This window comes from Caloenas nicobarica, chromosome 2 (assembly GCF_036013445.1).
Source record: "Caloenas nicobarica isolate bCalNic1 chromosome 2, bCalNic1.hap1, whole genome shotgun sequence".
In the NCBI taxonomy this organism is placed as follows: Eukaryota; Metazoa; Chordata; class Aves; order Columbiformes; family Columbidae; genus Caloenas; species Caloenas nicobarica.
In genome coordinates, this window is record NC_088246.1 from 36,624,461 (window position 1) to 37,062,392 (window position 437,932).

A 437,932-nucleotide genomic window follows, 5' to 3' on the forward strand; every position below is an offset into this window, starting at 1 on the left:
AAGTAACTTTTTTTCCCAAAATTCCAAGTATGAGCTATTTGTCTAATTCCCACACTTCAGCACTGTTGAGGCTCAGCAAACATGCCAGACTGCTAGTCACCAATTGCCTGTTAACATCTCTGCAGAGGAAAGGCACTATTTCCAAACCAGGATCCTGCCCCTCCTCACAAAGCAATTTTCTGCTGAGATTTCTGACTAAAAGGAACCCAGTAGCTTACCTGCAAGTAAATAGCTCGTTAAGGCTGGAAGTAGGGTTTGTGTGCAAAGACTGTCCTATGCAAATCAGAGCTGATGAGCACTTAACTAATCTGTTTACAGACCAGAGCTGCTGGGCAGGCCTCAGCGATTTTCTATCAAAGCAAAGAACCATTCTTTATGGGCATCTGGTTGTCCCTGAATTGGTAGTTTAAGCATATACCCTTGCTTCAAAGAAAGATCAAAGGATTTATTACTTCTAAATGAGTGCATTATTTCCACTTACTACTTTCTTGTTTGCAATGTGTTATTAACAGCACCATGGCAGGGTTTCCTTAAGACTTGAGTTTCTCATGGATTCCTGAACGTGATTTTCAATGTTATATGTAGCCTGTAATTTACAGGCTGCTACAGTGATGGAGAAGGAAGTAAAACACTAGCAAATATATTAGAACATCCATTTGTGGAAGATGGATTAAAAAAGAAATAACAAAGAAAACCAGCTATATTTTAATGTATGAAAATGGGTATTTTTCATTTTTACTGTAAACAATGAGTCTGTTTCAAAATGACAGACACAGGCCAGTGGACAGAGCCAGTTTCGGCTCCTCTTCATATGAAAAGAAACACACATCGCTCCCACTCTCAGAAAAAGCTGAGATACCACAGTCACGAAGTAGCACAACAACCAGTTCAATGAACAAATTCCTATTACCCCATAAATGCCTGCCATCGCCATCCTTTTGGCTCACTGTTTATAGCTCCGTTTACTTATTAAGTCTGGAAGAAACAAGGGAGACACATTCATTATGTGCTTTCTGGCACTACTGGGAGCACATGGAAAGCAAGTCAGACCTAACATCTTATTTGCAGGCACACTGAAGCCTACAGTCAGCTCGGGCACAGCGCTGGAAAAGGAATTTTCGGGAGGAAGCACAGCAGTAGATTCCAGGCAGCCAGGGCCAAGGCAGACAAAGCTGCCAAAACTAGAGCCACAAGCAGCCCCAGGGAGAGTTTTGAGAGGCTGGTGTGATTTCATTGCTCAGACAGCAGAGTTGGGTGGTGCAATGCGGGACAGGAACCGCATTCTGCTGGCTGTGACTTCAGTGGTGGTATCTAAAGATGTCTGCGGACTTGGTGTCTCCGTCTTTATCATGGTGCCGGAGGGAGCAGATTGCGGTTCTCTTATCTGTTTTACAAGGAACCACCTTCCTCTGATAGGCACAAGATGCTGCCTACTTCTCTTTTATTAAACGCAGACCTCATTTGCATCTGCATCACATAAGCTAAGAGATTTATCTACCCAGGGACAAGCAGAGCAGAAAAGTCACAGCAATGGGAGGTGGGGACAGGATCCAGTGGCTTCCCAGTGAGAGTATCGTGTTGGCATTGGGTCCTGTGACCTACTTATCTCCATTTTCTCACCAGTGTTTTCCTCTCCTTCTCATGGCGGGAATGAGAAATTGGCTATTTTTGAGCAGGAACAGCAAATGTAGCTCTAACATAGTCAAAGGCAGGAAAAAAAACCCCAACTGACATACTGTGAGCTCTTGGTGCTGTGCAATAGATGGGTTCAAACAAGGTAGAGCTTGTATTAAAACCTTGTACGTAAAAATGCAGAGGAATCCAAGCATGTCTTTAATCCATGCGTCTGAAGCTCCAGCTTCAATTAGTTGTGAGTGACTGAAGTCGTTTTTTTGTGGACTGCAGACTGACAGCTGCTGGACACAATTACACAACACCACGGGGACTTGTCCCAGGCATCGTACAAACAGAGGAAGAAAAAGCAGGGCACAGACTGCCAAGATGAAGCTGTAAAACAGGTAACAGCAACAACATTCAATGCATTAGCCTACTAAATCTTGGTCATTGAAAGCTTCTAGGATCTATAGTTACGGAATAACACGCATGATGACTGGAGAGCAAAAATGACCTACTATTGCTAGCCACAAACTGGCCAGTTTCGGCACTGTCTGCACAGCACTGCTGCCCCAGGACTGGCCCAGCTTCCCAGGAAAGCCTCCGGGACTACAGAGCTGCACAGACGCAAACAAGCGAGCTCACTGCTGGCTCAGGTATGTCTGCAACCAGTGATTACAGCCCAATTAACACCGTTAAATCATTTGGAAGAAAGCACTCAGACAAAACTAGGCTGCTCAGAGATTTTAGGGAGTATTCTTTAAGATTCTTTCCAAATCACTTGCTTCCTTACAGCTGTTGGTGCTACAAGTTGCCTGCAGAAATCCAAGGTAGTTTTGTCATGTGTCTCAAACTGGAAGACAAAAATTTCTATGAACACAGCAGTAACACTTGATTCAGGCAAAATAAAGCTTATGCGTGACCATATTTGAAGGCTATTACTTTTGGTTTACTTGTCTAGTTTCTCCTTTTAATTCCAAACAACAAAATACAATTAATTTCTTTTCTAAAAATATGGTAGGGACTGAAATTTATTGCAACAATATTTGCATTTATTTCCAGGGTAGGTGCGTTTCAGGTGTGTGCAAACTTACCTTTGTATCTGTTGTATTTCAGTTGTTTTTGTCCAGAGCTACAAGTGTTTTTGAAATCAGTGAATTTCACAAAACGTGTGTTAGCACACTTATCATTTCCAGATAGGGCATTTACTTTACAAACAAAACATTGTCATCACTAGTTGAGGCTCAGTAAAACTAAATGAAGAATCAGACTGAGTTATCTGTGACCTCAAATGAAAATCCAGACCTCATCTCAGGCTCAAGGTCAAAAGGAAGTGTTGGGTGTAAATACAGAAAGAGCTAGATGGCTTTTAATTATACAGTAGTTATTATGAGACACATAGTACTTTAGAAAGGTTTATTCACCTGTTTCAATTTACCCCATATGCTCACAATCCATGATGAATGCCAACAACAACAAAAAATCACTGCCATATAGATGCCTAGTTCCATGTCATACATCGATTGAACACATCAACCAAAAAAATACTCATTCTCTGTTCACCTAAGAAAACTTTGTAACTGTTGCTATCATTCTTATTGGAAAAAAATAACTCTGCCAGTAGGCAGAATGAGTTGTGATAAATTATATGTAGAAAGCAACAAATCTTAAAAATACCAGCAGCTTTTAAAGACCACACATCCATTATGCTGTTGCACAGAATGGCAAAGACATTCTTGCTATTGAAAGCTTCAGCTTTTCAAAAGCACCGTTTATTCTAATTTGTAGATGTTGAACTAAACTTCTCCTACTACTGAAATAAAACTTTTCAATTTTGCAAGGCTTGCAGTAATAGTTCTAAGAACTTGATACTGAGGTAAACAAAAAGGCTTCCCCTCTGCAAGTGCCCTAACTTTAAGACGGTCTTAGGAAACCACGAGTCTAAAATACTGCAGAGGACCCTTGCTCTACACGTTGTGTCAGTGCACCAAGAAAACACAACAGAGGTTTCTAAACTGCATCAGAATGTTAATAACTTCCTAGGCAGCCTTGTAAAGACAGACAATATTCTCAACTTTTCTTGGGAAAAGGCGAATTACATCTATTTTTATACGAAGGAGGAGAAGACACTGATGCTGGTATAAAGATCAATCAAAAAAACTACAAGTATCACTACCAATCAAATTAGTACCCTCAGAGTTGTGCCTGGATAACTTTGGTCTTGCAAATCAAGCTGGTTGACTAAAAGCATAGAAAGACATCTGTTGCTTAAATATAGCAGCCTTGTGCGATGGCAGCCCTCCTCCGCCCGCTCCAGAGGAAGCCCCAGTCTTTCTGTTCCGTAAACTATGTCATAAATCTTCTAGTGGCAGAGGGCCGTAAGATTTGAACAGCTGAAAAGACGGGTAGCTCTGCTCTCAGGCAGGCAGGGACAGCAGCTACTCTGTCCCCCTCGGCATCTCTTTCATCCACTGGGGGACAAGGCTGGGATAGAGACCAGCAATCTTAATTTCAGTAGCTCCTGCTGGATCCTTCCTCTCACAGCCACCTCCCCAACTCCTCGTGCTCCTGACGCCAGTAACGTGGCACAATCCCCACCTGAGGGATGCACTTGAGCTCCTCCAGAGCTGCATCCTGGCCACATCTGCTCTGCAATCACGTGGGCATTCAGCACACACTGTGAAGTCTTGGCAGCGTTGTACCTAATGGCAAAATTCCCACTGATTAAAGCAGAGCCAGAATATCACGTATAATACTTTTACTTGGGTCAGAATACCTCCTCTTCCTCCCGAGGCTTGTAATAGCCATAAATAAAGTTAAAGCAATATAGTACTCAGCAGTTTTAATAGAAGGCCTCCTCTGTTAAACGACCACCAAAAATAGTTGCCTAAGATGGGTTATATCGAATCATAAACAAGAGAAGGCTGCTTAGGATTTTTCTTTAAAACCATCACTACTTTTATGGGTTGTCAATGTTTTCCTGTTAGTCAATAAATGCATTTGATATAGGTGACTTTCCAAAGTAAGCATGATGGGAGGGCTAGTTTAACATTCAAGCTAATTTAAAAAGAAGTTACCTCAAGTTTCCCTTTGGGACATTCACAAAATATGCAGTTAATTTGGTGCACCTAATTTGTGTGTATGTACTGGGAGGTAATTAGTGTAGAAATTCAACCGATTTTACAATCTTTCTATTGAACTCAACAAATTACTGTTTTCAACACCTGTTTCTGGCAGTGACAATAGTCTTAGTACTTGCTTGATTTCCACAGACCAGAAGTATACCCCATGCAGAGCAAAAGATACATTATATATATATGCACATGCAGAATAGCCAAAGCTAGCATGAATATCACCACCATTATATGTACCCAGCCAGGAAATATTCCCCTGCAAAATTAGGAAAAAAATGTGTATTCTAATATAAATTGTATTACTAGCTTCAGGTATTGGACATCATTAAAGGTTTCAAGGCACTTTCCATAATAAGACTTATTTAAAAAGTTGTTTCTAACTTTGCCAAACTAACTGCTTGTTCTAAAATTTTACATGCTGGCTGCCTGCCCTGAAGCTGTGGTGGGTTTTTTTTGTTTTGTTTATAATTTCAGCCAACAACCTCCTCCAAGAAGGAGACCACAGAACATTCTGTTGGTTTGCCAAAATAGCATTCTGGCAGCCTTTACTCCAACTTAATCACCCTGTGCTTTGGAGCAGGAATTTAAAATTTGATCAGAAGTTGTGGGGGAGGAGAAACGAACCCCGGGAAGCCTAAGCTACAAGCCTTTGGGAGAAACATAAAAATAACGACAAAGTTTCCACATGCTTAACAGAGACTTTACGATTTCAGAAGCTAAAAGCTTCAAAGAGCGTGCCTCACTGAGCGTATTCGCTTTCCTCACGGCTCCCAACATGTACATGTGTATATAATGTCCTCAGAAAACAACTGATTGTGCTTCCTGCAAGCCCAGGGTTCCAGGAAAGCCCAGGGTTACCAGAAAACACATTAACAGCAAACGCTGCTACACGCTGGGGCAGGCGGTAGAAGGAAACATCCCTCAGCAGTCCTGCTGGTGCCAGTCAGATCTCCGAGTCAAATACAGAGGAGACAAACTTAACCAGGACTCTCCTACAATTCCTTACCTCATCCATTATAAAACCTCAAAATGAACACGGATCCTCCTGGGAAAAAATGTCCTTCACTATATGACCTCAAATTAATTATGAGACTAGGTCCATCCTTTCTATTATACAAGGCAGGAGACCCATAGGAAAAAATGTTGAAGTACGTGATATTGTTCTCAAATGTCAAACCACACATCTGCCACTATGGCTCCATGTTTCTGCATTTTCCAGCATTTGAGTGGTTGACTTTACAATTTTAATAGTTTTTAGTGCAGGTAGTTTTGTCTCTAATTTCAAGGAATAAATGCAATCCCATAAAAACAGTGTTTTTATCAAAAGAGAGACAAACAATTTCCTAAAAGTAAGATTTCTCCCAGTAGTCCTCTCAGGTAACATTAATGAGCTCCAAATCCCTGAATAACCTAGAATGTCAAACAGTTTTCAAAGAAAACTGAAAGGAGAATAGATCAACCAGTACTGTTTAATGACTGTATGAAGTTACTACTGTGTCAAAATACAATGTCCAGGTTCTCAGAAGATCATTCACAGACGTGAGCTAATTCAAGCACGCAATTTTGTTACGGAAATGTGCATATATAAGAGGATCCCTCACACAATCAAAATAAGAATGCAAACACATACTGACCATTAAGCCTGCAAGTAAATCTGAGTAGTTCTAGCGAAATCAACTCGAGTATTTATATTCACAAAGCCAAGTATGTACCTGCACTTTGCTAGACTAAGGAGATGGTGAATGGTTAAGGTAATACCCATGCAAACATATTACCATCGGCATTTCACAACAAGAGCTCTTGAAAAGCTTGGGTTTGCAAGACAATCTGTAGAAAACCAAGCAAATTAAAAAAGAAGACCACTTGGTACAAGTTTTTGGTTAATTGCGTGTCTACAAGAGTGCATCAAAACAAAAAGCGAGTATTTAACAGTATAGATTTTTATTTATTTTCAAAATAATGGGGTTTGTTTAAATTTAAAATACTTCAGTAATTACCTAAAACAAATGTACACTTTGTTAGAACTTCTGCTAAGCGCTGTTCTTGAGTTCTGAAAATGTGTGGCAGAATACAAGAAAATATAAAATTGGGTTAGCAAAATACAGTAACGGAGCTTTACAAGAAGAACAGACATTCTATGTTATTTTAACTAAGTTTATCAGGTAAACATGCTGTAACAACTCTCCACTTAGAAATGCGTGCCTAAACAATTAATCTGCAGCCTGAATCCCAGGAAAAATTCACTACTGATCAACTCGAGGCTAATAGGTCCAAGGAAGAAAAAAGTCCCTCTCAAGCTGTGTTTCTGCATTGAACAAATCTTCCCTTTTTCTATAAAGTATTTATTTTGAATTTTAATAGATCACCCTATATCATAAAATCACTATATTCTCTTACTATTCAAGATTCACCTAAGTTTGTAGCCACAATGTAAGTTATTTTATATGCAAACAGTTAAGTGTTTCATAAAAAAAAAATTTATTTATTGCATCTAGTGAAAAAAATTGATGGTTCTTAAAAAAAAAGAAAAGAAATCACTGTCTGGCTAATTGCCAAACCGTCCCTTCCTCTGGCTTGCTTTTTCAAGAACTATGAAAAAACCCTGGAGTTTGTTGTGATCTAGACAACCAAAGATGATGAGTCTGTATGGGATTAGTATGGACAGTGTTTGATTAAACCCACATACTTCTCAAACGAGCTATAAGGATAAAAAAAAAGGTTGTTCGTGATTGTGTCCATTTCTACAGGACAGCTCACAAAGTTTCCTCCTCACGTAAAAACTGGAAAACAGCTGAGAAGTCTTTCAGGGCGTAGCCTTTTGCACACATCATCCTGTAGATCTGATGTGCCTGGGATCCCAAAGGAACTGGTGTCTTTGTGTTGGTGGCAGAAATCTGGGCCAAGCCAAGATCCTGTGGGGAAGGAGAGGAGGGAGGAAGAACAGGGCAGAGAGGAAGAACAGAAGAAAAGAAAAAGCAAAGAAGTCAGGGGAGAAACAGCAAGAATATAAAACACCATGTACATATTATAGGTTATTTGGCTTCCATTGTGAGAACTCTGCTGCCAACAAACACAATACTCCAGCCTTAAAATTTCCCTCCCCAGAAGGGAGCCTTGTTTAGTTTTTCATTTTTAAAACAACAATTGTTATTCAACAGAAAAACCCTAAACTTTTCAAGGCATGCAACGTCCTTCTGGACAGGAGGAATTTTAACATTCCAAATCTCTATACAACCTAGTAGCAAGACTCAAGACTCTTCTTCCTCACTTTGTTGTGTCACCTCCAAAAATAAAATTCCCCTGGTTGTTCACTTAAGCATTTCACATAGGTTCTAATGGCATCATTTTTTTGTTTGAGCAAGATGATATCTTCCTTTCCAAAAACAGGTTAAAAATCAAGCAGGAGAGATTTGAATAACAACAAAATTGAAGCCACTTAGTCTACATACATTTACTGTAATGTGGCCAGTTAATAGCAAAATGAGAGGCATAGGCTACTCTGTGAATATGAATGGTTTGCAGCCTAACTGGAAGGATGTATTAAAGAATTCCTTAGGGGACTGTCCTGGGTCTGCTACAACTCAAAGTTCTCTTTAATGACTGAAGGTAAAGGGATACAGAGAATAATTCTACTGCATTTTTAAACACTAAATTTGGGGGGGTAGGGAAAAGGAGGGGAGGTTGCAAGAGGATGAATTTGAAACCTGTCCTCCAAGAGTCTTTCGCCAACTGCAGCTACAGCTGAAATGAATAGGACAGAACTCAAAGGCAAGTACCAGTTACTGTGACTAACCATAGTTAGCTAGAAGTAGTGAGCTGCATGCATGTTGGACAGAAATGACAAGCGAGGCTGGAGGATGTCTTGAATTCTAAGCTGAGCCAGACATGAAACCAATCAAAGGAAAAGCTGATAAGGGCCTGGATATATAAAGACATCTCTTGTTTAAGTATGAAAGTGATGCTTGTGCTCAAGGTTGCCTTTGTAAGGTCTTGCTAGGGAAATTAATTTTGCAGCCCACATTTCAAGAAAGTTGCAAAAGACCCTCTCAAATGTTACTAGGAAGTGTCTGGATTTTCTGCCCATCTAGGACTACGACGGTTCATAGAATTTGCTGGGGTTTTTTTGTTTTGTTCTGTGTGTGGGTTGTTGTTGTGTTTTTTGGTAACAAATCTTTGATACAGAAGAACTGAGAGACTATAGTACTCCTGAGAGCACCTTTGGCTTCTCAGGGATGACTTACAAGACAGGTCTTTACTTCCTGTGTGTCTGGCTTTGAATTAGCACAAGGAAATTCAAGATCTTACTCTACTCTCTAAATGTCACTTCCATCTGTAAATCGGCTCTATAAAGGTCACTCTGATACAAATCAGAATTATAGTTACTCTTCCTATTACCCTTGAATGACTTCAAGATCTACAAAAATGGGAAAAACATACATATCAGATGTCACAGGATTCAAAATATTCTTCATGTACATCACGGCAGATCATTCCTCTTTATCTTAGCAATTCTGTTGAAAGCCCGATGACCTGATAAATCTAGGAACAGCTACTTTAACCCGACTTACAGTAAGATATTCCATGGCATACTCCTAGCCTCTTCTAAATCCTCTTTGTGAAACCTATTGACATATTATCCAGTTTATTCAACAAAGCTTAAATCATGTCATGGAATAGTAGAATGGCAAAATCATTTAACTCCAAACTACTGAAGGTGCTTGGTTTTGGTAGCGGTGATTGTGATCTGTTTCTCTCTGAAGGGGCACTCATAGAAAATTCTGAACACACTGCTGGCACAAATACAATTTCATAAAGCAGGTCTGTTCATTTTAATAATGAAACTCTGGCTCCAAGATGGCTGAAACATCAGACAACATCTCAATAACTCAATGGACAAGGACCCCTGACTCCAAAGTGTGGGAAGGAAGGTGTTTGGTTTGGTTTTGTGTTTTTTTTGTTTGGGGTTTTGTTTGTTTGTTTGTTTGTTTTAAAATTTCGTTCTATAAACTAGAGCTTTGAAGGAAAAAACCCCACCAAAATGTAAGTAAAGCTGTGAAAAAATCAGTCTGCAGGGGTGTGGGTTGAAACCTTTCTACTTTCTGTGTTCCAAAGGGCCTCGGGCAGAAAGACAAGCACATAAGCAGTTTGCTTAGCAAGGAAGCAGATGCTAGAGGGCATGTCCAGTAGCACAGTTTAAGGTATCTGGAAGAGACTGGGTCCAAAATCTTAGATGCTTATGCCACTATTCACATCTAATTAGGTCACCTGTATTTCCCCGAATTGCCCTCTTGAGCTTACGCTCCTAAGTTCTAGAGCAGTCATGCAAGAGGCACCTAAATGGCTTGCTGAACGCTTGCCATACACACAAGGACTCCTGGATTAAGGCAGAATTGAAGAAGACAGTGCATATAATCTCATTGAGTGGCTCAGCAGCGGTAGTAGCTAGAAAGAGGCTGAAGGCTGCGGAAAAGTCCCCTACACAACTCATTAATTCAGAGCAATGGTAAGGGGTTGGGTTCCTCTCTGTTCATGCACACATATTTCCCTGTAATCATATTTTCACTGGGAAGAATGTTTGCTGGAAGCCCAGAGAGAAGCAACTGTACATACTTTACATGGAGTATGATGTACCTTAGCCATCAGTGTTGTTCCAAAGCCACCTTGATAATTATTAGCAGATGGTACTCCTTCCATCACTCCAGGAACAGGGTTGTACGTGTCGCTAGACCAACAACGACCTGAGCTCATATTTAGGATTTTGGTCAGCAGCTTTGGGTCAAGGCCTAATCTGTCAAAGGTCAAGGAAGAGAAGTGTTAATGTCAAAATGCACAAGACATGGGTGACTTGTTTTATATCTTAGGACCCTACCGTCATTTCTCTCCCTTTATTATAAGTCATGAAAAATGACAGAGTATTGATATTGGGGGTAGGGATGCTGTATCTTAAATTAAAGAGCATCAATCCAGCATTTAAGCACTAGATTTTCAGAGCTTTTTTCCTTTTGCACTAAACAAATCCCCTTCACGTAGCGATTTTGGAAGTGCAAGCAAAATAAAGGTCCTCTGAGAAGAGCAGTTCCCTCATATTTCAATTACTAAAACGCATTGTCTGTTCTGCTGCCTTCTAGGTCACATACTTGTTCTTCATATAAAAATTATATTCTTTAAAGCTGAACATGGCAAAAAATTCTCAAGTGTGACAGTGTGAAAGTACTTGTTCAATGTGTTCATACATGCACACTAGCGCATTTTTGATGTAAGCAAGATAATGCAAATGATCCTGCTCTAATAAGTGAACAAATCCACTACAATTCTCAAAAAATATTACTCTGGTACATAACTGCACATTCTTTTCTATTATTAAATCTTCATTATACACTCTTGCTTATGAGGCAAGCCTGCCTCTCACTGTGACATATGTTATCTATTCTCAAACATACATTATGGTTCTGGGTCAACTGTTGATAAGGTTACTGATCCTGATAAAACAAAGCTTGTCCAAGTAGAAACGTCATTTGTTCTATCACAGAGCTGATGGCATAAACTGCTGCTCAATGTGGACCTTGAAAGCACTTCAATACTAGATCCACATGTATGCTGCTATCAAGTTGCAAGCATAATTTTGCACGAATTAGCTTTACGCCCACAATGAGCAGCAGCAGTTTATCTGGCTCTGTACAAATATTCAGTTGCGGTCATGAAAAAGAAGAAAGCAAGAGAATTATCTCCAGTAATAATCCAAAATCAGAAACGGACACTTTAAAAGGGATATATCACAACATACTTTGCCACGGACAAGCAAACAGGTTAAAAATAAAACAGCTTTTCCACACAGTTCCAGCTGAGTTTTAACCTTTATAGAAGTCAAACACTAGCTCTTATACCACAGACTTCTTACAGATCTCCATAGCCATGGGGATCCTAACACTGATTCCAGGCCCCATAGTGCTCAAGGTTTTAATTTGTAGATAAGTAAAGCTCATTACCAATGGAATAGTTGCTAAAATTTATGTCTAGTTATTCCAGTGGGCATTTTGGATTTTAAAAACTACATTAAAGACAGTGGGCCCTACAGCATGATTCCTGTTCCCACAACAGCATGTGTCTCCTGCAGTTCTGCCCTCCTAATGCAAAGCAAGATCACTTGCTGTACCGCAGAGGTAGCTTTTTAGCATTGCTGCTGTGCGGTCTTATTTATAACTTGCTGCAGCAGCCCCTGGAATTCAATGGAAAGTCCCCAGCTGGCCTGGATGGGATCAAGTTTTAATTCTCCTCCCCATTTTTTTCCAACCGTCTGACTCAATTGAATGCTTTCAATTGCCATTTATTAAAAAAAAAAAAAAGTATTTTCCAGCACCAATATGTTTTCACAGTATTTTAATTGTACTTTTATCTTGCATAGTGCATCAAAGCCTTAATGAAGAATCACTCCGAATAAATGCTTTTATTGTTGTCATGGAAAAAAATGCATTAGGAGCAGACAATGCCTGAGCTTTCAAATACACAGAGGCTGCTTTTTTGGCCAAAGCAAAACTCTTGGCTCATTTGTTTCCTTGTCATTGTTACATCCAGATCAGTATATCTAGCAGAGTAGTGCCTGCTTGTGCTGTGTGTAGCTGCACGCAGAGGCCCGTAATTACAGCGGCGAGTAAACTGCAAGACAGAGAGCTTATTATTTCAAAATGCATATAACCCTCCCAAAGAATGCTCTTCTCGGTGTTCCAGTGACCCTTCTGCTAAAGTATTATTTAAAAGATATATTATACAGATATATAAAATATTGTCTGCACTAGATCTGGCATATTTTTGCTCTACAAAAAGAAAAAGGACGATAGTGTCAGTTTAAATCCCCACTTCTTCAAACTTCGTTGCTCTTAAACACCATGCAGATTCTCTTCAGGAGACCCGAATCTATTTTTTTTTCTCCTTTGCAGCAAGTGTATCACTAATAAGAGCAAGTTAGAAGTGCTTTGCATTTCATCTTTCTGAGGATCCATCCACTGGTGCATATATAACTGACAGTTAAAATTAGACATATATTAAAATCAGTTACTGAGGAAGTCCTCTGTCTTCCACTGTGCCCAAAGCTTGTAATGGTCTGAAACTGGCTACAATATACAGTAATTGTCATTCAGTGAGAGTCTATCCTAGAAAGTCATGCTTCAGTGGAGAAGACTGAGTTTCCATTTGAAATCAACAAATTAATCCAAGACAGGTATCTGAAAGGGCAAGTTTAATAGGAAGCAGCTACTGGGCTCTCAACCATGATAAAATGTTATTGCTGTTTCCCTGTAAATTGGCTGGGAACATATGATACTCTCTGCATAAGAGCTCCATCGCTGTTCAAGAGATATACTGCTCAAGCTATCAAAATGATGACAGTCTGCCAGTCCCCATAACAACTTGCCATTGGATGTGGCGAGAGCTTGTGCATGTGCATGTGAATTTACAATTACCAAAATGTTCTTCTCCCTTATAAGCAGAAAAGAAGTTGATGTATTAACTGTACTTATAATAGAGCAAAAACAATTGCTTCCCTCAAATCAATGCTTCTTCAATAACATTCCTAATGAACTGAACAGCAATGGACACACGAACCAAAAAAACGGTTAAAACATGATCCCTTCCAGCCACTGCTCAAAAATCAAGTTTTGCTGAGCTTTGATAAAACAACATAATGAAATTTTTGTACACTCCTCCAAGAGTTCAGTCTGGAACAGAGAAAAATTGATATGGCATCTCACAAAAAAGATACATCCTGGTCTCATTTTAAGGTACAACAACTGACGTAGCTAACTCTTGAGAATTTCCCATCTCAAGGTGCTTTGGATAAATACCATAGGAAGTTGCTAATGTTTAATCAGAACCTTAGGACCCTTCTAACAGAGCTAAAAATGACTTCGTCATTGGCGTTTTAAACTAGATAGGTGTTTTCAAGCGTCATTACTAACTTTCAGAAGACTTAGCTATAGCCCCATGCTGAAGACAGCAGAGCCACGGTGCTCTTGGAGGAATCATTTTTCAAGGCAATCTTTCTAAAATTTGCAGTGGGAATGTACCCAGGGCTAATCATCCCTCAGGCTGCAGCACACGCTCCTCTCTCTACTGTTGACTCCCCTTTCTGTTCGTGTCTTCCATGCACAGCCCAGGCGTGTTCACCAAAACCACAGACTGTAACTACGCTTAGACTTAGCATCAGAGAGCAAAGTTCTCTTACCGTCTTTTCACTTTATAAATCTAAAAAAGCAAACAGGCACAAACCCCTATACAGAAAAATTGCCTGGGAAAGAACTGTATTCGCAGCTTTTGGCATAAATCTGGGTGCTGCCACAGTCCCTCCTTGCAGAGACGACTTTCTCTGCTGTTGAAAGTACAAAATTGATTTTGCAGTGAGGTTATTGTCATTGAGCTCTTATTGCTCTCCTGGTCCCTTATATCCCGACCATATTAAGCAACCTTGTCCTATCTTGTGTCACCACATAAGCCCTTCCCTGAGTCTGTGCCGGCAGTTTCTGAAGGGACCGCAAACTGCCTGACAGGCAGCAACTTCCACCTGACCTAAACACAAACCAGGCACCAGCAATATTGCATTTCTGAGCTTTATTTTGCTAGTATAAGACATCGTTCCACTGGACCTCAGGGCTCAGTAAAAGAAAGTTACTGACATTGAAATGATCAGTAAAAAGAGAAAGAGAAATAGCTTATGGCTATGGACAGTATCACTTAATGTTTATATTTCTTATTTGTGAAGTTTACATATACTTTGTGTATTGGTTTGACATAGTAAGTCACTACAGTGTTTTGCAATATGCACATTATCCATAAAACTGTATAGCAAAATCTACTCAAGATTTTCCTACTGATAAGTTGCACAATCATGCTAAGAAAAAAAAAAAAGAAAATTCAAATGAAAATGTGAATTTATTTCCAGAAAGTTTGCCACACCTTCTAACTTTTAGTAGCAACATTCATAAAGCATCAGGAAATTAATGGAAAAAACCAAACCAAAACAAGCATTTCAGTGGTCAGAACTCAGGATGATTTTTTTTAATGAGTTACACAGTCTAAACCAAATCATTTCCAGTGAAAATGGACATCTTCATTAGTAAATGAAGATGATTAGTAAATGAAGATGTTAAAGTAAAGTAGAAAAGCAAGTGGAATACAAATGCAGAAGTTACATAGCAATATTGCCAATTTTTCTTGGTGTTTATTGTGGAATTTTTGCTCATTAATGTCAGTTTTTCTTCCTCCTCACCCCATTCTATTTGCTACTTATGTTGAAGTTTGGAAAAATTCTATAATTTCAAATATAAAATAAATAAAACAATAGCAGATGTACTTGAAAAATCTGAAATGAATAAAACCAGTAACTCACTGCTTCAGAAAATGAAAATTTAGGCTGTATGCTTTACGAAAACATTAGAGAAGAAGCAGATTATTTCTAGAATTAATATCATACTGTTTTGAAGACTAAGCTCAGAGTATATATTGGTTTCCGGAAGGTGCTGTAATACAGCTTTCTAGTTACATCTAGTTCAGTCAGTGATATTTTGAATAATTAATTATCCAAAGTCCTTAAAATTCAAGATTTAAATGATGTAGCAGATACACACAGTGTATGACATGAAGATATTTTATATTCTATCTAAAAATTAAGAACATGTCTAAGCTCCACAATTCCCATTATGAATTTTTTAGATTTCCAGTGTCCTTTACCATTATTAGGTCAGAGTCAAACTTTCTTTACTAGATATGCATTAAACTAATAAATCAAGTTCAGCTTCCTACACTCTCCAGACTAGGCAGCCACACCATCCTTTGAGTCTTAGACTTGAAAAAAACGCTAATAATTAATATAGCAAAACATCTAATAATTAGAATTACAAAGGTTAACTTGTACATTAGAAATTTGTATACACCAAAAGTGGAAAGCTCTTTTTCTAGTTATAAGCAGAAGTAATCTTCTCCAGGATTTAAATCACAGCACATTAAAATCAATGCAAGGGGTCTAAATTACTTCATAAGGCTTTAAATTACAGCCTCTGTCTTAAACCTCATGCAGTTTGGGACTAAATGAGATTCTGCTCTCTGTATAATTCAGGTTACAATCAGCAGGTTTCTTCTAAAGTAAGTACAGTTCCTTCTTGACTACCATGATGGTAGGGGAGGAAGGTTTGTATACTGCTGCCTTTACACTGGATTTTTGTCTACAAATGCTTAATACAAATTCAGCTAAAATGAAAATTGGAAAATGATAAAATGAAAAAAGAAAATGCTAAACACTTTCAAGCCACAGTGGCTGCAGACATCAACTCATTCTGCACAGAATATCTGTCTTCCAAACCTCTTGATTTTATTTTATGTTCAATTCAACCTCTTCTTACAAATGTAGATAAAAACATAATGAAAAATCAGTTGCATACACTTTAATAAGTGGACCATGACTTCAACCAGAACCTGATGAAAGCTTTACACTACATTGGATAACAATAGTTGTATACAATACTACTGTTTTTATTATGGCTTGATGCAGACATGCTTCAGTATCTAACAGACTCTCAATTTTAAAATGTAAATGGTACAGGATATTGATAAACCAATTAGCACTGATGCAAAGCAAATTCCTCTTTTATCTCAATTACAACATGACAACTTAATAGGTCAAGATAGTCTAACATCTGAGACAAGGGCAATTCAATAAAACAACTGCATCTTGATATGGTAATTAAGAGGAAATGTGAATCCATTACATTGCCTCGAGTGTGCACATGTAGGCGTTCTTTTTTATTTATTTATTTGATGCCCTCTTGCTGTTTTTATAGTGTATCAAATCCACATAAGCACATGGACTAAAGCCCAGCTGATACGTGAGTATCTACAATATCTGTAGTTTTAGCAGGTGAATTTTAAACATGCAACTGTGCAGATAAATAATTCATGAAGAGCCCTTAAAAGATACACAACTGCAAGATAATCTCTTCAAACACAGGACTTCTCTGTGCATAGACCTGCAAACAATTTAGATCTTACTAAGAGAATTTATGAAGGTTCAAATACTGTGTTACTGAACTGGTACTCGCATGCGCTTTATTGGAAAACAAAACAAAATCTCAAAGACCACAGCAAAATAAATAGGTTAGAATTGGAAAGAAAAAATAATTTTGTTTGAATATGCTGCCACTTACAAGTCAGATGCATCACCTGCTAGAAAAGAAATAGTATTCTTAGTATTGACAAGAGTGTAGAGGAGCATACTCCAGCTTTTTTGACAAAACAGGAGTTTGGCAATTAGGACAAACAGCAGTGGTAAAGTCAGTCAGGAAGGCAGATGTTTTCTTATGGTTTGATCTTAATTTGATATATACACTATACTGGAAGTTTTACTTTAAAATATATTTTGGAACAACTTAACAAAGTAAGCAAAGCCAACAAGAGCTATATGGGAGTATAACACTCTGAATACACTGTACATTAGCTTAGAATACAAATAAAAGGTTACCTCTACATTACCTCTGCATGTTTACAATGCGAGACAAACATTACTGTACATTACACTACAGCAGAACAAATAAACGCTAAACTTCAGATGCAGAATGCAACCATCTACACAGCCAATACAAGGGAACAATCCTGTCCTGAAGAGCCTTACGTTAGTTAAATAATCCCTGTAGAATCTCAATGGCTTTATAAGAGAATTGCTGGCACGAGTTTATCTATGCCACCTAAACACCATTGTCCCAGCGAAAGTCAACCGTAAAACATGAAAACTGTTAACGCAGAAAAAATGCTTAAATCCAATGCAAAAATCAAACAAACCTTATTCCAAGATTCATAGTCTCAGCAGTTCCAAGCATACTGATGCCCAAGAGCATGTTGTTGCAGATCTTTGCAGCCTGAAAGTAAGTTAAACCGTCAATTAGTTTCTGCATATGGAGGAATCTTCTTTAACTAGGTCCGGGACAATGTTCCGACAGCTCTCTTGTAAAGGTAGGTTCCTTCGGAGATTAGGAAATATTTGTTATCTTAGTATAGTATCTCAGTTAGTATACATGGCATGTAAGGGCTCTTTGTCCTTCAGAACATTTAGTAAATCTAAATTTAGAAGAAACAAAATTAAAATCTGTGTTCTCTAAGAAGTATAATCTCAACAAGCCAATGTAGACAAGCACTAGGTCAGATGTTTTGACACTAAACTATACAACATGCTAGAGAAGAGTGCCATGAGGTTATTGTATAAACACATGGTTAAAGACAAGTAAACAAGCAAACAAGTATGAGGATATATTATAATGCATTCAGTTCTGGAATAAAAGAGTAGGTACCATTAAAGAAAAACAAAGCAACAAAACCAAAAGACTGAGATAACTAGTAACCCCTCAGGAAGCATTACCTGGCCGGTTCCGACCTCTCCACAGTAGACTATGCTAGAACCCATGCATGTCAGCAACTCTTTGGCAGCATCAAATTCTTGTTCCACTCCACCAACCATGAAAGTAAGGTTTCTAGCTCGAGCAGCTCCAACACCTGAATCAAGACAATGCTGGATTTAAAAATCACTATTTTTAGAAAATCTTCAGAACTTTATCTTATCAGTAAGGGTCTGATGATGTAAAATTCTTGTGTTTAATACTTCACTTATGGTGAACCTCTCTAAGTCTATGTAAAAGTAAATCTATAGTCCCAGTACTTACCGGATCAGAGATCTTAATTCTCAGACATTTGATGAAGATAAAATCACTTTATCTTTCAGGTGTACTGGCAGATAAACAATTCACAAGACTTAAAGAAAACTGACAATATCACTCTTTATAGTTTCATATAGTTTCAACAATCAACCTTTCCTGCATCTTTGCGCCCCACAAAATTCACTGTATCTGAATTACTAAATAAAGTTTCTGTTTTGTCAAACTACTTTTCACATATGACTATTAACGAAGTATTGCTCAAAGTTAACTCTGCTTTTATCAGCCTTTCCAAATCTCACCTAATTTTTATGAATGCTTCCTGATTTTCATGTAATTGAACATCTAGAAGACATAAGCATATAAAGGCTAGCCTTCTGAATCACAAGTTTATTACATTTCTAATCTGAAGCAAAATTCTAGTTAATTTGAGAAACTTTTTGTTAGTTTCCTACACATAAATACATATAAAATGACATAAAGAACTATGTAAACCCCAATGTCAAACGATACATACACACACACACAAACATGCTATTCCCAGTTTTATTCCTTTAAGAACCTACTTTCAAATTACATGTGCTCAACTTGGTACAGTGCTCTTAAAAACAGAAAGTCCAAGTGAAACAGTTTGTTCTTCCTCCACGTGGTGCACCATTCTGTTTCTACAGTGTCAGGCTGCTCTCCAGCCATGCTTCACAGTTCTTTGTCGTCAATTAGCTACCATAATAAACATTAATAAATGTTTTTATTGAAATAGTTTCCAGAGAGTAACTGGAACTGTCTTCACTGCGCTAGATGTTGTATAGCCACAAATGAAAATGCATTCTTAAAAAGCTTTTCAGTTGAAGATACAGTGCTTTTAAAAACAAAACAAAATGACCAATGTACCCTCAAATAACAAAAAAGTTATTCAGTTTGAAGTATATCACACTCAAATGGGTCATTTCTTCTTTCCTTGTTCCCCACTAGTAAAGGAAATGAGGCAATAAAAAACAATAGAAAGAGAAAAAAATAAGGCCATAGCTAGGCAATCCTGGCAACCAAGTTTGTGCACAGGAAGTTCTGATAAAGCGGGCAACCATAGGAAGCTAATCAGAGCTTCTCTCAACTTAAATCCTTAAGCCCATGTAAGTGCTGTGTCACAGATCAGTACCGAACTTCCTTTCCAACATCAAGGACAGCTACACTGCAGCTCCCCACACTGAAGAATTTGAAGAATTTTTGTTTGCTTTTTCATAAATATTTCAGTTGATGCACTGTCACTGTGTGACTACGACTACAACTGCCCCTTTCTGTATCTGTCAAGTATTTATTTCCCCCATCTTGGCACCCAAGATGCACCATCTTTAGAAGTCACTGAAGTATTTCAGACTTGATAGATCAAGGTCTCAAAAATAGTTAATACCTACCAATTATGTGAATATAGGCAACAGAGGAGAGAGGCTCCCACTGATTAAGTGGCTGATAAACCTATACTACAGCTTGAATCACAGGATTGGTGGGGTTAGAAGGGACCTCTCAAGGTCATGTAGCTTGACCCCCCTGCTCAAGAAGGGTCAGCTGGAGCAGGTTGCCGAGGATGGTGTCCAGTTGGCTTTTGAATATCTTCAAGAATGGAGACTCCACAGCCTCTCTAGGTAACCTCTTCCAGTGCTTGGCTACCCTCACAGTAGAAAAGTGTTTTCTTGTATTTCAAATGGAATTTCATGCATCTTAATCTGTGCCCATTGAGTCCTGTCCTGTTACTGGCACTACTGAGAAGAGTCTGGCTCGCTCTTCTTCATCCTCTCCCATCAGGTTTTCATACACATTGATAAGATCCCTCCTGAGCCTTCTCTTCGTGCTAAACAGTCCCAGCTCTCTCAGTATCCTCATATGAAAGATGCTCCAGTCCCCTCATCATCATTGTAGCCCTTAGCTGGACTCACTTCAGTAAACCCGTATCCTTCTTGTGCTGGTGAGCCCAGAACTGGAGCATCGAGGAGAACTCAGATCCACAGCTTCAAAAAAAATCAGTCTATATACAACGCTGCTGCTCCTAGAGCAACACTGTTGAGGAACCAAAGTATCTACAGTGGTAAAGATCTTCTTGTTCAGGTTTTGAGAGACACCCTGTTTGCAGCCCTTAATCCCACTTGAACAGCTCCTCTCTGGGCAACTCACAAGAACTGGGCTAAGAGTAAAGCCTAGATTTAAAGCTAACACAAACCAGTCATTGTCATCTTGTTGGCTACGGGTTTACTATGTACATGACCACAAAGATTGCTACATTAATAAACACAATGATTTTCATTCCATTCCTCTAGCTATTTTTATTCAAACCACATAATGGCCTTTACCACTAATCCTGTGATCTGACCTGCAGCAAATTAAGTAGACAATTTAAGTCAAAGCTTACAAACAAAATCCAGTACTATCCATCATAGGTCAATAGCCTTGTATCTAGATTACAGACTGCTAAATAGCTTCAGAGAGTCATTTATTAGAGCAAAATTAATGCTGACAATAGTTTTCAGCTGGTTAATTTTCTGACAGCTGCACTCTCTCACTTGTTCAAACACTTACATTTCAAGTAGAAAAAATAAATTAGTTAAGTAGAAAAAAAAGAGCAATTTATTGTATAATGCAGAAAGCTTGGAAAATTCTCTTTTTAAAAACAAAAATCCTGTTTACTTCACAGCAAATTTTATCATCTAGGGTCTTTGCCAACTATCAGCTATTTTATCAGAATTAAACAAGCAATGCAGCAAGTCTATAACACTGGCAATTTAAAAAAAAATGGCATGGAGCCTAGGAGCACAAGAACTGTAACTTCAGCTAAAAATAGAAATAAAAAATCATTAGACAAGAATGTACAGCTTTATTTCACAATCACAGAAACCATATCAACAACACAGGCCAGTAAAGTATTATCAGCTTCTAACAACACTAAAGAGAGCAAGGGAGAAAGCAGAGCAGCTAGTGTAATTTTAAAAAGCTAATGGTTGTTTTTTCTCTTTTGCTTTTTAAAGACCTCTTAACACCTAAAATAGTGGCTTATGTACCACCGCTGATTAGTGTCAGAAGTCCTTCAGAATCTCTTACTTCTTTCTAAAATACAAAAAGCGTCTTCTCATCCTGAGGGAATGGTCTTCTGAGAAACTGCATTTTTGATTAGCATGTGTATGATTTCCTCCTCTGCAAAGCAAGCCTGCTGGAGCCCGTGGCTGCAGTCCTACGCTCGGCTTCTCTAGGATGATCCATCCCCCAACAGCTGTGTGCATAATCCTTAAAGGAGGTCACACCAGCAACCCCACAGAGTAGCTCAGCACCAACTCAGTAGGTCATTATGCCATCAGAGTTTTTCCCAGAGATATAAACTGACGGGACCAGGTTAGCAAATAAATACGCAAAGAGATCCAGCTAGTGAGGGGGCATGCAAAAAATTAATCCAGGAAAAGCATGGTGAGAACTTATCAAGTAGCACTGCAGTATGGCATACCCACTTGGAGATGGGTTTCCCACTTGGGTACTAGAAGGTTTTAGACTAGGATCTGAAAAACTAATTTCTTTTATCAGAAGAGGTACATAAAGAACTGCTCTTCAAAGCATCATGTCATATCTGGCTGAGTTACCTGTGGGGCAAAGATTTGTTAAATCCACATGATTCTTACTTTGATTTTCAGTGAAACTGTTGCAGAGCATCAAAATTTCAAAATTTTAGATGGAAATGTGAATAGAGGCTTAGGAGCCCTCATATGACAAGAGCAAGTGGTTGCAGCCATCCTGGGACTGTTTGGAGAAAACCTCAAGTTTCAGCCACCAGGCCTGGCAGCCTAGTTCAGTAGCCACCCTGTCCTTCCATATTCACTTTTCATGGCTGATCACAACAGCATTTAACGTCTTGGAAAAAGTCTTGTAATTTGCCACTGACATTTCCAGTTAAAAAAAAATCTTACCTCTATAGCTACATTAATAAAAGCAGTGTGGTTTCAACCAGTTTGCTTATTAAGAAGACAATTTGCTAGATAAAATATGTTAATGTAAAGATGTTACATGAAAGTATCTACTTTTGATTTCAATTTTATTACATGGCCATAAGAAGCACAGAGTGCAGATGAGTTAAAAAGAAGTGATATTATAAGGTTACGCGTTAGAGCACCACAACAGTGGTGATGCTGAAAAGAGTTACGCTGCTGAAAACGCAGAGCACCCCAAGCATATCCCTGTGCCAAAATATTTGAACCACTGTTGTGTTGCACCTGCAGGTAAAAAAAAATTGTTGCTGACAAAGTTGAGAAGAAAAACTGAAACAACGTGAATATGGCTGCTTCAGAGACTCCAAAGGGCAAGCTGGAGATGAGGGCTAAAACATCAAGACGCTTAGGCAAAAAACCCCATCTATTTCGTCATTTTTCTATTCAACATGTAGTCTACTGTGCAATTTTAACAACTAATCTAAACTGGATAAAAAATAAACAAGAGAAACAGTGCCAGAGTTTTAATCCTCTCCCGTTTTACAATATTGCACCCTCAAGCGTAAGCGTCGAGGCTCTGCCTGCAACACTTTGCGAAGTGCAAGGGAACACTGGCCCTCTATTCTGATATTTTTGCACAAATGCAGTTTAAGTGACTGTAGTTGCCTCCAACAAGCAGTTTCTTGTCATGTTTGCTCTCTTTCAGATAGGCTGAACTTGAGAGCCTGAATCTGTATATCTTGTGTGTGTGTGTCTGCATTTTCAAGGACTAAGCCGTTCTCTGTAAGTACCTGCCAGCTCACACAAAATACTTTTGCAACTCACAAAAAGTTAAACCAAGATACACAAGGAAAGATTAACTGAAAAGGTTATTGTTGGTTTGCTACATATATACATCCAAAGCAAATAAAAAGGCACGTATAGGCAAAATCAGCTACAAATCCCTAATGGAAATAAAAGCAGAATATTTACAATCATACTATAAATTTAAAATAACCACGAGGAGACTAGATATTTTAAGAAATATAAATAGGGTATCCTTTTTTTTCTACTTGCTTCATAGACAATGTCTGCCATCCTCAATCTATTTCCAGGAAACAAGTAAATGGAACAGTCTCAGAAAAAACCCCTCACAACACACCACCACTCAAAGGGCTTGTGTTTCTCCCTGTTACAAAAATCAGCATCAAAGCTAGACCTATGAAGCTATTCTGCTGCTGTATAACTAAAACACAGTAAATCACTTAATTTGCTCAAAAGAACTTAAATGTTTTAACCAGTCTGCCATCAGACGAGATAAAGAAGAGGGCCGATGGGACCGGGCTGCAATGTGAGCCGTCTTTAAAATGCAATTGTTCTAATCATTTTCTACAGATGCAGCCTCACAAGGGGCTGCTGTCACAGGGACCATTTACGACTTGTTATGGTGTCTCTATTGTTTACCAGCGACACTCGCTAAAAAGGCGACAGCTGGGATGGAAAGCTGCTCCTCAACGAACAATATAATCCCGTGAAAGTAATCAACAAATTTAAGGGTGTTAATTAACTTTACACTTTATCATGTTCAATTAGTTGTCCTTTCTCGAAAAGATTGCCGTGCACAATCGGTTTAGAGCGTGCCATGTTTGATTTGTAAGTGATCACTGCTTCTGTTGCAAAGTCCATGTCAGATGTTCTCTTGGGTTTTGGTGACACAGATGAATGGCTCCGCACATGTTAGGGGGTGATCTGGTTTAACATAAACCAGCATAACATAACCCCTTGTTAACGTATCGCTGGCCCTTCCAGAGCAAGAACAGAAACGCCCGTGGACGCACACATACATGCAGAAAACCCCTGCGGCAGCGCCACAGACGAGTCAAAGTTTCTTTTTTGCTGAAACGCAAAGACACACAAAAAAGGGCAATTTTTCATCATTATATCTCAAAGCAAGACTTGTCTTTTAGGGGCACGCTTGGGATCATTTCTTCCCAGCAAGATCCCTAGTTCTGCCACATTATGCACTATGCAGAAGCGCCTTCGTACATTTACATCATGCGAGCCGCCTTCCTAATGGCAGCTGAGGAAGCGCGGGGTAGATGCACTAAGTTCTTGTGTATATCGAATTCTGTGGTGACTTCTAAATGCCTATACTGTGTTTATAATGGCGGGGATTCTAGAAGAAATTTGAATTAATCTATTACTAAAATTTGCTGGTTTCTGTTTAACGCACCCCTTCCTGCTTGTTAAAGGGACAAGGCAAAGCTCGTGATGAAGCGACAACATACTTGGAAGTGCACCTTAATGAAAGTCATTGCTGTTTCTCTCTTCTGATAAATAGAGCTTTGCATCGCCATACCTCATAAACTAGTGATGTTTGAACAAAAATGGAAACAAGAGGTTCAGGTCAGTGCTTTGAAGATTTATACAACAAGCACTAAATATTGCCCCAGACAAAAGCATGCTTAAGGAAGTAGAAGCATCTCTTTTACAGAATAATCCAATTATGCAATTTGTTAAATTATGGCTGTGCAAAGAAAAAAGCCTAGTGGATTTTTATTCTGCAGCAAGAGGCAAATTAAATACACATTATCATCATTATTTAAGCGGTTACACTGTACATAAAAGCAAACTGCAAAAAAACCCGCCCACAAAACAAAACAAAATAAAAATGTAAAGAAAGCCCAATGGAAAAGTTGTTAACTCTGAAAGCTAATAATGGACTAGGTTAAATATTTAAGAGGAAATTATAGACTATATCAGAAATAGCTGAAACCACAAAACAAAGCAGTAGAAAACATTAGTTTTCTGCTAGGAAGAAGATCTGCAGGGAGAAGGCGAGCGGTCGATAGATCCTTAAATTGGACGCAATAGCTGTTCTTCTATCCCAAGTTGGCAGCTGCTACATTTGCAGACCTGGTTCATTATTTACCCATAATGACCATCAAGCTCCAGTCAAAGTCAGATCACAACAACTGTCAGCAGCTCTTTTAATTAGCCTTGTTTGAATTCAGATAAATATCACAATGGCTCAGCTTCTGCTGAAAAAGCAACAGAAGACTGCAAGGAATAAGCTGCTCTGACTTCCTAATAAACAGTATTGTGAAAAAGTCTGGAGAACAAAACTTTTTTTTTTTTTTAAATTGAGGAACGATGGTGATGTGCACATTATTATTTTTCCCTCACGTGACATTCATATCACAAACTACAATTCCTGTTTATGGGCAAATTTGTGCATCTCAAATGCCAACCCAAAGTGTTACTCCACAATCTAAAAGATAAACTTTAAGAGATGGTTTACAGGTACTAATTAAATCTCTAACCTCTGTGAAATCGTACGTTTTGAAAAACTGAATCAGAATTAAGGAATGCACATATTAACAGGATTATCCTCTCTCCTAATTTATCTCCTTCTGTTTGTTTATCCTCAGGGAACATAATCTTCTGTTGCATCAAGACACTCTCATTCTCCCTGTGTCAGCAGCAGAATAATAATTCCCTCCTCCTCCTCCTCCACCCCCGCCTCCCCCAAGCACAGGCAAGAATGAAGACGAGTTGTTCAGACTGTGTGCATCAGCATTAATGCTCCACACGGCTATTTTCCTAGCAGTAGCAGAGACTGAAAGAAAGATGCAAGAGGGCTGCACAATATGCTACCTGTTCTGGATAGCCCAGCATGAGAGGGAGTAATTAAACAGATTTTTTTTCCTCCTAGAATAACATGAAAGCAGAAAATGCAGCTAGAGAATGCTTTAATAGCCTTTATTTAGCATTTCCCTTGCTGTCACAGTTGGGTCCCTATTTTGGTAGGTGCTGTCCGAAGACAAAAGACAGCACCGAACTCTCCAGTCCTGTATGGCAATCTGAGAAGTGTTGCTGAACATGCAAGGATCCTCAGGGGCCTCAAGAAGAACATGCTTAGGGATTCACATCAATCATGAGGAGATGTATATAAACAATAGGTACATGCATGTGTTATAGCAGCAGAGGATATCCCTTCTGGGCACAGAAAAAATTGTGTAAACATCATCAGATACTGAAGGTAGAAGGTACTGTAGAGGGAAGGATAAAGAACCAATTAGACAAACTAGGCAAAATGGTAATGAGAAGCTTTATGCTTTTAACGGAAGCACTGAGTGGAATTCTATAGGGATTAGTACTTGAACTTGGCCATGGATGCCAGAATAAAAAAATCTTCAATCTGATTTAGATGTATTATAGAAGTATGCCAAAAACCATAAAAGAATATGCCCTCTCAATAAATCATGCAATAACTGAGTAGAAGCTGTTGTTAAAGCCGTTTAATATGAAGGGAATGCACGAGGAAAATTTTACAAGATGGTATTAAGAAGCATCTGATGCCTCCAAAAAGATTAGCCAAAGAAAATAAGTTGCAAAAGGCAAATACACACAGAAGACACTCGAACTGTTTCAACAGAAGTAGAATCTGAAAGGTCTGATGAGATCGTTCTGTCTGCAGCAGTTTTTTTTAAAGCATTACATTTAGTTCTAGTCATTGTAATGTCAAAGAGAAATATGAAAGCACCTGAAAAGTTACCAAGCAAAAAGGTTAACAGCATTGCAATAAGAAAGGAAATAAAATACTATCGATTAAATTATTTCCTTATTTTAATACCCAAAATATTGTATCAAAACCATTTTAAAACAGTAGTTCACACCAGTCATCTCACCCCTCACTACAAGAAAGACACTGAGGTGCTGGAGAGAGTTCAGAGAAGGGCGACAAAGCTGGTGAAGGGTCTGGAGCACAAGTCTGATGAGGAGCAGCTGAGGGAACTGGGGCTGTTTAGCCTGGAGAAAAGGAGGCTGAGGGGAGACCTTATCACTGTCTACAACTACCTGAAAGGAGGTTGTAGCATGGAGGGTGTTGGTCTCTTCTCCCAAGTAGCAAGTGATAGGATGAGAGGAAATGGCCTCAAGTTGTGCCAGGGGAGGTTTAGATTGGATATTAGGAAAAATTTTTTCACGGAAAGAGTTGTCAGTCAGTGGAACAGGCTGCCCAGGGAAGTGGTTGAACCACCATCCCTGGAGGTGTTTGAAAGATGTGTAGATGTGGTGCCTAGGGACATGGTTCAGTTGTGGATTGGTTGGACTTGATGATCTTAAATGTCCTGACCCATTCCATTCCATTCCATTCCATTCCATTCCATTCCCTCCCTTTAATCCACACTCCACCCTAAACAACAGAAAAACACCTTAGGTTTTCTTGCTGGAGTACCAGATTTAGCTATTCCTTTATCCATCTCTAATATTTAGATACATGGTCTAAATCTCATTTGGGGCTGCAGACCTATACAGAAGTATTAAAACTTAACAACAAAGATTGCAATATTTACAGCCTTGGACAGCAAAACTAACTGCACAGAGCTTAGCACAGTTCAGAAAAAGTATTTCATTTTTTATCTGAACATTAGTATGAAGGCTGGACAACCAGTGAAGAATGGGAGCAGTATATCCCATCTATCCAAGATGGCAAGTTTTCAAAGCAGACTTCAGGTCCATCCAAATGTAAAGCACATGGCACTAAGCTATATGGGTAATCATACCTAGGTTCTGAGTAAGCACTACATCCAATACAAGAGAAATGTCAAACACAAGAGAAACAAAGAAAATAACCCATCACCTTCTTGTCCAGCACTACCATTTGAATTTCTAGTCTTTTAGGAGAAGTCCAAAAATGAAACATGAACATGAACACAGCTTTTCAACTACATGGACCAGTGTTAACCCTCACACAACTAAAATGCAGCAGACAGGCTCTTGCACAATTCCCATCTTGCCCAAAGAAAGCTTCAAGTCCTAGAAATAAAACTTCATCTCAATCACATAGTGCAAAAACAAGAATAGTTTTTGTCTAGCGTTAGAAAGGTGACAGAGTTGCATATTTAACACCCACTGAGGCCACCACCCTCCCACTTTCTTCAGAAGCTTCCACTCTGTGCAGAAGATCAGCAACCAGAAAATAGACTGTTATGGGACTACAGGAGAAAAAGCTCAAAGGGGTGAACATTCATAATGTCCCCTTTAAAAAGAAAAGGTAAAATCCCAGAAGAGCTATTGTGTCCACTCTAACTAGAATCTACACAGTATCAAAATGAAAAACAACATCAAAACCCCCAAAAGCCTAACATTTGTGCAGGATAGCAAAAGCCACAAATAGAACCCACGGTCCATCTTGGCATCACAGCTTTTCATCTCATCTGTTTTCACTGAGCAACATACACGCAAATTCATAATCAACAAAACCGGACGTGTGGCCAAACTTGCTGAGCCCTGTAAATGACAATAGCCATACGCTACCATGTTTGCAGATTTTGCTAGTTGGACTCAAATATCTCTATCTGGAAAGCACGAAATACTTGCGCATTCTACATTGCCTCCACAGCAAAATGTAAGTAAATTTACATGGCACTGTGGAATGGATACACAATAACTGAAACCGTGTAGTATAACAGAAAAACAAGGACCTTCGAAGGAAAAATAAACTAGGAATTTTTAATATTATCGTTTACATATTTCTCCAGTATTAGTACACATGTAACAAGATATTAATCCCCTTTTACAAAAACAAAATACTTGAAACACTTTAGTGCTTTAGGATTTTCTTTACCATGCTACCCTCTTATAGGCCCCCAAAAGTAACAAAACCCTGCAGCCATGTTTTTTAGGGTTTTTTTTTGGTTGTGTGGTTTTTTTTTTTAATTCTGAATAAAGAAGGCATTAAGCACATTGCTGAAAATATATATAAATAATCACACTGAGGTATGCATTTAAACTGTGTTGCTCAACAGGTATGAGTTCAAGTGCTCTGCTTAATAAAAGGTTTGCTTCTTAGACAGCCAGCTGCAGAAGCCTGAAGTCATGAAGGTAAATATCTTTCAACACATTCTTTAGTCCTTTCCTGTTATATAAGAAAATAAACACATTGTAAACACAGAAAAAATAAAACAAAAAGCATTAAAATGGGGTGGAACAACACAGCATACCTATTCCTAAGCATTTCTGGTTTATCTAGGAGCTGAAGACGTAGCAATGCCAAACCCCTATCCCAAGCAGAAGAGGCATATTTACATTAACATTATTTTAGAAGTATCTCTTCTTTAATAGCAGCAATCTTACAAAATTTTAGAATAAAATAGCAATGTATAGCCAGAAAGAAGTGTCAGGCAGGTAATTTTAAAAGAAATGCATCTCCAGTATTTTCTGCTTGATAGTTGCCCAGCTGCAAGTTTTAATTTTATCTATTTCAGGTACAGTGTGTGACAGGACAACTGATACAGCTTTACCAACTGATATCGGAAACAAATTCTTAAAATTAGGACTGAAGTCTTTGTTGAACATTTTTGAATGAACTTTTGAACCTTGTCCCTTAAGGTGTCATCAGTGGTATGAGGACCAAGAATTTTTTTTATAATCTGAACCACCATCACAATGGACTGCTTCAGATGTATCTGTCCTTTTCAGAGCTGCTACAGCATCAAATCTTGCCTGCAGACACAGTCTATCTTTCAGCTTCTCCTTCAAAAGATATGCTTATTTTCAGTCACGCCTTACTCTACATCTGTAAAATAACAAAGCATTTTCAGCTGCCCAGTTTCAGCGTATTCATAGTTAATTCTCGAAGCTTTTCTTTGGCACTGAAAAGGCAAAGCAGTATAATAATGCAACATGACAACAACTGCTAGAAAAGCAGCCGAAATTGGAAAGATATAGAGCTTCCACTTAAGGAATCTCTTCATTATAAGGCCTTTCCCAGTTCTATTTTCCTGTTTAGAGATCCTCTTCACGTAATTCTATTATTACGCCTCTGCAAAACAGATAGCACATCTCCTTCAGAGAACTAGATTTAGCATTGCCCTCCAGCCTAAAATGCAATGCACTTTTCAGTGTTCTCAAATGTACTTGATGCCACTTATCCAATGAGTTCGAACCCTCGTAATTTTATTAAAAGTCATACTTCTTTATGTATGAACTAATTCTAAGTTTAGTACGGAAATATTTTTAAGATACTATTTTTATTATTACTTTTATTATTTCAGGATGAGAAAATACGCAATCATATGGTTTAAATTTACAAATCTTTACATGCTCCAAATGCTGTACTTTCATGAAACAAAACACATTTTCACATTTAACTGTACTGAATGACAACTTCAGGAGACCCAATATAAAATAATTCGTTTACCTCTTTTTCCCCCAATAACTGTAACTATTCCAACACTACAATTTTTTTTGCACAAAACCAAATTAATAGTTTTGCACAAACCCAAATTAATAGTTTTGCACAAACCCAAATTAGCCTTTTTTCTTTAATGTAAAGGTATCTAAAGTCAATACTTGCCCTGGTCTTTCATTTAAAAAAAAAAAAAAGAAAAAAGAAAAAATGCATTTTGCCTATGAACAGAATCAAGAGGGTAAGAAAGTTAATTATTTCTCATAATCAGTAATTATGATTAGATAAGAGAGTCTTGGTAATGAACTGCTCTAGTGATAGAGGACCTCCACCCTAAGAAATATAATAGTACATTAACATAACTGTGTATGCAAAGTACATAGAATCACTGCCACAGTTAACTTGTCATTGAATGATTAAATACGAATTCATAATTAGAAAAATCCACAGTGTAATTTATTGGCCTTCCTGACAGTTCTGGTTCATTAGAAGTTGATTACCAAACAGTGACCTCTAGTGGCCCACAGTTTCTTCATGTTACCTTGTTTCTCTTGGCAGTTTTCAGTTGCTATTTAAACTAACAACAACAAAAAAAAGGCAAATTGAAGAATTTAAAATGTTTCCCATCATAATTTTTTTTAACTTCTCATAGATTATCTAGTGTGCTAATTGCTTCAGAAAAAACGTTTCTCTTTCTGTAGCCATTTATATAAAAGTATAAAAATCTCCATATATGTGAAAAACCCCCAACTTCCCACATTTAAAGTTAATATTGAGATTAACACAGTTCTCATGCTAATTAATATTATGATTAAACATAATGTCTTACAGAAAAAAATATATAATATACTTTAAAAAAAATCACTTCTCCAGTGTCACTTACAAAGACCTCGAGAAGCTCATACTTCAAGTAAGCCCACGTCATATCTTAAAGTGCCTCAAGCGTTGCTTTTGAACAATAGTCACTTTTGCACTAAAACAAATTATAGTGGCTCAGATGGAGGGGACGGAAGACAGAGAGGGAGAAAACTCCACAATTCTCTGCTCCAGGTAAGATGAAAAAGCCCAACATTATTAATTGCTAAACATATGCCTTGCAATACTCTTAACTTGAATTTCATTTTTAAAGAATGCAACTTAAATTTAAGTAAGATTTGCATTTAACTTGCAAAATCTTTTAAGCATTAGAGAGTGGAATTTCCCCTCATTCAACATCATTAATCCACTTTTAAGCTATTTAGACAGTTTTCTATTTTAAAATTTTCCATTATGATAGATATGCCTTCTCTTGCACTTGGGCAGTAGCAACTTTTTTTTAGAAGTATAAATGTTTTTAACAGGAAGTAGCACATCTGAAACTAATATAGAAGCCTCTGAAACACAGTATTAAAAATCCATTCTTGGTGAACGCAAGCAATTTAGATTTCAGTTGTTCCCATTTTGCATCTTGTTCTTTTTCCAACACCAACATTTTAGAAATGATGTGCGTGTATTTTTCTTCGCCTTTGTCTAACACGGAATTGGCAAGAAAAATTAGGCCTCCGTATCAGAGAGAAGCTAGAAAATAAACTGCGCAGTCCTGTTTCATGAATAAATAGATTTTTCAGACAGCACTATTCCAGTCTCCCAAACGGGGAGGAGCCCACCATCCTTGTACGCTGGAAACAGCTTTAACAATTGCTACAAACAGAGAAATGCATAGCAAATGGATAGAGATCCCCATTCCTGATTTTCCTGTGTGTGTGTGTGCAGATGCGTGCATGCACACACCGAGGATTCGAGCTGTTTGTGGCAATGATTTAATACAGTGACTGGATAATGAGCTGTGCTCCCCGCAGCAAGTGAATCACCATTTAATGCTACTATCAACAGTTCACGACCCACTGGCATGAAATGTCAACCTGATTAATCTGAACACTACTGACCTCAGAGAGGAAAAGCTACCTTATTGTGAGAATTTAATATATAGTAAAACCATACACAGAATATAAATACTTGATCAAGCAAAGCCATTAACGGAAAATCTACTTTATTTTGCTCTACTGTTTCTTTTAAACTTGCTAAGGCACATTTTAAAAAAAATAAATACTTTTGTCTAGTCAAGTAGGAAGCAATCCATTAGGACCTATTATTTTGATTTACAGTGAAACATTTCAAAATGGCTGTCCACATACAAACCCCAGGTTGATACAAAGAAGAAAAAAATTAGGACATGCTAGTGCAAGACTTGCTAGTGTCAATTCATACCAGGAAAGGATCAGAAATTGTTCTTGCTTTTCTAAGGTTAATGAGGCAATAAAAACACTGATCTGCAAATAGGAAAGTTTGAGTGATGCTGCATAGCTCACGGAAGAAAGCTACCATAGCTTAATAAGACCAATATACTTCAAGAAGATTAGAAACTTGTGCCCGTTATATTCATGAAGATAAGGGGAAAAATTCCACGTTATTACATTTACAGTGAAGGTTTTTCCTTATGTAATTCCGTACCATGATGCAGCCCCACTCAACACAATTTTTATGTATTTATCTATTTTCTGTGGAGAATAAACCACAAAAACAAGGAAAAACCCCACCTTTTACCAGTCACAATGAGGTTGGTACAATTTTGCTATATCTTCTCCACATCTCCCTTTAATTTAACCTGGCCAGAAGACTTAAAAAAAAACGTAGCCAGGTTTTCAGGATTCTGTACATCGTCGTATATAAATAATCCAGACTGAAGCTGGTAGGACTACATGGCATTTATCTGTCAAATTATATTAACTGACACAAGCATAGCAAAGAATATGGTTTACGCAGTACTGAAAAATGGGTGAAAACTGCTGCAGTTATTTTTAAAATGAAAACTGCAATGGTTTCACCCCTCACTTTGTATTATGATCACCTAGTACTGAAAGGGTTAAGGGATTCTCAGGACAAGAGACTGGAAAAGAACTGAGTGAAATCCCCAGAACTGCCCACATATGAATGGAATGACTGTGAGTGAGAGAATGATAACTCCAAGTGCTGACTTTATAACGACTGGCAGTCAAGGAAGGAAGAACATGTCAAACTGACTTGGACAAAACACGAACCCTGATGCCCAAACTCCCAGGCAAGAGCTCTGCTGGAAATGTAAAGAAGGAATAAAGGAATTCTGGACACTTATGCAGGAAAGTAATTCACGCTGCCAGCACAGCCATATGTTTAAGCTTTGCTTTTCCATTCAGAAACCAAACAGTTCCCCTATGCCAGCTGACTAGTAAACGTTAGCTTACTTTGCAAAGGCTGTCCCGTGTAGCTGCAAATACAGCCAGCTGCAGTGTGCCCAAATGGGTAACAGCATCTGACAGCAGTTTAAAACCTCTTCTGCACCCCTCTTCTGAGCCTCCAGAGGGAAAGAAGGGTTTGCCATACAGTAGCACAGCAACGGAACACCCACTCCTGAAAACATCAGGCCTTGCAAGAAGAAGCATTAACACAGAGAGGCTGTATTTAGGTCTCCATCAAGAACAAACTTTTGTCTCTTTTGACAGGTGTTTTGGACGCCTGTCTGCTAGGATGTTCAAAAGCCTTTCTGCTATCTGTAGCTGATGACCACCTTCATGACCATGGTGCCCCTCTTACTCTACTGCAGATTAGCTCACCTACAGGCCTTGCAGTGAGATTGCATCTTCTGCTCTTACAAAGCTACATAGTCCTCTCTGCTATCCAAAACTGCAATGACTCTGTGGTTCCGCACTGTCTGCTCATTCTATAAACTGCTTTATGCTTTTAAAAAAGCTGTTTTCCATCTTGTGTCAAGGGTTAGCAAGAACTCAACATAGGAAACATTAAAATGATAATGTACGAATTTTCAAATGTGGCCAAGTCTCCCTTCTTGAGTTAGCTGTTCAATGTTTTGGTTCTAGATTTGCACTATTGTGCCAGGAGAGACTGGTCGATCAATGGTATTTCCCAATAATGTGATATTTAAATTAATGTAAAAAAATTTAAATGAAAGGTAATGTCCTAAAAGGGGCATTTCCAGAATTAGATAAAAGTGCATTCAAAAGGTTTCTGCTTATTTAGCATAAGGACTTACAAGGATTATATAAACATCAGACTCAAAATATTTCCCCACTCCAAAACAATATGTGTAACAAAAACTCAAGGAGGCAAGGGAAGACGGTTTTGTCAAGTATGTTCCCTACATGCTTATTATTTTAATTTGATGGACACAAACCAGTGATTTGCTCAGTCATCATTGCTATTTGTACAAAAATGCTTTGAGGTTCCCATTCTACACGCCAAATCTTTTGAGTTTTATGTTGCAGCATCAGAGGACTGAACAAAATTATAACCTGTTATTTCAGCCTTCTTTGATGAATAGATATAAAAATTAATTAAAAGGTTTAATGGCATTCTTCCACTTCTTTCACAGTGGAACTTTTTGTAAATCACCCGCTGCCTGATAAAGCATTTACTAATGTAAAAATTTCTAAAGCCTATAAAACAAAGTGGTCTTCAATTTGACAATTGGTCTTATTCATTCTCCTTCCAGATGGAGTTCTTTTAAAAGAGAGAACCTTTTCTAGACAGTTTCTGAGGTGGTAACAAAATGTTCTTGATAAAAAGAAATCCACTCATCTCTTCAAATTGTGAAGTTTTTGGTCTTATTTTAACAGTCTAATCTATCTCTTCTTGAGACAAAAGGGAACTCATACATCCTGCAGCAGAACAAGATGGATTAAACAGATAAATTACAATAAGACATTATACAGTTGATTCCAGACAGTGCCGGAGGGGCACCAGCCTGTTAAATCCAGTGTGCAGTAGCTCAGGCAGGGAATTCAAGCCAGCCTACGGAGAAATGGAATAGGGACCCAGCATTAAATTAGTTTGCTAGAGCAGACTCAAAAACTGGATGAATGGGATGCTTTGTGAGGCTGTTTCATACTGCTCTTGCCAACGCAGAGTCCCCTGTGCCCAAGAAGGCCTTTGCTGCTACCAAGTACCCTGAAAATTGGGTACAACATCCTCCGACATCAAAAAAAGACTCCAGCCTGACTAAAGCCAGGGTGCAGAAGTGCAGGCAGGGAATCCCAGCCCACCTGCAGAGATATGAACCATTAAATTGGATGAGTCTTACAGGGGTTCCCCTGCTACCTTCAAATTCCAAAGTGGGTAGAGAAGAGCCTACAGCCAGCCTGCCCTGAGTTGGGAGTGGTAACAGAGCACGGCTACAGCAGAATTACACGTGACTGTTAAAGGTACCTGAGCTTTCAGAGGTGGAAGGCAGGGACTAGATAAAGGTCGTGACAAGATAAGTCATGATCATAAGTGACAGGACTAATCAAGTGAGGAAGGCAGAAAACCTGGTGGCAGAATTGACTGGTCGGGTTTACAAAGGCTGAACACTACTTGTCAGAAAGAGAATACAATAAGAAGGAAGGAACTAATGTTCAACTTTGACATATGATTTTTCAGAAAAAAAGGTAAATGTTCGGGCTACTGATTTGACAGAAGTCTATGGATGACTATACCCCATCGGAACAATCCAGACACTGATGCTTGAAGAACAGCAGAAAACAGGTCTCTCCTCCAGCCTCCCCAAAATAAGTAAATTAATAAACTCAGTGAAGCAGGGAGATCCTTAAGAAATTTGGATGTCTAGGGATACTACATCCAATAAAAAACTATCCTTAATTCCCTCAGTTTGTGGGGATTTGCATACATCAAAAGAGAGACTGCCCAAATCAGTAGCCTGTATGTTAGACAGCAGGCACCTACTTGTTTTGACCACATCACCTTGTAAACAGGGGAAAGTAACATCAATGAGGACAAAAATAATAAGTGGATGAGAGTATATGACTCCCGTTAGTGGTTTTATTACTGTTTTGGGAGTGGAATTACATGGATTCTAAAATCCTGGTGAACAGGAACTCTCCCAAGTTTGGGAGGGGGCAGAGAGTTCAAATCCAACAGCTTAATGGTTAGTGTCTGGGGCTCAGAGATGTTAAGATCAAGCAGCTTTGAACAAGAGAGGGATAGTCCTGATTTTTTACATCATTTCTTGGATGATGACAGAAGAAATTTCTAGTATTATGCATATTCTTGTCCTACCTGTACAGAATGTTTGTGCACACTACTCAAGTAAAACGGCTGTTGCCTCAATTGTTACTAACGCTTTCCTTTACAGTGTTTTCCCACAAAATGCTCCCTTTAACTGAACCTGTGAAATCTAAAATACAGCAATATTAGTATCCATGGAAGGAATACAGGAGGGAAACACTCCAGTATTTTGTCTTACAAATGTATTAAGCACATAAAAATGCATTTCTGTTACTGATTGGGCATGCTTGGTTAGACCAAAAATATTAGTATTGAAACTAAACATGTAGAAACTAAACATGTAGAAACTAACACCAAGTGATAGATTTCCAAACACAATGCTGGAGAACAGGTTTGTCCTGCCCTTGTTGAAGGATGGGAAAAGCTTTCAGAAGGTTCACTCTCAGCGGTAAAGCAGCAGCTCTTTAACAGAAGCAGGTTTCTGAAGCATCTTAACAACTCTCACTGGTGACTGGTTACATCTTACCAGTGGTCCCTGCAGGTCCTGTACCCTGACAGGCAGAATGAAAAGATTCTCTAACGGGGCTGCTGGCTGTCAGAAGCCACCAGCTGGCCTGCCAGGGCTTTGCAATCGCAGGGGCCAGCTGACAGTCTGGGTGTTGCTGACCATGCTGAGAAACGTGCCACCCAGCTGCTGTGTGGTCACGTCCATCTGGAGATCTCCAGCCAGACAAATCTCTGGGACTGTCAGATCTCTTCAGCGAGCCTTGTTATGCAAATTCAATTACTCAAGTGTGCCCTATTACCGCTGGCTAACTGCTCCTAGCACCGGTCTCACACTGACAGTCAGCTCACATTTTTACCCACCAAAAGTACCTCATTTATTTTTGCTCGACTATTCCCTTGTATCATTAAGGCAGAACAGACAGAGTCCACAGTACTGTAACCTCTCTGCAGTGGGTTACTATTCCTTGCAAAGAGCTTAGAGAGGAATTAATTTAAAAACATAGAGCATCTAATCAAACATGAGTTAAAGCCACACTATCTACATAATTTACCACTAGAAACAGGAATTATAAAACTTTGACAGAATTCTGGCTCATATGACAAGTATTTTAAAAGGCAAACAAATAAACATGAAACAGAATGTTCAGGAACATGTGAATTGTGCTTGAGGTAATCGCTTTAACACAGGTGTACAGGTAATGAAAAGTAAGATTTCTCATTTTATCCAGCACGCTGGTGTTTAGATCAGTTCAACTAGCAGGACTGCTACAGCAATAACCTCCCACTTCTTTCACATATTTATTTACTGAATCCATTTAAGTGTAGTCTGAGCTATTAGTAGTTTTCCCTGACAGAGAGATATGAAAGATTTTACTTAGAGAATTCATCATGTAACTACAAAAATGTATAATAGAAAAGTTTGATGAAGATTTAGAAAGGAAGAATTAAGCATCATACTGTTGATTTGCTCAGTATATAAAGAAAAGTTTTTGCTCAAAATATTGTTGTGAATTTGCATGCCTTCATTATGAAAAGTTATTCAAAAGCTGCCATGAGAAACGTTAGCAGATAAAGCAGCTATTCTAGAACGAACTAGTGTAAGTATCTATATCTAGCATATAAGAAAAAATTGAAATATTTGTGCTTTTCAAACTACTACTAAGCAAAAGAAATACTGTTCGTGAACAAGAATACTGGAGAGGTTTTCTAAAGCAAAGAATTCAGCTATACTGAGCACAAGGCTACAGCACGGTTACTCAGCTAGATCAATACACAGCGTGTTTTACAACCAGTTCAGGTCTCAGGGCAGATGATAACAAATCAAGCCAAGTCTCTCTAACCTGGTACTCTTTTCCTTCCCAGGAATGAAGTTGCCTTTCTAAGTGAGTTTTGGTAAAGAGAAAAGGAGTGTGGGGAGATTTACTTCAAAAATTTATCATTTACCCCCAAAACGTTTTGTCTCCGAAAATGACTGCTAAACAAATTGAAAAGAACCCACAGCATTGGAAGACTGGGGGGAAAAATATTAAGATGCAATCATAAGGCTGCAAGTTTATTAATGCCTAGGAACTTGAGCTGTTGTGAGGAAGATATGAGTCAAGCTTAGGGAGAAACTGGAAAAATTGCACAGCACACAGAATGCTTGGCATGAGCAAGGGAGATGGGAAGAAAGATATATTTGAGAGGCACTGTTGTGTTAAGTCTTGAAAGGGGAAGATATGTGATGCAGACAGAGATCAGAAACGAGGAAAAGGATTCCAGGAATACATTTACAGCAGACTGCAAGAAATGAAGACTTTAGGTGAAAGATAAAAGAAGGAGACAAAGGATCCTGAGAGGCCAAGAAGTTAAAATATGCAATTTTCCAAGGCCTGAGGTAACTGGGTCATGGACCATCGTCTTACCAATAGTATGGGAAAATTCTCAAACAAATCTAAGTTAATTGTCTGCAATATTTAGAGCACACCCAATTTATTGGAAAAAGAAAAACGAAAGTCAAATATTTTTATTCTTCATTTTTAATAGAGGTACCCAAATTCAATTAAGCAAGCTAACTTAAACAAAAACTTAACAGACCCTAATAAATGGTGTAAATAACCTCTCAAAAATCAGAACGATTACCATTCCCAAATAAAATTATTTTTGCTGAATTAGGCAGGGGTAGATGGGAAAAAGAGCAAAAGAGAAGTATAATGGAAATGCACACTATTGGCACATCTGGTTTTGATTTAGGAACATTGCTTTTGAAGGAGCTTTAAGAACCTCAATCTTAACAAAGCCAAATACATTTTTGTGAAAATCAACCAAGGGATGTGCATGGAACTCAGATGCCTCTCTCCCCATCCTCTCCTTCTTAAAGAGGTGGCATGAAGAAGTGTGTGGATTTTTCTTTTTTTTTTTTTTTTTTTTTTAATGGGAGAGTAGAATAATCTAAGAGAACACCAAATCTAAAATGAGTTTCATTCTACTTTTTATCCACAAAAAGCACAGTATCTCTATTCAGGGGTAACTTAGCACTCTGGAAAAGTTCTACTTCATTGAAGTCATCCTGAATGACACCTTCCACATGAAACAATATAGACAGCTCTGATGACACCACCCTCAGGCTACTGGTATCTGACAAAACCAAGTCAACTTTGTTACAAAATTTTTGTAACAATAATGCAAATATTATTGTCAGACTCAGGCTATTAATCTCTACTTATGTGACATTAATGTTTCTTTATTACAAATCAAGATACAACTATACAAATGGAAGTTAAAGCAGCAATACTGACCCACATTCCATTGGCAAGAAAGACATGGACAGATAATCCGAAGACAGGTATTTCAACAAAATGGAGAAAACCTAATGTCAGCTAACTCAGTCACCTGAGAAATACCCTCAAGATGATATGATTCCATCACTTGGTATTATCCAGTACTGATCCACTCTAACTACATCAATGAGTAATTTCACTTTCTGTATTCCTTAGCCACAGAACTGGCAGCCAAGCTCTTAATAGTTCAGTTTCTTGCTAAGAAAAAGGGCATAACTATTTCCCACCAAGAGAATGAATGCAAGCAGACATTGGAGAAATAGCTCCTTTTGTTGACTCTTCTATCCCAATAGCTTGTTTCCTACCAGACGTAAGAAAAGGTGCATCACACAGGTATTTCTAGACCAAGCTATAAAAGCATTGTGGTTTTCCTCCAAAAATGCCAAAGAAATCAGAAAGTGTGTTCGTGCAGTTCTCACGGCAACTGTTATTCCTGCATTATGCAGGATTCTGCACTGACGTTTTATATAAAACATCAGCTTTAAAGCTCACATGGTTCAAGGTTCTCATTAAAACTGGTTGAACAGCTTAGCCTCCCCCACACATACATTCAAAAATTCTGGAGTTAAGAAGAGCCAGCGGTTTTGGTGTTTTTTTTTTTTTTTTTAATCTGAAGGGCTGAAATCCTACATGAGAATAAAATGATAATTATTTATTCTTAACCTACACCATTTCCTTGCTGCCTGATACAGTGAAGTCTGAAAATGTATATGCCTCCTAGATTTTTGTTTAATTGTGTCTAATGAAGCTGTGGGGGTTGGTAGACGTATATACTGATTTAATTCTTTAATTTAATCCTAACGAGCTTCTGCACTAAATGATAACTTGTGTCAGTGCATTAATTTCATAGATCAATACTGAACTGCATTAGAAAAAATTTGAGTAATAGTTTTTAGTTTGTTGCCTTAGAATTTGGTTGAATGTCCCTTTATCGTCACACCTTGAGAAAAGCCAAACACGGACAGGCTCTTTATTCGATCTACACTGTGCCAGTATATACCTCCATCACTACCTACTATCAGATATTTAATTTTAAAAGGAAACTATTATTATTTTCATCCTTTCCCTTTGTTTCAAATTCCATTTCAACAGTCTGCAAGTCTCTCCATTTTAGCTGCATCCTTGTGAAACCAATACAACCAGAACATATTAGCCATAAAGCTGTGTGGCTCATCACTCATCTCTATACTGGATTTACATTTTAGTATTATTTTTTCAGACCTACTTCTCATATAGTCTAACATTTATTTGTTTTGTATGTTGATCCATATTAAAAAGAAACTTTCACTAATTAGCATGCAAGGATATACAGTGTCTGTCTTAAAAAAAGAAAATGTCTTAAGTGCATTCAGCTAATTCAAAATCAAGCAGCAATGAGGAATTAATCAAGTGTTTTTTCCTTAGTGAATCCACTTTATATTAACATTTATCAACATTGAACTGCATTTGACTCCATGCTTCTTGATCAAGTATCTTAATTTCTTGCCTTACAATTTAGTTGAATGTACTTTTGTCCCCCAAAAAGCCACTGTATCTTGTTTTTTGCTGCTCTCAAGTGACCGAAATAATTTTGAAGGACTTATAAAAGTTTTTTTTTCTTTTTTTCCAGATAACCAGTTCATAATGTAGAGATGTAACAGTGGGGGTGGGAGGGAACTCTACGACCCATAATATTTCTCGGTTCACAGAGCAGCAGCAGGTAGTGTATAGTGCAGAACAGAAAAGAAGAATAAGAAGGCTGTGGTTTTCCCATTCTGAAGGTAGAGACAGATCTCAGAGAGATTAGAGAAGTAAATCTCTCCTCAGATCAGAATCAGTTCACTTCGGGCCACTGCCACTGATTAAAGGGCATTTTAAAGGGTTAAAAAAAAGCAACTTTTGTTGAAGCAAGAGCTTCTATTCATCTGGGCTGTCGGAAAACATTTGGTTATCTCCTTTTCTAATGATTCACTTTGGCTACCCAGCCCATTGCATCCAGTCACCAGCTGACACAGCCAGGGCTTTTCCTGGGCTCGCTGGAATATTGTTGAGAGAAAAGAGATCTTTTGCACTGAAGGTGGCTTCTGCATGGTGTTGGGATCCTTTCCACGCCAGCTGTTGGGTATCTGCTGTACCTCTTCCACATTCCCAGCAGCTACCATGCTGCTTCTCAGAGCCCGTTCTCATAGAGGAATTAAGAGTAGACCAAATGTACGCAAAAATATTAAGAGCAGACATCAAATGAGCCCAGAAGAAGAGAAGATGAGTGTGGACCTGAATGCAATTCTTTCAGTATTTCATTTGGTGCAAAAATCTAGCTCATCTGCCTTTACAAAATTTTAGCCTTTTGTATCAAGATACAAGCCAAGGGAAGACGATAACAAAGTAGGAACACGCATGTTCCTTGCCTCAGCTCATTATGAGCAGAGTGCTGAATGATTTCTGTGAAAACCCTTCCTTCATGTACGTGAGATTAATAATGGAGTCTGTAAGGTCATTTCTTCAGCAATTTTTAAGTTCTCTGAAAACTGAAGTGGTCAAGTCAGAACTATAATCAAGGCAGAAACAGAAGGATGTCTGTGACAAGTGTTCACCTTGTAAAGACACTGTGACAAGTAATTTATTCCAAAACAGATGGGAGCCGTTATTTCCATATAGCAAGCTTCCATCCAACTCGCACAAAAACCCACAAATATATCTGCAAGATTTTAACACATATGATCCAAGCAAAAGAATAAATAATAAACACTTCCCAGCATTTCACAGAACTTGCCTAAAGATGAATTGTAGACTTGAGACTTTGGAAAGAAAAAAAAAATGCAAACATAGGCACACAGGCAAAGAAAAGGCCCAACAGAGGTACCTGTAAAGATGTGGCACTGGACAAAAATTATTTCGACAGTGCAATTAAGAAAACAAACCCAAATTTTATAATAGCTCCCTCCAAAAAATATACAAATCTTAAATATGAAAAAGAATCAGGAGTTGCTCCCTCCTTTATCATTAGCTGAACATCCAGGGACAGGTTTTTTTCAATATTTTTCTCCATAAAATTTGATATTTACATTTACCTTCCATTTCACCTGCATAAAAAGAACATTTAAAAATACTAAAACAGAGAAGTATAAGAATATTTACTACAGGTATATATCTGCAAATTGTTCTAAGGATACAAACTGTACATTTAATAAAAATGCACTCTACTGGTGCAGATCTGCTTGATGAAATTCTGAACTTATTTTTGTCCCAAACTTTTATTTGTATAATTTTTACATGACAATAGTGCATCACTACTGGTGTTTTATTACTTTGTGAAAGGAAGTCTGGGCAAGAAATACAGAAGTTCACTCTGTACACCATCTTTTCATTTCTTTCAACTCTGCCTTTTGATTTTGCATTTAAATATTATCAAGACTGGCTAATAAAAACTCCATAATCATACTTAATTCCTTTCCAGTTTCTAACTTTGTGTCACTGTCTCTAGATTTCTGCTTTGAGCATGTCTACAGCACAACCTACACTTCATGTCAGACAAACAAGCCAACTACAAAGCAAGTTAATACACATATTTAAAATGTACAACCAGAGCAACATAAAGCTCCTACTCCTTTTTACAGCTAAATCAGGTATTTATGTAGTCCAACACAGCCTGACATATAAGTATGAATACACACACTAGCAATAAAGCAATCAACCCAAAATGCAGTTAAGTTTCCTTCTGAAAAGAATTGTCCAGAGAAAACCGTAATTCTGATCAAGACATAAACCACAGAAGAACAGACATACATGGACATGGGAGCATTCTTGGGACCAACAAGTATGATTATTACGTTGATGAAAAAAGGACAAATGGTACATCACCCAGTTGTGAGGCTGATGCCAACCATACATAAATCTTTTCAGTTTCAGTCATTGTCTCTGGAACAGCAATTCCTTCAAACAGAGTCTCTGAGATCTCATATGAAAAAATATTTATGCTAACTAAATCAAGAAATTTGGGGTTAGCATTTATTTTTGTTGTTTGAGTAAAAACTACAAGTCACACTTTCCTCTGCAAGGTTGCTCTGGCCAAACAGGCTGTTATCTGAGATTTGTATTTCAACCACTTAATGGGTAGCACTAAGTAGGAAGATTTAAGTAAAGCCACTATGGATATACTTCCCAGGCCTGACAAACCATATCTTCTTTATGGCAAAGGAAACTCTTAGTTTCTCCACTGCTCCCAGCATCTGCTACTGAACTTCGATGAACCGCAGGAAAGAAGTTACAAGTCGCGAAGCCCAAGAGTGAGGAGATAAACATGGAAAAAGCCCCGCAATATCAGGAGCAGAACATGATGGCAAACTACAGAGATGGCTTGAGGCAGATTTGCAAATAGGAGACTGGGAGGAGGAAAATGCAGAGTGACAATGAGACCTAGGAGACCCAAGTCATAAATAGGAGACCCAAGGAGACCAAGGAGAGAGATTTATACTATAGCACATTTTTTCTTGCCTGGGAGAAGCAAACACTTCACTGGAGGAAGTTAAGATGACACCATATGGCCACCTGAACAAGCCAAGGAAGAGTGGGCCAGCAGCGGCCTATTATTAAAGAGGGCAAGAGATGTGTACAATTAAACCACCAAAGCAATAGCTATACCATAGATAAGATAACCCAGTAGGAAAAAAAGAAAAAAGGATAGTGAATGAGAGAATTTAGTCTTGTGGAATGACAGGCAGGAACTTTTTAGTCACACTTTTCAATCATTTGAGATAAAGAAAGCTTCCTTCTGCCCCCTTGAAATGGTTTCTTTGCAATTTGCTTTGTCACGTTACAAGCAGTTTCTCTACCCTGGCTGTGGGTACAGGCTGCTGCCTCAGTTTCCAAGCAAAATTAAATCCTACAGCAGGTTCATCTTCGTTTCAAAGCAGGAAGCATCGTATTAAATTTCTTGCTGTGTAATACACTCCCTTTTAAGGTTCTGCTGAACACACACACTGTGGGTCATAGGTCTGGGGCAGCAGTAGCATGCAATGAACCATGGGCCAGCCTCCTGCAATTCTCCCCAAACATCTCCTGCAAGAGGTCCCCCATGATGGTGGTCTGGTACTACTCCTTTCAGTAGAGCAGCCATATCCCCCTTGTTGTCCTGTCACTCTGTCATCCTGTTTATGTTGATCAAGCCTCTGCTCTAGCTGTATCAGCTGAGGGATCTATTCAAAAGAACAGCTGACCTGGCCAGTCCCCCCAAAGCCACACTGGATACTCTAATGATTGCAGCAAGTGCAAGAGGATAGTGGTCATTTGAATAAATACTCTCGTAACTCCTAGCAAGGGCAGAGATGGAAATGGACATTTTATTAATTACTTATTTCCCTTCATTCTCAAGAGCAACTTTCCAAATTTACCCTCATATGGAATCCATTTCTCTCATGTTCAATGACTTAAAATTGATAGAGCTGGTCTTGGTGGTGAGGTAGAGCCACTGCCAAAAATGGGACCCGCAGAAGCATTTCTATGAACATCTCCCTGGCCACCAAAGAAGGGAGCAGATGAACTTTGGCAAAGTCATCTTAGCTCCCACAGTAAAATTGTACAAGTTACATAAAGAAGAGTACTTGTGCTCCAGGTTCCCTGGAAATGCTGCTAAACCTCAGGTGCCAGAACTGGAGGCTATGTCAGGAGGAATGAATTTAAATATTCCTTAACATTCATCAACCCAGTGAGTCACAACATTCACCCAGGCAGTACTTCTCCATCGAGAGTTTCGAACCCCTAAAGCAAAGTTTTCTTCACTGGAAACTCCTACAGTAATCTCCATATCTATGCATAGCACTGACTATATTAAGCTGAAGGGCACGTAGGCTCCTTCCTACAGATCTGCTGGAGAGATTATTTCCCACGAGAACAAGATGTATTGATGTCATCAAACCAGACAGACATCAACTCTTTTCATCACAAGGTATGAAAAACCACCTCTATGATCTGTACTTTAACTATGGAGTTAGGCTTATGAGTTTAATCCTTATCTTCTGCTACTCCTTGCCCTTTTCAGTGAATAATAAGGCACTAACCATTTACATAAGACTTAAAAGTCATTCTCTAAAGCTCTCACTCAAACTGTATTTATGATCTGTAGGAAAGCGAATGAAACAGCATAGGCTGAACCATCAGGAATATGTGAAGGGAAGCTCAGAACTACATTTTCTTTATACTTATTCTTGACAATCACCCACCTTTCTCAAAGCTAAAAAGAGGCAAATCAGATTCAGAGCTCAAATGAAAAACAGCTGACTGAAAATAAATGCCACTAGCAACAAGTATTTATAGTCATCAAAATATGGAAATATGAAGAACCTGCACTCTGTGGCGTGAGTGCAGTAGAGGAGACAAGGGGAGTATCAGAGCTACCAAATCCTTCCAAACCTCTGCAGAACACATACACACAACTTGTGGCTAGCCAGAAGTCTGCTGGTCTACCTGGCTTTGGACACACTATAATAACAAACTGCACATAAAAATCAGGCCAGAATTTCCATGTCACAGAAGTGAAATGGTGGCAAAGAAAGAACAAGGTGCAGCAGAGCCACAGATAAAATCCCCACCCCACAGTATAATGCAGAAACTCCAACCAACAGCCACATACACTTAAAAAAATATGTAGCAGCAAACATGCCCATTCGTCTCCCAATAGTACCTTACAGCATTAGTCCCTCACAGACCTAAGCTGATTTCACAATTTTTACCATTTTTTTCTAGAGATGTTCCTAATTGTGGATTTAGCTATCCAAGAGACATGCCCTTCCATTGATAAATACAGCCTCCAACAAATTCCATCTACCATATTAATCTATCAACAGCAGTTGTATGCATGCAAGGTCTGGAAACTGTACAGCAGTTACTCTGAGATTATGGATTTCAATCCCATGAAAAGAAAATGAAATAAAAAAATATGAAGTCAACCCTAACTACAATGCATTCCGAGCTAAAATAGATTAGGTGGTTTTCCCCCCTTATCAAAAAAAATAAACCCTTATAAACTAAGCGAGCTTCAAATGAAGACATTTATTGTATTTTCTGCTTTAAAAATAAAGCAGAAGAAGCTCAATTATTATGGCAATGGACAGAGGAGGACAGTCTGTAACACTAAAATTTAGGTGTCAGGATTTATGCCTCGTGTATTGTTCACAGTCAGAAAAGGGCTTGGCTGTCTCTGACCTGTACCAAATACATTGGCACTGCTGGTAAGACTGATAACGCATCCATGTGTGCTACAGACAGTGCTTCTGCCAGGCATTTTTTCTAAATAGGTTCCTATGACATTTGAACTCTAGTTCAAATGAACTCTAGTTAAGAGAAATTAATTTCTGAGACCCTATTAGAAGTGCTTCCAGATAGCATTTTTTAAAATATTATTTTTGTCCAACTTTCATTGATAACTCATGCACCAGTTCATGAGAAGAAGCAACTTCTTTGTTCCTCCCCTCCTAGAGTATCATAAGGTCAAAGATTCAATATCAAAAGCTTACCTGCGTTCTGGCAGGACTCCAGGACAGTGTCTTTGCTTTATCTGGCCACTTAATGTCTTCTAGCAGTCAAAAGTGCCTTCAACAGAAGTTATTTTGTATTTCCACATTATACTGGCAGCATGGTAAGGCCCGTTCTTTTAAATATCATGTACAATTAGGTGAAAAGCATTACAGAATAAGAGAATTTGATCTCATTACACTTGCTGCCAGACAGCAAAAACCAAAAATCAAGCAAACTAAATTTCTAGGGAGAGATAACAGAGCATATTTCTTATTATCCTCATGTTAAGAGGGCTACTGAAGTATCCCTCAACATTTGTAAAAATGTGGTCACAGTGCCATAAATTCAGTACGTGGGAAGTGTTGGTACTAATTACTGGCATAGAACCTTGACATTAGACATTGCGAAAACCAAGCATCATCTACACTAGCTCTTTGACAGCAAAGAGATAATTATTAGGCTTCTACTCTTAAGGATTTCCCAGGACTTACTAATGCTAGCTTACTAATGCTAAACTGATCAAAGAAGAATAGAAGCTTTTTTTCGCTGTGATAAAATGACCTGCCTCTAAGAAAAAGATTACATATGATCAGATGATACAAGACCAACTTAACAAGCACTTTGTCATGGGTTTGCTATAGACATCCTAATCATATCATGATTTTTTGTTTTCACAGAAACATCCTAGGAGGTGATTGACTAAATATGTCAAGTTTCCTGAAAGCTGGAGACTTAGAAAAAGAACTACATATTGCCTATTTACTTTCCTTTGGCTTTGTCACCATCAATCCAGGCAAAGACCAGCCACCAAATCTGTGACTGAATCCATGCAGTGAAAACCACATAGTCAAAGAAATTATAGATTCGTGTATCAATTTGTCTGAATTCTGGCTCCCAAACGCAACTTGACATGCAAAACCTATTTTCAAAACTACTTCAGTAATGTGAACCGGAAGTACAGTTACATGTGTCTTTGGATCACTTGCACACTTTTATATGTTAAGACCAATTTTTAGACTCTCAGAGCTGTTGTGTTTAAAATTCCAAAAACATGTCTAAGGCATAGCATTCATCAAACAAGACCCAGAAGTTTCAAATATGTCACACCTCAAAAATATCGGGACTAACAAGAAAAGTATACCTGCAAAGAATTTTCATTCTTCTATGTACTTCTTTTCCCTAGCATTTTGGGGTATGACTCTGGCATCTATATCTGAGCTCTGCACACTGGCTACAAAACCTCTTAGCTGGGATGTGAGGGTGGCACAGGACCTGGTTAAGGAGACAGGGTTGGTGGCATCTCCATCCTTGAAGGATTTGAAGACTTAGCAGAAGAAAGCCACAGACCACCTCAGCCAGCCTTGTCAACAGTCTTGCTTTGAGCGGAAAGCTGGACTAGATGGCCTGCAGAACTCCCTGTTAATCAGGAGTTCTCTGAAAATGATACACTGGGACAGCACACTGTTATCTCCTTCCCAATGAGTGATGGAAAACATCCCCTTTAAATAGACCAGATTTCAGAACAGCTCTGGAGTGCAAGAAGTAGTCTGGGATTGTGCTAACCTATATTGCCCTCTAGTTTTTCTAGTTTTGCAATGCTTCCTCAGGTTGTTTATGCCCATGACAAAGCCCTAAGGAAACTATATTCTTCATCCAATAGGTCTATAGCTTTTCTGTTAGCCGAAGCAAGCTTAACGTTAACAAAGCTATTTCTTTATGGTATAATATTCTCACTCAGACAAACTCCTCCCACAAAAACAAGGCATAAAAGTTCCTCATTCTATATTTGGAGAGAGAGATAAACCCTTTGCACTTTGAGTTCATCTGTACACAATTCTCCAAGCCAGCACCCCTATGCGTAGAGTCCTCCCTCTTCCCTGTGCTCCCTTCCTGGTTCCACTTAGTGACTCTGGATCTGTCTCACCTACGTGGATGACACTTCAGCTTTTTCTTGGGCAGTTCACAGTCCAGCAGTGTCACACTCTACTCCCAATAGTGACTACATTTTCTACTTAGATATTTTTCTGCGAAGTTCACCTGTTTAGGAAAGCTGCATGCTTCAGAGACTACGTGAGAAAAACTACAGGTGAAGCAAAGCAGCGTCTTCAGCACACTGCTCTCACTTTTAAAAATAATTCCCCCCAAAAAGTAAAGCACCCCATGCTCCCCAAGAAATTTTAGGAGAAAAATTTAGGCTAAGCTAAGACTTCTAGGATAGTCTTATTTCTCCTCACCTTTTGACTTCCTTCCTTTAGAGAATGTTCTTCCTCCAAACCAGTCTCCAACACCTTACTTGTCTGTCCATTTTTACTGGGAAGCACACAACTTTCCATCCCGACTTTCCTTCACCATACACATCCATGCTCTCAGTCATTCAAATGAGCTTGTCAGTAGAAGAAAATCACATTGTTCAGTATTCATTATCATTCAGTACCTACACCTCTCAGTTGCTACCTTCTAGTTGCTTCCCATGCATACCCTGAATAAAGTATTGATTACTCCTACTGTTCAACACTTACTGTTGATTACTCTTGGTGTTACTCTATTGGTCTTCAAAGGATACAGGTTCTTTTCATAATATAGGACACAAGTGTGCCACTCAAAAGAAAAACGAAGTTAACAGATGAGCTTAGACACATTCTACGGGCAGGCCAATCAGCCTTGAAAAATATTGTTAAGTATTAAATAATGACAAAGTGTAGCTTCATCTAATCAACAGATACAGCTTGTACTATGCTGGTGATTTTTTCTTCAAAATCATCAAAATGGTAACAAGTTTCTTCTATCAATAGGGATAAAAAACTTTTGATATTTTTAACTAAAAATGAATTGATTTTTATCTAAAATGTTATAAAACCCGACATTATTAAGGAAGGCAAAATGTTGATACTATGTTTAGAACACAACCACTCTAATTCAAACACTGTGTAGAACTGACAAAGAATGTCAGTTTTGCAAAAAACGGTAACAAATATATTTTCCACTGTGCCTAAGCACAGTGGCTAAGTCGATAGGCTAAGCCTATCGACTAGCACCTAGAAAGTATATAGTCCATAGGTGAGAACTTTAAACAGTTTATGTACACTATTACTTGCTTGAAACATTATTTCTGAAGTCATTAAAAAAGTCGAATTAGGAACAAGCAATGATGTACTTAAAACTTCAAGATCAAATTTTCCCGGTTTACTGGTTGTCACCTTGTTTAATAGGTGTTTTATTTTTAAGAAAACAAAAAAAATCCAAAAGTATTTTTATCAGTTATGTTGTTCACAAACCAGCAAAGGACAGAAATGCATTATTTTCCGCAATGCTTATTATACCTCACAGAGAGGAAACCCCTCGCCTGTTGCTCTAATGAGTATTTTTTTAATTTTTTTTCAAGAAAGTAATAATCCGAAACAGACAAACACACATATAAAAGATGTTCTCTGACACCTTCTCTTCCCTCTTTGTCAAATGAAGTGGGCCACAAGAAGACCACGAAAGAACTAGCATTTTATATTCCAGTTGCTCTTGAATAGTTTTTACTCCAATACCCACGTTCCCCACACTGTTCAACACGGTAACCTCATGGTTCACAAACACTCCGGCTGACACCCCACTCCCTCACAAAACAGATTCTCTCATTAGAGTTACTTGGTGTCCTGGGAAGTTCTGCAATCTCACCGCACTCTGTCCCCTCAGGCACAGCCCTGAGCAAAGAAAGGTGCAGGGAAGTACAGCTATGGGAGAAAGACTTGAGATGAGAACCAGAGTTGACCTTTGAAAAGTTACTACACCTCTTGAAGACGCTCTTCCTCACTGTTCTCAGTCCTGTGCCACGACCCAACATATGCCAGCTGAGAATTCTGCTTCTAACGCAGACTCTGCAGATTTCAGTGCTGAGACTCGCTGGGGCTTCTAAGGTTGTCCCTTATGATCTCTTTACTTATCAATTTCACACTCAGTTTACAAAATGATAATTCTCTTATCCCAGAAAATAGTGAAGCCCATGGTCCTGAGCATCTACTTTAAAAGCTTGAGGGTGTTTTCTACAGAAGCAGCTTTAATTTCTTCCTCTGCATTTACTTCCAAGGACATACGAGCTGGAGTGTAAACCAGAGGTCAGGAATTTCATATGTTTCCATTAGTGTGGTATCTTTACTTTGCCACTAACTAGTGCTTCATTAAAGAACAGCCACATCCTTTGTATACATCTAGATGTATCTTCAAAAAAACCCCAACTTTTGACAATAAAGTAGCCAAACACTTTTCAAATTTTCTAAAGACCACATGCTACATATTTAAGCATTTCCATTTTTACTGATCCAAGCCAAAAACATTTACAAACAGAAGGAAGAAAAAAAAACCAGAAGTGTCTATGTCGGAAATAACTCTTGTAAAGTTTAAAGCAGTAAGTATACAAATACTATAAATCCAGCCACTCTTAAATGACTGTAGCTGTAACTGATTATAGTAATTAAACATTCCCATTATACACTTTTATAGCATTTTCTATTTTAAAAAAAGATGTTTCTCAAATTACTTAAAAAATGCGCAAAGCAATACACAGCACTGCCATGGCTTTGACACGATATGTATACACACACATACTACGTCAAATGAAAAGTCAAAGAGAATTCTGTTTTCTGAAGTCATTAAATGATGTTTTACTACTTTGTTCTTCTCTCTTCCCTCACTCCGCAATTTTTATCTAGCTAGCTCAAGCAATGCACCAGATCTTAAATGGATATTATTATTCTTTTTTTTTTTTTTTTTTACTTTTTCCAGACATTCTTGTTTTTCACCTCTGTGCTGTGAATCCCATAGCAGTGCTCAGCAGCAGTGGTGTCGCACCGAATGGAATCAGTAGACAGGGAATCAAAACTGTAATGGTTAAACAGGTCTATAAGCAAACCCCTCCAACATACAGAGATTATTTTCTCAGCAATCATTATTTTTAATGAGGCCAGTTTACTTTTGGAATCTTGGCAAAAAAGAGTCATTTAGTCTAGTCCTAGAGCAATGACTGCAAACTGGGCAAACATAAAGATTACATGCAATGTAAAATCTGCATGTGCATATCATTACACAAAAAACTCCGCGATGTGCTGGGAAAGAGGCCTGTCAAGCTATCGTGTTTGTTAATGAAAAGAACAGTTTTATTCCAAACCAGTCTACTGTACCAGATTTGATAGAACAAGTGTTAACTAAATGCTGTGCTTAAAAGCTTTGATGAGAAAATCTAACACGTTAAACTAAGAAACAGTTGAAGGACAGCAGGAGGCAATTCCAGAACACAGGCGCAATCTATAAAGGCAAACTACCACAGCTTTTTGATGTTAAGTAAGCAGCAATATCACTATACAACAAAGCTTAGAGGCAGACTTGTATCAAGTTTAAAAGTTTAATATCCAGGGTCAAAAGCCTCAATTACCTATTCTACTACTACTTTCCTTAGTGAAGAAATCAAGGTTGAAGTATGATTTGCTGGAAGCATTATCTAAATTATCAAATGGGGCTTTTCTTACTCCCTTAGTATTGGAATTTTCAGTATTTTGGTTATGCTGCATCTCAGATACTCAGACTACAGCGAAACCTGTATGTTTGGACTTCAGCAAGGTGGGAGGTCAGAGACACTTACTTTGAAAACATATACATTTCTTAAAACGGGTTATGCCCATTAAATGGCCTAAGAAAAAGGGCAATGGCACAAGCGGAGTGGCACTTAGTAAAACTGCAGATAAATCATGGCAATAGCACTTTAAATTCGTCAGTTTCAGGAGAAAGCATGAAAGTACTCATTTAAAAAATACAAAACTCGGGAAAAAAATTCTTCCTTACTCAAAGTAGAAATTTACTCTGTTTTTGACTACGTTATTGTATTAAATTTATCACACAGGTCACATGGCACATATTACTAGCTATTTCATAATTAATTAATAGGTGAATTATGATTTTCCAGTTATTTTTCGTGGACCATTTACAAAATAGTTTGGAGAGTATGATTAAATGGTAACTGGAAAAGGAGAAGAGATATCTTCTTAAGGCAGAAGAGGAAGAAAAAACCAACTTCATAATTGTACTTCTTTATCTTTATTTTGAATATAGCAAGATACCTTTGCACTCGATACAGGAAACCACATGAATTCCTCTACGTATTCTTCTGTTCCTGTCCACTCAGCTTTTAAGAAATTATTGTGATATTCACAGTGGGTGAATCTAAGCTCATTCATTAAGTTAAGTAGGAACATGATTCTGTTGTTATCACCTTACTACAGCAAAAAAAGCTTTGCCAATACCCTGACATAGCAATTTTAACACTTCTTACATTTTGTAAACAAAATCTAGAATAAAATCACTTTGGTTTTTAGGAATATTAATCCTCATTATCAAATATTCTAAATCAAGCCCTACAAGTTAGAGAATACGAATGGGATGGAAGGGAGAAATGTCCTTTGTACAAATCTTTTTATGAATTACCAATTGCCGATTTTGAGCAGGCTGGGCTGCAATGCCACCTGGTGGCTTAGAAAAAATAACAGAATTCTGTTTGAACAGTGCTTAACAGCTTGGAAAGCATGCAATATTCTATAAAAATACCAAACATGGCAACAATGTTTAAGTTAGTAATTTGCATTTCTTAGCTAACAAGTCTTTTTTTCATTCTGTTGCTCCCAGCGTGCAGCATTTTAAGTTTTTAAGTTCACATGTCAAGACCTAACCTCAGCTGGAATTTTACAATTGTTTTCAATTGCGAGTTGAACTTGCCGATGAGTATATTATACTGTAAACAGTTGTGCACATATACACAGAGTCTAATTTGCACAATTAATGTCAAAAGTTGAATTTTTCCCCATTTGAGGAAAAATCAAATACAGCAGAAGTCTAAAAGGAAGGTTACTGAAATGCTTTGTAAAATTACACTGTATAATTAATTCCATAGTAAGAACATTTTTATGGTGTGTGTTGGTGACCTTTTATTACCATCAAGTTCACAATGCTGGTGGGCTGCCTTTTAATCCCTCCGCAGACAAAGGCCCTAAATAAACACAGATCCCTTCCTGGGAAAAAGTCCTCTCTGGTTAAATGGTAAGGAAATGAGTAAATCATTAGTAATCTTTAAAGCCAAAGCTATAAACTCAAGTTACCTTAAGTTAAAATGAAAGTGTCCTGCAAGAGTTTCAAAGTTCTGTCACAGATAGAAATCTCCAGCTCTTGACTCCAGACTAGGCGCCAGCTGATAAACAAACAATTTAAGTCAAGAGCTGGAGAATTCCCAGCTTTTTCATTTAATGGCTTTGGCCAAGAGTATTTATTGCCTCCAGTTTTATTCTCACTTAGCTCTAAGAGGAAATTTAAACTCATCATTATCTTAAAGCCCCATATGGGCCACAGTCAGCTCACCTGATAGAGCTCCTTTTACTCTGCATAAGTTCTACTCCCCACTAGAAGTGATGTAATAGTGTAAACTAATTAAATGTAGTTTTAGGCTGACTTTTTAATAGGCTAAATAAATTCTGTTCAATATGGTTTATATTCCCACTTGGGGCACTAACAACTCCAAAAAGTTTAACTTTACAGTTTCCAGTCTAAACTACTAGTAGTTTACTCCATAAAGGACAATTGAAATAAACAAACAAACAAACAAACAGTCTTCCAAACAAAAGCATCCAACTGTTAAAAGCAACTGTGTTGAAAATTCTTTGCCATAAATTGATTCATTGGCATCAAAGGGTACACAGAATTGTGAAAAAGCAGACTGCATTACAATTCCAATACTCAAAACATTTCAGGAATGCCAGGACATATATGTAATTAAAATTTGGTGTTCAGTACTCATTCTGGTTTTATAATAGAATGAAAACAAGCCAATTTATGGAGCTGGGAATTAAATATTAACTAAGCATCTGTGATTAAGCCAAGTTGTGGAATGTGGTCAGCAAGTCCAACACCAAAATATTTTATCCTAACTCAAAAGGAAGACAGCATCATCCTGTGCCTCAGATTCTACCTTCCTCCTTTTTCTGTTCTAAAACTATATACTACGAGGAGGTTAGAATTCTTTAATACAGATTCTAATGCTTATTTCACCTCAGAGATTTTCAAACCCATCATGTTTTAGATTCAGCACTTGACACCTCATCCCAAGCATCTCCTCCTAATAAAACATATTTGTCATGTCTATTAATAGTTCAGACTCTTTTAACTTAAGAAATAAATTTCATAAATGTCAGAGATGGAGAATTGTGCTTAGCAAAAAGTCTGACTACCATTCCTAAAGGGTTAATAGAACTCACACTTGAAACCAGGAGGTTGTATTCCCCTCCCACCCAGCCCCCTCCCCACAAAATACTTTCCTAACCTGACTTGGCTGAAAAAGCCAATTAATTGTTCCAGTGTCTGCCAAGACTTCTTATTCCTTTAAAAATGCGAATAGCGTTTGAGACAGCTGGCTATTCCAAACCCAGGTAACACCCCTAAATGTGGAAAGAATGAGGGAACACGAATTATGATCAGTATTTTAAATGGATTTGAAATGAAACAGATAGACAGATATCTTAAACCTACTGTATTTCCAGCATATATTATTTAAAAAGGAAAACACAGTGTCTAGATGTCTCTGCTGCTCCACCGAGTATATGGAAGCAGTTTAATGCAAATTGCATTAAAATATGTGGAACTAGTTTTCCTGTCTTTGTAAAGAACTGATAGTGCAGACACTATGATGTCATATAAACCAGACACACACATGTGAAGCAACCACCAAGTCACAGACAAGAATGCTTCTAAGCCTGAGACGTTGCAAGCCCTACAGAAACTGCTCATTTTAGGTCAAGTTAAGGTCATCGCAAGGCAGAGGAAAGAAACCCTATGACAGTTGTATGCCAAGTATCTGGCTTAGCATTGAGTGGAGAACCGCAATTAAATCCTTATTTACTTTTCTACATGAATAAGAGGTTTAAAATATGCTACAGTACTAGGGAAAGCAAGAAAAAAAAGTCCATAAAGCTCATTTTGCAACATCTCTGCTCATTAAGAAGTTCATACTACAAAATTGCTGCTGAGCTGTACATGGAGTCAAAGTCAAGAGGAAGGAGAACATGAAACATGAAATATTAACTGTTAATAACTAGAACACTAATTCATATACAGTGATATTATTTTACTGTCTCGTAATAACATAAGTTACTCTTTTATAATATCCTATATTTTAGAAGGAGCAGCAGTTATTTATATTTGTCGATAGCATTTCCACTACCATCAATTAAATACACCAGATTTATTGTATGTCTATCCTCTCACTTCAGATTTAAGCCACAGGTTTTCTTTTTGGAAATAATCTCCCATTTGAGTTAAGAGGAACACCTGCATGTAATGTACTTCGTGCACTTTTGAAAATCCTTCTGTAGTACACTAAACCACGGGTAAGGGTGAGCCAATATTGACAATTTCTAAATACTGGGAAAAATTACAGAAGTTTCCACGAGTATATGAAAATTAACACAAGAAAAGAAAATCAGAGACTGCTTTTTTGGCGAGCATGTTTATGTCTTTCTGGCCATTTTAGTTTGTTTGCTTTTGTTTGGTTTTCAAGGAAAAGAAAAATGTTGAGAGCCTATGTGCAACACTTACAAAGAGGGTCTTCATGCCTAAACTGTGACTTCTCCAGCTTAATTCTCCCCTTCCCTAAGCTTAATTTCAATGCAGCTAATTAAAATATATAAAAACTATGGAGTTCTATCTCGTCATAGTGAGTACTTATTCACAGTGACAATTAAATTTGTTGACTCTCATAGGAACTATCTGATTAGGGAGGCAGAGTAATGATGGGCTGCACAAATTAGCTCCAGAGTTCTAAGGTATTCAAGTTGTATTGCCCTCATCCTGAGCTTGGGAAGTTCAGATCCAGCTGAAGCAGCACATGCAGGTGACCAAGAGCAGGTAGATACCTTCCTAGGGAGAGTTCTCAGTACAGGTACATATTCTAATGACACTTGGCAAAGTTGCAGGCAAAGTACAGTGGTTTCAGCAACCTACACAAGCATTAGGAACAGTAAAAACTCCACAGTAAGGCCAGGCATCAATAAAAGAAACGCTCCTGGTAACTTCTATTGCAACTGCAGTCTATGCCAGGTACTTCCAGACGAGTACCTTTCAGTTAATAAACCTTCTCCTGTTCTCTTTCCCCTCCAAAGTCCTGTGTATTTTGTCACTGGAAACCCGGGGCAGCAATTGGAATTTAGGAAAAGTGTTTTATTTCATCAGCCAGTATAGAGGATACTCAAGTTGTTATAGAATAAAGTGACAGAGATTCGAGAATGCTCATTCCCAGCTGCGACCTCATGAGAAAGAGCAGTATACCTACTAGAGTGGATGAAGGGAGGGGGAAAATGGACATTATTTCTTCTTAATTAGAGAGTTAGGAAGCATTTAAAGTGAGTCAGCCACTGTTATGCTGAAGAAACATAAATAGTGTGGCAATGAAACATAACAACTTGCAAAGCCTAAATACATAGTTTTGCTTCAAGGTCATGTTTGCAGGAGATGCTGCTTTGAAAATAACTATAAAATATTCTAACCTAATACTATCCCATTTCCAAGAAAGGCTGAAAGGAGTGTAAGTCATTGTGCTGAGTTACATTTCAGCAAGGTTTAAATTATATATCAGTAAGGTTAGATGCTGAAAATAGCAAACAATAAATCCTTGAACTTAGGTGACAGCAAATAATAAATCCTCTATGTTTAGGCTGGGATGAAGGACATTTCCAAATAATTAAAACAACTAGCTTATAGCTGCATGAAAAGTCCAGCCAAATCACACCCAGGATGTCAGCTCTACATCGTGCTTTGAAACTCTTGAGTTTCAAAGATAGCAACTCAGTAGTATAGGACAGATAGATTACCCCACAGACACTTAACAGACACTGAGGACACACCTCTTCAACCTGCACTAAATTCCTGTTGAAATGGACAGACTTAAATAGATGCTTAAGTGTTATATGCTGAATTGGAGCTTTATAGATGTGCTCTATTAAGGTACTTCTAATGATTTTCTTTAATGATTTTCTTTCCCTTTCTTTCCCATTTTGGCTGCATATAGTTTACATTTTTTGATCCTCAGCAATAAAGTGATACCAGTGAAATAGTGATACCAGTGAAAATACCAGTAAATTAAAGTTTTGATACTGATGAACTAATCATGTGTCTTGTGACATTTGCTATTTCTGTAAGCTTCTGCTTCCAGAGTCCAAAGCTGAAAATAGCAGGTGTTAATATATACTAAAGTTTCAGACTTCAGTGCTTTTAAATGTTTATGTCAACAAACTAAAAATAAACTAATAAAATTTTAAATTAGTTGTCTCTAAAACATTCAAAATTTGGAATGTTTGATCTATTAATTCATTAATATCTGGAATTAAGGAAAAAAAGGCAAGATTGAGAAGACTTTCAAATGTTTCAAGGGTTCAATAAGCTGTTGGTATCTACTGCCATAATTAATTATACTCACAGAATCACAGAATGTTACGGATTGGAAGGGACCTCAAAAGATCATCTAGTCCAATCCCTCTGCCAGAGCAGGAACACCCAGATGAGGTTGCACAGGAAGGCGTCCAGGCGGGTTTTGAATGTCTCCAGAGAAGGAGACTCCACAACCTCCCTGGGCAGCCTGTTCCAGGCTCTGCCATCCTCACCGTGAAGAAGTTTCTTCTCAAATTTAAGTGGAACCTCTTGTGTTCCAGTTTGCATCCATTGCCCCTTGTCCTATCATTGGTTGTCACCGAGAAGAGCCTGGCTCCATCCTTGTGACACTCACCCTTTATATATTTATAAACATTAATGACGTCTCCCCTCAGTCTCCTCCAAACTAAAGAGACCCAGCTCCCTCAGCCTTTCCTGATAAGGGAGATGCTCCACTCCCTTAATCATCTTTGTTGCTCCTACTTCCCTTCTCCCTCCTGTTAATAAGCAGAAGAAAAAATACAAAATAAACAGAAAACAAAATACAAAAAATGCAATTTTATTACTTGTTTGTTCAATCAGTAATCTGAATTAACTACCTGAAAAAAGAAGACGCCAAAATGATGAGTACACAAGAAGCTGCCAAACCACATATCCTCTCCCCACTTTGTTTTCCATTGAGTATCTTTTTCTTGTGAGTAATTCAATAGCAAGGGAGGGGGAAAAAGCTATTGTACTTTACTGCTTCTTGCACAATGTGATGAAAGAACTGACTCAGAAACTTGTTTTCTATTTTCAGCTGTATTATTTGGTCTAATAAAAACTTCTGCCTCTCTGTACACAATTTCCCTTCTTTGTATTCTTAAACCACGATATAAAAGAACACGTACTGTGCTACTATGACTAGTACTGAAGCATTATAGATATCTATTATTTGTGTGGCAAGAATTTAATTAGTGTAATAATCCAGTACTGTGGCAAGAATTTATGACTAAGAGCGAGCTGAAATTCCTCTGTGGTTCAGCATTCAGGAGCAAAGGAAAACTGCAACTCACACCACTTTTAGACTCCGAGGATTACTGCACCCAAACAGTAATTTACACACATCCCACAAGAAATGGCAGAGCCATAGGAAATGCCACTCTTAACCACCCAGAGGTACATTTGACTGACAACTGCATTCGGCCTGTCTTTTTCCAATTAAGCTCCATCTGTTCCTCGGTTGGACTGGTTGGCTTGAGGCCTCTCAACAGAACATCCACTGTGTGTTATTTCATCCCCTTTCCAAAAACCTTTCGCTGCCAGGAGCCAGGGGATGCTTCCTCAAAGCATGTCACTGGGCAAGGGCAGGCAAGACGGGTGGGTGAGTGGGAGTGGATGCGTGGCACATGAGCACTGGGAGCACCCTGAAAAAGCACGGTTTTAGTAACTTGGACACATCCAAGGAAGGGTTAAGTACCTACAAAATAAAATAAAAAGCACCATTTTTCTTTCATTATATAGTCTGACCAAAAAGATTCTGAAACCAAAGTTAAATACTGTGTTCCCTTCCACTCCCCAACATACACACTCTAAAATAAATAATGGCCAAGCTGATTTAAATGAAATTCTGTAGAAGAATTTGTGCTTGGATGAAAATAGCACATTTGAGCCTGAAGCAAAAGTACAACTGCCAAGTTATAAACCTCTCAAAGGGAAAGTTTATAATGGAAATGCCAACAGACCCTTAACTATAGTGGAGTTGTTAGGTGCCAACATATAAATAATTTTAGGTTTTGTGGTCACTTATGATAAATTAGATACAGTGCAAGTGGAAACAGTAGGGTTCTGATTCAGTAAACAGTAACGGCCAAGAGTGCATGTTTGGATTTTTAGACAAGTATAGCATAGATTTGATGCTGGCTCTGAAATGGAGTCTACAAGGGACGTTTGGACTTTTTAAAGTAGTAAGCAAGCCATATTCTGAATTCTTGGGGGCTTGTAAAATAAAAACTCCTTAACAAGCTTTGCTGCCTACTGTTTCAATCTTCCAAGAATCCTTTAACCGAGCCACCAAAAAATGGCCCATTCAAGATTGGTATAATTGTCTACTAAGGAAAACAACCTAGTAAGTGCACGTAGTCACATTTAGTGTTAAGAATTGTTAAGCATACTAATACAGTGGGAAAAAGTGCCAGTGACCAAACAGTGACAGATTAATCACCTCCTTCTTTATTATGTGTGCCAGCCACCACACCACTAATAGAAATGCCTTCCTATATTCCAGCTCATTCTAGCACAGGAATTATGCATTTCAGTGGTCAGGTATGTTCATTTTGGCCCAGGGAGGCATCTATTACAATGTGTCACAGCAGTCAAGCCCCTCGCCTCAGCATGATGCACTGAGGCAGTGAGGGATGCCATTAGTGCTCTCTGCGGGATCTTCCATCTTGGACAGGGTGGGAGCCCTCGGAGGCGACCAGGATCCAGGCCAAGGCTGCTGAGAGGATGCTCCATCTCAGGAAACTCTCCTGCTTGCCAGATTCACATCAGCTTCTCATGTAGTGCTTCCGCTACAAAACCTTCCCACTGCCCCAGCATCACCCCTAGCTCCCCACTAATACAAATCGTAAGATGAGTATCTGCAGAAATAGGAGAGCTATACACACTCCTCGTTTACTCTAACTAGAGCTCTATTACTACAATGTTTCACATGCTGATAACACTACTGAAAATTCCTTTCTGCAACTGTCCTCCAACTTTTAAAGGAGAGAGGGAATCACTATGCTCCCAGCATCCTCAAAAAAAAATACAAAAAGCATTTAGCTGTTCCTAAATACTTCTTTCAGACTACTAGCAATTGTAGCAATAGTGGGAAATAGTTTAATCAGAAAAATGCTGGACATCAGAAATCAAACAAGTTTGAAGAGCTACGTATGGTCATACACCTGCACAGATTACCTACAAGTTACTTTTATACTGATTTCTCAAAAGTCATGATTTTAAGCAAAACCAAGAAATCTAACACAAACGAAACACGGGTAGTATGCTTCTCGGCCAGAGGTAAAAGCCAACGTGACTTTCTCTGTACTCCCACTGGCAAATACACTAAGAGCCACCAGCCACACATTCCCACTATACATTCTCAGAAAGCAAAGGAAACACAGATTGAAAACAAAATGACAGCAAAAATGTGTTATTTCTGACTGCATATGCCTAAACTATATAGTTACTGAGTAACTAGGATCTTACACAGTTTGCAGCAACCCATATCAAATGAAGCAAATGGATAATAACTGCATGTAAGATTAGTATTGTTGCCAATGACCTAAACTACACATAAAAAAAATCAGTTTACCAACACTTAAACAACACAAAGGGATACTATGAAATCATTACGTAGACTTATTTAAAATACATAAAGGTTTTCATAAAGCATTACACAGTGTTTTGCGCTCCCCTCCCCATTTTACTGCAGAGAAATTTAACATTCTTCCACAGTACAGAATAATTAAAATACAACTGCTTACAGAACCAGGAACAGAAACTGAAGGCTCAGCATTAGGGTCACATTTCCATGCATTACGCTGTTCCTGTCACGCCACTCTTTAACTCTTCTTATGAACAGATACAGGTTAAAGCTGTCTAAGGTCTAGAAAATTCCATGAGCTCTGTCCCAGCAAAAATACAGGAATGAAAACGATAACTAAGTTTTAAGGGTTAAAGTTGTAGGTCAAATACAGTGCAATAAGTAATTTTGTTTTCACTTCAGGTCCTATGTTGTGCTTGGCATGAAGAGAACTGTAGTTAAAAACTCTTTCTACAGCTCTGGAACTGCATGATTCTCTTCCGTCCTCTACATTTCACTGGATCGAAGCGGTGAGCCAAGAGGACTAAATACTGTTGCACAAACTGAAAGGCGAACATTTAAATAGTTTCTATGCTCACAGCTGAATCCTAAATGCTTATCAACAGTAAAAGGCAATACTGTTTCCCTTATGCTTTTATTTAATCATATAAATCATGTTTTTTTAAAAATGTGGTTGCAGGAGGAAAAATTAGGAAATCTTTATATTTCTATGAGCTCTCTGTGGATTAACCAGGAGCAGTCTTGCTAAAGACAAAAGCTCAATCTATCTAATTGCCTCACAATGGACAATACTGCAGTAAGCACTATGAACATGGAGTAATTTTCAGATATTAGTTTAAAGTGCAGAGGGAGTACTGCTCAAACATCATCCTCTTTTTTATTAGCACAACTTAAGAGACTTGTCAAGACATAAAGATGCCTTCCACTACAACAGAACTTTCTGCAATGAACCAGCGACTTAGAGTGGTTCCAGATCATCATATGATATCATCACACATATATCCCATCCTTGCCAAACTCATCACCCTGACTTTAAAAAGGAAACAGAAGTAACCCAGAATACTAGCCTCATCTAGATGGGGGTCAATAACAGATCAACTTTGATTCCTACTGATCCTGGATTCAGCCATTTAGGGGATCAACAAACAATTTACTTTCAAAGGCCTGCACTACAAGACAACGGCAGTTGTTCCTGCCTGCAAAGTTTCCCCCATTCGTTGTTTTGGATTGGTTTGGGTTTTTTGACTCCTTTAAAATTGTTGAAGTGTTTAATGGGCCTACAAAGGAGTCTCCTTCAACACATAGTAGTTTGCACAAATGTGTCCTAAGACTTCGGTTCAGGTACTTAGGAGGTTAATGTTTCTTCTTGTGTCTAGAGTAAGATCTGCAGATCTCCCTTGCTGAATAAGAGATTAAATAAAATGTGCAATTCTAAGTCTTCAGTGGCCAAATCCACTTAAGTAAGTCAGGTTTCTCTGGACTTTTTTTTTTTAACAATAGGACTTGCATCTACAGTCTGGAAAAGTCTGTTTAAGGCAAGACTGAATTGCAAGTAAACCTGCTTTGCATTAAGATTCAGAATAAGTTGCATTTTCTCCTGTGGCACCTCCAATGCTTGTAGCTGGTGGGGACCGTCCCCACACTGAAGGCTGCCGTGCAGGCACAGTGCAGTCCCGGGTCTACTCTGTGCTGCACCTTCCAGTTTGTACTTGCTGCTCAGGTGTGCTGTGGTGCCAGGCTTGGTGCCAACACATGTGCCATCCACACTTAGCATAGTACAGGATTAGGACCCAGGAGTCAGGAGGTTCTTAAGGTCTGGTGCTCATCATCTTCAGTGTCCCAAGCACAGGAGTCATGCTAGATATTTTGGCTAAATGAAAAAAACACACTTTGAACAAGATGCTCCATTTAAAGAGCAGAAAGAGAGAAAAAGCAGCCTGTGAACCTTTAAAACCAAAACAAACTTTGTAGAAAGCTTCAAAGTCATCACTGCATTCCAGAAACATTCCTAACCACCACCTGCAACTCTTTAACATTAAAAGTTCTCTCGATGAAGTAACCAAAATTTTAAAAATGAAATTAATTTTTTTTCCCCGAGGACTTACAGCAGGCTGAAATTTGAAGGTATTTCCTACTCTGTGTATCAGAACATTTGACAAGGATGAGCCAGCTATTAGCATGAAAGTAACCACAAACAAACAGAGCTGCTATTAGGAATGCGGGAACAGCTCACATACAGCCGTGGATATTAGAACCAGTTTTACTAAGAAAAGGAATGTTGGCTCTAATTCTGCAGTTATCCCTTATTCTTTTTCAAAGAGTGCCACAGGGATTTTTAACTTCCATCTGGACAGTTTTCTGTTAACTGTTTTTGAACACCATGTGTGAAAACACAACAGAATTGTAGACATTAGAGATGGAAAAGACCTATTAGATCATCCTCCCACCAGTTAAAGATTTTTCCCTACAGAATAGTTCCAAGCACTTTGACCATTACAGTTTAAAGCATGTCGAGATATTTGGCTTCAACCATCTCCTTTGGAAAATTATTCCACAGTGTATGAAGAATGTTGTTAGGAAGTTTTTCCTGGTAGACGCAGCATGCATTTTTCTTTCCTTAATAATTTCCAGCCTATTATTCCTGGTTAGATCTCATTGGGCCAGCCTCAATAACTCATCTTTACACCTTCGAATAAATGGAGACAGATATGTTTCCCCACACATTGGTCACTAGTTGGCCAGACTACACACAGTTTTATAGCCAAAATATACACAACAGTTCAATAAAATCAGTCATTCCACCCTTTTAGTCATTGTAGGAACAATTGTCTCCACATCACTGAACACTTTTAGATGATACTCTCAACAAATCTGTTTATTCTTCCTTGCCTTCTGCTACCTTTTGCAGTCTTCATAAAATAAAATAAAAAGCATAATATACTCACAGAAGAAAAATACACTTGCGAAGTCAGCAAATCAGTAAATGTACTATCTAACTCATTGCTGCTGCCAACATCGTGGTTTCTGCACAGGCTTTAATATAAAGCCCTCTCTCCCTGGTGTCAAAATACACATTTTGCCAATGTGTAACATTTTCAAGATCTCCATTCCTTACCATCTTCTTTCCAACAAAAGAGGTCTATTAAACTAGCTTTTTTTTGGACAAACATTATTATTATTAAATAGTTTTAAACATAAGTTATTAAGAATCAGAAGCTCTTTATGCATCTCAGATTTTGAAGTATTTCTTCGTCCTCATTTCAGTCCACCCAATCCTTCCATTTTTTGTTATCAGTTACTTCCTTTTACCTCATTTAAATTTCGGAATAACTCAATAACATGTTTCATGTACCTTTATCATTAAGTTTGTGCATCGTAATTTCTACTACCATCCTTGGATCACAAACTTCACCAAAAAAATAATATGATCAGATGCATTCAGCAAAAATGTAAACAGAGAAATTAAGAAACATGTCAAGAAAGAAAAGATTGGGCAAGACACGGAGCAACTGAGGAAGAGCAGCAGCAAGGTGAAAATGCTATGCTTGCTACTAGGAGCTTGGTACTAGGAGCACAGAGAACTCTACACACACTCAGGCTTTAAAAGTAAAGCATAGAAGCATGAACTCGGAAATAACAATGGAGCAAATATTGCTACGCCTTTAGATCTTTTCCTCACCAACAAGAACACCTGCCCTTGAAGGGGATAAATCAGAATTATTAGCACTAAATTAATGAACCTGGTTTGTCTTGACAGTGTTTCAAGGATCCTGACAGATACTCCATCACTGCATTAGCAAACCAAAAAGCCAAAAGCAAAAAAACCCTCTATATCACTGAATACAGGAAAATCCTTATTTCATGTCTTCTGTTCATTAAAAAAAGTACTTAATCTCTCAAATTAGAGATGTTCAATCAACCAACCAACTCTTCCACGCCTTTAAAGTCATAAGATTGCATTTCTCTAGAAAATACACAAAGCTAAAGAAACAAAGCAGATACAGCCTAGGAAAGCCAGCTAAAAAGTAGCTCTATGAAGGCTCTCCAGTAGAAGAGAGGTCTATTAACCAGATTTATTCTGGCAAACGTATTGATCATGCTTTGTTATTACAATAGAACTTACAAGCTAAGAGATGCAACATTTGAACAACTCATTTTTTATTGTTTAGTCTAGTCTTCCAAATCATCTTTGAAAGCATTAGTGTGCACAGACATAGTCTTAACTTCTCTGCAAGGCCCTCTCCTCTTCTTCCCTTGGAAAACACACTGCACCAAACCTTCAATGTTCAAGTAACAGAAACATGTTCACCAGTTATTCTGTTTGGCCTGTGTAATCTCTGCTCTCAGTCTGGTCATGCCATTGAAATACATTCACTTCTCCAGTTTTGAGAGAATGTCCTTTTTTTTTTTTTTTTTTAGAGCTGGAACCATGACATATATTGCTCTTTGAAAGGAAATCAAAGAAAAGATCTTCACAGTATTTCTAAGCATTCTTAGTTCCATGTTAAGTACAGATTTGGCCATACATGGAATAAGTCTGCAATTCACGCTTCAAGGGCTCACATTTTACTCCATTACCAGAGAGCTGAAGTCTCAATTTGTTGTGTTACTACTGATATTCTTTCCATCACTTAACAGTTAGCTTGAGCTTATAGAAGTAGTACTATAAGATGAAACGGTTTGAAATGACAGCTGGAATAGAAGCTCCAACCTTTTCTAACCAGCTCCAGCCCATGGTTCCTACAAAAAAAAGTTATATTCCACTGTTTATTACCATTTTAGCATGACTACAGTTCTATACATGGCAGCTCTTATTAACAATTAACAGTCTGACTTTTTTATTGATGACTATCTTGGCTAAAGTAGACAGTGAGGGAAAAGATCTACCTAAGTTTCATTATCTGACCTAAAGAACAATACTTACAAGAGAACTGAAAACAGTTTATGCGTAACTCCAAAGCCAGAAAAACAAATCAAGATGTCACATCTTTTTGTGAAGTTCCAGCAGAATGCAGTACAACATATTTAGAGCAAAAGAGGAGTTGAAATAATTTCAAGAGTTAGTGGAAGGGAAAAAGTTGAAAAGGTAATATCTGAACACTTATTATCTGAACACTAACAATACTTACAATGAAGAAAGCACCACATCAGAAATAAGGAAAATACTTCACCTACTGTACTTCAGAAAATGCGTATTTTGTATACTGAATTAAAAAGAGAGAAATGTTACAGCAGCATCAGTGACATTACTGCTAAAGTTTGCTCTGGACTGCAAGCTGAGAATCTGCATAATACTTTCAGTGAAATCAGTGGGAGGACAAACTTGACACAATTCTTAAAGGCTAAATTTAGATTTCTTACTCAGCCAGTAGTGTCTTCAGTGCCAACAAAAGTCAGTTTTAAATATGCTTCTGTAATAATGTGTGCTTTAAAAGCCTTCTATACATACAAAGATGCAGCATCCAATCTTCGCGAGAAGATAAATTTACTCTTCCAGAACTAAAAAAAATATATATTAAATAAACACAGATTTTGAAGATGTTTCCTCATTTGTCACACACAAAGCTCACAAAGCAGGGCAGTACTGGGAACGGTGACATAGCTTTCTCATGCAGACCTGCAAGAGATCCTAATCCCAGAGTAAAGTGATTGCTATCTCTAGATAGCATTAGCAGCATAATCTGCATGCAACTACTGGGATGAGAAGTATTTTCCGAAGACAGTTAATACAAAATAACACTATAGTAACTTGGTGCATCAGCTTCTACTTAATGGGTCCTGACTGTAAGCTGCAAGTAAACACTGTAGGCCGATCATATGAAGAAGATGAGACTACTACATTGGCACACAGGCCCATCTAAAAAAGACCAAGGGAGAGAATCTTTTGGGGGTAAGGCTGCAAACAAGCCACTAAAATCTGGCACTAACGCTAGGCCTTAAGATACTTAATTTGCAATGTCGAGATGGGATTAAAATCATCACTATTTCTCCATAAGGTTTACAGACAAAGCAATTTTAAAAATATTATTTAGTTTGTGAAATAACTTGTGCACGGTGTAGAGAAACTTTACTGTCCATCAGGCGACACCCGAATACCTAAAAACACAAGCGGAATTGCCTGCCAAAACCAGCTGGTAAACAGACAGGTCTAAAGAGCGCGGTTGGGCCTGCTGCTTTCTCCTCCTCCTCACTGCCTCCCACAGACACCCTCCCTCCCTCCTGCTCCTGCCAAGCCCATTGCCTTGCACAGCAACACAATAATGCCTGCCAATTTCTACAGAGCTGAGCATATTTCTCCATTTAGTGTTTTGTCTAAAGGCCAACAATGCAGTCAGGACTTAGAAAAATACCCCAAAGACCTGATGTGTTAGGTCTTGAAATATTAGAAGAACAAAGCATAACATTAAAGCTTTTTTTGGACATACTTCTCCACATTTCTAGCAACTGCCCACTTTAAACATGGTTTGTACAGAGTGCTCCTTGGCATTCACAAACATACTAGGTACTAGAAAGCTAAGTATCAATTCTTTCCCCCTCCTTCAGAATATCACTCAATCGGTAACGGACACTAAACACCAAATAATTTGTATTTAGATAAACCACTAACACCAAAACCAACATTTGTATTCAGCCCAGTCAACTGTGTGGTATCATATTAACCCAGTATTGGCATTACTATTACGGAATATATCAAGGAACAAAACCCCCAAAACAGCTAGGGTTGTTTTGGAATTAAACTTTTGCTTCTTTTTTTTTTTTTTTTTTTCCTTTTCTTTGTAGCTTTAGCGTAGTCAGCCTCAAAGCAAAAACTTACAGGTAAAAACAAATTACAGATGTTTCCAAAAGGTAAATAATTCCCTCAGGTAAACATATTTGGGTCAATTGAAGACAACCACTTTAGACAGGGGTGTCAAACTCATTTTCACCGGGGGCCACATCAGCCTTGCGGTTGCCTCCAAAGGGCCAAATGTAACTTTAGGCCTGTATAAATTTAGAAGCAGTTACATTGATACAGTCCTAAAATTACATTCGGCCCTTTGGAGGCAACCGCGAGGCTGACGTGGCCCCCGGTGAAAATGAGTTGGACACCCCTGACATAAGAGATGTCAGAATTGCCCATGCTATGTTTAGAAAAGGATCAGGTAGATATATAATCCACCCACAATAGACTTTTTTCCCGTGATTTTTATTTCCAGGCTGACAAGTTCTCTAACTTTATAAAACAAAGACTATTATTCAGGCTGGGAAGCAATAATTTTGTCTTCCCCATTATATTCTTCAATATCGCCTACCTGGGTCTTCCTACTTTCTGTTCACATTAGAATTTGGATAAAAATTTTGCACCTGGTGTGTAGCCAAATACTGCCTTAGTTTTCAGTTGAAAATTAAAAAGATGGTCAGTTTTTGCTCCTCACTTACATACATTTTCATTATCTGAAATTCAGGCTATGATCTTTCTAGCATGTGCATCATACCTTTGACAAACTCTGTAAGGCCAAATTCTCTTCTACCCTTTGCATTTTTATTATCTTTCAGGTATAACTCTCTGAATTGCCTCATTAAAGACAGGAAAATAAAGAATTCTCATTATGCCACTTACATTAATTTTTAGAGTGGATTGTAAAAAATTAGGTTTTCTCACCTTCCAGTCCTAGGGGTTTTAGAGGAGAATTCAACAATAATAACAATCAGCTATGGTTTTGTTTCAAAACCTCAATTTTATGCTTCTGCTTTCCTCTGTCCATAAAATGAAAGACTTCTCTGCTCTATACTATTTTTTACAAGAGATGAAATACAAGATCAATAGTTAGCAACTTCAAGAATACACAAATATCACCTACATTCTTCCAAATGCTATAAAACCAGAGGAAAGCTCTGTTTTTTCTTGACAACAAAATTCTTTCTTCCCCATTCCTTCTGTCCTTTTTAATTAATGAAAAAGTAGCAGAACTGCTTAAACAGTCTTTCCTTAACAAAAAAACCCAAACGACTTAACAAAACAGATGTAGAAAGAAGAGATACGATTACCTGTATAAAAATACAATTTTCTTTCAGAAGTTAAATTAAAAGGACCACTGTACCATATCACATGAAAGCTTGGTTTCTCCAGGTCTAACACAAAAGAATAATCCTATACTCTAAAAATATACCTAAAATAACATACATTTCTTTAATGTAATGGAAAAAAACGAACAAACAAAAATAATACTGTACATACAGCAAAGAAAAGCAGCACGTACCAACAAGGGTACAAACTGGTGGCTGAGATTGCAAACAGAGAGACATGTCCAGTATGAGGTAAACTGTTAATGAAGACTTACCTCCAGAAACTGGGGCATCCATAAAAACAGCTCCCATTTTTTCAACTGCTTTGGCTAATTCTTTTGCAACTGCAGGGTCTATAGTACTGGAATCAATTAGCAATGAGCCTTTCTTCACTTTCCTAAAATAAAGATTAATTATTAAGTATTTGTTGCACAAAACATCTGCAACTATTACCATGGCACTGGCTTTCCTCAGCATGATAAATGTACAGGCACTTTTTGGTACACTAATAAACACAAAGTTTTAAACTATTGAGCAAGATCTGCTCAGTATGTGTACTTCTGAATATGCATACTGCACAATTTTGAGTAAGTCGAAACACAATAAAATCTGAACAAAAAAAAGGATGGTCTTCCTACACAGTATTATTTTAAAATAACACAAAAATAACAAAAAAAATAACACAAAAAGGGTGCACTAGGAAAACCTTCCACCATGCAAGCTTGAGCAGTATATCATATGCAGATCATCTAAGATCCATTCTAAGCAACTGAATTAAATGTTGATACATCCTAAAGTTTCATATCTAACAATACAATTTTCTTTCTATATATATATGGGATATTTCAAGTTCTTATCAGAATAGCCTGACTGAATTTTTAATCATTGCTACAATTTATTCTACATAAAGATCATAACTAACACCACAAAAGCCCACTGCAGACTTAAAGCAAAGCATGGAGCAAAGTGATAAATCTTCCCACTGTGAGCTAGTAAATTTAGGCAGAAAAACTGTATCCCAAACTGTAGAACACAAAAAGTTGTATATGTGTTTAAAAAAAATGTAATTACATTTTTTAATGCCCTCAACAATAAAAAATATTTATTATATTATTATATTTTTACCCCTCTTTCCATTCAAATGCACCATGATTTATTGTCCACTGGATGAGCAAACACCAAAAAATTAAACAACTTAATTTTTCAGTCATAGAAAGATGAATAATTTAAAGCTGTACCTGACATATGAAGAGCCTCTGTACACCTTGCATGCTATTGGCAGTACAGTGAATTTCACTGAATCAAATTATCTAGATAGCTGGAAGTAGTCTCTTGATATATACATGCAGCTCTGGACCCCACTGTAGCTCCAGACTCAAACAGCATCACGTAACCCAGAATTGGTCCTTTTTCACAGAAGGGATGAGCTGCTGCAGGTAGGTGACAGACAGCACTACATCATCTCTCTTTGTGCTCAGGACAAGGAGCAGTGGCACAGGCTCCTTGGTAACACACCGAGATGACTACGCTAACCCTTATATACTCCAGAGCATCAATGTTTTCTTCAGTAAAGCTTAAAAAGCTTCTCAAAATGACCAAAGTCAAAGCAGTGACCAAGGACCAGGTGATTCAGAGTGACAATTACCCACTACTATGAAATTACTCTTCCTTCTTTTGAACAAGGAGGCTGCAAACTGCAGCAGTACAGGACTGCTTGTCACATCCTCTGCTCCCCCACAGGATTTTCCACATCTAGGTACTCAAAAGATTAACTAGTTGTATTATATCAGTTAAGCACTGCCGATCGGTCTCCAAAGCACTGCCATCCTTGATCCAGTTCTCCCACAGCTGTTTGCCCAGCTTTGTGGGACTGATCCAATTACCCTTCTTCCCTGGAGGGTCTAAGCTGCGGATGCTTAGATCTGCTCAATCCTGCTTTGTGGGGAATTAAACCACAGAGAGGAAGGGAAGGAAGCAACTATTACTCTCTATATTGGAAGGAGAACGGAAAATCCCACTCTTGTATTTGATTTTCTAAATACTGAACCTTTATATTGCCTATAATCAATAACTAAAAAAGCTATCATCAGTTTTAGACAATCTATTTTACTTTTGTCTGCTGAATGTTTCTTCCTTCACATTATTAACCTGGATAGCAGTAAGATCCGACGTGATACTCAAAAGTATTCAGTACTCTTAGTCAGCCTGCTAGGAGCAGTGCACATGTGGCCAGAAGAGCCTTTTAAATACTATTTGTTTTTTAATTTGGCAAGTCCAAAAACTCTGAGAAAGAGAATTCTGCAAACTATGGATTTTAGGCTCAGTGGAAATCCCTCCACAAAAGCTGAAAAACACCGTTTTGGATTAAACAGACTCTTAAGATATTTTCTTGTGTAATAAACAGATAATAAGAGCAGAAATTAATAAAGCCTTGTCAGGTATTCTACGTTAATGCACATTAATATTATAAGACACAGTGGCATCTCTTCAAAACATTTCAGCTACAGGATTTCAAGTTTAAAAAGTATTTGAGCATATAATTTTTCCCAGCAAATATTCTAGTTATACTCATCTGTAGCGCATTCCATCACCATAAAAGAAACATGCAACCGAGAAGATAGATAATAGTCAATTAAGCTGTCTCAAATTCACATAAACTATTATTCTACTGAAAATATAATTAATACTTTAGCCAAAAGCCATCCAAAAGCAAGCACAGCTTAAGAGAACTCAGGTAATTAGAAATACCAATAGTGACAAAACAGAGGAGAACATCAATTTAAGGGCCCTGAAGGCACAGCAAGAGTTACAGCAACAGCCATCATTTGACAAACTGCGTTAACATAGCTTTGAGTAGGAGTGGGAATTCTCCAGACTACAGCAAATTCTTACTTTAGAATTCCATTTGCTCCTGTGTAAACTTCTATCACATTGGGACTAGAAGGCAGCATGGTAATAATTCTGTCCGCTTTTTCTGCTACATCTGCTGGGGAATCTGTTACCTTTTAAAGAAAAAAAAAAATAATAATTATATAAGCTTACATTTTCTGAAAAATATGTCAAACATGTTTGCTGGGTTTGTTTTTCATATTTGCAGGCCACTAGCCACAACCAAGCTAGGTCAAAAATTAGAACACAAGACAAACTCTGGCCTCCTAATGGAATGTCAATTAATTGGCTACAGCAACAGAAAAATTTAAAAAAATGAAAAGGATGTCATGTCACAGAAGTTCCTCCAGAACATCCGTCAGTGGGGATGCACATCAACCCATTCATGAATCTTCAATTCACTATAAACAATGCATCTGTACAAAATACCACCCTACAATGTTTCTAAGGGGAGACAACACTAAGGATGGCAAAAATCTCACTCTTTTCCTTGGCTTATATACAGCACTGGAAGAGAGGAAGACTGAGGAAAAAAAGAAAAAAGGTTTAATGTACCTCTGAGCCTTCCCTTAAAAAAATCAAACAAACTGGTAATTCTCACATTATTATGGCTGACATTTTCAAAAAAAGAAAATTATCGGCTCAAGCATACTTCATAAAAAATGTCTGAATAAGTTTCAAGATATATTGTTAACTATTTGTTGTTAAATAAACACACCTAACTTACCTTTCCCAGCTCATTCTCAGAGGCAGCAGTATGGTATTTAAGGTACGTACACAGCAAGTGAAATACCAACAGCTAAAGTATTGTGTTTTGCCAGTGAACTCAAAGAACACAGAGTTTTACCCAGAAGGCATCTACCACTGATACTTTTGCCCAATACTAGTTTTAAATAATTCATTTCTTTAAAAATGCATTGTTAGCACATTCATAGCTCAGGGAAAACAGCAACAAAACCCTACAGCTTATTCTTTTATCTTCAGCCCACAAAAATCAAATCTGATATCACTCAGCCAGGTAGTTTTACTGAAAGGAATAAGGTTCTTGTGATAAAATACAAGGAATTTGTTCATTAAAGTCCCTTTGTTGAAATGTTTTGTTATTTGTTGTACTTGATGAGCAGTTTCGAAAGTTGTTTTAAAAACTAAGGGTGGTGGGTTGTTCGGCTGGAGAGGCATGTCAAGGTTATTGCAAAGTCACAACGACGACCACCTAGCAACAGAAGACACATGCGCAGGAGGGACGACCGGAGGATATAAAAACTGAAAGAACCCGCCACGTGTTGCGCGCCACTGCCACTATTAAGGGGGGCCGCCCAGCGCTGTCTTTGCTTATTGCAGCCTGCTTCTATTTGGCAATAAAACCTTAATTGTTTAAGTTAATTGGAGTCGAAATTTATTACAATTTGGTGCCGTGACTTGGATAAAGGAATTTCTAGTGGCAACTCCTATGAGGGGGGCGCCCCGCTTCTCCTTCTAAGCGGCCCTTGCAGGAGCCTTCCACTGAATCCTTTACTGACGAACACTTCAAATTTGCAATAAGCAAGGTAAAGACCGGTAATTTCATTAATGAGCGGCAGTCTCATTAATGAAGGACGTCCCGTAAACTTTGTGCACGAAGACCCGAGTGAAGACGCAGGAAGCGTGAGTATAGGCCGGTTATCCACTCGGTTGGGGCTGGGATTCCTGAGATACAGAGACTGAGACGTCCAATTGCGGACGAAGCGAGTGCGGACCCTCCAGTAGTGCAGTTCTCGTAGCCCGCGAGGGAGCGAGTCACGAACGAGGGGAGCGTTTGTGTGTGTGTGTGAGGGTATCTCAGAAGATGGGACAGAAGAAGAGCAGGCCTTCTGTTTCCATGGAGGGGGGAGCCACAGGGAAAGCTGCCCTCAATTCCCCCAGATAGTCCGTTAGGATTAATGATCAAGCATTGGGAAGATTACCCTTCTAGGCAGGGTAAGAACAAAACAAAAGTGATATATTATTGTATGGAAGTTTGGGGTGGTAAGGAGATTCGCAGAGATCATCTTTATTGGCCAGTTTTTGGGTCATTTGAAGACTGGGTTGGTCAGGCCCTGAACATTTATGTTAATTCAAAAGAACCATTCAGTCAGGAAGAAAGCGAATATGCACTACTATGGATAAGATCAGAAACTAGGACTAACTTATATCCGTTAAAGGAAAGGGGGGTGAAGTGTATGACCGCCAAAAAGAGAAAAAGAAAGAAAGGCGGCAAGTGGAGATTCCAATAACACCTCCACCTTATGTGCCACCATCACCACCCCCCGTACCAGTTCCCGACGTACCCCCTTCAGCACCGATCCTAGAAAGTTTAGGAGATAATCAACCCCTTGGACCAATCACCCGTAGTAAAGTAAAACAATCACAAAGCCAGCTTTACCCGCTGCGAGAAATTGCGATGGGAGGACCACAGGCTGGAATGGGATACGTGGCAGTTCCCCTTAATTCCGGAGATGTCAAGGACTTTAAAAAAGAAATGGGAAGCTTGTTAGAAGACCCATTAGGGGTAGCAGAGCGAGTTGACCAATTCTTGGGGCCCAATATCTATACGTGGGATGAACAGCGGTCAATAATAGGAATACTATTTACTGTAGAAGAGAGGGGGATGATTCGAAGGGCCGGTATGCAAATTTGGGACGCACAGCACCAGCAAGGTCCTGCAGCTGATATCAAATGGCCGCTGCAAAGACCTGATTGGAACAATCAAGATCCAATACATAGGGGTCATATGGAGGATTTGCGAACTATAGTGATCCAAGGTATTAGAGAGTCTGTTCCAAGAGGCCAAAATATTGGTAAAGTGTTTAGCGAATACCAAAAGAAAGAAGAAACACCCACGGAGTGGTTAGAGAGGCTCAGGAAAAGCTTACAATTGTATTCAGGAGTAGATCCTAGTACCCCCGTGGGGGAAGCGTTACTAAAAACACAATTTGTAGCTAAGTCTTGGACAGATACTAGAAAAAAGCTGGAAAAATTGGAAGATTGGCAAAATCGGGGTTTAGATGAGCTACTGAGAGAAGCTCAGAAAGCGTATGTTAGAAGGGAAGATGAGAGAGAGCGAAGAACCGCACGAATGATGGTTGCGGCAGTTAGAGAGGGTACAGCTCAGCAGGGGTGGAAACCTGCAAGATGGGGAGCACCCCCGAGGAAAGAGTTTAATCCAAAACCAGGAGATCCTAGTGATGGGGTTATAGTAAAACGAGGTGAACCAGTAGAATGTTTCTATTGTGGGAAGAAGGGACATACAAAGCGAGATTGCAGGAAAAAGAAAGTGGATGAGAGAATGTTCAAAGCAGAATAGGGGTGTCAGAGGCTCTTCTTGCTGGGGACCCAAAAAGGAACAGAGACCTTGATAAAATTAAAAGTGGGACCCCAGCAACAAGAAATTGAATTGTAATTGGGGCAAAAGGGGAGCCATTTCAGGTCCCTGTTATAAAAGACGTAATCATTGAAATAGACATTAAGATGGGAGTGGGAGATTTGCTTTTAGTTCCTGAGGCCGAAAATAATCTTTTGGGGAGATTTAATAATTGAATTAGGCATTAATTTAGAAGTAATAGGAGGAAAAATTCGAATAAAACTATGCCCTCTCAGAGTAGAGGATGAGGATAAAATCAATCTTGAAGTATGGCACCCTTTAAGGTAGAAATCTCTGGTCCAGATGTACCTATTCGTGTAAAGCAATATCCAACATCTGAGGAAGGCCGAAGGGGACTAAAACCAGAAATAGAAAGATTATTTAAAAAAAAAAAAAAAAAAGGGTTACTTGAATCATGTATGTCTTCCTTTAATACCCCCATTTTACCTGTAAGGAAAAGATGGGAAATGGAGGTTAGTACACGATCTAAGAGAGACAAATAAGAAGACAGTTAGCCGATTCTCTGTGGTGGCAAACCCACATATTCTTCTAAATCGATTAGGTCCGAATGATCAGTGGTATAGTGGTTAGCATAGCTGCCTTAGAAGAACTAAAAACAAAAGATGTCCTAGCCACGGATATGCAAGCCTGCACGTATGCAATAACACAGAAAAGGAAAAATTAATAAAATTGGGAGCAAAGCAATGGGGTGAGCAATGGAAACTAAAAGATGGAAGAGAAATAATGCCAAAAGTAACTGCAGCCAATATAATGAACAAACTGCACAGTATTACACATAGGGGAACACAGGCACTAGCTGATCAATTTGCATACAAAATATGCTTGTATAGGGACATATAATATAGCTAAAACTATTGTTGAAGGGTGTCTAATATGTCAGAAAGTGAATAAACAGCAGTTAAGAACACGGATTCCTGGCGGTAGAGAGCTAGCACACCATCCCTTTTCAAAAATACAAATTGATTTTACAAAGCTACCACAAATCAGATGATATCGTCATTTGTTAGTATTAATAGAGACAGATTTTGGGCCATTTGATTTAGAAATGCCTCACGATCACCCAAAAATAAGTGATCCTAAGATGCAAAAATTATTTAGTACAGTTATTAAAACAGAGAAAATATCTCTGGGAGAAAGGACTAGTAACACAACGCCCGCCCTTAGATATGAAAATACATAATCTAGAGCCAGGAGATAAAGTTCTTATAAAAACATGGAAGGAAACATCACTAACCCCTCGATGGGAGGGACCTTATGTTTTCTTACTTCCTACAGAACCGCCGAAAGGGGATGGACACACGCCAGCCAAGTTAAAGGCCCGGTCAAGACTGGTGCATGGACCGCGGAACCTACAGAAGATCCCTTAAAAATTAAATTACGAAAGCAGTAGATGGAGTTATCAAATTGTATCGTGCAAGTATAAAATAACAATAATCAGCCTGTTATCTCTGCATATCCCCCTTTTGCGAAGACTTTAGGGTCAAATGCGTAAATACGAATTGTAATTGTTATCCTTTGTATGTTTTAAATGTATATTGTGCCATAAAGATTGACGGTTGCATTGTGCAGGAGGTATTTCCCTTAGAGGAAAATGTAATTGATGTTATGATAAGGAACAAAAGATTACAGACCAAATACTAAAACTTGAAGTACGCATGCTGCAGAACCACTATAAGGAGAGTACCGTATCACTCTCCGATAATCAAAAACCATAACTGGGAAGCATATAAACAGAGGTGTAAAAAAAGTAAAAACACTCAGGGTCTCTTGAAGACTATTCTTGCTGTCGAGAAGATGGTTTACCCCGTGGCTCGAAGCAACCGAGTCGACGGGCGAGGCAGAAGAATAAAAAGCAGTAGAGACAAAAACCTGAGTGGGATTACACCAAAGTGCTGGCCGAGCTACCACAATGTTAAGCAGCAAGCCCAAAAATTGACAGAAATAAAAAAAAGGAATAAGGGAAAGCCGAAAACAATGCAACCCAATCTGGTACATTTCTTTAACGTTATTATTGTTGTTAGGTTATGGAGAAACTGCACATAGACCATATAGATGGAGCTTAATAAGGTTTGAAGATCAGCAAATTATAGCCCAAGAAACTGTAGTGGGGAACCCCAGCTTTAAGGCAACGCTGTGCCAACTGGTACCCATAAACCCATGTTTAGACTACATAGATTTTTACTTTTGCCCTAGTTCAAACCCAGGAAAAGGGTACTGTAACCATCCTAGCTCGTATTACTGTGCTTATTGGGGATGCGAAACGATAGCGTCAGGGTGGTCCCCAGGGGGAGGAAAAGATAAGTTTCTATCTGTAGAAAGGGGACCCTATAAATGTGTTCCTCCTAAAAAGGATTGGAGCGGCGGATATAGTCCTGCGATGCTTGGAAATTGCCAATATATATATATTAAGGTATCTAATCCTACAGATCCCGCCTGGTTATTAGGAAAAATGTGGGGAATAAGATACTGGGAACCTGCGAAAGATAGGGGAGGTCTTATCTTTATAAAGAAAGAAATAGCAGAACAAACTTCTCAAGCAATAGGTCCCAATGCAGTGATTACAGGGGATTTGAAAGCAAGAGAAACATCTGAGACCCCCAATATAACCGAAAGTCAAATAATTGCCAATAACTCTAATATAGATGCATTTACTCAGGTAGATGAAGTCAATTCCAACTCTTTATGGACTTTATCAGATATGAGTTACCGGGTAATTAATAAAACATCCCCGGATCTAACAACAGAATGTTGGTTATGCTTTAATGCCAAACCACCATATTTTGAAGCTATCAGAATTGTTAACAGACCACAATTTGCCAATGGGTTAAACCCTGAAGCCTGTAAATGGGAAAACAACATTCAAGGGATATCGCTGCAACAAGCACGAGGGCAGGGAAGATGTATAGGTCGAATACCCCCTGAAAAACGGTATTTGTGCGTAAATAATGAGACTCTTAGATCTAAGAAACTTAGAGGATGGGTGATACCAGTTGGCAATGCTAAATGGATATGTTCAAAAACAGGACTTACCTCCTGTGTGTCTATGAATTATCTAGAGACTGTAAAAGAATTTTGTATACAAGTAGTAATAATTCCCAAAATCACGTACCATCCAAAGGAATATGGATATCAATTAGAGACTATCCTTTCACATCGACTAATAAAAAGAGAACCCATAACTGCCTTGACTTTAGGAGCCATAATAGCTCTCAGCACAGCAGGTGCAGGAGTCGGAATTGCTTCTTTGGTAAGACAAAATCAGGAATTTACTGTATTAAGATTAGCTGTGGATGAAGACCTTTTAAAGATAGAACAATCCATTACCGCCTTAGAGAAATCAGTCAGATCATTGTCAGAAGTGGTATTGCAAAATCGACGGGGATTAGACTTATTATTCCTTAACGAAGGGGGCCTTTGTGCAGCTTTAAAAGAAGAGTGTTGTGTATATGCAGATCATACGGGTTTAGTAAGAGACACCATGAGTAAGTTGCGGGAAAATATAGAAAAACGAAAGAAAGAATATGAATCTCATCAGAGTTGGTATGAAGCTTGGTTCAAACAACCACCTTGGCTCACAACTCTTCTTTCTACCATAGCAGGACCATTAATTCTTTTAACATTAGTTTTAACGTTTGGGCCGTGTATTTTTAATAAAGTTATAGCTGTTGTTAAGAGTAGGTTAGAGGGGGCACATTTATTACTGATTAAAGCCAAATGTGAACAATTGACGGGTCGAGATGATACTGAGTTACTGGTTCTGAGTAGCCAAGGATTACAACGCTTTAATGAACAAATTAAGTAGAAAAAGGGGGGAGTTGTGATAAAATACAAGGAATTTGTTCATTAAAGTCCCTTTGTTGAAATGTTTTGTTATTTGTTGTACTTGATGAGCAGTTTCGGAAGTTGTTTTAAAAACTAAGGGTGGTGGGTTGTTCGGCTGGAGAGGCGTGTCAAGGTTATTGCAAAGTCACAACCACGACCACCTAGCAACAGAAGACACATGCGCAGGAGGGACGACCGGAGGATATAAAAACTGAAAGAACCCGCCACGTGTTGCGCGCCACTGCCACTATTAAGGGGGGCCGCCCAGCGCTGTCTTTGCTTATTGCAGCCTGCTTCTATTTGGCAATAAAACCTTAATTGTTTAAGTTAATTGGAGTTGAAATTTATTACAGTTCTGAGCAGGAATTAAGATGAGCAGAAAGTAGATTTTGTTTGTGGATAGGCTTATAGTATTTATTTGCCAGCTATTATTGCTGAATGATGAAGAAGAACCTTAATATTACAATGATCTATTCTTCCAGATATATTATATGCCTTGACTTTTTAAACTTTAAGAAATGTCTTAAGCAAAACATAAAATGCAGTTATTAGTGACAATAAATTGGAATTTCCATATCACATGACTGTAGGGTTGAAGAAATTGCAGTTTAACAGCTGTCTCAAAAATTGGTTCCTTTCCATAATATAGACGAATAAACAAATTTATGACGTCATTTCACCATTCCTTACCTATTTTTAACTACAGGTATTTGTTACAATTTTTGTTAATTTTGATACCAAGGGCATTTATGTAAATATATTATCTTTTTATATACATTTATTTTATAAGGTCTCAGCATCAAAGAAAGCAAGGTGTATACATATTTGTAAGAAATGCTGCATAATATCTTGAAGGATTTCTGGGATACAGCATGATAAACTTCCTGTTTTACTTATTGCAAAATAATTAAAAGAAGGCAAGACCGTATATACCTACTAAGCAGAGAGCTCTCTCTCTCAAAAAAACCCCAAACAAACCTCAAGAAACTGGCATAGATGTAACTTAGAAACATGCAGTTTCTGTTTTGAAGGCGTAAGTTAATGCTACACAAAATATCAGGTATAACACACAGTTACCAAAGGAAACATACTGTAGTCCAAAGAACAAAGTTTAGGAGGAATAAATGGGGCAATTATGAGTAGAAAAGCTTCTATCCCTGATTAGTTAATTTTATGACTTGCTCTCCTGGAGACCATAGAGCCTAGCTCTTTATATAATAGAGTATGACACCTTTGTCTTTAGTTCCAAGTATCTCTAGTTTGGTTTGGTCCCAACATGTATTAGAAGAGGAGAGAGGAAGTAAGAAGCAAAAAAGTGGGAATTAAAGTGGGAATTGTCATTCTTGGCTTTTGGGTACTGCAACAAATATGATTAATAATCCCAGACGAAACCTGCCTACCTGGTTCAACAGGCAGCATAGAAAACTTGCTTTTTATTTGGGACTTCCTGTCTCAGAAACGAAGTTGAATTATTTGAAAGCTACTAAAAAACATTAAACATTTGCAATCATTAAGAGTACGTGTGTAACTTTAAAAAAACACACCAAATACTAATTGCTGATTACTAGCATAGACCATACTGGCTGAGAGCAGCAGGCCAGCAAGTTCTGTACATATTCTGATACTTGCTTGTTCAAGCAGTTTTGCAGTATGCAACTGGATAGGAGAGAGTTTTCCTCATACTGGTCATTGCTTTATGCGCTTCAGTACGCGCATCTGCTTAGATTTGTTCCAAAATGCTTCACTATTTTTTTCTTTATATTTATGATACGTCAATTAATAATTCTGCTTGCCTGAGATGCCATTCTCACTGAATACACTGAAGAAAAATCCATTTTTACACTGCTTTATGCATCAGATTACTTCAGTAACACTCTCAAACTGGCAAATTTGAGATATGATTCAAAGATATGTGAAGCAAAGTAACTGTGTGACATATATGCACTCCACTGTGTGAGAAAGAAAGGGATAACTATCAGGAAGGAGAAGAGTACGGAGGCAGCCTACTTGCTCACAGCACTGTTCAGTATTCTCCCTTGTTTGTAGACCTGCAACTTTCTCCAAGTTTCACCCCAAGTATTCCATATGCTCCTGCTCAGCCAGCTTTTCCTTTACTGTTCACCACCAGCAGGCAGATGGCTGCCTCCTGACATACACTATTAATACCTCCCAGCTCTTTACTTCAGAGGCTAAAGAAAGTGGAGTCACAGAATACACAGACTTATGATCAAACATCCCTTGTCCTCCATATACCTTAGTATTAGCACTGACTTTAAACAATGGACATTTGACAACATTTACTGTCTTTCGAAGGGCATTTTTTCACCTCTGTAACACTCTTGATGGTTTTACCCTACCAGCCAGATGAAAGAGAAAGCAGCCCTTTGAGCCCAATGTTCTTTCCACAGTAGTTTCTATAAGCCCCCCTGGACCCTCAAGTTTCCAAGTCCCGAAAAAAATGTTGGGGTAGGATTTACACCTATAGATCAAGAAGAGGAAGTTATGTTCACATATTTTCTTTAAGTGTGTTTTATTTGTATTTAAGCCTACCCATGTATTCTCTTAGTGATTTACAATCTTAAAACATAGTTTGGGCTTTATTTTTAAAAGCATTACAGTTCACCTTTAATATCACATTAAGTCTTGCAGTGGATGCCAAGGATTCTATTACTATGGTAATAAGCTATCCAAATGGGCAGCCATAGCAAAGAGATCCCACGGCAGAACATGAATTAAAAATACAACCAGTTGTTCAAAATGAACTTCTTTTCCATTTGCCCAGCCTCTTACCCAAGGTAGGTCTGGTTCATGCCTGAGGGTCTCAGCTGCTTTAACAAAATAAAAACAGTACCTAGGAAAACAAGCTGAAAAGCTTACTTTCCCACTTAAGGCCAAGATTCGGTACTTATTCTGGGGGGAACCGCAATTAATTATCAACAGGTGCACTTTATCATTGTATCTTTTGGGAATTTTGACGTTACCTTGTTATTTAAAACACCTGCAATTAGCTCCAACAGTTTAGACTTTCAAGTCATACAATTCCTCTACATACAATTTCCTTGCCACTGCTGCAAAATCTCCTCCTTTCCTCTACACTGTCACATCAGATTATTATTTTCACATTGGTTTCTCCTTATTTGAATATATTATTTTGTTTCAGTGTTTTATGCACCTATCCATCCAACACAACTACCTAAACTACTGTAGCTTTGAAGTATGTCAACAACATTCAAATACATTTCAGACACTTAGAAAAGGTAGTCCTAACCCTCTGAGAGACTGAATGGGTGTCTGGGTGTATTAACAGACTGACAAAAGCAACAGCAGTGACTGGAATGGGGCCAAGATTTCACAGAGTATATGGCAGGAAGGTAAACCTCCTTAATGTGACCAATTTCCTTCCCTCCTTTTTCCTTTTCATTCCTTCCTCTTCTCTCACCACAACCTTCCTCACCTCCAAGAGAGTAAGCACTTAAATAATTAGATTTTTCCCCTGCCCCTGAGGACTGCACCTTGAAGCAGCGGGAAAGCTCATATGTCCCTATAACCCTTATAGCTATGCCAGCAGGAATTTTTAACTAGGGTCATCTAACCTGAAAAGGTCAGAGTAGGAACCAGATGAAAAGCAGCCCACTGGCCATCTAGACCTGGGGGAGGAGGAAGCAGGAGAAAGGAGGGGATGAAAGAGCAGCCCATCAACCTACTCCCATAAAAAGAGAGAAGGAAAAAAAAAAAACCCAACCACTGCACACACACAAAAAACCACCCAAACAAACAAAAAAAACCACAACAAAACCCACGAACACAAACAAACCAACCCCCACAACAGCCAGCGAAGTCCAACAAGCTAGCAATTTGGGCTAATGGCATGAAAATGACTTAGAGCAGAATCATAGAATGTCCTGAGTTGGAAGGGACCCACAAGGATCATTGAGTCCAACTCTTGTCCCTGCATATGACAACCCCACAGTTCACACCATGCATCTGAGGGCGTTGTCCAGTCTCTTCTTGAATACTAGAATCATGACTTTGCTCTAAGTGAAACCTCCCAGATTCAGATTGTGTTTATTAGACTGATTTGGTTCCAACTGTGATCTTAACCAAGAAAAAAATCAGATTATTTAAAAAATATCACATGCAAAAAACATTCAATACATACAGTTATTGTAGGAATAAAGAAAGTTTTTTACTATACCTGAGCACCCAAGTCTTGAAATTCTTTGCAAGCTTCTGGGAACACATCATATGCAATAACTGGATATCCATGTTTTACCAGGTTTTTTGCCATTGGATTTCCCATGTTACCCAGCCCAATGAATCCAACTGGGGTTTTGGAAGCCATTGCCCTAGAACACACTGATTTTAAAACAATAAAATTCAATATATTTATATTTTAGAGTAATGCATAACAATGATGTAACAAAAGCTAGCATGTAATCAGTTTGCACCGATTTAGACAACTCTTATTAAAAAGGGCAGAAAAGTGACTTCTATTCCACCTAATTTAAACCGTAGATTATATCTCACATTGGGCCACAAATACTACCCCTGAACGGTTTTTTACATAGCAAAGAAAATTGTTTTAAATACAAAAATGTGTTTCCAAAAGCATAGTAATAATCAAACTTGAGTAACATCCCTGAAAGTTAAGTTCTGAATTTTAGTCCGAGAAGAGCTCAAACACAGACTTAAAATATGCAGCCTTGTCTCTGTTTCGTTATGTACCTAAATATTAAACTGGAAATGCAGTATCAAATTTTATATATATTTTACAGACTCCTTATTTGCAACTTTGGTTGCAGCCCTGGGATCTAGTACCTGTTCTCTAGAAATGGACTGAGGCTGCTCCTCACAGATAACTACTGGACTCTTCTTATCCTGCACCCAGATATAAGCCACGAGCCTAAACATAAAAGTCTCAATAATAAATAACTGCCAATTCTTTGAGCCATGTAATCACTTGCACTGTAGTTTAAAAGCAAATACTGAAAACTAGAACAAACTAGAGCATAAATACAAAACAATGAAGTCTTTAAAGGAATAACCACTGTATTCTATTTGCTGTACTACCAAGACAGAACTATAAAGCATAATCTACAATCTACAGAAAATACTACCGTTTCAGTCAGTTAATTTTTACAAGTAGTTAGTGAGTATCAAATGCTCGATTGTAAGCAGCATTGCAGGCATATCAAATGCTGGACAGTAAGCAGCATTGCAGGCATGCACCTACTGCAATCACTGTCTCATCACTCTAAACACTCCTAGTTCAAGGGCAGCACAATTTGGCACTGTCGAGATTTCTTTGCCGATTACATAAAATAATTTCTCCTTTACAGCAAAGGAAAAAGTTATGCAGAATAAACACTAAGGCATGTGACACCTAAGCAGCCAGAACCAAGGCTAACTAACTATGGAACTACTCTAACTCTGAAGTGCATGTACAGAAAATGTGCCTAAGCTGGCTCTAGACTCTGAGGTCTCAATGCTTAGCAAAGAATCCTCTCCAAGGCAATAACACTTGATTAATCACTTTAAAGTCCTTCTGACTTTAAGCTCCTTCTCAGCCAGCAACGGTCACGCTCTTTCATCTGCAGCACGATTTTGGATGTGCCACATCTAATAAATCAGGTTCATTGAGAGAACTTTGGTCTGAGACAGTTTCCACAGATGCCTGCCGCAATTACATAGCTAGTGAAGTAGCACAATTTAAAATAAAACTGCACTGGGAAAACACTTAGTGCAAACGGACGTAAGTCAGGAAAAGAGCACACCACTTTTTAAAGATGTGCTAGACGTCAAATCTAGGAAGGAAATTAACAAAGAGCGTAAAACACCATCATCAGCCATAGCAATCATCTTGAGGTTTTTTTCTTCTCGGAGTTTCTATGAGTCAGTCCTCCCCAGTACATCACTTACCCTAAGCTAAAATTGCTCCTTTTGCTAGCCTAAAGCTTCCAGCTTCCTGTGGAGGTTCAAGTCCCGGTTTGCAGCATCTCTCTATCCCTTACTACCAGTGGATCTTATTTACCTTGAGTTCAGTAAAACTTTCAAAACAGCCTCCTCTAGTATCCTGGTAGCCAAACAGGGAAAGTACGCACTGGACTGGACTGCAAGACTACCTGATGGAAGAAATATTGTCTGGACTGTTGGGCTTAGACAACAGTGATCAGTGGTTCAAAGACGAGCAACAGTCACTTTTGTGGGATGCTCCCCACGGGTCAATACTGGGGCTCCTGCTGCTTAAAAATTTCATCAATGACTATAATAATGGGACATGAGCACCTTCAGCAAGATCACGTGTGACACCAAACTGTGGGGAATGGCTGAAAAACTGCAGGGCAGGGCTACCATTCAGAAAGACTGGAAAAATGGGCCTCCAGAAGTTCAACGAAGACAAACACAATGTCCTGTACTTGGAGCACAACATGTCATTGCAGGCCGAGGACTGGCTAGACAGGTTGCAGCCCTGCAGAAAAGGGCCAGTGGATTCCTGCAGACAAGTCGAGCATGAGTCAGTAGCGCATCCTTGCAGCAACGGATTTTTTAGATACTGTCCTATATTACCCAGAGCACGCCCAACATATCAAAGAAATCAGTGATTCCACTCTATGCAGCACAATATACAACAGATGCAGTCAAACTTTCTTGATACATTTTTTCTATATCAGTGCTGACACCAACAGTGATGCCTGTCACTCATACCTACAGCCTAGAAGACCCATCCATGAACTGCTTAAACCTCACTGATTCCTCCTTTATCGTATCTGAGATCTCAGCTACTTCAGAGCCTGGCCACCTGCCTCAATAGACATAATCTTGCCTTCATCTTCATGGAAATATTGGGAACTGAGGAGGACATTTTGCCCATGGTAGTTCTGTCAATCCCTCTCAGCATCCTGCCTTACTTTTCTCTACCGTGTCACATATGACTGCTTCGCTTTGATGACTTTTCATGGCTATCATCACATCTTACTATTTAGACATCGGTTGGTAATTGGACTCCAATGACAGGCCTATTGCCAACAAGCATTTCTATTACTTCTCCAAGGCTGCTCTTCACAATGTAGACATCCATGAAACCAACTCATTCTTCTATTATAAGGCCTTCCTTAAAAGTTTTCATTTTGCAATGGCCCCAGAAGGCATAGCAACAGTTAGGCTGGAATACAAGGCAACATGCTGATCGGTATTACTAGTTTTGTGTCATGTATTCTATTATTTCTCCTTTTGTCTGTCTCTGATGATTTTCTCTTGTCTTAGTTCATGAATCAGGGACCATTTTCTGTTCTGTGCTAACTAGAACTTATTCAAATCCACAGCAACTGGGACCTGTTATAGTCCAATTCCAAACTCAGTTTCTGACTTCTTAGTTTGGTTTAACTTCTCACAGCCCGGTGTTAAATTAGCCACTTTAAAATTATATCATTTGATTAACAGCTCTGAAAAATGTCCAGATCCCCAGGTACTCAAATATAGGAAACCAACTCTAAAGGACTGATGAAACCAGCTCACAGACATACCTAATAGAGCTGATTTCAATTAAATTTGAATTGATTATTTTAGAATTATGGCATATTTTTAATGACTGCTTAAGAATGGGGGTTTGCCAAATGGAGGATGTTTAAGAAGACACAATTTTTGCACGTCTTCATATTACGTGAAATTCCACCAGTGCTATCATGGAAAGAGACGTCCAGCTTGAATATCTAGGTACTATTTACTTTTTAATAAATGGCACAGGCTCGTTTGTATAATTCAGACATTTAAGGGTAGATATTCTGCAAACCCATATACACGTGCGCTTAACTAATCCCATGAATGCTATAAGCATCTACCAGAAACTCTCCCTGTGGTACTGAGTCCATTTTACTTCAGCCATACAACCTACAGTAACCTGCTGCGATCATATGGCTGGAAAAATGCCCAGTCCACATTCAATTTCTGACAGAGGGCAGAACATCAGAAGTAGGAGCAATAGAAGCTACTTTTAAAATAATCACTGATACTATCTGAAACTAATTCTCCTTCACTGAGAACAGAACCAGCAACATGGGTTAATCTATAGATCAAGCAAAACCAGCTACAGCTACGCTGACTCCAAAGGATTTGTTTTTTTCCCAGGAGATTCTTCATTATTCTTTTGAGGGAACGTGTGCTCGCAGAGCCCTGTGCCTATGAAGACTCCATTGATGAGAAGGATCAATTTATGACCCTCTTGCTACATTGGGGACTTATAGACAATACAGATTTAAACATTTTGCTTTGAAAAGTCAGCTTACAATAGAAGCACTTGACCTAATCTACAATTTCATGAGAATATTACCGTAAAAATAATTTAATTAAAAAATCAGCAAGAGTTTATGAATATATGAATGCCTTTTCTTGAACAAAATACATCCATTAAGAGAGTAAATTCAGAAATGCACAGATCGCAAACCTGTCCTTAGAATACCTGACCTGTCAATGGCCTAAAACTTGTCTTTTCAAGCTTCTATGTAAGGATACTGAACGCAATTTTCTTTTTAACCTGAATTATGACAGTTAAAAGTTTAGCTCATTTCATATGTTTACATTTCATCTTAAACTATCTCCCGAAGCAATGACTCTTACGGTTTCAAGAAAGCATTTCAGGTCCACTGGTGCCTTGAATTCACTGCAAATACTGTAAAGACTGCACAGACACTACAATACACAGTGCAGAGGGCATCTCTTTGTATTCAAACAAAAAGGAGCTAATGGCTGGGCACAGACAGCAGAGCTGGAGAAGGTCCAATATGCTTGTACTCTGAAGAAAAGCACAGTCTAACCGGCCAAAAACAGGACTGAGAAACCAGTAACTCTCAAATTGTAATCTCAACTGTATTACTTACTTTTTGTTTTTATAAAATCTATTTTGAAGCATGTCCACCAAAATGTCTAGCTCCTGAGATGGAATTCCTAGCTCCACAGTCAAATGAAACCGATAAATCTGGCACAGGGGATAACAGCTCACATATTCCTGTCCCATATGAATTTTCTAACCAGAGTGGCTGCAAGTCATATTAATATTCTTGATCTCTCTGGATCATTGAATCTCGAGCTCTTTTCCAACCCAGTAGGTGAGATTTAACAGGAGCAGGGGAAGATGCCCAGAGGAAGCTCAGCTACTGAAGTTGCTGGTTTGGCTCAGGGCTTTATGAGAAAGTACAGTTGCATATGAAGTAACTTGACAAGGAGAGGGAAACATGATGACAAATCAATTTGAGCCACTAAATGAAGGATTCTGCCATTGATTTAGCATCTTAAGTTCTGGTACAATGGAAGACACGATCTCTTTTCTCCTTCCTGCTTTCAAGGAAAGGATCAGAGAGAGCTTCTGTGTTTTGTGCAGACTTCTCCACGGAAACTCATAAAACCTCTACTGAACTAGATCCTGGAGGGAACTAGATGGAGAAATACAGATGTTAGACAGGCCAGCTGTACACAGGCAGAATCAGGTCTTTCTGCTCCTGGAAGCTTTTGCCAGTGGAATTTAAATTGCCTCAGGGTCACGGGCTTTTAAAGGTTACGCAATGATTTTGAGAACTGCACTCTGCCAAAATCATAATTTAAGAAGATTACAAGACTCTAAATTTGTCCAGCTTTACATTGAAAACAACCCACTTGCTTTTCCTTGCCTCTGTAAAGGTCTGCTGATGAAAAACAGACATGCTATCTTGTAACAGTCGTTTTTCTTATCTGTAGCTATACCTCTTTAACCGTTTGCTACCACATTAAAGACAAAAACATGTAGTATGTACTTGTCATCTAAAAAAAAATATCAACTGTACACTTGATCCCTTAATCAACTAATATGCTGGCCTTCAGAACAGCAGGTCTTTCTGTCATAATCCTTGCTTAGTAATTAATGCTTCTCTGCACCAGAGCATGGAATCATTCAACAGCTCCTGCATCAACAAAAGTACTATTTAATCATTAACTGAATGGGTCTCTACTGCTCAACCAAAACTATTTGCAAGGACATTTTCGTTATCTAGCAGGGTAGTGTCTTCTTTGATGAACAGCTCCCTCAGCTGATGAATCTTCATTCACCAGAAAAATCTTCCTTTCTCAGCCACGATACCTCATTAACCCTCACTTCATCCTCCCTAGCAATCCCCAGGAAGGATTTCTCCACATTCATCAAATAAGTATTATTAAGTAAGGTCATATATACTCTCTCCATGAAGCACTTTTGCCAGTGACTGCCAGTAGCGGATCACAAGACTACATAGTCTCCATCCAACTTGCTTATACACAAACATACATATCCAAGCTGCTCCTCCAAAATCTGTCCTCAGCTATTTTCCTCCCAGATGATTTAACAGCCTCTGGTATAAACATACAGAAGAAATAATCCATCATGGTCTGTGCCAGCTGTAAAGAGCAACTGACCAAGTAACAAAAGAGCATTCAATAAATGACTAAGACAGCCCCTTGCTAACCAAGCGGTGGTGATGGACAGCCCTCAAGCTGGCTGAGTTCCTACACTGGGATGGCGTTTTACTCAAATTGACAGTTGATGAAACCACTACTCAAATGACAACTTTAAGACTACTCAAAACTAAAGAAAAAGATGGCAAACTTGAATAAACACATTTGAGATGAGGAAACCTCGACATATAGCTAAGCAGTAGAGCTTAGCGGTTAAGAAGGCTTAATGCTTAGACCTTCATCCCATAAACACTCCTCAGAGTCAACAGGACTTTCAGCACAGTCACTACTGACCGAGAAATTAAATGCTGTGTGTGAGATTCTGTGCTATGGAAGCTTCTTGGGGGAGTCACTATTTCTCCTTAGATTTAGTCACAGTTTCTCACTCAGGTCTTCAGGCAAAAACTATATTTTTCAACTTTAAGGGCTAGTGTAGTGTTTTGGGTTGCTTTTCACACCAAGAAACGAGATTCCTTCCATCTTCTCTACATTAAACATGACCATTGGAACACTGACAAAGACAGCAGATTTGAAAGCTGTTGCAGAAATATCTGACAGCTACCAAGCACCAAAAGTTCAAAATACATTGAAATCTACTGCTTTCCATTATGGTGTCACAAAAGGTACCAAATACTCAAATGGGTCTCCAGTATTTAACTTTACTACCATGTGACCAATACACTTGCTGCACCTGAGCTATTACGTAGCACACCACCAGAGCTGCAACTATGAAAAACAAATTATGCATTAGCAGAAGACAGAAAGTCAAGCAAAACCAGCACTGAAAGCTAATTTCAAAATTGTGTCAAACACTTGATCCGTTTCAATGAGGTTAAAAGGGGAATTACGATTTTTAAGGAGTTACTTACTTAAAAGTAATTAAATAATTCCTGAAATTCTCTGTTAAGTGTCAAGATTGTAGAAGCTTATACCATTTAAAATAATGTATTTCTTCCACTTCACTACTTGGAAAGTCTACACCTATTTATTTGTAGCCTAACTATAAAGTAACCTACATGAGCAATAGACAGCTACTGAAATGAGACTGAAAAAACTACTGAAAATATATTTTCGATTATCTACTTCAGCAGCCAAAACGCTTGGAAACAGGCGAGTGATTTCCACGTTAGAAAAGGGAAAAGGTTTGGGCTCCAGTTCTGCAGGTACATTCTCCATCCATCTGCACCCACAGGACATTGAAAGGCGTTTGCTCCTTCCACTGCCCGTGGATCAACCGTATGTGCGAGCCAGTGCCTGTGGAGCTGGAACAGCAGCAAGCACGGCTGGATTTAAGGAAAACAATTGGATCCAATGATGGAGAGGGCCGAACTCCCCAAACCTAGGTGACAGGTACTGCTAACACGTCACTGGTGCCACAGGAAACACTCGTGGGCGCTGACAATTTCCAGGCACGCTGTTTGAAGCAAACGAGTGAAAACATGTATTGAGCTCAGCCACTCCGAAGCTCCCGCACGGCCTCGAACACCGCCGCGGCGGGAGCGCGCCGTGCCGGCGATCACCCCCCCAGCGCTCCCGCGGGGGGCCCTCACCGGGGGCGCCGCACGGCGGGGCGGCTCCGGGGCCTGCCAGGCGCGGAGGGCCCGCGGCCGCCAAGGGCAGCGCGGCAGCAGCGCTCCCCGGGCGAGCCCCTGGAAAGGCCCGGCCCTTCCCCACGCGGCGACGACCGCCCGGCGCTCAGCGCGGAGCCGCTGGAGCCGAGGGGAGGGGCAGCTCCTTACCCATCGCCGCGCGGGCGGCGCGCACCCGCCTGTGCCAGCGCCACCAGCCCGCAGGTCCCCCGTGCACCACAGCCGCGGCCATGCTGCGCCCCCGCGCCGAGTGACCTCCGGCCGGCCGCCACCCGCCCCGGCACCTCGCCACCGCCGCCCGCGCGCGGGGAGCGGCAGCTGCGCCAGCCAACCACAGAGGCCTCTTGGCGGGGCCCAGCCAATGGGAGCGCACAGTCGCCTCTTCCGCGGCCGGCCGGCCCCGCCTGCCGCCCCGTAACGGATGGGGCCGGCCCCCTCCCCTCTCCCGGAGCGCAGGGCGGGGCGGGGGCCGGGCAGGCGATGGGGCACCTTATTGGGGCAGCGGAGCTGGCGACGGGGCGGTGGGTAGCTGTATCCCGCTGCCTGCGGCTTTTCCCGGGGGAGGCGTTTCCTTCCAGCCCTCCTTCTCGCGTGTGCCTGCCCGGTGCGGCCTCCCTTTCCTGCTCGCCGCCGGGGGGGCCGCTTGGCTGCGGGGAGGGACGGAAGGCAGGGCTCGGTTTTTGGCGGAGGCGGTTTGTGGTGCGAGACGCTGGGGGACGCGAGGTACCCGCAGCGCTGCGCACACGGCGGCCTCGGGCGGCGGGAGGAGGCCGCGCCGTGCTGGTTGTGCCGTCAGATGGCAAATGGGCGCCGGAGCTCCTGGCCGGCTTCATCCTGCCCGGAGCGTTGTTCCCGAAGGCCTGTCGGGGCTTATCGACATCGATTAGATTTGTGTTTGAACGAGCTATTAAGAGCTGTGCTGCTCAGCCACAGGACTCAGGCCTCGCTGGCAGTCGGGGAGTTTGAGGCCCTGCAGGAGTGTGAGGGAGCAGGCCGGACTCTCAGGGAGGGCAGGCTGGAGGCAGGTGAATCACAGAATGGATGGGGTTGGAAGGGACCTCTGGAGATCATCTAGTCCAACCCACCTGCTAAAGCAGGTTCACCTAGAGGACACTGCACAGTAATGTGTCCAGGTGGGTTTTGAATGCCTCCAGAGGAGACTCCACAGCGTCTCTGGGCAGCCTGTTCCAGTGCTCTGGCACCTTCAAAGTAAAGAAGTTTTTTCCTTGTATTCAGATGGAACCTCCTATGCTTCAGTCTGTGCCCCTCATCCTATTCTTGGGCACCACTGAAACGAGTCTGGTCCCATCCTTTTGACTTCCACCCTTGAGATATTTATAAACATTGATGAGATCCCCTCTCTGCCTTCTCTTCTCCAGGCTGAACAGACCCAGCTCTCTCAGTCTCTCTTCATAAGAAAGATGCTTCAGACTCCCAGTCATCTTTGTAGCCCGCCGTAGCATCTTCTGGGAAAATGTAATCTGTAATAGGTCTCTCTAAGTCAACTATTCACTCAGTTATATGTTAGCACAGAAAGAATAGACTCGGTATGAGCTTGGCTCTTCTTCAGTACCATGCTGTGTTTATATTTGCCCCTATAAAGCAATGGGTGTTACACAGATAAATTAACCCACCTCAACATAAAGGAATTTTGTGGGCAGTGAAGAAGGCTGTGGTTATATAGTAGCTTTACTCTGGCATGAGTGAGTACTACCACTCAACAGGCTGATATTGAGCTGTCACCCAGTTGCTTCTTTCTCTTGTTGCCTCTCAGCTGAGCACTAAGATGGTACGACTTGAGAAGGAAAAAAGATCTCTGCAGCTAAGGCAATGGAAAGAGACACACAAAACCAGAAACCCTTTAATTTGTCAATACTTTGCAAACCATTTGAAGCCCCAGCAACTCATATATACCGATATTTTTCATAAGCTCACTAGTCTCTTACACCATGCCATTTGAAGTGTGCCACGTGAATTAAGCTACTGAGCTATGTTTACTTTTTTCCTCAATGGGGATGAGGCTGACAACCATCTTGAGCACAAACTTTGTTGGGATGAGGAGGAGTGTCATTCCTCATCGATACAGCGATGCTGGCTGAAATCTGTAATAAGGTGTAGTCTAAATAAAGTCTTTGGAAGGCATTAAAACCTGAATTTTACATGTTGTCACACAGAACTTTGATAACGGGTTTTTGTAGTTGGTTTGTGGGGTTTTTGGTTTTGTTGTTTTGGGGGTTCTTTTTGCCTTCCAGCCTGGTTCTTCAATGCCTTACATTTTCAGAGTCATTGACCCTTTTCTAATTGGCTGTAGATTGCTATCAAGTATGAACTGAGTTACAATAGTAATTAACATTTTGATGGCTTAAGAATAGAGAGGTGGATCAGGTGAAGAGTCTAATGCTACACTAAGCGTGGTCCTTGCATTCAGATTTTTAACTCTCATTACAAGACGCAGCTTTACCTGCATAGCTGCATCTTTCTATAGACATGTATCATGACTAAGAGTGTTTTATTTGTGTAGGTATAAATAAAGCATTCTTTGTTTAAAATGTGTATGAGGAGAATTTCACTTTGTACCAGCATAATAAAAATACAAACACTTGCAAACAAAGGATGAAAAACTGGAAAAAGGAAAGTCCTATTGATAGAAGTATAGTAGACTCAGCCTTATATCACTTTGCCAAAACACCTATGAATAACTATTGTTACAGATGTGTCCGCTGTTAACTTACTATAGTTTTTACATTTCTTTTGTACAGAACATGCTTTTGCAGACAGGTGAAATATCTGAGATTAGACTGAATGGAATCTCTGTTCACATAATGAACACTGATACAACAGATGTTAGTGGTTTAGTACCTCTAAGGTAGCCAGCACGGGAAGGAAGCATTTGCGGGACCAAATGGTGCAGGGTCACCGTACTGCAGAGCATTTTCAGGAGAAGACAGAAAATTAAATTCATAGTGTTGTTGTGTTTTTTATTTTCTCCAAAATGCACTCTAGAGATATTTGAACTTTTAGTGGGCTTATAGTAAAATTAGCTCATTTTGATAAAAATAATTTTGCCTTTTGTAAAAGTTTATCTCACTATAAATTAAGCCTTCCTGGTTAATTTTGTTTTGTGTATTTCTTATTCTTTGCCAACCTAATAACATTCTTCTCACATAAAATGAAGAAAAAAGGTTTTGTTAACTTCAAAATACTTTTGTTTTAAGTAAATAGCCATGAAAGCTTTTACTGATACTAAAACCCAGGATAAAAATGTTCTGTTTTTTGTTGTTGTTGGTGGTGGTGGGTTTTTTTTTCCCCAACAAAACAGCAGTATCTTCTTACTCACACCTAGTAAGATAGTGTTTCATAAAGATGTGTATGTCATGATTCTGAAATCGTTAACTAGTGAAAATGCAAATAAATTATTACTTGTATAGCTTGGTTCTACAAATTATTATTTTTTCTTTGTGTTAAAAATGGGGATACATACCTCATTTGCGTGCATACAACCCCTACTTTTTCAAGTAAAATGCTTTAAAGTAATGTGAGTAAAACTTAAAGTTGTCTATAAAAAATTAACTCATTAGATACTTTAAAATATCTTGAAGTGCCAAAAAAGGTTTCCAGAAATCAGTGATTGTACCGCAAATATGCCACAAAGGGGAACTGTTAACAAGTGTGCCTTTGCCAATGGTAGGAAGATTGCCAACATTTAATTGGCTTTAAAGTTTTGTTCTGTCAATGGTGTATTGTATCTTACAAGCAGTAATGCCAGCCTCATGATTTAGGCCTGAAATGGGACCTCAAACTATCTGACTGATTATGGCAGGAAAGAACTCTTTTTCTTAAGGAAAACTTGCCAGCCTACTTGTTCTCTAGTGTAGGTAAAGAGTTCAGTTTGTACAACATATCAAAAAGAACAGCATAAAAATTGTATATGAGAATGACAAGTCATAAACATGTAACTGGCCTGTATTTGTTTTCGTCAGTAAATCTTATAGTGCCATATAAAAAAAGAGTATAAATGTCATTATAAGAACTGATCTTTTAGCTGCCAAAGCCATTTCAGTTGCTCCCCAAACCTAGGTATACCTGGAGGCCCCGCAGTCAGTTCAGTTGTTTTTTGACAGCTTTCTATACTGGACCTGTGAAATGAGCATGATTTTTAAAAAATCCTCACTGCTTTTGCCCTACCTGCTCATCCCCATCTCTGCATTACAGTTTACGGCCCTCTCAGGTGTGCCGCTGTGAATGTTGTTAACCCACATCCTTTCACTCTTTTCACATCATCAAAAAGTGCTTGCACTGGCACACGCTGATCCCCACTGAATGGGCCAAGCTGGAAAGCTCTTAAATCAGCTCCTAAACTACTGGTGTTGGTAACATAAAACCACATACTTGGTCATGGGGAGACTAATGAGGTTCCCAGTCTCACGCAACACATCAGTGACAGAAAAGGGAAAGGAAATGCAACTTTCTTCACTCTCATCTTATAACCATGTCATGCCCGTTACCATTATTAGTATGTTCATTAAGCCACATTGCCTTGCTATTATTAATGCATAGTTACCATATCATCTTGCTTTGTAGAGTGCTACTGGCACATTTCTGCAGCATCTGAGAAATGTGGAGAAAAAGGTACAGCACTTTTATACCGCATGTCCTGTATCCCTGTATCCCAGCTCGTTAGGTCATCAAAAACTTGTGTATGTTTACCCAATGCATGCTTAGTGACATTGTACATGTAAACTTTGGTATTTAAGTGACTGACATTTATTTTCTTACACTGTAAGAAATATGTGTAGACTTAGGTGTGCTCCTTAACATTTGTGACATTAAAACGTGGGTGTTAAAACATGAGAACTTGTCAGAGCACTCGTAATACAGAAAGCAGCTGCTGTTGATGTGCTACAGTACATCATTAGGTAGGTAGTTCTCTACCTGTTGGCACACTGTGCCCACTAAGTTCCAGGATAAGTAGAGAAACATAAACAAACATGTAAATAAACAGAAAATAAGAAAGCCACTATTTTTATTCTTAGTGCTGGAAAAGTGGCCATCTTTCTTTGCTTTAAAGGTTTCATACGGGAAGACAAAACGAATTAAAAATCCTCCTACAAATACAGGATATTTATAGCATATTTAGGTCATTTTGAATTTTCTTAGATTTAGGGATTTTTTCCCTTAATAAGGAACCTCTGAAAGCAAAGGGAAATACATGCACTATGTCATGTTACACTAAGGGTATTTATATTCACTTTTAGAGTATGCTCCTGACTATAAATTTATTGATGTGGGATAATCACATTTGATCAGGTGGGGGTTTTTTAATTCTTTCATTAATTTATTAAGATTTCATTTTCAGGACATGGAGTTTTATAGTCTGGGTTGATAACCAAGCACAATTTTCACTGAATTTAGCAAGAGTTACAGGCATACAAGACCTATAAAATGGGACCCTCGTTGCAGAGTGATATTTAAATTCGACATTGACACTACTTAGTGTAGCCAAAAGAAAACACAGTGGATGCAACAGCACATTTAAGACTTGATTCAAAATAAATTGGCAGCCGAGTCTACAGTGTTTTATTCCTCCTTCTAAGTTTTCATCTTGCATATGTTGCCTTTACTTGTCTGCATAGGAGAGCTTTCATAATGTTTGTAAAATGCAATAAAAGTGCAGTGAAGCTGCTCAGGAATTCCTGAGCTGCAAATAGTTGGAGCTGGAAGTGCATTCCAGAGAAATATCTCTGCATATTTCCTCTCTGACTGGTCACTTCTAGAGACAGACTACTGGGCTAGAGGGACCTTGTGTCCAACATAATAAGACATTCTTCACACTCGTAAATATTTGAGTTGGGATTCTTGGAGCAGCATTCATTTCCTAGCTGTGTGCACTTCACTAGATAACTAACTGGAATGTATAAACAACAATGCAAGTGGTTATTTTTGCCTACTGAAAACAAACCAAACCAACAAACACACACACAAAACACTAAAACCCAAACCGAACAAACAAAAATCAAAACCCAACCAACCAAACACAAAACAAAAACTTGTGTAATCTGCACTGCTTTATTTCTTGCTGAATTGTATGATATATTCTGCAGCAGTATGTTATTTGGTAACCAACCATGAACTGAATATGTGTGATATTCTGAATACTGCAGATACTTAACGGGAACAAATTCCAGGCTTCTGTGTGAATGTAGTGCCCTAGGGGAACATAGAAACTTTGTTGTGGTATGAACATTCACTCTCTGTTTTGTCAGAAGCATTTGCACTGTAGTTTGGAAAGTGGTTGCATCTCACTGGGACATCAGGCGAATGTTAGAAAGGGCAGGTTACTGCACAGTACCAATGCATATGTATTTGTACTAAATGGTACCAATTTCAGTTAAGCACTAGAGTTTTTCCCCCTCTTTTTAGCCCTGATAAATCCCATTAATATATTTAGGCTAGACTGTGCTGACTGGGTTTCTTGGAAGAGCTGAAAAGATTCGAGTACCCATTTCCCAGAAGAATTCAATCGTCTCGTTCAAGTTCACTTCAAAATCCCACCCAAGTAAAATGCAATAGAAATACCTTAGCTAGATGAATTTCATTGGAAAATGCTGTGGAGAACAAGTCCTTTTAATCACAGCATTTTGCTGTATGAAATGTGTCACAGTCCTGGTTATGAGCAAATTCAGTCACCACTATCTTTTACAAATGAGTAGGATGTTGTATGTTGGTGACTGTGTATAGATTGTACCATGGACAACATAGAGCTGTTCCATTTGGAAAATTGTCACCAAAAAAATCTAAGTATAAAGACCTGTATAGCATCCCATAGCAATTCGTGGTCGTTTTTTGTGTTTTAACTGAAAAATATGCTTCAGATTATTTTAATTGATTTAGAAACTGTTGGTGTTTGTGTACAATACCTTCTTTTTACATGCTTATTTCGCATGACATAGAAATGCAAAGAGGAGGATGACTTTGGTTCAGATTTAGATGAACAGATTTTGCAAAAGCAGCTGTGGAAGGAAACAAATTCCAGAAGAAATATTGGTACATATGATGAAAGTTTGATATCAGCCATCATAATTTTATTTAGACTTCTACCGGTAATGCACTACATATAGAACATACTGATGGTGTGGGAATTGCACAAAACAGTCACTCAATGCCCTTCTGCCATTGATGGAGTACTGACATAGGAAAAGAAAATGAATGTGGTAGGGCAATGCGGAATAGCAATGTGGAAAAGCTACATGGTAAGCTGGTCACAAACTTAAGGAGCCTGAGTAAGGATGAGGTAATTGTTGCCCAGGAAAAGATGCATGCATATAAAACACAGAAAAAATAGTTACATTTTTTCCACCCAGATTTCGTATATCAATTTGAAAGCATCGACCTCACATTACTCTGGTAAAATTCTGAACTAACCTCCTTACAATACAGAAAGAGGAATCCTGGCAATAACTCAGTCCTTGGGTTTTCCTACACGGAAGTGTAAAGCACATTGCTTCAGAAACATTTTGTTCGTGTGGCGTGCTCCTGAGCGAAGTCGTGGCTTTGCCAAAATGGGAGGTGATCTTGCTTCTATTGAGATTCTTAGGATTTTTTTTCCTGATTTTAGAGGAATCACCATAAGGTCCCCAGAGAACTAAGGTGTATTAGGGGATATTCCTCATCACTTGCTTGCTGGAAGAATTAATACCCAGGAACATAAGCTCCTGCAGATCAAGAGAGCAATTAATTAACTTTCAACAAAGAAACACTGTTACTTAAGTAATATAATTCAACACAAAAGAACCAGCTTTTATTTTCTATATTGGGTTGCAAAATTTGGACTCAATTGTATATGTTTTGTGCATGCAGCTAATAATAAATTTAATTCCTTTGGAACTTTAGCTATAAAGACGATAGAGGAAACATCAACTTTTGTGCAAAAGGACAGAGAAGACTTTTACAAGAACTGCACACAAATCAATGTGGATCAACATATCTCCTCTGTTCCACACAAAGACAAAACTACTGCCATTATTGTGGTCCTCTATTGTCTATATTGCCTGCACTGCCTAGACTGACTGAAAGATTTTTGAAAGGAATTTGTAAGATGAAGATTTGGAATGTAAACTGATATGAGGCGATTAGCTGCAGAATATTTATTTTAACAATTCTCCATTCTGCCCTATTGAAAAATTAAGATGACTACACTTTATGTAACATTTAAGATTTCTAAATACAAACCACACATTTAGTTTAAGTCTAGCACTATAATTTCACCATGTGGCACGCATACCTATGGAATAGCTTGTTTATTATTAATTTTGTTTTAAATCTCTGTTATGTATTAATGCACTTCCCTAATGCAGACTATTTTTGTACGTTATTTTAAAGTAACAACGTAAGAAAAGTAATAGTCAGCTGCAGTGAAAAAATGCAGAAGAAACTATCAGAAAAAATAATACTTTTTAGAAGGAATATGCTGCTTGTTCATAAAAAAATTATCCATGCTTCATCTGTGCTGTGATATGAATTCCAGTAGAGCAGAGTCACTAGGGTGTTGGTCACCAAAACAATAGGATAATTTGGTAATGGTCAGCAATATAGTGTCAGAGCTCTACAAAACAAAAACAAAACCCAAACCAAAAACAAAACAAAAAAGGAGAGATGTAATAATTTGTTTTCCTAAACTAAGAAAAGGCAAACCACTTGTTACTGTACAACTTACTGAAATTTAAGTGTTTTGGTTTTTTTTTTTTGTCTCAGCTTGGAGATAAAGAGCATACATTACACAGAGAGATGTTGATTACACTAAAAGTAACCAGTTAAATCTAGTTGAGAAATACATTTAAGAGTCTCCCCTTAAAACACACAGTACTAAACTAAAACTTGGCTATGATTTAAAGCCTACTGCTACTAATACTACAACTACTAATAAATAAATAAATAGAATACCACTAAAAGCAAATTACTGTACTGTGGACACCTTGAATATAATTAAGTATAACTGGAATGCAAATCTGGTCTGTCGTGCCTGCCTTTTGATGTCTGACAATTTTAGGAAAAGATACGCAAGAAAAACTATTACAGTCTTCCAAAATCCAGAGATGCTGATTTAGGAAAACCAGAGTTTTCTGAGTCAGACTTCCTCATTATTATTATTTGTGTAAAACTGACATAGCATGCCTGGTCATGTACACAAACTGAAGCTTTGATTTACAAATAAAATGGACTAAAAAATATTTTCCACGACTGATTTGTTTGGAAAAAAAAAAATCTCTTTGAATGGTTTATTTACCTCCTTCCCCCAGTAACACATTATCTTCACTGAACAAGAAATCAAACTTTGGTTTGTTACTATCAAAAATGAACATAAATTTATCATTATCACTAAAGTAATATAATCCTATTATCATTTTATTAGATAAGCAGTGACAATGTTGTGTTTGTAATAGCCTCCAGAGATACAATAAGTCTAGCAGGGGAATGTCAGTCTGGTCCAAGACAGATTAAATGTAGAGAATTGGAATATAGTTCCCAGTAAACAAACACTTTGAGGTCAGGAGGTCATAATTGCTCAGCTGTTCTGCATAAGCCCTATTGGAAATAACTTTCATACCATCACTGAGTATATTTCATGCTACCTAATAATACTGAGGGCCAAATGTTGTTGTGATATAAATGATTTCTAAGTGAAATATTGGGTGTAAAATGATCAAAAAGCAATATGCAAATGGCAAATCAGGATGATGTTCGACGTCCAGTTGGTGCCATTCGTAAGATCTGCTCTTTTGTGCGGAAAGAATTCATACCACTTGGAAGCTTGTTCAAATTCCCATTGACAAATGAGCTGATTTGGCCCTGGCAACTCTGTGATTAATATAACAAAAACTAAGTCTATTTGAATTTAGAAGAGGACTAGGAAGAATATTCAACCAATGAACTCTCCCTTGGTGGTTGACTAATTGCAGCAGAATGGGGACCGCAAGTCAACAAAGGTCTGGGAAGGAGAGAGCGAGCTACAGATTGAATTTGCTTTTGGCATCTCTTCTAACAGGGAGAAAAAATGCCTGGATTCTGGGAATGTGAACATAAATAAATAAATAAATCTCAATGTGTGGTTTATTATGGGTAAAGTTCTCAAAAACTGTTAAGATAACTTGGTGTTTTTCAGACTCATATGCCTCTATCACCTAATTTAAAGGGAAAGCTGCACTACTTACAGGCAGTATTAGTAACAGATACTGTTGGCAAGCTTGATGAGGTCTTGGTAGCATTTCAACAGGCAGTTTCATAAAGCCTTAAAAAGTCTTCTTCAACACAAATATGGTATATGCAAAATATGCAGATATACAGATCAAATGCTGCCCACTGACATATCCCAGTAGAGACAGCTGAAATACACACTGTAAAACAGATTCTAACCATGGTGTTTGTGTACAAAGCACTTATTACAGGCCCTCTAGATCCTTTGTCATGTAGTGAAATAAAGCCGTATGTCATGGCTATGACACTACAGTGTTTTTAAAAGAGTTGTTACCTACATTAATAATGTAAATCATATTTTGATTGAAAGATTCCAGTGCCAAATCGCAACAACATGCAACCACATTTCTGACAATATTGCTAACTTTGTTACATTATAATGTAAACTATTTATTAACAAAAGGAAGAGCCATTTCTTAAATGTTTCTTTTTGTAGAAAATTGTAGAAATGTAAGCACTGCAGTATTCTACCTTTTAAAATATTCCTTATACAAGGAAATTAATTTGTGAAATAAGAAAAGGTATGAAAGTTTTTTAAAAAAATATAGGATATGTGTGGTAAAATTATAGTTATCATTTCTAAGTGGGGCTGATCACATAAAGTCGGAAAGACTGCATTACTTTCTGTATGTATATTTGCACAACAAATCCAACATTCTGCTCTGTACAATGTTAACAGATACAATCGAATAAAAAATAATCAGGGGGGATGGATGAAAGACAGATTTTAATTTTAGCACTGTGCTTCCTAGTAATTGATTTGTATGTAATGTATGTAACCATATGGTTATTATATTTACATAGCATTTAAGGACTCACAATATAGGAATTTCTGAACTCCAGCAGCAGGAGAAGGTGAGAACCTCTACTCAGGATCTGTTGACCAAGAAGTTTTCTGTACAAATAGCTACACAAGAGGTTTAGACCTCTCTCCAAGCTGAACGTACAGCTATGGGGAAAAGCAGCGAGCGTGAGTCACTGCCTGTCTCAAGCCCCAGGCCAGACGCAACCACTCACAAAGGCGCCGTGTGACCTGACAGACCTGGTGCCAAATCGAGCCTGAGCATGATATTCTGCGTCGGTTGGGTGGTACTGGGCTCGGCAGGGAGCTGTGGAGCGGCACCAAGCTCCCCAGGTTGAGCACATAATGTGACGGATGCAGCTGCTCAGGGAGCCAAGGAGTGAGAAAAACTAGTAAAGCGCTGGAGTCACAAGAACTGCAAGAGCCAGGATAGGGGAGCAGGAGACAGCATTAGGATGAGGACTCAGACATCTTTAGTTCCTTTGAGAAAAATATGTACCACTAGGAGAAAATCGGAAAGCTGCCAAGCTTCTCGCAGATACAGACACTTCTGTGCTCTGTCAGCCGTGGCAGCCGGTGCTGGAGGGGGACCCAGAAGGGGATACAAGAAGCACGCTTGTAGGTGGCTGTGGAAAGTGTCTTTTTCTTTCACTCCCTCAGAGTTAAGCACTGTGCCCTGAGGTACAAGAGCTTTGCAATCTCATTGCTTGTTTGTTTCCTGCCACATGCAGTTCTCCTGCCTCTGAAAACAAAATGTTGGTCATTTGGGAGCTTCCTATTACTTTCAGATAGCAAAGATAAAAGGCTGGGAGAAACAGTAAATCTACCAAAGCACACAAAACAAAGGTATTTACCTGTTCTATATCTGCTAAGATTTAAGTGACACCTACTCAGTGATCATTTACATGCAGTTCTGTGCATGCCAGTATGAGGTATGCTGGAAGGAAAAAAAAAACCTTGCAAACATCATAAATAAGAAATGAAACACTCCCCCAGACCTGGGTCTCCAGTGCACATGTATTAATTACACACCAGAGAGTAAAGCCTCAGTATGTGCAAGCATTTAATTCATTATTTGCATTTATTAAAAACATTCCTTTTCACTTTAACAATACAGTAACCCAGCAGTGAAGTAACAGCAATTCAAATGCGGTCATTTACAGACATGCGGTTTCTTGTGCCCATTGTACGGTGTAGCTCTGCCAAGTCTCACACCTTAAGAGTAAGCTCTTGCTCTCTCCTCTCTCTGTCACACACATACATGCACACACACACACAATTTACATGTCTACTCTCACCTATACTCTTTTGGGAAAACCCACAAATTTCATCAATCTCACTCATACAGATTTAAAAATCCTGGCAGCTTTTGAATAGCTTTTCTTCATCAGCTGCAATTAAGTGTTGGAAAAGAAATCCAAAATATACGAAGAGAGACTTTCTCCTTAATAGGAAATGTCAGCAATAGTATGTGATTTCTAGTATGTTCCAAAGTTTTGCCACGCCATCTTACTGGAAGGCAAAGTCTGCATGCCCTGTGATTAGATTTCCTTAAACGCTGGGCAATTCAGTGTTGTCAGCCATAATATAAAACATTATTTATAACTATTTAACTGTTTTAAGAGTATAGTTAATAGCTTTCTGTAACATGATCTTAAAGAAGTTGATTAAGTGTGCTTTACAACGTGACCAGAGCGAGCTTCCGATTAGTGACATCGATGTATATATTTTACATCTCACATGGCCCATACTTTTAAAAGTTGGGAGTGTTGAAATAGGAGTCAAACCAAAACGAAATCAAATCATTAGAACTGAAATGTTTCCTTACCACACTTCATCAATATCGCCATGTCATGCCAATAGATTGAATATCTACAACATAAAGTACCTTTCTTTGGTAATAAAGACTAGAAATATATAATTTCTCTGTCACTCATACAAAGCAAAGATGGGCCTCAGGGGAAGAATTCAGGGCTGGATCCAAAACTCATCATGGCTTTGGTTCAGGCTGTAATGCAGAAAGTAAACAGAAAAAATGCTAGACTCTGGATCTGAATAGAAGTTCAAATATACCCAAGGTTAAACAGATGTGATGGGGACTCATTTCTAATTTCAAGGCTATAAATAGTTAAAGGAGCTCAAAGGTTTAAAAAGGTAGTGTGCTTATGAAAATAGTAGAGGTTTTCCAAACATGCTCAACTCTGTTCCCCAAGAGTCTGTAATTGCCCCACACTTCCTTTGGCAATTCTGGTTAGCTGCTTACAGTTTTTATTCCTCATTCATCTTGTGCCTGAAGAGGGACTAGTCTTATCCTGGCAAAGAAAGTCTCAGTATAATTACAAAGCGGAGGGATTTTCACATCCCAGACTGAATTTCAAACTTCTTTTGTGTCTAGTAATGTTCAAATCCAGTTACAGCATTCATATACATGTTTACCTTATTCAATTTTTCTATCAAAATCAAAATTTTAATTTGCAATTGTATATTTGTCTTCATATTTATGCACTTAAGAAACTGAGACACTAAGAAAAGGGTTTTGCCAGCTTTTTGTTTCCAAATAAATACCCTGATGAAATGTTTTTCGCCAGGAAATTGAGACGTATGTTCTTTGGGAATTGTACATACAGACACAAAATGAGAGAGAACTGATTTTTTTCAGCCTTGAGAAGGCCACAGAGAGACCCTATTGCTATCTACAACCAGCTAAGCAGAGAGTATAGAAAGATGGAACCAACCTCTCCAGAGGTGCACAGTGAAAAAGCAAGAGGCAAGAGACAAAATGGGAACATGGGAAATTCCAATTTGATATAGAGAAACTTGTTTTACAATGAATGTTTTCAACCACTGGAAGAGGTCCTCTAAGTGACTGTGGAATCTCCATCCTTGGAGACATTCAAACCGTGGCCAGGCAAGGCCCTGAGCAATACGCTCCATCAACGTGCTCTGGAAGTCCCTTCCAACCTCCGTGGTTCTGATTCTATGGCATATATAGGGAGAATTGCGTCAAGAAGATACTTGACATTCACCATTTTTTTCCTTAAAAAAACCACCCAAATATTGGCTAAACACTGGTTCTATGTGCTTAGAGTAGAGTTCTGATATGCATGAGAAGTATACTGTTTGTCGTGAAATACTGTCTTGAATGAAAACAATTTCCTATTACTGAAATCAGTGGGGTTGGAAAGGTGAAAATCAAGGCAGAAGGAGATGAGATTACTGCCGTCATACCTGTAATAAGCTTTTATAACTGAATTAGTGTCTTAGAGTTACAGAGTCTCACAAGACTAGGGATTTACTAGAAATGCTGTTCAAACTTCTTTATTTTACAGTTTTAAATATTTTGCAAGGAATTTGTTTGTTTGTTTTTCTGAAGAGCGGGTTTTTCCAAAAGATTTATATCACATGGATGAGTTTCAGGAGATTGTATCTCATGATCTCTGCCCAGAAAATTCAGACTGATTCAGGCACTCAATCATTAATTCTCAGAGCAAGTGCAAATTTCACCAGTTCAAATCACATTTTTCTTGATCCAAATCTTTGTTTGTACTGGTACAAGCATATTGATTGTTGATCCTGGGATCACAGTGCACAACTTGTCTATTTAAGGGGCAATAACAAAATGAGAAAAGGCTGTCTTTCTGTAGAACAGCTATAAATTCTGAAGGGATAAGTCTGGCATCTAAACTTGAGATACAAATACATACATGAGAACACTTCTTAAATCAAACATTTATTTCAGTAAGAAATGTTATTAATTTGAACAACTGAAGAACTGTTTTTATATTACATGTATTATAACCACTATATATATTGTTAAGATATAGAATTTTAAAATACATTTTTTCCCAGGAAATTGTGGATATAAGTACAAGAAAAGGTTATTCTTGATTTATTTGTCCTAATATTTACACTGTACATGTGACAACTGGCATATGTAGTTTATCTCTTACATTGCATTTAGCAATAGAAATAATGACTTAATACTGAATTATGACTAAACCACAACTAACTCTTTTGGCTGAATGAACAGTTATGAACCAAGCATGGAAATACCTTGAGTTTCTTAAAAAACTCAGAATCGGGGATATTTTATTTTCATTAGGAAACACATTTTTTTCCAAGCATTCACTGTAAAAACTACATTAGCTGCCAAAGAACATTTTTATTTGAAACTTCCCATTATATTTCCATAAAGCAGCATTATAATGGTGTTAAATGAAAGCAAAACTACTTGTTAGTCTCACCAACATTGATATTCCCCAGCTAGTGACTGTAAACCCCAAGTTCTTCACAAGTCCCAGCCCACATGAGAACAGCGTCTTGTGACTCTTAGACAGCCCTTTATCAGGTCATACAGAGCAAAGAGCTCCAAAGAGAAGAAATGGAGAGCAGAGATAAGATGAAATAGCTCTCCCCACCTCCTTAGAATAGTTATTGCTTTTCTCATTAGCATACCAGTTTCATTTTCTGCTACAAAAATTGATATGGTCTTAAAGGAGAGGGTGCTGCACATATACTTCTTGTGTCTTCTAAAATGAGCTGTTAGTACAATGCAGGGAATTTATTGCTTTCCAGGGAAAATGGAACTTATGGATAAGAGATTATTAATTGTGTATACAAATAAAAGGATTACTTAGTAACCTCTGATACACCTGAAGACATAAGATTGTTTTCAGAAATAAGAAGTGCAAAACAGAAGCAAGTACAATGAATAATCTTCATTACTTAAGAGGACAGTTTCTGTGCTCCAGCTTAGTTTCATTTCTGTTAGGACTGACCATGAAAAAGCTGCTTAACTTGTCTAAAACCTAAGTCAATACTTCCAATAATTAATTCTATAATATTCTATAATATAATTTAAATTCTAATAATAATATTATGTCTCTCCACATAACCTGTTTGTTGAGAATACACATGAAAACAAGAAGCAGCGGTAGCAAAGAGCTAAAGGTGGTCTTGAAGATAATTTGTGGTAGCAACCAGCGCTGGGCAAAGTGGGAGAAGTCCCACATACCCATGATGGTCACTCATCACCATTTTTTGTTACTCAGCCCTGTTACTCTGGTAAATGATCTATGACTCGACTTTGGATGAAAATCAAGTAGACTCAGTGTGTTTATGAAGTAACGTACTTTCATGGACATCCGTCGATGTACGCAACGGGGACAACTGCGTGTAAGCATTTACGGTCACTCTTGTCTCATGCCTCCATTGACTTGGGAGGACCTGTAAAGGCTGGGAGATCCATGGTGGCAACTTACAAGGTGCAAGTACGCTTGTGTTTTGGAAGACAGAGGAGGAGATGATTACACTGGGGTATATGAGTACACCCATGTATACCCACATATATATACCCATATATACCCATATATATATGGGTATATGAGTATTAAGACAGAGGAGGAGATGATTACACGGGGGTGTATGAGTATTACAGAGATAACATTGTAATAACGAACATGAAGAGAGCTTATATAAGGGGAAGATGCAGTTTATGGAACTAACAGCTGCACAACGCTGCGCACGCTGGGAACACAGCCCTGGTCAGGCCTTCTCGACCCCCCCGCCCCGAAGGCCTGAGACGGCTCAAGCGGGGTGGGGAGGGCCTGGCGGGAACCCCCGGCCGGCTCCGAACCCAGCTCCGGGTTCCCCGCCGGCGGCCCGGCCCCGCGTGGGCAGGGCCGGGGCTGGAAGTGACGCGGGCGGGCGGGGCTGTGAGGCGCTGATGGCGGAGGCCCCATGTTGATGTCCCCGGTGCCCTCCGCGCCTGTCCAGGTAAGGGGCCTTCCCGGGCCCGGCCGGGGGGAGCGGGCAGGTCTGACACCCTCTTTCCTGCCGGCCTCCGGCAGCCACTGGGGCGGGCGGGGCCGTTAGGCCACGGGCTTCGGTTCTGCGCCACTGGAGGCCGGCCCTCCCCGCCCCCCTGAGCTGTCTTGGGCCGGTCGTTGTCGGGAGGGGAGAACGGGGCAGCCCGCGGCCGCTGTGGGGCCGTTGCGCGGGGCCCGGGCGGCCGTGCTGCGGGAGGCGGCGGGGCTGCCCTCTCCTCCCCGCCGTGGTGAAGGCCCGGAGCAAAGGTGATCGGCGGCGGGCAGGTGAGGCCGCGCCGGCCGCTGGCGGAGCAGGGGGATAGGGAGGGGGCGCAGGCCGGCCCCGCGGGGCGAGGGCAGGTAGGGGCCTGGGGGGTGTCAGGTTCGCCCGTCCCTCCGGGGCCGCAGCTGCCGGGCTCCGGGAGGAGCTGGCTGGGGCGGTGCGGCTCGTCCTGATTCTGTTTTTCCTGCCTGACGAGCTTTTCCTGCTGCCGTCCTTTTCGGTGCGTAAAAGCAAACGCGTCGTTCAGCCTCCCGGAGGGACTTGCTTGTCATGTCGGTAATGAAGCGTAAACGTAGCTCTTCCTCCTCCTCCCGTCTTTCCCAACCGGTAGCTGTGAGCTAGGGAAGCAAGCACCCAGCATCCCCTAAACTGTCCTTGAACTGTAAGTAGATCCGGGCTTCACCTAAGCTCTGGGGATTTTCCTGCTGGCGAACAGTAATCCCAGGCGGTGCTGCTGGTTCGCACAAATTCAGATTTGTTAACAGTTCTGCTTTGGGTTTCGAAACCAGCGTCCCTTTAGTGGTTTCACTAAGGCCAGTACTCAGCTGTGGTAGCTGGCAACCAGTGTGCAGAAATGAATGTTTGGTGGTCTTTTTAATATGTGCTTAGAATTAGCGATCCAGTATTTAAAATAGACCTGTTTTTTTTTAAAAAAAAGTTAAATTCAATTGGTTTTGTTATTAAAGCTTTGTCTTTTTCTACTTATTCTGGGTAATAACAACTGAAATGGTCTGGTTTGTATTAATTGGTTTCAGGTACTAGTGAATTACTGAAAATGAATTAATTTGTTGCACTCAAAAAAAAATTAAGGGTATCCTGTTTCTTTTAGAATTGTAGAAACTGCTACTTCATACCATGTATAGTTTAGAGTGGATTTGAGAAATGTCTTAAATGTAATCGTCTGTTTTGAGAGGTGTAGGAGTTTTCATGCTGTAAAATTTCCTACGCTCTTCTGGACTCTGAAACTAGATAACGGGATTTATGTGTACCCTGTCGTCTCTCAAAAGCTGCCTTTTGATCTTTATTCAGTTTCTTGCTTGTGTAAGTTTTTGTCCTTTATATCTGTTAATCTTCACAAGCTTGGCATTTTTTCTTATTACTTGTGTTGTTGAGGGTACAAAACTGCTTTTTATTTAACATCTGATACATCAAAACAATGTAATGGCTGCCTGTATGTACTGCATGTGTTACACTAACTTGGGAAGTAATAAGCTTAAAGACATTGAGGGCTTAAACCTAAAAAATCCTTGTTTACCTTCTCCTTGCTTTGAATAATGAATATCTGTTTACTTCTCATAGTGCAGTTTATTTCAGAAGACTTGAGCTCTTTGCTACTTATTTTTTAACTGGTGAAAAGAAATTTTAAAAGTCTATAGGAAATACACAGACAGCCTTTAATCTTTGAACTTCTTGAGACTTGCAGTGGCTCATCCCTTTTGGGATTGGTTTCCACATGTATCTTCAATGAAAGTAATACGTCACACGCTTGGCAGTTACCTCATTCGAGATGTGAATTTGCTTGGTTAGTATAAATTACTTTTAATAGTGATTGCAAGAACAGCATGGCTCATTTTTCGGGAAGTGTTAGATATCTAAGGCCCAAATCCTGCTAATATCAAATGTTTTGACAAACTTGTGATTGTGCACTGAAATCAGACACTTGAAACTTCTCAGTTGCCCATCTTGTATTTCTGTCAGGTATGACGGACTCCGGGGAAGGGACATTCTTGTGAAGTGTCTTGCAATGCTATAATTCTTAGCACTGTGTATCCTGAATGAGATGGTGAATGAAAAGCATGATTAAAAGCTTTTGCAGTTCAACTGATTAGTGTAAATGTGTGAAACTGCCTGCATATCTAAATGCTCCCGCTATCAATGAAGTCCATTATTTATGGTAATGAAGCTAAACATGCAGGGCTGGGAGCATATGTGTTACAGTGAGAATGGTAAAAGATGCCCACAAACTGCTAAACAGAGGCAAGAAAACTCTTTTGAAGAAGAAGAAAAACAAACAAAATCCCCCCAACCCCCAAACAATAACAACAAAACCAACAAAAAACCAGCAACCCCAAAAATACAACCCCCAAACAAACCCCTTTTGTTTATTTAAACTTTCATGTTTTTAAAGAATGTCTTAAAATGAAACTTTGTTACTTCTATTGAGAGGAGAAGCAAAAATTAATGTATAAAAATGCTGTGAAAAGCACTGAGCAGTATAGATTCTGAGAAAGGTTTAGGAAAGCTACAGAGCTTTGTTTCTCCCTCCCTGCCACATCCAGAACTGTTAAGAGTATTTCGTTAAGTTAGAACCCTGGTTTGTTTTCACACCACTGCTTTTATTTCCGACTTTCTGCCACTGTATCTGAGCTATAATACTGGGGGCATTCAGCTAAGCGGTGCTTTCTCTCCATCTTTATGTCATCACTGAAATGACTGCTCTCTTATTCTGAGAGGTGATTGTTTTAGAGTGATGCTGAGGCAGTGGACTTGGTCTATAGCTATCTGTTTGCAGAACAGAGGAACTAATTGTTAGGTTTCTCTGTCTTGTATATTTCAAATAAATTAATTTTTTAACCTTAACTCATTTTTCCACTATATTGAAGTAGCAACTTGTACAATTTTGTTACAGATCAGTCATGTCATCCTTTCAAGAAATTCCATCTTCAACTAACACTTTGCAGACTTCCAATTTTGCCCACGTGATTTTTCAAAATGTGGCAAAAAGTTATCTTCCGAACACACACCTTGAATGTCACTACACTCTGACCCAGTTTATCCATCCTCATCAGAAGGACTGGGTTGGTATTTTCAAGGTAAGTAAAGCTTATTCAGTTGCTATTTCTCAAATGTTTACTGTCTTCTATCTTATGAGTTAAAACCAAACCAAACCAAAACCCAAAAACAAACAAACAAAAAACCCAAAAAAACAACAACAGTAAAAGCTGTCTTTTAAACTTAAGTGGAACATCACTTAGGTGGTGTATTGGTTCCTGCTATTGGAGTGTGAGTTTTGTAACAGATCAAACTGGAGATCAAAACTAGAGGAATGAGTACACTTTAAGTCTGCTGGACTAAAGGGAAGGTGTGATGTGGTGATGTCATGTAGAATGAAATGAAGGTGATTTGAGAAGAGATGCGTAGGCACAGAGTGACATTGTGAACAGGACTATACGAAGACAGTGAGCCAAAGTAAGTGTGAAATGTGTGTGGAAAGAAAAACTAAGCTGGATATATGAGGGACGCATGTCCCTGACTCATTTTTTGTTGCTAGAACAGGCTGAACAGTATGGAACACTACAATTATTCAAAACAGACCCTTGAAAAAAGGAGCAGGGATGAGGCCACATCTAAGTTGTCCTGTGTTAGTGATTTGATTTATTTTTAAAAGTTACAAAGTTTCATTTTTGGGATTAGAAAATGGAAATCCTTACATCTGCTTTCGTTTAAGACCTTGATCTGTTTTTTTTTTTTGTGTAGCTCCTGGTAGATGATGCTTGAATTCCTTACTTGAATGGTTAACATAACTTTTGATTCGGACTTTAAAGAAGTGATGCTTTGGCATTGGGGAAGGGGGAAAGGTAACAGGCTCTCTTGGTACTGGAGGACCTTTCCCTTAGAACTGTCCAGTATTTAAGGAGGTAAATGCTTGACTTCACTGTAACCTGCAGATCACCAATGGATTGTTTGTCTTTGTTCAAGATAAGTTACTCTTCTGCAAAGTAGAAGTACCGTGCTCTGTAACGATGCAGGAGCGTTTTTAATGCTAAATGCAATGACTCTACAGTCACTAAATTGTGCGAGGGAGGCATTAACTTAAAAACAGGCACATTTCCCTAGTGGGAAGTTTTTAAAGGTATGTGTATATCTATCTTGATTATCTGCAAAGTTTTGACAAATAGTGTAACTGAGCACACTTGAAGGTTTAATTAATAGCATTAAGGAAACTAAAGAAAATCTTCATCAGAAATTTAAAGAGGGTGCTGTTCATATTACACATAAGCATTTTTAAGTTTTCAAATTATGTAAATGTAACTTGAGAAGTGAATGTTGTGGCTTTGTCTGTTGATCTTTGTGAGGGAGGCAATCGGACAGGACCCTAAAAATACTAATTAGGAAAACTAGGGAAAAAAAAAAGTGTGAAACAGTTTTTTTTGGTGACTACACGAAATGCTGTGTACATTGTACAGGTGTCTTTGATTTCATCTTGACTCTGATAGATTTCATAAACTATTGAGGTATGAGTTTTTATTCTACCTTAGCAGTGGCAGGTAATACCGTTTTGGCAGTAATTTGAGGAACATGTTGAGCTGGCACAAAGGAGTAGTACTACTGAAAGAAACGTCTTTTATGCAGGGTGGCTTATTTCTTGTGCTTCTTCTCCTTTATGTGAAACAAGTTCTTGTGTGATGAATCAAATCAGGGAATTGATTGAGGTTATGACCAGCATTTTGGGACTGGATTTTTTTAATGGAATTACCCAACTGAATTTCCAGTTCCCCTAATTCTCATCAACGCAAGGGAAGGAAGAAATGAGAGATGAGGAAAAGGATGCAAATTTTCCTTCTGTGACTATGTCAGCTTATTCAGTATGAGTGTGATGAATATGCTGTCTGTGCATAGTTATAGTACAGTGAGTTAAATGGAGCCAGCTGTCCCAACTGTGTCTGTATCTTCAAATGTGTATGAGTAATGTTTACCGTAAAATAAATTGTGAAAATGTAGTTATTTTGGAATAGATAATAGACAGAAGTTGTACTATACTGTGATCTGAGTGTAAAAATGAGTGACTTCTAGAGAACTGATTGTTCCTGGACAATCAACAAGCCACCTGGAGGTGGTTTGAAAACTGATGAAACAGGCAGGGGTTTTATCATTTACCTTTCTAAAATGCATAAGAAGGATATGAAGAATGTGATGCATGTTGAGTAAAGTGATTTTCAGTATTTAAGGGAAAAAAAAGCAAACCTTGGCTAATTATGAGAACAATAAATAATGACCTTCTATATTGGCCTAGTATGCAAGGAAACCGAGGCTTCTGTGAGAGAACTCAAAGCATCAATTCAGTGACTGCTCACGTAGAAGGAATAGAAGTCCACTGTGTCTTTCTGAGGTGAATAAATTCCTTAGAAAACAAACCTGTTTAAGCTGGTGTCATTTAACCTTTGCCTGGAATTGCACAGAAAGTTACTAGTGTTGTAATAGTGAATACTGGAGAGAGGGAAGAGTCACCTAGTTTAAAACAAAAAAAACCTCCAGCCAAAAAAACCTAGCGGTAATTTCAGATTAGTATAGAAAATAAGTATGATTTTTTTTTTCCTTTTCCTTCCATGTGAACATTGTGTTGTTTTTGATTCTACTGTTGACTTTTGTAACATTTTAGGGGGCAGTGGCTTCAGCTGTTTTCTGTCCTGTGTTTGCTCAGCTGCTTAGCTAAGAATTTTATTGAACTGAACAACTGTAGGTGGCTTTTTAAGTGAATGGTTTTCGTTTGGGTCGCAAGTCCAAAAACATTTCTTCAGCAGCTGTGATGTCTTGAGTCGATATGGGTTATTTGTATCCTGTTCTGCTAGCCTGGCAGTTTGTGCAGCTGCACAGCGAAATGGATCAGGGAGGTGATCTGCCAGGAAAATACAGTGCCTCCTGCCCCAGATTTTACCAGCTTGTTTCACAACTGGGTGGTTCGTCAGCTTGATCACTGTGTGATGCAATGGGCAACTCTACTGGCATCACTGTGATGGAAACAAGTAGACTAAGGAGGAGTGTGGGAGAACGGCTTTATTGGCCTGGCTGCTTAATGTGGAATGACAGTTGAAGCTTCTTTTTCAAATCCTTTTAGAGTTCTGTTCTGAAGAACAGCTTTTAAGGGTTTGGTTTGTCAGTTTGTTTCATTTTTAAATTGAAATGGAGCTGATAGTTTTAGAACCAAAACCTGATTTCATATACTCACTCTTAATTTCTAGCTTGTCAGTTTTAAAATATTTAAATTTAAAATATTTCCATAGTATGCACTACATGTCTAATAGACTCTTTTTATTCCATGTACATTTGCATTTGCGGTTGTTGTAGTTGCCTCTAGTGTTGTGGAGCTTATGTGAAACAATGTTAGAAATGGAATCCTTGGTAGGAGCCATAAGTTGCTTCCAAGAGATTCTTTCCACGTGTCTTATTGTGGTTATTTGTTAATTTATGTATTTATTACAGAACTTAATTTTACCCTTCATTATATCAGTCTTTTCCACCTCGTATTAATTCTTTTTCACTTGCTAGACTTAATGCTTGAGCATTTTTCCCCTCTTACTAGGAATGTTTCCAGTTTTCTGCATCTACTGAGTATTTCACTTTCATCACTGGAGTATTGGCTTCGATTTTGTACTATGGAAAGATAATGGCTTCGATAAAATGTAGCACAGCAGGTTCCTTCATGTTGATGGTTGTTTATTTACAGATATCTTCTCTCAAGGATATTTTACAAAGCAACTTAAAATAAGGAACCAAGGCAAGATAAAGTACTACTGCCCTGCTCTCCGTCAGAGGCATCAAAAAGGTCTTGTTGGGAGGTAGAAAAGGTTTAGAACTTCCAACCTGAGCTAGGGATTTGTGGTATACAGCATTATGACAAAGAACTAAACAAATCAGCAAACAAATATCAGTTCTTCTAAAACTTAACAGATTCTACCAACATCTCTGCATATGCTGTAGGTGAAGTGTTTTTTGTTGTTCCCAGCATGATTAAAGTTGCTTAATGCTGAACTTTGATAATGCTGAGGGCAAGGTACTTCATGTTGGTGGTAGTAGATTTAAACCTGTTCCCAAGAAAATAATTTTCCATTGCTTGTAAAAATATAAAATTAATAAATTGAGAAGGTAAACTTTCATAAACTGAAGGAGTAATATTGCACGTAGGAGAATGATTTCAGATATACCAGTTTTCTTACAAACTAGGTGTATCTAAAGGCATACACTACTTTTGGAATTGGACCTTGGGCAAAAACGTGGAGGGGTGGGAAGTACAATAATGAAGATGATGTTACCCCTCAGAGCAGAAGTTCTGAAAATGCAGCATTTTTACTACCTTTGTATATATTCAACTGTCTTCCCTGTCCACTACAGGAGGCTTAAAAACAGGTTTTTACTCAGTCTTGAAGACTGTTATCTTTCATTGCTGCTATTTCTTTGTGCTTTTGTGGCATCCTGGAGGGTCATCTGTAGTCAAGTGCCAAAAGATCTTGATCAGTTATGTCCTTGCCTGTTACCAAGAGGAAAAAAAACAAGGCAGTTTTACAGATAAATGTTGTTCTAGTAGTTGGTATGGACATCCTCAGCCTGAGTTCCTCTTCATGCAGTTTCTTCTGTGCAGAAGAACCTGATGGTTCCTATTGTGGAGTCAAAGGGGAGAAGGCTTACTGTTCTTGATAGATTTCATAGGAAATCTGTACTCCCAGAATGTTCCAAGACCAGTGTTCCCTTTTTTATTCTTTTCTACTTCTCTCCAATTAATTGAAATCTGAAGAGGCACGGTAATCCAAATCTAAACCTTTGAAATAAGGAAATATAATTAATATTTGCACTACATCTGGTTACAGAAATGGTCTGTCTGGTAGGTGGCCCTAATCTCCGGATGGGGAAGTCTACATCTTCTGACTTTATTTCACAATAAAGTGAAATAATCATATGGCCACATGATCTTTTTTGCATTATTAATGTGCCATGTCCAGACTTGTGGAAGTGTTTGAAAAACCTGCTTGGTTTTAAGAACTGCTTGCCTCTCTGTCTATGGCATATGTGTGCAAGTAGGACTGACAGATGTTCAGTATACAAGGGAGGCAGGTTTAATATACATCTCAAAGGCACAAGGAAAGAATGTTATGGGCATAATAAAGATATTACTTCAAGAGAGTGGCCTTAAAGGTGTGAGTGTTTGGGGAGTGTATCATAATACTGCTTGGGTTTCTGAAAACTTAATTTTGCTGAGGCCAGCATGCTGGAAAGATCTACAATATCAGCAGATAATCTTATATATGTTAAGCTAATGGCTTTGGTCTTGCTGTGTCATTAATTAGCTATTCCATCAAAAGTTTCCTGTTTTCTTTCTTAATGTCCACATTTTTAATATACACAACTTAAAAATGGTGATCTGACATCCTGGTAGCTTAACATATAGGAGAAGCTGCATAACCAGCATTGGGAAGATCTCAGTAACTTATTTGAACACAAGAAGTGCCTGCTTGCTGTGAAAGGGTGCTCAATATTTGGGATGTCACACCTGAGCTACTATCAGTGCTTCAATCCAACTTCATTTCTGTCTTTTCAATGTACTGATTTATAGCAAAGCTTGGAATTAACTTGTCTGCAGTCAAAAACCTCTGGAACAGAATTTAACAGTGGATTTAATGGACACCTAAGAAAGCTTGATGGTTGTGTTGTATCAGGACAATATAGATATGGTTTTGTTTAGTACTGTGGATAATTTAGTCTCCTTTGGACTGCAGATAACACTACAACTTGTCTGAATCATTTCAGTGTTCTGATTTTGTGATGGTTTCTCTTTTTTTTTGATACTAATTACTTCCATATATACGGATCATGTTAGGAAGCACAACAGTTGGATGTGTTATTGACCACATGCATATTGAAATACAGTTTTTCTGGCATGGAATCATCCCTGTGCAGCAGGACATGGTAGATACAGGAATGTGTAGTGGACAGTATTTCCTGTTGCTAAAATAATCAGGAATAGAATTACTGGAATTCAGAATGTTTTGAGAATTGCAATACTCACAAATTAGTGATTCTGTTCGTTTCTGATTTACCCTTTTTGGAAAGACAGGTCTTGAATACCTTGAGGTGTTCTGTGTGTGGGTTTTTTTTGGTGGGTTTTTTTTGTGGGTTTTTTTTGGGGGGGGGGAGTAGTTGTTTTGTGTGTGTGGTGTTTGGGTTTTTTTGGTTTTTTTTAAAGAAAAGTCTGTGAAAATGTTGTTCACAGTTTCTGTACTAAATGGAGAGAATTTGGGTTTACCCGATGTTACCTTTGACAAGAAACTTTGAGGTTTAATTCCAAGTGTTGTTAATTTTTCTAAAAATATTTACTATGGTAGGTTTGTGTGGTCAGAGGCAGAACTGGCATAACAAAATGGTCAGTAGCTGGTAGCAATTTTGAAGTAAAAGATTGTGCTAATTCGTAGTTTTCATGAAATGTGATAGTAAATGAATATTTCACTTAAACCCCATTCGCCCTTTTAAAATACATTTTCATGCTTATGTCTTAAAGTAAACAGTATCTTTGTTACTGTTTGATCTGTCAGAACGTTTCTTCGACAATCATTTACATATGTAGCAGGTTTTTTTTTTAGAGAGTTCATATGTTCATATTGTTTCTATATTTATTTTGATTTATGCCTAATAAGAGAGAAAGTTGATCCTATGGTCTAGGCACTCTTTCAATGTCATTTTGACATATTCCTCTGAACTATGGGCTAGAAATAAAACCCATGAGAGATGATAATAGATTAGGATCCTGATAGTACCTTGTTACTGCAGCAAGTCCCATATGTTCTCAATAGCCCAAGTTAAAAGATTGCTTGTACGTGTTTGTAACATTCAGCAGAGATAGATTTCTTCAGGTCTGGGCATGAGAGAGCATAACAAGATTACAACCTTTCATAAAGAGTCTAGAGTACCTTGCAGCCGTTGCCTATCCCAAAGAGTTTCAGCTTTAGGGCTCCTGCTGTGTAACAAATTTTATCTTGGTGTGAGCAGTGAGGTCATGTCTAAAGTGAAGTCTTAAATGGCTTAGACTTAGGTAAGTCAAAGTTGCATGTGGTGTAAGGTGATCACAGACATATTAAAATTTGAAGTGTCTATGCCCCGATGTTACTAAAGTGGACTTAATACTTTAATAAATATTTTTCCTCATGTCTGTGTTCTGAAGTTTTTTGTACAGTTTGATTCTTTCAGAATTGGCATCTAGATATCATTATTTGATGACAAACACGTTTAGAAGTATATCACATCAGTGATATGTCAGTGTTAACAGTAAACTATCAGTAGTCTTGACCTATATCAACGTCTCTGCCCCGAATGTTTTAATTTTTCCATCTGTTAATTGGCTTAGAAGAATTTATTACCTGTAGCTGCGTTTTGTAGACTTACAGGCTACAGTAGTGCTAGCAGTGCTGTGACTTTCTAGTAAAGTTAACTCAGGGTTGTGGAACTGACCAAGCCTGCTGTGGAAAAGTCACCTCCTAGGAAATTGGGCCCAAGTGCATCTTCCATAACACTTGTGTTTTCTGTGGTTTGGGTCAAAATAACTGTTTCTTACTTTGTTAAATACATCAAGGCTGCCAACTTACTGTTGTCAGTAATAATTATACTGTATAACGTATGTTCAAAACCCTATCTACTGCCTGTAATTTTGCTTTGTTCAGAGGTGGTTTACTGTTTTCTTGCAGTACTTGGGGTACTTGGCCAAATTACTTTCTGAACTATGTAGTTTACCTTCTGAATTAAAAAAAAAAAGAGACTATAAATTTAACTCTTGAAGCGTTTTGTGGGTTTGTTTGGTGTGTTATTGTGGCTGGGTATGTGGGATTTCATTTTTTTTTTTATTGGGTCATATTAGATACTTAAGATAAAGGCGCATTAGTTAGGCTGGAGTTGTTTCAGCTCAACAAGTTTTTCCTGGGTTTGCTTTTTTGGTCTGCTGATGTTAGTACATATGTTGTATAGATAGGTAAGGCACTCTCTGCAGCAGAATCATAGAATCATTTTTGTTGAAAGAGACCCTCAAGATCATAGAGTCCAACCATTAACCTAACTCAGGCACTAAACCATGTCCCTAGGAACCTCATCTACAGGTCTTTTAAACACCTCCAGGGATGGTGACTCAACCACTTCCCTGGGCAGCCTGTTCCAATGCGTGACAACCCTTTTGGTGAAGAAATTTTTCCTAATATGCAATCTAAACCTCCCCTGGCATAACTTGAGGCCATTTCCTCTCATCCTATCACTTGCTACTTGGGAGAAGAGACCAATACCCTCCATGCTACAACCTCCTTTCAGGTAGTTGTAGACAGTAATAAGGTCTCCCCTCAGCCTCCTTTTCTCCGGGCCAAACAGCCCCAGTTCCCTCAGCTGCTCCTCTTCAGCCTTGTGCTCCAGGCCCCTCACCAGCTTTGTTGCCCAAAACTGAACACAGGATTCAAGGCGAGGCCAGTGCCAAGTACAGTGGCACAATCATTTCCCTAGTCTTGCTGGCCACGCTGTTCTTGATGCACACCAGCATGCTTTTGGCCTTTTTGGCCACATGGGCACACTGCTGGCTCACATCCAGGTGGCTGTTGACCAACACCCCCAAATCCCTCTCTGCCAGGCAGCTTTCCAGCCACTCTTCCTTGAGCCTGTAGCGCTGCCTGGGGTTGTTGTGACCCAAGTGCAGGACTAGGCACTTGGCCTTATCGAACCTCATACAATTGGCCTCAGCCCATCAATCCAGCTGGTCCAGATCCCTCTGAATAGCCTTCCTACCTTCAAGCAGGTCAACATTCCCACTGAACCTGGTGTCATCTGCAAACTTATTGAGGGTGCACTCAATCCCCTTGTCCAGATCATCGATAAAGAGATTAAACAGAACTGGCCCAAATACTAAGCCCTGGGGAACACCACTACTGACCAGCTGCCAACTGGTTTTAACTCCATTCATCACAACTGTTTGGGCCCAGCCATCCAGCGAGTTCTTTATCTGGTAAAGAGTACACCCATCCAGGCCATGAGCTGCCAGCTTCTCCAGGAGAATGCTTCGGGAAAGAGTGTCAAAGGCTTTAGTGAAGTCTAAGTACATTTGCCAACTTCCAGTCAACTGGGACCTCCTTGGTTAGCCAGGACTGCTGATAAATGATAGAAAGTGGCATGGTGAACACCTCTACCAGCTCCCTCAGTACCCTTGGATGGATCCCAAATGGCCCCACAGATTTGTGCATGTTTAAGTGGTGTAGCAGGTCACTAACCATTTCCCTTTGGGGCTTTGTTTTGCTCCCTGTCTTCCAGCTGTTTCCAGGCTGTGTACCTGGAGCACAACTGGTCTTACTATTAAAGACTGAGGCAAAGAAGGCATTTATTACCTCAGCCTTTCCCTCATCTGTCACTGTGGCTCCCCCCGCATCCACCAGAGGATGTAGATACGTACCAGCTTTCTGAGGCCAGGGGAAAAAATGTCAAGTGACCTTCCATTACAGTGGTGTTTCTTTAAAACACTGTCTCTCAAGATTGAGCTGACTGACTTTACCAAGGTTTTTATAAAAAGAAAGAAATTGAACAAAGTAGAAAAACAGAAAAGTGTTTATTTTCCACATTCATCTGAAACTCAAGAAATGAAAAATGAAATTTGAAATAATTTTTACGCTGCAAACACTGTGCAGTTGTAAGGCAGAGCTTTCATCTTAGAAAAGCCTGTATTCCTTGCAAGATGAATTCCATGAAAGTTAAAGGAGATACCAAATATATTACTGAGGAAAAATAATAACCGTTTTGTTTTGCTGTAAGTCATTGGCTGGCATGCAGACAGGCACACAAATTGTGCTCTCCCATTTGCCCTCCCCATTTATTTTTCTATGCAGCTAATTCTAACTATTTTGTGGAAATGTACCATTGGCGAAATGTAAATGTGGGGAAGCTGCACATGTAAATACGGGGAAGCTAATCGTGCTCTGGTATTTCACTAAGAAAGGGGGTTATATGTGTGAGGCGGCATAGAAGAAGAAGAAAAAACTTTCATGATGACTACATACCTACTTATTAGTAGAAGGAGAATCTGTCTGGTATGAGTGTTGCAAACAGTTGACTTGTCTGTTCTTGCCCAGCCAAATGGTGAAATGCTTGGTGTAAAACATCTTCACCTTTACCAGACTTAAGCGTTTCCACTGCAACTTCAGAGTTCATTTATATAACTGAAAAGTATTTTATGATGTCCTAAGTTGAAATAAGCCTTTTTGCTCAAAAGCGGGAAATAAGAATATAGTGAATGGATTACTCTGTAATGGCCTATTAAAGCTTTCCATTTTATGGAGAGTGAATTAAATAAAGTATGGATTGTTTGAGCAACACACTGTTTTGTACATAATAACGTGATCTGGGTATGACATGTTTGTAGGAGATGTGATCAGTCACGTGTTTTTGGTTTAAAAATAGGTTGAGAAGGTGAAAGTAGGATTTGGTTACTGAATTATTAATCTCTTAACCTGTGGAAGCAAGAGTGTTGGAATTTATGCACAGCTTTCTAATTTCAAAATTGATTTCTGACTGGAGTTTGTGAGTATTAAATGTAGAGAAATGGAGAAGATAGAAAAATGTTAAATAGGAGGTTAGCAGAGACATTATTTTTATTAATTCTGGTTATAACATGGATTATTTTTTTTTCGTACTGGTTTAGAGCAGTTGCATTATTTAAGTCTAATTTGTTCTTTTGTCTAAGAAATAAATACATTCATATTTTTTTAGCTTTTAACTATAAGCAAAATGTTTTCAGAGTTTTCAGTGAATTCCTTAAAAAGTAATGATGTCAGCACAACCAGTCAATGCATCTGATGATGAACTCGCGTTCAGAGTTCACAATAAGTCTTCTGTGTAATTCGACAGGTCATTCTCCTTTTTCCTTCTCTGAACTTCAGAAGGTTTTGTGCTGGAGTTCTTGTGTAATTTGTAATGTTTGTGTGCTTGAATATGGATATTGTAATGTCTGCCATTACCAATGCCAAGTTTTTAAATTAGTCTAGTAAACTGTCCCTCTTGTACTTCTCCTGGTGCACAGAAAGTTTCACAGTGTGTCCCACTGACATTTCTCATTTATTTAAGATTTCTGATGTTAAGAAAGTAGTAGTGCACATTTTTTTCAGCTGTAGCACTTTGATTGGAACTTGGTTTTATGTTAGTAGTTGACAAGTTTTTTTTTTTCTTGTTGTTTTGTTTTGCGTTTTTTTTTTTTCAAATTGGTATGTGAAATTATTTTAATTAAAGGAATTCCAACTGAGTTTTTGTACATCAACAAAGCCTGTAGTCGTTTTGACCCAGATACTGTTTCATTTGAGTTACTTTTACTTTCAAAGTCTTATTCTAATTTTTTTTAGTATTCCTATTTTTTTAAATAAAATGCTCTTCCAGTTAACAGTATAAATAAAAAAGGAAAAAGCATATTATGAAAGTATTTGTATCTGGGTTGTTTATATGCCACATTTTAGTTAGCGCTCTAATGACAGTGGGTTGTTTTTTTTTTAAATCTTTGTTTCGCATTTTAGTGCATCAGAATATATATTTCATTGCAACACAGGACTCTTACTTCACATGATGCCTAAACAGAAGTTAAGCCTGGATTTCCACATCTTTCCTTTTATTTCTAGTTTTTTAATAGCTTTTAAGCTCTAATTATTAATGTAAATAAATATGCTTGCAGCTCGAGTAGTTAGATCATAATTTTTTAGAACTTGATCAGTAAATGAAGGAAACAAAAAATGAAACTATGTAATTGAAGACTTGACTTGAAATATATTTTATAATGGATATAATTTCCTCTCAATGACTATTCTTTTTCATTGTTACTGAAGTTCAAAGACAGAAATGAAATTTCTGTGTGTTTCCTGTAATGTTTTCAGGAACACAGATGGTCGCTGTTGGTCATATCAGCTGTTTGGGCAGTTGGAATGGTCAAACACTTGTTCTTGCAGACCTGAAGATTTTTCTCTGATAAGAGTAAAAGACTTTGCACTTTGCCCTTGTTTTCTCATGTGTTGTGCCAGTGCTGTTGTTTTTCTTTCCTTTTTTTTTTTTCATAGAAATAATACTGCAAGATACTAGTAAATGAAATACTTAACCACTTATTTTCTGCTTTGGTGTAAAATTGTTAGGGTTTTGTTTGTTTGTTTTAAACTTTAAGGCAACTAGAATTTGAATAATGTGCAAAAGAGAACACTAATAGACACACATTTGTGATAAAAGTTCTATGGAGCGTTTAAATAGCATCTGCTTTTACTTTTTAACATGCATTCATGTTCCAGTAGAGTGCTAGAGAGAGTCTAGACACAAACTAAAGAAGCAGCCCTGCTTCTTTCTCTTTTCACGTTAAGGGCTTCTCAAATATTGGAGAACTTCTTCTCTTCTGCTTGTTAGAGTAATTTCCAATTCCATTCTTCATTTGATTTTATTTCTTCTGCTCTGTTACTGTTCTGGGATTTACCTGGAGTCTCTTGCATAGATAAATTTGGAGATATGAATAATCAAAATAGATTTAGGATTGAATTTTTTTACAGGGTAGATTCTGTGTTCCTGTGTCAGTGCAAGTACAGTGAACTCAAACGCACCCCGTCACCCCAAGAACCTGAGTGTCAGCTATAGAAGGCTTTGTGAGGTGGCAGGATAACCTTTATTTGCTTCTTGAACATGGTTCTGTGGAGAACATATTTCTGAAGATGAAAGAGTAGGATTAATTTATCTACTTTTAACTAAACAAAACTTAACCTTGGAGTTTTCTGTGTATTAAATTAAGAAATATGCTGGCCAGGGAAGACTTTTTAGTCTGTGCTCAAGTATCACTACCTTCAAATTCTCTAGCTTTCACAGAAAGTGGCATTTAAGTAACTGCAATATGCATTTTCTTAAAACTACATATTCAATAAGTAAATACACTTATTTTTTAAAGTATCCTCTCTGTTTTTCTCCGGTGTACACTACTGATTGATACTATTTGTAGAATAATAGAATAATTTGGGGTTGGGACAGACCTTCATAGGTCATCTAGTCCAGTCCCCCTGCAATGAGCAGGGACATCTTCAACTAGATCAGGTTGCTCAGAGCCCCGTCCAGCCTGGCCTGGAATGTCTCCAGGGATGGGGCATCTACCACCTCTCTGGACAATTTGTGCCGATGTTTCACCACCCTCATTGTAAAAAATGTCTTCCTCATCTCTAGCTTGAATCTCCCCTCTTTTAGTTGGAAACCCCCATGCTAACTGTATTTAACAACACCTACCTGTTGAATCATCTGATTTCTTGAATTCTGCACTATTACTGGGCAGATGCACAAAGCACAAATTCTTATGTTTATGAGAAAAGCTTCAACTTGCCCTTTTTCAGTATGTCCCAAGCAGAATTTTATGAGCCAGTTGCTGTAATAGTCTTTTTAATGAAAAACAAACAAAAAACCAAACCAAAACCCCTCCAGAACCAAACAAACGAATAAACCCAATGAAACAAAGAAGCCCCAACAACAAAGAAACAACAAAAAACCCCAACAAAACTGCCTTACGTGGACATCTGCCTTAAATAGCCATTTTTCTCCTGTCAATGCAGTGTAGTCTGGGTAAGGTCTTCACAAAAAATGGGTTCTTGTGGAGGATCTGGACTCTTCTCTCCCTCCAGAGATTAGTGTGGAAGATAGTCTATATTAGTTGTAGTAAGATTTGTTGCTTTGATCAACAGTCAGAGAAACAGTTTAGCTTTTCTGATTCTTTTCATTAAAAAGAAAATATTCTTTCCAAGCTAATATGTCTGGTGATGATGAGGATGCTGTTTGTTTTGCTTCCAGAGTTACAGTGTTTTGTTTTGGTTTTCATATAAAATCACTGTGGGCTATTGACAAGTATTCCTGTCTTCCTTGTCATCATTTTCACTTTTTGTTGATTTCCCCCGTAGCTTTTGCCACTAGTTTTTGTTTGTCTCAATTTTTATTTCCTTTCACTTACACAATCTTAAAACTTCTTTATGTAGTTTTAACACTCTTTTTAGGCAATTATTGAGTTTCCTTCTGAGCTGAAAGAAATATCTTTGTCAAAAGTTACATTTAGATCATTGCTGAGCCATCCAATGTGTGTTTATAGTCTATAGTTTGTGAAAGTGTAATCTGTTGCCATCGAGAAGGTGAGGACTGTGTCGGAGTATTTTGTATTTCTGAACCACAGTGTACTTTGTACTAGGCTTATTAAAGAGAATATTGTTGAAAGACATAAAGTACTAAAATAATGGTTTCATTAAAATCTGTTGATAGTTTGGTTTTAGGTTTTTTTCGTGTTTTGTTTGCTTGGTTTGGTTTTGTGGGTTTTTTTGTTTGTTTGTTTTTATTTTCTTCTCAACTTACCATTACTTTGTTTTTGCACTTTGTTTCTGTCATCTAAGAAATAATCCTATAGAAGTTAATGATAATCATTAAGAAGGAAAGACGTTGAATAATGCTGCTAAGTTAATTTGCTTTGCTACAGAATACACAAACTTCCCCTTTTTAAATGTACGCAACTGCGAGGAAGATGAGATTTGTGCTTATTTCCTTCCCTGCATTGTCACGTTTTGACGTGTCCAACCTGTAGCAGGGAAAACCCTCATCTTGTGAAATCCTGTGCAGTGAAAAGAGCCGTTGGGTGGCCCACGCCTGCTGATAGCTTACATGTGCCCTGTTAAGAAATAAATGGATTCTCAGGATCATAAGAATGTAAGAAGGGGAGCTTTGGGAGGAGATGCAGATTGATGGAGGACAGTGAAGAGGGGGAATTGTTGGACAAAATATGTGCAGGGTAAACCTCCCAGAGTATTGTCCTCTAGCTTTTGATGTGTCACAGTTTTCTCTTTAACACAGATTTAGAGTCACACTTGAAAATATGGCACCTGCTGAGAAACAAGCCAGGAGAGTTATTTGTTCTCTACATAACTACTATTTTTGTTTGTATCAGTATGACTCAAGTTTTAAATGACCTTAAAAAAAAATCTTTATGTGGGTTACTGTTACAGGTGAAGTATCCATAAAAATGACTTTTGATTTCAGAATAGATTATTGAATTTACAGATCAACAGGTGATATCTAAAAAAAATTAAAAATGCTACAATCCCAGCCGAAAATTGAATCAGAAGTTGAGTTGATCTCCTAGAGGGACCATTTTTGTTGTTATATTCACTGGTTTTTACTCCCTCTCTCTGCATTTTCCAAAGTGTTAATTATCAAAAGGAGGAAAGATGTGATTTTATTCAGGAAAATAGCATCAGAATCAGAATGGTGGGGTTTTTGTGTGTGTTTTTTTTTTTTTTTAATGAAAACTAGAGTAGGATGAAAATATTATATCAGTTCTATACCATATTTGTTCTGGACTTAATAATTCAGTTTCCCTTCTGAAATTAATAAGAACAAGGTGGGAACTTTTCACTGATTGAGAACTACATTTAAAAAGCTATCTGCTTTCTGTGTATTAGGGTAGCAAGTAATGGTGTATTCTTCCCTTTTCTGAGGTAAAAGCAGGTTCAGCAAAAAACGGATGTTAATATCTGAGTTGCATTTGAAGACATGGCTATTACGAAAATTTTGCAAAATGCTTTTCCTGTGAACTTTTATCAAGGGAAAAAATTGCTTTCAGCCCCCTTCAAATTAACTGGAGGAGCTTTCCTTGTTATTTCTGAGATATTTAACAATGTGGGAATAACAACCCCAGGAAATTTCATTTTATTCACATCTTTAAAAGCTCCTTGGTAGGAGATATCACAGAAATCTTCAAAATTTTGGCTAAGAATAGGCTTAAGATGTAGTGAATGATTCCATTCTGCTGAATACTTCAAGAGTCTGCACTGCTTCTCTCTAATGAATATTGCCTTAAAGAAGTGACTAACAAAATGAAAATTTCACCTGGTTTTGCTGTTTATCCTTATTTTTTTAAGAATATAAAAAAGGCCTGGTCACCTCAGCAGTTGTGTTGGTTGTGTGGTTGTTTTTTTCCCCAAATATCAGCTTTCCCCACACTTTTAGTACTAGGTGAAGAAGTATAAGAATAATCTCTTTGGAATTTTTTTTAGTAATGCTTATTATTAATTTTCATATGTGAAATGTAGAGCTGTATACATATATAATTGCTATTGAATTACTTTCAGTTCTGCTGTTCTCATTGCCTGTCTAAAACGTGTTTTCACTTTTTTTTTTTTAAAGCCGACAGCTCCTTAAAAACCCCCTGTTCTTGATGCTTTTAAAATACTGTTGCAATGTATCCTTCATAAAGGAGGATTTGGTATGAAGTTAATTTTAGAAGTCTTGTGTAGTGAAGTAATAGAAAGCATGATTGGTAACTTCATCTTTTTTTGGTTGTTGGGTTATTTGTGGTGTGTATGTGTGTGGTGGTGTTTTTTTTTTTCTTCTCCATCTTGAAATGCAGTCTTACCTGATAGAAATTCATAGACAGTTGGTCCCTTTTCCTCTTCTTAACTCTTCCAAGACAGTGTAGTCAGTTACTGATAAATCCTACTACACCTAGCTTTTAACAAGGTTTTTGGTATATTGTTTTAAAGTCAGTGGAATAAACCAGACATATTTGTTCTTCTCCTTTACAGTTATGCTATTATTAATACCATTGCTTTACAGTAGTTGCTTCGGGTTTTGGGTTTAGATGCAAGTATTTCAAGCTTCTGGAATATGTTTCTTCAGAGGCTGGCATTTCTTACTGTACGGAACTGCACGCTTATGAAAAATCTGAAAGCAGATGTTTATTATTATCTTAGTTGGAAGACTCTACCAACTTTGTTGAGATAGCTTCTCATGGATTTTTTTTTTTTTTTCCTTGGAGAAAGGAAGAGTTAGCGTTCCAGTGAAATGCTGGTCTTCACTGTTGCAGAAGTTGTCCAAAAAGTGCTCGTTTAGGCCTGTCATATTTGGGCTTTTCAGTAGAAGAGAGGGCTGTTTTTTCTTTCCTCCTTTGTTTTTTGCCGAACCTGTTGGATTGTGAACACAAAATAGTCAACATTGTCAGATCTTATACTAAGAAGATCTCACTATAAACTTCAGAATTAATATTTTTGCATTTTTAATATACTAATATGTATCTGTATAGAAAAAAATTACCAAATACTGTAATGTACAGTGAAAACTGTCTGGTGTTTTAATTTACATAGACCCTTTTATTGCATTAGACCCATTTATTGCCTTAGGTAACAAGCTTAATAAAATACATGCTAAATCTTTGACATGCTTGTTAAAATATTCCTGATGTGTAAACATTGTTAAGTATACTTTTACTGCATGTTGAAGCAGAAATATGCGTATTATAGTATGTTGTAAAGGCCAGACCATGATATCTTAACTGTGTATAACAAATTCTTCTGCTTAATGTTTTCTCTTTATTTTTTTGTTGTGGTTTATTTTATTTTAGGTTGGTTGGAGTACTGCAAGAGATTATTACACATTTCTTTGGTCACCTATGCCAGAAAATTATGTGGAAGGATCAACTGTTAACTGTGTGCTGACTTTTCAAGGTGAATATAAAGCAGTATCTACCTGTATTTTCCAGCCTAAACAGCTTTTAAAATACTTATCTGTTCATTACAATGCTGAGAGTTGTGTAACAGTTCTAGACTTTTACAAATATAAATTGGAGGAGAATTTTCCACACTTCACTGTGTGAAGTTCAGTCTTATAGATGTCAAGGAAATTGTAAGGGGCAGTATGTGACTTAGTAAGTTTTTACACAGTAATGGCCGATATTCATGACTGATAGAGAAGCTTTGCTGGAAACTATTCAAATACAGAAAATTACTTTGTTTAATTATCAGCAAGGTTTTTTATCTTGGCATCTCTTCATGCATTGTGGCTTTACGTTGTCTTTAATCTCTGGACTTTAAACATAATTCTCAATGTAAAGTAATTCTTGTTAAAGAATAAATAATTTAGATGGTGGTTTGGTGATGGTTCAGCATTGTCAGAGTAGCGGAAGACCTTTTGACAGTGAGGAATTGATGAAAATGACTACAGTTTTTAAAGAAAATAATAAAGAACAAAACAGAAACTGTTACACCACTGTACAAATCTATAGTATAACTGCATTTTCAACACCATGTGGAGATAATATTCTCTCCTTCCCCTTCCCAATCTCAAAAAAGATCTAATAGCACAAATGAACAAAGTGCAACTAGGAAGATCAGAATTAAAAAATAGCTTCTGTGTAAAGCTGTGGAGTTAAAAAGATGACAGAGCCACACTCTCCTCATTGAATATAAAAAGAGACAATGACCATGGATTGTGGCCTGGGAGGTTTACAACTGACATTTGGAAGAACATTTTTGCCAAGAGGGAGTAGTGCAGCACTTGAACAGGTATCTGTGATTTGGAAGGCTGGGAATTCCACACGCTTGATTAGACACAGCCACGGTAGTCTCAAACTGGTGCTGCCAACAATCTCTTGAGTGGGAAGCTGGACTAGATGACCTTCAGAACCTCTTTCTGCCAGGTTTTTCAGCCTGGGAAAAGGAAATAATGGGAAGCGACAGATTTCTCTAAAACCGGCTACCCGTGACATGGCTGGATTATTCACTGCTCATATTCAACCAAGTAGGAGCCATCGATGTAAGCTATGAAATGACAGGTTCAAAATGGAGACAGAGATGATACTTGTGTAACACAATGTGCAGAACTTCTTGCCACAGGACATTACAAATGTCAAAAATGTGCATGCGTTCAAAGTCGCATGTAGAAAGGGCACCTCCATTAAAATTATTTAATGCTTTTCTAATTACTAACAGAATTTTACGTACCATCTTATGTTCTTTTTTACTTACTAGAGCTGGCTTCTAGTCTTTGTGCGTGTTTGTTGCTTAAAATATATAGAAAAATAATTGAAGTCATGAAATGACTACCATGTTATCTTGTTGTTTTGTTAAAGCTGCAAATAGTCATAACTTGGATGAGTTCACTGTTGTTTCTCCTACTCAAAGTCATTTTTTCTGGTACTTTTGATGATCGTATCTGTGTGATTTGACCATTCTGTAACCTTGAAATCTGTGAAAAGTAAGTGTGCTCTGTAAGAACTGGAAGGAAGACATTAGTTTATTTTAGAATTACCAAAATTCCCTATATGAGTGAAATCGGGTTGAACTGAAACTAAAAGTGACCTAGAAACCCAGGACTCTGCGTGCCATTAACAGTCCTTTGTACTGAAAAGTTTTACCACACATGAAGAGACCAGGTAACTGTCCCATCTGTTACATTCCATGCTGACAGTCCACCACATTTATAGAGCTCGCAGATTTAATCTCCATTCAGACAGTCCCCCACTTGTGTTTGACAAGATATTTTAGTGCTGCTGAGACGAGATCAGTAAAGCTTACAGGAGCTTAATTAACAGATAAATAGTAAATGTTGTGCAACATGCTTTTTTAAGTGGTCAAGTAGTTGTGCTGGAAGAAAATAATCAGGAATCTCTCTTCTCTCCAGTACATGTTAGATACAAGAAAAAAAGACTTTAAGTAGTTTTAAAATCAGTTTCTCTGAACCAATATTAAAACTTGCTGGAGCTGGAAAGTAGATTGTTCTGAATTTGCTTCTGCATAGTGTCACCTTATTTAAGCATTGAACCAGGTAAACTGAACAGCATATAGGGAAAGTGTAGTCAGGTCCAAAAGCACAGAATCCTGAAATTAAGATACTATTCCCTGAGCTACACTTAGTAAAATATAAGACTAATGGAAACATGAAGTGCTTGATACAAATGCCGTCCGTATAACACATGATGTTTTACCATTTGTAGGAAAAGTAGATAAGAGTGCTGGGAAAAATCTTCTAGGAATCTAGAATAAAAGCTGGTGAATAGAAATTAATGATAAAGTTAGAAAGGGAGCAGATTGAATTGTGGTGAAATATGAAAAGAAATTGGTGACATCACCTGCTGGATTGAACATTGGGTGAGGATTTATTATGCTAGTATCATCCTCAAGCTGGTTAGAGTATCTGATAATTTAGTGTTCTGAATAAAACCAGTTTGTTTTCTTACCGTTAAACTGTGTAAGGCATGTTTTCTTGCATTTACTGATAAAGGTAAAAATCTTGTTAATTGTGGAAATGATTTTTTAACCTCCACAGATATTACCATGCAAATTGAGTTGATGTAAGAGGCTTGATGTTGAAGCTTTAAAGGGCAACAGTTCATTTGAATAGTCACATAGAACTACTTCTGAAATAATTTGCTAGCAGCATGCAGCATTACATAGCTACAAGAAAGATGATTTATTCTTACCTTGCAAAGTCCAGAACAATTATTTTTCAATTTTGAAAAATAAGCTCTTTTTTCACACTCTCCCTTCCGCCACCCCCCCAGCTCTTTCCTCTCCATACTTGCAGCTTGTTGACTTTGTGTCATCCATTCAGAACATTCCTGTGCTTTGGCATTTAACAATAGCAAGAGCAGATTGTGGTTATTCCACCAAAAATGTGCAAGAAAAATGAACCTGGTAAAGTTACAGATGTCCTGTCATTGCATGTTATTCTCTTTTTGTTTGTTGGCTTTGATTGTATAGGTCTTCCAAAGCTAAAATATCGCTTATTCGTTGTTCTGTGGTTGTACAACAGTTACATAAGAATGTGGTTCTGATCCAGCTTCAGGGCATCTCATTGCTGATAATTCTGTTTCCTAAATATATAAACAGCAGCTCTTATCTAGTGTATGTAAGGTGAGGTGTATGTACAGCACCTATTCCCTGACACTGTTGTAGCATTTGTCTTAAAAGCTAGGAGAAAGTTTTGGGGAATCAAAGTTACTAGGTAAGATGACTTTTCCTTTCTGCTGTTTTGGTGATTTATCTGTGCCTTACTGAGGTAACAAGCATGACGTTTGTAAGTCAAGCATGATCTGATAATCTCTTTCCAGATGGAGACTTGTATGATTGTGTAGAATGTTTCTTCAAATATGCATTTATTTTGATAGGATATTATCTACCAAATGATGACGGAGAATTTTACCAGTTCTGTTACGTGACTCATAAAGGAGAAATCCGTGGAGCAAGCACACCTTTCCAGTTTCGTACCTCTTCCCCTGTTGAAGAATTGCTCACTATGGAAGATGAAGGCAACTCGGATATGTTAGTGGTGACCACAAAAGCTGGACTTCTTGAGGTTTGATTCAACAATTTTAAAAATATTATCTACTCATTTATTTTTTTTGTGTGTACATATATGCATACACTCACAGGATATAGTATTGAAGAACAAACCAGAAGGAAAAAGCTATATAGATATGTGTAATGTATTTATTTCTGGCTTGTTCTCCAGTATTTGATTGGAGTTCAGAACCTTTGCAGGTTAAATGAATAAAGACTTTAAACTGATTACAGGTGTGGTGTAGCACTAAGCATAAACTGGGAAGCCATAAGAGAGTAGATAGTTGCCCATTTCTCACATCTGTACTCTCCAGCGAACTGGAGGGGAGAACATCTCCTTTATGTGAAGTGGTGCTTGTTGTAAGGAAAAGAAATTATGGAACCAGTATACTTTTATTTGTGCACAAGTGAAATGCCCTGGAAACTAAGCTGAATAATTGCAGGTGCCTAAGTATGTTAGAATAGCTCTTCCTTTATTTGAAGCAATGTTCTGTGCCTCATATTCTTTGCTAGATGAATGTGGTTAAAAAAACCCAAAACCAACCAACCAAACCCCCCAAAAAACCAAAACCCCAAACAAAACAAAAACCCCACAACAACAACAACAACAAAATAGCCCGAACAATGAAAAAATCCCAAAATGCAAACGAAAAAAAACAACAAAACACCAAACCTCAAAACCAGACCAACTTGATTGTAAGTATTGCTTATTGGAAAGTTGCTCAGTACAGTTTCCTTCCCTTGCCACCAGACATTTTATCCTTTTGTCAGTTGCATCTAGGCACATAGATGCACGATTTGCAATTTTCAAAATTTAAGGGTAAGAGACTTGGTACAGAGATACATCTGGGATATTTTGCTTTTCAGATATGTACTCATAGTACATATTTTTCAAACCTTTTTGATTGTCTTGGTTCATAGAACAGTTTGGGTTGGAAGGGACCTTCAAGGGTCATCTAGTTCAACCCCCCTGCAATGAGCAGGGACATCTTCAACTAGATCAGGTTGCTCAGAGCCCTATCCGGCCTGGCCTTAAATGTCTCCAGAGATGGGGCATCTAGCACCTTTCTGGGCAACCTGTGCCAGTATTCTATAACTCTCATTGTAAAACATGTCTTCCTCATGTCCAGCCTGAATCTCCCCTCCTTCAGTTTAAAACCACTACCCCTTGTCCTGTCGCTACTGTCCTTACTAAAAAGTCTGTCCCCATCTTTCTTACAAGTCCCCTTTAAGTATTGAAAGACTATGATCCGTGTGTCAGTCCTTACTTTTGGTGGGGGGTGTGTGTGGGTGTTCATTAATTTTTTTAGAGTGTGTGTTTGTCTCTGCACTTGGCAGCCATTTTTTCACCAAGCTGTCATCATCATAATTAGCTCCTCCATGGTTGCTGTCACTTCAGAACAGTAAAGGCACTTCACTTAAGCAGCGAAAACTTGAGTAAAAATAAAGACACTGCGAAGTGTGCTAATGGTCATGTAGTACTATTCAGTAAAGCAATGAAACTTCAGAAATTTGAGAATAAGGGGAAACCTGTAAAATAACCTAGCCAGAGGACACACGTTTTGTGCTTCTGCTCAAACATGCAGTAATTCGTTATCCACTTATTTGATAGGAATGAAGGGGAGAAAAATTACCAAAAAAGAATGTTTTTGTTTTTACAGTTTAAAATTGAAAAAATAATAAAAGAAAAAGAAGAGCTATTAAAGGTAACTTCTGTTCTGGAAAAGGAAACGGCACAACTCAGAGATCAAGTTGAAAGACTGGAAAAAGAACTTAACCGTGAAAAGCAGAGATATGACCAACTGCAAACAGAGCAAAAGGTTAGTTGTTTAACTGATTAAAGCTGACTCATAATGTCTGCAATTCTCCTTTTCCAAGAACCAGTTAAACTGGGTGAAAATCAGCTATCAAAACCCCTCAGCAGTTAGGTAGACATTTACACTAGCATAGGTCAATTCCTATTAACCTTCTGCCACTATTCCTTTTATGTCGTAAAATGGTTAAAATATTTAAGGCTTTTGGTACCAGGCTTGGTAAGATAATAGATGACAACTGTTGCCAGATGTTGGACATTTAACTGTGGTATTCATCACAGAAAGTAGTTGATAATTTAAAGTTTGCTTATATTAACTTTAAATGGAGGAAGGCTTTTAAAAAAACTCCCATAAGGAGTAACTGCATAGAACACGGAGTAATGAAGATAGTAAAAAATTTTGTTATTAAAAACAAAGATCAAGACTCAACCGAGAATACTATTGCCAGGGCACAGAAAGAATGAAAAGTAACTGGTCACTTCTCTAAAAGGCTTTGCAAAGGCCTGAAGATTTTAGAAGGGAAAATAAGCACAAACCCAAAATAAGCACAAACCCCAAAATTAATTTACAGTGTTAATTGATAGTGAAGATATAAATTGAGCCCAAAACAAAGCAAGCTTAATTTGAAATTCTACATATGGTAAGGAGGAAATCTAATATAAAAAAGGCACAAAAAAGTTGGACCTAATCTATTTTTAAGCTGCTTCTTTTTAAAAACAACTTTTAGGAGAAGATTAAAAACATGTGGGAGGGAGGTGGTGACATGGACAAATTTGAAGTAATGAAGCCTATATAATTTAGCTGTGGACAGCAGTTAATAGGCTATTTCTAGGTAGTAGTATGTATATGTCAACAGTTCTGCATGATACACCTTTAATAGAAAGGAATTTGTTGAGGGATATTTGAAACTGTTGAAACTTTGTAGTTTAGTTTTGAACAGTCATAGTGAAATGGACTAGCATATTGGGTGAGGAAGCAAAGAAAGGCTAAGATCTTGTTTAGAAAAAGATTTTTCCTATGAAAGAATGATTTTAATTTCAAGTACATAGGAGAACTAGTTTAAATCAATGAGACAGGATTTAAATACTTCAAGGTATGCATTTAGTGGATTAGCAGAATCACAAACTTGGATAAAACTGAACGAGCTGCATAGTTACCTTTCATTGTCATTTGAGGTTCTCATTTAAAAAAATGTATGAAAGTAAATTGGCAGTTCTAATCCACGTTAGTTTTACAATGCCATTTTAGAATGATTTGTCAAATGGGGTTTTGAGGGCTGTCCAGCAAAGACACAGACTGTATAGGGACAAAAATGTCTTGCTACTTTCTCACACTTTCCTATGAGTTTCTATAATCAGAAATACTTTTGCCTTTAAGATACCAGAAGTGAGTAATTAGAATTTAATTTCAGGAATGTTTTATTTTTTTATTTGTTTCTGCCTTGTATTTTGTTGAAGTGGTGATGCAAGTGAAGAACTTCTTTTACATTTAGCTGAGCTATAAATAGATGTTTAAACTGGGGCTGATGCAACTCTTCACCTATATAGAATCCTATAAAAGTTTTCTAACTCATGCAATTATTTTTTTCTCTCTTAAGTCTTTGTCACTGTCTTATTTTACATCTTTTATGTTCTATTCTGTTTTTCCCTTGTTTAAAAAAAATAGAAAAAAATTGCTGAGTTGAAACATCTTTTATTTGTTTATCTACATAAGCAGAATATAAATCCAGTGTTACTCTTGAAAATTAAACACCATCTACTAAGTCGGGTGCAATAAGTTAACTCTTCATCATTTGAAAGTTTAATAAACAATACATGTAGCTTTCTCTCTAAACTTCATAATCTTAGTGACTTCCCTTGTTTCTCTCTTTTCCTCCATACCCCAATACATGAAATAAAACAGTGGGTCAAGGTCTTATACGACTTATCTTTGCTGAGAACACTGTACAGTGTGTTAATGGATTGATTTAAAGATTCCTGAGCAGCATTGATTTAGCACTCGGTAGGATTACAGTACCTAGGTACCAAAAAAATCCAAATGAACCCCACAAAATATTCCCCTAGCCAAACAAACCCTCCAAAACCACTCCCCCAAAAAACCCCCAGCTAATTTACTGAGCTTCATGTGATCTGAATCTTGTTATTTGAGATAAACCTAAACCATGTGTTAACTTGGCTATTTTTATATAAGACTACATGTGATAACCTTGAAATGCTAAGTAATCAAAATATATGTATGTTTTATGTATCAGCAGAATCTTCACCACTGTTGACTATGAGCTAGGTTGTTTTGGTTTGGCCTTTTTTTCCCCTTTAAGTTACAGAATGGTTCTTTTAACTAAGTAATTCTGTGGTTTTTTTCTTCCTATTGCTATTTTGTCACATACAGGTGGACTTTTAGTTATGCTCTGAGCTTTGGACACATAAGTAGATAAAAGCAGAGTTGATGAATTCAAAATTTATATTTTTAAAATGTTCAAGTTAGGTGCAAGTTTAACTATTTTGCGTTCTATTAGAAAATTTTCTCAATATACTTCAGATCATATTAGGCTAAAGAAAAACAATTAATAAAACAAAACAGCCCATATAAGAAAATATAGCTACTGTAAACACTACCGTTGTAGTTTGAGTAGTCTATAAGTATAGAAGCCTTTATTTCTGTTAAAAATGAAGCTAAGCTACATTTAGCCCATGTACAATCTATTAACAACATGCTATTTTTTTCACTTTTGATAGTGCTTCCATCAAGAAGTGCACAGATAATATTTCTGCTTGTCCAAAGAGCCCTCTGAAAAACCACAATGGTACAAAGTACTGTATTTAAACCCTGGCAATTGCATGAGCAAAGGAAGTAGATACGCCTGTACAAATACGTGCACTTGATTCTAATTGAGTGCAGAGCTCTTTATGCTGCTAACATTGGCAACTGTTATTGGTTTATTACTATTTGTATTGTGAAAAGGGAGCCCTGGAGTTATGAGTCGTTTTATACAGAATACTCATAAATCTGCCACTTTTCTAAAAATCTTACTCGGTTTCTTCAGAACAAATAATATGGGAATTTGAGCTCATGTCTTTGTCTTTTGATCAAATACATTATTAAGCTACCTTTTAACCTTTTATAACTGAATTGAACAGAATGTGGATGGTGTGGTTAGGGGTCATAGTCTGTAAGTCATCTCACTGTGATGCAGTGTAATGAATAGAAAGATTAGTGGTGGAAAAGCTCTGAGTTCATAATATGAAAATGTTTTATTAAAACACATTTCTCTTAAAATCCCATTTTTATTCATATGCCTTTAGGCTACTTTCTTCTTTTGGTATTGATTTTTATCAGTCCTTTGTTTTCATGAACAGCTCAGGGGTAGTTTGGATCATTGAGAAATGCCTGAGAAACATTGGTTCTTAATACAGAATAGTTGTTGACAGACGATGTCACAGCTATATCCCAATTAGTGTTTCCCTCCTGTTCTTAATTATTTAATCTCTCTTCTCCACCTAGTCAGTCTCATAGAATTCTGGGCAGTGGAACTATTGTCTTCTCTTTCTGCTTTTTGCCTCGTTAGGGTGCTTTAAGTGCTCCCTTAGAGGCTTTTCAGGGAAAATATTAGGAATAAACAACCTAAAAGTACATCAGTCTTTTAAGAAGATAGCATACTAAACAATCTATTCAGGTGTAATACTATCAGTGTTCCACAAAATTTAAATATTGAGTTCTATGCATTTTTTTAAGTGGTGAAAAGATTCCCATTTCTTGAGTTTTAAAAACAGCTGAGTTCCTGCGTTTGTGGTACTTCACAACTAACTACATATTTTGTTTTGCTAACAGTGCCCTTACTGTTCAGGAGATACACAGTCATTTGTTGCCTTCTTACAAGATGGCCATCTCATTACCTACCAAAGATAGGAGGAACAAATGCATTCAAGGCATAAAGAGATAATGTGCTATTAGAGTTGTTGAAACATAGCTTCTAATGCATGTTACGGCATTCTAAGTCATTACTTGTCTCTAAAGGCTTCTGTTCTTTTTAGGTCTGGGTTTGTGTGTGCGTGGGTGTGGGAGTTTTTGTGTGTGTATTGTCATGTTGGAGTAAAAAAAGGAAATCTGTATTTTTATTTGTATGCAGCACATTAGTGGTTCTGTAGACATTGTTTTCTCAGGTTGTCATCGCCACCATCATAGAAAAAGAATATTTGCGGAAGACCCTGTGCATAAGCTTTCTGGCAAAGTGCACTTGCCTTCTGTTTTAAGAGTTAGTGTTACTGTGCTGAACAAAAGAAACATGCAGTAGTCATTGTGTCAGTCTTTCATCCCTCGCTCTTCTGATGCTTGGCAACCGTTCAGTTTTGTGCACACAGGTTTTGTACACTTCTGTAGGGAGCAGAGCTTGCAGATGGTGCTTTTGAAATCATTTGTCTCCCTCTAGTGGGAAGAGAGTACTTCTGAAGGATTTCTTTTATGTTACAGTCGTAAGAAGTCTCACTCCCTTGGCAGTACTTTCCGTAAATGTTTAACTTGAGTTAGAAGCAACGTATTTGCAGATCACCTGCTTTGATTCTGTCAACATTTGAATAGTGTTTCTGTTATGACATTGGCATAAACTGAGGCAGAAGTGAACTTACCGACTTGATAAACTTGTTCTTTCATGCTTTTTGAAAGTTTACTTCACCATTTAACTTTTAAAAGTGGGCTAAGGCATCAGTCTGATGGGGGGTTTTAATACGACTTCTATCTCAATCCACATTCTACTGAGAGGTTCTACCTGCACAGTAGCTTTATTCATTGGAGAGTTTTATTCAAATATCAGGGATTCATTTAAGTTGGCTTTTGATGCCATTTTATAATGATAGTGACAAAATACTGTTGTGCAGTGTGGTATGTCAGCAGTGCAAGTGCCCAGTTCAGACTGCATGAATAAAAGTCAGTGCATCAAGTGTTTTTACAGTGCCTCTTTAAATCAAGCTATGTTGATACTGTTTATGCATGCTGCATGTGTGAAAATCTGGTCAGGGACGTGCAAAACAAAACCAAAACAAACAAAAACCCAACCCCAAAATAATAATTAAAAAAAGCAAACAAAAAAACAACAACAAAAAAATCAAGAAACCCCCTAAAATCCCCCAAACTGAACAAACTCCACAAAAATGAACCAACCAAAAAAAATCCCAAAGAAACCACCGATCACCCAAAAAGCAAAAACACAAACAACCACCAAAAAACCACCCCCTAACTCAGAAAGAAAAACCACAAAAAGCCCACACAAACCCCACCAAACTCCATGTAAATAATGTTTTAAAGATACAAATTAAACACTCAGAATTGCTCAGGTTGTAACCAGCAGTTATAGCACCCAAGGGCGCTATAAACATCCTGTGAAAATGCTGTTTTATTGTTTTAGTGACTGTTCTGCATATGAATATTTTTTTAAACTGATAAATTTATTTTACTGGATAATAGAATAGATTCAGCTGAGAGGTTCTTAAATGTTTTAGATAGGTATCCTGCCTGCACTTCAATTCAAATTATGTATTCATGAGAATGAGTCTTTGCAAAAGAGAGATCTTATAATGAAATGATAAGATGTTTTCATAAATTAGCATTCTGAAATATAAACACGTGCTGCAAAATCCTAGTGTGTCTAAACACTTCAGCTGCCTCCTGCAACAACTTGTGTATCTCTAGTCTTCATGACAGTATTTGAGAGACTGGCATTACTTTGAACTTTTACAGAGTTAGGCTTTAGTTTTGTAGAGTTTTGATCTGTTTAACAATGTTAGTTGAAGAAATTAACACAAATTACAGCCACTGTGATATCTTAAGTTTTTGGAATAGAGGGACTTCAGTGTTTTTAAAGCAGTATTTCTATTGCCCATTGTAGTCACAAAGATAAAAGCTTAATATCAACTTGGAATTGGCTTACTGTTTGCTGAATGCTTAAATTTTATTTTAGAAAGAAAAATTACAACTTGAGGTTTCCTTTCAGAGCACACAGGTGCTGTATTATGAGCACACTCAGATTTTGCAGTGGCTGCAGTCGTGCTGTGTTGTGTTCATCATTTGTCCTCAGAGGTCCTTTAAGCAGAGTATGATGCCAGCCAAGCGTTTTACACGATTCTGTTGGAGCTGCTATGATGTCAATGGGATAAATAAAAGGCTCCTGCAGATAATTCATCTAGATCCCCTAAATTCTGTACAGGGTATGAAGCATAATGGTTCCCCTGACATTAAATTATGTCCAGATAAATTAATCCAACTGAAGCTTGAAAGGTGCTGCTGCCTTTTTTTTTTTTTTTTTTTTCCCGAGAAGTTGCCTTGTATTTAGTGAATTGACTTTGATTTCAGAGTTGCATAGCTGATTGTAACGAAGAATAAAGAGTTAAAAATGCATACATTCTGTGAAAAGTAAAATAATGATTGCAGATATTAATCAAAAGTGAATGTTTTGGGTGTGTAATGGCTTTTAGAAAGTGGATAGGGAGTTTTACATGTGATGAAAAGAAAAGAGGAAGCATAAAAAACCCCATGCTGCCCATTGCCATCCTGCAAGATGTCACAGCTCGAATAGTTTTGGGTTGTGTTTTTCAGGTACTTTGTTCTGTCTGTTGGATCTCTCTCTGCCTTAAGTATGTTTGAAAAATACATTGTGTATGTTGATTCACGGGAAGGGATGTCTGTACCACTTTGATTCTATTAACTGGACTGTACTCTGAAATGTTTTACTGGTGTTGCAGAAATCCATTAGGAGTAAGAAATAAGTAGGAGAAGCGTGTTGTTCTTGATTGTTGAACATGCAGATTTTTGCCATAGTTACAAAAATGAAAATCTAGAAGCTTTAGGGCTATTCCATTCTCAAATGGAAGATTACTAGTCCTTTTGTAGCAGAAGTTTAATAAATGGATTTTAAACACGTTTCAAGGAGGAGCACAGGCATGATCGTTAGATAGAGCTTATAATAGCTTTATGAGATTTCAATCAGTGTATTTACGATTAGGTTACACAAACCTAAAGCAACTGATCTGTAATTTAGAACTTTTTGGTGTAAAAACACTGTTCTTTTGGCAGCTGTTTGGAATGCACTGTAAACACTGTAAAAAAATGACGTTATGTGAAATTGCATTTCTTTATGGGGGAGGACAGTGTTTCATGTGATAATGATAAAATTATTTTTATAATCAGTCTTTAAATATTTTACAATTTTCTTATTTTTCCCTCTTTGAAGGTACATCAAAATTTTCAAAGTGGAATTTTGATTCTGGGGAGGATAAATTCATTTGACAACTACATTAAATTTCCTTTGTTTCATTTCACTAGTGAGACTTATGCTAGTTCCAGGAATTTTTAGTTTGGTAGCTGTTTATTTTGCAGCAGCGAAGCTGACTTAGGTAATTTCTGGCTGCTTATTTTCACCTTTGTGGTGCAGTTTACTTCTCCCCTCCACCCATAAGGTTTTTGCAGCTCCGGCGTGGGGGGCGTCATAGGGGAAGATGCATTTGTAACTAGTTCAAAGGTAAAATCCAGACTAAAAATATCCTTAAAATTGTTGGGTGTTTTTAAACCAGTTCATTAAAATGATTCATGCTCTTACTGTGCTTTTCTTTCTGTTAAGAAAGTGGAAGAAAAGGTATAATATGTGTAGATGTACCAGATGAATTAAAGAGAAATTAAGTAAATTATAATTACAGAAAGTAATTATCTTTTTTTTTGTAATAGAGGTTGTACATGTAGTTGATGTGTTTATTATATTCTTCCCCTTTAGACTCCTCCTAAAATGCAGTTGACTTTTACCTGTAAAATAGTCTAAGAACACTCATTTTAAATTTTACAGGCTCTGAAACTGCTGTAACCGGAGTGTATGGGACTAGGATTGCAGTATCTAAATTGAATTGCTAAGAATTCTGTAAAATAACAAGTCGTCTCTAAAAAGCAATCCTTTTTTTTCTTTCAAAACTGTAGGCTTTAGTTGTATCTAAACAAGTTTATTAGGTGAGAATCTGTTAAGTATGGAACTTTCACATTTTAATACCATGTCCCTTCAGAATAACTAGCAAAGCAACATCAATTGTAATGCTGTTTGTGGAGTGAATTTTTTTCAGGCCATTAATTCCTTTTAATATATGTTACCTTTGGCAGCCTGTTTGAACTGTTTGTACAGTTTGTATATATAATGTATCAGATTAAATTCTTTTGAAGGCACTTGGGTTACAACAGTTACAGTTACACCAAAGTGGTGTTTAGAGAAAACACAGATATGCATTGAAATAGACTTTTTACTATACTAGACTTTCAAAACAGGAGCAAGTAATTAGTCTCCACTGCACTAGGGAAGGACAAGCAGTTATAATGTGTGGTGTTGTTGCTGCTGGTTATAAAGCAAGTTTTACTTGGAATACTGACTTTAATTAAAATCCTGCCTTCATTACACCAAGTACATATATTTTTGGTTGCAGGAAACTGATAGCTCTTCAGAAATAAAGACCTTACGAAAATTGTGGGTCATGTTCTCCAATGTTTTTTTCAAAAAAAGACGGTACATTCATGTTGCCTTGAAATTCTTTATTATATTAAGGCATATAAGAAAGCCATTTAGAGTTTAAATAGTTGTAATGTATTAGTCCTCTTCTTTTTTTTATGGCATATGTAACAGAAAAAAAATTACTTCATGTGCCAGTATAGTGTTGAGGAAGTGACTGAGTCATCAGTTACATTTGCCACCCCTCACAATTCAAATCTCCCTCCCCACCCCAAATCATAATGCCCAAACTTCTGTTTAATTGCTTGCAAAAGCAGGGCTTAATTACACTTGTGAACAGTGTATTTTGACAATTAATGAGTAAAACCAGTCCTCATTATATTTTATTGTACTTAAAACATAGTTAGGTTGGAATCTGGCCAGTAGGGGTTCTCCGTAAATGCTGGCTGATGTGTTTCTATTGATGTAACAGTACAGTCTTGTTGTTTCAAGACATTAAGCTTTGTTTAAAAATGAATAGATGAACTAGTGCTTTAATCTTCCAAATGTAGAGCAGAAAGACGACTTGTACCGTAGTATCTGCACAAACACTGTAAGTCATGCTGTAGTCAGGCATGTTGGTCAGTCTGTCTTGACCTTGTTTACACTTTGATTCATACCACCGTCGTGGCTGATACTAAGCTGAGCTTTATTGAATTTTGATATCAGAAATAGCAGCATATTATCACGGTATGTGGGTTTTACTTTAATGTTACTAATTTCTTTTATCAAGAAAATAGTATTATATTGAAGATAATGTTTTTTCTGGGTTATTTGGGATGACCTGACTTTAAATGGCTATTTAGCTGTTGTGGAGGTGATGTTTCACTGTCCATTGCCTTAGAATGGTATGGACATTACTGTAATTAGATACTGAATGGTATCTAGGTACTTGAAAGTGCCTTCCTGTTTTGCATCTGTCAGTTTTCTGACAAAGGAGTCTGTTTTGGATGTTGTCATTATCTTCTCTCTGAGCTTCTAGTATCCAAGACATAAATCTGGCAATTGTTTCATGAGATTCCTTGAGGTTCGTGAGACCTTCCACATGTTCTGTCTAGGACAATGTAGTGTAGTAACTAGCTCTTCATCAGGAGTTCTTCTATTTTTTTCTCCTTTTGCCTGCAATTAACTTGACCGTGGCTTGCTTGAATAGTATAACTGTCTGGTCAAATGCAAGATCTCCTTGTTTTCAAGTAAAAGAAAATACAAAGCAAAACAGAAGTTCTTTATGATTTTCTAAGCTAGGCAGTCAATGGTTAGTTTGTAGAAAGGAGGTGGACAAAAGATATGAAATATAGCTTTGTTTGTCCTGTGCTCTGAAGTCTTTGGTAGTTTCTGTGTAACTGAATGCTAACGCCAAAACAAACTACTTATTGACTCCTTATTAATATGTTAACTGTTCATAGCAATTTCAACATATTTTATATATATAGATATATTTATATATACTTGAAATGGGCTTATCATGGATTTTAAGGAAGAGAAGAAATCTAATGACCGTATTTTAGCATTAATTCAAATAGCATGTTGTAGTTCTGAAGATATGTATTCTTATATCTACTTGCATTTTTTTAAAGAATAATATTCAGGCATCAGAAGCTCTTAAAACTGAAGTTGATGATCTGAAGAAGAGGCATGATGAGGCTGCTTCAAAGGTTCTCCAGCTTGAAGAAGATATCATGACTGTTACTCAAAAAGCCATTGCGAAAGAAACGGAGTTAGACAGGTATTTAGTAATTTTTTTCCTTACCTTCCTTATTTTGCTGTTTCTTTCCATACGTGTTTTTTTTAAACTAACCATTTTTAATGTATGCATTTGTTTTCTGTATTAATGGTTCTGTACTATTAACTTGTCAATGTCTTAGTCTGAAGGACAAACTGAAGAAAGTGATGCTTGAGAAGGAGCAACTTGAATGTGTGTTAAAGACAGAAAAGGATGAAAAAGAACTTTATAAGGTAACTTTGTTCTTTGTGCCTCTGTACACTGAAATGAAGTGGTTTGAAATAAAGGTATTAATGTTTTATGGAGACAAACTGAATTTGTTGAGGAAAAAAAGGAAATGAGTAACATCTGTGAACAGATTTTTTAAGACCGTTATAGACGTTCTCATATACAAATGAATGAGGAAAATAGCATCTGAATTCATCCCATGATAAAAAAGGTCTCTTTGAAGGAGAATGAATCACCAAGTTGTTATAATGCAGGCATAGTAACCAAAAAAAAAAAAAGCTAGTGAGGAAGTTCTTTAGTTATAGAGTGTATCACTCAGTAACTGGTTTTCTTAACACACTTTTTATCCTTATAAGTTCTCCCTCCAGGCTGTGCTTTCTAGATCACTATTCTTGAGTCTTGTACATAACTCTGAGATCTCTATTGCATTGACTTTTACTAGGATAGCTGATTTCTTTTACTGGTATTGGGAGACACCCATATTTAACATAAAATACATTTATTGCTTCCTCCCCCTGCCCCCCCCCCAAAAAAGCAGGCAAAAAAGTCTTATATGCTAAAATAATGAAACCCTTAGATTCTATGAAACAAATCAAGTATATTTACAATATTATTTCTGTTGATAGGAATATGTCTTTATGTGGCAGACAGTATTAGATACGCACCAGAAATCATAAAATCTCAAACCATCTTTCACAAGCATGGAATCTCTTTGTAAATAAGCAACACAAATCTTCTAGTCTTTGAGTGGACACACATGAGGGCAACAGTTATCCTTTATTAGGCATAATAGGATAGACTTGATGACATCTTAAAAACCACTCTGGAGTTGTTGAAGTAGTTTGATGTCTTTGGAAATCAACCTTGCTGATGTAGTCCTGTTCAGTTAGATGACTGCAAGTAGATACTACTAGAAGTTTAATTTATCTAGTCTTCTTTAAGTCTTTTATTTTTTTGCTTGCCCTTAGTTGTCTAGCATTTGTGTAGAGTGGAGTGAATTCTGAATAGCATTTGATGTGGACAGAAGTCAGGGACTTCTAGCTGTAGAGTGAGTGAGGCTGTTGTTAGATGATCAAGATGAAACAATTCTAGTCAGAAAATTTGTGCTGGAGAGCAGTGATATAATAAAATGTTTAATTTTTCCCTTTACCTGTTCTGATTTGTCTCAGAGATGAGTTAGAATGTAGTGAACACTTAAATGAACAGGTGAACAGTAGTTTTCATAACGTGGAAGAAGAGTTTGACATTTTTTAGCATCATTACAGATACACTTGAAGAATACAGAAATAGAAAACACCAAACTAGTAAAAGAAATCCAGACGTTTAAGAATTTGGATGCAAACAAAGAAAACATGATATCCTATTATAAAGAGGAGGTTGGCAGATTACAGCTATTGATAGCTGAAAAAGAAAATATGAAGAAAGCTTTTTTGGTCTCCTCATCAAACAAGGTAAGCATTACTAATATAACCGGCCTGGTTTAAAATAAACATATGTAAGGTTGTATGTGTTTGACAAGAGAAAGGAAGAAGCCGAAGATAGAGGGGTATAGGCTGAGAGGCCAAGAGGATTATGATGTTCTCAGTAGGTGCAGAAAATGAGCAAAAGAGTGAATTCGGTTTTAGTTTTGCACATTCTGAGCTTGTTGAGGTGTCTCACATGATGAACTGCGAGATGAACTATGTGTGGAAAAGTAATTTTTGAGTTCAGTAGAAGTGCACCAGTAGAAGTGGTGCACTGTTCTGAGTTGCTTTTAAGTTCGTGAAAAAGGAAGGAGACTGAGGAAAATAAAAGTTAAGAATGTAGGTATGTTGAGACTGCAGAGAGTGATGGAGGAGAAAAGAGGAGACTTTGAAAGATGTGCTGAAGGACTTCTTAGGTGATTGTACTGTCAAGGTACCATGATGTAAAACCTGAGAAAGGATACGATACCACAGAAATGGACTAAATTGACTGAGAACTCAGCAATAAGAGTACCAGGGGGACTTCAAAGGAAGAGTGGATTTTTGTTACACGGTGTAGTAGCATTGTGTTTAGCAGCATAGTGTGGTATAGTAAGAGACAAAGTCCTGCAGAAGTGGTATCTATGCTGTCCGTGGTCCAGGTGGGGTTACTCCAGACTAGTTTTAGTGTGGTGCAATGAAGAATACCCATTAGGTGTTTGTTCCTGATACACATCTGCCTGTGTTTTTTCATCCAAAAGGAATGTACTTTCTGTGCCCTGAGACTGTTCTGTCCTGTGATCTCCGGTGCGATAGCTAATAGTGGAATTGACTGAGAGTTTTGCTTCACAAATGTGCTCTTGATCCAAACTAAGGAGTTTATTTAGACACAGGCTTTGAGGCCAGCATGGAAAAGTCGGATTATGGAGGTGACTTTATCTTGTGTGTCTTGCCGGTCTTCTCACAGAAAAACCAGTCTAGATATCAGAAGAATATAAATTGTGTTAAAGCAATGTGAATTACGGATGTAAGCAGAAAAGTAGTGCTGTTGAGAATGGAAATAGCAGAGGACAGAAAACATGCTATCTTGCTTTAAGTTACAGCTTATCTTGTTTTAGTCTCTTGACTGCTCTGTAGTTTTGTTTCTGAATGTGTTAAACTACTACTGTATTTTATTTTGAAGTAAAAACGTGTGTGTGGGAGTGTGTGTGCACCAGTACTGAAGCAACCAAACACTTATGTCATTTATTCATCTTGGAAGGGTGTGTGCTGTTTCCGGTGGGATCATCAACATTTTTTGTCTTACATATTTCAGTAAATATCTACAGTGTCACAGTGTAATTTATGCGTCATGCACTGTAAAAATAGCTAAGGGACAGGACTTTAGGGCATTCCCTAGTTCATCTATCTTCATGAATGTTTACAAAAGATATTAGTATTCCTCTGGACTTGCTATGATAAGTGATTATTCAAAAATTAACAAGTAATGGCCTAGAGATGCCTGAAGTTATGTCTAGACTCAAGAATATGAGATGATTATGCCTTCAGGAAGCCTAGAGGCTGTGGGTAGCTTATAGTAGCTTTGCATTCTTTAATTCTGTGCTTCTCTGATGAATGAGAGGCCAGTAGTGCAGCCTGGTCAGTTGGCCCTTGGGCTCCCCTGTGGAACTGCAGCGGTGCTGAGAGTCTTAGTGCTGTGTGCTGCAGCTTGCTCTTCAGTACTTTTTGTTCTCAGTTCCTTCTGAAAAACTTCTTGTGCAAGATGTTGGGAAATGAAGCTGTGAGAAAAACATCCCAAAGCTGCTTTACAGTGTCTTATGTCAACTATTTGTAGTCATTGTAAGACCTCTAATTCTTTTGTTACCTGCAGTGTGTTACTGTGGGCTGAACTTTGGTTTTGAAGCTGGATGGCCATTTGTGCCCATTAAGAGTTCTATGGTGATAAGAACAAAGATGTTCTGGAAAACAGACTGTTTTGAGCATATGCTTAAAACCAAAGCCAGAAATAAAATAAAAATCCAGTATAGATAGAATAATAATATTTAAATTTGATGTTATGTTGTAGTGAAATATGTTTGCACTCCATTGTTAGCAAAGAAGGCAAATGAGGAAAATGGTTCTTGTGTAATAACTTATTGATTTAGTGGTTTTGCTAAAGCCACCATTATTCTTTCAAATGTTTCTAATCCCTATACCAACCTTTATTTAAGCTTTGAATTTTAAAAATGATGGATTTTCTTCCCTCTGTTCTCTTCCCCAGGAGGATGCAAGTATTTTAAAAGAAAGGCTTCGGAAAGCTGAAGATCAGATTCAGGCTAGCAAACAAGAAGCTGTCCTAATGTCAAAAGAGCTGAGTGATGCAGTAAATGTGCGAGATAAGACGATGGCAGATCTTCACAGTGCACGTCTGGAAAATGAAAAATTGAAAAAGCAGCTTGCTGATGCTTTAGCTGAACTTAAAAAAATCACAGCTTTGAAAAATGAACAGGTAAATTGGCAGTATTTAGTAATGAAGTTTATCTGTATTTAAAATCTGTCAGAGCTAGCTTTGATAAAATTGGGTAATAAAATAGGTTTCTAGATGACTAGTACAAATTAATATCAAATCCTCTTTCAACATATGGTACTACCTTAAGTCAAGTGCATGTTAGCTGTTTTGGAAGGCTGGTAAGAAAGAAGTTTTCTGCTACTGATTACAGCAACTCCCTTCCACCCCCAGACAATTTTCACAGAATAGTACAGTATTTATCTATATTTTGAATCCTCTGCCTTTCTGAATTCTTTTATGTGAGACACAGTACCATTAAAAATTCATTCAGATGAGAAAACTGATTGATAGAAATTTTTTTTAGAATGTTTTTTCCTCTTTGATGGATTCTCTTTTGATTCTCATAAGTACTTCCAATACTTGTGGTCAAAGTTAATTTGCTTTAGTAATTATAAAAATATTGATGTAATGGAAACTGTCTTGACTTTCTTCATCTTGGATAAAAATCTATTGAGCTAATGTAAGTTTCATCATTCTGACTTAAGTGAGCTTTGTACCGTATCTTCCATGACTGCAACTATATTGGATTCATTTGCTACTAGGCTTGCTGTAGTGATGTAGCAGTTCGAAAAAAAGTATATTGATCTGAACACTAATGAAAATAGTGCAGTAAATACAAAGTGAATAGTACAACCCTCAAAAGAGCTATCATATTTAAAATATCTAAGAATTACATGTTTTTCTAAGAATTTCAGTTGTATACAATATCTTCGAAATGAATCCTGAAAGAAGTGGCAGATAATCTAAATGACTTAAGTTACCAGAAAGTATGTGAATATGGCATTTATCCAGTTGGTAAATGGAGTTTGCTTTGCTTTCTTATCAATGTTGCAGCTCAACCGAACCACTTCCAACAGAAACACAGTGAGGGTGATAGAACACAGTTGTGGTGTGTCCATTTTTGCCATGTGGGGCTATACTTGTCTATAAGATAGCTAGAACACCTTCTGGAAGGTGTTCAGACTTTAGGTATACATTCAGAATTTTGGTATACATTAATCAGCCCATAGAATAAGAATCCTCTTTACCTGCCTCTGGTATTGTAGCGGTTCCTATTTACTCCCTCAGTGTGTCCTGCTTGGAATGAAGTTCAGCACAGATGCTCTGTGCTCTACTACTCTTATCTTTCTCCTTCCCACAAAAAAACCCAGGAACTTCTGTACTTACTTAGAGCATTATGCTTCTTTAATTGAAAAAAAAGGCTTTTTGGGAAATAGTGGTATTCGAACAAAAGGGAGAACAGTTTCTATTTTTTGTTAAGGAAACTTCAAACACAGTGGAGCAGGAACTGCGCAGAGAAGTTGAAGATCTGAAGCTTCGTCTGCAAATGGCTGCTGACCATTATAAGGAAAAATTCAAAGAATGTCAAAAACTTCAAAAACAAGTAAACAAGTTTACAGAACAGGCAGTAAGTAGAATGGGAGAAACTGCACTTGCTTTTTGTAACTTTTCAGCAACTATTTAATTTCCTTCTGCAAAAACCAGCGCTTTTAAAAAGGATTAAAACATGCAGTAGGCAATGGCTCTTTAATTTACCATTTTCTTCCGTAAAGCCAGATTACTTCTATGATTCTTTTTAGATAGTTGTCAAAACCAAGCGTAGGATTTATAGTCACTGGTGAATATAGAAAGCTGTTGGAGTTTGGGTGAACCTATAAGCATAACGCTGTTCAAGGAGGAATTTTAAAACCGAAGCAGGGAAAAATTGGTAATTACTACCTCTATTCAGTGCTCCCACCACCACAACAAAAAAAGTGGGTGAGATGAACATGGAGGAGGATTTCAAAGTGAAGTGGGGAGAAAGCTTCCACAACACAGTATATAGTTGTATTCTGTACGTATTTTGTATTCTTATCACTATTCAAAGCTTTGTTCCATAAATAAATGAGGCTGTTGCAATGCTGATGTGAGTCTTATGCCACCTGGTAACTTGTTAGTGAATTTCAAACAGGTTCGAGAGCAAAGTTCTTCAGAATTTTGTGAAATTAGTGACTTGAGTCAGAGAGGAGCTCAAACGGGAAAAGGTGTATGAGCAATGGCAAGATGTACAAATGCGTATTCTTAAGCAAAACAGACTTAAGTATTTCTGCTGTCTACATAACAAGTGGAATAGTTACCCGGCTTTGATCCACAGGTTACTTTAAAAAGTCGTCTTCTCATCCAGAAGGTCAATGGTGAATGAGGCGTCATAGCAAAATGCTTGTGGCTTTTCCTTAAAAATCTTCTGCACCTTTGGCTGTGGTGTACATCTCATAACAAACACCAAATTTCACTACTTTGGCATCGGAAGTCCAGCACTTGCTGGTACTACAGACAGCATTTTCTAATGGAATATTAGATTTAAATGTAACTGATTCTCTGGAAAATAAGATTTTTCTAATAATCTGTGTAGAAGTTACTGTATCTAGGGAAAAATAACTTTATAACATAAAGTTATAAAAATAATAGTCTGAGGTAATTTTAGTGTTAGTAGAATTAAATGTGTTTGTGTACTTATTACCTCCTGTTTTAATAAGCAATTCTATCTAGTCCAGTTTTGGAGATGATAGTGCAAGATATATGTTACTTTGTGCTTTGGCTTTCGTGTAATTAAATACCAAACCAAAATTTCTTTTCACAAAGAAAATTGCAGGGCATCAACAGAAACTGACAGATGCATCTAACAGTGAGACAGCTACTGCCGTTGTTACAGACAAAAAGTTGTCTGCATCTCCAGGTATCAACAACTTAAATTTTGTCTATTTGTATCAGCCTGAAAGTGTTGCCTATGTGGAGTACTCTCTAATAGTATTTATAGCATAAAGTAGGTGGACTTGTTCTGTTTTAGTTAAAGCGATGATTAGAAATGTGAAAATTAATCCAAAAATCTTGTTTTTTTTCAAGTTGTAACATTCATAAATAACTTCATGTATCTCTTCAAAACAGTTCAGTTGCTATTTGTTAATGTCAGTATGACTGAACTCCTGAGTTTCTGCTTGATAGTTAACACAGAGATGATTTTGCCAAGCTGATAAACAATGCATTAATAAAATATCCTCCGCAAATTTGCGAATTATATACAATAGCATGGTTAATTTTGCAGTCCTGTTATAATTACTGTCCAATGTAGCATTCTACTGTAAATTCAAATCCACTAAAAAGTTCTGATTATGTGATGGCAAGGTCAAGTCTATAGATTATTCTCATGATTTATAGGCAATAGTGGTGTGTTAGAAAATATTTAACTAGGTTATAATTTTATAAACTATTAAGTTATGAAGTTACAAAACTAATCTTCTAAAACATAAACATGTAATAGCTTAAAACTAAGCCTGGTTTATTATTCAATTTAAATTGATAAAGCCAGTAAACACTAATTTTGTTTGTGTTACTCTATAATTCACACATTCTTTTTGTCTGTAGAGACTATAGGTTGTAATTTCTGTCAGTTTCCTCCTGTCTTAAGTAAATACAAGTGTTTCCTAAAACAAATAAAAGCCCAGCAAGCTCGCTCAGTTCTAGTATGTGATGGGATGAAATAGATTGCTGAGGCACTTCATGTTTTACAGAAGAATAAAATAATAAAATATCTAGTATGATATCATAATGTATGTATTCTGGTGTTCACTTTCTTGGGAGCCAAGGGGAGAGATGTCTGTTGTTTGTAGTCTTTTTTTTTTTTTGTTTGGTTCGGCTTGTTTTTATTGGGTGGGTTGTTTGTTTATTTGTTCCATTGGTTTTTTTGGTCTGTTTGTTTTTTCTACATTGCCTTTTCTAGTACTTATGTGTATATTTATGTTAATCTTCAGTATGTGAGAGAACTGAACACAGACCTGCCAGTATGAGTGCTGATCACTACGTATCACTAGCCATATGATACTAATTGTCTCCGATTTAACTATTTGCTTGGATAACATGGAGCACTCTGGTCTTGATGTACTGTCGAATTTGGTCTGTCATTTGCCTTATACAAACTTTATTTATGGAACAAAAAATCAATATTCTTGTTTTTATTTCAATGTTCACAGTTAGCCCTGTTTCATCTGAGATAGTTTCGGAATTCATGGTAAAGGAGCAAGTACGTGAAATGAATAAAGAAATTGCTGAGAAAACAGAGAAGTATAAGAAATGCAAGCAAATGTTGGCAGTAAGTAAATGGCTGCTTTGGAAAGCTGAACAGAAAGTAGCTATAGGTGCTAAGCCTTAAAATCACAAAGCTTACCCAGCTGAGTTCCCTTGCTTGTTTGTGTGATACACCTCAATTATTGTAGAAATCTTAACATTACAAAACACATTTCTGTTAAGTCAGCTCTTGATTACCTGTGGTGTTAGAGACTCCAGACGAGGACCCCTCAGGGTAACCCATATGCAGTAAAACAAATGAACAAAACTACTACTACTTCTATGCTTAAGGTTTTTAATACTTTTTTTTTCCATTATATTTTCAGTATAATTGCTTTATAAATCAAATACGGCATGTTGCTATAAGCCAGCTGATGTCCAGAACAAATATAGCAATGTTTATCTGATATGCCATTTAAGCGTAATAACTCTTCCAAATCTGGCTGTCCTGGGTTTTTACAGTGTTTTGATGTCAGAGTGGATTCTGCCAACTAGCTTCGTCTCAGTCACACATAAAGGCATTTATATGGTCGTCTGGACCGAAGCTGGCACCCGTAGTGCCACATTAGTCATGCTCTTCAGATATTAATACCTGTCAGTCATAACTTGATTTTCATTTAGCCAGTTTGGATGTACATATGACAATGAACTATTTCATCAGTGGTGATGGTGGACAGTTGACTGTTGTAGACTTGTTAAAGAAATGATTTCTGGGTATCGCCTTGTCTCTGCTCATTTGTTTGCTTGTTGTTTGGTGATTAGAAAAGTAACATTAATCAACATTATGAAGTCAGAACAATTAGAATGAAGATTAGAATATAGACTTGGAATTTTTCTCTACTTCTGTATGTTTTGTTCTCAAATAGTCATAATACACACTGCCATGAACTGAGTTCATAATCTTGTTTCTCTCATTTATCACAAGGACATAATTGTATTTTAATGTCCAGGATGTAACAACTGTCATGTAATTCTGCTTATTACCCAGTCTATGGAGAGCCTGTGTTAGGTTCTGTTGGCTATTTTTTCTATAGTGATGCTTGAGGAAAGGTTTGCCTTTGACCTTCTGGATGAAAGATATTTAGGTCATAAAAGGTGCATGGGGAAAGGTACGGTATTGAAGTGAGAGATTTCAAACGATAATTATGATTACAGTGTAGTATTAGGATACAAAGAAACTTGAAACTGTGAAGCTAAAGAGCTTGTTGAAAACTCAGGCAAGAAAAAAATGTATTGAACATGATTTATGCAGTGTTCAGTGGTCCTGTCCTCTTCAAAGTCTAGAGTCAGGCTTGATTTTTTTGGGGAAGCCATTTTCAAATAGTCTCATTCTAAAAGCATGGAGTTTACACAGAGTCACTGTTGGAGGTGGGAGGGGAAATCTCTTAAAACGGTAAATGTTCATGCTGTGGTATAAACTACTTTAGGAGGAGAAGATGAAATGCAGCGTTTATGCTGATGAACTTGCTAAACTGGAGCTGAAGTGGAAAGAACAAGTGAAAATCAATGAGAGTATAAAATTACAGCTAGCAGCAATGGAGGACCAGTATAAAGTAAGTTACAGATTTTGTTTATGACAATGAATGGTATCCTGTTCTTAACATAGTTGCTCGTTTCTAATAGTTCAAATAATGAAGATTTTAATGGGGAAAAGGCACTAAATGTGTTTTTGCCGTAAACAGAAATTCTATTCTGCACTTGTAGAAACAACAGAGTCTTGTAATGCTTCTTTTAAAGACAGATCTGCTAAGTATATTACCAAATGGCTATCAGTCTTTTAATATTGTGGATTTAGACAAACCTCTAAATGATGTTAATGTTGTATTACAGGAAGAAAAAGGGTTAGAGAGTTGTAATGTCCTGTTGCTTACTGTAATATTAACAGGAGTATTGTTTGGCGTGTTTGTCTAAAATCTTCGTATTGCATGCTGCTTTACCAATGTATTGATGTTTAATGCATTTTATTTGAATTAACTAGAGAGATACAAGATGAGTGACTTACTGTTTTTAAAATCATCAAGAGAGAATTACTTATTTTGGAGTATCGCAACTATAGTCTTGGTGAAGTGATGTAACAGATACACCAAAAAAGTCAAGCATAACGGGCAGCTTTAGCTTACACGGGGCCTTAGTCTTTGAGGTTATGTGATAGTAGTACATATGTTGAAGTGGTGTTTTAGGTCAACAAAGACAAGATAAGAGCAACAGATTTCCATAAGACCAGCTTTTATGCTTGTTTTCAGTCTAATGGTGATAGGGCAGTTGACAGGATAGATTATTCTTTGTTTCCCATTTTTGTCTATTGTGATGAACAGGGATTAAATTTAACTGTGACTATACCAGTTGTAGTAGGACCTGCCCTTCCATGAGAAGTTACAGCCCTTTTTCTTTATAAAATACTGAATTACTGTACAGCTCATTTCAGCAATCTGTAGGCTGCGTTGTCCTTTTTGGATACTTTTTAAAGCTTTAATTTCAATTTATAAAATGCATTACTCTTTCCGATTTATTTAATGTTATTAATTATCGGTGATCAGTTACCATGCATAATTTAATGTAAAATTGGTTTATTTTTAACTTCTCAATGCTAGGAGTAATAAATAATTGGTTCCAAAATGGGAAGCATTTTGACTGCAGTTCTAAACTTGTCATTGTTCAGGAGGGTTTGGGTCGGGAAGAAAAGGTGAACTTTTCTTCCCAGGCAGTAGGTTTCTCTCAGACCTGAATTAGGAGTGGGAATTTAAGAATTGGAGAACATTGATACGTAACTCTGCGGAGAATTGAGTTTATATGCTAGAAAAACAAATGGAGGGGCAGTCTCCAAGGTAACCAGTATCCAAATAAAATAGCCCTTTGTAGAGAAAGATTATTTAAATAATCCTTTTGAAGCAAGAAGGAAGTCTGGAAGAATTGTGAAATGTGTCAGTTGCATCTCCTCCTGGAGAACACAAGGTAGATGTTCATGAAGCAAATTTAGTGTCTTTGAGGTAGGAGGAGATTTTGGTTCTCTTAGTTCTGTTCAGGGATGTGAGAGCTGGAGAGAAGGGAATGAAAGAAATCACCGACCCGCTCACCAGCGGATTCCTTGAGAAATAATGAGATAAGGCTTGCAAACGTGCAGCTGTTTCTGGGCAGCGGTGTCTCCCTTGCTGTTCGTATCACTGATGATACTCCTGGGTTTTAACCCAGGAGTTTATCATTCCACAACTGTTTTCTGAAAAATGGCAAGAAAAGGCTGCTGATATCCTGCTGTTACCCAGTAGATAAACTTAAGGAGAATTGTTGGTATTAATTAATTTGTAATGGTACTAGATGTTGCGTGTAGTTATAGTAGACAGAATAATTTCCATCTGAAAGATGATCTTGATCACCGAACTTTCTTTTCACAATTTAACATCCAGGGAAGTAGTTTCTGTTCACTAATACAGGAACCTTAAACTTCTTTACATACAGGTTCAGCTGGCGGAAAAAGAGAGACGAATAAAGGAACTGGCATCACAGTTGGAACTATTTACTAGTGAGAAGGTATTGACAGGATTCCTGTTAAATTTTGTAAATTAACATTTGTGAGGTTCTTTGGTTGGAGGAATCGCAATTTATTTTTAAGTGAGAATTGGTTTGCTCTTTAAACATAGTTTTCCATATTCGCATGTTTTGCCAAAATGAATTAGCATTTTAAACTACAAGTTGTGTTTATAAATAATAATATATATATTATTATTTAAAAAGTCTACCATAGTATACTAAGTCATCAGAACTGACTCGGCCTTTGAAAATACTGTCATTTATTGTTCTGTAATAGTGTTCTAGAATATTTTCTATATATATTCTAAAAAAGGGTTACAGAGGCAAAAATTATATCTTTGTTCCTGTCTGGTGTGATATTCCATCCAGGATCTAAAATCATTATTTCCGTTTGCACATAGGGATTACTTTGTGTAAATCAATTATCTGAAATTGCAACTAGCTGTACAGTTCACAGAACATAGGAATTCCTACCAGTTTTTATCCCATATTCCTTTCTCATCTCAGCAGCATCACTGTTTTTCTACTAGATTTTCAGTGGACTTCCAGCCTCTTTCCTGCTTTATTGCTGTCTCTTAGTCAAAGAGGTTCAGCCCTGTTGTGTCTGGAGGCTGATACCACCACTTTTAGTGCATGTGCTGCTGTCAAATAGAGATGATTGTTACTGAGTTCATGCTGCAGCCTTTCTGTCCTCTAAGGGAGCATCAGCTAGCAAAACTTGCAGGAACTTCATTTATTTGAGGCAGACTCTCCCTGATACTTTCAGGAGTTACTGACTGACAGGCAGCACAATTAGTAAACCTAATTCCCTTTGGAATCCTGGCATAAGACATGAATGATACACACTGAGCTTGACAGTTTCTTTTTTCCATTGCTGGTTAGGATTATTTTTGCTTTTATCCAGTGTTGTCCTGTAATCAGAGATGTAGACATTTCAACAGTATAATATCCAGGTTTTCATGATGTGTGCGTGCAACCAAATCCTTTTGACATCTGCATTTATCGACTGCTTATAATAGTAAGAGCAGCTTGACATGTGACAAGCAGCAGCTTGACATAGTGACTTTAGTAAACTACAACTGGAAAAATAATCTTTATTGGAAAAGGTACACAAACAGTACTCGGATTTTTAAATATATGATAGAAAATGGGCTGCTGCTTTCAAGAGTTCACTGTCAAATCAAGTTCATTACCATTACTGTTAAACCAGACATTCTGAAATACTAGGTAATGTTGTAATGTTGGAAATACCTTTGAGGTGTTATATGGCAATTAATCAAGGCTAGATTTTACTGAAAAGTGAAATAATAAAATGTCTTTGTTACATTCAGACAGTATTGCATGATACTGCAGAAAAGTTAGGATTGTTCAGATTACTTTAAAAATCCAGTGTGAAGAGATACTTAGTAAGAATAGGAATTTGCATTACTGATAAATTGAAATTAAACTAATTTCAGGTTAAGCTAGTGAAGCGTTTTGTAAAATTCTAGATTCTCAAGTAGTTGGTATTTAAATTATCTTTTTTTACCAAAGATGTAGTTTTAATAGATTTCTCTAATATTTTTCTAATTCGAAAGACAGCAAAATAAAAGTTGAGTTTTTATGAATCTAGTTTAGCTGGAGGGAGTAATTTTAAACAACGCACATAAGAAAGAGAACAACTGTAATAATAATGTATGGAGCTTATAAAAGCTTAGAACTTTGTCTACCCAATTTATGGATATTTACATTCAAAGAAGAATCAAAGTGCCTTGCTAGACTGGAACCATGATTTAAAAGGTTAAGCACAGTATAGTAAACAGCTTTTCAATTTATATTCCATTACCAGTGTTTGTTTATAAATGTCACCAAACATAGCATGCTGAAAATGTTCATTTGCTGTCTCTTCAAACCTATAAAATTACTTGGTTTCTATTTTATTTACATACTTATATAGCCTTTTTTTTTTTTTTCCCCCATCAGTCTATACCCTAGCTGTCCAACTTCTGGCCAAGGCTATTTTATAGCACCTTTTTACAGTCACTTTGATCTACATTCTGTTTTAACCTTTTATGATGCTAAAATTAAAGTATTAATGCCACTGGCTCTCATTCTAAACTGCTTCCATATTGGAGAAGAAATTGATTATAAAAAGGAAAATCTTAATTTCGCTGATAATTAATTGTTCCTGCTTTGTAGTGACTAAACATTATTTAGATTTTACACGCTCACTAAAACTTTAAGACGTAATCCAGGCTATTTAACCTTAACCATTTCAATCATATATGCAATTTAGTCTATAACTCTAAAGTAATGCTAGCATAGTTTTATATCATATCTACGTGAGGACAATTTACTTGGAGAGTGCTAGGCAGAAATTGTCTTATGCTGTATTAGAAGATGTTTCGAAAAGAAAAAAAAAATTACTGTTTCTATGGCCAGTGCTCCCAAAAAGTAACTTTCTGCAAGCTGCCTTACAGTTGTGGACACTACTTTTTTCCTATTTGAAAATGACTTTAAGAGGTTCTTAGGGACACGGTTTAGTGCAAGAGTCAGGTTATGGCTGGACTTGGTGGTCTCTTCCAACCAAAACGATCCTATGATGTTGCTGTTGGGGTCTAAGTCCTTCATGTCTGAAACCTCATTGTATGTATATAACAATAAATGTATACTCTGTCTTTTTTCATTTGAGTGGTGTTTTGTTTTCAGAGTGGTTATTGCTACTCGATTTTGCATTTTTGAATTCTAGTGTTTCAGCTGAAGTTTACCTGTTTTTAAAAGGAACAACTCAATTTTTTTTTTTTTTTTTGATGGCTGAGACATTTTACTTCTCATGTAGGTAAATCACTAATTGAAATCTTGTTTGAAGTCTTTTGGGGAAAACGTACACTTCCATATTTGAAGTTTTTATTAACATTACATTAGCAAATATTAAATATGCACCTAGAGAATCCATAAGAAAATACTAACCATAAAGCACAAAAGGATTGGAAAGCATATCTGTCTTAACAGTCTCTGTTTTTTAATTATTATTTTCATTTTTACATGTCTGGGTTCTAAACTGTAAATGTCACATTCCTTTGGATATTCTTGGCATACATGCTCTCTTTCCCTTAACTCATTTTATTACAAGGAAGGGTGAGAAAGACTTTTCTCTGGATGAATTACAGCTAATGCACTAACTACACTTAAGTCACTTTAATTACTGTCTTACATATATTTGCTTACAGTTTTAATGGTTTATAAGTGATAAAACCCCTTTAGTATTCATAAGAATTGTTACCTCTACGGATTATATGCAAGATTCTAGGATTTAAAGTATATTATTTTTTTGAAAAATTCTGTTTGAGCTTTTCAGGAAGATTTAATTGTGTTTCTCATAGAAATATTGAAATAACAGAATTAAATAAAGCAGGCCACTTAAGCACCTCAATAAATTCAACAATTTTATATTTTGGATGAAAGCGCTGAATTTTAGAAGTAAGATACATACATATGCTTGCTAAACTGTGAGTATATGTGTATACAAAGTAGGTGAGGATATAAAGAAGGATGAATTAGAACTTTGCTCATTAGGTTCATAGAGAGCAAACTATTTTCGACAGGCAATGTAATAACTTTGGAATCTGTATATGAAAACACAATTTCTCGTGGATTTGGAATCCACTTGTTTGTAATTGGACAGTGGTACAGATGCAGTATTGTTCCATGTGATGCTTGTAGTATAAATATTATTTGAAATAACCTAGTGAACAATAGCACTGATTTATGTTTGTTAGCATAAATAGAAAATATCAACCTTGAGTAATAATTTTCCTTCCTAGAATCAATTGTCTTCAATCTGACCCATTTTTAAATTTTGGTTATCCCAGTGTTTATTTAAATCCTGTCCATGTAAAGTATCTGTAACATGGTCTCCTCCAGCCATCCATCAAGTTAAAAACCTTACCCAGAATTTCAATAGAATTGTGACACTTGCTGTAGCCCATTATGGCCTTGACAGGAGAAACCTTTTCTCCCTTGTTTTCATTCAGAAAGCGGTGCAGGGTGCACGGCACTTTCCTGGCCCTTTGCTTTGCCTGTTGGCCTCCACCGCATGGAGTTACTTGTTACGCTTTCAAGACCCTTTCCAGGTCTTTCCTGACCTCCCATTCTCTGTCTTCTTTCCTTCCCTATTCAAATATCATGAATATCTTATTTGTATTTTGTTGTCTTCATGGGTTATTTTTGTTACGTATGGTATATTTGGCACTAGAACAAGATGAAAAGATAGTGGGAAGGCTCGCAGATGTATTTTTAAAAATGAATATAAATTTTTCATTAAAATCTTGAACTTTGGATGGACTCCATAGGTTAATTACATTTTGAACTTTGCATTATTTAGGAACTTGGCAGGACACCAGGAAGTCAAGCTGGAAGGATAATGGAAGGACAGATTTCACAACAGACATTACATTTTCGCAACCCGTATTCGGAGGAAAACGGACCAGTTCCTGCAGTGCCAGGCAGACTACCAGTATTACAATATGGAAACCCTTATGCAGTTCAGGAAAGAAGAGGTAAGGAAATTCCATCCCCTCACCCCCCCAATATAATTTCTCTCTCGCTGTTTCAAAAGCAAAGACTCATTTAATGCAGGTTAAGTACCAACAATCTTTATACTGGTGCACAGAGCCTTTATTGATTGCGAAGTTATTAAATAAAGTGCCTTTACTAATGAGAATCAATAAGGTAAACAAAAATGTGCGTAAGTCTTGATTTTTAAATGTAAGTTAGCACATCTGTAATCTCAAAATGCAAACTCTACTGAACAAAGATGCTCTAATTTTCCTTCAGATGGAGCAGATGGTGCTTTTAATCCTGATGAGATCCAAAGGCCACCTGTTAGAACGTCCTTTTGGGAGCTGGAAGATGACGTGGTGTGTAGTCAGCCTTCACGCAACCTTAGTCGGCCTGATGGTTTGGAAGATCCCGAGGACAGCAATGCAAGTTACCTTTTTAATTATTTTTTTCCCTTGATATATTGACTAATGAGTAATCAAGAGGTGTTCGGTATCTGATAAGCCTGATTTATTGTAATGTAAATCCAGAATTGCTTTTTCTTTCCCCTGAGCAATGTGTTGGGTGAATTTTGCTTGCTTTGAAGGAGGAAACTCTGCACATCAGTTGATGATAATGCTTGTTTCCCCAGTCTCTTGAGTTACTGACAGATTATTTTGGTGTTAGGACAGTAGCTTCTTAATATTTTTAAATACTAAAGTAGAAAAATCCAAGGAGTCTCAACTCATTCTGATTTCTCTCTGCTCTGTGGTAGAATGAAGGCTCAAAATATTAGCTATGTCTTACTCATTTTATAATTTGTATGTAGGAACTAAATTATAGCAGAACAAACAAAAATTTGAAGTATTTTGATACCAGTACTTTCAGTTAAATACTGAAGGAAAATGGGTATCTTTATTAGATACTTCATTCTAATGTATTAATCTTTTATTGTCTTTTGCAAATCTGCATTTATTAATTTCCATTTTGGATGTTTTTTGCTGTTAGACATGTATTTGGAAGAGCTAGTTGATGTATCTAAAGCTGATTAAGCTGGAACTGACAGATTCTCACTGATAGTCTTTTTTAGGGCTTTGTATGTTTTAAGTGGAAACTGGTTAACGTTTTAATACAGTGAACTTGCATGTTCTGTTATTAAAAAATGGTTTTAGTAAATTGGCTTCCGTAATATACCAGACTCTGTCTTCATTTGAACAGGAGCAGGCTTTTTATTCTTTCTTATTCTGAGTACTCTTGCACCTTCAAAAATATTAAACAAGAAATACCTTTCTGCAAAGTATTGTGCTCTTTGCAAGTACAGTGGTATCATGACCCGTTTCTCATTTAGTCTAGTTTGCCACATTTAATTGCTATTAACCTTTGCAGAAACTGATCAGTGTTCAGGCAGGCATGATTTTAGCCCTGGTGCTCAGCACCTATAATGGAGAAAAATGTATTTCTCCCTCCTACCTTTTGCCCCCAGTGTCCATTACTGTGAATAATTAGAGGAACTGTCAGAACTTCTGCAGCCTGTTCGAGATCTAGAATGTGAGCTTAATGCTGTTGCCCACCTTTACTTCACATTTTGCATATTTAATCTGATCAGTTTTGACGTAGATATTACATATGACAAGCTCTTCTGTAGTCATCTGCTTCAGTTTAATTAGCAGGGTGTTCTTTTTGATCTATATGCTTTGCCCTCTTGCAAACCCAAGAGAAACAGTGCTGGAGTCTTGTGCTCATTTGCTGACACAGCTTGGATTTTTGTAACGAGGTAAAATATAGCAGGCTTAAATAAAGTTCAACTTGAGAAAAGATGCCTTTAAATCAAATAATTTATATATTTTTTTTTTTACTTTCAAATGAGAATCAGTTGCTTGCTCCTCCAAAAATAGATTCTATGTGTAGCATACAAATTTACATGGAAATGGGTAGTTGCAAGAATCCTTCTAGAGAGACTTAGTAATATGCGAAAGATAAAACAGTTCTAATGCAGTATTTAAAAAAAAATATCCAGGAAAAACTTCCATATATGTAGGTAATTCATGTTAAAGGAGAACCTGTCATTTGTGCAGAAGAAACGGCAAATGTAAAATGATAAATATCTTCATTGGGAAGGGAAATGGAGAAGAACCTTCCTGTTGATGTAGAAAACTATAGTTGATCCATAATAGTAATGAATTTACAGTTCTAGTGACACAAAATAGACACATGATCTTTTTCATATATTGCAGACAAGGTACTATGAGTTAGATCTTTTTTAGTATAATATAAAAAGCATGTAAATTGATCATTATCCAGGGACACAGGATTCCTTTAGACAAAAGTAAGCTCAGCCCCTCAAACAAATCTGTTACAAGACCGACGGAGGCCGTCAGCCTCTTGAGCTGATGTGGCTGCTGTCATGCGTACTCCTTAGCAATACACCTCTTAAATCTCAGTGAGACAGCCTTGGTTGATCTTTCTGCCCATCCTAAGGAGGAAACCTGAGTCTTTCAGTTAATTATTTTAATAGATTAGAGGTGTGGCACGAGATAGTAACTATCACTTTGGTTGGCGATGTGGGAGAGGGATGCCAGCTCGGTCTCTGTTTACTCGCTGCTGCTTTTGCATTCTGCTGTCGGAAGTTCTGTGCACTCCTTAAGAGCACACTTGGCCTAGGGAGCCAGGATTTGTGCACAGCCTTGCAGTACTGGATGGGTGCCGGGGGTGAACTGTCCCCATTCAGAGAAGGAAAGACTTCACAGGCACCCTAAGCTCGCTTTAAGAGGATTGTTTTCATGCTAAAGTTGCACGTGAATTATTTTCCTGGGGACGCTTCTGTACCTGCAACTAATGATTTGATCTTCTGTGGAGTGCAGCTGCTGTCTTTCCATCTCTCTGCAAAGTCGTTTTGTCTTTCCTTCTCGTAAGTTAAAAAATTCTCAAGCTCATGGTCGAGATGATCCTTTTGCTGAGGCATTTGCTCCTAATGTGACCTGAACTCAGTTTCCACATTCCAAAGGAGAATGCTATTTGCTTTTACCCCAAGTGTAGTAGGCTTCCTTTTCTGCTTCTCAGTGAAAACTTCTTTGTTCCCAGACATGATCTTAATTATAAGATCAGGTATTGGTGACAGTCCTGCTATGCTGAATTTTAGGCTGCCTTTACCGTCTTCAATTACATGGAGTTGTTGACCAAGTAAGGATACATCTGTAAGTGCATCAGAATTTTTGTTTAACGTTGCTATTGTGTTCTGATTTTTTTTTTTTTTCCTCCCAAACTTTGTTCCTTGGGAATGGGCACTTCCATGCATTTGGTCGACATGAAAAAACACTAGTGACTCAAAGACATTCTGGAATTCTTCCTAGTTCTGGCTTTTGGAACTCTTAGGCCAACTGAACCGTGATTTCTGAGAGGGATAAGCTGGTCTGTGTTAATTGTGCCAGATGAGCACGCACACTGTGGTGATTTTGTGTAGAGTAGTTGACTTGCCAGAAGTTACTGGCATCGTCTACCCAGGACTAACTTTCTATTTGCTCATGTGCCCATAATTGACCAAAATGTGATCATTTGGAGCAAATGATTTCTAGAAGCAAGTATGTAAGGGAGAGATCCATAAACAAAACATATATATGTTTTTAATACTAAAGTGTGAGGTTTAGAAATGTAGTGCTGATTACAGTTGGCAGTGAGCCCAGAATAACTATCCCGAGACTCTTAAACAATGTTATTAGTCACAGTAAATTTGGGGGGGAGTTGGGGCTGTAACTTTTGGCAACTGGCAACTACGTCAGGATATTTTTTGAGACCAATCCAAAATGGCCTTTCTTCTGGCAAAAATACCCCACTACACTTGATTAGCGTGATCTTACCCTGGCAGCCAGTTACTGTCTTTTGTTTAAAATCAACGTAACAGGAGAAGTTGGTGTCCAGGTTCCTCTTGTGAGACCAGACTGCTCGTAGAGAGGTAGAGAGTCCTAAAGAGTTTGATTTTGTTCACACCGCAGAGCTGAGTCACAGAAAGAAAATCTGTGTATGCTGCTTTCTAGTTTACCTGCACTATACGTTGGTGGTGTGGCTGGTCATTTATTTTTTAAAGCTTAAGATGCATATTGCCTGGCTTACTGTTGCATGTTAAAATTATCTGTAGAAATCAGAGACAGAGATTGTTCAATTCTTTTGTACAGTGTCACACAGCTTTGTTTCTGATTTCTGTTTGGCAGTCTTCAAACTCATTACATGAACTTTTAATTGCAATTGTGAAAGTAGTAGTTTTTACTTGAGACAAAATTGGTTACTTTTGGTAAAACTAGGTGAATTGTACTTGTTTCTGGCTTTCCCTTCTTCTTTCTCTTTTAGTGGCAAACTCCTTTTTACCATGCTTTATTGTAATACTATATTTATCTTCATGATTCACATCATCTGCGGAACTCAATGTGGCAATTTTAAAGAGTCAGGGTTACAGTCCAGTGCTAATAGCTAAGTCATGTTGTTAAAGGCATCCTTCATAATTTGTTCATCTAGACACCCACATTTCAGCATTCAGAAGGCCTGGCGTTTGTTATGCTGCATAACCACGGTGCCAGCCTGTGGGTACGTGATGTCAGACTTTTTGTAAGGACCTGCGCTACCTCACTGCAGGGCACTGTCGAGATCTCGGAACCAAGTATGTGGAGCCACGTCCCTGGTGATCGGTCTGGAGCGCAGGAAAGCTGGCTCTGGGTCTGCGTGAAGGGCAGATTAAACTGTCCCTTTAGCAAAACATGGACTATGGGCTTCTATCCAAATAACTGGGATGACTTGACCACGGGGTCTTGAGATTAAGCTGATGCCTGTGCTTAAAATACAGCTTAGGCTGGGCCACTGAGGCCTGACCTCCCGACAGCTCCTGTTACTCTCGTTCTGTAAAGCAGCTTCAATGGGCCTTCTCCTTTCAGCTTTTGAGTCTTCAGGGCATGGTTTGTTTTACCATGTGACACTGAGCAGTTTTTACCTGTCACGTTGAAAAGCATATGTAACATAATTTATAAAAGCATATGTAAAATCATTTATAAGAACAAAGAATGTATCGTTGGTTATACTAGCTGGAAGAAATTGAGCACTAAGTGATTGCGAACGAAAGTGAGTCAGATCTGTCCTCCCTTTGTAGAGTTCTCCATTTTCCAGAGTGCACTTTGGCAGTTTCGTCCATCTCTAGCGACAGAAATGAACAGCTGTCAGAGTCCAACACTATGGGACATTTTCTCTGTTTTCCAGAAGTTCCAAGTTACCCCAGGGCAGTGCAGGAGAATTTTTAGTTATTGGTGATTGTGTACTATTTATTGTAACTTGTAATTAGAATAGCTGTCAGATACTCTCAGGCTAAGATAAAGTTCTCATTGTTACTGTTGGACCATTCTTTAATTACACAGCAATCTCTGTAACATGCACTTTGAGGTATGCTCAGTAGAGACTTGCGTTCTTTTGGTTATGCTTAACCCAAACAAGAGGTTAAGAACTGATCTTCCCTTACATACTTGGCCAAGAGCAAAAGCACACTGAGGAGACAGACTTGCCATATCTTAGCAGAGTCTCTCTCTTTTTCAAATCATCTTTTTTTTCAAAAAGGAATGAGGAGAAATGTTATATATGTACATGGTAGGGTATCACACTTACCAGAAACTGAAAGGAATGACAAAAGATGTAAATAATTTAATCTTACCTAGCAGTAACCCAATTAAAAAAAAAACCCCAAACCAAACAAACAACAAAAAAAAGGGTGAGGGGAGTACTGAACAAGTAACCAAAATAACTGGAGTAAAAAATGTGGAGAACCCACCTAAAACAAACTAAAAAACCCCTACGCAACCTATTACCCTGTGAAAAGTTTATATAAGGTGGACAGGGAGTGCTAATTTTCTTAAAATAAGTTTTTTAAATGGCAAACCTTCGTATAAATCACTTTGCATTTTGTTGATTCCAATTAAAATCTTTGGTGCTCCCATGGACTGTGGTAGTAGAGCAGAAATATGCATATGGGGAAGCTGATGCTGAAGGAATCTCCTTCTCCTGACACAACTAATAGAAATGGATGGAGGGCATTGGTAACGTCACTTCTACTTGTGTGGTTTGTTCTATGAACACATTTCTTTTTCCACTCAGTACCTTTTAATATTTGTGGAATCTGTGCTTAAAGCCTGAGAGTTTTCTGATGGGGAAACCAAAATTTCTGTGGTATCCTAACATTTGTATGGAAGATGGATTAGTGCAGGAATGATCAGTTCTGGGCTCTGTTACAGTGTTCAGGTCAGCCGTTTCTTTCAGGTCTGTGTAAAGACCCTTTCTAAAAGTGGGGTTTTGCTGAATGCATTAATTATTTCTAATGAGAAAAGACCCATCTGTATCATGTTAGACACGTGATTTAGGTTAATGCCCGTATATACCAAGTGTGTATTTCGCACTGGTAAATCCTGACTCTGTACTCAACTGAAATTAATAACCCTTGATATAATGAATAACCTGTACATTTGTTGTCAGGTCTGCTACTCTGTCCTAAACAAAGCTTACATCAGATATTTGAGGCTGAAGAGCCCTTTCACCAGAGGAGCACTTCACCCACCTCATCATTTGTAACCAAGTATTAAGAAGTGCTGTGACAAAAATGCCCCGTGTTCAACAAATGTCTGAGTGACAAACAGTGAAGAATTACAAAAAAGCTTTTTCTCAGGATTTAAATGTTAATTAAGCTGGTGCTTGTAGTGGAACCGTTTTTTTTTTTTTTTTTTGAGGAAGATGCACATTCATTTTCTCAGCTAAATCCTGGTCTGCTTTCAGTCAGCTATTCAGCGAATTTATCATGGTTTTGGCTCCGTGTAAGCCGTAGCATTGTAGCACAAGAGTACGTTAAATAGTTTTCCTTCTTTAACACATACATCCTCTCTCTTTTGTGACAAAAGGAACAAATAATATTGTAAAACCTGTGTGCCATTTTTACTGCAGGTGCAAAGCAAGTCAGACAGGAGAATGTCTGTTGGTGGCATCTGTCACAGCAAAGCCCCACTAGCTGCTTAATGGAAATGTTAAATTGTTGAAACGAAACAGCTGTTGTCAGGAGAAGACAAATATTGAGGGAAGCTTCCCATCTTGCTGTTTCCTTTAACTCTTCATAAGTATGTCAGCCTAAAAATGAGATAAGTTTGAATATATGTAAAAGCTATCTGTAGAAATGATATAGCATTTATACTGCTATATATAGTCCCTTGCACAACCATTTCTGAAGATCTGCTAGATAACTTGTAATTCTTGCATACAAAGCGTCTTAGAGATGAAAATGATCTCTGAGTTGGAGTTTCAAAAATCTTGCTGAATTTACCTGTATTCCCACCTTGATATGAATAGGTTTTGTGCTGCTTTATCTAGTAGCAGAATAGAACCAAGATGCTGTATAATAAAAAAATTCATACTGCACAAAAAAATGGGTTTACAAACACAGTTCTGATTTTCTTCCTACTTTCTTATTTTCCTCTCGTGCCATTTTCTTTCCACAGTTGTGTTTGCTTGCGCCACCGTGCTTATTTAAATCTTAATTTGTAATAAGGTCATCATAGGGAAAAAAAGCAACAGACCACCAAAACCCTGCAAACCCAACTGCTCTGAGCCTTTGCGCGTCAGAACCCAGTCACTGTAGGCATTCTTCATTTTTCCTGCTGGAGAATTTCCCACCGCGGGCAGACTTTTCTTCCTTTGTGAGCAGTGAGGAGCGGCCTGTTCCCGAGGGGCCGACCTGCCGTCCTCGCCTGGGAGCAAACCCGCCGTCCCTCAGCAGCGATCCCCGGTGCCCGCCGCGGCTCCCCGTGCTGCTGCTGTCCCTGCGGGGAGGGCACGACCGACAGGGCTGAGCACAAGAGCGGCCAAACGGGGCGATTTAGGAATTTTGCTGCTGGTCCTGACACGTGTGACGCGCTTTGCTGGCACGTCGCTCCAAACCGAGCGCTGGAGGCGAAACGTGTGGGTCAAAATCCACGTCTCTTTTCCTGAAGCGTAAATGGACAGATTTTTAAAGTCTGCCTTGACATTTTATTGTCTAGAATGTATTTTTGAGCTTTAGCTGCGGATAAAACGCTGTTAGGGTTTGTCGCGTGATGCCCTGCGCTCGGCGGAGCGCGGGTTTTTCTGTTCCGAGCCGGCCCCCGGGCAGTCACAGCGAGGTGACCTGTGTGTCCCTGGTCGCCGTGCGAGCAGAGCGCTCCCGCGGCCTGGCGCAGGTTTCTGCTCGGGGTACGTGGTCAGAAGGGTGTTCAGCTCCTCACCTTCCTTAACCACGCCACCCTTTTGCACACTAAAACTTACACTGCAGAGATGAAAAAATGAAAGGTAAATTTCATCCATGTTTATGCTTGATAACAAAAATGCATATATGGTGGAGAAAAAAAAAAGCTTCTTCCAGTGGGTATCATTTAATTTTTTTATTTTTATTTTTTTTTAATAGGATGATGACAACACTGTACCTACTGCTCCTGCTCCTCCAAGTCTTCTCTTGCATGAACGTGGAACAGGTTTCTGCTTTGATTCCAGGTAAATGTTCTATTTTATTGGTCTTTATAGGGATGGACAGGTTTCTGTGTAACTAAATTCTTTTACTCAGGGGTGGGGATGTGGAGATGAAAAACTATTAAGTATTTTCAATGAATGTTTGGTTTACAATTAACTGTCAGAGAATATGCTGTTAGACTGGGTAGGCTACTTGTGTTATACCTTATTTTGATGGAATGTGGATAATTTCTTCGGTAAATGAATGAATTAACTTTTGTTCCACCTCCCTCCCCTTCCCAACCTAATTGTGAACCTAAGTTTAGAGCTTTTATAAAGTGTTATGTTTGCTAAGAGCGAGCATTTATGAGCAGAGAGAGTGGTTTCCCATGAAACTGCTTGGCCATTAAGATATTCAATAGATTTGTATTCAGTGGTAGCTGGAATTATGTCAAAATTATGTCGCTTTTAACATACCAGGTTATTTTGGAATTCCTGTGTAAAACTGCTTTAACTGTATTGAGCACTTTCAGGAAAGCCGTTTGAATTAACTGTGTGATACTTGCTTAGATACAAAATCTGCTCAAATTTAAGTTTGTAGTAAAGCTCTTAACATTGGTGGCAACAGGATCCTACTCTAGTATTTTCTTTTGTGATAACAGATGAAACAACTGTTTCCTTTTTTCTTTCCCTCCACCTCCTCGCGCAGCTTTGACGTGCACAAGAAGTGCCCTCTCTGCGATGTGATGTTTCCGCCCAACTACGACCAGAGCAAGTTTGAGGAGCACGTGGAGAGTCACTGGAAGGTGTGTCCCATGTGCAGCGAGCAGTTCCCGCCCGACTACGACCAGCAAGGCTTCGAGAGGCACGTGCAGACGCACTTCGATCAGAACGTATTAAATTTTGATTAAATACTTTGTTTTGCGGTGTAGCTTAAGGAAACCACTGCTTTGAGTAGTCAGTCTACCTACAGAGCGAGAACAGCGCGGCTGTAAGTGCAAATTTGTGATTAAAAGCTGATGTACTCTGATGGGAGCCGTGCTGAGTCGTGGCTGTCAGCTGCTACTGGGTTATCTTCTCTAACATGATACTAAAACAACCCACTAAGCCCTCACCTTGTTGTGTATGTAGCTATTTATTCCCCCACTTAGTGGAATTTGTAAGGACACAGGGATGACTTTGCCTCAGGCAACATGAGACCAGCTTCACGATGCTCTTCAGCTACATAAAGTCACCAAAAGACCTGTGGTTTCTCTTGACCGCGACAACTGAGGCACGATTAAAAGTGTAATAAACAGATGCTTATTCTGTCAAATGGGTGTAGTTTTCCTTTGAGTAACAGTTAACTCAGAAAGTTGCATTACTTACCCTACGAAAATATAGTTTTCTAGTACATTTCTGAAATGTAGATGCATGTACTGTGAGATTACATGCTTGCACCAAAATTAATGGCAAATACTTCAGTTTTACATACAGAATGTTTGCCTTAAGGGATAACGTTAAATTAAGTACACTATACTTAAGGCAGTATTTTTGAGTTGAAAGAAACTGCTGTGCTTAAATGCCTAAAAGGAATTGTTTAAAAACATCATTGCTATTATGTTGCAGTTGCATTCAGTAGGAAATATTGTTCTATTTTCACAACAGTGACTTGTGTTCCTTTTGGCTTAGGGCTTTTAAAACCTGCATTTTAACTTTACGTATTTCTTTTCCATAAGTAAAAACATGTGTGTATATCTAAACATTTTATATTTACTTTAACTGTGTTAAGTACGTTCGCTTTCCACTTGTTGTACAGTAGTCTTGTTACATTAAAAGCAAAATTATTCATGGAGTCAGTGGTCCTTTTTTCCTGCTACTCATTTTGAAATAAGCCAGAGTTTAGGCTTATTTAGCCTAAACACACTTAGTGCAAATGATGTTTCATCTCTGTATGACAAACAAACTGTTGCCCGCATCTTTGTTTGAGAGATAAACGGGGTTAAGGTTTTTGAGGAGCTTCTGTTGTCTGCAGTTCTCTCATGAACAAGTGCAATATCCTGTTTGATGCAGGATTTATTAAAAGCTGCGTGACACAGATAAATCTCAGTGTCTTGGGTAGCAGCTGCTCCATCAGTCCTCCGTGGTCTAGTTTAAGTCTTAGATTTGTTTCTTTTAACTGTGAACTTCATGTCAGGAGATGGTCTAAGGTGTAAGTCATGGAAGTCCTGAAAGGGTATTTTGTGATTGATTTTTTTTTTTTCTTACCATAACTCAATAGTATGTGAAAACCATTAGAAAAGGCTCTAAAACCAAAATATGATTAGTTAACATTATGAAAGACTTATGAAATCTCAGAGGTTGATATCTCGCACAGGCAGGACAACCTCAAAACCTGGTTGTGCCAAAGCTGGGGCTTAGATCTGTGTATGGCCAGGGAATTGTTGATGTGGTTTCCCTGTTAAAGAGCTGCCCTGACACGGCTGCTTAAAATAACATCCCCAGGGAGTGGGCAGGTCCATGGCAGGAGCCAAGGATGTCTACCTCCACCTCACTGGATTAAAATTGTAATGTTTTCTCCTTTCCTAGTGACAGACAATTCATTGCTGAAAACCCTCTGAAGAAAGGTAACCCATGTCCTACCACTGCAAGGGGCCTTTTGTCACATCAGGACAAATTTTATCCAGCAACTTGAGCCCTGTTGTGATGTTGGCAGAAAGCAGCCCAGGAAACCTGAAGTCCTTCTGACAGATTACATCAAAATAACCTTTTTTCTTTCTGTGTAACTTTGTGCATTCATGGTGTAGTGCTTCAATTGCTCCAGGTGTTTATTGAACACGGAGTTTGATACCAAAGTAAAATGTACAAATAAAAGACTATATATAGCCCAAGAACTTAAAGGTCAGATGTTTTAGGTCAGAGGCAGTTTATTTTAAATGTGATTTGATTTACATTTATAAGCAGCTTTCTTGACAGGAATTCTTTAAGTTGCCTTCAGTTCTAAAACAAACCTCTGTCACTTTCAAACTTAAAGTACTTTGTCCCCAACAAAACATATGAAAATATAATTTAAAGCACACTTTTCACAGACACAGTACAATACATTCACTATACACAGTATAACAAAATAGTCCCATCTTTACCTGTTTAATAATACTGTCACAATGAATAGGTAAATAGAAACTGGAATTTCTTTTTTCATAGTTGAAAGGAATTTACATGCAACAATGACATTTTATGACTGTTTAGCTGTTGAAGGAACTTACCCAGCTTGTGGTTTCTTGCACCAGGAGCACAGCCAGAAGGGCTTTGTTGGCCAGATGTGCTGGCCAAAACTGCAGGAGGTGGCAAGGGGCCACCTGAGGCCTTGTGTGCACCAGCAGCTCCTGTCTGGATCATCCTCCGGCTCACAGCGCTGGGCGGTACAAGCGCCGTCACCTCACTGGGATTGGAAAAACTCATGTTTTAGGTCAAGGAGGGATGGTCAAAAGGCTTATTCATTAGGATGATTCCAAAGTGTTTAAATGAGACTTAGGCTTTGCTGGAGAATAGGTACTTGTCATCCTCACAAAGTTTTCCTTTAAAGCTTTAGAAAAAAACCAAAAATGAAGGGAAAGCTCATTCTGCCTTTATTTGAGCTTTCCTTTGCACTTAAAGCAACAGGAGCTGAGTAAAGGCGATTACTGTGTTTAACACTGTGAGTTCCTCCCTGACGCTCACTGTGTGAGACGTGGTTCCAGGCTGGGGCAGGGCAGGGGGTGCCCCCTGTGATCCCCCCCAAACTCCAGGAATAGCACTTGGGAGAGAAAAACGCACAAGGCAGGAGCAAACGTTCAGGTTTGGTCCAGACACGAACCACCCTCGGGCTGGCTTTTGTTCTTAGTCAGTCTCTGACCACCTGCTGCAAGAAGCACTTTAAATCTTCAGTAAGGCTCATATGTCATATTTCAGCAAAATTAATCATAAAGCTAAACAGACACTTCCAAATGGGATGCAGTGACCTACAATGAGAAGCAAAAAAAAAAAAAAAAACGCACAAAGAAAAAAAAATCTCAAAATACAATGAACGTGAGGGAGAGGCATTAGCAACTCCCTTCACACAAATAATGGACCTCTTTAAACCACGCGTAGAATTTTAAATTTTTATTTGCAACCACAGGCACATGCTCGTACAGTAGTTGCAAGACTTGGCAACACATAAAACATTAAATCTGTTGGCAATATAGAACTACAAAGTGCTTTAAAACTTCATCTGAGATGAAGATAATTGTTTCTCACACACACATAAATTTGCACTTAAGTATTTCCAAGTGTCTTTCTAACAGATAGCTCAGGGGTGAATATTTAGTTGGACTGGGATGTTGGTCCTCAAAAGTTTGATGGGCATGAACATAATATGACATCTTGTACAAAAAAAAAAAAAAGTAGCAATTTCTACTAATACTAAAGTGATTGTTTACTAGTTCGAATGGCAAGATTTTCAGCATTTCAAGAGGGGGAAAAAAAAAAGATTTGCAAGATAATATAAAATACAGCAAGCACACCTTTTTATGTATGTTATTTAAGTATGAAAATATTTTTAGCATATTATGTTAAACATTCTTTCTTATTTATATTTCCATTACCTAAAAGACTCGCTACTCCACTGATAACTCCGTTACGTAAGGCATGTTAACTCTAGTTTGACGAGGGTGGTTCTTGTTTTGGTTTTGCACACACATTGACGGACGCGTTGAAAAAGTCTTCATCACGTTACAATCGTGACAGGGTGTCAGTGCCAAGTTCTCCTCTCGCTCCCCTTCAACACTTGGGTACAACTAAATATGCAACACCCCTCCCCCCCCCATTTATTTTTTGTTTTGGAGAAAAATGTTCTGAAGAACCTATAGCTTTTTATAGCACCTTATCTCAAAGTAATGAAAATGAGTATGATGATTACATGTGCAAATGTACAAAATCATTAACTCTACAAAGATACATCATTCCAAAATTACAGAAAATTTTAAAGCATGCATTTAATTTTTTTTTAAAGGGTTGCTGAATGCTTCCCCTGAAAAAGGTGGCTGTTCTGAAAATCAGCAACTGCTGGTGAGGATTTCTTGGCACATTTGTGACCAGCATGTTATTGCTGCATCTTCCTGATAATCTCAGCAGACACGGGGGGGTGGAAATTGATTGTGTGGTGCCGCAGGCCCTGAGCTGTCTTGTAACTCTTTCCACAGCGACATTTGAATGGTTTGCGTACGCGGATTTGCGTTCTGTGGCCGTTCTTGGCGTGGTACTTTATACCGTTCACATTCTGTGAGCGAGAAAGCAAAACGTTAGTGGTCAAGTTGTCTGACATTGGCCTGGCTTCCTGTTAAAAAAACAAAAATTGATTAATGTTACGGGCAAAATCACACAAATTGCCAGGAACTCCTGCTTAGGTGTTACACAGGTGTTGGGCTTTCAAGATACACGGCAGGACAAGAAGGAGAATAATCTGTGCGGTTCTAATGCATTGAAATGTGTCTACCTGGGCAATCCTGATTTTTATCTCCCAACGTATGGCACCTTCCAAAACCACATCATTTACTGGGCTCACACGGGGACATTCTTTGCTTCCCGACTTTTTTTTTTCATAGAGCATTGACAAATTTTATTGAGAGGTTTCATTTAGAAGCAAACAAAGAATTGGCATGAAGACTCCAGTCACACTCCTTCAAAAAGCTGAAGCTCCCCCCGTGGTGTGTTTGTTCCGTTCTGTGTCATTGTTTCGAGATATGTCTTTAGGCACCAGCAAATTCTGATACTTTACACATTGTCTCCAAAGAATTAGCTGCAGGAAATACTTAACTTAAAAGAGTTACAAAGGGCACTTGGAAAATAATCCAGAGAAGCCGTCTTCAAAATAGCTATTGTTTGGGAATACTCCACAGCTAAAACTGGAGAACCGATCTCCACTGTTGTTTGGAGAGTAAGAACGAGAACCAGCGCCACGACACAGCCTTACGCTGGCAAGGTCAGGAAATGGGCAACACTTCTGCGAGATGAATCAGGAACCTTCCTCAACATCAAGCAAAACGGTGCCACTCTCCTCCTTTTCGTGTCTTTCTGACAAAAGTGGAAGACGCTGCTGTGGTCTCACTGGTACGTGAAACTGCTTAACGCAGGATTCGTCTGGCCAGAGTCTCTCTCACCTGCCGCCTCTAAAAGAGCTGGGATTTTTGGATAAACAAGGAAAGGCAAACTTTCATTAGAGCTTCTCCTAGGAAGAGAAAAGGGTGCCAAGAAAATTTGTGACAAGACACAGCTCTGAGGCTCTACTGTGTCCTCTAAAATTTCCAGATACATATCTCAGGGGTTTTTTTAAAGCTATTTTCAAAAAGCCAAAACCAATTAACAGCATGGGTAATAATTAAGCCACTAAAAGTTTCAGGGACTTGGTCTTTGCTGAACCATTGCCTGTTGTTACACATAACAAAAGTCCCCTTGGTTCTTTTTAAGCAGCAAGTTCAGTTTTATCATAGAATCATAGAATCATTTCATTTGGAAGAGACCCCCAGGATCACCGAGTCCAACCATAACCTAACCTAACTCTGGCACTAACCCGTGTCCCTAAGAACCTCGTCTAAACACCTTTTAAACACCTCCAGGGATGGTGACTCCACCACTTCCCTGGGCAGCCTGTTCCACTGCCTGACAACCCCTTCCATGGAGATACGTTTCCCAATATCCAATCTAAACCTCCCCTGATGCAACTTGAGGCCATTTCCTCTCATCCTGTCACTTGCTACTTGGGAGAAGAGACCAACCCCCTCCATGCTACAACCTCCTTTCAGGTAGATGTAGGCAGTGATAAGGTCTCCCCTCAGCCTCCTTTTCTCCAAGCCAAACGGCCCCAGTTCCCTCAGCCGTGCAGCTTTACAGTTAAGTGGAAGCTCCAGCTTGGAACTCACGGCAATTCAAGTCAGACGATTTGTTTAAAAAAAAAAAAAAAAAAGAAAAAAAGGAAAAAGAAAAAGCCTTCATTAAACAGAACAGAGCTACAACTCCCAAAACTTCCGAAGACTCTATATCCATCAGAGAGCAAACCCCAGGAAGGTACAAGGCGAATGTCTGCGCTGCCAACACTTCCCTTCCTCTTCCCCAACCTCCTCACCCAGCTTCTGCAGAGGCAGAACCTCAGGTGTCATGTCCCGCTCCCGAGAGACACGTTCCCCTGGCCCTGCTCCAACCACCGCTCACAGTGGCAAGCGAGAGAAGCTCACGGAACATGTGGGTCCCGTCAGGGAATTCGGGAGGAGCATAATTGCAAGGGAAACCCCCCAGTCTCCCAGGCAGCTACGGTGTTCTCACCTCACAGCACGAAATGCTGGTCCGTATTTACTGCACGCTGACTGTGCCATTGCAGTAATGTATTTTTAATCAGTTCTCCGGTTCCCATCACAGAGCTGAGCGCGGTGCTGTTCTTGTCAGAACCTGTAACGCCCGGGGGAGCATGTGCCGCCGAAGTGGCATTTTAGAGCAGGCTGGGTGTCAGGAGAGGCTGATTTGTGGAAATCCTTTAGAAAGAATAATTTCGCCTAAAATACCTGGGAAAAGGGTACGGTGCAAGACTGAAGCGCCTGCTCTGCCTGCAAATTCACGCCTCTCTCCTCTAGAGCATCCAGACGCTGCATCCTGACTTGGAGGTTGCAAGTCCAGCCCTCAAATTGTCCTTTGCATCCTTAAAAATACCAGACAACTCCAGCGCGGCTGCCGTCTGAGATGCGGGAGACGAGACTCCTCAGTGTCCACCACGAACCAGAGACATGAACACGAGCCTTCAGTGCAGGTTACTTCTGGGCGAAGAGTATTCATAGGAGGCAGAACGTTGTCCCACCGAGACAGACAAGGGCACGTCGGAGCGACAAATAAACCTCAAGAGCAGCCAAGTGAATTCCCTGCAAGTCATCTAAGATCCCGAGGCAGCTTTTAGGTGGTTGTGCCCAGAGGTCCGACCTTCAGCACCTGCAGGACCATCAGGGTGATGGGGCTGGGAACGTCACCAGGTGCCACGAGGACCGTCATCCAGCATCTGCCAACACCTCAGTGCTGCTAAGAAAATCTGGGGATGACCTGCTAAACTTCTGCTACTGCAGTGAAATTTTTAAAACAAAGCTATAACCCCAAACCCTCCATATATTTTGGAAACTATGGAAACCTGTTTAGAGTTTTAATTTTTGCGAGAAATCACTTCAAGATACTTTTAAACTAGTACCAATTGCTACAGATGCCATAAATCCGCAATCACAAATATGCTCACTACCCCATGCCAATGGTAGCCTTCTCCTGATCCAGATTTTTTAAGCATCCACTCAGCCTCAAGTACATAACGTGCTTTGATGAAGGGGGAAAAGTACTTTCAGGCACAAAAAGTTAAGGAAATGCTAAACCAGAAACCTACGTGGAATGAATTGGGCCATGGAAGGTTTGAGCAATAGTAAACCACGCAGAGTATGAGGAGGTAGTATAACGTGAAATTTGACCCGTACTCCTGTCTAAAAAGAAAACTGTTGTTAGAATTACAGTCAACTCTTCAGCACTTTTTCCACTGCTGTAATGTAAACACTTTGTTGTATGTCTGGGCCGAGTTTGTTGAGGTACGGCAAACCCCACTGCCAAACTCATACATCACTTTTATTGCTCTGGTTACTTAGGTTGCTCATTATTTACTCTCACAAACGATTGAGGAAGAAGATGGCAGTGCAGAAGGGCACTCTCAAATCTTAAACAGGAGGAAAACAATTATTAACCTGGGACCAGATCAGGAGGAGATAGAGAAGTTCAGGCTGGCACCACCTGGTTTGCGTGGACACGAGGACACTTGCCCTGGCACGGCAGCACTCACGGAGCCCACACGCTGCAGAGAGCTTGTCACCCCCTTCGAGTAGGAGAAGAGACGGCAGGGATAGTGTGGGAGGACTTCTTGTTTCAGACTTGGACATTCAGATATGTTTTCGTATCTCCTGGCTGGTCCTCCTCAAGGACTTTGTGGGTCCAGTTCCTCTGCTCAACTTGCAAGCTCTGCCTGGCTCCTTTCTTTCTAGCAAATTCCCTTCTTTCCCTCTCGCACTTCAATATTCTCCCTCCCGAAGCTCTGCCGAGTCTCGCTGCTCTCAGATCAGCCTCCTGGGGGGTCTGTCCCACCCGATGGCCAAGGACCCTCGTGTCCCATCTCCTGCCAGAGGGACAAGCCCAACACCTCAGCATTCTTGGAAGGTAACACTTCTCCTCTTGCCCAAGGCCAAAAAAGCACTCATGCACATAAGCTACATTTTGTATGCACAGAAATCTATTATCCTTTTATTACTGTACTTGCGAAAACTAGAAAAAATATGACAAATACTCTAGGGTTTTCTCTATAATAGTATACATGTTGGGGTTTTTTTTTGTTTTTTTGTTTTTTTTTAATATTTCAATTATATATCAAACTTCATTTGCTCTTTGGAAGTTGCTGAATAACTTTACCTACATCACATATACATTCTGAATGTCCTTCTCCGGAGCTAAAGACCAAATAACTGGCACATATAGGTGGTATTGACTAACAGGAAAACTTATTGCCGCCTTCATAAACCTGCACTTTAGCTCCTACACGTGGCATTTTGTGAAGGGCGTTAACTACTCAATACCCACACGCTTCTGGACAGGGCACCTATAAATGTGGATGCAAATCTGAAATCTGGTGAGGGTGAACTCCACAGAAACGAGGCTGAGATTTCTGGGCTCTCTTGAATCATGTGGATGATTTTCTAAAAATCAAATTTAAGGCGTTAAATACAAATCATATGAAGAAAAACTAAATCCATAAAGGGCAAACTCTAAAATACTTATCATTTGTTCTCTAGGTCAGTAACCATAATTAGAGAAGCTTCAGAAATTAGTTCAGAACCTTGTGCTTTAAGCATCGACAAGTCAGAGTACTCCAGATCTATTTAGCCGTTTCTGACTCTCCCACAAACAAATTTACATATCATTTTAAAGAAAAAAAGGTGTTTTTTTTTTTTTCCCTAAAAACTTTGGCTCCTCAAGAACATCTGTGCCATACTACATAGAGTACCAACACATATTATAAGCAAGCAATTTTATTTCTTACAAAAGGAAAGTTCCTGAAGCACAACTAAATGTTTATGACTCGCTTCTCCCGCACTGCCTGTGAGAAGCCACCGAGAGAGCAGCTGGGCAGGAGGCCAGTGGGGTCTTTGATACTCATCTGGGCTTGGGTATAAACATGTTCTCATTACAGTTTCCATCGTCCGCCCCAGCCCCTTCCTTGTGAGTATTTGTTGTACTCATTCTTGTCTTATTTACCTTTCCATAATGACTTTTCAGTGCAGAGGCCATCTTTTATCCTTGTACATTGTTTGCAAAAAGGAGCCACATCCCTACGGGGTCCTTTAAGCAGTACTGTAATACAAATAACACTACTAAAAATAACATTTCTGCTTCTCCAACGTACGTCACCTAAGGGCAGACAAAAGAAAACTGTGTATATCCTTCTTTCCTCCTCACTCCCTAAAGGAATGCATCCTTTCTCAGCCGTAAAGTGAGCCTGGCAATTACTGTATGTGCGTGGCCGTGTTCCTGTTTGGAGCTCTGTAATTGTTTTACAGCCCTGACTGTGATTATGCAGTACCCACCAGAAAATCCCAGTGCTTTGATCACAGGACTCCCTACCCAGACTCCGCAAATAATTCATCAGAGGAGGGGGTTAAGCAGAAGGAAGACGAAGAGGAAATAAGAAACACAGATGACACAAAGCCAAAAGGAAGGAAACAAAGATAAACATGTAAAAAGAAAGAAAATCAGGCTGAAAAGAAAAAGGGAGGAAACAGAGCCCACAGCAAAGAGAAATGAGGTGAGGCAGAGTTTAAGGAAACATGTTTTCCTATCAGGACTGAACAGAGGTGAGTTTCTTGGGAAAACGCGGTACATTTTATTTGCTGCTGCTCCCTGCCCGTCACCGTCTCTGGGGGTCCTTAATTTGTTCCCTGTCCGACTGGTCTGACGTTAATGGTGTCCGAGATCTCCCTCAGACGGTCCTGACGCAGCTGAGATGAAGGCAGCGAGATAGCAGAAGCAGGCAGAAACAGCTTGCTTATTTGGGCAATAAAAAGACAGAGGGGCTGGCAGTCAAACAGAGAACAGACAGGATATAGCAAATTACAGGGTTCTCCTTCCAGCCTTTGCCATTAAGCGAACGCTTTCTGCAACGCGTAGATGCCCCGTGGGCACAGGGACTTGTAACAATCACCACGGCTTGTTTGCTTCCTGAGCCAGGGATTTAGCTTTCAGACTATACCCTGCATCTGGCACAGCTTCTACCACACACAAGAAAAGTATTAATCTTGAATGATGTGACTATATCTGCAACTTGCAAATAGGCTGGAAACATCTTTCCCTCTGCCCTGCCCCTGGAGAAGGTGTTCAGTTTTTCCTGTAGCTGGAGAAGAGAGTAACCATCACATAGCTCAGGCTAGCTAATCTCTGCAAAAAAGACTTGTACGTCACTAAGAAATAAGCACACTGATTTCTTGCTCATGTTTTGAGTACTGGGCAGTATTAACTGACCTGAATACGAATCTGAGTCTTGCGATTCGCTGCTATGGGAGCTGCCGCAGCCCAGAACAGCTGCGGCGTCACCAAAACACGTTCTCATCCACCACACGGTTTATTCATTCTTGTCACAACTGTTTTATCTCACATGTTATTTGTCTTCCTATATTTCTTTTTCACATTTCTGTGCTCTTTTAAGTCCCTACTTCTCAGTCATTTAAAGGAGAAGCCATAAAATAAAACTAGCATAAACCCAACCCAACCACCGCTGCTTTTCTTAGGGTATAGGTCAGCAGTTGAATTTTCCAGTACTTCATGCAAAAACTTCAGAAAATGCTTTAGAGGAACCGTGCCAACATGCTATTTCTGTTCCCAAATGTCAATGTCCATAGAATACCATACTGAAGCCCAAGGTGTTCCGTACAATTTCATCGGCCTTCGCACCGGTTCGTGGGAGGCAACACTCCTGCCCTCGCGACGTCGTGGCACGGTCTATACCAGCCAGCTCTAGGTTCAGAGTTAAAGATGCCTCGCTCCCATAAACAAAGAAAAATTTCTCCTAACGGAGAGTAATTAACAAGTTGGGTGGGGAGGTGCCAGAATTGTTTCCCTGCACTGGGGGCCAGACGGACTGACCGCTGTGCAGATGGGTCACAGGGACTCAGGACAGAACGATGCTGGAATTTCTCCGAAGCTCTGCCTTCCCCTGACTTCCAAAATGTCAACCATCACCTTACACACATCGTCTTTACCAGGAAAAGTAGCCTGGGCACAGTCTCACTACAGGAGAGGCAGAAATAATTCATTCTGGCACTGATGGGCCGAAGCTTTTTATTTAGTATCTCTGAAAGGTACCCAAGAGATTATTATTTTACTGGTAGTACCTTCTGCGTTCTGCAGTTATTTTGTCTAAATAATAGAAATTTAGTTAAAATGTGTAAAGCGAAAGAGTCACTATATATAATCTCTCTTGACAGGCAGGGGTGCAAGGGGCTGCATCCTCTGTAAAACTCATAACTTGCCTGCGCTTGAGAGGAAACCAGTGAATAAAATATGTACTCTGCTAAAATACCACCAAAAAAAAAGTGAAAATTAATTACACGAAATTAAACGAGAAAGGTACACATTGACTTTAGAAGCTTCTCCCCACTACACCATCAGGAAAAGAAAGCAGGTTTGTGCTACTGCTTACCTTGTATCTTTTTTTACATCCAGGAACAGGACAGGCAAAAGGTTTCTCATCCCCTCCATTCATGCACATTGAACTAAGGATAGCTTCTGAGCTGATAGCACTTTCTGTAGTCCAGGACTCATCACTGTCCGATTCTTCATAGTCTACTTCCTCCTCGTCATATTCACTACCTAGAAGAGCGGGGTAGTGAGATAAAACAAGAATTAATAAAAGCACGGCAAGATAACACATTCTGCATTTATTACACCAGTTACAATGACTTGTAATTTCCCCACTTTTGTGTTTGCTGGAAGACAGTTATTTTTAATTTTATAAACTTATCTTTCTTATAGTTGTTTATTCCTTCATAAAGACACTAGTGGTTCTTTTTCTAATAACAGGGAGAGGCATTAATATATCTTCATAAACTGTTAACTGTGTGGCACAGAAAGTTCAAAGGACTGATTTGAAAATGCGGTTTCTTTACTCCTCAAACACCAGGATCCTTCTGTCTTTCCCGGTGCCCAAACACAAAATGTGGATTTTCCCCCCCTCTGCAATTAAAGCCTGTTTTAAGGCTTTTCTTTATGCAATACAATACTGAAGAGCGTAATTCTACAGATCATAAACAGTGTAAAATAATATGTTGACAAGTCCTAATGCATTTACTAGCCCTTTGGAATTAATAGGAATTATAGCACAACATTAATAAGAATTATATTGTAGCAATTATAGTTGTGAAATTCATTCCCTCAGGTGTGGGGATAAATTGCATTGTGTGGCTGCCCTGAACAGACCACATTATGTTCCAGATATGCTACGACGGCCATTTGAGCAGCTGGTGCTGAGTTTATTTATTAATTGCAATAACTATTAATGAAATCCTCTGAAGAAGTTAAATGTGAAACGAGAGAAATTAGGAAAGCAGAATTTCAACTATAAAAATACAGTTAAAAAAACCCCCAAAAAGCAGGGGAGGGAAGAGCCCCAGCTGATTAAAAAGAAAATACACGCACAGAGGGAACGAGAGGGAAAGCTGAGGGAAACTTCTGTGGTGTCAGCAGGAGGTAGCGCTGTGTTTCCCCTCCCCTTTCTTCTTTCCCTTTCCCAGCTCTCCTAAATTTTATCCTTTCTGCTGAAAGACAATTTGGCTCGGAGTGCTGGAATAGCTCCCGTTATTAAAGACAGTTCTGCGACACTTGCAGGGCTCTATTTGCTTCCCTCACATGCCCTTTAGGCGCACGCCTCCAAGCAGCTCTACGGACCCAGAAGAAAATGCAGACAGATGCCTCACGGTGCTTTAAAAAAAAGAAACATCCCGACTTCCATGTTGCAGTGTACAACGTGTTTTTTGGTTGTGGGTGTTTTTTTTTTTTTTCTTCTGGTGAAACTAAATACACACCTACAGTCCCAAATTTTCCCCTTCGGATTCCCCCTCCTCCAGTGCTCTCGCCCAGCCCCGACACCTCGCCGTCACGGAGTTAAAAAACGCGTGCCGGCTGGTAGCTGCGAGTCCTGGGGCCTCCGGAGCTTTAATCAGATCCTGGAGGTTGGCAGACAGATGTCGGGGCTGTCCGCGTTCCTTTCCTGTGGTTTTCATCCAGATGGGGAAAGCTGGACGGTGTCCCAGCGCCGACAACTGTCGACACGGGCGCACGCACGCGGGCTCCGCGGCACATCTGGAAACCTCTGCCCCGCCAACTGCGGCTCCGCGTCCCACACCGAACGAGCGGCAGCCAAAGAAAGCATTATTGACCTCTTAAAATATTTCTGAACTCTAGGAACAGTTAACCTAAAATGAAGTTAAGAGTTGTTATAGTTTAATTAACTAGTAAAAAAAAAAAAATGGAGGCAAAACCACAACTCTGCTTCTACGATTTCCTGCCCTTGATTGTATCTTGATGGAAAAAATTCCTCAAGTTGTTCCTTTGAAACTTTCTAGCTTAGAGGGTTTTTGTTTTAAGCAAATGCAACAGAAAACCCTATTGTAAATATACATGTGCACTCATAGGATGAGAAAATACACAACAATTCCAAAGACTGGTACCAACAATTTCTGCCATTACAATCACCCGCCTTGTAAGACCCCTTAAGAGGGGGTGATGTCCTCCCAAATAGGATTTTATCTTCCCAAAGAAAACACCATTCGAGACTGTATGACATCTAACTAAGGATATCACTACTTTTAGTGATAACGAGGATAACGATCAGTGCTCTATAAAACTTAATATGCAATGTGGTTCATAAAGGGAAAGATACACAGAAGAGTGGGGAGAAGAAACAATTGCGGCAATTTGCATTTCCACAGGTTTTCCTGCACTTTCACAGGGCATCCTTTGAATTTTTCTAATAACTTTGTACAGTAAAACCCAATTCTGTAACAACTTTTGCCCATGCTTCACTTACAGGTGGACACATTGAAGCAGAGAGACAGAAGAAACCAAAAGGCGTGCGTAAGCATCTGTGAGGTCAGACATTCCTTACGGTTCTCTTTAAATTAGCTTACCTAAACAAAAATGCAAGATTTTGTCTAGCATAGTCAGAAGAGTTGTTTAAACAGTATAAACAAATGCTTCGTTGTCTTAGGTTTTTAAAACCAGACTTGTCACTATGGATTTTAGAAATATGATGAGCTCTTTAGAGTATGAATAACCATATAAATACATATTTCTTCTTGCACAAAACAGCAATACTGAAGGTGCCAAGTACCTGAAGGGCATGTTACTTTGATGAAAGCTGGAACTGCAGTCCCTCATTGCTTTTATCTATGTGTCCTACTGAACTCAATTGCTTGTACTCTCTTAAAAAAAAAAAAAAAAATTAAAGCCCAAAATGTATTTAAGAGGATCCTGGTATTAAAAAAAAATGCAAGAAACTTACTGTCTTTGAAAAATTTCATTAGCAATAAAAATTTATCCTTTAAATAATTATGTTGTTTCAGTTGCCATAGAAAAACAACACTGATTTAGTCAGGCTTTTAACTGATTCTGCCTCAGAATTTAATTTCCTCGGTTGTCAGTGTCTAAGCGCGGCAACCCATGCGGTGCCTCACTGATTGCGTGCAACACATCAGAGACGGGGCGGAAAAAAAAGAAAAAAAAAATAAAAAGGGAGGAAAAACAAAAAGCATGACCCACGGGTTGGCGCTGCCATAATAAACAGCCCCTAGATGAGGTCTTTTAATTAAGTACTGCAAGGCCGAGGACGGGGGCTTGGCGAGGCCATTCCCACGCCGAGTGGGGGTCCCTGGCGCCCAGCGACACGTCAGGTGTACGAACCGCAGCCGCCGGCGCCGCGGGGCAGCCGGCCAGGGTGCCAGCAGCAGCAGCCCACTTTGATCAAGATACAGCTTGCTTTCTTTTTTTTAAAAAAAAAAATTTTTAAACTTGGTTGGCGTTTCACGATAATAATTGTAAATATTTAAAATTAAGCACCTTTGCATCTAACCTATGGCCCGTTCCTCGGAGGGGTATTTGGAATAACTCTTAGGAGAGGTCCGAGAGAGCCGGCTGGCCGATAGTCGCACGTGGGGAACAGGAGGCTCTGCCAGGGACCCAGCTGAGCTGCTCCCGTAGCGTTGGGTGCTAATGGCCCTGCTGCTTCTCGTCATGCAGGACTCGAAGGAAAAAATACCCGGCTTCTGCTTCAGAAGTCTGAATAGCAAAAAAACCACCCCAAAAGTCAACAAGACACATTTCTCTAAGGTGAAGCGTCTAAATATCTGGAGGGGAAAGGGTGACAGGGAAGCACGTGCTTTCAGCAGGGTGATGCACACATACACAATATTGGTACCATAACTAAATACTGGTTCTACAACAGCATGAAAACTGCCTTCCCCACCTCTCTCCTCCGGCAATACTCTGTCTGAGGCTCCTTGCTAGCCCGCTCGCTGCTTTTTACCATATCCAGTTTCATCATCTGGCTTTCATTCAGAGACCTACATAGTTTTACCTCAGTCTAGCCTAAAACCGATGTTCTACCATCCAAATGACTCAGTAACATCTTCTTAACGCTGTCCCTGCCCTCGTATGCAATATTCCCTCAGTCCTGGCCTGTTTCCCCCCTCCCTATTCCAGTGTCCCTGCCAAAAGGCTCATTTCATCTGTGCTGCCCCCCACAGACTAAAAAAGAGAAACAAAACAAAACAAAGGCAAGGAAGGAATGCTAGTTTTGGGGTTTTTTTTCCCTGAAATTTTCTGTGCCACTGCTCCTCAATGAGGAGGTGGACTCCGCTGCTGGAGATGGGACTTGAGGTGGGCACCACTAGGCAGAGCTGGTGTAGTTATGAAAATACAGCAAATATACCAGGTCACAAAGTATTCCAGCAAATTATTTCTCTTTTCATTTTCATGCTGCGTTTAAACACAACCCATCACAAGTAAGGTGGCTGTCTGCATCACAGCAGTTTATTTGCCAAAAGTAAACACGTGCACGAAAAGGGATTGCGTTACTGCCTGCGCAGTAAGAAATCTTCGTAGTGCGGTGAAGAGCAAAGTTGCACCATGAAGATTCACTCCACCTCTTCTTCCAGTCAGTTTTGCCATCAAAACCAGCAAGAATGTCACTTAATCCTACAGCAAAGATCTCACCTCTTGAATGCCCATCCACTTCTTTTTCTTTTTCCAGTGGATGAAGTCAGTAATTTAAATAGCTCTGGAACATTTTGCAGAGAGTTAATCACCTGCCATTCTGGAACAGACAACATCCTAGCTACACTGCTGAAAATCTGAAGCCCTATCTTTTATGTTTCTGGGGTTTATTTGGTAGCCAAGATAAATTCTGCCTTTTGTGTGAGTGAATTCATTCCACCATGAGATTTACAGAGGATCTTTTTACCTCAACTTTGAATGAATCTTGGTTCTAGCAGGTGCACATCATTTGTAGTTATGTCACTTTTTAAATCTAAAGACTTCTATACTGTGCCTTGAAATATTAAAAAGACAAAGCTGATAAAAAACAGCACAAGCTGCATGTGCCATTACAATGAATACGATCTATCTTGACCTCTGATCAAGAACATTACGAGTTTTTCCTTTCTCCTCCCATGAAGAAAAACAAACCCAAAGCATCCTTGCCAATTATTTTCGTGACCAGAAAGCATATGTTTAAGTATACAATGAATAACTATGAGCAAATAGCTTACCGCAGTGGGAACCAACATTGCTAGTGTCACTGAAAGTTCATGGTAATTCCAATGATCTCTCATAAAAATTCAGCTTCACACTTTGTCCCGTGCGGGACTTGTAGTTTGTATTTCACAGAAACAGTTTTATGAGAGCACTTCTTACATTAAGAAGTTTGCATTCCCATATACTGTGACAGCTTCCTTGATACAAAAAAAAGGTGAATTATTAATATTATGTGAATTTTGGTCTAAGTACTGAAGCACATTTTTTGGCTTTGCCAAACCTCTTCCCTTGGTGCCCATGGATGCACAGAGTCTCCTCCACGCTCGCCAGCAGGGAGAACGTTCCCACAGCTGATACTCATTGCTGGTCTAAAGACATATCAAGTCATTCAAAACGAAATATTCTTTACTTTATATAAAGCACAGGAAATAATTGCTAGGGGCAATGGAATACAAAACAGTTATATATCACGCGTCACAGCTGCTATGCGGGCCTTCGGTCTAGAAGCTGTAGCAGGACTCTCTCGGCTGTGAGCTGGTACGGGTCGCACAATACGTTGGTTCTGCCAATTCAGGCAGCACATTTCAGACACTGGATCACCCGAACAGACTAAAGCAGGGTTTCTCCTTTGCTTGCTTGTTTTGGGGGTGGGGGAAGAAGGGGACTCAGAGGACAGAAAGCGCTTTTCAGTCTTTGTGAAAGGTGCATTCAGATTGATTTCCTGTATTTTCAAAAATACTTATATCATTCACATCCACAAAGACGATGTAAATACATACGTAATACAACTGAAGAAAACCCAGGGCAGCTTCAGCAGAGCACTGTGTAGCGCTACAGCCACTGGTGTTTCAGATTGCAAGTGCAATTCCCATGTCTGGATGAAGCACCTACATAAGCCAGCTCTGGGCTCACCATGGTGAAGGCTGGAGCCTTTCTTCAGCCAATGGGCACGAGCACAGGCCGGTAAAAGTTTTCTCTCTTATCCCACTAAATAACCCTGAACCTCATTCCTGGGAGCGGCAAATCTGTTCCCAAAGCCAACTGCACGCTCAGCAGATCCGCCGTCGCTCGAGGGAGCTGCTGGAGATGGTTATGGCTTGTCAAACGGGCACTTGCCAAGGCTGGCAGAGACCTCCGTCCCTCTGCACAGTCACAAAAGAGCCAGCAAAATAACAATTACAAGTTGTTAGTGACTCGGCCTGGCGCGGAGCGGGTCCCGCGGGCTGTGTGGTCTGCGGCGGGGGCTGCTCCCACACACGCTTGCGCCGGGAGCGCGTCCCTCCCCGCCACGGCGGCCGGCGTCCCGCTCCTCCCCACGGCGCTAGTCAGAGCAGGATCCGGCCAGAAAAATGTCTTCTGGAGAAACCACCCTTCCTTCCAGTCCTCTCCAAGCCCAGATCAAGTACCAAGCGCTAAATAATGAGCTCTTTAGCAACTGTTACTACTCAGAAGAACTAATTTTCTATTGTCTGTGGCTGAAGCAAGGCTCGGTTAGCGAACAAGCACCAAGAGAATTTTAAAAATGTACCTCATGTAATGATGTGAATATGGATTCAAACACAAAGAGCAGTAGGGTTTTTATTTTAATGCACAAGGTACTTAAAAGCACTGAAGAAAATCAATCAGAAAAAAACCCGCAACACACTTTTTCTTGCTTGTTTGCATCGTTTGAAGAGCGGCTTTCAGCCAGTTGGGTCTGCTATACTGAAAGAGGGAACATTTAAGCAAGCAAGGATGTAGGCAGATGTTTCTGGACACCCTCTCCCAGCAGTCGCCACAGAAATGGCAACCGCAACTTGCACAGTCGCAGAGACAGCCTGAAAAGATCCTTTCCACAGCTATTTTGGAGGCTGGTACCTCCAACACGATGAACCCCAAAGCACTTAGGCACCCAACCCGCAGATAACCTTGGTGTTCTAAATGAAGTGGTAGACAGATTGATTCCAGCATTTCAAATCACCTTTAGTTTTCATTTAAATGCTCAGTGTAATGTCATGCTGAATTTTAAGTGACTGAAGATATATTTAATCACAAGGTTTGAATCCACTCTGGAAAGCATGCACACACTTAAGATCCTACAGGTAAAACACAGAACTGCATATACTGTGTTTTGGTTTAGAATGATTTCAGCTGAGTTAGTCTATGTCAGAAATCACCCTAAAATCCTGGGGGTAAAGCTAAAATGATAAAAGTACAAAAGAAACATAAAGGTTTTTATTTAACGTACCATTAGTATGACATTAGTTTATATATTCTTATTCACTACCGGTAAAATTGGGAGCTATTTACACATGAGATCTGCTCACCATTGCTGGCTACAAGAGAAACGCAACTAATAACACTAAGGTTAAAAAAAAAAAAAAATAGTCCTCCAGAGCCAATATAGGGGTTGGTGGAGCAGCTGGACTCTACCTGGCCTTAGAAGCAATCATGTGGCATTTTCTATCTTGGTAACTGTATCTTGATATCGGTATATCAAAGAACAATCTTTCAAACTAAACCACAGAAAATCCCAATCCAGAGATTATAAATCCACTAAAAGGAGTCTGCACACCTATATAAGCAGATACAGTACAACTTATTGAATGTATAAATATATGCGAATAAAACATACAGGTAATAAACTAAATAAGAAAAAAAAAAGTCTCTCCTTCCAATTACTTGAGAAACAGCAACTAATCACAAAAACATGCATGCAAAGAACTGATTCTGGAAAAAAACAGTCAACTGATACCACGGCATGTGTTTTGTAGAACAGGACTTTCTGAGAACGCTGCAGAGGTGCTAAAGCAAATTGTTATAATGTCACTGCACAATGTGCTGTTGAGGTTTTATGGCCACACTGCGCCAATAGTCTCAGGAAGTTATTTTGCATTCTTATATAAACTTTTTTCCCCAATCCTGTTTTCCACAAAAAAGGGCTTTCAATAATGTACAATCTTCTGTTTATACGCAGTACAGGGAAAACACGATAAACCCGACAAGACAATCTCTACTTTAAACATATTTTAAAACTAGATTTCTACAACTTCATGTAAACAAGAATAAGCTGTTAAAGTCTCACCAAAAAAAGAGCATAACCTTCCTGTAATTAAATGGCCATGTTTAACACAGCACTTTTTTAAAATAATGAAAATAAAAAAAGTAAATAAATAAATCAATCCAGCAGACCCCTCCCAACTCAAGGCTTAACCTGCAAATTAATGTAACAGTAATAAAACCTATGCCAGCTGGAATCCTTTCATTCTCTGGCTTCAGCATGAGCAGCAAGAGCAGGTATATGTTTGAAGAAAAACAAAGTAGGACATTTTCCACCTTTAGTCACAGGATGTTAATTGAACTCTGGCAAATGTTTAAAGATATTCCCAAAATGTTCAAGAAAGAATTAAAACCAGTTGGGGCTGAGAAAAAGAAACAATTCATCCTTCCTCCCCCCTCCACCCTCTCCAAACATCTGTTCCAAACTTATACTCCAAAAACCACAGCGAAGAACAGTCATAATTAATGTTATTTGGGCTTTTTAGTTGCTCGGCCTGCATTCTGAGGTTAGAAATACAAAAACACAAGTTCAGGCCACTGTCACTGTACTTAAAGACTATCCTGATGCTTATAACAAAAAGGCAGTTTTTATCTTCACCTTTTTTCATTAAAACGAATGAAAAAATAGAAATGGTATCAGGAAACAGGTTCATGTTTAAGATGAAGGATTACAATAAAAACTACCTACACAAATGAACTACAGTTTATGAAGCTATGAGAATACATTTGAGAAGTGTTTTACCACATTGGGTTAGGCATGCTTTATGGCTGTACAAAAGCTATTCGGCCACTGACAGGACAGCCCATAAAACTGCGAGCGCTCCCGCAGTCCTCGCCCACCCGGCCGCGGGCGCTTCGCCTTTGCAAACCCGCCAGGACGCGCCGAGCCGCCACCAGGCTCCGGCCCGAGGAATGGCGCAGGTGGAACTCACGCTGCTTTCAGCAGGATTCAGCTACCTGGGGACTTCCAAGATGCTCCTGGGGTGGACCTCAGGGCCGCAGGTGTGAAGGGGCTGAGTGGCGGCGCAGGGACTGACCACGGAGGAGCAGGGTGAGGTGGAGCTGCAGGGACCCGGGGCAGCTCAGAGCTCTTTCAGCAGCTCTGGGGTGGGGGAATTTAACGCTTCTGAGCCCCAGGAGGGTTACAAACCCCTGACCAGCAAAGAGGGAGGCGATGGCAGATTCTCCACTTGAACGTGCTGAAGGAGGGGAGGATTTATTTGGCATGGAAATAGACTCAACACTTCTCTCTATCTGCTTTTAAATGCTCGGAGCATCTAGATTTAAGAAACCCCATCAGTATAATCTGAAAGATAGCCCTAACGACAAGACTCAGAATTACCAGGAAGGACTAACATGCCTTGATTGTCAAGCTGGGATCGAGGCTTTTGTCATTCTGCCTATGCACAAAATCTACAGGAAAGAGCTGGGTTTTTTTTAACTAATCCTACCTCGTGTTTCTGAGAAAGAAACACATTTTTAACACCCAAACATAAGAACACATTCAGTGAAGGTCATGTCTCTTCTCTGTTTTTAAAAACACAAAGATTTTGATTAAAACAGAATCCGCACTGTGCCTGGCACACTACCACAAACCTTTCTTTGAGGCTATCACTGTTTCAATCAGGTGTACAAAACATATGCTAGCAGGTGTGAGTTGTTTCAGATGATATATCACTGGGCTGAAGTTGAAATGAAAGTACTTTCCAAGCTGCTATTTTCCATTGCTCCTTGGCTTCTTGTACCCTTTGGCATCAGAGGCAGAAGTGCTGAGAAACTGCTGTGAATGATGCTGTGTGACTATGTATGGAAAAACCTGACAAGAGGAGCCTATGCGGCCATGGCCAAAGCACCAGCCTTCATCTTCAGCAAGAATTAGAGTGGTGTCTTTCATCTGCCAGGCTACAAGTGCTAAAAAGACATGAGAAAAAATAATTTTGGGGGTCAGCAAATGTTTCATAGCCTTTAGCCATCGTGTATTACCAAGTGAGCTACAAAATACCCTGTATTTCCTAGAATTTTACATCATTTTGATGACCGTGTACTGGCTAACATCGACTCATAATACACATTTCCCCCGTGAAATAAACCTCTCTGTGTTGTAACTCATCAAGTGTGAAACGGTACCTCAGTTCTTTGCTTTTTTCTACTTCTGATTTGCTTTGGCTACAGTGCAAGGAAAACGCAAACATTTGCTTAAGTTTCACCATCTTCAGCACACTGAAGTGCTGGCCTAAATAAGTGCTTGTTTTTTTCTGCTAGGCACTGTAAAAACTCTTCGAAAACCATAACTGCTTTCAGTATAGCTAGAGTGATTTTTTCAGTTCTTGAGGAACTACAATGGTACAAATAAATCCTGTCCAATCTTGCAGTGTAATATTTTAGATATATGTATATATATGTGCATATACATATACACAATTTAAATAAGCACTTAAAGTTCCATGTGCCCAACTAGTTTCCAGCTTTCTGAAAAAACATTTGTGCTTTCTGTTAGTAATTTTCAAGGTAATTAGCAGATTACTTAAAAAGCTAAATAAAAAAAAAAGAAGTCCTTCCATCAACTGGCCCTTGCAGTATAAACACACAAACATGAATGCTGTCATTGTTACCCAGAACCACTGAAGTTCCTTTTTGAGTATCAAGCTATTCCTACATTAAACCACTTATGCCACAAGCTGTGAAAGGCAGGCACAACGTGCTTTCTACAAAATGTGTATTTTTTACACATTTGGAGGAAGAAAGGTACAGCAAGTGTGTTTGTACACCAAAAAAACCCCTATCACAAATTAACACAGAGATAATCTTTAATCTTATTGTACATTTTCTGTTCTCGACCCTGTTAAAAACAGTTTGCCAGGTTAGACTACTACGATGGGGATTATAAAACAGTTCCTGTGCTTGGAAGTACTTTAAATCTACAAGCCGTGTTTCTATTGCTGCTTTGTAGCTCAAAACCCAAAACTAGTGATGATTTTATGAGTTGCTATAGTCTAGACAACTCAGTTGCTTTTCAGTGAAATTGTTCCCTGGGGAGGGTACTGTGAAAATTCCCATACAATTAATTACAGGTATGTGCAACTAAAATACAATTCTACAGCACAGTAGCTTTACAAATGCTGGTGCAATTTATGTTTGCATGAAAAAAAACCCCACAACACTGCTCTGAAGGGGCTGAGAAGACAAAGTACAACAAACAGGAGGTTACATGTAAAGCTACCTGTAGAGAGCAAGATGAGATAAATAAGATGTAACGTTAAATTTTTCATGTGCCGTCTCCTCTGGCAAGTTTCAGAGTGCTACTGGAAAGCACAAAATCTGACAACTGAGTCAATCTTCCCAGAACATATTTTTATAGCAAACTGGGCTCAACACATTTTTACTGCCAAGTTAAACAGCAAATGAGAAATTTAGCAGAATTATAAGGGAAATGCACCCATAAAGCAGGAAGAGGAAGGAAAACAGAAAATGCAGAAGAAAGCTATGTGAAGAATTGGGATTAAAAAAAAAGCTTTCATGTATTTTCCCCTCACAACACAGCCCTATTTTCCCCCATCGGCTATTTTACTTCATTTTTACTTTCCTCTACATACACTTGCAAATGGCCTTTTAACTTTCAAAGTATTTTCGGTTGTTATAAGCACCACTTCAAAATAATTTCATTTTGTGAACATAGTATAGGCCTTTTTGTAAGTTAGTTTAGGATGGAGTTTAAAAAAAGGTCTAAGCAGTGGAGCTGATCATGATATGTGTCCTTGTGAAAAACAGAGAAAAGTTTAGTTACGGGACAATCCCCATCATTTTGTTCCATCATTATGAGGTTACAGCCTCAGACCAGTGAGAATCCCAAACCTTTGAACGAGAAAGATGCTCATGGGTTGTGTTGGCTTATCTAGCACAGCCTGGCAGAAATACTCCAGGATCCGTACCCCAGAGCTACAGGACTTTAAAAGAACCGAAGTCGTGCGCTTGGGGCCCTGTGCTCCTTGCAAATACTTAACTGGCATTCCTCTCTCGTGTGGTCCACCCTCACTAAAAGAGGTGGCCTTTGGGAAGTCTCAAACCCACCGTAAAACAAACAGGGTAACTCCTGTTAGGCAAACAGGGACTGGGGTTTGCAGAGTCTTTCAAGGCTCCAGTTTTGCCTAGAAGATAAAAAAAAGGACACCATGGCCTCCCTTGTAGGAGAAATAGCCATGAAGCCTGGGCCCAATCTCATCCTTTTAGAGTCCAGCCAAGCTGCAGAGCAGGTACCCAGGTAACCACACAGCTGGAGTTCAATGAATGGCATGTGACAAAACGGTACAAAGGAGAAAATTCAAGATACTCTTGGGCAGATCAAAGATAAAAATGAAATCACTTAAACAGAAAAGTTCTGTCTGTAAACACTTGGCCTTGTTTCGATTTCTTAGGCAAAACGTTAATTCTTTTGGTTTGGTTTTGTCAGTGAGTAATCAATAGATGCTCTTGCCTCTCTCAGGCACCCAGCCAGCCACCTGACAGCAGATGACGACCAGAAATAAGAAGAGATCCATTTCTGAAGCACTTAGCCAGGCACAGTGACGAGCACTTGAGCATTTTTCACCCTGGATTACTGGAAGAGCTCAACATCTGTGAGGTTAATGCCTGGCTCCCTACAAGGGGAATGTGGCATCTAGCTCTGAAAAAATGACATCTTTTAGCTGTTGCTGGGAACAAATCCCACCTGTGCTACGAAAACCCCTATAGGAAATAATTGCACTTTTACTTATTATTTTTCATTGTTATTGGAAACCTCCTACTATAGCTTTATTCCTTAAGGCAGAAAGTAGAAACTAGAAACTACCAGATTTTACTTATTATTCATGCTCAGTCACGACCTCAGCCAAAAGCTCATGTTAAAATCTCATACCATGTCTAAGCACACATACATTATAGTTAACTCATATGTTGATCAACTGTTTTGCACAATGCCATTCATTATTTTTTAAATTATTATTTATGTACTTATTTTTACAAGAACACCCATAATGCTCTGTTAGAATAGGTGCCTCAGACTGCTAAATGCTGGGCAAACATGTGTTTTTATTAATTAGTGTGCAGGATTAATATAGGCCCACAAAACCTGCAATTAGATGGAACCATTTTGGCTCCGATAATTATAAAGTAAGTTCTCTTTCGTCATCTGCACAGAAATGTGAAATCCTGGCACCAGTGAAGTCCCTCAGAGGGAAGTTTTGCCACAGACCACAATACAGTTGCCCCAAGATATTTTATCATAGATTTTATCGTACCTTGCAGGCCTGAAATATCGAATGCTTTCAGACAAACTTTCATTATGTTGGAGAGCAGAATTTGGTCTTCATTTTGTGAAGTACGGCTTAGTTATTTGCCCGGAGTGTTTACACAAGAGTGGGTCTATATATCTAATTTTTAATAAAAACATAGCATACAAGTTCTTCAGTCTCTGAACAGGCAATTAAGCAAGTAGAAACTTCTGTCAATATGAACAACTAATGAGATGGTTCCTCAGACATCTGAAAGTGTGTTTTTTCAAGCTGCAGTAGAACTCGCTTGATTCGTGCTTTACTGTGCTAGGCACCCCATAAGTCAAACACACAAAAATGTAGCACTCTCGGCCCACTTCTCAGCAATGATTTAATAAAAGAGCCCTGGGATTTGATCTCATATTTCTACTTTTCATTATTCCTTCAATTACGTCTGCATGATATTACGCTACATTAACATAAGGTGTAATAATTAAACCTGAGCACTTACAATATGCTAACGCAGGTGAAGAGTTTTTGAAGTGAATGGCTAAAATTTGGCTTTTGTGCATACATAAATTCTTGAGCTTGCAGCTCTGCAAGTGCAGAATACTTCATTACGGTCTGACAAAACGCTTGTTATGTGCCTGAAGTCAGGCACTCACCTCTTCAGTATTAGGTGCTTAACATTAACCATATGCTTAAGTGCACATGACCTGAATTTGTAGCATGGTTTTCAAAAAGCCATCAACGTGTGCTTGTTTCTACTGACTTGTCCTGACTCGCAAGTCTTAATTTCAAGGACATTCAAAACCTTAATCGAAGAATATTTTGCAGTTCACTATATTTAAAAGCAGTAGCCCACCACAAGAGACCAATCTCTCTCTAGCCATCGCAGTAGTGAGCCCATCTGCGGTCCACCCTGCTTCAACCTAACATGGAGTTCAGAAATGCCACCTGCTGACAGAAGCCAGAGGTTCTTATATAAATAGCAGTTCTGCTACAAATTCAGATTAATTTGGCTACGTATTAATAGCACAACCATGAACAAAAAAAGTCTGAGCACCTAAACTCTTCCTCCTCTCAGTCCTCAATTCATTTGTGGGGGGACACTCTGTTATTTTAGATTTCTACTGTCCCCTTTAAGCTTAGAAGCAGCTTAGCTAAACAGGTCTCTTTTTCTTGCTGGATTCTGTTTAACGTGCTGCTATAGCACTCTGCATAGCAGCTGTCTGCGCCATATGATTACTTCATTGCTGAAAGCGTAACATATGGAAACTGTACTGAAATGTTAGCTGCTTTGATATCTATGAAGAGGAATGAGCTTTTGCATTACAACAACACATTTTTTAAACAACTTAAAGTAACAGAAATTAAACACACACTTAGAATCGAAACCGTATTAGTTTCCGGCATGCCTGTTATTCCATTTCAATGCCCAGTTCCAACGGCTGGTTGCTATTGTGTTTTTGATTGCTATTACCACCAAACAATGGGTGGTTTTCTCTCAACTTTTGCCTTCTTGGAAAAGAAAAGGCAACAGATTCACGAGAAGGCTCTTGGGATTCCTTCATGAGTTGTCCATGCAGGCAAATGCTACACAGCAGAATTATAGGAACAATATGTAATTGAGGTAAACATTACTGGAAACATCAAGGTTTATTGGGAAAACTCAAAACTGCCACACAGTCCTTTGCTTCCCAGAACGGACAAATCCTTAATGGACCAGAAGCAAGGTGGATCCTCGCAGATCCATTTCTGAGTCCCAATTGTCTTTGGCAGGAGGACAAAGGAGATCCTTAGTTGTAATATGGAGAGTTTCCTCCCCTGTAAATTAGTCACCCATAGAGGGAACAATGAAGCTCTAAATTATTTCATCAGTAGCAAGAGCTCTTGTTAACACAAGAAGGAAGCTGTAATTTTGGTCACTCTTTTGTCAGTAGTTGCATCTGAATCCTGAACAAAATGCAGCTGAATAAAAGATTAATAGTCTAAGTTGTAAGAATCTATTAGTTTTATAGAATAAAAGTTTACATATATACTATTTTCATCTTCTAAGATATTCCCTAATGATGTAAATGGGATGTGACTCTTTATTAACTAAGCCTACCACAAACACAAATATATGTAAAATCATTATAGATATTTCAGAAGGCAGTCACACTAGGTATCGAAAGTATTTCTAATTACAGCAGGCTCTGAAAATACACAGTACCTGAAGACATTTTTTTTGTGCCTGAAAATATATTGAATTTCACTTCCTGTCTTTGCATCACATATTACATAAAGTCATGGTTCACCACTTGTATGATTTATTAGAAATAAATTGGCCCATTTCACATGATATGTTCAAGTGTCTGAAACAGTCCAGCTTTAGGATTACTGACACAGCTACAAAATGGTCTTGATTTCAGTTTAAGAATATGCTCTATATATCTAAAAAACTACTTGGTTACTATATATCTACTAAATCATCATTCTAATGTAATCCTCAGATGGTAAATGTAATGGTTTTTTATCAATAGTAGTAACTTGAAAAGCCTCAGCCGCAGTTTTCTTTTAAAGTCTTAAAATATTGCTGTACTGAATTTTTAGGTGTATTTGATTACAGTATCACTGTTTAGATCTTAGATTCCTTAAATGTTAAGGGAAATCCTACAAAGTATTTTTTACTCCAAATTCAAATTAATTATTACTTTCATGTTTTACTAGAAAGAAAAAGGTGATTGAAAAGTTAGGTATTTTCTGTGGGTAGAAAATAGGGTCATTTTTGTACATACTGAGTTTGAGCAAGTGGAAGTTTCAAGGAAGCTGGACATATTAAGGAAAGGCAAAATCCTTCGAATGCAGTCAATCAAATACGACTCCCCAGAAAGGCATTTATCCTAATTAATAAGACAAACCAACAGTTAGTCACCTACTTAAATGACAGCTGCAAATCAAAACGGGACTTGCCAGTTCTCTCCGGGGGTCAGCTATGACCACCCATGAAAACTTGACTCTTTCACCTCCTTTATAAGTGGAAGGACCGACAGACGCTTTTCCAGCCAAGCGCAGCATCCTCAGCGCTCCCTGCCAGGCCTGGCTGCCATCGCTGCCCAGCACCACCAGCCACTAAGTACGTCTATAAACCTATTAAAACAGCATAAATGTTATAACTTGCAATCTATTAAAACAAAAATCAACAGGAAAGGAGGTCTGAGAGCCAGTTTCTTCAGAGCAAAATGTAATGCTAACTATGAGGTTTTCATGTATTTCAGCTTTTTTGGGGGGAGTGGGCACGACTTAGGGTTGAGCCATTAAGAAGCCAGTTGGTGGTATTACACTCTTGCTTTGGGATTTATAAGAAAACCAAAAATTCACTCCAGGCTGAAATTTACTATCCCGTGCCTGGAATCATAAAAAAAAAAAAAAAGAAAAAAAAGAAAAAGTTGTCATAAATATGGAAGAAAAAACAAACACACACAAACCAGTGGTTTCAGATAATTTTTGGCACTTCTTCAATGCAAATTTGGCTTTATTATTTTTTTTTGTTTTTATAAGTCTGAGACTCGTTACTATGAATTACTTTTGTGACTAAAATTAGGACCAGGTTATTTTAATAATGAATTACCAATAAGTTACTAGAACTGAGTCTATTTTTTAAAGTTTTTCAGTATGAAGAGATATGATAGTTTTCAAAGGAACGTCAATCCTCTGACTCACACTCAAAAGCCAGGAAGTCAGGGGTGGAAATTTCATCTGTGAGCCACATAGATGTATGAAAACATTTAAAAAATTAACAGCGTATGTTAAAGATGCAATGTCAGCCCCATTTTTATCTGTAACTAGACTTAATTAGTTTTGTGGGTTTAAAATTGACATTTAAAAATAAAGGCAACATAAGTTATTGTGACTTAATTGAGTGCTCCTTAAATAAAGAGATATTTCAATGTTTGCAGACTGTTAACGTCTTTCCAAAATAACCTACTTGCTGGTGCTACTTAGCTATATTTCCCTATCACCCTAAGGAGTCTGTATTGCTGATGGAAGCCATTTCTTTCACTAAATCCTGCCTGCGAACTCTAGCAAGAGCATGTAAGCCTGCTAAACAACGTCTCCAGGGAGACACTATTGTTAAAACGAAAACTGGAACAAATTTTTAAAGTGAACTTTCTACAATCATTAGAGGACGCAGGTCTTACGAAGAAGAGAAAACTTGTTATAGTAGAGGGAACAAAAAGCCAAATATAAGTGGAGAGCACATGCCAGTCACCCCTGAGGGAACAGACGGGAGGTATAGAAAATTAACTGCTGCATTTCTGCTTCCCACCAAAACCACAAACGGGCCATTTCAGGGGACTAACACATACAGAGTCTGCAGATAAATATGTGTCTACCCCATTACCTGAGAAGAGCCTTAGAAGAGCACACTTTGCTGAATATTTCTGCTTCTACATGAGTAATCTCATTTACACAGAAGAAGGTGCTACACATATGCGTGCAATGTTTGTGGCATGTATGTGTGTCAGCTTGGAAGCTGCTCAGTTCTGTCTGCGAATTTGGCCCGTAGTGTTTTGGCACAGGTTTTTACTGCAGAACTCATACATTCTCTGCAGCCAAACCACCTTGAACTGTTTCTTATCAAATTTCACAAGCTAAGTGGGTTTGAGTCTGGCCAATACATGGGTGAGAGATCATTATATGAAATTATGCTTTGCTGAAAAAATGACAACAGTAGCTTAACAGCATGAGGAAATGGCAGGACTTAGCTGTAAGGACATGGCCAAAGGTGACTGGGATTCAGGCAGCTGGTGGCTTTACCCAAGACAAGACAACCGCACCTAGCGAAGCCAAGACGAGCAGCATACGTAAAGCGAGGACAGCACATTGAAAATGGGACCCTAAAGATCAGTAAGGTTCCTGCTTTCTACCTTGAATGAGAATGGCAAACAGCCACTCTCTGCTAAGGGACGTGTGTACTTGTCTGCCGTCTCACCAGCCTGTAAGGTGTGCTTGCTCTCTGGCATCTAAAGTGGCATCGTCTTGCAGTTACACCTCGTGCAGCGACAGTAATGCCAGGCACACCGCTGACATTTCATGCCCTAACAAAGCGTCGAACAACTGAGATGGAAGATAATAAAAGAAAAACTGCCATTCTGAATGCTTCATTAACAAATTGGGTCAAAGCAATCCCATTTTATTTTTGACAAAGTATAGGTCTAAAGAAGGATCATGACAACCATTATATTTGGATTATGACAAATAACACCAACCCAGATGATGCCCTTTCAAGCAACCTAAGGAAAAACAGCCTCTTTATTTTCTTAAGTTACCACAACATACATGTTTACCTGTATTCAAAGACGAGTTAACAAGAGTTTGCTCGGAGCACAAATCAAACAGGATCGCACAGAAGGAATACAGCAATATTCTTCATTCGCACTGGATGCAGTGGAGGGTATGCCTGCAGGGCTTGAAAGCTGTGTAGGCGCTGCAAGGCTGAAATGCAGGATGATTTACATACTCTAAATTGTTTCCCTGAAACAGATCTTGCCAACTATCCTTGGTTTTATCACCTTACTAGTTGACTGCTGTATATACTTGCACTTGAGGGAAAAAGACTCGCATCAGCCAGTAACAGACATGTGAGCTGCCCGTCTAAAATTAGCCTGCTGCCCTTCCTGGGCTCCCTCAGCAGGCACTGCCCTGACAGAAAGCAAAACTCAGCTGTGGCAGGACTTGAAGCACCTCATCTATATAAGTCATAACCATCATGGAGAACAAAGTCCTGTGCCAAGCAAACACTGCGAAAAATTCTGCAGTTATCAGGAAAAAAATCTCAACACTTATGTTAGGTCCAGAGAAACTTTTTAAGATGACAAAAATGGAAATTCTGGGGTGAGGCTGCTGAAATGCAGCTCAGTTGATAGTTGTTAAAAAGAAAAAAAAAAAATCTTCCAGAAAGAATATACAGTTTTTGCTACCAGGCTATTACAAACCCTAACCTTAGAACAGGGCTCCAACGGAGAACTTGGAACAACGGGTGCAGAAAGTGGAAGGTGGTATTATTTATAACCTGGCAGGCAGGACTCCCAAAAATGCAGCTAGCCAAAACAAGCTGATTCTCCTAGCTACAGGTAAAACAGCACTCTGAGTAACTGAAAAAGTTTGAAAAATATATAAATAATAAAACCAGAAGTATTTCAGTAGACAGATACTGGCTTTTTTTTTCTTCAGTATTTGATTGAACATGTTTCGAAGAGTACACTGCTAACCAATGTTCCTGACAGATGTGCAAAGTTATACTACCTGACCACATCATGAATTAGCCTTCCAGGATGAGCTGTACAAAAAGTAAAACAAAATAAAGCAGAAATTCCTTGACATCTGTAGGATGTCAAGGAAATGAATCAGTTTCAAACAGGAGATAATTAAGAAAATCTTACTTGTAAAATTTTCCGTATTACATTAGGACTTCATCATTTAGCTGTTCTCAACATGGTTCCCTTTTTCTTATCCAGGGACACACTGAACAACCAATTCCATTTCAGAACTTCCAGAGTGTCACAAGGACCGTTACAACTTTTCCATTTAATTATTAAGACTAAAACATTAAATAGCTTACATAAAACACATGGCACAACAGTTTATCAAAGCATAGATTCTCGTGATTTACTATTAATGAAATGTTGAACCTGTTTACTACAGAACAGAATAGACATCTTTTCAGAAGGAAATATTGGTATTTAATCTGAAGTGTATCAGAATTATCACACAAGATGTCTACCTAATGTAAACCAGACTGACTCAGGACAAGAGGTCTGGTTCAGCTCAGCAAGCAATTATCAGTTTCTCTAATCAGTGCAAAAAAATTCCCAGGAATTTTATACCTGGGAAAAATCACTGGAATACTTGCTTTTGAAGAAAACACAGATCACTTTATTCATACTTTTTTTGAACGTAGTTTCCTAATGACAGTCATGTCTACATGATGAGAGCAGTTGACATTCCTCCCTGTCCACTTGTTTATCTATGAATTCAACTCCCCCTCAAAAAAAATTAAAAAAAAAAAAAAGGAAGAAAGGACCAGGGGAAGATCCCAAGCACTTTTACTTGCATCTTAAACTGGCACTGCACCATGTGCAGAGCTCTCCTACTGATACATGAGAGGTCTTTTTTGCACATTTGGTATTCCTGGTAAGGTTAGTTTCTTCATGTAATAATTTCAGCTGTGATTTTTAAAGTTAGTGTCCTTCTCTGCTTTAGAAAATAGTTTGGAAACAAATGCTCAAACACATTTTAGAGATTGCAAAGCAAACACAAATAAAAGAGCTCAAAACTTTTCTGTTTTATTTTTAGGGGATCCTCTTCCCAATGCCTCAGTATGTCTATTGTTCTTCAAATGCCACGTAGCAAAATCACTAGTTTATTTGGGATAAATCAAATGGTAGGTGCCTACCTGTAGGAGTACTACTGCGAAATGAAGAGGAGGGAGTGATTGGAGGGGTGACTGGAGGAGTAAGGCTTCCGCTGCTGTGGCGAGGTGGTGTAGATACATTCCCACGGGACACTGTGCTTGACAAAGTCAAAGAGAGTTTCGGCTGAATCTTTTTCTTCAAAGACTCCTGCTCACGTCGAGCTGCATCAGTCATAAATCTAGAACAAGGACAATCATGAGAGTGAGAGGCTTGAAATACCTACAGCTTGCTTGTGAACAGTAAAGTCATAATTTTTCACCCTCAGTGACCAAACAAAGCTTCAAACGCAACCATGACAAGTTTCTCTGCAATACACAGATTTCAAGAATACAAGCTTCTCCATCAACAGCTTTATTTCAGTGTTTAAGATCTGTGCCATTTGCTTCCGATTTTTATAGAACTTATATTAGACATTCGCATCATGTGCAAACACACAATTTTTTTTTTAAACTCCAACCAGATATCAGCATTGCACACAATATTAAAATAACTATACTCAATCCTTTACAATAAGTACATTCAATCCTTCTGTGAAAAAGTAGCTGAGTAGATATAATGGATAAAAATGCTTGGGGCAAATGTATTGAATCTGAAGGTCAAAGGGATAGTAAGAATTGCATGGTATAGATACATTATTTCCAATTAAGATAATCAGTTCCTTTTTCTAAAGGTTTTAGATGAAGTTGCCTGACATAAAAGATGTCCAATTAAATTGCAATTCCTCAAATCAGAGTTCCAAACCCTTGAAAACCAAACGCGGTCTCCCAGCAGAGCTTTGGTACTTGCTGCTGAAGGCTTAATGCTCCACGTTCGTGTCTGTTGGATGCTGAGCGGCCGTTCCACCAGCATGACACAAGTCATGCACAAGTAGTGCAGTAGTTCCAGCAGCGCAACTGTTTGCATGGGCTCTCTCACTTGGAATAAAAATAGCTTTTTTTTGCACTTTTCTTCTGATTCTTTCCAAAAAAAGAACAATTCAAGTGAAAAAAACCACTTTTATTCCAAGTGCCTACACAAAGTTACACCAGAACACCTGATAGTGCATTATGGTGGCATTCAAAGCATCGCTGCTGGTATCTGCATTAACCCTCACTTGTGGTTCTCCCACAATGGGTTCTCTGCAACTCAGACCTCATTCACCTAGCATTCAAGCAGTATTTTAATCCTTGCTCTTTCCCCTTCTCTGCATAAGGAGTCATCTTGAAGGATTCCTAAGAAGACAGGCTGAAGTAAATCCCCTTGGTCGTTATAATCCTCTGTCCTTCATGCTAAAGTACAAACTACACTCGTCAGTGAATAAAACAACAGGCACTAGCCTGTGACACAGAATAAGAAGTTAAGTTACAACCAGACATTGGTCTGACCAGGTTACAAAGAGTAAACCAGGTTTTAGCCAAGACACAAGCTTTACATGATGAGCTCTTGCAACCTTGGCAAACCACGAATGAAAGAAGGGGTTTTTAGGCATCTGTGGCAAATATAAAATAAAAAAATTGCCTAGATATCTAAACTTAGCTTTTTTTTTTTTTCAAAAGACATCTGTGTGCTTTAATACAGCCTCAAAACAGCACGGCATAACATTTTAAGTACCGTTAGAGCAATAAAGATGTATCCTGTCCATCCGTACCATGAAGGCATTAATAAGTGGATCTTTGCCATGATACGTAACATCAGCACACAGTCCACAGACATTAATAAACAGCTATATGACATAGCTTATCTTCTTCGAACAGAGACAATACATCATGTCAAACCCAGATATGGCATTCTTTAAGAAGATAATATTTAAAAAGCAGATATCCATAGCAACAGTTCAGTTTAAAATTTCTCTTCTCTAAAAAAGAGAGCAGACATTATTGACAACACAGCTCCCAAACAGGAGTCTAAATTTCATTCAAGAAAAAAAGAAGTAAAAGGATCTTAATAAAATGGGCATTCAGTACATATTTGCTTTCCTCTAACTAGGAAACATCTAATTCACTATTTTTGGAATGTGTACTATGATGTATGCTTGCTTCTGGATGGGAAGCCTTATTCCTTAAGAAAATGTTATGGCAACTTTATAAATCCTTGAAAACTTGGAAGATAACCTCAAGTGTGAGATATTAACAGCAGCAGCATGAAAGCTGCTATGTAATAAACTCAGCCACAAATAACAATGTTAAAATAATATTGAGGCATAACCAGTCTGGTTGAAGTCCATAAAAATCAGGAAAATCTGAAGTTATAGCTGAAACTTCTCCCTGTCCTGTTAACTCGCTCCCATTTGGGCTAAACAAATTGGGTATACTCCAAAACATCATTTGTTGTCTACACTGTGAACCTGAGAGAAATGGAAGGCAGAGTCTGTTAAGAAGTTTAGTTTCTGGTATCTCAAGTATTCAATTAACCTTTTCGGATCCAAACAGTCCCATACATGTTTGCTGAAGCACCGGCAGTGCTATAGTTTTGAAAAGGAAATTTTTCTAAATGTATTAAAATAAAACATTTCTCAGCAATTGAATTGAAATGCAGTACTAGACTCATGCCTAACTATGGTGGTGGTCTTCAAAGCTTATAATGATGGGTGTACAATGCCATTTCCAACTAAGGCTCTAATTTTCACGTTGAAAGTACATTATGGTTGCAATATCAAGTGCTCAGAAATGAAACATGCTGGAATTAAGGTTGAATACTGGTCTCTAAATTACATGATTGCATACAATTTTCCCTGCCTCATTTAAATGCATAAGATGTGTGGGAAACTGAAAATGAACTGTAACTAACAAAGGCTGCTGTAAGACCACTTTGGTTAAATCCCATCTCGTTGCTTAATTGCCTCTCTCACCATCTTCAGAACCATCTCCTTGCTGAACAAATCTACCTCTGCTATTTTCAACTCTTATTCAACTCCATAACCCTGCCTCCCTAGTTCTACCACTACGCAGATTTTAGCCATCCTCCCTGTTGCACGGGATTGTATTTACACCTCATAAGCCTCTGTCTCCAAATCTAATATACCACGCAGGCGCAGTGGAACAAGGAGAATCATTCAGTTCCCAGCCATTCACTGACCCCATTTTGACAAGTATGGGTTTGTGTGCCTTCTTGCAGATGGTTCAAAATGTGAGGGAGGAGCCCATTCCTTAGAAAAAAAATCTCTTCTACCCCCATTTTAAATTTCCTCGCCCTTTCACCTTCTTAATAATTCAACCTCCTGCTCCAAAACACGTAGGTGCAATGATTTCTGCATCAAGTGCTTGCAGCAAGTTTAATAAACATGAGCAAAATATAGTATTTCCCCCCTCCTCTCATTCCCTGGAATGGTTCAAGTATTTTTATTGAAACTTTCCCAAGAAATTCAGCCTGAGGGAGACACCCAGCATGGAAAATTTCAGCCCAAACAGCTCAATATTGGCAACATAATAAGCAACTGAAAGAGTCTTATAATGGAAATTGTTGCACAACCTCCATATAGGTGGCAATATAAGACAACCAGCATTAGCAGTTGTTACCAACATAAAAAGTTTTTTTTTTAAAAAAAAGCAGAGGCTATGTCCAAATTTTAAAAAAAGCCTTTTTCAAATCAAACCTTTGCCATGTTTAGAAGTCCTGTTGCCCCCAAAAGCTTTGGAATCAAGAAAGAACAGAAGCAGAACACACTCACCCAGAAACTTCCTTGAGCTACTAGCGTGTACCCACTGTTTCAGGATCATGCCCCAGTATGACTCACATGACGGTGTCAGTTAGTTTGTCATAAAATTCTTACTACACACAATTCTAAGACAGTTTAAGAGCTCTGGACTCTTACACCCAGATGGAGGGTAAAGGTAGTTATAAAAGTGAGCTGCAAATAAACTGGAAGTTGTTACGTGAGATCTCACTGGAAAGGGAAAAAAACCATACAGATTGCCCTTCAGAACATAACTTCTTTTAATAATGGTCATCAGGGAATGAGGCACCCTTTCCTCCTCTTCCTTGCCGTTAGCTCTGCTCAGACCAGATGTATTCCTATGCCCGCAGACATTTACACAGACAGTGAAAAAGATGCATCACAGCTACCTTGTGGGATGTGAATATTAATTTGCTACATTTGGCTTCTTCACGATCTGGTCTCCAAAACATACATAGAGGAGATGATGCAATCACAAGTCTATCATCTCCAGTTACTGCACGCACACTAGAGAGGGCAGGGGGATTATTCTGAGCTTGCAAAACAAAGATTATGCTGTGGAGATGCCCAATCCCAGGACTGCTCCACAGCACTGCCCAGTTGCACACCAGCTTAAAAAAAATGACAGCACGACCTGACAGTAACATACACACCTTGTCCTGTGCCTCGCCGCACCAAACCACGACGGGAAAAGGTAGAACAGAATTTGTTCTGACCTTTTCTTGTTATCACAGCGGTAATTACAGGAAAACACTGACAGTAACATTCAGCTCATATTATTGTTTGCCTAATTTGGCTAACCTGTACTGAGAAAAGCCCATCACCTTTCCCAGAACATAAGAAATCATAAGAAGCTGCTGAGCTTCCACCACTTGCATTTCAGCAGACTGTTCCTTAACCAACACTTTGTCAACTTCAAGATTTATAGGAAAGAGGAGGAAAAAAATCCATGGTGCTTTACAGCAGATTTGTGCTACCTTCTGGTTGTATTATATTTAGATCAAAAGTGGTCAAACTTACTTGACAGACAGGGCACACACTAGCTTAACGACATACTACATACTTAACTACATACATACATGAAGGCCAAACATAAGTTCTCCTGCTACTCTTTACACCTATCAGAGCAAGGTGCTAGATATATCTGCATTTCCCCTCAATCTTTTCCCACTTATATTTAAAAATATTTATGCAATTCTTTGTCAGTGCCGTACCAAGAGAAATGAGGTGGGGATGGTAATTTTAACTCCCAGTCTTCCTTCCATTAGCAGTGTTTAGGGGAAAAAACAAAAGGCTAGGATGGAAAGCACTTCTGGTTGTACAGTATTTCGAAACTTTAGGAGACCTCTACTTTGCAGAGGGATTAGGAGGACCTACTTCTCAAGGCAGGACCCCATTTCAGTAAGGTGGGACTCTGTGGACCCTGCAACGCACTAGTGACGGGAACTGTCCTCTGCACCTTGTGCCACCTCTACAAGCAAAGACAAAGCAACGTGGTTTGGTTTAGCTAATGCTGGGAAGAGGAGACAACTGTTAAGTTGAACGTCTATTGGGTTAGAGGAGAAGTCTGGTGGAATCTAAATGGTGGGAGTTCAGCGCTAGGCTGTCTTGTCTCCTGGGAAGGGTGAAAGGCTTTTCTCAGTTGAACTGCAGAAAATTGGGCCAAAGCAAAGACAATCAACACCCCCAGTAATGCCTTGCCACACCATGCGTGTGATAATGAGGAAAGAAATAGATGAGCAAGTTTCATACCATCCATTAACTCATGTTATTTGACGAACACCCTTGAGCGCTTTCACATACCATTGTTTGTAGTGTGGGGGAAACAGAAGTATTCTGCAGCTCTGTACAAACCTCTCTTGCTTCACAGAAGCTACCAACCATTTTTTTTTTCGTTAGAGATCTTCCATTACAGTTTTAGCCAAGCCCTAAAAAGAAATGTCAGTGTGAAAAAGCCCCATAAAGATGCGTGCATAATGACACACATGCCTCCACGCTATTTAGATTACAGAGTATTTGCATAGTGCTAAAGCATATGGTTTATACAAAACTCCCTCTTGCTTGTCTTGTTTTTGCTGATTTCACAAAAAACATTAAAAATGGGGAAGAAAGAGCACAAAATAATAATCCCTGTATCACATTTCACAACAGGCTCTAACCAGATCAAACAAATCATTAAAGGGCATTTCTGAGTTTCTGAAAAGAACTTTTCCAGCCCAGTTCCCGCAGGAACACCGTGCAACTAAGTTGGACTTCAACATGCACATTCATCTGAGATCAGGTCTTACAAAGGAATTCAGTGTTCATTCTCAGTGCCAGCTGTACTCAGACCCATCTACTGAAAGCTTTCCCTATGTTCTAAATAAGGAATATTTATGACAAACTGATGCGTATCTTAGAGAGACAGGACATAATCAGATTTCTTTTTATTATTAGTGTTAGGGATAATTTATTGCTGGTACAATTCTTTCATTTCCATTATTATTTCCATTATTCAACCTGTTTTCTCAAGATGTAAAAATATTATCCCCATAAAATCAGCCACATTATAATACGCATTCTTCTGAATATGTGCATCTTCAACAGATGTCATAGAGATTATTTGGATGCACATGTACATTAAAAAAAAAGTTAAGAGCAGACTTTGCATTGCATTTCTGCCTTGTCACTGAAAAAAAACTCGAACACAACATGTAGCCGTCCTCGTATTGCTGTCAGCAGACTCAGGGCTGCAACCTTAGGAAATCTGTTCAATATGAACAAGAGTTCAGTGTGTTTAATCGCCTGCTCTTCACACGTTCTTAAAGGATACAATAAGACACTATAAAATATCCACCAAGTAGATATTTTGTGCTTCTAGCATGGAAAATAGATTCAGAAGATTGAGCAATTTCATATGTAAAGTGCAGCTAATGGATGGTGATATGCCAAATAATCTATTAGCACTCAAATGGAATAAAAATAAAGCAGCAATTACCTAACCATCCCAAACCATATACTTGCCTACAGTAAAACATATGTGTTTATTCACTGTTGATCAATACAAGCAGTGGAAGGGAATTTAGTATCTCTTGATTTCAGGAATACACAGACAAAAACATCAGTGTGAATGACACTGCACATTTAGTTTAACAGAAATCCCAAACACTGGACATAAGCCCTACCTTCCCATTTCATATTTATTTAATGTATTACGCATTTATTATATATTTATTTTAATATTTTTCTGTTTGGGAAAAATGCTTTTTCTTCTGTGTTTCTTTTTTTTGACCCCCTTTAATCTGTTAGCACCATGCTTACAGTTATAGCACTATATCTACTTTCCATGGAGCACCAGAGTAATTTTTAATTTAAAATTTTAAAAAATTAAATCAGTGTTGTATGTTCCCCCCACCATAAAAATAGCTGTTTACTTAGAAATGAATATTCTGTTCTGAGTCTTCCAAAGCAGGACTTTTTTTTAAAAAAACCCCAACATGTTATTTTGGCCTTTTTTTTTTTTCCCTTGAATCTGTATAGGTCATGCAGCAAATGCAAAATCCAGGACTGCATTTTATTTTGTACTTTTAAAAAACTGTCAGAAAAAAGGCACATAGATAAGATTAGAATAGTAATGTAATCAGGACAGATGCAGTCTTATTTTAGATTTTTCATTCATAATGAAAATTCATTACTAGACTGGTGATGGGGACTTGAGGAGAAGTCCACATAATTTTTCTGCTGTTGTTAAAATAAACAAATGACATCTCTGTGTTTAAAAGGAACAAAATTAGAACTCAATAAAATCAACTTAAGAGAGCAACAGTAATTTCCAAAACATTAGAGATGTATCGCTAGTTCTCTTCCTTTCCCCTCCCACTCCTTCCCCAGTTTTTTCCACCCTATTTTGAAGTAAATGAGTGACTTTCAGAAAGGAGCTGTAACTTACTGCAACTTCAAAATTCTGTAGCTTCCATGGAGAGGCAATAGTTAAGCAAAATAAAGTTGTGCCAACCCTTCTCAAGCACACCCGATCAAAGTGCTCCCTACGCTGTGCTCTGCCTTGACATCAACTTATTTCCTATCAAACTAATTCCAGAGTTTTGCCATTGGCAAAAAAATAGAACTTCAGACTTTCTCGCGGTTGGGACAGATTTGCAAAAGGCTGCAGCAAACTCCTGCCTTTAGTGTAACGCAGCGGTCGTCATTTCAGAAATCATCCTCCCTGCATTTACGAACAGGCTTATTAGGACATCCATCAGCCTTGGCTTTGCTTACGGCCATTAACAAACACACCAGTCATCGCCTGCTGCTAACAACAAATACTTCATGGATTACTGCTTAATTAATTGTTGAATATAACTTCATGAATCCTTACATTTCAGTTCATATCCTCGTTAATGTACAGAATAATGTAATGTCACATGGCCGTAAAATGTTACAGAGAATCTTAGCAGACATCAATAATGTGAAACACAAAGGCATATTTGCATATTTGGAGTATTTTTTATAAACACAGAATTTTAAAAAAAGCACTCTGACAGTTTTAAAATTTGCATCACATATACAAAATACCCAAATTAATTTTCTTACTATGAAGTTACTATAATGCCTAAAGATGGCCTCACATGAAAGATTACTGACAGCATCTTTTCAGTGATACTCTAACTTAACCTATCAGTTACTCAGTTTAAGTATTTTAAATATTATTATTTGGCATTTTATGACTTATTAGACTACTCTGTGCTTTCACATGAAGTAAGTGCAAAATTCTTCAAGGCAGAGTAAAAAATTAACTTTTATTTTAGTGGACGGAAAGTGAGGGGGAGTTAAATTGAATCTGCCTTTTTATTTGTAGAAATTGGAAACTACATTATAAAGTTCCAATCTCCTTGGAGAAGATGGAATTAAGCTGCTCACAGAATAAAAATAAGGAGTCTGTATCTCCTAAGTTTGACTTTTCTCTTAAAATAGTTCTTACGTGGGACTAAGTAGTGTACCAGCCCTGCTCTGGCTCTCTGCACAGGCTCCAGTATTGTCAAATTGCCTAATTCCAGTAGGACATTTTACTTTCAGATGTGCTTAACCTAAAATATCATATTTTTTTCCATTACTGGTCCACCCTCTTTCCTTCTTGAAGAGCTTATTATAACTATTTATGTAAAACCAATTTATTTCAGTCAGTTCTACATAGAAATAGATCTGTGTACGCATGATACGTACTTTTACTGTCGGGGTTGGTTTGATTTTATTGATGCCTCAAGGACTTTTAGCTTTAAGAAGCAGGGAGCTGAAATGTCAGATATTTTATTCCTGTAATGTTCCATTTATGTTTGGGTATTCTTGTGTCATTTCATACCGAGTACTGAGAATTCAAGTCAACACCCAAAGACAGATTCATCAAGCAAGAATTTAAAAATAGATATTATCACAAAGTGTTGCTTATTAGCTATAAGGGTGCCTAATATCAATCTGTGGAAATAAGCCAATCTTCGGTATTTTACACAGTAGCAGTCAAACACATTAACCAACACATTTTTCAGTCTTTCAGAAATGCGTCACATACTGTTTGCAGCAGCTCCTCCAGCAGCATTGATACAGTACGCAATCCAGAACACACACTCAGCAAAAATTTGGTAAAAAGAAACTGTGCTAATAAGCTGCATAGTAAATTAATTCTTAAAACCTATAGATGCTGAGTTTCTTTTAAATACAAGGACACCAAAGTCACTTAAAATGCCTTTGCTGTTTGGTTTTATTTTTAAAGAAACACTAAATCTGTTTGGAAGAACACCGATACACCATTGGGAACAAGCGTTCGACTCAAATGCTGCTCTCCCAAGCTTAAAATGTACGTGAAGATTTAGATGGAAAAGCATTTTTAAAAACTGTATTATAAATCTCTATTCAGAGGACTGGGTGGGGTAAAGCTTATAATGGAAAATTGCAGCAATCTTAACATTAGGAATGTGAAATGTCTGGTCTTAATAAACAAAATTTTCAGGCATCATGAGTTGTTTGGAAGGACGATAGCAACTTACAAATAACTCAGCCCCACTAAAATGGCAAATTGAACACTTCAAATCCTTCAGACTCTGCTGCAACGATTCATGCATCCGTAAAACAGCCAATATGAAAGATTCCCCCTAAAAGGGAAGAAAGTTTGGGTGAAGACAGACAAGGGAAAGTGGAGAAGGAAGAAGGTAACCATCATATGTGTTTTTGCTGTTTCATACCGAAGGAAGAACAAACTTTTTTTGGTGCGATTATGTGCTATTTTAAAAATGTACCTTTCTGCACTTCAAGCTGATTTGCCTGGAGGAAAAAATGACTGACAAAGTTAACCGTGCATTATGTAATCACTGTATTAGTAGTTTTGGGGGAAGCACCTAAGAACCAAGAATAATTCCCGAGGTGCCGTTATTCAGCGGCGAGGTACAAAAGCAGAACGCTGATTTGCATTTTAAAATTTTGTCCCCGTTACTCTGGGGGTGTGCTGTCGTACCAGACCCAGGCAGGGATGTGAGAGCAGTAAATCCCCCCCCAGTTTTCCCCGGGTCTAACAGAAACCATTCCCTCATGTCCCTCGCCAGCCTCCCACCTCCAGCGCGGGGTGATCTGATGAAGCCAGTGAAACCCTGCGAGGGTGCGGAAGAACAGGACGGACATCTGAATCACTAACAATGCGCTGCCTCTCAGGCAGACAGCAGGGAAGTTCCTTCAGCCTTGTTTGATCTGCTTCGCCGGCCTTATTGCAGAAAGCCAGTTTTTCATTAGGTAAGGAAAAAGAAAAAAAAAAACAAACAACAAAACAACAAAAGTTGCCTGCTAAGCGAGATTACAAATGCACTGTAACAAAATGATTGAAGAGAAAGTACATGGTGTAATACAGAAAGGCCTAAGACCTGCAAGTGGAAAAAAGTATAAATGACTATTTTAATTAATTTCCTAATGTAAAACACAGCTGTAGTAATGCCGGCAAATATCACCTGCCTGTTTTAAAGTTTGTGAAATGAAATCATGCTTTTTAATTGGGTCTTAATGTACAAAAGTATGTTTTATTTACTTTTTATTACAATATCAGTATTTTAACTTTCAGTTTGCTTGTGCGAAAAGCTTTAGAAATTACTTGAATCACTTAAATCTGAATACTATAATCTGCAGTTACAATGTACCAGTTTGAGTTTCAACAATTAAATGCCTTTTTTGTGGACTCCCGCTGCTATGTGAACTAGCTGTAGGCTATTAAAATAATGAGTCCGGACTGAGTCATCTGATCTCAGCCTTGGTGCAAAGCTTGAGGAAAAGGATTTAGCCCACAATTCCTAGTCTGTTTACCAGACTAAGACCAGACTGTTGGAAGCATTATCCCCACGCTCCCTCCCCCCCCATCCACGCCGCCGACTGCGTTTTGCCGGGGGAAAGGCGGTGTCACAGAGCCCTCTGCCGACGCCGAGCCGCCGGTTCGGCCCGCCCCGCCACCGGGCGGCCACGTCTACCCGTCCCGCCCCACCGCCACCGGGCGGCCCCGTCTACCCGTCCCGCCCCACCGGGCGGCCCCGTCTACCCGTCCCGCCTCACAGCTGCCGGCCCGCCACGGGCCCGCCTCGCCTTCCCACCCCGCCTCACCACCAACGCCCTGTTTCACCTCGCAGCCACCCGCCCGCCACTGCTCCAAAACAAGCCGCCAACTTGCGCTTCGTTAACAGTCGCCGTTTCTAGAAGGGTCCAGAAAGAGCCTTAAGGGCGGGTGAGGCAGGAAAGTACTCATCACGGGGAGGCGGCAAAGTCCCGTGTCAACTTCATCTGTGAATTTGCGATGCCCCGAGGATCTCGTTTTTTCGAAGCGTGGATTTATGAAGTTCGGCAATGCGAGGGAAGGGGACTTGGTGGCCTAAGTCATCCCTGATGGGCCCCTCATGCCATGGCTCCTAACCACGGTATCAGCTTGCACGCCACAAAAATGCCACAGTAATTTGGACACACCAAGGAAGCTTTAGATAATTTGGCGTCGGCTCACACACCACAAAAATACCACGGTAGATTCAGACACACCAAGGATGCTTTGGATAATTTGGCGTCATGCAACTCCGTACATCTGACAGTCTGTGTCAGTAACAGTAATGAGGAACAAAGCCTAAAAGCTTCACCCACTTCAGAAATGTCACCAGCAGCACCCATCACAAAGGGCACAGCAAAAACATCCGACCTCTCACATCCTCTAGAGCAATCCAAAAGCGCCAGCATTCACTTTTCAACAACACAAAATACTCCTTCTACAATGTCAATGTATAAAATACATAAATACACATGGCATGTGCACATGGTGCTGCCTAAAGCAATATCCATCTCGGCTCAAATCCAGCTGGTATCCAGGGACTGATATATTCTATATTATTTTTAAGTTGGTTCATGTGCCAAGACATATAATTTATCTACTTCCATGATCTTTCCACAGTTTTTGATGCTGTATGAATACATAAAGGGAAGATAATTAAACAGATTTCTCAGTCAATCTCCACAGTTCTTTTGGTAGATTTACCATCATTTCCGCTTACCACTTCTGGAAAAGAGCAGAGCTCTACCTTCTACAGTTCTTTCTTTACACTCCAATTATGTATACATAATCAAGCCATACTTCCATTTCTGCCTTGCTCTCTGACAACGTTGCTCCACCCACGTGATGTGCATACTCTATGCATTATCAATATCCTTCCACCACTCCTTTTGACTTAGGGTCCTTTTGACGTCACCCCTCACCATTTCAAACCTCTGCTCCGCTTTAAGTCTCTGCCCTGATGAAGAATCCATGTACTGAATTTAAGGAGCACTGTATTGTTTGTTGCTTGTACATATGTTCACTTATACATACACGCGCACACACACACGTACATGTATACACATATACACTCATATGCATACATATGAATTAAGTACATGTATGTATATTGAACATACATGTATATTCTTTCTTCATTTTAATAGCCAAGTGAAATCACTGCTTTGAGGGCAAAAATAATTAAATAATGAAGTTCAAACAATTTGTGGCCAATACGGCCAAGCCATTTTATTGGCTTTTAGAGAGCTCTTACTCATGCAGTACATACCTACTAGGATTCAGCACACACAACAGAATGACCAATTTGTGTGATTCCTGATGGTTCTCTAAGGTAAACCGTGATGAAAGAGTCTGTTTTGAGAAAAGGATCACAGCTTTTATGTAAAGAAGGGAAGTGTTTTAACCCCTGTAGTCTTAAAGTTTTTTAATGTGGTTTAAACTCTAGAGAAGTTTGACAACATACTTTGAGAACATTTTTAAAGTTCACAAACAGCAAGAAAAGAGAAACTCAAATTTCAAAATACTGTAATAAATTGTGTTCAGGTCTGACATGATTTTTTAATTTCCTAGGTTGTCAATAATGAGACATAATACCACACATGCAAAACATTCCCCTGCATCCCTTTTGGCTTCTGGAAAGGCTGGCAAATAGAGGGAACATGGCAGAGAAAATTCAGAAACAGCCTCAAAACACCACTACCATGATCTCCGTTCTTCAGTCAGCACCTAAGCTGTTATGCCACGGTATCTTCCAATGCATATTCAAATTCCTATTTTATTTTGACTACCTGCAAAAAGCTAGCTTAATAAAATGCTTTAAATGCACATTTCTGCTCATCCTATGTAGATCCTAAACCACACCATCAATCTTTGTGCAGATGTTAGCCATATTTAATAGCTGACCTGACCAACTACAGGGACTGGAAACCTCTGGTGCTCTCAGCTGGCAGAGTGGTTCCTACAGGCATATGCTTAGTGGTTCCTTGATGGTCTACAAAATTATATTAAACAGCAGTTCATTAGAAGCCAGAGGGTAGAATTTGGTGCATTATGGTCTCAGAAAAATATTGGGTGTTGACTCTGGTCTGCTGAAGTGCTCCGCTGAGAACCACTGTCCGGGTTGAAAGGCCCAGGGCCAGGGTTTGTTCTGGCTTCTGCCTTGAGCATCATACTTGAATCGCAGAATCACAGAATCACAGAATGTTAGGGATTGGAAGGGACCTCGAAAGATCATCTTGTCCAATCCCCCTGCCGGAGCAGGAACACCCAGATGAGGTTACACAGGAAGGCGTCCAGGTGGGCTTTGAATGTCTCCAGAGAAGGAGACTCCACAACCTCCCTGGGCAGCCTGCTCCAGTGTTTCGTCACCCTCACTGAGAAGTTTCTTCTCAAATTTAAGTGGGACCTCCTGTGTTCCAGTTTGTGCCCATTGCCCCTTGTCCTATCATTGGTTGTCACTGAGAAGAGCCTGGCTCCATCCTTGTGACACCCTTTACATATTTATAAACATTAATGAAGTCACCCCTCAGTCTCCTCTTCTAAAGACACCCAGCACCTTCAGCTTTTCCTCATACAGGAGACGAACCTCCGCAAGGGCATTTCTCAGCTGCGCCTCACACCCAAAACCCTGACCTGGGCCAAGTGGCCCCTCAGCAGGGGACAGTTCTCTCACGTCAGCAACATCACGTAGAAAGGGATTTAAAAGGCAGACAACAAAATAGCTTCTTGTTGCTTGTTTGTCACAAGTATTTCACAAACTTTGATTTACATACTAACATAGTAATCTCTTTGAAGATGGGGATTTTCTGATTTAATTTTGTTCACTGGGGCTAAAAATCTATTATACCTCCCCACTGCCCTCCCCCATCTGTCCACCTTCCAAGTCTGCTTTGGCATATTCCTACCACATAAACTACCCACCAAATACTGGGAGACTGGAGAGATACGTGTCCTTTTTTTCCCCCAAAATGTACATCAAACACCAGAGGAGTCATTTTACAACCTGCAGACCTGCAAAACAACCTATGGACTGCTTTCAATATAAGTCAATAATAGTTACCCCTAACGCTTTTCATTCATCAATCAAGATCTATGGCAAAAAGCTTCACACTTTTTGTATAGTGCACCAACACTAAACACTTTGCCTCTTGCAAGTCTTCTAGTAAGATTTTGGCAAGAGCTTTTAATCTTCAAATACAATCCCTTGATTTAATTCAGCTCCTCAGAAATGTTTTAGTTGTTTCTAAGGCCAGCTCCTTAAAATGGATTTTTTTCCCCATTTCTGTATTTATCAATCAAAAAAATTCTAAAGTTGTTCTACTAATAGGATCAAGGTAGAGCTCAGATCATGGTTCAGAATGGATTTTTTAAACCTATTTTCTACAGAAATTATGAAATGCAATGATAATAAATATTTCACAATTTTTCTTCTGACTTCCCAGAAACTCTGAAAGACAGTTCTAATCAGTCTTTGACAAGTAGCAGGGGACAACGAAACATTTCAAAGAAGGAAGAAGGATTTTTTTTAATGCCTGCAAATGCAAAAGTTGTATGATGAACTGTCTTCCCTTAATGATTATATTTTTCATTCAATGTTAGTATACTTTTTTTCTGTCCAAACTAATTTTATAAAAGAGTTTTTCATTCATGGAATCTGATTTTTACTTGAACTGCCACTTCTTTATAATAAATTGTCAGCATGACAACAATATAGGAACAGTGCTTTTTTTACTCAATAACTTTTAAGGCTACTGGGATTTTCTGGATCACTTGGGTAGGCTTGCCCCTTGACACAGACCTCGTTCTGTAAGAGGAAGAATTCTGAAATTGCCTTTATAGTATTTTACTACATGAGTTGTACGTGAACGCTCACATATAATCAATTAGAATACTTAGACTCCTCTATACCCCCATAATAAATCATGTCTCTTGTGCTGCAGAGTTCAGAAAAAAGAATAATGAAATCCTATATGCAGGGTCCATACTTTTTTTTAAAAGGAATTCTCAGAAAGGTCTGAATTTTTTTAAGGCAAAATATGAATTTAATAAAATTTATGAATTTTAATGACAATTATGAAAACATTAGTAAAATATATTAATTTTAATGGAAAAAAACCCTTACATTGATTTTTTTATTGTTCAAAATTCCTATTTGTCCCTTAAAACCAAACAGATTCAGGGAATTTTTCAATAGCTGTGGAGTAATTACTGAAAAGCTATCAAACACTTGACCCTATTTTAATAATTCTAAGTGCGATTTTCAGATTAAATGTATCGGAATGAAGCTGGATATTGCTAAACATACTCCTAAACTGGAGTATTCTTTACCCTAACAGCACTAAAAGACTAAATAGATGTAATATTTTTGCCTTTGCTGCAGATTATTGTAAAGCACTGTAGTCTATCAAAATTAAAAGTAAAAAAAAGAAAAAAAAAAAAGGAGACACGTGTATTTGTTGTAAAAACTGTTACACTTAGCATGAAAAGTTAACACTCCCCCAAAAGCTAACTCCCTCTTAAGTAATAAACTTCACAGTGATACAGGCTGATCTGTTTTCGGTGCCGACATAGCAGCAACTTGCTAGAGCTGCTCAGCACCATTTTTATCATCTCCTACCAACAGCGGAGTAATTGAAAACACTTGCAAGAGATGCTCAGCAACTTGCAAAAATCAAATGCAAACACCAGCAAGCTCCAGCGCTGCTCAAATCCTGCACGCAGCAGAACGAAACCTTCGGGGTCATGGCAGCATCTCAGTGGGAGCCAAGGTGAGTAGATTAAGACGGGAGTGCGACGGTAGGGGGACTCGATATTGGGGGTGTTCACATACTTGTCAGGAGCAACTCAAAACAGCACACAGCAACCTGATGGGACAAGATACTGCAAAGGGGCATTAAAATGTGCAGAACGGAGAAGTCAGGCGCAGTTAAGGTGCGTGTTTCTCTTACAATAGTCCCACGATAGCAGAAAAGGAGAGTTGGTTAAAACTCAACTACCACAATGGAAGCTCGGTGTTAAAAAATAAACAGATAAAATGACATTCTCATTCCAAACAGCTAGCCTCATGTAACTGTCCCTAAATCATCAAGATGAGTAAGACATTGCCCAATTCTCCAGTTAAAAAAATGACAGTGTGTCCACGTACACCAGTGAACTCACTGAGAAAACTCTTTCTCGATCATGATCATTCCACTCTCCCAGTAACTTCCCAGCTGGAGTGGGGCATCACCCTTGCTTGGTCTGATCTGGCATTGCAGAGCTGGAGAAACGCTTCAGCACACCGCGTGCCTCCACGTACCAGACTGCCGAGCGAACAGGAGCTGCATAAAAGCCAACACAGTTCATGGGGTTAAAGTCCCAGCAACATCTACAGACTGCTCCCTCCATCCTCCCAGCGGCATTGCTGCTGACTCTTACAGGCCAGAGCGTAATTTCCACAACACCAAGGCTTTCCTCATTCTGAATATGGGAAAGGACAGGTGATGAGGATTAAGAGAAAATAAAATTTGAGTATCTTCAACATAGCGGAGGAAAACCACACCGCAGTGGCATGATTTAATGGCAGAAACATGAAAAGCATAAAATTTAAAGCAAACTCAGACAGAAAATATCCAAACTCCCTGAACACTAATCCTCCTGTTCCCTGATACACACGACTGATGTAGAAGTGGAGGGGAGAAGCCACTGAGAGTGATACGAGAAGCCACTGAGAGTGATACTGGCAGTGATGAGCAGACAAGAGCTAATGGAAGAAACAGAACAGTTCAATCAGCCATGACATCAGGCTATCAAAAACAATCTGGCCATTATCACATTAAAATCCATTCAAGTAAATAAACAAAAACAGAGATGAGAACAGAAAGCTCAAGACTCACTTTACCAATGGATTAACAACTATCATTAGCTGGTAACACTCTAAAAAACAATTATGCAAGCTAAACATCATTAACCATATTATTCAGTTTACTACTGAGAATGCTGCCTCACTGCCAACGTCTGGTGCTAAACCGGATAGACATGTTCTGCTCATTTCTTTTCCAAGAGCTGATTCAGTGGTTGACTTGTCTTCTTAAGCCTTTGGCTATCACAGCAAGTTAGAAATTAAAAAATAACTCTTCATAATTTTTATCCATCAAAAAAGGAGTCTTCTCCAGAGCACACAAACTCCACAACAGCCACAGAACGAAGTCTGAAAATTTATTTTAGATGGGCATCTTAAAAAGCCCTTAACTTTTCAAAGAATAACTTAATGATCCATTCACTGTGGACTATAAACCTGCATAATGGCTCTTGCATTTAAATAAACAGAAGGATAACATTATCTAATGGATGGGAGTTGGAAACATTCTGACTTCAAATTAAAAAAAACAACACCACCACCTAGTTAACAGTAAGGAAAATTTACCAAGTGAAATGAAGCTTGTTATTTGGCTTCAAACCAATATTGGCTATTTTTCTAAAATGTATGCTCAGCTTCAAATCACAAGTTACAGAATTTGGGCTATACTCACTTATGCAGCAAACGAGTACAACTCCTTTGCAGAAGTGTTGAGGGAACTTCCTTGCCTGTGTTATGCCCGAAGTAAGGCTGGGTAACCATAAGGATCCATCCTGTACTATCAAAAACTCTGTAAGCCTTGGTACAGATTATTGATCAGGGGCCTGTTCACAACTTTTAATTGTGAATATCTCTCTAGACCCATTTGAGAGAACTACTCCTTCATGAGATGAGCTGGAATCCACTGCTGTGTGATTAGGAAGAGCCTCCTCCCATTAGCTACTGAGATCAAGTTCATCTTTCCAAGTCCCCACCAACTCATCTCCATGCAATACACATAGATCTCTTAATCTACCTCTCCAGTCCACTGTACCTCACTCACCTCATCTTGCTGATTTACGCCACTGATATTGCTCTTGATGCAGAGAGAAGGGCTTAATTTGGCTAGTCTGAACTACCTCTTTGAGAAGTATCTCCCTCCTGTGATGATTTACACCTTCCCTGGGGAGTCTCATACCTGGTTTCTATGAACACCTTCTCAATGTCAACTACCAGATACTGATCAAAAGATACAACTGATCAGATGAGCCATCTCTCATCTCACAGTTCGTTTAACCCTCAAAATCAGCAGGGTTTTTTTTCTCCTGGTTTTTATTAAAAAACTATGAGTCACTTTGCCAGGGAAATTACACAGAAGAGGTAACATAGGAAAGAGAAACCTGAACCTCCCATTTATTTTTTCAGGTATAGTACATGTAAGACAAGCAGTGAGTGTCACCACTCTTAAGAGTCTACACAGTTGGCCTCTGAATTGTACGTTGCTTGAATACAGCTTATCCCATGAGGCCACAAGTAAAAACTACCTTCCTGCTATCAGACACTTAGGGAAAAGTACTTCTGTAACTATAAAAGATGAGGCCACATGTTTGCACTTCAGCCAAATTTCAGAGAGCTTCCTCTAGCACAGAAGACATACAGTAAGAGTTTTCATTCCAAAATGCTAAATTACAGACCATAAAAGATATACAATATCAATACTACAGTTTTCTTTACATGGTGGTTCTCTTGTTGTCATCACGAAAACTTAATTTAACAGGTAAACGAAAGAGATGGTTTGAGCTACAAACCCTAGCCTTTTAAGAAACACAAAGAATAGTTGCTTCTGTGGTGGTTTTGTTTCACGGTTTTTTAAAAATCAAAAACTTGGGGATAACCAAGACAATCAGCACAAAGAACCATAAAGATTTAGCTCTCCACATGTCTTATTTCCACTTAGGAATAATGTGCTTTCAAATATTCTGGCTATTTCACCACTGTTGTTCTTGGTTTTGTAATTCTTAGTCAAGGAAACGAACATCACTAAGAAACTAGTAACTACATGTGGGAATAAACAGCTGAATCAGAACGTACTTTTTCCATTCCTCTATCATCATCGTCCAGGAACTGACGAAAGGGCCCACAACTGGTTTCTCTGTTGGGATAATCATCACCTCTGGGTTCATAAGATACTATCTGTCTTCTTTAAAAATAAAGAAAAACATTAAATAATTAAAAACAGGACATGCAGGACTCTGATGAAAGAAGGTGGGGGGAGGGGGGGTTTAAAAAGGACTAGTTTGAAATGTTGGTGTTAAGCCAAATCTGGCAAATTCTGAGTTTCTCCTCACATACATCAGTGAAACAGGGGCAACACCTCTTACAGTGTGAGAGATGCCAGTTCAGAGCAAGAAGCAACTAACTTCATGTTTGCTGGAGGAAACCTCTGTTGATATTTCAAACAAAACTAGTCTCTATTGTATTTACTTTCAGGTGAAACTGCAATACAAGAAAGAATCTAAATCTCTCTTTCCACCTGTTGAACTCAACTGGGGAACGTTCTCCAACTGTGCTGTAGAAACATGGCAGCAGAAGGCAGCACCACTTTAAAACAAGCAATCTCAACCAACCTCTGGGATAACTTGTCCACTATTTCATTCATTTTTCTCAGTAATAACCCATTCAGTGAGTTTTGGGGTTTGGCTGCTCACCTAACATACACACCTGCGTACTTTTGTATTGCCTTCATAAAACCAGATGCCTTTTCCTCATTTATTTATACGGTTCTAGGTTTCCTCTGGCTCCTCAGTAGAGAACTTCTTATCTAGAAAACCACTGGTAGTCACTTCTAAAAGCCAAGAAGACAAAGTCTACATCAGGCAACTCACCACCTTCAATGACAACAAAATTACTGCCCAAATAACAAGCTCTTTCAGGAAACTCCTTGGCCTTCAAGTCACGATTTGCATTGTACAAAGAGTTTCTGTAGTGCTTAAAATTATGCATTTTATTGCAAGGTCATAACAGAATCTGAAAAGAATAATTTGATTTCTCTTCCTAATGGTAATGGGCTAATTTATATATTGAACATTGAAATATATTTTCTTCAGGTCTTTCCTAAGTTTAAGGCTATCTATTTTCAATTAAGGTTCAGTCTTCTGCCAATATTTTTTGGTACATTTGCAACTGCTGAACAAGGAAGTGAAAATATAATTGCAAACGTGGCTTAAGTCTAGAATAAACACGATTAACAATATTTTATTTAGGTTTAGCCATATTTTTCTTAACCTTTATAGAAAATCTTGGATCATGGCATATTAATGAATTTTATTAGATTTCACAAGTTGTAGAAGATGTCTTTTATCAAACTAATTCCAAATTTATTGCTGACAATCCTTTGCAAGTTACACACTAATGAGAAATAAACATGATTCTAACAGGGGCTGCTCTTAGTACATTTTAGCCTAATCCACTACAACAGATTTTATTTGGCTCTTAAGTACCAGGCTTCCCATCTAGAACCCCTCAGCTATTTACGCGCAAAAGACCACGCTAACAACAGATTTCTGTAAAGAATGCAAGGAGACCTCTTGTTCTACTCTTACCCTTTCAGGGCTTGATTGTTCTCATATGTTATAAATTGCATCTGGAACTAGGCAATGGTATATCCATTTTCAGGTCCCACGCTCCTTCTCCACTTGTTGACGTGGTCCTCCACTTACCCAAAAACATGACAGGGCTCTGCCCAGTGCCCAGGCAATCGTGCTGGCTAAATCAAAACTGACTTAAAGATAAATATGTCTGAGGTTTTTTTAAAGATTCCCAGGGTACTTCTATGGAAAGTAAGGAGAAACAGCTTTGCAGGATAAATTACATATTCCTCATGTAAACTCCCTCAGCTAGTGCACATGGGAGAGGTAAGAGCACAGCCTCAGCCTCCCTCTGTCCTCCCCATTTTCACTTCTCAGGAGCATCTTATAACAACCCCTCAGGTCTCCGATAGTTCTAAACAGCCTTTCTGCAACTTCATGGCTAAATCTGGAAAACAACAGATCAAAACAAGCTACTTTTATGCACTATGTTAGTTTTATGTTCTTTTCCTTCTTCAGCATCTTTATTATCGACCAAGGCCTTGCGATAACTGGCGTTCTGCTTTGCAAATGAGAGGAGATGAGCACTTGCAGAAAGTCACTCAAGAAGAGCTGAAAACAAGGTATAGGGTTCGGCACCCAGTCTTAAATTTTTCCACATTGCCTTTCAGTAAGAAAACTGCAAACTTACATGCCCTTGTCAGCTATTCTTCCACTGTAACTCTGTCTTTCCATAAGGTTAAATTGTGGAAACTTTGGATTTTACAAATGCCTCCCAGCTGACGGACCTGCTTTTTTTTTTTCATACTGAAGCAGCCAAAACGAATGAAATTTTTAAGAACATCAGGTCTCAAACTCAGTCCCTGCAGATGCAGTGTCACTGTAACATGGGGCTGTTCCCTGAGAAAGCATCAGGCCACAAAAAATCTCCCCCAGGTGAGGAATACATCCCGTATCTGATGGTTGTCCCACCAGTAACTTGTGTGTTACCAGGAGTGGAAGACAGACATCTGTACCATGACCAGAATCTTGTTATGGGTCTGGAAATACAGAATGAGTAACACTAACTAAAGTGTTCTGCTAGTATCTTGTTTTACCACAATTCAGTCTTTGTATTTTGGTTAGTGACATTAAAAACTGTAGAGCACTTCTCTGCAATATGTTTAGGACTGCAAATACGATGAAGTTAAGTTTGCTTGCCTGCATTTCAAAGCTAATCCTGAATTTAATGTTTATTTTTTCTGAAAAGTCAGCCTCGTTGTCAAGTATGCCTTGGATCCAGGTAAGAGATATAACATCTGCAGATATTACTTATTTTTCCTGGACATCACCTACTTCAAACTAGTTCGTCTCAGCAAAAACTAAAGGAAGTCTCTGCCTAACTCCTGCTAGTAACCCCATATGGATATCCCAAGTGTCTTTTATCCGTCTCCCACACCCCCCCCGGCACTGTGGTTTACACAAGGTGTTCAGCTCCCACTGCAAGGAATGTCTTTTAATAGAGGTTTGTACCCCGAAGTGCAACAGCCTTAAATATTAAAGGAGTGCCCTAATGGGGCCCAGTAAAATAAAAAAGTAAAAAGAAAAAGAGAGTGGGGGGGGAAAGGCCCAGTATTATGTTATCAATATTGGATGTCAGAAGTCAATAATACCATAATTACTGAATAATTATTGAAAAAGAAATGGTTTCAGTGACATGACATGTTATTTTAATGGTTCTGAGAAGCACTTAGAAATGTTATTGCTGATTCTTGCTCTTTACCAATCCTCTTGGACCCAGTCTCCAGCTCTCCCACTGTCCCTGCAGAGGTGATAGTTTCGCAATGGCCCTGCCTGGCGTAACTCCCCGCTGCTGTCAGGCAAGGCAGCCAGTTCCACCTTTCTTTCCACACCAACCTGCCTGTTCTCACCACCGCCTCCTCCCAGCAGAAGTGTTTGCGCACTTGTGGGCAAGCTGGAACATGGGCCCGGTCCAAGTGAAAGCGAACCCAACCAAAACCACGTCAGATGCAGGAAGACAGCACACAAAGGGAACAGGCATCCTGAGCAGGGAGAGGCAATCATCCCTTTCTGCAGCAGCACCGGCTTATGCCAAACGAAAGTGATGACAACTTCAGACTGACTTGCCTCATCACAGACTCTCTCCAAATATTCCTCAAATAATTTTTTTTGCATGACAAGCCTTTCCGTTGCCTGTTCCCATATACTAATTCAGACATTGGGCTGGAAGTACACCATGGGAATGATTTCGATGATACATTGGAGAAAAGGAAAGGACTTAACTGTGCAAAAACCTAAAAGCTATTTGTCACAACATCATTCCCCGATGATGAGTTCACTACCCATCCAGTTTAAATTAAAAAGATATGTAAAGAACAGAATTAATGAATCTGGATTTCTTAAGGACATGCAAACCACTTCCTCCAACTTCCTACTGCAATAAACACCAGCTCCTTCTGTGTTTTCTGCAATTCCCCCCTCTCATCTTCATTTTCCTCTGTGACCCATTTCCCTCCACACCGACATCCAGCTCCTCTCTCGCAGTGTTTATAGCTGTTTCAACCACAACTGGAACCTGAGATAAATCTCTAAATATTCACCAAATCCCAGTAGCTGGAATGTTCTCTGAAAATGCGGCCCATACAAAGGCATCTATGGTTGGGTCCTCCACACTGCTAGTCACTTAGAAATCTTCATATAAACTCCCAGCTCTTGGTACTGAGCCCAAAATTCCCATCCCATCTCAGCCAGTACCTTCAGGAAACTTTCTGAGGGTGGGCTGGGGTTTGCACTCAAAACCAGACCTGGTCTCTCATCCTGGTAGCAAACAGTGCAGATAAGGCAGCAGACACTTTCCAACCCACAGCAGGGTGGGAGAAGCGTAAACCTGCGCAACTTTCTCATGCAGAACTAGTGTGACCCACTTATAAGGCATGGGTGAGGTGGTCAAGACATTCCATGCCTGAATCTCCTACCACGTGCTGCTGCAATGACGGAGCAAAATCAAATGGTCTGTGCTGGATAGAAAAGTCCAACTGGAATCTTTCTTTGAAGAAGCTGACTTTGCATGGCCTTGAAGCCACATAGATATGTAGGATGACCAAGCACCGACTGGCCCTCTAGCAGGGCACGTGTGCCGCTCTTCAAAAGTGCGCAGCTGACGGGTTGTAACTTCAGAGACATCTGGGCACACAGGAGAGGCTGTGGCTCAGCCATGTCACACATCGTTATAGAGGGTGCCGGCCTTTTCTCTGCCTTGTTAAACTTTTCAGGTGCTTCTGAAGTGATACTGAATAACCAAATCCAGTGTCCTGGTTTCGGCTGGGATAGCATTAATTTTCTTCCTAATATACTGCTGTGCTTTGGATTGAGAATAATGTTGATAATACACTGATGTTTTATTTGTTGCTAAGTACTCAAGGATTTTTCAGCTTCCCATGCTGGCCTGCTGACGGGAAGGTGGGGAGTGCACAAAAGGTTGGGAGGAGACACAGCCGGGACAGCTGACCCCAACTGACCAACGGGATATTCCATACCGTATGGCGTCATGCTCAGTATATAAAGCTGGGGGAAGAAGGAGGAAGGGGGCACTGTTTGGAGTGATGGCGTTTGTCTTCCCAAGTAACCATTATGTGTGATGGAACCCGGCTTTCCCGGAGATGGCTGAACACCTGCCTGCCCATGGGAAGCGGTGAATGAATTCCTGGTTCTGCTTTGCTTGCATGTGCGGCTTTGCTTTACCTATTAAACTGTTCTTATCTCAACCTAAGTTTTCTCACTTTTACCCTTCCAAGTCTCTCCCCCATCCCACCAGGGCTGCATGGTGCTTAGTTGCTGGCTGGGGTTAAACCACGACACCAGTAACTAACTTTAATGATCTGTTCTTATTGACATGTGGGTGTAGAATTCTTGTACTGGTTTTGTAACAAAGTGATTAAAAAACCCACAACTTTTCTACTGATTTGTGATTTAAAAAGACATTTCCAGGGGGAAAAAAATAATTAAAAAAAAAAAATCACTGTTACAGTTTAATGCATACTATCTAACATGCAATTTCAAGGACAAATTTTTTAATGGAGCATTTAAGATGCTTTCTTAAGAAGTCTGGGTCTTTGATATTAAATTTATGACCAGTCATTGCTTGACAATTGTAATTAATACGCTGGATGATTTTCTGACTTGCTCTTCCAAGAGACATTATTTTTTGTAGTCTGTCAGTGTAACACATAAATTATAAGCCATGTTCACCTGTAATAGACTGAAATGAAACTTCAAAATTGACATTTATGAAGAAAAATGAAAAAGTCCTTTTCACCACGAGAATGGGCACAGCATACAGTCTGCAGTAGACTCAGAACAGAAGGAAGTTGAAGTTATGTATTTTGAAATACCTGCCTGCCAAAACCAATTACATGCTTAAAAACAGATTACTCTTTAGTCACAAGATCTCATAAACTGGGCAATGTCATGCGCAATCAAGAAGGAGTTTTACACACACCATAATTTTTTTCTTGCATACTGAACGCTAGTATGCAGTCATTTTTCATGACAGTCAGGCATATTAGTGTGTCAAAAAAGATCTTTTATAGGAATGAAAAAAATTACCTCCCTGAAATAGCTTCAGATTTTGTCCTGACATAGAGCATAAAATACAAGAAAATCCCATAACATGTATAAAGTTTCCTATTTTCTTAAAAAAAATACATTCCACTTAATCTTGTCTCTCCATTAGAAAGCTATGCTGAAGTTTAATTTTTAAATCTTGCATAACATGAAATTTCAAACGAAAATGAATCAAGACAAAACCAGAAGCTGTTTAAACCAGACGCACACCAACCATGTACCTTGATGATCTAGATATAAAAAGCATTGCATGGAAGAACATGCCCAAACATTCACTAGATATTAATTTGCAAATCTGAAACAGCTGAACATTCTTTCAAAGCTGTTGACCATTATGTCTACAAAAAAAGATGCGTGCACATGCCAAGGAAATGCACTTAGAAAGCCTAAACCATCATAGGCTTTAACTCAACAATGCAAGTAAATGGAGAATATGCAATATGTACTTTGCTAGGTAAAAAGCAAAGAACTTTTATTTCAAAAACAAAAGGCATCAAAACAAAAAACCAAATGAAATGCCTGAAGTAAGTGCCATGAATTGTTATTACTGGGACTGTCCAGGTATGCTAAGCATCCCCAGATTGCACTGGTGTCAAGTGGGAATCTAAAGGAAGCAACTGGAGCTCGGAGGTTCCTCTGCAGAGCACCCACACGAGTGCAGGAAACGCTCTGGAGTCCAGGTGTCCAAACCCTGATACACACGCTGGAAGGGCAGATGAGAGAAACAGAAGCAGCTAGGCTCAGCACATACTATCAGGTTGTATAGAAAGGGGTGCTTTAAAGCAAAGTGTGAATCCTGCTTTCCCCCCTTAACGTGCTCAGCAGGTGAGCTGTGTGGATCAGCAGGAGTTGTGGGCTTGAGCTGAAGTGTAGATATACTTAGTCACTATGTCCACCCTTAGGTGTAACATTTTAAATTTCTGACCAAAAAAATACTAGAAAAATCCTTAACGTGGGTCAGATTAAAACTACAGTTCTAGACAGAGCTGGGCTATTTCAGAACACCTTCAACTCATACAAGCACTCAAAATCCGATAGCTTAGAAAAGTTTAAACCACAAACTTAAACTGAGAAGATCAAAGTGAAAACTAAACCAAATTTTGACTTTTTCCATATTTCAGCCTAAAATAAGTGAAAGCATCAAAGTTTAGCCGTAAGTTTTGTGTCGATTTTTTAGTTCGCTCCCATAAGAAAGCCTAAATTTAATACTTCCAAGTTTCAAACTAATCAGAACATCTTGACACTTTTAGTTTGGAAAATATGAGGCATACACAGTTCCAGGGAATAACCCTGCGGGGCTTTTTTGGTTTTGTTTCGGTTATGCAACCAACTTTGCCTCAAGCATTTCTATCAGAGTTTGGAGTGAGGGAGTCTGGTTTAAGATTATCCGTAACTGCTGTCCCTCCCTGGCGATACATTGCTAGCCCACAATCTTGGGGTTACATTAGTTGCCCAGGCTGTAGGGACTAAAATAGGAGCGATAAACCCCCTGAAGTTACAGATGCCAGAAGAATTACTGTAAATACAGGGGCAGTAAAAGTCTAACCAAATGGTCTCAGATTAACAAGTATGTCTGCAGCTTACTATTACTGATAGCATTACTGGTACTGTAACAATATAATTATTTTTCCCTGGTTTTAAAAGGTTGAGTCTTTGAATTAGTACAGTCAATGCATTCAGCCTACAAAAACATGTCTGTCCAGATTGAGGATATTTTTTGCACACTTGTGGACAAGATGTTGGCTTCATTTTACAACCAACATCTTGTCCACATCAGGGGAGCGTTCTCACACAGACATGCATACCATGTGGGCTACCTGCTGAGTTTTGGCAAGCTTGGCAGGCTGCAAAACATAAAGCGTAGGCAGTTGTAGTGGAAAAAACCTTCATGGGAATTTTTTTTTATGTTGTGAAAAAAGAAGGGGGGAAAAAAAAGCAAACTGTTTCCCAATGAACCACACTGTGAGCTGGCATAAGGAAGATAAGGGCAGGAAATTGGATGTAAAACTGTGCATAGGTCCTTTAACAGAGGAGGCACTCTGCAAGTTGCCAATGTGACATACACATTTCTTGTCTAAAATTCAGCCACTTTTTTCTTTTTAATTAGCCATATGGAAAGTTGAAAGACTTGTGAACTTACAGCATCAATCCCACATGTTGAGCTTAATTTCTGAGAGGTTTTACTTAATCTTGTGTCTTTAATTTATTTTTATACTCACACTTATACACCATTAGACAAAACAACACACGTAGAACAAGATACGCCTTATGCTATGAGCACAGTTCGGTATTACTTAGTTCTTATATAAAGGTGCTAAAGTGTTTCAAATTAGGAAATGAAATGCACCCTACAAGTGGTTACATTTTAGTGTTCCACCTTGGTACATTTTACAAACATTGGCATAGCCAACTATTCTTAGTTTCCCGGTATGATCTAGAAAGCAAAGCAGAATAAAAATGACCGAAGCCCTAAAACCAGCAACAGCTGAAAGCAAAAAATGCAACAGCACCACCTAATGCCCATCTAAAACAGTGCAAAAAGTCATCCGAGATGTTACAGATTCCTTATTCGTATTTATACAGCTGTAACATGCATTATAAAATTGTAGCACGGTATTTCCTCATGGCTTGAGTGTTGGCTAATGAAATCCTGATACATATTTATTCACATCTAGATTTCCATACAGCTCACAGTACTATAGGAATCAAAGGGCGTGGGTTCAACTGCTAAATACATTTATACTCTTGATTTTTCCACTCTGAAATTAAGTGATATTGTATTTCAAACATATCATGGCCAAGATAATTTTTTAAAGCATTTTAAACCATTGTGACAAATCATCTAGCCTAGTCACCGCTGACGAAGTTTCCGAGCACACAAGTGCCCCCAGATGCAGAATTTCTTTTTCCTGAAGTAACTGAAGTATCAACGTCACTACAAGTCTTACGGTGAAGAACTTTCTTCCAGCTTCCAGCCACAGTACATCCATGAACAAATTTATAACCATTTGCTCTGCTAGCTACATGACTCTTTACTTTGGATAGTTCCCTTCTCTGCTTGTTTACTCTTTGTATAACATTTATAAAAACGAAGCTGTTCTCTCCTAGCCTTGGTTAGACCCTAAAGGAGATCTAACCCATGTGACTTTATTCCCTTCACTATACCTTGCTGCCCTACACCCCACCCCAAATGAGTCCCAGTGCTCACTCCAACAGCACTGGTCTCACCTTATTCCCACTGGAAATACCTCTTCCAACACATCCCATTTGGTCTTTTATGACTTGCACATTTACGGCAATTGCTACACTGTAGGATGACTGAATAGCATTCAGTAATATGTTTAAAGTCAGCTCCTAGTGAGGAACACAAGCACACTTGAGTCACTTTTTGTTTTATTCTCCTATTATTTTATAATGAATTAATTTGTCATAATGTTTGATATCACAGAATCACAGAATGTTAGGGATTGGAAGGGACCTCGAAAGATCATCCAGTCCAATCCCCCTGCCAGAGCAGGAACACCCAGATGAGGTTACACAGGAAGGCGTCCAGGCGGGTTTGAATGTCTCCAGAGAAGGAGAATCCACAACCTCCCTGGGCAGCCTGTTCCAGGGCTCTGTCACCCTCACTGAGAAGAAGTTTCTTCTCAAATTTAAGTGGAACCTCCTGTGTTCCAGTTTGTAGCCACTGCCCCTTGTCCTATCATTGGTTGTCACCGAGAAGAGCCTGGCTCCATCCTCGTGACACTCACCCTTTACATATTTATAAACATTAATGAGGTCACCCCTCAGTCTCCTCCAAGCTAAAGAGCCCCAGCTCCCTCAGCCTTTCCTCATAAGGGAGATGCTCCACACCCTTAATCATCTTTGTGGCTCATGGAAGTTTTAGACTTCATCGATTAATCAGTGTGAGACCACTACAGAAGAAAGACAAATGTTATCTCTTCCTCCGACCTTTTTCTTTCCTTGTCTGTAAATTATCACGACACTACCAAAACCAAGCAACCTTTCTGACAAACAGGCATGTAAATGATGTAACTGGTTTCAGAGAGTTCTTCTAATGTAAGACTCGTGTAATAAATAATCATTAGGAAAAGGGAAGCTGATACCACATCTTCTGCTAATATTGCTACAGGAGGGGTTATGTGTGTTGCTCAACTTGTCAGGTGCAAAACCTCCTGTTGTCAAAAACAGCTCTGGTCAAGAAGATGGCTCTATGTGGAAAACAAAGTCTCCGGGGGCATTTGCCTGCACCACTGCCAAGGCAGGTGTGCTCATCTACGGGCCACTCGGAGCAGACGACAGCTCCAGGAGCCGTGTGGATGGGGAGAGATGGCTCTTCAAAGAGGTGCCCAAGAGACAAGACACATATATCAAGCAAGCCTGAGCTAGTGTGCTCTCTTCATTGCCCAGGCTCTCAGCACCCCTCTGCCTGCCCCCCTTTATCCTCAGCTGACAGATCCGCACCCAGGAAACAGCAGCCGAGAGGTTCTGCCAGGCACGGAGGCTGCCAGGGAATGGCCTTCCTTCTTTTTCTTATTTTATTCCAGGCACAACTCCAGCCAATATCCCTTGTACTTAAGACTATGAAAGGAACTATTTGAAACCAAATTCCTAAATAATGCCCTCTGAGCAGATGTGATTCCCAACCTGCCTGCAAACACAGCTCTTTCGCTGTGCAGAATTTAAGCTCACACCTTCCCAGGATTTGTTTATGTTATTAACACAAAATTAACAATACATTAACAATGCTAATTTGAACACTCTACTCCAGACTTGGGCAGGGTAGACTGTTGGTCCATAAAAGCTGTGTCTTAGGCTAGTGGTCCTCAGCACTCATTGCCCAATGGTAATAGTAACAAAGTACTTACAAGCTGCGGTCAACATAGTGCTCTTGCTCTCGACATTGGCCTCAATTTTCAGTTTAATATCCTGTGGCCCAAGCATTAGTCTCATACACAGTGTGGTGTTCCCACAAGCAAAAAGCTGAATGATATAGTTATACACACTTCTGCTCCCTGTTACTCAAGTGGGGTAGCAGGTCACTTCATTACCTAGAAAATAATCTTTAATAATAATAAATCAGTACTACTAGTAGTAGTAGCAGTAGTATTGGAATGTCTTCCTGGCAGTCATACAAATAACATAAAAGGGTTAAGTTGTTCACTGGTTACAATCAGATATTTCAAAAGATTGAAGACTAAAGCTTTCTATTAGATAAAGCAGAAGAGTCAGTGGCATAGAAGTTTCATTTCCAGTGCCTGCCGTGAGACTTGCATGACAAAAGAGAAATTCAAGTGCTTTATTCTCCACAAACAAGGTACTTTGTTATTGATGCATTTATGAAAATTCATCGTTTTCATGACTTCAAGGGGAAACATTTTCTAACTATGCCTCAGAGTCAATACTGAGGAATTTTGCAATTCCTGATGCAAAAGCTGTGTTCTCACACAGTAACACCTCCCTTGCTCTCTCCTAAGACAGAGTATCTTGAAAAAACACAGGCAAGCATAAACATTTAGAAGACAATCTGTACTCAAAGGTTATTAATGGCTTTTAATAATTGAAAATTATCTACTTACTTTCTGGAACTGAAATAATACTTCAACATATTTTACATTTCCTACAGTAACCCTTAAAATGTATATATTCCTAAGATTTATAACATATTACTTTTTAAAGCATCATTCATCCATGCTTCATTCTCTCCATTTTACCTGAAGGAATTTCAGAGCAATTAGTGCTCTCCTTGAGCAGATGATTACTGGAGTCCTATCGTTATAAAAAATAACCACGAACTCTGTTTCCAAAACCAAAATAATGAGTCAACCACAAATGCTGCCAACAGAAAAGCAGAAACATCGGCCACTCTACATGAAGTATTCAATGCCACAAAACAAATAAAAAAAGACTCTAAAATGCAAGGCTGCTAACCTCAAAACACATTTTTTGAGCTGAGCAGAGTTGACAGTATTAAGCTGTAGACATTTCAGTAATAACAAACTACTTATTTAAAGAGTGCTAACACAGGTAAATAGTAAGTTAAGATCCTATAGAAGAAAAGGAAAGCAATGCAAAAAATAGCACATATCATCTAAATGTGGCTGCTGACGGTGCTCTGTATTGCTGAAAAGATATGAGATGCCTAACTGGGAAACCATTTGCTATAGGTAGCATTTCAGCATCTCTTGAAATTTATTTCTGAATACAATATACGTTTATTGATTATTCATCTTTGCACTAGTTTTTTTTTCAAGAAAGCATACGATGTTAATAAACGCTGTGTTCTCAGCTGATTTTGTATCCTTACGAAGCTGTAGGTGAGCGTGGAAGTGCTGAATCCTTAAGACACTGGTTTGTAAATGGCTTTCAAAAACATTTTTCAAAGTTGCATATTTTAATAAATGGGTTCCTTTAATTAAATGAAAATGCCATAAACTGTCCATGTGTGAATCAAAAACAAGAGCTGTGTTAAATTAAAAGTGCAGTATCTTACTAATGCTAACAAATTAGGCCTGCCTTCAGGACAGAGTATTTCTCTCTTCAACGTGTCAAATTATTATGGTAGTGACAGGAATGGAACAGTCACGCTAAAACAGCTTTTCAAAATTAATATTTCTTTGCAATCAATTAGAAATGAAATTTAAAATTGAAACAGATACTGAGTACAGGCACTCCTGCACAGCATTATCTTCCTTCATAAATAAGCTCATTTTAGAGACATGATCCTTTTGCCAATATTACAAGAAATTAGCATGGTAAATATTGAAATAAAATGTTTCTTAAGTACTACTTGGCCTAATTTTTTGCAAGACCGCACTTAATCTTTATTCTTCCATAATCAGTATTTATTGTGTGACCCTGACAGCTTGCTACTGCTGTGATAAATTATCTGACTCAAGTCAGATTAAAAATGCAACCCTGAATCCTAATTATCTCGGCAGATCCGCTTAGTAATAGCATTTCTTGTCAATTCTGGAATCACAGCATGAGTGTCAATTGTAACAAACACCCAGGCCCCTCTCCAAAGCCGGCTCCCCAGAACGCTTTCTTATCTGCCATATGTAAATCTCAGATGCTCTGTACCCCTGGTGACCTTTTATTAGCAAACTGACAAAATGATAAAGCTAGTCATGGCAAAACTCCCACTACCAGACAATTATCCACTACAGTTCCAGTCCGTGGGAGATCAACAAGACATTGTTAATTGTGATGCATTTTATTGATTTCCCTGCTAATGGACCCTACAGGTCATCCAAACCGGTGGGGTTAGCAGTTTACTTCACATCAGAAGGGGACAGCAATGTAACTTTGACCCATCCTTTGTTTTTCCTCTTCAGTATGATGCCCATCATTTGTTTTTTAAGACGACTGATGAAATAATTTACTTTTGAAATACATACATATAAGTAAGTGTTGTAACATACATATATGTAAGCATTGGCAAAGAATGATCTTCAAGAATTTACAAAACTGAGATACTCTCCACATTAGAGCATCGATCAGATCAAAACACCACAGAACTCCCTCCCATTGCCTCACCACACTGTAAACCTGAATCAGAACTGAAAACTTTCAGGTGAGAACTGGATTAAGACTCCGGGACATCCATCCTTGACAACTTATCGAGGCAAACAAAAAGAATGCCGGCAAGTACCAGAAACATGAAAACCAAATAACCCTGTCACCCACAAAGATTATCCAACAGGATTAGGATTCTGCAAAACCCGTGCATACAGGCATTTTGTAGATAAATATGGCTCAGTCTTCAGAACCATCCTGCAAACTCACAACATCTTGCAGAGCCTCCATGAAAATGTTATACACAAATAGGGCTAACAAGGAAGGTAGAGAGAGAAACACTTCCAGAACTGTTCATCACAGTTCAATCTTTCTGCTCCCTCAGAGCTTTCCAGGGACCCCCTACACCAGAATATCATCCAAGTAGTTTACAACACACACCCAGATGTTGCGCTAGAGATCTGAAATTGGAAAAGTCTGCTCTGATTTTGGCACTAGTCGCTCCATTCCAGCTACCTTCTGGCTGGCTGCAGTTGATAGAAGCATCAGGCTCTGCGGGACACAGTATCACTCAAACCCCTGTCATTTCAGAAGTGGACGCATATTTGCTTTGTAATACAGTTTATTTCTGAAAGCACAACTTGGCCACTAAAGTTACTTAGGATTTTCTCAATTGCATGCAATGAGATATTTGGAGAGCACACACCGAGCTACAACTCCTACAGTCTTGTTACCAAGGATATGGCCGTTTAAACAGTACAAGAAAGAAATAAACCATGGTGATATGTTTCATTTTGGGAAGATATTCTTATGTGACTCTGACAGCTGGCACTGCCATGTCATCAGCTCCTGCAAAAAGATGTGTGTGCACCACAGAGAAAAATAAGAGGAGGAAAAAAATGTTTCAGTTCAATCAATTCCCAATATGCATTTGCAACTCCAAAGTGGATAAAATTAATATCTTCTTGAAGAAACTGAAAGATTGAATTCTTTAGACTGATTTCAAAGTGAATGATAAAGAGGTAAACGATGACGTATTTTCTTAACATAAACGGATGCAAGCAAGCAAAAAAGAAAGCTTACAGGTCAGATAGGACACGTATGAAGCACAAGAGAAAAAAAGATAGCCAAGAAGTGGACACCGAGTACTTCAACTAAGTGTGGGCTTAAGAAAAATCCCTAACAAACCAAAAAGCGCCTTTTGCTACATTTTTGTCCACTGCCATAATTGGGATGGTCACTGTGTCCAAGGTAGTTCTTATTTATGCAACTGTGTTCTCTGTCTGGGTTGTTCTTTCATTGTTCCATTTTGAGCCTACAAAACACTTAGGTACCAGCAACTGCAGGACTATAGACCATAATGGACTGACAACCAACATTCATACTCATGAAACAAAACTAAAATACCGCCCAGTCCTGCACACTATTTTATAGGTTAAGTTCTTTGCTCAGTTAAATGATTCCAAATGCTGAGAAATGAGTCTATCTCACTATATATGAAAAACTTCTGGAGATTGTGTCAGTTTATAAATCAAGAAGATGGAACAGATTCAAATGTCTATATCAAGTTGCATAACATTCTTCCAATAACGTATCCTCTGAAACAGTCCCACAGCAGAGAGGAATATTTGGTTCAGACGCGATGGTTCTCTGAAGTGAGGCAAGAAGATTACAATCCCAGCTGCAAATGGAGTGAAATAAGTCCAAAAACTTCGAAAAAAAATATAAAAAGCTTCGAAGGAAGATATTTCAGCACAGCATTATTTCTTCTTTCATAACCGAGATCAGTGTAATGGCTTGATCTTTGTGCCAATAGTGTGTCAAATTAGTACAGCAAATATAGAAATCAAGTGTTTCACAAGTTCTACATGGCTTGATTTCCTTTCAGGCTGCACTTAACCTTTAGTGATCATCCTTTAAAAGTACTCTTTTGTTTCCCTAATAAAGAAAATGTTCTTGATTGCTCTTTAAAGGTTGTCTAATTGCCTCCTTTGCTGAACTACTAGCTGTCTTCTGTAGCTTTAGAGGTGTGCAAGCACAACTATCCCACTTTAAACAGATGAAGCCGAATATGGACAGGAAGATTGACACCATTTTGCCTTCTGACTTAAAGACAAAGAGCTTCTCTTTTTTCTTTGCAAGCTCAACTAGTTACTGTGGTAATACTATGGACCTCCCATATACTCCAATGGACCTGACCCAAGAATATTAGATAATATAAAACCATTCAGTATGAAAAAAATATGAAAGTTGTGTAACTAGGCATCTTTCACACTCTCGTTGAAAGCTGGAAGCATCAAAGATCAGACTAAACCTACTATATTGTTCCCTTCTCTCTTGTGCTTACACACATTCAAAAGGAATAATGAAAACACACTCGATTCACATCCACAACCAGCAAAGAGCAAAATTTGTGAAGCAAACCATAGCTGTGTCAATTAAAATAATTATACTGTCAGGCTACATTCAAATCAGGTTTCAATTTGTACTCCTGAAATGAGATTATTGCAACCATGTTTAGCATCCAGAAGTACAGACCTGTCTAGAAAATCCCATGCTGTTCCCCTCTCTGGTTGATTTATTTTTCATATGCAATATACTGCATACATCCAACATGGTTTGTATTCCACATAATGCATCTCAGGCAATGAAATCTACAGTGTCAGCTCCGCAGGATGGGTTCTTCATTTAAACTTCAACCCTATTAGCACAGCTCCACCGGCTCTCTAATATTGCATCTGTGCTCTTACATGAGAAGCAGCAGAAGGGAGGGAGATTCCACAGCTGCAGAAGGGGAAACCAGAAGAGCCAGCACTGAAGGCAGGCAGTCCTCTCTGCTTTACTGCTTCCTTTCCCCTCAGTAGCACAGCACAAATATAAGAGTTTGCCTTTGACCCAACTCCTTCCATGCTGCTGTAAGACCACACGCACTCCCCTGTAGCCTGTGGATCTGCTACATAGCACCATGTTTCTGCAAAGGGACGGAGTGGCTACATAAAAGAAAAAAAAAAAGTTTTTATTGCAAAATGCTGCATTTGTTAAGTTCACATGCTTAAGAGAACATATTGCCTTTAATCCTTTGTGGTTTTTTTTTTAACTACTAGTGATATACTTATTAAAACACTTAGTGGTCTTATCTGTAATTGAGATAAAGTTCACATCGGATATAAGCGGACTAGGTTACCCGAGCTGTTCTTATAGCAAATCCTCAGAAGCACGTCATGCAAAGAATCCCTCACATGAACCTTGGTTAGTCGGCAACTGAATATTCGGTGAACGATACTCCAACTTATGGCGTTTTAACAGCCAGTCACATACAACAGACAACTAGTCATCTATACCTGAGCTCCCTCTATTTTTTTTGAAGTACAACACTGTTACTACAAATCACTGCAGCCAGTAAGGTCTTAGGAAACGCTACCTCGTACCAAAGAAGTGGTCATGGAAGAGAAGCATCTTAGCGCTCTGTGACAACGTTCTCCTCCTTTCAAAGAAAATAACCAGGGCCCTGCAGCAGCAACCTCCAGCTCTCATACACAGTCTTTATGGCTGCTAAGTACCAAACATCATCTGGAGACTGACAGGAAAGCATTGAATTTCTCCCACTGACCGCTTAAAAAGCCACAGCTTTGCTTTTGCAACGTTCTGCTGTCTGCAGCATTGGAGATCTGGAAAAAAACACAGCTAGTGGAGTCCCTCTGCAGCAGCGCCAGAGTTTGGGTACTTTTAATAAAACTGCATCAAATGCTCCCAAACAATCCTAACCTTGGCTTCCAATACAGGATGTGCTTACTGCCCTTTCAACTGATCCCAGCAGGTTTCTCAGGTGGCAAAAAACACTGCAAAGTCTTGTTACCTGAGACAGAATAACCCTATGCTGAGGTACAGACTGTGGCTTCAGCTGAATGAACAGCAGCTCTCAGGAAAAGCACCTGGGGATTCTGGTGCTTAAGGAGCAGAAAATGAGGCAGCAACAAAGGCTGGTCATGGCTTGTGCTGCATTTAGTAGGGTGGCAGCCAGCAGGTTGTGTGAAGCCATTACTCTCCTCTACGTAGCGGTCGTGAGGACATGTTGATCTGGAACAGTACGTCCACCTCTGCAACCCCAACAAAGAGGGAAAGTGATAAATGGGAGCCAGGTCAGCAGGGAAGCGCTAAGATGGCAAAGGCTGGAGTGTGCAAGATGTGAAGCGGCTGAGCAAGCTGGCTGGTTTTGTCTGGCTAGGAGGTTGAACCAAGCTCTCCTTGCAGGAGTGTGCACATCAAAAGGGCAAAAGCCCATGGGCAGGAGTTTTAGCACAGAAAATTTCAATTTTATATAATGGAAAAAGGTTTCACGAGAGTACTTCTGCACTGGAATAGGCTGCCCAAAGAGACAAGATCCTGATCAACCCCATCTAACTTTGAGGTTAAACCTATTTGGTGCCAGGGGCTGGACTACAAAACCTCTTGGAATCCTTTGCAACCTGAATTATTCAGTGTCTAAAAGAGGACAGATATCCCTCCTTCTCTAGATGAAAAAGAGGTTGTCCTAGCATCCCCCTCCCAATAACAACATTTAGATATCAAATGCTGGATCTCACCTTAAAACCGAGCTATTAAAGCTCAAGTGCCTGAAATACTGATCTGTGATTAAAGAATAGTCCTAGGAAAACCACTTTAGAACTTCCACCGTATTCTTCAGTACGTCAGGAGCCCCAGCTTCCTGCCAAGGTCTGGGTAATAGGATTACCCAGGCTCTATCAATTACTCTATCAAAACAGAGCTCCTCTTTGATGTTAAGTACTTTAAGATCCCCATATGGAAGGCAAAAAAAGTTTAGCCTGCTCTGCTACATGTAAAATGTTACCTAGTGAGAGACTAGTGTACATTATTTTCTTAGCACTGTATTTCTCCTCTGCGGTTTCATTATGTGACATTTTCATTCATTCCAATATAACGTAAGTTTCAGAGTATTCGGAGTTGTAACACACAGAGACATTCATCACCAGCCTAATACATCTCCTGTGTAGTAGCTTTATTATCTTTTCAAAGCAGAGCTGTAAAAATAGAGAAACTGTGATCTTTCATGCGATCCTTTAATAAAGTTATTTTAAAAATGCTGTAAAAATGGTTTCGGTTTTGGTTCTTTTTTTTTTTTTTTTTCCAAGCTACAGCTTAATGCAACTAACTCTTGTACATCCAAAACAGTAAAGTCTGAATAAGTAGTTTTAAAAGTCCCTGTGGACTTATAATCTAGCAAGAGTGAAGAACTCTAACCACTAGAGACAGAAATGGGAAGGAATCCTGAGTTTCAAGTTACAAAACATGCTTGTTCTTTTGTCATTCTGACGGGGCACCGCCTTGCAAAATGCTCTCACTTCTGTGATAAATTTTAAATGTCCGTTCCTGTATGCCAATATTTACGTATTTAGGGCAAGGGTGAGGTTTTAATTTTTTTTTTTCTCCTTTTTCTTCAGGCCCAGTATCTGCCTAACTCCTCATCTACTTAATGAGTATTTTACCCTTGCCAAGACTGTCTCAATGTTACACAGCCTTAGTGGACCCATGTCCTCTTTCAGGCAAAGCATGAAGCGGAGCAGCCCTCGGACCAGCCATCAAGAGCGAGCATCTCATCCTCTCTCGAGGCAAGCAGCGGGCACTTAGGGGCAGAGCACCTTGAATTTCACGGAGGGAATGTGCTTCCAGCCACGCAGGCTGACACTGTTCCCTCCCCTCCCCGCTCCTTCTGCAGATCACAGAGTCACAGAATGTTAGGGATTGGAAGGGACCTGGAAAGATCACCTAGTCCAATCCCCCTGCCAGAGCAGGAACACCCAGATGAGGTTGCACAGGAAGGCGTCCAGGCGGGTTTGAATGTCTCCAGAGAAGGAGAATCCACAACCTCCCTGGGCAGCCTGTTCCAGTGTTCCATCACCCTCACTGAGAAGAAGTTTCTTCTCAAATTTAAGTGGAACCTCTTGTGTTCCAGTTTATATCCATTGCCCCTTGTCTCGGTTGTAACCGAGAAGAGCCTGGCTCCATCCTCGTGACACTCACCCTTTACATATTTATAAACATTAATGAGGTCACCCCTCAGTCTCCTCTTCTCCAAGCTAAAGAGACCCAGCTCTCTCGGCCTTTCAACGAGGGCACATCCACACATTTATAGCTTTCAAAAACCATCACTTTCAAAGACAGACCTGAAACCTCAACTCAATTTGGAGCAAAGCCAAAGGGTTACAAAAATCCAACTGGTAATAAGAACAGTAATCGACAGCAGGTTTCAGACCTGGTCTGGTCATTACATGCCATTGTTTGTCCTAGTCTCCTCAGGTGATGGCAACGCATACTGATTGAAGAGAAAATAGTGTAATTGAATTACGTGCAACTTTCCCACCTACACTTGGGCAAGCTCGTACTTCTGGACACAAGTCTGCCACAACTGTGCAATTCCCATGACGGGAGGCGCAGTTGGGGTATTCGCATCAGCCAAAGTCAGGCTTGAAGAAAAAGTTTTTCTAGCTAGAGATGATTCATTGGTATAAAACAACTATTGCAACAGACTTTTACCAATCCAGCAGGAAAACCGGCCTTCAGCTCTGTATGAAACAACCACCCACCCACTCGCAGTGTCACAGGGTCAGCAACACTGGTGGGCTTTGTGTGGCCACTAACCCAAAGCAAGAGATGCTTCTGCTGTTTTCTGAAGATGCTCAACATTTTTCAACTTTCTCCCCCAATGAAAACTAAAATTAGAACAGTGAAAACAGACTAAAACTTGAATCTCATTAAGTATAATTTTAAATCCATCATTTAATGGGTCTCTCAATATCCAGAAATTTCACCCAGGGCTGGAGAAGATTCCTTCCAGAAAGTTCAATAGGAAACTATAGGCTTTTGTAGTAACTTTTGGTTTGGGCAAACCAGGGTCTCCATAAGAAATTGATATAGGTGAGAAACGTTTATAATCTATCTCAGGGAAAACAAGGACACACATTACTCTGAAACAGCTGTACCTCTGACAAGGCCCTTGGCCTGAATTAACCACTCAGAAGTATTTCGAGACAGATGTGATCAGCACCCCACCATGGCCTGCGACCAAACCCGTCCAAGTGGTGGCCAAAGGGAGTCAGTGACTGTGTTCTTACGGTGCTGCGCTGTACAAAGCGAGTTCCTCTGAAATCACCGCCAAGCTGAGGCTGTTTGGCATACTGGAAGGCGGCACTTTTCATGTTATTAATATTAACAGTTGTGAGGCAGATCCCTCTTTCCCCCATCCAAACTACCATCCCCCCGCCCCCTTTTTTTTTTTAAATCAGAGCTATTCTGAACTTTCCAAAATGAAAACAATTTATCAAAACAAGGACGAAATTTAACTCATACTTTATTGAACCCTTTAATTGAGGGGGAAAAAAGATGAATTCATTCACTTTTATTTTTACATCTGGTAAAAAGTATGGAATTCAGGTATTTTGTGCCAAGTTTTGACTAGAAATGATTTTTTACATCCAAATAATGGATGACTAGGGAAATAGAGTGGCTTAAAATGCAAATGTGGGGATATTAATTATTGTTGTTATTGGGACATTTACAAGAATATTATGGCACTATTTTTGAACCAGTAATGTCTAATCTTTTAAAACTACTGTAACAAAAATACAACTAGAATAAAAATAAGCATTAAAAAAGTGAATTCCCATAATGTTTTAGTTTATTTTGTCTGAAAATTTATTTGAAGTCTGGAAATGCCTGGTGCACGTATTCAGCATTTTATAACTTAATTTGTTCAACAAGAACAGCATTATTTTAACAAGGTGAAACAATTTCATGATTAAAGCACTGCCTGCTTCATCAGTACTAAAGAGCTCACGGAAGAAATATCTAATCTTTATAAGGCAGAGACTCATAATTTAACTGCTGAGAACAAATAAAAAGTGTAATTCTTTTTTGCTGTTTTAGTGGTGGCATGTGGCGATAGCGAAGTATTAGCATAAGCCAGAATTTGCCCCTACTTTTCTTTCCAGGCATGTAACAAATATCTGATGGCTATGCAAATGTCACCCAAAGCAAAGTTGTCCCAGCTGGCAAGACATACATTACAAGGTAAATTACACAAAGCTGAGGCCATCTGGACTAAAATATTCTCCTGTCAGTAGGATTTCAAGCTCACTCATTCCACAGAACTAAGGACAGTATATTAAGTGTGGACAATGATATTTTGAGTTGTGGGCTTTTTACCAATCATCATTTAAAAAAAGAAATGAAAAGATGAGAATGGACTACAAACTAACTTTGGAATTTTTTGGGAATATAATTTTTGAAGCTTATATAGCATGTTCTTAGTTGTATTGTATACATACCATACATTCGAGTTCATAAATGCCCATTTTCTGACAAATGGCAAGTTCAGGGAGCCAACAGATCTAAGCTATTACATGAATGCCAAGCACGAAGAATTTGAAATTTGAAAGTAGTCTCCCAGCATATACATTTTCACACAGCTGTCAGTACTGCATATTTCTATGCAGGCTGTCACTATAAAGCAACCCATAACAGAGCACCTTGATAGTTTTGTTTAAACTAGACTACCAAAGCAGAAGAAATGTGTAGGAAAATGGACAATTGAGGGCAGAAAAACTAACTAAACCTTTATAAACCACAGCAGAGTCAACACTTAGTTAGTGGAAATTTCAGTATTTAATCCACATTAAATCACCCGTCATGTCCAGTCTTGAAAAACTAATCTCTATGTTACGTATTATGGAATTTAAAGTAACATCTGTTTCACTAAAATTAAATTAACATACTTGTATTTGATTAGCTTATTAACTGTAATTCTCAATATGCTGCAGGAACAGACACCAACTAGAGGGATGCAGTTGACAACACCACCTGTCTGATATAAAGTACTTTTTATCATAGACGTGGAGGGATCTGTCAGCAGTCAGCCAAAGCATCAGACAGATTAGGAAGTGATAGAGGGGCAGAAAAACGACTTGCCTCAGATCACAAAGCAGGTAATTGATGGGATGGGGAAAAGAACCTGTGCATCTTGACTCACAGCTTCACACCTTCGCTAATGGCTTTTCCCAAAATCAAATCATGCAAGGAAAGAGCAGTTTACAACTTGTGCTACATTAACAGAGACGGTATTTGAGGTATTTTACATTTTACTTGGAATATTTATTATACTAATTTTCCATAGGAAACATTTCCCATTTCATCCCCACATGAGGTAAACAGAAGAACGGAAAGTGTACATTCATCTTAACTTCGCTACTGTCAGTAATTTTCTCTTTAGTAACAGTGATTGAAATAGTCTTCAACAAAAGAAGGTAAAACAGAGAGAATTTCATGCAAAACACCTCTCTCCCTCTGCGGCTTACCTGGAAGCGTTTGAAAGATAGATATTCTTAGTCTCAAAGTTATAATGCATGAAAAGGGGTAAAGAGCGAATATGGCCTCCTTGTAGACCCCGCTCTCTTCTCCTTTCACTTTTCTGTCCTGTCTGGCGAGATCTTATACTCCTCCTCACAGCAATGAGTCTTTGATAGCCTGTCGCCACCTCTTAACCTACATGACACTTCTTAAATCACATAGCATCTCATCAAATAAAATCTAAAAATCACAGAGCATCTCACCAAATCAAATCCAAGTCATTGGCTCTGTCCCTGCTGTTTCGATGCACTGAGAACTAGAAATGCTCTAAAGTTATTCAGGGAAAAATACATCACAGAGGCAAAGTCTGAGTTGCATTAATTTCATTTTCACAGGACATCAGGAGAGGGGGAAAAAAAATAGTACAAATATGCAGTCAGGTTGCAAGAGCTACAAGGCTAATGGCCAGTTCTTACAACTCTGAGATGCTTTGGCTGAATTGCTGCTCAGGGATGATCTGGTTTTGTTCTCCTCAAAGCTGTACCACAGATATAATCATGAAAACACTCCTTTCTGTGAACTGTTGCTCTCGTGTAAAAGTCTTGTCAGTATGCCCTCTTTCTGTATGTACAGCGTCTAGACTTTATACCCTAAAGTAAATTTTAATTTAATTATCTAGCCAAGTCTTCAGAATCTGTCACTTGAAAACTGTGGTTATCATTCAGATACTATGGCCTAGTTGTTGAAAGTTAGCAGAAAACTCTTGGCTGCAAATGAAATAAGCACACAGACACATCTGTAGACCCACAGTTCAAGACTGATAGCATTCCTCCCTTTAAATAACATTCTCTGCCATGGCTACCATGGGATCCCCAGTCCCAGTTTCAGCTCCACAGACTTTGCCTGACTTTGCAGCATGCAATATCTTCAGGTGGAACAGGTGCCGAAGAGACACAACTGGAAGATTTGAGAGGTTTCTTGGATATCTGGGTGATCATTCTTACTTTAAGCTCCTCCTAGAACTGTTGCTACCTTACACTGTTCTTTACAACTCCCATTGATCTGAAGCCAGCATTATATTACAGCAAGGCACTTAATTTCTTATAGAAGTTTAGCAAATTCCCCAAGGACTAACCAGTAGTTCTGGGAAGAACTGCGAGAAATGTTAGAATGCCAAACAGAAGGCTGTAGAGACTTTTCCATCAGATGATACAGACAGAAAATAAATTGCCTATGACCAGCAAAAATAATGGAAACCTGCTTTCTCTAAACTCCTACGTGCCAAAGCTACTCCAGGGCTGCACTGCCAGACAGCATTTAGCAGCTGAGTCTGTTCCCTCCGTACCCAGAACACTCATTTGGGTCCTTCTTGCCCAGCCAACAACTTATTAGATGAAGATTAGATTAATTTTTCTAACTTTTAAGACCTCTACCCTACTGTCAGTAAAAAACAGCCAGCAGGTTCCACAACTCTGATTGGCATGAAGTATGGTGGGTTCCCAGAAACCAAGCTTCTTACATATGTTTTGGGAGATCACTTTTTATTTACTATTGAATTTTCTTTTGCCAAATACATTTCCATACCCTTTGGAACTAAAACCGAAGTTCAGTGCCTTCAAGTGCTAGCCAATTTGATTTCAGCATTGGTGACAGAGAAATAAAAAGGGAACTATTTGTTAGCGGCATTACCTGAGAAGTCCTAGATTTTCAAACATGCATCCATGAAACCTGTCCTGCGACACAGTGCTCAGAAGGGAGAGCTGCAAGCACCAATCCCAGCAAGTATCTTCTGAGGATGAGGAAACAAAGTTTTTAAGCGACACCCAGCAGCGAGATTATATTTCCTAGAGATGACTCAAGATAGAAAGCTTTCCTTTTACATCTACTCGCCAGGTTCCAGAAATAACCCTTCAATGAGAAATTTAGTGCCTCCCTTCTCTAGCTGGCCAAATGAGATCCTGGCTCCCACCCAGCACACTGAAGGACTCTTCCTGGACTCAGTTTGTGTATCCTCTCCTTTCAATTCTCTTTTCTTTATGTTGCAGTCTTAACGCAGATGATCTAGTCTTTTATTGCCCCCAAATACTCATATCCTGCAATTAACATTTCTCCCTCATTTTCCCCTGACTTGCAGAAATCCTCCACAATCCTCCCATGTTTGTACCCGCAAGGGGAAGCTATCCTCACTTTGCTCATCAGCCTTTCCCTGTCAACAAAAACCCCACCTTGCACACACGGCCCAGTCCTGATGCTCATACTGCAGCCTGGAAATGACCAAGTGGAAGCTTCCTCAGCGTGAAGGAGATCCTGCCCACACCTGTCTTTGCGTGCTTTTGGGAGCACAACAGTCTCTTGCTTTCTGTCTCCCTCCTACCTGATGATGCTGTCAAACCGCTGACCACACCTGAGTTTTTAAATCACTTTACATGCTTCACTTTCACTGGAGTTTGAGCAAGTGATGTCCAGTTTTTAGGGAAGTCACCAGGAGTGTGAAATGACTGAAGGCTGAAACCATATGAAACCAATACATTTCTTGTGGTTCTTTCAATGCACGGTAAGTGAGCACAGATTGGCTGCAAATTCAACCCAGACTTACAAACCCCAGCAAATGTTCTTGTGAACTTCATCCAAACTTCAGGTTTGTTTCATCCAGTTTCAGGTTTCATCGTGGAAGTTTCGCTGTGCCCTACATGCTGCCCCAATAAACGATGTCTCAAACAAAATGAGGACATCAGCAAAAATGAAGAACTCTTCAGACAGCCATGTTTTAGTTTTATACCATATGTGAGAACACGCATTGACAAGCAGTATGCATACAATTACTGCTGCTACAAATCAAAAATTGTTCACAGTTAATGGACTTTTACTTTATTACAATTTTTGCCAAGAAACTATCTTCAAGAAATATGGATGAAGTACCTCTGTGCCATAGTTCTTTTCTTTCCCCATCATAACAATTTACTATGAAACTGTAAGCCTTTTCATCACAACACACGCACAAAACCCCCATCATGTTTTTCAGACATTTGGGATGTGAAATAACTAAGCCCAAACTTTACTGAAGCAATATTGTCTGCCTGCATTTACCATCGCTGAGGTAGCAAAGGGAAAGGAAAAATAATAATGAGGTAACTGAACGTCTTTTATAGATCACATTAATGTAAAGCCAAAATGCACTTAATTGCCTAGCTCATTGAACATATGACATCTTTTCTTATAAAGTCTGTAATACTGGCAACGTTTCCTTACTTCAAAATCATATTAAAACAATAATTAAAATTAAAAAGCCCTAGACTTACTATATTTTTGGGAAAGGATGTAGGTTGTTATTTTATATCTCGTATCATTTAAGCAAAATCTTGTAAATTTTGTAGTCTGAAATAAAAAACCAAATCTATGTTGCATCCAGTTTTGGTAATTGGTTAATCTCTGCAAAAAATATTGTTAAAATAAGCTGCATAATATTAATGTTCCAAGTCATGTAGGAAGATAAGTCAACTCTGATCTCTCTCACAAGCAGCATGCTGCTGAGATGACTGAAGTTAGTTCTCATTTATGAAGACGTGATTTGTAAAAAAAAAAAAAAAAGCCAATTACAAACTGTGACAGGAAGTTTCCCATAACAGATTTTGAGGTGGATACACCTGAAGTAGTCAATGTACTATTCCAGCCAAGGGCCCTTACTGGACTGGCCCTCAGTCTAAAGGGAAATTACTGTTGACTGAAAGGGATGTGCGCTGCTTTGCAGTAGAGCTGTGGCACTGTCTGCAATTTCCAGCCTCGCTGTGCTGAGTTATTGTGTTCTAGCTGAACCAGACGGACAAAATCAAAACTACCAGCGACATTTCACAGGCCCTTAAAATGTACGGTGCAAATGATCACTTACGTGCACAGGACCTTAGGTGCCAATAAGAATAAATGAGGTTGCACTACATGGAGCATTAAAAGAAAAATTAGGAGTTGTTACCTATTGGTTGTATATTTCTTCTACTAGCACAAAGAAGAATACATTAATTTTATATAACTACACTATAGGTTTCTAAAACCCCTTTTTCCAGCTTTCTACATTAAATGGTGAACAAGAACAACAAGAAAAAGGGAAACTTCTGGGTACGTAATGACTAAGAACTGTGAAAGAGAAGTCAGTAGAAAAACTATAAAAAAAAACAGGGATATGTTTTGCATAGCAAAATTAATGGGAACGAGAAACGTAAATACTCTCCTGCATATATGTGAAAATCCCCACAAACTGTCATTTTTACAGTATATTTAGCAGATTATGAGAATTACACTTAGCAAGAACTATTTTTTTCATTATTGAAAATGATAACACTCTTGCTTTTCTTTTTATTAGAGCTGCTATAGTACTGGGTGCAAAATCAGGGCATTTCTAGGATCTCAACATAGGTAACAGTATTACTGTAGTTGGTCAGATCCTAAAGATCACATTTAAAGCATAAGCTCAAAGTTTCAGTGCTGGAAATATTCAAAACAGGCTCTTAAATTCAAGCTCTGCAGTTATAAAGTCAGCATCAACCCTGATAATCCCCTCTACAGAGGACAGAAACTGTTTAGCTACCTCTTGCAAATAGTGTTGCCCAACCGACCTGGTTTAAACTGCTTAACAACTTTTGTTAAATACTGACCTTTTAGAAATGGCATGTGAGCAAACAAAATACGAAATAGTAGAAAAGTCACACAGAATCACACATATATGCATAGACTCACCTTGAACAGAGGGATGTTTCACACTGTAAGTAAATGCAGGGAAGGAAACTGCTTTCAAACAAACCTGTGGTTTTGTTGAAATTACTTTATATTGTGTGTAGCAGCAGGGGAACTTACTACCACAGCTTGTCAAGGAATGCACCACCACCACAGAAGCTATGGAGCTATGGGTGAACTGGATGTTAACAGGAATAGTCTTGCTGTCCACACTACAAAACAAGTAATAAAACCAACCTATCCCCACAGCTCAGAAGTTCTTGTGAGAAGTTACTGACTCAAGGCACATGGCCAATCCCCAACACTGATGGTGGCAAATGTGAAACGTTACTTGTATGCAGCTGTGGAACAACCTGCCTCTTCTGCACCTCCACCCAGAGTGCCCCTTCATCAGCTTGTAAGGGTGCACCAAGGTTATATGGTCTCCTTGAAGCCAATAAACTGCTGCATTGCCCAGCCAGCGACACACGGGACACAGGAGACAGTGGCAGAAGCCTCAAGAGGCTGAGGGCAGCAGGAAGAGCAGAGAAGAAAGCAGGAGCAGAAGCCAACTACACCGTGTTAGTGATCCTTGAGCTTCACTTCACGAAACAGGCTGCAGGCCTCGTTATCACAGTTTCACTAGAAATATGGATTAACACACCTGACACATTAAGAAAGGCCAGGAGGAGATTACATGGAGGAGAAGCTGGAAGAACACCACCACCAACACACACCAAAACCCAAATTCAATTATTTCAGTCCAACAGTATTAAAAGAAACAGGAAAATCACTCAAATTTCACAATTCCCTGTAGTATATCACAGCAGTAGATACCAAAGAAATCACAGTATGTTGAAAAAGGAAGGTCACGCTATTACAGGAGAAAAAATTTAATGTGGGCTGTCATGCAAATTTAGGATGACGAGGCTAATCTCACTGAAATACCTCTCCATGTCAGTGCAGGTAGAAGTGCGAAGGCTGTAAAGCCCATACCCCAAACCATGGCTGCTTCCCTCTCTCTTACAGTGTCTTTCACAAGCATTACAGAAGGTACTCTCATTAGAGATGACTAGCCACATTAGACAGCCACATAAGGCAAACCCACAATGATTCCTCTGCAAATCAAGGACAAATCAGCAGTGTGGACCATCTACACCTGTAGATGGAATTACTGTCGTAATTATTTCCATCTCTGCCTGTATCCTCATACACCATTTGGGAGAAAAAGATACGCTTGTTTTGTTTGGTTTTTTCGTATTTTGTTTGTTTGGTTGGTTTTTTAAAAATAAAATCAAACAAATGTCCAACAATAACAAAGGAAAAAACCCTTTCTCACTTCTCTGGGAAATTAAAAAAAAAAAAGAAATCTAATGTCTGCAAATGTATTGTTTCAGGGAAACCAAGACTCAGAAAATATTAAATCAACCTAGTTGTATTAGAACTGAGCTGAATTAATTGAATAAAGCCTCTCTTCGATAGCATTTGTTTGCTGAACCAAGCAAGCTCTTTGATTGTTTCAGGCTCCCTTAATCCAGCCTAGGTCACTTAAACAATATGTAATGCAAACATACACAACAGCTATTGTTAAAATGCATTGGATTAGATTTTACAGCGAGGCTTTCAGAAGTCAAGTGTATGTAACTGTCCACCTGTATTCACAAACACGTTCAACGGCTGTATATCAGAAGTAGCCCAGGTATGCACACCATTTTCATGGTATTATTTCTACTTCATCAGCAGATTCTTACTTTTACAGCCTTATAAATTGTCTTCACTTCCTGTGGTGGGGACAAGAAGCTTCAGAAAAATCCAAGGAAAAGACCAGAGCAATCTATCCTCTGTTTTTGCATTCATAACAACAAAAACTTCAAGGTAGTCCCACGGTTTTGCATATGTCTCTACACTGTTGAAAAATTATTTTCTGATTACGTGATGCCATACTATCTTAGTAAAAATAACTAGATTAAAAAAAACCCACAGATGATGTGGCAAAGCTTCCTTCTCTTAGCACTAATAGCACTTTGCTAGCTTATGAGAGCAGCTCCAAAGGAGAATCAAAAGCCAAATAAAATACAGTTACACAGGAACAATTTCTTCTTACTTCTCTTTTGATCATATTAAAAGTTCCTTTACTATATAACACCTGCTCACAATCAAGGCAGACAAGCTTCATGAATGCCTAGGCATTATATATATCCTCATCGGTCTTTTTTACTCTTTATGTTTTGCATCCACCAGTTGCTTTCAGCTGAATTCAGCTTTAACCTTCGTTTTGTTTTGCATTCCCATGGCACGAAGCCTGGAGTTGGGATTCCAGTGCACAACACGGGTTCCCTCCAGCTCTGCACCGAAAGTGCTAGGTGACTGTTATAATCTGTGCTATTCCAGTTGTAGATGGTGGAGAACCATCCCCCAAGAGCATTTTGCTCAATGGACGGCAAAACTCCCTTGTCAGCTGCTGAACGCACACGCAGCCTCGTCGGGAACATAAGGGAATACGCCAACTCGGTCAAGCTTTCCACCTGGTCTCCATTTCTTGGGACAATGGAGTATTGCAGAGGAAGCGGTGGTATAATAAATGCGTCCTTGCAGGATATACAAGCTTTCTCTCTGGCTCAAAATCAAACTGAGAGGTCAACCCAACCACAAAAATATTTAATGAAAATTAAGGCTGAGACTAATACTTTGGAGTAGATTTTGTGTAGCGGAAGATGACATCAATATTCTTTCCTCACGAGCCAAGTTCTCCGGCACTAAGAATATTCTCTCATCTGCACTTAATCTGTGGACTAGGCTATAGGCTGTCCTAAAGCATGACCTGGACAGCCTTGGTATGCAACCTCTGAACTGCAGCCCTACTTCTGAATGTCTACAACAACATACAAAGACATACTTTGTGCTGCAACTCTATTTTGTTATGTGGCCTTTATGCTCACAGTCCCCATCCCTCATTGAATAGGCAAGACTTTGCAAATGATGTGCGAGAGCCCTTACCCGCAAGCGTTATACACAAAAATGAGAATGAGGGAGAAGGGAGGGAAACATCAAATGCCCATAGACACTTCAGGAATTATTCCAGAATGTAGTTTGTTACATTTTAATAAATTACAAATTAGTGAGATATTCATTACTGGAAGGAATCTTAAGAATACACAATATACTAGCATATCTAAAAGCTAATAGAGGGAATAAAAAGTAATGTAATAATTTTCATTTTGAACTACTAAATTTATTTTATAATAGTCTTACTGCAGATTAATCCTATGCATGTTTTTTTTGCAATAAACCTGTAGCGTTACCATGAAATATTGTTACCTTTTTCAAAAATCAGTAAAGTTAGAAAAAGAAGCACAACTACTTTTGTACAAAAGACTGATGATAAGTAAACTTCAGATTCCAAAAATCAAGCCACAGTCAATGAATATTACCAGTACCTGGTCTGGACCACCTCAGGATTCCAGGGATGGTAAGTTTGCCAAATCCGTAAGTCATCAGGTATAGCTCAGATGGTCACAACAAGCTTTTAGCAAAACACTGGACAGCAAGGGTCTTTCCTAAAAAGTTATCTACTTACCCTGCGTGTAATTTTCTCTCGTGCATATAATGTTTTGTTGCCATTGTTAATGGTGATTTAAGCAAAAAAACCATATCAGGATAGGAGGTAACTAGCTGTATATAGCAGCCATTTCTCTGAGTGGTAAGATAGGAAGAACAGCCACTGTTTTCAGCCATTTTATCTCAGACTGTACTTGAAAGAAAACTAATGCACAGATGTAAAATTTTTGCTCATCCTTCACTCTGAAATCAAAGCATAATAACGAGTTTCCACAAATTCTTATTTCTGCAGAGGATATGAAATTGGCACATTAGTGTGTTTTTCAAATAGTTTTGTGAGTATGTCAAATAACTGTAATATAAAGAATGAACTTATGTTATTATCAGAGTCTAATAAGGGCCTCATTGTGCCGTCACACACAGAAATAGATACTGAGAGAGCTGTTACTCCAAATAGCTGACAGCGAAATATCTGAGTACTCTTTTTTTGTACAGCAAACACAGTCCTCCTGAGAGCACTACTACTGCTTATGATGAAATTTAAACATCACAGAACATAAATGCCCTCCTTTTTAGAGCAAAGGAAACTGAAGAATTTCTCCCCTCCCTTCCCAAAATGAAATGACCTGTGCAAGAGACCTGTGCAGAACGTGGGAATTGAAACAGGTCCAGCCAAGACAAAAAACAGCGCCAGAAAGACAAGATGATTTTTTCACCAATTTTGATGTGCCACATTGACCAAAGATGAAGAAATGGGGATAAAGACAAGAATCCTTAAAGTCTTGAGGATTTATACTGACAACTGTAGTGTTTGCTAACTAAACTACACACACAGAGGTGTGTATACACACACTCGCGGGAACGATGCTGACTTGGCAACACTGCTTCTCACTTGAGATTCATGAGATGGAATTATTTCTGTCCCTGAGTCTTCTGTATGAGCACTGCCAGAAGAAAGCTAATTACCTCTCAATTAAAAACAAAAAAACAACCCCACAACTAAAGCACATTCTTTCAGTGTCCTACACGTTTTAATTCATCATGTAATTTTTATTTCAGGGCATGGCATTAGGGCTTTTCCTTAAAATGCCAACTTGCTTTTTGATCTTTACTGCTGACATGAAATAAAAAGAGCTGTACATTATATAAATCTTCAGTTTTGCTTAGCTTAAAACTGATAAAAAAGAAAAAGAGAAAACAAAGCCAACTGCATAAATCCTTCCAAACCAAAAGGCATTCCCCCTACCCTAACTAACATGCATTTCTGCACATCTTGTTTGAATTATCATCTGAAGTTCGTCTTGTTCCATCTCCAGAACAAGTCAAATAGCAGAGCATAAAGATATGGCTACATGAATAAAAACACATGACCTATGTGGTCACTGCAAACCTAAAAAGAACCTCTGACAGAAAAGTATTATCTGGCAATTGACATGTTACTTTGATCCCTTTGTTTCTGTATTCTGTCACGCACATTCAATCCAGCAGCTACTGGAAGCATCAGCATGCACCTTCAACCTGACGAGCAGGGAATCGCTGTGCTTTTACAGAGCCGTGACATGGAATTCAAATAAGACACTATCATGTTACAGAAAGGAAAAGCTGAATTTTAAGACAAAGGGCAAGAACTGTGGCACTAGGCTACAGTAAAATGTAGCAGGTCTGAACAGGTGGCACAGCAATAGTTTATCAGATTCACCAGCTGGGATTTTCTTGTGCAAAAAAACCTGATCTCCAGTATGATTCCTAAAATGGGAAAGTCTTTCTTTTCTCTACTCTTTTGCTTCTGAATCATGACGTGGGAATTAAGATAGTGTATGCTATACTGATAAAAAAAAAATAGGATGGTGTTCTTTTAGTTACTACTCTTTTTTTTTTTTTCACATTTTGCTTTTTCATTCCAAAAGTCAAATTAACTATTTTGCGATCAAAAGCTCAGTTTTCAGGGGTTTTATATATTTATTTGTAGCATGCCTCAATTAATCTATAATGTACTGCCAATAATACACCTTCAAAGTTGAAATCTCAGGCCTTGAAGTCTGATCTTACGCTTACCAGGTGAATCACGCAGTAAGTACTTACTTTAGAGGAAGATGCTCACTGTTTCAGAATTGTTCCATTTTGAAAACACCTTCTGAAAAAGCATCCATTAAGAAAGCAAGCAAAGGGAAACAACCTTACTTCTCTCCACACTCATGGCTTTGATTCCAAACTGTGCCCCAACGACCATTTCAATGATGTTACACAAACATCAAGAGGCAAAAGAAGATAAATTATGTCCTTCCCCAAGCCAGTTAATAGTCTTATGATTAAAACACTCCTAAGGGATCAGAGAGGAGGAAGCTGAATCTTGGCCTTCCACACGTTATTCAAACAACTTAATGCTCACGCTCTTAGAAAAATGAACGCAACAAGATTTGCACTGCTGCTGAGAAAACGTTCTATAGAGCTTTTGTAGCACATCCAGTTATTATGTATGACCTCTGAGAAGCTACAGTTGTTCTCATCAACTACTGCTGATAGCTTAGCCCAGGAGAATCTATCATAGCAGAACCACAGGAAAAAGTGCAATGTGTTGCAAAAGCTGTGGATGCTGCTAGGTAGCTTTATCATAAACCACTGTACTGACTGAAAGCATGTTTAACTGTTACAACTAAATGCATGCACAGAACCCACTGTCAGAGAGAACCCCAGTGAACACCCAGCAGAAGATAACTCTAGTGATAAAGAATGGATATGGATAGAAGTGGCCAATAGCAAGAATGAACCTCCTGTATAGAAAGGAGTGAGAAGCACTTTAGATTTCTATTCAGCACTGAGCAAAGTACCTTAAAAAAAAAAAAAAAAGTTGGGGCCAAAGAAATAAAGGACCTGTAGCATGTGGCTTGGATGCTCTTCTAAGAAACCCCATGGATGTGGTCAAAGGGCACTGCCTCCAAATCCAAAACATTCTTCTTGTTATTGCATTAGTAATATAGTGCATACTAAATATATCACTACCTAAAGACTTACCACTTTTTAAAATAACTTTCAAATGATCATTAAATCCTATGGTGTTGGCTGTTAATTTTACTCCTGGAAGAAGTAGATAATAGCAGTAGAACCAGAGTTAGTGAGCTGGACAAGACACAGGGACAGTTTGCAGTGGTTAGGACTTTACATGCGATTAATTCCTTTCACAAATGCATATGCTCAGAGAAATGATTGATTTTACTGCTAGTGGTATTATAAAAGGAAGCAGAGTAGGGAAATTTGTTCCTATAGAAGTCAATGACCAGTGAGAGGAAAGGGGAGGAGAAGCCTGGAGCCTACAGGAATTTATAATGGTGACAGCAAAGCAGAATCTTGCTAGTTAAAAATAAAATCTGGACGGAGGAGCAAAAATGACAGGACCTGCTCAGAGATGTACAAGGGTAATCTTGGACTATATTCACCCAAGAATGCCATCCAGTTTTGATTACAGGCTTCATTTGAGTACAAGAATAAACTTTGTAGACATTTAACAGCCTCATTCAACAGACACTGAAAACATTCACCCCAGTGTGCTGTAACTGCTTGTAGGATCAACACTTAAAACCTATTTTAGTATACAACCTTTCTTGTATGATCTCAATTCTCAATAGAAAACCACTATTAAAAAAACAACCTAGGATAAATGTAATGAAAAGTATTTTGGTAGTTTTTAAAAGATTTTAAGATTACAACAGTCTTTGTTTTCAACATTTCCCTAATATAGCTATTAAGTGATTTTCAGTAGAAGCACTATATAATTAAGGCAGCTTAGTTTCAGCTGTAGGTGCATTCTAGTTTCCTTTTTTCCCCACCACGATGAAGGTTTTTTAATCAGAGCAATTTCTGTATCTAACAAAAATTTATTTTATTGAAAAGGTATTAAATGTACATTTTAGTTGTTCTGTTTACAGCATATGCTGACAATAATACAAGCTACTATGGCACTTCCCACCTTCCATTTTCAAGGTGAAAGGAATTTACTCCAATAAACTACGCTTTCTTCCTATTTCTGGTACTTACCATCTCAGAGTTGAAATATCTCCTTTAAAACTTAACTGTAAAGGATTCTTCATTCATTAAGTTTTGGAATCAAAGCTTTTTACTTTTAGCATTTTTGTAGTATTACCTTTTTAGCCAGAGGAAGTATTTGTATACCTCTGTTGTCTCCTCAGTTGTGCATATTAAACAAATTTTAGAGTACGTGAATACTAGGGAGTCTCTCTCCATTAGACTGTACCAGCTTAAAAGCTTTAACAGTAGGCTGGAACGCCAGGGCTCCACATTCCACGGTAATTCAGCAAACTCAGGAACCATTGCTGCCAAAGTCCCAGACCAACAGACTCAGAGGCACAAACCAGCACTATGTAGATTCCAATAAACACCAAGGAACATACTCATGTTAATAACTTAAAGCTATACATACTGTATCTAAGCAGTAGCATGAGCAATACCGATTATTGCAGCTAGTCACTGCATTTCAATGCGATACAAAATATAAAGGTGTCTCGACCCATATGCAGAGGGAACACCTCTCAGAAGTAGGGGAGGATGTTGGCTCAAGTCTTCATTTGCAGCTGCTCCTGACAGATCACAGCCACCCATACGTGTAGTAGCACCACTGAACTCCTTGCAGACAAACCACTCCTGTATTTATAGGATGGAAGCAGCTGAACTGCATCTGCTTTGGCAGCAGCGTGCCTTACTGACTCCAATTTTGACTTCTAAGAAAGCAAAAGGAAAGTAAGTAGAGAGCAATCATCAATACTGGGGCCAGCATTAAGGCTACACTAAACTTTGTCTGAGAAAAGGATTTGCGGCAATTCAGTCAGTGCGTGATGCAAGTGTTTGATGTAGCGATAATAAACCATTAAAACCTATAATTTATATTTTGTCCACTGGCTTTAAAAGGAATGTTATCTGTCGACATGAGGATCACACACTATGGAAGCTGTATCTGTGTGTAGTTACTGAAGGCTGTAATGGCAGTAAATCTCCAGCAGAAAAAAAAGAGATGGAGCCTTATCGATTCCGACGCCCACAAGGTTGTTTCAGAACTTAAGGGTATATACAATATTGCCGTTATCAATATGCCTGAGAAAATAACCAGGAGCAGAAGGGAAAAGGAAACAAGTGTATGTTTCAGGTTGGAAACAAAGACTACTGTACCCTTCTGTCTCTACTTTCTGCTTTACTGATACTTTATCCTCCCAGCTATCAAATCAGACAACCCAGATTTATATTTTGTTTTAGCTTATAATGGCCACCATACAACAGGGGGATCAGCAGAGTATAAAGCACACCCACTTAATCTTTCTTCCACAACATATATTAAGTGTGCATCTTATCATGCAATTTTGGCAGTCCCTGAGAATCAGAAGTCCCTATTTTCCCAGGCTCCACAAGAGCGTATGGCCCGCACAGAACATATTGAATATACAAACCTGGAGAGGAAGATTGTTTTAAGGTCTGGAACTCACAGCAGGAACAAAGCTAAGTTCAGTTCCACTTGGAAGTCATAAAAGTATGGGTTTAAAAAAAAAAAGTGCAGCAGTATCTGGTGTTTGAAATCTAACAGTATGCAACATGTTTATGACATGTATTAGGCTACAAAATCTGAGTTCATAGCCTGGGACAACAAAGCAGAACTCGGCTCTGGCATATGTAGTGGGAAATAGAAAGGCATGTCTCGTAGTGTAATGGATATTGCTGCTCCCGCAAGAGCTCGAGCTGCATAGAGCAGGTGGTTCAATGAAAGACATCAGCACTTCGCAAAAAATTAAAATACAATTAAAAGAGCAATTAAATAGCACCTGGTTTAAATAACAGTCAATTCAGATTGGGTTTTGCTGTAAGTACAACTCGATTCTGTTCTGCAGAATTATTTCTCAGGATTGAAAGGGTAAGAAAGTTTGGACAAAATATGTAAAATAACTAAAAATGTCTCAGTCACACAGAACTCAGTTTAAAAGTGTACCAATATCATGAAATCTAGATGAGGTATCACTTTCGAACGATTTTAAAAGTAGTCTGATTCCAAACTGGACAATCAAGTACCATGACACTTTCTGTGGTCTTAAAACAGCTTTTCCCTAATTCAGAAAAACTTCCCTCTCCCTCACATTGAGTCAAATAACCACCGAAGCAACAAGAGAAAATGCTCAAGTATATAATGGAAAGAGGGAAACAGACCAACATACACAACAACATACCAAGCCTACATGTTGGGGGAAAAAAGAAAAAGTTTTATACATTAAATGAGATCAACAGAAATAAATGTTAAAAAGGGTCATGGTTAATTTCAAAATACACTTCAAAACTTTAAAGGGTAGAACTGTCTCCAGGAAGAACAGGAGTTACTTGCCAAGTAGGAAATCATGTCAATACCAGCTATTCTTAATCATCACAGTTTCATGCAGTGGAGAAAATTTACTCATTTTACCAAGTGAACACCACTTCTTCCTTTCATACCTCAAAGTTTTCTCTCCCCTCCGCCCTTCTCTAGAGCAAATATTACACAAAGCCAAATGGCGGATTCTGTGTTTGAAAAAGTTTGTTAATTTTTTTTTTCCTTTTTAACATGAAGTAGAATTAGAAAGAGAAATCTTGCATTATGAATGACCAATGAGAGACTGAATCAACACAGTCTATCCTGAACTGAATTTTGGGTTAATCTTCCAGCCTTGTGAGTTTGTATCTCATCCTCTAGACAGCAAAGATACAAAAGGAAACTGGTGACCCATGTGTAAAAGCCAATAATCCCATACAGAATATTTTTCATGAAATGCACTTCCAAAATGCAACTAACTGGAACTTTAAACCACAGTACATCTGATCAAAAAACCAGTATGATATAAAAGAGAGCAAAATAATCCCAGAATAGCAGCATGTTGATTCACCTAGAACATGAAAAAGGGTTTTAAATGAGGAATTACATTTCCTGTACTGTGTTCATTTAGGATTCAAGACAGGGTGGGAAACATACTAAAAAAGGGGCACTGTAACTGCACAAAACCTTGCCATCTTTCCCTTCCCTGCAGCATGCTCCATGGGTCACGCTCCTCCCAGAGGAAAAGTAACCTGAGCTACCGCCATGGAGTTCAACGATGTGCTCAGGTGAGAGGGAAAATAAGGAGCAGGTCTCAGGCTGCTCTTTACTGTGACACAGTGTGAGACACAAGTAACCCTTCCATTCCTCCATGCTGGAGTATTCTGTCATCAGTCAATAACTGAAAAGCCAAGGCTCTGTTCTTAAATAAATGCTTTAAAAATTTGGGTTAATTTCTTAATTTTTTCAAGTTTTAGGTTATATAAGGTTGGTAAGCAAGATTTTTAAAGATACATACTGTGGTTGAAAACCTTCCAAAGTCCTGTAAAAAATCCTCTTGCATATTGGACTATTATCAGTTAAATTTCACTTTGGATTGAAAAAAAATGTCTTTCTCCACTCACTTGTGTGGACTACAAGAAAGCAGAAAATTAAGCAAAGACAAATTATCTTGTTTTGCAAAAGATTTAGCTTAAACATAAAAAGGTTAAAACCTCATCTCCTAAGTATTTGAGCGGTGTAGCAGAAGGGCTACTTGTGCCCTATGTAAGGGTGATTAAAAAAAATAGTTAAATTTTAATTCATCTGTCTTTCCTAAACAGGTGTTATCATAGTGTCATATAACATGAAACAAAACGGAATGCTTACATAAGCATACCATTTTGGCATATGCATATATTATACACATTGTGCAAACCAAGATCAGCCATACCTGAAAAATTACCACACTTACCTGTTAATGTAACTTAAAGCAACATAGGTTGGTTGCTGAAGTTCTTGTTTCTCTAATACACGTGGGTCTGTATCTGAAATAAAAAATACATACACCAAATTGAGTTTTCTATATTTACACTGAAACATGTGGGACTGTACACTGCAAAATAACATAAGCGAAGACAAGAGAGATAAAATAGCTCAAGCCAGTTTATTCATATAGAGTATGCTTAGCACAGCACAATCTTTTGTTCATTCATTCATAAACACAGTATTGCATTACTTTGCACAAGAATCTGAAACATCAACAGTGATGTAATTTCCAACTGTCACACAAACTTTCACAATCCCCCTCATAAATATTAGTTTTCACTGCTTTCCATGATTTAGAGTGTTAAAAGGATCAAGCTTTTTTCTTTCTTAATGTAGGTATTTCTAAATATGGTTGACACATTTTGAGATGTTTCAAGAGCGATTAGATGTCTTAAGCTGTGACTTGATACTTTTCTTCTGCATCTCTGAGTTTTGCTTTCTCCCTTCTCTACATCTTATTTTCTGAAGCTCTCAATCAGAAAAGTCACACAAAAATGCACTTGAAGCAAAATGCTTGCCAAGCAGAGCATAGCCCACCAAAAGCCCTGAAGCAAACACAATCCAATTCCCTCGAGTGGTAACTTTCCCACTCAAATGAAATATGTTCTCAATCACTATTTTCATTGTCCTTTTCAGTTAAGTTTTGCTTTTGTCTAACAAAGACATAGTCTTGGTTTAAATTTCTGAAACCAAACCCAAGAAAGTATACCCATAGTTTACGTATTATAGTTTTCTTATAGAAAAAAATAGGATTATTTTGAGGTTTCAAATACAGCCTTGCCCTACACTGTAGAACCGCACCTTTAGGAGCTGAGCATAAACAGGCTTCAGAAGTTCGCAATGGAAAGCATGTATCATGCCTGTGCAGATTACTACATAGTCATTAACAACATATTTCATGCATTACTTTAAAAGCAATTCTGGGTGCAACTTCTGAGTTTTAACTATAAAGAACACAAACTACTAAATGGATCCTCACGGCACTGCTGTTTTCCATCTTTTATTTCTGAGAAGCATCTACTTTGCATTGGGGGTGGGAGGGGAAGGGGGGAAAGGAACTCCAAGTAATACCCATATTTTGAATTGCTGTCACTTCGTCCTATAAGCATTGCTAATCTTAAAAAGCTCATTACCTTGATAGCCACATTTGTTTGACCCCATCAGTTGCTTCTGGTGGTTTTTGTGGGTTTTGTTTTGCTTTTAAAACACGATGCAATTATTTAGAAATCTGTCTCTGCTGCCTTGCCTTAAGGAAGATTTTTAACTGAACTGAACGGGGATTGAGCTTGAGGTACGTGCATTTGTCACACCACTGCTTGAAGCAGACAGTGTCTTTATTCAGTGAGCAGGGAATCTCCCATCCCATCCCTTCAAAGCTCAGACTGATCCTAATCTTTCTTCCTACATTTGCTCCTTCAAAGCTCAGGGTCCAGGATTTGCTAACATGCCATTATCGCTATGTCCCTAAAGAGATAAATACCTTCAAGGAAGTTGAGAAGAGGGATAAAAGCACAAGTGCCAGTCCAACCTGAAACCCTAAATCTGTCGTCCTTAAAAGGAGCAGATCTTGCCGGTGCCTGGGGAAATTCTGCAGTAATTACCAGCACACCATGCTCTGTATTAAGCTAACCAAAGACAGCAAAGCATCAGCTATCTTCTGTGTTATCTTTGTAATTCACTTCTCTGAGGAAGCTGGGTTCATGCAACACACAAAGATTTTTTACTTGCCTTTGTTTCTACAAAACACACAGTCATTTAGCAGGCCAAGCATTCAAGTGTTGTCATGGTAAGCTCCGTTAGATTTACACCTCGGTGTGCACGCCCTGCCATGAAACTGTCTCGAACCAGAATGTCTGCAGAGCATTAATCCCAGCCAGGACAATCTGAGAACTGCCTCAACCCAAGTTTAGACATCTGTGGTTAAATGACTACGTTTTCACTAATCCAGTTCTTAAATGGGATTAACTTCCACCTATAAACAACAGTTTCTGTGACTGAAGGAGACAAAATTGGGGCTGGTTTACATCGGAGCGCTGCACATATCTGTTGGAGAGGACAAGGGAAAGCTCTAATGGAGAGTCTACCACCCTTCCGCTGCTGAAGATGAAAATGCAAGGACAAACCCCCAAAGCCCTACAGCTTTTGTAGGAGTGTGTTCTCAAAGCACATAGACATTTGCCTGCTGGCACCCGCACAAAGCAGAGTCCCATCTCTCAGTAGATGCTGCCTGACGCACAAGGAATGCCCTGCACACAGTGTCTATTCTGCGTATCTGTCCCTCCCCCATTACTTATCAGACTTCATGCGTGATATGTAAGTCAATTGTGTTGTATATCCCAGTTCTACCAAAAAATAATCCGGGAAGTAGTCAAGAAAATCTTGTATAAGTTTAGCACTGAAAACGCTTGACACATTTTTATTCCTCTTGCAACCAGCTGCTGGGTTGCCGGTCATGAGAATGTCACGATCACTTCTGCACTGTAGCAGGAACTATATGTGACACTGTTGGATATTCTTTCTCTTCCCCAGCTATCATAGCAGAAGATAAAAAGAAAGCACAGAAACTTGCACTGGGGCCACCACACAGCCCTCAGAGAAGAGGAGAAAAGAGCAGAGACCAGGCCAGCAGAGACCTCGGCCATGCGGCCCCGGTGCGGCCCTTCCCCGGGTCCTGGAGGCCGCACCGGCCGCCCCACTGCACCCCCCTAAACCCCGCATAGCCTGGCTGTCAAGGGCACATGGGTGCTTTGCTCACCACTGCCAGCTTCTTCCTCGCTGTCTTAAAATGTCACCAGTCCGTTCCTTCCTGCCTCTGTTTGCTATTCCTCATCCTCTGCCCAAACTCGGCCAGCGCCTTTCCTCTCTCCTGCCCCTTCCCAACCCTGGTTCTTGCTACTCATCCGACCTCCCCTGTCCCTCTCTCCTGCCCATTCCTCTCCCCTCAAAATGTCCCGGCATACAAACACGTTAAAAATCCCATGGAGATGTGTATTATCACTTGTTCACTCTTCCACCACAGGACTGAACACATATACAATTCTTTCCCTGTACTGCCCTCTTCCCTGTGGGCCAACTTCTCCCACCCCTTACTGTCTCTTACTTCTAATTTAGACAGTCTCGACTTACTTTTTTCATGGTAGTTAGCACACTTTTGAGCACAGGGTGAATATACATTAATGTTAACAACTGCAAAAAGGCCACAACCATCCCAGGCTTGCTTAAAAAAAAAAAAAAAAAAAAAGACCATAAATAGCTTTTTTTTTTTTCCTTAAGAAAAGCAAACAGCTATAGTGAGATGAAGCAGCAGTATCCCTGATGCTGAACCTTCAAGCCTGGACTACCAGTGCTCTGCTTCTCTCACGCCTAAAGCACATTCATACAGACACCAGCACCGCTTTCTACCACCACACACCCTGCCCAAAGCCACAGTCTCCAAACACGTGTTATCCCACTGACCAGGGTGTTATGCATCAGCCAACACTCTCAACTATCTGAGCCAGGGATGAGGAGCGGAGGAGGCAAAAATCTGTTGTCAATCTCACAAAATGGCCCTGTATAATGTAAAATGTTTGGTCGATGTTTCTGCAAACACGCGTAGGCTGGTCAGTCAGCCAAAAGTAGCCTAAATAGTTTCCAAACAGACACCTATAATGGATTAAACACTCACAGATGACAAATCTCTTTCTTGAAAACTATTTAAGCAGTACAACCCAGGACTGATCTGAGCTCCCTTTCTTGTAAGAAAAATACCCAGACAGCACACATACCAAAACAACTACAAATTTTGAAGGGACTGGTTGATGAGCATTACTGTAACTAGTTACAGTCACTTCTTGAATTAACACGGCCTACCGGAGACTTGCTACTTCGTTAGTTTTGCTGTAACGCTTTAAATCTGGTAGAACGAATTGCCACCCGCTGTACATTAGCCGCCTTCATTACTTGTCTCTTCTCATAAGCATTATGTTCCACTGATTTCATTCCACAGCAGGACAAGAGAAAGCACTACGTACTTTCTGTAAGGCTATAGGGATTTTTTAGCTATGTTGTCTTATTTTACTATGGTGTTAGATTTTAGAAAACCTACTTTTTTCTTTATCTTTAATGAAACACTATAAAAATAAAATTTTCATTTCATATAAACTACCCCAGAGTTTTGTTCCAGGTCCCTTCCCACCTCATTACTAGAAGACTAACGTGTGGGTGCTAACACCCACAAGAGCGTTGCTCAACTACTAATCTATAGGATTAGACACCTTCATTTTCTCACATCCTCACCGTGTTTCATACTGGGCAACCAAACAAGTAGTATCAGCGTATATTTAAGGCCAAGACCATAAATCCATTGCACCATCTTTGAACTGCTCAGACGAAGCCAGGCGTTTTCTGTGGAGCATGTTCTAACAAAACCTATCACTGATTTCTGAACCAAGCTATGATCACTAAATCACATCACTCTGTGCAGAAATAACTCACAGTTTGAAAACACTGCAGAATCCTAACCTGGTGAAGTATTTTAAAAAGAGCAAATGATAAAAAAGGCATACACAACCTGTGTAAGTACAGTCTTCAGTTATGTAACTTTGTTCTATGTTAGTATTCCTGCACAAAAATACATGCCACATCTTCGTTATTATCTAACGGAGTTTTGCCCTACAAGATACATGAAAGCTATCATTAGAAACTTCACTTAAGAACTTCACTTTCATAAAGGCCCTGAATTTAAATCACTGTGAAAAATCACTGTTCCCGTTATAAAGGGCACACAGAGAAGTGCTAACAAATTTCAATGGCATTATTTTACAACCGCAAGTTTTCTTCTTACAGGGACTAGGAAAGGTCATTACCACTAGCAATGTGGTAAAGATAGCCTCAGAAAAAAAAATAATGCCTTAAAGGATGTAAAATTTAAATTCCTATTCAACACCTTGAATATGAAGTGGCCAGTGCTGCTTTTGCCCCACTGTGTCATCACTTAACAGGCAGAAGTTGAGGTCAGGATTGACAGGAGTCCAGGTACCTAACGGAGGACATATGAAAGGAAGTGACTGGACTGTCAAGATTTTTTGGTACCTGTAACCCTCCAGACTACACTGATGTTGTAGATACTACATTTTGGGGGGCTAGGGGAGATGTCTGTATCTTAAAAAGACCTGGGTTTGAAGAACATGTCATCTCTCCGCCACGCCATTACTTATGTCAAATGGTTGCAACAAAAGCAACAAGACACAACTCCCCTTGCCAACCCCAAGGGTGTTGTTTCTGTTTCTGTTTAATCTCAGAAAGAGCAACAAAATGCCTCAAATGTTATTAAAATAATGGCCCTGCAAAGGATTTTAAAAGCACTAAACCCCACATTTACAAGGACTGAGGACTTACAGTATGATCTCTCTCCCAAGTCACTTGGAGACGTTTATGATAATCTCACCTTTTTGTGAAGACCAGGGCCAGATCACACCGAGGTGAACTGCCAACGCAGAGGATCTCAGACTCACAGCCGGCTTTCTCAGAACATCTGTACACACATTCCACTCGCCCACCACCAGATCTGCAGAGTGCCTGTCTTGTATTTCACTTGGCCTTGAAACCTGGCTGATATAAGTCAGCTCAGCTAATTAATTAAAACCTACACTTCCTTTGAAACAGGCTCGCTTCACTAACAACGCCAAGTCAAACATTTCTGTTGGCTTCCTCAAAAGTCCGCAATTGTTCTTACATGGATGTAGCTTAAAAAGCCAGAAACAGATAAATTCAATGTTACTGGAAACTGTTCCCTGTCCAAACCCTCCATTACAAGGAAGCCATTATGAATTTCACAGTTTCAATTCCAAATGCAGTGTTATTCAGGTCTTCTTATGAATTTAAAGATCACAGACAACTATGATTTTACAGATATTAACATGGTCCCCTAGTTATATCTTTAATACAAAAAAAAATTTTCCTCATCTGCAAAAAGGAGAGGATGCCTTACACTTCAAAGACAGACATTAGACGATAAATACCACAATTCTGCAAGAGTTTTAAACCTACTTGCCTTCAGGAACACCTTTTATATTTATGTACGAGTTTAACTTCTTTCCAAGATCAAGGTGTTAAATGCCACAGAGATGGGCTTATGAAAATGTGTGAAACAAATTATATACCAAACTCTTCCACATTTCCAGATTAAGCTCTCACTAAATAGATGACTAAGAAAGCTACATTCAGGCAAGAAAACACTCTACTTATTTCAACTTTCACAGCTTCAGTGAACACTAGAGGCTTCAGGATATTTTTTTTTAGTACGAATTTCTCCCTGCTTGGTCTCTCCCAGACTTGCAAACATTTCTCAGTTAGCTGCGTAACAGTTTATAACAGTTTATTTCCCCCATTAAATTGCTCCTAACTGCATGAAAAAATGGAAAAAAACAAAACCAAAACAACACCAAACCAACCAATCAAACAAAAAACACACCCAAAACCCCAAGCCAAACAAGTGAAACCCCACAAAAAACCCTGAAAGACACAGGCCACATAAATACTACAAAACTCCAGGCTTTTTGGCCGTCTGGGAGACAGCTCTATGGGCTTGATGGTGCCCTACTGACATTCTGCTGCTGCTCAGACCAGGCCTGTGAACTTTCCACTCAGCAACCAATTTATTGCAATTGCTGCTCTGCTGCAGAAAGATAACGAGTCCAAAGCCAAGGTAAGGCGTCGTAGGTCACAGCCCAAAGTTTAAACTACTGCGGACCTCTCTTAAGGTCTGCAAGCACACAAAAGTTAGCATTCATCTTTACAACTGCAAGTTACATATTCTGCATGTAGGCAAGTGGTTAGCAAAAAGAAATATCAAGCAGAAGGTTTATTAAAATGAAGGCCGCCTCAGGAAAAAAGCTAACAAATATACATTGGGAAGGCACACACAGGCAGCTGGAAGGCACTGAAAGCAGCATCTGCTGACTTAACACCCCAGGGTTAGCACACACAACCTCTTCACACAGGCGCCCCTCACAAGGAAGAGAGGCAGAATTGGATTTGTAAAAACTGCCTCTTCATAGGAAACACACCCTGATCCCCAGGACACCACTCCAGCATTTTACCTTTGCTGAGTGTTGTGACTGCAGAACCTGTAGGAAGCTGGCGGAGGACATCACTGCAAGAGGGACCATATAAGAAAGGGAGTCAGAGAAGTTCAAAAGCAGCCTGCTGAAAACTGAAGCACAAAAACCTCCAAGAACACCACAATGAACAGCATCCACTCACTGCTGCAAAGCAGCATATCTGAAACTCTACTGTATAAAACAAACTCTCTAAGACACAGGAACTCAGGGCTTTGTTGTACGAGAAGATGATATGTTGCTGCGTGCTAAAGTAATATATGGTATTTCAGATAACCTACATTAAAACAAACCAGTGCTTTGGTCTTACAGCAAACAGAAGAGCAGAACATTTTTTTATACAAGCAAATGGAAGAGTAGAATATTTTTTATATAACACTATTACCGAGCAATCCTGTTTCATCCTTGCAAGCTGCCACTATTTAATTCAGACTGTGAACTCTTAGAGGTAATGGCCATCCCTTACCTCCCATTGCCCAGTCAAACAGGGTTCTGATTACAGCTTCACATGTACTAATTTAATGCATAATTACTAAAAGGATTTCAGGATAAAATGGTAACTCAGCAACACAATATTTTCAGTTTAAAGTTAAAACCCAAATAGCCAAGTAAATGTAAACGCAAGGATTTGAAATCTTCTGAAAAGTATCTTTCATTTAAAAAAAATCCCCAAAAACCAAAAACCATATGTAAGAAAAAGATACGTCAGATATGGACAACAGAAAAAAGAATGCATAGAGTCCAATCATGGATCCTGAGTCCTTAAAATGTTTAATTTCTGCAATTAAGTTAATTATTGCACACTAGTAAGTGACCGCAATGCTCCTCAGTTGCTGAAAGCAACCTTTGGATCTGTCATGCTGTCTTCAAATAGGCAATTAAAGTGAAAAATGAGAGTGTGCATAACTTTCCAGTGCCATATATTATATATAAATTACACAACACACAAATAAGAACAGGACAGAAGTTCTCAACCCAAACACTTGATCAACTTAGTCATGTCTTCATCTGTTTATTTGAAAATATATTACTTTGCCATTCTTATGGTCCTTATTATAGACAATCTACTGCCTTGAGTTTTCCCTTTCCAGAAATTAAAAGAACTTTCTGTTCCTCTGTCCCCAAAATAATTTGCATTAACCAAAGCTGGATAGTATCAAACGTGAGAGGATGACTGCGAGGAACTGGACAGATCCAAGCAACTGACCTGTCCCTTTGTTCCTCAGTGGGGAGACCTGGTTGACCACAACTTGCCTGAGGTTGCCCTACGAGTTACTTTCTTGCTTTACACCAATTTCTAGTATTGTAAACTACATGCAGAATTTGCAAAATTCTTCATTTAAAAAGATATATATATAAAAAAATCACATACTGTAAGCATTCTTAGTGGGAAGCCTGAAGGTGATAGGCAGCCTGTGAGGAACAACACCCTGTTCCCTTCTGGTCCTTACAAGGTGGGCGAGCTCCCTGCACTCCCGCCGCTTTCCCAAACCCCCTCACTCCGGCAACTGAGCACAACCACCCTCCTCTCTCAGCACAAAAATTCAAGCTGTGGCCTTTCCCGGTCCCATTAGAAGTGGTGTCGATTAGCGGTACAGCCCTGTCCACCTGGGCCTCCTGAAGCCTCCAGCACAGCTCAACAACAGGCACCCCCGCACCTCCTGTGGTTGCCTCTGGCAGAAGGGATGGCACCTGATGAACCCATTTTTAAGCCCCTTCCCCTGCACCCCCTCCTCCAAAAACCCAACAAAAGCTCCAGCAGCAACTACAAAGCAAGGAGCTGTGTAGGAGAGTATGACTGTAATTCATTAAGAGCACGTTTCTGTGCGCTGTGATGGCAGACATCCTCATCATATCCTCGGTAGCTCGTGTCTCGGAATATAAAAAAGCAAATGTTGTAAATCAGATAGTTAATTTCTATGCAAATGGAACATAATTGCCAGTAACTAGCTGCAGAGCTACAAATGTCAAAAAGGCGTCTCATGATGTTTCAGATGTAGTGAACTGCACGAATACTCCATGTGCTGTGATGCTTTTCCACTTATTATGTTAATTAGTTTTTATTTGAAACCTACAATTGCTGCTGCAACCAAATGCAATAATTAATGGTTACTTTTAATAGGTAAAATATTCATTAATCAAATCAACAGGAGATCAGCAGAGTGCTGGAAAGGTCCCTTAAGGAAGGAAAAAAAAAGTGTCTTCTGTTATGTTATTTTATTTTACTTTTTAAATTGTGAGATGTATTCAATTTTTAAGCATTTGAAATGTTAACATCTTGCTTGCAACTTCTAAGTGCAAATATACTTAATGAAGCTTGAAATAGAGAAAAATTAGAATGCCATTTTCATGGAATTTCCCAACAGTTAATTCAAGTCAAATAATCCCAAGAGGTGCCACTGGAAAGTGTTAAAACGAAAGGTCCATTCGCACTTAACAGTCAAGCACACAGGACATAACATATATTATTAGTAATCTCTAAAATGATCCAATTTCAATAATGAAATGAGTGTTTTTATTCCTCACCACACTGCGATGCTTCTTTTGTCTGAGAGTCTTAAAAACTCATCTACCATGGAAAGGCACTCACCTTTAATTCACTGGAACTGGGGAAGCTCCCCAAAATTAATTAGAAGAAAAAGAAGCCCAAAATTTAGGGATATTATTCTGTACTGAAACAATGACAGAACCAGCTTTGTGGCACGGCCCCCAAACACACACACAGCAGCATGATGGGTTTGTTAAATCCCTTTTGTGGGCCCTGATGACACTCGGTGCCTCCTGCACAGGTGGTAACACCACAGCGATGCTGGCAGAGCGCACGCAGATCTTCTAGCTGTTCGGTCAAAAAAAACCCCCTCTGTTTCCAAAATTCACACATTTCTCCACTCTCTAAGGTCATACGCATTGTTACCCATTACATTTGGAAGCCGACAAAAAAGAAAAATGAGGAGCGTTCATCTTGTGTTCAGCATTTTGCCAAAATTACGAGGAAATAATTTTCGGAGTTGGCAAGGGATTGATTGAAGGTTGAGTTTAGTGGGTTTCTATGAGAACCCAGGCCAGCCTGGGCAAATCCATCGGGAGGTTTGGCTTTCTTTGGGCAAATCCTGGTTAACTAGTAGCAGAAGAGCCATCGTTACATAAACCACAAGTCTGTGCTTTTTCAAATAAAGCGTGTGAGGTCAGTACATGCTTAAATCCATATTCTAGGATAAATAGTTTTGCATAAAGCAAACAGTTATTTCAAAACCGCTAGTTTTCCTATTAAAAAAAATTGAAAATTTATAGGTTTGTGTTTTGCCTTTTTATTATTATTATTATTACTCAAATACTCAAACCCTTGTTCTCATCCAGTTTTAATAATGAAAACCTGGCTAAACATTCCAAAATAAATAAAACCTAGTATTACTTTAAATAAAAGTTCAAAATATATATCTTGACAGTTCTGTTGCTTGAGGGTTTTATTTCCCAAAGTAGTAATGATCTCCAGGAGTTAAAATAATATGATTATATCCCAACTCCATGGCCAGCTAAACCACAAGTGAACTTCAGTGGCACATATTTCATCTGCAATGTCAGAAGATCTCCATTTCAGACTATCAACATAGCACTAAATTTTCAAGTGTCATTGAAAACAGGTCACTTCTAATTTTGGCTGGAAACACTAAAATGAACCACTACAGGCAGCAGAGTTAGTATTTCACAAATCAAATGTCTTCATCCTTACCAAGAATCAAAAAGGAAAGCTTTTTACTGTAAGTTACTTACTGTGTCTTCACTCCCCTGCAAACAGTGGTAACAGAGATCTTCTGGCTTATTTTTTGAGGGTTGTATTAGAACAAAACAATACATATTTTTCTTGTGAGTCACCAAAATTGCTATAAGAAGCTTATCTTATGTGCTACTACTTTGCACAGTTTTGTAGGAGACAGACTGGATTCCTGATCTTCACTTCCTGCTGACAGGAGTGGGGAGTGCACAAAACTAAGCAATTTCTTGTAAGGAAGAAGGAAACTGCATCATTACTTAGCATGACTCAAGAGAAGCCTCCTCCAGAAGATCACAACCATGGCTGGTGGAGCAAGGATGAGAACCCACTGCGTAAGAATGCCAGGTGCTCAGATAACCTTTATTTTCTGAAATGTCTTCTCCAAAATTCACTTGGACACATTGTGTCTTACACAATTTTATTTTATTGGAAATAATTTCCCCACCAGTGTGTCTTATCCCAGACTATGAACGACTCCACATTTGTCACCAGTGCTGTGCATGAAACATTCAGCAACAAGCCCACCCCACAGGGAACAAGAAACACAGGCACAAATCATTCATCAGTACATTTCTTGCAGGGGGTGGGTTTCTGTCTCTCTCTGAGTAAGACATCAGCACTGAAGATATCTGGTTCACATTTGTGGACTACCGTGAGGCAAAAAAAAATCTACTTATCTGCAAACAGGCAACTGTTTTTATTTAGGTCTATTGCATCTCTTCTGTAGCACCTTTTAGAAGTCTAATATATAATCACTGGGATGACAAGGACTGGTATGGAACAAACTCTTAAAGTGCTGTTAAACATAACCCTTGAGCTACAAGAATATTTTGTTTGCCCTTAAGTACTAAAACAGAGCAGATCCTCTGCACTTCTGTACCTTTGATACCTGCTCTTGAAAGAGGATTTCAAATTACCTTGAGAACTAGTCAGGTGAAATAGATTATTTCATGTGCTAAAGTTACCACCTGGGTTCCAGTATCTCCAGCCACTGGAAGCCAAGCGTGGTGAGTGGTTTGGTGGCCTCCTCTGAAGGACATCTGGCCACCTCCATCCAGCTCCTAGGGGACAAGAGTTGGCAGAGCGGGGAAGAGGTGAAGTCTCACAGATTGACTGAAAACGGACCCTGAAATTTGCTGTCTCAGCGCAACGGTCTGAACTGATACAACACCAAGATAAAACCAAGGTCTCACCTTCACCCAACCACTCACAAAGCGAGGCTCGTGGGGGGATGAGAGGAGATGTCTTCTGTCCCAGGGAATACCGTGCCAGTTTCCTTCGGTGGGAGAACTTCGGATTTTCACCACAGCCAAATGGCTTTTTCCTCGTCGTTAGGCGCAGAGCAGATTTCCACAGGCTGACTCACCCTGCTGTGCCACCCGTGGGCCAGAGCTGCCCCTCAGGGAGGGAAAGCTGCTTTTCACTCCTCCAGGGAGGGGAAATACCCGCCGCACAACGGGGCCGCTGCTTCACGGGGAAACACGAGCACGAAGAAACGCCTCGTATGAGTAAGAAGATCAAAGAGAAATGAGACATCCCGCTCTGGTGTGAAAGGACACACCACGGGGGACGGGCTGAGAAAGCGACAAGGATGAGTTTGCGCTGGATTCACCACAGTCTTCGCGAACTCCCGCGGGTAGGAGCCAGCGCCGCCCGCCATTTCTGTTCCTGTCAGGGGAATACAGCTTAAATACGAAGTGCGTCACTCCTCTTTCAGCTATTTCCTTCCAGTCATTTCTTCAAAACAGAAAAGTACTGAGACAGTCTTTCTACTTCAAATAGCTCTGATGTAGAGAAAACCCAAATCAGATTGAATTAAGCTAAGCCTCAACGTCTTCAAAAGACAAAACTACAAAACTTAAGGGGGGGAGGAATGAATGATCAGTTTAAAATAGAAAATAAATTCAGATAAGCCTAAAAATGTTGGCATTAAGTAGACATTTAAGGAAATCAATGAGCTTAATAATCAAAGATGTTTTAAGGCAAAGGCATGTTCTCACACATTCTATTTTCACTTTATTATCCCAATCAAAAACATGCAGTATTCAAGAAAATAAAAAGAATTTCCCAGTGTGAACACAAAGGAAATACACTGAGTTACCAATTCTGTTAAAATTCTAATACTCTCTTTGCCCACACACATAATTTTAATATGTAATTATTAATCAAATAGTCACACGAAAGAATACAAAGTTAGCTTACCATAATAAAAAAACCCTTGTTATTTACAGTTAAGATAACAGGATGACTATTCACTAAAAAAGCTCTCAAAACATTACATTCAATTCTTCGGCTTATACAGTTTTGCCTGATATTAATGTAAGCTGAAGTGTCTGTACTTCCTTAATGTTTCGTGTAACAGAAAGCAACAGAACAGCACTGCACGTTCGGTAGGTGAAAAGTGGTGCTCCAGGTCCATACAAGTCAAGCTCAGGAAGGCTTTTCAGAACAGAAAGCTCATTTTCTGCTCAGAAGCACCTAAGAGGATTGAGCAATCCAATAACTGCACTGATATGTCAAAAATCTGTTTTAATTAAGTTATGGCAAGATAAAAGACACGAAAGATACAAAAGAGAAAATTTCCTACAAACAGTAAAATTTCCCTTTGCACTGAATTACATATGAAGAAAATCTGTTTGCTCATTTTTGCACATGAGCTTGCTATGTTGTGTATTTGTGATGTCTTGTAAGAATGCAGACAAGCAATGCCTCACTCCTGGCTCAGTACAACTTCAAAAGGTAGCACTGCTGTTTCAAAACTGTTCTATTTACTGTATTTATAAGTCTGCAGCCATTTGTAAAACATTATTCAGAATCACCAAAACATCAGTTATTTTGCTCTTCGTATGTATTAAAAGTAAATAGAATCAAGAGGAACTTGGAAACAGGTAAAGGGGAAAGGAGGACATCAGAGAGATTGAAAACCTCAGGAAGGCCTTCTCAGGTCATGAAACATAAATATTTACTGTATATATACACCTTTCCTTATATCTCAAAGAAAATATGCACATTCCTCTAAACAATGCAGCTGCAAATTTTACATTTAATTGCCACAAAAAAATGACTTCTAAAAGTGATGGTTTAGTACCTTCTAAATTCTACTGTTGTTACTACTAAACAACAATTAACTGTTAGAAGTTGATAGTATTCATTATTATAGCAATAAATCTTAGTATTATTTTTATTCTGTACTGTTCCTCCTCTGATCAACAGCTGATTATGAAATAAAAAGGACAGCACACATTTATCAAACTTATTTAAGGGATATCATAAAATGGAGACACTTGGTAGATAGAGATTCTGATGCCAAATTTAAGGACAATTTAAACTCTGATGAATTTGGCTCAATGCTGTTACTTACTCTGTTGGAGTTATTGTTAAACACAATTTTTAAAAAATCCCTAAAGAGCAGTGAATAATTCTTCCCAAAAGGACTACCAGTCTATAGAAACTTTAAAAATATTAGTTCTTTCTCAAAACATATTTCAATAATCATCTTACAAATGTAATTGCACATAACATTGTAAAAAAAAATGCTTTCCAAGTATGTTCCTATATACAAAAGCAGATGGCATCCCAATTGCAGCCAGTTTCTCTCTTCTCAAGAAATAGCCTGAAAGGTTTAACTGAACATTTCCATGGAACACTTGTTTAAAAAGGCATAGCCTATAAAAAGGGTGCTTGTTCAGAGGAAGAGCTTATTATGTTTGCTCCTTCTAAACAAACTAATAAAAGAATCCAACTGGAAACAAAGTCTTTCTCCAGATTCAACAGACACCTGTGTATCAGCATCAGGACAATACAACTGCATTCCTGCTGGGGTTAGTTCGCCATAGTTAGCTAAAGTTGCTTTGAACTCTCTTTGTATACAGGACTAACATAGGGCAAATAAGTGTGGATTACAAGAGAAATTAAGACCACCAGCAAGAATACTCCCCTTCCCCAAGAAATTTTCCCTGCCCCTTCTCACGAGCCTTTTCTATTCCCTACTCCTGTTTCTAAATGCATCTACTAAGGCTAAGTGAAATATCTTCCTCTGCATTCAGTTCAGATTTTAGCAGCTTTTAACATTCATTTCTTAATGCAGTGTCAGTGTGATCACCCCTTGCTCTACAGAGTGGTATTGATTTGCAGTGAGAAGCAGAGAAATGCCTAGTAATTCCTCTATAATTTATTCTAGCTCTAAAGCTTTTCACTACAGTCAGAAGACTACCTAATAGCCTAGTCAAAATGAAGACAAATGTCTTCCATGACAGAAGACTGTGGGAAAGGTGGCATGAATTAAAGAGTATGGAAATAAACACCTTAAACAAACCACCTCAGTGGGAGACTGCCATTGTCTGTCTGCCAAGGAACTGCAGACAAGATGCTTAGAAAAGCCCCATAACAAATAAAAAGCTGCATATTGTTCGAGGGTTCCCGTGTCAGCACCACCCCGAAGCCAGAAACATTAATAAATTGTCTTTTGCTTTTTTTCTGAGGAGAAGGGGGTTGAAATCAAAACAAACAAACAAAAGTATCTAAAGAAGATCACATTTACTGCTAGTTGAAATCCGTCCATGCCAAGTACTAATGTAAAATGCTGGGGTTGAAGGTTTCTTGGTTTTGTTTTTAAAGGGGTAACAGAGTCCTACAATTTGGCTTCAGATGCTCCTTACCACAAGCTCTCCACTGCACCAACTCAGAAGCCAAGCTTGCCAATTTGATGAGGTAATTAGCCTTGCTTACATATCGGCTTAATCAGATCTACCTTTTTCCTCCTTTACATACTTGGAAAACACTTTACTAAATTTAGCAACAATGAAATGTACCAGACTGACAGCTGTCAAAAAATTGTATTGCCTTGGTAAGCAGAATTTTGATGTGAGCAGTCAAAATGTAAGTTTTTCTATTGTTGTATCACTGGGGCAAACGCTTTCCAGCTTCCAAGTCTGCAGGCATGTACTGGCATTTCATTCCAATACCGGGTGAGACCCAAATACTGCAACAACCCGCTGCAATCTGACTTTAAGAGAAAGAAACCTGGCAGAGTGGGCTGTTGAAGGAAGGCACCGGAACGTGCAACACGCTCTATCATCCCTCAGCCTAAATCATCAGTGGACTAGGACAGAGGAGGATGACAGGCAGACTGCACTACAGTCATGATGCAGCCTGAGGTAGCGTCTGCTGGAAAGACAATAGTCTGTTCTCCATGTCTCTGCAGTAAATGGCCTTCCCGCTGCAGCTACCAGCTAAGATTATAAATCAGCACGTTTTGCAATATTAAAAGCCACTCCAGCTGCAAAGGAACCAAGATCATAAATTCTTTTCAGTGCACCTTTGAACAGCATCAGGCAGTAGAGAGGCTTTCCTGAAGAACGATAGACAGCTGTAAAATAGCTGCTTCAGGTTCATTTTCTATTACAGAAGATGAAAAAGACCTGTATGAACTATTTAATTAACAGATCAAGCCAGTAAGATCCATGAGGAAAACATTCATAAAAGGTTTCAACTCTGTTTCTTAAAAAGATTACGTTTAGTATTCTATTTGATGTTTTTTAATTTGAATTAAGACAAAAACATCTCCAGGTCTCATCTCCCCATTGCTATTAATGCACTTCAACTTAACAGTGGGGATACAGCTTGAGGTATTTGTCAAAAGGATCAGCCTGCTAACTAGAGGGTTGGAGAATCCGCACACTAGCTCTTCCTCACACAGGCATCGAAAAGGTCATTGCTAATCAGTTTCTTTTCTTATATGAAGTCAAGTGGCTCTTAATCTGTATCTGATCACTTCATCTACCAAAAAGGAAAGTAGATTACTTTTTCTACAACTCAACAGCGGCTGTAGTTCCCCTCATGTGTTACCTACAAAAGCTGCATCTCCGTTGTACCTGAGACCCGGTTATTTAAGAGCAGGTTTGGAGTGGAAAGGCAAAAGGAACATTGTATCTGCCATGACCATTAAAGATTCCTTGAATTCTCAGGCTAACGATGATCAATAGCTGTAATTATTGCTCAGTGGTTTCACTGAGACTTGGACTCGGAATGTGAGAAGAGCATGTTATAAAACCTCAATGGATGCCATCAGTAGAAGAACCACAGTTACTTTTCTTTAAGTCTGGTTATGCTTGACATGAACCAAGAAGGGAGCCTGCTAGCCAGCACATTGTCTGGAACAGTGGACATGGAGACAGTAACAAGCTATGCCACATATCTCCAAGACAGGACCCCTAAGAAGTTAAGCAGATGTGAGAGTTTCATGGACTCTCTTGAACAGATTAGATTATATAGAGTATTATATCCCTCTCTACTTCTTACAACAAGTCCAGACACAGTTCTGGTCTCCAGTGTAACCAAGACATTCTAGACCAGGGATGCCAAACTCATTTTCACTGAGGGCCACATCAGCCTGGCGGTTGCCTTCAAAGGGCCAAATGTAATTCTAGGACTGTATAAATGTAACTACTTCTACACTGAAAATGAGTTTGAGACCTCTGTTCTAGCCCTTGTTTTCTGTCCAGGTATAAAGATACTCATGTAAGAAGCAGCAGCTTCATTCCTCCAGGTTTAAAGGAAAGATGAAAAAGAATTGTCATGAGGCAACTGGAAAACACTGTACAAGAAATATCATTTTAATCCACCATCACTAATGGTAAAGCTTATCTTAAAAACAATGATTAAGTTAATTTTGGTCCAAATTTAAAATAACAGAGTGAATGTTCTGTGCTGGCTAGGATCAAAGTCTACAAGTTCCATTTGCAGCTCAGCCACAGACTGCTTCAAAGTCCTGACAAACTCATTTCTTTGCTCAATTCACTTTTTCCTTTTTTTTTTTTTTTTAATGCCTCAAACCTTCTGTTTGCTGTGGGTAAAATAAAATGAGATTCCTTATGCTACATTATATTTGCTGGCACAACAGAGTATCTACAGACAGTGAGATGTGAGTGCAACTGCACTTAAAATCTTGCCATAAACACACTTCGTAGTTCCAACAAAAACAAAATGCCATTTGCCTACATTATTAGCAGTAGTATTGAGACAGTCATACTTTAGAGTGTACCACTGTAAATAAAGACACAAAGAACTCAAGCTGTAAGGTACAATGCTGAGGAGAAAATGCAAGAGATTCTATCTTGTCAATGTATGTAACACTAACCACTGCCTGCCCCCAAGCATTCAGTGATCTCAAGCGCTGGGAGCCAGGAAAACAGTATTTGGGGTGGCTGGGGAGGATGACACCCAAGACCACCACTACCACTCTGAAAAATCAAAAAGAAGCTCTCAGCTTGAGTTCACTGTCATGTTCCTGGCAAAATGTCTGCTGAAGCACTGCAGAGAATTTTATAGGCCTAGAGGAGGCACCGAAGAAATACAAACAAATCAATGAATACCAACAGTGAGAGATAAACAGTTTCAAATGCTTCACACGAGAATCACTTTGCAGCCAAATTCATTGCCAAGATGAAGACTTGGAAGGCTCCTGTCGGGCTATTTCCAATTACAGTGCTTTATGAAAACACAGTACGTCTTGATGAGAAAAACCAGTGTATATATGGGCTCATCGTGCTCGAGCAGAAAGCACCGAGGTAAGTACTAGTTATGGATATGTGTGCATAAGTAGTGGATGTTACTGCATGTAACCTTCAGTTTTCATTTATTTTGTATTGTAGTTTGTGGGGGTGTGTGTAGAGATTCATGTTTTATGTTATAAGCTTTTCTCTGCCGCAAAATCCTGAAGCGTTCTTGCACTGTGTGACTGAAAAAATGCCTTCAAAATACCTTCAAGCAATGAGTTTAATGGAAAACCAGAGCTTCTAGTGCCTGATGCTGTACTGGGGAAAAAATCCCAACCATCATTGATGACCTCACAATTACTACAGGAGGCACACACAAGCTAGAAATAGAATAATATTCTGTATGTTTTCTTTTCTATGCGTAAAAGATAGGAGGAAACATTCTAAAGACTAGAAAAATCAACTGTCAGACAAAACTCTAAGTCAGTTTTGCTATTGATACCCTGTAATATAAGACACATATCTGAAACCAGCTGTGTGGTTTTGTTGAGTTTTTTTGTTTCATTTGGTTTGAGGTTTTTTTAAAGTAGATTTTAATTTCAGTGAGAAAACTCAGTTACTAATAAGATATAGCCTGTGTTCTAAGCCCTTTTCTTAGATGGGTAAATCTGACAGCTCCAGAAAAAGCTGGTTTATGTATTTTGTATTTTTAAATGAAAATCACAACTTACTTTGTCCTATTTAGGTATTAAAAATATATATATATATACACACATATATATATTCACCAGCTTGCCAGATTTGGAAATCAGTCAAGTTAAAAATCAGATTCCCAGATTTTTATCCCAGTGATGCCAACTTCGCAAATTTGACTTATGAAGACTGTGTATAGTTTGGAAACTATGGGCCTGCAGACCTCAAAGATCATGATTTGAAAAGCATGACATTAAATTTAAACCTTGGCCCTGTTTCCTTGGAGCTCCATTCTCCTTTAAACCCAGGCCTGAAAAACTTTTCTTCTTCTCCTTCACTCCTCACCTGTCAGCAGTCTGTAAAGGCAGTTTGTGTAAGCACATGTGCATGTTTTAGTCAGAGGACAACACGGAAACAATAAGAAAGCCTTCAGTTCTCTCTCCAATACTTGGCACCCAAGAGGCTCCAGCGGCCTACAAGCAGAGTTGCGAGGAAGTCACCTTTCAGCCTCTTCAACAAACAGCCCTTGAAGACTCAAATTTTTAGAAATTTTTGCTTCTTTACAACCTCTAATAAACATCTACTACGTTAAAACAACAAACACTTTTCCAAGACCTGTGGCCTGGCCAGATTTTAAGAGTTTTCATTTTAAAATGTCCTCTTTGCCTTCTTAGATTCTAAAACTTGTTCCAAAACAGAGATACAGACCATCCGAATGAAATGGCTATCCTTTCTTTAACACATTTTCTCCTAATTTTCTTTAAAAATCACATGAAACTTTTAATTAAAAATTACAAAGAAAGGTTGTGTCCAAAAGCAGACATGGAACACAGAAACATCAGTACAAATGGTTTAGATGTGGCAAGGATACAATTAAAAACATTTTTGAAATGGAAAATGGAAGTTCATTGAGAGGTCTCAGCACAATTTCTTTACAGATCTTAGGTGGCTTGGTATTTTAAAAGCTATCTGTTGAACAGGTATAGAACAAGGAACAATCATAAACAGTCTGCTGACAAAAGAAGAGGATCTTGGCAACGTGAACACAGGAGGAGATACTATCTAGCAGAACCTTTCTCTCTTCTGCTCTTCTAAGTATTTCTTCAACCCCTCTCCTTTACTTTGAAACAAGAATGGAGAGAATAACGTGCCAAATAACTTTGCATCTTATCTATTTAACAGAAGCCAATCTCTAGGAAGGGGAAACTAAACCCTTCCTGGTTCAGAATTTCCCAGCTTAGTTTGTGCCAGATACTGGCACGATCAGCATTTACTTCTTGTTCTGTTTTTTCAAATTTCCTTTATCTATTTGACTGCTCTCTGAGTTTGTTTTTTGCAAGATCCATCCTTTCAGCTACCGCCCTACTCACAATCTGAAATATTCTTTAAAGTACAGACATGGCAAAGGAAATCAGTTCAGATCAAAAGGACAGCAAGGTTTCAGACATCCATATTTTCTCATTTTATCTAATGTTTATTTTGCCATCACAATCAGCTGCAGTACTTCTGCAATTTCAGGATCCACTGAACTTCTTTTAATACAAGTCCTGCTATTTTTAAAGCTTTAAATGAGATTCCCAAATAATTTGCCACAGACAGAATTTACCACCATTCACCTACATATGGGATGGATGACTGAAAGTAACGAAATAAAATGTGGGAAAAAAATAAAAATCAGACTTATACAGAAGTAGTATTTCAAATAGGATTTTCAGCTGCATGAAGAGATTTAGTTAGGAAGTAGATTATGGCTTTAATTCCAAAAGTATGGCACACTCTTCAGAAAAGTACTCAACTTCAATACACTACATTTAAGGCAGCCACTCAGAATTAGCAAAAAAATATTTTTTTAGAAAATCATTGCTGAAGTTAAAAAACCAATGCTTTTAACAGTTAGTTTAGTTGTATATTTTAACAGTTTGTTTATTTGTAAATTCTGACCACATACACAGAAAAAGACTAAAAAAAAAAAAAAACCAAACTGAAAAATGCATATGCTCCTAAAACTGTCTCGAGTGCATGAAGAAATTTTAAGCTAGAAATGTCAGCCTACTGAGACAAACAGGACTCCTGAAAACACCAGTTCCAAAAGACAGGTCCATCATCTAGGTGGAGGTAAATTGTTTAACTCTCATCATGGTGAATAACCCTGAAGCTGTTCGCCCATGTTCTCAGCAATATCACGCCATACGGAGCTTTTGACTCCGTAGGATAAGCAGCAGCTTTTCTTCTCCCTCTCCCAGCCACATCTGACAACTGCTTCTGGGAGGACTCCTGGTTTCAGGAATTCGTACATTCAGTGTGATTGCTGCAGTCTTGCTATGCCTGGAACGTCGTGGACCTGACAAGCTACTGGCATTTGGCTCCGAGCGCAAGCAGAAAATACTGCTGTATGTGAGAAGTGCTATAACTCTTGTTTATTTTACCCCTTCTAATGTGTTTTCTCTCTGTCTCTCTTTCTCCCCTCTCCAACCTGCTTGTAGCAGCTATGCAGCAATTTTTTAGCTTCAGAGGAAAAATCAAAACCAAAATTCAGGCCTGTATTTGACAAGCCAAACAAACAGGTACTGCCAGCAAAAGACAAGCCAGACATTTGAACTTGCAAGTGCTGCCAGGACAGAGAGCAGCTCGCCTGTTCAGATGAGCAGCCAGTCTTTTGAGACGTCAGAGACAAACCAGACAAAATGCTGGACAGGAACAAAAGGTACAGTAACAGTGTGGAAGTGCTGGAGCCTAGCATAAGAACACAAACGAGGGAAAAAAGGTTTCTGAATGTAATAATCTTGCAAAGCCAAATTTAACTCATAAAAGTGAGTAATTTGAAGCTGAGCATAAGATTTTATCCTTCATTTCTCGTGACTTCTAGAAATCACAGAGTGCACCACACTAACTCCAAACTGCAGAACAAATTACGGAAAAACTGTACTTTGATACTTTCTCCATCACAAGTTTGGACAGAGTGTAACTATGCAAATTCAATTTACAGCATGCTATATATAGTGATAAATTTCTGCATGCCACATGGAAAACTGTTTCCATCTTTGATGCCATTACCTTCCTAGGATGAGAGAGAATAAGCAATACCATTCAAAACCAAAATTAGCTCAGAAAATAAGAGATACAAGAAAGGGACAGGTATTTACAAAGCCATTTTCCGGGTATGTTAGACAGTTATTAAGATGGATTGATTTTATATGCTATAGCCTCTGGCATAACCTTAGAAGAAATGGCTTGATCCTGCAACTGTTCTTCACACAGCTTAATCTTACTTCCTTTGAGGAGTAACGTACATAGTAAGACGGTAAACGACGGAGGCCCTGAGATCAAATAACTCAGACAGATGCCGAAGTGAAAATACTACTAGCAGAACCGAGTCTAACTGGTTGAGAACTAGGTACAAATGGGACTGAAGACATTTGTTTTTAGAATTCTTGTGATGCATTACATTCATCTTTCGGGCTGTCAAGCCATGATGACAGCACGGGCAGCAGAACACAGAAGATGGAATTAGAGAATGCTCTTATCAGATGCTCCCACTCTCTGAAATAACCACTGCGGCAGTGGCAGACAGACGCAGATTGCCCTGTAAAATCAGGCACCGCCTTCTAAACTGCAAGCCAGGCAGCACCACAGCACATCGGTGACAACACACTGAAAATTCAACTCTTGAAACAGCTGCCATAGTGGAAAATAGGTAGACTGCACTGGGCCACAACTACAGAAACACAGTTTTTACTTTTCAAAATATTAATGCTGTCACGCAAAAAGACTCTGGGGTCAGACCTCTCCAGTGAAGCAGTCAAAAATGGAAGCAATTAATTTATCATTACTGAGTTTATCAGCCAGGATAAAATGAAGCGTGCAGGAACTGTACCCTACGAAGCCTCAGATAAATGGTAATTTGCTCAGTGAAAAGTTCATGAGGTAAAAACAAGACCTCTGATACATAATACATCGTGGCTAAGAGAGGACAAGGGTGGCAGTGCTTCTGAGAACAAGCTTCCTTCTGAGTCACAATTCATTCAAAGTTTCAACTAGGATGAAAGTTAAATTTTTTATGTCTGCTTACATTTGTGCTGAGTGATTGCACAGTGAAAGGTGATGCAGATGAGAACTAGCAAGAAAATGAGAACATGTCATTATTAAGGAGCAGGAAACCAGTCGCCCAAAAAATAATGTCAAGGAAATGATCATCAGGGACAACGGCAGGCTAATACAAGCACTGAGATACAGGAGTATACCCATAAATCTTGTGAGCTCATCAGCTCTCGTGACCTTGATTTTTGCACAAAGTGTTAAGTTTTATCCCACTTTCATACTTCCCATTAATTTTCCACTTCCTAGGTATTCAACAGAACCACTCCTGTGGCTCATGATAGTGTGCTGCAGCTGCCTGAAGTCCTGCCGCAGCCTTACACCCTTCAGTAAAGGATTATGACATCTTTCACTAAAGCGTTTTTGAGTTGAAATATTTTGTCTTAAGGCTCTCAGTAGAGAACTGCAGGGTTTCATGAATCATTGCGAAGACGGAAATACCTGCTGTCAACAATCAGACTGCAATTGTTTCACATAAAACCAGAGGACAGATGTATCTGGAGCGGTCCCACTTTGCGTTGCTTTACCGGTGGCTCAGAAAACAAGCAGCTGTGGAAGTGACAAGACCACACACCCTCGATGAATAAAGTGTTTTCACTGTGATTGCTTATGTTCTTTTCAGAAAGGTTCATTACTGGAATTTTCACTATTAGGGGCACTGATCTGATTTCCAGCAGACATCTTGCTATGTACGTCCTGCTCCACATCCACATGACACAGGCCTGAATTCCACACAGGCAAAAAATGCCATATAAACAACACCTCATTTCAGCTTGTTTGTTTTCTTTATGAACATACTGCAAATGGGTACGTTCCAGCGATCTCTGTTTGCACCAGACATTGTTTGGGAGTCTGGGGAGCAGCGAAGCAACGGCAACTCCTCAGAGACCACCAGCAAAGATGTCTTCATGGTGACAGCGTGTTTTAGATGTGTTAAACATGATGCCTGCACTGTATTTTAGGAGAAGGATGAAGATAAATACATCAAGATAGGGAGACAGCAATGAGGTATTTCAGTGATCTTTATTACCTTTAAATAACACACAAACTTGACAGTGCTAAAAATCAATACAAACCCAACTGGTATAAAGTGTCTTCAACTACAGAAGTAGTTGGGGAGCACCAGAAAAAATGCACTTCCACTTTTTCATGAGATCAGCAATAAAATCTGGTTGTGATGTTTTGAGAACATAAGCACTTAGGTGCTTTGTTAATCAGCTTTTGAAACCTGGAGTTTAACATTTTGGAGCAAAAAATTGTTTTAATGAGCACAGCAAAATGAGATGAAGATTGTTTAAGTGATTAGCCATTTTTCTTTGTTACATTTCAAAAGGCAGATCTCTGATACAGACCTAGAACATGTCCCAAAGGTAACTTCTCTAGGAAAACATAATGTTTCAAGGAATAAGTGACAACATTCTGAGTTAATAGAAAATGTCAGATACTACTCTATGCAGCTGGTCATTTTTTTTTCTGGATTTTATTTTCACACTCTTCCCCCTCCATTTCCCACATATCTTCCTAGCATTTAATTTTCTTCTACAGTTCACGTGCTAAGCCCCTAGAGAAGTCTCAAAATTATAGTCAAAACTCTGAATTCCAGTGTAATGCAAAAGACTATTGAGAAAAAAAAGTTTGTCTGTATTTCTTCATAACTTGTGATTTTATATATATATTTGGTAAGTTCTACATATGAAAGAACTTAATTAACCCTTCTCTAAAGTCATCTAGCGGTAACACCACAGGAAGTAGTTTTTCTCTTTTATATGGCATTTCTTTTAAGATTGATATCTCAAATACCTGATTTGGAGAATTTAGCAATGAGGAAACACAACCAGTTCTGCAAACACCATCCACCCTCCTTCTTAGGCATGAAGAAACCTTTCAGGATGCTCAACAGACTTCATTTTTAAGAATCATTACGTAGAGATAACTCATCATCTACACAAGATGTTCTTAGTGGGAACCAAATAATCTGTTCTACACAGATTACAGAGAAATACACATTATAAGGCACACAGTTGTAATTTAATGGAGCTAGAGGCCACATCACAGACACAACATGATGCTTCTCAGTATATGTATAAAGGAACTGTGGTTTCATCTCTGAGAAAATAATATAGTTACATAAATACATTCTATGGTGCCCAAGGTTAAAATTATCTTGCTTTCCAAAGCAGTCACATTCTCAGACAAAGAGTTGTAAATTTCTTGCCAGCATTTGTTTCAAAAACATTAAACATTGTTCTACATCAGAGCTCAAGGCTCTAGATTGGCCCAGGGCAGACAAGGACACAAGGTAAGACAGACAAAGGAGAAATCAAATTAGACATCGGCTGTTCAAGTCACAGAAAGAGACGATAACAACAAGAACTTCTGTCTTTCCCTCCCAGATCCCTTTGTTCACCCCTCTCCTCGTGCAGTAGCATTACAACACTTCACATTTTCAGGTTGAGTTGTAACACGCTCAAGACAACCATTATACTACTAAGGTAAATGTGTATATTTTATTCTGATGTATTACGTGACACCGGATAGACTAATACAAATATTTATTTCCCAGATAAGATGTTACAAAAGTAAACTAGGATAACCGGTGAGTAAGATCTGTTTCCAGTTTAAGTAACCTCATACCTGTTACCGTGACACATCCAAAAATCAGCTAAAAAAATGAACTCTCCCACAGCAGTCTGGTTTGAAACTCAGAGTCAGTAAGTGCTTTTTTATCAGCTTGGGATCATGCCTCAGGAGACTTACACAGTTATTAAGTCTCTCTTCAGGTGCCCAAGGAAGTTAGAAATTCAAATGGAGTTTCAAGAAGAACAAACACATACTCCAAACCTATTAAAACAATTTAGGGAGCACTAAATACAGTAATTCCGTGTTGTAATTATATTAATGATGGTGCAAGGGAACTTCACATCAAGAAGCCTCAGAAAAGTCTAATAGTAGTTAAATACATTGGAAGGCTATTAAAGGAAATCTGCATTTATTTTATTTAAACCAGCTGTATAAAAGTTCTGAAGGCATAAGATGCAGTTACTACCATAAGCGAAGCTAAAAGTTGCTCAGAGTCAATTTGTAGCCATTTTAAACTGAAATTCATGCACTTGAGGCCAAATAGGAGATGTAATTATCACAGCTCAGTTTTACTTATTTATTTAAAGTAATCCAACATTCCTCTGAAAGTAAACATTTTCAAAGGAAATATTTTCAAGTAAAACACTAATGTATTTTTTCCCCAAGAGTTAAACAATTAGCACAGCAGGTTTTAATCAAGTGGTTTAGATTCCCCTACCCTGAACTCTCCAACTACAAGCGTCACAAATAATCTCTCTCTTCAGATATCAACAGGCTAAGAAATGCCAGTTGTAATTACACACTTTATGAAGTCGAAAATGCATTCACAGTAACAACTGCTCCTTATCCCCATGAACTCTCATAAACCTGGGCCAAACCTAATGGGTTCAGTTCTTCTGTAACCATACTCCGGCAGTTCTCAAGAGACTGTTTTGCAAACTCTCTTATACAAAACTGATTAAACAGCATCAATCTACCAAGTTACTTGTAATCTTGAGATTCTAGAAGAATTTGAACCAGGGAAATGTAAATCAAAAAGCAGTAGCTCTATTATTGATTTAAGAAAGACTATAACAAATCATCTCACTTTGCAGACCTCCAGCAATTATATGGGAAGAGCACCATGATTAGGTTCCAAGTTCTGTGTCAAATCTGAGCAGCATAGTTGTATCCCTCAACAGCAGAATTTCTGAGCACTTTTAAGTCACTAAATATCCCCTACTTCTTGCATCAGAGACCAAATGATACACTTGTTCATCATTACCTCTCAAAAGCACCTCCATAGCTACTGCTAGTGGTCTTTCCAGAATAAAAATTCTCTGACCCAAACCCACATGACTTTATCCCAAATACCATCTTAGAATATTGACTGTTTTATGAACATGAGGAAAAACCAAACCAATTTCCACTGGATTTGTCGTATGTCACTTATACCTTTGTCTCCACTTCAGTGACCACCCCACCTTCCAGAGTAGAACCTCTACTGTCCTCACTCTTCCCTCCCAGTTCCAGCACATCCACTCTAGATCTTTCCTCAGCTTCCACACGGATCCCCAAGACATCACACTGCTTTAAATGCTTGGCCAGGCAGGAACAGCCCTGTTTGAGCTCCACACACAGCAACTGACTGTCAAATAAAAGGAAACTCGACGGTTCTCCTTGTCACTTACTCTGCAGAGGCAATAATATCCCCTACCAAAGCCCGCACAAAGTCTCTGGAAACTTATTATCTTTGAGATTTCAACCTCGCAGTTGAATTGTAGCGTACACCTGCCAACACATTCCAAAGCCATTAGAAGGAGATACAGTGGTCTTTAACTTTCACTCCTAGTGAACCTAAGAAAGTAATCAACTGCTGTCATCTTCCAGGAACGGCTGAGTAAGATTTACTGTAATTAAATGTGTGCATACAGTTTATTTAAAAAAAAAAAAAAAGAGAGAGAGGAAAAAAAAAAGGAGGAAAAAAATTGCTTATCATGTTACCACCTCCATGATGTATTAATTCCTCTACCCATAAGCTTTGTAGAGAATGTAGAAGCAATGGTGACTTGACCCTGACATGGCCTCCCCTCATCTACTCCCCCATGACCTATTGCAGCATAACTATAAAGACAAAAGGAGCAACATTCAAAACCTTAAACCAGGCAATCGCCTGCTCTGGAAGCCTCTTATTCCCTAAGCATCTTTGCAGCAGCATGACTGCCATCCTGGGGATGCTTTTCAGTCCGTCTGCTGTGCGCACACAGTGGCATCTCACTCCTGGCAAAAATGCAAGATCACCTTTCCTGTTTCTAAAGGCAAACAGAACAGAATGTTCAACCACACTAAACCTGAGAAATTGCTCCAGCTATTTTATGTTTTCAGTCACTTTCTCTTGCTGTGCTCATACACCCAATCCACTTTGTGCAATTACAGGACAAATAACTAATGACAAAACCGCTACTTGTTGCAAATCATTTGTAATATTTCAGCCTTTTGGTGCTGGAATGTGAACCTGCTGGTGGGGGACAAACACTCATGAGACACAGCCGAGGTTATGAAGCTGCGTATGATTCCTAATAGCCCTGGCATGCTTCCAGCTATGTTAGGTTAGAGAATGACATGGGAAGCCACCAGGCTGTTACCGGGACACCAACCACAGAACAATTTCAAAACAGACTTGGGGAAAGAGGGGAAGCTGAACACCTAGTCTGTGTGAAAGGTTACAGGGTATTTGTACTACATGCCACAGCAGGTTTTTTCCATCTCGCTTCTGTTGCTGAACACTTCAGCTTTAGGAGCAATACTCTAAGGAAAAAATACCTATTGCTTTTTCATACCCTTAAATAGAAGATAAAAGCTGTCAGAGAAGATGGATCACGACGTGAGTCTTAAAATTCAGGTCTTGTCTATTCTAGCAGACCACAGTGACAAAGAACTAGTGAAACAATGAAACTGCAGTATGACGAAGCAGCAGAGTGAATGATAATTAAGCTCTCATTTCAATGCCTTCTTCTTCTTTCCAAACCTAATACCTAATCAACTTTTTGGAAAAGCAATCGTTTTAATGGTTCAACAATTCAGATCCTGAGGTTAAATACATGACCTCACAGTAAAAATCTGAGTCCCATAAGAGGTTCTCCATTAGGACTCTCTACCTTGTATCATACCACCAGCAACATATGAGGCAGCAAAGGCAATTCAATTTAAAATGTAAAATAGTACCTGGAAGACTAATTATTCCACCTAACTCTCAAGGCAAACTCTTTTAATGTTCTAAATTAAGAACCTGAGGCAGAGAACACTTAAAACTACATTCAATTGTTTCTTTAACACGCAGTACTTCAAAGTCTATGACATGTACTACAGGTTTAAGTGATTTTTACATGAACTATTCAGAACGAATTTGACTCCCATAGTGTAAACCTTTACGTTTGTGATTACTGTCAAACGAAATCCAGCCTTGTGGTCTAGGGAAGTCTGTTTAGGACAAAGACTAATGGCAATTTCCATGTCTGGTCAATTAAGTCATTCTCCTGAGTCTGAAAACAACAATACATAGACAGTAAAGTCTCTTAGCTGAGGTGAAATGACCTTTTATAAATCATATGATGCAATCTTCATCATTACCTTCTCTCGGCAGAACACAAAATAAAGATGTCAGCATGAAAGAAAGTGCAAGAATACAAGGAAGATAAAAAAAAAAGAGCATCCAGTGAGAAGGGACTGGTGTGGAAATTAGAAGACTGTGGTTCTTCCTTAATCTGCCCATTCTAAACAGCTAGGACAAACTTCTTGTATTTGCCCTACCTCAAAAATGTCACAAACGATAGCTATCCCATTCAAAACAATCTTCAGTTACGAGAGGGTGGATGGAGTCAGAATGTATTATAGAAGAAAATGCTATTATGAGGAAAATGTGTTAGTTGAAACTAGCCAATGTATTTAGAAGTCGGAAGTGGAAGGAGGAAAAAGAAAAGGAGTGATTGATAAAGCATGTGATTTGCCTTGCTACCTAAAAATTAAAAAATAATAATAAAACAAAAAAAACCCACACCAAAACCAAAACCAAGAGAACACAGACAGTTAGCTAATGCCATCCTGGCCAAAATATGAAAAAAACACCCCAAAAACGGCTGGAACAGACTTCTCAAAAGTACAGCAAGGAAGAACTAAGATGAGAAAGTTCTGTTCTTGCACATCCATAAATTCACTAAACCCAAATTAGTTTATATTTTTCTAACTTCAAACTGTTAAGCTACATCTTTCCAAGAGAGAAAGAGGGTCATATTGTTCCCAGGGATGAGTTGCTGATTTATCAACCTTCAGCAAGGAGGACAAATTTGCACCAGCTACAACATCCCAGTCCAAGTGCTAAAGCTTTCACATGATCTGTCTTACATGCCAGAAAGTCTGTGATTCAAAAATTGCATGGAGTGGATGAGGCCAAAAAAAAAAGAAGGACTGTCATGCTTATCCATCTCATACCCTTTCAGAGAGGGCAGATCAACTTTAGGTAAGGCAAATAAGCGAGAACATACAAAAGTGGTGGGTTTGACCACTGCTACTGAAAATAATCAGAGCAGATAATTCGTTCTGGACTTCCGTGTCTAATTTTATCTAAGAGCCAACATGAAGATGGTTGTGACTACCTGGAGGTTAACTCTAATTTCCTCTGCTTTGTTCTGCTGTGCCCGGCCACAGGCTGACATGGGTAGACTGCTGTTACAACACTTGAAATGAGCACATCAAAAACTACCTTAACTTTATTACACACTACTATCACTGCACCATAGCAAACTCCATTCCCCTTTCTCCATCACCTCTGCACACTCCTGCCGCTTTGTTAGTTCAGCCAGAGCTTCATGGTAGAGACAGGATACCTTGGGTGAAACTCATTTATCTTCATAGGCTGACCAATAAAGCCTCTAGTGGGACATGGGGTTTCTTTGCACCTGTTTGTACAGGGTACAACTCCCACCAAGCAGAGCAATAAGAAGATGCAATGGATACAAGTACTGCAACTGAGATTACATGAAGCATTAATCTAGGCGCAAAATTCACAGTTGGTTGCTTTTGTTCAGGAAAATAAACACAAAAACCAACAAAATTTAATTCACTGGGGCCATTACATTTGCTCATCTGTGTTGGCACAGTTTTAGTGTAGCTTTGTAAAACATTTTGAAATCTTTCTACCTATAGTGCAACCAGATTTTTTATAACATTGTTTTAATCACAAAGCCATATTTCTGTGTACTAATTTTTATTGCCAGTTTCACTTACATGCATAAAACAAAAATGCCACTGAAGCCCAATGAAAACATGTATGAAATTTCCCTATGAAGGTCATTGTGCAATGAAAAAGGGTTATAAATGACACAGTCCATCAACATTTAAAGCCTGCAAATAAGAACAATTAAGATCAACTACAAAAGGGAAGTTAAGCAAAAATCACAGGGAAAGGAATCACACCTTCAATTGATTTAAAAGGGCAGTAGAAACCTTGGCATGTGATTTACTGGCAGAAACTAAGCACTCTAGTGAGGGCTAGTTGTAAAGAAAAAATATTGTCATTTTTTTTTTCCAGTTTGAAGTCTAGTGCACTGAATCTTAAGAAAGTAAAGGTTCACTCAAAGTGCAAGCTTCTTTTGATGTTAAAGGGAAAAAAATTAACCTCATCTATATCTTCTATATTAAAAAGTTCATTAATGAAAGGCTAAACATTTAATTCATTGGGATGGTTCTGGTTTTTGTCATTTTTGCATAGTTAACAAGATCATAATTCAAACAGGTCACACATTGTAAATAGCCTCACTATATTGTTTTCCTTTCCTCTATAATTAGACCACCTTTTGTTACCAAGAATCCTATAAACTGTTTAACTGTGAATGGTTGTAAACTGCTCGTATTAAAAATTAGGCATCTCTTCCTCCCAACTTTGCACAATGGGAACTGCATCCAAAAAAACCCCCCAACTATGGCACATAAAATCAACATTACATCTCTGACACCTCTTTCTGCAGGGGTTTGACCCACATTACATCATCCGCACACTTTACACCGCTTCTGTCTTTTTCTCCATCCACACAAATTACTCCTGCCCAGCCGCTGACCAATAAAGGGAGACATACAAGCTCACTGACAGCAGGACAGATTCAAGCAGTCCAGCTGCTGCTGAAATGAAAATCTCTTGAACTTCACCAGAGCTGCAGGACGGGCTGCACAGCAGCTATTCCAGCAACTGCTTGGAGCCAAATGCAAAAGGTGCCCAAGCCCTGCTTGCTCGGGCCAGCACAGCAGCAGTGAGGGAGCCCAAGAGAAAACACATGGTTTCCCAAGAGCAAAAACAACTCAAGGGTTGCACTGCTCTTCATTCTTGTATTATTATTTTTCTTTAAATTAAGGTGCTTTCTGCAAACTCTGGCTAGACACAAACGTTCTTAGGGGAATTATGGCCCCATTCCTGAATGAACTGAGTCACTGCTGCCCCCCACAGGTATTTCCAGGGTTTTAGTCAGTGTATTTGCTTCGTACTTGAACTTTTTGCCATCCTTCTACCCTTTGACATCAAATAGCAGCAACAGCATTCCATGTTCTTTCGTATTACTAGTTACATCGCATATTTATCAGAATAAGTAGGGTCATGAGATCTAGGCAGAATTCTTTTAGTGTATGGGTATTAAAACCCCATGGACTGACAAGGTTCACCAAAGTCATTAGTAGGATTAGTAGATCCTAGCAACGGATTTTTGAACAGGCTCCCTATGAAGGGTACAGTCCTCTTAAATACACAGATTTTATGGAGAGGATCGTTTGAACTGCTTAAGCAGACATGGCATAATCTGAACTGTTTTCTACAGTGTTAGTGGTGCGATCAATAAGGTACAGCAAAATGCTCATGAGAAGTCTCAGAAATCTGCCATGCTTATTCTCAGGCCAGATGGACCAGAATGGGGAATATACATATGCAGTTTTAGGAAACAGCACTTTCAGGTTATTTTTTTCCTACCTCATCTGAACAGAAAAGAAAAAGGCAAAAAAGAAAAAATTGTAGGAAGGAATCTACGTGGGTGATCACATCATTCGGCCACCTATGGGAGACTAAATTATTTTCCTGAAGTTAAACATGGGTGTTTTTCGTTTGGGTTTTTTGTCTGTTTGTTTTTAAATTGCAATTTTGACAAGAACAGCTCTTTGACATACTCTACATAAATTCTGATGCTGTAACTGTTTTCCAAGAGCACACGGTATACTCTCATCCACTGTTCACTGGTAGTCTAAAACCTCCCCCATTTTTGCCTGAAAACGTGGAGTTTTAATTGACAAAGCATAGCTGTTCTGTTCCACAGGAAAACACACTTGCAGAAGCAACTTCAGCTCTCTCGCGCTTCAGGTCATTTGGTCAGAGAAGGAGATGACGGATTTCCACAGCACCCAGGAAGCGCTGCAGGCTCCCAGTCTGTTCTTCTTGCTGGTGGTGCTGCCAGGGCTGCAGCTGAGGCAGCTGGAAAGGAAAGTGAGGACAACCAGGATGGTACAATGGAAGACAGATCTGAGTTCCCATTGTTAGGCGGGGGGGGAAGCAACCAAAACCATCCAAACCTGAAGGATTTCATTCAGATGAAACAGTAGTGTTATTCAGAAGGAGAATGTAATAGAAAGGACATCGGTATTAATAGGTTAAAAAAGATGCTAAATCCTTGAAGGGATTATAGTCTCGATTAAGTACTACAGAAGAAGATAGCATAGTTTTTCAGTAAGTACATCAGTACCCTGTCAGTCTGCCCAAGACTTTGCCGTAACAGAACGCGCAGAGGAAAAAGCCACAGAGATTTGCAGTGCAGTTCACTGGCGCAGCCCATCACATTCCACGGAAGGGGTCAAACGGCTCAGACAACACATCCCCAGCGCTAGCAACCGTATTTTAAAAAGGTGCCAAACCGTTGCCTTTCTTCATGTCCCAAAACAACTGTGAAGCTCAGTCCAACATTCATTTGTACACTTCAAAGAATATTTTTAAAGCATTTCATTATCTGACAAAAATTCTGAGGTTTCCCTCTTCCTATTCTCTACCATATTTCAGAGTTTTAAAAAAAAGAGATAAAAAAATCTCCTATAAAAATAAAACAGCATTAGATGCACTACCATCATTACAATAACTAAAAGAAAACTAAATCTCTCTATTGCAAACTACTTTCCACTTGCAATAAAAACCTTGGTTTTCTCCTTTTAACCCCCATTAAAAGATCAGAGGGAAAGCTGACATACAAGATTTGGCAGGCACTCAAGAAAGAGTGGGTACCCCCATCAGACGTCTCTTGTTCTTAAACACTAGACATCAAGTAAAAATGAATCTTGGCCTGATATCAAACCTTAATAGTAATCTACGGTAATTTAGCTGTTCATAAATGAAAACATTCAACCTTTTAAAATTCTACCTTCAGGAGAAGTGAAGAGAAAGGCAAGAGTACTTCAATATTGAAAACCAGCTTGCAAAATGGCTAATTTCATTATTAGACTCCTTTAATCTTGTTCAGAGCACCCATACAGTTTATGGATACGGAGCCCGTATTTGGATACAGGGATTTACATCAGTCTCTAAATTACCAATATTTCCCTTGAATCTTGGTTCATATCCCAATTTTCACTGACACTGTTTTGCCAGGGCTTCTTTCGTGGTACTGTTGCTCTCCTCTTTCTTTTAAGAGAGAAATATTTGCTAGTGATAAGTACGATTCACTCTAGTCAGTCATAGAATATGAAATATTTATTGCATAATCAGGAGAAACATCCTAACTAGAAGCTGGTAAATCACCTTTACCTTTGGTATAGTGCAAAGCTTAATACCAATACTGTAAATCATGTCAACATTGAAAGATGGCTGGCTTGCTAGCGTGATTAAAAATGGTCACGTATTACAAGCTTTGGAAATCTAAATTATTCCAAATTCACATTCAAGTTAGTTCCCTCAAACCTCTAGACTTGACCTAATGCTGTGCTCTTTATTTCTTCTGGTATTAAAAAAAAAAAAAAAACAAAAAAAACCAACCTGTGAAGTTAAATAATAGCACCCACGATCACTTTGGCGCTAGAGAACAGTCCCATGAATGCTTCTGCCGGTAGAATACCAACAGTGCATTTCCTTAATGGTTTGGAAATCTAAGGTCTTAATTGACTTGAGGAGAAAATCTGTGCTTATTCCCGTGGAAGTAAAAGATAGTCTCGAGCTTTTCCATGCCACCACGCCATATTAACTGTGAATTTATGGCATCCTGGTATCTTACGCTATCTCCTCTCCTCACACAGAGATGCCTTAGATGCTCAGCTAGGTATATGGGTGGCTGTGTAGGGAATCTGATCTGACAAAAAACAACCTTTTTTTTTTTTTCCCCAGCAATAACTCCAAAGACAAAGCCAAGATGTTATTTATACACGGAATCTAGCTGGTTAGACTTAATGCTAGAAGTCACTGCTGAACAAACAAAACAATGGTATCTCTCCCACAGAGAAATCCCTAACTTCTTAAGAATGTACGCAGGTACAGACACTTTGAATTTATTACAACCCTGCAATAATCATAAAAGCTTTGTTTGGCAGGTAATCCTAGAAAGACTTCTCCGTTATCTTCAGAAACATTATGTTTTAGTATAAAGTGGACTTTTCTCTTTCAGTACCGTAAAAAATGCAGACCATTTGACAATTATTTCAATTCTAATATCAAAAATGGCAAAATGTAGATCCTGAATAAGGTTGCTCAATTTAAAAAGAAATCACTACATGGGTATTAAACGTGCCCCATTCTTATACATGGGATTACCATACTGTGTATAAGTGCTACCATACATGCCTTTGCAAAGCATGTACAGAATGGGAGTGTGTATTATGGACATTTTCAAGGGCACCACATTAATTAAATACCAAAGACTCAATAAAATCAACAAGAATTGGCATTTAGCTACCACATGTATCTCCTTAATAGTCATCCATCACAATGTCAGCTTGGGAAAGATAGTAACTTGAAGTATTACCACCAATTTAATATAACCTTAATTAGCTACCAGTGTTGTTTGCCGTAATTTAAATTTTCATTCCATGATGAAAGACAAACAGTCTTTCTTCATAACAGATTGCTATTACTGCAAAGCATAATATACTAGAGATACTTCAAAAAGAATCTAAAAGGTTCATCTATTAAAGATTTAAACACAGCTTTTTAGCAAGTATTTTTAACGAGCATGGTTCAATAGCCAATTACAAAAGATTAATGGAATAAAGACTGGATGGAAATGCCTTAACAACTTAAATATATTGATTGCAGAATATTTTCTACCATAGCAGTTCTAAAAGCTTAGCATTTCTACTGTGGATTTCACTTCCATATACTAAAAAACCACAAGCAAACAAGAATTTGTAATGTAATTTTGTTACTATGGAACATACAGAGGGGTCAAACAAAAAAGAAACGGAGGAGGTGAGAACATAAGGAACATAACATAAGTTAAATGTACGTTTCTATACACACAGCTTCCACCAGGACATAATAATGTCACTCCTTGAAATCGAAAGGGAACGTATTTCATTATGAATTTTATTTAAAAAGTTAATTTAAGAAAAAAAAAATCAGCATCTGAAGTTGGAGCAGCTGTAATAATATGAAAACAGCCAACAGTTGTTGATGTTCCAATATACAATGACTACTCAGAGTTGGACAATTATACACAGTGTAGGAGTTTTACAGTTCCTATGGGGAAAAGGGAGATTTCACCAGTTAGAAGTATGCTTTTTAGAATAAAATATTGTATAGAAACAGAAATTTGCTTTTCTTTGAATACAGAAAATCGCACTAGTAAAGTATATAATGTACATAGACTTATCATTGAAAAAGAAATCTAATAAATGCTAATGCTCCATTAAAGGGAGCAAAGGACAAAATGTTAAAAATTGCAGAATCAACAGTTATTTGATCTGGAATCACACATGGCATACCAGAAAAAGCAATTAAAAAAATACATATATCTGATTTTAGGTACATCTGAAAACATTGTCCTAGTAAAGTTGCGCTTGACTTCAGCAGCAGAAGAAAAAGAAATTCAGCCCCTGTATGTTAACTATATTGAGTCAAACTGAGGGGCTATTATAGTGGGGACTCTCCTACTGAAGTGACAGCACAGATTTTAAATTGCTTCTCTTCACTCTGATCGGTATATCAATGCCTCAAAATAGTCACAGCAACTCTAGTGGAACAGAAGAAATACATTACTTCTCGGTATATAAAAATCAGAATATTAGAAAAACATCAGAAAATTACTCTATTTCTCCCTAAATCCTTGGGTCATCAACTATACATAAAATACTAAGAGTGCTACTCCATGTGTTTGCATGTTCAGAGTATGTTTTTAGTATATGCTGTGACTTGAAGGTAAATGAATTGATTTGACTTGTAATTCCATTTTTTCCTCTTCAGAGGTAGTGGAGACTTCATTTTGAAAGACTGCAAGAACAACTCTTAGTTGGGGAACTCTCAGCAATATGGACATTGACCAGTGGGGGTTACTGAAACAATTAAAATACCTGGCAATAATTAGATTTTGCAAACCCTGCCCAAATTCAGGCCATACGGACAGAAGCAGTATGTTTACTAAGTAAGTTATATTATGAAGGGCAAGCAGCTGTGTTCTATTTGCCAAACACCTACAAGCACGAGAGTGAAGCGTGTATTGTGAAGTAATAAGGAGTATTTTCACCAATTCCAGGCCTAATTTTCCTTCAAAGCATTAAGGAGGGAGATTCCAACCAGCCAGCCCACAGGGTTCAGCTGAAAATAGCATCGTACAACTAAAGGAGATGTTCTACAAGGAGGGAATATGCTGCTTCTTGTGAGCAGAATTATCCCAATATAAGCATGCTTTCTTTTGGGCAAAACTTGCCCTAAATCACAAGTGTAGACATGTTTGATGCTTCTCTTTTTCCTACTAGAAAGCTACAAAACCTAACCAAGAAACGTTTAATGAGGTGCTACTGTAATACAGGGATCCCCGCCCTGCCCTGCTGCAGATGTTGGCAGTAGTATTACTGTCTGCAGACTTAGAATTAACTATAGGTCATTAACTATAGTTAGAAGGTGGATCTTCTCAGGATTCATGTACAGGATCACTGGTTTTACCTCTTAAAACATGGATCGACTAGTGAAGAAGGGCATGGGGTATCCTGTGTTGAAAGCGCATCACAGCTCCCACCACTCCAGCCTGTAAGATGGGATGGATTTGTTTGGTATTTCAAATATTACGGTTATCCCTGCACTGACAGTATCCAGGAGAGGGCAGGAAGGGAGGGAATTTCCTTCAAGGACTGGAGTGCAGAAAGCTGGGAGCAGTTGCTCCGCGTTTACAGACACAGTCAAACTGAGGAGGAATTTGAACTATTCGGCAGTCTCTGCTCGAGAGAGCCAAAATGAGAGAATACAAGTAGTATTTTCCAAGGCTCAGGTGCAGTTGCAGCATGAAAGAAGAAACCTGCAAGAGCTCATTTTGTACTTAAATTGTTAAAATCAAAATTAAAGGCGCTATTTCAAGTAAATATTTATGTTACAGAGAAACATTAGAAGTATTAAAGATTACAACAAATGTTACAGGCTTGAACATTAGGTATCCAATACATACAGAAATTATAATTATTTTAGACATCTTACATAAGAAGTTGCCATAGTGTTTCAAAAACAAGGGAAATCACAAAAGAAAAATCAGCCTACAAATTACAGAGGTCTTTATAATCGTTGAGGTTGTAAACAGTATTAAAATAATGTGATGAAATTACTAAGGTCCTCAAATACGACCTCCTGACAATTCACCTCTGCTAATGGGAATGTAAAAACCATGGGGGGATAATTTAGAAACATTAATGCAAAAAGGGTTGCAAATGCTGCTAAATTTTTGGCTTTCAGGCAAACAGAATGAGAGCGGAAAATTCCTCCTTTCAGGATAGCACAAGTGGAAGAACACTACAAGTGGAAAGAGATTCATACTTAAAAGAGTACTAGGATAAGGTTTGGGGGGTGTATGAAATACGAGACACAGAAAAAGCACACACAAACAGAGAAAAAAAATATGTTCACCAAATAATGCCACGGAAAACTATTATTTGTGTATGCTTTGGCTACTTAAGGTACATTTATTTCTGGCTGGCTGGCACAGTTTGCTCATCTATCAGCTAGCACGGAAACAAAGAAAAAACCCCACCAACTCACATATACATTTTTAATATATAATTTTATACTATGTATCTATCTAAAACACATTTTTTTTAAAAAATGAAGGAAATTCATCTGGAACTTCAGCAATGCAAATATTTTCTAAATATTTAGCAAAAAATCTGAGCAACAGTAATTTCTGCGATTACTTTTGCATGAACAACCAAAGACAGATTTTATAGCAGCCTGACTTAGCTCCCTGCCAATTCAGATCACAACTGTATTTCAGTGGCACTTGTTGAACTTATATTCTATTTATTTGCAGTAAATGAGCACCTTCTTTTTCATGGCTGTTACATTACCCCAGCATTTACACCACCAAGCATTGCTGACATGCAAAATACCAAACACTAAGTAAGAAATACCATTAATAGAAGGATGGCCTTCAAATTCCATTTCCATATTTTTGAAAGCATTACTAGTCTTTATGAGATTTCACAAATAAGTCCATTATCACTATCAACTCATGCACTCAGTGATGAAAATTCAGTCTTTGACATGGTGGTTTTATCCGGAAAAGAAAAAAAAACCATCAGACTTCTCAGCAGACAAGAAGCAACACACAAATTAACAGTATTTTAAAGTTAAATGGAACAACAGCCAAGAAACAAGACCTTCTCTCCTTCAGCTTTTACATTCTTTAGCTTTTTATGATCTTTTTGAGGTTCTTATGCAAAAAAAAAGACCCTCTGCCCCCTCTTTAGGCATAAACTAGACTGTGAAGCAGAGCTGCCTTAACCTACTCTTCCTTCATCATTTTTTCTGGTTCAGAGCAATTAATTTCTTTTGTACAAGAGAACTGGCACATTGGTGCTTGTCAGATTACTTTTGGATCATATTTTGGTTAACTGGGGCATCAATAATCATGGTGCTCATTTTGTCAGAGCTGAGTCGAGCCAAAATTTGCCCACTTTCTCCATGCAAAACTTAGGGGGGGGAAGCATTGTACATTTATTTCTCCCATTAGTCATCTTCTTCCAGTGAGTTCAAATGAACCTCTATCATCTCTTGTTTCTCATGGCCCACTCAGCTTTTTTCTTCCTTTGTAGTCAGTATAGTTTAGAACAAAACGTTACAAGTTTTTGCTGTCTGCTTGTCCATGCATGTACGTGGCCGTTCACACTTATCTACATGTTAATATCGAACTACACTAGAGTTAAAATTTACCAAAAACTGTTGATTTTTTTTTTTTGAAGGGATGTAAGTCAAGTCGTATTATGGTTAGCACAATTCTTAGAGGGAAATTCAATGGGAACTGCAGGTGCTTACCACCTCAAGGAATACAAAACAAAATGATCCCTCCAAGTGTAAGACACTCTCAAGATTCCCCCTCCCCCATAATATCTAGTAAATCTAACCTCAGTTTTCCAATCCTAAATCCCACCACAGCAGGACAGATGTCTGTAATTGTTTAGGGAGTGTTGTGCACATGTATTTTGTAGTACTTTGCATGTTATTGAGATAAACCCAGCAATTTAGAGCTGCAGAGTAGGCTTTCTGTCAAGGGCTGGATTTCTGTTAAGTCCTTATCTGCATATAGATGTTTATTTATGATCCTATTACCTGCAAAATTGTGACCAGCCCTTTTCAAATATTCCTTAGGGTTTCAATTGTGAGAGTTAACAAACAGGCAGGAATAAAAACCAGCATTTTAAATAGCCTGTGTCGAAATTTTATGCCTACTATTAATTGCTCTCAAAGAAGTGCCCCAAAAGCAACCAGGAAAAAAATGTTCATTGGAGGTGCAAAACTGCGTCTGGAGAAAAAGCAGCCCCCCGATGCCGAGTCCTTCAGCCCACAGTCCCTGTCAAGCAGCACGGCAGCTTGCCCGTGATAATATATGAGCAGGAAACTTCAAAGCAATGTCACAGCCTTGAGACTGTAGTTTCAGGGTAAGAGATGATTCCTTAGAAGGACCACTGTTTTCAGTAGTACCACCAGAGAGAACACAAGATCCAGGTACTGCAGTACAACGTCGGCGATGTTTAAGTGTGAACCAGCTGCGAAATGCTAAAACCAACTAACAGCACACACATCCGCACACAATTTAACGCAAAAGAAATGCACCTTACAAGAAGCAGGAACCTGTACCATATTCACCACTGCATCTTTCTCCCTATCGGAAGAGATGAAAGTGGATGGACGAAGCTAAGGGAGAAGCCAGCTATTACAAAGCAGACAAAGTCAGTTGGTATACATATTGTTACTATTTAAATATCAAACCAAAAAATGGCTGTCACAGCTTACTTTTGTCTAAAAGAGACATGATGCGGTGAAGTGACAATCAGGCACTTCAACAGGAAGTTGCTTTATTAGCGAAGTGCAATGTTCGGGATGTTCCATTCACTCAATAGAAGAAAACCCAAGCATCTAATAACCTGTTTACCTTCCGTGGAGTATTTTTCAAACAAATATGTAAATAAATATTTTTACAATACAGACAAATTCTGACAGCAAACATCCATCTTTTTACTGAAGGTTTAGCAATTTAAAAACATCTTTTCCATCAGAGAACTTTCTCCCCAGGTAAAAGCTACCAGTAAATTCTGCACACGAAATGACAGTACTTATTTCGTTTTCCTTTTTTCATTTTCTGCTAGTATGTTTATGAAAAGTTCTCATAAAGGGCAAATCGTATTTCACACCAATTTGGAGTATTCACTTACAGATCACATACCAATGCGCTCCCCTGAAAGCATGTGTCCACACAGGTTTGTGAAAGACTATATACATATTTATCTCCATACAATCTATTTTTGGAGTTACACCAATATGCATGCTTTTTATTGCCTTGAACTTCTGAATTACTTTCAAGTGTCTTTATCACTTCAATGCATCTTGGCAAGCCTGCTTCTTCCTCGTATTTTGAAATAACTTCGGAATTGGAAGACTCTTGAGAGATTTTTATACCAACTAGCAAAGAAGCATGTATTTAATTAATGTGTATCTATCTTTTTGTAACTGGAGTAAACTTTGTTATGAATAATGTACTTCTCTGCACTCCAATTCTCAAAAATTGGTTTCACAACAGTTTTCACAAAACGAATGCCTTAAACTTTTTGAGTGACATGTCAACACCACACATCTCCTTAACACACACACACACATTGCCAATACTCCAATGCATCTTTTTTGAATCTGCCTATTGTATATATTTCTTCTAATATTTTCATTGCTTATTCTAGCTTGAAGTTTAGCTTGAAACCCTCTGGTCTTTCGAAGAGGAGACTGCTAGGCACTGATAGATAATGCTTCACTACCTTCCTGCAGAAAAGCTATTACTTGATATCATTGCCTCATTTCCTCTTGAAATGCTAAAAAGAGCTACACCAAGAAAAACAAACTTTTTCCAGAAAGTCTTTGACCCATCTCAGCTATCAAACCCTGTTTCCAATGAGGCATTCTCTAAACTCACTTATTCTGATTCCATCTGATCCTGCCCAGTTTACTGAGAGTAATGGTAATTCTCCTCTAGCATGGAACATGATACACCTAAGATTATTTAACTTTAACATTTACTATTTAAATTGGTTTATTAACTGATCCTGTTCAGTGATATCTTGGTTTTGATCCCTGGCATTTTACACATAAAATAACTGTGAAGCTGGTGACGTCTTTGACTTGATTATGGGTCTTTGCTTGCCAATATCAGCACATCTCTCCCATTCAGATCTCTGCTTCTATCTTCCCTGCTTCCTCTCCCTTAAACCTCACAAGTTTCTCTGCCTGCCCCACGCTCAGGCTGTTTCTCTTTCAATCCAAAGGAGCATTTTCCACCTAAAAAGGTCAGCTCTCATCCACTGGAGTTCCACATGCTCATGCGAGATACGTGGCAAAGGTGAACAACACAAGCCTTCTCTTGTTCTCTTCAGAGACAAGATAAAAGAAGATAAACTTCGAAACCCTCCAAATGGAAATGCTTGGGGGACCTTAATAAGCCCCACTGAACCATCTATACACATTCCAATAGGAAGTCTTCCTGCTATAAAAATTAATATTTGCAGTCAGCTACATGCACAAAAACATAGACAGTCCCCTGTGTTTTGAAGACCACATTGGTGTTAAAGGCTCGGTATGACTGATGGACTGTCCCTTCATAAATACATGTGCATATGCTACCGCTGAGGCTGGTGGGCATGAAAAGGTTGCATGCAAGAATGTACCATCAACCCAGAATTTGAAAGACTTCTTTAATATCCTTCCTAAAGTTAAAACTAAGGACACTCACTGTGGAGCAAACCCTGTAAAAAAAAAATAAATTCCAAACAACCCTCAACCTGTAGATGTATCTTTTTTCCATAGCGGTAAACACTGACAGCAATACTTACTCATGGGACTTCCGCATTTACTATTTTTAAATAAGAGAATAAGAACCACAACTTTGTGTTTTAACAGTCTACTAAAAGTTACTGCTGCTGGATTTAGGGTTTTGTTTTGTTTCTTAGACTTGTACTGATCTTATTTTTATTATCTACTTATTATTGTTCACCTAATTTAATTATCTTATTGGTTTACCACTGATAAAAATACATGCCTGGTTTTCTGATTTATACAACTTTGATAGCAGATCAAGTTACTCTTGTGGTAAAACCAAGTCTTAACAGCAACAGCTAAGACAAATGTAACTACAGACCTTGCTACCAGGTCTTACAGAAAAATCTCGAGCATTTACCAGTATCCCACAAGAAGGTTAGGATATTTTATTCTTGGCTTTTTTTGAACAGCAAATAAAGGGTATTTATTCTAAGAGTGAACAGTCATTGACAAGACACTACACAGAAATCTTTGTTCAGCTTAAGACAGGAGAATTTTAAACTGTTACCAGGGAGAGGACATGATTCCACAGTTTAAATGATATGAATTCAAGACTCGGAGAGTTTCAAGAGGTCGAAACTGTCTTGAGTTTTGAATTCATGTCATTTAAAGAGGTTTCTGAAGAGGTTACTTCAAAAATCCAGGAAAATGAAAACTCATTTCATGTTCAGGTGGCTACTGAGTTACCAACTACTATTTATCTGAGGCAGGTAAAAAAACCCCACAAAAACCAAAACCAAATCAACCAAACCAACCAAACACACACCACCACCACACAGAAATTCATCCCTGATGCACGCCAGCAGTGGCCTCCAACGTGCGATGGCACACTCTACACCCAGGCTTGCTGAACGCAGCAACAGACTGCATTTGTTGTTGATGCGTATGGTCTATCATAGCCCAAGGTTATACTAGTTTTCGAGACACCAAATTAAGCCTGTGGGCATCGTGTTCCACTTAACTTGCCCTGATGAATGAAGCTGCATGCTTATCCAGCCAACAAGCAGAAAGGCTTCCAGTGTGATCTCTCATGATCAGATTCTTATATCCTACCCAGGCTGTATTCTCTGTCTCGGTGCCCCATATACACAGATAGATATAAAACACCAAGTATCATCCTATCTCTTGACTAGGTAACAACTTATCCGTGTGTAGATACATATGTCTGTATAAGCACACATACACCGCATTTGTGTATCTATATACGCACATATGTACAGACAAGATATGTAGATATATTCACATGCATCTACACATGCATGCACACATCCATTCATAGGCAGATGACCACTTCACAAGCCACATGTTTTCAGGACACCATTAAGAAAATTACAGGAACTCGGAAGGCATTTTAGGTGTAAGGATATAGCATTCCTGTGGCACGTGGAGGTGAACGAAGGGCATCATGTAAATGTGGAACCTTAGAAAATACAGACTGAGGATTTCTGGTTTTAGTATTTCAATAACTTCCAGCTTCTGTAGAGGATTCATAAAACTGAACTTACAGTTCAAACATTGGGTAGGTATGCATGAGGAGGAATGGCAATACATTATACATTACAGCTTCAGAGCTATAGCTCACAGTATTATTAAGGAGAAGGGCTTGCGCATTTCATCAAGGTCTGGCTGCCCTGCAAATGCTAAATCACTAGTGCTGGTGCTTCTGCAGATGGTTAAGTCACACTACACACCAGCAGGAGCACAGAATTACCAAGCACTGTTGTGCACAAAGCAGAAGGCACAGTCAGGTTTTCTGCTACTGCAGGAAAGCCAACATTAAATGTTACATAAAGCTATTCCCTCTATATCCTCCATAAAATATAGCTACTGCTTAGACTGTATTAACTGCTGTCAAGTTCAGCAAAAGGATTAAGGAGGGGACAGTCAACCATTTCACATGGGGGTACGCATGTCAGACAGGAACCATCCCTACTACTGAGAGTAAAACCCTGTACCAGCATTCATCACCTCCTGACTGATCCTAGGCAAACAGCTACCCTGAGCCATATATCATATTCAGCAAGAAAGGGACTTCTGGCTTTCCTGTCTTAACTTGCTAAAAGGCAGAGAGAGCTGCCTCCCCTGCCACCCTCCTCCTCCTTTCTGCCGCTCAGGAAAACGTCCCATCTCTGCATCAGACTCTGGAACCCCCTCTCTGCTATAGAATTTCTTCTGAGTTATAACAGCAGAATCCGAGCATATTTCTCTGCAGAGCTCCAACATTTTATTTGCTTTGGAGTGCAGAAGAACTGATAATTTGACATGTCAAAGCTACTTCTCTGCTGCTTCCAAGCATTTTTCCTGCAAGTCCTTTCCTCTTTTTGTGCCCTCCTGCACTGCAAATACTCAAATCCATAGCGACAGCACTTAGGGCTGATTAGTGTTTGCAAGTGATAACAAAAATATGCTCAAATGGCAGATAGCTTGCAAGGACAGATCTGCAACAGAGAATGAAAATAATTTATGAGCAGAACCTGCTTTAAATTTGCAGTAGAATCATTACTTTCACCATCCTCAATGCATCAGGAAAGCAAATAATTGTAATTACAGATGGGACACAGCTCTTGCATATTTAAAATGCCCAGTAATTACTGAAGTGAAGGAAGTCAAATCCAATGCAGCAAGTAATTTTTTTTTCTTCCACAGAAACGAAACAGATTTAATATTAGTTCTGTCTAAAATCCATTCAATTCTTATTTTAATATTTGTTTAAATTATATTAGTCTTAAAAAAAAAAAGTCTGACTCCTCTACCTCAAAAAAAAAAATTGCTTTACGGAGATGTAACGAACTTTTAATACATAGTCCCCCCCTCCCTTTCTTTTTATTAAATGAGAGATCTATAGCAGTTCTTAGAGGTAGGCACTGTGCCTGCGGACAATGTGCGGGCTGCAACAATTCTGCTACAGCCCCGTTAGGCTCTGAGCCAGACACCACCTTATCCAGAAGAACTGAAAACAGGCTACTGACTTCACTGGCCGGCTTGCCCAAGCTCGGCTCACAGCACTGGTTTCGAGCCAGTCCTGTGGTACAGCCTGACACACAGTTCTTGCAAAGAACAGGCCTTCTGCAATGACAAGCAAACAAGCCAAGCTTCACAAGCTCCAGCGAGGCTCAAGAACTCCCCATGAATCCATCTCCTGTGGCAGAAGAACTTTTGACTGAGATGAAAACATGAATGAACACCACATGATCGGTATGGCGAGGAACACTGCGTGCAAAGTCCATTCTTTGATATTTAACACAGCATTAATTCCTCCTGACTACTTCCCTGTGCTCACAGCACTCATCATCTCTCCATCACTCTGGATGACAAAATAAGGTGACAGGTCACCACACAGTCTTTCCATCACCCAAAGGCATAAAGGGAATCTTTCTGCAGAATATTTAACAGGAACACCACCTCTCTGATACCTTCATCCCAATGGCAACCTTGGTGACAACTGGCCAAAAGATGAGACCAAAAAAGATGAGAGGGGACATCAGGTGGTTAACTAGTCCACTCATCTGTCAAAAAGCTCAGCTCCATCATTCCTGGCATTTGCTTGAATAACCTCCAGAAACAGAGATACCAGACTCAAAACTATTTCCATCACACTCCTCCTTCAAATTCAGGTCATCACTTTTTGTCCAAATATGCATGGGGGTTGGGAGGGGTGGTGTCAAAGGCCACAAATTTCTCCCCAGTTCTTATAAAGCATCAGGTCTGACCCACTGAGGGCTTTTCTGGGAGCTGGGACTAAGCTTGGCTGGCCTATTTCATTTGTTGACTCAAAACTCGACTTACCATTCTAGCTCTGGCCTTCCCAGCACCACTAACAGCAGTGAAACACAGACTGAGGGGGAAAAGTCCAGACGCCCCTGGAAAGGGTCAAGAATGAGTCACCAGCAGTAGGAAAAGCAGCAGTAGGAACGCATGGAAAGAGGAGTTCATAGATTTGCTCCCCGTACTAACTCTCACTGCCTGCAGCACTGCAAATGAGAGCACAGAATGAGCATTCGGCCCAGAACCAAGCTCTCCAGAACCTGGTCTGCCCACCACTGTCTGCTTGGAGCCAATTCCCTTCCAGCCTGGTGTTCCTCTTGCTTGTGCCTACACCACGGTGCTGTCATGAGAAGCTCTGCGAAAAGGCTCAGCATGGACAAGACAAAGGAGAAGTAAGAGAGAGGCAATAAGTTGGGCTTTCCAACTTCCACATCAAGAACCAAGCCTTGGACACGTCTTTATGCAGTCAGTTATTAACACAATTAAAGAGTTTTCATACTAAGCAATCATAACTCATACGACGACAATCATCTATTTTTAAGACAAAGTTACAGCAAAATACAATTTGGTGTATCAAATCCCACACAAACTAAGTTCACTTTCTACTCCCTTCCCCATCGCATCTGAAAAACTGGAATTTCCCAAGGGAAGGGGGGATGTTCTAGGTAGATCTTGAAAGTCAGACTATGCAAAAGACCATCCCAACCACAACAAAACCCAGCCAACAACAACAAAAAAAATCCCTATTATACAGAGTTTACCAAAAAACTCTTTTCATTATCTACTTCTGTTATCTACTTTGCAACCTAGTGAGGCTCAAAACAGGCAACTGAGCCCCAACTTTACCAACAAAGGAAACACAAGGAAACAAATGAAACATCCAGCTGAGGAATATCCCTCGGGGAAGCATTAACTGCAGTGAAGCCAACCCTAACACTGAGCAATGGAGAAAGCATCCAGCAAAGCTGAAAATTCTAATTAAACAAAGGAGAAGGGGGGAAAAAAAAAGAAAGAAAAAAAGAAAAAAGGATGAGCCTGCAAGTTTTCCAGCCCTTTGCTTTTGGTATCAGTGAATCACAGTTTCAAAATAAACTCAAACTGAGTCTTCAGTAAAAACAGCACCTTATTGTAGTACTGCTTTCTAGGTTTTTTCTTCATATTTTACGTGTTCTAATCTGTACTAATGTTCCCTTTTATTTCCCTGACCAAATCTGGAAAACCCAGTAATGAACTTCTTATGAATTTACCTAATCTAGGGTTTATGTAAAGGCACAGGCACTTTTGACATTTAAAAATGCATTTTAAACCTTAATTTGACAATAAATGCTTTGAACCACGAGTATTAACAATGCCATAAAGACAAAGCTAACAGATAAAACAAAAGCAAGTTAGTAAGGAATGGGAGTATCTCTCCTAGTACAAAAAACCTCAACCCAAACCAAACAACAAACAAACAAACAACCCCAACCAACCAAAAAAACAACACCCTCACATAACGTGTGGGAATGACAGATCCGCTCCAGCTAAAAAGGCGAAGTAGACGTGCTTAAAGTACATGTTTAGAATCCTAGACTTGGCTTAAGTCAAACAGCTTTGATTGGATGGGGGTCCCTCAGCAGTATTAAAACGGCTCTAATTGCATTCTTCAAGCCAGCTGAGGGCTGACGGCTTCCGCTCTCCCACTCGCTATCAGGGCACATCAAGGACTTCTGTTATGAGAGGAGCACCTGGTCCAAATTTATTTCAACGGCCCAGAGCAAAATGGGAAGGTGCTTAATGTTCAGCCACAATGGTGACATTTTTATGATATGCCCAAAGTTCAGAAACAAACAAATGAAGGATTTTGAAAGGCGCACGAGCAGAAATGGTGACAATAAAAATTCAACGTTAATATATCAATTTTAAAACATATACCACCCATATTCTTGAGGGCAAGGCCAAAAGTTCAAGGCAGAGAAAGGAAGAAATCTGTGCAGCTAACTTAGAAAAAAAAAAATTTGTAACTTTTTGAAAGAAATGCTGACCTTTTACTAAAAATGACATATTTCATCCTGTTAGATGACTACTAGTAGTACCACTCATTGCACCCTAAAGTGGTGGCACGTTTCAGCTTTAGCAGAATAACAATAAGTGATATGAACTGAAAATCTTTTCTACTTTTTATGTTAACTTGTCTGGTTTGTACCCGCCTCTCCCCGCCCTCCCCCCCCGTTAAAAATCAGATTAACTAGGGGGGCAGGAGAAGATGCACATAAGCTAATACTATAAAATTTTCAGATCGGTACTGGGAGATGAGTGAACAATTATTGAGAAATTTATTATAGTGTTAAAGAGGCTTTAATAACATTTCTCAATTTCTTTGAAAAATACTATTGCTTTTTTTAATCAAACCTTTATGAACATGACGCTCTTGTTCAACTCAAAATTGGGCCAAGTTTATTCCTGCAGCTACAACTAAATTAAAATTACGGTCATTATGTACATTTATAGAAGATATCTGATGTACAGAATGACTGAAGATTAGACAGTGCACTAAGTTATTTTATTTTAGAAACTAAAACACTGAAATTGCTTCACAGTAATCAGTGCATTTCTGCACAGTAAAGCAAAGACTACAGAAAAACTCACAACTATGCAATGACATAGGAAGTGCCAATTAACTATAAATAACCGCATTTAGGAACAATTTTAAATGTATGCTGCACAAACAATAAACAAATTATTCTATATTAAGCAATTCCATATTACCTATAATAAAGATCTGAGTTCTGTGCCTTGGAAATTCCTATTTAGGTATAAGAATATACTGAAAAAGAGAAAGTAAATTCTTTAATCAGTATGCTGGCTCTTGTACTGCAGTAGAAAGCATCTATTTCCTCCTACTTGGCAATTACCAGCTTACTTTACAATCAGTATATACGGCCAGATTTGCTGCCTCATACAAAGTTGTTAGCATGCACGCATATGGTATTTTTCCTTATCAAAGAGATAAAAGTGTAATTTAGTAACTGACTGAGAGAATCTGCAGTACAATCTAAACTACTAAAAAAAGACCTCATTAAAGAAAGACTGAAATACGTAACTATACTGGTAAAAATACACCAGCTTTAAAAATGAATCCCAAGTAACTTATGGAATAGCTAATACTGCCATTTCTTTTAATCTTGAACTGCAGCTCTGCCTTCTCATGCAATTCCCCCTCTATTTTTTAATCTATTTCACCTCTGTATGGTGAATTAAGAGAACAATGCCCATGCACAGACTTTTCTTGATAGCGTCTGCTGATACCAGTCATTAGTATTGCCACAAGTGTTGTGCTTGGTCAGCAGCATGCTTCTCAGAAATATTTTCCTTCTGCTTTCTTCCTGTTAACTGGGACAAGTTTCCTGAAGGTCTTTCTCAAGAACAGCCTGACTTCAGGAAACATCACTTTTCCTTATTTTACCTACATAACACTTAGGTTGAATTTTTTTCAGATAGAAATTTTTAGTGTGCCAACAAATGTCTTGCTTTCACTACACAAGCAATGATTGACACTAAGAAGCAGCATTTACCAGCCTTTAAAGATCTTTAAAAATCAAAATCCTAACCCCACATTTCCCCCAAAGCCTCTAGTGAAATAAACTCTTTTTAAAATAGAAAAATCTCATGAGGAAAGGCGTGTCAGGGGACATAGATGGACAGCAGAAGAAAGAGTTAACGAAAACTGCAGTACACCTCAAAATGAGCTATAAAAGTTCCATAATGAACCTTCTAGTCCTGAAGTATCTCTCAGGCACATTCACTTATATTTCTTTATGCTGCCATCTCTCACTGCAAGTATAACAAGAAAGTTAAAACATAATTTTACATGTAGGTATATCACCTCAAATTAGCAACATAAAATTACTGACATTTATTCTAAAGAAAGCCCTACTGGGTAGAGGTAAAGTGCTGAACTAGCATCTGTCAGTATTGCTAATTGAGGTAAGGTTGGGAACTATAAAGTACTATTAAAGGAGTAAAATAATACCAAATGGAAATGCTGAGAAGGTACACTACCCTTTTGACACTCTAAATTATTATCCTGATTTAAGTAGCTACTATGTTTGACTCCTAAAAGTGCCACGAACAGTAACGTGCTTCAGAATTGCAAGGAACATCCTTATGGGCCACGGTATCTTAAAAAAACACATTAACAAATTCTTGCAGTATAATACCTATACGTTCGATGTGTTTTTAATGAAGTGTTCCATCTTCTGAATTCTTAAAAAGCATCCATGATTTTTAGAAAATAGCACGAACGCCACATTTTAACCCCCAGCTTCAGCAGTTCCACCTGGTCCTCTTCAGCCTGAGTTTTGAGCAGATCTTTGGATCACAAGCTACTTGCAAGATTCTTGCCATCATCCTGTGAATGATGACAACAGAGTAAAATCCAACACCAAACTCAAATGTAAAATAATTAAATCTAGAGGGTAATTCAGTCACAACAGCATGTCTACTCTGCTTTAAAATATTAAGCTGTATCAGTTCAGAAGCAACCATTTACAGCCAGACTCTATGGGATTTAGTTTTGTACAGACTGCTTGCATGAGGAAAAAAAAATTACAGCACACATTTCTGACTTGCTAAAACTTCCATAATAGCGGTAGTTAACAAAGTTCATGCTTTCCCATTCACCCGCCAGAAAAACTGAAAAATTTAAACTGGTTTAACATTTGGACATATTAAAATGAAGCCACATAAAGGATACTTTATAGCTGAGCCTGGAAATTATTTTCAGCTTGTATTTTCAGCTTGTCGCTCCCAGACTCCTTAACCTTATGAAGTTCAACAAGTAGAAGTGCAGGGTCCTGCATGTGGGGAAGAACAACCTCAGGCACCAGTATATGCTGGGGGCCACCCAGCTGGAAAGCAGCTGGACAGAAAAGGACCTAAGGGTCCTAAGGGTCCTGGTGGACAGCAAGTCGAACATGAGCCAGCAACGTGCCCTTGTGGCCAAGACGACAAATAGTATTCTGGGCTGCATTAGACAAAGTATTTATTGCCAATAAATTCCCCTCTGCTCAGCACTGACGAGGTCACACCTGCGGTACTGTGTCCAGTTCTGAGCTCCCCAGTATAAGAGAGACATGGGCACGCTGGAGAGAGTCCTACAAAGGGTCACTGAGATGATGAAGGGACTGCAGCATCTCTCCCGTGAGGAAAGGCTGAGAGAGCTGGGGCAGTTTAGCCCAGAGAAGAGAAGGCTCAGGAGGGTCTCATCAAAGTGTATAAATACCTGAGGGGAGGCTGTCAAGAGAATGGAGCCAGGCTCTTTTCAGTGGTGCCCAGTGACAGGACCAGAGGCAATGGGCACAAAAATGAAAGACAGGAGGCTCTGCCTGAACATCAGGAAACACTTTTTCACTGTGAGGGTGACCGAGCACTGGCACAGGTTGCTCAGGGGGGTTGTGGAGTCTCCGTCCTTGCAAACACTCAAAAGCCATCTGGATATGGCCCCGAGCAACCTGCTCTAGGTGGCCCTTCTTCAGCAGGGAACTTGGACCAGATGACCTCCACGGCACTCTTCCAACGTCAACCACTCTGTGATTCTGTAGAAGAAGCTTCAAAATTTTTATGTGCACTTTACAGTCACCAAATAAGTATTTTCCGTATTCTAAATGATCTGAAAGTCAGTTTTCATATGGGAGACTGAATGTATGTATACATGCATGTACATAAACATATACAAATATTTTTACTTCTTTTAAAGGATAGATGATCAGTGTATTTAATTCTTTCACCATCTCAAGAATTCCACATCCTAAGGCCTTCCAAAAAATACCTAGCTTGAAAAGTCATGGTGAATCTACTGCATATGAACTGGTTTTGAGAGGGGAAAAGGAGACAGTTATTCTCGAGTTAAAAATGTCGGAATAGTCCATCAAGCTAATGAAGGACTTGCCTGCTGTAAAAAAAAAGTTCCTGATTTCACAAAAATAATAGAGAAAAGCCTCAAAAGCACCAAAGTTCTCCCCTGCATTTTGTCAGCATTCAAATGACATCCATACTTCAGGATGAGAAGAAATGCACCAGTTAAGTGGGAGGTTGAAGCAACCTCTGCAATGCTGGACAGTTTGTAAAGTTCATTAGCACCCAGATTACCTTCCTACAGGCTCTTTGAGCCCCTCACAGTCATCTGAAAGATCATTAGATTCTGACACATTGTTCTCATATATCTAAATGACCTTTCAGATATGCTCTTCAGGTTCTCACTGTTAACACTTCATGCCAAATGTCACCAAAATTTTTTGAAGTGTCACCAGAAGACATTTTGACAGGCCGTTTTGTTGCTAGGTACAGCAACAGAATTATGCTATGCTAGGGGTAGGGGACTGAAAGAGAGAAAAAGCATCGCTTCCCTAGTCAGGTACACCATTACTTCTGGTATCTTGCCGAGTTGTCCGCATTTACACAAAGCCTTATGGAGGAAGGAGAGGCCACTGCTCCAAGTAGCTCAAGGCTCCTGGCACCCCCTATTACACTGGGCATTTTAAAGACATCAAGGTAGCTGGAGAAAATAGGCAGCATGGGCTGCATTAGAAGGCAGTTCCCCAGTCTTAAATACCACCTGGGTTCCCAAATGGTGCCAGCTTTTCTCAGAGTAACCAGTTTCAACGAATGTAGACTCATACAGCGCTCTCCCAGATCTCATGCATATTTTGGCCTATGACCACTGAATAGTCTTGCCTCTTCCGAGGAGCAGGCTCAGCTTACAGCCCATCACGAGCCAAAAATAGGGCACATACCACGTAGTGCTCCAAGATAGCCCACATTGCCAGAATGAATATAACCCCTCCTTCCTGCAGGCCTGCTGCACCTCTAGTTGCAAAGAACGCAGACACACCAATCCTTCAAGAGGTTTAGGAAAGGCGGAGGGAAGGTCAACGAACCCATTTTTTATTGGAGAAGGGGAAAGATGCATGGCTTCACCGGTACCAGTCTGAGCGTCCTTTTGACTTGCTAGCCTTTCCAAGAACTCCATGGAAATAAGATGATCCAGTTCAAACAACCATCAGAAAAAGTCTGCCACATTTTCTGAATCAGTCGGTGCAAATCAAAACTATGAGAAACTGGACGTGAACAAGCATTAAAAAGACAGGAGCTCATACAGCTTCCACTTCACGGGGACAGACAAGAACAATTTTCAGTAACAGGAGCTCCTAGTAACTTCCAGAAAACTGAAATATTTCTAAGAATTATTCAGCAACTTGAAGAGTAGGAAACCTTGGGTCAGAACTGCTTTCTAGCACATGACTCTTTTCCCTTTGAAATTGTTGTCTTTTTACCAGCATGACCTAGTGCACCATGAGCACTCAGGACCATGGGCTTACATGGCAAGAGAGGAATAAGTTTCCCTGTCCTCAGGAGCATGGCTGCACCTTCAAACATGCTTCAGTGGCACGTGAAGACAGTTCACCTGACTACCACCAACATTACAGGATGCTCATCACACCAAAATAGTGTTAGAAAAACATGAAAATTCCAGATAAAGACTTCTCAGAGCCATACAGTTCACAACATTAATTTGCTATTAGACAAAGCGCTTACCAATGGAATTTTAATGAACAGGTAATGAACAATCATGACCAACCTGGTGGGCAAGCAACATAAAAATCTTCTTATGCAAACAAGCAAATTGTAACATCACAGGACTTGCATGAAATTTCGCATAGCACACACTGAACATATGAAGTAGACAGCGGTGCATACGTGTGTTGGGTCTACCTGCTGATTGTCAAAGCAGCCGCCTACAGCTTCATCAGGAGGAGACTTTAAAAACCTTATGGAAATAGAGATGATAAAAGGAACTGAGAGGGTGGTACAAAGTATCTAGCTTTTTCAAATAAACACTCTCCACAGCTATAAACTAGATTTCAAGTTCCTGGGGAAGCAGGAACAAATCCTCAGATAAAAACCACATCTACTTAATGAATAGATATGTGGGAGCAAAGAAAGGCTGACATTTCTATAGCAACAGAATTAATGGTGCATGGAAGTATTTACTTCTACATTTTCAATTAAATTCTCTAGCTTTCACTGTTTGATTTTTAGTTACAATGCAAACTACTTAGGATATTTATCAGGGTGTGGGAGTACACAGATTTGAGAACTCTGAAGCAATAATGTAAGTCAGCAAAACCGGGCTGGCTTTATTCCGTCTACAAGCTTTCCCCACCCAGAAAAAGTTCCAGAAACACGAGCTGAACCTTGAAGTTTGCTGGATGCTCTTTCCCAGGCCTTTACAAACCAAAAGCAATAAAACATTGTAGGCAAAGCATTCTGATCTTAGACACCATGTACAGTAGTTACAGCAACCACCCTGTGGAAGTCTTGTTATTGCTGCCTATTAAAAAAAAGAAATCTGAAAGCCAGAAAGTTAAAGCCTTGCTGCTGTGGAGTGAAAGAATGGCCTTTTTATGGTGTGCTACTGCTGCCTTAAGGGGTAAATCCTGTTCCGGGCAAGCCCCAGAAACAAAAAAGCCCAGCATCATTGTTGTATTAAACAGATCCCTCTTTTTGCTGATTTTATGGCACACGTAGAACCAAAAACCTCCTTATCAGAGCAAACGCTCAACTACTTACTTTGGAGCCAATTAAAAAGGATTGTAAGATGACTTTTAAATTAAGGCTTTCAAGATATCCAACCAGCCAAGTAAACTGCGAGAGCCGGATGCCCACCCTCAAAAGGTTTAGTGCTGGCGTCCCACCACCCACTCCTTCTTCTTTCATAAATAAAGTTATTCGAGATTCCAGGTTCCTTCTTTGATACACGCAAGCTGCTTTTTGGGAGGACTGGTCTTTTTATGTGCAGATAGGGCGGGGGTAGGGAGAGAGGGAGGGTGAGCGAGGAGAGAATCAAAGCTACGCGGCTTCAATTCGTACTACAAATGGAAAAATTGTAGGCTCCTGGAAACTATATGCCAAAAACCCAAGAGTGAACACACTATAGAGCTAATGTCAGGGAAAGAAATGAAGGTATCCATCTTGAGCTTAACTTGTAGCTTTAAAACAAACAAAAAGGCTAAGCTCAATTCTTTATCAAAAGCTGTGGTATTTCAAAACAGTGGGACTTCTAGTAATGGAAACAACCATCATCTCAGAATCACCTCGATTTTTTTTTTAAAAGGTATTTAGAGAAAGAAGTATCTTTTAATGGATTCCTCGTCAGCGATTTCTGTCTTTAATCCATAAAAATGAATAGCTAGCTAGACATTTTGTTTTAACCAGCAATGGGAGAGAATGGGTGAAAGAAGTAATGAAGTTTTCCTTTTCCCTTTTTCAGTAGTCTTTGAAAAGCAGCTACATGCACCGTAAGAAAAGATTAATAAAACTTAAGACACGTTAACTAATTATATTGTAATAGACCAATTTTATACTACTTGTAAATACATCCCCATTGGGAAGATGTGTCACATACTAAAGTCCAATCATTATTTACCATATCACCAGGTTTGAATATGGAAATACCATTCTGATATGTTACATATACCCAGTTCACAGTTTTCTTTGAAATCCGAACACTAGCTTTACAATGTGTAAAAGCAAGGGCGAAAAAAAAAGCCAACTAAACAAATAAAACACATCACAAACCAACCAAACCATAAATGTCTATTAAAAAACAAATTTTAAAAAAATTTAATATTGAACACCATTAAAAAGCATTGAAAACTCTACTGTAATTTAAGAAAGTTCACATCACACAGTGCTGTTTACCACCAACAGCACAGAAACCTCTCTAGGTTCGCTCTACTGCATTAGACACAAGGAACATAAAACATAACTAATGTAAAACCTCTAGCAGGGGATCATAAAGTATTAAAAAAAATTTGTGCTTTTAAGATAACACATTAGAGCCTGTTTAAAATAAACTTTGAAAAAATTAATCCTTTTAAAAAAAAATCACACATGGGGTCAGTGATATTTTGCTAGTAGAAGGTTTACTGAAGTTAACTTCACCCAGGTGAGGATCACACCCAAATCCCTCTATTTAACTGAATATGTTTTTAATGCTTCTCCCCTTGACCTTCACACTCTGTTGCAGCAATTATATTTTATCTATAAATTGGTGTTTAGTGTTGGTTTATGTTGTGGATAAAAACTTCAAGGTATTAACACTACAAGATTTTTTTTTAAAAGTTATTGCTCACATACTGTGTTTTAAAATATTTATGACAGAAGCATACACATAGATGTATGTGTATATACGCAGGCACCCACACAGAGCCCAGCTTCCACTAGGGAGCAAAAGGTAGCAACCTTTCATCCTAAAACCAAAGTAATTTCTCAGCTACAGAAATACAATGTACAGATGAAAAAATTAGCAAGTCTGGGGTTTTTGCCTTTGTTCAATTGATTTTTTTAGTATTATCTGTACTTCAAATTACTTGCTTACACTCTAGAAGCCTATGGTATAAATTTCATCCCAGAGTGAATTTTTATGATGGAGTTATAAACCCCTAAAGAAACAGGGTTTACAATGGAAGTGCTGACATAACTAACTATAGCAGCACTAGCCGTGCCTCTGTAATCAAGGCACATTATATTTATGAGGTAGGTAAAAGTCTGTAACCATCAATCACTGGAATCATATTGACAGATTCTAAGTTTGAGGTCCAACAGAATTAATGTATTCAGCTTCTCACACCATCGATATGAAGGGGACGATTTGCAGGCACTTTTATGGGCTTAGGCTTTGACATCTTTACAGAAATCAGCGAGGGGGGCTGTCCTGCTGAAACATTTCATTAATTTGCTGCCTCAGCATTTCTACGTTTTACACCAACCCTTCGCAAAATTCTAGAGAAGTAGATTGTCCAGAAACCAAATGTGACCTTATTCATGTAGGTATGCTTCATGAGGTGGTCATTACAAACATTAATTCTACATATATCCACCAGACATTTAGAATTATACCTAAGAATGATTAATCACCCAAAGAATATCCAGCTCCTAAATTATAACTCAACATCCCTATATAAAACAATCTAAAATGTCAGCACCTCAGTCTTTATGATATCACACCGTTCCAATAATTCTGTTTTACAAGTAAATTCCTATTATACATTAATAAGTGCTGTTGGTGGCTAAACTTCATGCCTTTGAGTAATGACCAGGTTGAAGGCAATTAGGCCAGCCAGGTGCAGCTGGGTTAGGTACTAATAAAAAGTTTTAAAATTTTACTATTTCCGTTTGGATTTTGGGGATGCATTCCAATCTGCCCAAATTAGGGAGGAAATTGTTTCCATGTTTTCAGCTGTTCCATGGTCTGACTATTACTGACTGATAACCCACGTAGATTTTTTTTTACTTACACACACATGCTCTCACTCACAGGGCCCGATGTCTTTACTTCTCAACTTGTCAGAGCAGTACAATAGAAAAATAAGAAACTATTACATAAGTTCACAGAAAGAGTTTTCAGTTCAGTCACAGGGTTAGCTGGGCTTGAGTGAAACTTGTCTGAAAACAGAAAATCTGGGCTGGTTTTCAAAGTCTTTATCTATATATAAATGCAGAATAAGAATTGAATGCAACTGTGTCATTACTCTGAAAGTCCAGACTGTTGTGAATGTGTGTTCCATAAAATGCTAATATTTTTCTAATTACTTGAAAACTTTTTTTTAAAAAAAATCAAGCTGACTTAACACCATTTACACTGATTTTAAAAGCTGTGTTTTTTTGAAGTGTATATAGACTGTGCAAAGCGCTGCCAATGCCCAGCGCCTGTGGTTTAGGTCATGGGAGGAAGGCTTTCTGAAGTGACACCACCGTCATCAGCCTGCAAGGGTCTTCTGCATGTGTACACACACACGTACATACATCTTCTTGCCCTCCTGCTCTCACATACATTTTCACGTGTGAATCTTACGCCAACGCAGCCTGAAGTTGAGCACGGAGAGCATCACACAGCCCATGGCCAGAGGCATCAGGAAACCTCCCCACGCTTCTTCTCGCCAGCATTTTCTCAGGAGGCGAAGCTACCGCCAGGGACCCGAGGAGCTCGGGGACAGAAGAGCTGTCCAGTTCCCCGTGGATGAGACCCGAGGCCTTGTATGGCCCTGAGCTTCTCCACTACATTGTAAAGTCATCCTCTCACGTGAGGCTTTACTTCTGGAAAACGGAAAACAGAGACATGGATTCTTTTTAGGTGCTCACAGCAGCATTTGTTAATTTTCGTTTCCTACTCGTAAACCATACAGAGATGCCACCTTTGCTCAGGAAGCCCTTGGGCCACAATTTGCAGGTGGCTGGGAGAATATTCTCCAGCAGGATTAGCGCGAGCTTCCCCCATTCCTGTTGCCCAGAAAGGAACCCTCAATGAAGCCTGTGCCAAAACGCTGCTTAACGGGGACCTCAGGTCTGGCCGACTACAGCCACCTCTGCAGGAAGGCTCACAGCAAAGCGGCTGTGCTGAGCACACAGCGCACCGCATTCTTCTCCTGCCCAACGCCCCAGGTTCAGCCTGACAGGCTCTTCGATAAACAGATTTGTATTCTGAACTCTTTCAAAGCCCCCATCAGAAATTTAACTTTGCAAATCTGTGACGGTCCAACAGCATTAACAGGAAGGCGTCACTGAAATGGATAGGATTTAGCCACGACTAAACTGCAACCTCTGCTCGTTCTGTGGCTTTTGCACAGATTTGAGCCTAGGGGGGGAAAAAAAAGATCACAGATGTTTGAAACCAGAACTATAATTCTGTGTGCCAATTTAAAAAGCCATCATTAATTCCTAAAAATCTATAATCTGAAATTAAACATGGCATACATTTACTTTTTTGAAGGCGCTACTTTGCAGGCAAAATGAAACAGTAGTGTGGCCTGTGGGTATGGGCATACAGGGAACCTAAAGAAAATTACCTGCTTTGCTTTCCCACAAGCGAGCAGTGCCCTGAGGAGGGCAGCATGTAGGCACGTATTTAAATACACAGAAAACTGTGCTGAATCACACGCTTTGCTAAAACTGCTGCACCTTTCAAGGGATTAGTGAAGTACCACACGCACAGTCAAACATCATCATAAAATGAAGGTACAAAGACAGCAGGATATTAAACCAAAGCTCACTAAAATCGCCAAAACCTTTGATTTCATGAGTATCAACAGGAATGTGTTAGTATCTGTAATATCTCAGAATTTCTTCACTCTTAAAATTAAGACTGGCAATGGTTTAATGTGCTTAACTGAATCAAGAGGTTCAAGAAACAGGTCATCTAATACTGATTACACAAGTGAAATGGCAACAACAATCAAAATCTGCAAAAACTTATCTATTTTTAAATAGGATCCAATTAAATAGGCTCCAATTCTAAAACACTTATAATTAGGTTTTGGGTAAGACAGTTGAATAACGCAAGTGGTAACACACGTGATCCCAAAAACCCTCCCCTCAAAACTCTGTACACGTGAAAAACTCAAGTGCTTAGTCTGACGATCGGTGAATTTCATGAAAATAAGTTTTATTTATTTATTTTTAAAAATTATTTTAAAGGTATCAGTTTCCATATAGTTTCCTCAATTACTTAACTAAATCTCCAGTGGAGTGATGTTGTCTCAAACATTACAGGAAGGAATATGGTTTCCTGCTACGAAGATTCCCAAAAGTGGTAACAATGCTGAGGGAAAGCAAGATAACAGACAAACACGCCACACGCTTGCTCTGTTCACAAATAAAACTGGAGGCAGTGTTTTCAAGGCTTTTAATACGGCATCATCGTAACTGCTCAGTCTGTCTTTTCCTACCAGCCCTACTTTCCTCAGTGACCTCAGGATGATCTTTGGAGATGATAAATAAAACCGGCCTGTAAACAGAGGCGGGTTGTTTGGTTGGTTGGTTTTTTAATAATTAATTACAAATTATTTTTTGAAGCTTCACAAAGCGTTTCAGAAGTTAATCACACCCGCGTTCTAACCAGCTCATTGCGGAGCCGGCAGCCACGCGGAGCGGCGCGCGGCCTCGCAGCGCCCCCTGCTGCCGCGCGCGGCGCAGCGCAGCGCAGCTCGGGGCGCACCCACCGCCGCCCGCCCCGCCCCGCCCGCAGCGCCAGACACGGGACTCGTAAACCCCCCCCCGCCAAAAACCCTGCGGCCTCTGCACAGGCGCACACGCGGACGTTCAGTGGGAAGAGCGTAACTGTGGGAGAAGCGCTGCAAATCGCGCAGGGCGCCGCCGGAACAAAATTCCGCAAGGAAATACAAACCTACAACGCCAACTGTTGCCTGAAAAAGGAGCATCCAGCAAATTATCCCTGAATATAAAAATATGCAATGAGGGAAGGTCAGAATTATATTTCCACCTGTTCACAACACTCCAGGTCCCATATTTCTTTTTGTTTTGGGGATGTACAAAGAACACAATCCCCTTCCTCCCAGCTAAAAAACTGATAAACACCCATAACTTTAACCACGGAAATTTAGTAATGCTTTATTTCAATGCCAGTCACGTTGTGATTTTTTTTCCACAATTAAAAAGAAAATTAAACAAACAATGCAGATGGATGCTTTCAAGAGGATACTTTCATAATGACAAGAGACGCTTTTGAAACAACACAAAGGACCAATAGGAACCTGCCCGTAGCTCCAAATTAAAAAACATTATCAAAGCTCCTTCTCCTGAAGACCCTTCAGAGTACTTTGGGAAGACTTGATTAAGCAGTCCACATGCAGTATGGGGGCTATCTTGCTTTGGTTTGCTTCACCTTGTTACTCCATGGGCATATGCCACATTGGGAGGTAAAAATCCAGATGCAGCTCAGCAGCCCCAGGTGCCCAGTTCCCCAGTGGAAGCACCTCCAGCTCCCCGGGGGGAGGCGCCAGTTCGGTAGATAAATAGAGGTGGTTTTTTTGGGGAAGCTCAGCACCTCCATGGCGAAGTTCAGGAGCAGGCAGCAGAGATGCCTCCGTCCTTAAACTCAAGGGCAATATTGTCACTAGCACAAGGATGCAGAGCTGTACAATCCCCAGATCCTGCAGAATGAGATGAGATGAAGTCAGCCCAACTGCTCGTGACAACACATCCAGCAAGCCAAAGCTTTGGCTCAGGTTTTCTACTGGGCTTCTCTGCCCTCCTCCACAAACAGAATGTCAGGAATATTTGGGGACCCTCACTGCAAGAAAGACACTGAGGTGCCGGAGCGTGTCCAAAGAAGAGCTGGTGAAGGATCTGGAGCACTGAGGGAACTGGGGCTGTTCAGCCTGGAGAAAAGGAGGCTGAGGGGAGACCTTATCACTGTCTGCAACTACCTGAAAGGAGGTTGTAGCATGGAGGGGGTTGGTCTCTTCTCCCAAGTAGCAAGTGACAGGATGAGAGAAAACAGCCTCAAGTTCAGCCAGGGGAGGTTTAGATTGGGTATTAGGAAAAATGTATTCATGGAGGAGGTTGTCAGGCAGTGGAACAGGCTGCCCAGGGCAGTGTTGGAGTCACCATCCCTGGAGGTGTTTAAAAGATGTGTCAAGGTGGCACTTAGGGACATGGTTTAGTGATGGACTTGGCGGTGCTAGGTTAATGGTTAGACTCTATGATCTTAAGGGTCTTTTCCAAAGTAAATGATTCTATGAACATTCAAAGCAACTATTTAAAAAAAATATGGCCTAACACAACTTTCTTCCTGTGCATCTCAAGTTTTCTGCAGACATATGGGAAGGTCATATATTTTTTCCAAATTTTTGCTAGCAATGCTGCAGCAGAGGTGTTAGACACTAATCATTAACTGCTGTTACAAATTAGTTCAGAAGCTAAGCTTATTGCATTAAAAAAGCATTTAAATAAAAAGAATAGTACTTCTAAATTTAGTTATGCCAGAAGATTCTCAAATCACAAATTATATGCACTTGAAGCTGCAAGCAGTGGCAGGCACAGGTATCTTAAGGTTTCAGGAATAATCAAACTGCTGAATTGGAATTATAAATTATCTCTTAATATTAGTTCTCTTCCTACACTGAACAAAAACCTACTTCCTTTCCCAAGCTGCGTGCATCTAGTGAAACACGAAACATGTCTTTCAATTACTGCCACAAGTATTTCCATTAAACGCCTCTTCCACTTCAGTGAAAAATGTTCAGTATTTTCAAATGTTTCTTCCTCTTACAATAATTCTTTTCAATTGTGTTATTTCAGCGTTTCTTCAGAATTCCAGACAGCAAAAACATGACAGAATCTTTGTAAAACAGACAATAAAACTGCTAGTAATGTTGGATGAATTGCAGTCACTGTATTTGTATTTTATAACTGAAAATCCAGGTAGTTCAATAATGGAAGAAAAAATTAAAAAAAATTAAAAACCTCAAACCAAAAATGGATCACTTTCTAAAATTATCATTAACGAATTGTAAGTAATGCTGTTAACTTTGGTGGGTCGCTGAAAAGAAACAAAAGTAGGTAAAATACAAGAAGTCACCATTTATGTCACAAAGCACAAACATTTTAACACACCAGGAGCTAAAATGCATGTTTTTAAGATGCCACTTTACAGAACTGTGCAAAAAGTTCCCCTTTTGAGCAGTAAGGCACAACATCCAGCGTATAGGTAGGGGCCACCAGCCCCAGCTAAGCAGAGCAGTAGCCTGGAGAGGAAGGCAATGATCGAAGAGACATAGTCATACTTCATCGAAACCCATTTTCCCAAGAAGTACAGGAAGAGATTTTTCTGCTTCTTCCTCAGAGAATAATAAATGTGGGAAAGCAGCCCTGCACAATAATTCCTTTTCTTCTCTCCTGTAAAGCTGAGGCTATAAGCTGCATGCGAAGACAGTACAACATTACACATGAAGAATAATCATCTCAAAAGTAGGAGGAGTTGCAAGTAGTGTCCTCAAACTTTTAAGTGAATAAAACTCATGCAGATAACCACACCATTAGAGCAGGAATTTCACTAGAATAAATCTCCGGGTATTCTTCCGTTGGGTTTTAGGTTTTGGTGTTGTTGTCAGGGGGTTTTTTTGTGTGTGTATGTGTTTGTCTTTAAAGAATGCACGTGGGTTTCTTAAGGATTAACAACATTTCACAGTGACACAGAAATTAGTCTTACTATTAGTAATAAAATACCATTAGGGATAGTATTTTGAAATCTGTTTTTAAAACATAATGTTAGGGCTAGCCGAGCCATTTCACAGGTCTTTAGTATGCATGACATCTGTTAGTAGAAATAAATTTAAAAGACATTCATCCTAACTTAGTTGAATAATAAATAATCTTCAGGTATTTTCAGAATATGATCTGTGTTAGTGTAAATAACATTTATTCCCTCTGGCAGGTCAAGGAGAAAGTTTTTGACTACCTGCTTCATTTTCACAGCCACAATAAGGTTCTGCCAATAGGACACGTGGCTGCTCTTAACTTTGCCTTTATAAATGTGAACCGATTTTAAAAGCATGCCTTCTTAAAGTTGACAAATGCAGTAATAGTTCTCTTTGGTCTTTAATGCTGCACAAGGAACATTGAAAGCATTAATCTTCTTCATCACTAACTTGCAGTGAGGAAGCAGGATTTCTTTCACATTAGAAAGCACTAAGCACAGACGGAAGCGCATGGGCTGCAGAGAGACAGCCAGTTCCTGTTCAAACCAGGATGCCGCGCTGTATCAGGTATTAAACCTGGAATTAGGGAGCACTGACCACCCCATGCAGCCCCTGGCCCAACTGAGCGCCTTTTCCTGTCATACCGGCACACATGGGTATTGCCAACAAATGGTGTGGTGGAAACTCTGCTAAAAGCTATGGAAACCCATTTTAGAAGTATTCCTCTCCAATGTAGTCTTGAGGAAATTTCTTTGGGAAAATCTCCTAATTGCTACCAATACGGTGGCTGTATTCATTGGAGACATGGAATGAATCAGACTGCAGCAGCATCCGCTCATGAAGTTCATTTTCAACAAGTCAAAGAACATAGAAAAAAGTTTTGGAAAAATTGAAATAAAACATTTAAAGAAGGGTAACACATGTCATTAACTTATTAGCTTGACGCTGACAACGACTAAAGCAGGATTCTATATGTAAAAGATACAAAGGGAAAGAAAATAATTAATGCAAATCACTAAAGACTTACAGAGAGAAGATGAAGTCCAACTACTGAATAGCTTTCTCGTTGCTTTGACAAAGTTGAACTCCTTGTTGACAAAGTCAGTAGCATTTAAGTCACAAATGAAACTCCACAGTAGGTTCTTCTGATATCCAGGGATGCACAAGGGTGGAGGAAAGGGAGGACAAAAAGAAAACCAGCAACTCCAAAAGAGTATTCTCCAACCACAGCCTTGGCCCTAAAGGCTGTAGACTGAAAGAAGCACATCTCCCACAGGTCTCTGGCTGGGCAAATAGAAGAGATCTGGTGGCAGAGAGATTGTCCTAAGCCAGACGTAGTGAGCATTACAGCAGCCAAAATAAAGTCTTCCTCCATAGAAGTAGTGCCGGAACAGCCTGCACATGTCCAGCACCACCAGAATGCACTGGCCTGTTGGATAAGTGCCTGAACGCCAAATACAATAGCTCAAATTGGCATGTCCCCTCCTCCTCACCATGGGATGGATGGGATGAACTGCAGTTCTTTTGTATGAGGAACCCACGAGACCAGGCTCACCGATTCTCTTTTTGTGCATGAAGCATGGTGGCTGCTCTCCTTGGCACCAGCCCAAGCAGGGATGGACACCCTGAGCCACAGGGCTGACTACTCTGCCTGCTTCCCCTTGACTTGTCATGGCCAACGCAGGCATAGACGTGCAACACAGCCACAAGCTCCTGGCCACTGTCACCAGGGCAGGACACGGCCCCTGAGGGCTCTGCTCCACACTCTAGCACGGAGACAAGAACAGAGCCCTTCTTGGGTGAGGAACTGAAACCACGTTATTTCTTTGTCGAGCAGAAGTAAGGTGCCAAAAAACACTCGCTTCACCTGTGCTGGTATGAGCCCATGATTCTTCATTCCCTCTCTCACACAACCCCCCTCAAAAGAACTAATTGGCCATCATGAAGTCTTAATACTTCTGTTGCTCCCTAGCAGGTGAGGATGCTGGTTACTCAGCTAACAACTTGCCACAGTATTACATAAATTTTTAAAGAGAGTTTTAAACTCAAATCCCCACTTTACTAACTGAACAAACTGAGGACTGGTTACAAGTCTGAAAAGGTTCTTGTAACTGAGAGGTCATCACAAGCAGATGAGCTGTATCTTTGCTACACTAGTTCTTAGACCCTTACTATGCAACTTTTTAAAGTTTATGTTATTAAGCAAGTTACTACCGACATGTTTGCCAAGGATACAAATCCTCAGATACTGAGAGAAATTGCAGAATGTTGCTGATGGGAATCAGGGTGAAGGAAACCAAAACTGACAACATTAACAGCATAATGGAGCGGGGATGTCTGTCTGAGAAACATGTTTTGGAAAGACTGGGGAATTGAGGTGGAGAGCTACTGGGCAGTGGGTGGGAAGGCTGCAATAGATTTCAATTTTAGTTCACAGGAGTCCAAATTCCTAATAAAGCACATGCTTTTAATAGTGAAAATAAACCACTGGAAGAGCCTAACACGTATTAAGATGACTGGGTGCTAGAAATGCTAGGCTAAGATCAGAGGATCCACACTTTCTGAAAAGTATTAGGGCAAAGAAGCCCTGTCATCAATGCTGTGCAAGACACTCAGAGCAGATCAACACAGTGAAGCTCCCTGGTCTGTAAACCAACATCTGATAGCAGTGTTCTGTTGGGCTTTTTAGAAATAAAACTTTCAAACTTGAAACAGCCACTGCACCCAAGGGAAGAACAGACAGCTGTCTCACACTCAGTCTTGAAGACTAAACGTAAATCACAGTTGTACACAGTCACTTTTATCTGTGCCTCTGAGCCAGGATTATCTACAGAAGCACGTTGAGCAAAACTAAAACTCCTGCTGCTCAAATACACTATTAAGCCCAGAAAATTCTTACCTCACTACTCATTTCTCTGGAGCATGGGGTCAGCCCTGGAACAGCTGAGACTTCTCTTATACAACAGGAATCCAAACCCATTAAATAAAATAAATAAATAGGCAATCAAATAAATAAATAACTAGTTTGCAATTTTCAAGCAAACCTGATAGACTGGGGAATTCTGCTGAATAGCGCAATATTACTTGTCTATCAGCTGCAACGTGCAATCTTTTTCTCGATCTGAGACATCACCACAACAAAAAGAGTCAGAAGAACCCACATCACACAGACATGAACCTCTTCCTCCCTCACCCTACGCAGGCCAAACCCACCCAACCTCAACCCGCTTCTGGACGCTTCCCGTGTCACTGATGACACATGAATGTCTGCACAGGACAGAGCAAGTACTTCACTGGGATGAAACCCCAATGCAAATGTTTTTTTCCGCTTGTGCATTCCCACATATACCCAAGCTGTCTGCATAGTGTTTATACCGCTCTTGCCCTTCCCTAGAAGTCATCCCACTCTCACAAATCTGGTCCTTTGAAAGAAATTCAAGTTAAAGATATAACATACAGATTTTGCCACCTGACATAAAGACATTCAATCCTATCATTTGTTCAAAATCAGGTGTTGGGTTTTTTTAATGTGCTGTACAGCTTTGCCAGCCTTTAATGTTATGGGCAGGATAAGATTGCCAGCAGCTCAGTTTTGTCCCAGTGAAACACCCGAACCATTAAAAAGAAGTCCACCACAAACATACCTTTGCTGGTTGGTTTTTGACAGCTGTCATTTATAACAGTATTTAACAGGGCAGAAGCTGGAGGTGGGAACTTTGCTGATTTCCATACCAGGTTACGACAGGAAGAAAGTCCCAAAGCAGCATCTAACCCCTAGCGAAGTTTGCAGTCAAGTTAACATTTCATAGAATCATACAATGGTTTGGGCTGGAAAGGACCTTAAGGATCATCTAGTTCCAACCCCACTGCCATGCGCGGGGACACCTTCCACTAGATCAGGTTGCTCAAAGCCCCATCCAGCCTGGCCTTGAACACTTCCAGGGATGGGGCATCTTCTCTGGGCAACCTGCTCCAGTGCCTCACCACCCTCATGGTGAAGAATTTCTTCCTTATAATCCAACCTAAATCTACCCTCTCTCAGTTTAAAGCCATTACCCTTTGTCCTGTCACTACATGCCTTTGTCAGAAGTCCCTCTCCAGCTTTCATGTAGGTCCCCTTTAGGTACTAGAAGCCTGCTATAAAGTCTCCCTGGAGCCTTCTCTTCTCCAGGCTGAACGACCCCAACTCTCTCAGCCTGTCTTCATGGAAGAGGTGCTCCGGCCCTCTGATCATCTTCATTGCCCCTCTCTGGACTTGCTCCAACAGGTCCATGTCCTCCTCCTCTGTAAAGAAGACCCCTCCAACCCTGAATATGGCAAACCTGGCATCTTTATACACACTGCAACCACATCCAGGGGTCTTCTGGGCCCTGACTCTTCCTGTATTCCTGTTTGGAGCAGAGTTATCACCTGCTCCTCTAGCCAATCCAGTAACAAACTTACCAAATATCTTCGGTAATCTTGCCGCTGCAAGAAATTCAGGAGGAGCAAGCTGTTCTCAAAACTTCAGCCAAAGACAGAGTAACAGAAAACAAGGCATTAACTTGGCCTCTGAAACAAGGCTCCAAGTTAAGAATAGACGTTTTATTATTGCCTGGACCTACTGGATAAATTAAGACCACCACCAAGGTTTGCTTTAGGATGCTCTTCTTGGGATTAAAGCCATAACACAGACTGCCACCAATATTTCCTCGAAGTTACATTATTGCCAGCTCAATTAGCTGAAGTAATTTAATTGAGCATCAATACCTAGAGTAGTACTTCCTTGAAAACCATGTGTGATTTCACTTTTCCCCAAACAAATGATTATGGAGTTCTGAGAACACCTATTTAAAATATCACAACTGGCAAAAAGAAAAAAAAAAAAATCATTCAAATAGAACAATCCAAGTCGCGTGCAAAGTACAACACCAAGAACAACTACACTTCAACAGGAGCGCAGCACATGCTTGGAAGCACAAAAAAATGCAACCTGTGGGTGTACTTTGGTCTTTTCAGTTAGCCCAAAAGCAGAGCAAGAAGCCAAGCAAGAAGTGAGAGACATCACATCGCTAGCAGGGAAGATAAATATCTAAAAGGACTACACGGCTTACAAAGTACAGACCCAAGAAAGGTTTGCTGCTCCACCATCAATGGTCTTCAACAGCTGCATGACTGTACCACCCTAGCTCTTTGGTAACGGTGTTGATAGGAACAGAAGTGAATATGGGAAAGGCTGAAATATCGGCATGCCCGCTGCCAGTTCTTGCAGCAAGGCATGAGAAATCAGCAACTGTTTAAGGTGATAAAACTAACGAAAAACACAGAGACTGTTCTCTACGTAGAAAAAAAAAAAAACTTGGGAAGACACAGTTCAAAGAGCTGAAACACTGCAAAGGGCAGAAAAGGAAGCAGAAATAAAGGCAAATGAAGTCAGGTGTTATTCATGCTTGCATGTGAAGTAGATCACCACATTGCAATTGAGGGAGCTTTTCAAATTGTACCAAAATCCCAGCAAAGTTGCTTCCTCTACAACCAGGCAACGAGCAGCAGCAGCCAGCTGGTAAGAAGGAGGGAGAAGAAAAAAAAAAAAGAAAAACCAAGAGAAACTTTCAACCTACACCTGGGGGAATTGAGCCTAAGAATCTTAATTGACTCAATTGAATCTGCAGAGAACAGAGATACTGTAAATACTAGAACTGGCCTGGGAAAAGGAAGGGAAAACCCTCCAAGGCAAAACGTTCTTTTATTCTATGATCTCAGTTGTGCCACACAATTCAGAAGACAGAGGTTTGCCCCAGGGCTATATTAGGGCTTATGCTTTGTGGTTTACAATTTTGATATGCCATTTCTGAGGTTTCTCAGAATATCTCAGAGCAGGATTACAGTGTATGACAGAAACATTTGTTCTATTACAGAAGTTCAAATCTGGGGAAGAACCCATTATAGCATACTCAACTGTCAATCCAACTGTATGTTTCTTCCTGTAAAGGAAGAAACAGGAAAGCAGAGCCTTTGAGAGCTTAAAAATAGAAGCGAACGGATCCACAACATATAAATGGAAAACTACATGCTGTCTTTGTCCTTAGGGTGTTATCAGTGTAAATGAAGAATTTGGAGGTAGGGGTTGCGTGGTGGTGTCAATTTTGATGGTAGTACTTAAACCCTACTGGTACTTGGCCTCCTGACCAAGTGTGCAGAAGAGAAACACTTTGCTTGAAACAGCATCGGAGCCACAGCAGACAGAAAGCAGTAATGGACCCGGGAATCTCATCATAAAGTGCATCCTCCCCCACACACGTTAACTAGGGAATTTTAACATTTCAGCTCCAAAAAGATACACTAACACCATGACGGAGGATACGAATACACTAATAAATGTTGCAAGTGTCAGTCCACTCAACAACAGAACGAAAGACCTGAGTTTAAAGAAAGGGATTTAAAATCTGTATGTAGTTTATGAACTGTACAGAATAAAGTGAAAGTTTAGCCTCAAAAAAGCATTATCTAAACCAGATGTTGGCTTCACAACACTCCGTTTATGATAAATTGTTTTAATATTTATACCTAGCAGAGGCGCTGTAATAAATCAGACAAAGGCAAAATATAACGAGCATTCTGAAGTAAAGAAATTACACGCTCTCGCTTTGTAAAAACAGTTTGTTTGGAAAGCAAAGGGAATAAATCTCACAGTGGCTTAATGATGTTTTTCTTCACCTGCTATACCGTGAACTACCATGCTAAGAGAAAAAACCCGAAAAATAACCCAAATTATTATCAACAACAGCTAAACGCTGGCAGACCAACCTCCCGCCGGGCAGGAGGGCGCCGAGCGCGGAGCGGCAGCCGGTGCCGGGGTGGCCCGAACCGAAGCGGGCCGGGCCGGGCCGGGCCGGGCCGGGCCGGGCGGCCGCCGGCGGACACGGGGCGCTGCTTCACCCCCAGGCGGCCACCAGAGGGCGCCGGCCGCCCGCGCCGCGCGATAATCGCGACGGGCGGTTTTAAAGGCGCCGTGACCCCGCGGAACGGTGGGTTCCCTGAAGGGCCACGCGTGGCTTTCCCCGCTCTGACCGCTGCTCACGGGGAGCGGCGCCAGCACGGCTGCCGTGCGTCGGCACCGCCGCCCCGCGGCCCAGCGACGCGGGTTGGGTTCAAGGTAAAAAGTGAGGCTCTCGCTGCCAGCTTGCAACTCTTCTCCTCGAAATACCAGCGGGAGTTGGGCATCGATGATGGGGGTGGGAGGAAGAAAAAAAAAGTTCAATAATCTCTATCCAAGCTGAAAAGTAATAATGCATCAAATCAAATGAAAGAGAGGGGAACCAAGTACTTCTGATAGGTTGAGAGAGGTTCTCCTCTACTCTGCCCTGGTGAGACCACATCTGGAATACTGTGTCCAGTTCAAGAAGGACAGGGAACTGCTGGAGAGAGTCCAGCGCAGAGCAATGAAGATGATGAAGGGAGTGGAGCATCTCCCATATAAGGAAAGGCTGAGGTCTCTTCAGCTTGAGCCCCGCTACGGAGCAACTGCAAGCTGAATTTATCAAGGGAAAATGAATTAAGTTGTTGGAAGAAGGAGCAGAAAGAACAGAGGAGGAGTGTATCTGTACGCTGACGTAACAGACGGAGTTCTTGTTCACACAACAGCGACAGGAAGAACAAAACCCTATGCTTACATGTAGTGAAGCCTAGTAACCCTAGCTCCCCAGAAAGGGAGCTGGGTCTCTTTAGCTTGGAGGAGACTGAGGGGTGACCTCATTAATGTTTATAAATATATAAAGGGTGAGTGTCACAAGGATGGAGCCAGGCTCTTCTCGGTGACAACCAATAATAGGACAAGGGGCAGTGGGTACAAACTGGGACACAGGAGGTTCCACTTAAATATGAGAAGAAACTTCTTCTCAGTGAGGGTGACAGAGCCCTGGAACAGGCTGCCCAGGGAGGTTGTGGATTCTCCTTCTCTGGAGATATTCAAAACCCGCCTGGACGCCTTCCTGTGTAACCTCATCTGGGTGTTCCTGCTCTGGCAGGGGGATTGGACTAGATGGTCTTTTGAGGTCCCTTCCAATCCCTAACATTCTGTGATTCTGCGATTCTGATCAAAACCTGTCGAACTTCACCTTTGAAAAGTAAGGCACAGCGACGCCTGTAGGCAAGAGCAGGCACACAGGGGACACTGATCATCTCATACACTTCTAGAGAAAACCGAATGCAAAGATCTCATCCACAAAAACATTTGCTTGCTGTCATGACATTTTAGCTCAGTGCCTTACTAAGTCATGGTGTCGACCACTTATGTCAGGAGCAGACTGGAAGACAAGCTTCTTCCTCCATAAAGCTATCTGCTTTAGGAACGTTTTGCTTGAAAAGAGGCTTCACCTCCATCCTTTTCCCCACCTCCCAAAACCAGTTCAGATGCTGCCAATGAAGTGTCAAGCGGCATCTTTGGCACCATGTGCTGCAGGAGAGAATGCAGTTATGCATCTGTACAGGCTAAATAATGTAAGCTGCAAAGAAAAGAGTTTGTGTTGTGTTTAAAAGACACAGAATAGCAGTTTCTCTGCCCAAAAGATCTCTCTGATAGAGAGGGCAGGTACTGAAGCAGGAAGGCAGACTCTTCACCTCCCCAGAAGGAAGGGGACCTCAGTTTTTTCACATTTAGGAATAAAGGTGCCACAACTGCACTGAAATGTTGTTCCCAGCACAGCTGGACTCATGGCTTTCCATGCTCCCCACTGGGCACAGAGGCTCAGAAGAAAACAATGGAAAGTAAATGAGGAGAGAACGGAAAAAACCCCAGCCTGAGTGGGTTTCAGATCCCACCAGTAATTTGAAGGTGTTCCTCATTTTTCAGGAGTATCATCGTAACCCTGGAGACGGCCAAGCCAGCTCTGCCTCAGCAAGTGGTTTACAGTGGGGGCCTCGCACTTGGTTTACTGGGCACCTGCAACGTGACCAACAGTCCAGGCAGCCAAGGAGCCACAGCAAGTAGTAAGGGAATCCCCTAGCTCTTAAATTTACGATTTTTAAAATTGTTTTTACAGTTTCTTTCAACAAATTTCTACTGACAATTTTCTGCAATTAGCTTAAAACAAACCAAACCAAACCTTATATGCTGTTGAAAGACACACTGAAAAGCAGGGGTTTGACATTCTAGAAGCAATTTGCAGTGGCCATTCTCAATGACAACCCAGACGAGTGCAGGAAGATCAGAATAGAAGCAGCAGCGAAATCCCTCTCCCCCACATTGAAGACTTTGGTCAAACACAACCTGCCCATAGTATTAACAGTATACATGAGAGCTTAGGAGAGGTCAACTCCAACCAAGAATCAGCAACAGACTTTAATGGGATTTAAAGTTTTTTCTTTTCTTTCTGTGCACCTTGAAGTACCCATTGAGCTGAAATGTACGGACTTCTATTTCAAACAGAAATACTGACACTGCATCAGAGTTAGACTGTGCCTTTTATACCCATTAAGCTGCAACATTTTATGAGGAAACAGGTTGGAAATCCTTTTAGTTTCATGTTAGAGTATACTTTCTACAGTGCAGCCATTTAAACAAAATATGCTGGATATCTCAAGCTGTACACAGTTCAATGATGTATTTAAATTGCTGTTAACAATTAATTAATCACCTAGAAGAATGAATATCTTCTTTTTCAGGCTATGCAATCATGCTTACCTCCTGCGAGGAGGCTTAACACAAAGGAATACACTGATGAGGCACAAAGATTGAATAGTCATTAAAAAAATATATATATATTTGCTTCCTCCACATTTAAAGTAGTTACAATAAATCCAGTAGGTCATTAGTCTTAAAAACCTGACTACTGCAGTAAACATTCAAGACTCTATGTCATTTTTTTCAACTGTATTAGGAGTCCCCCTTGGCTGTCCATTGCTGCTGTGCTCTTATTCATTCTGCAGGATACCCACAAAGAATTTAGCCTTACTAAAATCACATAAACTTCTACCAGCCAGCAGCTAGCAACAGTACCATCACTGGAAACTCTCATGAAGGAAGTGCATACAAACAGCTGGAAATGTCACACAATGAAAACAACTATACAGTAAGCACAGGGAGAAAGTAAATCCAGTAGCATCACCTGACAGTAAGCAACCTCTATTAACTATAGCAATGGAAGCTAATTGGTGAGATAGATGAATAACAATGAGAGTTCTTTGAAGCTAAAACAAAGCAACAAGTAATAAAATGAATGGCTCTACAAGACTATAACAATATACAGCCAGTAAACCACTGAAGGATCAGCCCAAATAAGAACACATACCAACTCCTGGGCTTCTTTCCTGGAGGTGAAGATAAAACACAGTGAATGCAGGAGAGGATAAGCACTGCTTCAGACTCAGGAAAAGAACTATAAAGAGGTTCAGATATGGCACTAAGATCAATTTAAAAAAAATGAGCAGGGATATTTTATTACTAATAGTGAAAATTAAGTGTTGAACAAGTAAGTTCACCTACTTAAAGAGACTTTGCTAGGTCAAGAAATCTTTCTAAAGAACAGGAGTATAACACAAGTTGCATTTGTGCATCCATCTTTAGGTTATCTTCCCCCTTCCCAGAAAAGGGGTGGGCAACAGACAAGTTCAAGTATGACAAATAATTCAACCCAGCGCCCAAGATAAAAGTTTAGCACACAGTAGTCAGATAAGAACATTTTCTGTGCATCTTCATGCCTGCAAAATCAGATAGTGTTTCAATCTCTAGTACAAAATGGTCCAGGAAAAACAGAACAAAACTCCACCTCTGTTCTGTATTGCAGTCACTATTCAAGGGAAAAAAAAAAAAACACAACCGGTCGATAATTTAAGTTCTAAAGGAGTTGTAAGCATCCAGTTAGCACGAGCTAGCAGTACACAGTGATCTTGCACTATATAACATAGATAAAGTATCAACGACCAAGAGTCCCAAAAGGCAACCGCATACATTATTTGAACAGTTCACCTAAAACAAGGGAGCAGTGGAAGGTGTTGAAGTTTCTAAGTCACTTGAAGTATTTAAACAAACTACTAGACAATTTTGCTAAGTGATAGCTCCTATCTTATGCTGTGCATCCCACCTGAGATCTCGTTCATACCTTAAGGCTGTAAGGCTTCAGTGTGGAGAAAAAGGTAATTTCTACATGCAGATAGCCATTTACATGAAGTTTTATGTAGATGCGCTTGCCATTTTTAAGTGCATTTTGTCTTCACCAAGATTTCATACTGAGAAAGCCAAATGAAGTTATGTCTTGAAGAGAGAGGAGGCAAGAGTGAGACACACGAGGAGTGAGACACGCGAGCTCCCACCCGTGCACACGCTACACGCTGCTCTCCACACCAAAGTCCTCAACACTCTGTTCAAATTTGCTCCGTTAGTTTTCTGTACTCAGTCTGAGCATGTTATAAGACTATGTTAAAAGGCTGCGTAGAGCATCTGAATTCTCCTGGCTATTTAAAGTTACTAGGCTTCACTACATGTAAGCATAGGGTTTTGTTCTTCCTGTTGCTGTTGTGTGAACAAGAACTCCGTCTGTTACGTCAGCGTACAGATATACTCCTCCTCTGTTCTTTCTGCTCCTTCTTCCAACAACTTAATTCATTTTCCCTTGATAAATTCAGCTTGCAGTTGCTCCGTAGCGGGGCTCAAGCTACACAGCTTGTACACCTTTCTTCCCAGAGTCAAAGGCTCCGAAAGCCACTGAAGAAACTGCATGTTCACAGCTACCAACATGTGAAAATTAGAAGTATGCAATTGGGAATTAGCTGCCTGAGCTTTCTTTCCAATCACATTGCACCACAGATGAATTTTTTTTTTTTTTTAAAGACAAATAAAATGAGTAGTGAGAAAAAGTGAATTTAATCAGTATTTTCCAGTAAGGAATGCAACAGGTGCTAATAGTAGAAGGAAACCCACATCTGCTCCACTGCAATGGTAGGCCCTGCCTGATCAGGTTTTATAATACATATTTTGCACATGCATGGATTACTCAGAACCTGAGGAATGCAACCCATACCGCTGGGAGACCATAAAAATATAAGGAGCCCGCTGTCTTTCCTGCAGCATTTAATCTGGAATGCCAGTACTGTTTATGCAGCTTTACAATAACAGTAGCCCCAAAACTACTGTCAATGTGATTAAAGCTGCTGGCACTCCTAGCCCCAGCAAGGAAGCAGAAAGGTTTACACATCATACTGAGATTTGAAACCTTAGTTCTGCATGCAAGGTAGAAGCCCATCTTCCTACTTCACTTGGCCACAAAGGTGGAAAGGTAAGAATTACCGCTGCTTTTGGAAGGGATTAAAATGGGATAATATCAGGCCAGCCCTCTTCCTGGGTTTGCAGAAGTTTGGATGCCCAGGGATGCCTGTGAGCTATTGATGTGTGAATTACAGAGTCACAGGACGACCAGCCTCTGACTAGTCAGTCTTATAAAAAGCTCTGGGGTACACAAAGCAAGGAGGACATTATATCTACAGCAAAATTGCGTTCAGTCTGGTTCAGTGGGGTGGGGAGGCAAGAGAGTCTCTACTTGGCCTTGTAAGGAGCCACATTCCTTCAACTGCCTTGTACCAAGTTTCAGGGCATAGCCACATTTATATGCACCACACAGATAATGCACTTGAAATGCTTTGGGACTGATATGAATAGGAACTATTCTTCCCTTTAATTAGCATTTTTGCCAGATGAACACTGCTGCGAAGTGCCAAGCTGTGGAGTCCTCCTGCAAGTTCCAAGAGATACAAACCCCATGGCCAGAATATACCCAAATTCGGAAGATTGCCTTTTGCAGCTACGATTCATTTTGCCCACTTGAATGAAAATAATGCCATTGCCAAAATGATCACTCGAGATAAGGACAAGAACTGTGTACCACACAAACCCTGAGGAGTCATACGCAAAACTCAGCTGAATTCTTGGGCAGCTGCGTGATGTTCTGTGAATGGTGACTAACATTATAAACATCGACCAATAAAAAAAGGAAATGCATTAGTATACTTGCAAAAAGATAGCTTATCATAAAACCATCCAGAATTTATGGGTTTTTTAAACAAGTCAAACAGCTGATCTGACCCATGATCACATACACAAAAAGTAGTCCTGGATGATTATTAGACCATTTACAAGCATTTCTCCAAAACCTAACCTTAAGTTCTGACGAGTAGGAAAACTATGCACCTACAAATGTATTATAGTAAATACATTAGTTATACTGTTTGAGTGTTGGTATTCTTGTATTATCAGATGAATCGCTGATTAAATAGAAAGACGGTATGGATTAAGAAAAAAAAATACAAAAACATTGGCTTGTTTCCTAGCAACAGCTCAGCTAAAATTACTTAACATTTCTACTCAATCAAATGTAAATTTGACTATGTTATCCCTTAAATGTTGATTATAACAGCCCTTTTCAAATGCAAATTCAATGTGTAAAGTGAATGTAAACGTTGACAAAGCTGATACGAAAATCTCCTGATTAACATCATTTGCATGTACACAGCAACATTATTACAAACCTTCTAAAGACAGAAGAAAATGGAAATTGGATAGAGAATCACCTTCTCTACCACCTCCTTCCTTCCTGCTTTGTTTATGAGCAAAACAGACAAAAATATAAAGCCTTTTGGATTGCATGCAAAATTCCAACAGTTTAAGAGCGCAAAGCATGAGCTGTATCTGAATGCCATACCTTGTGTTTTTAATAAATACAATGGAGAGAAAAATTCTGTTCTATTTCTCAGTCACAGAACTTATAAATTATAACTTATAATGCCAAGTAGCCATTGACAGCTTGCAAGTTTTCTTGCCTCTTTCAGCTGCAATTGTTGCATGAAAAAACAACAGGGGGTAGGGGTGGAAATGAACATACGTTACTCCCAAAGTCTAAAAGTTTATTCTTTGCACAGTTAATCAGCTATGGGATTCAAACACCTTAGGTATGCATTCATTCAGGACCAGATTATTTTTTGCATAAAACACACAGAAGATGCTTCAAAGGGGATGTTAAAACATTCCTTCTTGTTGCAGCATTCCACAATACGGGCATTACAATATAATACATTGATTTACAATATGCACATTACATCAGGCTGATTTATCGCTACTTAACCAGAAGCCAGCAGGAAGCTGAGAACAGATGCAGTGAACCTTCAGCACAATGCAAGTATTCAGAATTAACCTCTTCAGGTGAGAATATTTTCTAGTAGAAAACACCACCCTCCCTTCTTAATAATCTCAAGAAGGACACCAGGCTCAAACAAGATTTACATCTACAGACATTACACGGGTCTGGCAATAGGGTGAAGTTTGGTTTCCATACTGATGCGGGCAGGTGTCTTGATGTCACTGTGACATCGATGTGCTAGTCGGGCACATTTACACAACTGGGAATTGCACAGTATCAGCTACACCAGTGCAAAATGGATCATTTAGCATACATCAGCCATCTTTTAGTGTTTTATGGTGCTACATTTCTAGAGAAAAGCAGGAGCACTTTCTTCCTCTACTGCACAGTTTTTAAATATAACAAGCCTGTTAGGATTATCTTTTCTATCCCACATTAGAGTTGCTACTTTAAGTACTTCAGACAGGACATAATCCCCTGCCTCCACAGCCCTAGGCTGCAAACTTTAGCAAAGTCAGATCCTAAAAGCTGAAGTAGAAGACTTTCTAAGAAACAGCTGAGCACAACAGATGAGTATTGAGAAGGCATGATCAGTAAAAACATTTACATCCACATTAAACACAAATTATCCCCTTCTCAAAAAGCCAATCCAGCCTCAAAACCATGGATTTGGGACAGAGTGGAAGGTGAATTTTGGGCTTGACCAAGAGCTGGGAAGGGAGGGAAACCCAGGGTAACACACACAAGAATATTTCATCCTCCTGTGCCAACTCCTGCCTGCTTCTCCGCTGCTTCTTACATGTGCCAGGCAATGATTAGCCAGAGTCCAGTTTCAAAGACACAGCTCATGTCTGGAGATGCATCCTGATCACATATGAGCTGGTCTTCTTCAGCTAAGTCTGAAGCAGCAGATCTCTAGACCTTACTTCACTGATCCTTCACCCTTATGCAGCGCATTTGCTGTTCCATCCAAATCTATCTTCTGGTAGGAGAAACAGGCAGAGTTATGTCAACTTTTGTGAAAATGTTGAGATACTCTATTTTATTTTTGTTTGAAAATTTTCCAGAAACCCTTTTAGCATAGTATATACACATGAAAATTAATACTGTTCTCTCCTTATTAATAATTTTTTTCAAGTGACTTCTACAGTCTAAGAGCAAAGGTCGGTCGCACTGGGTTCCAACAATCCACTGCATTGAAAAAGTAACTTTATTTGACCATATGGTACTATAACTAAATACACAGCAAAATACTCTCTGATCTTATGACTCTCTCTGAATAGATGGCTAACAGCCAGATTCTTCCAAACTATGTTTTTAGCTATAACCCTCACCCAAGAAATCTGAAAGACCTACATCATGGAATGCATTATTTACCATTAGATGTATCATCAGTGTACGTGATACGACAGCTATGCATTGAAAGACCATTAGTGTGTGACTTAGTGGTTAACTGCACTCTCACCTCAAGAACATAAAACAATGGGTCAGAAACTCATACCCACAAAGTGACTGAAGGAGATGGAGCAGTAGCTGTTAAACCAGCAGGACATTTGCAGTTGAGAACTAAAATAATTAACTCTTACGCAGCATGCAAAGTTCCTGGAGAAAAGGCACATTTACAAGTAATATGAGAAACATTTGCTGAAGAACAAAACTATGTAAACAAAACAAAGGCAAGACATGCACAAACACCATATGGACCATCACTGCCAAGGAAGTTCCGGGGACAAAGATTTTAAACAACTGGAACTTAAAAATCAGCAAAAATTAGTTGAATGCAGACAGTGAACCAATGACCGACCTTTACTTCTGTACAGACACCTTAACAGAAAGCAACAGTCTCACAGAAATAATCCCAAAGGAATTGTTCAGCCTTAGGTGAGGTGCTGCAGGGACTCCTAAAAATTCAAAGTACACTTATTCAAACTGTATGATACGCTACAGTCCCCAGTTTAGAGAAAATTAACATTCCTTAAATTAACCAGTGGCCCAACTTTTACAGAAAAAAAATGCATTTTATCCTGAGTAAAACACACCTGATGTACATATAGCTGCCTCTCATGTATGCTTGGTGCCAGCATTCAATTCAGTATACTTACAACAATGACAGATGTCAAAGTTCATTTGAAAAAGATTTTTTTACTATTCATCACACCCTTAAAGACCAGAGCAGGTCAAGTTAAATGTTCCTCTTTGAGATTCATATGCAACAGAGAAGAATGCAAAACATGGTAAGCTGGACGATAAAACAGGAAAGAGGAAAACTATAAAAAGACAGACAAGAAGAAGAACTAGCCAGATTTGGACTGGAAATTTGAATAAGATTTGTAAACATCACAGCAAATTAGTTTTTAACACCTTTTCTTTTTAATGGGAGGCCATATCAGAATGTTTCAAAATAGAAGCCAAACCACTTATAAACAGGATTATGAGACACAACTGCTTGTGCACTTTATCCAGAAGATCTCATTCAGTCCTGTGCAGAGAAAAGCACAATCCAAGGCACAAAAGGATTAAGAACAGATCAATGCAAGAGCAGCTAAGGGGGAGGAGCAGCAAAGTCAGAGGAGGGAACAGACTGGAGGAAAAATAAAACAACTGCAAAAAATTAACACAAGTTCCTAACTCTCTTAGTGCACTAGAGGAGAAAACAGTTCAATTGTAAGCACCTACAGCCAACAGAATCAAACAAAAACCCTGTTCTCATCTGGGAGGTACACATGATCAATGTAACGTAACTCTCACCTATAATACCAGAGGCAACATTTACCTTTAACATGACCTGTGAGTTACTAGAAAACCCTCTTTTGCTCTTCAGATATTAGTGCTCATGTGAAAGAAGTGACACAGGTTGAGGAAGGGCATGACTGGTGTTTATATAAAAACTTGGTTGCAACCACACAGATTTTTAAATGACCCTGGCAAGCACTTTAATCTCTTACCTTACAGGCAAACCAGCTGGGACTGTATGTGCTGCTGAAGAACAGCATGGTGACTCCAAAGCGCTGCCCTGCCTCATGGTGGAGAAGGCCTCAGACTGTCACCATCCGCGCTCTCGACAGAAGGCAAGAGTGCATGTGTTGCCGGGGTGGGAGAAGGCAGAAAAGAAAATAAATACGAGCAGTCTTCACGGCAGTGTCAGACTCCACAAGGTGGCCTTAGACCAGACCACAATATGGTTTTGATTCACAGAAAGAGAAACTATGGTATGTCCATAGCCTGTGATTTCTGCCGTAACTTCTTTTAATGGCCAGTAGATAGCCTTTGTGATTTAAGAATATATAGCTTCAGTAAGCACCTTTAAATTAACTGAGTGTCACGGGCACACTCCTTTCCAGCTACCCATCACTGGCACTACAGTAATACTATGCACGACTACACAAGCAACTTTGGAGAAAAATAACCACATACCAGATTGCCCCTTGTCTAAGAAAGACAAATCTGGGACAAGCACACTAAGAGTATAAAGCTGTGGCAAATTACACTCATTAAAGGACTAGCTGCTCCTCAGCACCCACTTTGATACTTGGTAACTTCACAACTCATCACCAATTTCTGGGTGAAAAAGCAATCATTTGGGAATCTTTTCATATAGCTCTGTTTTAAAAGACTAGTTAATTTTTTCTTACTAACAAATGTAATCCTTTACCCCAGCACAGACTCTGTTTAGCTGAATTCTTGTAGTTTATAAAGAATAGAGAGGATACCTGAGGCATAAAATAAAATCAAAAAATAAAATAAAATAAAATAAAATAAAATAAAATAAAATAAAATAAAATAAAATAAAATAAAATAAAATAAAATAAAATAAAATAAAATAAAATAAAATAAAATAAAATAAAATGGTTTGCTAACTGCAGGAAAGAGCATTCCTTCTACAATCTCAGCCCAACCACTGCTTACATCAATTCTTTCTTCTTCCAGTTTCTCTGCGAAGATAACCTGGCAGCATCATATTTTTGTTAATCGGTAAAAAGTCCAATATAATCCTAGATCACTGAAACAGAGATAAAGTGCTCCTCCAACAGCTACTCTAGTAAGAGAATCAGAAACAGCACCCTGTTATCCATCTAGGGTCTCCATCTCTCCCTCACTTTCCTGGGGCCATTTTTGATGTGCTCTTCTGGTCCAGGCACACACGACAGAAACACTACTCCATCACTTCACTGAAGGAAAAACGGAGGCAGAGAGGTGGTTTCCCCTTTGCTGACCTCCAGCTCACTGCCAGATTTGCAGTCCTCTGAGAAGCCACCATCCCCTTGAACTTGTGCATCGCTGCCTCAGTGCTCCCCAGCCCACTCTGCTGCCTCAGCAGCTCTACCGGCTCCACACGATGCTCTGCTGGTCTCCACAGCGCTGATGTGCTGTCACTTCTCTCTCACACTCTCCATCCCCTTAAGGGTATGATTTTTTTTTTTTTACTATCATTATTTTTTTCCAAGCCAGGCTTGCATACTACTAATACACATCTTACAGCAGCTTCTAGTTATCAATGTCAAAATGTCAATGAATGACTGCCCAATTCTGGAGCCACAAGTGAGAGCATATAAGAGTCATTAAGTCCTACCTGTAGTCAGATGATGTATAGTAAAGTTGTTCAACATTTGCCACATCAAAAGCTCTAACCAGATAAACTTTAGAATAAATAAAGATTTTTTTAAAAAAAAGAAAGAAATCAACAACAAAGAAATTAAAAAGAAAATTCAAAAGACAGCAAGAAATAAATACAGCATCTAATAAAAATAAGTCCTTGGAGTACTTAATAAACCTTGTATTCAGAAATGATCTCACAGACACTGCTCTGAAAAAAAAGCTCACAGACACAACGTGAAGCTTAGAAGTTAAAATACTTGGCTGCTGAGCTAAGTATTTATAGTTCACCTCGCCTGCCCACATATTTGGACCATTTAAGATTTTCTCCTTCACAACTGAGAGGAGATAGTTATCAAAGCCTCAGCAGCACAATTTGTGTGATAGAGAAAAACAATGGCAGTACAGTTATTATAAACATCTGTTTAACAACAACAAAGTCAATCACAAAGTATTTATCTATTCCCTCTGAAGTAAAACCCATTTAGAATTCTGTGATCTCACTTCCTTGAAAGGGAAATTGGACTTCAGTTTCCTAACCCAAAAAAACCCCAAGTATCTATTTACATGTAACTTATTTATATGTAGACAAAGGAAGTATAAACATCCTTCATGCATGTATTTGTTAATTTGTATGTATTTATGTATAGGCTTATTTATGAGCCTACATCCCCTGATATGCTCATTGGGGTCTTTCCAGCAGAGAAATCATCCATGTGCAATCCAAAAGTGTCAGGAATCATCCAAAGGTTTTGCTTTTGAGAGGTGCAAATTACCTCCTTATGTCCTAGATGCACAAATCCTTCCCGCCCACACACCTTGCTGGCATCTCGCCACAATTCCTGTAAGGAGAAGACCCAGCCCAGGACTGGTTCCACCTCCCCGGGCTGGTTGTCCTCCTCCATAGTTTGCTGAGCCATCTAATCCTTGCAGTCACTTCTAATGGAAAAGACACACTGCCAAACATTAATGTTTATTATTACAGTCAATCAACTGAACTATAATTCTACCATTGTTATCCACCAACACTTTTCCTGCTTAAGTGCAAGGTATGTTTACTTTATTACTGAGGAGCTCAAACGTTTTCTTTTATAATCAAGTATTCCCTTCCTCCTCCCACCTAAATCAAGGTGAATGCTCACGAATCAGGTCAAGGTCTGGAACAATGTTTTCACTCCTAGAGTGACACGGCCAGATGCAGGAAAGCTGAGAATTAGGATTTTCACCAGTTTTAAGATCTGTTGAAAGATTTCGCAAAGGGGAAGCTGGCAGCTTTCAAAAAACCAACCAAACAAAAACAAACCTGCACACCCCCAAACACAACACCCAACACGACCACACAGAGTTGGCATTTTATTATTTTCTCTTTTACAGTATTACTGCTGAAGGAAAAGTTTGAGATCTATTACACCAAATGAAATAGCCATGAAGGAGGAGATCAGATGGCAAAACAAGTAACACAAATCTTATAAAAACCCAGGCCTATTAGAACTGTGCAGACAAAAGTACTTTGGATCTTATTCCAATCTGCTTTGCAGAGAGCCTTCCAACTTCTCCCCTAAGACAGAATCTATACCAGTAATGCTCGTTTACAGTTACGTAAAGATAAAACCATGCAAATTCCACTTCTACACTGTATTTAAAAACAGATTCATTTCCTCTGTGGTCCATAGATACACTGAAAAATGTTGTCTGCCTCTTACAGGCAATGCTTTATCTGTTCACCTATAGTCAGCTAAGCAGTGGGAGACGGCAAAGACAAATACAGGACTCCAAATCCTCCATCCAGATCAACTACCTTTCAACCAGGGTGCACAGAAGAAACAATGGAAACCAGAAACAATGCAAAAATCCCTATCTAGTGCTAAGGTATTGATGATTTTTAGAAGTCATCTTTGGCACGTTATTTGAGAACACTGAATATATGCTGAAAAGGAAAACTTAATCCCCAGTGACCCCTTGTATTCACAGCAAGCTACAGAGTGCAGTGCAGTGCTGGTAACCCATGCACAAGAAACAAGGAGCACAGTTTTTGTTTTCCTATATCCAGTTCAGAATAGTACCACTAAGCTCACAAGTGTACATCAGCAGGAAAAGTTTGTATTTATCTGAAAATCTTTACTCCTCATCAGAAGACCTTTGTATAGCGGCTCCCTCAAAAGTGGAACCGATAAAAATCAGCCAACCACATACGCACGCTCACTCAGCTTGAGATTCGCAGGTCTCAAAACATGTAGGAACTTGTTCCTTCTCAGGAAATGCCCACAATTGATCCTCAGATTCAAGCCTCGAACAAACATTAAAACACCGCAAGCCAGTATGCCATTTATCTAACTCCTTAAACTGTGACCATCACTGCAGTTATCTGAGCACTTGAACACAACTCATGAACACGCACTAGCAACATATCTGATTATTACTACATTTTTGCGGCAGGCAAACATACAGGCTTTTCTCTGTTCTCCTGCAACCAAGATATCTGCTCAAGTCTGCATCCTCCCAAGCCAGCCAATGTGTTATTCAAGCCATTCTCATAAGGTCACGTCATCATTACTGGATGTCTTTCATATTACAACACATTCTAAGCAATAGAAAAAAAGCTACAGCTAAACAAGTTCCTACTATATTAACAAGTCCATCAAATTACTAGAAATGTAGTGTTCCCAAATCTGTGCAACAGCACAGAAACAGCTCAGTGCTCTCCCTTGCATCATCTCCAGAAACAGCATCCAAGAAAGGAGGATGGAGCTGCCTCAAAGCAGATCTGCCTCTTGCTACCACATCTTCTCTTTCTTTGGGACCAACAGGTAGGAAGAGCTGCCAAGCTCGGTTTAGTCTGTATAAGTACTATGGGTTTTCCACGTAACAATCAATCAGTTTTGTTTAACTAAACCATACACATCAGTTTTAAAAAGCACCCAGTACCAAAAGGAGACACTGCAAAAGACCATCAGTTTGCAGAGGGTGAAAAGCTCAGTGCTTCCTAAATATCAGCCCCTCTAGAAAAGTATCTTATGCTGATTATGCAAAAAAACCTAGGATTTGTGTTGTCATCCCCCAAATCACTAGTTCTCTCAAAGTAAAGAGAACTCAGAGCGTATCTATGGATATATGACAAAATGTTACGAATAGAGCAATGTCAGAGGTGTGCCCGTCTCTGAGACGCACAGCCCAGCCATCACCTGTGCAACCAGTGTCACCAAACAGAGCACGTGTCTCAGCGTCAGCCCCCACGTGATGTCCTGTGAGATACAACGCAGGCAAGCTCCTGTTCTGTAAAACTCACACAGATAAATGCTCAACTGGAAGTGGCGGTATGTTGTTCTGCCCAGGTAAACGCATACTTCTTAACACATAATTACTCACTAGCTGTTTGTTAGGGGTTTTTTTTCTGGGAATCCTTTTCCATATCCTACTGCACAGCCATGACACTGTAGCATCAACTAAAAGAAAATAAGGAGATGGGACTGTAAGACTTCAGCTTCATCTACCTAACAATCACCAACATCCAACACTCCACTGCACAGTAAGGATACAGACAGGGAAAGTCGGTCTCCTTTTGCCACGTTGTAAGACACTTTGGGGCTCAAAACATACAACACAGAGCAGTTCAACTTGGTGCACTGTTTTAAAACAGGGGACCGCAAATTTGTTGTCTCAAATGCTTGTGAGATAGAAGTCTTGAAAAGGAAACCAAAACAGATTTGTACCTACCCAAATACAAACATGAAACCTTCTGGTAATGGTCTTCATGCTTATGTTCTGCTCTCAGTAAAAGGTAAAAAAAAAAAAACCACAACAAAAACCAAAACAAAACAGAAAGAAACCACAGTAACCTTGCTTTCTTGAGTGCTTGTCATTAGCTCTGCCTACTGGATTCTAAAAACTCTCATCATGCAAAATGTGCGATTGCTTAACTCCGGGAGCTGAAAGGTGGGAAGCTGCAATGGGCTCATGGTGAGCCTGGAGAGGAGGTCCACAAGAACAGTCTCAAAATTAGCTGCAGACTGCCTGCCAGAGAAGCTACTATTAAGAAATCTGTTCTACTAAGCCACCTACCCATGATAACAAGGTAGAAAGCAACTAAAAGGTACCCAGAAGGGAAGGCCTTTATAATCTTGAGATCTGTTCTGCTGTGGAACCACTGGGAGGCAAAAGGGAGGGAGGAAAAAAACAACAACAAAACCAAACAACAAAAAAACACTATGAAAAAAGCAGTTCTGCTACAACAGCAACAAAACAGTGCTTGTTGAGGAGGAACAGGCCACCAGCCCAATGTTTAACAAATCCGAAGACTCCGAACAGGATGGCTTTAAAACTGACCTTAAGAGAAAGTCTACTGTAGTATCAGAAGAGCAGGAATTTATCATATCTGAGAAGGAGATTGCTTATTTCTTCACCAGGAGTGCTTCAGCATACACAGTCAGTAGCGGAGAACCAGCTTTGAACCCTGCCCTTTGGATAGAACATTCGGTTCTCAGCATCTTGAGCAGCAAAGCCAAGCAAAACATTTCAAGTCTCAGGTATGTAAAAATTCTGCTTCAAAATGAAAATATGGAGGGGAGTAACCTATGTCCAGATCGTTAATGCTGCTCTTCAGGAGTGTGATCTACATGAAATGAATTTAAATAGGACCATGACAGGTCACCTGCAAAGGAGGGAAATTCCAAATACTAAGAGGAATTCAGACAGCTTGAAAAGACAGCTACAATAACCTACGGAAATGATCCAATCTGAAGAAGCGTTTAGTAGTATGAACAAGAGGGGTTTTCAACATAAATTAGATAATGACTTTGAGGCAAGTGCACTGAGGATACTTTTGCCATCTATTAAGAGCTCCAAATCTCATTCAAGTACATGCCTCAAGCAGACTGCATAAACAGCCCGGAGCATCCAAGCCCAAAATGAGTCAGGAGAAAGTGGGTGACCTGTGTAGCTCCTGAATTACGGATGTCTCTGACTAGCAAGAAAAAAAAACATGGTTTCTATTCAGGCAGGTAACTCTGCCCAGCTTCGGAGATTCAAAAACTCCAACCACGACCTCCTGTTAAAGAGCTCATTAAAAAAGCAGACTCCTTTGTCTTTCACAAACTCCTTTCCTTCCTTGCCTCAAGTTCAGATTTCTTCATCTTTACTCCTTGCTATATTCTGTTTGTTTTCTCTAGAAGGAAGCAAATGAAAATTAGGAAAAATGTATCAGACATTAGTAAAGAACAGAGCCAATATGTGCAGATCGGATTCTCCTCAATCCCAAAACCTCGTTTCAGCATTAGTTCTTCAGTTTGAAAGACAAACATCACACATGTGGTGAAGATGAGAAAGGCACCTTCAATGCTTATAGGATTAAAGTACTAACACAGAGGCCTAAACAATACAAGTACAGTATATCATACTATTATGCCAGTGTAAGTGTCCTGTTCCTAAGCCACACCTGTCCTAGAGAGCATCAAAGATAAACAAATTCAAGCAATCAGTATTCACAAGAAAAGAAGGCTTTGAGATTTTACAGGATGAAGTGGTTCAGTGGTTCCGGGACAGAGGAACAGCAGCAGTCGCTGTGGTAAAGGCTTCAATAAACCACTCCTCTGTGGAGCAACAGGAGGAGAGAACAGAACAAACAGTCAGAAGTGAGCACAGCAGCAGGTGAGCACAGACACCAGCTGAAGATTTTTTTTCTTTAAGCAGTAACAGAACAGTAGGCAATTTCTGATTTGCCTAAAAACTCTAAACCAGGTACCCACCAACTCCTACCACAGAATTCATGCAGAATGCCTTTCCAGGTGGATACTTACTATGCAAAGGGCAAACCACTTGGGGACACCCAGAACGAAAGTCTGTGGTCTGTGTGTACACACAGCAGAATGCTCTGCTGAACACAACTGCTTATCAATGGTTAAACAATGCCTGAGCAGAGTTTCCTCCACAGACAGTAACAGCTAGGTATGGAATTTATAATCTCTTTCCTTCCACCACCAGTTAGAGCTTGGCCGATGAGAACGGTGGCAGGGGATGAGAGGAGTTGAATTTTCCTGGTTTAGGAAGCAAAGCTAGGAGAGAACAGAGGGAAGATGTAAAAGTCTGCCTTTGTTCCACAGGTCAACACAGAACAGAAAAAAAATTCTTTTTTTTTCATTCCACCCCCAGTATGTATGATGTTTATTCAGTCATGAAAGGATGATTAATCCCATGCAACTGTCATCCCAAATTACAGGTACTGGAAGGTTTTTCTTCTCACTGCTGCAGCTTACTACCTTGTGTCAATTTGCCAAAACCAAACTAAATATGTGGGCTCTTCCTAACCACCTCTCTTCAGTTCTCACTTTTTATCTTAACCATCTGCACACCTGCAGGATTCTCAAAGAAACATTTACTTGGTCTTCAATTACAATTAATATTTTAAAATTACACACGCAGAAAGATCAGTGTGAATTATTGTCCCTAATTATTGATATAACAAGTCTAATGGAATACAATGACTGCACAACAAATTTTCAATTATCACACCACGTAAATTAACAATACTTTCTAGAAAACTGTATATTCAATTCCATGCCATAGTTCTAGCCATACATCACCACCAGAGATTAAGTTGGTTCAAAAGTAATTGCGGTTTTGGACCGTGAATTTTAAATCATTATAACGAGGCTCAAACACATCTTTATTAATCAAAATAGGAACCATTACAATCAACACATTTTTGCCAATGAGAAAAAAGTTTGTTTATTCCTGTAGTGTAAAAATCCGTGCTTCAGGATTTGATGAACTCTTGGAAAGCAGTTTCTGCATCCTGCTGGTTGTGGAAGCATTTTCCCTGCCAAAAGTTGTCAAGGTGCTTGAAGAAATGGCAGTCAGTTGGTGAGAGGTCAGGTGAATATGGCAGATGAGGCAAAACTTTGTAGCCCAACGCGTTCCACTTTTGAAGCGCTGGTTGTGCGACGTACAGTCAGGCGTTTTCATGGAGAAGAATTTGGCCCTTTCTGTTGACCAACGCCAGCTGCAGGTGTTGCAGTTTTTGGTGCAATCTCATCGATTTGCTGAGCATACTTCTCAGATGTAATGGTTTTACCGGGATTCAGAAAGCTGGAGTGGATCAGACCAGCAGCAGACCATCAAACAGTAACTGTGACCTTTTTTTGGTTCAAGTTTGGCTTTGGGAAGTGCTTTGGAGGTTCTTCTTGGTCCAACCACTGAGCTGGTTGTCGTCAGTTATCATATAAAATCTTTTCCTTGCATGTCACAATCAGATCAAGAAATGGTTCGTTGTTGTTGCGTGGAATAAGAGAACATTACACTTCAAAACAATGATTTTTTTGGATTTTCGGTCAGCTCATGAGGCATCTGCTTCTTGAGCTTTTTCACCTCTCCAATTTGCTTCAAATGCTGAACAACTGTAGAACAGCTGACATTGAGTTCTTTGGCAACTTCTCGTGTAGGTGTAAGGGGATCGGCTTCGATGGCTACTCTCAGTTGGTTGTTATCAACTTTGGATGGCTGGCCGCTACGCTCCTCATCTTCAACGCTCTCGTCTCCCTTGCCAAACTTTGTGAACCACCACTGCGCTGTACATTTGTTAGCAGTTCCTGGGCCAAATGCGCTGTTGATGTTGCAAGTTGTCTCTGCTGCTTTACGACCCATTTTGAACTCGAATAAGAAAACTGCTCAAATTTGATTTTTGTCTAACATCATTTCCATAGTCTGAAATATAAAATAAATAGCACGTAATAAGTCAGTGGCAAAAAAACATAAAGCGAGAAAAGCGCATGAAAATGATGTATAGCATAGCCACATTTGTTTAAGAATGTGTTTGAATATCAAATGGCAAATTTCAACAATGCAAAAACCGCAATTACTTTTGCACCAACCTAATATAAACAAATACTAACACACCTTCAATATTTACGTGCACCTGCTACTACAGAATAAGCAATTGCAAAATTATGTGTTTGGGCTCAAACTTGAATTTATGAGGTACCAAGCATCTTTAGCAGCCACAAGTCCACTCCTCTCCAATATTCAGGAGCTTGGGGGGGCAGGGGGGAATAATGCAAATGCTATGGCTTCCATATAGGCAGGGTCAGGGAAGAGGCATTCCTTCATCTCCATGATACTTAGTGGTAGTGAGCAACCCTGTGAAATGCATTAGAGGCTGTAGGTACAGTGCAGGTGTAGCAAAAGCAGATATAGAATTTCTCACCCACCTCTTTCACAATGATTTCTACGAAAACTGCTACAAAACTAAAATTCATCAGGAAAGACCATTCAAAGGCAATTTTAATTAAAATCCAACCACTTAATATTAAAATACCAGAATGCAACTAAAAATAGCCACACAAGGTAATGGCAACAAATACCTTCTCTCCATCCTAGGCATCCAGTTATTGTCGCACACCTGAACAAGCTCTCATTATTTACCCTGGCTCTGGAAGCAGGCTGAGCAAGCCACTAAAACTCCTTGATGTATTAACTATGTTCCAGATCACGGTGTCCAACATAGACTTTGTTTCCCCGCTGAATCTGGTATAAAGAGAGCCCTGGGTAATTGCCCCAAGGTACCTGTCAGCAAAGACGGGGTATTTGCTCTGTTCTGAAGACAGGCTCTTCACAACCTCACGAAAAACTCGCCAGCGAGAAAGGGGTTATTCTGGAGAGCTGAAATGAGAACAAAATGTTAGGTACAGGTTGCTAACTCTCCGGATAGCTGCCCTAGAACAGAGACCAAGATCTGGAACCGCTGTTAAGCTTGGCTGCTGAAGATAAAGCATGAGGACTAATACAGCTACCGTGTTGGCATTTCCCATCTGTAAGAGCATTCACACAGTTCAGGAGTACTTAGTCAATTTAACAGATTTTCTAAGGTGCAAGGAAAATGCAATTATTAACAATGCTAGGACTGTGTGGAAGGAGTCCTACAGCACAGCTATAAAGTCTCTCTAAAATAGAGCAAGTGCTTACACTGAGCATGGAAAAAGGAAGACTCCCTAGCGTAGTCTTGTGAAATGAAAGTGCATATAGAAAAACCCACGTAACGTTATCTTCCCACTCTCCACAACCACACCACTACATTCCCCTGTGTCTTCCCAGGAGCACAGAGCACTTAAAACTACAGTAGAGGGCCCCAGACCATCCTAGTTCTTCCCTGGAAGGCCATGCAACCATGGGATTTTAAATACTTTTTAACTTCCCTTTTCCCTCCACATTTCACCGTAGTTCTCAGCAATTTTTACAGAATTTGTTACTGTCAATGAAGCTGTCAACTGCCTGGTCCACCCTGCCACATCCACGGTACTCTGCATTTGGGTGAATAACCCCCAACATGAGAGCACAAAGCAGCAGCTCCTCAGCCTCTTCCCCTTACTGTGCTGTCGCTGCTGCAGAGACTGTTCACTCCCCTTCCACGAATCCATCTTTTACAAATTAGCATACTCATTAAGTGAGTCAGGACGCTCTTGCAATACAGCCCAAACAAATTTATGGGGAAAAGCAGTTATTTGGGGTTTTCCTTAGAACTCCATTTATCGTTTCCCTCCCTCCATGCAAAACCAAAGTTGACATAATGAAGACCTGAAGCTTCCTTAGGAAGCCTCTGCAGGCATCCCAGGAGCTTAACGGGACAAACAGGAAGAAAAGCTCCATGGCCCCAAACTGAAATACAGACTGGTATACAAGCAGGTTTTTTGTTTGTTTTGGTTGGTTTTGGTTGGTTGAAGTTTTTTTTTTTTTGCATCAAAGCTGGGACCCTAACAACTCTCACATCGCCCACTTAACTCAATACAACAATCAGTGGTGCCTGCAAGGTAGCAGACGCTCCTCAACAGCAAGTTACAGAAGCTGCAACACCTGTCCAACAGATTCCTAGAAAAAAATACGAAAAATTCACAAAATCACAGAATGGTTGGGGTTGGAAGGGACCTCTGCAGATCATCTAGTCGAACCCACTTGCTAAAGCAGGTTCACCTAGAGTAGATTGCACTGGAATGTGTCCAGGTGGGTTTTGAATGTCTCCAGAGAAAGGAGCTCCACAGCGTCTCTGGGCAGCCCATTCCAGTTCCCTCAAAGTAAAGAAATTTCTCCTCATATTCAGATGGAACCTCCTGTGCTTCAGTCTGTGCCTGTTGCCCCTCATCCTATCATTGGGCACCACTGAAAGGAGTCTGGTCCCATCCTCTTGACACCCACCCTTGAGATATTTATAAACATTGATAAGATCCCCTCTCAGCCTTCTCTTCTCCAGGCTGAACAGATCCAGCTCTCTCAGTCTCTCCTCATAACAAAGATGCTCCAGACCCCTAATCATCTTTGTACCTCACCGCTGGACTCCCTCCAGTAATTCCTTGTCCTTCTTAAACTGGGGAGCCCAGAACTGGACACAGCACTCCAGATGCGGCCTCATAGGGCAGCATAGATGGGAAAGATAACCTCCCTCAACCTGCTGGTCACACTTTTCCTAATGCACCTCGGGATACCATTCGCCTTCTTGGCCACGAGGGCACATTGCTGGCTCATGGTCAACACGCTGTCAACGAGAACTCCCAGGTCCCTCTCTGCAATGCAGGGTTTCCCTGTAAGTTTGTCACCAAATCTACTTGTATCAATGTCAGTCCTTTGGTCTGACAACAAAGAAAGCAAGGGTAGACCTCAGTAATTTGGTGCGCAGCTTTCATCTGCAAGCAGGTAAGCACCTGAAGTCTACAGGAGCCTTTCAATGCATTTGGAGGTTGCTCCCGTAACACTAATACACACACACACTCTCTGATGAAGATACACAGCAGGACTGCATCAAAATAGATGACTGAAAAAAATGACACAGTGTTGTTTTCTCCACTGAATGTCACTGCCATCAACCACAAGAGGGGCTGAGTTCACATTTGTGTACCCACATCAGTCTCATCTAGCAGTGAAACTGGATTTCACGTCTCAAATGTTCCACCTCCTGGTTTCTGGGCGACAGTTTCACTTGCTTCTGTGGAGATAATTCCCAGAAAGTATAATAAGATGGTGACTACATTACACACTGCTGAAGAAATAAGTGATACTTTACATCTATTTCTCCTTTCCATGGCATACTCAGATATTTGCAGTTGGAGTAGATAATCATTATAGGTCCCTTCCAACAGAGAAAGTCTATTCTATTCAACAGCTCTATTTTCTTTCAATGGATATTTACTATCTGTCAAAATATGTTGAGGAAAAAAAAAGTATTTCCAGAAGGAAAACAAATGTTTGCAGCTTACTCAAGTTTGACAAAGTAGTCTTGGGGAAAAAAAGAAAAAAAAAAAGCAGGAGGGAATCTCAGAAGTGTCCAAATATTTCCTAAATTTTTAAAAAAAAGAAGAAAAAAAGATAGAGGAGTTTCATCAGTGCCAACATTTCAAAATGAAAGTGCTCAGTTTTTCACAAAAAATTCTTAAAAAATAAGATGGCCTCTATTACCATGCAGTGAAGTCTTTCTCAAAATCAGAAGAAATACTTCAAAATTAATCCACAATTAAATTCTAAGCTTTTTAGCCACAGAGAACTGACCAGATTGGCTTCAAAATCCCACACAATTTTTTCCATTAAACTGATTTTCTTCTAAATTTAAAATTTCCATTAAACAGCTTCATCAATTTCTACTCCATCCTCTGTAACACAAGACAGAACATTAAAAAGATATAACTAACACCTGTATTTAAGTCAATTCATTCTTTAATGAGTTACAATATCTTACATTAAACTGCACAGTAGTAATGTACTCTATCTTGGGCACTCATCGGAGACACAAACCGCACCACGGTGTCATCAGCATCTTTGATGAAGAAATCTATTCCCCTTGTTTATCACGGCACAAAGGAAAGAAGAAGCCTCCTAAGAATTCAGGGTGAAAACCACAAAAATTAAAATAAAATCATTAAACCATAAATCAGAATATTTCTTCCATTCTACAGACCAGAACATTGCTCCAGCCTCCTGTAACTAAAGGTAAGTTTAATAAACCATATGTACTTCCCTGAAGTATTCGCAGAAGTCTCAGGATAGAATTAGACACTGAGTAAAAGGAATCAGTTGTTTAATTTTAATTGTGAAATTATTCAGAGATGTTCCATTAAAACCAAGGCCTTTTTTTGTTAAATACAGCTGACTTATCAAATCAATTCTCTAATTGCCACCATTTCAAATTAACATGAAAATCTTTGTCTCTGCCTTTTTCAAAGTGTATATAGTTGCTACTTAGATGTTTATCATCTAAATTTTGAATTACTTGTGCTTACCAGAGACAAAGAAAATTAATTCTCAGTGAAATACGGCTTATTCAAGAAAAATAATGATAAATAAAGAAAAGCACATTCAGGAGCAACACAGAGAGTACACTGGAAGCAGCTGGCCGCCAGTGCTTATTTCTTTTGCATTAAAAGTATTCTGCAGCTTGACACAAAATATTTCTGATGACTTGTTTGGCTTTGCATAACATTTTATAGGAGGAAGGAATGGTAGGTAAGATTGTCTCCAGATTGAACAGGTATGTTTCTTCATCTTCTTGCACCATCTCTTCCTCAAATTACTTTTTATTATATAATCCCTGGTCTTTTAACATTCCTCAAGAAACAAAGAAGTGAAAACAAGATCATTTGACTGGCAGCCACCTGATTATTTTACATTTCTCGTAAGGACTGCAGGTTAGCTATGAAAACACCCTCTCATGTTCTGAAGAGCAGACATGATAATCACTATAAACTTCTCCCCAAAGGTAAGTACCTACACACGTGAGGTATAACACAACTGCTACAAGTTGTCTGATGTTCTTCCAGTTTTTCATTTTCTGACTGGAATCTGTTTAGGTCAGCTGGTGTCCAAGAGGAGCGATCCCTGCTGAGGGTAGGGATGCAGCCCTGCAAAGGGCCTCACCCAAAGCCACTCAAGCCAACAGAGGAAAAAGACAAGATCTCTGTTGGCTTTATGTGAGGCCTTCAGTCTTAGAAAGGAAAATTCAGTTTGCAGCATGTTCACAGATGTTTGTTTTCAGCCCTGTCTTCTCAGGAAATACACCATTCAAACTTTATGCCATTAAAACCCTTTCTGCTTTAGCCTCAATGTACTTTGTAACCTCAAAACGAGAACATATTTCATGTCACAGAAGTATCAAAAATGTTTTAGTTCAAGTTTAATGGCACTTCCATTTACCTCCTAGAATTTCTTACAAACATTACACCTACATTTTATCATTATTTAAATTAAAACTCAAACGACAAAGGAAACCAGACCTAGAACTGGAAAATAATCCAAACTCCTGCTCTGCTCAAGATTATGAGTAGGGGAAGATCTACAGAACTGTTAGTCAAGAAAGACTCTGACAGAAAAGCCTTCCTGAAGTAGAACAGCTTTCCTCACCACACCAACTTGCAAAGTGAACGAGCAACATCCTTGAAATATACATCCTTCCACATCACTGTGAAATGCTTTTTCCATAATAACAAAAACTACAGCTGGAGAAGTACTGGGCAGAGGATGAACACTAAATCAACATAGCCACAATTAGGTTTTTCTAGTTGCTTTCCATGAACAACAATTAGTACTACTGTTGAGGTAAATACACGTAATTCTTCATTCATTTTGCAAGGCCACAGGTTTATGCATATTACATAGCATGGCAACTAGGCACAGGTCTGTCCTCTGATTTCCAGACACTGAGCAGAACATCCCATATACCTGGTTGCCACATCACTCTTAGTGTAAAAAAGGTTTAAGATCTACCACTTCTTAAAAAAAGCCCATCTCAACTCTGAATATTAATTTACACATTGAGCAAAATGCTAAAAAAGAGGTACATGACAGTAACCACTTAGACAATGTTCACGCTCTTCTGAAAAGCTCGGCTTTAAGTGAATGAAATCTTTCATACAAACTTAAGTTTGCTAGGCCTTCCATGACTACTGAAGTGTGTAGCCCCTCATCCTCATCACTAGCAACGTAAAAGGGTTCTACCTTTTTATGTTTGTTTTACATGACATACTGTGACCTCCAATACAGAGCCTGTCATCTACATCTATTGCACTTTACTCAATATACTGGTGGAAGTTTGGGCAACCCAAGAGAAAGGAGCACAGCAAACATTTTAGCAATACCAAATGCCATTTTTGCATGTGCTCACAGCCAGCCTGTAACCCAACACCTTTTACTATCAAAGCGAGGACACAGCCCAACCTTTATTAGCATTTCTGAGAAATATATTGAAAGGGCCAACTTTAAGCAAGCTGCATACATTCAGCCAACGGATTATGAAACCACTTGACGTCCTTGCTGAGGAATTTGGCCCCTTGACTGCCTAATATTAAATAAGAACCGAAGTCACTGAAGGTAGCAGATGCCAAAGTTACCATCAGACACAGAATTTCAGAAGCCTCTTTCCCCCCATATGACCTGAACATAAGATTTTGGTCTGTCTTCTGCAACTATTCTTTTATTGAAGAAGTCTTATTTTTCCCACTAATTTTTCCCACTAATCCTAACACTTAGAAAAGCAGGTGCCTCTGCTCCCACTGCAAGTGCTGTTATGTTGCAGGTCCCATCCTAATATTTGGGAATCGGTCAACTTTGATGAGAAGCATCACAGCTCTCAGTTCCGACAGTGATATTACACAAATACCTCACTGGAAACTATCCAACACCAGGACTTCTCATAAAGTTATGATGAAATGTTCAGTGACAGTAGATCATATTAGTCTGTGTAAGTACTGTATAAGAAGATGGCATTTTTTTTTTGTCTTCAAGCTCTTCTAGCAGTTTCAGTGTGATGCAATTAACAAACTCTACGTCCACTAAGGTTAAGAGTGTCTTCAGATTTACTCTTCTTATCTCTTCCTATCCACTCTTCCACCTCTTTGGGCCCATGTTCAGACACTCATTTCATTCACATCCATTTCCTCAATGCTCAATGAGTCTCAGAGAAGCAGGACTGCTCCAATAAGCCATACAGCTACAGAGGTGCATAGGGCATGTCAGTACTCATCATGAACCAAGTGAACATACAGTGGCTCATACAGGCAACAACCTCATCTGTACACAGGATTAAAAATATTATTTGACTATAAATACAAAGCAAAAAATCAAATAAGCTGACCTTGTTCAAATAATGGCTCTTCAGCATCAGAGTAAACTTTGTATTGTATCAGTAACTAGCTTTAGGGAGCTACTTGACCCTCACTCTAAAGGATGCAATTTGACTGTGGGTAGATTGAAGAAGAATGCCCCAGAAGATTACTTATACCAAGTTAAGACTTAAATGTAATTTCAGAAATGCTCTGTGGAACCAGAGGTGCCCTTCCTAACATCACAGCTGAAGACACTGCTAGGATTGCAGAAATGCAATAAAATTTGCCATGTTGCCACAGCTGAATACTCAGCAGTTCGGGGTTGGTGGTTTGGGGTTTTTTATTCCTCTCCTGACAGTACTCTGGGGAACTGACTGGATTAAGTCCCTTCCATTGTACAGTGTGAATCTGGCAACTGGCAGTAAATTAGGCCTTTTGCTCACAGACTAGAGACATCAGGAAAGTTAACCAAACCACCTGTGAAGGATCGGAGCAGCCAAAACCAAGAGGCAAAGAGACAGCCTGGCAAGGCAGACTAAAAGCCCCCTTCTCAGCACACTGGCAGAGAAGGTAACAACACTTCAGGTTGCTTGGACTACACGCTAGTAGGGAAAGCTCACTAATGAGCAGTTTTAAATCAATGTCTATTTTACAGGCTTAAAAGAGCTCCTCCTGCCGAACGTGATTGCGTTGCAGAGGACACGGGTAAGGCCTTCCAGAGGCTCCTAGAGTAGCGCTCCCGAGCTAGCCTAACTCTTGAGAAGTCTTCAATACATAAACGCAAGACCCAGAAAGCAACTGATATGCTGATGGGCAAGCAGCACCATCTCAGAGCTGAATATTTCATCCGACGGGCACAACTCTCCTAGGTTATCTGCACTGATAGTTTTTGAAGTAACTGGCAATTTATCAGGTGGCCACTAAGACACAGGAGAGAGGGAAAGAAACCAAACAAACCAACCAACCGCTGTACACCAAATTATTTCATTACCATGTGATTATTAATTTATGAGTAAGGAAACCAACTACTGAAGCCCTCAGAAACCAAATATGTTCTGTTCCCAGAATGCCACAAAAGTGTTTCCTTATACTAAATTTAGCCTTTTTTTAAAGGTTGACCAAAAAAAGATCCCTTGATAAGTATTTGTTCTCACTTTTTCAGAGATGCAATACAGCTCTGAAAAACGACCAAATTCTTTCCATCTATCCACTGATAATGTGAAGGATTATGAACCCATCCCATGAAATGTGGCAGAGCAGCAACACTGCAGCATGCAGACCATCAAGAGCCCATGCCACACGCGCCTCCCCACACAGAGCTGTTTGCAGCATGAAGTTTGTCTTCTGTGCTGTAACACCATCTGCCCAGCAATTGCCCACTTCAGTTTAAACTAATAATGGAAAATAACTCAATCAAGTTTTCTTTATTGCTGCAGCACACACTGAATGTCCAAAGCAATGTATGTTTTACATGGCATTTTACTCTTTGCTCTATATGACAAAAACTACAGTCAATTTTTAACATGACAAACTTCAGTGCACAGTTCTAGACCTGTATGACAGCAAACACTGGACACTTTGCATCAGACTGAGAAAGTAATTCCAACATAAGCTCCTATTCAGACGTTTATTCCTTTATTTCCCAGCTGCCTCCAGAAAGGTTAATCGCGTTCTGAATGAGTGTTTATCTGGTGAGTTTTCATAGATCCTCCTCATTCAGGCTGTGCCAGGAGCACCCCGTGTGCACCAAACCACACAGTTGAGCCTCCACAAGAGAACTGGCATCCATACTTGGTGTCTGGTACAACTCCCTGCTGATTTTTCCAGTGTTTGATACAGGTGAGCAACATACCCACATCTTGTATTCACAAGCAGGTGAAGTTTAACCTGACGTCACCTGCCTGAGGTGAAACATTAAAGACGAAGCATGAGCAACCTTATGCCATTCTCCACCAGTTCATGCTCAATCAGCTGCATGTGTGACATCATATGTGCAAAGTTTCAGTTCTGTGCCCTGCAAGTATTGGCAAATGACACTCAATTAAGTGTATACGTGTGCTGAATCTGTAACACTTTCTTAATTTTGAGATAGAAAAAAAAAGTAATGAACACTGGCTATACACGCAGTTATTAAGAATCTACAGTATTTGAGTATATAGTTCTCCCCTCTGTGGAGAAGTCCAAGAACCACTGACTAGGGATTAAACAGCAACACACAGACCACATGGGCTGGACTGTATCTTTTCTGACACCCTGTGCGCTGTGGCACCTAGGGACTGATAATGCACTTGAGGGACACTCAAGATGACTTACAAAATTTAATTTTGGGAAGCTGTTTCCCCTAAGCTTTCCTGGCATAATGTGATGCACAGTGTAGGAAAAGCTAAGAATGAGAGAATCAAAAAAAACCCAACAATATCACAACAGTATGCTTGCACCATGTCAAGTCATAAATTGCAGAGTTTTGTGGTATGTGGTTTTGTTACCTCATACTAGGCATCGTGATAATTATGAGAACCACACCTTTCATCTCGCTGACCTGTTAACATTACATTAATGTAACGTTACATTTGCAATTTAAACTTCAGTGATTTTTTTCAGGTATTCACGCCTGCCTATTAAAACTTATTAAACTGAAATGCACGGTAGGTTCATCATTTTGTAACAGCACGTGGCTTCCTTACACTTCCAGGGAAACACATGAGCTTTCAGTCTGGGGGTACTCAAAACTCCTAAATTTTCCCCAGATTTTAAAACTTGGGTCTGTTTCAAGGAATTAGCTCAGTTTTTGACAGCTTCAGCTCTGTATTTTATTAGCAAAAAGAGAAAGTCGGGAAGTTTCGGAGGGGAAGTCGCCTAGAAGCCAGGGCAGCACACCTGCCGAGGCAAGAGAGCGGAGCTGCGGGGCGGCGGTGCCGTGCCCGGCTGGGGACGGCGCAGGGACGAGATGCTTTGCCCAGAAGCCGGAGCGGGAGGCTCGCTGCCGGCCGGCAGACCCTCCGCCCCCCACGGACACGCCTCAGGCCCGGCCGGCCGCACTCAGGCCGGTCCCCTCGGAAAGGGGAGAGAGAAAGTTGGCGCCCACGGCCGGCCGGCCGCCGCGCCGCCCCCTCCTCCCCCGGGCGCCGCCCGCGCTGCCGAGGGGCGGCCCCGGCGGCCCCTGCGCACGCTCCCGCCCGCCGCCCATGAGGCGCTCTCGCCGGGAAGGCACTGACGAGTCATCGGCCCGCCGCCCGCAGGCCCGCCGGCCTCCCCGCCCCCGCGGCCCTGGCGGGACGGGCGGCCGAAGGGAGCGGCGGGCGGCGGCCGCCCGGGCAGCGGCCGTGTCGCAGCGCAGGGGGAGCCCACAGGTGATGATCCAGCGCGGCGCTGCCCGGCCCGTCCTCCACGGCCTGGCCTGGGCTCCGCGGCTAACGGCAGCGGGTGCCAGCGCGGCCACCTTGGCCTCCCGCCTGACCGGCCCCGGGGACTGCACCGGCGGCGCGGGCCGCCGGCCCCCCCCCCCCCGTTGCCGCCGCCGGGCCTCCCGCCCGCCCGCCGCCGGGCCGTCCCTCCCCGCCCACCGCGCCGGCGGCCCCGGCCTCCCTCACGCCGTCTCTCCGCCGAGAGGCGCCTCCCGCGCTGCGGCGGCCGGTGCGGCCGGAGCGCGACCCGTCCTCCCCACCACACCTAGCAACAGCGCTGACAGGACGCAGTGGCGGCGGCGGGAGGAGGAGGAGGGGGAGGAAGCGGAATGGCTGCCGCGGCGGCGGCTCCCTCCCTCCCCGGAGCCCTGACAGCCAGAGCCGGGGCGGAAGCAGCAGGCGGCGTGCTGTGCCCGTCCTCCTCCCTCCTCCACCGCCTCCTCCGGGCTTCTGCGCTCCCTCCTGCCAATGCAAACTAACTCCCCCTCGCCAGGGCCGGCGGGCTGCACGCCTCCCCCGCACCCACCCATGCCGCCGCCGCCGCGCCACACGCCGCCTCCCCGAGGAGCCCTCCACGTCGCCCGCAGGACCCCTCCTGCCACTCCTCGCCCGCCTCCCTCCCCCGGCTGCCGCCACCGCGCCCCGGCTCCCACTGCACCTTGTGCCCCCCCATCCCGCCGCCGCCGCACACGCGGCCCCCACGCCCCCGCCTGCCCCGGCCGCGGCCCCTGCCCCGCGGGGCACTCACCGATGTGGTTGTCCTCGATGTGCTCGATGAGCTCCGCCAGGGTTGGGAAGTGGAGCCCGCAGCCCCCGAACCTGCAGGCGTTGGAGAAGAAGGAGGCGGCGGCGATGCCTGTCATGGTGTTACATCGAGATCCCCCTGCGGTGCCTGCTCTGCCAGGGCCGGCGGCGGCAGGGCGGGGAGAGGCGGGGGCAGGGGGGAACGGGACGGAGAGAGAGAGAGAGAGATGGGGAGCGAGAGAGAGGGTGGGGGTGGGGAGGAGGAGGTGGCGGCGGCGGCAGCAGCGTCGGGAGCGGCGGAGGGGAGGGACGGGCTGGGTGGGGGGAGATGAGGCAGCCGCAGCTGGGAGGAGGGACCAGCGCGGCTCTGTAACAGCTGTGCTGCCCCGGCGGCGGCCGCCGGCAGCGGGAGGAGCAGGGCACCCGGGCCGCCCTCCGCGCCCGCCGCCGCCGGGGAACACCCGCGCCTCCTCGCCGCGGGGGCGGCGGAAGCCGCCGTCCGGCACCGAGCGGGGGTGGGGAGGGCAGGAGGGCGCGCCCCGCCGCTAACTTTCCCCCTCAGCCTCTCGCCGGCGACGGCGGGGCCGGGGGCGGCTGCGGCGGTCGGCGGGGTGGGGGGGGAGCTGCTGCTGCTGGGGTAGGCGCTGGGAAGGTGGTGCCCGCCCCGAGGGGCTGTCCCGGCCGCCGGGAGCTGGCTCCTGGCGCAGCTGTCACCTGCGCATTGTGGGGATACAACCAGACGCTCGCCCAGGTCGCTGAGCCGAGAGGTGGTCGCTGCTTCCCTGAGGGGAGGGAGCCCAGGCCGCCAGACCCAGCCCTCACCTGCCCGGCGGCGAACCGGAGGCCCGGGGCACCTGCGCGCCCTGCGGCCGGCCGGGCCTCGGGGGCGGCGGGGTCTCCGCGCCGCTGGGTGGGCTCCGGCGCGCCCCGAGCAGCCGGTTACAGCCCGCGGGCCGGGTCCTTCCCGCCTGCGCCCGGCGGCCGCCAGCGAGCCCGCTGGGGCCAGGCGGGGCTGCGGGGGAACGTTGGCAGAAGTCGCGCACCCCTCGCTCCCAAACCCTGTTTGACTTCTTGTCTCCAGAAAGCTATTCAGCAGAGAGGCTGACTGATTAATTGATTTTAATGAAGGTCTCCCTAGGCTCAAATTCGCAGACAGTTTTATTTAAAATTGAAAGAGAGAAGAAAAATTACTTGTCAGGAAGGATCTCCCCCCCGCTTCTGTTTTATAATCACCTTTCTTTTTTTTTTCTGTTTTTATACAGTTCTACAATATTATTAATTTTGAGCAAAAGTGTGACTAAAAAAAGCCTCAGAATCTGCATATGGCTCTATTAGTTGTACAGATATAAGTGGTTCCACTGATCCTGCTGATGGGTAACAGTCCCAGGCTGTTCTCATCTCTGTAAAATTAAGCGTGTGCATAAGAATAAGCAGAGTCTTTGCCCATTTTAGTAACTGTATTGCAGGTAGGGATGTTCCTAGCATTGCTGTGGGAGCCAAAGAACAGCAAAGCCTAGAACTGCAGAGAATGGCTAGTGAATGAAAAGATGAGCATTTGCCCATTTACTTAAAGCGTGAAAAATCCTGGTGCTGGTTCCTGGTGTCCTGTATACCAAAGAACCTGTCATTCACGGAAACAAAACAAGCTTTATCTTGTGGCTTATTTTAGTTATTATCTTACACATTCACTTTAATATATTTTTTTATCTTGTCTTTCTTCCAATTGCATTTTTCTTGATGTATGGATCCACTCCATTTAGTTTATATGGAAGAAAAGCAAGCATAAACCCTCTTTTCCGGAGGTGGGGCGGGGGGGGGAAGTGAAGAAGCCTTCTCTTCAGTATGTAGAGCTAGAGTTTGTAAGCAGAGTTTGCACAGCCATGTGATGCTGAACCATAGAACTGTAACAATATTGTAGTGTTTGCACTTTAAAAAAACCCCATAACGTGAACACATGGTAGCCCACAGTACCTTTTCAAGATGGACCGTGGTCAGCCTGTAGTTTAAAGGACACTGCTGCTGTTAGGCATTTCATGAAAATGTCTAATTCTTTTGAGTAACACAGAAGGGTTTGGTATCAGGTGCCTGTCGTTTGATCCACCTGTTTCAAGTGTAGCTGCTTCACAGATTGCTATTCTAATTTCTCTGCTGTCTTTCTGATGTTATCGAAGGAAATTGCTCACTATGAGTTGACTCAGCGAAGGAGGAGTTGTTCCTGCTTGAGACCACGATCCTGGAAACTCACGCCACACAAGGTGCTGTCATGAATAATACCGCAAAATCACATATGTGCAAGCACCTGTGTGGATCGAGACATAAAGCAATAAATAGCGAGTGCGAAAGAGGAGTAAAATGGTAAGATAAGCGTCTTCCCTAATAAGTTGCGGTTTTGGAGACTTATTTGTACAGTCAGACAGATAGGCCTTTTTCAGACCCTGGTGGTTTTGGTAAGCGTGGATCCTCAGCACTGTTAACAATATCAGGACGGTAGATTTTACATTTTTGTTTGCATATGAGTAGGCATGCTCAGCACTGATCACCATCATAATTCAAACAGAATTTCTAAGGCAGGAAATCAAGACTAATCAGAATGAGCGTTAAATACAAAAATATAATGTGGCTGATCTATCAAGGTCAACAGATGTGTGATTTAATCTATTTGTTATGAAACAAAACTGTGATGGACATGGGGTTGGTATCAATAACTTTTAATAGCTATTAAAAAAGAACACGGGTCACCTACAAAGAAATAGAAGTAGTTTTGTGGCTGTCAACTAATAAACATTCATGGTGAACCACCTGCTAGTAATGGACAATGTAATGATTGCTTTCTGATGTGTGAACTTGTTCAGTTAGCTGTGGGTCTCTTTTCATTCATTGTTTGCTAAGTTCTCTGGATTTTTGAGACCTTTTGAGCTAGGGAGAGCACTTAACTCTTGCAGCAGTCGAGAAGAGCTGAAAACTCAGGAGTTGTTCGGTATCCCACAGGCTAAGGACTCAGGTCAGTATCTTTTTATGAAAGTATTCCTCATACTCTGTAGGGCCTGATTTTGTAGATATTCAGCTTTATTGGCTCCACTAGAAGTTAGAATACTTAAACCGCTTCATATTTTTTCCCTATGGACTTGGAACAGTCTCCCTGGTTTTGTTTGTTTGTTTGTTTCTTCCATAGAGCCAGGAGGGTTTTCTGCCCCTGGTTTCAGTGTCAGAGAGGGACCAAGCTGTGCCAGACAGGCATGAACAACCCAGTGAAGAATGCCCTGAACTTAACTCTTCATATTCCTGATTCACCATTGTGGCCGTATTATCATCTATGTATTACAGTCAAAATACATTATGTCCTGATAATAAGTAGTGTTTGTAGAGAGAACGTGTACTCTTTCCCATGTACTTGTTCTTTCTTCAAGTACCTGGGAGACAGAGTAGTTTTATCAACTTCTTTTCAGTAGTTACTTGATCCAATATATTTTAAAGTTCTTTATTACAAACGATTATTTTCTTATTCAAGCTTTACTAGGATGGAGAACTAGGTATCCATATGACAAACTGGCAAACTAAGAGAAAGTGCTCAGAAGTTGCCCCTGTCATTTTTTCCTGGGGGAGAAATAAATGGAAATTAGACCCAAATGATTTGTCAAGCCAAGGCTAATTGCTGAGTAGGTCCATTTCAGAGGTGATAATAACTATCTCAAAGGATACTTCAAATAAACGAAGCTGAGAAAAAGCTCAAATGGCTGGTTGGCCCTGTTTTATTTGTTTTTGAAGTTATTTTGGAGGACCCTTAGTTTTGAGACCCTTAGTTTAACAGTCATTTCAGCTTAGGTAGACTCTTAGGCGCAACTTAGAGCAGGGCTCACATGAGAAAGATGAGCTGCTATTCAGACCCGCGTACAAGGCTGAGGGCTGATTGATTGAGTAGATTTCTTGATCATCTGATTATCTGCTTATAAATGCATATATTACAGCTACATCTTTTCTTCGCTAACTTCACATCTTTGTGCCTCATTTTAAGTCTATTTTGGTAAAGTAAGAAACATGTTTGGAGTAACTTTGATTCATTTCTTCCTTAAACTGATGGTTTAGGGTCTTGCATCCCTTGTCTCCTTAGATGGTCTGGCTGTTAGACCTTTTTCAATGACTTCTGGCTCCTGGTCTTTCTAATAACTAATTTTTACTAGTAACTTTGTAGTTATATTGTGGTAATTAACTGCTGTAATTTCTGGGCCTTAGCTGAGGATAGCTTTCTACCAGCCACTCACACCGTTCTGGATTCCCGAAAGCTGATTATCCTGTCCTGATGCTCTCTGGAAGGCTAGAGGTCTGAATTTGAAAAACTTGGTAGTTGCTGCCCTTGGTGCTTTGAGGGTGATAAGGCTATTATTGAAGACAGCACTTCTCTGTCAAATTGTAAGGAAAAGCTAATACTTGCTTCAAAGTCTTATTTAAAGCATAGTTTAAGTACTTCTTTTCAGCTGCATTTGTAATAGTGGACCATCACTGAGAAGATTATTACGACTCTTGCACAAGGACGACATGAATCAATGAAACTTTTTAAAATTACAGTCTTACTACAGTTCCAGTTTTTACACTATTGAAGTCATACTTGAAAATATCTACTTATGTTTGTGCTAAAGAAAAAATAAACCAAGGATAATTGGATATTACAAAGAAATGATTGATAACACCTTCCCCTAAAAAATTACTGATTCATTTTTCAATAACAATTTTAATAATTTTATTTCTGCTTGCCTCTGCATACTGGTCATATAAGAAATGTCTTAAAATTTGGGAAGATTTCATAACAAAGACTTATCACTGCTGCGATTATGCAGCACAAGTAAAACATATTTGTGCAGTTTGTGTCACGAGAATCCTATTTTTAATTTATACTGCTGAATTAGTTTTCTCTTGGCAGTGTACTGTGTAGCTTCAGGGTGCAGTGGAAAACAAAAATGTTAAGCTGGGAAAGCACTGTATTCACCACTAGTTCCAGATGCCCCAAAACAATAGATAGAAATCCTGCTTAGCTGAACTTTCTGAGTGACTTCCACATTTTCAGAAGGACAAAGCTTCAGATAAACAGGAGATCAAAGCTGCCTCTGTATTTCCAGTTACCTGTAATCTAGGAAAAAGGAATTTTCTTGTCTTGTTTTGACTACTTCAGTAAGTTTTGAGCTAACATGATGTTATAGCATAAACCACTGTTACAGTGTTAGTCTGCCTTGGAATTATAAAATGTAAGCTATTTTAATGGTCTCTTGTAAGAACCCATAATTACATAGGTATTGAATAACCTACTCTGTTCTTACTATGGGTTATAGTGGAATACTTTACTAAAATCTTTTATGCTGTTCCACTCAGACAATTGAAGATGATTAGCATATACTTTTAAAAATAACTGGCTAGAAAAATAACACAATTTGATAAGTTTATCTCAATGAAAGGTAGACTTGTTCTTTAATGAAGGTTAATAGTATAGAGTGAAACTTTCAGTTTAATAGCTTTTACAGCATGTCAGAAATGCAGAAGTCTATAATTCTGAAATTTTTGCCTTTTCCACTTTCACTTCCTAAATTGAATATCCAACTTGTAATCAGATTTCATGGCATCTACTGACATAATAATTCATGAAGTCAATTTAAAAAAGGCAAATTTGTTACAAAATGTATTGAGATTATGCTATCATTTTCACAAAAATAAATCCTAAATTAGAACAAGGACTTCCTAGTTTTCTTTGTTTGGAGTTGAAGTGTCATCACAACTGACAGCATGTCAAACTCTCTTATCCTCTGACCCCAAAGATCATTTAGGATGCTATAGTTACAGGATGATTGAAAGCAATCCTAAGGCAGCTCTAGCTTCTGTCAGTGGTCCCAAGTGCAAAGACATGGGACACAAGTCCTATATGGTTAAGTGCCATCTCGTGTTTTCCTTCCTGCTTGCCTGTTCCTCTGCCCCAAATAAAAATTTACCTGGAAAAATCCAGGTCCTTCTTTTCTGGATCTCCTAGTCACAGGGAACTGTGTATTTTAGAGCCTGCAAACTGAGAACAGACTCACTTCTGTTTAGCCTGAGAATTTCCCATTTAAAAATTCTTCATTGAGCCAAGAATACTGGTGACAGGGAGAATTCTGCATTGAGGCATAGATACCAGCAAAAATCCACTTGCTAAATCATACGTAGGGTCAGAGAATCCCCAGTGCTCAAGCAGGCAATTACACAGAGAATTCTTCCTGTTCTTAAAATACACGCCTTTCTTACATTCTTAGGTTAGGGAGAGGGTGGCTTTGGCATAAAGTTAGCGTACAGCATGAGGAATAGTTTGCAGTCTCTAAGAAAAGGAAATCAGGTAACTTTGTTAACAGGAGGCTTGACAATCATTGACTGTGGAGCCTGACATCGTTGGAAAGGAGATCCATAGTTCAGAGTAAGATCAGTTTTCAAATGAAAGAAACCCCCATCTTACTAAACCTCTCAAATGATCTCTGGCGAAGGAGCTGTCAGAAGCTCAGCTGCAAGAATATTGCCAATCACTTGAAATCGCCACCGAGGGTGGTTTGTCAAATAAACATGCATTTCTTGTCACAGCCTAAATCGGATATGCAAATGACATGCCTGTTATCATCACATAGATCATGAGGACTGAATATGGCCACTAAGTTCTGAAAAAAAGAACAGAAGAACAACCGCTAGTGAAAATTCATATAGTTCTCCAGTAGCAGCTGAGGATGTCTGAAGAGACTCAGAGCTCCACTGAGTAGACAGCTACACAGGGTTTACTTAGAATCACATGTTCAAACCCGTAAATACATTGCATCACTGGAGGTAGATATTGGACAGGAATTAAAGAAGCAAATCTCTGGAATACTAAAACGAAGTATTAAAATGGTGCCATGCAAAAAATCCAAAATGGAGAGACTCACAAGTGAATCGTACAGTACTAACTAAGAATAAAAAGGGGAGAAACTATGTGAAAAGTTATCTGAGAGAAACATGGGAAAGGACAAATGATCAAGAATGGGGATCTAACACTTCCAAAAAGACAGTATTTCCTGTCTGCTTGTCTTTAAGCATCATTCTGATACCTTTTCATGTGTATTACATCATAAATCTTATGTTAAAAAAGAAAAAGTTGGCATGTTTCCATAAAAATTATCTTTGACCTCGTCTGCATAACAGCATATAAGGGTTGGAAGCTGCAAGGTAATTAATGACTTGAAACCCTCACTCATTTTGTATAGATTCTGACTTGTGTATAACCACCGTCTTCAGTGTGATATTAGGTATTCAGTGCTTTGCAGAATTTCATCTGTAAACAGCTGTGGAAGCTCCTGCTTTACATAAAAAACTGCTCATCATAGTCTCAGGAAGTCATGGGTCTGCTTCATAAACAAACAAACCAACCAAAATGCCTATACATAGTGCAGTATTTGGAAACAAACTTGGACATTACTCCTCAGAACATCTCCTGATTCAGTTATCTCACATGAAACAAAAGGAGCCAACAGGCTTCTACATTGGATGCCAGGAGCTCCTAGTGAGGGAAGGCGTGAAATAAAAGAGGATAAATTTGTGGTATTTTAATAAGGTATTATAAAGCACTGGCAGAATGCTGAAGTGTCTCATCACTTAGTTCCAGCTTTTATATCTGCATCCTGCAAATTGACCATATTTCAGTCTAAACAAATTGCCGACTGTCCAACCACTTTCTCAAACTACAGCGTTTAAAAGAAAAAACCAATGTTCTGTGGGCATAGAGATACTTAATCTTACAAGAAGGAAAAAAAAAAAGGCATATCATAAGCCCTATTAATTTTCAGTTTCTTTCTTACAAAAATCTTAATGGAAGTGTATCTTTGTGATAGTGTCTGTGTATATCTACAGATAACAGTCCCAACATATTCCGTTATTTTTCCTACTTCTGTATGTTCATATTGTAACCAGACCATAGCCAGCCTCACTAAAGTATCAAAGGATGTAGTGAAACAAAAATCCTTATCGCTGCTTTTCTCCCGTACATGGGCCAAACAGAATAGATACTATTTATTTGCAAGAGCTCACTCACTTCTTTTTGCTCTTGTTTGGAGTTCAGATTGCTTGTGCTTAATTCATTCTCTGTACCAATTTATCTCCCAGCATATAATTTGAAAAGCCAATATGGTACCAGAAAAAAGACTTGGGGATCTTAATAAACAAAAAAACTTTCTTAGCTTTTCTTTGAAAGAAGTTCACCAATGCATGCGTGTGATGATTTTTTTTTGTTCTACATCTATTTTTATTACTTAATTTTGTACAGTTTGGGGGTATACAGATGTACGAATCTGTTGAATAATAGAATTAGAGGGTTTTTACATGTTTAACAGATATGACTCCTTGTGATGATAGTAAAAATCTACTCAGAAGCATTGGCAGGTTCACACTTTGCCTTCAGTTGGTTCATGTGGCAAATTTTCAGCTTAACTGTAGCTTGAGAAACTGCTCGTTCACATTGTGTTACCTTGGAAGTACACACAAATATTGCCTCTTAAATTTTGAACCTGAAATGATTCTTTGATGTACAATCATGGAAAAAAATAGTTTAATTAAAAACTCTTCATGTGTAACAATATTGTCTTTCTACCTCTCCATTGGATTAATAGTCAGATGTTGCTTGGTTGGCCTTTTTTGGTAATTGCCTTGTCCTTTGAGCATTGTCACAGTAATTTTATATATGGAGAAAAGACTAATTAAATCTTTAAACTTAGTGTATTATGTAGATTACAAGGACTCTTTCAGCTGAAGTAAACTATCATGGATCCATAAAAGTTGTTGGAGCTTTCATTTGGAGTAGGATTTCAGAGAAAAGAGTAGATCAGGCCACGTAATGTGGAGCTCTGGCCATACCACAACCTCCCTGCTGCAGGCTTTCCACCGCTGATTTAGGCCCTGCTCATGGAAAGCAGATGGATTCCTTTCCCCCGTCGCTTAACAAACCCCAGCTGAAGTCAGAGGGGTTCCACACCTACATGGGTTTACAGGCAGTTCACAGCTGCTTTGCAGCACTCATTTTTTCTCGGTACAGTTCTTCTGTGTGATCTGCAGTGTCAAACTAACAAGATGGCAGTGGGGAGTTTATGATTCACTTTGTTTTGGTTTTGTGCTGATTTTCTTTTGTTTCTGCTGTATGGGAAGGCAGGAGCCAAATACTTTATCCTCCTTCCTCTCGGATGTTGATTTGTTTGCTAACCATATTAAAAAACCACTAGTACTCGGGCAATATCCTCGACTCCGCATATCTGTCTCATGCACCTTTGATGTTACAGACCAGCAATGATGGTGGGTCAGCCTGACTCCTGAGAGCATGATTTCCTTGGTGAAGGGTGGTAATAAGCCCAGAGAAGGGTCTGCACACTGGATTCCCCCACCTCCCAGCAGTGCATCTGAGGGAAAAAAGAATGATCTCTGGAGAACCATAGAAGGCTGGTGTAGGTGACCATATTTCTCTAACAGTTTGGTCAAGTGGAAGAAAATGGCCTTTATTTTTTCCACCACTGTTCCAGGTGGGAGCATTTGACATGGTAGTGAGTTTTAAGGACCTGTCTCAAGGACCTTAGTGAATCTAAGAACTATTTATCCCTGAAAACTACCGTTATTATTCATTTAAGCATGTTTCCAGTGCACCTCTTAATTTTACCAAGTAGACTTTTGCTTGTGCAGGTTATTTTCAGGTGAGAGGTCTATTTCACAGAAAGCTCCAGGCTAAATCTATTTCTGGAGTCATCAGGCCAGACTTCTCGTGCTTAACAAATGGGGAAGTTTATGTTCTCACCACAGCATGTGCATAATCATAATCAGCAGATTTGATTTTGCTGGACAGGTTAAGTAAGTCCAGACCAGCATTGCTTGAATATCCTTCACTGCAAGAAAACTGCCTCTTGCTTTGTGAGTGACGCCGCTCAATTCTGTCAGAGCTGTTGATTTGCAGGGGAGGAGTGGAAGTGCAGAGAGCCACTCCTCACTGCCAGCATTTTTCACTGGAGTAAAAGAAGTTTTGGGAGGACTTCTAATTCCCTCTTACATTTCAAACTCACCTCCTTTTTACTTCTGGAAGTGCTGGATCCTGTAGTGTTGGTAGTTGTCAGTGCTTCTTTAATGACCATAAACTCTCGACTCGAAGAAGCAAACAATTTTCTCACTGTCTAGTGATAATTTGTTGCTAATTATTACCTAATACTTTTCTTATTACTAGATGTTACCTAGTGTTTTTCCATTTCAGTTCTGAGACTGTATGGAGAAAGTTAACACACTGTCTTTTGGCCACAGTGCTGCCTGCCCCATGTTGTTTGTTTGCTGAGTGGTGAATAGAATAGGGGTACATTGGCATCTCCCCCTGGAGATGGATTAACATCTGTGCTGATGGTATTAAGTCTCTCACTGCCTTGGATCACAAAATAGTTTTGTCTCATTTGTTACTAAAAATGGCCAAAGATTGTCTCCTCATTGAGTTCCTTACAGTAGCTGCTTGTTTCCCCTCGTTTAATGCATGTATGTGGTCACTTGAGAGTAGACATTCAGTGTCTTTTGTACTCCATTTTCACACCTGGCAACCACGCTAGCTCTATTAGTAGCAGGCGAGAGTGGTTGGGATGGACATGGACCAGCAGTTGAGACATAGTCAAGACAAGAGCAAGGTGGTACAACAGCTGGAAGAGATAATGATGGTTTCCATCTCATTGATTTCAGGAGGTTTGGACAACCTCATTAGACACCTAGCTGCTCATTCTTTCCTCTCTTGTCAGCAGGGACAGAACCTGCCTGTTCATGGATGACAAGGCTGTACTCTTTTTTGGGGGTGATCAATCTCATTCCACCTTGAGACATGAGCCCATGGGACAGAGGACCCAATGCAAAGGGGAGCAGACAAGTAATACAAAGAAGATCGTGAGGGTGTCATAAATCAGTAAGACAGTGCAGTTCTGTAATCTGCTATACACACGGGTCATTTTCCTGTAGACTACTCCATTAGAAAACTTCATCTCAGACAAATTTGAGCCGCTGCAGAAAAACTCAGAAGTTTGCTTATTAAGCACTATCTCTTTCCCAGCTACATTATGAGTCTTCCTTATGTCCTGCATTGTCAGCCTTCTGGTTTATGGACTCATTTTTGGCTGTTGGTTGTGACCTGTAAAACCATAAATGACCCAAGTTCTACTTATCTGAGATATTTACTCCAACTCTATGATGTACTAATGCACCTGAGGACAGCTGAGGGGCCTGGCTTAAAACCCATCATTTTTTTCTGTTTTCAGATCCTTTAAAGCTTTTTTTCTTAACAGAGGCACAGACCGAGGGCTTGTTTTTCCTTTGTTTTCTTTGGACTCATACTCAGCATAAGGATTCCCTGGTGTCCCTAAATTTAAAGTAGATTGAGAATGACTCTTCTAAAGAAAGAGTTATGACAAGCCAGACTTCCACAGGGCCCTGGATCTTCTTCTTTCCTTGGTTTATAGTAGACCAAGCTTATTCTATTTCAGGACTACCTTTTCTCCCTTTCCGGTAGGAGCTGAGTGTTGCTTGAACAGGAATTTAAGGTCTGGGATTCTGGGAATTGTTTGCAAAGTCAGGTTTTTGATATTGCTCATATATATCTATATGCATACAGATATATCTGTAAAAATGTGCGTATATACACACATACATATATGCTTACATTATTTGTGATACGGTTTTGATAGGTTTGCTTATTTCTTTGATGGGGTGCCTGGGTTTTTTGACAGAATGGTGTTCCAAGGATGAAACTGCCATTTAACCTAGCAGGGAGAGAGGATTGTAGTTTGTAATTCCAGACTGCAGAACAGCGCCTTGCTCCTTTTCACAGAGCTAACTGGAGAGTCAAGAAATAATCCTATTAGAAGGCCTCAATAAGGCCAGAGTCTAGGAGAACTTGGAAAAAAAAATGATGCAGTGGTTCTATACAGCAAAAAGTGTAGGGGTGAAACTTATAAACTACATCACTTTTAGCAAATCTGTATGAAATACTACAAATGCAATTTGTTGAGTTAGGCTTATATGTTGCCTAATATGGATGAAACACACCTTAGTCATTGTCTCTCTGATAACCAATTTTTTCTGTAGTAATTAAAGAATTCCTTCAGCAAGATCCCAAAGCCTTTTAAACAAGAAGCAAAAATCACTAAATCTCTATAAGCAGGAATTTAGTTCACCTACAGCCGAAGCTGTTCCTTTCAACTCCATCTCAAACAAAAGAAAAGCATTCAGGTTGCACGCTCATGAAGCAATTGGTTACAGCTGTACAACTCTAGTAGCAGGAAGACGTGCTTCCTTCTCTGAAAATAAAATTGGGTGGGGGGAACTTGCCAGGCCTGATTTACTCAGAAATGCAACTGAGTTTCTTAAAATTAGCTTTTGTTATTTTATCACAAATTTTTTTGTTGATACCGCTTTTTTTTTCAGTGAGGTATTGAAAGTTTATATAGCTAAAGATTTAAGATTATCTAGCAGTTTCCAACCAGGAATTTGTACTGACCTAAATACATTGTGTTTGTTTCTTTTTTAAAAAAAAACCCGTTTAACTTAAGCCAATGCAACTTCTTTGTACAAACAATCTTTGTGTAATCACTGAACAAGAACAGGCATTAACAAGTACCCAGGCAAGGTGCAATGTGCTTTAGGAGTCTTTTCTTTCTAAAATGAACAGAGGCTAGATTACTGATGTGATCAGAAAGAGAAGGCGACATTACAGAAGTAAAATAATGAATACATGCAGAAGACAGAATTCTGCCTATAGAAAATTCTTATAGTACTATCTCGAGCACCTCTGCAAATACCTACAGTATGATTCTGGACTCATTTAAATCACTTGAAGTGATACATGGGTGATAAACAAAAAAGGATAAAGTCGTCTTTTCAAATAAAAAGCTCTGGAAGCTTTTGACTTTTCAAAAAGGCAGTGTCAATAGTATTCCAATTCATTGCTATGCTGAATAATAATAGCAAAAAAAAAAAGGAAAATGGGAGACAAATGGTGTAGTATAGCCTGCTGTATTATATCTGCCCCAAACTGCTCTGCTTAGTTTATGTAGTCACAAACCTCTACACAGGCGCTTTATTTGGTTTAGGAATGGATTGGTCTCCATTTGGTTAAACCACTTGATGTAACACAAGCTGAAATAAGCCTGGCCTGGACCAGAAGAAGACCATCCTCACCACTTTTTGCACAAGGTAATTTACATCACTCAAGAAAAGTATTCCCCTTCACAGTTGGACTAATAATTCTTGGAAGTATATTAACCACAAAACTGACAGCAAGCTCTTTGGACAGACCTCGTCTGCAGCCGGCAGGGGCGAGGAGCCATCCTATCTGAGAAGGAACTGAGCTTCAGAAAGGGCCTTCTCTCTGTGGGGGAATGCTCTCGCTTGTCACTGCCAGCCCACATGGCTGAACACCGGTGGTTTTTTGGTTTCGTTTGTTATGTGTGGTGACTGTACGAACATTCACTCTGTGTGTTCTGGAATAATGGCGTGGTTAATGCTAATTTCCCAACCACTTAATGGTTTTTTTATATAATTTGAGCATTTCCAGAGTTTGACTTCAAACTTTCTGCCTTCAACTGGGAAAAGCAACTGCAGTGTGTGTGATTTTTCACCCAGAATTAAATGTGCCTGCAGTTTAAGACCCATAGATATTGAATTTTTTTTTTCTCTCAGGTACAATTATTTAAATGAAAATTAAATGTAATTAAATTTAAATTTACAGTGAAAATAATTTAAGTGATGAAGGCCTAAAAATGAAAGCCTAATCAAAAGACAACACTACTTCTGAATGTAAAATATTTTTGCCTTTCCTCTCCCTCTGCACATATATATATATGAATATGTAGTATATGTATGATATAGAATATATAATAGCCATTACTAGTGAGTTTTGGACTCTCCAGTGTAAGGACAGTGGCATACTGTAGTGGGCCCAGTGGAGGGCCACCAAGATTACCAGTTATGGTGCACATGATGTGCAGGGAGAGACTTTCTTCAGTCTGCAGAAGAGAGAGCTGAGAGAGGACCTCACATCTCTCAGAACCCACCTTGCGGGGGGGTGCAGAGAAGGCAGCGCCAGACCCTTCTCAGAGGTGCACAGTGACGGGAAAAATTACCACAGACGCATGTCAGATCATGGAAATGCCCCTCAGGTATTAGGAAAATCTTTTTTACCGCAAGAGTGGTCAAACATTGGAATGGGCGAGCAACTTCTGTCTTTGGAGAGAGACTGGACAGAACTCCACGAAACCTGTTCTCAGGAGGGCATCGGGTTGTCAGAAATCCTTTCCCATCCAAATTATTCTGTGATTTTGTGGTTTTAATGATGCATGACATGCTGCTCTAAGCAAATTCTAAGCCTGAACACTTAGGAAGTCCTACCCACCTCCTCTCTTCTTGAAAAGTTTTTTAAAAATCTCAGACTGTGAAGAAGATCGCAATTCTTCTCTGTACAGTAAAGCTGACACAGGAAAAAAATGTGAACAATAGTTTACAACATACAGCATGGAGTTATTATTTTTAAAAGTCTGGTTATTATTTTTAAAAGTCTAGTCAGTATTTTTAAAATCCCTGTTATGAGTTACAACTACCAAAGTAACTTCTATCCATCTGTTACTGAGACAGGTGATGGCATCTTTTAAGGGTTATTTCACAAAGTACCGTTTTCTTTCAGAAGCATATTTTTTTTCCTTTCAATGGAAAAGTTGGACTATGGAATTTTATTTGAGATGTCTGCTGAAATAGTACATTCAGTATACTTCACATTCCTTAAGTGTTGTTCATGCTTGGAGTCCCTGGAAACCATGGGAGTTTGGGTTGCAGTATGGCCTAAGAATATCAGTTTGAACATTTTGTAAGCATAGATTCTTGGCTTTTATACTTTCACTGCAAGTACCAGTTAAAACGAAAATCCTGGCAGGTTTTCTAAAGAAGTTAAGAGCCTTTCTTGTGACATATGTATCTTTGTATGAGCTTCTAGAATATGGAAATTGGACTTACAATGTATTGAATAAGGACCTATTGTTCTTCAGTATTTGCCAATTGGCTATGCTGGAGTTTGTAGACCTTTACCTTTTACCTCTCTCATTTCTTCACCTAGGAATGACAATACGACTGAAGCAAAACCTGTAATTTACTGTAAATAAGCTATATATAACTTTTTCAGAGCATTCAAGACCCATGGAAGCTTTCAGCCTCTGTGCTACGATACATTTTAGATTTTTAGGGTCTTACGTTTTTGACTTTGTTTTGGTTTTTTGCTGGGGCTTAAATGTGGCTCCATTTTTGTGCCTGAGGGCTGATCCATGCATTTTGCTGTGAACCATTTCATTGCTGTCTTGTGGATTTGCAAATAAACTGCATAAAGTAAACTTAATCTTCACTTTTAAAAGACTGCAGCTTTACTGCTGAGGAAGATTGCCCATTTTTGCTTTGAGATAGGTGAAAGGAATAGATCGGGAAAATGAGCCGATGCCATATATGCATGTGAGACAACTTAAGCATATTCAGTGTTGGAGGGGCAACAGCAGATGATACAGGAACAACCATCATTCAGTGGATTTGTCAAAGACAGCAGGGGGTACTGCAAACTCAAACATGTCTGGGTGAATAAATATACATGGCCCAGAGCAAAAAAAAATGTCATTGTTACAGAGGACTGCTTTTCTGTGGCCTTAAGTCTGGACAAGTGTTGGTGAAGATATCAGATCTCTGGAAAATATTGTCCTCTATTTATTTACAGGACAGCTGTTGCACTAAACTTCCTATACTGGCTGCTTTGACAGCATGCCTAACCCTTCTATGGGAACAGTTTAATCTCCACAGAAATTTGGCCTCTCTGCTCAATATGTCTGAGAGTTCAAAACTTTGTGTGTTAAGTCTCTGTTTTGTCTTCTCCAGCTATCATATCTCCTGGGTGGAACAGAAACCACCAAATGAATAAAGTAGGCTTGTTGTTCTGGCTTGACTCAAATTAATAAATTATACCTCACTTGCAGTAGTTAACATGTAACTGCCATAAGGAAATGCTAACTTTATTCTCTCTGCATTGCTTTCCTGAAATGCAGATTTATTAAATCAAGCTTTGCGTTTTTATTTGTGTTTACAAAATCCACCTCGTGGATACACAACCAAGACATTCTAAAATAATTCTGTCTTCTGCAAATGGTTTGTACAATCAGGTATACATGTTATTCTTAAAGAGATGGATTGCATATATGTGATATGAAATTACTCATAAAAATAATACAATTATAAGCTGAACTAGATAATACGTTTGGTATTCACTGAATTAATTTGCACATTAATTATTGTGCCAACCATTTGACACTGTCCTGCATGACATCCTTGTCTCTAAATTGGAGAGACATGGATTTGACAGATGGACCACTCAATGGTTAAGGAATTGGCTATATCGTCACACTCAAAGAGTTGCGGACAACAGCTCGATGTCCAAGTGAAGACCAGTGACAAGTGACGTTCCTCAGAGGTCAGTATTGGGACCAGCACCATTTAACATCTTTGTTGGCAACAGGGACAGTGGGACTGAGCACACCCTCAGCAACTTTGCCAATGACACCAAGCTGTGGGGTGTGGTTGACATGCCGGGGAGAAGGGATGCCACCCAGAGGGACCTTGACAGGCTTGAGAGGTGGGCCCATGCAAACCTCATGACGTTGAAGAAGGCCAAGTGCAAGGTCCTGCACATGGGTTGGGGCAATCCCAAGCACAAATATAGACTAGATGGAGAATGGATTGAGAGCAGCCCTGAGGAGAAGGACTTGGGGGTGGTGGTTGATGAAAAGCTCAACATGACCCATCAGTGTGCACTCACAGCACAGAAAGCCAACTGTATCCTGGGCTGCATCAAAAGAAGCATGACCAGCAGGTCCAGGGAGGTGATTCTCCCCCTCTGCTTCACTGTTGTGAGACCTGGAGTACTATGTCCAGCACTGGGGCCTCCAGCATAAGAAGGACATGAACCTGTTGGAGTGAGTCCAGAGGAGGGCCACAAAGATGATCAGGGGGCTGGAACACCTCTCCTATGGAGACAGGCTGAGAGAGTTGGGATTCAGCCTGGAGAAGAGAAGGCTCTGGGGGGACCTTATTGCAGCCTTTCAGTACGTAAAGGGGACCTACATGAAAGCTGGAAAGGGACTTCTTATAATGGCATGTGGTGATAGGAGTAGGGACAATGGCTTTAAACTGAAAGAGACTAGATTTACATCAGATATTAGGAAGAAATTATTTACAATGAGGGTGGTGAAATGTTGGAACAGGTTGCCCAGATAAGTTGTGGGTGCCCCGGCCCTGGAAGTGTTCAAGGTCAGGTTGGATGAGGCTTTGAGCAACCTGGTCTAGTAGAAGGTGTCCCTACCTATGGCAGGGGGGTTGGAATTATATGACCTTTAAGGTCACTTACAACCCAAACCATTCTATGGTTCTATGAATTATTCAGTACATGCCTCACTGTAACTTCAAAAAGGAAGGTTATATAAAAAATAGAAATCTAAACTGAAAGTCTCCATGGAAAAATTGCTAACCCAGGTACACAGAAACAGTATAATGACAGGAGTAAATTCTATTTGGTTCTGACTCTAGCTCTGCTGGAATCTCCTTTAGAATCAAAGGAAAACACAGCATCATATTATTCCTTTTATTCACACATCAAGTGTATAAGCTGTCTGACATGAGAGATCATGCACTTCAATTCCGATTTTTACTTTGTTTCACAACTCAATATAAGTAATAATTTATAAACTTTTAAAAAGCATAATGGCTTTTGTAGGGCTTTCTGATTCCTGAAGATGTTCTTTCATAAGATACATGATAGAAGAAGACCATTTTTAACACTCTGGGTAAGGTTGTTATAAATTGCTATAAGTTACACTTTCAACCTGAGCTAAATTAGTGTTCTGATAGTCACACAGTAATTTGCCGTAGCTCTGTATGTTAAATATAAGATTGGATTCCTACAGGTAAGATACTCGACTTAATTCACAGGGGAATGAGAATTAAAATTCATGGGTGGTGAGGGAGAAGGTGGTGTGTCCTATGACCATTACTTGAGGGCTTTTGTGTGTAAGTTGTGTGGAGCCCATGAGCTGTCCATCAATAAGTGATTGCACTACAAACTGCATAACATTTTTTTTCTCAGAAGGATCTTGCACGGATGCTACCTATGTACTAAGAAAAATCCCCAAGATGGAAGGATTTTCTGTGATCGGTGGATTAAGGGATACAATCTACTCCTTAGAGCAAGATTTCTTGACCTCCTTGATGAGGGACTTCAAGGAGTCTTGAAGTCAGAGACAATGCAGAATCACAGTCATTCATTCTTGTTTTACCTCTGCTTGGGGTAAAAAAAAAATCTTCTCTAGTTGTATCACATACGAAAAAAGAAGGCAAATTATAGGAATATAGGAAATGATAGGAAAGCAGCAATATTTATTTTTTTTCTTTGATGATACTCTCTGTGAATAACTGCTGTACTGCACAAAGCTAAACTAGTTCTACCTGTACATGAGAATTTGAGGGAAATGGCTGCCCTGATAGCTTCAGAGGTGAAGCAGCTAAAGAGATGATGTCTTAGGGTCAAGTCCAGCCATCTACAAACCTTGTAGGCAAAACTCCTGACAACATGCAAAGAAACATTAAAATGTTAAGCTTTCAAAGTCAAGTTTACCTCATTCAGTAAATGTCAAAATTAAGGCTACAAAAAGCTGAAGTCAATTATGAAGTACCATGCTTTTTAACTTGTGGTCTGTGAACTACTGATGGACTATAAAGCTTGCAAAACTGTTCACCCATGTTCCTTCCTGTACATACAACAAAGCAAGCAAAATGGCCAAAATCAAACTTAGAGTGTTTAGCTATTTACTTAGATAAAACAATCATGGAAGCGCTGCAAAAGATGGTCTTAGGATTTTGTCAAGAAGCTGAAGTGGTGCTTTCACTACATGGAAAAGCACCTTCATGATGATATTTTGTATAACATATTTGTGGCAAAATTGGGGAGAGAAACAGATCTCCTGGAACCAGTCCAGTGCCTTAGAAAGAGTAGCTTACTGTTTGCTCAATGCAATAAAGGAATTACAAACCAAAAAATTATGTGATAGCCTGTTTTCTGCTATACATAGAGGGTCAGAGTTAATTGTGACATTTTTAGTATTTATTACACAGGCAACTTAATTAACGTTGTTTTGACTGCAGCAAAATTATGAACAACTGAAACCAGAAATTTGAAACAGAGTATTAGAGCTGTGTATAAACTGGTTTGTCACAGCCCTACAATAAAAAAGGAAAAAAAAGGAAAAAAAAAAGAAAAAAAGAAAGAAAGAAAGAAAAATGTACCAAACGTAGCTGTTCAGTTAGTCAACTACATTTATATATGGGATATCCAACTGATATCCTGTAACTTGGACCTGAATCTCAGTTCATGACCTGAACTAAATCATGTGTGATCAGCTAAGAAGTGACCACATGCAGTCTTTTCCCCAGCTTTCCCTTTCCCTCAGCTTTGGACAGAGGATCAGAAGTTATGATGGTTTTTCTGTACTGCTTGGGAGACAGAAAGAGAGAGAGGGAGAGAGAGAGATCTCTGTGGATCCTTCCCACTGAGGAAGTGCTCCGTGTGGGAGCAGAGCACAGCGGCTGGGATTCCTGAGGGCTCTGCTACCTCGTGGAAAGATTGTGTGTCAGCAGGGTATGAGGAACAACATCCCAGGAGCTCTCGCCTTTGTTCTGCTAGCATTTAGGCAAGCTCAACTATCTCAGATTCCTTAGCTCCTCCATTACCCTGGGATATATATGATTATTTAATCTACCTTTTTTCATCAGTTCCATCAGACATGCCACTGTGACAGCCCCTGAAATTTCACATTCTCTGGCATGGATCATATGAATTTGGAAATCAGCAGCCCAGGGTTTTCTATGTTGCTCCATGACTATATCTCAAACCTTATCTGGAGAAGCTGTCTCTAAGGTTATCCATTTAGAAGTGCTCACCTGAAACTTAACAATAAAAACTGAAGGTGCGGCAGTGTTTTTCTCAGATATCCCCTAGCAGCTGAGCTAATAAGAAGCTCTTTTTACAGAGATAGTGAGATAGTTGTTGGCTAGTAAATAGTTTGATCACATCTACCTGGGCTAGATTGGAACAAGCAGCTGAGAGCCAAAGTGTCTCAGGTCCCATCACCTGTAATGTAAAGCTTTCATGCCACTGGTTGCTGTGCTTTTGTGTGTGACATTAGTAATACATTGTATAAGTGTCTTTTTTTTGAAGGACTAAGCTGCATTACATCCTGAAATTTTCTGTGTCAGATTTGACTCCTGATTAAGCTGGTATATACCTAATGAAATGAAAGCTGTTGATTTAAAACATTGTAAACCAGGGAAGAATCCAGCCTTCTGTTCCTACCGTGTTGGCAATTTCATTTTTAGATCTATAAATGTAACAGGCACCACACATTGCTGAGGATACTTCTGATTTTTACACCTGGTACAAGCAGTTCCAAATAATTTGACTGCAGATTTTGATATTAGTACAGTTGCTGCCATAAACTGTGTTATGCTGAGAATATTTGTGTAGTTCAGAGCACACGACCTTCACATTATCATCTGTGTAGCTATGTGAACTGATATCAAGAAATGTGGGGTTTAATCTGACTTTTTTTCTTTTCTTAAGCATTGTTTTCTCTTTTGGAGTTGGATCCCTTCCCTCTGAAGCCAGTGGAAAACTCTTGTGAATGAAAGCAGAACTTGGACTGAAGCTTTAGCATAGGCATGTGTTTCTTTTTTATTGTATGTCTTTAAGATTAAAAGGGAAATAAGTATAAGAATAAAAAGACAGTGGAGTGACCATTAAAAAAAAGAACCTTTGAAGTCAGACGTTTTACAGATTACTCAAATACATCCACAGTGAGATACATAGCAGATAGGAAATGCGATTGTGAGGTTTTTGTAATGTTTTAATGTAAAGAACATAGCCGTGCTTAATGAAAGATGAACAGTCTGCACTTGGTAGAAGTGGGAGCTGGTGGTTTTAGGCTTTTCTAGTCAAGGACCCTGGAAATAGCTAAGCGGGCACCTAACCTACATCATCCAGGTTATAAACGGAGCCTCCTCTTTATTCTCCACATCATAGTATCACCCAATTTGGCAACATTGCTCATATCCTTTTTAAGAAAGCTTCGGAATTGCCAGATTGCCTTGGCAGGAAAGCTGCAGGTCCAGACTATTTCCCTAAGCAAAGTGCTGGTGGCAACTGGCACAATCCCTGCTGCAGAGTGCCCCAAAGCTGCATGTCCCCAAGAGAATTCAAAATCTGAAAAGGCCTGATCAAGAGCTCAAGCACATTAAGGAAAGGAAAAAGATGCTAAAAATTTCCTGTACAGCGGTTGACTGTCTCTCTAGGAGTAAAACAAATACAGGTGAATGCTACCCCAGCCACTTGTGCCTTATTCCTGCAAGTAATCCCTTTCCTACTAGCCTCCTTCCAAATGGCTAGGTTCCTGTGACTTTCTGTGTGAATAAAGACTTGGCCTGTCATTTGACCTCTGATTTCATTGCTGGTGAGTATTTAAAAGTCTCTGTCATAAGACCAAGGATTTAATTGTCACTTTGCTTGCCAGTCCCTCCAGAGGGGTTAAAGAGTAGGGGAACAAAGGTGTATGTGTCAGTCATTCGCATGGATAGCTGGAGGACCTCCAAATCTCCATAACCATTGATATAACACTATCCAGCTACTAAAAATTCCAGAGTCTTTAAGTGGTAAAAAACAGAATTCCCTTCATGCTCCTAACTTGTCATCTTCTGCATAAAATACTTGTTTCCCCAGATGAAGTTTCTCTTAAGAGATAGGACACCTTTGCTTTATTTCCTTGTGTATTTAATCATTTCATCATCCATTATGTAGTCCATCTGCCCTCTTGTGGTTTCCTTTTTGATCTTTCCACTTTTACTTTGCATTTTTCAGAGACTTCTTGACTATTTGTATTTCCTGTTCTCTAAATGTGGGATGAGGTCACAAGTCAAGTTTCACCTCAGAATGTATTTTCCTAGTCTGAGTAATTCTGAAATCCATTTTTAGTGTTAGATGAGGCTGGGAATTAGTTGCAGCCCTGGAAAGACGTCTAGTGTCATGAACAATACGGTCAGTTCTTAGGAGTTTCCTCAGTTGTTTTAACAGTCTGAAGGGAAAGTCCTTTCTCCTAATTCTACAAGTTCTCTGTTCCAAGTGGATTTTTAAGGTGTTTCTCAGCTGACTTACCTATTTTGGGGAATGGCAAATGAGTTTTGAGGGTGCAGCTCCAAGAGCCGTGAAATGATGGAATTAGAGAAAGATGCACATGAGATGCACAGCAGCCCTAGCACTTTCTATTGGAAATAGAGACTTTAACTAAGAAATAGATGTAATGATCTCTTAGCCTGCCTTACTCTTAGCCTGATGAGCACTAAATCCTATGCATTAACATTATTGATGTCAATAGGGTTATTTGCTAAAAAAATGCCTTGTAAGAGTGGCTTTACATTTACCTTGGCAAATCGAACTCTGTAGGGCAATAGGAGGAGGACTTTGTGGTGTGTAATTGTATCATGTGATGCAGGGATGCTCATCATATCAGTTGGTGATAAGGGAGAAGAAGTGCTTTCTTCCTCATTGTTCTTTGTTCTTCTAACAAGTAATTACTAATTGTCAAGTCCCACCATTGTGACAAATGGATGCATTTGAGAAGAAAAGGAGGTGGCTGGCAGGAGGCAGCCAGGGCTTGTTCTGCAGCTCTTCAGAAGGGACAAGGTCTCTCACTGGTTCTCTTCCAAACACTCTGTTGTACAAACTTTCTCAAGACCACTAGAGCTGTCTGAGGTGTGTGCTAGAATTATCTGAAGGACATACTGAGACTTAACTAATTTGATGCTTATTTTCTTGATATTTTAGTTTCCAGGAGTGTTTTATTGTGATCTACTTCTGAACCCCCATTCCACAAAAAACACGCACAATGCCATGAGCCCCTCCTATTCTTTATGGCTCCTTTGAGATTGGCAGGGAAACAAAGTAACCCTGTATCTCACTTAATGAGACTCATTAAGTATGTGTGTGGAAAGTTCAGAGCTGAAAAAGCAGTGTTTGTCAAAGGTTCCTGGGTTGGAGCACAGAAAGTGGGAGAAATAAGAATGGACTACTGCTGCATTTTGATATTCCTTAGCTTGGAAAAAATAACTATATATCGTCACTGAAAGTACCCCATAGGCATTTCTAAGCCTATATGAGCTCTGAAAATTGAGGAAGCTGGAAGCTGCTTCCAGGAAGCCTCAGGGTATTTCTATACAGAGACTTGCAGACAGACGGAGGGTGCTCATCCCACACTCAGGTTTACTGGCTGCAAGCCAGCTGTGAACAAGGACCAGGTACAGCTATTTTAACGCAGTCCTGGGCTTCATCTGGCATGCTGCCTGCTGCTGGGACAACAGGCTCTTGTGTCAAGAGAGAATTGTTTCTTTTCAAAAGTTCCTCAGTTTGAGTTGCTGCTCTCACAGCCACTGAAAATTAAATTCTCACCATTCATTACTGTGTCACAAATCCAAAGCCTTTCTTTCCTTCTCAGAATTTGTAGTAAGTGCAGCAAAAATATAATTCTGACTTATTTAAGACTGTGACAGAAAGCGAGACCGCAAGAGCTCTTCACTACTGATTGCTCGCACACTGAAAACCACTCTGGCTTCACTAAGCATATCTCAAAGGGTATGTCTGATAACAGAAGAGTAGAATCTCTTCTTCATTCGAATAGGAAGTTTACTTACTGCAGGATTTCTCACTCACCAGGCTATTTGAGTGTTGAATTGTGATTTCACATAGAAGAAGTTCTGGAACCAGAGAAATAATAAAGAAATAATTGTATTGCATTTACATTTATCCCTTGCTCTCTTAATAAAGCCAAATTCTTGTCAACCAAGCAAAAAACAGTTCCCCAAAAGATGGTGCCCGGCTTTACAAGGACTGGCATGAGCACTAGCAGACGTATACTACCATGCCTCAAATTTAGTTTAACTTTAGTAAATCATAGGTTTCTGCTATCTGTGATTGTGTATTGTTCAGGATGGGTACTTGTATATTGAGACCTAGAAGGAGAGCACATAATTATTACTCTTGCCCTTCTTCCGCAACACGAAAATAAACTTATGGCATCAGGAAGATACACCCTTCTAAATGGAGCTCCTCTGGCGTGAGCTGTGAAGTGCAACCAATTTTATCTACAGACAGATGCTCGAATTGTGTAGGTGTTGGGAAAGAAGTGTTCTATCTGCGGAACAAACAAACAGAACCAAACCAAAATCCTATCCTGTGGACTCTCAGAAGTTAATTTTCATTTTTCCAGTCTATTCTGAAAGCCTGTGTAACTTATCTTTTGAAAGAAGTAGATTTTTCTGTTCATTTTAGGACAATACTCCAATTTACGTCCCAGATCTTGCCTCCAAAATGAGACATCAGTCGATATTCTAAACCTTTTCTAATAATGAAATTTTACACTTAACCAGAATATTAGAAGCCTACAGAGATTTCAGCATTCATGAGAATAAATTTAATCAGCACGTGTTAGTTAATGCTACCCAAAAGTTACTGTAATAATTAGAAATTCTAGGCTGTATTCTGTGAAATAGCTAGTAGCTTCTGTGAAAACTCACCAGTGGTTACTACCATGAAACCCTATCCTGATTTTTTTTTTAAACAACAATCTTCATGTGGCTTCTGTGAAATGTAACACTTTTTTCTAAGCAAAAGTGAATTGTAGTAAAATTTAATTTGTCCTTTGGCAGTCTTTGGCTAGGCCTGTGGTTATGTAGATTGTATAACACTTAAATTTAGTAACTAAAAGCCTGGTTTTCCTAAGTCATTGCAGAGGAGTAAACCAGGATTCCAGGTATAGGCTGTGCTTTTTTAAGAAATGCCTGAGGGGAAAAAAAACCCCAACAACAAATACAATAAAGCAGGACAATTTATTGTTCTGCATTGTGCTTGGGACCGTGTATGAAAAATAAAAGGCTTTTGAACTATTTATACTATGGCTTTGGTTCTCAACTGCAATATTTCTGAGCCCAACCAGAAGTAATATTTACTAAGAAAATGTAAGTGGCAAATGGTTCTCTTGTGTTGCTTATTATACTTGTATGATGTCACAAATATTATGACATCATAATATTGTAGTTCAACATAGATTAACGTTATATTTCTGCTGCTTTTCTGACTGCTGATACAAACAGTTGATTCTGGTGTACAGAAATGGTTGTGTTCAGTTAATGTACACTAATGTCAGTACTCACTGTTAGGTTTTTCAAATACTGATAGGTAGAGCAGGATCATAGGATTATTACAGAATTAATATGATCTGGTCACAGCAGAAGCCTTGCCCTTTTAAGTCATCTGTATGGACACAAGAAGCCCTGCTTCAGAAGCCAGGCTGGAGCAGTATACCTGGAGTTTGACTGACCTTGAGGTCAGAAAACCAGCAACAGCCTAACCACCAGCAGTGGTGTCAGTCCATGGGCACCCCAAGAAGCAGCCGAATGTGATACTGTCGGGATCCGTCTCATTCATATTATACATATCGGAGTGAAGTTAGAGTGATTTTAGAACAGCAAAATTAAAACCAGGTAACTGTAGGTCACTTTTCATCAGCTTGCACTATTAAGAACTTTGATGGCTCCATCATCTGATAGCCTAAATTGGTACGTCTGACTTTGGCAGGACTGCAATAATTTACCTCAGCACATCTTTAAATTTAGCTGGCATCTAATCTGTGTCAAGTACTGTACTTTAAACATGCTCATGTGAAATTGTAAGCTAACCAAATGCTGAAAAAGTCTGTTGTTTTTAGGAGGACCTGGACTACATCAGTGCCCATATTCAGTGTAATTTTATGCATTTTTTTAATAATAGATGGAAATTTTAAAAGTAGCCGATACTAATGGGAGAAAGTATGAGCTGTGGTTTTGTGGTTGTTGTTTGTTTGTTGTTGCGGGTTTTTTTTGTGTGTGGTGGTGTTGTTGTTGTTTTGCTTATTAAGATTCAAAAACACCTTGAAGAAAATTGTCAAAAGACAAGGAGCTTAAAAACAACATGTCTTTTCTTTTTGAGAGTTTTGTGTCATTTCCAGTAGTATAAAAAATAGCTCTGGTAGCTGGGAGGAGCCAAGCTGTATATCTAGTATAACAACCACGTGAGCCTTCTGCTTGTGGTTTGAGTTCATCTTGCACCGAGGTAGATGCAAATGTTACTGCAGATGGTGGCCTGTAATAAAACCAAAAAGGTTCCCATATGTCACCCTTTTCTCTTCCATTTCTTTGAGACACTTCCTAACTCCCAGTGCTTCTCAGAAGTTTGTTCTTCCATCCCACCTCCTTGTAACCTTTCAGTTCTCCTAAATGACTTATTCCTTCTAAAGTCTGAGGCTGAGGGACAAAGCCGGACCTTCTAGACCCATCTGGATGGGCAGATCAAGTTATTAGGATTTTTAATATTTTTAGCTCAGCTCCGTGATACCTACTCGGATAGTCCTGGAACAATTCCAGAAGATTGGCGGTGAAACGGTTAAATTATACTTAGCCTATTTTCAATAAGTTTTAGAACAAGTGGTGTATTGAAACCAATTTTTTAAATCAAGATAATTTTTAAATCTCACAGTTTGAAGATGCACAGGTAGGCAACAGCAAAGCTGGTGGAATTGCATTTCTGCGACAGCTTTTTTCGCTACCACTGTAGTGTTTTGGTTTCCCCCTTCTGCTCAGAGATGTAAAAGATTGGCAGTCGGGCTTCTTGTAAGTGCATTAAAAATGTAGGTAGGTATTATCCAACCTTGCCCAATTGAGAAATAGCATCCTGAGCTCTAAGCAAGGCATTGCTGTTACAGTGTTGCTAGTTTGTTCTTTTCAAGTGGTCAGAATATTAAAGAGAAATATGAAAAACTTGCTGTTGCACCCTAACCTCACAGGTTAGGCTGGGTGCAGCAACTTTGGCAATAACACTTGTGGTCCTAGTAACTTAAACCAGTAAAGCATGTTCTGCCTCTGTAGCCTTCCCCAAATGCATGGCGAGCACTGTTGAAAGATCCATGTCTCATCTGCATAGGCAACGTAACCTTTACCATGTTCCTTTTGCTTTCCAGCCAAGTTACAGGCTGATAACAGCATCTGCTACATCAGGTTAACTTGGCTAAGTTGATAAGACCCTAAGAGAAATCTAAAACCACCGAACAGGCAAGGGCAAACTAAAGAACAGCAGAGAACACTAGTCTTGCAAGTTCTAGAGTGTACAGGTGTCCTTGGAAAACCCATCCTGAAGGGCGGCGTGGCTGCTAGCTGTTGCAGCACAGAAATCAAACACAGAATGGGCCTCATAAAAACACTGTTCTTTCATTGCAGTTTGAGGTCAGGTCATGGCTTGAGTAGATTGAAAAAGAAGGGAGAGTTTTCCTTGTGCCTTCCCAAGGGGAACCACTGGAAAGCCTGGCCTTCAGAAGGAGGATGAGGAGCATGCACCTGTCTCACACAAAGGAACGAGAATGGCATTTCTTGTTCTATAAACAATTTTATTCTTTTAGTAAAACGTGGTCATATTGGCAATGCAGCAAAACAAATCTCCTTATATGAGCATGCTTTTCTCTTCTGGCATCTGTAGTCTCAAGAACACCAGTCAAAGACTTTCTCCAGCTGCTACATTCACACAAAGAAGCAGTATAAATGAAAGCGTTATTGCTGCCAATCATCAGACCGTCTGAAGGAGCTTCTGTCTTCTGAATACTATGGGGCACAAACATTGGTCGCTATTGAGTATTGTATTTTTAATGTTTACCACTGTAAATGGCACAGTTTTGAATAGATAAAGACAAGTAGCGTAATAACAACTGACCTAGCTACATCAAAAATGTACTGATTTTTATAAACATGTACCCCTTTCTGTATTTGGTATTCTGCCATCACCTCCAGTGGGGAAGACTGGGACACCTCTTTCGCTTAGGCTGACTCCAAATTATTTTTCACACTTCCTAAGGAGATCTGACTGAGTTCTCAGTCTTGTGGATGTCCCTTGGCCACTCTTTGCCCAGTAGTGAAGTCATTCAGCCAAAGGCCATCTCAGGACCAAATTCAGTGCTAAGTAAGAAGAAAGGGCAACCTGAAGGAGGGAGCCCAGTCTAACAACTTGTCTTAAAACCATTAGCTTCCTTGCCTTGTCTTCACCCAGGAGTCCCATAATCCCCGAGCAGCCTAATCACTTCAGACAGGTTGGGCTGGGAGTGGATATGCTCGTGTAGGCACACCTCAGTTTCCTTGAGGAACATGTCAGCAGCTCATTGCTATTTAACTAAATCACCATACTGATTTCCGAAACCTGCCCATGTATGCTTTAGTGTGGTCAAACTGAACATTTAACTAAATCACCATACTGATTTCCAAAATCTGCTCATGCATGCTTCAGTGTGGTCAAACTGAACATCCCGGTACAGTATTGCATACCTCATTCATCAGCCCTCACAGGACAGCTCTTTTTTTCCATCACAAGAGGTATGGTTGAACTTCCAACATCACTCACGAATGCTGCATCAGCACACAGGGGTGTTTTGTTATGGAAAGGGACAGATTTTGACTAATCCACAGAAAAGTGTGGAGGCCACAGAAGATCACATCTGAATGAAGGTATTGCTTTGGTGTGAGTCATTCAAATAGGAGGAGCAAGGGCACTGTAGTACCTCTCAGTACATGCAACATAAGCTTCAGATCACTGCAGCTGCATATCTAAACGTGGGTAGTTCCCAATTGCTCTTTTCTGTCAGTTTTACCCAGAAACATTAAAGTATAGGCTGATGTTCCGGGCACAAGAGCATCATTGGCCACAGTTTGGAAACCACTCAAGGAAATTCTACCTAAAAAATCTTTGAGTTTACTGTATTTATCTTCTGTCCTCCTACATCCGAGACAGTTGAATATCTGCTCTCCCCCTTCACACGAGACTTTACAAGAAGCTAAAAAGGTGTGTGTCGCTCCTGGCTGAATGCAGGTGTGATCTAAGACATTCAGCAGCATATTTACTGTTTATTAAGTCACTTTACCTTAACAATGTATTTTTAGAAAAAAACAGATTCTAGTGCTTTTTAACAGCTTTGCAAAATCAATACAGAGGTCTCGATTGTATGTATTTACTACCACCCATTTGAGTCAGACTGTGCAATATGCCCAAAGGATAACAGCCTTCAAAACTAAGCATGTAAATCTTCAGTGGCCTGGTCACTATTCGTCATACCTCCAGCTGGAATTGGTGCTTCTTCAATAAAGTAAATCTGTGGACTGGTCTTGAATATCAAATATAGTTCTGATTTTAAATTAGTCTCAGTCCAACTAGACGTGGCCCTTCCTCCCTCCCTAGAAAAATGCCTGAAAGAGGCTTTCTGCTACAATTGGCAGGTTCCTCTATAATACAAGCCATTGCTATGATTCGTGTGCCTGTGGAAAGATGGAGAGAGGACACAATGCAGCCCCTGTGCCTCCAGGTCCACTTGCTGCCCTCCCTGCTGTCCATGTGCAGTTCCATCCAGAAACATGGACAGCATTTTTCCTGGCTATCACAGATGCGTCCTAAATTGAATATGCCCCAGTGTCCCTGAAAGGACAAACGAATGTTCGGTCTCGGTGAATTTTGCCATTCCTGGTGAACGGGAGAGCCCCTGTGAGGTGTATGGCCAAGCCTGCTGGAGCTGCTTGCTCTCTGTGGTGGAATCCCATCCCACCACCTGGCATCACGATGAAAAATGTGAGCAAAGAAGTGGAAGGTGTGGGACATGCATGTAGAATAGCATCTGCGAGGCAACATTTGCAGGCAAACTGAGAAGATGGCACACAGCTCACTTGGATGGAAGATCAGAAGTGGCTCTGCAGAGAAGTTCAGATGCACGGGCCTAATGGCCATCCTTGGAGAGCTGTTTTGTAAAGGTGGTTGAAGAATACTGCCTGCCAGAGCCCTCTGGGCACAGAAAGAAGATGGCTCTTGCCTCTCGAAAACTTTTTTTTACATAACTGAAGATATCCATGTTGAATTCTTTGAACCACATGTGGAGTAGATGATCTGTCTCCTGCTGATTTAATGTAGGATTTTGACAAAAGTGTGACTGAAAAAGTAAAGCTTTTTGTTAGTGGCTTACCTTAGTGGGTTGGAGATGAGAAAGAAATTAACTAAAGTTAAAGAACTGTGGATATCTTTAAAGAGCTCATCTTACATATTTTAAGAAAATGTAATGATTGAAGAAATCTTCTAAGTATGATTTTTTAAAAAGTGGTTTACTTTAGGAAAAGTAAAGAAAGAAATACAAAGAGAAAATTTGAATTTGCTGAAATTGAAGGATGGGAAGGCTTGAAAAAGAGAATTTTCCTTCTTTATCAAAATATAATCTTACTGTTAATCCTTTGGCCACCAGTGTAAAGCACCATGCAGTCTTCTGAATGTGAAATTACCACTCTTTGTGTAGGACTTTAGAACTGTTATGTGTCATCCAGTTCTATTCATGTCTTACAAGCCGTCAAAATAGTGATGGGGGATACTGACCCCCTGTTCCCTGTTGGGAAAAAAAAATGTTGCAACTAAATGGCAGTGCTATAAGTAGTTAAAAGTGACAATATTTCCTCAAGACAGCTCTCACTGACTGTCAGGGAGCTCTACCTGAGAACAACATCTCAGACAATGAGCCTTTCCTGCTCCAGTGGCCGTCAGGGAGGAAGCCAGGGGCCTGGAGTCCCACCGAAAGACAATTGCTGCCAGGTGGCACACTTTGTGATGTGCAGGAAAATGCCTTCGTTGCCATCACTGGAGAGACAGAATTTATCACCCAATGTAGTTCAGCAACAATTCTGGAGAAATTTGCCTATAGTGGTGCCGGAAATTTGCTGCGATTGTTTGCTCAAGTGTTCCACAAAGCTAAAGGTTTAATCAACAAGTTGCCATGAGATTTAATTTATTTTAAAGGAAGCTATAATAATTTTTAAAAGGCATGCCTTTTTATGGAGTGTATTAACTTAAAAAAATATATCTATAAGTAACAGCAAACTATAAAGAGTACAAGTGCCCAGAACAATCACTGACAACCTAAATTAATTTGTGTTGTCCTTCCCCTTGTCTCATTTCAATGCCTTCCAGAGGAGGGTCTAACATGGAACAAGGCACCCAAATTATACAGGCATTCATATGTGTGTCATATGGCTTTCTTGACACTGAAACTGTATTTGTCTTGAGTGTTGAAGGAGGGAAAAGACTTTCTCCTGCTGTTGAGTTCATGTGCTTCCTACATCCCATACACCACAGTCAGAAATATTAGTGCATTCTGAATTTTAGAGATATAGAAATGAACTTTTGCACCTAAAAAGACCCTAGAGAGTAAGGGTAGACTTGTGAGACACTGGATCAGGACTCAAATATCCTTGTTCAGATCTTAGCTTTATTGCTGTCTTTTTATTTCCTACACTGGGCAAGTCACTGAGAATAGGTATACTTCTATCTGGAGGTGTAATTGCAGCTTGGATTTACTTATGTGGGCTAACTTTAAATTAGCTCAGTCAGTCATAGCTGCCGAGAATGGCAGCATGAACTGTAGTGCACTGCTGTAATCCCTTTGGGTCTGTGAACAGAAATTCAGTAGGTAACATCTGTGATCTAAGTGTATGCACCACAGTATTTAAGTGTTGTGCACCACAACCTAAGCAACCTACTTTAAAGTTTTGACCTGGTGTGAGTTGTAATGTGAATAGTATTTTAGGACCACAATAGATTCCATCAGTTGGTGCTGCAGTTCCCAACTGTGTTAGGAAAACATAAATATTATTCTTGCCTAAGCTTTTGTCTGTCTTGTCTGCTTAAATGGTGACCTCTTTGAGGCAGGAAGTGTCTTTTATTTTCTGTTTATACAGCAAATAAGACTTGAATCTTCATTGTAATTTGGAACAGTTATTGAAGTTATGGAGCCACCTCTTGTCTACATCTGATAGTAGGTTGTTTCATGAGTGTTGCACGAAGCTTTCGATGGGACATATTGCTGAATTACCTTCTGCATGCAGGGAAACTGGCCAAAGGGAAACCATCCACAGGTTTCTCAGGTTACTTGTGCGCTCTTGCTCATTCTCTTATCTTTTGTATAGCTCTGAGGCAGTGCTTTGGACTGGAGGGAAAAGTATTCAGATATCTGTTTAATATAGCAAAGAATATTGCTCTATTTATATTTGGTGTTCCAGGAAAAAATAATAGTTGGCATATCCTCGAAACCACACTCGGTGGATAGTGACCACTGTCTTATCTTCTCAACCTCTCGTAACATAGCTCTAGTTTTATCATAATTATTAAGTGATGTCTGCATCTAATCAGGCAGGACCTACACAGTTAACTGCCTGCTTTCTATTTTAATTAAAAGAAAAAGTTTTATAGTCTGAACCAAAAATGCATGCTGTTCTGAATAGGTCCTAGTTATTTACCAGTTCAGACGTTTTTGTACATATTAGTGTTGTTAAATCCGGTAGAAAAGAAAAATAGAGTAAGAAGTTTCCATTTCCACTATTTACGAGAGGAGGGATTCAAAAGTATTAGTGTCATAAATCACCTGAGACAAGTGAAATGTGTTATTCAGTACATTATAATGTTGTAACTTTGCCATTGGAAACAGTTGCCTAGCTAGGAACAGAAATCTGGGTGGGCCACAGGTTATGGTAGATGGGCAACGACAAAAGGTCTGACTTTACAGCAGATCATTTGTATTGCAAATGATTTAGAGCAGACTCAGAGTTGGACAAGCTTGGGTCAAATTGAATGAGCTGGTGTCCACCCATGGCTGCACCTTTTGTTAGAAGGCCTGGCAAGCACAGACATTTAATAAAATGTTTCAGATGAAGCTGCTGTTCAAAGTGGTGGCAGATTTGCCAGGTACAACACATTTCAGCTTCATGAAAAAGCTCGAGCCCATGCATAGGTTTAGGATGTGCGCAAGGATGTGGATATCTAAAGTCAGCAGAGCTGTTGGTAGCAGCGTCAGCCTACGTTTGCTTGCTGTAGTTGCTCTGTGCGTGTAGTATGCTGGACATTCATTTTGCACAGGCATTGTGTTTGGTACTCACAGAGTTTTCCTTTTCCCAAGGATTTGTAAGGGATCTATGAAGCAGTGCTTGGACTGCAGAGTAGTCCAAGCCAATGTCTTGCAGGAAAGACGAAACAATGTTTTTTTTTTTTTATTTCTGAAGATTTTAGAAGAGCAAGATAAAGCTCCAAACTGGCCATCTCTAGAGTTGTGTGAATTTTCTTTGCTTTGTGCTACTACTTTCAACTGTTAGTAGTTCTGTTACTTGATTTGCACTGACAGATACAGTAACATCATCCTTGTATTAATTCCTGGACATGACATTTTTAATGAAATTCTAGAAGATGAGGCCTTACTCAATGGCTGTTTCCCTTGATTGCATCTACTGTTGTTTGTTTGTTTAAGGGACTCTAGAAATGAGAAAATTACACTGTTATATGTTAATGCTGCTGGAAAGGGGCGTGAAGATTGCTCACCAGGACTGTGTGTTGCAGCTTTCTTCAGATGATAAAGTCTGAGCTTGCTGTGTTCTCCCTGCTTTCTCAACTGTTTAATATGATGTCCTTATTACATTTAACAGCTTATTAAGTTTGTTATGCTATTTCAAAATAGACAGAATGAATGCATCTTAGGAACATCCATAATTTTGAATATTGTTTCCCTGTACTTAAAACATCTAAATTGAACATTTTGTTACACAAGGCTATAGGATTGTTACAAAATGATGACTTTGGGCTAAGTCCTTGACTCTCCTCAAAATATTGAAAAAAATGATTTGCAAAATCTGTTTTGTGGTGTTGTCCTCTGTGTAAAGCAAAGCACCAAATTTGTTTATTTGTTTGTGCTTGCATTTGCAAGTCTGAAGCCAGAAGTACATTTTTTTGTCTTTCCTTTTCTCCTTTGTTCCTGAAAGTCAATCCAGAGTGCTGAACAAAATATTCTTAAAGTAGAAGGAACGTTCACATCCAGGTTTTGCAAAAACATGGAAAATTTCAGACAAATTTTAAGGAAAATACGATCCCAGAAGAATTATTACTTATCTTATTTGTTAATTAAATGTGTCTGTGCCACAGAGGTCTTAAACACAGTACTGCTATAAAGTTGCTATTAAAACTGACAGGCACTGTTACCTTAGACGAAGCTTATCTCCAAAGCAGAAACAGAACTTGTAGGAATATTATGGTTTCCTCCACCGATGATGACCCAAATTAACCTGGTTTACTCTCCACTGAGAAGACTGAGCATTCATGCTGTCAGGTCCTGTGCCTGGGGAAGCAGTAACCTTCTGCTGAGAGGCAGTAATTAGCAGGTAAATGCAGGTAACCTCATACGTGGTTCCAAGTCATGTCACAGGTCTCCTAGTCTGCTTTGCATTTTGCTGACTGCAGCTTGCTGGGGAATATGGTGTTGCCAACATGTAAAGTAAGAAATAGACTTTTACATTGTAGAACCTTTTCTAAAAAAAAAAGTAAATATTTTTTGTTGTTTTCTTTAAATAAAGCTCCTCGTAATGATGCGACCCTTCATATTATCTTCTTGTATGCCATGTCATGTGCCAGTGAGAGTACTGAAGAAACAAAACCACACTCACACAAAAACTGGAAAAATACTCTTGTAGAGGGAAGTAGTGCTTTAGTTTGTACATTACTACTTGGTATTTATTGCAGTTTATTGAAACAAGTTCATACAGGAAGAGTTAACACTTGCAATGCAAGCGAATGCCACTGCCCTGTAAAAATTACGTGTTATTACTTTACCTGTACAGATTACCCTGAAAGACAAAGAAGTAGGGTTGAATGCTTGTTACTAACCTCTAGCCTATTGTGCACATACCTTGCTATTTATTCTACAATTTCTCAAACATATGACCAAGGTAACCTGTTGTCAAGCCCCAGTTGAGTTTCGGTGATTGTCCTCAGGTGTGCTACACGTCCCCAGCAGGTGCAAGGGAACAGGCCTATTGAGAACCAAGCTAAGCTGCATTATGCTACATTGACTGTGGACTAAGACTGAGCATGCATTACTTTTTTGTTGTTGTTTCATGTGTATTTAGGAAGATGAATGCTGCACTTTTAAACTATCTATGCGTAACTATATAACATATTAACATTAATCTGTCTTCAAAGCATAAGTTTTATAGTTCACATACAGAAAGGTGGCATCAGTGTTGCTTACTGACCCTGTAATTTTTTTTTCTATGACTAGTTGTGCAAGCTTAATGTTATTTTTTTGAATAAAGAAAATAGACTTCTAATACCTGAGCAGCACTGGTCATGCATCTGCTGGAAAGAGAATACAGCAGAAATCCAAACCTCCATTTGTGTTTCTTGCCTTAACCCATCCTGTGCCTTTCACAGAAAGTAATCCTGGGACAGCCTTTGAAAGGTGCCCATGTCCCACACAAAGACAATATCGCCTCTCTGCATAGTTGGTCTGGTAAGGCATCTAGCTAAGCAGCTCACCAAAAATGCTCCGTACTTTTTCCATGGAGCTTAGCCAAAGTCTGCATCCTTTTTAGTCATTAACTACATCATCTTCTGGTATATGCCTGAAGTATTTACAGTTTTTGCATGACCAAATATTTTCAGGCTTAACAAAGCCCACGCTCCTCTGTCATGTCCATGGATTGTCCAAGTCTAACATTTCAAAGGTTTGCAAGATCCTCTCCTTGTGTCTGAGAAGTTGTAAGTAGCATTCAGTTTAATTAACATCAGCAAAGGCACGTTGCAAATAGATTTGCTCTGTTACTGGCATTGTCCATTTCTTAATTTGAAGATGTTAAGCCTTCCAAAATAAATTTATTTATTTATTTATCTAGTTGTCTATTTATTTATTTTCCCCAAGGAGGAGACAAAAAACCTTCTTTCTGTTTCTGCTAGATAGGAGTCGTTTCAATTCAGATATTCATTTTATTGGTAAGAAAGTAGTTAAGTTATTGCTGTGGTGGACTAAGGCAAGATTGTGTGAAGGGGTAAATTAGCAGGTGGTATAATACAATTACCACATTTCCCTGCAAACTTCTACATTTCCTTCCCTTTCTAGTACCATTTGGTAGAGAAAAGGGGAAAAAAAAAATCTAAATTATTGAGCCTATTGATCGATCTGAAGATCTTGCACTACAAGGGTGAGAGAATAGCTCAAGACAGAGGCCTGGGCAATCTTGATTTTGGCTAGAGTGGATGCCAGGCCAAATCTCGCCATAATTAAAGCCATTTTGGAAGCTGTTTCCAATTGTGGCAGCTGCCATTGGACCCCGTTCCTCTCCCTACCCACACCCCCTCCTGGTCATGGAGGAGAGGGGTTGTCACTGGAGCAGCTCCATGGACACCCCCAAAACACTTCTGCTGTGGCCATGGTCACACAGCATGGGAGGAAGCTTTCCCCAGCGGGTGGAGAACAGAGCCTGTAGTTGTAATCTGGACTTGCAACCAAAAGGTTACTTAGGAGGCAAGTGCTCCGATTTCGCAAAAACAGGCTTAAAAGGCTGAAGGGTATATTTTTCAAAGCACTGTGCAGGATTTCAGCCATGTGACTCATTAATGTCAATGGGAATCATGTTGTTAAAGCTTTGTGCGGTGCTTTGAAAATGTATCCCTATATGTCGATTTTATTTTCTAGGCGAACTTATCAAAAACAGACCTTGTGGGACTTTTTTTTTTTTAAAAGAAGGTTTTCTGTATTATATGCTAATAAATCAACTGTTTAGCAGGCTTGATCTGCTCTAGTTCCTTCCTCCTCCCTCTCCACTTTCCATTTTATCATTGACTTTGATTTTACACAGAGTTATAGTAACATACGGTTTTTGCAGACGTTGCCTTGAGGAAGACAACTGCAAAATCTCAGAGCCTGGATTGCAAATTGTGTGAAAAGCAACAACAGAAATACAGAGGGATAGTAATATTCGTTGCATCATTTCAGCTATAAAGCTATAAAGTTACTGTTTTCATCAGCAAATTGAAACAAGTCAACCCTTAATTATTAAAAAAAAAATAGTTTGAATGATTTGCAATTACCCTTTCAGGACGACTCTGGGATCTGATAATAACAAAATATCAGCTGACAGGGGTATGCGCTTAGCTTAGTGACATCTCTGGTTTTCCCAGAAAGAATTATATTTCCTTTGATTGCATTGTATACAGAGAGAATTACCCTGAAATGCTTGTAAGACCCGAACTACAACAGAGGGATGAATTGTGTAGTCCTATTAGCTGCATTTTGTATTTGTTCAGAACATGCTGATATACTTTTGGTTCTTCCTCCAGAGGTCAGAGACATCCCCAATGTACAGTTTATTACTTGTGCAGCAAAAAGGTACATAATAAGCTCCTATATTTGGTTTGTGTGGCAAGGTTTTGGTAGCAGGGGGTGGTTTCTATGGGAAGCTGCTGGAAACTTCTGTATGTCAGGTAGGGCCAATGCCAACGGCTCCAAGATGGACCCACCGCTGTCCAAGGCCAAGCCCATCAGTGACGGTGGTACCAACTCTGGGATAACATGGTTAAGAAGGGGAAAAAACCCAATCAAACAGCTGCAGCTAAAGAGAGAGGAGTGAGAATATGTGAGAGGAACGGCTCTGCAGACAGCCAGGTCAGGGCAGGAGGAGGGCAGGAGGTGCTCCAGGCGCCAGAGCAGAGGTTCCCCTGCAGCCCGTGGTGCAGGCCGGCTGCGCTGTCCCCCTGCAGCCAATGGAGGTCCACGGTGGAGCGGAGACCCTCCTGCAGCCCTTGGAGGACCCCAGACAGGAGCAGATGTATGTCTGAAGGAGGCTGTGACCCCATGGGAAGCCCATGCTGGAGCAGGCTCCTGGCAGGACCTGTGTCCCCATGGAGAGAGGAGCCCAGGCTGGAGCAGCTTTGCTGGCAGGACCTGTGACCCCATGAGGGACCCACGCTGGAGCGGTCTGTTCCTGATGGGCTGCACCTCATGGAAAGGACTCACGCTGGAGCGGTTCATGAAGAACTGCAGTCTGTGGGAAGGACTCACATTGGAGAAGTTCCTGGAGAACAGTCTCCTGGGGAAGGAACCCCCCACGGGAGCAGGGGAAGGGTGTGAGGAGTCCTCTCCTGAAGAGGAAGGAGGGGCAGAGACAGCAACTGACCACAACCCCCATTTCCCTTCCCCCTGTGCCACTAAGGCTGGGGTGGGAGATAGAGAATTTGGGAGTAAAGTTAAGCCCGAGAAGCAGGGAGGAGGTGTTTTAAGATTTGGCTTCATTTCTCATTACCCTACTCCGATTCGATTGATAATAAATTGAACTAATTTCCCCAAGTTGAGTCTGTTTTGCCCATGACAGAAGTTGGTGAGTGATCTCCCTGTCCTTATCTCGACACAAGAGCCTTTCGTTACATTTTCTCTCCTGTGCAGCTGAGGAGGGGAGTGACAGAGGGGCTTTGGTGGGCACCTGGCATCCAGCCACTGTCAGCCCTCCACAGCCCTTTATGGCCACCCCTGTAGCCACCCCAGCTACCAAAACCTTGCCACGCAAACCCAATAGACCTCCAAAGCTTTTAACCTCTAGACCACCAGTTCACGTCTGTCCTGGGAATCATATCTTAATTCTCTGGAATGAAATGATTGCTGTCTGTATGGATAGTGTGTCATACGCTTTTGTAGTTCCATTTCTCAGACAGCAGCTGTTCCATTCAGTAATTGCTCCTTTACAAGTCTCAGCAAAGACAGAAGACTAGAATTACACCCTCTTTTTCTCTTGAAAGTCACTGTTGTGGAACAGTTTTGGGATAGTGTTGTTAAGAAAGCTTGTATGCTGCTGCTTGGTGACTGTACACGGTGACTGGTAGTCAATCAGAGCAGGAATGTCTCTTAGATAATCCGAGCTGAAAAGAAAACAGATCTATCCTCAGGATTGCTAAATAAGAGAGTAAGAAACTGCCAGAATTCTCCAGCTAACTAGACAAAGGTAGATGGAAGTACTCCTAGAGAGGATAAATAAAGTGCACCCATCCGCTTACCTACTTCTTTTTGTCTTCGTTCTTCCCTTCAGAAAGAAATAACTTTTTTGTTCAGTCTGCTATGTTCCTTAGCTTTCTGACAATATTGGGTGTTAGCTTATGTTGTGCCCTAACTTAAAAGAGTAGGATCATCTTATTTAAGGATAATTCTGTGTAATGACATCCTCCTATGTTCCAGGAGCCCAGTATTTATATAGCTTAAAACATGCACCCTCTTATGACTTCACAGAAGATGGCATAGTGCCACTGAAAAGTGGATATCTGGATTATAACACCAAAAGTAAGGATGCCACAAGGGTTACTTTGAGAGAGACAAGTTCCAGCACATTTTCCAGTAGTCACATTTCCTCCGTTTTTTATTTATAAAACTTCTTTTTTTTTTCCTCTGGCATGCAAAAGCTTTTTAACATGCTTCCCCTGAAGTGTTTGGGAAAGTCTACCTTCTGGACTATATTGGTTTGGGGGAAGACAGTTGTTAGGAAGTGAGTCAGAGAATATAAGGTGTTCAGAAAACTTTGGAACTCTATTCTGTACCCGATAGTCAGTAGTCATCAAAAGTATAATGCTTAGGAAAAACCTGAGATAGAAAAGTTACTTTGATTTGTTGTTTTGTCTGATGTAAAATATGGCCAGCAGCAGTTATTTCAATGTAAACAGTAAAAATGAGAGAGAAAGAGTAGGTTGAAAAGGCCAGTGTACCTTCTTCAAACGGATGCCAGAAATTCACCATGGGCAGCACTCTGAAAACTAGAAATGCAGCTCAAGAGCAACAAAGAAGGGGTCTTACACATTTTCCTGTCATTGTCTTGTTATTGGTAGGGTAATAATTTATCTGTTTCCATAATAATTCTCCTCTGTAAAGCAAAAAGCACTCTAGAAAGCTGGTTGTGCTTCATAAGCTCTTTATGCAGGTGGAAAAACTGGCACAAGGAGGGGTCTGTCTTCTGACATGCTGCCCTGAAATCCCACCTTTCCTTGGTGCTGTTGGTAGCGTCGTGGTTCTTGCCCTTCCTCTACTCACAAGGCATCTGTTTTGTTCTCTGCAGAACACCGAAAGCTCCGACAGAGAGATTTTAAATGCTTTTTGTGTTTGGATACCATGGTGATAAATGTAATATAAAACTTCAGTGAGGGAAAGAGTGCTAAGTTTCTAAAAGTTAGGGTTTGGTGTTTTTTTTAAGGTAAAAACAAAATAAATTGTAATTTCTATAGACAGGGGTGGTAAAGCCACTTTTCTAGACTAAGTTGATGTACTGTAGATCTCATTACAATTGTTACCATTCTGACTGAGTAATCTTACCATTAATAAAATGCTTTCCACATTGAGAATGGAGGAATTCTATGCCTATGATAGTAATGGTAGTTACTTTCAACTATATGCTTTTGGTAGGAACGTGAGGGGGAAGCTCTAGATATGATAACAAGATGTATATTTTGGAACTGCTGAAGTAATTTGAAAACACAAACCCTGTTATCCAGTAGATTTTCATTCACCAGGTGGACATGCTGCCTCGTTGTTTCCTTTTCCAAAGATGTGTCAGTTTAGTCTCTAACACTCGACGTAAAGCAAAATCTGTGAATCCATAGTGAAATCCTAGGCAAGCCATATTCTGTCTAATTAAGCCTAGTTCATAAAATTTAAAAAAATACATAGTTTTCTTAATCTTTCCAAGGGTTAATGGCTCACTGTTGCTCGTATAGTCTTCCTCTGACATAACATAAAAGTATGTAACTTCTGTTGTGTTTATTGTTAATGTAGCTTCACATTACATTTTGAGTTCGTCCTCTACTTTTCTATCTGTTGGAGGAAGCAAAACATCTTTTGTGTTTATCCTCCGAACTGAAAGACCTCTATCCTACTAGCCTCTGAAAGCACACTGACAACTCATTCTCTGATGATTATATTGTTTTCCCTTAGATCTAGGTGTGTTGCAACCAAATTAATCCAAATAATATACAACTGGACAGCTTGGTAACATCTGTACTTACTATATCACACCTGTACAGGTCATTAACTTGCTCCAGGCTCTTCTTTTAGGAGTGTGGTTGGAGAGTGGACATTGAACCTGTGATCACCGGGTTGACAGAAGGAGATTTGTGCACTGGATCCATTGCATGAATTGCTTTGGAGCTCTCAAGATTTTCTTTTAACAACTGAATTGCTCGCATAAGTGCAGGGGTTTGAACCAGAGACGCCAGCTAGACTACCAGTTTGATCAAAAGCATGTCTGAACCAGGTACCAGAGCAGCAGGTGGAAAGACTGACACAAAAATTTTCAGTGATAATCCATGAATTCTCTATTCTAACCTATTACGGGAAGAATCATAATAGGTGCTCAGTTACGTCAACTTTTTTATAGAGAAAATAACCAAAAGGGAAAAAAGCTCAAGATCAGTCACCCCTTTGGCAAATCAGTTTAACCTCAATTAGTGGAAAACCTGGAAAAGCATGAAGTGCTCCCACACCTTGAAGATTTGCACCCCACAGACCCCTGGGTCTGCCAAGGTCTGGCACTTTGCCTGGGCTAATAAACTCTCTGGCAAGTGGGAGCACTGGGGATCTGCGTGCCGAGGTACCCTCGTGGCTCGTGTCTGGCAGAGCTTAATGATTCAGGTTCAGCATCGTGTGAGAGCAGCTGCGCTGCTGCTGGACCCGGTCCCAGAGCTGGCTCAAAGTTTCTCAGCAGCATAATGACTCCGTCTTGCAGGGGTGGCTGAGAAATTTTGGAGTAGGTAAAGGGGAGTGAGGGAGGGAAGGGGAATTTGGAGCAGTTATTGGGGTTTTTGTAGTGCTGTTCATGGAAGGGCTACAAAGTTTTGCATTATTATTTTGCTGAGGGAATGGACTTGGTGAAGTTAGTAGTACTTTGAGCGGAGGAGTCAATTAGAGAGATGACAGATTTGGGGGTTTGCAAGAAGATTTCTCTTTCCGTCTCTACTTCTGGGACCCCCTTTCAGTTTTGTTTCATGAGCGTGGAGCTTCCTTCTCTATAGTCCATCTTCTGCAGGGATCATGGACTGTTTCTTCTCTCTTCTAATGCTCCAAGCCTGCCCTACACAGGCACCACTTCTCCTCCAGGGTGGAAAGAAGGCTGGGAAAGACAACAAGGGGAAGCAAGTCTTGTGTCTCAAGCCCTTGCTGAGGGTCTGGAAAAGCCTCAGTAGCCCTGCCGGGCCACAGACCCTGCTTATTCTGACCCGCAGCTCTGGGTGGACAACCTGGTCCAGCCTCAGCCTGTCCCTATCCCCAGAGAGGTGCCATGCCAAGGGCTGGGGCTGTCCCCACTGCCCTCCAGATGCCCTGCTCCTGGCTGGGGCAGTGGGATGGGAGTAACAATGCTGCCGTAGCTTATCTCTCGGGCTGCTTGCTCCTATCCCTCTGTAACTGCATGGTAACTCAAGATTGTGTGCCTTGCATTGATTGAAAATGTTTTTTAAATGCCCAGACCCCCATTTTAAAGCATTTTCCTAAATCAAGCTGGAAAATTTATGGAGTCAGATTCAGGATTATCTCAGATTTCAGTAGCTACAATATTTATTGTATTTCTAGACACTCATGAAATCATCTGTTGTTGCCTTATATCTTTTATTGTGTCATATTTTATTTTTCTTTTAGTTTCCACAGCCCTTTGCGTCTTTTTTCCATATTTTGCTTTCTATGCAAGACTTCTTTCCCTCCCATAATCTTAATTTATTTCTATTCACCTAGTTTTCATTGAGTGTGTGTATGTGTATTAATTCTTCTGCAAATATTTTTTGTTTTGTTTCCTTCCTCTCAATAGTAAGTTAGGAAAAGAAATAAGGGTGGGGAACAGCTCCTGTACAAAAATTGGTTTCAGTACTTGGTGAAAGTAGTTGCAAAGTAATTAGCATTGTTGCAAAATTTTGTTAAGCAAACTTCAGAGTCCTTGTAGCTGTAGAGCACCGTGAATGAAACTGAGCCCTTTGGGAAGGTGAGTATCAGGTCAAGGGGCCATGGAAATCCCTTTCTGACTTCAAAAAATGAAGGGTGAGATGAAATGTCATTTCATCTGTAGACATTATATTAGCTTCTCATTTTTTAAAGTCTTTTGCTTAAGTTGCTGTCTCCTTCATTTCTTCTCACTTTCTTCCATTTCCTATTTCTGGTGCTGTTTGCTCCTTTGTTCCACCTGCTCTCTTTCTCCAACTTGCCCTCTTGGCTGATCAGGGGTTGAGGTAAAGGCTCACATCACGCTTGCTACCAAAACAAAGCAGCACTGATTTTGTTATTAGTCACTAAGGTACAAACAGATTTCAGTTCTCATGAAGACAGTTTTCACACATCCAACTCACTGGAGGACCATGCTGCAAGTATTTGAAATAATGAAGGTTTTGGTCCAGCCACTGTGTGAACTGAGCTGTATAATTACCTTAATTTAATTTAATTTTATTTTCTATTTCAGTTTTTCTCTGTGTTTGTTAGTGTGTGTGTGTTAATTTTACCAATCTGGTTTTGTTTCAGGTGCCTCCAAGTAGTGTTTTCACTAATGGTGTTATTACATTTGAGTTCTTTCCCCATATTTCATGAAAACTACCAGCCAAAAGATCAAAAGCTTTTCTGTGCAAAACAGATTGTTTAAACAGCTGAAATACTTCTTACATGTGTCTGCGTCTACTGTAGATCTCTATGAAGTACTAAGTATCACACATTTAGGCATCTGCCATCTTCGAAGTGCCTTCTGAGTAATGGATGTGAACAAGTCAGCTCTTCAGATGGCAACTTTCCATAACTGTAGTCAATTTTGGGAGTGCTGTTATTTGATATATCTTCTTTTTCTGGTAAATTTTATTTCCAAATTTCATTTTCATTATGTTTCTTTTTGTACCATTTCCGTTATCTATCCCAAGGGAGAAACCAAGACAAGTACTTTTGAAATAATAATAACACAGAAACTACATTTGTATTCTTTTAAAGTTGAGATTTATATCCTCTCTCACAAATAATGGAAATTCATAACAATAGGCTCATCTGAGTTCAAGACAAATGGAAAAACATTCCATTGACTTCAGAAGGTTTTGAATCGGGACTGTACTGTGTTCTTTGGAGTATCGGTGTAGCATTTATTCTTTAAAATATTTCTATGAATTTTTTGTCTTGCATTTGTCTTTCCATTTGCTTTCTGAATTATTGGCTTTGAAAGGTTCTGCAGATGAATTGTGCATGGAGAAAGTCCACTACAGCAGTTTCATATTTACTACCTTTTGGTTTTTCTCTGATTGCTACTTAGTTATGTATAATGTAAATTAATGTCTATATTTTTTTTCCTAGATGACTGATATGACAGTTCGTAGTTAGTTTTTTCTGTTAAGCAAACAACTCCAACATTTTCAAGTTCTTTTTCTATGAGATCTTTCTTCATGTCCTTTTTTGCTTCCAGTTCTGCATTCCATCTAGTTTTGTAGTACCTTTATTGAGATAATGTTCATAGTACCAACTGCATTTGAGAGGAGCATGAACTCCTGATACAAATAATGGCATAATTCATATGGCAACATTTCTCAACTCTCCCCTTTTTTGTGCCCTCTTACCTTTCGTTTGCTTTTTTTGACCTTATCTGGGCATTGAAGTGACTTGGCTGTCCAGGGCAATGTCTGGGTCCTCTTTTTAAATAAAACTGTCAATTTAGAACCCAGTAGTCTTTAGGGAATTACTTTTAAATCTGTCTACCCACGAATGGTGGGCTCTCTTCCAAAACTCCTTGATTGTTCTTTTATTTACTGCTTAAGAGACTTCATAATAGTTTTAATGTTTCTCACAATAACTAGTCAATAAACCTCCTGAGCTGCTAGGAAGAGCTTTCTCTAGAGAAAGGAAGAACGTTTGATTCCCTGTAGATTAAGAAGTTCTCTAACAGCATTATGTATGAGGGTGGTAGTGCTGTCCTCGGCCCTAATTCAGTATACTGTTCTCTCAGACGTTAAAGGTTGCTTTAGGCCAGCAATAGCTCATTTGCAAAGTAAAACATTGAGGTTATTGCTTTCCTGTGTAGTTGTTAATTACAAAATTATGATTTTTTTTCAAAGTTTCTTGCAATGGAGGGAAGGGAAGAAGAAAAGACCTGGATTTGCAGGTCTTCATGTGTGTGCACATATCTCTGATTAAAATAGAACAAAGGTGGGTGTTTGTTTCCCCCTCAACCCCACCCACCCTCTTCCCCCCCCGCCCCCGCCCCGAATTTGGGGGAAACAAATTCTGTCCAGATGAAAGCACAGTAAATAAACTGCATTCCTGGAGGGAATTTCTATTCCCAATGCTTAATATTGAACTAATGCACAAATTCCCTCTCCTAAGGCAGGAATTTTATCATTAACTTTTTTTTGGTGGACAAGAACCAACTCCTTTGTCATGTATGTATTTGCTTACTCAGTTCCTTTAAGGACTAACAACCTTTCTCAGTGCTAATGGTGAGACTTTTCTTGATACCAGTGATGCTTGGTAATGTTCTTTGAATTCTTTAAAATAATTGTACATTTCCTGATGGCAAAGTAAGAGTAAATTGCTGCAACCTTTCCAACAGCATGGGGTCAAACTAGGCTGATGAAGGGTTGTGTTTGCTGATTTTAGGGGCCAAATTCTGATCTCAGTGAAATCAGTTTAAATTTTCCTCGAAAGCAGGTCAGCTATTTTGGATTTACACCAATATAGCAGAGCAGATTTTGGCTGCAGGTCTGAATTTGGCTGATGTTCTGTAATGTAATTAGTTACTGAAATTCTAAAAATAGCGACAGATGCTTCACCACTTCTTTAACCAGTAGATTTTGAGACGCAGGTTTCTTTAAGAAAAAAATAATTTGTAACTTCTTAGAAACTAATTTGTCTTATCTGGCAGAAAAGAATCCGTAGCATTTTAGCTTGGATGTACTCTTAGGGACCGATGGATCAGCTTCATTTAAAGACTAGGCTTCCCTAGCTTGTTGTAACTTGGCCATAGGTTTTGGAGGACATCTGCAAATCATTGAATGAATCAGAAAAGTACAAATTCACAACAGTTCTACTCTCTTGAGTTGTGTTTGATATTTCCTGGTTTTAAGGTTTCCTTGGTATCTAACACATAGGCTACTAAACACCAGCTGCTCCCTGTGACTCAGATCTGCAGACCTTTGATCCATTTATCTTGTCATGGTTAACCAGTTCCTATACTGGAGGGAGGATGTTACCATTTTTGGGGAGTGTAAATATTGAGCAAACAGCCTCTATATTTCTGTGGAGTACAAACCACTGTCTTTTGTGTGTCCTGTATTGTAACTGCAGTTCCCTTTCTCCCTATTAACCCAAATCCTATCAAGGACACTCTTGACAGAGTTTTTTTCTGAACCTAAGGCATAGACAATAATAGATGGATTGAAGTTGGAGCTCTACGACTAAGTTGGGCTACTCTTTTTCTTTTTTTGAGTACCCATTTTCTTTCAACTAATTTTATTCAAATATTTTGATTTATTCTCTGGAAAGAACAACAAACGGGAAAAATATAAAAATGAAACCGTTATGCCATGGTGAATTCGACCCGTTTGTGTTTACAAGGTAAGACAACTTGCATCTTGTTCATTAGTTCTAAGTGGAGAGGTTTCAACTTTTTTGATTTGTAGACCTGCAAATGTTGCTAATGAACATGGAGACCCCTGTACAATTCCAGCACTAATTTGCTTCAGAAGCTTTTGACACCTCAGTGATGTGTAGATCATAAGCAAGGAACACTTTTATGAAGCATGATATATATGAGACAGGTAGACTATGATTGCTACATACAGATATATAAATATGTATGTCCATATGTATATATGCACATTCTGTCTATCTGTTAATCATTTGTTGTGACACCAGGTAAATTCTAAGAGACTCCTGAAATTCAAAATGGTTACAGGTACTAGAGGTAACAGAATGTGTGTTAAACCTGGTCCTCCTCCAGGCCTACACACATGTTTGTTGTTGAAATAATTGATTCAGTTGGAATAATTTTTTTTTTCTGCCATAGATCTAGTTATCTGCATGCACACTTAGCTGAGATAAGGAATTCCTGGCTCTTCATCCCTAGTCAGGGTATCTGCTGCTGTCTTCAGATGACTTTTGTCATGGGAAAATGTTTCTGTAGGCTTAAGCGAACATTTCTCAGAGCTTCTGTTAGGTCTTACAAAAGCTTTACCACTTAGTGGAGTCCACTTACTACAGTTTGTTCATTATTCTTGTGTGTTTTGTTGCAGGGTGTGTGCAGTCAAAGACATAACATGTTAGCACACCATTTTTGATAATACATTGACCTACAGCTAAATGAAAGGCCTTTTTTTGATTTCTAGCTCAGAGTTTATTTTATTCCCATTCCATTGTTAGGATAATCCACTTCTGTTATTGTCCTTCATCCATTCAGTCAGCCCTACATCTGAATACTTCCTCAATATCAGATTATCCTTTTTCTGAGACTGGCTAAAATTATCAATCGTGTCAACATCTGCCAAGACAAATACCCCCATCCCTTTCAAAAGGCAGACAGTCCAGATGTTGAAAAGCAGCTGAAAAATCCTTGTGTTCAAAGTACAAAACTGGGAAACTAGGAAGAGCTACACGTGTTCCGAATGCCGGCAGCAGTCTGGCTGGAGTGCCCAGCAACCTTTCGGACTGTGATTTCTAGTCCCTGCCTGACAGCAGCAGGAGTTGCACATCAGTGCTGATCCACTCGGAGACTGATAATCCCAGCCACACGGGCACCCACAGCTTTGGTGATGTGCACCGACTCTCTTATTGTGAGTTGATCTTCAAATCCTCCAACACTCTAAATTCTTGTCTAATTAGCGGGTAACCTGTCGGTTCTCATTTAATGCATAGGGTCCTGTTTCCAGTCTGTGAGAATTGATTCAGCAGGGCTGCTGTGCAACTCTGTCGGGTTTGTTTGCTTTTCCCTTTTAAATTTTATTTTCTTTTTTGTATTTGAGCTTTGCATCCCTGTATTCTGAGAAAAGATATTCTGGGTCAACTACGTGAGTCTGAAGGGTTGTGAAGCATCTTCACCTGCTTCCTTCTGCTTGAAAAGGCAGCTTTTCAGGAGATGCCCATGTTTTGTGAAGTCCTCTTCCCCCTTCAGGAATATTTCCCTGACTTCTTGTAGTGAAAGATCTGTCAGTTTTTTCTTCAGTTTTATAAGGAAAGGACTAGTATTCAGCTCTTTATGAAACACAGGTATTACAAAATAATAAAACAATTTCCAACCAAACACTGTCTGCTTACCTTGACAACACAGAGATGATCTTGGACCTTTTTTTTTGTAATAGTAGATATACCATAATCAGGAATTTTAAATGAAAGAATGGGGAATATCTTTGAAAACTGCTCATGACTGACTTGCTGGTTTCTTTCAATGGTCTTATGATATTGTCAACTCATCATCCTTTTGTATTTATAATCATGCTGTTAGATCCAAATCAGATAACTTCTAGTACAAATTCCCAATAAAAAATATTCTGGACAGTTTACTCTTGTGAGTGCCACATTACACTGCATCCTTATAGGAAAAATGGCAGCATAACACTAACTTCTTATGGTTGGTAGATATCAAACATACTACTTTGTTTTCATCTGTGGTTTCTTAAGGTCTTTAGCACTAAAATGTCAATCAGACTTGCTCTGATACTAAAAGTTGTTAATAGCCAGATACCAAAATGCCTTAAAACAGACTCCTACAAGAGCAGCACTTTCACAGAAACATAAGGCAGCCATGTGTATGAATACTTCATCCAGGTGTATTAGGTATCTATTAATTTTTTTTCCACGCATTAGCTCATTAAAAAAACCCCCAACCTTCAAATTTTTGGCTATTGGTCCTGCTTTCATTTTTTAAAGCATCACAAAAGCTGATGGGAAGCCAAGACCTCTAAGAACTGAATATCCAGGCTTTTGAATATCAATACAGGCTTTTTGTACTTCACTTTGCTGGGTCATATTCATTCACTTTTAGATTTTGTTACACTATAATAGTCTTCAGGAATTTTTCCAAAATTAGACTTGCAAGAAATATTTGATGCGAAATTGCTTAGATTTGAATATGAAAAGTGTCTGCAGATCAGCACGTTTTGGACAATGTTCTGCAATGTCTCTGAAAATGGCTGTCAGAGCTGGGTATGAATATCATTTTGCATTGTCTGGAAGTCTGGAAACATTTATAAATAGATTATATGGATGCATTTGACTTTGAAAGTTTGGGCAGGGAATGGACAAGTGAAAAAAATTGCAAGCCTGAAACTATATGTTACCCATTTCAAGTCTAGCCTGCTCTCAGAAATGGTGGCTGAAGATTACTTGGTTTCTTTTCTCCATTGAAGTAGTGTCTTAGATTTTTGTGATCTAATCAACAAAAATAAGCAAGGAACTGCTTTTTATTTTTTTATGTGGTAGGGAATACCATATTTCTGAGAGTCATTCAAAGAAGGGCGTAGGATCTATTTGATCCCCATTCCTGATGGGGATAGGTTAGAACAAGGAAACCTTGGGTATAAGGCACAATATTTCAGTTTGAGACTTTGGAGATACATATAAATATTTAGATTTTTCTGCAAAATAGTCTTGAAGACCTTTGGACTTTTATTCATACAGGTAGCTGAGCATAAGGGAATCTGTTCTTCTGCAAAAGGCTCAGCATGTTTTTAAGGCCAGATACTGCATTGTGAAGAAGTGGAACATGGAAACGATGCATTTTGGGATTCAGGGCAAGGGAAACTGTGGACAGCATTAAAAAAAAAGAAAAAGAAAGAAAGAAAGACTTACGTAAAATCTGCCTTCCCTCCTGTTTCTACTCCCTGGGTCTTCTCAAAGGAGCATATGACTTCTGTGAATGGACAGGTCATGCACTGAGTAATGTTTTGGCTCTGTATTTACAGGAGAGGTAATGGATGCTGGCGGGGGAGCACGCTGGGAGAGCTGTCCCATCTGTTAAGATCTGCTATGGGCTCCGTCAGATATAGCTCAGTGTATTATCTTTCTATGAATCATCATTGCTCCTCTAACAGTGTTAGGATTCAGTGCAGCATAGCTGGTAACGCTTTGGGTACACATTAGGTAACAAAGCTATTTCCTACAGCTCCTGCTCGGTGCTGCCGTCTTGGGCATCTTTGTTTTTAAATTTACGCTTTCATTATTCTTCTCGTCTGAGAGCTGCTGCTATGTTACCTTCCAGAGGAGACTTGCAGCAGCAAAGCACATTTGTAGCAGCGTAAGTAAAGGCCCCGCAGTGTAATGTTTTCATTCTTTTTGTTCTAGTTTTACTTGTTTCTGAGCAAATAGAGTCGTTCCGAGTGACTTTTTTTCCGAAGTTTGAACATACCAGGGGTGAATTTGGCCTGAAGACAGAATGTAATATAATGGACAGAATGTGAATTATTAACTTGGAAGTTAATGAAATCTGAATGACCAGTGGAGTTTCTCCAAACACACTTTTTAAATATAAAAAGTGAGTTCTTGCTCTCTTTAATCAGATTATTGGCTAAGGTTCAGGAATCATTTGGCAAAATTATGTAGCTTATTCAAGCTAGGTTTACATAATAGTTCATAATGGAGGAAAACCTTGTATCGTGATCAACCTTCAAAATCACCACCAGCCTTCAAAATTCCAAACTAAAGTATAAAGAACCACAGAAACGGATATAGCAATGCCCAGAGAAATACCTTTATTCCCAAAGAGCTTATCTGTAATAAGCAGAGCTCGTTGTTTTAAATAAAAGATTTCAACCTTCAGAAGACCATGGTTTTAATAAGCAACATTCATCCTGTTTTGCCTTTGCACGATTTAGTCCTTTTCCTAAGAAAGTTAGGTATTTGATAGGTAAATATTAATATATATTGATTTACAATTAAGGATTGCTTTTATGCTTCATCTAGTATTTCTTTTTGCTAACCAGCAGAGTGCTTCATTTTCATATATAAGTGCAAATAGAACTTTCCTTCTAAATCTGAAGGAAAATTCCTTAATGTTATAAAATAGTAAATGGTATCTCTTATTTATTGGAATACTTGTTTTTATTCACTCTTGGTTAGAAATGCCTTTGGATAAAAAGAGAAATTCGAGTAACAGTGCAGAAAACCAGCTTTCTGAAAACAATCTGATCTGCCAAAAGAAAAAGATGTGGAATGTGCTGGATGCATAGAAAAAATATGATTCATTTAAACCTGATTTCTTTTAAAGAAATTTTACCAATAAATGGTCGACTTATTATTTCTGGCCATTCAATCCTTCAGAATTTTAGAAACACCACATCCAAGCCCTTCAGACCTTTTATTCATAGCTTGGAAAAGGAAAACAAATTTTCCTACTATTCAAATCCAAATCAGTTTCTCAGTTTGAATGAACTCATTATTGACTTGGCCAAACTGGATAGAAAGGAGGAGGATGTTCTCTCTGGAGCTGTAAAAGAGCCTATATTGGTCATAAGTTTATCCCTTAACATATTCTGTTTCCGTAGGGTATGGAAAAGACTCCTGCAACTCAGTACTTGGTATCTGTTTAAAAAAAGTTTCATCAGCAAATATGTATTTATGTATTACGATTATTTTAAAATATTTTTTATCTGAAGTTAAAGGAGATTAGTAGGTGACTATAATTTCAAATTAAGCAGTTAAAGATTTAAAAAGAGAGTACTAAATAAAAAAACCCAGATTTATGTGGCAGAAGCATGTTTGCTATTTTTTCCAAAACTTGTATTGACTTTGATAATAAGCAAGTGCTCGGAAATTGTGCCAATGGTCTTGCATGTACCAGCCACTTGGAAACTCACTAAATCTTGCAGACTGTCCATGAGGGTACAGCATGATTCTAGAAATGGGCAGGCAAAGGGGCCTTCAGTATTTTGTATTAAAAGGAATTACCAGTTTGTGCATTAGGTGTCACTGCTGCCTAATCACTTGGGATGAAACCTCCAGTGTAATGAGCTAAGGAACCGCATGGTGGGATGGACAGAGAGATGCTGTGGGTGACCTGTGGATACTCCTTGTCCCTTTCCTCCTTTTGTCAAAGCTCCTCTGTGCAGCTCTTCCTCAACTAGGGTTTATTTATGTTGGACCAGTGTTTCCTTCAGTTAACAGCCCTGGGATGAGAGTATCTAAAGTGTGATGCTCAATAAAGCTTTTGAAGAGACAGAGTGCCTTATCACGGTGGCCTGTGAGTTCTGGGCAGAGCTGCACAACTCACCTGAGGTTTCATGCAAAAGAAAAAGCATCCTGACGAGTCAAAAGTTCCTACACCCTGTTGAGGAGGCTTACATTTTGCAAGGAAATAAATCACATGAACACAAGTAATCGACTGGAAGAACATTCAGTTCCGAACAAAAATGGATATTTAAGGCCATTGAGTCAGGCTGCAGAAAGAAACAGCTTACATATAGGAATAGTATAGTATTGGATGGTAAATGTTTGTGTGTGGGGCAGAGCAGGAAGGTTTTCTGGGTTTGTCTGTGAAGTATTAAAGTATTCCCAGGTGTTTTCATTGCAGCATGTGGTAGCCTGATAACCCATGGGTTTGAAGCTGTTTGAGGTCATATTCGCTTCCTTGTTTGGGAGTGATAGTCAGAATCCAGGTTACAGTTTGGGCTGTAGCTCTTTTGCCTGATAATGCAGATAAAAGCTACTCTCCTTAGTGCCAAAAGCACATCATTACCTACCCACAGGTCCTCAAGAGTTGTATTTTCCTGACCTCATTCTGTTTCTTTGATTATATGCGTATCTGTCGAGTGATTGAGTCTGCACAATCTTCTGCATTTCTACATAGCTCTTTAGCAAAGGTGGCTTTGAGAAATCTTCCTCCCAGCATGCTGCTGATTAACCAGTGGCTTTCACCTGAGTTGAGGTGGGCTTCCGAAGGTTACTCAGTAATTATTGCAAATTAGGAAGACCAGCCTAAAATGGGCATGTCTGCTAGAATATCTTTAAGAAGTTGGTGGCAGAGGCGGCTTCAATAGATACCAGTTCAGTGCAAGGAAAGTAAACAAAACAAAACAAGACACCAAACCCAGTGGAATATGTGTGTTTAAAACCATTTTTAAAAAATGTATTTCATTATTCAGGCTAAATCTAAGGACACAACATTTTGGTCCAGGTAAGTATGATTAAACCATACAAAATTACAAGAATAGTACCTTCCTTACTCTTTCAGTACCAAAAATACTAAATCCTAAAGGAAAAAAAAAAAATTTGCCAGGGTTTTAGATAAGATCTGATCATCCTCCCACAAAACGAGGTAAGCAGATGTCTCTCAGAAAAGTTAAAGTCACCAGTGAGCTGTGAAAGTTTTACTCCATGGCTGAAGCGCATTTTGTATCCCACATAAAACACAGCTCATTGGCGTGTTTAACGGACGAGCTGCACAGCTTGGCTCCAGTCGGACAAGCTGATGTGACGGTGACAGCAGCAATGGGCTATTTTTATAGTTTGGAAGAGTTGTCATTGCCTGGCTGTGCTTGGGGCATGGATCCAAATATTCTAGATCAGAAAATGACCAGCCTTGCCACCACACCAGTGTGACCTCCTCTTACCTCTTTTTCAAAGCCTGTGTCATTTCCATTGCAGTCTCTTGGCACCATCCAGCCCAACCTATGGCTCTGGTTACACTTTTGTTTTCCTCCAGGCTGTGGCTGCCAAAATCATCCCCACCCACTCCCTGGAAAAAAGATTTTTGTCCAGCCAGATCAAGTCCTCGGTCCTTGTGGCCTCATGGACCTTAGCTTTGATGCAGAGAGAGGATGGCTGATAGGGTTGATTTCTGCCATGGCCTGAGAGAAGAGTAAGAGCAATGCGTTTGTCTTTGAAAGCTGAATGGCAGAGGACATGTGAGGGATGCCCAGCAGTTGTGCCCAGTGCATGACCATCATGGGCAAGGAGAGTCCTCTGGGCCTCCTGGGCACAGGGACAGCCTTGGGGCCAGCATCCCGAAGGCTTCCTCTGAAGGATGTTGGGCAGAGGGGCAGCGGGTGGGGCTGTGGTGGATGGGGCTCTGGGGGACCCCGTCACCCCCATGTCACAGTGCCACCACCCGGCAATGCAGCGGTCACAATGCCCTGGGCAGGATAAAGGGGGCATCCTCCTGCATCCCACCACCAGTCTGCCTGGCCCTGCCACCGGGACAGAGCTGGCCCAGGGGCAGCCTGAAGACATCCAAGAGGAGCTCCTTGAGGAGCCAGTGGAATTACTTGGAGGGGCTGAGGGAGGAAGACTCAAGGCTGGACGGGGCTGCTGAAGGTTCTCTGCTGCAATTCCAGCTCCCAGTGGGGGCACATTCAAAGCTCATCTGATGGACTGAAATCCTCATTCAGCCTTCAGGAACTCAGGAGATGAGAAGAACCACCAACACCTGGAGGTGCCTGAGGTTCTCAGGCTTTTTCAGCTGGATGGCAGTGGCAAGACCAAGAGAATGCAGTCTTGGCACTTGAGGAGCACTGCAGAGCTCACCATCCTCATCCTCTGTGGAGTCAGTAACAGCAGCTGTAAGAAATGAGATATACAGATGTCTCAGTGCCCTCCCACAGTGCTTTGGAGCTCCCACTGGTGTCCTGCAGACATGGGAAAGATTCTTGTCCCCAAGGGTCATCAGGCCAGGAGTATTTTGCTACTCTTGGAAGCCCCTGAGGTGGCTCCAGGTTGAGGGAGGAAAGGGGATGGGCAGTGCTAGTGTCTCCTGGGATGTGTGACCAGCCTGCGGGACAAGGAGACAGGTCTTGCTCACATGCTCAGGGAACAGCTCTGGTATCAGGAAGGAATTCTCCCCTGCGGCAGATTTGCACTGGCCCCAGGGGTTTTTCACCTTCCTCTGCAGCACCGAGCTCAAACACTTGCCAGGGCTCCTCTGGTGCATTTTGTTTGGGTCACTGCCTGCTGCTCATGCACCACGAAATGGCCTCTCGTGCCCTGCAGCTGGGGGGAGGAAGGCTTTTTTTCCCTGAAGGAGAGCTAGTAAGTGGCTCTGGGGGTTTCTTGCCTTCCTCTGCAGCACTGAGCACGGCCCCTTGCCAGGGCTCCTTTGGGCCACTTTGGCGGGGTGCCTGCTGCTCCTGCTCCACGAAGGTGGCCCTCGTGCCCCACATCCCGGGGGAGGAAGCTTCTTGGACTCCCAGGATGGCCCCCAAGGGTGGCCCCCAGGGGTTGCATCTTGTCCTCTGCAGCACTGAGCACAGCCCCTGTCAGGGCTCCCCTGGGCCATGCTGGCTCGGTTCTTGCCTGTTGCTCTTGAACCACCATGGCACCAGTCGTGCCCTGGCTCTCTCGGGCTCTTGGTCATCACAACTTTGTAGTAGGAGCGAGCTCTGCTCTTCCTTGGCTCCATTTGCCCAGGGGTTCTGGCTTGAGCAAAAGGGCTCTATGCTTGCTGCACCATTAGGAACGGCCACTTTCCAGCTCTCCCTGCATACAATACGAATGCCAGGCAGGCATGAGAGAACTTCTCATGCATTGCTGGCCAAGAAGCATGGTAGAGGAATTTCTTGAAGTCAAAAAGTATGATTGTCCTCAATAGGTGTAACACTTTTGAAAATACCCCGCGGTACCACACACCTCTTCTTCTTCTTTTGTGTGTGATTGGTACCAATCCTCATTCTTCGAATTTTCACTCTTCAGGAAACAAGGGCTGCTTGGCCTGTGTTCCTGCTGCTGCTTTCTGTAGCTCTGTGGCTTTCCTTTGCCAGACTACAAGGAATGCTTTTTTCAAGTTAAATCAAAGGTAAATATGAGTCTGCTCCTGGCTACACAGGTGTGTTGTGTTAATGCTTGGGAGCACCATCTCTGAAACAGAATCAGAAAATAAAATAAAATCCTGTTATCACTTGTAACCTTTCTGATTTCTGTCCTTGAAAATGTTTTTGGAGCAGAAAACCCCTGGCATTTCAGGCAGGTCTCATCATTATTCAACTCCATAGTGACTGCAGGGAATAGAATAGAATAGAATAGAATAGAATAGAATAGAATAGAATAGAATAGAATAGAATAGTTATGCTATGTTATGCACGCAGTCTTACATGACAAGCTATGACCCAGGCCTGAGGGGCCCATCCAGGAGAGCAGGTCCCTGCAGTGCAGGTTCTGGGCCCATCCAGGAGACAGGGGCAGAGGTGGACACACCTACAACATCGCTTGGGCAGGAGCTGAAGGTCCCAGGCTGAGCTGAGACACGTTCCCTGAGCCCTAGGCAGCGGGTGGTGGGGGTGGGATTTGGGGTCCCAGGGGAGGCCGATCCCAGACATTGAGGCCTATGAGCACCCCCAGGACCCTGCCAGAAGCAGATCCGCACTGTTCATGTGCTCTCCTTTAGGCTTTCATGGGTGGCCACTTTGGAGATAGAGTATTGGGCCAGATGGACTCTTGCTGTGATGCAGTACTGTTGTTCTCAAGTTCTCGTGTTTTATTATCTTTTTCCAAGGGAAACAGCTCAAACATCACTGGATGAAGTGAAGGCAGTAGGTGTAGCTTTTCTGGATTTTACTAAGGCTTTGATACTGTCCCTCACAGCATCCTTCAGGACACATCCAACTATCAGATGAGCAGGTACACGGTGTGCTGGGTGAGGAACTGGCTGAAGGGCAGGGCTTAAAGGGTTGTAGTGAATGGGGCTACATCTGGCTGGCAGACAGTTGCCAGCAGTGCTCCTCAGGGGTCAATTCTAGGGCCAGTTCTGTTCAATCTTTTTATCAATGATCTGGATGCAGGAGTTGAATGTACCATTAGCAAGTTTGCTGATGATACCAAACTAGGACAAGAGGTCTTGCAGAGGGATCTAGATAGATTAGAACATTGGGCAATCATCAGTGGCATGAAATTTAACAAGAACAAATGTGGAATTCTGGAACAGAGTAACACTGAGCACAAGTATAAATCAGGAGAGGAGTGGCTGGAGAGCAGCCCTGAAGAAAGTGATCTGGGGGTTCTGGTTGACAGCAGGTTCAACAGGAGCCAGCAGTGTGTGCCCAGGCAGCGAAGAGGGCGAAAACCATCCTGAGGTGCACCAAACACAGTACAATCAGCTGGTCAAATGCGGTGATTGTCCCACAGGATTCAGCATTGGAGCAGCCTCACCTTGAGTACTGTGTGCAGTTCTGGGCTCCACCATTTAAGAAGGATGTGAAGGTTCTTGAATGCATGCAGAGGAGGGCAACAAAGCTGGTGAAAGGAAGACATGGAAGACATGTCCTGTGAGGGGTGACCTCATGCTCTCTGCAGCTTCCTGAGGAGGGGAAGCAGAGCGGGAGGTGCTGAGTTCTTCTGCCTGAGATCCAGTGACAGGACGTGTGGGAATGGGTCAAAGCTGCACCAGGGGAGGTTCACGCTGGACATTAGGAAACATTTATTTATCAAGAGGGTGGTCAAACACTTGAACAGATTTCCTGGAGAGGTGGTCGATGCCCCAAGCCTGTCAGTGTTTAAGAGGCATTTGGGAAATGCCCTTAATAACATGGTTTAATTTTTGGTCAGCCCTGAAGGCGTCAGGCAGTTGGACTTGATGATTGTTGTAGGTCCCTTCAAGCTGGACTTACTCTATTCTATATCTAGTGCTGTACATCTCATCTGATTTAAGATGTCTACTTTCAGATGAGAGGAATTGTGCCCTAAAAGTGCCTCTTTATTCCCAGTGAAAGTTAGAGCCCTTTAAACTCAGATGTAGATACATATCAGAGTTGATCAGAGGAATCCCATACTTGGTAATTTGAATCACCAGCTTTAACAATGATATAAGCAGCAAGCTTCTATTTTTAAAATAGTGATGCTTAAACTTGTTCTGCCCTTTTCTTTTTTTTTGTTTTCCCTACTGTTTTTCCTATAAAAGGCTCATTTTCATTGGTTAGAAAAGCAATTTAAACAAACAAACACTTCATACTCAGTTTGGTACTTGTGGGGTTTTTAGCCGTAAAGAACACAATACATCTAGAAAAATGTATTTAAGCAATTAAATAGTGTACTGTTTATCCAGATTCTCCATGTTTACTTTTTTCATCTCAAGAAATGGAAAATAAAGCATTTCATATTTACTGAATTGTAATTTTTAATGGGGATTTTATCAGGCTGCATTTAAGTGAAAACTGTAACTTGACCGTTAATGGTCAAGAGCCAATGGTATTAATTTTAGTAATTTCCTTGTCAGAATGTATGGCGTAAATAACAAGATAACTTATGAAATAGTTGTTTTGCCTGTGAAATGAATAAAACTAATGCCTCTATGAAAGAAGCAGCAACTACAGTTAATTATATCACAGACCAGGTCCATGCACCACAGGCGTGGTGTCCAAGAATCATGCAAGTTACCCTCTGTTCTCGGAAGGATTTCTGGAGGTGCTCAGCCAGCTCAGTGCCCAGCCACATTCACAGTCATCAGCGAGGGAATCACCCTTGTGTCTTCTCATGCCTGCAAAAAGTGAGTGCCTTTTCTCCAAGATCTGATCCTGACAAAGGGTATACTCTGTTCAATGATTTCAACAGGGAAATCAATTTTCTTACTTTTTTTTTTTTCTCAGCAGTGCAAATGAAGTAAAGATTCTTCCCGCTCCTGTGAGCTAACCTAAATGCTGAGGGCAAATTCAGGCAAACTTTTTTTTTTTTTTTAATGTACAGCAGAGTCTGAAAGTGCTTTCAGTCAGGAGAAATGTAAATATCAGAACTTGCTCAATTGCAAAGACTGAAAATAATGTAAATATTTAATATAGTGCATAACTTTGCAACATATTTATAAGGTGAGCTGACCTCAGAAGTTTCCTTAACTACATATAATGAAAGAATAGCACCTTTTATCTCATTGGAGTTTAAGGAGAGCTCATTGATTCAGAATATTTTTAAAATGTACGTAAACAGTTTTCAGGTATTAAATCTTGGCCTTAATGGAGAGTGTTATAAAATCAAATGTAACTTTGAGCAGGCCTATTTTTAATAATAAAAATATGTTTAAATGGGAAAAAATACTAGCTGCTATAAAGCAGCAAATGTTATCCATCCTGTTAGAATTGTTTAAAAATGCATCAGTTTTATAGGTTATTTTGGCTCATGTAAATTAAAATTTATCTGACTGGCTGAGGCTGGTGTTGCTGACAGCCTGTGTCCAAGGGACTAAAGATACGGTAGCCAGACAGTGAGTTTGGTGTGGGCGTTTCAAGCTTGGAGACTGATCAAGTTGAAGTCCTTAGACAGAGAGGCCATTTGTTGCCTTGGCCAGGAAAATAAGAAAGTGCTATGGGAGCTGACAGACTGGCCATGAAAAGCAGAGGCTGTTTCCCTGACTCCCAGGGGACCAGAATCCCATTTGCTTGGTGGGAGGTGGTTGATCAGATTGGAAACCAACCCCCATCTTCATTTGAAGGAGAACAGGGAAATGCCTTTTGAGAGTCCTGGTGGCTTGTGGAAGCAGGTAGGCACAGAGCCTACCTGTGCGATGTTTCTGTAACTGTGGCTTGCCTCTTCTGCCTGTGCCCTCTGCCATCCGAACTCATCCTCAGCACCTTCTCCCCGCTCCTTCATCTGCATGGAGCAGCCTGGGCAGCAGGTGATGCAGCAGCATCAGCCAGGGCGTCTCTGAGATCCGTGTGAAGCAGAGGTGTGTCCTGGTTTTGGTTAAAACAACACCGAGAAATCCTTTACACAGCAGAAGCAACTCTGGTAACACCTAACACAGCTCTGTCACGTTCGTCCCCATGAAGCTTGATTCACCTCTTAGTGCAACAGCAGGTGAGTAAATGGCCAAGACAAAGACATAGACTCGAGTTGTTCAACAACCTCCCAGTCTCCTCTTGAGCCACAGTATCAGTTGGGGCCTCGGCCCTGGGGGACAAATTTCCTTGGGACAGGCCAAGAAGATTGTTATGTCTGGAGAAAATACTACTTTTCTTTGCAGGCATTTCTCTTTAAGAGAAAGGTGTTTTGAAGAAACGTTAAACTCAGCATATTAAGCCTGCCTCAAATGGATGTGTCACTTTTATTGGAATTCTAATTAAATGTAGACTCATAAAAACTATACCTTCGCAATTTAAATATGGCTGACTCTCATGTCTATGTGATTCCAAAACTTTTGATGACAGATTAATGACTAAGTTGAAAGTCTGTCATAACCTAGTAGGATAAAGCTAATCCAAATCGACTATATGCCATGATTTTATGACACAAAGTTATTGAAAAGTACAAGAATAATTAAGTGGAAATATAATAGAGGAAGCATTTTCTATGCTCTGGCACTGTGGCAGAGCCTGCTACATGATATGGTTGGTTAGAATAGCAGGTCTAGAGTACTAACACATTTTTATACTACTTTTTAAAGAAACTGTGGCTCAAGTAGTCCATCACTGAAATTCACTCTGAAAAAAAAAAAGCGTGACAGCTTTGGCAGTTATAAAACAGAGGTGCCTTGTTTAACTGGGTGACACTAATTATAGGTAAGAGCTCTATAAACACACTCCTTTGTTCTCTGGAAGCTGGACAACATATAATAAAGCTCTGGTATAACAAAAATGTCATCTATAAATAAACAGAAAATAACTGCAGTTGTTTAACTGAACACAGATAAGAAAAGTTAGGACCACTTAAGCTTATATTTGAGGCTCTATTTTTTCTTTCAACAATGCTATCGACATGGTCTTTGGAGTACCTCCATCTGGGGCATTCTGTGGCATAACGGATACAGGATCAGCTGTGCACTGGTCCAAGCTAGTCAGCTTTATAGACTCAAAGTAGCAGTTTTGGTCCAAAACTGTTATGCCTGCTTTAGCCTGGCTACAGGTACGGTGCAGATGCTTGGGCTAATGATTACCAAAATCACAGGCAACAAAGTCATTATGTTGTGCCTGAGCTGATACTTGTTAGTAAGAGGCTGAATTCACAGCTTCCATGTGGTTTCAAGGCAGAGCTGGGGTCTGTACCCCTCCATGCAGACACAGCAGCTATTTAATGCTGTCTGGATTTGCCTTCCCTGTGCCTTTCCATTGTGCAGGGGAGACGTGCATTAAGCAATATTGCATTCTTACTCAGGAAGTAAGGGCGGATAAGTATAGATGTGTATTGGTACAGAGAGATCAGACTTTCAGGAACAGAGTAGTTAATTGCAAGTATCATATAAACTATAGGTGAGATTCATCTTCACCATTCAGTGTGTCTGAAACCTGTGGGAAGCTCATTTGTGCTGTTCATCCAGACCTCCCTGTAGCTGGCAGAGGGACTGGTGCTCTTCCAGAGGATGAATTATCACACGACTAGTAGACAGCTATAGTATCTCGTGTTGCTATTGCCAAACAGTTTTTTAGTTACTTCAAAATGCCTCAAGTATTGTTGGTACAGCAAGCTATGTCATTACCTTACACACTGTTTTGACATCGGGCCTTAATATTTTTCAGGTACTTCAGTATGAACAATATTTTAAGTACTACCATGCTGAGTATGAATGTAGAAACAAAGACACAACCTAAAGTCGTTCTGGTTTGTGATTAGGAATATGTGTTCTGTATAGGTGAAGTCTGTTTGGGACGAGAGAGAGCAATTTATGCAGCAGAGGTCAGGGTGGTGGATGAGTCTCCCCTGGCAGGTGCTGGGCCACCACGGTGCTGAGCACAGCGCAAGCACCCATAGAGTAGGTTGGAATTTGCCTGTGAAGCCAATGTTTTATCATCCAAATGCGGAGTGTGGGAACAGGGATGCTTCTCCTGTACAGCCTTGAAAGTCTGATCTTGAATCATTTCTTGCAACTACTAGAGAAATGTTTATTCCAATCTGCTGTGAAACACCTCCCTCCCTCAGATCCACCTCTCAGTTCCCTGTGTTTTCAAAATCCACCTGCTGATCTCTGTGGTGGTAGTGAAGCAGCATGTTAGCAGGCAGTGGACTTCTTCAACACCGTGGAGTGTGAAGAGAGGTGGCTTCGGGCTGCATTTCTGAGATTTTTGCAGTCTACCTCAGTGGCTGATTTATTCAGGGTGGTTTTAATCTGTTCTTTTATTCCAAAACCTATCCTATAGGCCAAGCTGTATTTTAATAATTTGGGGCAACATACTGTAACTGCTCTCTTGTAAATGGCATGAACTCCAATGATATGGGTATTTTCACAAGTCGTATTTGCATCAGTGGTAACTTCAGTAACAGCACAACTGTGCTGCTGACGCCACTGTGGACAGCAGTACCAATTCAGTTTCCCTCAGTTTCTCCTTTCTGCCTCCATCCCATCACATCTGCTGTGGCTTTATCCCTTCTGCCCTGCACTGAGGAGCTGAGCCCCAAACCTGGCTGAGGAGGGTCGGGGAGGCCACTGGTGGAGCGCAGCCAGATGTGCCAGGGAGCGGCGGTGCAGGGAGTGGTGGTGCCGGGGGGGCTGCGGTGCGATACCTGCCGGTGCGGGGAGTGCTGTGCGGGGGGCTGCGGTGCAGGGGGCTGCGCTGCAGGGGGCTGCGCTGCAGGGTGCGAAGGTGCGGAGAGCGGCAGTGCCGGGGGCCCGGCGGTGCGGGAGCAGTGGATGCGAGGAGCGCAGTGCGGATGGCGGCGGTGCGGGACCCGGCGGTGCGGGCCCCGGCGGTGCGGGACCCGGCGGTGCGGGCCCCGGCGGTGCGGGCCCCGGCGGTGCGGGGGGCGCGGGCTGGCGGCAGAGGGCCCGGTCCCCTCTAGAGGGAGCCCTCCGATGCGGAATGGCCCGGGAGTCCGGGCAGAGCCAAGCGCACGGTCGGTCGCTCGGCTTTCCTCTCGTCCTTTTGGAAACGAAACGCGCCCGAGCCCCCCGGTAAACCTACCCCTACCTCATGTAAATGTGCAGCGTTGTGACCCCGTATTCACCAAGGAGCAGTATGGCCGGTGCACCCTAACCGTCCCAAAACTGGGCCCGTGGACATAGTTCCTTGCCAGAGTTTGATACTTTAGTGCTAGCCGTAAAAAGGCTGCTCGGAGATGGCATTGGTGTGGAAATCTTGACTGTGGGATTTCATTGCTACAGCAGATGGGCCACGGGCGGCCTTAGCAAGGAAATGCAACAGGGCGTGCGTTGCAGCTCCCGCAGCTCCCACATTTTCAGCATGAGCTGTAAGGCGAAAAGGCCACGTGGCTTTAATTACAATTGCATGAATACAATTAGCAGACCAAGTGCTTTCCTGGTATCGGAAAATATGGTTGTATAATTAGGGATGAGGGAAGAATATAGACAATGGTATTTAATAAGTTAGTCCAAAAAAAAGTAAATCTGTATCCTGAGTGGGTTTTCATGCCTTTGTAATTACTCTACTTAAATTACCAGATATATCTCTCTTTTCAGCAGACACTTTACTAAGTTTTCATATAATATTTACTGATATTTATTTTCTTTTAAACTACTTTGTGCAGAGCAATAACAAAATTTTAGGATAAATTTATTATAAACCAGAGCCAAACTAGGTAGCTTACTCTTAGAAAAGCTGAAATAACTGAAGTACTGAGAGCTAAGCAGCTTGCAAAAAGTGTGCTAGTTAGAGCTTTGCAACATGGAAACAAACATGAAGTTTTATGTGCCTTTCCTATATTATTGAGTAGTATATTTTAAAACTCCTGTTTGCCCTGGAGTTGTGAAGAATATTAAATATGTTGCCAATTGGAAATATGACTGTTTACTTTAAGTAGCACCTGTAAATTAAAAATGAAGAAGAAAATCAAACTGAAAAGAGAAATTAATTAAATTGAAATAAGCCTGAGTAAATAAGCGCAATATCTCACTCAAATGAAAAAGCATGGGGCAAGAGTTTGTTTGCTGGAGACTTTTTGGCCTCCCTATGTAGTTTTTAGTCTGACATTTCTAGATGGTATAAATACTTAAATGTTCTGGGTATTTTCAATTACTATTGTTAGACAGAAAGCAAGCTTCAGTTTCTTCAAACCTTATTTCGTTGAATATGTCTGAGTCATAGGAAAAGTCATTCCATCATGTCTAGAAACTGTTTTTATTCAGAGCACTTGTCAGGAAAGAAAATAAACAAGTATTAGTTCCTGCCACCATTCATTTCAGAACAGTTACAACCAATATAATTAGGTCTCAGACTTTTTTTTAAAGGTCTGAATGAAAAGATATAAGATTATATGTGTCAGTTGCTGAGCATTTGGCATGAACAGCTTTTCCAACACTTGCTCTGGTTATTATAAGGTTTGAGTTGTAAATGACTGCATTCAGCAGCAAACCTGTCAGGTTGGAGAGCTTTTCATTAAATGTTTGATCTAGAAATTTTTAATCAGTGCACAAATAAAACAAATTATTAAAGCACTACATCAGCTGCAGTATATGTAATTGGGATGAACGGAGTGATGTAACTGGTGGGGAACAGCACAAGCATTCTTAACAGAAGGCCTGGAGCTGCAGAACTTGTTACCACTGGAGATTAAACAGAGCTTCAGTCTTAACCTGTATCTTGAAAATGGTAAGATGCACCTATTAAAGACATACCCAAATAACCTGGTGATAAATCATGTACGTCGTACAGCTTTACTGGAGAAGCTGGGGAGGGCTCACCTTTTAGAATACCTTGTGTTTGTGAAATAATGCTGGGATGGATTGTGTGCTTAAAGCACAGCAGATTTTATTTATTAAAAGAAAAATGAACATTTTAAATTCTGAAGTTTTTACCACTGTTCTCTGTCCTAGGTGAAGGCAAGTCTGTAAGACCTACTTTAAGAAGTTATCTAATGAAAACTATTTTGTGACTTTAGTACATTCATCTGGGGTAGTAGTTTTAACTTTGTTGAAATCAATGGACCTACTCTGACTTCTGTAGTTGAGGCTCTAATACAAGTATTATTAACATTTTAGCTTAAAAACAGCAGTTCTTCTAACTAATCTGGTTAGTGAAATTTCTGTAAATGTCAGCAACAAGATGTTGCAACTAGGCTAACAATTAAAAGGGAACCTCATTTACATACACCAGATTAAAACCCAACACTACATAACAATCAGACACAGTGTTACTCTGCAGTTCCTAGCAGATTTCTTTGGGTGTTTTTTTTTTGACATTTATATCTAGGACTTCTGTTTATTTAATCATTGTTTCCTGTCTTCGAAGAAATGAGTTTGGAAAAGCTAATACAAAAGCGGGGAGTCACATTTTGCTCTGAAGGCTGCAATAAAGCTAAAGTTTCATGGCCAAAGTGTCTGCCTTATGTTACTCTATCAGTAGCTGAGAACAAAATTCTTGCCTGCAGGTTTGTGTGCTTGGAGTCAGCAGCTGAGGCAGGTCAGCGGGTATTCCCATCGTCAAGCTCGGAGGTAAATTTTACTACTGCTTTCACAGGAGAAAGATCTTCACTTTAAAACATCAGATTATCCCAGAAATTCCTGTATCGTATACAAACTTTTGCACATTTTCACCATCAATCCCAGATAAGCCAGAGGTAGAGAAACTCAAACCCTGCTTTTGATCCGGAGCCTCATGAGCTTTGAAACAACAGGAGGAGAAATCATGTCTTAAAAATGCAGACTCTGTGAAGGTTAAGCACAACCCTCACGATGAAAACTCAGTGCAACAAACCGACCTGGCTCTTGGTCTCTAGACACATACGTTGGCTAATGCTCACCACACAGGAAGGCACCAAAGACAAAGGCAAGCAATTTTTGATCAAAAATCCTTCAACTCCTGAACTTTAATTCTGTTCCAGCTGCCATGCTTCGGTGGTGCCTCCCTGCAGGGTGCAGGACCTGGAGTGTTGCAGCACTAGCCACGAGGGCAGGAATGGTGCTGGGGGGCTATTTTTAGGTGTCTTTTGCAAATGTGCCTGGGGTGCTCTGTAGAGTAAGGGGATGAAGTGGTTTTATTGATTGTTTGAAGATGGAGACAGGTTCAGCCAGGGTGCCCTGGGCCACAGGCAGCCCCACGTGTAGCTGTGCAGCTGCAGCTGGTTCTGCAGCTCCCAGCCCCAATGGAGCTGCTGTGTCTCCCTCCTGCTGTGGCCTTCTGGACCTCTGTGGGGACAGAGAATATGACTAATATGATTTTCCCTCCCTTTTAGTTTTTACTGCTGCCGCACCTTTAAAAAAGAACTTTTTTTTTTTTTCCTTTTTCATTTTTTAAATTTTATCCCTTGCCTTTCAAACAGCAATTTGTATCCTGTGGGCCTTATCTCAGGTGAGATAAAAATAGTGGCTTCTCTCCGTCAGCGTAATCAGTTGTGTTAATATCTCTGATTGTAGGCTTGGCTCAGAGTTTGCATTACCCCATATAGGCTGTGTCTGTGCAGGCAGAGTCTATAGATACTTTTAAAAACTACCAGATGTTTAAAAAAAACCCAAACCAACCTGCGTGATGAAATAGTATTTTTTAAGAACACTTTTAAAATAAAAAAATTAAGATGTTTTCCTTCAGTTTACACTAGTCTTTAAAACTTATCTCGAATTGAACAACTTTTAGTGTATTTTGTTTAATTTCCATATTGCTTTTAAAACACACTGTAACAAAACACAAACTGGTGCTTATATACACTGAAAAAGTTCCCAGGTACAGAGTGTGAAAAATTGTCATGTGGTTATATATGGTAAAAAAAATGTAATTAGATGCTAGCATTTGCCATCTTTGAAGAAGGATGACTTTGGTAGGGCCAAGTATCTAATAATATCCAAGTAAGCTTTGATCAGTTGCATTTCTTCTCTGATTCCCTGAAGATGTCCCCACATGCTACATCTCATGGTTTGCCTGGCTATTTTCTGCTCCACTTTCAAACCCAGTACTTCCAAAAGAAATTATTAATAAACTCTTTAGGAAATGCTTAGCTCCCTGTTCCAAAATTACTCTTGTCCAGAGTCTCTCTCTTCTAGAAATATTTCACAGTGACAGAGTTCTAGACAAACTTTCTCTTTGTAATTTCATTCCTCAGTCATTGACGGCCTCGGCATTTATCTGCGTGTATATTTTAGTAACTCACAGCACTTCTTCACCTTCTCTGATCGTCTTAGCCGGTGTGTCCTCTATGTCCTTCCCAGTGGGGAAAAACTGGGATGTAAACACTGAGTCAGCAGTTCATAGTACAACTTGTATTAGCATCACCGATTCTAGGATTTCAGAGTAAGTCTTTTTCCCTTTGCGTTTCCAGCAGGCTTTTTGCCATCTCTTCGGGCTTTCCACAAACAAATTGATGTCTCAATCAGTTGCAATTGCATTCTTTTGTTCTAGTCTCCTGCACACAATTAAGCTGTTACATCTCTCTATTTTCCCAGGTAGTTTTACTAAAGAAAACCAGCTCTATCGTGGTATGTCCATTTAATTTCCATTCTTACCCTGTGATCTTTACAGCACTGTTTGTTACATGCTACCTTGTGCTGAGTGTCATTGGATCTTCTGGCAAGGGTTGTGTCGGTTTTCTCCCCTGACATTAGCTATTTGTCTTCGCTACTAAAACAATACTTGAAACCATTTTGAATTACAGCTTCAGAAAAACAAGTTCTCTCTTTTTCCATGATGCACCTGCATTTCCTAAAGGTGTTTCTAGTCAACCTTGCTATAGCTGAATGATTTTAGCAGTGCTGTTTGCTTAAAGGAGCTAGGTAATCTATCCTGGATATTTAAGTGCATCTGTCTTTTCTAGCAGCAGAGAATATGGAAAGCTGTATATTCCCAACTCTGATTTCTCTTCAAGCTCCGATATGTCCATTCCGGATATACAAGTGGGGACAATGGCTACTCTGTGCCTAGCAGCTATTCAGGTAAAATTCCCTTGAATTTAAGCTGGCCTTTATTAAGCCAGAAGGATGAGATTTAATTTTTATGCTTCCCTGTTATTTGCTCGTATAGATCCCCCATCCACCCATGCTTCTTTGTAATTTATTGACGGGGCCTTGAGAGACATTTATGATGACAAATATACTGGGAATTTGCTTTTATTGTTGCTCTTATGAATGAAAAACATCACTTTAAAAAGAAGGACTTAATTTACTGTGTCATTCAGTGTCAGGTAAGTCTGAATCAGAATTTCTTTTTTATTTACATAACATTAATTTGGTTGCTAGTGTTGCTACTAGCTAAAGTTCAGCTATGTCTGAATAGGTGTCTTATTTGTAACTTTGTGTAATATATAAGAAAAACCTCTCCTCGGAGCTTTCATTTCATTTCATGTACCTTGCATTTGAGAAACCCTTTTAAATTTTCTCATTTTGAATATTACATTGAAAGTGGAACAGTCATCAGCACACACAGTGTGTTGCTTGATCCGTGATAGGAGGGGGAGGAGAAGAGGAAATCAGGGTTCATGCCATGTACTGTATCTGTTGTCATACTTCTCAATTTTCTGTCACTTTCGTGTGTCATTTCTTCTTTTTCATACTACTATGCTGAAGTTTGGAGACAAACTTAATGCATTGCAAAATAAAATACACGATTTGCAAATATTTATCTGTCTTATTTTCTTGCATTATCATCTAAGATTAATGAACATCTCCATTTCAAAAGTAAATATATTTGAATGATTCTCCTTTTCAACCAAAGAACAAAATGTGCAAAAGAAACTTGTAAAAGTAACAAGTGACTAATTGAGAAAGAGATGAAGTTAAAACTTACGTACTTTTAATGTCAAATATGGAACATGCTTTGAAAATCTAATCTGGAACTCACCTACATACAAGTTTTGTAAATGTTTTTCTAGCAGTAACTAGGAGAGGCATTAATGCCTGAGTCTCAAGTCTCCAAAATATTTACAAACTACTCCAAGTATTTTGTTGTAATTTTTTTCCAGTGTAGTCACTCATTGGACCCTGCTACATTTTAATGATTGATTACAGACATGGGATGAAATGTTGGCCCCCTGAATCCATGGGAGTTTTCCTATTGACTTCAGTGAAGCCAGGATTTTACCCATGGATTTAGAGCACCAAAATGCAACAAACCTGATCCTGTACTTCAGCTAAAATAAAAGCCGCGCCACTTTCTGTGTTACGAGAACAAAAGCAAAGCTATACCCTTTCTAAAAATGGTCTTGTGCATCTACAAGCTTTTGATTAAATGAATGTTTTTGCACCTGTTGTGGTAAAAGTAATAAAAATCAAACATTGCGCTCATTGTTTTGATACATGCATCCGATTTGATAACATGTACTGCAGTAGTTCATCCTCTAAATTAAAACATTGAGAGTTAACGTTGGGGGGTGGGGGGGGCGGGTTTGGTTGTTGTTGGGCTTTTTTTCATACACTAGTAATATAATCTCTACGTCACATGTGAAAGTACCGTGTCATTTATATTGTCACGATGTCCACATATTGTTACATCCGTATGTTACATATGGTTTAAGTTCCTAGTGGCAGATGAGGTTTAGCAGCACAAACAGATTTTTAGTTTAGTTCATGTGATTTTTAGTAATTTTGTTCTCAAAAAGTTATTTTAATCCTTGGATCGCCATGGCTTTTTATTTCTTCCTGATAGGGCAGCTCTTAACATGTGTCTAAGCCAAATCACACTAAAAAGGCATTATTAACTTTCTGTATGGATGTTTGTGTGAAATGCCGGCAGTGCTGTGTGGTACCAAACACTTTTACTTCTCCTGCTGCACCGTCACAATTATGGATTTTGCAATTGCATGGGAACCGCTGAAGTTATTCCTCGTCATCTCCTTCTCAGCTTTTTGGCTAGAAAAAGAGGCAGAAATTTGACTCTCCCTGCACAAAGCCTAACCAAGCAGACTACGCAGAGGACTTTAAGAAGGGTTATAGATCCACTAACTATGGGGAGGGTCCATGACAGCCGCTCTGCAGCCCTCACCTGTCGGCTAGAAAATTAGTCCCTGACGGTGTACACCTTTAGCCTTGATCAACATAACTTGAATTTCTGTGGGACATCTTTGTTAGGACAGTTCATGTATTTCTCCTAATCTCTTGCAGTTTTAAGCCTATTGATGTAAATGACAGTGTTAGTAGAAGCATTTGAAATAGAGTACCTGCAGAATCTCACACAAAATGTTTTTTCCCCTTCTGTTTCGAGCAGCAAAAAAATCAAAGTGAGTCATATGAAGGTGTGAATGAGCCATCTTTATAGCACAATTAAAGGAGGAAGAGCAACCTTTGTATCTCCGATATTCTTGACATGCCCAAGAAGGGAACTGGTAAGAGACAAGTCTGTTAAAAAAAGAGGTAATTGCACTTAATAATACCTGTAAGATCTTTTTGCCACATGACCCCATGATTTTTATGCAGGAGCTCTGTGGAGGAATAATAATGAGAATAATTTTGTGACCTCATCCCGAAAAAGCATGAAATAATGGTGTCCGAGCATGGAGGAAACAAAGTGCTCCTTGAATTGTTGTGGATATAAAAGGGAATATAAAGTATCCCTTTTCTGTCTCCCTGGAACAGACCACACGGTACAGAGCTACGATTAAGAGATCATTCGGGTATCTGAGGCCAGACCCACGTGGAGAACCATTGCATACCCGCTGGTGCACAGAAGGTGAGGAGTTAAATGGCATCGCACGTCAGAGCTGCGAGAACACGTGTGCTCAGCACGGGCGACCGGAACAAATGTTTGCTGAGATCTGAAGGAGAGGAGGTTGGACACACACAGTGTTCTTCCTGATGTACTGGGGTCCATCATGAGTGGAGTAAGAGAAACCATGAATGAAAAGGAGAGACAACCCTCCTTCTTGCAGTTCTGGACCTTGTGTACACCCTAGCTGTTCTCACCAGGTTGGGGAGGCCAGCACACACCTTTCTGCATGGATTAGCTTCCATCTGCGTCTCATCTGCAGGAAGGACTGTGCCTCTCTGTTCTGCCCATTCTCTTTATATGGCACAAGCATAACCCATGGCTTCTTTTAAATTTACCAAGAGTAAGGAGAAACATGGAATAAGGCTGTTTTGGGGTAATTTGGGAAGAGCTAAAAGCCATAATTTTAAGTGTTGTTTAAATATCTACCTGATCAACACATCTTTAACATTGGTTAAAAGCCTGCAGGTCTACAACAAGCCTCCTTCCACCAGCTAGCTCTGTTGCGTCTCACTAGTGATGCACGTTGGTTTTGTCCTACACACACTCAGTTCAGTTCAGACAGGGGAGTTTGGCATTAAGTGATTTGATACTTCATAGGGAACCTTCCAGGAAATGGAAAAGAAATGGCAACATTTCTGGGCTGTGGCTTTCTGCAGCGTAGATGTGGTGAAACACAGATAGGTCCAGCTTGGCTCACCCATATTCAAATTACTTTGCCTTTACACCTAAACACCGTGAAAGAGAACATGAATTCTTGATTAGATCAATTTTCAGTGTCATACAGTATCTGTAGGAGAGACAGAGTTTAGGACATCAGTCAGAAATAGGAGAGAATTAAGATTTCAATTTTATGTTGTAAAACCAGGAGATACTACTAGGCATCTGTATTTCCAGAAAACACAGAACTGTGGCAATTAATAGTATTATGGCACCAAATATGCTCCCATGTAAATCCATGCTGCAGACCCTTTAGCTTTCACTCACAAAGCATTTTTTTTGCATTGCACGTGTTCCTACTGAGACCCAGTTCCCTTTATTTTCTGTCACCTGCTTAAGACAGGGGAATGTCATTAAGGAAAGTTGACACTGTCATATGGATGGGTGAGGAGATGTACTTAGAGCAAAGAAACACAGATACGACTTGCTTGGTATTCTGCAGGGCTGTTTCACATCCCGGTGATGTATCACACTTCCTTTCCTCTCCAGGCCACTGGAGAAATGACACAGTTGAACAAGAACATTGCTTACCATTTATATTTCAGCTAACAGAAGTGGTTTGGGTCTTTTTAAAATTTTGTCTTATTTTTATTTTTATTACTGTCGAATACTACTTAACTTCTGGTTAACTCTACGTATTCTCCAACTTCCGTCTCAGCTTTAAGACTAATATGGTACTTCCTAGTGAGCCCCTGTAACCATAGAGAATACTTGGTTCCCTTTGCTCATATCCCTTTCAGTATGTTACTAAACTGAGTAGAGATGAGATCTGAACAGAGAAGTAATAATGAAGGAACCATGTTGCATAAAAACACCAGATCTACATTTGTTCAGGGTATCACTAGGATTATTATACACTAAATAGCATAATTTGTACCTCCTTTATAACGGATTTTACTATGACCAAGGATTAAGGCATATGTTAAAATCTGGACATCAATTTTTCCCCTTACCATTTTATTTCTAAGGCTTCACTTGGGTGTGACTAGTATGGATCTTTAGTAAAGAGGAAAGAGTGCTGAATGACTTTTATTTTGCTTTTTTGTGGGTAGTTTCATGTGATAAATGAGATCTGAAGTGTTTAGTAGCATGTAAGGAGGTGAATAAATTACTGTTCGATTAGACTAAAAGACATTGCTGAAAAGTACTTGCAACAAGATAATTGCAAGTGCCAAAGCTGAGAGTAACACTCAACGCTGGCAGCAGCTTAGTTAAACATGTGGTTAATGATGTTACAGGAAGAATGGGTATGTAAAATATTCAACTGTGCCAGCAGTAAATATTAATTTTATGTGACAGCAATAGTGTCTTACTGAGACTGATATTTGACATACAAAACTCCTATAATTATTTTAACATCTTTACATCTCAATGATTTTAATGATATGACAAAGATTTGAGGTGTTTGCTGAAACAGCAGTACTGTCATTTACTATCAATCAAACAAAATGTCATTCTAACTAATTTCACTGCAAAATTCTGAGTAGTTTTCACACCATTTAAGCTACTGCTGTAAAGAGTATATTCTTCTTTTGGGGTTTTATAATTGAAGAATAAAATTTACAAAGACCTATCTGGAAAACATTTATTAGAACATATAACACAGAAAAGTATTTAAGTAGGGGTTTTGCCTTCAGAAGAAAGCAGCTTTATAAAAGCTCAAGTATAAAAATAGAAAAGCAGCATATGACTTTCTACCTTTAAATTAGTTATGAAACAAGATTACAGATAAACATGTAGTGCCTCATGCTGTCGATTGCTCAGTATTTTTCATTATATGTTTCTTCAAACATTTAAAAACATTGCCAAGTTTTGAACCATTCAGGATGGAGTTTTCCATGCCAGGTGCCTGCCTTAGGCGGGAGTAATTTGGAAAGCTGCTTCCAAAACGCAATCATTCCAGAAACAAAATTCCAGAAAAGTTGAGCTTCCTTGCCTAACATTATCCCAAATCTCACAAGGTGGGTTTTTGTTTGTTTGCCTGTTTGTTTTTGCTGGGAACATCTTGTGCTTTTGAGCAGGAACCTGAAGCTCTGCAGAATGATCGTCTCGCTGTTGCGGGAGGTGCCTTTCATTAGCCTCTAAGATTTGCCCAAATTTGTCCCCCATACAGAGCATGTTCTCAAGTTACAGCTTGTCAGCTGAGCCGTGGTAACTGACTCCACGTACATTCCTCACTTGCTGAGTAAAATATGCTAATTTAAACCACCTTTGTAGGAGTTCGTATTGAAGAGTTGTTCTTCACAGTGACAACAGGCAAGCAGACATCAGCTCAGCGGGAAAGCAGCAATTTTGCAGG

General features: G+C 39.6%; 3 protein-coding genes across 7 annotated transcripts; 1 reads left to right on the top strand and 2 right to left on the bottom strand.

Annotated features, from left to right (window-relative positions):
• Positions 1-3,046: 3,046 nt before the first annotated feature.
• On the bottom strand, positions 3,047-92,702 carry HIBADH (3-hydroxyisobutyrate dehydrogenase). The gene is made up of 8 exons (XM_065630126.1): positions 92,561-92,702; positions 84,562-84,722; positions 73,148-73,257; positions 70,531-70,652; positions 18,142-18,275; positions 17,568-17,644; positions 10,380-10,536; positions 3,047-7,660 (listed from the first exon to the last, which is right to left on the bottom strand). The coding sequence occupies exons 1-8, from the start codon at positions 92,640-92,642 to the stop codon at positions 7,502-7,504; spliced, it is 1,002 nt and encodes a 333-aa protein (XP_065486198.1). The 5' UTR covers positions 92,643-92,702; the 3' UTR covers positions 3,047-7,501.
• Positions 92,703-109,040: 16,338 nt separating this feature from the next.
• TAX1BP1 (Tax1 binding protein 1) lies at positions 109,041-172,152 on the top strand. Of its 5 annotated transcripts, XM_065628839.1 has the most exons (18): positions 109,042-109,238; positions 112,183-112,366; positions 129,706-129,808; positions 133,249-133,436; positions 135,082-135,240; positions 145,321-145,469; positions 145,609-145,699; positions 146,960-147,145; positions 149,397-149,624; positions 150,946-151,092; positions 152,307-152,400; positions 153,692-153,810; positions 155,213-155,338; positions 157,239-157,310; positions 161,674-161,848; positions 162,126-162,274; positions 170,278-170,363; positions 171,028-172,152. In XM_065628839.1, exons 2-18 carry the CDS (start codon positions 112,190-112,192, stop codon positions 171,227-171,229), a joined length of 2,451 nt encoding a protein of 816 aa, XP_065484911.1. In that variant the 5' UTR covers positions 109,042-109,238; positions 112,183-112,189; the 3' UTR covers positions 171,230-172,152. The 5 variants fall into 5 exon arrangements, with proteins under 5 accessions (XP_065484913.1, XP_065484911.1, XP_065484915.1 ...); XM_065628841.1 differs by lacking the exon at positions 135,082-135,240 and having other exon boundaries at positions 109,041-109,238; XM_065628842.1 differs by lacking the exon at positions 146,960-147,145 and having other exon boundaries at positions 109,044-109,238.
• A 2,196-nt stretch (positions 172,153-174,348) lies between these two features.
• On the bottom strand, positions 174,349-364,620 carry JAZF1 (JAZF zinc finger 1). Its single transcript, XM_065629477.1, has 5 exons — positions 364,420-364,620; positions 262,352-262,424; positions 203,904-204,100; positions 183,070-183,239; positions 174,349-175,596 (listed from the first exon to the last, which is right to left on the bottom strand). Exons 1-5 carry the CDS (start codon positions 364,532-364,534, stop codon positions 175,420-175,422), a joined length of 732 nt encoding a protein of 243 aa, XP_065485549.1. The 5' UTR covers positions 364,535-364,620; the 3' UTR covers positions 174,349-175,419.
• Positions 364,621-437,932: the final 73,312 nt, after the last annotated feature.

What these genes read in the sequence shown, in the direction of transcription:
- TAX1BP1 (XM_065628839.1), top strand. Translation starts at nt 112,190, where the DNA reads ATGTCATCCTTTCAAGAAATTCCATCTTCAACTAACACTTTGCAGACT. An exon ending in CTGTGTGCTGACTTTTCAAG is followed by an intron (nt 129,809 to 133,248) that starts GTGAATATAAAG and finishes TTATTTTGATAG; the next exon opens with GATATTATCTACCAAATGAT. An exon ending in AAAGAAACGGAGTTAGACAG is followed by an intron (nt 145,470 to 145,608) that starts GTATTTAGTAAT and finishes TCAATGTCTTAG; the next exon opens with TCTGAAGGACAAACTGAAGA.
- HIBADH (XM_065630126.1), bottom strand. Translation starts at nt 92,642, where the DNA reads ATGGCCGCGGCTGTGGTGCACGGGGGACCTGCGGGCTGGTGGCGCTGG. An exon ending in CGCCGCCCGCGCGGCGATGG is followed by an intron (nt 84,723 to 92,560) that starts GTAAGGAGCTGC and finishes TTTTAAAATCAG; the next exon opens with TGTGTTCTAGGGCAATGGCT. An exon ending in GAACAACACTGATGGCTAAG is followed by an intron (nt 7,661 to 10,379) that starts GTACATCATACT and finishes CCTTCCCCACAG; the next exon opens with GATCTTGGCTTGGCCCAGAT.
- JAZF1 (XM_065629477.1), bottom strand. Translation starts at nt 364,534, where the DNA reads ATGACAGGCATCGCCGCCGCCTCCTTCTTCTCCAACGCCTGCAGGTTC. An exon ending in CATCGAGGACAACCACATCG is followed by an intron (nt 262,425 to 364,419) that starts GTGAGTGCCCCG and finishes TTTTTATTTCAG; the next exon opens with ATACAGACCCACGTGTATTA. An exon ending in GCTTTAAGTTACATTAACAG is followed by an intron (nt 204,101 to 262,351) that starts GTAAGTGTGGTA and finishes TCCTTGTTCTAG; the next exon opens with ATTTATGACTGATGCAGCTC.